We start from the raw sequence: 576,716 nt of genomic DNA on the forward strand, positions 1-576,716 counted from the left end.
CATATAGCTCTATGGAAGATCTGAAAAATATTCAAGTATCACAAATGGAAACCAACTCATAGAAAATATTATTGGAAGGTCTACTATATTCTATCAGTGTTTAAAAACAAGTTATTTTAAAGCTGTAAATTACTCTTCTGAAATGACCAATACTCTTTTTTGCATTTACCTCTTTGAAATTCTATAGAATTAGATCCAGAGGAGTTAGCCGTGTTAGTCTGTAGTAGCAAAATCAAAAAGCTTATGCTACAATAAAATAAAATTGGCTAGTCTTAAAGGTGCTACTGGACTCTTTTTGATTTTATAGAATTAGAGAAACTTGCCATTGAAAGTTTGTGGTTTGCATAATTCTGTAATCCTACTTCAATTGCAATACAGAAAGCAGGTGACACCTACAATAATTTTTGCAGCGGACTACAACCTATTCCATTATCAGGGTGCCTTCCTGGCCCGTTCCATTCTACTACAGCTCTAATCTCCCTTTAAAAATGTCCTTTTGAACATTACTGTTTTGCACATTCTGTGAAATAATAGAAATGTGGGAGCCATCAAGCCAGAGGAGTTAGCCGTGTTAGTCTGTGGTAGCAAAATCAAAAAGAGTCCAGTAGCACCTTTAAGACTAACCAACTTTATGGTAGCATAAGCTTTCGAGAATCACAGTTCTCTCCGTCCGATGCATGGAGGGCAAGAAGAAACTGGTCAGATATATAGGTGGAGAGGGGAGGGAGGAGTAGATGCAAACAGTAGCTTCTGATATGGAGATCAGTTTGCTTCTGTTAAGGAAGTCAGTTACTTCTGATAATGAAATAACCATTCATAGTCTCTATTCAATCAACTGGGATTGAATCAAGCTGGCTGTTCCACAAACCACCTCTGCCAACTCCAATGTGCATGTGAAGATCCAAATTGTAATACATTCATAGCTGACCTGCTATAAAGATCCTCTTCATCTGCTACAATAAATTTTCAACTCACTTTGCCTTCATAAGATTTTACGGTAGGGAAACTTAAGACCAAAAAGTAATGACTTGCTTAAATCTAATTGGATTTTGACTTCTGGCTCCCAAGTCATAAAGCAACATTTCAGTGAGTATAGCCCAACAGCTATTTCTAAATTCCTCAAATAATGCAGACATGGCAAAGATAAGCCCTGATTTGAGGAACTTTGTCTCCATTTCCTTTGGTAACTGCAAATAAGAAGAAAGCTGATGGAACTAAGCAAGTAATATGACTGAGGGAAGCACTGTACAACAACACACCAATCGGGATGGCAATTGCAACACAAACATGAACTAAGTATTCCAGTTGGATGGGATGTCTGCTAGGGACGTATCTCTCCTCATTTCCCTTCCCATACCTTTTCCAGCCCTAGGAAATGGAAGCTTAAAGGTGGCAAATGGAAACTGATACTGATTCCAGAACATAGGTGTAACTAGCCCCTTTAGTGCTAACTGAGAGCCAGTTTGGTGTAGTGGTTAAGAGTGCAGGACTCTAATCTGGAGAACCGGGTTTGATTCCCCACTCCTCCACTTGAAGCCAGCTGGGTGACCTTGGGTCAGTCACAGCTGCTAGGAGCTCTCTCAGCCCCACTCACCTCACAGGGTGTTTGTTGTGGGGATAATAATAACATACTTTGTAAACTGCTCTGAGTAGGTGTTAAGTTGCCCTGAAGGGTGGTATATAAATTGAATGTTGTTGTTGTTGTTGTTGTTACCATAGGATCATGGGAAGCTGTCTTATACTGAGTCAACCTAAGGTCAATATTGGCTATTCTGACTGGTCTCCATGGTTTCAAATGGAGGTCTTTCACATCAACAATTATCTGATCCTTTTAGCTAACGGAGATGTCAGGAATTGAACCTGGGACCTTTTGCGTGCAGATGTTCTACCACTGAGCCATGGCTCCTTCCCAGAAAAAATGGCCAGATCTAGGCAAGTCTGTTCAGACCCAGAAATCAAGAGAAAAATTCATTTGGATTAGTTACCCTTCTGAGGTTAACAAGCAACCTATTTTCACTGCTTAGTTATGTTCTGAATGCACATTCCTGCTATTAATAAGCACCACCTGAGGGAGATTTCTGCTGATCAACTTTAAGTTCAGGCAACATCTTGGGACTTTTCTGCACAGGCAATTTTTGCCACTTTTGTCCCCATACCTCTTTGGGTTTTCTTCCAAATTCCAGATGCTTAACGCCTCCTTCAGATTTCAATGTGGTATTTTCAAGATCTCTCTTTGCATTTTCTGCCTGTGCTTATTCCTCAATGTTTTTCTCAATGAAGTTTTGAGTGAGCTTTTTCAACCATGCAGAATTTTCCTTTCATCCCCGCCCCTCTGTCCTCTGTTCTGCTCCCCCCTCCCCCCACAAGTCACTTCTCACTGATTGGTCTCTCCATCCTCCTCCCAGGTCCTCCCTTCCCCTTCCCCCTCCTCCTTCCCCTCGTCCCCCTCCTTTCCCAAGACACTTCTTTTTGTGTGTATGAAGAAAACGTAATGATGTTATCATAACATTGTTGTGCTGGCATTGTGTTGGTTTGCCCCCTGGTGCTGGCCTCTGCCTCCCAGCTCTAGGTCAGCCTGCGTGGGGCTCTCTGGTTTGGACTGGGGGGGGGCGTAAATTGTTTAAAAAACTATCCAAAGTATGGCTGTCCTGTAATGGGGAATTTTTTAAAACCATGTCATTATGCATGTTAAAAAAAAATCCCCCATACAGGACAGCCATGCTTTGTTTAGAATTTACGCCACACCACTGCAGTCCAAACCGGAAACCTCACGTAGGCTGACCTGGGCAGCAGAGGCCGGCACCAGGGAGCAAACCCACACAATGCCATAACAATGATGTTACAATGTTATAACATCATTAAGTTTTCTTCACAAAAAAAAGAGAAGTGTTTCATAACATCGTAATGATGATTAATTTGTGTTGTGGCTACATTGATCTCTTAGGTTCCTATGCTTTTGGCATTAAAAGTTCTGTGCTTGGGGTGAGTCAATGCCAACACAACACGCGTGCCATGTTGGGCTTCTTTCCCCTTTCCTTTCTCGTTCCCCCCCCCCTCTGCTGCTAACACCTTAGTGCTGGGTGCCTTCGGTCCTCATAATGTCATAATGCAATTGGAGTGGTGGTGATGTGATGGTCGACAGTGATGCCAACGATGATGTCCACATCTCACCACATACCTCTTTATTTCATAGTGGAGCAAACTAAAAAGGACAGCATTCACATGAGCATTAAAAGAGGTGTGTGGAAAGGTAGGTTGCCCAAACGAACTTGATCTTTGAGGAGTGAACATTCAAAAAGAGAGGAGTAAATCAGCGGTGCAGAAAAGACTTGTGATTTGGTAGAATGCGGTGAGTGTGACTTTCAATTTTAGATGGTTCCAGTAGTGCTTTTGATCTTGCCTTCTGCAACAGGTATCAGGAGGAGGACACAGGCTTTTACCTGGGTCTATCATTCTTTACCTTAAGCACTCAAGTGCCCTTATAATCAGAATGTGAATTCAATAGGATTTACAATATCAGTTCTGAATCTCCTCTCCAACAATAACAGTTTGCATCCCTTTCGAAACTGCAGCTATCTATGTGTTTGTTTGCTCAAGGTTCCCTTGCATAGTCTGATATTTAATTAAAGCTGTGCCGAGAGTTCTGGTTTGCTGGCATTTGCATGTTTGATGATGAACTGAGAGAACCTTTCAAAAGCTAAAAAACAGCATGAAGATTAAAAGTGTTGTTCTGCTTTTCATTCAAGTCCTGCATACTAACCGCACCTCAAACCAAGATACGTAAAAGCCCACAAAGGCTGCTTTTTAAGGATCCCAGGAGCTGTGTAGTCCCTGATCTACTTTATAGAATAATGCTCAGGGGAATCTCGGGGTGTCTCAGGAGCAGGAGAGCTGTGCAGTCCACAATGTTGACTAAGACTGGAGAAATTCCCCAACATGTCTGAGCCTGAGGCTGCATCCACACAGGGTTTTTTTCCCCCTTGAACTTAGAGCAGCACACTTCTGAATTTAATTGGAGTTTCCATACAACGTTATGCTCATTATGAACATGACTTGGCCTTCTGAGGCTTTTCCCTTTGAGCTGAAACAAGGAAAACCAATTTAATCTGGCTCAAAGGAGGAGTTGTGGGATGGCCGTGGGCGGAATTTCCATGTTGATGCTCTGCCCACAGTCCATGGAGGGGTGGTGGTGGAGCTAAGCTCCACGTTCATCTTCGTTCTTCTGTGACTCCACACATGGGGGCTGCGCAGGCGCAGGCCAGCCGCCGGAAAATTCTTCATCGCTTCTATAGCTCCGAAGGGGCCGTTTGTCGCGCGCCTCAGCGACCGTTTCCCGCCCAAACGGTCACATGTCCTTCCAGCGACCAACGGCCCCTTCCCTCAGTTCTCTTCTTGCTGCCGCTTGAAGTGAACGTCTGCTTCGCAGCTCCGTGCTTTTAGTGATTGATTATTTGGTATTGACTTCGGACTTCGGACTTGACTATTCTTCTTCTGACTGATTTGGATCTTGACTGGACGGTAAATATAACCTCGGACTGTTTTGACGACGCCTTTTGCCTGACCCTATTATGGCTTCTAAGGCCTTATTTAAGCACTGCATTCAGTGCCACACGAAAATGGCCCAAACCGATGGCCATGATCTGTGTCTGTTTTGCCTGGGGGAGACCCACAACGTTCCAGCTTGCAAGGTCTGCCAAAAGTTTACTAACAAGGCCCGGCAGGAGCATCAGGTGCGCTTGAACTCCTCGTTGTGGCAGAAGGTGATGTCTGAGGGTACTCCTTTGCCCTCCCCCAAGGCTGGCCCTAGCCCTTCTGCTGAAAGGCATTCCCAAGCGGGCTCAGTGGCATCCACGAAGTCGGCGTCGAAATCTCGGCCGACGAGTGCAACGGCGTCGAGAGCGGCCTCTCCAGCGCAGGGGTCGGTTAAATCACCCCAAGATGCGGCGTCGGCGCACTCGGATCCAAAGAAGGCTTCGGGATCGGAGCCGAAGAGAGCGGATCCGAGGCCATCGGTGGAACCGACAGCTGTTACGGTGCCGAGGCCTCAGCTCGCCGCCAGGAAGTCGACCCCCAGGAAGGTGTCGGGTCCATGGCTGGAGTCCAGCAAGAGGCCGGCCGCTGAGAGGGCTTCGGTTCCGAGGGCCTCTTTGGAGCCTCCTTCCAAAAAGCCGAAGAAGGCCAAGCATCGGCACTCTCGGTCCCCACGTCAGGCTTCTACGGAGGAGGTGGTGCTGGTGGTTCCGCGCACGCCTTCCCCTCACCTGAACTCGCCGGTCAGACCAGCTCCAGAGGAGGTGCCGGATCCGGGGGCCTTCATTGTAGTCTCCAGCAATCGTTCCCCCGTCACGGATCCGAGCCCGTCGGTCTGCCATCGGAGCCGACCTTCGCCAGGGCCAGCGATTCCTGTATCTCCGACGTCCTCCGTTCCAGACACTCCCTGGAGTCTCGGCACCAACAGGCCTCATACATCCCTCCAGCCTACCATTGCCAGTGGAAAGGGGCCCCTGCCGGTTTTGAGTACTCGGAGCCGAGACCATCCACCTTGAGACAGGGTTGGCTGCCTCCACCCTTCCAAGGAGAAGAGTCGGTGCCTGGGTCTGATAAGGAGGAAGCTGAGGACATCTGTGATTACAGATCGGAGTCGTGGTCGGAGCCGTCCCCAGATGACAATGTGGCGCCCAATACTAGCTCCCCTTATGAGGATCTTCGGATCTATGCAGACCAGATGGCACACATGGCAAAGGCATTGGAGATGGATATTTCCTCGGCCACGCCGCAGACTAAAGACAAGCTCCTGCGCTGGATCTACGGAGACAACCCTGCCACGGTGGGCTTCCCCATGCTGGAGGGTGTTGAGGAGATCGTGGAGAAGGTGTGGAAGGTGCCCTCGGATCAGCCAGCTACATCTAAACGTATCGAACAGATGTACAAAATCAAACAGGGCACCTGGCAGTCGTTGGTCAAGCACCCTCCACCCTCCTCTTTGATTGCTGAAGATATCCAGCCTCGTCGGTCGGGTCCCTCTTCTGCACCACCAGACAAAGAGGGCAGGAAGATCGATGCCCTGGGCAGGCGACAATATTCCATCTCCTCATTGGGCCTCCGGATAGCCAACTACCAGACCATCATGGCTGGCTATCAATTGTACCTATGGGAGAAGCTGGCCTCCTACGTCGGTGATTTGCCTGCTGACAAGAAGGCGGTAGTGTCGCTGCTGCAGACAGAAGCCATCCGTCTCTCCAAACAGCAGATGAATGCTGGGAGCCATGCTGCCAACACTGCTGCACGTGGAATGGCTTCGGCTGTGGTCCTCAGGCGTCATTCTTGGCTCCGGTCGACGGCTCTCCCACAGGAAGTGAGGTCAAGAATCGAGGGCCTGCCCCTTGAGGGGGATTCTTTGTTCTCTAAAACGACCGATGAGGCACTCAAGAAAAAGAAGGAAGACAGGCAGACGGCCCGGTCGTTGGGATTGACCTCGTCAGACAGGTCTGCATCCAGGCCACGGTATCCTGCAAGGTACAATCCGTACCAATATCAAGGCAGATACCAGCAGCGGGCCTATTACCAGCAGTACCCTGCCTCCTCTCAGCGCCACTTCACTCCTTCTCAGCAGCCGAGGAGGCGTAAGCCCTTCAAGCCCCGCACGTCTCAGCCCCCGGCCCAGCAGAAAGATCAGCAGGGACCTGGGAGGCAGTACTGATGGGACGATCCAGCCGCATCCTTGAACTTTTCTGATAGGCTGAAGCCTTTCCTCTTTGACTGGGAGTCAATAACATCTGACTCATGGGTCTTAACAATTGTTGATAAGGGATACGGGCTGGAATTCTTGGAACTGCCTAGGTGTAGTTCACCCCTAACGGCTGTAAATAATACCATGGCCGAGCTGGATGCAGAAATAGTATCGCTCTTGGCCAAGGGTGCTGTAGAAGAGATGGCTTATGACGAATCTGAGAAGGGCTTCTTTTCCCGGTTCTTCTTGGTCCCCAAAAAGGATGGGGGTTTTCGCCCCATTCTAGATTTAAGGGGCCTCAATGCCTTTCTAAGAGTGACTAAGTTCAAGTTGGTCACACTGTCTGCTGTAATCTCCTTGTTAAAGAAAGGGGATTGGTTTGCTGTCCTTGATTTGAAGGACGCTTATTTCCATGTGGGAATACGGGAGGAACACAGGAAATACCTGAGCTTCGTTTACCAGCGAAGGGTGTTCCGTTATAAGGTGCTTCCCTTCGGCCTATCCACGGCGCCACGAGTGTTTACCAAGTGTGTGGCCCCTGTGGTTTCCTTTCTTAGGGAAGAGGGCAGTACCATTTTTCCCTACCTCGATGACTGGCTCATCGTGGCTGATTTAGAGGCTAAGCTTTTGCAAGATGTGGAATTAGTACTGAACACTTGCAAACGTTTGGGCCTGCTAATAAATTTTGATAAATCAAAACTGGTGCCCAGCCGTAAGGTCTCCTATATTGGTGCAATTTTAGACTCTGTAGAGGGTAAGGCACTGCTCCCCCTTGAGAGGGCTAAGTCCCTGAAGGGCCTGGTATCCATGTTTAAAAGGAACTGGTTCCAATCCATTCGCACCATTCAATGTTTATTGAGTCATATGGCAGCAGCCACCTCGGTGGTCCCCTTTGCTAGACTGCGGATGCGCCCGCTTCAGAATTGGTTCGTGCGGAGGTATGATGCTATGCGTCACCCTCCGTCTCTCAAGCTGTCCATACCAAGGGCTATTCTATCCTCCCTTGACTGGTGGCTGTCTGATGACAACTTGTTTAAGGGGACCCTGTTTGGTTACCAGCATCCTGAGGTTACAGTGACCACTGATGCATCCCTACAGCTTACTGTGGTGCTGTATGTGTACAAGATGTTTGGACAGAAAGGGAAAAGAACTTGCACATTAATGTACTTGAATTAAGAGCTATTCGTTTTGCACTTGTGTCCTTTACAGCACTTCTACAAAACCGTCAGGTGTTGGTGCAGATGGACAACACGACTGCCATGTATTACCTAAACCAGCAAGGGGGCACAGCATCTATGATTCTCTGCAGGGAGGCCACGCTTGTTTGGCACTGGGCGATCCAGAATGGTGTGATGCTTCGGGCTATACACGTAGCGGGATCAGACAATGTTCGGGCAGATGCCCTGAGCAGGGTGCACATGTTGGACCACGAGTGGGAATTGAACGCAGGGTACATTGGGCCGATCTTCCGAATGTGGGGCCAGCCGAACATAGATGTGTTCGCGACTTCAGCAAACACCAAGGCCCAGATATTTTGTTCAAGGACAGGGAGTGACCCCCTCTCTATTGGGGATGCCTTCCAGTTTACGTGGACCCACAGGTTGCACTATATGTTTCCACCATTCCCACTAATAACGAGAGTGCTGTGCAAAATAGAAAATGACAATGCAGATTGCATTCTGGTGGCACCCTTCTGGACGAGACAAGTATGGTTCCCCAAACTTTTACAAATGTCCAATCGGACATATGTGAGTCTGCCTCCCCGGCAGGATCTCCTGCGGAACAGGAGCCTGTTCCACCACGAACCCAGAAAGCTGCACCTGTCGGTCTGGCGGATCCAACCCCGCCTGTAGTGTTTTCAGAGCAGGTGAAAAAAGTCTTGCTGAATGCAAGGAAGCTGTCCACTAGACAGGCCTATGAGGCTAAGTGGCGTAAGTTTGAGGCTTGGGCACTTGCTAAGGAAGTGGTGCCTGCCAGTAGCCCCCTGGGGCTCATATTTGACTACTTATGACAGTTGAGGGACCAAGGGTTAAGAGTTACCTCCCTCAAGGTCCATCTTGCGGCTATTTCCGCTTTTCACGATCGGGTTGACGGTAGCACAGTGTTCTCACACTGTAAATCTCGTCAGTTCCTGAAGGGGATGTTTAATCTCTACCCGCCTGTGTCACCGCCAGTGCCTCAATGGTCTCTCTCCCTGGTGCTGTCGAGGCTGATGTTGCCTCCCTTTGAGCCATTAGCCACATGCCCCTTGGACTTGTTATCCTACAAGGTAGCGTTTTTGGTGGCTATAACGTCTGCCAGGAGGGTTAGTGAATTGTCAGCGCTTAGGGCTGACCCACCTTTCCTTCTATTCCATAGTAATAGAGTGGTCCTGCGGCCATGCCTTAAGTTCCTGCCCAAGGTGGTGTCTGCTTTTCACCTGTCGCAGGAAATTACGCTGCCTGCGTTTTTTCCGCAGCCATCTTCCAAAGGGGAGAAGGCCCTTCATACCTTAGATTTAAGGAGGGCCTTGGCTTTTTACTTAGATAGGACAAGGGACTTCCATAGTAGTCCTCACTTGTTTGTCTGTTTTGGGGACAAGGACAAGGGTCACAGGGCATCTTCACAGACTCTGTCACGGTGGATTGTGTCGGCCATTAGTAGGGCCTATGCTCTGGCCGGGGTGGTTTGCCCACTGGAGGTCAAAGCCCATTCCACGCGTTCTTAGGCAGCCTCATTGGTGCTCATCAGGGGTGTGCCTCTGGTTAATATCTGTAAGGCAGCTACGTGGTCCTCTGCTGACACTTTTGTTAAGCATTATGCTATGGATGTCAATGCAGAGCAAGAGGTTTCTGTAGCCAAAGCTGTCCTCCACTCCCTGTTTTCCTGAAGGGATACTGGAGGGTATTATTGTACTAATTGACAATGACAATTTGGGTATATTTGTATATATGTATATATGTATTGAACAAGTTAAATGTTATTGAACAAAATTTATTTATTTATTGGTCCTTGTACTAGGACTGATGATACATAATAAAATTGAGTTGGATTTCACCCCACCTTCCTTATTGTGTGAAGCTTGGTACTCTCCCATGTGTGGAGGCACAGAAGAACGAAGATGAAAACAGGGTTAACATACCTGTAACTTATCTTCATCGAGTTCTTCTGTGCTGACACACATCCCTCCCTCCTGCCCCGCTGTGAATTCCAATGCAGAATAACAACGAATATGATAACAATAATGAGAATTGGTGATTTGAAAGGTTATGACTATGTGTATTGGATAGCGGCGGCAAGGGAGAACTGAGGGAAGGGGCCGTTGGTCGCTGGAAGGACGTGACCGTTTGGGCGGGAAACGGTCGCTGAGGCGTGCGACAAACGGCCCCTTTGGAGCTACAGAAGCGATGAAGAATTTTCCAGCGGCCCCCATGTGTGTCAGCACAGAAGAATTCGATGAACATAAGTTACAGGTATGTCACTTCTATATCAACATGACAGAGGCAAAGAGGTAGGGCAGGAGCAGGAGGCAGTGGCAGCAGCAAGTGCTGTGTAGAAGGGGAGGTGACCATTCCCACCAGTTTTCACACTGCCTGCTTATGCCTTCATAGCAGGGGCGCCGGTTTCCATGATAGGGTTAAGTCCAGCTTGGGAAATTCCTGGAGAATTTGTGGAGATTTGTGCCCTGGATGGGCTGAGTTTGTAGAGGGACAGGAGCTCAAATGTGATGCAGCTCCATAGATTCCACCCTTTGAAGCTCCCATTTCCTCCAGGGGAAATTATCACTATAGTCAGGAGATCAGTTGTAATTCCAGAAGTTCTTCAGACCTCAGCTAGAGGTTGGCCACACACACCCCTCCCACGTGGAAGCAGCCTGTGTCAAAGCTTAGACAGAGTTTTTTGCAGCTGATGGGGAACAGAGAACAGAGACTCTATGAAGACATTTTGTCTATTCTTTAGCTTAGTGGTGGTCAGCTTCCAGGCACTTGGACAACAGTCTTGAAATTGCATGTTGCCTTGACTCCCATGACAGTCCAGACTGTGCAGTTCCCTGAAGCCTTGTGAACTAGCATTTGAAAGGCGCTTGCGAACTTTTGCAGAATGTGAACTAAAAATAGATGCAATTTCACAGGGTCAGCCCAACAGACGTTACCATAATTAATGTGAAAATGAAGCGTAACAAAACTGCTTGAGCTCTGCTCTAAATTTAATATGTTCCGGTGCTGGTTTGTTCGAGTCGCTCGTTAAAGTTCAGGCATATAATTGGCTGCTTTTCACCAGAGGGCGCTCTTGAGTTCATCCTGTGTTACAGAATGCGATTTATGATCAGATAGGGCTATAAACCTTAGGTTTTTCAGTTTGAGAAAATAAAATACATGAGAAGGAATGAAAACATATAAACACTAAATTCATCTAATCAGCTAAAATACAAATGCCAGCGTTTACTGCAATGTACATATGGAATGTTTTTTTTTTTTTTTTGCATTTTTTCATATTTGGTAAGGTTGTAGAAAAAGCACTCCTGGGGAGATTATTTCAAGTGTGTGTGTAAGCATGACATGAAAAATTTTCTGGGTGGGCATATATAGCTATTTGCTAATAGATGCTGAATCAGATAACAGGACATTTAACCTTTACAAAAATAAGAAATCTAGATAACATGACACATTTAAAAACTAAAAAAAACCCTCAATTTCCAACTGTTCAGAGAGCTTTTATAAATGTCAGCAGACAACAACTGTATAAGAATGGACTAAATCCCAACAGATCACTTTGGTGTCAGAAAAAAATAAGTTTCACTAATGTGGCCCCTGTGAATTTTCTGATTTTTGGGAGGTCTCTAGGAAAGGAGGAAAGAAACTTGATATCGTGTTAAGGGTAGGCATAAGGCTAACATCTGTGATAGGCTGTTTTTAACTGTGAAACTCATGGATTCCAATGGGATTGCAAACGGTACTATAAGAATGTGGTCCTGAGAAAGTCAAGTTTGTCCATAAAGCTGTCATTAATCTTGTCCATAAAACTATGTTGCTTTCTGTTTTGCCTGTGGCTGGAGGACTGGGTCTGGATAAATGGTACCTGTAGTTCACAGACAATCTGGATATGTGTAAATAACTTCAATATGTGCTGTGGCCAAGAGAAAGTGAGATTTTGTTTTTTCAAATACTTACACAATCAAAATCTAAGCTCTAATTATTTTTATACCTCTTAATGAAGCTTGTAGAGTACACTGTTATGTACATTTTTGGGATATAACATATTATCCTAACCAAAATGAATGCCGGCAGTTTGTGCCAGACTCAAGATTAGCTCCAGAGCAGCTATAGTCCCTCAAAGGTCTCTGGATTTCCATTCTCAGTTGATGAGAACTGATAGTTTGGCAATCCACCTGAAGGGATCTAGCTTGGGAGAAGAAGGGATCAGGAGTGTTCTGATTGGCTAGTGGCTGCTAAAGGGATAGTCCACAATTTCTCCCCCGGGGATTGAAAAGCTCTTAGAGTCTCTCTACACAAGACATCTTACACTGGGATGCTCAAGTGTAGGGAGATGCAATGTTAGCCTGAAAGTTTAGTTTAAAAAGACAGTCAATTATTTCACCTCAACATGAGGGTCCTTTAAAAAGACAGAGCTGGGGGAAATTGCTCCTCAGAGGGTTTGTTAATTTCATCTTTGCCTCCCCTAAGGAAAGGTGAAATTGACAGTCTTTCTTAGTTTGCAATGCAAGTCAAGCTCTACAGCTTTGCAATTTTCATTCTATTTATAATTAAAATTGAGAGATCTTATGAGCTTAAGCACAGGGGCAGGCCTGTTTTGCACCTGCATTGATGGCATTTAGTAGAATAAGTGTTCCTTGTCGGCATAAATTCAGAAGTTACCTATACAAAACTGTATCCAACAGCTGAAATTGACTAGACCTTTAAAAAAAAACAGGGAATAGAATTTTATAATACACTTTCCTGGGTCCTGAGTATAGCAAACAAACTGGCTGATTGGATAATGGATAGAGTGCCACATTTGGAACATGGAGGCTTTTTTTCAAATCAGTGCAGTTGACTGGGAAACCTTGGGCCTGTCTTTCTCTATCACCCTAATCTAGTTCACAGAGTTGCTGTGACGATAAAATGCAGAAGGGAAGAATCCATGAATACCACTCTGTCCTTTTTGGAGGAACTGTGGAGGGAAAATATAATAGATTTTCAGTCAGAAAAAAAAATCACCTAATATATCCCAAAGGCAGGGTGTGTGTACAGGAAGTACAGCCGAGACACTGTGATGCCTTCCTGTCCAACACTCACAATTCCTAAACAGCAGTACAAGAATGTGGTGTGCAAAGAGGCAAGGGTGTCAGTTTAGAACTTTAAAAATATCCCCACCTGCTTCTTGCAATAGATGAGCTAATTATGATTTAAGTAGAGATGTATTGTCGAAGGCTTTCACGGCCGGAGAACGACGGTTGTTGTGGATTTTCCGGGCTGTATTGCCGTGGTCTTGGCATTGTAGTTCCTGATGTTTCGCCAGCAGCTGTGACTGGCATCTTCAAAGGTGTAGCACCAAAAGACAGAGATCTCTCAGTGTCACAGTCGAGATGAGCCTGAGTAGAGATGAGCCTGAGCTTCTCTAACAGATACAGATGAGTATAGTGGTATAAGAGGCTTCTTTCATATAAAGAAGTTACACTAAATTATAACCTTATGTAACCCATGAAGATTCAAAATGAGCAGAACTTAAGTTGCTTTTGTTGTTGTTAACCAAAAAACAGGGCCTTTCCTCCCTCTGTCCTAATGAGACCATTCCCAGGCCAATATTCAGTTGCATGGAGAAAGAACACTGTATAAACCGAAAATACCCACGCACACAGGTGCATGCAATTGCCCACTTTGACAATGGCCTTTTTCTTTCAGCAGAGCATTCCAGTTCACACAGAACTCCACCCCAGTTGTGATTCTGATTGCTTGCAAGCCCCATAGCATCACAGGCAGGAAAGGGAGCCAGCGGTGCATGCTTGAATGCTCTTGAAGTCGCTTTGTATTAACTGTGTTATGATTTGGGTGTTTTCATTCTTCTACATGTGCTATAAAAGCAGGAGGTGTCAGAAGGTGCAAAAAAAATGGTGCCAGGGAAGGAAACTGTAGATTCATACTCGTTTTTGCACATTTAGCTCCTTTCGCCACATTTGGAATGTGCTGTGATCAGCACATTCCCTTTGACCGCATGTGCAATAATTTTTTTTTTAAGTATCAGAGAAATGGAAAGGGAAAAAATGAAAAAGCAATAGAAATACTGTTAAAGTGCCCAAGGAATTACACATGGAATTTTGTAGCGAATACACAGTTGCAGTCTCTGAGTAGGAATTTTCCACAGGCACAACAGAAACCTGTGTTCTGTGTGGTAAGCTGCTTGATGCCTCTTTAGGAAATTTCAGCCATCCCCAAATGCCCTGTATTTTGTACAGCACACTAAACATCCTACTATATAAAAGGCAAACCCTGTTGCCAACAACTCACTTTTTATCCCTGTGCAGGCACAGCACTCGAGAATAAGAAGTGAGTTGGCAGGAACATGGTTTGCCTTCCCACTGCGGGGCCTGGGCTTGGCAGCCCGCTGCAGCTCATCGCCCCAGCCCAGTGGCCTGCTGTGGTGCAGCAGCCCCGTGCGGTGGTGCAGCATACTGCCATGGGAGGGCCGTGCCACAGGCTGGCATTCCCAAGGCCCCGCAGCTAGAGCCCGTTGTATTATTTCAGAATGGACACTGGCGCTAGTTGGATAACATAACAAAAAAATCTCCACTTTCATCTAAAATCTCATGGCTTTTCCAGGCTGTTCTATTGTTAATAACAGAATAATCTTTGAGGCATACTTCATTAGCCACTCTCACTGGAGAATCCTACAGCACTTTAGCAAACTACAAATTAGGTAGCACAGGCCCTTAAGTAGGTTTTGGAGACCAGAGGGGGACAGAATCCAGACACCACCAATGATGTAATTTGCTCTCTTTGGTGTAGCTGCAGCATTGTCCTGATTTTATTATTTTATGTTCTCATTGAAGCATTTTTAATCCTGCTTTTGTCTCCACAAGAAGAGCCAGTTTGGTGTAGGAGAGCCAGTTTGGTGTAGTGGTTAAGTGGCCGGACTCTAATCTGGAGAACCAGGTTTGATTCCCTACTCCTCCACTTGAAGCCAGCTGGGTGACCTTGGTTTGGTCACAGCTCTCTCAGAGCTCTCTCAGCCCCACCCACCTCACAGGGTGATTATTGTTGTGGGGATAAAAATGTCATACTTCGTAAACCGCTCTGAGTGGGCATGAAATTGTCCTGAAGGGCGGTATATAAATCGAATGTTGTTGTTGTTAAAATACAAAAAAAACACAAAATAAATTGAGGGGCAGGGGACAGGCAAAAAGTAGACTAAGCCATGTTCTCCCATGCTGACTCACACAATGCCACAGACTAAGGGCTGAAAGGATTCTTTCTTGCTTGCTGTTTGTTTGCATTGCTGATATGCACTGAGACATAGCTGCGGGGGGGGGGGGGGAGGGCTAATTTGCCTTTCTAACAGCCGTAGCTAGAGGAAGCAGGAGAAAGCTGCATATGATTTTTTTTTGCCTATACCTTACCTTCAGAAAGCCAATAAAGGAGCCATTATTAAGACTTAAGTGTGTGGAGGCCCTGGACTCTCACAGATCTTAAAAGACAAGTCTTTCGTCAGAACTGGAGCAGTGCATCATGGGAGCCAGAGGCAATTCTACAGCTATTCAGCGAGGCTCTAGGTAGAGCACAGATCCACTTGGAATGTTGTTCTTGCATTAGTCTGAAGTAGGTTTGCCAATCTCCAGGAGGGGCCTCGGGATCACTCAGAATTACAACTGTTCTCCAGGCTACAGAGACCAACTCCCCTGGAGGAAAAGGCTGCTTTGTAGGCTTTGTAGGGTGGACTCTATGGCTCCCTTGTCTCCCCAAACCCCTCCCTCCGCAGGCTCCAAATGTAAAATCTCCAGGATTTTCCGCACCTAAAGTTGGCAACCAATAGCATTATACCTATTGGTGGCCTCTCCCCTCCCGGAACCCTGCTTTTCCCATGGTCCAATTGTAAAATTCTAGGAATTTTCTAACCGAGATGGCAATCCTAGTCTGAAGCTTCAAGTGGAAGTGTTTCGGCCTCTCCTCCTTGAAAAAGAACAGCTCCCAGGTAAAGTCGCTGTGCTGCTTCTGAGGTATGCACGTGCTCTTGGCAACCTTGGTATGTCCCTTCTGTCACTGGGTCTGGCATGGTGATGAAGGCAAAACAGCTTTAGAGCCAAGAAGCCCTTCAATGTGGGCAAACAAACCTTCTCTGGAGCAGAAGGGGACAGAGGAAGCATGGCCCTATAGGGTTCAAATGTATGGCCTTTGCCTGGTTTCCCCCCCCCCCCTAATCTTAGTTTTTGCTTTACTATAACTTTTTTTCTCTTTTAAGCTTCTATCTAATTTTGCCTGGATTTTCTGTCTAACTTATATCTACTTTTCCAGTCTTGTTCATCATATTTATTTGTTTGGGAAAATTCTATGACACTTCTCCAGGGAACCTGCCTGAAGTGGCTTACAAAATAAAACATAATAAAAACAAACAAAACCAATTATAAAAGTTATTAAGAACCCAGCATTCAAAAACATAGCCATAAAACATGGAGCAGTTTAAAATGGTTCAAACATTTCTAAGGCTAAAAACAGACTGTGAAATATTTGTTTCAAAAAAGCCTGTGTGTGTGTGGGGTGGGGGTGGGGAAATTGTCTCTAAAAGAAAGTAATGCAGGTGCCAGGCAGCCCTCAAAAAGAAGAATATTCCGTAGGGCAGGTGCCACCACTCAAATAGCCCTGCCTCTGGTTGTCCTGCGCCTCACCTCCCAAGGTCAGGGCTCAAAGAGCATGGCTTGTGTGGAGGATCTTAGCTGGCAGATTGGACTGTATGGGGGAAGTGGTACATCACACCCAATGCGTCCCTGTCTAGAATGGAAGAGCTTGGGCAAGACACCGCCACACCGCTCTGGATGACTTGACGGTGAAGCCACCAGGTTGTACAACAGCCAGGCTTGACTAGATGAAGTGATTGCTCTTGGTTGTCAAAGTAATAGATGCAGCTCACTGATGCTGCACAAGAAACTGACAGGGCTTGGGGTACCTGCAAAAGTGGTGAAGACTTCTTCAGTCAGGAGGGGGGCAGGCTGAGATGGCTTCTCAGAGCTCAGACAAAACCAGACAAAGACGAGGAGACAATAATTAACCACCTCTAAGAGGGGGGAAATGAGGAAGAAGGCATGTTTGCCAACTTCCTGGGAGGACCTGAAGATCTCCTGGAATTACAACTTATCTACACACTACAGTTCCCCTGGAGAAAATGGCAGCTTTGGAGGGTGGACTGTATGGCATTATACCCTGCTGAGATGTGTCTCCTCCCCAAATGCTTCCCTCTCCAGGCTCCATCCCCAAATCTCCAGGAATGTCCCAACCCAGAGCTGGCTAGGAGAAAGGCTAGTAGGGGCTACGATTTGACCACCCAGGATGTAAAAGGACCTTCTCATGTCTCCCCATCCTCACCAAAGAGTATTGATTTGGTTTCTGTTGGTTGGAAGAATACAAATTCGGAGTTATACAGAAATCTCCATTATTATTTCTGCAGTTGCTTTATGCCTGTCTTTGCTTCCAAGCTGAGATATTTCTAATTCCTGAATGCAGTTCCACTGATTATTCATTATAACAAGAGCTGGAGGAGGGAGAAGTCCATTGGATTATTTTTGGAAGTCAATCAGTGGTATTGTCAAGTGGCATCAGTTTTCTCTTTCTCCTCTAACTTCAGCATGTAGTTAATGGGCTATTGTTTAGAGTTCATAGATATCTTCCTTTAAAGTTTATTGTCTGCTTAACTTTTTATGAAAGGAAGGAGGTTCTGACTCTCTAGCGAGGGACAGGAACCAAGTCACCTGTCAGTATGTGATTTCGACCGCACCAGCTGCAACATGGGAATTGAGAGAATGATCTTCAGCCAGTCAACACAACACGTTACCCCTGAGCCAAAGGCAGCCCACCAATCTCACCATGCTGCCTGCCTGTCATGGTCTGAACACTGATTGGAATTCCAATCTGGGACAGACGGAACAGCAGGTGGCCCTGGATCAAGCGGCTCTAAAAGACAGCTGCAGTCCGGCAGGAACTTTTCCAGAAGGGTTCCCATTCCCAACAAGAGGTGGCATTGCATAAACACACTTTCCTTTGTTTTAAATATATTTTTTTTATTTTCTAAACAATAAAAGGAATACAAAACTAAAAAAGGAACAGGAATACAAATTACACTAAAGGAAAATTAAGGTGCCTATTACAAAAATTGTCTAGAGTACAATAACCATATATCATTTAAATATCATGTGCGGGTTTATTACAGCCATTCTCGGAAACGTTTCCTCTCTTTTACTATATCTCACTATTAAATCAAATATTAAAGATATAATATTGTATTTTAAAGTATGTAACAATATTCATTGTTATACTTTTCTTACCTCCAAATTAATTATATAAGACATACATATTATAATCTAACCATTTTAATATTAACTATATTACACTATAATATACCAAATTATGCTAATTATCAGACAGATTAATTAATATATGTTTCTATTTGAAACTTAAATAAACTACATTTCTATAACCTCTGCTAGTCAAGGCTCATGTCCGAATTTACATTGTTAGTTCATATCTTTTATCTTTTTTACATTGTTAGTTCATATCTTTTGTGGCTCTAGCCTGCCTCCATTGCTCAGCTGTTGGGCATCGTCGTGGCCCAGTGCAGGGACTTGACCCCTTCCCTCAGTGGGTGGCACAAGCATTAGCTCCCCCCTCCTCTTCCCTGGGCATATTAGACGGATGCAGATCCCCAGCACAGCAATAAGTGGGGCACTCACACACACCCCTATTTCACTGAATGGGCAGCAGGGTGGTAGGTTTCCCCACAAGGTTCATTCACTATATATGTATATACCTATATATCCCAGTCCTATCTTCAAGGAGGAGGGTTAAAGGCAAAAACATTCAAAAATTGAACTACTTAACCCTATTTTTAACTGTGTGGAGAGGAAGCCACCCTGAAGTGGTTGCTTTTGGAGCAGTATACTTTCAGTCCTGGTGAAAGGGGTGCGGGTTAGATCTTGTTGGACAGATGATGTAGTAACGTCACAATGTTACTACGCATGCTCAAAGTTAAAAAAAAACCTGGTTATGTGCTCTGCAAAGCCCTGAAAGCCCAAAACTGAACTGAGGCTTCCAAGCGGGTCTGAAAAGAATCACAAGATGCCAAATCAAAACTGCCAGGGACAGTGTGAAAAGAGCGGGTGCCAAGCCATTGCGATCGCCACAACTGCTCAGAAATGGCACTTTAAAATATAAGTGTGAAAGGGGCCTTGGCTGCTTCTTGTGGATTTTCAAGCTTCCTGTAGCTTGTCAGATTAATACCATACCATTCAAAAGTTATGGCCTGGGAAGCATAGGGCGACATATGACTGTAACTCATCAAAAATAGTGAATTGACCATAAGAACATAAGAACATAAGCAAAGCCATGTTGGATCAGGCCAGTGGCCCATCCAGTCCAACATTCTGTCACACACAGTGGCTAGAAATCCAGTGCCATCTAAAGGACTGTCAGTGAGGCCAGGACACCAGAAGCCCTCCCACTGCCTTCCTTCCAGCACCAAGACAACAGAGCACCACCTCCCCACAAAGAGAATACCATCTATCTCCTGTGGCTAATAGCCACTGATGGACCTCTGCTCCATATATTTGTCCAGTCCCCTCTTGAAGCTGGCAATGCTTGTAGCTGCCACCACCTCCTGTGGCAACAAATTCCATGTGTTTATCACCCTTTGTGTAAAGTAGTATTTTCTTCTATCTGTTCTAACCCGACTGCTCAATAATTTCATAGAGTGCCCATGAGTTCTTGTATTGTGAGAAAGGGAGAAAAACACATCTTTCTCTACCTTCTCTAACCCGTGCATTATCTTGTAAACCTCTATCATGTCTCCCCTCAGTCGTCTTTTCTCCAGGCTAAAGAGCCCCAAGCGCCTCAATCTTTCCTCATAGGGAAAGTGTTCCAACCCTTTAATCATAGAAATTGGGCAGTACAGAATTTATATCCTTCTATTCTGCCCAATCAGGGTCTCCAAGGTGGCTAACTATTAAAAACACAGCATTATAAAACTAGGTAATAAAACCAATCAAAACCAAAGCTAAAAGTGCATATGTGAAAACACAGAAACAGCAATTAAAACATAAGGCAGGAAGGAGGCGTCACTGAGGGAACACCAGATGAAACAAAGAATTCATCTGCTATCAGAAGACATTGTTAGAAGGGGACATACAAATATCCCTGGGGAGGGAGTTCCATGGTTTGGTACCACCAATGAGAAGGCTCTCTCTCGGGTTGCCACCCTTCTGACCTCAGAAAGTCTGGGTACCTGAAGCAGGGCCTCAGAAGATGACCATAGCCGTTAGATAACTCCATATGGGAGTAGGCAGTCAATAAGGCATGCTGGTTCCACACTGTGAGGGTCTGCACATCTTAAAGAAGTTTGGAGGGGCTGTACACACACATTTGCAGGACTGTTAAGGATTAATCCCTCACAGAATCACAGAGCTTTGAGAGACAGGCTACTCCAAGGCTTCAGATTGGGTAGCATGGGCTGGAAAGAGGAAAGTATTTTTTCAATCCTAGCAGAAAGATGGAGTGTGAAGGAGTTGAGAGATGAAGTCCTCATGGAGAACAATTTCAACACTGGCAGGAGAACTGGGAAAGCTGGCAAGGAGGTTTGGGAAGTACATGCAGACTCCCAAATGGACCAAAGGAAGGGTTAGATTTTCTAAGGAGAAGGAACTTTCCCTACCCAGTCGAACAGAGAGGTAGCTCTGGAAAGTGGAGCGATCTCTGGTCAGGTGAGGTTGAAAACTGCCTTCAGATTCATTTAACAACTGAAGGAAAGCACTGGTGTGTGGGGTACTAGAAATTGAGTACCAACCTACCTAACCCCAGAAAAGAAAGAGAATATTGAAATAAATTTTACTAGAGTGCTTGGGTAAAATCAAGGGATGAAAAACCTCAAAACATAAGCCTTAAGTAATAGTGAAGAGCATAAGAACTGAAGTTTGTGCATTTTCTGTATATGTTGAATTACCTCCGAAATTTTCAACCCCTGACTTCACCTGACCTTTCCCCCCTAATGTAAAGAAAGTACTTAGTTATTTTGGAAATTTAAAAAACACCTCTGGTGCCATTTTTGTGGTTTAAGGATGAGGGAACATCATACACACCTTATAAGATATTACTGGTTAACACCTTGAGTTGGGCACAGAAACAAGCTGGAATTCAATGTAGATGAGCTGTGTGATACAGTTGGTATGAGTATAGGTGTTTCTTAAGAATATCACACATTTATTTATTTATTTAATTTATGCCATTTATAATCCACCTTTCTCACAGAGACACAGTGTGAGATTAGTACAGTCAGTATCAAGGACATTTCCATAAACAATGCCATAGGGTAAATAAACACAATTTTACAAATACATAGCATTAGCAAGAATCCAATATAGAGTTGAAGAAATGCTGAAACGGAACATAAGCAATTCTAGGGCTGACATTAGACCACATGAAGCACAAGTAGCTCATAGAAACACATATTTAAGACAACAAATAGTACGTAAGGCAATAGAGTGGTGAAATCTATGATCCTTAACTCATTAGCGAAGCATCTGAGAGCCCCTCCTTACAATACAAAAGCCTTCTTAAATCATTCAGTTTTGTATTGCTTGCAAAAAGCTAGGAGAGTGGCAGCTCTCCTGACCTCCTCAGGCAGGTTATTCCACAGGGTAGGGGCCACCACAGAAAAAGCCCATGTACAGGCTGCTGTTGATTTCACCCATGTGCAGGGCCGCACCTGCAGGAGACCCTGTTCAGGAGGGTTGTGGAGGAACATAGGGAGGGAGTCGGTCTTGATGGTAACAGTCCTGCCCCTCCCCAAGCAATAACCAGCGTATAAATGTGAAGTTCAGCTGATCATTTACCTCCTGATGCCCAGAGACTTTGTGACTCTGCATGAAGATTTGTCTAACAAATGGCAAACAATGGTTTACTAAACCCCTGAAGTCCCTTTTCTCATGGTAAATGCAGTTTCTGCTTAAGACAGGTTACCCTTCTTACCCATTCTGTTTCGGTAGCTTATTTCCAGCAAGTTAAAGTGGTAAGGTGATTTATTTTGGGGAACCAAATAGGGAAATAATTTGTCTTCACTGGTCTCTTGACAATGTCTGAGTGAGAAAAATATTGAGCCTTCCTGTTAGAAAGCAGAGAACCTTTATCTCTGCCAGCCAGGATTAAAAATAACATAATCCCTTTACAAAAGCTACTGATCTTTCCAACTTCACTGCACATAAATAAAAAAGGAATTGATCAGTATTATTTTTCTTACCTCTGCATCTAGAAGAGGCACATTAGCTCATTAACAATGCTGTCCTAAATGGAATTACAACCTTCTAAGCCCACTGATTTCAATGGATGTAGATGGGTATAACTCTGTTTAAGATTCCCCTGTAAAGTACTCATCGTACAGGTGCTTAGAACAAAGATAAGCAGAAGATGTGTAATTAGCCAAACATGAACAAAGGTATTGTTTCACTTTAGTGCTGCAGATAGTCCTGTGAAAGGAGGTAGGATTGTGCTAGCACTTTTGGAGGTGGCCAGAGTCTTGGAAATAGTGGCCATTCAGACAGGCCATCCAGATCACACAGAGAGGCAGGCCTGTGAAGGGGGAAAAGAGCCTGGCTTGCACGGGTCTCTCTGCAAAGCTCTTCAGAGGACCCCCTGAGTGCATTGGCCAAATGTGAGGAGAGGGAGAATGGGCTCAAGTGCACTGGCCACACCTCTGTGTGATTGCTTGTGCATCATGGGCACAGGGCCTATATGCACATGCATACAATTCCTCCCATTGATCAGTAACTATGATTGACAGCCCACCCACATCTGCTGCCCACACCTCCACTCACCTGGCTGGCAAGGGGGAGAGGTGTGGAAAGCACAAGGCAAAACACTCCACAGGGCTTCTGATGATGTCACTTCCAGTTCAAACTGTGTGTGAGCACAAAACCACATGCATAAGAGAGGACCAGGAATCCCTTATCTGTGCCCCCCCCGCCCCGGTTTTAAGATAGGGAGATCTGGAAACTCTGCCAGCAATGTTTAGAAAGCAGTGCCCCCTCCCTCCCAGACAACCTGGCAAACACAGAGAAATGAGAGGGCAGGACCAGCACATGTCCCTTCTCCCCCTGCGTTTAGTCAGTGCTCAGAGAAGTTGTGTCTAGAGGGCTAAACAGAAAGGCAGTCATGGGGTTGTAAATATCATCAGCCAATATGTAAGGACCCCACCCAATCTATAACAAATATAGTTATGAGGTTGGATCAAACCAGCTTTTCCACTGTTACAAAAGGGAGAAAGAAGCCCCCTTTGACCACTCAAAGGGCTATGTTGTGGATCATCATAGACATGGCTGTCTGCTGGTCCCTTTAACAGAGATTATTTATTACCAAGTGATGTTATTTAGCTTCATCCCATGAAACATTCAGCTACCCATAACCACGCATTAAACCTCTATTAAAGAAACAGGACTTTTTTCTCTGGTCTATTGGCAAAAGCTGAGCCCCTGAAGTCACCCATTTAATTTCTTCCATACAAGTAAGTGAGTGCTCTTCACTTCTAAGAGGAAAATCAAGCATTGCACCAGAGATGATGTTGTGGTGAGGACCTGCCGTGCTCTGTGGCCTTGCTCTCTGGCAGGGACTTCATGCTCGGATGTAATGTAAAACTCTTGAGATGTATACTGCCTCCCCATTATCCTAGCAAGATATAAGCCCTTCCTCCATACGCACCAGTCACAATGAGAGGCAATTAATAATAATTAATTGTGTCGATATCCTACTATCTGGCCAATGGGCACACAGGGCAGGTAAAACAACTAGTCACTAGTGCCTCAGCAGGACAGATATTCCTCTCCGATCCAACATGGTGGAAAGGCCTAGCTTTTCTGAACCCACAGCAGTATCCTAGCAGCTATGACATATTGCCTCAAAAAGGTAGCTGATCTAGTTTTGTTCAAGGGATTATCTAAAGGTGGAATGGGCCATTAAAGGCACCCTCAGGGCAGCAGAGTGGCCCTAGCAGGGACACTAATCTTGGGCCCAGCCCATAATGTCAACAATGGGCATTTCTTTCACCCACTGGCACCTCTTGCATGACTATAGAGCAGCCCAGGTTGGATTCAGCCGGCGACAGTGCTGGAAGAGATGAGGGGCAAGCCTCATACCAGTTATCATTATGGCAGGATCTGAAAGAGGGTCTGAAATGCCAACAATGAATAATATAATGATGATTTCTCCACTGGATCCAATTTTTAACTTTGAGACAAAAAAGTCCTATCAACCCCCTGTAAATATGATAAATTTGAACATTTTCTCTGTGTTTTTCTAGAGCGGAAGGGGGAGGGCTATCTCATGTCAAGCTTATTTCTACAATCATAAGTGCTACAGCCTTACTTTAAAAAGTAAAACTTGCAAACTCAGAGCTTGGTTGACAAACTTCAATTACTATGACATTCTGCCCGTTTTGCCAATGGTATTACTTGTTTGTTTGTGTTTTGCCTTTGTTATCCCCACAGATTGCTTGTAAATTTATTCATTCCGAGGTTTATTCCTACATCACAGAGTTGTTGTGAGGATACAAATGGGGTACAGAAGAACAGTGTACATTGCCCCAAGCTCCTGGGAAGAACAACGAGATAAAATGAGAGATCGATTTTGGATCTTTCTCTTCCTTCCAATGACACACTCTCAGCTACTATTTTTTCTTAATGATACTGCTCAGAATTAATGAGGGAAGGACTCTCTCTCAAAGCCCTTTGATACCACTGTTATGATGCCAAAGAAACACATGAGAGTTGCTTGGTAAGTTCTTGGCTAAAGTGAAATTGGGAACTTGGCTCTTCACATTCGGTGTCTCACACTCTCCACGGGACCATGTTGATTCTCCATTGTATAATAAAATTCTAAGAACACATGGTTACTAAAGTTTGCAGAAAGCTCCCTATGCCCTATAAACATTTTTTTCTATCTACCCACACACATTTGTACTCCATGACCTATTTTGTGTGTGTTTATTTGATCCTGCTTTCCAAGTAACTAACAGTCAGCTGTAACTATTTTTTTAAAAAAGTTGAGAACATGACAAATTGAATCACCAAAAGAAGCCATATTATCATTCAATTACCTCATGCTACCAGGAAATGAGAGAACAGTACATAACCTCTCTTAACATTGTATCCAAACAGTTTGCCATGGTAAAATAACAGCTCACATATTTTCCAGCCTCTCCACAGGTAATATTGCCCTTAGGCTATTGGAGGCTCAGGTACTTCATGATCACAAAAACTCTGCTGCAGCAGGGAACAAAGATGAGAACCAACACCTTTGTTAACACTCTTATGAAGATAAATTATGTTACCTTCAGCAGTGAGCCGAAAGAGATGCAGTTTTATATATAGTGTGTGATTTCCCAAGCCCCAAAGAACAGTTTTTCATATTAATAGTAAATTGGCTGAGAGACATTCTAATTATTAATGTTTCTTTTGTCAAAGGTAATTTTCTCATGCTTTTAAAAGAGGCAGTGGTTCATTCTCTTTTTTAAAAAAGACTTCATTATACCCAGTGGTACACAACAACTATAGGTCTGTCCCATCAATCATTCTTAGGCACAGGGATTAAAAGAATGGTGGTTTGCCAGTTTCAATAAAGTGGACTATGAAGTGGATTGCCAGTGTGTGCGTGCATGCGCACACATGCCATTAGGTCACAACTGACTTACGGCGACCCCAGCAAGGGGCTTTCAAGGCAAGCAAGAAGCAGAAGTAGTTTGCCGGCCCATTACCTTTCTCTGCAGAGTCTTACTTGGTGGTCTCCCATCCAAGCTTCTGAGATCTGACGAGATTGGGCTATTCAGTGCCTCCTTCTCTTCTGTGAAGTGGATTATGTAGCTCCAATTCAGCCAAGTGAGGCTTGGGGACTGAGACTATGGCCGAATCCACACGTCTCAAGTTTTCCGCTTTTTCCCCGCCCATTATTCGCTTCTCAGAGGGCTATTCACATACTCTTACCTCAATCCTGCCATTCTCTCGCGTCTTTCGTGTTGCACCTCAGACTAATTTGTCATGCATTCAAACGCTTCTCTTGCATGGTTCTCACTGTGGATGTGGACAAATAGAAGCGTTTCACAAGGAGACCGCCCCCTTCAAACCACCCCACTTCCGTGTTTGCAGCCTTTCCGGAACACCATCCCTCTTTGCCGTGCAATTATCAAGCTTTTCCACTCTCTCCGCAGCATGTCTTCCTGCCCTGCCCTTTCCTTTTTTTTAAAGGGGACTTTCCCAGCATTGTTGCACAATCCTGGCCATAAATCTTAATCGGGATGCTCCAAAATCCCCGCAGAGACATCAAGGGGTGGCGTCATTTCCATTTCCGTGTCATTTTTAGGATGCCGAACAGTTGGAAATATCGGTGGCTGTTAAAATTATTTTTTTTTAACTGTTGAAATTACTGTTATAGCGGAAATCCGTCATTCTAACATTACATTCAAGTATCAAATAATTAGTTTGCCCGTTTGGAGAGTTTGGATCACCCCCACCTTAAATATCAGTTCAAATTAGCCCCTCCAGAATAATGGTCCAATGGATTTCAAAGAAGAAGGCATAGAATAACATTAACCAATCACAGGCATCATAGGGGTGTGGCCTCACCATAGCAATTTAGCAAAAAAACGCTATAGTGGAAATCTGATGAAAAAATGAAGAAGAAAAAAGGAACGTGATGTTGTCATCGGCGACGTCGGATCTAAACCCGACTCATATTGCGCGATTCTACCAGGGATGTGGACGAAGTATAGCGTGAGGCAGCGGCAGTAAGAGAAGGGATGTGAACACGGACTGGGACATTGTGGGATAGAATCCAGCGCGGTTAATGCACATGAAAAGTGGAAGGTAGGGAAGTGTGGATTCGGCCCATCTTGGTTGCTCTGGTTGATAGCTTACTTCAAGAGAAGGACAAAGGGGAGTATGACCTTGCTCATTTTTATTGATTTCCCAGAAGCCTTTGACCATGGTACCTTTCTGGAACGTAATTCAAAATTAGTTGAGGCACAACGCTGGGGTGATTAAGCTCTTTTCTGGGGTAATGCTGGGTGATTACTGCTCAGCATCATGGAAATTAATGTGTGGAGTCTCACAGAGTTCATTCTTTGTAGCCATTACATCCCACCTCTATATGAAGCATACCCTTTGGTAGAGGACCAAGAACCCATCACTATCTAGATTAGACTACTGTAATGTGGTGTATGTGCATTCTGGCTTCTGTTTGGCGTAAGCCCATGTGAACATATAACACACTAATTTCTATTTGTTTCTGGGCCCAGTTTATGATTATGAAGTGGTCTGGCCAAATCTATCTCAGAAAACAGTTTCCTGAATATTTGTTTGTGTCAGTAAACAGACTGTGAGCTGCACCGGTAGGTGACTGTGTCTTTATTTTTAACAATGTTGTCAAAAAATTTTATTATTAGAGCCACTGGGGTGGAGTGGTTAGAATATTGGACTAAAGTCTAAAAGAGCTAGGTTGAAATCTGCCATGAATCTTGCTGGGTGAACTTGGGCCAGTTACGCCCTGTCTCAGCCTAATCTACCTGACTGAGTTGTTGTGATGATAAATAGGAGGGGAGAAGAACGGATGCCTCCCTGAGCTACTGACAAAAGGTGGGGTAAAAATGGCTTAAAAATTAACAAATGAATAATTAACTTTTTGGCAAAGGTTTTGCCTCTGCTTCAGAAGACTCCCTTGTGTAATGTTATATATTGCAGCTTGCATTCAAAGTACATTCCTGGCTGCCACTGGGAATCTCCTCTCAATTTGAGAATGTGTAGAACAAGAGTAGTGGAACTGTTTACTTATTTTATTATTTATTTTCTTTGGATTTCTATTCCGCCATCCCCACAAAGGACTCAGGGCGGATTACAGCATTTTAAAACACATTTAAAATTAATTTATACAATTAAAACCATAAATAGATTTTTTAAAACTTCACATGTAAAAATATACATTCAGATGGCAGCAATCAATAGCAGCAGACACAGCTCGACAATATAAGGAGGTGGACAACCCTAGGAGGGAGGGATTCAGATGCCAAGCCCGACTTCAACCATATGCCTGGCAGAACATCTCTGTCTTACAGGCCCGGTGAAACAATAACATATCCTGCTGGGCCCTCCACCAGGCTGGAGCCAGGACTGAGAATATCCTGGCTCTGGTTGAGATCAGGCGGGCCACCTTGGGGCCAGGGACCACCAATAGATGTTTCTCTCCTGATCGGAGCATCCTCTGGGGTACGTATGGGGAGAGGCGGTCTTGCAGATATGCTGGTCCCAGTCCTCATAGGGCTTTGTAGGTTAATACCAAAACCTTGCTGGGTGAACTTTATACCTCACCATTCCTCTCCTGCCCCAAGTGGGGACCCAGAGCAGTTTACATCATTCTCCTCTTCTGTGTTTTATCCATGAGGTAAATTGGGCTAAGAATGTGTGGCTGGCCCAAGGTCACCCAGCAAGCTTCCATCACAGCAGGGATTTGAATATGCATTTCCCAGATGTACAGTGCTGTGACCCCCTTACACACAGCCACCCACCATAAACATCCCTGAACAGGTTGGGGGCTAGTCACAATGTGCTACCTCTGTAATCTTTATCAGGCAGAGAGCCCTGACCCAAACCCACACTGGGCCCTCTTGCTCCTCTTCCCAGAGGCTCCACCAGACAGACAGACAGGTCTCTATATTCACTACACTTCATCCAGCTACTGCTTAGGGTTATTGGGGAATGGGAGCACAGTGTTTACTCTCTCTACACACTGCCACTATTTAGTTAAATTAGGCTCACTGGACCAGAATGCTCGATGTTCTTGTGTGCATTTTATTTCCCTCAGCCAACAACTGCAAGCCAGGGTGAAACCAGAAACCAGAATAACTTTTATTTACAAGATGTTTAATATAGGAATGAGCACATAGAAATATGTATTTCAGGCACACAGAAATACAATGCTAAGAGATGCACATATAACCCCATACTCTTTTAAGAGGATGGTTATAATATAAATAATATAACTTAACCAGTGTCAGCAGCCAGCTATGATCTCTGCTGCCTCTCCTCAGCAGCTTCCAAAACCTCCTCCCCCTCTCACTAACTCCCTTAACATATTCTAACTGTCACTAGCCCTAGCATTGCACCAGTTCTCATTGGCTGTTCCCCGGAAAAGATGGAGCTGGAACTAGTCATGTTTGTCACAAGTGTCTTTCACAACTGGTTCCAAACCACCCCAAACAATTGATTAGAATAAAGCACCCCTCAAAGTAGCAGGAAAAAGAAAGTGGGGTGGTTTCATTCCCGTGGATCAGTTCAGCCCATGGTTCTTTTTACCACCGTTAGTTGTGTAAGTACTGCATAAATATTTGCTCATAAGCTTGAATAGGTTATTCACACTTTGAAATGATTACAGTAAGCTGTCAATCATTACCAAGAATAAAATTACTATAAACATTCCTAACATGAAGTCAAGTTATATGAAATCAAAATGACATGGTCAAAAATACAGCACAAGCCTCAGTCTGTTTCCATCTTCTTGTCTTGCCAAGGCCAGAGTTATTTGTGGAGCTTGGAGAAGCAAGCAGGCACTGCAGAGATGCACTTTGAGAGGCCACTTTGGGGGGCTGGTTATTTGATTAAGTGATAAAATAAATTTGCATAATATCAAAGCCTTAACAAATGCTCTTTTGAGCTACAAGTATGAGAAAAAGTACACCTTAATAAACAAATTCAAATGCTCAGTGTTAGAAAGGGCTGCCAGCAACCTGGAGGGAAAAATATTCTGCTCCTTTAATAGAGGCTAAATATGTGGATTGCTTTGAACAGTATGGAAGTAAATAATATCAGCTGGTATATAACATCCCATTAAGTCTCTGTTAAGAGGCAGAACATTTTTCTCTCTAGATTCTAGTGTTAGAAGGAAACCTAGGGTTGCCAGTCCCTCTCCCCTCCTGTGTTAGGCATGTAGTGACATCACTTCCAATTCGGCCCATTCGGGGTCCAAATCAGCCCCAAACGAAGCATGAGAATGCTCCTGTGGCTGGCGTGATTACTGGAAGTGACACCACCATGCCTCCAGGGAGCATGTGCATGGCACGTGTTCCCTAGGTGCCTGCTGGTGGCGGGCAAACTCCAGGGGGCTTGTTATCTCCTGCTGATCACTGGGCAATCACCTGGCAAGGGGGCAAATCCCTGGGAGTTTGCCTGCCATTGGCGGGCACCTGGGAACCCTAAAGACACCCCACCCACCCCCATGTTATTTTGGGCTTCGCTTCTGATTAGTGCGAATCAGTCTATTCTATATGGGGGTAAGGAAGTGTCTTAACAATTGTAGAAATGGCTTCAAGAGCCCACCAGGGCTTGAAAGAGATAAATTTCCTCTCTAATTGGAGGGAGGAGATGGGAGTTTAGATGCTCAAAGGAGAAGAGAAACAGAGAACTTCTGCTATGTGTTGGCTGAAACCTCTGGGGAGATGTGCAATCTCTCCCTCTCTCTCTCTCTCAGAGCCAAACTACAAGTGACATCTTACACAGATTGGACACTAGTCGGCTTCCCTCAAGTTTTGATGGGAAATGGTTTTACAGCTTGGCTCTCCATTACAGCTGCAAGACCAGGATGCCTACATTTCCCATCAAAACTTGAGGGAAGCCGACTAGTGTCCAACCTGTGTAAGACATCACTTGTAGTTTGGCTCTCAGGATCTGATGTGGAGTAGTGAATTAGCTGCCCTGCAGACGTCCCTCTGGGCCTGAATATGTGTTTTTTATAAGTATTTGTAAATAAAGCAAAATTTACAGAAAGTCTCCAGTGTTCTTTTCTCCGAAAAGAATCATCCCAGATAAGCATTGCTCCTGTCACTTCTCATTGTTTAGAGAAGTGGCACAATATTAACTTTTTCATTCTCTTTTACACTAATGTGCCCATACCAAACTAGCCAAAAAATTAAGCAATGGTGCCCTTGACTTGCAGCCTTTCCAATTCATTGAGAGACAATGAGATATTGTTGTTAGTGTGTTGGACCACAGCTGTGGAGTCATCTGTGTTCCAATCCTCGCCCTGTTGTGGCGCTCACGAAATGACCTTGGATTACTTGCCCTGTTTCCATAACAGTGTTGTCGTGAGTATAAAATGGAGAAAAGGGAGCCACATACGAGCTCCTCGAAGGAAGGATGAAATATAAATGCAACAGACACTTAGCTGATTAGCTCTTCATGATCTTGGTCCCTCATATTCGTGGGACCGCCTCTCTCCCTATGATCCACTATGGCAGCTTCACTCATCTGAACAGGGCCTTTTGCGGGTGCCACATGGCAAATGGGCAAAATCAACAACTGCCCATAACATGTACATTCTTTGTTGTGGCTCCCTCCTTATCGAATGACCTACTTGATGAGGTTAGGAGGGTTCCCATTCTCCTGGGTTTCTGCAAATTGCACAAAATTGAATTATTCAGGAGAGCTTTTTTACATGGGCAGGAGGGCTGTACTGTAAGGAAATGGTTCAAAGAGATGTACTGGTAAAGAGACAGGAACTACAGTGTATACTAATTTGCACTGTGTGTTGCTGTAAGCAAGTTCCTATTGGGTACTTCCTGTGCTGTTCAATGTCATATTTAATTACTTATGCTTTGTTTCAACATGGTTTCAGCTCTGTATTAGTTTCCTGTTTGTTTTCCAATGTCTGCAAATTTTGCATTTGTGTATCTTGTTGCATTGTTTATTGAATGTTCCAGCTGTAAATCGTATCAACTGTATAATCCACCTTTAGTCTCAGTGAGAAAAGTGGACTATAAATAATGTAAATAAATAAACAAATACTTTTTAGAAGTTACATCCCTAAACAGCTTTCATATTGATGCCGCTGACTGTATATACTTTATAATTCTCTCCTGAACATCCATACATGCCTAAGGAGATAATCATCAGAGGTAAGGATAAAATTGAATCAGATCAACACCACCTTAAATGGGAACAAATATTTTTCTACCCACCCCATAGAAACCCACTGACAAGCTAAAAGAACCAAATTGTGAATTCTATGAAGAGTTTTTCCAAGGCCCTTTGGGCTGCTTCTACATGTGGGTGTGAAAACACCACCCACTCTATCCCGCAACAGAAGGAAATGGCATGGAAATAGGTGGTATAGTATTCGCTGAAGTGTGGTGGATATAAACAAGCTTACCTAACCAATCTCCTACTCAGTAGCCAGCACACAGGAGACTCTGGTAGCCTCAATAACAAGTATCTTTATTACTTCCAACTGGGAGCTAACATTTACATATGGAGAATATTTAAGATACTGCAACTGGGATACTGCACTGGGATACTGCAACCAACACCCACACAGAACAAGACCCTAGTGAGGCCCTTTCCTTATAGGACTTGAGAGGAGAACAGAAAGTAGCTCTTGGGGGCTCATCCGAAGTATGTATAATCACCGATGGGTATGGCTTTTATCAGCCTGAGGTTGCCATGTTGCTAACAGGGACCAGTGGGCAGAGCAGTGGGTGGGTAGCCGCCAGAAATGGTGTGACATTTCTTCCAGGACATCTCTTCCAGGAAAACCCTGGAAGTGACATCTGACCTCTTTAGGAATTGCCAGAAAATCTATGGTGACACCATAAGTTTTTCAGCAATTTCTAGAGAGGACTGACATCACTTCTGGGGATAACCCAGAAGTGATACCAGTCCTTTCTAGGAGTCCCCCCAAACGCTGTGGTTTTATCATAGAGTTTTCTGGATATTACTAGGGAGGCATAGTGGGGGTTACTTCTGGAATTTCCCCAAAGTTATCTCATGTCATATTCTCAATTATCATTTTTTAAATTTTATTTTTCTCCTGCTGCAACTCAGAGTGGCAATTGGAAACGGGAGTTCTGGGTGAGGAATTCCCCATCCCCAATGGGAGACTGGTAACTCTATTCCCATCCCATCTCTGTGCCGTTGCTGTTCCCATGCACCACTCCTCCTCCTAACCATCATGCCTGTGTTCTCAACAGTGATCTGAGCACACACACTATAGCCTGGCAATAGGTTACCAGCATGAAGTTGGTAACTGGCAGGAGATTCAGTTGGGGGGTGCTCGCCAGCAATGCAGTGATATCAGTTGGGGGGTGCTCGCCAGCAATGCAGTGATATCACCAGTGATCCAATGTTGCACAACCAGATGTTGCACAACCAGAAGTGACGTCATTGTGTCACTGGTCGAATCCACATTCACCCATTACCTGCATGTTTATCGGATATCTTCCGTTTGCCTCCAATCCGCAATTTTTTCCTCTTCGTTCACATTCCTGCTTCCAATCCGTCTTTCTCGCGCGTCCCTCCGGTCACACGGCCACTCGAAAACCGCTTTTTTGGGCGGGACCTTTTTTCCCGCCCATTTTTTAAAAAATTTTTGAGTGCACTTTTCCGTTATTTCGATCTTGCCTTATAAAGAAACATCATTGAAGATAATGATGCCTCTCTTTCCCCCACTGACAGCACTGATGGCTTTCTCCCGTTTCTTTTTTGGAAATTTGGAAGCACGTGGGAAGCTTTCGTGGGCATTTCCTATGCAAGACAGTTCAGTGCCTGAATTTTACTGAAGTTTCACTTTCTTGGAGTGTCATCATTTCGATATTTCGTAATTTCGATATTACAGTAATATAAAATAAAAAAAAATACAGTTAAAAAGGAAGTTTCGCGAGTCCGTTCTGAGGATGGATTCACCCCAAAATGATTTTTCAAACTACCAGATTTGATTCAGAAACAGCATAATCAATAAATCCAATGCTATGAAGTCAAAAACAGTTTTTTGCAGACTACGGAGCACTTGCAAGTTGAATCAGCCAATAGGAAGTCTCAGAACGGCCGGAGAGACAGGAAGGGGGGTGGTTTTTAAAAAAACCGCGTAAATTGCGCATTGGCCCGTTCACGGCCACCGTGAAACTCCCGTTGAAAACCTGTGACCACATATTCGGGAGAAATGCGAATGAAATGCGTCTGTTTAATGAGGTAATGTGACCAGCACTCGAGATTGCGTGGGGAATGCGGGGAACATGCGACTTAGAATGAGTAATGTGGATTCGACCACTATAGTTTGGCCAAATGCTACAGCACTGCCAATGAAGTATAGCCATAAGTGACATCATTGCATCACTGGAACTGGGCCCCGGGGTCAAATCTTCCTGAAACCTAGTGAGTCTTTAGAGAACAGGCATGAGAAGGTTCTCTAGAAATTTGGTGAAGTTTTGTTGAAAACTTGACCCTCCCCCCCACCCCCAATTGATTTCCTCATAGGAAATAATGGCTGAATTAACCAGAATTTCTCTGATTTATCTGAACCGAATCAGAGGATTGTGAATTTTGGGAATCCTGAATTTTTGGGGGGGCCCCAAATCCAGATACCCTGGATTTCCCCCCCCCCACATTCCTAGTCCTGCCTTGGAGGAAGGATAAGGTAGAAATATAATAAAATAAATGCAGAAATAAACATATATATGTTCTCTTGGTCAGCTGTATGTCAGCAACTGCTGTTGTATGCCTCTCTTAGCATTAACTATGTATAGATAAACCTATTGTCTCCCATACTAAAAATGAAAATTAGCTCCAGCTTTCTCCGTCTTAATATAGTATTGAATGGAGTAAAGAGAGAGGGTTTTTTCCTTGTAAAGGATGGCAATTTTGCAACAGGAATGATTTGTACTAACTACAGAATGCTCTCATCTGTGTCCTGCAGAGCACTCGGAATAATAAGTGGCATGCATTAGTATGAAGCTTGATTGCTTTGGAATCTTAAAGTGATTGAAAAGTTGTTTCTTCCCCTCTCCTGGGGCTGATGGTGGTTACTAAGGGGTGCCTAGCAAGAGCAAAGTGCTAGTGTCCTGTTCGGGAAAGTATTTGAGACCACAGGAGGTTGCTTAGTTTGAAATAAATGCAGCTATTATCAAAATCTAAAATCTACTAAGGATGAATTACATGCTTTTTGAGTGTTTTTCCTTTATTTTTTTATTTTTGAAATTCACTACCCTTTTGAATAGGGGTCTGCTGTTCTTTGCAAAAACTCTGCATAAGTAAACCCAGAAGCCTATTGTGGAGCCAGTGGTCTTCCTTATGTTCTGTGTCCACATTCTGGAGAACTGAAATGACCCTACCAGCAGCTTTCTGGCTGCATCTGTACATCACTGGCTGTTGCACTATCATTGCTGCATGGCAGTCATTCATCCCAGTGGCAAATGATTGCTAAAGGTAAAAGTAGTCCCCTGTGCAAGCACCGAGTCACTACTGACCCATGGGAGGGATGTTGCATCACGACGTTTTCTTGGCAGACTTCTTGTTACGGGGTGGTTTGCCATTGCCTTCCCCAGTCATCTACACTTTACACCCAGGAACCTGGGTACTCATTTTACCGACCTCGGAAGGATGGAAGGCTGAGTCAACCCTGAGCTGGCTGCCTGGACCTGGCTTCTGCCAGGATCAAACTCAGGTCATGACCAAAGCTTGGGCTGCAGTACTGCAGCTTACCACTCTGTGCCATGGGGCTATTGCTATAGCCCTACAGAAGTGCAATATTCAATTATGTGTGGATGCAGCTTCCTTGATGCACACTTGGAATATTGTGATGCTTTAACTGCCTTTTGCATTTTCTCCCTCTGTATCTCAAATGTAATATTTACATTGGCTGGAGACAGTTTGGTGTAGTGGTTAAGAGTGGCAAGACTCTAATCTAGAGAACTGTGTTTGATTCCCTACTACTCCGCTTGAAGTCAGCTGGGTGACCTTGGGTCAGTCACTGCTTCTTAGAGCTCTCTCAGCCCCACCCACCTCACAGGGTGATAGTTGTGGGGATAATAATAACATACTTTGTAAGCTGCTCTGAGTGGGAGTTAAGTTGTCCTGAAGGGAGGTATATAAATCGAATAACAGCATTTCGTTTGACTCCCAAGACAGGCTATGCTCATGAAAGGCCAAATACAAGAGCCCATTGGGGAACAAATCCCTTCAAGACAAACATAATAATCTTACAGTGGCCAGTCAAAACCTCTCTTTAAAAACCTCAAGGAAAATTATTGTGCTGCTTTTGAAAGCAGCTTGCTTTGCTAAATGCAAAATAGCAGAAATATGTTAATCCCCCAAAAGGCTAGACAGCGCTTGCATTTTTGAACTGAGGAACACTTTTGGTTTCAAATTGTGAGTTATTAAGATTATTAACAAAACAAATCAAAGGCTAATGTGTGATAATGCTTTTATAATTTATCATAATGCATTTAATGCTTTTATACTTCATAAACATTTACAGCCCTTGGGCTGCATTGCGAGAAAGAGGACTGACAAGTAGAAGAAAATAAGGCACTAGAAGGCACTTTAGGCATCTTAAGGTTAAAGTAGAGGAGATGCTAGGAGAGTCTAGTTGCTGCCACATGGAAGTTTTGCTCTAGTTTGGCACCAAAACTGGAATTTTTGGGGAGGGAGGAACATCCACACAACATGCCCCTCCAATTGTTCACCTAAGCTTGGTCCAAAATTATAAACTTCCACTTCAAAACACATTGCCCCTTAAGTGGTCAGGTAGGTTGTTTGTGGGGATGAAGGAGCAAAATTATCCCTTTGAACCAATGGAGGTGGGATGTGGAAGGATGGAAGATATATGCAGCACTAGGAGGTTTCTTTTTAGCTACTGTTTCTATCTCTCTCATATATATAGTTCCACTAAGATTTTTTATATTCATTATGCACAACTGTGTTTTTGTATTATAGCTCTCTTGATTTGCAAGGCTAATTCTGTTCTCTCCTTTCTTTCTTGATGTCACATTTTTTCCCCAAACAGGTTCTTGTTGTATATGCCACTCCTATGAACCTAGGAGCCCACCAGAGAGTTGCCAGGTCCCGGGGTGGGGGGGATGAAAGCGAGGGATGGGAACATTGCTGGGGGAGTCATGCAGGGGGAGATTTAGCCAATGGGTGCATGCAGTGCGTGCTGCAGAGCACCCCGCATCGCACCAGGACTAACGTCATTCTTGCAGTGACACAGAAGTAATGGGTTGTGTCAGGGACCAATTGGGTAAAAATCAGCCCCAAACACTAAATTGGGGGCTGATTTTTATTCAATAGACCCTCAATGCGATCCATTAATTCCACATTGCGCCAGGAATGACATCATTCCTGGCACATGAGTGGAGGGGGGGAGGTGCTCTGGAGTGTGCAGGAGTGTGCTTCATCCCCACCTCCACGTTCCAGTGCCTTTCTCCCACCCCCAACCAGCCAGGGGATCTACCACCCCTGCCGGGGGACTGGAAATCCTAGCCCACATCATAAATAAGTAATGAGCTTATGAGTTGTGGACAGCTCTCCAGTGCTTCCTTGCCAGATTCATTTGTGGCCCTTTTGGAGAAATGCTTTGTATTTGTAGGTCTGGGATGTATAAAATTCTTTGCCCTCAGTTTAAAATGTCTATTAACTGATAACAGGTGGGGGGGGGGGGAAGAAAGCCAAATGCTTTCTATGCTACACCTAGCCTGGGACTTTAATCATGCTGATGCCCCATCTGACAGAAAACAAAGAGGTGGGCAGTTAAGAGTTTCTGCTAAAATTTGACCCTTCCATGTTTTGTTTTTTTAAAAAATTTTTATTGGAATTAGAAATTTGACCCTTCCATGTTGGTGGGGGGAGGACAGAGTTATGGAAGACTAAAATACCAGAAAGCATTTTTTTCTGTGGCTTCAGGAAAAGCTTCTCTGACCTGCCCCTTTGACCTGTCCAGTGGGTGGGCAAAGGAAGGTGATAAAATCTCCTGGTACAGAAAGGAAGCTCTCTGGCTGACTTGATCTGAAATCTGAAGGAGCTCAGACACCTGTCTCCTTGCAGGCAGCAACCATTGGCCAAGTGGAGGCTGGAGACCTGAACCATGATTGAAAGGTATGGGATTTTCCTAATAAGCTGGAACTTTTTAAGTTAGAGAGCTTGCCTTAACAGAAGATCTAATTAAGGCATGTACAAAGGCAGGGACAAAAGAATTGTGTTTTTACACATTTCTAGTAGCTGTTCTCTGTACCTCATAGACTTCCACTGCTCAACCATGTTATCTAAAATGGGTGCCACAGAAAAGGGTGGTCTGTTGGCAATTTGCTGATCGTCCAGTGGTGCATTAAGTACAGCAAGCACTCCCTGCAATAATCAGGTGCTGGGTAGCAGGGGACTGAGGCAGGGCCTCACAGCCGTAAGCCTACACAAGGAAGTGGGGAGTCTTGGCCCTGCCTGGGGGCAGTTCCCTCAAAGGCCAAGTCATGTCAGAGGCTACAAGAGAGAAGGAGTGGAAGCCACTATGAGTGTCAAGAGGGGCACCAGGTGGGTGGCATGTACCAGACAGAGACTTGGACTGCCCCTGGTTAATCTGTCACCTAGGGTTGCCAGGTCCCCTGATTCCCCCAGTAGGAAATCAGGAGCCTGGCACTTACCTTGCAGCGTCCCCCGTTTTCTTTTTGCATGCACTCCTGGGCTTTGTGTGATGATGTCACTTCTGGGAAGTGATGTCATCGTGCAGGTCAAAGGGTGGGTTGGGATCACGCCCACACTCACCAGGGGGCCGAATTGGCACAATTCTGTCTGAATTGGGCCCGCTGCGGGCGCATTTTGGCCCGAATTGGGCCACTGTGAGTGTGGGAGCATGCCACACTGCCCGGGGGTGCACCGTACTGCCTGGGGAAGCATCCCAGGAAGTGCGCCTCCCACCAGCCAAGTAAGTGGAGGGAGGGGGGAGGAGGGGGTCCTCTGCCCTGCCCAGGGGAATGGCACCCCTACAGGCACCCCAGAGGGCAAGAAAGGTCAGTGCCCATGGGTCAGTAAGGCTGTTCTGCCACACCCCTTAGGAAACACACACACATGGCTGTTTTGGCACTTGATAAGATGTAGGGCAGGGAAGCAAGAGTGTCTCTAATTTGAAAAACAGGCTATACTCTGCCTCAGAGAAATTAGCCTCTTTTATGCAACGGCAACCAACATTTGATAATACACATTGGCAAACCCACCTTACAAGAAATAAAAGTAAAGATTTGTGCTTGTGCATCACATACCAACCATTACCAAAATGTGGACAATTTTACCAGAGATACAGCTCCTAGGCAACATTCATCCTTTGAACAGTTTTCTGACTACCTGAGGTTTTGTCAGCAAAACATAAGTTCGCAGCAATTTCAGGCCAATGGAGATGCTGAGAGGTTTTTGAGCCTTAAAGAAAACATTAAAGATCGCAGATGCAGAAGGTTGAAACAGCTGACAGGAAATATACAAATTCTTATAGAATGTGTAGCACCTCTACAGACAGAAGCTCCACAAAGTGCTACTGAGGCATCCCCCCGACACCCACACCCTCACACAAACATGCTATCTGGATGCCCGCTTTACCAAGCCTGCTCGTAGTAGCATATAAGCATGACAGACTTCAGGGGCAAGACAAAACAGCCGTGGAAAATCTACAAGGGGATGCAGAAAAAGTAACAGTTACATAGACATTAAAAAATAAGAGACTGTTTTAATGAAATATCTGTATCCATGAAGCAAGTTTTTCTCTGATTACTCTACTTCACTTCTGTAATTTTACAAGAATACAAAGGGTTAATATCACAGACTAACATGGACATCATAGAATCACCAGAAATATTTCTCAACTCAGATTCTGAAGGAATTTCTCTGTATGACTTAGAATCACCAGAACTAAGCAGACAAGCGATAGTGTCCCACTCTTTATATTAACAGTTTCAGATCATTTCCCCACCTGGTGCAGAGGGCCCATGATACCCTGAGTTGGTAAATCAAAGATGTCGACTGTATTTCAAGATTAATTTATGATGCAGTATTTGTTGGAGAATGTTCTGTGAAGACAATATCTAAGTTGCATGAGGAGAGTTAGGTGGGTAGCCATATTGGTCTGCAGTAGAACAGGCAGGATTTTAGTCCAGAGGCTACTGGACTAAAATCCTTAAATTGCTTGAACAGCTGAGCACATGTTTTCATTTGTTTAGCAGATTTTTGTTAGATTAGAATAAACCAAGGTAAGGTTTTATTTGGCATGATGAAGGAAGGGATATAATAATGATTATTGTCATGTACATATTTTATAAGAATTTGGAGCAGATACAACATTAGTGTTTACTTATGGCTCAGTCCCTCTACTGGCTGTTCTGGTTAGACATCCATGACGGATTTTAGAAGGTTCTAAATTTCTGTTTGTACCTTAGTTTTTTTTTATAAGAATGGACTTCATTTGCCTTGAATATTTATCTGCATTTTCCTATACATGAAGAATCTTACAGCCTAGCATATGGGTATATTTAAGTAGCAAAAACGTATTTTAATAGCATCTAATACCATCACAATAACTATAGCAATGTTATTACCACAGACTAAAGAGTTATAAGCAAAGTTAAATGATTTATCATTCATCACTGTCCGGCGACGCCGGCCTTTTGTCCACCACCCCCCCCCCAGCCCTGCAGCAGCAGACACCCTCTTCAGGCCCTGCAGTGCAGCCTCTGGCAGAACCTCAGTTGCAGGAGCCTCTCCAGGCCTCTCTCTGACCCTTAGGCCAGTTGCAGCCGACGCCCAGGCACAACTCTGGGGCCTCACCTTTCCCCTGCAGTTGCCCAGATGGCTCCCCTTCATCCAGGCTCACAGGAGATTGCCATCAGCACAAGCCAGGCAGGCACAGGCCCCAAGATGCCAAGGGAGCCACTGGGGAGGGCTCAGAAGCAGCAGGGGCCAGCCAGGCAGAGAGCAGACCAAATGCCCCACCCTAGGCTGGGATAGAGTGGGTGGGGCCAGGAGGCTGCAGAGTCTACCCAGCCCTCCTATCAGAAAGGCTGGGAGCAGGGCCCGTCAGGGAGACTGGGTGGTGATTGGGGGCAGAGCCAGGGAGGTGGGGCAAGGGGAGGCCTTTAAATTCAGGTTCCTGTGACGACCAAGGAGGATTTTGTGGGGAGAGACAGCTGGTGTGTGCTGCTACTCCCAGGGCAGGAGAAGGAACAAGGTGGTGCAACCCCCTTCCCTGCCCATCTGAGGCCAGAGGACACCTGCCTGGAGAGCTGGTAGGATCTCAGGCCATCAGGTGAGGGCGCCAGTGAGGGAAGAGCCTCACAATCACTATATGTGTTCATCACTATATACTGTGTTCATCAGCACAGTATATTGTCCATATACTTCTGAAGAATAAATACATGGGTCTGAAAGGGGAGTGCCTACTCTAGATTTCCCTAAATGGACAGAGGACTAGATCCCACCAGCATTTTGGCTAGTGAAAAGGGAGACGAGGGTCCCCTTTGACCATCAAAAAGGCTATGCTAGGGATCATTGGAACTGCCTGGGCATAAGGTATGTGGGATAGGGACTGAGGTAAAGAGAGGGATTAGGAGAGATTGTGTGAAAAAGCTGACTGGATCCAACTCACAGCCTACAAATGGTAGCAATGAAGAATAATTCCATCAGGAAATTAGTTAAAAGGCTATCTCACCCTACTGGGCTCTGCATGTAGTGCTAAACTAATCAGATCTGGTGGAAGAAAGTGTTCTTCAAGCAGCTGCTTTTATTTCTGAAAAACAAAAGAAAAGCTGCCTCTCTCTCTCAAGTATGAGAAGTACTGCTTTATCTAAACGTAGAGATATTTTGGAAACCTTATTTTCCACAGCCCACTCCCCAAGAGAAGGATTTTCACTCTTGATCCATATATATAAAAAAGACAGAAAAGGGAGATCTCTGTTAAGGCATTGGTGGAGCTCCCCCCCCGACCCCCCCCCCATCATAAGAAAGATCACTTTCTATCTGGGATTCAATAATATTGTCCCAAGTTCTGCAAAAGTACATTCTTCTTAGATGTTATGATTAAGTCCCTAGAGTCATCATCAGCTGCTGTCCAGATGTTACAGCCTTTTCTAAGCTGGCCTCTCTTATTGCAGATGAGATCGGATTTGGGAATAAGGAATGTTATCCTGCCAGCCAGAGAACTCTGGGCTCCCAGGAACTGTTTGTTTTTGTAGCTTAAATTGTAGTTTAAATGCATGAATTTCATTAAAAGTAAAAGTGGGACAGATGCATTCAAAACTTCTTTTGTGCACAGGTCACTGCTGTCATGAGCTTCCCTGCAGTTTGAGTGCTACCAGCACTCCCATTATGCTACATGTTTTCAGAGATGTATATTTTGTTTATGTATTGGGTCCAAACATAACCCCTCACTCTGAAGGGCAGTACCCTCAGATCACCTCATTGAAAACAGAAAGTGCTGAGTAAAATCTCTGAAAAACAGCCCATGACAGAAAACTTGGAATGAGGCGTGTTTCTCAGAAGCTCTTGATTTCTTCCTTCCCAAGGTGAATCAACACCTGACCCAGCTCAGCTGCATTTTTCAACTGCTACAAACCATATTGAAGAATTGTGTCCTATACTCTAGTTTCTCTTCAGACTGTATAAATCTTTCACCTTTTATTTTGTGATGTACAAAACATGAAGTTCTGCTCTTAGTAGAAGAGTATCAACCCAAATCTTTTGTCATCGTTGAACAGTAAATGTCGGCACAAGGGAAAAAAATTACAACCAGAGTGCATTTTGTATACATGTGCAGCTGTATATACCAATCTCATTCAACCCACCTCCTCTCTCAGCATACACACTAAATTTTCCTCAGCAATCAAGAATTAAATTTGGTAGAAGCAGCATTATAACTTCTACAGTTCTGCTTTCTGAGCAATGGGAAGTCTGTGGTAAAGGAGCACTCTCATGGGGCCCACGTATAATTTTCCAGCACATTTTTTTCCAAAACTTGTTACAGACAGGGTTCAGGAGATACAGACTTTAACCAGTATACAAGTCTGCTGAAGTCTGACAGCTTCTTGCTACCATCTATGCTTCTGCAAGCCCATGTGATGTGATAGTTAAAGTATTCCGCTAGTATTCAAATTTAAATCCCCACTCTGCTGTGGAACCGTGCTGGGTACTCTTAGGCTGGTCGTACTCTCTCAGCATAACATACCTCACTGAACTATTGCTGTGAGGATAAAAAAGAGGAAGAGAGAACATCTTTGTGTCCCCATTGTAGAGAAAAGCTTCTATACGTCTATAAATGAATTAAAATTGTCCTTTATAGTGGGAGGATGAAAGTGGGCCAACTCCTACACTATGGGAGAACTTGCAACACAGGCCTTCCCATGAGCACCTCAATTTGTTTGTGGGTCAACAGGGCAGATTGTATCATACCCTGAACACTGACATCTCAGGGTCATTTTTAGGGTCGCTTGGCTAGATTCTCTTTGCCCTTGTGCTCCGGCTCAGTCTAGCCAGGGGGCGCCTCAGCTCAAATCCTGTGGCAGGCATTGGTCTACTTGTTACACTAAGGAATGACCTCTGAGAAGAATTTTGGACTGGGATTAAAACAATTAGGGTTGGAAGAAAGGTTTCATGTGCCATATTATGGCATCTGTGTTCGATTATAGCTAAAGGGGAACTCCCTTGTGCTTTTTGGCTGGCTTATTAAAGCCTCCTCAGTGTAATGAATTATACTAGCTGGGCATTCCTCTCTTTAGTTGTAAAATTGTTTTTCAAGTCAGTATGACTGTTTTATGAAGCATTTGGTTTTCATATGGCAATGGATTATTTTTATGAGCCAGAGGCCAACCTTGTTAGGTGGCTTTATACACTTATTTTGCTTCATGCCAGGCTGTGCTAGGTAAGAGTTTATTTTAAATGTTTGCTTTGATTTGAGGGAATAGTCACCTCCATACCAAAATCAGGTAGTAAAACAAGCCTGACGTAAGAAGGCCCTGAGTATCTATCAGAGATTTGCTCAAAGAAAACAGAGTATGGCAGAATTGTAAAAGTTAAGATTAATTACAGTCTTTTCAAGAACAAAGCGTATTAAATCTCAAAACTGTAAAGAGGATTGCTATTAAAGCAAACTACATGTCAGTACCTCTTAACACCTGACAGAGAATGATAGAATGGGACAGGTTGTGTTGGATCCATAACAGTGGAGCCCTTCTGTTTGTAGGACACATTCTATTAGCCATTATGGACTCGCAGCTGAGTCTGACTGGGGAGAGACCCAATTTGCATCTTGAGGCAGGTGTTGATACACTGAGAAAAATTTTTACACTGGGATCTGAGGTATTCCAAAGCAACATATGAGAAAAAAAAAAGAACACTCACTTTAGTTTACAAACATCATCATGAGATAGTTGAATGAGAGACTCAGCCTCTCAAAAGGCACTTCTTGCCACTCCTGTGCAGCACAGAAAGAACATTTTCATACTTATATTTTATTAGGGTTCATACTTCGTGAGTATAGCAGACCGTTTACAACATGGTGTGAACCTATTAAGACTGTCTACCCTAATGCTGTCCATTATGTTTGGCTCTAACTTTTCCAAGGATTTTTTCTAACCACAAAATACTCTTTTGGCTGATGATGCCAGGGACTGAACTTGGGGTTTTCTGCCTGCAAAACATGTGTTCTATCACTGAGTGAAAGATGCTGTTCTTAACAGAGTGTGCAGTGTGGGAATCATGTTTGCTGAGCATGTTGACTGACATGTGAGGAATTTTGTACCATGTCCTTATTTCCAAATATTTCCCTATCATTCAAGGGCATGATAAAAATTCTCCAGAACTTACATGTAGAGATGCTGCTGAATTGCACAATTATATGGTTCAGTATGTGAATGTGGACAGCTCATAGTGCTTGGCAATATTATGAACAGGACACCACTTCTTCGGAAGTTATTCTCTAACTTGGAATATTAAACAAGATTCAAAGCATGCACAAAATAACAGCCTCCCCACAGCACTGTAAAGACGAACACATTCATTATGGCAAAAACTCTCACTATTCACAACCCACAGTCAGCATTCAGCAGGAGCCTAAAGACAGATGTTTTGTAGACAAATGAGCAGATGTTCTTGCAGGTTTAGCTTTTGATGCTACCTACATTGACCATGCAATCCTAAGCAGAGTTATGTCCTCCTAAGTTTGTTGAAGGTAATGGGTTTAAAAAGAGGTAACTCTGTTTATGATTGCACTCTGAATGATTGTTGTATTTAGCCACTCCTAGACTTTTCTTTGGTAAGTATGTTCTCTATTGGCATCAATACATTCTCTTGATTATTTATTACGAATAGTTGAAGGAGTTATTGTCTCAATTCAGATCTAAAACTCCCCTTGGTTACTGCATCAGTTTTCTGAGGAACAGGCTCAGTTTCTAGGTGGCTTTCTGTCCTGAAAAGATTGAGAGAGAGGAGCAAGGCAGATGAGATCAAATTTGATTCCATGCAGAGGTTTTTTCTCCATTTCAGCAATTCGGTTTACACACCTTTTCTTCGTTTCTGCAACACACTGTCCTCCATTCCTATACAAAACAGCGTATTTTCCCACTAAAACCTCTGTTTAAAAAAAAAAACGTGGGGAAAAAAACCCTTTCTTGGCATGATATTGCCAGGAGGATCTTTTTCATGTGTCTAGAAGGGAAAGTACACCCTGTATTTGAATGAAAGCAAATGCCCCCCTTCACCCCCTTTGCATTTTTCCAGATTATCCTGTGCCATGTGAAATCTCAGGTGCAAGTGCAAATTGATCAACAATCACACCAGCCACATGACCACCACAGAAAAGCTACCTCATGTGGAATCAGCCAAAACCGTAGTTCCTATGCCAACAATGTAATAGTACACATGCATGCAGCACCATTAACACTCATGCACCAATATTAAAATCCTGGAGTGAAATCTTAGAAAACAGATTAACTTTTCTGAACACTTGATAATAAAGCTTGTAAATAATACCCAGCTGGTTCTCAATCAAGAGGAGAGGAGTTCACCCATTACATATGGATCCTCATGTGAATACATGCAACCTTTCCGGAGAAGATTTTTGGAAAGGGAGCATAAAAATATTCAAATTAAATAAATAAGCAATACATTAAGTTACCATGTGTCAGCAGTGCACTCAGGAGCCAGCCTGCAAGGAGTGGTCTGTTGACCCTGTTCTATAGCTGGCCCTTGTGATAGAAACACATGCAAGCTGGAAATGTTACAGTGCTGCCACCAAGACAGAAACCGGACTGTGACAACCCTAGCAGCCGTAAAAGGCCAAGGAGGGATGGCTGAACAAGGGAGTAGGCTCAGACGGCTAAGTCCAGCAACTGTCTGAGAACCATTCCCTTGTATAGGAACTAGAACAGAGTCGGTAGGCAAAAGAGTTTTGGCTTCCATTCCTTTGCTTGCCCAAGGACTTGCGATTTGGAGAGGCTGCTAGAAAGTACAAGGCACAACTGATCTACTCAGTTGAGTGAGGCTTGTTAGAGAAATGCTGCAGGGCATGGGTTTCATGAGAGCACCTTGCCCTACAGGCTTTGACCAATGATGAGATAATTTCCCACTTGGGAGGAACTGAGGTGATCTGCATCTCCAGGGTAGAGCCCCCTCTCCTTAGGCTCCTCACATGACTCCCTAGAAGTCAGTTATCCTAGACCCAAGAAATGGACATCTGTATTCCCTCAAAAATCTTGCTTTCAACAGATTCATAATTTGGAATTTTGTTCATTCAGTAAATATTAGCCCCTTTCTAAGATCCAGTTCTTAAGAGAAAAAGTCCAGATGCTGATACCCATATATGGAAGAATGTGCATTATGGTGGCTGTGAAATGCATGTTCATATTCTCTTAGCTTAATTGTTGTGAGGCCTTGCTGGGGCCTCCAGATGTTTTTGGTGGCTGAGCTGAAAAATACAAGAGGTGCCCTGTCCAACAGCCCTCCTTAACATCCATGTTCAGTTCCTCATACCTTACATTAAAGAACTTCCCATTGCATTTCACCCTTGGATCAGATTGTATGCCTGTCATTCTTAATGGCACCCAAAATTCATTGCCACAGGTAGCCATAATGGCAGGGCTGTTTCAGAGAACTGTTGCTAGTGATGCAGCGGTAAAATTCAGGAATTAGAAAATGTATGCCAAATACAGTCCCTACCAGATGCCTTGAAATTAATCATCAGAATAAAATTTTATGGTTCTTCCTTAATTTGAAACCTAATTTGGATTCTCCCTTTTGTCAAGACTTGGAACACGGATTATAAAACTGTAGCGAATCTAATAATATCAACACAAATCCGGATAATAAAATCACTGTGATGATGCAAATTAGAACCGTGTAAGATGCTAAAGGTACTCCAGCTGTACCGCTTGTTCTCACCACCCATCACCCATGCTAGATCACTTGGGGAGCATCATGCCCAATCCTCAGTAATAGTTTTTGACATTAATGCTCAACATTGGTCAAAATCACCTACCCTTGCTTTATTTTTGCAAGACAGGCAAAATAATTATTAACTGAAGCCTGGGTTATCAAGAAACTAATATTAGCTGATAACCTTGATCTTTTAAAGCAAACATTTATTCATCCCTTTTTAAAAATGTCTGTTGTGATTGCACTTGTATTTGCTTGAGAAATAAAATACTGGATGCAATCTGTCACGTAGCCCTTTGACCGAGTGGAGTTGCACTCATATAGGACACTGGAATAGCATGGCAGTAATTCATTTATAGTTCACCTTTCCTCTTGCTGAGACAGAAGACAAATCACAACATTAAGGATGATATGATAGAGTCAGTATACAACAAACAAATGAAATGCAACATACAACAAAGAATGCAGTTAAAATTTTGGATTACAATCCTTATTTTGTAATCCATATATATATATATATATATATATGCATGTGTATATATATATATATATATGCATGTGTGTGTATATATATGTATATATATATATAATGAACAATGACAGTAACTGCAACTCTGTTCCCTTAATGAAAATGCCTCCCTATAGACAGGATCTTTAGCCATAATCTCATGGCTTTGTGTTTGATTTGTGTGCTTTATATAGAAAAGGGAGGGTGGGATGCAAATAGGATAGATGGGGAGGGGGTGTAGCTCAGTGGCAGAATATCTACTTTGCATGCAGAAAGTCCCAAATTCAATTCCCAGCAGCTCTACTTAAAGGAGTCAGGCACCAGGTAACGTGAAAGACCTCTGCCTGAGACTCCAGAGAACCACTGCCAGTCAGAGTACCTGATACCGACTTTGATAGACCAAGGGTCTGACTCAGTGAAAAGCAGCTTCATGTGTTCAGATGCGATAGACAGAATACCAGACACATGGACAGCTGCCATCTGGCTGCCTCCTTTGCCTGAAAATCTGGAGCATAATGTGAATTGCAGCCTTCTTGGCACGAGGCACACAGATTGCAGTTCTCAGTTATGTTTTCTCTGACCATAACCAAAATCAGGCAGAAGATAGTTTAAAATAAGTACCAATTACATAAATGACGGTACTTTTGAATAATAGGCACATTTGAAATGACCCTTGTTAGCCTTGGTTGTTAGTTGGTTGCTTAAAATAGGTTTGCTGTAACATAACTAAGGGATTATGTAGAGGTTTTAATAATTAAAGTGAGGCAGAGATGTTAGAATTGTATTTACTTCAAATAGTAGGCAAAAAGAATCAAAAGATACTTGCATTGGCAACGCAGAATGGTCTTTTTGCTAGCATTTTGTATTGTTTGAGAGCCGAAGGTGCTTGTATAATGGCCTTAGATGCTTGGTGGAAAATCCAGTGCAGGCGTTTATTGGCCTAATTGCTTGGGTAAGGGCAAACTAGACATTGGGCAGTAGACAGGGAATCCAAGATTCCGCTAAACATCTAAGGGCCAAAATGCACGTGGCATGGAAGATCTGGCTTGGCATCTCTATCTGGCATCTGAATTAAGGTTGCCAGCTCCAGGTTTGGAAATTCCTGCAGGTTTGTGGGAGTGATTACATATACTCAGCATGGTATAATGCCAGAGTCCATCCTCAAAAGTAGCCATTTCCTCTAGGAGAACTGATCTCTGTGGCCTGGAGATTAGTTGTAATTCCAGGAGACCTCCAGCCACCACCCGGAGGTTGATAACCCTACTCTGGATACAGATTCCTCTTCCATAACAGCTTGGGGGTGGAAGGGTGGTTTAAATGGGGGGAATGGTGTGGGAAGACAGGATTGAACATATACACCCCATATTACCAACTCGCCAGTTTTCTTCCCCCTTGTTAGATGACATAATAACAGGATGGAGAGTGGGGAGGGATTAGTTTTTAGTGTCTTTTAAGGCAGAAGAATTTGCTGTGCTGTGTCTTTAAGATTGCCACATACTAGCTTTGGAGGTGATTTTTACTTTCATTTTCAGTAGAGGCTTTCCTATTCCTCAAAAGTAAGTTTCTTTCCTGATATCTCCTCAATCAGACAGTGGGTGGGTGGTGGTGGAAATCACAGCACCACTATTTTGAGGTTCTGGCAGGTTAGAACACAGTTGTTCTTCTTTAAAACTGAAATCTGAGCTGCTACTGATTTTGATTTCTGATAAAAAGCTTTCCAAACGCAGTGGACTGGAAATTGCAGTGATGTTCAGTCTGCTGATAAGCATATTTACTTGCAAGTCCCTCTGGGTTTATTTGGGCTCACTCTCATGTAATGGCATAGGATTTCAGCCTTGAACATAAGAAGCTTCTTTATATGTAATCAGTTTTGGTACCTCTAGTGCTACATTGTCTACTCTGATTGAGAGTGGATTTCAGGATCAGAACTACAGATTATTCCTGGCCGTACTAACAGAGATCCATTTATCTGGAGATAGCAACATCTGAAATTGGGGACTTTCTACAATTAAATGATGTACTTTTAAGGCAGACCCCAGACCCTAATCTGGAAAAACAATTGTATATCAAAAAGTGGGCCTTACTGTATGGACATCTCCACCAGAAATGCGTTGCTTACTAAGGTGTCACAGGAGTTCCTTGTTCTTGGAAAGCATGGCAGAGGCTTTGTGATACATTCTTCTAGATCAGAATTAGAACGAAGCAATTGAACTTCTAACAGCAAACACAGCAAGCTCAAGCACTATTAGAGCATGAATATTTTGTAGAACAAACACACCTCAAATGTAAAGAAGTTATGGATTGCCCCTATCACCACACTCACACACTGTATGGTATTTGAGCTTGTTGTAGAAATTATACATTTGCCAGAAACAAAACTTGAAAGTTCAAATTGGTGAAAAAGTTACAACCCTATAAATCAGTTGTTTAAGTGGGCAGATGGACAGAAGGGGTTCTTTGGGATAACACAGCACTGTAGAAGGAATATATAAGTCATTGTTCAGTGGTGTGTTGTTAAAAACACACCACACTCCAAGGATAGAACTCACAAGATACACTGTCTGACAGAAGTATTATTAGCAGAGTGCTGCTCAGGCCTAAAATAATTCCAATAAGTTACATACAAACAGATGTTTTTCAACAGCTTTTATTGCAACAAAGAAGAACAAGGAAAGAAGGAAACTAATATAAGGTTTTGTTTTAAGAATGGGAAGTTAACTAGAAAGTTAATGTTTGCCGAATTTCCATTTCATTTTCAGATCCTGGGCTTCTGAACAAACTCCGTTCCACTACTGGTTTGTCCAAGGCGGGCCATTGCCAGTTCGGATCTAATCCGTTTGTTTTTTTCTGTCACCATGAGTTTGGGGCCATTGCACATGCAAGGTGAGTGTTGTCTGCTCATGAGCACGTGCACACTGTTTTTTTCAAGGGAGGTTGGGGAAAGGAGGCTCCGGAGTGGCTTTTTTTGCACTTAGTACCAAAATCACACAGAACACAGTTCTCCCTCTAAACCATCAGTCCACTGAGTTTTTCCTCAAGTACACTACACATACAACAACAGCAACAACAACAGACCCCTGAAGAAAGCGAGTGTGGGGGTGGCTGGGCACACACTGGTGGGAAACTGGCCAACAAAGCAGTAGCAGGCAATGGTGCAGTGAGAGTCCAACCAGTGCTACAGAGTGACAGTATTTAATTAAAAAATCCTGCTTTATGTTCCCTTTTTTTTCTTTTCCAAGTGATTATAGTGCCAATAAATTACTTTTACCTTTGCGTTCTTGCATGCTGCTTGCTACCATGGGTTGCACCAAGGCCATTTTTAAAAACATCAGCCCAAAATACAGTGTTTGGGGCCAATTTTTAAAGAATTGGCCCCTGTGCAGCCCATTGCTTCAGGTCATGCTGGAAATGATGTCACCACCGGAAGCCACCGCAGCAGCCATTTGAGGGGCGGGAAGGCCATTTTCAGCCTCCTTCTCTGCCCTGCGGACCCGTGTAGCGGTAGAGGAGGCCAAAAACGGCCTTCCCGCCCCTCACGGGGGGGGGGGGGAGGCTGCGGCCATGAAGAAGACAAGGTGAGGGTAGGGCTGGGGCTGGTGTTTGTGTGGTTTGGGCCATTTAAAGGCCCCTTTCCCTGGTGCTAAGCAGCCAGAAAGGGACATTTAAACCCCACGAACCACAGACTGGTTTGGGAACTTGCCCCAGTTCATGGGAGTTCGTGGTTCCTGGTTCGTGGAAACCCACAAACCTCATGTTTCGGGTTTTTTGTGGTTCATGCCCATCTCTACTCGCAACCCTACTTTCTGTGGCAACAATGGCATGTGTCCAACAAGGCTTTACTGCATTTTTTAGCTGTTATGAGCTGCGAGAACTTTGGATGTAAGGCAGATTATAGATGTTGTAAATAAATAGTATCAAACTATCCCTCCTTGTTGCCCAACTGCTGACCTGTGGAAGGAAATCCTGCTAATCTTTTCCATTTGCTACTGCCATAACATACTTCCCCAGGAAACCTACTAGCAATACAAAATGGTGAAACCAGCCATGTTCATCTTCTCCAAAATTACCAGAATTAATGTTAGTAAAAAAAACTATAAACCAACTAACCAACCAACTTGTTAAAATGAGGCACTGCAATTTGATAGGCTAAACTTGCTGTTGTATTCAGTTTATATTTTCTTATATAAACCTTTCAAAAATGTGTGCAACCACCTAAAAATGGGATACCAGCAGCAAGGACAAATTTGCATATCTGACTTATTTCCATATTTCTTTGCAGAGATTTCTGATTTCCAGGAAGAGTGTAATAAGTAGGTAAGAACACAATTATGCTTGTAACAAGTAACTGTGCTGCTCCTATCTGAGGAAGAAAATATATAACATGTTGATCTTGCTGACCTTAACCTTGATTGGCATTGAAAATAGAAGAGGTGAAAGGTTCTGAAAACTGGCAGTTTAAAGAAAGGAATAATCTTTTCACCCAGAGTTTTCCCTAGGGCTGTAGCTGCTTGAAGTTAGGTCTTTGTTGTGCAACCTTGAGGGAAGTATGAAAGCTGTTGAAAAATTATCGGGTGTTCTTTGTGATCTATTTTTGAAGATATCTTTATTAGCTATCTGCCTTAATGTTAAAAAAATGCGCACAAAGTCCTACAGCTATAGGCTGGTTGACTTCAGCCTGGGAAATTCCTAAAGATTTGGGAGGCAGAGCCTGTAAAGGAGAATTTCAGAGAGGGATTTTACCTGTAATCTGTGGTATATAGTTTGCCTTCTAAAGCTGCCATTTTCTCCAGGGGAACTGATCTCTGTAGTCTGGAGATGGGTTTTAATTCCAAAAGAACTCCAGGCTCTACCTGGAGGTTAGCAACCCTATAGCTGTCATTTTCTTCTATCACTATTTTTGCTTCTTTTCGCAAGTGAAATTGTGTGACAGTTAACCTCAAAGTCCAGCCTACCATCCAGGGCTCTGAACCAATCCTGGTGATTTAAGCCTTATGGAAATCCCAGAATTTGCCAGACAACTGGAGCCCCACTAGATGGGACAGGATGAACCAGCCTCAGTTTAAGGAGGGAGAAGAGATACTTTTTCCTTCAGTCTGGGATTTTGGTGGCTGTGGATAACAGCATAAGCTTAGTCAGGCTTTTTATTTTGGCTTTTAGTTAAGGTTTGGGGTCAGGTTACGGAAGGGAAAGAAACTTGTTTTTAGTTAAATATACAAGCACCCTGTGAAGGGCCGGTCAGTTCTAGCTTATTGTGTACAGGTTCTAGGACCAAGATCTCTCAAAGGTAAAAAAGACGACTGTGGTTAAAAGATTACATTGGAGAAAAAGGAATCCATTCTCCCCACAGTGTTTCTATTTGGATAACTAAGGTTCAGTTCAATGTATTAACTCACTGGACAGGTGGTGCTGTACAACTCTGGGAAGTGCAGTTGAAAGCCAGTTACACATTTCATACTGATTCTTCCACACTAAACCTTATTTTCTGTAAATAAATGTTTGGTGTTTAGTTCCATCTGTTTCTTGTCTGTCAATTCAAAATGGCTGCATGAAGGAGATTATATTTACCTCACCATTAAGGGCCATATTATTCAGACAGGGTCACAAACAAAGTTTTAGGGAGCACTAAGCTTATGCACTACCAATAAGTTAGATCAAGCTCGTGTCTTTCCTTTAAATTTTCTGGGCAGCTGAGGGGGTTTAAACAAATCAAAGGGGAAGTCAGAATGAGTGATTTGGACAGCCATAAGTTCAGAGGGCAGGTTACCTCAGAAGTCCATCTTGTCTCTCCCCACCCCCCTTCCTTCTCGTTGCCATCATAGTGGCTTCTCTAGTACAAGTCCCAATTCCCACAAACTTACCTGAGGCTACTTTCTGGGGAGCATGGGTGGTCCCTAAATCATTCCTGACTGGGGAACAAACTGTGCCAGGCCAATATCCTGCTATAAGCTTGACAATCACTCCAGGGTGTTGGGCATTTGGCAGCAACCAACAGTCTTTGTCTGGGCTCCTCTTGTACTAAATTTCTTGTGTTTGGCAGGGCAGCTGGTGTTCATTCTAGTGTTCCTTTCTATTTGGATAAATGTGTTTTGTTTCTGTAACATTTCACGTGTTTGAGTGGGGACACAGTTCTTCAGACATACTAACTGGGGTCTCAGTTTTCCTAGATGAAGGCTTGAACCAGTCAGGATAACAAGAAAAGGTAACCTTTAGACCTCTACATTTATCTCTTGGTTCTTGTCAAGTTTTGCACTTACCCAAGCAGATACTATATATGGTATCAAAAGCATATCTTTGTTTTCCTGCTCTGGTTTCTGACAGGCAAAGCTTTGTCTCAGGCACAGCTTTAAGAACAATTTAAATCTTTGAAGAATAGCATCCCAGCATCAAAGGATGTCCAGAGCTGGATAAATCTGTAACGCACTGCATCTGAAAAATGATCCCAGAAACTCCTCAAAGTAGAAACACATTTTCCACACCCTGCCAAATGGACCATTAACAACCCATTGAGTTCTTTTTTCCTATCTTGAGTCCTAGTGAGAAATCAGTCTGAATGGTACCATAATTTGCCGTGCAATCCTAAACAGAGTTACACTCTTTTAAGTCTATTAAAAATTATAGAGCTCTGCTGAGGATCACACTACTAGGATCGACATTTTTAGATACAACAATCGTGCATACTGGCAGCCTAACTAATACTGTGTAATAGGAGCACACTCATCTCAGGATCCTCTCATTACATGTGGCTGCCATGCTGTGTAACAGCAGCAATGTATGTATTTATCATGTGTGTACAATTTCAGTACACACAAACTGTCCACTAGATTTTTCAGAGTTCACACATACATAAAAGGCTGTACATACATGCTAAATACATGCATTGCCCCCTACCACAAACCCACGTCCAACTCAGGCTTAGGCTGACTTTCCCCTACCCTGAGGTAAAACTTCTCTTTAAGCCTATGAAGCTGTATACTGGGCTGGGAAGCCTCTGGTAGCGTGGTTGATGTTAAGCTTCAACTTTCCTTCTTGTCCCACCCTTAAGAAATATTAAAAATGGTTACCCAGCCAACTCTTAGTAGGGGACAGATCAGGGATTTGCGCTTCCCTTTAGCAGAAACTGGCACACAAGGCTTGGGGAGGTTCAAAAGGTAACAGAAGGTTTATTTACAGTAGGTAAAGTCAGAGGGCAGGTAGGCAGGTGTTTGAACTGAAGAAACAGAAAGGTTTTTGTACAGGAACTTCACTGGTGTGAGGCACAAAACACTTGGTATAACACTAGGTTGCTGGCTTCTTTCAGAGGTTGACTCTGCTTCACAGATGTTATACTTTATATACTCAAACACAAACACAGCACGACTTTCCCTCCTTTCCAGACTTAAGGGTGCTCCACTGAGACAAACCCTTCCTAGATACTGGGCAGGCGTTATAGTTATGAGCTATAACCCTGTTCCTGGCACTGAAGGGGAGACTCCTTTCTACGCACTTCCTTGGCCCTCTATAATTCCCAGATCTCTCAAAAGTCTAAGCAGGAGTAGTGCTGGTTTTCCCCACTTTAGTCGGAGGACTAACAGTGCTTCACAAACATTTCTTCCTCACACAGAGGATTCTCTCTGGTCAAAAGCCGGACTCCAACTCCCTTTCATTCTCTTGTTTACTCTCCAACTCCCACTGACAGCCTCCCCAACATTCCATCCCCAACTGCCATTTCAAGCTAGCCCCATGGGGGTGGGGGGGAAGGAAACATGTCAATCATAGCTCACTGACTGGAAATCTCAGCATCTGAAGCTGAGTCTGTCACACCCCCGTTCACGCTACTTGATGGTACAATAAGAAGAGAGGCATACCTCCTACATCAAAAATGACATAAGCAACTTTGACAAGGGCCTACGTCCCACCTCCGTTTGCCTCAGAACTTCTACCCTATATGGGAGGAAATGATCCCTGGATCCATGTGACCCCTAGAGGTCTCTAACTGTGTTATGTGATCCCTCTATAAACATGTCACTGCCCCAGACCAATAAGAAAGCTGGGCTATCCCTGGTGGACTGAAACTAGAAACAGCCACTCTTCCTTGAAACCAGAAAGTTTATTTAATGTCCATGGGCTCTAGGAGTCTCCTGCCACAGAAGCACAGAGCAAATCACATAATAACTTGTTATATCTTTTTGCAACAAAAAGAGCGGGAACAGGGAACCATCAGAACACAACTTTCTCCTTATATGGGAGAATAAATGGTTACCCGAATGTTGCTAATTTACCTTGAGGCCTGGTAGATCTCCTTAAATGAGAAGATTGACAGCTACTGTAATGTTGCCAATTTACCCTTGGCCTGATTTACATGACCTACTTACTTTGAATTTATGGCTTACATCAGGGCTTTCGTTAAATTTCTCTGGACAAGATCCACTTATCACTTAGAACAATCCTGCACAGACTTTTGAGGAGAACAGGAGAGCTACTGTAGTCTCTTATCTGAATGTCATAGGACCCAGTTGGATGCTGCACATTGTGAGATGGTTGGACCATGCTGGACTGCCACAGGGAAATGTGGCCGTAGAAACGTGGCTTGTCCAAGCAGGGTAGTGGAGTAAAAAAGGGAGGAGCTGAGCCCAGCAGCTGGAAGCTCCTCCTGGTTCCTAGCTGGAGATGGGTCTGGGCCACCAGGTTCCTCAGTCCTCAGATGTAGAGGGGAGGAGGTTGTGCTTGTGAGGGCGGAGAGATATCTCTGTGACCCTCAATATGGGGCATATCCCATCACTCACCTGGTGAAGGATATACCACCTTTCCATACATGTGAATGTGTGCAGCAGAGCACGCAGTGAAGTCCAGAGAGAAGAAATATAATTTAAGTTTGTTTAAAGAAGAGTTTCATTTAAGAGCTATTTACAATAATAAATACAACAAACTGAGAGAAACATTCATAGCTCTTATACAGGAGAGAGAGACAGTTTCACCAACAGACATTTTACAACTGACACAGAACAGAATCTTCACTCACAGCAGGGAGGGGCTACTTCAGGAGCTACAGACAAACTATGCAGAGTATCAAGCCTTTTACTCTGCAAGCACCCTGCACATTCAAATGAGACCACAGTGCTTTATTCCTACAGTGCTCACCTGGATACTTCTCCTGTCAGGGTTTAAATAGGCCCTCACAGACTTCATGTGCTCCACTCCCTATTGCTTGGGTCAGTCAGCGCTTGAAGGCTTCCTCCACCACCCAATCCCTCATCCCCTCCTGGTGAATCAGATCCTGGGTTCTGTCTCCGCCTCTTGGCTGGGTTGGGCCCTCATTGTACCCCGCCTGCCAGCCAGCTGCTGCTCTTGGATTTCCTGTTGGACCCACTGGAGCAGGTATCTGTGGGGGTCTCACAGTGGTAAGTGAGGTATCAACCAGGATGGGGTGGAGCACCCTGCTGTCTCCCAGACACACATGCAGAATATTCCTTCTGTACATAGTGTGATGTAGGAGTGTCAGACTGGTCTCTGGGAGACCAGGATTCAAATCCTCACTCTATGGAGGAAGCTCATTGCATGATCTTGGGCCAGCCATATATTGCCAGCCTAAGCTACCTCACAGGGTTCTTGCTGTGAGAATAAAGTGGAGAAGGGGAAAACAATGTTGTGAGCTGCTTGGGGTACCCGTAAGTGAGGAGAGCAGGGGCTAGCCCTACTGCATTTGGAAGAGGGCTTTTTTCTACATTTTAAAGATAAATCAATGCAAATTGCATATATTTACATAATTAATTGTGAATGCAGATTGTGGATACAAGAAAAGGCATGCTGCTCCATCAACTCTCCTTATAAGTTACATAATGAAGGACATCTGGCAATCCGATTTAAAGGGTCTGCATGTACACTGAAGGGCAAATGGAGAAGAGTAAAAGGAAAAAAATGCAAGTACTGCACACGTAGAGACCTACAGGTCAGTCCCATGCCATGAAATGATTATAGTAGATTAATATAAACAAATGAATATTTCCAACTGGGAAGCCTGGAGGAGTGTCGAGGGTTTAATTTGGACAAGAAGTATGTGTCATTTTGGCACTGCACATTCCCGTAATCAAATTGTTTCAGAGCTGCTGTTCACCGTAGATATATAACCTAGATAAATATTCTTCATTTTGTTTCTGTGGCTTCTGTTGATAGTAATATTCTGTATTAAACCAGGTCATATATTCTCTCTTTTATTACCCAGGCTCTCAAGGGCATCCCAGTGTCATGAATTAAAGCAGAAAGCCTAATTAGACCCTATCACTGTGACTAAATATTACTTGGTCTGCAGCAAGAGCATAGAGATGCAACTCCCCAACTTGTTTTGGCTGGCTATATTAAATCAAGGGCTCTTTTACTGAGATGGGAATAGTTTATGCTAACCATTTTTCAGAGTTACACCTGGATGAAAAATTCCATACTTTTACACAGCAAAATTGAAACTGTGGCCACAGTTCAATTACTGTATTTGCCCAAGGTTAGTATTTTTCTCCTTTCGCATGCAAATCTTCAATACGCGTATCTTCATGCAATGCTCATCCAGCTGGTTAAATAGTATACTGCCTAAGATCGTATTTTTAATAGAAGGAACAGGGTTCCATTTTCTGTGTTATGCAAATTGCATGGATAGCTGCTTGTACTGTGGCAATATTTCAAGGCTTTATCTGAAGTAAATTTCATTTGTAACATATGTTTCTTTGCAGTGGGTGTGCATATTCTGGCTGACAGGTTGTCTAGGCCATTTTCCACTTTAAAATCGTACCTAAAAGACCGTTTCGACCCATATAAACATGCCTGGAATCTGGTTTCAGCTGTGGAAATGTGCCTCAGAAAATATGGCTGGCAGATACTCAGGCAAGGTCTTCTTAAGTGCCACACCTAAGCTGTGGCACTTCTTACAGGACTTGTAGCAGACATCATCTCTTCAAGCCTTCCAGTGTCGCTTGAACACATATGTATTCCAGAAAGCTTTGGATTTTAATGTATTGTAGTTTGTTTTCGTTGGGTTGAATCCAATCAGGTTTTTTAGTTGTGAAAAAGATCTATTATTGAAGGAGGTCTTTGATTTCCATACACTCACAATACACATCCTTGCTGCAGTTATCAAGGCCATAATGTGTTATGTATCAGATCCAACAAAATCCCTAAGGAATCCTTTTTACAATTTTCTATTTAAACGTTGTTTAAACACACCAAGAAAATAAAAATCAGGATACATTTTAACAAAAACACCCTAAATTTCCAATCCTTCCTAAGGTAGGTAAAGGTAGTCCCCTGTGCAAGCACTGAGTCATTAGGGGGGATGTTGCATCACTACGTTTTCTTGGCAGACTTTTTACAGGGTGGTTTGCCATTGCCTTCCCCAGTCATCTACACTTTACTCCAGGAAACTGGGTACTCATTTTACTGACCTCAGAAGGATGGAAGGCTGAGTCAACCTTGAGCTGGCTACCTGGACCTGGCTTCCGCCAGGATCGAACTCAGGTTGTGAGCAGAGCTTGGACTGCAGCACTGCAGCTTACCACCCCATTAAAAGTTTGCCAAGAAAACATCATGATGCGATGTCCCCCCATGGGTCAGTAATGACTCGGTTCTTGCACAGGGGACTATCTTTACCTACCCACCCTAAAAACACCCTAAATTTCCAGTCCCACACAATCACAATGAATTGCATCATCTGACTGAGGTAAATACAATTTAAAAGAGCAACTAATGGAGTTAACTAGAGCTCTTATCCTGTTATTACTTTTATTTTCACAATTATATCCTTCTGAAAGGAAAAGAAATGTAAAGGTAGACCCACCAAATATAATTATAAGTCTAAATGTGTCCAGAAATTGTCATTTGATTTGAGACATGCTAAATTTAACTGATGTCTTATACTATCTGTATAAAATTTTACTTTAAATTGGCTACTATAGAATGTTTAATTTATTGAGTCTTTTATGTATCCATTCTGATGGTATAATGTAAATTCTATAGATACTCTAATCTAGAACTTCTTTTCAACTGAAAATTAAATGTCTAATAGGATGTCACAATAGTGCAAAAGATACCTCTAGTTTTAGCCATGTTATTCAAATTTTTTTCATCGCTAGCTGTGTAAATGCTTGCCTTTCTCTAACATATTCTATAACAAAATGTCTAACTTGAGAATAGTGATATAAAGGCATTTCCCCTTCTCATTTTAGCGCATAATTGATCATAATTAAAAAAATAGCTATAAATCTATTTAGCCTATGGTGATAGAACCTTTTAGATTTCCTCTCCTTCAGGGATATTATCGCTACTGACAAAGTGTTAGAAATAAATTTACTCTTAATCTTATGTGAAGTAGATAATAAAGAGCAAATTATCAAGTTATTATAAACATTTGTTGATTTTGCCTTTTTTCTTTTACTATGTAGAAGTATATTTAATGGACTCCCATCTACTCCCAACCTTGAATTCCACTAACTGAGCTTATCTGGATCATATGCAAATATGAATCTTATTCGTTCTTTTGTCTTTTACTTCTCCCCATGTCTCGGACTCTTCCTAAAATCTTTGCACAAGCTTTCTAACCCCACCTCTTCTGGGGTCTGACTATGTGGGGCAGACTGGGAGGAAAAAATGGCCAGAAAAAGGAGGAGAAGGAGGCTGCCCAGCTCCATGGAGGGGAAAAACAGGCTGCCCGCCTCATCCTGTGCCATATGCAGGTTGTCTGGGCACCTCCTTTGCTGTGTGGGGCTCCGTGGGGTGACGTCCTTTTCCACCTGGAATAGAGCAAAGGCCACACCTTGCTTGGAGCCAGGCTCATTCTGGTGGGAGAGACAGCCCTCCAGGCCAATGGTCCACAAGAAATTTTTTAGTGGCCTTAATGGCTAATCCCCCTGATGTGGTTCTTTGTTGTTTTTGGATATTTAATCCTTCAGCCAGGCCCTCACGCAATTAGTTTGTTTGCTTTTCTACTGTTTTGATTAAATACATTAGATTAGGCACTAGATTCCCCTTCCTGTTCTTTTGATGACAGGTTGACTGATTTAGCTGGCTATGAATTCTTAGTTTTTGTGTTGTGTAGAAACCAAATAAATTTAGGCCTCTTACAGTGTGGTAAAGACATCACAGCTTCCTTGTAGCACCAGTGTAAACCCCAGAGTCTTTCCCTTGCTTCTCCTCATGTCTGGAATTTCCTCCCAGAATGCTTCTGTCATGCTGTCTCTCTTACTTTCTTCAGTTCCCTCCTCAAAACCCATATTTTCCACTAAGCCTTTGGCACAATCCCCTCCTCTGTTGAAACAAAGTCTAATCCAGTGTAACAGAATTTTCACCCTTTCGGTCTCCACCCCTTTCTTTGTTATCTCTCCTCTGGCAAACTTCAGCTTAACCTCCTTAAATTAGAGAAATGTCATGTCTTCTGTAAACTTCCATGCATATGGATGGATGGTTCTACACAAGTAATAGAATACAATGGTTAGGCTACTTTGGCCACAACTTTAGGCAAGATTCTATCTCTCCATATCTACCAGGGATCCAGTAACATGGAAACAGAAAAACATGTTTTGCTTGAGAAACACCACAGTTCTAAATTACATTGCCCTCCCACAGCTTAAATGATGTACTTATACATAATATATTATCTACCTTCCCCAAATGAAAAGGAAAATGCTACTTTCTCTTGTAAACTTAGCTAAAATAAAGTCCTTAATCCTGTTTAAACAAATGTGATTTTTAAAATCTCAGTGTTTACTTTGAACTAACATTGCAAGCACCTGTACCTTCCCATTGGGGAGGGGGAAGTTGTGGCTCAAGTGCATTGAAGAGAAAAATAGGCTTCATTGTTTCCTTTTCTGATTAGTTAACAGCTATTCATTTGAAGTGTTTACAAAATGTGAAAGAAATATTATAGGCACTGAACTGGGGTTTCTGAGGAGGAGAGGCCACTGTCTGATTATTGCGTTCATTTTGCTGTGATTGGGTGGGAGGTGATCGTAAAAGGAGGTATTTGGAAAATTAGGCTTCCTGTTGCCTTAAATAAATAAACAGCTTCTGCAGAAAAGGTGCACTTCCATACTAAATATTTCAAGGTTTTAATAAGAAATGCACATCAATGGACAAACACACTACAGAGCACATAACAACACAGGCAGCAAGACATGGGCTAGGGAGCAACCTGTTCCATTTCACTCTCTTCTCTTCTTCTGGATGGGAAAGAGTCCCCAAGATTTCCTGGTATCCAAGAGGAGTCATTGGAGTTTCTCAAGGGAAGCACAAGGCAGTGTCTTCCTAGCAGAATTATACCAAAGGAAGAGGAAGAGCAAGGAGAGGGTTGCTGAAGAGACCGTGGAAGAAAGGAGCAGGTGTTTGCTGATTGCTTCTTACCTCAGGCAGCCATAAGGCCACCCTTGAGGTTGATGTGGCACTAGCAGGGGTTTCATTCAGTAATCATTTTCCCCTCTGAAAATAGGGCACGTATTTCACACAACCCAGTAAAGTTTGGGAGTGTACACCAAAATGTTATTGAGTTTGGTTAATTTTCCTTCCTTCCTTCTGTTCAGAAAGACCTAGGCAGCTCACAAATATAAACCAATACAAAGTTAATCAGTTAACATGAGGCGGGAATGACTGGTGGTAAAGCTCAGCCCATGGTGGACCTTTCTCCCCTGGAAAAGGCGGCATCAGATCACAGCTCCTTTTCAAGGCTTGAACAATCAGGGGTGCCAGAAAGTTAGGTGATGGAAAGTTCCCCCTGCATTTTGTTTTCTCCCCCCCCCCCCGGTCACTTCATGTGTTTGGATTCTTTATCCTATTTGGTGATGAAATCCTTGGGGATTGTATCCCTTCAGAAGGCTGCAGCTGGCAAGAGAGGCATGGAAGTTCCCTTTACCTAGCATGGATCTGCTTGTACTATTTAGGATCCAAGCCACTGAATTAACACAAATATTAAAAGGTCAAACAGATCATTAACACAGTCACAGACTAGCATTGTGGACTAGCAAAAAGTGAGAGCAAAAGGGTGTGTGTGTGAAATGCTTAAAACCCAATCAGGCACACATAAGAAGCCAATTTAGGTGAGTAGCCATGTTGGTCTGCCATAGAACAGCAGGATTTAAGTCCGATGCAGCTTAGAGACCAACAAGATTATTGAGAGCTCCCTTTCAAGAGTCAGAGCTCCCTGAAGAAGAGAGTTCTGACTTCTGAAAGCTTACACTCTGAAAATCTTGTTGGTCTCCAAGGTGCCACTGGACTAAAATCCTGACACACAACAGGTAATCAGTTGCCATTCCAGGCAAAAGGCAAAAAAGAATCTCAACTTGGCAGCTGAAGAAGAGCAGGGAAGGAATGAACCAGACCTCTCAGAGCATAACCTTCCAAACGTTAGGTGCTGCAACATAGCAAGGGCTTATCCACCATAACTCAGATGGAGAGAAAAGTAAGAGATAGACGGATGCTTCAGCTGTTCAGAAATAAGTGGATGAAAGGTAGCAGTGCCATATCTGATGCAGTACAGGAGTTCCTAGTAAACAACAAATATTCACAGAACATGTCAGGTTATCTACCCTTCCAAATTTAGTCTGAAATCTCCCAAACTTAATTTGGATAGTTAATGCCAGATTCCAGCGGGCTGGAACTTTAGCCCAGTAGTTTGATTTTTTTAAAAAAATTCTGTACTCTTGTATACCTTGATTTTTTAAAAAAGTCCTATAATATCAGTGGCTTATCTGGGATTGATGTTAGAGTCCTGTAAAAAGACCTAAAGCCTATCAGATATGTTTCTTTATATGTCATATTTTATTAATACTCTTCAAAGGAAAATTCTTGACTTGAAAAATATAGAACATTTGCAGTTTAGTATATAAAATACTCTGCAGCAGTTCCTTCAGGGGACTCACCTTATTAAGTATTGCCTCCTTTTTATTATCTCCTTCATGTGGGGAAATCATATCCGTAAGTTGTATTTTTAAAATTGTGTTTTTTAATGTTTTCATTGTGACTGTAAATGTTGATACACCCATAAGTGATCTCTGAAAGCACCAGTGTTCTGGAATTATAATATCACATTTGATGTGTGCCAGATATCCCAGATTAAAAGGCCTTCAAATGGTCAAAAAGGTGGTATATCCATTTTACCATGCAATGGATGATATATTGCAGACACTCCCAAAATTGGTAGTGTGACATTAAAACAGTTTAGGATTGCCAACCTCTAAATGGGGCCTGGATCTCCTAGAATTACAACTGAGCTCCAGACTACAGAGATCAGTTCCCCTGGGGAAAATGGCTTATTTGAAGGGTGGACTCTGTGCATTATACTCCACTGAGGTCCTTCCCCAAACCCTGCTGTCATCAGGTTCCTCCTCCAAAATCTCCAGGAATCTCCCAACTTGGAGTTGGCAATGGCAACCCCTAACACAGAACACATAGCAGTTAGATACATTCAATCATTGCCAAGACAAATACTTAGCTATCTTTCAAGTTTCCCAGAGATGAGCAAATTCTAAGCATTTGAGATTATATAAGCTTCCGGTTCCCAGAATTTGGGGGTACTCACAATTTCATTCTCTGTTGTTCAATCAATGTTGCTTCTTCAGAAAATATTGACACCTTTAAGACAGATACACTTTCCAGACTGAGGACACATTTTAAAATTGTAGAGGGAGAAAACTTTTCCATCAGAAAAATGTAATAAAATTACATCCCAAACCTCTTCTTCTCTTTGTTGCCATCACTAGGGATAGTAATGAATGCACTGGTCAAACCACTCTAGAAGCCTAAGCATCCCCGCTGGGATTCCTCTGGTCCCACCTGTTTAGACCCTCTCCTTGTCTTTTGCATTACACTGCTGGGTTTTTTGAGCTACCTTTTCTAAAATGTATTTAGATGTATTAAATGTATTATTTAATGCTTTTAAATGTTTTAATGGTGGGAGATGTTTGTATTTTGTTATCCGCCCTGAGCCTGCGAAAGCGGGGAGGGCGGAATATAAATATAATAAATTAAATTAAAATTAAATTAAATTAAATTAAAAGTGCAATCAGATACAGCAACTTTCTAGTAGGAAAAGCCACTCATACACATGCACTATTTCTTCCCACCCAATTCCCCCTTTTTAAAGGTTCTTATATGTCACTCCTTTTTGAACTCCAGCAAGCTCAGAGATCAGCCTCGAGTGGGATCTTCCATAATGAGATCATGAAAGGTGTGAGCAGAAAAGACACGAGGAAGGAAAAAGACTGGCAGCCAGATGTGGACTCCTTGCTTTGCGTGAACACAGTGACAGCTCACCCAAACAGTGAGCTCCTTGCCCACTATCATTCATTCGTTCATTTGTTCATTCATTCGTTCGTTCCCCATCTCTCATGAGTCAGGAGGACAGCCTATGCCACTGGAATCAAGGCACTAGTTCTTTTGCCATTCATTTCCCTCCTTTGCTAATGTGGTAATATAGCTATAGTGTGCTAGTTTAGCGCATGAGTGTGCACACAAATGGTTGGGGTGATAGATATTACGTAAGCACAAAATGGTCCTATTAATACACGTACACATTTCATTGTCACCATCTAGCTACCCTGGAATGTAGGAAATGCAATTAAATTCCTTGCAAACACTAGTTCAGATTTCATTAAAAGATAACATTTTGTAATGAAAAAGAATATGAGCCAAGGGAATTTAGCCAAGCCCAACAACAACTTCCAGTTCTCCAGATTCTCACTTGTGGGGGTGTAAATCCCCATATGAAAAAAGCTATTTAGGAGACAGGCCTACTGAGGATAATTGCAGATGTGGGGCTTTCAGCTAGTCCATAATATTCCAGAAGTGGTGAGGATTTATATAGTGTTCTGTGATGCCTTCCATTATTTAGACCTGTTTGTGAAAATATTTAGAAACTCATCTGCTGTTTGAGGTTCTTGTTCTACCTCTGTTGGTTTTTGTGGGTATATTTAATTTACAGGAGCCCAAGGTTCAGATTCCCACGCAGCCAGAAAACCAACAGGGTCAAACTAGAGGAGACGGGGTGGGACAATGTGCAGTTTTGCTCATTCACAGATAAAAAGAGAGTAGAGGGCCTGAAACGTCACTCTGGACTGAGGCTAGTTACAGCGCCATCCTAAAGAGTTACTGAAGTTTATCGAAGTAAATAAGAAAGTTATAACTCTGGATAGGACTGTGCTGGTAAACACTAGAGATGGGCATGAACCAGAATACGAACCAAAAAAACCCATGAACTAGCCCGGTTCGTGGTTCGCGAACCAGTGGTTTGTGGAAGCTCATTTCCATGAATTTCCATGAACTGGTCTACTGGTTCATTTTAAAGAGCAATGCCTCTTTCCCTGCTGCTGCAAAGCGGCAGGGAAAGGGGCATTTAAACCTGTGGGTCAGCTGCTTGTTGAGGAGATCCCCGACAAGCAGCTGACCATTTAAACAGCAGGGCTTGGCTGCCCGGCCAGGAGTTTCCAGCCGGCTAGCCGAGCCCCACCCACTGTTTAAATGGCCATTTCCCTGCCGCTTGGAGCAGCCATTTAAACAGCCCCACTGTTTAAATGATCAGCTGCTTGTCGGGGATCTCCCCAACATGCAGCTGATCCAGAGGTTTAAATGTCCTTTTCCCTGCTGCTGCTAAGCGTCTGGAAAGGGGCATTTAAACCCACGAACCACGAACCGGTTTGTGAACTTGCCCCAGTTCGTGGGAGTTCGTAGTTCCTGGTTTGTGAAAACGCCACAAACTACGAACTGCACGGTTTGTTTTTTTCGTGGTTTGTGCCCATGTCTAGTAAACACCACCCCTTTGCCTTCCTTACTGTGTTCTGTTGCATAAAACACTTTCTCCTCCAGCCCGGCTCAATTACCATATGTTGAAGATAGATCAAGATGGGTAGCCATGTTTGTCTGTAGCAGTAAAAAAGAGCAAGAGTCCCATAGTACCTATAAGACTAACAAAAGTGTGGTAGGCTGTGAGCTTTTGTAAGTCACAGTTCACTTCTTCATTTACCTAGTATCTGAAGAAGTGAGCAGCAACTCTCGAAAGCTCATATCCTCCCACAATTTTGTTAATCTTACATGTGCTACGTAATGCATATGTTGAAAGAACATCTCCTCTCATACTGTTTAGCTTGCCAGTCAAGATCTGCCTCTCAAGCTCTGCTCTTGAATCCCCTGCTTTCAGAAGTGAGGTGGATGGATGCATTTGCAGTGGTGGCACCTGGCCTTTGGAATGCCCTCCCACTCAAAGCTTACCTGGTGCCTACCATACTGTCTTTGAGGTGCCAGGACAAAAACTGTCTTTTCACACAGGGTTTTAAATTCAATGGTTATATCTTTTAAGCTCTTTTATGGTCTGCTTCTGGTTTGATGTCTGCTTTATGGATAGTTTTAGGATGCTCAGTGGTTGTTTTTTGCTGTATTTATGCCCCACCTTGTTTTAATAGCTTGCTTTGTTTTTATATTCATAATTGATGAAGTTTTTTATGGTTTTACCGTATTGTTTTTACTTGTAAGCCACCTCAAATGGAAGTTCAGAAGAACAGCATATAAATTCTCTAAGTAAATAAGTAGGTATTAGGCCTGGTGAAATTATGCCCTGACTGGAATGGCCCAGGCTTGCCCGATCTTGTCAGATCATAGAAGCTACGTCAAGTCAGCCCTGATTAGTATTCTGCACGGGAGACCACCAAGGAAGTCCAGAGTTGCTACTCAGAGTCAGGCAATGGCAAACCACTGCTGAATGTTTCTTGCCTTGAAAATATTACAGGGGTCACCATAAGCTGCTTTGATGACTTGATGGCACTTTCCACCCTCACTATTGCTGACTGCCAACTCTCACTACCTGCTGTTCTTTTCCCTCCAGGAGCTGAATTTCAGGCAGCATTTGGGGATGCACTGGGTGGGGGAAAGGGAGGAAGTCCCACTCCACTGACAGAAATCCCTTCTGTCTGTATAAATTACTAGCAGATTTCCCTTGCTTGTCACATGAACGGCAGATATGTGGATGATTATCTCATATGTAGTTTGGCTCTCATTCTAACTTTCCTTGTGGAAGTGTTTGAGATAAAATAGAAAAATCCATTCTGAGTTCCTAGGGATATAAATATGACAAATAAATAAGTAAATAAACTAGACAGAACAAAAAAATCTTATCAACATGCCATCATTACTATATCTTATAGTATACAACATTTTTTAAAAATTTTATTTAATTTTATTTATAATCCACTCTCCCCTCAAGCAGGCTTAGAGTGGATGACAATGTAATAAATATATATAATAAAAACACTAATATCATATAAATACTGTATAAAACATATTAGAGCAGCACACAATGCATCCCACATCTCAGATATCTTCAGGGTCCATGGGGCAGAATGACCAAAAGCTAATTATTATAGGATTGGGATACATACCCCCCCCCACACACACACAAACACACACTGGCAGGAGACCAGTTGGGTGATACATCAGCCTCAACATCATAAGCCTGGTGGAACATCTCTGTCTTACAGATCCAGCAAAACGATAAATCCTGTTGAGGCTAGGGGGTTTGGCTTTGAGAAGGGCCCTGGGTCTATTGTAAAGGGAAAACAGTTTTGAACTAATGTCAGGAAACCTGAGTTGTACAAGGGAGCTCCCATTATGCCTCTCCCTGCCCCTTGCTGGATTAGGGTAACCAAAATCATGTATGTAAAATTTATAAAACAAACATTTAAACAGGATCTAAAAATGGGAAACACCAAAAAGCAAATAGGTTGGATCCTATCACTCCATTTTGCTAATGCTGGCACCTTCCTGCAGTGCAAGCATCCTTCTGCCAGTTTTTCCGTGAAGAGAAGAGGGAGCATCTGTTGGAGCCAGCCTCCTTGGCTGTGGTGGAAGGCTCCGTCTCTAGCAAAAGGACTCTCGGACCAGACCGAGAGTTAGGCATTCTAAGTACAAAAGCCAGCACAAGCTGAAACCCATTTCCATAGCCACGATAGAACGAGGGGTGTTTTTGGCACAGAGTGATTGAGTAGTAAATGGAGACTCCCATGCAAGCCAAGTGAAGAAGGGTTCATTCTTCTTAGGTGAAAAAGATTCATTCCCCTCACTTCAGAGGGGAACCTGTCTAACCTTCTCTGTAAGACTCTCTTACACACTCTACTCAAAATCCTGTCAGCAACCAACTCATTCAGAAGGCTGGTTCTGACTGGCGAATCAGAGAGAGGAGGGATATCATGGGCTGGGCGGCGTAGGCTGTGCTGTCAAGGTGGGGTATGAGGCAGGCGCATGTGCCAGCCCAAGCGGTGTGGTCCAAGTCCATTCTGATGTCAGGGCACCAAGTCAAAAACCATCCGAGGTCTAGTCCAAGAGTCATTCTGAGTAGCAAGGTCTGGAGGTCAAAAGGTCAGTCACTGGTAGGTCCAAGGACACAACACAGGCGGAGTGAAGGCATGGTCTGGAGGGTCACAGGAATCAAGGCAGGGTCCAATATACTGGTCACAGTAGCAGGGAGATTCCAATTCATTGCTCCCATGCCCAGTATTTCTTGTGGCTGGTTTTTATAGCCCTGTGCATGAAGGGCCACATTTGTAGCCAGCTGCTTGGGGCTATCCTTCAGCTACTCGCTGCTGTCAGCTTGCTGGCTGTGAATTCTGATCACCTGTTGTGTTGGAGCTGGAGGGTGTCTGTGGTTCTGCCCCAGCTGCTGGCTGTAAACTCTGATCAACCTGCAGCTCCTCTTTTGAAGAGCCCTCTCTATTACTGAGCCTGGGCTGGCCCATGACATGGGAGCAGCCTGTCAGTCAAGCTCTCATTCCAGGCAATTCTTGACTCTTTCCCTCCCAGCTCTCTGAGTGCTGCACTTAAGGAATCTTCTTTAAAGTGCATTTGGTCACAGTTGTATTTTTTCCTACTGATTAGGGCTGAAATCCTAAGAACATTTTCTTGTACTAAGCACCAGTGAATAAAAGGATATTTACTTCTGAGTAATGAGTAGACCTGCTTGATATTTATTTAAAATATTTAAAGCCTGTCTTTCCACAGTGCTCAAGGTGACACAGAAAATATAAACATACAAAATTAAAAACATAGATGAAATACATAAAATAACATACATTTATAAAGATAGCTTCAGGTGGGTAGCCAAGTTAGTCTGTAGTAGACACTTTAAAGACCAACTAGATTTCCATGATTTGGAAGGCCCCGGCAAGCCCAATATCATCAGATCTTGGAAACTAAGCAAGTTAATACTTGGATGGGAGACCACCAAGGAAGTCCGGGGTTGCCACGCAGAGGCAGGTATTGGCAAATGACCTCTGTTCATCTCTTGCCCTGGAAACTCTGAGGCTGCCATAAATTGGCTGTGAATTGACAGCACTTTCCACAACCACAACATACATCAAGTTAGTTGCAACTTCTTAGGATTGCTCCATGGACTATCTAACAATGGTCCTCTCCTGTAAGCAAAGTTCTCCTGTAGAATTTGCAGACAAAGCCAAATCAGTTGGGTCTGCCTTGGATGCCCTAAATGCTGGGTGAGGAATCTGGACATGAATTCCTCATCCTCCTAGCAATGTTTATCCAAGTACTGCTGTATTTGGAGCCTCTGATGGTTACCTGCCCCCAGCTGCTCATTTCTGAAGCAGAATCAAGGCAATGAAGTATTAGTTCGGAGTGACAACTGAAGCAATGGTGAGGTGGAAGGTACTGACTGAATATTGTTTAGCATTTGGAGGCCAGTTAAGAGAAAGAGGTGCTCAAAATACTGGAGGCTCTCATTTCGGAAGGCTGATTTGGGTAGGTTAGTGCTGCCACTTTGTCTTCCTTGAAAACCATACATGTGTGCATTCACGCACGCACGTGTGTGCACACACACTCAACATCCAGTTTAGTCAGATAAGCCCAGAAAATCATAAACCCCTAATCCCTTAGAGTGGAACATATAATGGAAACAAATATTCACAATAGCTTAAGGATGCTCCAGCCTAGATAAACAATGCTACTAAAATTGTTTCCTGAATCAAAGCAAATGAACAAGGAAAAATAACAGCAAGGTCTAGTCTTGCCATTTTGCTCTCCAAGAAAAGTGATTCTAGAGATAGTAACAATTAGGGATTTATCATGCGGGGGAGAAGGGACGAGTAGGATCACTGTTAGGAAGAAAGAGACTGAGCTGTGACAGATGGTGTTATTCTGGAAAAGAGATGCAGTTTTAATTAAGGTTTTAATAGTGTGAACCAGATGTTCATCCTGTACTTTATCTTTGAAAAGAATTGGGAGAATGCCAAAAAGATGCATGTGTGCATCACAGATCTTACATCACAGAGTTTGCCTTGACACAGGAATCTCTCCGGAACTGTCTTTTCTGTCATTTACATGAAGGGAAGAACATTTTAGTAAAGGAGAGGGTGAAGTTAGCCAGGCATCTGGATTTCCACAGGAAGTGGAAATCCAGTGGTTTTGTTCTCTAACAATGGTCGCCTGGAATAAGCAGAATTCTCCTGTAGAATGTGAAAACAAAACCAAATCAGTTGGGTCTGCTTGTGGAGGCAGTGGTCAAGGGCCCACCCCTCCATTGGCCTGTTTCTTGATGGTTACTGCCCCCAATGTCCTCAGAATGACGAGGGAGAGGCTCTTTCTTATCGTATTCTGCCTCCTCCTGCTGGATCCCTCACTGAAGCCTGTGGAGAGTTGCTGGGTACCTTCCACCTCAGCCCCTCCCTGTTCCATTAAAGATGGCCTGACAAACTCATATGCCCTCTGGCCATCCCGCTCCTCTCACAGAGTGCCTCTCCCCCTGAGATGCAGGAAGCCAGCCAGTCTGTGGTAAAATACAAGATTCACCTCCCTTTGAGCCATTCCATGCCACTGCTGATCAGCTGTGGGCCAGCTGGGGCTCACTAAAAAGGCAGGTCTCTGCGCCTTTACCTCGCAGCAGCTCCAGTCTGGGGTCAGGGGTCCCCCCATCCCCGGACACTATCTGAAACGCAGAACAATTCCATGTAAGGTGAGGATGGGTCATATGATGCTCATAAGTCTACTTCTGACATTTTCATTATGCACTTTGTCCTTGATTGTGCTTTGTCTGCACTGAATCAGTGCAAGAAGAAAAATAAATGAGGTGAACCTTACACAGGGCGCCATTTTCTAGGGGAGGAACAATACCCCAGGTGTTCAAGGATAACAAAAGGCAAAGGAATGATGAAGGATCTAATGTCACAGAGAGACCAAGAGAGTAACAGGGAGAAGTAGGAGATCGTGCATAAAACGTATCTTTCCTTGCTCCAAATATGAAGTATGAGTGAGCAACAACTGGACTCATGGATTAGAAGTGATCAAGTGATAACAGTAGGGGAGCAGGAGCCTGGTGGGTACAGTTATATGACTCGAGATGAGCCTGACTGGGAAAGAAGGAACCACTAAGGAGCAATTTGAGGATCACTGATTGAGGTATCATTGGATCCAGAAGAACCTGGAGCTGATTTATAAGCTAATGATAGTTGTGGGGTAATTTTGACATTTTTTTGTATGATCATGCCAAAGTTCCCTATGATCTTGGTTCATTTCCAGAGTATACAATGGTGAATAAGTCTCCCAAAACCTTCAGTCTGAAGGTATTCCTGAGCTCAAAGTGGACCAAGCTAACCAAGCAACCTGATGAGCCTGCGGGAGATCATCATGAATCCCTTTCAGTTCTCTGGAATGAAGAGGACAGGCACAGCTTGACACACTCTCCATATGCATTTTGTGGGATTGGATGGCTATAAAAAGTACTTACAAGGACAGCCATGTGCCCTTAAGAGTCAGGAGGCCTTTGTAATGTCAGATGTAGCCATTTTTTTGAATCCAGTCTCACAGATAACACAGATAAGAACAGTTACAATGAAGTTGCTAAGATGCGTGGTCCTGGTGAAGAAGGATACTACCACCAATCCGTTTATAAGGAAAACAATCCAGTGCCAATAGATGCTGAAAACTCTTTACAGTCAAAGTGACAAATGGTCCTGATGTGTCACAAGAATTACTCTTCATCAGTTTATATTCTTAGTCCAACTTTAAGATGTCCGTAGAACAAAAGACAACCTAAAGTCTATGACATTATGAAAAATCTATCTGTAAATATTTTCAGCAGCAAGAGGGTTTTCATATATGAAGTTTTAATTTGTATGTTTTCCTTTGTTAGCCAGCTTGATGACACTATGAGGGCAGAAGGGCAGGGAAGAAATCTTAATAAATAAAAAAAGAATGAAACAAGGGCCTGTGCCAGTGATGCTGCTATTGTGATGTTACATACGATCTAGCCAGTTCGGAATTCAGAGTGGTTTAGAACATTGCTCTTTCTTCCTCTATTTTCTCAAAATGACTCTGTGAGATAAGTTAGGCCGAGAATTTGTGAGGGGTCCAAGGTCACCCAGTGACCTTCCATGGTAGACATGAGTATTTGAACCTGGACTCCCCGGATCCTAGTCCAACACTCTATCCACCATGCCACACTGGCATGGCACTCTGAAGCAACATTTTGCAGAATAGCTAGGGGAGGTGGGATCACAAAGAGGTTCTTTCTTTCTTTCTTTCTTTCTTTCTTTCTTTCTTTCTTTCTTTCTTTCTTTCTTTCTTTCTTTCTTTCTTTCTTTCTTTCTTTCTTTCTTTCTTTCAATATTTAGCCCATCCTCGCTGCAAGCAGGCTCAGGGCAGGTTGCAACATAATAAAAAATATAATACAAATTTAAATATAAATTTATATAAATCCTCTCTGAGCTTGCTTGCAGGGACAGCAGACTATAAATAAATAAATAAATTTTAAAATCTGTAATAGTATAGATACTAAACAATATTAAACATTGCTAAAACATTTGATGGCATTTGTACACAATCTTCTTGTGGTAGCTTACATGGACTATACAGTACAATTAAGTACAAGGTTATTTTCTGTTATAGAAGCTGCTTATATCTCCCTCCCCCCAACCACCGCCTTTTGTCATAGTTTTAAATGAAGGGCACGAGGCAGCATCTGGCACAGTGAAAACTCTTATGAGGAAGCTCCCCCACCCCTTTTCTTCTGAGATTTCAGAGCTGTATCTGTTTTGTCCTTCAGGCATTTTGTTCCACAGAACAGTTGCCTGGGTTTTTAAAAAGAACAACAATGGCAAAAGAAGGCAACAGGCAATCTCTTCACCACCTTGCAGAAGCTGTTTTCAGAGGTAGCAGGGGACCTAGGAAATCGCAGAAGCCAATGTTCTCTGTGAGTCATGCTGAAGCGTCTGTCCTGCTACGTAGCTACTTCTGCAAGCCAAAATCAATAGATTTAACATTTGTATTTCATTACACAAGACTGGAAATGTCAATGTCTCAGGCTAGGAGGATCCCTTCATGCTTGCATAGATCAGGCCATAGTTAGCTTTGGGGTTAATGGAATGTTGGTTTTTAGTTTGGCCTGTGTGGGGAAGAGGGTGAACTAATAGGCAGGGTTAATGGTCAGTCCCTTGCAATCCTTATCTCAGGCTTTAACAATGCTTCAAGAAGGTTGCGTACCCAGGAATTTAAAGCACACTGAGAAGGTTGCATAGGCCTTTTATACACAACCAACGAATACTCACTGAGCATCCTTTTTTAGCAAATCTTTTCACAATCCCCTTCACCTCCTATCTTTGTTCCTTTCTCTCCCAATCTTTCCCTAACCCAATGCAGTATATACCAGTTGTGTATGGTGCTGGGACTCTTACCCTGTGAGCTGCTATGCTACAATCATATGCTCAGGTATTGCAAGAAAGCATGCTTGCTATCAGTTCAATTTTTAGAGAAATTAGGTCTTGTGCCTGGAAAATTTGAAAACTGGACTAGTAGTTTTCAAACTTTTCTACACTATGGTTATTTATTTTATTTTATTTTATTTACTTTAGATTTTTATTCCACGCTCCCCACAAAGGGCTCAGGGTGGATTACAACAATTAAAACACATTTAAAAATTACTTTGTACAAAATAAAACCATACATTTTTTTAAAAAACATTCACTCATACAATATGCAATGTTATAATAATCAGACCTTAATACTTTTTAAGGTCTTTTCATGCAGAAAGTTTCCCATGGTTTGGGTGCTGAACTGCAGCAGTTTTTCTCTGAGATTCCTTGCTTTGTAGTTTTCCATTTGTTGTCTTTCCATGATTCCCTTGTCCTTTCCCCTTTGCATTCTCAAATTGGAGCAAAGGTGGTTTAGAAAGCACAGAGAAACTTCAAGGAAACTACAGAATGTCAACAAATGGAACACAAGCAAGTAAAGAAGCTCAAAGAAAAACTGCTGCAGTTCAGCATCCAAACTCCAAGAAAACCTCCATGGGAAAAGAGTCTCAGAAACCTCCCTCCCATTCACCCCCTGAATATTAGAGACGATTCTCAGAATGTTCTGGGACAGGTCCATTAGTGTGCACAGCAGGGAAAGATCAGTAGTGATAGTTCTGTCAGCAAAAGTATTTGACAGGGATATTTCCACTGAGAAACTCTTGATATGCTTCCAAGGAACCCCAGGCTTTCTTGGAACACAGGTTGAAAACTCCTGGTTTAGGCAACGCTTAGCTTTGACAGGGAAGAAGAAACACACCCCTCCTCTTTCAAGTTTCAGGCAAAATTTCTCACTTCATCCTCTGAGCATTTTATGCTCGTTCCCACCCCTAGTACTGGTGCTCTTCTCATTCATGGTTATCCTCCCATTTCCTTCCACGACTACAAAGCTTTCCAAAGATCAAAGTCCTCGTGACCCTGAGTTTGCACAGTATTTCTCTTTTGCCATTGGATGGTGGCCAGCTGGAGAGTGTTAAAAAAACATGACTGGAATATGTTTTATTAATGCTCCAAATGCAGATCTTTAATAGAATGCTGTAATAAACCCACTACTGATTGGATGATACCGAGTTATGGAACTCTGCTCAAGCAAAGTCATAGCTTTGATGTTAGCAGCTGTTTTATTTTCATGCATGATCATCCTTTTAGTCCTCCCCCTTCCTTCCAAGAGGCTTTCAAGGATGCAGCAACTCTTCCAGTGACAGAGAAACTTTAAGGATGGTCTCATTTAATTTATTAGTCATTGATTATTGAAAATGATGTATGTTGTGTTATAAATTTGCAAAGAGCTTAAAAAACACAATGTACAGCAAAACAGTTCCTTCCCTCAAGACCATAAACCTGCATGCATTACACATTTTTGTGTTCCCTTCCATGTATCTCTCATTGGGAAGTTGGGTTCTTGGCATCCTTTGCAGAATTGGAGTAGCAGGCCATTAATAACTGTCTTTAGGATTCAAGGCTCCAAAGTCCAGGCTGTGTGCCAGTTCCAAGAGACTGCCAGTCCTTTGTGAAGGAAGATAATTGCAGGTGATAGCATGAGAGGTTCATAAAATTATGCATGGAGTGGAGAAAGTTTACAAAATTATGCATGGAGTGGAGAACTTTCCCCCTCTGTCCCATAATACTAAAACTTGGGGGCACCCAATGAAATTTATGGGCAAGATTCAGGACAAACACTCATTAAGTAATCTTCACTCGTTAGTTAAATGGTTGAATTCACTGCCAGTGAATGAGGTGATGGCCATGAGCATAAATTACTTTAAAAGACAGGTTCATGGAAGATAAGGCCACCAGTGGCTACTAGCTATAGTTCCTACAGGGAACCTCCACATTTATAGTCAGTGAACCTCTGAATACCAGTGCTGGCAAGCAACATCAGAGGAATCCACCAGCCCCTATGCCTTATTTCTTGGCCCTCCAGGGCAGCTAGCGGGCCACTACGTGAAACAAGCACTGAACTAGATGGACCAATCTAGCAGGTCTCGTTGCATGCTAGATTTACAGTGCAGCTGGACAAAGCCAGAAAACAGCAAGGTCTGAAGAAACACTTCACTGTGTGTTTTCTACATAATTAGGCCAGAGATACACATTCCTTAATATGGTCCAGTTTCCCAGTGAGCAACATTTCTTCTCTGTGAAGTGGCATTATGAAGAAGATACTTCTAGAGGAGGAGGAGCTTGTGGGAGAAAGAGTACTTAACTGACCCCACCTTGAGCTTCCAAACACAAGTTGGTCATGGGACACACAGCCCCAAATCTTTTGAATTCTGGAAGGATGCCATTTAGCCCCAGGGAGTTTGGGCTTTGCTAAAGGAGAACCTGTCCGGTGTTTGGGGGTGGGGTGAATCTACACACTGAAATTTGCTGTAAGCTCATTGCAAGAAATGATAGAATAAGAAAAATTGTAACAATGATTAGAACAATGTCTCACTAAAGCAAAATGTTTTCCAGAGCAGTTTTGGTCATCTCAATAGACAGTGAGTCTCTCTGGATCTGTATGAAAACCAATAGGAGGTTTCCCTATTGCTGCCTAAATCTAACACAGTATTACTGAGCTGGGCGGGGGGAGGCTGGTAGAGAATGACCCAGTGGACAGCATGTTAGTCTTGGGTCAGGAATACCTGGGCATGACGCTGTCTAGGTGACTCTGGGCAAGTCATAACACAGGATACTTGTGAAGATGAAATTGTATAATCCCCATAAGCTCCTTGGAAGAACGACAATTGAGCGATGATATCTGCAAACATTATGCAGCTTTGGCAAAACATTCAACTGCAGTTCCTATCCTTACTAAACTTAGAAGTCCAGTATAATATTTCTGGGAAAAGATAAAATCCATTCTACAATGTTATGTGTTTAGAAGTGGGGGAGACAAAAAAAGCAGCTAGAGAAAGACACTCCCTTGTGCACCAAAGCACCAGGCAGAATTACAAGATCCCCGAGAGTCCATTATGGTCTCCAATTGTCAACAGCAAAGAGATTATCCCCAGTATTATCCTTATCTGGTTTTCCATGGGATTCCTTTCCCCTTTTTGAATGTACACTTCCAAGTGTTTCAGAACAAATGGACCTATTTCCGGGAAGAAAGAGAAAGCACACAAACATTACATGGCAAGACTCTCGGAATGAAGCAGTGAGGGCATGGCAACTGAATTATGAGCTCTCTGTCGTGATCTTCCTGGTTCTTTGGGACCCTAGAAGTCGGGCCCCCAAGGACCCCCCCCATGGAGAGGGGAGACAGGCTAGAGGAAGGTGAAGGAGCTCAAGGGGACTCGCAACCCCCTGTGAAGCCCCCACACTGGCTCAGATGGCAAGGACCAAGGGAGAAGCCAAAATGGCTACAAAGCTGCAGAAAGAATCTGAAAGTCTGACAAGCGAAAATAAAGCAGATTCCTGGCAAGACAAAGCAAAGACATCTGAAAGGCTGAACAAAAGCAAACCTATTAGACTTCCCATCAAGTAAGAAGATTGTTTTATGACTTTATGAGGGCTAACCAGCTTGATAAGGAGGGGATTTATTAACCTCCAGTGAGGCGGCCACTTTTACGAATGCTGGGAGGTGGGAACTAGGCACGGAAGAGTGATTAAAAGACTCTCCCAGCAGGGAGCTGGAAAGCAATAAATTTCTGGAACTATAAACAATAACAGCGGAGCTTTCTACCACTTTGACGAGAGTCTTGATAGAACATCTACAAGTAACATTACATGGCGAGAGCTCTGGAAATGGTTTCCTTTCTCTAAGTGTCATGAGTCAGCCTCAGCCTTGACTAGCCACCTTACCTCTTGCCCCAGAGTCCTCCTCAGAGGACAAGCAGGAAGAGCCAGCAGGGGCTACTCTAGAGCCAGAGCCAGCCATGGAAGAGCCAGCAGGGTCTAATCTGGAGCCAGAGCCAGCTGTGACAGCTGTTGCTCTGGAGGAAATGCAGCAGGAGTAGCCAGAAACCTCTGCAGAGGCTGTTGGAAACAAAGACTCCCCCAGCGCAAAAGAGAAACGTGAGCTCCCTGGGCCAGATGAGAAGAGGAAAAATAAAGCAAAGGCAGCTCTGTTGGAGAGGAGAAAAAGTGCTCCTTTGCAGGCACAACATTGGCTGGGGCTATCAGACAAAGAGACAACACCTGCTCCTTGTTAGGACAGTATAAGAGAGAGAAGCTGAAGAAGCCAAGTGTGGAAGCGACTCAGCTTGCCTCTCCCTGCGACCAGAGTGCCGTGCCGTGCCGTGCCGTGCCGTGCCGTGCCGTGCCGTGCCGTGCCGTGCCGTGCCGTGCCGTGCCGTGCCGTGCCGTGCCGTGCCGTGCCGTGCCGTGCCGTGCCGTGCCGTGCCGTGCCGTGCCGTGCCGTGCCGTGCCGCTTGATTTATCAGACTCTGATCTTGGCCTGCCTTCTGACTTCCCTTCTGCCTGCTCCTCTCTCTGACGTATTGGCTCTGACACTTGGCCTGACTTCTGGACTTTCGTTTGCTGGCTCCTTGGCTACTGACTTCCTGGCAACTAACCTTGGCATGGCTTGTGGACTCCCAGCAACTGCATCTCACTGGGACCATCTGCATTACCAGTGAGCCACCTGCCTGTCGTGGCCAGCCCTGAGCGTGACACTAAGTTTCATGGAAATGCCTGATTTTCTTTCCCAGAGAAACCCCAATTACTGTTAAATATTACCCATTATTTCTCTCTTCTTCAGTATTTGTCTCTTTGCATTCATAAACTTGGAATGAATTTGTAATTTGTAATTTGACAGGGTACTTAATGAGTTTGTCTCCTAGACTTGGACTAGAATTTTAAATCCTTTTCATGGAATTTTAAACCCTTAATGCCTTAGCAGTGAGTATCTCATTGAACAAAAGGTATAATTCTCATCTCATGCTGGGTTAACACCCATTGAATCCAGCATCATAGCTTCTCATACACAAAACATCAAGCAGACAGATCCTTCTCTACATTCTACCCCTGTTGAATATGATGTTTTGAACTACCCTTTTTTCAGTGAAGGGTCTTGGCCTGTGACACATCCAAAAAACAATCCCAGATTGGAACAATCAGAAATTTATTCTTTGCACACCCTGGTTTGGATCCAACCAGCTCTTTCACTCAATCTCCCTTCTTAATACAAACCCCATCCCATATATATTTTGCCTACGAAGGTCCCATAATTCCCATCATAGTCTTTTTAGTGGTTAAAGGGGACCCTCTCTCCCCTTTTTCACCAGCAGAAAAGCTGGTTGGGTCCAACTCACAGTTCTCACATTGATTGTTGACATATCATAGCTGAGGCAGGCAACTAAATAACAAGCAACAGTGAATAACATTGGACTTCTTTCTGAGTAGGCCTGTGTAGGATTGCTTTCTAAAACAGGAATAAATGGCTGCCATTTGGTCCATACCATGTGATAAGGCCATGCCCATCTTCCATTTGTTTTACAGATGATAAATAGAGCTAGTGCAGCAGATAAGAGAATAAGGCTTAGTTCAGACATCACAAAAAATCCCAGTTTTCAAATATCATCAATGGTCAGTTGAATGCAGGCTGCTCTGTGGTTAGTTAGGGGCCAGTTCAAATTTCACCTTCACACATCTCAAGCCTACCTCACCACCTAGTGATCCTAGTCCCCTACCAGGGGAGAGAAATCCCCCATTCCCACCCTCCATCCCCGCCCCCATTTACCTGGCCACCTCCATTAAAAATGGAGTGAGTTTGTTTTTGGACTAGGCATTTCGCTTTACCAGTTGGCCGCTATTGCAGTGTACTTTTAAGTTTGTCTTCACCCTAGGATGGTACTGTACCTTTAACTGAGTACAAAGGTTGTGGTTAACTGGTGTATATAGGTGATGGTTTTATCCGTCACACCCACCGAGTATCTGGGTCTCCAATTTGTGATTAGAGGAAGGTATTTGGCTTTATCTTTGGAACTGTGAGTATGATGTACTGCTACCTATATTTTGTTATTAATGATAATGTTACAAATTTTAAGAAATTGTTAGAACATTGTATTTATTGTGTATTACTTTAGACCTACGAATATTGTGGCTGGTTGTCAACAATCTTGAAAAAGCGTCACCGAAACAGGAGTTCAGCTTGTGTCCTGTTGAGTGGTTGATAGCTAGGATCCTTCTTCCCTGGCATGTCCGATTGTTTTCTTAGGATCTCCAGCTTGTGGGACAGCTGTCTGCCTGCTCGCTGCCTCTGAGTCCTGGAAGCTACTTAAAGAAGAGACTTTTCTACTTCACATTTATTTTTGGACTTTCTGTATATTTGGACTGCACACTGGGTTATTCTGTATATGTTATATTCTGGATTTTGTATTGTGAGCATTTTGCCATTTATATAAACCTATTTTCCATAGGTAGTTGTATAAGTGATTTTTGTGTACGGTGCACTTTACATTTTACAGGTCTGGTGACCTTACCGCAGTAGGTTTTGTGTTTGTGAGAGGATAAGGGGACCTGGCAACCCTATGACACCACCATAAGCTTTACAACTCATTTGACAGACTTACTGATGAGTGAATTGATTTTTGTGCTATCCTTCTACATCACTTTAGACAGGCTGTCCACCTTTTATTGTCTTTTTAAAATACAACTTGTAATATCCAATAGTTTGTGAGTTCTTTCAGTGCCTTATATAAACAAACACAACTTTTCAAAAAGTAAAAAGTATAAGAAATAGGAAAGAAGTGACCTAGTGACATCACAGCCAATCAGGAAGAATCGCTTTTCCTGAAGATAAAGAAATGAAGTTACCACAGGGTGAATTTTCTCAATCAACTGTATGATGAACCTTTTTTCACCCTGTGTATTTATTACCTCAGAGATTCATGACAAAAACACTTTTCACTTGTTGTACCTACCAGCTCATATTCCAGTGAAAAATTCAGTACATAAAAATGGTGAAGAAAAATCCCTTTGTGGTGATTTTGTCCCATGTCTAAAGTGAATATGTTAATTATGCTTTTAAAAAACCGAAGGCTCTGTTTTGTACAAGCATGTCTGTCTGTCTTTTTTTCTGCATCTTTGGTTACTTCAGTGCTATTAAATGGGCTATTTCAGAACAACAAATAAATAATCATACTTAAAATGAGCAACAGCTGACTTTCCTATCTCAAAGAGATACAGGAAATCCCTAGACTTACCATGCAACAGATTCAGCTGTAAAACGATTGCATAATGACTGAAAAGAGAAAATGAACTTAATAATGACAGTGAAGCTATCGCTTTTAAGATCAATGCAGGCAACAAGCTCATGTCAAAGCACTGAGTCATACCTCAAACCTTTATGATTATACATAGGATGCACAATCTGAGAATAATAAAAATGTATAAAGCTACATTGCTGGCATGTTTATTTATATACATGTGCATACAGAGAAGGCATATGCAATGCAAAGGGACATAAAAATAAAATGTTGGGAATCTAGAAACAGAAGAGTAGTTCCTTGATGATGGAGAAAGTGTTCCAGAGAGAAACATACTTAACTAAAGCCAGAAAATATGCCACCCATGAATTACAATCAAAATTGTCATTGTGATGCAAATGGAAGTGATATTGTTTGGATCATACTGAAAATTCTCACTTGTAAAAAGAATCCATCAGGGACCATCAGTCAATCTGTTGGAACAGTCTAGTGAAGGAAGCCAAGAAAAAGAATTAACTGAGATATTTTAATTTTCTCTTCAATGGGAACTCAACCCCTCTTATAACATTGTTCTTCCCTCCTCCACCAGGATGTCCTGGATTCTAGTGTGATACTCGAACCGTTACATGATGCTGGCCCATAAAATGACCCATCAGAGTTATATTCAGTTTCATAGCTTGTGTCCACATTAGTGTTAGGGTCTATTTAATTTTTTATCAATTTATACTGTGTTTTTCAGTTTGAAGAAAATGTAAATTAGTAATTAAATGGACAGATCCTCCTTTGCTTCCTCTGGGAAAGCTGTTTCACTGCATCCCTGCTGGACACACCAATGTCTCCATCCTATGATGGAACCTTCCTGTTCACATCACTGGTTGGGACTAATATTCAGGGAGGTTGTGTAGCTTTGGGGAAACACAAGGGAGGAAGTTTACATGCTTTTCCCCAGGACAGTTGCTCATTTCATTCTGAATAAAGATAGTAAGTTGTAAATGATGCAAATTATGGTTGTATTGGAGAAATAATCATGAAGCTAACTCAAAGGTTGTGGGGACAGCATTGGTGCCTGTAGGATTAGTTATCTGGAAATAGGAAATGGAATAGCCAAGAACTTCCAGAATTCTGTATAGCGGCTGCAAACCAAGGCTTTCTTTATGGCCTTGGCCTGGCATACCTATGGGACCACCTCCCTCCCTATGTTCCTCCACGGCAGCTTCGCTCATCTGAACAGGGTGTCCTGAAGGTGCCACCCTGCTCATGCGCGAAATCAACAGCAGCTTTCTCTGTGGTGGCCCCTACCCTGTGGAACAACCTGCCTGAGAAGGTCATGAGAGCCACCACTCTCCTAGCTTTTTGCAAATGATACACAACCGAATTATTCAAAAAGGCTTTTGTATTGTAGGGAGGGGCTCTCAGATGCTTTGCTAATGAGTTAAGGACCATAGACTATGTTGCCTTACATACTACCTGTTGTCTTAAATATGTGCTCCTATGAGGTACTTATGCTTCATGTAATCTAATGTCAGCCCTAGAAGTGCTTATGTTCTGTTTCAGCATTTCTTCAACTCTGTATTGGATTCTTGCTAATGCTATGTCTTTGTAAAATTGTGTTCATTTACCCTATGGCATTGTTTATGGAAATGTCCTTGAAACTGACTTTACTAATCTCACAATGTGTAATCCACCTTGAGTCTCAGTGAGAAAGGTAGACTATAAATGACATAAATAAAATAAAATAAAAATACTGTATTTTTATACGAATGCATAAGATTTTAGTGATGACAAAAAAGCAGTATCATACAGGTGCATGGTCAGGGAACTATGATTGGCTGCAATACATGGTATGTTTGCTGTGGCATAGTATGTGAAATAAAAACAGGTTTTACTTACCATAACTGTTGTTCATCTGGGTTTTCCGTGCAGGCACACATGGGACTGCGCACGCGCAGGCCAGCCGATACCGGAGATTTTTATAGCTCAAAGCCACTAGGGGGTGCTCCTGCCTCTAAGTGTGCATGCGCGACCGCTTTCCCACCGAAACGGCTCCTAAGAGGCGGAGTGCCCCTCACATACCCTCAGTTCCTCTTTCGCCGCCCCCTACAAGGTAAGTACCAAGAGAGTCAGTGGGGAAGGAGGGAGGGCATGTGTGCCTGCATGGAAGACCTAGATGAACAACAGTTATGGTAAGTAAAACCTGTTTTTCATCTACGGTCTTCCTGTGCAGTCCCACATGGGAAGATTACAAAGCTTAATACCTGGGTGGAGGTGACGCCAAAGCATCACTCAAAGATGGAGTGTAGAACTGCTGTGCCCACCTCTGTCTCCTTTCTATCTAGGATGTCCAGCGCATAATGCTTCACAAAGGTATCCGCCGAGGCCCACATCGCCGCTCTGCAGATGTCATGGAGAGGAACACCTCTGAGGAGACCCGCTGACGACGCTTGGGACCTGGTGGAATGGGCATGCAGTTCCAAAGGACAAGGTAAGTTGGCAGCAGTATAACAGGTCAGTATAGTCTGGACCACCCATCTAGACATAGTCTGAGACGAGGCCCTTTTACCCTTATTCTGTCCCGCAAAGCAGATGAATAAATTAGAATCAAGCCGAAACGGCTTCACCCTATCCAAATAAAATAGAATGGCCCTGCGGACATCTAGGGAATGGAGGGCTTTCTCTGCCTCTGAAGTCAGAGCCGGAAAGAAAATTGGCAGCACCAGCTCCTGGGACAGGTGAAAACATGACACTACTTTAGGTAAGAACTCAATCTTAGTACGAAGAACAACCTTCTCAGGATGTAGCTTCAAATAAGGAGGCTCGCAGGATAACGCTGCTAACTCCCCCACCCTCCTGGCCAAAGTGGCCGCAACCAGAAAGGCCACCTTCATAGACAAAAAATGCAACGGACAGGAGGCTAAAGGCTCAAACGGCTTGGACATTAAACGAGTCAGAACCAGGGGCAAAGACCATTGTGGAACCAGAGCCCGAATTGGGAGGAACAAATTATTCAACCTCGCAAGAATAATTTAGCAGAATAGTGGGAAAACACAGATTTTCTGTCAACCGGAGGGTGAAAGGCAGAGATGGCTACCAGATAAACCTTAACTGAAGAATTGGCCAAACCCTTCTGTTTCACCTCCCACAAGAACTCCAAAATATCAGAAAGGAAGGACTGAAAAGGGTCCAACTCCCTGTGCCTACACCAAGCAGAAAACTTATCCCACTTAAGGGCATAGGACTGCCTAGTAGACAGACATCTAGCATTTAGCAATACATTAGTCACAGCCGAGGAGAAGGCACCCCCCGTCTGATCAACTAAGCTGTCAGTTTGAGTCTCCCGATGTCGTGGTGAAGTACCCCCCCCCCCCCCGCAGGACAGGTGGTCTGGAACCACCGGGAGACTGATTGATTGAGTCCGAAGACTCAGGAGAGAATGGAACCAGGGTTGCCTCGGCCAATATGGGGTCACCAAAATGACTGATGCCCTGTCCCTCTGGATCTTGCTGAGGACCCGTGCCAGAAGCGGGAACAGAGGAAAGGCATAACACAGGGGACCCGACCAGTCTAGTTGAAACGCGTCCCCACGTGATTCTGGGCCTACGCCTCCTCTGGAGCAGTAACCTAGGGACTTGCGATTCTCCACTGTCGCAAAGAGGTCCAGCTCCGGAGTTCCCCAGCTGGAGAAGATTGGGGCGAGATACTTGTCCTGGAGGGACCACTCGTGGTTGTCCCTGTGGAGCCTGCTCAGGTGATCCGCCATGGAATTCTCCACCCCCGGAATGTGTACTGCGTGCAGCCACACAGCGTGATCTATGGCCCACTTCCAGAGCCTCATCGCCTCTGTGCAGAGTGCCACAGACGCCGTGCCACCTTGTTTGTTGACATAGAACATCGCCGTCGTGTTGTCTGTCAGGACTTGGACGGACTTGTTCCGCACGGTATCTGAAAAGGAGATCAGCGCATATAAAATTGCCCTCAACTCAAGAATATTAATATGTTCCTTACGTTCTGACTCAGACCACAAACCATGGGCATAAGACCCTGCACAGTGAGCCCCCCAACCAAACAGGGAAGCATCCGAGGTGACAGACAGATGAGTTTGTCGGTATCCAAACTCCACCCCTCTAAACAGATTAGCATCGTCCAACCACCATTCTAAAGAGGACACCACCCCCTAGGGACCGACAGCCTCATGTTCTGAGAATCACGGCCCGGTGAAAACACCGAATTGAACCATAGTTGGAGAGGCCGCATAAACAACCTGGCCAGTGGAACCACCGCCGTTGTAGAGGCCATGCAACCCAACAGCGTCTGGATAAATCGAACAGACTGGAAACGACACCGTTTAAGGGTAGAAATAAGCCTCTTAATTTTAGATGCACGATCCATAGGCAAGAAGCCTGCATTTTTAACACCATCCAAGATCACACCGATGAACTGGATGGAGTGTACAGGAGTCAGTTTAGATTTTTTCTGATTAACAAAAAGTCCCAAATGCAGACATAAAGTCAGAGTGAGAGACACCTGATTAGACACATCCTCCGCAGAGTAACCAACCAAGAGCCAATCATCCAGGTAAGGAAAAATACGACAGCCCTGGAGGTGCAAATGAGCCACAACCACTGCCATGCATTTAGTAAATACCCTAGGTGCAGTGGCTAGCCCAAAGGGTAAAACTTTGTATTGAAAAACACGTTGGCCATAGACAAAACGTAAAAACTTTCTGTGTTCAGGGAAAATAGAGATATGAAAGTATGCGTCCTTCAAATCCAGGACTGCAAACCAAGACTGCAGGGGCAGTAAGGTCAAAACCATTTGTAAAGTAACCATCTTAAATTTACGAATTCGTATAAACTTGTTTAAGCCCCTGAGATCCAGGATAGGTCTTAGCCCACCATCCTTCTTTTCCACCAGAAACAGGCTGGAATAGAATCCCAATCCAGCTGAGTCAACCGGAATCTCTTCTATTGCCCCCTTCTGTAAAAGAGCTGTGAGCTCCCCCAAGATCTCAGATCGAGGGGCGTCAGAAGAAAACACAGGGAGACGTAAATAAGGTAAATCAACAAATTCAACTTTATAACCAAACTGGATTATAGAAAGAACCCAAACATCTGAACAAATTGAACACCACGAATCCAAGAATGCACCAAGCCTGTCCCCAAATGTGGGGTCAGGTCCCTGTGATTGTCAGAATTGCTTGTGCAATTGGTTTTGGTCCTTGGCCTGATGCTGTTGGGAGCCAGGCTTAGGACGCTGGCTCTGCCTCCGTCTAGGAAAAGCAGACTGCGGGCTCTGATAGCTCCTGTGAGGCTGGTAAGCATACCCTTGATAGGGCTGGTAGCGGTGTTGTCTGCCACGCTGGAAGGAGCGGTAGTATGGGCGAGAAGACTGTTGCGGGGCCTGGTGCAGGACCCCATATGAACGGGCAGTCAGGTGATCAGTTCTCTTTTTTGAGAGGAATTCATCAGTCTTTTCCGAAAACAGGGTGGTGCCCTCGAAAGGTAAGTCCTCCACCCGGTTCCTCGTCTCTGCAGGAAGGGCAGTCGTGCGAAGCCAGGCATACCTGCGCAACACCACAGATGAAAGAAGTGACCTGGCGGAAGTGTCAGCCATACTCCTACCAGCATTGATCTGGTGTCTAGACAGACGAACAGCCTCCTCTTGTATAACCCGAAGCAGAGTACGCTGCTCCTCGGGAATCCTCGGGAGAAAAGATGCCACCTTCTTCCATAAGAAAAGTTGGTAGGCTGCCATCATAGCCGCGTAATTCGCAACCTTGATGCCAAACGTAGCCGAAGTGTACAGCTTCCTGCCCATGGCGTCGATTCTTCTGCTATCTTTATCAGCCGGAGCCGACATAGAGCCCTGACGAGGCCGAGCCTGCATTTCCTTGGTTACAAGTGAGGATGGGGGAGGATGAACTGCACGGAACGGGTGAGCATCGTCCTTGGTTCTGTAAAGACTCTCCACTTTCCGATTGGTGGCTTTAGCAGATGCAGGTCTAGTGTGCAATTTCTTCCACAGATCAGCGAAACCTTCGATAAGAGGAAAGGCAATCGAGGGTGTCGACCCCGAATAAATATGTTGTAGTATTTTATCGATAAATTTGGACTCAGTGGATATAATTTCCAGGTCCAAAGCTTTAGCCATTCTCTGGAGAAGTTTGTTATAGGCCCGAAAGTCATCGGTGGGTGAAGTCTCCTCCGAGGGCCCAATCTCCCTTTCAGGTGAATCCGATAACGGGGATTCGCTGTATCGGGCACGGATCCGAGGAGATACTGCCTCCGATGAGTAACGTGTCAGGTCATATCCAGCGTCGGAACCGACTCTAAACGAGGGGGACAGTGAGACCCTTCTGTATTGTCGGTCAGAATAGTATGAGCCCTCTCTGCCATAATAGCGGGTAACTGGCTCATCCCGACGCCGACTATCCCTGGACTGGCTCCGGTAGGAGCAAGGTGTGCTCCGATGATCAGATCGATGCTCAGACCGACTCGGTTGACTCCTTACAGAACGAACCGAGTCCGATTCGTAGGAAGCCGATCAAGGCCGACCAGATGGTGTAGGAGGCTTCTCGACCAGTGTGACATCTTCCTCTTGGATCTCCCTTACTGGAGGGGTCTTAGATGAAGGGCGGTCAGTTGATTCTGCACGCCGCTCCTCAGGGGCAGTAGCGGATTCCGTCGGAACCGACGGGGGAGTAGTAATCAGGCTCTCCAAAACCGCCTTGTCGTGCTTGTTGGAGTGTTTATGTTTCTTCTTTTTCTTTTCAGGAACGATACCCATCTTCGACCTCGTAGTCGGATCCGAAGCCTTCGGATCCGAAGGGGCCTGAGAAGCCGGTGGGGTCATCCTCGGAACCGAGGGCGTTGTACTTCCATGGGCTCCATGGGTAGGCGAGGTCTGGACAGTCGAAGAGGTTGAAGGAGGCCGACTCTAAGAAGGCTTCGGAACCGAAGCGGTCGGTTCCGACGAACTCCGAGCAGGGGCCATTCTCCCGGATCTTGACTCCGATCGACTTGGAGACGGTTGGGAGCGTGGAGTTTTGGAACCCGACTCCTCCGGAGGAGGACGAAAGGGCGCAGACGGAGCAGAAGATGATTTCGGTGGAGGATCTTCAACAGACATCACATGCTGCCAGAGGGAGGCATGCAGGCGATCCGCTCGCTCCGCCCTGGCCTTGGAGGTAAATGCGTGGCAATGCTTACAAGCCTGAGTGTTGTGCGTTTCTCCAAGGCAATATAAACAAATGGAATGACCATCCGACCTTGTCATCTTGCGATTACAGGTCTCACACCGCTTGAACAAGGCCGTCTCCGACATCGCGTACGAAGGAAGAGCTGTTAACCTCAACGATCGGCGGCGAAAGAGAAACTGAGGGTATGTGAGGGGCGCTCCGCCTCTTAGGAGCCGTTTTGGCGGGAAAGCGGCCGCGCATGCGCGCTTAGAGGTGGGAGCGCCCCCTAGTGGCTTTGAGCTATAAAAATCTCCGGTATCGGCAGGCCTGCGCGTGCACAGCCCCATGTGGGACTGCACAGGAAGACCGTAGATGAACCATACATTACTGCAATGAGTTCATTCAGTATGATGATATACCTTTATTTACTTAGAATGAAGACTGAGTAGCATGTTATATAGAGAGGGGAGGTACAAATGAAGCATGAGAGTCACTTGACTTCCTGGATTTGCTCATAAACATGCAAAGCTGCTTTATACTTTATCAGGCCATTTGGTCTGACCCGGACAGTCCTTTCGACTCTGACTGGCAACAGCTCTCCAGAGTCTCAGGATGAGGTCTTTCACATCACCACCCACCTGAGTTGTTGGAAATTGAACCTGAGTTCTTCTGCCTGCAAAGTAGACACACTGCCACTGAGCCATGCCCCCATGGTATTATCAGTTAGCGTATAGTGCTCCAGTCATGTTTTCTTGTCAAAATTAAGTATCTCCAGTTCCCCTTTGTGGCTACAGTGATGTGAAGAATCGAATGGCAGTGCCTGTTCATCAAAGCCCATTAGTACTTGATGTAATTAGAGCATCAGATAAACATTTTATTCCAAAAAAGAAGCAGACATTGCTTCAGTCAGCTTCCTTTGCAAATTATTTATACTGCCCCCAAATTCACCGTTCATGCCATATTTAGACTTCCTTAAATTTTCCAGGATCACCATTGGCTAAACCGGGTCTACTACAAATTGCCAACAACAGAATAAATTGAGAAAGCTACTATTTCAAACAATCCCATGGGATCCTTTGTCATCTTCAGTTAATCCTTTCTTTCCACACCTGCTAATTCCATTTTAAATGCTTGAGTAAAAAAGCCAAAAAATCACTGCTGGTCTAGAATATTTTTAGAGTGCCGTATTTGCATAGAAAAGACAGGTGATCATTGCAAATTTGTGTTAAAAATGTCTGTTCTTACAAATCTGGGATATACTAATCATTTTCTTAATGTTACAGTTTAATGTTATAATTAAGTCACCATTAAAAAAAAATAATCCACCACTTTCTTCAGATGCTTCATAAACGTTTTGAAGGAGAACTGAGCATCTTTTATCACATTTAATGTGGTTCCTGCCCAGCCTTCTTCCATCCCCAGCAGAAAACCACTAGTGGTTTATACAACAAATGTTGAGCAGTGCTAAGTACATTTGCACTGCCTCTTTTATTGCTGCGGCAAGGCCCTCAGATCCGCTCTTTACACTTCTCCAGATGCTGCAAGGCCAAAGAAGTCTCAAAGCTTGTTCGTGGGTAGAAAGAGATGATCCTTGGTCAACATTTTGTTTCCTGTTCAGACTTATATATGCCCGACCTCTTCTTTCATTTTACAGCCCAATCACTATTAAGCATCTTTCTTTCAAATTAAGTTCTGCCAAATTCAATGGGACTCACTCTCAAGTACAGGATTACAATCTTTGTATGTTATGGAGGACTGCATGCAATTACATATGCAAAACACAAGGATTAAGAAAGTAATTTTAGTAATAATTTTAGTAATTTTAGAATCTGTGTGGTTTCCACAGATAAAATATTTTTTTTACTAATTTATTTCAAATTATGCCATGTTTATCTCTAAATGAAGACTCAAGGCTTATGCAAACCATAAAACATAAAAATGCAACAATAATTTAAACACTACAGTCAAAAGCAACTCAGATGAAACTTTAAAAACCCCTCCTCCAAAAAACGTACTGAAAATCTGTATGACTTCTTACACACAAAGGTCAGACACAGTATCTTATAAACTAAAATTATGGAGTGATTTCTACAATTATGTCAATACTCTGGGAAGTGGGCAGTATTCAAAATGGTACCTAGACTCAGAATCATAGGGTTGGAAGGGATCTCCAGGGTCATCTAGTCTAACCCCCTGCTCAGTGCAGGAAATTCACAGCTACCTTCCCCCCATACCCTGAGTGACCCCCTGCTTTATGCCCAGAAGATGGCAAAACCAGGATCCCTAGCCAACCTGGCTTGGGGGAAATTGCTTCTTGATCCCAAAGTGGTGATTGGCCTTACCCAGGACAGGTAAGAAGGAGCCATGAGAACTACACACTGATGTAACCCTTCCTGCCCTCCCTTTCATGATCTGCCTAGGTTCACAGAACCAGCATTGCTGTAAGATGGCCATCTAGCCTCTACTTAAAAACCTCCAAAGAAGGAGAGAACCACCACCTCCCAAGGAACCTGTTCCACTGAGGGACTGCTCTTACTTTCAGGAAGTTCTTCCTAATCTCTAGCTGAAAATTCTTTTGATTTAATTTCAACCTGTTGATCTGGGCCCTCCTTCTGGGGCAATGGGAAACAACTTTGTGCCATCCTCTATATGACAGTCCTTCAAGTACTTGAAGATAGTTATCATATCACCTCTCAGTCATCTCCTCTCCAGGCTAAACATACCAAACTCCTTCAACTTTTCCTCATAAGACTTGGTTTCCAGACCCCTCACCATCTTCGTTGCCTTCCAGCTTGTCTACATCCTTCTTAAAAGGGGGTGTCCAGAACTGAACACAATACTCTAGGTGAGGTCTAACCAGAGCAGAATAGAGCAATACCATCACTTCACCTGATCTGGACACTATGCTTCTGTTGATACAGCCCAAAATCGCATTTGCCTTTTTAGCTACTACATCACACTGTTGCCTCATGTTCAGTGTATGGTCTACTAAGACCCCTAGATCCTTTTTGCACATACTACTGCCAAGACAAGTCTCCCCCATCCTATAATTATGCATTAAATTTTCCCTACCTAAATGCAAAACTTTACATATATCTGCTGAAATTCATTTTATTTGTTTTAGCCCAGTTTTCCAGCCTGTCAAGATTATCCTGTATCTGTCTTCTGCTGTATTTGCTATGCTTCCCAATTTAGTATCATCTGCAAATTTAATAAACATTCCCTCTATTCCTTCATCCAAATAATTTATAAAAATGTTAAACAGAACAGGTCCCAGAACTGATCCCTGAGGCACTGCACTTGTCACTCTTCTCCAAGAGGATGAGGAGACATTAAGAAGCACTCTTTGGGAGGAAGACACAAGAAATACCAACTGTAGAAGACTGGATTTATAAATTGCTGTACATGGCAGAAATGGATAAAATGACAAGGAAACTTAAAGATCTTGACCTAGGACAATATATTGTTGATTGGGGGAAATTGAAACGATTTTTGGAAAAAAAGTGGGATGTAAAAGGAGAACTGTGGCAGTTTGAAATTTTTTAAAAAAAACAATGTTGCAATGAGAAGAGAGAAGGGATCTTACCATTTAGGGGGAATGTAATTATAATCTAAGCTAATATAATATTTAAGGGAATTTTACATTGAATATATGAGATAATGAGAAGGGGTAAATAGATATCTCAATGAGATATACTATATATGATATATAACATAAAATAACGGGCTAGTGGATCAGACTTTACATTATAACATATTATGCGGTTATGCTATATGGTGTTGTGTGCTGTGCTACATTGGTGGCATAGCATACAATACATATATAATATATTACTATAATATATACTATATTGATAATGTATTTGATGGAGTATATGCCTAAAAGAAAAGAAATAGAATAAGTTTAAAGTAAGAGATAGTGCGATCCCTGCTATATATTATACTATATTGTTATGTTATATTGATATGAGATATACTATATTGATAGTATGTTTGATAGAGTTTATGTAAAAGAATAAGAATGTGCTTAGAGTAAGAGATACTATGATTCAAAGTTAGTAGGAAAATATAAATGAAATAGATTTAAGTAATAAGAAGGGTTAAGGGTTGGAAAGCTGTTGGAAGTCAATAGGGAGGGGGGAGGAAAAGGGTGGGGGACAGAGTAAGGGGGAAAATGGGATTATATGTGTTAAATTTGGAAAATTTTCTTTTGTTTTTCCACTCACCAATAAAATTTTATTTAAAAAAGAAGAAGCACTCTTTGGGTATGATCTGTCAACCAATTACAGATTCACCCAACAGTATCAGGATCCAAACTACATTTTACCAATGTGTAGTAACAGCTGACATGACACATTTCTCCATGTAGTCTGATGGTTAGAGGCCATTTGCATTCATAGAGGGGGAAAGAACCCCAGATCCTTGCCTTTTGCTGCAGATAGAGAGATACATAGATAGATTGAGAATTCATAGTGCGATCCTTATGATCCTTGGAGCTTTTCGTGCTCCGCAAGTATGAGCCGGGCCACCGCACGTGCATTCAAGACTGTCCATTCTGGAAAGCACTGAAGCCAGATTTAAACATGGATGCAAGTCGGACAGAAGTTTGGAGTTTTCTTTGCCCATAGGTTGCATTGTTTCGGTCTTCTTCTCATGCCAGTCACGCTCTCTCCTCACTTTCTCTTTGGGGGGTATCCTGATGTCCCTCAGGGCTGCTTGCTTCTGTAATTTCCTGTTGAGGCTTTTGGTGGTGGAAGGACAGAAGTGCCAGTGAGTGCCCAGCTGCGTGAGCAGCTTGTTCTAGTTTACTACATCTGCCTTTACAATGAATTACAACCTGACAGGAGAGGGCATCAGTCAGGAGACCAAAATCTCTCAAGCTCCAATAGAAACCATGGCTGATAAAAATTTATAATAAGCTACCACATGGATTCAGTACTCGTCCCTCCATTTCAGGAAGGGTACTTAGAGGCACAGGCAGAGATCTCTCTGAATATTTTAGCACATTAATTTATTTATTTATTTTGTTTATACCCCACTCCCCGCCCCATGGGCTTACATAGTTTTCCCTGCCTCCATTTTATCCTCGTAACAACTCTGTGAGGTGCTTAGGCTGTGTGTGTGTAACTGGCCCAAGGTAAACCCAGCACTCTTCCATGCCAGAGTGGGGATTCAACCCTGGCGCAACTAGTTCCTAGTCCAACTCTCTAACCAATACTCCATGACTAAGAAATATTACACATGAGAAAGCATTTGGCATGAGCAAACTTACAGCATGGAATAAGTATGCCAAGTAAATCTTAGGCCTTGTTTTTACATACAACAGAATCAAGTGCTACAAAAAAGCAAAAACCCAGGCTGAAGTACTTCAGACTACAGGTGTAGGATGACATGCCTGAATACTCCCTGCTGGGTGCATAACAGTAATTGTCCTATTGGAACCAGAACATACTGAAGATTTTACAATTCTGTCATTCACGTAATTGAATGAGGCCATTCTGATAATCTAAAGCAGTCATCACCAACCACTTCTGTGTCAATAAGAGGGATATAAAATGTATGAGAGAGTGAGGAATGAAGAGGGGATGTTTTTATATATACAGAGGTGACACGGTGATTAATGGCTGAGTGTTTGGATCCCAAATGTCCCAGGCCGGCCTCCTGCTTTCTCTTGAAAACACTGTTCTGTCGCCTGTCTCTGATTACCCCGCCATTGTAGCTCTTATTGCATACTTCCATGGGGTGAAAAGCACTTTGTTTCTACTTTGTGAGGGGCCTCCTTCATGGCTCCCTCCCTGTAAAACCCAGGCAACAACAGGAGCAGGTGCTTGCACAATTCCCTGCGATAATGTAACACAGCTGTTGTGTAATTGGGCCACACATTTTCTACAGCAATGCAGAACATCCTAAGGAAGCAGAAAGACAGAAAAGGGCCCTAGGAAACAAATCCTCGGATATGAACTTATCATTCGGTGTGTGCTTATGAGACAACAATGCTTAGCATTTATACAGCACCATGCAGAGTGTTTTTCATAAACAAGATCTGAGTAATCCTGTAAGGCAGGTCAGTATTATTTATTAGCTCTCTGGTGCAGATCCAAAGAGGCTAAAGGTGAAGTAGCAGTGGCTTGCTTAAGGCCATTTAGTAAATTCATGGTAGAAAGTTTGAAATGGGAACTTCCTGGTTCTATCTTCTGATAGGATTTGAGGCTCTGCACTTTCCAAGGGGCTTTTACCTCGTCTGCCAGGACATCCCCCTCGCCATGCTACTTTTCACCTGCTTTATTATTTTGTTTGTGAGCAGAATCATATACTTCCCAATTTTCCGACAGGTGTAAAAGAAGCTTGTAATTGGCAATTTTCAAGGAGCCAAGGCCATGAAGGCGAGAGTTAGAAAGCCCTTTCCTTCTGTTCCTCTCCCCCAGTGCCCATGCTTTGTAAAAGAACAAAAATCATGCATGAAAATAACATAACTACATATCACATGTAGCTTCACCCTTATATACTACATAGTGCCCTATTACATAATGCCTATTATTTCCTAAGAGGATATCACTTATTCATCTTCGTTCTTCTGTGCCTCCCCACATGGGGACTGCGCAGGCGCAGGCCAGCCGCCGGAGAATTTTCCATAGCTTCTATAGCTCCGAAGGGGCCGTTTGTCGCGCGCTTCAGCGACCGTTTTCCCGCCCAAACGGTCACGTGCTCCTCCAGCGACCAACGGCTCCTTCCCTCAGTTCTCTTCTTGCCGCCGCTTGGAGAGAACGTTAGCTTCGTTGCTCTGCGCTTATTGCTTGTGATTGATCTTCTGGTTTTTTGGACATCGGTTTGGACTTCGGACTTCGCTTTTTGGATACTGATTTGGACGGTAATTAAAGAACGGTTTTTGACTCGGACTGGTTGACCTCTCTTATTTGCGCGCCCCTGGAGATGGCCTCTAAGGCGCTCTTCAAGCGTTGCCTGAAGTGCCACACTAAAATGGCGCAGACCGATGGCCACGACCTGTGCCTTTTTTGTCTGGGGGAGACCCATAATGTGACCGCCTGTAAAATCTGCCAGGGGTTCACGAATAAGGCCCGTCAGGATCGGCAGGCCCGGCTGAACTCCTCGCTCTGGAAAGTGGTCATGTCGACGGCAACACCGCTGCCCTCCCCCAAGGCTGGCCCAAGCCCCTCTGTCGGAGGGCGCTCAAGAGCGGGTTCGGTGTCCTCCGCTCGGTCTGCACGCCCCGCAAGTGCCGCGGCGTTGAAAGCAACCTCTCCAGCGCAGGGTTCGGCGCGGCCGCCCCGAAGCGCTTCTTCCACCGCGTCGGATCCGAGAGCTGCCGCCTCGGGACCGAAGATCGTGGTTCCGAGCCCTCGGTCGGAACCGACGGCTGGGTTGATTCCGGTGGCTAAGCCGCGCTTGTCGTCATCCAGAGCTGCGTCGGTACCGAGATCTTCTTCAGAGCCACCGGCTAAGAAGAAGAAGACCAAACACCGTCATCGTTCTCCACGCTCGGTTCCGACGGAGGAGGTCATCCTGATACCGCGTACACCATCTCCTCATCTGGGCTCTCCGGTTCCGGAGGATGTGCCGGACCCGGGCGCGTTCGAGGTCGTACCATCTGCACCTTCCCCGGTAGCTGATCCAGGCCCGCCTCCGAGTCACCGGGATCGGTCGTCTTCTGGTCACCGCTCACCAGCAGCTGCTTCCAGTCGTGAGCGACGTCGGTCCGAGGAGGGGAGTGTCGGTTCCGTGCGCTCGTTGGCCTCCCGTCATCGTCAAGCTTCGGATCTGCCTCCCGCTTTCCATTGCCACTGGGAAGGGGCTCCTGGTTTTGCATACTCGGAACCGAGGCCCTCGACCTCTAGGCAGGCATGGTTCCCTCCGCCGGCCCGGGGAGAGGAATCGCACAGTTCCGAAGGGGAGGACATCGGCAGCGTCGGAGATTACGGTTCCGAGTCCTGTTCCGAGCCTTCACCGGACGACAACGTGGCGCCGAGCAGTAGTTCTCCGTATGAAGATTTGAGAATCTACGCAGATCAGATGGCTCGGATGGCTCAAGCCTTAGAAATGGACATCTCCTCAGCCGTCCCCCAAACCAAGGACAAGCTGCTCAGGAGGGTCTATGCGGACAATCCTGCAACCATCGGCTTCCCCATGCTTGAGGGGATAGAGGAGATTGTTGAGAAGGTGTGGAAGGTGCCCTGTGACCAACCTGCCACCTCGAGGAGGATTGAGCAGCTTTACAAGATTAAACAGGGCACCTGGCCGTCGTTGTTGAAACACCCTCCGCCTTCATCGCTCGTCACGGAAGAGTTCCAGTCTCGCCGCTCTGGAGCACCCTCAGCGCCACCTGACAAGGAGGGAAGGAAGCTAGATGCCCTGGGTAGACGGCAGTATTCCATCGCGTCCCTAGGGCTAAGGATTGCCAACTACCAGACGATTATGGCTGGGTACCAGCTCTACCTCTGGGAAAAGTTGGCATCCTATGTTGGCAACCTCCCCCCTGAACAGAAGACAGTGGTGTCGCTCCTGCAGACGGAAGCTGTCCGCCTGTCGAAACAACAGCTAAATGCAGGGAGCCATGCGGCCGACACGGCAGCTCGTGGGATGACTTCCGCCATCGTCCTCCGACGCCACTCATGGCTGCGGTCTACGGCCCTTTCCCAGGAAGTGAGGTCCCGGGTGGAAGGCCTACCTTTCGAAGGGGAATCACTGTTCTCTGCGTCGACCGATGAGGCCTTAAAGAAAAAGAAAGAGGACAGGCAGAGGGCACGGTCCTTGGGCCTAGCTCCCACGGACAAACCCGCCTACAAGCCACGGTACGCTCCCAGGTACGGCCCTTACCACTACCAGGGCAGGTACCAGCAGCAGCGGCCGAGTTACCAACCGTTCCCGGCTTATCAGCAGCGACACTACCCTCCTCAGCAGCAGCCCAGGAGGCGTAGGCCGTTCAAACCTCGTTCCTCGCAGCCTCCAGCCCAGCAGAAGGAGCAGCAGGGCCCTGGGAGGCAGTACTGAAGGGTCAACCCAGCCGTACCACCGAACTTCTCAGACAGACTAAGGCCATTCCTCTCCGAGTGGGAGTCAATAACATCTGACTCATGGGTCTTAACTATTGTTGAGAAGGGGTACGGGCTGGAATTCATTGAACTGCCGAGATGCGGTTCACCGTTGACCGCTGTCAATAACACTATGGCCGAGCTGGACACTGAAATAACATCGCTCTTGGCCAAGGGGGCTATAGAGGAAGTGCCCTATGAAGGCTCTGTGAAGGGGTTCTTCTCCAGGTTCTTCCTAGTCCCCAAAAAGGACGGGGGGTTGCGTCCCATTCTGGACTTACGAGGCCTTAATGCCTTTTTGAGGGTGACTAAATTTAAAATGGTAACGTTGGCAACTGTGATTGCCCTGCTCAGGAAGGGGGCTTGGTTTGCGGTCCTGGATCTGAAGGACGCATATTTTCATGTGGGGATACGTGAGGAACACAGGAAATACCTGAGCTTCGTCTACCGGCAAAGGGTCTTCCAGTACAAGGTGCTCCCCTTTGGCCTGTCCACTGCCCCACGGGTGTTCACTAAATGTGTTGCTCCTGTGGTCTCCTTCCTTCGGGAGCAGGGTTGTTCAATCTTCCCCTACCTTGATGACTGGCTCATCGTGGCTGAGTCTGAGCCCAGATTAGTCCAGGACATTGATCTGGTGCTTACCACATGCGACCGATTGGGCCTCGTGGTTAATCTGGAAAAATCTAAATTGGTCCCCAGTCGCACGGTCTCCTACATTGGTGCACTTCTGGACTCTGTGAAGGGTAAGGCTCTGCTCCCCCAGGAGAGGGCTAGGTCCCTAAAGGGTCTTGTGTCCATGTTCAAGAGGAACCGTTTTCAACCGGTACGCACAATCCAGTGCTTACTGGGCCATATGGCTGCTGCCACTTCTGTAATCCCCCTCGCCAGGCTGCATTTGCGGCCTCTCCAGAACTGGTTTGTACGAAGGTATGATGCCTTTCGGCACCCTCCGTCCCTCAAGCTCTCCGTTCCTAGGAGCGTACTGTCCTCGCTGGATTGGTGGTTGTCTGAGGGCAATTTGTTTGGAGGTTTCCCTTTCGGTTATCAACATCCTGACATCACGGTGACCACTGATGCCTCTCTGCTGGGATGGGGGGCTTACTGTGGGGATGTCTGTGTCCAGGACGTCTGGACTGAAAGTGAAAAGGTGCTCCATATCAATGTTTTGGAACTAAGAGCCATTCGTTTTGCGCTTGTGTCCCTTACAGCTCTGCTGCGAAATCGTCACGTGTTGGTACAGACAGACAACACCACTGCCATGTACTACGTGAACCAGCAAGGGGGCACAGCGTCCATGACTCTCTGTCGGGAAGCCACGCTCACCTGGCAGTGGGCAGTCAAGAATGGCGTCACTCTGCGAGCCATACATCTGGCTGGGTCAGACAACGCTCGGGCGGACGCCCTGAGCAGGGTTCTGTTGTTAGACCACGAATGGGAGCTCAACGACGGGTGCAGTGGGCTGATCTTCCAGATGTGGGGACACCCGGTTATAGATGTGTTCGCTACGGCGGCGAACGCCAAAGCCCAGACGTTCTGTTCCCGAGCAGGGAGCGACCCGCTCTCTATTGGGGATGCCTTCCTGTTTACGTGGAACCGGGGGTTGCATTACATGTTTCCGCCCTTCCCCTTGATAGCCAAGGTCCTGTGCAAAATAGAGGACAGGACAGACTGCATCTTAGTGGCCCCATTTTGGCCGAGGCAAGTCTGGTTCCCAAGGCTCCTGCAGCTATCTCAGCGGACCTATGTGAGGCTGCCCCCTTGGCAGGATCTTTTGAAGAACGGGGACATTCTTCACCATGACCCCGGGAAGCTGCATCTGGCAGCTTGGCGGATCGTCCCTCCTCGTTGAATTTTTCTACGCAGGTGGAACGGGTCCTCCTGAATGCCCACAAGCCATCTACCCGGCGCTCTTACGAGGCCAAGTGGCGGAGGTTTGAGACCTGGGCACGTGAGAAAGGGGTGGTGCCTACGGATAGCTCCCTAGGGCTGATTTTTGATTATTTGTGCCTCCTGAGGGACCGGGGATTAAGGGTTACCTCCCTCAAGGTTCACCTGGCAGCTATCTCTTCTACCCACTCTCGAGTTGATGGTAGCACGGTTTTTTCCCACCCAAAGTCCCGCCAGTTCCTTAAGGGAATGTTCAACCTCTACCCACCAGTGTCGCCTCCTGTACCACAATGGTCACTGTCTTTGGTGCTGGCACGGCTAATGTTGCCTCCCTTCGAGCCTTTGGCGACCTGCCCCTTGGACCTGCTATCGTACAAGGTGGCATTCCTAGTGGCTATAACCTCTGCCAGGAGGGTCAGTGAGCTCTCTGCGCTAAGGTCTGACCCCCCCTTCCTTTTATTCCATCCCAATAGGGTGGTATTGCGTCCCTGCCTGGGCTTCCTGCCTAAGGTAGTGTCCACTTTTCATCTGTCGCAGGAGATATCGCTTCCTGCATTCTTTCCTCACCCCTCTTCCAAGGGGGAAAAGGCGCTGCACACTCTGGATTTGAAGAGGGCGCTAGCTTTCTATCTGGACAGGACAAAGGGCTTCCGAAAGTGTCCTCACCTGTTCGTGTGTTTTGGGGCCAAGGACAAGGGCAATAGGGCTTCCTCGCAGACTCTGTCCAGGTGGATTGTGACGGCCATTAGTAAGGCCTATTCCCTGGCTGGGGCGAGTTGCCCGCTGCAGGTTAGGGCCCATTCCACGCGGTCCCAGGCTGCCTCTTCGGCTCTCCTCCGGGGGGTTCCGTTGGCTAGCATCTGTAGGGCAGCCACCTGGTCCACTGCTGACACCTTTGTCAGGCATTATGCTGTGGATGTGGATACAGGGCGAGATGTGGCTGTGGCCAGGGCTGTATTGCATTCCCTTTTTTCCTAAGGGGTTCTGGGATGCTACGCTATGATGCTACAATTTTGTAGTTGTATGTTTTATATGTATATATGCTTATATATATTTATTGAATATATCCTTATACAAGTGGTGTATATATGGGAGTATATTGTATAGATGTGTTATTTTTGTATGTATATTTGTGTATAGTTATATGTTGTTTACACTTGTTGATGGTTCTTGTGTGATACAATAAAATTGTGTTGGACTTCACCCCACCTTCCTTATTGTGTGAAGCTTGGTACACTCCCATGTGTGGAGGCACAGAAGAACGAAGATGAAAACAGGGTTGACATACCTGTAACTTATGTTCATCGAGTTCTTCTGTGCTGACACACAACCCTCCCTCCTACCCCGCTGTGAATTCCAATGCACAATGCTGTGTGGGCTATAACAAATATTGGTGTCTATGCAGGTTGTGGCTATGTGTATTGGTTAAGCGGCGGCAAGGAGAACTGAGGGAAGGGGCCGTTGGTCGCTGGAGGAGCACGTGACCGTTTGGGCGGGAAAACGGTCGCTGAAGCGCGCGACAAACGGCCCCTTCGGAGCTATAGAAGCTATGGGAAATTCTCCGGCGGCTGGCCTGCGCCTGCGCAGTCCCCATGTGTGTCAGCACAGAAGAACTCAATGAACATAAGTTACAGGTATGTCAACCCTGTTTTACAGTAGCTATCAGACTGTTCTGGGGATCTCTGAAGAGTGTGTTGTGATCCCAGCAAGGCAAGAGATTGCCTTATAGAATTAGATAGATCTTTTTTATTAAGAACTCTGGTATATTGTAGATTTTTGGTGAAATCCCTCCCCAAATTCTCCCCTCTTGTCAAGTTCTGCCAAGGGCACCACCCTGTGAGACACCAGCATGTCTGACTTCAGCCTTAAAGGACCTTCAGGGAATATGGGGGATCCCGCTCTGTGGGATCCCCTCACATCCTCTTAGTCCGCTCGCAGGTCCCTTCAAGCTGACATAGGCCCGGCTGCCTTCCACGATGGCTGTCCCCATCCAGCTGTCGGTCTTACTCCTTTTCTTCCTCTTCTTTCTTCCACCGCCTCTCCACTGCTCCCTCATTTTCATTCCTCCACTCCACCACACTCCTACACAACCCACCCTGTGGGTGGATTCTCCTTATATCCTTTCCCCTATTCCCAGCTCCACCTGCCAGCCATGCCTCCCTCTGCACTCCAGCCACAGCCCTGGTTGTCTCAGGCAGCCTCAGACTCCGGACAGCTCTACAGGCTCTGTCTCCAAATCTCCAGGAATTTCCCAGGATGGCAACCCTAGCAGGACTTCCTTACAGAGTTGGCAGGGTTGTAAGCACAACACCAGGATTTGTTTTAGAAAAAAATAATTGCTACCTTTGCACATTTGGTGAAGGGTAAACTGCTTTGGCAGGTTTGGCTGTGGTTTTAATAATGTGTTGATCTGTGCAGTTGTTTTTAAATCGGTGAGTGAGTTTTTAATCTTTGTAATTTGTGGTGGTTGTTTTTTACCTGGTTAGTGGGCATACTTGAGTGTCTGCAAATTTGTTGTTGCATTGAGTCAAAAGAAAAGGCAGGACATTTTAAGTAAATAAAATAAATTAATTCAGAAAGACACATTTCCACTTCTACATTCACCAACTGTTCAGAAGCTTCTCATTTTACCTAAGACATAGCTGGATGGAATATTGTGACTGCTAATAACAAAGGTACTTTTATGTTCGTAAAGTGCAAAAAATGTTTAGTTAAATAATGCAATGCTGGATTGACTGATATCAAATCAGTGATTACCTTAGATCCTAGGATCTAGAGGAACATTAGGGCATCTGGTGGGTCAGAGTGCTGGACTACAATCTGGGAAATCCAGGTCAGAATCCCCCCTCTGCCATGGAAGCTCACTGGGTGACCACTCTCAGCCTAACGTGAGAGGGTCTTCACAACAGGATCATTGTGGAAATGACATAAACTGCTTTGGATCCCCATTGGGGAGAAAGACAGGGTCTAAATGAAGTAAATAGAGTAAATAAAAATATCAGGCTGACTCTTGATGTCCACAAAATTTCAGGCACTGGGACTGATGAGCATGGAAAGTTCAATCAACTGGGAAAGCTGACTTATGGACATTACTGTACATTACTGTTCAAACCTCATTGCATGACGCGTTATCTAAATCGTGTTCTATAGGTCTGACAACACATTGTCTGACCAGATGCATATTTTCATTACTAGAGCGGTCAAATATGTTCCCCTTTGCTTTAAGTTTGTCACTGCATCTCTATGATCTGTCTCCGCAAAAACCAGTTCCTAAACTCTGTCACATTTTAGCTCACCTACGTGGAGCTATCTAGGGACATTCTTAATGTCTGATTCCGCCAAGAGTTAAGTTTAGCACCAAGCTAATGGAATACGTTTTCTGACAAAAACTGACTTAATGGCTGGCATACCATGTCTGTATGGGGAAGTGGTGAGTTTGGGAACCCAGCCATGGTAAGGGCAACCCTTGCCCCTTTGACCCTAACAATTTTCCTGACCCAGGGCTACGGAGCCATGTGACATGACAGTCATGTAACAGGAAGGGGGGGGACTACAGTAATGACCCCACTAGTGTCAAGGCAAGGACTGTCGACAGCACAGCAAGAATAATGGGGACAAGCTGACCACTGTGATTGAGTGGCACATGGACCCAGTGTACGCAAGGGTCCATAAAGATCTGCAGTCGTTTCCCTGAGTAAAAGGACAAAGGAAGCAAAACACATGCCCCAAAGAACAGTAGCAGCATGTGGACTGCCACCTTGAGGGAAAGCCATGGAGGGTGCTGTGAGAGATGTAGTGTAACGTTCCACTAGAGCTATGAATCATCAGCAACACTGCCCCCCATCAGTGAAGGACTCTCAGACGCTTGTTTTAAAGACCAGGATATGGGCCGCCTTTCAGAGATATGATTTTCATTCAGTAAACTGTGATAACTTTCTAATCACTTCCACAGCTCTCTGCAATCGCTGCCGCCATACCAAGCACAAACATGCATCCAGTCATAAACCTGCTACTCAAAGTGGTATCACCAGTGCTTTTTTTCTGGGGGGACGCAGGGGGACACATACGCCTAAACATTTTGTGAATCTAATGGGAGAAAGTAAAAATTTTAAAATGTTGGAATTCCTGCTAAACCAACTCCAAATGTATTATGGATATTTATGTGATTTGTTATGTAGTGTATGTTGGCAACAAAGATGTTTAGTTATATTTAAACTCACTAGGAGCGCTGTTCGTCTTATAAAAAATGGAACATCTTTGAGCATCGAACACACCACTGAGATCGCTGGCATAATCGGAGATCGTTAGGGTGCAGACAAATACAAACAAGTCTTCTCTAAGCCACTTGGAGCTCTGGTAGTTGGAATCTAGCACGGTGATTGATCAGACTTGTTGCTACCCCCTGATGGCGGCGACCAATTTGTGTATTTGTGTACGTTTTGTGCAAAGAGTTTATCTATTTCGAAACTCTTTGGTTGTGCGCATGTGTCACTATAGAGGGGCATGGTTGGCAATATTGATACCCATCGGGAAGATGTTAGTGAACACAACCTCATGCCAATCTGGAAGTTATTGTGAGCTGTGTAATATGAGGTAATGCATGTTCTTGGTAATTTTGTCCATTGACTGCATTTATTTTTTTCCAATTTGAACTATAAAATGGTGATTTTCTTGAGTCAAACTGAGAGTACCCCTAAACATTTTTTTTTAGAAAATAAAAATACTGGGTATCACTGTACTATAATGCATGCTCGGTAATCGACTTACAGCTTTCTTGAATATACGCAGTATTGCCTAGTACCCTACTTCCCAGGATACAATGCAATAATATGCATATTTAAGGAAGCAGGAAGGGAAAGTTGATTGAGTAGCACCACTGTAATGCATGCGCTACAACTTTCTAATCACTACATTCTCTCATAGCCTCAGGGCATACACTCACAGGGCATCAGAGCTAAACTTGCATGTTACAGGAGCAGCACAAACTCCCCTTCTCTCTTATGAAGATAACCTGCCATTATTACTTACTTCTTTAGTACATTTTCCTCATCCTCATCCCCATTAATAATGGGGTTTGGATTTGCCTCTTTAACACACCTGTGTCCTATTTTATCCTGCAAGAAATGATAGAGTGAGTGGCCCAAGGTCATTCAGTCAGCTTCCGTAGAGTAGAAAGGGGATTTGAGTGGAGATTGCGCCCCCAATTCTAGTCTGCCATTCTAACCACTCCACAACCACATAGGCTTATGGAGTGGCAGTACTATGTGAGGTAGGACCTCCACATGGAGGCTCTCTTTGTATGATTTCTCCCCCCTAAACAAGGAGAAATCAAATGAACTGGGCCTCTGCAACTGATCATTCACAGGGAACCCCCAACTTGTATCAAAGGGCGTCTGCACTGGGTTGGGACTTGCGCTACCCATTCACCTCACTAAAATCTGGATCTTGATGTTTAGCCTTGGTGATTTTTTGCCTAAAAGGGAATATTCGAAATTAATACCCCAACATCTTCTTGATGAAACTGACTGAAATGCAATACGATTGCAGTGGGTTCTGAAGTGATTAAAAAGTCCTTCCGCACAGCTATTGATTAAAGGCAGAAAAACCCTCCACTTTGTGATCTGCTGCATCCGTTCACCTCTGCCCAGACAGGTCAACTGATAGCTCTTTAAAACTTCACACATTACAGTTCTCTCAATAAGAGCATCAACAATCAATTCACAGCAGTTAGGATTCCTAATGTCTTTGTCAATGCTTTCTGCCAATACTATGAACAGTATAAATGACATGAGCATTTAGAAATCAGTGGGAGAACCTTTCAGTCTTCTGGAACGCTCTCCTGCTGACTTAAAAGTCATCATCATTATTTACCAAAAGAAAACTGTGAAATTGGTAAACTAGAATCAGGAAGGATTAATCCAGGTCTTCACTGAGACCAAAGTTTAGGCATTAGTTTCATGCTAGAAGTATTGTGTCACCTAGGGTTGCCAACCTCCAGGTAGGGCCTGGAGAATCACAGAATTCCAAGCAATCTCCAGAGTACAGGGAGCAGTTCCCCTGGAGAAAATGGCTGCTCTGGAGGGTGTACCAAGGGTGTACCCTTGGGGTATCACACCTCCCCAAGCCCTCCCCTCCCCAGCCCGCACCCCCCCCCCCCAAATCCCCAGCCTGAAGTTAGTTGACAACTCTAGTTGTTATATCACCAATCACTGCTGTTGTGAACCATCTCTGTGCTTATCTTGTTTACAATTGAGGTTGACATAGAAATGTCACAGGCTGTCCTGTATGAACGTTATGACTTTTTGGCCCCAGTTGCAGTTTCACTTCTCTAAACCTAGGGAACTCAGTAGTCAAGAAAGTTAGGGCACAATAAATTTGTTCGTCTTCTGTTTATCACAAGACTCCTTTGTGCTTCTATTGTGAACACAACACTTAAACCAGAATGTGTTAGAGACAAATCCAAAACCCATTATTAATCCCCCCCCCCCGTTTTTTGCTTGGATTGAGTAAATGAGCTTTCGAAAGTCAAAGTTCGAATGTGTCTGTTGCTTTTAGTTGTTTCGTGGCACTCTTAGAATTGCTTATGCTCTGTTTTTGCATTTCAGCTCTGAATTGGACTTTTGCTGGTTTTAAATCTTTGCAAATTGGGATTTATATACCCAATTACATTGTTTATTGATAGATGCACGAACTCTCCGTGTAATCCGCCTTGAGTCTCACAGAGAAAGGCGGACTATAAATACCGTAAACAAAATAAATACAACCCAATCTGGCTGGTCTCTAAGGTGCCGCCGGACTTCTAGCTGCATTCTTCCCTGTCTACCTCCCGATTCGAGGCAAGCGGAAGGGCCGGCTTCGACAACCGCAACCTCGCAAACCTCTTCTCCCGGCTCTCCGCGTCCCGCGGCGCTCCAGGCGGCGAGAGGGAAACGTGGGCCGAGGGCGGGAAGGATTACTTCGGATTTGCAGAGCGGCGGCCCGGCCTCCCTTCCCACTGGCTGCCCCGCCTGCCAATCCGGGCTGTAATCCTGCCGGAATGTCTCCAGCCCTTAACTCGGAGTCGCGCCGCCGCCGGCTCCTCACACCGCTCAGACTACCGGCCGAGCAGCGCGGGGGGCGACGAGGCTCCGCTCTTTCCCGTGGGAAACTCCGCGGCGCGAACTTTCCTCCCTCGTCCCGGTCCCCTTGCGCGTGAGGCCGGAGAAGCGCCTCCTCGGCGGGCGAGGGACGGGTTTGGGGCGAGGCGGGCGGGCGACAGCGGCGGCTCCCCCGCCTTCCCCTTCGCTCCCCACCAGCGAGCCAACTCCGCCCTGAAGCTGGTGGGCTCGGAGCGAGCGCGGAGCTCGGAGCGGCGGCTGCAGCAGAGCAGGAGCTAGGAGCCGCGGGCGGGCGGCGAAGGGGCACCGGCCAGCCCGTTGCTTCTGCCCGGGGACACCAGCGGGGGCCGCCCGGGAGCCCTCTTGCTGCCTTCCCGCGTTCCTTCGGGAGCCCGGCGCGGGGTGTGAGCGCGCGTGCCCGCCCGTGTCCCTCGATGGTTGCGAGGAGCCGCAGCACGGGGATCATGTGGAACGTGTGGATACTGCTGGCGTTCGCCTTGATAGCCTACGTCTCTGGGGAGACGGTAAGGGGTTCTGGCTGCTTTGTTGGGGGGAGGGAGGGGGTGGCTGGGGGTGCATCAAGTAGTTTGCCTTTGGATGCAGGGAGCAGCCCCTGCCCCGCCATCCAAGCCCTGCAGCAAACCCCGATCGCGCGCTGCAATGTGGTCAGCAGATGCAGATAAACACACACACGCACACCACGACCGCCTGGAAGAACTTCGCTTTACTTTTGCAGCGCGCAAGAATGCCCTTTCCAGCGTAACGCTTGCAGGGAGCGATGAGCTTTTTTACTGTTGCTCGGGGTGCGTGCGTGTCTCAGAAAAACAAGGCAGGATTTTCCACTTCTTCGGCCCTGGATTGGAGGAAGAGGAGACGCTTGAGAGACTTGGCTGAACCGGGGAGGGGGGGAGGGATGAGTCGCCCCCGCTGTTCCCACATCTGCTCTGCAGAAGTCTGCTGAGGTCACTGGCAAGGATCAAAACTTTTAAACGGATGGGGCACTTTGGGGTTTGGGCTTTATGTAGCGGTACGAGAAACGGAAAGGCGGCCAAGTGTTCCTGCATCTTTTATGTGGCAGTGATTTCTACCCCCCCCCTCCAACCTTCTGCCACAGGAGCATCAGACAATCTCGCGACTTTTCCTACCTTTGATGCTTTGCTAGGGGGCTGTCTAAAGTTCTTTAAAAGTGTCTGAACGTTAGTATTTAAGCAGAAATACATCCTACTTTGACACATGGGAAAGATTGAAAAACAGGCTGCAAAAAGGCAAAAACTTTAGAAAGTGAGTGTGCCAGGACAGATTTCCGGGCTGTGTACAGGAGAAAAGTTGAATAGTGCTTTCAGAAGGAAATCAGTGGTTGCTTCAACTTGTGGCTTCCTAGGAGGAGAACATGATATGATGGAGATTTCAAATGTTCTTGTTCTTAGGTGGGGAAGATTTGAAAAGTCGGAATGTATCTTTGTATTCAGTTTGGTGAATCAGAACTGCAGTTTGGATTATGGCTGCATATCTACCCTACCCCCAGCACAAATAAAGGAGACCAAGAGTTAAAAACTTTCCCCTTGTGATTTAAGATGGCATGATTGGCCATATGGGAACACCGGGTGTCAAAGATTGTCAAAAAATGTTGCTTTCCCTCTTGGGAATCAGTTTGGCAGTTGACTAATAGGCTTTTTTAAACTTCAGAAACCCAGAAGGGATTAATCTGGGTTGTAACTATGGTAGGTGTAACAGGGTAGTAGAAGATACTTGGTCTTTTGGTGGTGGTTGTACTGTCATATAGCCTTCTGTCTGACGTACAGTGTGTTTTGCATTCACTTCTGCATTAAAAATCCAGTGCCTTTTCTGCTGCGTGTGCAGTAGAAACTCCGTCCACCCTTTAGTGCCTCTGCAGAAGAGTGGGGGGAAAGTCCTTTGGCAAAATAGCTCAAATCCCTGCTGGCTTCTGTTGCCGAAGGTGCTCACATGAGAATTGAGAGGTTCAGCTGCAGATCTTGTATAGGGTGTACTGTGGCTACTCCCTTGCCTGTTGCTTTAGCATACCTGTAAACTGTTTGTGGAAAATCAAAACCCCATTGTACTATTTACCGCTGAATTATCTCCTCCTCTTTCTCCTTTCCCTTTTTTTTTTGGAGGAGGGAGGGGGCTGCTTGAGGTTTAGAAGTAGTTTGTTCATTGTCTGTTTCTTGGATTTGTGAAATTTGCAGTCAACATGAGTTGCTTTCTGATGGAGTAGAGGGGCATATATTGGCACATCTGGCCCCCTCCCCTGGTGTTCGATGTGGCTTTAATTTCTCCTCCTCTGTTCGTTTAAGGGTTGGTTGGTTTTCTAATTTGGGGGCATTTTTTTGGTCAAAAGAAGAAGGGGCTTCCTGTCTCTGTTTGGCTCAGTGTGCTTGAGAGGAACATTCCAGGCAATCTTGTATCTTAGTCACAGGGAGAAGAAAAACAACAGCTTCTCTGTGGTTGAAAGGATCAAAATACTGTGTGCGGTGGTGCCCTTTTCCGCTAATGTTTTTACAGACTGGGGATCCTCTGGATTGGGGCTTTCATGAGCCTCAAAAGCAAGCAGCCAGAACCTATGAAGGAAGTACATCCTGCTGAGTTTATTGAGGCTGACTCCCAATGAAGCATGTGTTGGCTAAGTGCAACCTCGAGCATCAATGCACTGTAGCTGAGACTATCTGGAGAGAGAATTGCATGAGCAAAGGATTGCCCTGAGATGGCAAGCCTGTATGTACCCTTCCTTGAGAATAAGCCTCATTGAACTTCCACATAAGGATGCATAAGATGGAACTGCATTCATGGGTCATTTGCTGGGCTGGATCCACTGCTGTCCTAACGGATCCAGACCTCTTAACTGGACAAATCTTTTAACGCTTGTTAATATCCCCTTTTTCATAAAATAGGCCTATAATAACTTTTGGCAGCTTCTGAAGCTTTCTCACGTTGATAGTTGTCAAAGTGTCAGTGCTGTTACCAACTGCTTCTATACTTGCAGGTTAGGATTTATATTAGCAGCATGTTTAGGACATCAAATTGCTTTGATAGCTTAATTTTGTACTTAATGCAACAGCTGCTGAAGCTATTATTTTGTCCTCCTGAAAGTAACTATTAAAGAGCCTCAGCAATTAGGAGTACTCCTAATTGTGACTGGTATAATGAATGATTGAGGTTAAGTGGCTTTTTTATTTTGTTTGGATGCAGTTACCAAAAGAAAAAAAAATAGGAAGGGTTGTGTAGAACCAAAGCATGCTAAAGCAAATGATGAAATGATCTTTGAAAATTAGGAGGTTGGCCAACTGTACCATCAATAAGCATACATGGAGAGAGTAATACTTCCACACAACTGCCTCTGTTACATTGATTGGGATAGATGTGTCAACTCAAGCTGGTTGAACCAAGGGGAGAAGGTATTGAGAAAGTGTGGTTTTTCCCTGAGGGTGCCATCTTTGGGGAAGCATGGGCCTTGTGCTACTTGTTTTGATGAATGTTGGATAAAGTTTGCATTCTTGTATGGCCTCTTGAAATCAAAGGGACTTCTCAGTAAAGCCACTGGGGATTGTGGTGTAAGTGACTAGAATAACTTGACTGGTTTTTTCCCCTGTCAAATACAAATCTCTTAAACATGCCTTTGTGCACAATAAAAAAACATAACTTGGGTAGAATTATGGCTCTTCCATTTTTTCGTAACAAACTCCATATGAATGATCCCTTGAGTTAAATTTCATAGGCATTTTCTGTGGAGGATACATCTGAGATGACTTTAAGAGTGAAATCTTTACTAAGCATATCCATAGCTGAGGGATTGGTTCTTGTTTCCAAATGTGTAAACTGATTGTAATGCTCCAGTGTCATTTGATCTTAAAACTTGTACTCTCCAGATTTGTCTGACTTGTGTAGTTCTTCCTTTTCTCTTTACGGAATACAAAGTTGTAGCCAACTGTTATTCCAAACACAAAAAAGAAGGAAGCATTTTGGGGTTTTTTTGGGTGGCTTCACAAGAGAAATGAGGAATTGTAGACATTGTGGTATGTTAAATGAGAGTGTTATACAAGCATGTGTTGCAAAGAAAATTATATCGAGATTACAGTAAATGCTGAAAGCCATCAATTTGAGGTGACACAGTTGTGGTACTTGGCATGTTATCCAGAAACTATATTTGGACGTCTTGAAAACATACCATGTTGCCACATCACTTCTTCCAGCTGCACTCGGATTCTAGCAGGTAATATGATGATACTATTTCATCAGCCACAAATGCAGGGTAGGATGATGCAGCCATTCTGTTGATGGATGATGACAGTTGCATTCTTAAGAACCCAACCAGTGGAAGGATCTTATGCCCCCTCTTTTTTTCGTGAGTCAAGCTGGGGGTTATGAATTGTTTGGAATTCATTCAAATAGTACAGAAAACTCAAAAGCAGACAAATGCATGCTTCAGAAAGCAATCTGGATGGGTTCAAACTATTGCCTGAAGGCTCCTCTTGCAAGTATTTCTGAGGTTCAGTGTAGGACTGCAATACATGAAATGTACAGCTGAATTATGTGCATATTATGCACATGGTGGCATGGATCAAGTCTGTAGCATCAGGGAGAGGATGTTTAACTCTCTTACCCTGTGATGTTTTCTTAATAACAGCTTGGGAAAGGGAGGGCAGCACCTATTTCTGTTTTCTGTGGTTTGGCAAAGAAGCGTGTCACTATATTCTTTTTTCTAGCTAAGGAAAATAGAAATTATGTCCCCTTCTGTCCTTCCCCCGCCCCTGCCAACAAGACAAAAGCATGGAATGGAGGATTACCCCGCTATGCCTCATTCACCATTTTCTCCTCCACTTTGGATGTGTGTGTGGTTTTTTAACATTAAATATGTTGGGAAACTTGATCATGGGTCTCTCATTAGAGTAGCTCATCCCAAAGGCTGAAGGTGGGCATAATACAGAAAGGGAGATTGCAGCACTGTGGATACGGCATAAGTGCTGTTCTTTAACTTCTGACTAGACTAGGGGTGTGCCCTTCATGCAGCTTCTGGTTCATTTGCCACTGCCTTCTCTTGCTTCTGGAAAGGAAAGCATCTTACTGAACAGACAGAAGGTTGTCCCATGCACTGCAGGCCTCTTGGTTTCCCAGCCACCCAAGGAGGAAGCAGTAACAACTAGGGGCTAGTGAGCGAGCAGGGAGAGGCAAGAGTGATATTGGTGTCCAATTCACTAGTATACAAGAGAATAAAAATGGAACTGGCAGGGCACGTACAGTGCTGCCTGTTCTCTTTTCTACATTACAGCTGCCTGGACTATGATATGTACCTGTGGTATGTGGCAGTTTATTTTTTTAATTAATTAATTAATTAATCTATTTATTTATTTGTTATTTATAGTCTGCCTTTCTCACTGAGACTCAAGGCGGATTACTTAGTGTGAGATTAGTACAATCAGTAGCAAGGACAAGGGCAGGCATTTTCATACAGCGTCAAGGACATTCCCATAAACAACATCATATGGGAAAATAAATACAAGTTTACAAAAGACATAGCATTGGCAGGAATCCAATACAGAGTTGAAGAATTACTGAAACAGAACATAATCAATTCTAGGACTGACATTAGACAACATGAAGCACAGGTGGTATATAGGAGTACATATTTAAAGCAACAGATAATATATAAGGCAACATAGTGCTGAAGTCTATGGTTCCTAACTCATTAGTGAAATATCTGAGACCCTCTCACTACAATACCGCCCTCCTATCAGAATAAAAAAGCCTTTTTGAATAATTGGATTTTGCATTGTTTGTGGAAAGCCAGGAGCATGGGGGCTCTCCTAACCTCCTCAGGCAGGCCGTTCCACAGGGTAGGGGCCACCACGGAGAAAGCCCATGTGCAGGCTGCTGTTGATTTCGCCCATGTGCAGGCTGGCACCTGCAAGAGACCCTGTTCGGATGAGCGAAGCTGCCATGGAGGAACATAGGGAGGGAGGCGGTCCCGTAGGTATGCCAGGCCTAGGCCGTGAAAAGCTTGGATACCTTGAATTGAGCATGCTAACTGATTGGTAGCCAATGTGACTGTAGGAGTGACTGTAGGATGGGAGTGATGTTCTTGCTCCTGCTTGCTCCGATAACAGTTGAGCTGCAGCATTTGGTGGACTTAAATATCTTTTCCAATGATTTTATTACTAGTTTTTGTTGTTGGAAGCTTCCTTAATTTCCTTGAACTGAAAGGTGGGGGTTGCTATGTATAAAATAAATAATTGAAAGCAGAATGGGTACCTCTTTATTTTTTTTAACTTCTGTAGCTACGAATGGATAGTTATGTAAGACCCGTAGACGTATTTCTCAAATTGATTTCAGTGTTGTGTATATAAAGTTGGGCAAGAGATGCCTCCTATTTGGAAACATGGAGGAGGGGAATGAAGTGCTTGGTATTGCTCTGGTTGGCCGAAGGATGAAGAAGCTAAATCTCAAAATGTTGAAAGATCAAATCCTGCCTTTGGGGTGAATTTGCAGAAGGGACTGTTGCCTCCTTCCTAGTGCAGTGCCCCCTCCCCTCGTTGCTCCTGAGAAATGGGAATACATGGGAACAGACTGGAGTGCCACAGGAAAGGCTTCCACAGGGAGGGGGACTTGACATAGATCCATCGACTTGAGCAAATGGAGCAGCGAAAGCTTGCTAAGAGTTTTGGACAGGCTTTGCTTGGGCAAAGAGGAAATAAATAACTTCAGCAGTTCTGGAGATGTTATCTTCCACAGTTCTTTTAAAAATCTTTTTATTAATAACTGTCTTCGAAAACCTGTCCTGACAAAAACCAGGAGTGTGTTCCTTTTAACTTCTGAAGCTGCTTTTGATTTAGGTTGCAAGATGCTTGAAGCTGGCCATTTTGATGGAAATTTGTGTTCTTTTTGGTTTGGGAAGCGTTCAGATTGTCTGGATGATATAACAGCTCTACATTTAATGAAGAGAAATGGTTTGCTTTTGAATGTCCCTGTTTTTATGAAGGGTTGAATAATAGTACACACTTAATGTCAAGTATTGCCAGTTGACACATGGTACTGAAGGAAGGTGCTGGTTATAGATGAACAGTGCAAATGGAAGCTTTATTGGGCATCCAAGTGCTGGAGAGGAGCTTTAGAGCCACAAAACTCTTAATGTATAGGAGTTCATAGCACAAATAAAAATGGTGACCTATTAATGCAGTAAAATTGGATTATTTTTTAAATAAGTCAGGTTTAAGCAGGATGCATCTTCAGTTTATTGCTAGTCAGTGCTAAAGGATTCAAGAGTGGGCCTATTATAGGCTTCTCTTTTCCCACACCTTTCCAGATTTAACAAAATAGCTTACAGCGTTCAAGACTTATAATGGAGCAGCCTTAATTTTGCCTTCCTCCACTACATAACAAATTATGTAGAGTTGCCAGTCTCCAGGTGGTGGCTGGAGATCTCCCAGAATTACAGCTGAGCTGATCTCCAGCCAACAGACATTAGTCCCCTGGAGAAAATGACTGCTAACCCTAATCCTCACCTCCCAAAGCTCTGTCCTCTCCAGGCTCTACCCCTCAAATCTCCAGGAGTTTCCCAGCCCAGAGTTTGCAACTCTTAACAAGTGTAACTAAAAAAAACTAAGCAGAAATCCTGTGAAGTTCTTCTGAAATTCTCAAATGCCTCTGGGAGCCACGGCAGAATCCATTCTGAATTTAAGAATTGTCTGTTATTAATTTAGAGGAAGGCTCCTGGATATCTTTAGAAAACTCCATAAAATCCAGTCATTTCAAAAATGTTCTGTTTTATTATTCTTAATGTACTTGAATGGTAATAGTAAAGCATGAGGAAGACTGGAAACTTACAGTATTGGTGACATTTTATTTTGTTCTGTTGCGATAAACTGTTATTGACGGATCTCTAGTTAAGACAAGCTGTATAGCAGGGAAAATAAATTTTTAAATTAATGGTGTAGTAAATGGGATTTCTCACACTTTTCTTCTTTCATGTGGGAGCTTGTAAAAAAAATGTTTCCAATAACTGGCTTGTCTATAATGACTTGGTTTGATTATCTTCATCAAATAGCTATTAATTACCCAGCAGAATGAGTTAACTTGTACTGGACACCAGTTCAAATGTTATCCTTATGGCAAATAATGTTGTTGTGATCCGGAGATGGAATAAAAGAGCACTTGTCTGGCTGCTGAAAAGCAGTCTGTCATCTTATTAGATGTGACTGTTTAAAAGAAACAGAGTTCTGTTGTTCTTTGAAGATGGAGAGGTTATATTAGGTCCCCCTGTAAGGCTCTACTTGTATCCAAGTCATAAAGACCCTCTTTTTATGTTTGTGTCTCATCTGAGCTGCTGCAAGTAATGAGTGAGCAATTTGAGTTTGGTTCAAGACACATTACTGAAGTGGTATGACATGGTTTCCTGTTGTAGTATGGGAGAATTACTTCAGGCTGTTCTGTGAACAAGATTTGTTTAGTTATCCTCACAAGGCAAGTGAGGAGGTTACGATTTGCACAACTGGTAATTTGCTTGTAGTTGCACAGCTGATGTGCTGAAAACATGGTAAGTTTTTGTCCACATTGAAGCATCATTTGAAATCTTTTTGAGCAAAGAGAGACTAATGTTTGACCATGTAAAGATTATTATTGTTTGTCTGTTGTTTCTCGCAGTATATTCTCAAGGAACCTTATCAAAGAGAGTATTAGATACAACAATCTGCAAACGCCAACTGTTTTCGGAAGCGACTCCAGGGAAAACCATTGTATACAGAGTAAAAAATCTTAAGGGACTCATTTCTAACAAGCTTTGTGAATTATTTTTGTCTGGGCCTGGATTTGTTAGGATGAAATATTAAGAGCTAGATGATAAGCAACATCTGTGTTAATATTGCATAAGTAACCTGTAAAGGACAAATCATACGTGCAATTTAAATCCAATTTTAATTTTTTAAAATTACTGATTTAGTTTTCCTACAAAAGATTAACCCAGGGGCATAAGTTGTCTGTGGCCAAAGGTGAATTTATTTTGGTTCACTTCACTAATATCTGTTAAGCTGTATTTGAGTTGTATGTTGAACACAAATACACACTTTGTACTCCCTCTCTCGTTTTTAAACAGTTTTTATGTGCCAAGCAACTTCCAGCATAACAGAAATGGGTAAATCTTAAAATGTTCACATTTTTAAAAAAGCACATTTGCAATAATTAATTTTTGTTTACTGTGGCATGTATGGGCCTTAAAGAGTAGATCCCTATTTAGTTATACTAAACAACAGTGGTTAATAATCTGATAAATGTTTTTGAATCCAGATATTCTTGTCTTTACGCTTTCCCTACCCTTTTGCCCCTTCTGTATTTTTGTAATCTGGGGTCCCGGTATCCAAGTACTGAAATGGTCTTGGTGCCTCGGTTGCTAATGAAGGTAGGAAGCAGGTTTTTCTAATTTGCATAAGTGTATGGACTTAGCTGCTTTCTCACCTTAGGGCCAAATGTTGAATTACGATTTCTTGTAATGAGAATGAACAGGAGGGAATCTTTGTGTGCATGCGCTCACAAATGGGAGTTTGCTTTCTCCCTTTCTGCCGAGGATTCAGCCACAGTTTGGAGCACAAACACAGATGAAAACTATATTTTGTTGGTCAGATGCAGCAACAATCAGTGATGCGCTACAAAATCAGAAGACCTTCAGTACTGAACTTTGCAGGAAGAGGGAAGGAAGGAGAAGAACTATGCTAGGATGAAGATCACTGCCACCCACCCACCCACTCATAAACTGGCAAACTATGGTTTGTCATCTTTATTATTTTTATCTGATTCATGTGACTGAGTTTTATTTAACAAAAACCAGACAGGAGGTTGTATTGAAGACAGAGGAAGGGCTTAATTTATATAACACCAGATGTTCTTTCAACTCAAAATTGTCCCTTCCCCACAAGGGAAATTCTACAGTGTCTGGTCTCTTGTGTGGAGAGAGAGAAACAGGTGGGTGACAACTTGCAGTTTTTCAGTGGCTAGCTTAAAAAAAGATCAGGCACATCTTCCTGATGTGCTGTGAGTTGGTCTTCTGTCTCCTGTGTAACTTCTAGCCCTGTGTTCTGCAGTGTAGCTTGTTTGCCTATGTATGTATGTATTTAAAACTGCTTATTGGAAGAAAGAATGGCATAAGTGACCATTATGTGCAGTTTGCTCAATACTAATGTACTCCCTAACTGCAGCTAGCAAGCATTCACTAGAGGTGTGGCATCCAACTTGGATTCTACCAGTAGGCACTTCTCAGATGATAGGGCGGGGTTGGGGGGAGATGATCAGCAAGAATGGGGTATTTATTCTGTTTCTTGTAAACTAGATCTCTAAGGCCACACCAAACTAAACTCTTGTTGCCTTTTCTCTTTTCCTCATTCTGACCTGGCTCCTAAATGTTGTAAAACTTATCGCATCATTCTTGTGATACTTCCACTTTTTGTTTCATTTGAATCAAGTCTGAAGGCAGACTTTGTGAATAGAGTTGGGGTTTAGAGTCCCCAAAGGGTATCATATATTTCTTGTAGTATGTATTTCCTGGCAAGGCCCAGTCTGGTAATCTTAGCAGACATATGACCGGGTTGATCCTGGATACAGTAAGATTTTTCACCCCAGCCACGTTTATAAAAAATGCTGCAGTATATTTGATTGCCTGGATTGCATAATTAAATTTGTCTACACAGAGACAATCTGCTTTAAGGGATGGGGAGTAGAGGTTGGATGAACAGAGAGAGGCCATAAGAATCCTGTGTTGTCTTCAAATAGATGGGAAGAAGAAACAGTAATGTATAATACCAGGAATGAAAAATACTGCAGTACTAGAAAGGATCAAGATAAATCTCCTGTTCCTAACACAGGTGAGTGGTACTTTTCTTGACCAGGACCTGGATTCTAAGGCCCAGGGCTGTTATGATCTGAATATTCTGGTTTCCTTTCACCTTTTCTGCTTAATTGTCTACTTTTACAAATATTCATTTAGAGAGGCAGTTTGGTGTAGTGGTTAAGAGCGTAGGACTCTAATCTGGAGAACCAGGTTTGATTCCCCACTCCTCTACTTGTAGCCAGCTGGGTGACCTTGGGTCAGTCACAGCTTCTAGGAGCTCCCTCAGCCCCATCCACCTCACAGGGTTTTTATTGTGGGGATAATAATAACATACTTTGTAAACCCCTCTGAGTGAGCATTAAGTTGTCCTGAAGGGCGGTATATAAATTGAATGTTACTCTAATTATAATTATAGATATTTATACCATGCTTTCCTCCCCAGTGAGAACCCAAAGAAGCTTATAATATATTTACCTCATCCTACCATTTTATCTTGACAACAACTGCATGAGGGTAAGCTGAGGGAACATCCAGCCCAAGGTTATCCAGTGAGCTTCTATGACAGGGGAGGGATTTGCACCCAGTTCTCCCAGATTGTAGATACTCTAACCACTTAACCATGCTTGAAATGTTTATTAAAAATTAGTTTTAACCAATAGGTATGACATAATAATAGTGAAGAATGGTTGTGGTAATGGTATGAGGGTGAAGAATTGTAAAGAATATGAAGTATAGCAATGAAACTGAACATACAGAGAAGCATTAAGGTAATAGATGTTAAAATCCTAAGGAAGTGGGTTCAGTATTACTGTCTAGGTGGAGGCCTGTATATTTGGTAACCCTAAACCAGGGTGATATGAGTCCAGGTGGGAAATCCTCCTCAGAGATGGCATTTAATTTTCATATTTCAAAGGTCTTCTATTTCTTTTAGACATAAAAATTCTATATATAGCTTAGCCAATTAGTTAATCATGTGTTTTCAGTCTCCTTATTTAAGTGAACCAATGAAGTGATCTCTTTAAAATAGTACATGGAATATTCAGTGGAAAGAGGGGAGGTCAGGTTTATGCTTACACTAAAGATGTGGTGAACATGGGAAATGTACCAAGATATTTGTACAATAGTGCAATCCTAAACAGAGCTACACCCTTCTAATTCAGTTAAAAAGTGTTTACAAGAGTGTAACTCTGCTTAGGATTGCATTGTCGATGTAGTAAAGTTCAACAACACAGATCTGAGAGATAAAATAAGGTTGACTGTTCTAACCTATTAAATACCCTCCATTAAAACATGGTGATTTACATCCCTGCATCTCCTAGCTTTATCAAGACTTAGCAAACTATAACACCTGTCTCAGAATAGTTACTGACTGGTAAATAGTTCTTCATAATACTAGTTATTATTGGGGTATGCTATGCTTGCTTCATTATTTTGATATGGTGCAGTGGCCTCATGAATGATTTTTATACATGTGTCAAAGGCTTGCACCCCTTCAATATTGTTGAGATTGAATTCCCATCATCATCCTGTAACTGCCATTTTCGCAGTAACACATTGATGTGTAAGTGCTACTGTGCGTCATTGTCTGTTTGCCCCTTTTATGTTTTGTGCAGTATCCCAATAACAACAACAATAGTCAAACTGGAAGGAGATAAGCTAGTCTTTTACAACTTGTATCCCACTCGATCCCACCTCTTAGCCATGTATGGTAACAAACTTTTTGCTGCCAGAGTCTAGGAATACCGAAGGGTTACAAGACGTCTGCCAGCCCACATTTCTGGATTGATGAGCGGTATTTTTCCCTACAGTGTTGTCCCCAGAGTTCTTCAATATCACATTTGGATAGAAAAGTGGGATATAAATATTAGATGAGAAAGTGTGATAATCTTTGGTAACTTGGATTCAAAGCCCTAGGACCCTTTTGTGTATCCTGAATAAAAGTTTGGAATGTTTGTTTTAGAAGGCTTGTTAGAAACCTTCTTTCTGGTTGTTTCAGCATATTTGTGTGCAAAAAACCAAAAACCATTGGTGTTGTGTAATGTTTGAATTCATGGAGAGACAAGAATCACTACCCTGAGGCAGAAAGTTTGGAGTAATATTACTGCTGCTTTTATTGGCTCAATGAAAATTTCATACAGATCTCCTTGCATTGGAATACTGTACACAGCTTCCAGCCTTTGATAGATTTGTTTATCATTCTTCAGTAAAGTCCCTTTGATTATTTCTTAGCTGTGAGGCTTGGCACTTCCATTGTAACATGCAGTTTGAGTCTTAAAGAAAGGAACCGCATGAAACGTGCGGGAGACTAAATGGCTCTGGAGCTCACATTTTGCCAAGCCTATTAAGTTTGCTGAGCTTGGCATTAGCCTTATTTTTATTTCTTATTTGGAGTACTTCTTCCTGCTGTAGTGTTTGACATAATATGACGTAGGTACCATTGCTTTGTTTGGGGGGAGGCTGTGTTTCTGTGGTAGAGCACATTTTCCATACTAAAGGTGCAATTCCCAGCATCTCTATTTAAAAAGTCTTGGGCGCTAAAAAAGGCCCCCGTTTGCCTCAGTCGCTAGATAGCCAGTTGGAGTAGATAGCAGTGTGCCAAGTGATTTGGCTATTGTGCATAGTCATTTTTTTCTTGATGGATGGGCATTTGGGAGCAGGATGAATTATCTGTCACTGCTCTGTCAATGAGTAATCCTAGGCAAGCCTGATCTCATCATATCTTGAAAGCTAAGCAGGGTCAGCCTTGGTTAGCAATTGGATGGGAAACTTCCCAAAGAAGACCAGAGTTGCTAGGTGGCACACCACCTCTGTCAATCTCTTGCTTTGAAATGCTTCTTGCCCAGCAGCAGTCGCTATAAGTCAGCTGTAACTTAGCTGCACTCTACACCACTGCAATCTTTACAGACTTAGTCCTGTAAATTCTGATCTTCCACATTTAAATCCTTTTATGGAGATGCTTGGCTTTCTTTCATAACCCAGTGGTAGAGTGCATGCTTCCAGGTTCTGAGCTTGATGTCTCCAGCTAAATATAATTTCAGTTAGCCTGTTGGGAAAGATGTCTATCAAGATCTGGAACCCTAGAACATCGAATTAGATTGAATGGGTGTTTTTATTTAGGATGAACTAGTTTCATTTGAGTCCATCAAAATCTTAACAAGAATATGACATCAAATATGGAAAACAAACAATGACCTGCAGACTGGAAACTCTCAGTCTATATTCTGTTGTTCTGTGGTGAATTTACAGTGGTTACTGGAGCATACCAGAGAATTTCAGAAGAAAGTCCATTTTTATTTTTTAGATGACAGCAAAACCTTTGGTTGTGTGGATCATGAAAAGTATGGATAATTTTAAAAGAAATGAGTGTGCCACAACAGCTGGTAGTTTTGATGTGTATTCTGGCTAAAAGGCTACTGACCTCTTCACTTCTCATTAAATATATTCTCAGTATTCTGTTAGAATATAAGGAAACAGAATCTTATATACTAATAGCCAAGTGGCTTTGATCTGTGGATACTTAAAACCAGAGATTGAAGCCATGAACAGACAAGACAGAAAAAGCTGAAATATAAAAAAGTCGTTTTAAAAAAAAAGATAAAAGAAGTGCATGTAGCTTTAACCAGATGCCCTCAGTGGCTGTTACTAGGCAAACATAAGACTTTAGTCAGTATTCCAGGCTTGGTTTCTGTCAGTAAAAGGCAAGAGGAAGGGGCAGAGCCCTTTCCAGGACAGTTTTGGACTTTGAGGGAAGACTCAGTGGGGCCAGGCCCAGAAGCAACCACCAGGCAACTTGATACCACATGAGTTGCGTGACTCACCCAGGCCTGGCTGCTTGCTGCTGTTCAATAGCAGCTCTCCCCCCTCAAAAGCCAGTGTAGTGTAGTTGTTCACCACTTTTACTACTCTGCTGTGGGACACTCACTGGGTGACTTTGGTCCAGTCACAAACTTTCAGCCTAACCTACCTCTCAGAGTTGTTGTGAGGATAATATGGAGGAAAAGAGAATGAGATAAGCTGCTTTGGGTCTCTATTGTGGAGAAAGGCAATATATAACGCTGCTTTACAGGATCCCTTTTAAAATGAACATATTGCTTAAAAATATTTTCTTGTATACGTACAGCTTGCCTTCAGTCACATCATAAAAATCCTTGTGCTGGGGTAGCAGCTGGTGTTGAAGCAACTTTTTAAAAATCTGCACAGCCGATCAGTTCTCCAGTGGCTGGGCTGGGGAAAAGCCCCACCTGCCCCCTCTCACTTCCTAAAAGCACTTGGTTTCCAGGAAAGGTGTCAGCAGGAGCTGTGGGGCCCATGGGTGCCATCTTGGGGACCCCTGGGTTCCATTGACAATAGATTAGTCTCTCTCCCCATTCTTCAAAAACAGAAAATTGTGCTTGCTAGAATAAGAACCATAGTTTAACAGCAGCTCCCTTTAGCAGTCTGAGTGTCCCCCCCACCCCCCAACACACACAAGGAAATGGTATGTGGGAGTAGTATTTTGCTGGTTTGGTAATGGCAGTGAAATCTCATAGGTGAACCATCAGGAAAACGGTCTCCCTTTTCTAAGAATAGGTAAAAATTCGAATAGCAATTATATTATACAATCTGAATTATATTGTTCCTATAAATGTCACTTTGATTTAATTTCAAAGAATTGAGGGGTGTAGGGGATTAAACTCTCCCCCGGTTAAGAAGCCACCTACAATCTATTTTTCTGTTAATAATTAGTAGTATATAAATTTACCTCTTAAACTGTTACTCCTAATCCATTAAAAAACATTTGATCTGCATTCTGGGCACAGTCTTCAAACGAAGCCATTCAGAGAAGTCCTGACCTAGTTCTGCTGAGGAAAATGTTGTGCAAATCAGACTTGTCCTGCTAATTTGTTGGGAAAGGTTTTTGAGGTAAATTCTGCATGGCTTAAAACGCTCTCGCACGGGGAAACTTTGCTGTAGAGCGTTTGCACAGGAGGCAGTCACTTGCAAGGCTTGGCGTTTTAAATATAGCGTGAAGCTGAACAGAACTGACCTGCAATTAAGTGGTGGCAGTCCCTCATTTTGTGCTCTGCAGTTGTCAATTAGCCGTTATTATGAGAGATTTGTTTGCTGGAAGCTTTTGTGAATGGGTGCCAAGCCCAAACTGTTTCTTTGCTCTCTACCTGCATAAAAAGGATGCCAGTTTGCATGTCATTGTGCCAAGGTTTAGTTTTAAAAGTTGCTCTCTGGAATTTTGTTGTCTCAGGAAAAAAAAGAAATTTCCCCTCCTTTCTCATTAAAAGAAATACCACATATTAAAATCACTTCCCTCCATGAATACTCGGTGCGTGCTTGGTGTCAGAAGTGTGCATCGGAGGAAGGAAGGTCTTTGCTGTCCAGATGGGGTGGGGGTGCAAGTAGGGAGGTATAAAGTACAAGTGTAGGTTTTAAAATGCTTGTTCGTTAGGGTTGTTGTTTTTTTTAAGGCAAGAATTAGGGCAGAATTTTTTTGGGCTGTGTGAGTATTAGTTGGAGGGTTCAGAGGACAAACAGAGGAAGTTATGATGGGAAAAATGAAAATCATACAAAGGAAGACAGTGGGAGCAAATTTTAAAAGCATGAAAGGTATGAAGTGAATATACAAAGGAAGAAAAAACAACACAGAAAAGAGTAAGGGGGTATGCTTGAGTTTGGAAAATATTATGAAAGATAATATAAATCCTGTGCAAGAGAAAAAGCAGTGGGCAGCAGTGCCTGCTTTTAGGCAAAAGATCCACTTTGGTGCTAGCAGTTTAGAAAACAAACAAACAGAATAAATTCAGTAAAAGAACAACATGTTTAAAAAGGTCATACAAGGCATATCTCTTTTGTGTCCCTATTTCCTAAATGATGGGATTGTATCAGGAAAAGGCAGTGACAAGGAGAAAAAAATGATGGTTAATTTTATCACGAGAATTTAATAATAGTCTAATCAGATTGTGTTAAAGATGTGTAAGGTTTGGCCAGGGGAGGGGGGAATTTGAGGAGAGGAACTGTTTGTAGAAAACAGACTTAAAGCTATTATTGAACTTGAAAAATGCTAGTAACAGAGAAGGGTCATAGGAGAAAGGGAATGGATTGTATAAAGGTTATGGTAGACTGCCACTACTTTTTACAACATAATGCACTCTGTGACTATTGCCTCATAACATTAGGCAGTGTGCCTCACTCACATATTGCTGCCCAGTGCTCCTTCTTATCAAATTCATCATTGACTTTCCAAAGACCTCCATTTTGTCAGAAGGCTACTGGAGCAGAATCCCAGCCATAAGGGAATTATGCAGTACTAGCTGAGCAGAACTGAGGAAATCTGTTCATCCTTACTTACGAATGATTAAATTTTAGTCTCTTTCAGTGCTGTTTGGAAAACTTGTATGTATACACATTGTGACTAAATAAAAAGACACGCACCAGTTCTTATTTATGTACTTAGTTGTATCCTCTCTTTTTGCAACTCAAGTTGACTAATGGGTAATAATAAAAGTGTAATTATAATCTCAAAACAAATTTTAAAATCCATAGTTTAGGAATACCATATGCAACAAGTAATTATACTTAATATAGTGAATCAAGAGAGTATTGGTCAGATTCTATAGGTTAATGCCAATAGTTTGTGTTTACCACAAAATGAACAGAGCTGTCTTCCTCTTCCTTTCCTGCTATGAGGAGACAAATTGAGGCATATACCTGCTGAAATTTCCTGTTGGGCTTCAGGCATTACACTGGAGCACCTTGCAGTGGTCTGTCCTCAAAGTTACCCGAACACGATAGCCACCAGATTGCCAGTATCCAAGAAAATATGCCGTATTTGCGCAAATGGCATTCACTTGAAGCTTGAGCTATTGATTCCAAGATGCACAGGAAGCGTCGCTGTACTCCCATGTATGTACCCCTATACAATAGGGCAGTGTTTATCTTTTGAATATCTCACTTGAGGTGCATTTAGATCATATTCTAATAAGGCATGTTTGTTTGCATGCTGTAACAGGATGTGTGTGATGAGCAGTAGAACAAAACACACGAATCCTTCCAGAGTCAATTGCACGCCAGTCATAAGTGTGTAATGTGACTAAAGCTTACGGTCCAGCTACCACAGGCCTACTGCCAAACTGCCTTTCTAGGCAAGAGAGAGACTACGGCAAAACTCTTCACAGATTATCTCCAGATCAGCAGCTGCTGTCTGGGAGCTCCTAATGCACACCCTGCATTGTGAACAACTTACTGGCCTCCAAGACCTTACAAGCACTAACACCTATCAATTAGGTTCTTCCATTGTCTGCCTTTAAATACCCCAATTGGAACATACCAAAAGTAAACATTGGAGGAGGATCTCTCCAAGGTAGGATTAACCCACATAGGTGGTGCTGGGTTTACATATTTTAAAAATCATGAATGTTCACTAATCCATAAGAAGATTGAGAAACTCTGCCTAATAACGGGGAGCTGAGGTCAGATTTTTAGACATAATTTTACACAGTTTTTACACAGACATAATTTTACACAAACAATTTTTACACAGAGAACGTGTTATTCTGCCCCCCTGCCATTAGAGTTAAGGAGATCTGCACATTTGCTGATCAGGAACTGAGAGTACAAATAGGATATAAGTCCAGGTGTTGCTGTTGTCTTATTTCTTCTGCATTGCATTCAGTGGGATTCGCATCCCAATCCACATTCTGGTGCAGTTTAAATCCCTTTTTAAAGCATGACTAAAGCTAGATTTGGATGTTTTAAGTTCCTAGGCGCTATTGTCAGATTTGTACATCAAACACTAATGATTTTCATCCCTATTAAATGTTTCCCAGTTTGGTCTAGTGACGCTAACCACATTTAACCTGTTCGTATATCTATCCTGCTCTATCCAAATAGCTCCGGGTTGGTTTCTGTTATAATTTATCTCCAGTACAAATAGCTGTTTTATATCAGTTTAACTGCTGTGGCTGTCTCTTAGAAAATTCAGAGCTGAAGTTTGTTGAAGTTAATGGAAATCTTTTATTGCAAATCTGGAACCCCTTTCACAGAACTAGGGTTCCAGAGAGGAGGAATGATTTGTTAATCCTGATTAAATTCAGTGCAGTTGGCAGCCTTGGCTCTCATTCCATTTTATTCTTGCTCACAACATTTTAAGCTAAGTTGATAGTAAATCATTTAGGGTTTTCACCGTGAGGCTTACGGATGGGGAGCATGTTCCATGTTGTACTTTTCTGCATGGAATGCATTTCTCACTTGCGTGTAATTAGATTGTTGTGGGAACATTGTATGTTCAGGCCTTGATTTTCTGTTTTATAACATGCAGGGCACTTAGTCAAGACTTCATAAATGCAAACCGTTGTTGCCTGGTTCTATACTCTTAATTAGTCTATCTTAAGGAGCAATTAATCCATGAGGAAGTTCCCCTTCCTCATACAGCATATAGTAGATTCTGAGAAAGGAGCTGCATAAATGATGGGGAAGGGTGAGCCTTCCCGCCCCAGCACTACTATTGCTGCTTTCAAACTTAGAAGTGGTCCCATCCACAGATACACTACAGTAAAAACAAGATCTTTGAGAGATCTAATGGATTTAGGATAACTCTGCTTAGGATGGCACTGCGAATTACAGAATTCCAATATAATTCATCAAAGTGCTTATTATTATAAGTACTTTGGCCCTTAGGTGGCAGGATTGGGAAAGCCTTCTGCCTGAGATAGGCTAGGCATTGTCTTGGGGTGAAGGTTTGACAGTGAAATAGTGAGTGTGAGTGAGAGATACTTTGGAGGTTTTCCTGATACGCCTTTTTGTAGAAATCTACAAAAGGTTTCGGTTTTTACTAGCTAGCATACTATTTATTATTTACTAGCATACAAGCCTTTGATACAGTAGACCATGCCATCCTGTTAAGGCATTTAGAAACAGAAGTGGGCATCAAAGGATATGCCCTGGACTGGTTTTAATCGTTTCTCATGGAGCGAACTCAAAGGGTTGCCATCGTAGATCAGCTATCTCCAGAACAGGAACTATCTTGCGGGGTTCCACAGGGCGCAATCTTATCTCCCATGTTATTCAATTTCTATGTAAAGCCTTTAGGAGAACTCATTCGCAGCTATGGAGTTGGATGTCATCAATATGCAGATGACACCCAGCTTGGTATCTCGCTGTCCAGGTCCCCACAGGATGCAGTAGAAATCTTAGATCGCTGCCTGACAGCCGTGGTGAAATGGTTGAAAAACAACAAATTGAAATTGAACCCAGACAAGACTGAAGTGATGCTTTTTGGGAAGGAAGAGATCTTGAAGGACATTGTACTCCCCACTTTTGATGGAGTTCGTCTGACCCTTGCAGACTCAGTTAAAAGCCTAGGGGTTATACTGGATCCAGCGTTATTACTAGAAAAACAAGTTAAGGCAGCGGCAAAAAAGGCTTTCTACAACCTCACTCTAGCCTGGAAGATGGCTTCTTATCTCGACATGGCCGACCTGACCACTTGGATCCATGCTATGGTAACATCAAGACAACTATTGTAATGCACTATACATAGGCCTCCCATCTAAGTTAAAACTAGGAGGTTCCAATTAGTGCAAAATGCTGCAGCTCAACTGTTATCAGGAGTGAGCAGGAGCATGAACATCACTCCCTTCCTACAGCTGCTCCATTGGCTACCCATCAGTTACCATGCGCAGTTCACGGTATTGGTTATTACAGAGTTCTTCGCAGCTTTGGTCCGGCATACCTGCAGGACTGCCTCCCTCCCTATGTTCCTCCATGGCAGCTTTGCGCATCTGAACAGGGTCTCCTGCAGGTACCAGGCTGCACGCAGGTGAAGTCAGCAGCAGCCCATACACGGGCTTTCTCTGTGGTGGCCCCTATCCTGTGGAATAACCTGCCTGAGGAGGTCAGGAGAGCCCCAACTCTTCTGGCTTTCCGCAAACAATGCAAAACTGAACTATTCAAAAAGGCTTTTTACTCAAATGGGAGGGTTGTATTGTAGAGATGGAATCTCAGATGCTTTGCTAATGAGTTAGGGACTGTAGATTTCATCACTATATTGCCTTACATATTATCTGTTGCTTTAAATATGTACTCTTATGTACCACCTGTGCTCCATGTTGTCTAATGTCAGTCCTAGAATTGTGTTGTTTCAGTATTTTTTTCTACTCTATATTAGATTCATGCTAACACTATATCTTTTAAACTTGAGTCTGTGTTTACCCTAAGGCATTGTTTGTGGAAATGTCCTTGATACTGATTGTACTAATCGCATAATGTGTAATCTGCCTTGAGTCTCAGTGAGAAAGACGGACTATAAATGACATAAATAAATAAAATTGTACAGCTGGCTTTAAATGGAAAGCTTTCTAGTTTCACTGACTGAAAAGAAATCTTTGAAGGGTGTTCTTTACCACCAGGAGATGACTTGGAGGCAGAGAACCAGAAGGTGAGCAAAGTAGATCTTTTGAGTGGAGATTGAGAAGGTGAGTGATTGCATGATCCTCTCTTCCAGTCTCTTTGTTCCTCAAGTGCTGCATCATTCCCTCCACTCCTGAGAAGATGCAGTCCTTGATACTCTTCCCCCTCCCCTTTGTTCATGTATAGCCTGGAAAGCTTGTTAACTCAAGTCCTTTGAAGCTGACAACTTGGGGAAACTTATGCAACACTAACCTAATTTTATCTGGTGGCATATCGTCTTCTTGAACAAATGCACCAAATTAATGACCTTAAAATATTATTACTGTGCTTGAAAATGAAACCACTGCGTTAAGAACCTGCGGGGGGAAATGCTCTTCCATATCAACCCATGTCCAGATAAAACCATGGCAGCCTGATCCTGGGTGTGTGCTCAGTCAGTATAATACTTCGGAATATATATGGTTAAGATTGGGCTGTTAATATCAATCATAATAACTTTGGTTGTTGGCTCTTGATATGGTTTCCTATAGATCAGTTTCCTAGTCAGTTTCATATTCCTCTAGAAATACAGGATCCTTTAGTTTGATTTTGTTGATATTGGAGGATCTGGTCCATTTTTGCCCAGGTGATGTTAAAATGCATCAGTGTATCCGTTAAGTCAGGGTTTCCCAATGAGGCACTCATGGATGCCATGGCACCTGCCAGTGTTTCCCATCAGTTGCTGAGCTTTTCAGGAAGTGGGTGGGGCCCTTGTAAAGCAGGGCTTGTTATTGGCTGCTGTCATCAAATAAAAAGATTATCAATGGCTGCAATGGCATCCATAGCCACCAGACGATCAGGATGGATTTTATTAGTCAGTATGTGGTTCTGTTCCCCATTTAGGCTTTCTTTCCTTTTGTAAAGAATTCCCCCTTCTCCCGTCCTTCTCCTTCAAGGTTTCTTCCATTCTTTTTTATTTCCCTCCTGCAATTCTTTTGCAGAGTGAAGAGGAAGGTGTTATGTTTGGCTCTACCTTCTGGGGCAGCCATTTTGGGGTAGCCCAGGTGCAGGCTCAAAAAAGTTGGGGGCCCTTGCACTGAAGCAATCCTTGGCATAGTGGATTATGGCTTTAATTTTAGTTGATACTTGCTCCCACTCTCCTCCCTCCCTTCCTGGGTCAACGTAACTAAACCACAGTTGCTGAAAAATGATAATTTGAATCCCTCCTAGAATTTCCACAGGGAAGGAGGTCAATTTTTGCCGGTTCCTTAGTTCTGTGGCAGTCCAAAACACCCCCTGAAATGTTGCTCCTGGGAAACAGGCGATCCCTCAAGAATCAGAGATCTCCCATGGGAGGGAAGATTCCACAAAAATAGAGCTATCCTCTGCATCCATTGAAATTTTAGGTGGGATCTAAGTCATTTGAAAGGTATGGAGGACCAAGGATCTCCTTACATTTGTGGCTTTATTTTGTGGAACAGTTCCAAATTACTGTCATTTTACTAGCTGCATGCACTTTTTCATTGGGTATAATGGACTGGACTTAAGCTGTATGTGATTATCAGAAGAAAATTAACACTCCATTTTAACCTAGCATTTAATTATTATGGCAAGAACTCTGCTAACAAGGTGAAGATCAGTGTAGCCTCAGTTATTGGCCAAACAGCAGCTTCTGGGATTTCACCTTCCTATATTCCTAGAGAAAGCGATATTAGAAAGGTCAGTTTTCTTGTGGCTGCAAAAGGAGGACAGTCTGTTTCTAGGCCTTTTTTACATTGGCAATTTTTGATGTTTCTGGTCCTTATACCTCTTTGGGGTTTCTTCCAAATTCCTTCAGATTAAGTGTCCAGAATTTGGAAGAAAACCCAAAGAGGTATGGGGCAAAAAGCAGCAGAAATCACCTGTGTAACAAAGACCTTTGTCTCTGCTCCAAAGGCTTCTGGCTGCAGTAGGGTTGCCAACCACCTGAAGGAGAAAAAAAGTCCTGTCCCCTTTAATAGGCTTAATGGGATGTCATTTATTAGGCAATGTTATAAAAATCACGTGCTGTGACAAGCGTCAGCTGCCCGTTTCCACACATTAAGCCATGCATTAAGGGATAGGACATTTTTCTCCAGGTGTCTGGCAACCATTAGCCTCTCCCTCCCAGCAAGAACGTGTATGATTTTTTCCAGCTGCGCTCTGAGTGTCTGCTGTAGCATGCTAGCTATTTGCAGAGTATTTATGGAACATTGGGGAAATTCCTTTCTTTGCATTGCTAGTCCCCCTTTAAAAGCAAAATTATAAGTATTTATGTAAGCTGCTGAGAGCCCTATGGATAGAGCCCTAGAAATATAAATCTGATACATTTATTTTGGTTTTCAAATATTATTAAATCTCTTTATGTGTCTTTTCCACATAGGATTTGTATTTGGGCAACGGGTGGCCTGCTGAGAAGTTGAACTGAAACTTGCAATTTCAGAGGGCACCTTCTGTGCTGATAATGAAAAGGCACAAATATGTTGCAGCTCTCTTTCAGAGTCGCCACTGCTTTAGTACTATATAAAACTCCCACTCTGTTTGTTTAGAAGGCGTTTAAGCCAACAATAAATGTTCTTGTTGCCACGAATTGTGAAGCATCCAGCCTGAAGATGAAGAAAGCGACATGAGAGGGTTTTTTTTAATGGTCGCAAGTGGTTGTCTCTTGTGGTTAGCTGTGAGGAGGTGTGTGTAATCCTTATTAATACTGTTTGCATATAGTAGGTCAGTGCTTGTGGAATTTTGTTGAGCCTGCTTACAGGGAGCCAGGTCTCCTGAGAGATCTTGGCCTCCTCCTCCTCTGTGGAGAGGAAGAAAGAACAAAGAGATCAAAAAGGAGAGCTGTTGAAATGGAATTTGTTTTTGAATCTCTGATTTATTTATTTTTTGCTGTGGAAGTTGCAGCAGTAAATGCATTCAGAATGTTGGTGAAATGTATGTGAAACATGCCATTTTCTTTACTAAAGATGAACAGGTGTTCTTGGAGCCGGGTTGCATTCTTGTTCTAAGATTAACTTTATTTTTCAGGTAAACAGTAGTCTTTGTTTTCACCTCCTGAGGGTATGTAGAATGTGTGTTCCTCTGTACCTCACAACAAGAAGAACACTTTTGGAGATGAATGCTTAGAAACTGGAGATTTAATATGAGGTTTTGTACTTTTGGTGTGTGTAGTATGTAAAGTCTGGAAGACAACTACAGTGTAAGTCAAAAGAAATGTGTGTTTGGGAGAAGGTTGTAAAGAAGGGTGGTATTTTCCTGTGGGAACAGAATGTCTTTTGGCAGCATAATTGTCTGCTAGCAAATACATATTTTGGTAAGCAGGACAACTTTGAAACTGTCTGTTGGACGGTTTTCTCCTGTGAATGATCTTAATTTGTTCTGATCCACTACGTCTCTATTTTATACACTTTTGTCAGATGGTAGATTGCTGTGGTAGACCACTACATTCTTTGGAGTGAGTAGGCAAAGGCTAATGGCTCTTGGAGATGGTTGTTGATTTGATGATGAGATGGATAGTTTCATTTTAAAATGATAATTAAAAACATCTGAACTCCAGATTTTGTAGGTGGGTTGGGGTGCCACTATTGTCACACCCAGACTGCCCAGTTGGAGATATTCTCTAACAGAATGAAAGAATACTTTAGGTTTGAGAGACACGTCATCACCATGAAGGAAGTGATCAAGATTGCTAGTGACAAAATACTATTAGTGCAAACTTGAAGTGACTCTGAATGGTACTTAATTGTAAGTTATGTTATGATGAGGAAAATACTTTACTATAAATGCACACAGCAGTTTTTAAACAAATATTTGGCATTATTGTTAGTTAAACATCAGAATTATACAAAAGAAGGCAAACTGTCTATTTTTCTGGTTACAGTTTGTAACAGTCTGTCCTTCAGGCTTAAGGTAGTTTCGCACATCACAATTATTGAGGGGAACACCTGGGTTGCATTGCAGTTTACTTCAGGAAACGGTGTAGATGATGTTGTAGATGCATCATAATATATTGAACTGATTTTTAAATATCATGCTTGTCCAAATGTAGGAAAGAGCAATTTTTGCAAGAGAATATATAGCAGGATTCAACATATCCCAGGTTAGCCATGGTGCCTAGGAATTTCATTGTGGCACCTAGTATATTCAGCAGTGATTTTATTATGTCTCTTGGCAACCCTCAGTTTGTACAAAGTACAAAACTCATTTCATATAATATCTTGTTGTATGACATAAAAATACACGTGCATGAAGTTCTTGTACTTCTTATACCCTTCCACGATGGTGGATAAATTAATTTCTTAACCAGTTACTTTCTATGTGGGCTCCAATAATCAATTATATGGAGCTTTTAAAAGCAATAATGAATTATGAGAAATTGGGGAGCAGTTAGGTTAGGGGTTAGAGGTAAACTTTTTGTTGTGGTGACCACTAGTATTACATTTATGCTTGTGACATCACTTGTATCACAAGAGGATATGAGTAGGCTTTGTGGTAGCAACAAATAGGGGGGAAAGTGACAATGACAAGGTGAGGCCCCTTGTGAAATGCTTTTTGGCAGTCCAAGTATACAATGTCTAATGGGTCATTCCTATCTACATGCTTGCTTACACTCTCAAAAAATTTGAAGACAGCTTTGTGAAGCAGGGCTTCTCTAGACAAAGACCTTGCCAATTCCCTTCAGTAGGACTTGTTCCTCTGTGTGTTTAATGATTTTGTCTTTAATACTTTCTACACATTTATCTTGGAAAGGCATTAACTGTCTTGTAGTTTCCCTTTAGATCTCTTTAAAAATGGCATGACATTGGCTATCTTCCATTCTTCTGTCTCAAAGGGTGATGTTAATGTCAAATTACGTCATTTTCTAACAAAAATACATACTTTTTTGTGCTCTTTAAGAACCCTTGGGTTCTCCGGGCCTGGTGATTAGTCACTTATAAATTTGCCTGTGAGGAAAATCTTCTTTGGTCTCAGATTTCACTGAAATTTACCCACATGTTCCCCGAAATATTTGGTTTAAGGGCAGGTCTATCCAATGTCTTCCACAGTGAGGATAGATGCAAAGAATTTGTTCATCTTATCTACACACACACACCTCTCACCCTTCTGTAATCTTACCCCTTTTAGTCCTCTAATGGTCCTTGCTGGTTTACTGCATCTGTTGTGTTTAAAGAAATTCTTGATCGCACTCAAGTTACTTTTCGTATGCCGTACTAATCACCCTCTCAGCTCTGTTCAGAATGCGGCCTTCTGCAGGCCTAATATGTCGAGAAAAGGGTGTTGTGCTATAGGACTCGCACATTTCCTGCTCCTCTTCCTTTCCTGCTTTTCAGTTCCTTTGTGAATTCCCTTCCCTACCCCACCATGTGGGTTTGCTTTAGCCGTGGTTTAGTGTTCTATTAATATTGGTGCTAACTCTCATTAATGCTAATTGGTATGAGTAGTGGCAGGGGTCCCTTATTGATGCCATTTATAAGGTTTCTGCTGGTCATTTTAATAGTTTATGATTTGATAGCATTTTATTCTGTTGCCCATCTTAGATCCCAGTCGCCTGGGACAAAGGTGGGATTGTAAATGTTCTAAATCAATCTGGTGTCTCTTTTGCCAGTGTGTGCCCTGTCTCAGTTTCCCCCCAGACTTCTCCTTTTATGTTGTCCTTGACTAGTTAAAAATAAATTCTGTTGGGGGCTTGGAGACAGTGAGAGATTATCAGATTCTCCTCTCCTCATAAAGCCAATCTAAAGCAGGTTGTTTATCAAGCCTCTGGGACCAGGAACGAGACAGGACTCCAGGGTGCTTTGAAAACAAAGCTGCAGCTTTCATTGATTACGAAATATGCTCTAACATCACGTATGCATAGATACTCGCCCAAATGGCTGGCCAGGCTGGGTTTCTGGAGCTGATCTTATTCATATAGTTACATTATTGATTGGGAGAATCTGCTCAGTCAAGAGAGAGCTTTAAAGAGGTCTCTCCTGGTGACTAGATCTCCCGTTTTGTTCCTAGCCCCTGCGCTTGCCTTCTTATTTCCTTGGGGGAAGTTGGCCATATGTGGTAATCCTGTTGCCCAATCAAGTTTTGCATTTTGGTACCTTCTTTCACTTTCTCATGGCTTTGTATCACAGCTGTCTTTAGACCATCTTGGTTCTGTGTTCTTAGGTCTGGGTTGGGACTTTTCCATTTCACTTCTCTGGATGGTCTTCTCTGCGCTTTCCTTGGTGCCTCTGTCCTTATCTGGTTTTGGCCTTTATGCCCCCTATTCACTAACTCTTTCATACAGATCATGTCTAAGGAAAATATTTTGGACAGATACAAGTACTTAGAAGGCATTAAATCTGCATAAATCACTTAGCTGAAGCTTCAATACTCTCTCCTCTTTAACACAAGGACCAGTTATGTTAATTGTCCTGTGGGTACTTTTGGTCTTGGTCAAATAGATACCTTCTGCTTTCTGTAGTAGGTATTCTAGCCATTGTTGTTGACACTTTGACCTTCTGTTGCTGGAGCCTTGCTGCACATGGCTGGCCCTTCTACTTTTGGGGTGGGCCCTTCAAGTTTCATAGCTATTGTTTCTTCTTTACACAGCTAATAGTTCTGCATTTGCTTGCCATAGATTTAACCCAGAAAAGCACTGCAAGTGTAATAAATATTATCCACAGGTGGTAGTGTGCACCAAAGAAATCTCGATATGGGACCCCCCCAAATCTGGGATTCGTGAAAAGATTCTCTGATCCGATTAAGACAGACCAGTGAATCCTGGATTTATTCCCTATGGGGAAAACTATCTAGGGGCTGTCCAGAGGGCTGAGGGGCATTTTTCAATCAAACTCCACAAAGTTTTCAGGGAACCTACTCCTGACTGTCCTCTGAAGACCAATCAAGATTCAGGAAAATTGGAGGCAGAGGTCCAATTCTATGGGCCCCTGAAGAAGGTGTCCCCAGTGACTGTCCATTGTTTCCTATCGGAGAAAAATTTCCAACCAAGCTCTCAGACAGAAACACATAGGGGCAAGACTGCCACGGGGCAAAAGCATACCCTCAAATGCAACCTCAGTCCAGAGAAAGCCCCGCAGAACCAAACTGAACTCTCCCCAAAACTGAACTCTCCCCCTGGACAAGCTGCCTAGCCACTCTCCATTGGGTGAAACATTTCCAAGCAGGCTGTCAGGCAGACAGATATGGGGATGAGTCTGCCAGTGGTCAAAGGAGCACTTCCAAATGCAAGAGGAAGCTCAATAGAACCAAACTTGAAGCAAGGGAATGGATGGAATCCCTGCAGAACCAAAGTGAATCAAGGGGACCAACATCAAATCAGAGAACCATGTCAAAACAGAATTCCACCTGAACCATACTGAAGGCCCAACTGAACCAGGATCACTCAGAGAAACCAGGCAGACAAGGAGAGCTCCTGCATGGATTGTCTACTCACTCCCCCCTCCCTTTTTGGAAAGAGCAAAAGAAGCCCAGGAAAGAGCTCATTTCCCAGGTTTAGCTGGATTTATCTAGGAGTCTGGATCCAGATTCCTGGATCAGTTCCAGAATTCCTCTGATTTGATTCAGGAAAGCTGGATTTAGCCAGATCAGTAAAAAATCTGGCTCACCCCCCAAATCCCAGCTCTGGATTGCACACCCCTATTTACAGGTCCCCTCTTTTTCTTCTTTTAGTAGGTCCAGCTAGATTTTAACAGATTTTTAACTATGTTGGCCTCTTCGTGCTGTGTATTTCACTGTCTGCAAAAGGTAGAAATACCCTAGCTACACATCCTGAAGAGATTTATCCCTCCTGACTTTTCCTTTTAAATGAATCTCTTTGTCTTTTAGAAATTAGCTGTTTTGAATGTAGCTGTGTTGGACACTCCAAGCAACTTACAGCTTCAGTAGCCCTATGGTGACTTGTTTCCTAGTGGTTTAACCACTCTCTCATACTCTGGATCCCAGGTGCCGCTCATGCTCAGAACCAATCCAACGACATTTCCCTTACATTGGCACCATGACAAACTGTTCTAAGGCATAGTTATTTATTATGGCTAGAAATTTCATCTCTTTTTTTGTCATTTCCCCAGTCAGCATGAGGGTAGTTGGAAGTCCCCCATTGTTGCAACGTTGTCTCCCTTAGCTGCCTTCCGGATTTCTTCTGAGAAGATCTTCAGTGCCGCGTGGGACATGACATCTGTAGCCTTCACATGAGGCAGGTAGATCGCCATGAGAATATCACATCATCATAAAACCATCTTTTCTATGTTTTCTCTTGTCTTGAACTGTCTTTAGAAGATCTGGATCGTAGTGTGTGCTTCTCCCTCTGAGTCGGAGGACATCCTGGGTGTTTCCCACCGTCCAATCGGGGAGGCAGGAAAGTTGATCTTTCTTCCTCTTCCTGTGGATGTATGTGGGAACACCCCCTTTGCCTTCAATTCAGAAGCTATTTTCTGGGGACGTTTTCACACTCGATCTCTTCAAGCTCTTCTACGACCTTATCAGCACCACATTGCTCAAAAGAGATCTATCAGAATACAAGTTCCTCTATCAGTCAAAAGCAGCCTTCGTTGGTGGACCATCGACTCCAACCTCCGACAAGGCAAGGGATTCCTGACTCCACAACCCATCCAGGTGTTTACGGATGCGAGCCTCTCGGGTTGGGGAGCATCGATGGACGGATGAATCGGACAGGGTCGATGGTCTCCGATCGAACAAAAGTTACCGATCAATGTGCTGGAACTGAGAGCGATCTATCTAGCTCTCATTCAGTTCCAGGATCAACTAGACTCACACCACGTTCTCATCCGCACGGACAATGTAGCGGCGAAAGCCTATATCAACAGGCAAGGAGGGTCCAGGTCATCACGTCTTCAGAAGGAGGCACACAAGATCATCAGCTGGGCGGAGGACAACCTTCTTTCGCTACAAGCAGAACACATCAAGGGAGTACTCAATGTGGAAGCAGACTGGCTGAGCCGGGAGTCTCTTCACCCAGGGGAATGGTCTCTCAACAGGGAGACCTTCAACCTCCTCACAGAACACTTCGGCACTCCAACGGTGGATCTGTTCGCCTCTCCACGGAATCACCAAGTACGGAGGTTCTTCACCAGATACTTCCACCCAGCAGCAGAGGGCACGGACGCCATGACATCGCTGTGGCCCAGAGGCCTGCTGTACGCCTTCCCTCCGCTTCCAGTGCTGCCCAGACTACTGAGACGAATCCAGGACCAGGCAGCAACACTGATTCTCGTAGCCCCATACTGGCCCAGAAGGCCTCGGTTCTCGACTCTGCTATCGCTGTCGACCCATCCCCCATTCCGCCTGCCAATACGCCCGGATCTACTGCTTCAGGGACCGTTCTGGCATCCTCACCCAGAGTGGTGGTCTTTGACCGGCTGGAGATTGAGCGGAGATCGCTACTTCAAGTAGGTTATCCGACAAAGGTCGTGGACACCATGCTAGCTTCAAGGAAAAGATCTACGAATAGGATCTACAATTCAACGTGGAAAGCCTTTGTTCGCTGGAGCAAACGTAAGAAAATAGACCCAATGTCCCCAACAATTCGAGACATCCTGGGTTTCCTACAAGAGGGGTTGGACAGAGGCCTGAAACCTCCTACCTTGAAGAAGCAAATGGCGGCTATCGGCTCAATAATTCCTAGAATAGGAACATCTTCATTGTCTACACATCCTCATATTAAAAGGTTTCTGCGGGGAGCCTCCCTATTGAAACCCTCGGTAGTGCATCGCTTCCCGACCTGGAGGCTACATATTGTGCTCAAGGCTCTCACTAAATCTCCTTTTGAGCCCTTGCGTGACATCTCTCTCAGATGGCTAAAATTAAAGACAATATTCTTAGTCGCGATTACATCAGCACGTCGGATATCTGAGCTGAGTGCACTGTCCATCAGGTCAGATCTATGCATTTTTCACAAAGAGAAGGTGGTGCTCCGGATGGATCCTTCCTTCCTCCCCAAAGCCTATTCGACTTTTCATCGAGCACAGGAGATTGTCCTTCCATCGTTCTGTCCGGACCCTAAGCATCCCAGAGAACGAGACTGGCACACCCTTGACGTGCGCAGGGCGCTCAAGGCATATATTATCAGGACGGAAGCATTCCGCCAAACACAGTCGCTGTTCGTCAATATTTCCACTCCTAAGTTAGGACAGAGGATGTCTTCTTCTTCCATTGCCTATAGTATCAAGACCTGCATCAGCGAGGCATACAAGGCTCTCAGGTTGGAAGTTCCAGCTGGCATCACGGCGCATTCTACTAGGAGCGCAGCTACGAACGCGGCCTTCAGGAGGAATGCCTCCATAGAAGAGGTCTGCAAAGCGGCTACGTGGTCCTCAGTGTCAACGTTCGTCAAACATTACCAATTACATACGTACTCGTCGGCGGACGCAGCATTTGGTAGAAGAGTTCTGCAACACGTCGTAGAGGACGAAGAACATCTCCCACCCGAATCATGAAGGGAATGCTCTGGGAGCACCCAGGATGTCCTCCGACTCGGAGGGAGAATGGCCCCTTGGATACTCACCGTGAAGGGTCCTTCTCCTCTGAGGTAAGGAGGACATCCTGCCCTCCCGAGCTCTTCGTCCTCTGTCTGAGTGTTTACTAATATGATCATTCTCACTCTCTTCTACCTCTGCACTAATTAATTAACGGCTACAGTTTGTCTGTTTCTCTACCTTGTCTAGTAATGTAAAGTGATGACAGGGTTCATAGTTAGTAACAGTTGACACTGTTCTTTACTTACAAGTTCTTATCGTTTCAGTATTAAAGTTAGTAGAGTTATTTGCTGTATGGACTGCTGTGGGGAGACCTCCGGAACTGAAGGCAAAGGGGGTGTTCCCACATACATCCACAGGAAGAGGAAGAAAGATCAACTTTCCTGCCTCCCCGATTGGACGGTGGGAAACACCCAGGATGTCCTCCTTACCTCAGAGGAGAAGGACCCTTCACGGTGAGTATCCAAGGGGCCGTTCTCCCCTTCCATAGTTTTCTTTAACCATGTCATCAGTAGCCCTCGCAGTCAGGGTTTGAAGCCATTTTGAAACTGTAATCTTGATTAGTTTTAACCCGATTAGCACCAGTGCAAATGTAATGGCTGTGCCATGGTTAAATCAAAGCATGAGAGGAGGAAAAGGAGAAAGAGCAGGGGGTGTGTGTCTCACACATTTCCTATCTATTCCTACTGAGGAAGTTATGAATGTTATTCCTGTACTGGGCCTCATTCAGTTTCACTTTGAAAAGACTTGAAAGGTGATTAGTTCCCTTTGTCATCTGCTATAATAAGTGGTAGGTAAAGCTAATTCTTCTTAAGCTTGCTATTCAAATGGTAAAATTTGTACTTTTGTAATGTATGGCTGGCAAGATGTGAGAGGCTTTTTTAATAAGCAGGTTCTTCTATATGTAATTCTCATTTATGATTTTTAAAAAAGAAATGTACGTGTGATCTAGAAAGGGAACATGTAACTTGAAGGGGGGGGAAAAAACCTCCCATAGGCCATCTCTTCTGAAAATAGAGCGGTGAGTTATGAACCTGAGAGAGACATTTTAATATTTCTGTTGGGCTGCTATGTGTGGAATGTAATAGTTCATGCATCAAAGACTGAAATGTATCCAGGTGCATGGCTGGCCTTAGCTTTTTCTAAAATGAATGTCTGTGAGCATAATAAATGGGCACTGTGGAAAAGTATAAAAACCAAGCAGCTAAGAAATGTAAATACCTATTTGATTGTAAGTGATTTCCTTACATCTCCACATTTTATCATCCTGCATTGCTGTCTTCTGCTAAACCGGCTATAATTTTGGATGGTTCATTTCAGACTCCATGAGAGGCACTAATCAGGGCTGTGAAGCGTAAGGCTCAAGGGTGCCGTACCACTGCTACAGTGTATACAAATTTCTATCTCTTCAAGGCTAGATAGAGAGATCCTTGTTAGAGCAGAGGGGCGTGGCAGATGTTGCATTCCCTAGCATCAGCCTTCTTCCCCATTCCATTTGGATTAGCAGCAGATGTGTTGAGAAGTGTGGAAAGTCCCAGCAGCAAAGGAAGTCTTGGAAACAAAGGACGTTTTCATCTGGCAGGATTTGGAGGAGAAGGGAGATGGTTTGACATTTTGAAAAAGTTTGGGTGGCACAAAATGACGCGTTGGAAGGGGTCATTGGAAGGAGAGGATGTGTGAGCTGTAGGTGAATGTTCAGGAGTGCGGGAGATAGTAATTGCTTGTTTAGCAATTACAGAAGAGTGGAAGGGGAGTAGGTGTTGAGATACTGGCCCAAAGTCCTCTTATCAGTGTTGCCTTTCCCCATGAAACCTGATGTGGTTTTGGAACAAAGAGGAACCTAGGAATAAGGAGTTTGGTCTTTAAACACATTTGAGTTTTGATATCACTGTTTTAAGACATCCCTTACATAAAAGTGTCCATTCTGACCTTCCATATCCTCCAGGTTTCAGTCCAGTTTTAGTTTAGTTTAAAATTCTCTGTTCATTGGAAAAATATTCTGAGTAGCTGTATGAGGCAGGGTTTCCTATATATACATGCACAGAGAGAGAGAGACTAAAAACAAGATGGTTAGAGCTAAGAGCTAAGATATCTCTTAAATATCTCTGTTTTAGCTACCCAAAGTCTGTTTTTTCTCTCAAGTTAAATGATTTTGTGCACTGAAAACCTTATAAAAATATTGGAGATTTATTGCTACTTGACTGGGAATATTTTCCTGGAAGTAACCCACAGATTTTGCAAAGACACAAGTCACAAATGGGGAACTCTTAATTGCATGTGTCTCCTGGATCACTTATTAGTTGAGAGACAATCAGTAATAGGTGGGCTTCATCTCCATGTCCTGCTTGTGAACCTCTTGAAGCATCTGACGTGGCAGGTATTAAAGCTAGAATACCCGGCTATATCAGGCCTTGGCCATATTCTGCAAGATAATTTGTTTGGCTAATTAAGACATGACTGTCAGGCAGTGTTCACGGGGCTTGTTGCAAGTAGCTTGGGCTATACGAAAAGGCTTCAGATCCAAAGGACCACATGTGCTGTTTCACATACTGGAATTTCTTCCCCTGGCTCTTCTTGTTGCACCCTCTCATGATCCTTGGGCTATACAAATGTACAGTCCAAAATCACATGTGTACTGAAAAGATGCAGGGAGGTTGAGATGTAATTGCAAATTAATTATTCTAGATGGCCGTGAATAGATTGAAAAAATGAATGCAAGTGCATTTAAAACTACTTTTCTGTTCCTTGTGGATCTAGAATCTCCTACTGTTGGCTTTCCCTTTTTTCACCAACTGCAGAGGAAGGTGTGGAAAGCACTTGAAGTTTCATGCATTAATTAGGTCACGGTATAGTGCGTTTGTATGTTACATGTAGAGGGATTAAAGACAGAAAGAACATCTGGCAGATTTTATCTTCTCTCACGCATGTGTGTGTTATGTGCTGTCAAGTCGCTTCCGACCTGTGACGACCCTAAGAATGCCAAAATGTCCTAGCAATAGCAGACTTGCAAACTGGAAGACATGGCTTCTTTTATTGAGTTAAGCCATCTCATTTTAGGTCTTCTGTTCCTACTGCCTTCTGCTTTTTCTAGTATTACTGAGTTTTCCAGAGAATCGTGCCTTCTCATGATGTGATAGCCTCCGTTTTGTGCACAACAGCTATTTTTCACTTGCGCACTGGGCTCTTTAGATCCTAGCTGAGTTTTCTGTAGAGATCATCCTCTTAGTGCATAGTACTGTGACATTGCAGTAATATGACAAAAGAAAAGAAGTGGATGCAATTTGTGGCTAGCAAGTTTTGACGGTGATGCAAAATGCGCAGTAGGTTTCCTATTCATGCTTGAAGCCCTGCATTGCCCTGTCACTCCTGCCCTACTTGCACAGTGTGCCTCCACCGTTCCACTTTTTTCAACCTGAGGTGGTAGAGAGACAAAGGCAAACACTAACTAGTCCGTATCTCTTGAAATGGGCAAGAAAAGAAGCAAAGGGTTTTAACAATATCTGAAGATGAAGTATGTAGCATGGTGTGATGATGAGCAAGCACTTATGTGTGGAGTAAAAAATACGTTTCATGGTAAGCGGAAAATGTAATTTCATCTCTGGTGTATATGCAGTGGGGATGGGGCTGTTGTGAATTTGTGTGATATTAGTTGTACCTTGTAGCCTAACCCTAACTGCTTTAGTTAGGGTCCTAGTTGTGTTTTCTGTTCATGATTTTGCTTGAATGAAGAGTAATGCAAGTAAGTAAGTACCTTGTAACATGATCTCGAACCACGTAGGTAGCTCTCTGCATTGTGCTTTCAGCTCCAGTTGTCCCCTCTCCTTCAGCTAGTGGACCTGAAAGTGCAGTGTGCTTTCAGCTCTAAGTGCCTTCCGTCCCACCCTGCAACACACACCACCACCACCATCAGCAGGCTGATCAGAAACGGCTTGGAGCTTGAAAACTTGCCCTTATAATACTTAACTAACTCTTACTAACTGTTTAAATTAACAGAGAATATCTTTTAAGAAAACTGGATGCCACCAATATGCAGATGATTCCCAGCTCTATATCTTGCCATTCACATCCCCGGGTGAAGCAATAGGGGTACCGAGTTGCTGCTTGACAGCTGGGGTCATACGTTTGAAAGGGAATGAACTTGAACCCAGACAAGACCTTAAGTGGAGTTTAGTTGACCCTGGCTGAATCTAGGGGTTATACTGGATCCAGAGCTGCTGCTAGAGAAACAATGCAACGGCAAAAAAAGGCCTTCTCTCAGCTGACTAGCCTGAGAGATGGCCCACCTTGATGCAGCTGATCTGACCCCCTGGATTCATTCTATGGTAACATTGAGACTAGACTACTGTAATGAACTCTATATAGGTCTTCCTTCAAGGTCAACTTGGAGACTCCAGCTGGTGCCAAATGCTGCAGCTTGTTTACTACCAGGAGCTAGGCAGAGTGTGCATATTCTGCAGACACTCCACTGGCTATCCATCAATTACTAAGCTCAATTTTTGGCTGTTACATACAAGGCCCTTCATGGCCTTGGCCCTTCCTATCTGTAGAATAGCCTCTCCTCCCATGTTCTGCCATGGCAGCTTTGCTCAACTAAACAGGGCCTTCTGTAGATACCACCTGCAGATGGGCAAAATCAACAACTGCCTGTACATGTGCATTCTCTAAGGTAGCCCCCATCTTATGGAATAGCCTGCCTGAGGAGGTTAGGAAAGCTCCCACTCTTCTTGCTTTCCTCGAACTATGAAAAATAGAATTATTTAGGAGGGCTTTTTTTACTCAGTTAATAGGACTGTGATGTAAGAAATGGCTCAGAAATGCCTTGGTAAAGTGACAGGAACTGTAGACTGTTCTACTGGGTATTGTCTGTTGATGTAGACATGTTTCTCCAGAGCAGCTTCCACATCATTATGTTTATGTTTATTCAATTTTTAGCCCACTCTTTCCACAAGCAGGCTCCGGGTAGGTCACAACGATAAAATATGTGTAAAATATAAAGATAGAGAATAAACCTACATAAATCGAAAGTCGATCAATATACAATATAAAATAGTTAACAATATCGATCCAATTATGGCATCTAAAAACAATCAGATAGGCACTTCAGACAATGGTGGGGATAGACAAATAAATAAAAACATGCCAAGATCAAACCAGCAGAGAGCAGGAGAAATGTCATGTTTAATTACTTATACTTTGTTTCAGCAGCGTTCAGATTTAAGCTTGTATTCAAATTTCTGCAATCTACGAGCAGAACCACAAGTGACAAAAGGCACAGATTGGACACTTGTCTGCTTCCCTCAAGTTTTGATGGGAAATGTAGGCATCCTGGTCTCGCAGCTTCGCTCTCTGACTGCTGTCCAATGGACTTTTCAACTGTCACTTGTCCAACATTCCGCCAAGTTGCCTACATTTCCCATCAAAACTTGAGGGAAGCAGACAAGTGTCCAATCTGTGCCTTTTGTCACTTGTGGTTCTGCTCTATACCCTGTTGTATTTGTTCATTGAATATCCTAGCTGTTGATCTTATTGCCTTGCATTGTGTGATCTGCCTTGGATCACATTGAGAGAGGTAGACAATAAATAAACAATTTAACCCAAGATCTTTATAAATGTCAGTTGCCAGTCCTTCTGTTCGGCTTTTGTCCCAGATCACTGGGATTAGCCTACAATTTCAGCACTGGAAAACAAAATGATGCTGATGGTAATAGCAGGCAGTTAGGTTTGCCCATGGTGGGTACAGGGCTTGTATACAAGCAGCTCCCACTTCTTTTGGTGGTTAAGAGTGGTTAAGAGTGTCAGGACTCTAATCCGGAGAGCCGGGTTTGATTCCCCACTTCTCCGCTTGAAGCCAGCTGGGTGACCTTGGGTCAGTCACAGCTCTCTTAGAGCTCTCAGCCCCACCCACTTTACAGGGTGTCATGAGGATAATAATAATACACTTTGTAAACCACTCTGAGTAGATGTTAAGTTATCCTGAAGGGCAGTATATAAATCAAATGTTATTATTATTTTGATAGTTTCAGTGTGTAGCCATGTTGGAATGCCGTAGAACATCAAGATTCATGTCTAGTAGCGCCTTAAAGACCAACAAGATTTTCAGGGCACAAACTTTTGAGAGTCAAAACTCTCTTTGTCTGATACTTTGTCTTACATCTGACAAAAGGTGCTCCGACTCTCAAAAGCTTGTGCCCTGAAAATCTTTTAGGTGCTACTGGACTAAAACCTTGCTGTCTCGCTTCAGTGATTGCACCATAGTGCAATAACAAATGTAATCTGATGCCTCCATGGTAGTTTTGTTTGCTTTGTGGAGTATTTGACACATTTTTAAAGGAATATTTCACAATATTGGTCAAGTAATAGGCAGTCAGTAATCAAAGTCCATGTAGGACAGGGCTTTTTCAGTCATGGCCCTAAAATTTATTATCCTCGCTTCCCATGAGAACTCTTGTCAGCATTTGTCAGTATTTTATCATCTTGTAAAAACCATTTTGTTCAGGAGAGTGCTTTGGTTCCTCATGTAGTTGCTGTGTATTTTGGCCTAGCCTGCTGCTGCTGCTGTTGGAATTGCATGATAAATCATTTGGTGCCCTAAAAGAGAAGAACCTTGCCTTGTGCTCATCTGTTTTGATTTTTTGATGAGCTTAAAGGTGAGGTTTAAATATTTTAAATAAATCAAAACCTAAGCAGTTATTCAATGGCTGGGTTTAACCATCACTGCTGTACATATAGTCATCTGTATATTGTAGGTTTATTGTTATTATGTTTCACTAAACAATAAGTGAAGTGTGAGGTGTAAGCAGTTAGAAATGTGTTAAAAAATCAGTTGGCCATCTCCTTTATTGCTTTATGTGACTCCTTTATAATAGAGCTAAAGATACACCATTATTTGTAGCATAAATGGCATCCAGTAGCATGGTTGGGTTCAGCTGTGCTGTGAATGAAGATATTTTTAGTGCATTTTTCCTTTTGTGTTCTATAAGATGGTTGGGAAGTGCTTTTTCCATTGTGCCTGCCATAGAAATGTGCATTAGAGATGTGGCTCAGAATTTAGTTCTCTTCATTGGTTCAAGCTGGCACTTCTGCTTTGTCTTCAAATGTCCTGGAATGGCAGTGAGGTTTTTGGGAGGACGGGTGCTCTGTACTTTAAAAATGTAGCTGATGTTTACAAGATAGTATAAGTTACTAAACTGCAATGTTTCAATTTATTTGTTTATTTTGCCATTCAACCCTTCTTGAGACATCCATTGGTAATGGAATGATGCCCTTCCCAGCTGATACATGTTTTTTGTTTTTCATGTGCTACAGGCTGCCTCTGTTGGTCTACCTATTTGTATGTGGTTCCTTATTTTTACTGTGTGGCATGATGATGAACCCTGCTCTAACCTGGACAGCCCAGGCAAGTCTGATCTGGTCAGATCTTGGAAGCTAAGCAGGGTTGGCCTTGGTTAGTAATTGGATGGGAAACCTCCAACGAAGACCAGGGCTGCAGAGGCAGGCAATGGCAAACCATCCCTGTTAGTGTCTTGCCATGAAAACTCCATCAGGGTTGCCATAAATCAGCTATGACTTGACAGCAGTCTTCAACACCATGATGTACGCTGCTTATTTTTCTATGTCAGTCTGGCTCTTTAAGGCTCCCTAATTATAACAGTACGTACTTTCTAATAAGAGAACCAGCATGGTGTAGTGATTAGAGCTTAAAACTAGAATCTGAGAGACCCAGGTTCAAATCCCTGCTCTGTTATGGCAGCTTGTTGGATGATCTTGGGCCAGGCACACACACTCAGCCCAACCTACCTCACCGAGTTGTTGTAAGGAAAAATGGAGGAAAGCAGAACAGTGTAAACTGTTTTTTGAGTCCCCATTGTGGAGAAAGGCAGCATGTAAATGAAGTAAATACAATATGCTTGGAATAGCAGCTGCTTCCCACTAGGATTTGACAACCCAGTGTTTTATGTCTGGAGGTGAAAAAGTCTTGCTCAGAAAGCAAGATGTACTGAGACCACCAGGCAAGAATACATGCTGCACTGGCATTCTAATGATGTATATGTAGAAATCAGTATCCAATTTAAGCATGATGCCAGCTGTATATACCTGAAAACTTTTTCCTTTGCATGTCTCTAGCATCCCTGTAGCTATAACCAAGGCAGTTTGGCAACATCAGACAGAATTGCCTGCTACAGTAACAGGTTGGGGAAACCCCAGTGTTGTAAAAAAAAACCCCAAAACACAAAAACAAAAAAACCTGACTTTCAACCTCTTGACAGCAGCCAGGTAATGGTGAGCGAACTGGATGGTGACAGGAAGAACTAGCGGGGGTGGGGGGTGGGCATTGAGATTTGTCAGCAAGAATGTAATTTTTGAGTGATGTGATTATATAATTTAATTTAATTTTAATTATTTGATTTTTACCCAGCCTTCCCTTAAGTGGGCTCAGGGCTGGTTACAACAATATAGTAACAATAAAACAATTTAAAATACAACACATAGAAGTAAAAACACTCACATTATCAAGTTAAAACCAGATTACTCAAGATGGTTATCTATGTTCACAATATACCCTGTCACTCAAGGTGTTATGGGGTAGGGCAGGTGGATGATACATGATGTTAATAACAGGTGTACCACAGATCACAGCCGGGATGGGGGGGGCGCAGTTGGACAGTTTGCCCAAGCCCTAGTCACAACCATAGGCTCAGCGGAACATCTACATCTTATAGGCCCTGCGGAACTGAAACAAGTCCTGCAGGGCCCTAGTTTCGACGGAAAGGGAGTTCCACTAGGTGGGTGCCATATTTGTGTTTACAACTTTCTGAACAAATAAACATTTGTGCTGGAATAACATCACTGCAAACCTGATATAATACTATATTTTGTTCTGTTGGTATATCGCATCCATATTTTTAGTGTATGAACTTTATGAATCTTGGGAAAAGGCTGCAGGAAAACTACTGTGAAATTATGTTTGTCAGTAGAGACAGTGTGACGTGCATGCATATTTGAATAATTTATTGTTTAAAGAGACAGAGCAATTTTAACCTCCCCCCCCTTTAAAGCATGTCATACTAATAGTAAAATAACAGTAAGAAAAATTATTTGGATATGGAGCTATATCTCTTATACATCCTAATGGAATTAATAATTTGCATGTAGTAAAACTTAATTTTCCTTTACTTCAGTTCATCCTTCATTGATGATTTTAACAAGCGAATACATTTTTATTTCTTGCTACCCTGGGGGGTTACATTAGTGTTTGACTGCAAATTCTGCTAATTGTTTTGTAAGTGAGAGTGCAGTGTGACAGCTATTTCTATGAATACCTTGACACTAATTTTACTGGTTTAACTTTCTTCGTCTGTAGCCAATATGGGAAAAGGTGCAAATGTATTTCAGAGTTGTTCTAACTTGTAATAATTCCTTGAAAAATCCTCTTTTTTCAATAAACATGACTGGGTTCCAACACTGAAAAAGGTTCATTGAATGAAATGTTTTGCAATCAAATCATGTATGTGTGTTCATGGTTCGTATGTGGTCTCTTACATGAAGTGTTGTCTGTTAAGAAACCTGTCACCCCTGAAGCCCTCTTACCTGCATAAAGTGCTGTGTCTGCCTTACCAGCTTTTAGTTCTGCCTCCCCTCCACAGCATAGCATAGTATCATTATATTATTGCATGGTTACATTTACCATCACAATGGCTTGGGTAAAAGCAGCATTTTCATATTGTACTTCGGGAGATGCTTGGCTTGCATCCTACTGAAAATCACTGCAGGAAGGAGGGCAATTTCTGTACTTCTCCCCCCACCCTGTACAACCTCAAACACCTCCCTCCCAAATTGTTACTCCTGGGGGACCCCCAGCAATAGCATGAGGAGGAAGTTAGAATTCTGCCGTGGAACAGGAGAAATCCTCACCCTTGAGGTGCTCAGAACTTACTAGCAGCATCCAATTTTTGGATGCGATGTGAAGATCAGTAATGGCAGACAAGCTTCACAAAAAGGCATCTTGACACCATTAATAACCTTTCCTTGGAAATGCAAGGCAGTGTTTGGGAATCAGCCCTCGCAAGTTGAGAATGTTCCTTACAATATATCCAAAGGACATTGCCACTGCCCCATGTAACAGACGGTGCACCATTGAACATAGTTTAAAACATGGCCAGAATTAAGAGATTCCATGGTAAATGCTCTCTCAATGGATAAGTTGATGGGAAAATTTTGCCTGAATGTGGTGGAGTGGAGAGTGCTGTCAAGTCGTAGCTGACTTATGGTGATCCCTGGTGTGGTTTTCATGGTAAGAGACTAACAGAGGTGGTTTGCCATTGCCTGCCTCTGCAACCCTGGTCTTCGTTGGAGGTTGTATGTACAACAGCTTATTAGCTTGAGAAGAGGGGTATAAAAACTAGGCATTGAAGGAAGTACAGCAAAATCCTGCACATTTTTTTAGGAAGTATGCTGTGAGTAGTAAAAGACTGCTAAATACTCTAGGATAGTTCCTGGCTGTTTAAAATAGCCAGAATTGCTTTTAGCCCTTACTTAAGAAAACAGTGTAAATAAATCGTCTCCTGTGAGGGAGATCGTCTCCTTCTTGGATCTATCCATATGTGATAGAAGTTAAGCTTATGCTTTTTACAGTGGCCTATGTATTTTAATGAGGTCTGGAATTGAATTACAGGAATTGGTGATAACTTTTATAGTTTTATGTGTTTTTAAGACTGTATTTATTGATGTTTTGTTGATGTTAGCTGCCCTGAGCCCATTTGCAGGGAGGGCAGGACATAAATCCAAGGTGCCACTCTGAGCACGTTGGAAGGATGATAACAATATATCAATGGCTATTTAGGCAGGAGGGAAATGTAGTAACAATTGTGACCTAGAACTGCACTTTGCAAAATTATTTACCTCATTAAAGGAAAGTGTTCCTTCTGCTTTTAATTGCTGTTTTTATTCTTCTTGTTTATATTGATGATTTGAGCCCTATTTTTATACTTTTTTAAAAATGGAGAAGCAACTGAGTCCCAGTTTGGTATATTGGTTATGAACAGCTGGATTCTAATCTGGAGAACTGGGTTTGATTCCCCACTCCACTTGAAACCAGCTGGGTGTCTTGGGGTCAATCACAGCTTCTCGGAGCTTTCTCAGCCCCTCCCACCTCACAGGGTGATTGTTGTGAGGATAATAATAACACACTTTGTAAACTGCTCTGGGTGGACATTAAGTTGTCCTGAAGGGTGGTATATAAATTGAATGTTGATTAATGTTGTTGTTGATCTTTTAAAATAAATAAAAGGGAAAATATTTTCAGACCAGTATTGAAAACTGATCATTTCCTTTCTTCATTCTGAATTATTTTTTCAGCTGCTGAAAACACTTAGACTTGGTGCAACATTATTTTGGTGTGCAGAGGCCTTGCTTTCCTGCAGCTGAACCTCCATTCCAGATTCTTTACACTTCCCCAGAGTTTTCAGCCTGCCACAATCCTCCATTCTCAAGCCTAACAATAGTTAGAAGAAGGACATTTTATCGGTGCTTTGAGCAGAATAGGTAGCGGCAAGTAGTAAAACTAGATTAATTCTGAGAAGAAATGGGATTTGGCTTTCATGCAGATTTCCTTAGAAACTTTTGTCTTTCTAAAATGTTTTTAGGACACAGAAACAATAAACCAAAGTTGAAACGTGCTGGATTTTATTGTTGGCAGCTGAAGAGTTTGGTTGCTGTTGAAAGCATCTAGATGGGCATACAGCATTTGCCACAGAATGGAAGGCTTTATTATTGAGAACTATGAATCTTCTCTTATAGAAGGGGCAAGTAACTCTAAAAAGAGTTTTAGCTATTGGTTACTTTTTAGTAATTATTCTGAAACAGAGTGCCAAAAGAAAAAGTATATCATATAAGTGGTGAGCCATCTGGATTTTTATTTAAAGGCGCTTGTTCCTATGTGGACACTTCTGGTTCTGGGTTCTTTTTTGATGGGAGAAGAAACTCAGTCTTGATTTGGGGTAGGTTACATTCCTCTTTGCTAATTTTGGGCTGCAGAGCTCTATGCTGCCCTCATATGGTGGTTCATCCCAAGAGGTCATGCCAGGCAAAGAAAAGCACATGGAGCTCCTGAGAGGAGTCACAGGTTTGGTGGCATGAATGTGGCACGTGGGCATTTGGCCGCACATCTAAAATCTGAAAGATGTATGTATTACTCGAGAATCCTTAGTTGTGAAAAAAATCTTGCCTTGCTGCTGTATATTGAACTTGGTTGCCTCCGGGCTCAGTCAGATTAAGGGACTGGAGCTTACTGTGTACTTTAGTTTTAAGTGGCTAGCCATGTCGGTCTGCCGTAGAACTGCCAGATTCAAGTCCAGTAGCATCTTGAAGACCAACAAGATTTTCAGGGTATACTCAGATGCTACTGGATTCAAGTCTTGCTATGTAACTTGATTTATCCAAATAGTTTGAATAATGTCTGAAACATTCAAAGCCATGCAGTGCATTCTTTAATAAGGAATTTTAAAATTACAGTCACTGTTCCTGAAATATGGAATCTCTTATTATTGGTTTATATGGTACTTTTGTGGTTATTTTCAAAAGGAGTGATATAGAGATGATGTGTAATTCAACATCAGGATAGAGGCTAAACATTATGAATTTTATTAGTATGGCATTTGACTAAAGCAATACTAACGTTTGATACTAATTTCTAGTAATTTTGATTAGTCCTTGAAAATGTCTGTTCATTGAGAGCCAGTATGGTGTAGTGGTTAAAAGTGTCAGATGAGGTTATGGGAGACTGAAGTCCGAATCTCCATTTTGCCATGGAATCATGCTGAATGACCTTGGGCCAGTCATTCGCTCCCAGCCCAGCCTACCTAATAGTGTTATTGCGAGGATAAACAGGAAGAAAAAGAGCAACATAAACTGTGTTAGGTTGTCATTGGGGAGAAAGGTTGGGTTTAAATGAAGTTGGTCAGTAAGGTATTAAATTACTTGAGGCTCACACCTTAACATCCCTTGAATATGGTCTCTGAGGCCTTAGAATCATAGGTCTTGAAAGGATCTCCAGGGTCATCTAGTCCAACCCCCTATACAATGCAGGAAATTCACAACTACCTCCCCTTCCCCACACACACACACATCTATTGACCCTTGCTCCATGCCCAGAAGATGGCAAAACACTGTCAGGATTGCTAGTCGAACTGGCCTGGGTAAAATTGCTACCTGACTCCGAGGTGATGATTGGCCTTACCCTGGGCATGTAAGAAGGGGCCACAAGAACTAAGCACTGATGTAACCCTTCCTGCCCTCCCTCTCATGATCTGCCTAGGTTCACAGAATCAGCATTGCTGTCAGAGGCCGTCTAGCCTCTGCTTAAAAACCTCCAAAGAAGGAGAGAACCACCCCCTCCCGAGGAAGCCTGTTCCACTGAGGGACTTGGTTCTAAAGTGGAATCCAAGATTCATTTCGACTACCAACATGTTATTTGGTGCTTCTAATTAAGAGGATTTAACAGGATAGTTCTAGTGATGGAAACTTGGATAATTAATAAGCTTGATGTTTCAAAGAATAAATTCATAACTTTTTTTCCCACTGATAGATCTCCATAGTGGAAATTTCCAGCACATGATTGGAGATGTAAAACGCTCAAATGTTTAAACAAACAATGAGGATTTGGTTATTGTTTATGTGTTGCTGGATGTGTTATTTTTTCCCAAGGTCTGAAAAACTACCTGTGCATTCCAGGATCATCATCTGCATATTTTTCAGTTACTTGTGTTAATTGTGCACATGTTAACATCTTAATTTTTCCTAACAGTAGCAGAACTGATAATATGTAAGAATGAATGTGTTAGCTTGCTTATGTTTAAGTGATAATTTTTTTTATTGTTTAATAAAGCAACTATTTAAATGTGCATTCCTACACATGATCCATTTATGGATTTGGTTTATGTTGATTAAGTTTCTTTTTTTTTTTTTTGCGGTTTTAAGTTTGTTCAGTATAATTGGCCTATAACTAGATTGTACATGGGAAAAAGGCTGGTCGTCATGTGTACATTGTGAAGTTACTGTGAAAAATCATTGGTGTGATACGCATACCAAGTAGTTATTTCAGGAAAAGCTGTAATTTGAGTTCAGTAACTGTAGCACAACTTTGTGGTAGCGTGGCAATTAGATGATGGACAGGAATGACAAGTCCTATTGTGTTGTCTGTTTTCACTGAGGTTATGGAATGTGAGTTTGTATGACGGTCATTGCATTGAGGGTGTGTGTGTGCAATTTGCAGTTTCTGCTGGTTTCTTCATTGTAAATGTTTTAAGGGCACAGACCAGTGTTAATGTACCTGAACATAAAAGCCCTGTTGGACCAGTCCTGTGGTCCATCTAGTTTAGCATCCTGTCTCACACAGGGGCCAACCAGTTGCTCTGGAGGGCCAAAGCCAGGATATGGAGGCCAGGCCTTCTCCTGATGTTTCCTCTTGTCACTGGTATTCAGAGCTTTAGTGCCTCTGAATGTGAAAGGTTCCCTTTAGTCAGCCATGGCCAGTAGCTGCTGACAGAACTATCCTCCATGAATCTGTCCAATCCCCTGCAAAGACCATCTATGCCCACTCACCTTCTTTGTGGATGTCCTGGAGCTCTTCACAGTGAGCCACAAACTTGGACACTACTCACACACAGTTCCCAATCATTTATGAATAAATTAAACAGCAGGGCCCCCAGTGCTTTGTGGGATCCTGCTGTTTACTTTCTTCTGAGAGAACTGTCCATTTATTTCTACTCTTTGCTTTGAGCCATTTAACCAATTTTTAATCCGTAAGGGGACACATCCTCTTATTTCCTGACTGCTAAGCTTACTGAGGAGTCTTGCCAAAAGCCTCTTTTTGTTGCTTTTGGTGCCTTGTCAAAAGCCTTTTGAAAGTCCAAATATATAATGACTACTGGGTCATCATTATCTATGTTTGTTCACTTTGTCAGAAACTCAAAACTGTTAGTGAGGCAGGACTTCCTTTTGCAGAAGCCATGCTAATTTTTTTCCTCAGCAAGCTTTGTTCCTCTGTGCGCCTAATAATTCTATTCCTACAACATCTGAAAATAGGCTGATATTGGGCAAACTTTTAACAATGTTAAAATGGCCATAACAGACAGTATAAACTGTGCAATTGATAAATTCTAAATAGAAATCCCAACAACAAATAATTTCTGGAAGCTGATAAAGTGAGACTTTGAGGCAGTTGTTTTATGGAAGGCAGCGGTTTGCATATATTTCTGTGGTTGAACGCTGATCTCTAGGATATTTGTTCTTCATGCTTAAAAATTCAAACCCCTCCCCCCCACACCAAAAAGATAGAAGAGAAATAATGAAAATGACACCATAAAAACAGTCAGTTGCTACCGAGTCATTGTTGGCTCAAAGATTAGCTTGGAGATGCATTTTAATCCCAAAAATCTTCATTATGAAGATACAGCTGTTGCTTTTACTTTCTAGAAACAATGGTAGAAAAAGGCATCGTTCCAAAGGGCATCCAACAAATATGAACCCAACTCTGCTAAATTTGCTTATCCCCAGGGCTTTTTTCTGGGAAAAGAGGTGGTGGAATTCAGTGGTGGAACTCAGGACCGCACAATGATGTCACTTTGGGTCCGCTGGAACAAGGGGGGAGTTTTAAAAAGTTTAAATCGCCCTTGGTGAAAATTTTCAAGAGGTGCCGGAACTCCGTTCCACCACGTTCCAGCTGAAAAAAAGCTCTGCTTATTCCTAATTTCTTTTTGGTTCCTTGACAGGGCAGCGCTATAGGATCACAAGACTTGAAAGCAATATGGACAAATACACTCTGATTTCTTTTTCTCCTTTAAAAAACGGGTGCGGTGCTGTAATCTTCAACTTTTTCAAACGTATGCTTTCCACCACAGGGGGAAGTGATTCTAATTATTTACTGTATGTAACCATCTTTTCTTTTTCCAATCCTTGCTCCAATAAATTTAATTAAGAAAATATTGGGTCCCCATCCACTAATTGTGGATGGATGTCTTAGGCTATTTATAATGCATTTGTCCTACAACTTCTCTTTTATCTGATTGATAAGCATTTGGCATATACTTTACAATTCACCAGAATAATTCAGCAATAACTTTTGGGTGGATTCTAAGGGATGGCATTGGTATGGGGGTGTGACTAACATTCAACATTATTGTTTGCAGATGTGTATTGTGTCGTCGTCTTGGGAAAGAGGGAAAGGATACTGAATGCTTTAAAGTATCATTGTTCTTACCAGTTGCACACTCACCCAACAGCTTGGCTTGTTTGAAAAGATACTGGAGAGGGGCTACCTTTAGAAAGATGGCAATGCAGTCCTAAGCAGAGTTTTAACCTTCTAAGCCAATTGATTTCGATGGACATAGGAGGTAACTTTACTTAGGACTGTAGTGTTGAGTTTTTTACAGCTTGACAAGCTTTCTCTTCTTTACTCATCCCTTCCACTCAGGGAATCCTAGGGTTCACAGGGGTTTTATAGGCTATCTAGTCCAACCCCCTACTCTATTCAGGACATCCCAAAGCCAGAGCGTCATCAATAGATGGCAGTCATGACTTTCCTTGAACACTTCATGCAAAGGAGAGTGCCTCATTGCAGTTGGTTCAGTTGTCTAAATACTCTCATTGTTAGCAAGTTCCTACTAATTTTGAACTATATGCTCTGCTAACTTAAACCTATCAATAATTGATTGATGCCTGATGAAATTGAACTGTACCTCATTATAATCTTGAGATGACCAATTATTTGCTTTCTTTGATTGGATTTGAACAATATTTCATGCTCCCCGCTTCTTGGAATAGCAGGAAGTTCATAGAGCCAAATTTCATTCTGATGAGAAAATATTGGGAGTCTGATATTACCATGTGTAATAAGCTGTTCATTTACAAATGAATGGTTTGAATAGATCAGGAACAAGGGTGCCTGCAGGCAGTGCTAGTCCCTCTCCATGACAGTAACCTGGCTGTACAACATATTAAAAGTGGCTTCTGGAAGCTCAGCTGGATTGTTTTCTCTGGCCTGATTTCTGCAAAAAAACGTTCCTTCACGTGCTCCCCACCCCACAGAGTGAAATGTAACACAAATTCCCATTGCTTGGAGAATTAGAGGGTATTAATCGGGACCACACAATCTTAGAGTGAGAGGCAGGGATATTTTTTTGCCTGTGTCAGTCTGCTCAGTGTTGTTAAGATATAAACCTGTTTTTTTTTCCTTTTGCAAAGCCTTCTGAGCCAACATTCCTCTTCAATATCCTCTCTGCACCTGAACTGTGGGGCTAACAAATATTCCAAGCATGCACTTTTTTTTCTAATGCCAGCAAATGTGTCTCCTTCAGATACATATGAAATTGGTTACTTTAGTGATCTACCTTTCTCCTTTATCAGTAAGTAGGTGATTATCAAAATTAACCCTGCTTTTTTACAGGCCAAGCTATTGGGAAGCTAATGTACCACAAAAATACTGCTTTACTCTCATCTGATAATATTTATCTTCAGCAATTGGTAGCTTTTCTGTTTATATGCAGCCAGTGTTATCTCGTCCTGATGTTACTATTGTGAAAAATTTCAAGATGGGAGAAGTCTTGCTAGTCATCTGATTCATTTTTCTCATTTACAAAGATTTGCTGATATTTATTCTTTGGGTGAATAAGTATGACCTACTGCTTCTTATTCCTCTTGACCCATTACGTTGTCTCTTGATAGTCTGGTATTAACATTGGGTTGGGTCCAAAGTTCAGTTTCTGCTAATGAAAGACATTTCTGGCAGGGGAATGGATCTTTCTTGCTTCCCCCTCTCGCTTCAGTTTCACTGAGCTCCCCACAAGTCTGTTCCTGGGAGATAGGGGACCTCAGGAACAGAATGCAGAGTAAAATGGGGGTCTGTAGTGAAAAGAAGAAATCTCTGAAAATCTGCCCCCAATAGAAATCGACCTTCGATCCAAACCATTAGAGTCTTTGGTCCATTATAATTTTGACACATTTATCAGTAAGCATTTTATTATTCTTTTCTGCACCCTGAGCAAAGTATCCTGTTATCTGTAGCTTTCTTTAGTCTTGTGTCATTTACACACTTGTTTGATTGAAATGGCTAGAAGATTAAACCCAAGCTGGTTTGGTGTGGCCTGGATTTAAACAACTGCAAATGGTGTTCAAGCAGGGTGGATAAAAATCAATGATTTTTTAAAAAAAAAAATTAAAAAAATCGGATTTTTTGATTTAAATCGGATTTTTTAAATTTAAATCGGATTTTTTTAAATAAAATGCTTTTTGAGGAAAATATATTACCATCCAAAGGTTATTCCATCATGAAATAAAGATTAGTTTTTAATTATGTAGAATAAGGCTGTATATGTTTAATTTTTTTGGTAAATAAATTCCATTAATCCATTCACAACGTCATGCTCTTCCAGAGGTTTTTGTAAGATTATTGGGCAGTTTCTCTGCCTACAAGATATTATCACAGATGCTTGGTTTTGCAGTTCTCAAAACTGAATTTGTGTCAGCCCAGCAGAGATCACATGCCTCTTCTTCACAGCAAAAATGTTATAACATGAACAGAGTTGAGAAAAAGACCTTAATCCTATTGTTCTACAAACCTATGAAGACAGAATCAACCCCTCCAGTGCTAAGTTTCAAGAAGTTCAGTGAATAGAAACAATATTTTTCTGATTGTTTGGAGTGGAATAGATCTGCACAAGAAGAAACTAAGCGTGAGGAGAGAGGGGCAAGCAGTACAAAATGAAAGTGAAACTTTTTGAGCACAGTACTGCACAAGTCTTTGGATCTTTTGTGTGTATGACCTGAGGTTTATCACATTCTTTCCTTGGAGGAAAAAACCTATAATGGCAGCAGGCCGTAAAAGAGACCCAGTTTGGGAATACTTTAATGAAGTTCCTTTACCTATCGGTAAGGCAGACATCTACTTGCATATTAAAGTTATACCAGCAAGAATTAGTCTTTATGAAGAAAACTATGATTTAAATCAAGCCTTAATGACTAGTGATTTAAATCGTGATTTAAATCAGTTTGATTTAAATCAAATCCACCCTATGTTCAAGGGAGGAATTTTTGCTGATCTTGAGGGGGAGGGACCTTGCAAATGGCATGGGATATGATCTAGGAGCTATAGTGGAAATGTGGGAGGTATAATAGAGAAATGGTGGGTAAAAAGAGCGGTAACTTGTGATGGGTGGTGGGGTTCTCTTCATCAGATGCATGGAGGGCAAGAAGAAACCTCCCCTCTCCACCTATATATCTGACCAGTTTCTTCTTGCTCTCCATGCATCTGACAAAGAGAACTGTGATTCTCGAAAGCTTATGCTACAATAAAGTTGGTTAGTCTTAAAGGTGCTACTGGACTCTTTTTGATTTTGCTACTACAGACTAACACGGCTAACTCCTCTGCATCTTCTGTTCACAGTATCTTTTAACAGTAGAATTGTTTTCTTTGCCTTGTTTGTAAATGCAGTTATAATTTTAACCATTTCCTGATACACTAGCAGTAGTATTTAATGGATTGTTGAGTTCTGTCACTTGTTTGCGTTTGACTTTTTCAAAGATGCTGTGACTATCCCTCCCTCCCCCGCCAGGTCCCAGTCAGCTTGAGGGATTTTTAGATTAGGGAACATCTCAGGACAAAGGCTTAATACTGTCACCAGTGCTTGCTTCTCAATTAAATTAGCAGTCCCATGTGTCTGCCCTGAATAAAAACCAAAAATCCAGATCTCAGATTTTGTTGTCATCCTCTTCACAGCACATTTCACAGTACGCTCTTGTTTTTCTTCCATGTACAGAAACTGGTGTCATTATTAAAAATTACTTTGATGATGTGTTTGAAAGAGAGAGTATGAATGGTTCGATTTTCAGTATTTTTGTTTTATAAGATAATTTGCTTCCCTTTAGATCTGTGAACTTGTGTTCTATCTGAGGCTCAATTTCTGAGAGTTAGCAAAAAATTCTTAAAGCATTCCAGAAATCAGGTTTGCCTTTTGTTGCAACACGGGGCTGTGAAGGTTTTGAAAATACCCTTTTGTTAAGGGGGGGGGGCATAATTACATTCTCCTGCACACACCCCACCACTCTTAAACTGGGGGTTTATACCTGCATGGTCTATACCTGATTTCTTGCAACAATTTTGTATAGGCTTGTTTGCTCACTACTGTCATACATTTTGTGGAATATGCCCATTACATTTCTTGCATTTCTTACTGTTATTGAAATGTCAAAAGGTATAAGTTACTTTTCTACTCCCTCTTCCCACAGCTGCTTTTTTCCAATCTAAAAGTTTCTGGCTAGTTTCTTTTGTTGTAGTAAGATACTGAATGAACATTCCTCTCATTTCTTGAAGCATCTTGCCTTTGTCAAAGGATAGTGTTTCTCCAATTCATTAAGCTTATTAGAGTTTCTTAGTACTGAATGAGAAGAATCATAAGTATTTCAGGAATCTATGAATAGCTATTTTATAATAAAGGACTAAACTTTTTTTAAGTAATCTGATTTTTTTTGCAATACAACACTGAGCTCTTAGTGTGCTCTCCAAAACACTTGCAGAAGCCTAAAAGACTTTACTGAGAACCTGAAATGACAGAAATGCACATTTTTGTCTGCCCAGAAGTCTGCAGGTCAAAACCCTTGAATGTACAGGTTTTGTGCAGTTGTTGTGTTGCTTGCTACCGCAAGAGTTCTAGTTTAATAAACTCACTATATGACTGAGAACAAGGCACGAAGGAGGGAATGTGCTCAGCTTGGATTGAAAAGAATTGTATTTAAAAGCCATGGCAGTCCTCTTTAAAACAGAATTACCTTCTGAGTAGTGTTAATGTCTTCCTTATTGGAAGTGATCCAGAAAATTAGAAATACAGATCATAGCCAATCCTGACTAATTTTGCTGCTGAGGCAGAGAACCTATCTCTGTATCTCTAAGAACACAGTACTTTTTTATTTTATTGCCATTCTTTAAAAGTACATTTTTTTAAAGAAGTGTTCCAATTAATTTATAATTAGAAAACAAATACACATTAATTTGGTTTTGAGGTTTGCTCTGGGCCTCCTTTAAAAGGTATTTGTCTACCATAACTTCTTTTATCTCCATTTCTGTAGGTGAATGAAATTTATTTGCATGAAGCTTCCTTATACTGGGTAGGACCACTGGCCTTTTCAAGGTCACCATTGTCTCCTCTAACAGCCCTTTCCAGGGTCTCAGGGACAGGTCTTTCATAGCACCTGTGACCTGATCCTTTTAACTGGAGATGCTGAGGACATGAAACTGGGGCTTGCTGCAGGCAGGGCAGATGTTCTGTTTCTGAGCTACTGCCCCATCCCCAAATAAGATCCAGAGGAGTTAGCCGTGTTAGTCTGTAGTTGCAACATAGTAAAGAGTCCAGTGGCACCTTTAAGACTAACCAACTTATTTGTAGCATAAGCTTTTGAGAACCATAGCCCTCTTCGTCAGATAGAGCTGTGGTTCTCAAAAGCTTATGCTACAGATAAGTTGGTTAGTCTTAAAGGTGCTACTGGACTCTTTACTATTTTACTCCTAAACAAGGCTCGCTATGAAAAGCTAGCTTTTACAGGATCTCTTAAAGAAGTGTTACGTCTTTCCAGTCTTAATCCTGCCGAAATCACTGGGCTTTGGGCATCAAGTGAAGTGTTTCAGTCCCCATTGCTGCAGTAAGATTTGAGTTCGCTCCTTTTATTCATTGACTGGGGGTTGTAACTTTGATTGGAGTGAAAAACCTTGTAGTGGATGTGAGGAGGCTCTGTGGAAAAAAAAGAAAAGAAATTTAGCCTAGAAAGTTTAATTTGCTGCTGTTCTCTTTCTGTATCACAGGTCAAAGAAATTGGTTCTTCTTAAGAAGATAATTGTCATAGCTAGGATAATTGCCTGCTTCTTCTGATCCTGACATGTCTCAGATCTCTCTACAGAGACTGAAAGCCTGGCACTTACAGGCACTACAGTTTTTCCTTGATTTTCTGAAACTGGCAGGGGTCAGTCTTGGTCAAGTAGGCAAGGAAGTCCTATAGGTGTCTCTGTGCTGGCAGATGGCAGCAGTGGTTCAAGCTGTAAATTGTACAAGGCATTCAGTAAGTGCCATTTTTACAGCTGTACAACTGGAGATCCATGAAGGATTAATGGCAGGGAGGAGCCACCGCTACGGCTTTCGAGTGATTCCGCACACGTTGGATAATGTACTTTCAATTCACTTTATCCATCGTTTGAGGTGGATTTTTTGTTCCGCACACGAAAAAATCCATTCCAAATGATCTATAAAGAGGATTGGAAGTGCCTTATCCAACATGTGCGGAATCACTCCTGGTCTCTACCACTTCCCTGCTGCTGCCTTGTTCACCCTTTGCTCTTACCTTGCAGCATGCCCATCTGGCTTCTTCCCGCTACTTTTCCTCATGCTTGCAGATAAAGTCAACCTCTGACTTCTCCCCCTGCTACCACTGTCTGCCCTCCCTCACTTCCCTGCCCATCCCTGCTCCTCCGCCACCACCAGCCTCCTTTCCTAGCAATTGTTATTGGGGTTTCTGCCCTCCAATTTTTTAATGGATTGTTTTGCAAGTCTGATGGTTACCTTATCTGTTGATAGTTAGGTGGGTAGCTGTGTTGGTCTGTAGAAGAACAGCAGGTTTTTCATACCTGTCAGACAGGTATCTGACAGGTGTCTGAAGAAGGAAGCAGTGACTCTCAAAAGCTTACACTCTGAAAATCTTGTTGGTCTCTAAGGTGACACTGGATGAAAATCCTGTTCTCCTGTCTGTTGAAAGATTCTACCCCCCCCACCACCCCAGTCTGTATGTGGCCCCACTTTGTGTGTGTGTGTGTGTGACTAAGCCACACAACTAGGGGCCAGGTTAAAAACTAGATAAAATGACAAATAGTGCTATTCAAAATTTCAGCTCAAAAGTAATTATATTTTCTTTAAGTGTTTTAATGTGTACTTTTCCAAATCTGTTTAATTTAGTCTTGCCGATGTCTTACACTTACTAGCCCACTTTTTTTAACCTGTCTGCTCCCACAAATGCAAAAAAAGCCCCCCAAACAAACTAACGAACTAGGACTGGAGAGAACTGGCTTTAAGTTCCTACTCCAGTATTAAGATTGTCAAATGACCACATGCCACTCATTCTCAGCCTAATCTCCCATCCAAGGTTGTTGTGAGCTTGAAACAAGGCAGGGGGAAAACCATATATCTTGCCCCAAGCTCCTTGTGGAAAGTGCAACAAATAACCATTCGTGACACATCAGTGGTCTGAAGAAAAGCACACATGCACCCCTGCAAGTTCTTTATTAAACAATTACAGTCGACAGTCACAGTCCTCTTCTGATTACTGCAAAATGATGGTAATCCTTTAGTAGTTCTCAATGCACTACTTGTACTACAAGTACGCTAGCATCCTTTGTACCCCACCTCACAAAGCACGCTATTGGACCTTCAGAATGCATTTCCTCCCCATAAATCTTTCACACTGAGGGCCAAGCTACAAGTGATGAATGATCAGGGAGGAATGCACGTGAGCCTGTTCACTTGCCATTCAAGTGTCATTCGTCACTTGTAGCTTGGCTCTGAGTGCCTAAGCTAAGTTGAAGTGGTGGGTAAGGTTTTGGTCTGCACTGTAGTTCCTTTCAGGAGAACTGTTGGAAAATCAGTGGTGCATTGTAGTTCTCACTTCACACCACATGATGCTGTCTGGGGCCTAGTTCTGGGACTGGATTGGATCCAAAGCACTGCAGTCAGAATGATGATAGATAGCCACTAACAAGAGTCTGCAATGCTATATTTGGTTCTGTATCTGTTCTTGTCCTTCAGCTTGTGCATGCGGAAGACACCTATGGACTGAGTTTCTTTTTTATTTCACAATGCTGTATGTAGCACAAGGTGTAAAACAGCTGTTTTATAAGAAGACATTTTAGACATTGTCTAATTCAAAAGTGAGTGGGTAGGCACACAATAATTCCATTTAAAGGCCTTGTTTTCTTCAAGAGCTTTGAGGTACTTAAATCTTTCAACAAACTTTGTATCCCTAGCCTCCGTATATATTGGTTGTAATAAAATTTGAACGAGAGGTATTGAATGTTGGACTTTTTACATGATAGGTTTCTAACCACCATAGCATGTCTCACAGTATTCTAAGCAGTGATTACTTTGCAGATTTGGTCAGACAGCGTTGCAGTTACAAAGAAGGAATTTCCTATGCAAACATTTCTGGCTTACATTTTTAGAATCAATATTTAATTGAAATTTTTACACAAAGAAATGTGAAAAAGGCAAAAGAACGCTCAAAACAGACTTATTCTAAAGGTGGTGATATTCGCACAATCTAAAATAATTGATCCCAAACCAACATAAATACACATACACTGCAGTACGAGTCCTATTTTCTGTAAATGGTTGCTTGCAACTTTTATGAGATGATTTGGTTGGAGGCATCCTCTGTAATGTAGATAGTCTTAGATCTAAATGATGACAATATCTTATACTTGGTATTATATACATACTTAACCTGCTTTTCTCCCTCTGAGGCGGAGGACATCTTGGGTGATTCCCACCATCCAATCAGGGAGGCAGGAACTAACTTTCTTCCTCTTCCTGTCTAGCCTGTGGGACCACCCTCTCTTCAGTTCTGTTCCTGCCTCCAGGGAGAGCAGTTCTGCAGCAGACTAGCTCTGCTGCCTTTTTTCTCTCTATCTCTTATTTATCTTTCTTCTTCCTCAAATCATTCTTTACCTTACTCCTTACTTACTTCATTACCTTACTCTCCTCCCATTTCCTCTTCTTTTACTCCTCTTGCCAAAGAAAGAAAAGAAGAGGACGAGATGGTCTCTAGAGAGTCATTGGACTCTGAGGAAAGCTTCATGGAGAAGAATTTGGGCTGTTCCCACGGAGCGCCATCCTACCGGCGGCGGGAACAGGCCCAGCCAGCACCAGCATGCCTCTGAGGCTGTATGGGTTCCCTGGCAAGGAGAATATGGGCTGTTCCCATGGAGTGCCGTCCTACCGATGGCGGGAACAGGCCCAGCCGGCACCAACATGCCTCTGAGGCTGTATGTGTTCCCCGGCAAGGAAATGGCCTTGGAAGAGACGCAGGCCTCTCAACAGCCCCATCTTCCACAGAGGGAGCTTGTTAAAACAGCATGCCTCAGCCAGCCAGCTGAGAACAGCGCCACCTGGTGGAGCTCAGTTTTGGCGGGAAACAACACAACACGCTTGCCAATCTCCTGGCAGGAGAAACATGGCTGAAACATAATCCAGACACCCAGAGCTCCAGCCGACAAGCCCAGGAGGGCCACGTAAGTGTTCCCCCGAGCGTGTTATACCTCCAGAATTCCTGTCAGCAATTAGACTGACTGTGAGGGAGGAAATCCTGTTACTTTACCAGTCAGAAGCACCTTGGCCCTATAAAGATTCCAGGAATCTCCTCAGCCCTGGCTCCATGTGAATGTGCCCATGCCAATCTCCTGCCTGGAGATTTTACAGCAGGCCTTTCCCCTTTGGATTTAGCCCTGCTTTTACAACAGGATCTAGCCCTGCCTTTCCCTGTCAGATGGGTAATGTATAAAGGGCGCAATTTTGCCGGTGTCTTTGAACCTTTTAACTCTTAAGACTAACCAGGAGAGAGGAAATAGTGGTGTGGTGTCTGCCTCCTCCTCCCTCCATGAGTAAGGCTGTAGCTCTGTGGAAGAGCTTCTGCTTTGTATGCAAAAGATCCAGGTTTGTTCCCCATTAACTCCAGTTTAAGAGATTAGGTAGATGAGGAGAAAAACCTCTTCCTGAGACCCTGGTGACCTGCTGCCAGTCTGAGGAGATAACACTGACCGATGGTCTGAGTCAGAATAAGGCAGTTTGTAACGTTTATCAGTCAGGGGTCCCCATGGAGCAGGGGGATCGCCCTCAGATAGAGTTTGTAATGACAGGGAGAAGGATGAATTCCTTCAGATGTGGAAAGGAAGAAATATCCCTACCAGAACAGTCAGTCCAGCTGTCAGAATCTGAGGTCTGCCAGTATTTACACCTAAGACATTCTCAGCCTTAGAGCTGTAAAATTTAGCCTTGGGGGAGTAGGACCCTTAGACTGGGAATACCAAATCCAACCCGGGGAAACGAGTCACTTCCTAGTGAAGGTTCCTCAGAAAATGTCCTCCCATTTCCAGAATATTTGTGGAGAAGGTTCAAGGCTGAGTGTTCTAAACCATAAGCCACTTAATAATCCCCAAACTTGGTCCCCCAAAAAACTGTACTCACTACCTTCCTTTGCTATGAGTTGTTGCAGGTACCTGCGATGGAACCTCCAGTGGCTACTCTTCAGTCATCTGGGCTCTGGTCAGAAGATGGGTAAGGATCAGTCAGAGACCACTTAGACAAGAAGAGAGAGGCCATGCTAACAAGAGCTCACGAGGCCGTGACTATGGCTATTAAGGCTACAGCTATTGTCTCTATTGCCTCAAGAGTGTCAGGAGTATGGATCTGGAAACTGATCCAACTCCTCCTGTACAACAATAGCTGCCCCCATTGAAGGGATAAAACAGAAATGTTAGGGCCAATACCTTCAAGACAGAGATCATCCTGGATACATTTACCTTTTTCTTCTAGGATTATGGTCTTGACAGCAGTGACAAGCTGGCACGCTTGAGTAAGAGCATGGCCAGCAGATTCACACTCTAAAAATATCATCCTGGCTTACCTCTTTCAGAGAGACAAGCTATTTGGGGGTGCCCTGGGAAAGATCTAGATTGAGACCTAGGACAGAAGAATGTGTTGCCAAAAACACTCAAACAATCTGAGAGGAGATCCATTGGCCCTCAGCCCTTTATTCATAACACACACTACTAAGGTCCAGACAAGATTCCAAATGGCCATCTTGAGGTTAATCTAGGCAACCCTTTAATAAGGGCGGTCTTTTCAAGACCGCCCTTGTAGTGTAGTGGTTAAATAACTGAACAGTGATGCAGTACTCTACAGGTTCAATTCTCACTGCTGCCATGAACTTGCCACATGGTCTTGGATAAACCAGTCCTCTCAGTCCCAGCTCTCCAGCTGTATTGTGGGGATAATGCTTACCTTTTCCCAAGATCAAACAGACAGTTCTCCACACGGGGAAAGAGATCAACCTTAATACCCAGATCTCTAAGACAGAACTTGCTAGCTGTCCCGTGAGAGGCCAACTACTCTTTACCATCAAGCTTAGGTTGACAAGCAGGCAGGCCTTACACATAGTCTCACAAGGCTATTCCATACAATTTGAAAGTTGCCCTCCAGAAAGGGGTCTACTCAATCTTCTTCTCAGTCCCTAAAAAGAATAGGGACTGGAGGGTGTTATTAGACCTCAAGTTTTTTGAACAAGTTTATCAAATTATATCACTTCTGAATGGAGACTCTGTGCTCAGTCACAGTGACTAATCAATCAAAAGAACACATGACATCTACAGATCTCACAGAGACATACCTCCATGTACCAATTCTGACAACCCATCAAAATTATCTAAGATTTTATGTTTAAAAAAATAATAATAATAATAATTAAAAATTGGCAGTTCTGAGCCATCCTGTTTTGGCCTGTCCATCACACCAAGAGTATTTACAAAATTCATGATCAACCCCATCATACGTTTCAGAGACAGGGGGTATTCATGTTCACTTGTACCCAGATGATCTCCTGATGGGTTCAAGAGAAAATCTCTTGATCACCACAACACTCACCACAACACTCAATTCACCATTCAGTTCCTACAAGCTTGAACACCTGGGTTAGATCACAGTCACCAAAAGGGTTTTTTCTATCCCTCACCAAAGAAAAGGTCAGGAAGACCAAACTGCTGACTGAGACTGTCATCAGAGTGCAAAATCACTTCTCACAGCACTACTGAAACTGATGGGTTTGCTAGTTGCTACCTACAATGCAATACCTTTGGGGTCATCTATAGGCAAGACCACTTCAGACCTTTCTTAGATCTCATTAACAACAAATCATGGAGAAGGCAGATCTTCCCATTCAGATACCACTTCAGATCAAAACCCATCTGAGCTAAGGTCACCAATCCAATGCAAAGCAAAAGATTCATGATCCCTCAAGAACAACAAATATTTACAGGTGTAAGAATCAGGTTAGGCACGTCTTCCTATCAATGACGTAGAAAGGGGAGCAATTTGTCTGGCCCTGTTCCAGTTCAGAGCTCTGTATGGACAAGGTTGCAGACAAAATATATATAAACAAGCAGGGGGGATTCAAGACCTTGAAGTGACACAGGTGGCAGCAAGGATACGTACCTGGGTGGATGGTCACCTAGCTACAATCAGAACTGTATACATCAAAGGCATATCAAATGCCCAGGCAGACTGGCTGAGGGGACAACGGGAATAGTCCCTTAAGAAACATCTCTTAACATTGCACTTCACAACACCTCATGAACCTGTGTACACCCCAACACAGCCATCAACTACCGGGGTACATGGCAAGATTTGTTCTACTCACAAGCAGATGCCCTGACATTGCAGTGGCCATTAGGCCTCCTCTATGTATTACTACCCTTACCAGTAACAGACCATGCCTTTCCACCCTCCAACAGATGGTGATATTTCCACCTTTCACCCTACTGACCTCTCCGGTCAAGTTACAGCAGGGACCAATTTGGCTACCTCATTTAGACTTACTCTGCTTAACCGTGTGGAAATAGAAAGGAACACCTTCCTAAGATGGGGATATTTCTGAGAGGTGGCCAACACTCTCCTAGCATTCAGAAAACAGTTTATGCTCAGAATTTACAACTCTTATTGGGAAGCCCTCACTCAGTAGACATTTTACACAGCCCTGACCAAGCATCCATTTGAACCAGTCAAGGATGTTCCCCTGAGAAGGCCGAGAATGAAGACTATCTTCCTTATTATGTTCGCATCTGCCAGAAGATTTAGTCAGACCTGAACTCTGTATCTTTCCCAGTAGTAAGGTGATGCCTCGTACTGTCTTCCAAAACCGTATTCCAAACTCCATAGTTTGCAAGAGATAAGGCTACCATATTTATACCTGTACCCTAAATAGACGAGGGAGAGGCTCTGACACAACCTAGATGTCAGAAGGAGGCTTAAGGCCTCTGCTCCGAATAGTGCAAATTAGAAAGTCAGTCTTACTGTTCTTAAATATATCTCATCTCATTTTAGGGAAGAAAATGTCTTCAGCAGCAGTAGGTGCCAATAGCAAAACATACACTATCGAAACTCCTAAAAACTCTCTTTGCAGAGGTTCCTTGTGGAATACCAGCTCACTCTTTGAGGAATGCTACTACCAGTGCAGCGTTACACAGGAACACTTTTGTAGAAGAAGGCTGCAAGTTTGTCAGTCTTGACCTTATTAAGATGCTACAAATCGAATCTGTATGATTCAGCGGACACCGACTGTAGTAGAAAAGTACTGCAGTGCATGATCATGGACGAAGACCACATCCCACCCAGAAACTGGAAACTGCTTTGGGAGCACCCAAGATGTCCTCCGCCTCAGAGGGAGAACGGACCTTTGGACACTTACCGTGAAGGGTCCTTCTCCTCTGAGGAAAGGAGGACATCTTGCCCTCCCCAGGTCTCCGTCCTTCTCTACCCTGCTGCCTCATTCTTCTACCTCCTCCGGGTTATGCTTTATTTACAGTACATGTTAATGCAACAGGTGTTTTTTCTCTCAGTATTAACAGTTGCTGAATGATAAATTCAATGTTACTGCTTTGTGGAGTCACCTGAACTGAAGAGAGGGTGGTCCCACAGGCTAGACAGGAAGAGGAAGAAAGTTAGTTCCTGCCTCCCTGATTGGATGGTGGGAATCACCCAAGATGTCCTCCTTTCCTCAGAGGAGAAGGACCCTTCACGGTAAGTGTCCAAAGGTCCGTTCTCTCACTCTAGGGATTCAAAATGGCTTACAGAATGAAATACACAAAACAAAATACACCTAAATGTAGATCTACCACCTTGAGGCGGGTGAAAAATCACAAGGCTGGCCTGGGATGTTTCCTATTTCAGCATGCTGGGTTCCTCAGGGCCACATCTGCAAGCCACAGGCTGATCAAAGGCCAATGGTTCACATCTCTGGCCACACCTAGGATTCAGTTTACCCACAAAAAATGACAGACAAGTCCTCAGCCCAGGTCTTGTTCAGCTGTAATGAACCTTCCCTCTTCATATTCCCTTTCATTCCCCAGTAAAACCTGGAGCATGTTCTTTGAAGTATGCTCCCTCCATTTGTTGCATTTTCCTTGCATAATGAAAACCACTCACCGTGCAAGTTTCTGGAAAGGCCTTGAATGAATGACCCCAGAGTACTCATTACAGTAGAAATACTGTATCCTTGCTTGGAATATTGCTGCAAAGAAACTCAACAGAGAATACACACACACAATAGCGAGTTAAAAAGTGAATCCAGATGTGGGTGTGGGGATCTCCCCCGCATACCATGGTCCAGATGTGGGTGTGGGGATCTCCCCCCCCATACCATGGTCCCCCCCATACCATTTACTAATTGTGAATGAAGAGGCTGCACGTGTATATAATCAATTGACAATGCTAGTATTGGTGTGCTGTGCAGTTCAACTAGTCATAGCTGCTGTGTAACTGATCACAATATTTATAGGTGTTGTTGCTTCTGTGTGATGGTTGCCTTCCCTTCCCCAACCCAGTCCTTCTGTCAGATTTTAAAAAATGGTCCCATCCAACTTCATTAGCAAGCCACATAGCCTGACACCATTACACGTGAATAGAGGCTAGTTATTCTGTAACCGTCCATTACAGCTGTCTACATTTCAAGTCTACATTCTGATGGGTCTGTTTTGAAGACTTGCATCAGCATTGGCTGTGGAGAGTTTTCTTCCAGTCTTTTAGCTGTATTGGTTGTGTTTCCAAAGCTGCAAGTCCAAATAGGATGAATACAGGAATGCATACAATGTTTGCTTCTGAATTTCTGTGTTGCTTCTCAAGGAAAAAAATGCTGTCAGATGTGATGCATGGAATACATTTTGTTATCATACAGCTTAACATTTAGCTGTGTCACTTAGATGGTTGAACAAAGAGCTATACGTTGCAAGGAGATGCCTTAGTTCAGGAAGACAAAGCCATAAACTTCCTGTGGAGTAGCATCTAATGCAGTGGAAAGACACATTTGGGTTGGGGAATGGTTGCCAAACAAGCTCCAGCAGAAGTACATGAGTGTAGACTAGAGCCTCTGACTGAGAACATTGGTCCATGTTGCATGGTGTTCTCCAAGGTTAACATATGCCATCTGAGACTTGTGACCTGAACAGTTGCATACAACATGACCATGTTTGGGGAGGCGGGGTTAGATGATTCAATGGCAGAGCGTATGCTTTCCTTTGAATCCCTATCATCTTCACTTAAGCTGTTTAAAGTAGCAGAGCTGCTGTCCACCAATTGCTTGAGGCCTTGGTGGGCTACAGGAAGTCAGAGGAGATAATCCTGGCCTGGATGGACCAGCGGTCCAATTTTGCATAAGGCTTCATACAACTATGTGTCACTCAGAACTGGCATATTTGTACAGAATACTACCTTTTACTCACATTGTATGAAGTATTTCTTTTGATTCTACAAACATCAAGTCTTTGAATTCTGACAATGCAGTGTATGGACTGGGAATATTTTAATGAAAATTTCCTTAACTCTGTATATGGGACAATAATTAGAATGTGTTTATTTAGAGTTTAATTGGAACAAAATTATTTATTTAAAACGATTTGTATGCCATCTTCCTACCTAAATAGGCTTCCTAAGGTAGTAAATATTAAAACAGTTACAGTTTAAAAAAAAAAACAATTTAAAGTATAAAAACAATTCAATAAAAACATGCAGAAACAGACAACACAGAGAACAGGGAGGAGAAGTAACAGTTAAAGGCGTATGCCAAACCAAAAAAAAAAAAGTCTCCACCCACTGGCAGAAGACAGCAATAGTGGGGGGAGATGAGCCTCCTTGGAGAGGAAGTTCCATAGTTTTGAGTTTCTTCAGGCATGTGACTTCACAAACTCTTTATTTGTATGTTTTCTTATGCCTTTCTCGCTGACCATAGCAGCTGTTGAAAAAACATTAAAGGCACTGTAAAAAAGAAACAACAACTTGCCCCGTCACCAACGCACTTAAAACTGTGAAGAATCCAAATTTAACAGACAATAAAATCACCCCCCCCCCAAATATCTCCATTGTCTTTAAACAATTAGGCTTGATCATCTTGACAAGAATCAAAGATCCATTGTAAATAAATGGCATTAATAGGATTAAACTATATTAACTATAGTAATAGGAAATAAACTCTTATTAATTTAGCTCTTCTAACTAGTACAGATTAAATAAATTTCCTTGGGAAACCTAGTGCTAGGGTATAGAAAATTTTGTACAGAATTCCAAGGTTTTTCAGACCAAAAGCTCAGGTAATGGCATTGCTTTGGTCAACTGGTTTTGCTTTCCAATCTTAAATGTCTTTTGCTGTTTTGACTGATCCTGGGACCCGAAACAGACGTGACGAGTTACCTCAATTCAACCTGGGTTTCCTTGCCTCAAGGTTTGACGGGAAGTGTAGGCGTCCTTGCAGGTGCATCGCTGCATTTTTCCTTCCCCTGCTTGCGTGGCCCGGAGCTACATAGCCGCACGTGCTCTGCCCCCCCCCCATCGCACTGAGCGTCACTTCATCTCCCCCCTCCCTCGTCTGGCCCAGTCCCCGCAGTTCTGGGCTGTGTGGCTTCTGGTGGGGGCCAGGCGAGTGAGGAGGAGATGCAGCATGCTCTGGGAGCCTTTCCTCCCGCTTTCCCGGTGCAGCTCTGTGGGGGCTGGGCCAGGCAAGGGGGGGAGATGAAGTGACGCTCAGTGCGACGGGGGGAGGCAACTCCCCCCTCGCCTGGCCCAGCCCCCACAGAGCGACACCGGGAGAGCGGGAGGAAAGGCTCCCAGAGCATGCTGCATCTCCCTCTCACTCTCCCGGCCCCCACCAGAAGCCGCGCAGCCCAGAACTGCGGGGACTGGGCCAGATGAGGGAGGGGGGGAGATGAAGTGACGCTCAGTGCGACCGGGGGCGGGGAGGCAGAGCACGTGCGGCTATGTAGCTCTGGGCCACGCAAGCAGGGGAAGGAGAAATGCAGCAATGCACCTGCAAGGACGCCTACACTTCCCGTCAAACCTTGAGGCAAGGAAACCCAGGTTGAATTGAGGTAACTCGTCACGTCTGTTTCGGCTCTGGGATGGTCTAGAATCTGAGCTGTTCATTATTCCCATCTTAACCAGATTGTGAGCTGGTTATTTAAGCTTAATGATGCCTAAACTATTGTAGCTGTGGCATCAGAAAAAACTGTCCACTTCCATATTTAATTTACAGGCTATCTTTCTGTAGCATTTCCTGCCGCACTGTGCAGTATTGTAAATATTGTACAGTGCCTGACTTTCCGACAACGCTATTTAAATTTTCTGTAATACACAAATGTGTTGACGTGACAACATGGAGTGACTATTTTTAGGACTTGCTATGTCAGGGTGACAGGTGGCACATGCAGGACATCGGAGTATTCTTAACCTTTCCCCCACTGCCCTACAGTATGTGTAAGGCAGAAATGATTTTCTTTAGAGACCACCCAGAGGCAAAGAAAACTAAGGTCCAAGATGCAGTTACAAGTCTATATTTCACTGTTCTATACCAATATGTCAAATTTCACTGTTCATATACCAATATGTCAAATTTCATCATCTTCATCTGTCTGTTAAGCCTTCTGTGGATTGAATTTTCTTATCTACCATGTAGCCCAGAAGCCATAGCCTGAGATCCACAATGTAGTATGTCCATGGGCTTTAAATCAGCGATGTGATCCACAGACAGATTTTCCATCCCACATACATAAATATAGGCTGTGTTTATAGTTGTCAGGGCTGCTGTGCCGCACATCAGTCATGTTAGATGAGCTAAGTGTGGAGTATGAAGCACAGACAAACCCCTATGCTTGGTCTAGGCTTATACATGGTGGTTCTGTGCTCTGCAGGCAGGCCAGGTCTGGGCTTCTCTAGAGTAAGGTCTCAAGCTTAGTCAGCTGGACTCAAGAGTGTAGACTGGAGCATGAAACTGAAGGCTGGGGCTGGAGCACAGGGCTTGTGCCTAGTGGACTAGGTGATCCAGCAATGCAGCTTTCTCAAGCCGCAGCCTAAATAAAGGTAATGTGGCTCAGCTGCGTTTGCTGGCAGGTGTGGAGGCTCCTGAGACTGCCTACACCTTGGCCAGAATCCTGCGAAGCAGCTCTACTCTCAGAGCTATGTTCTGGATCCAGACTGGGATTGTGTGCTGCCAGTCTGACACTTCGCCTCCTTTGTTCTATCCTGGCCTGGGCCTTCTGCTGATGCCACTTTTGCTGAGTGAGAGCAGGTCCTGAGGGGCTACAGGCCTGGATTCATGTCTAGCCTGATGGAGGCCTAATGGTTATCTCTGAGGCTGGTGGCAAAGTTTCCCTGGCAGAGTGGTCTCGGGCCCTGCTGGAGCATGGCCAGCAGGTGGTGATGCAATGTCAGGCCCACCCTGATCTCTCTTATCCTCCTTCACTGGGAAATTTTCTAATTCAGATATTCCCAGAAAACCCACGTCTGCTTTAAATCATGGTCCTCTGCATCCCATCCATGCATCACAGGTAGATCTAAAATAACTGGCTTTAAAGAAATAGAATATTCAGTTAAAGTGGAAGTTTTTGTTCTTCTCTCACCTTCATAAATCTGCCCTTTTTTCTGTTGCTCCCAGTCATCTCCGAAAAGTCATGTGTGAGTATCAGGATGTATCATGAAGGGGTGCAGCTACCTGGGAGAGAAATGACACTTGCTTGTCTCAGCAAGGGGGTGGATCCAACCTTGTTTCCTTTTTCCATGCATGACCCTAAATGGCTCAGTGTTGCTCTGATACAGGATGGAGTTTTGCCAGTTTTTCAGACATACAGAATCCATGGAGTGGAGACTTACTAATTAATTACATGTGCTAACCAGATAAATAATTTGCTTTGTATATAGCATAGAAACCAGGATCTTGGCTTTTAGACATATGAAATTCTGATTTGGGGGGTCATTTTAAAATACTCCGTTCTGTCTTTCATTGTGCTTTCAGTTCTTTGTGCTAATTTTATTACCTAAGCTAGCTAGCTCAGAGACTGGATTCATAAAACTTACTTATCATGTGATAACTAAACTTCTCCATATGATTGACCAGAATGATCTTTTTAGTATGTTAAATCTTTGGATTGTCCCTTGGAAAATTCTGTAGGCACTCAGTTATGAGTTCCTGCTTACAGATCATCTGATCATTATACATTGCATGTACTGGGGGAGAAAAAGCCACGTAGTTTGTAATACCATTTTGCTTTTCAGTTCTAACAAAGATAAATTACCTGGTAGTCCTGTGAAGCAGATCTAGAGGGGACGGAGAGGGCATAAACAGCTTAGATACTCTGAATATAGAAACACAGCAAGATTAATGCTGCTTCTTTTCACAACCAGCAGTAAATGTAGAAATTAAGGCTGCTGCTTAATAAGTTTTTACTCTGTGTATTTTCTTATTCATGTGATAAACAGAATACACCAGAATAGTTTCAAGTGGGTAGCCGTGTTGGTTTGCGATGAAAGAGCAAGATTTGGGTCCAGTACGACTTTAAAACCAACTAGATTTCCAAGATATGAGCTTTTGAGAGTCAAGGCTACCAGGAGTAGCTTTCACTCTAGTTGAAATCTAGTTGGTTTTTAAGGTGTTACTGGAACCGAATCATACACCAGAATCATACACCAGAATAGTAAGGGATGAATTTTTAAAGCGCATCTTCTTACACTGGAGTTATAAGTAATTCTGTGTTGTTTTGGTATCGAAGGGATACATTTTGGTCACTTTATTTTTTCTTGCTTGAAGGCTTGCTCTATGAATGGGTTCCACATGTTTGATTTCTACTCTTCCCATATGTGTCAAAGCTGAATAATTGGCTTTGCTGAATATGTGGCATGTTGTAGAAGAAGCCATGGCTTTTGTAGTTGTTAGTAGAAAGCTCAGTCCCTGGTATCTCTGATTAAAAGAATCTCAGGTAGCAGATATTGGGATGCTGCCTGGAGAGCTGCTGTCAGTGTAGACAGGGGTCCCCAACGTGGTGCCCATGGGCACCACTGTGCTCGCTGACACCTCTCTTGGTGCCCACTGTTTTTAGAAAGTGGATGTGGCCAGATGGGGCTTTTGCTGAGCATGGCTTCTGATTGGTATTGGAGATTTGATTGGCTGTGCAGATTTTTAAAAATATTACTTGGGCAGAAGCTCCTTCCACAGCACAAGAGGACTGTGTGACTGAAAGTAAGCTGTAGCAGACATTTTGTAGCTGTGCCCATCACACTGTGTCAGAAATCCAAATGTGCCCGCAGGCTTAAAAAGGTTGGGGACCCCTGGTGTAGACAATACTGAGCTAGATGGACTAGACTCGTTGTTCTCAATTTTTTGTATCTTACACCTCATCAACCATTCTTATCAAAGAGCCTGGGCCCCACCATGCTAGAAACAAAAACCCCACTTTTCCCAAGAAGAACACTTTATAGGTTTACGAGCATGAATCCATTATATTTATCATTTACTTATAAGTATTAAAGACGTTAAAAATTGCAGAAGCACAATGGATAGGTAGGGCTAGCAGGAAGCAACACATAAAAGATACTTGTTGATGAGAAGGGGGAACAAAATACTAAAGAGTCCAAGGTTAGTACTAGCATGCCAAATGGACACATATGGCTATTCCATGGTAAGCATGGTTGGCAGGATGGGGTACATCACATTTGCAGGTGGACACAAGGATTGAGGGAGAGTGAATTCTTAGGAGTTGTTTTGAAACCCCTGTGTCCCACTTAGAATACCTCTGTGTCCGACCAGTGGTGCACATGACATTGGTTGAGAACCACTGGGATAGATAGTACTACCTAGTATAAGATAGGTTCCTATAACCTAGTCAATATATTGTTTTCATTGTTACTTTTGACTGTCTATTGTTCTCCAAGAGTGTAGAACTTGCCTTGTGGATCTTTTGCTCTCATACACTCCAATGTTAAGCTTTATTTTAAGAACGGCTCAACTGCAATCTATTAAAACCTTCCTCCTTACGTGTGGGTTCCTTTAGAGAGCAGTTGCTGAGTTTGCCTGTGTTTGGGCAAAAACAACCTGGCGCAAAGCTTAAAGCAGTAATATAACTGACACTTGCTCTTCCTTGGGTGCAGACCAAGAAGCTTTGAGAGATCCTGTTGATCAACTTACTGCCTTTGTGACAGTTCACATGGGGGTTCAAATAAACACAAAGAGAATTCTCTCCCCAGGGCATTGCAAACATCAACCCACAGCATCTAATGTGGTTAGCCCCCCCCCACACACACACTTGCAATCAAAGAAGAAGCGTATTCACCATCTCCCCCTCCCCCCCCCCGTCTTGGATAAAGGCTATTTTGGATCACCAGATTAGAGAAACATAGCCCGTATCCAAGCCTTCCCATTCTGTCCCTCGCTTACTTTGACTCCTGCGCTTTGCATCATCACAGAATCTTCATCAGGCACAATAATTCAGCAAGGCATCAGTTTTCCAGCTCTTGTTCTCATAACTAGAAGTGGGCACGAATAGGGAAAAAACTAAACCGTGTGGTTCATGGTTTGTGATGTTTCACGAACTTTCACGAACTGGTTCGTGGTTTATGGGGTTTATACGCCCCTTTCTGTGCCACTTTGCAGTGGCATGGAAAGGAGCATTTAAACCCGTGGATCAGCTGCTTGTCAGGGATCTCCCTGACAAGCAGCTGATCCAAGCTGCTCCAAGATGCAGGGAATGCCCATTTAAACAGTGGGTGGGGCTTGGCTGGCTGGCTGGGAACTCCTGGCCAGGCAGCCAAGCCCCACCCGCAGTTTAAATGGCCATTTCTCCGCTGCTCCGAGCTGCGGGGAAATGCACATTTAAACAGTGGGGCTTGGCTGGCCGGCCAGGAGTTCCCAGCCGGCTAGCCAAGCCCCACCCACCAGTTAAATGGCAATTTCCCCATGTGGAGAAACAGTGGGCGGGGCTTGGCTGGCCAGCCAGGAGCTCCTGGCCAGCCAGCCAAGCCCAGTCCCAGTTTAAATGGACATCCCCCCCCCCGCTCAAAGTGGCGGGGAAATGGCCATTTAAATAGTGGATGGGGCTTGACTGGCTGTCCAGGAACTCCTGGCCTGCCAGCCAAGCCTCGCATTTTAAATGATCAGGGATCTCCCCGACAAGCAGCTGGTCCGGGAGTTTAAATGCCCCTTTCCATGCCACATCGCAACGGCAGGGAAACGGGCATTTAACCCCCCACTGGTTTGGATCAGCTGCTTGTCGGGGAGATCCTCGACAAGCAGCTGATCCATGGGTTTAAATGCCCCTTTCCGTGCCGCTTTGCAGCAGCACGGAAAGGTGCATTGGGGTTTAACACGAACCGGGAGACCAGTTTGTGGAAGTTCATGGAAAACAAGCATCCACAAAACCACTGGTTTGCGAAGCACGAACTGGCCTGGTTCATGATGAACTTTAGTTCGTATTCTGGTTCGTGCCCATCTCTATTCATAACCAGAGAAGGAAAAATCTAAGTATCATGGTAGCCGGATGATCCTAGGGGTAAGGGACTATTATTCCCAACATGGGAGGAACCTTCTCTGTCTTAACTGGGGAGGAAGGGGCAGCCTTTAGTTTCACAGTTGAGCCTCTGCCTGCCATATCAGCTTTTCTAAAGTGTCTTATTTCCCACCAGTCTCAGATCCCTGTTTCTAGCCATTTTATAGGGAACCCTATAGAAAGGATAGGATGTGGGTCACCCAGCAGGAATCCCAGCTTCATTAACCATATCAAAAATTGCTTGTGCTTGTTTCCCAGGGGAAATAATTGGACTTTGAAGAATTTAATGTTGACTGGATTGTGAATGTAAATATGGAAACATGTCTGTTAAATTACAAACTAAACATTTTTGTTCCCATATTTTATATCTGTACCTGTTGCTTCCTAAATCTCTTGAAAAGCTACTCAACATGTTTTGATTTCATTGGTCAATCAAATCAGACAATTTAACATCCTCACAGGGCAGTTTATCTTGATGGCTACATGTGGAAGGTTGACAGTTTTAGGGGTTCAACTTCACATGTGTTGGTTGGAAGTGAAGACCTAGCAATGCCCATATTCACATAGAAATAAAACTTCATTTTGCCATTTTGATACATAAAAATAGCAAACATATATACATACATGTGCAGTTTTTACAATGGCTGCTGTCTGACATTTTGCATAAGTAATAAATGCACTAACTACCCAGGGTATAATCTTTCTTGTATACAAGTGTTCCAAAGATGACAACTACTGATAAGTATTCTTATCTAGCTTCTCAATAACGGTGTCTGTTTCATTTTACCACAATTTGGAAAATGGCTTCTTGGTTCCTTAAATATGAAACTATTTTATTTACTTCTTTCATTGATTTAGATTTCTTGTGAAATCTGTTCAAGTTGGGAGGGGAATCAGTTTGAGGTTTGAGCAGAGGTGGATTTTAGCAGTCCCCACCACCTTGGTTACTATTGATTGTAGCTACCCACATAAGGATCTTTTAAAAAAAAAAGCTGTCTTTAAAAACATTTTTGCTGCAGACTTCAGCAGATTTCCATGGGGGAATGCCTTGCAATTTTGACCACTTTGAGAGCCGGCAATAATTACCATTTCACTTAAGGCTTAGGTGAAAAGTTATGCATCCCAGCAAGGTTGCCTTGGCAGCTTTAAGTATTCATTCACACTTTCTCCAGCACTACAAAGAACATACCAGGTTTTCTGAAAGGTATAAAATAGCTCTGATAGGTAAAGCCAGGTAAGGAATAGGGGTAGTGGTGGGAGGTATAGTTCCTTTACCCACAAGAACAATTAATGCATTCCAAAGATTTCTTTTAAAAAACAGGGAAAGCCCATACTCCAGCCTGGTCTTAAATGGATTGCTTGGTGATACCAAGGCCCTGTTTTTCAAGGGATTAAATTTAGCATCTAGAGAATCATTAACAGGACATTCTTTGTATGAACAACGTAAACTAATGTTAGTACGCATTTTCTAGATGAATCAATGCTGTAGCTATGATGGGAAGCTTGCCTTGTGTCTATTTCCATGTATTTTAAGAATAAATGCATTGACTGCTTATTTTTTCCTCTTCTCTTTTGGTAAAACGTGCAGAAAATTGCTGTGCTAATTGAGGAAAATCTGTCTGTGACACAGTGGTTTGGCATGCTTGCTGCTTACAATTTGAAGAGCAATTTATCTGTTGAAACTTCAGCCTGGAGTGGCACTTTAGGGACTGAATTGCAGGCAGTCTCTCAGAAACAGCCACTCTGACTTCTCTGAAGCTCGAAGGCTCGTACTCCATCTTTGTCAGGGGCAGAGTTGTGGGTGTCAGTGGGGATGCAAGCTAAGGATCCAATCTTTCTATCTAGGATTAGAGGGGAAATTGTCAGTGTTAAATGTTTGCTGCCTTTTCTATAATCTGGCTGTGGTTTCACTGTGCAGTTGGGAGATTTTGCTTAGATTTCCTTTTTTTTTTTTTTAGAATACTTTTTATTTTATTGATAAGATTAAAAATCCAATAAAAAGGGAAAGAAAAAGAAAAAGAAAAGAAAAAGAAAAAGAAGAGAAGGTAGTTTTAAAATACAGAGTAGGCTAATGGTTGTTGTGGATTTTCCGGGCTGTAGCCGTGGTCTTGGCATTGTAGTTCCTGACGTTTCGCCAGCAGCTGTGGCTGGCATCTTCAGAGGTGTAGCACCAAAAGACAGAGATCTCTCAGTGTCACAGTGTGGAAAAGATGTTGGCAGGTCATTTGTATCTACTCAGGAGGGGTGGGGTTGAGCTGAGTCATCCTGTAAGAGTTTCCCAGGGTGTGGAATGCTAATGGCGGGAGGCTTCACTGTATCCTGAGGAGGCTCTTTTGCATATGGATTGGTGCTTGATGTACTAAACTTCTCTGCAGGGCTATTTTCGGGTATAGAGTGTTTTGTTAGCCTGGTGTTTTTCAGGGCTGGAAACCATGCTCTATTCATTCTTAAAGTCTCTTCTTTCCTGTTGAAATTGTGCTTATGCTTGTGAATTTCAATGGCTTCCCTGTGCAGTCTGACAAAGTAGTTGGAAGTGTTGTCAAGTATTTTAGTGTCCTGGAATAGGATACTGTGTCCTGTTTGAGTTAGGCTATGTTCAGCCAGTGCTGATTTTTCTGGATGGCCAAGTTTGCAGTGTCTTTCATGTTCTTTTATTCTTGTCTGGATGCTACGCTTTGTGGTCCCGATGTAAACTTGTCCACAGCTGCAGGGTATACGGTATACTCCTGCAGAGGTGAGGGGGTCTCTACTGTCTTTTGCTGATCGTAGCATCTGTTGTATTTTTCCGGTGGGTCTGAATACTGTTGGTAAGTTGTACCTTTTCATAAACTTTCCCATCTGATCAGTGATTCCTTTGATATATGGCAAAAACACTTTTCCTGTGGGAGACTTTTTTTCCTTAGTTGTTTGATTTATCCTTGGTTTACTCGCTCTTCTGATTTCATTTCTGGAGTAGCCATTTGCTTGAAGTGCGTGGTTTAGATGATTAATTTCCTCATTGAGAAAGTGCGGTTCACATATCCGTCTTGCACGGTCTACTGTTTTTATTACGCCTCTTTTCTGTCGAGGGTGGTGATTGGAGTTTTTGTGTAAGTTGTTTTCCTGTAGACCTTGTGACCTAACTGAAAGTTTGGTTTAGATTAATCATCTAAACCACGCACTTCAAGCAAATGGCTACTCCAGAAATGAAATCAGAAGAGCGAGTAAACCAAGGATAAATCAAACAACTAAGGAAAAACAGTCTTCCACAGGAAAAGTGTTTTTGCCATATATCAAAGGAATCACTGATCAGATGGGAAGTGATGATGGTTGGGAAGGCAGAGATCTTGAAGGACATTGTACTTCCTACTCTCAGTGGAGTTCGTCTGACCCTTGCAGACTTGGTTAAGAGCCCAGGGGTTATACTGGATCCAGCACTACTATTAGAAAAGCAAGTTTCGGGAGCTGCAAAAAATGCTTTCTACAACCTCAGACTAGTGTGGAAGATGGCCCCCTACCGAAACACTGCCAATCTGGTTACCTGGATTCATGCCATGGTAACATCAGGATTTAAATACTGTTATGCACTGTACATAAGTCTCCCCTCTAAGTTCCCCTTTCCTAATTGTTCTGCAGTTAGGCTGAAAGATAATCTCTAACTTGGACTGCCCTAGTAAGCTTTATGGAGTAGGAATTTCAACTTGGCTCTTCTTTACTTCCGATGGCAATTACTTCCCAAAGGTGGACTAGGCAGTCCACGAGGCCCATTTCAACTGTATTGTAAGATATGCGCAGTGTGACATCTAACCATCACTGGCATGCAAGGTAGCTAGCAGAATAAAATGCTGCTTGCTGCTGTAGCTTCTCTCTTGGCCTGCATTCAAATTCTGCTATGCCCTTCCTATTTCCTTATCTCAGAGAGGTCCCTTACCCATAAGTAGGATTTTAAAGAAAATCTGGCAGAATTCTTTGTGCAATTAAGAGTTGCAATGAACTGAAATTTCCAAGATGTTTTTGAACATTACATGTGAACCACCAAAATAATAGTGGCTGTAATCATTAATCTGCTGCTGCTGCTACTCTGCTGCTGCCGGTATAAAGATACTGGTGGATGTTCATTATGGGGGAAGTGGACTTTCAAAGGCAGTACAGTTCAAGCATCTGATTGATGACCAAACCTTTGTGACAATATTAGTATGTATATGCCAGATACTTCTCTGTTTTGAACCATGTGACTAGAGGGTCTGTAAAGGTTTTTTCTTCTTTTTCTAGCTCTGTGCCATTGCTGTATATGTGTCTTTTAAAACAATATCAAGGGATTTGGAATTTTTCATGTTCTCTGGCTGGGCACACTCAATCCATTTTTTATCTTCAGTGAGATTTTAGAACTCCAAGCTGCTTCCATGTGTGTGTGTGCATGCATGAGGGAAGACATTCTTCCTTAAATACAAGGAGTGTGAATAATCTTTCTGGCATCTACTCTAGGATGTTACAGTAACTATGTTGGTTAGCCAAGCAAGGCTGTCCAGAATGCGGCTGTGTTCTCATTGCCACAGGCAAATGCCAGGGTTTTAAATCCACTGCTGATGTATATACAAATGCTGACTTCATATTTTTTCATGCTTACATAAGGAAGAACTGCAAATGTCCTTCAGTATTTTGAAGCACTTTTATATAAGCTATGTGTCAGTTTAAACTTTTTTTTTTTTGTCTGGAGGCAAGAATCAGTCCCATATAAAAATAATAGAGGTGTAGGAAATGGCACCTGTTTGGAGAACTGGCAGATCAGAGCAAGAATGGTAAAAGTTAAATCAGAGCTAGAATGCAGAGATGTAGATCTATCTATCTATCTATCTATCTATCTATCTATCTATCTATCTATCTATCTATCTATCTATCTATCTATCTATCTATCTATCTATCTATCTATCTATCTATCTATCTATCTATCTATCTATCTATCTATCTATCATCTATCTATCTATCTATCATCTATCTATCTATCATCTATCTATCTATCTATCATCTATCTATCTATCATCTATCTATCTATCATCTATCTATCTATCATCTATCTATCATCTATCTATCTATTTTTTTATTATTATTTTTTTGCAGCCATCACTTTTTGGCACAGGAGCTAAACATTTCCAGGTAACTTTGCAGGCCCTTTTACAGATGTTGAGAATAATTCACTCTTTGCTTTTGCTCAAATAAGTGATGAAATCTTTAGGATGCAACAGGTTACAGTTTCCTCTTGTTTCATATACAAGATTTTACTCATGCAAGCCATGGCATCAGGAAGGCCACCCCCCCCATCCCAGAAGATCTAGCGGTGCCAGTAGGGGCAATGAGAAAACATTCGTGATTTAGCCCTGTTTCATGAATTTAGTGCTCAGTTTATTATATCTTTAACTTCAGCTCAGTCCAGTTTGAGCTAGGTGAACAATTAGGTGGTTCAAGGTATGAGTTGATTCATGGGCTTCAGCTCACAAGATGATGCCACCTTTCGTGTTTATAGGTAACACAGCTTATGGTATACAGGGTACATTCTGATTACCATATTGAGGGTATTGTCTGACATGGTGGAGACTCTGTGGCTTCTATATTTGTGAGAGAGATTAGTGGGTCATTTGGACACTGTATCACATGAAAAATGTATGCCAAAATTGAGATGTGCCTTACCTGTCCCCTGTTAAGATCTATTTTATTTGTATGCTACAACAGACATGTATGTTTGTCCCAGTCAAGAACCTGACTCTTTGCTGTGGGCTTCCTCCCCTTGTACAGAGAGCATGCTTGAAAGAGCCTTAATCAAACTCCAGTTTACCATGACATTTTGGTGCAGATTCCTGGTGAAATTAGAGGTTGTTTCTTCTCCACAAACCAGGATTCTGAAATGTAATTAAACCTGGGGAGGAGGGGACACTGACAGCGTTCGAGCACAGCAACAAGCCAGGTTCATCACAATCGGAGCTTGTTTTGAGGTCTGAATGCATAGTTTGTCTATGTGCCTGTTGTCTTTCAGAGCTGCTTGAAATGATCCACTAAATCTGCCTGATGTATGCTTAAGTAAAAAGGGCATGTACCTTCCTGCATCTTTTTGATACTGTTATAGAAAAGAGAACAGGAGTTTGGTGGCACACTGTGGCAGCAGCCGAGAGCTTTTCTGCTTCAGTCATTATACTCAGCCTGTAATGTGGCATAGCTCCAAACTCTGTATCGTCAAGCCTTTTTTCTTCTCTGTTCCCATGTCTAAGGGATTGGGGGAGGGGGTGTTAACTTAGCTTTTCTCTTAAGGGCATCTGCAAAAACTACAAAAACAGGCAATTTTTGTGGAAGGGGAGCAGCATACTTGCACAGATGCTTCCTCCCCACACATTCAGTGAATACATGGGGCTGTCATTTGTACCGTGCTAAGGAAACTTGGCCATAATTCTGGGGTGGGGTTATGTTGTGTGGAGAAGAATCACTCTTCATTTTGGAGCAATAAACCTGCTTGTTTTCTGCTTTCTGCTGTAGCTGCTTGAAATTTGGCTGTCTGAGTGTAATTCCACAGCATAAGCATCTATTCCTTGTCAAGGCAGCAAATATTTTTAAGTGCCATGAGATTAGCTAAAACTCTTCAGCCAAAGGGCATCAGTCATCCAACAGAGAGCTGCTAGCTTTTCTAGTCTGGATGAAAGCCTTCTTGTGTCAGGCACCATATAAACACATTAACAGATGCAGATTATATCTTGAGGATCTCACTTACTCTGTGTCTTGGGTTCCTTTGGTACCAGAAAAAAGCTTGAGAGAGGATGTACTGAATTTTAATTTGATTTTTAAAAGGACTATTGAACCTCCTCAGAGGAAAATTTTCTCAGACAGATGTTCAGAGCCTGTGCTCTCATCATTGTACAATGTGGAAAGTGTGCTTGGTAGAGCATGCTGAAAATGAAGCCAAATTCTTAGTAAGAAACCATCCGCTGTAGAATGTTACTGCCTTGGTTATGATGAAGCCAAGACACATAGTAATACATCAGTTATATAAAGACCATTGGGTCCAAAACTAAATGTCTCACAGTTATCCATTTATGCAGTCTTTTAAATAACCTCTACTAGAAACTTAAAATCTAGAACAGTTTAGCTAATCTTTATTACATATGGCCCAGAACTTCTTTGATTATCCTAAAAATAAAAGGCTCAGTTAAGTAACTGCAAATAACAGCAGTGTTCTGAGTGTCATTGTGATCATGTGGCTAAAAGATTTATAGTTGGGTTTGGGAGACCTATATTGAATCTAAGGGCAATTGGAACGTTTATCTGTTTCCTAAAAAACACTACTCAATGCAGTTTGCACTCATATTCAGGAAGCATTTCCCACAATCTGGATATACTAACTCTAACTACTGTAGGTCTTCATCTTGAAGATCACTCCTGAGACTGATCCAGAAAGCATTGTCCACTCTCAGTTGACTTTTTTTGATCATGTGGCCAGATTTGATTGGCTGCATAGTGTTGGAACATCCTCTTCCTCTTCTTTATGTGATCCCTAATTAGCTGAGATTTCTAGTCCAGATTTTTTTTTACCCTAATCTTGCCTCTGCCACTGGCTCATTATACAGCCTTGTTAAAATTGCTATAGCATTACAGAGGAATATAATAAAAATACTAAGCAACATGTAAACTTAAAATGCTGCCCTAAATTATCAGAGTCAGAAGTGTTTGTAATTTGTAATGGGATACAGATATAATACATCTGGGAGAGGCTGAGGCTATATTGATGTATCAGTCATGGCTTTTTAATGGGACTGCACTTTAGGTCACAGTGTACAGAACTTCTTATAGCCACAGTAATAGGAGCTAATTGTGATTATCATTGTATTCCATGCTTAGCAGTGGAATCCTGCACAGTTTCTCCAATCTGTGGTGGTAGAAAGTGCCATCAATTCATAATTGACATATGGTGACCCCTGGTGGGGTTTTCATGGTAAGAGACTAACAGAAGTGGTTTTACATTGCCTGCCTCTGCAACCCTGGTCTTCATTGGAGGTCTCCCATCCAATTACTAACCAAGCCCAACCCTGCTTAGCTTCTGAGATCTGATGAGAGGCTGACCTGAGCTATCCAGTCTAAGCATATTGGTTACAGTTGACTTGGACTGAAGTAACTCTGCATAGGATTGCTCTGAAGTTCTTTTATTCCCTTTAGGACTGCTGTTTACATGACTGTAAAGTGTATTTTAGAGACAGCCAATGAATTATGGATATTTTGAACAGTCATGCTGTTATGTGTGAAATATTGTTGCTTGTGGTTGCCCACAGCAGTGTGTGTGGGATTCTGTCACAGGTCCTTTGTGTAGGGAAGATGTCAGGACACCGTCTATCTGAAGGCCCACTTCTTTTTTTAAAAAAAAAATTGTATATAACAGGCTTTACAAAATTCGGTTATCACATTACAAAACATATAAAGATTATGACATCAGAAAATAGGCAGAGCAAACAATTCAGAAAGGTCGGTTTCTAACATCTACATCAGCAACTGCTGAAGGCCCACTTCTTGATCTCAGCTGCAGCTATTACCCACCGACCTCAAAATTAGATAGAAAGGGGGTTTCGAAAACCTTATTCCTCCTCCTGCCAGTTCCTCCTCTCTCAGACTGTGTAGGGTAGTCCAAGAATATCAGCCATCTTTCAGCTACTTTTAAACATGGCCTGGCAAGTAATGGTCTCCCTGGCTGCTCATTCTTTTCCGCTCACGAGGTATTCCTTTCCCCATGGGAAGCAGGAGGCCAGCCTGTCAGCAAACAAGGTTGGGACTGACGTCTCCCTGAGCTGCACCAAGCCTCCACCAACAAACTGGCAGCACCAGCATCTTTTGAAATGAACCGGCTCTGATTCTTTCTTGTTATTTAAAAATAGTGGATTACTAAATCAGAAGTCCTTTAGACTCTTGTTTGCTCATCAAGCTAAAGAAATATTTTAGATATGTTTTCTGTTTTGTTGAAGTGAATGCCAGTCCATTCCTGAATGTAGCCCTTTTGGGGATGGCAGCTTACTGTTGGAACATCTTTCCTCATGCAGAACTTGTAATTTCTGCTCTTGCTCTCCCCATGTTTATTCTCCTGCTTTTACAGAGTAGTGATCATTCCCCCATGTTTTAGAATGCTCTTGTATGGATACGTGTTCAAAATAAACAGTAGAGATGGGCATGAACTGAATTACAAGACAAAGTTTGTCACGAACCAGGCCATTTTGTGGTTCATGAACTGGTGGTTCGTGGGAGTTCATTTCTCACGAACCACAATGAATTTTAGCCCAGTTCATTTGGTTCATATTTCAGTTCGTCACTACAGACAGCCTACTGCCGATCAATCAGTTTCCTAGGCAACGGGGGGGGATGGGCTCTCTGCAGATCTTCGCTAACCCGAAAGTGACGTTTTCACCAACCTAACGAACCAGTTTGCAAACCGGGGCAAGTTTGTGAAAGTTCATGGTTTGTGGTATGCGATGAACCCCAAACTGCATGGTTCAGAATTTTCCTGGTCCGTGCCCAGCTCTAATAAACAGTAGAAATGTAACCTTCCAACAAACATACTCCATTCTTTGTAGCTAGGAAAAATGGCTTTACCATTGGATCTGGGATGACATGAGTTCTGTAAAATTCCTTTTTAATTTGTTGATGACTTGTAATGAACTAATCACTCCCAGATGTGCAAACTAAAGTCAGCATATATTTGAGATGAAAGTAACCTGTATTTAGTGCTTAGTGAACGCTAATCTTCTGCACATCCACTAGATTTAGATTTATTCGTGTTTATTCAGTAACCAGACAGGGCTCCAATGATCATTGGCTTGTAATATGTGAAGAATTTAGGTCACAGGGTTTTGCAGCATTATACTCTAAGAATATCAATGTAAGTGGGATAATAATTGATGGATGAGAATACAATCCCTGTCTGAGTGCAGCAAATAGTTTTTTATGGCCTAAACTATAAGGATCTTTACTGTTTAATAAACCTTGTCTGTTGCATTGTTCTGTTTTTAAAATGTGAAATATAGAGTGCATGCCAATTAGGACTTCCACTTTCTGTAGACAACTGCTTATATGAGACACCCTTCCACAGCTGACTGTCTAAGCCCAAGGACCAGAGCAGATGTAAGATTGCCTAATCTCCTAACCATGTTTAAGCAATCAGGATTGTCCCATAGTTTTACATGCTTCTTCCCTTCCTATGTTTCCTCTTTTCTGCCTCCCCCCTTCATTTTTTCATAGTTAGGCATTGGTAGTGTTGTAAATCATAATTTAGAAAACTCATTTTTAACAAAGATTGCAAAGCATGGTTTGTATAGTTTCAGAAATAGAAAGAGTGGAAGAGAAATACATGAGCAGGTCCCACTAATAAATACTGTAATTGTTGAATGCTTGGATCTGCACTAGTGTTTCCACATGCTCTGAGAGTCTTTGTCTGTGACTTTCCTGCATTCGCCCTCCCATGGCAGCCTGATATCCCCCCTTGTTCCTGTAGATCCCCTCTTCCCCAGGAGCAGGATTTTGGGGGGCTCATTGGCTGCCACAGGAAGGGAGGAGGAATTTAATTCTGTGTGTGTGAGGACTTGCACTCATGGAAATGCTAGTGTGGATACAAGCTATTATATCTGCAGAGGTTCTGCATTTCTCCTTATGTGAACTGTGTGTCAGTGAAACACTACTATGTCTGTTTCGGAGCTCACTCTTTACCCCCGAAGCCTGGTTGAGACATCGTAAATTGTTTCCTCCCATTTTTGATCATTCAAACCCACAATATTTTATAATATTTTAAGTTAAGCTAACTTCTACTGATAACTAAATATATTGAGAAGTCTAGCACTGGCTTTGTTATTGTTGCTCCACTGAATATCTGATACGCCGGTCCCACCTGACACAGCTGGGGAGGAGGTGTAGAGCAGCCCGGGGAGTGAAGAACCAGAGTGGAGAACTGCACAAGAGATGAGAGACAGATAAAAGAAATTGACCTGCAGGGACAAGAGATAGACATATGAAATTGACCTGCAGGAGAGGACCTACAGCACTGGGTGAGTGGCCAGCATTGAATTGTGTCGAACTGCAGAGGGAGCAGCTGTTTCGATCCGTGGGACAAGCGGAGACCCAGAAGCAGCAGCAAGAGCAGCGTTGCAGATACGGTGTGAGGGCCTGTCTGGACTGGCTGTACATTGTGCCTGAGCTGCCAGTGGAGTTGCCTCGCTGCCTATTGCATTGTCAAGCTGAGCCGAGCCAAGTCAGGCTAATTCTAGCCTTCTTGCTATGGATCCACCATCTTGCCATCTTGTATAGTATAGGAGTACTATATTGTGGGATGATGGTGTGTGGCTAGAGTCTCACCCAATGCCCTATGGAATTAAGCTTCAATGTAAACTTCTGCTGGGAAGGACACTGAACTGCTTAGCCGGTGGTGAGGTCTACTTCTGACTGCCTGTCTGTTTGGCCACTTTAACATCGGGAAACTTTGAAGCCAGGTGGTTAGATGTAGGCAAGGGGTGCCGGGGTGTGGAGAAAATGAAAGATGGTCTCTGGGAGATGGCTGGAACCAACTACCGGCCGAAATGCACATTATGTGGGAGGAGAGTGGAGAGTACCATCAGTCAGGAATTTGGGCGTGATCCTGGATTCCTCCTTATCTATGGAGGCCCAGATTACGACGGTTACCTGGGCTGCTTTTTTCCATCTTCGGCAGGCCAGGCAGCTGGCCCCCTATCTCTCAGACCAGGACCTAACGACAGTGATCCATGCAACGGTCACCTCCAGGCTGGATTACTGTAACTCACTCTACGCAGGGCTGCCCTTGGGTATGATCCAGAAACTACAGCGGGTCCAGAATGCTGCTGTGTTTGACGGGAGTTCCTTATAGGACACATATTACACCAATTCTGCAGCAGCTCCACTGGCTCCCCGTGGAATTCCAGATTTGGTTCAAGGTGCTGGTTTTGACCTATAAAGCCCTAAACGGACTGGGACCAGCATACCTAAGGGACCGCCTCTCCCTGTATGTGCCCTGGAGAACGCTCCGATCAGCTGGAAAACATCTGCTGGTGGTCCCTGGCCCCAGGGAGGCTCAGTTGGCCTCAACCAGGGCAAGGCCTTTTCGGTCCTGTCCCCAACCTGGTGGAACTCTCTGTCTGAGGACTGCCGGGTCCGTCAAGATCTTCTATCATTTCGGCGGGCCTGTAAGACGGAGATGTTCCACCAGGCATATGGTTGAGGCCAGCATGCAATCCTCACTGAGCCTCCCAGCAGCCTCCCACTAAGTGTGGGGTTATACACTGTCCACCGGCCAGCTGCCCAAGATATGGGTAAAGCATGTGGCTATGTAGTGCCCCATTCGTTAGCTGACCCTCGTATGGGTTGCAGTACATTATCTGTCCGCTTCCCTCCTCCTGTATACTGATGGGCAGGAATCTGGAATTGACCGTATCTTGGGACAGATTATCTGTTTTTTGATTTTATGATGAACTGTAGTTTTATGAATTGTTTTTAATATTTGTATTGTATTTTTATAACTGCTGTACCTCACCCTGAGCCCACTTGCGGGAAGGGCGGGTTAGAAGTGTAAATAATAATAATAATCAGCCACTATAATCAAATTGCAGCAACGGCATGTATAAGCGCCATGTGAAGTGCTGATTCTTATGACTGGTGTCTCCATAAAACTTCAAAACAAGTATAAGCACAAATTTTGCTGAAAATTTTCCTGCATTGACAGAGTGGGGGTGGAGAATGGTATCTCCTGAACAAGCATGCATGTTATAACAACTAGCACACGTTGGTTTGCAGCAACGTAGAATAGGTGGAGAACAGCAAGGACTTTCAGGGGGCATCTTATTTTCTGTTGTATACTCTCCTCCACTATTTCCTTTCCCTTCCCCCAAAGCCCCCATAGACTCTCCTCTTTTCCTGCTTCCTTTTTCTCCTTCCCACCCACCTACCTTTATCTTGTCCCCTGTCTTCAGTTTTCAATTATTCCTTCCCCCTGGCAGCCTCTTCCTGGGAAAATGGCACTCAGTGCTGACTACTGGCTCAGGCCCAGTTGTGCAGTGGGGAACTTGAGAGGAGACATCTGAATTTCCCTTATCCCCCTCCCTGCACATTTTCCTCAGTTTCTCCTCCTGGCAACCACATATCCTCACCTTCCCATGCTTCCTTTTCTCCTACTCACCCAATCAACATACCTTTTGTCTATCCCCCATTTCCAGCTATATTACTTATTTATGTCATTTATACTCCACTTTTCTTCCCAGTGGGGTCCCAAAGCAACTTACATCATTCTCTTCCATTGTGTTTTCACAACAACCCACATTAGACTACGAGATTGTGACTGGCGTAAGGTTACCCGGCGAGCTTTTGTGGCAGAGTGGGGATTTGAACTTAGGTCTCCCAGATCCTAGTCTGAAACTCCTAACCACTACACAGTAGTTTCTGGCTTTCTTGTGGTGATACTATTGAGCAACAGTGAACAGCCAGGCCTGGGTGACTCATGCAAGTAGCTTGATGGTTGCTGCTAAGCCTGGTCCTGATGAGTCCTCCCTCAAAGAGCAAAAGAGCCCTGCAACGGGTTCTACCCCTTCCCTCTTCTTTTTATTGACCGAAACCGAAGCTGGCACTACTGTTGTGGTTGTCTAGCAACAGCCACAACAGCCACTCGGAGGGCATTCATTTCTTAAAACTACAGGTGCTGCTTCTGTTATTGGGGGGGGGGGGGTTTAAACCCCCACTCCATGTCCTTTTTTTTTTTTAAAGATTTCAGGTTTATATAAAGATATGTCTTGTTTGTTCATGGCTTCATTCTCCAGATTTAAATATTTGGCCTTGTTTAGAATTAGATATATTGATGATACTGCTAAGGAGCATAACTTAAAACCTGAGCTCTTCCAGCTCACGTACTTTTGTACTACAGAATTATATCCATGGGAGTCAATGGATTTGTTTCACTGTCTCTGTACACCTGAAATTTACTCAGGCCTTAAAGAGAACCACAGTCTAGCACAAAGCCAATGAACCTCTACCGCCCTTGGATGCCTGAAGGTTTCCTGACCCTTGAGATGACATGCACATTGATGGAGCTACATAAATCTGTAAAACAATTTTCAGAAATGATACAGGTTAATAATAGTATGGATAGGAACTGCTTGGATATGAGATCGGTCCGGAGGCTAGTGTATTAGTTCTCAATAAGCAAACTTCTTGTTTGCTTGAGCAGATGTAAAAGGAAGCTTGGGAGGGCGGTTGTGGTTGTGTGTGTTGTTCAAACGAACTTCGTCTTTCTGATTCTCCAGTATCTTAACTTTACACTGCTTTGTCTAGGTTCAGCTGCATCTAGAAGAAGCCGTGTAAAGTCTAGAGTATATAGAACCAGATGGAAGAAGTAAACTTTCCCCAACATTAACAACAGCTGCTTTTCTCTTTGAAAAACAAATTTCCTTTTTCCTGGTAGTTAGAACATCTAACATCTACTGGGTATTGAAATATCTGCTTGCTGCTATTCAAAATATGCCGGATGCCTTTTAAAGAAAAATTTTTACATCCTGTTTCTGAGTCAACCTACAAATCTACTTTTGATAATGCTATGCATAGCTTTTCTGTACTATGACCATTTCTGAAGATGGAGTTATTGGAAGGATAGCCTCATTCAACTTAAGAGTTAAGCTGAGCAGATCAAGAGCTGTTAAGTTTTGGCTAACAGAAATAGGTGGGAAAGTGGGCCTTGCTTGTTGCTGAATTCCTCTTAAATGCAGTTAATTATTGGCTTTGATGGATGTTCTTAGGCAGGCTCAAAATTTGTCATCGTTGTCCTTCTTCAGATGTTCCCAAACTTGTCATCCTCTTTAATTTGCACCCACAGGCTATGTGGACAAGAGACAGAGGCTTCCTGTAGTAGTACCAAGGTTTCTGAGCGTTTTCTTTATGAAAGGTCATTGTTCTAGTTTCTGTTTATGCCTATTATATGTGTTGGTTTCTGTTGCTGGACTTCAACAAAAGTCCTCCTGCCCCCTTCTCCCCTGCCAAAAAGTCTAAAAGCAGAGACAAGATAACAGCCGTCTAATTAAAAAAAACTTACCTAGATTTAAACAGCTTTAAATTGTTTGTAACACAGCACGCTTAAATTTTAGTGTAAACCACTATGCAAATTCAGGAGCGGATAGAAAGGAGGAGTAGAAATATTGTCCTAAATAACAAAAAGGATTCGATGGTTTAAAAACTATTGCCTACTTAATTGTTTCAAGAACGATTACCTCTTGAATTGAATGGGAAGAACTCTCTTTGCAAAGCTAGAGTGAATTTACTTCTTGTACTTCACTTTTGTTTACAGAGAGCAGCATTAACTTCTGATAAAGACTTGTACCTTGACAACAGCTCCATTGAAGAAGCATCAGGAGTCTATCCAATTGATGATGATGACTATACTTCTGGGTCTGGCTCAGGTAAGCCAGTGTGCTTGTGAATAAAAACTTGTTACAGCCACTCTGCAAATCTCACTGTCCCTATGCAGTTTTTCATGGATGGATTTGTGCACTTGTATCTTATGCTGTGTGTGAAGCAGACTTTAGTCAACATGTCCTAGAGCAGAACATCATCCTTCAAAAATGTGGAGCATTCATTATATTTTTATAGAATGTGCCACATTCCTAAAATTCTTAGAACTCAAAATTCTAAAAATTAACTTCACTGAGCAGAAAGAGCCAGTGACTTTAGATGTGTCCTAAGCTGCCATCCCTTCCTGGGTAGTTGCTGGCCTCAGTTTTGGCCCCTCCCCGCTGCAGGATCGCCTCTCCTCCTGTGCTCCACCACTGCAGCTCCACTCATTTGAACAGGTCCTTCTGCAGATACCAGCCTGCAAATAGGCAAAGTCAACAGCTGCCCACATAAACACATTCTCTGTGATGGGTCTCTCCTTATGGAATGGCCTGCCTGACTAGAGGTCAGGAAAGCTACCATTATCTTGGCTTTCCACAAACTATGCAAAACTGAGTTTTTTCAGGTGGGCTGTGCCCCCCCCTTACACATTGCCACCCATCATAAACCTCCCTGCACAGGCTGGGGGCTTGATCGGCAGTTCATTGCAGTCACTACTCATCACTAATCTGATCCCTAGTTATCAAGCAGAGAGCCCTGATCCAAATCCACACTCTCCTCTTTCCAGGGACTTCACCGGACAGGCAGCCAGTTCCCTGTATTCACTGCCTCTCACCCATCTACTGCCCAGGGCTGTTGGGGAAAGGGAGCACAGTGTTTACTCCCTCAATACACTCTGGGGCCCCCGCAAAAACCATGGGTGGGGACCCCCCCCATTTCATCCACTATGTGCGTCACTTCCTCATGACTAATAGCAGTTTTCCCCTCCCATCCTAGTCAAGCACAGTTTTGTTGCTGGGATGGCGCAGTGGCAGAGGTCCTTCCATCTGGGAGGCTGGTGGTCTGCATAGTTGCCACCTCAGTGGTGGCAGTGGCGGTGGCAGTATTTGATTCCCCCCCCCAAAGACAGCCAAGATGAGTTTAGCTGCTGGAAGTGTAGCGGCAGTGCCCTCCATGCCTCCCACCTGGCTGCCTGATGTCCTGCATGTTGGCCATGTCAACAGTGGGAGTGGCGTCTTCCCCGTCACTGCTGTCCAGGCGACTTCATGTTCCCCAGCTCAACAGAAGCAGTGGCGGCAGCATTTCACCCCCACCCCAGCGACAGCTTTCTTCCTAACCCCAGCATCTCCCAGAAGAGGACGAATTGTCTATGCATGTACAGACCGCATATAAATGTTTTTATTTATTTAAATTATTTATAGTCCGCCCTTCTCACTGAGACTCAAGGAGGATTACACAGTGTAAAACAATATGAAAAACAGCTGGGACATCCAATAAACAGTGCAATAGGGCTTGGGCTGCAAAAACTTGAAACGCAGAAATCTGATTCAGAGCTGAAACAAAGCATAAATTATGCATATCATGGAGCAAGTGGATTGAGAATTTTTCTCCCTTTCCCAGAATAGAATTTAAGGACACCCGGTGAAATTTAATGAGCCTTACTTTGGAGGCAGAAAAAAGTGCTTCTTCATAGTGCATAGCTTGGAAACTCTCTGTCACAGGATATGGAAGCAAGAGACTGAAGGATTTCAGGAGGATGTTGAGTGCATGCTTGTTGATGCTGGAGCTCCCCTTCCCTTCACCGTAATTTCATTTCCTGAATTTTCCTGAAATTTTACTGTTGAGTCAGTTGTATTTTAAGTTTCGACATGGTGATAAAACACAGATTTAAACACTTATATTTTGTTGGATTTATTCAGTAAATGAAGAATTGAGACAGAACGGGGATCTGGTGTTGAATAATTGGTTAAAGTATTAGAGATAAAATGGCCATAGTAGGCTGCTTGCATAATGTACCCTCCCCTGCTCTGAACAATGGGTTAAATGCATTCAAGTAATGGAAAATTAAACTTAGACAGCCATGCACTACCGGGCACATCTAATAGGAATCCAATCAGTTATGGCTGCTAGGATTTCAGTGTAAAGGAGTCACAAGATAATCAGTTTGATATCAGTCCAGTCTTTTTGCAGCTAAATAAATTCCATGGGATAAACTTAGCCCTTGTTGATCAGCCAGCAGCTAGTCCACAGAAACAGCAAATTATGTGGCTAAATAGATCCTTCAAACAACGAAGGGTGTTTGCATGTTGGAATGCTCCCCTTGTAAAAGAAATTCCTACACATTCAAAGACTATGCACTGGAAGGAGGAGTTCAGGCCTCCAAGATGATTCAAAATAATATTTGCTCATTTGAACATTTGCTAAGTGAACATTTGTCTCTAGCTGTGGTAATTTTGGTAACAATTTTTGCTCCCCTAGTTTTTTACTGCTGTTTTAGACATATCCAGCAACTTATTTTATTTCTGTCCTTTTAACAACAACAGACACCCCCCACCCCCCTTTGCCATCTCGGCCTTTGAAAACCCTGCTTTTTTTCTTCCAAAACAGTTTTGTGGCCTGGGGCAGAAGGGAAGGCTGTTGTCCCAGAAATATTTGTATGAGTTCTTTTTTTAAAATTCTAGTCTTCAAAAGAAAGTGGGGGTCCTAGAGAGAGGTGCTTGAAAAAGGCAAGAAGCATATACAAAAGATCCCCTTTGAGAGCTTTAAGAATAAGAGAGAGACACACACCGCTGGTGATGGGGAAGAAAATAAAGTGGCAATTTTTATATACCATTGTGGCCTTTTATAAGTAACAGGATAACAATTGTTACAACAGCTATGCAGAAACAAAAGTTTCGGGACTGCAGTGTGGAGCTCTGCAGTGCTCTGATGGGTGTCTTGACAAAAAGAACTGCCGCATTCATTTTTAGTATTGGGGAATGCTTCTTAGCCCAGATATTGCACCCTAGCAGCACCTGTACTTTCCATTGAAGGAAGCTTGGCTCTGAATGGTGCTGCTTCTGGAGATCAGGGCACTCGTGTGAAGAGAAGAATCTTTTCCTGTTATCTAGGAGTCTCTCTACACGAGACACCAGGGTGTGTGTCCGTCAAGTGTCGGGAGATGCAATGTTAGCTGGGAAGTGTAGTTTTGAAAGACAGTGCCAGTGAAGATCGCTTCGGAGAGGATGGATTCTCTCACAGCCCTCTGCTGCTTCTAGCATGCCAGACTGTCTTCCCTTCTGGAGCTTTTACCTTGCAGCCTTTGCTGCTTGTAACTTTGAATTTACCGAGGCTTAGCAGGGCAAAGACTGGAAGCGGAGATGCCAGAGGCGGCAGAGGATCTCCACCGGCTCTGTCATTTAAAACTACACTTCCCAGATAACATTGCGTCTCCCTACACATGAAAAATACATGTGAAAAGTATTGTGTAGAGAGACTCTAGGATGCCCTGATAGGCTCACTCACTTATGGTTTAAAGAAAGATGGCAAACATTACTATTCCAAGACCCTCTCAGAGTCTCTAGATCGTTGTTTTATTATGTCTGGTGAATGTTTAAATTAATATTTGTTGACTTATTTTGGAAGATGCCTGGCCCTTTTTGGGGGAAAGTTGGAGTATAAATATTTCAGATAATAAGTAAATGGGAAGTCTGGTTGAACATTTTGTTTTTATCTATTATTCCTCTAGTGAAGATGCTGGCCCGACACTTCTGTTGTTTTTATTGTGATGCTCATGCATTTTGCTTAAACAATCTTGATTGTAAGCGTCCTCAAGGGCTCATTTTGACCTAAAACTTCAACACTAAAAGAAATTAGAGTAAATTTGTACAGAATTAACGCTATTCAAAATGATTTAGGAGCTGAAGAAGAGGAAGGTGACACAATTACAGCAACAACATATAGAACACTTCTAAAGTTGCCACCAACTAGCGATGCCCCTAGAACTGAGAGAACTACATTGAAAACGCAGACCAAGGTACCTTTACAAACAAAGGTGTGTTCAGGTTGTTTTTGTGTTCTGTATTTTTTGAAAAAAATTGCACTGTTATAGCTTTGAATGCCATTTGGTATATGCTTTAAGAGGATTTAAAATTTACTACCTCTAGTGCAAGCTGTGGGTGAACCATAAGAACAATTCCTTTTTACACCGTAACAGCTGTTAATATTTTAATTAAAAATTAATAAAAATGTTTCATTTTTTACATGTTGGAATGTTTTAAATGAAATTTATAGATTTGGTCTTTTATCTTGAAGCTGCTGACCTCTTAGAGAAGGATATGAAGCAATTGTTGCTTAGCTAGGAGGTTATGGTTATGATTATAAGCCAGGTACAGGTTTCCTGTTGTATTTTTGTGTCACCAGGAATCCAGCTTGGCAGAAGCACAAACCTTAAGTAATGGAAGGATATATAGAAATTTGACTTTTGTTTTTAAAAACTTCCCTGTTGACAAGCAAAGGTCCCATGTTAGCTTGGTGAGCCCCTTCTCTCCCCTTCCATCCTCAGGCAAGATCTTTCTGTTTGAACATTTTGAATTTAAATACTCGTTTCCTCCCCAAGAAACCATTTCTTGTGTCGTATGTTGCAGATGGCTAGATAAATTATCATTGTACTATACATGAATAAATCTGATCAGTTGCTGTAATCTTGTTTCATATGTGTAAAATAATATTTATGATGGAATTAATTTTGAGAGATAGTAAAGAGTCCAGTAGCACCTCTAAGACTAACTAACTTTATTGTAGCATAAGCTTTCAAGAACCACAGTTCTCTTCGTCAGATGCAATCTGTGTTTCTTGAAAGCTTATGCTACAATAAAGTTGGTTAGTCTTAAAGGTGTTACTGGACTCTATACTCTTTTGCAACTACAGACTAACCAACGGCTAACTCCTCTGAATTTTGAGAGAAGTTCTGGGGTTTCCAATAACAAATTTAGAAATGATTATCTTTTCCTCAAGCTCTCAAAGAAGTTGCTTTTATGTTTCTAAGTAATTAGAACAATGTTGAAGTTAATGTGTTGTATTATATAATTTGAAGAGGTTTGTATATGTCATCAATGTTTATGTATCTCTGGCTTTGCTTTTTTAAAAAAAAAAACACTGCATGTTCCATAGTCACCTGACGAGGCTGATAAAAAGAAGATACCGAAGCCTAATGCTGAAAATAAAAATAGTAAAACTGAACCTGGTGAAGATGCAGATGTAGTCACTGAGAAACACTCAGAAAATCTTTTCCAGAGAACAGAAGTACTGGCAGGTGAGTATTGTGGATTAAATGCTCTGCAACTCTCTCAGTAGTAGAGAAGGGGCTGCTGGCTTCTCAGTTATGATAATGGGTATTTGAAACTCATACCTTTAATCTTAGTGTAAATATTCCCATACCTGTAGGAGTCAGCACCAGCTGTGCACACAGTTTCCTGCTTTTTGAGTAGAGAGTTAAGTGGAAGGCCCTCAAGCGTTGTTAAATGGATAACCAGGCTTGGTTGTTTCGGTTGTTTTTTGGCCTGAGAGACCTGCATGCTGTTTTTCCTTCCTTCCTAATACCTTTTTCTTTTTCTCGGAAATCATACCTTCTGTTGTGCAAATCTTCCCTTTATTGTCCTTTCCCCCTTTAAATGCACATAAGGTGTCCTTTTGTAATATCTTAATGATATTAACACTGGGCATTTTTCTCCTTGAGGAAGAAGATGGCATCATTCCATATTTCATAGGACTATTGCCGCTTTGTGGTCTAGGTGCCAGCTAGACAGGAAGGTGTGTGCAGGAGGGAATGTTTGTACACCTGTCCACATCTCAAGTGGCATGGGGGCAAGGAGCTTGATCCTGTCTCTGCCACCACCTTTTTTTGCTGCATCCCAACCCTACTTGCTTCTAGTTCTGGAGTTAGGGTTCTGAGAAAGTCTCCTTAGTGAAAACATAGAAAGGAGGAGAGGGAGAGAAGATAGGGTTTAGTGCCTCTTGTCCTCATACTCCCATTTATGTTGAAAAATAGACATACACCCATCCCCAAGCTGTCCTGACCTGGCCAGACCAGGTGAGCCTGATCTTGTCAGATCTCAGAAGCTAAGCTGGGTTGGCCTTGGTTAGTAATTGGATGGGAGACCTCCAACAAAGACGAGGATTGTGGAGACAGGCAATGGCAAACCACCTCTGCTAGTCTCTTGCCATGAAAACCCCACCAGGGATCCCCATAAGTCAGCTATGAGTTGAGGGCACTCTCCACCACCTCCCACCCCTCACTGCAGAGGGGCTGACATTGTGTTGAGTAGATAGAACTGACCTTAATGGGCCAAAGGTTTGAACCCGTACAAGGCAGCTTCCTACGTTGAGGTATCCATGTCTACTTACAGCCCTAAGATTCCAAAGCCTAAGCACACGCACTAGGTAGGAAGTCCGTTTGAACACAGTCGGACTTACCTTCCAATATTCATGACTGTGACTCCTTTTTGAAACCTTTGAGGACACTGGGTTTATTTTGTTTTTAAAACAGTTGTTTTTAATGGTTTGAGTTGCTTTAAGAACGCAGTAGGGTCACAAGCACAATACAGCATTTTTTTAAACAAACAAAACATTGCTGTAGACTGTGTGTTTTACTTTGAACCTTCTTTAAATGTAAAGAGCCAAATAAACTATTTAATTTTATGTAGAGATCAACAGATTGGAAGCATGCATCATTCCTTGGCATGCCTTGTGAAACGTGTCTTTTTTGTTTCCTTTTCAGCTGTTATTGCCGGTGGAGTTATTGGCTTTCTCTTTGCAGTCTTCCTGATTTTGCTCTTGGTATATCGCATGAGGAAGAAGGATGAAGGCAGTTACGATCTTGGGGAACGTAAACCATCCAGTGCTGCCTACCAGAAGGCACCTACTAAAGAGTTTTATGCATAAAACTCTTACTTAGTGTCTCTGTTTAAGAGATCACTGAACTTTTTAAATAAAGCTCTTTTTTTTTTTTTGCATAGAATAATGAAGAACTTTTTTTTCATTAAAGAGCCTTTATGGCACCTTTATGATAAAAAAATCCCATTGTATTTAAAACTTTTCATGTATTCCTTTTAAAAAAAATGTAAAGTTAAAATCTTAACATTTTGCAGTGTTCTGTGAATAACAGTGGCAAAACATTATTTTATATCGCCATTGCTGTTCACCGAATCGTTTTAAAAAAACTTTATGCATAAATGAAAATGATTGTTTTATCCTATGGTTCGATGAAAGTTGTTTAATTTTTGTCAGCATGTCTGATCTTACAAGTTAGTTTTATTTCATTAATTTATCTGTTTCCAAGAAAAAATGCCTTTTTGTAGTTGTCATGGTGCAATCTGTCCGGATAATTCAGATAATGGTAGCTTTTAGTGTAAATGTATTTTTTCAGCTATGTAAACTTTAACCTTCACTTCGTATGAAATTTAGTGTCAGGAAATCCATTTTACACCTTGCTTTGTTTCTCAACGTTCCTGTAGCTTCATTGAAACTTACAGCAGCAAATTAATGTGTAAAATTGGACTATTACTACAAATTGCATAGTCATATCCTTACAAAAAAATCTTCTTTATGAGAGATTTGTAGTAAACTGCTGACAAGCCTACACAAACCCAAAGACTCTTAACAGTATTCTGAGACGTTGCTGCAAAGTTATATGGCCACTGTTTGTTAATTTCTGGCAATTTGAAGGTACGAGTAGGGATTTTAAAAAATATTTTTTCCTGTTCTTCAAAAATGCATTTAAGTTGTAAACGTCTTTTAAAGCCTTTGAAGTGCCTATGATTCTATGTAACTTGTTGCAGACTGGTGTTAATGAGTATATAACAGTTAAAAAAAGAAAATGTTGGTATTTTATAAGCACAGACAATTCTAAATGGTAACTTTTGTAGTCTTACATGGATAGACATAAATTGTAATTTGGGAACATAAACACTACTGAATAAATCATGTGGCCTAATACTGAAATATTTTATTGCAGAATTCTTTTCCTGTTCTTTCTCGTGATGACAACTTAGTCATTTTTGACATTGTGCACAAGAACATTATGGAGGAATTTGTTGGGAAGAAAATGCCCCAGAAGCTGTTTGCACAAGTAGTGGTTAAATTTCACAGAAAGAGCAATCTAGCCTCATTAAAAGTTAACTGTACTTATGACTGCTGAATCCTTTAACATTGATGAAATGTTTAAGTACTTAGCAATATGGGCTGCTTCTGTACAAGTCAAATTTACATGAATATAATGTTGTTTTTTCATACTCTTAATGTTGGTTTTTCATACTCTTGACTTGGCCCTTGAAACTAGCAACATGCAGAAGTTAAATAACTTGATGAATGAAGGCAGAATTATTCCAGACCCATAAATCAGTATGGCAAGCATTCTAAATATTTGCATTTTCAGTAGCTCCCATTGGAAAAGAAAAGGTGGTAGGGAGACAGCTTTCAAGGAAGAAGCAGCAGGCAAAAGGAGAGGGATATTGGTCTGTTTTATCCCTCCCTTCCTCTGGGAAATTCGGAGTGGCTTACATGCTTCTCCCCTTTTCCACTTCATGACCGTGCTACAAGTGACAAGTTCCCTGGTTTTAGACCCATGCCTGCTGACTCAATTTTTAATTAATTTGTAGGTTTTTAACACAGAGCTGTGAGGCCCCCTCCAGAACAGGCATGCATGGAACCTGGCTCTCCCCAGTTCTAGGCTGACTTTATATACCCCGTGGTTCAATAGTAGAGAATTTTTTTTGCATGCAGGTTCCAGGTTTAAGCCCTGTTATCTCCAATTAAAATGATCCACTGGAAGGTGATGTAAGAGCTCTACCTGAGATCCTGGAGAGCTGCTGCGTGTCTGAGTAGACACCTTGATGGACCAGTGGCCCAACTTAGTATGAGGCAGCTTCAGGTACTCAAACCACACTGACCTTTTCCTCACCAGTTGCTTTCCTCTTGCAACTCTTTCTCCCTGGCCAGGTTTTTTCCTACTCATGCTTCTGCCACTAACACAGATATGGAATTCCAGGTTGAGGCAAAGTGATACGCAGGGCCCGTACTGCCTCCCACTTTCTCCATGGACATTTTTCCACTTGCTTATGTGTGCACACGCATGCACACACACACACAAACTTTTTAACAATCTTCTTGTCTTACAACAGCAGCCAGCTAGGCTTCCCAGGCACTTGATGAATATATATTCCTCCTAGGTCAATAATTGTGCATTGTGCTGCACAGAACACAAAAATGAGTCCCTATATAGTTGCTATGAACTGGCCAGGAAAAGAATAAGGAAGAAGGTGGGACTTGGTAAAAGAGTAGCAAGGATGCAGCAGAGGGAAAGTTAACTAGTAACTGAAGTAATGTCAGAGGCAAAGACCTACTAAAAAACTGAAATGGAAAATTGCAGCATAGAAGCTCAGTGAGAACACAGCTAAAAGAGGCTGGACAAGGAAATAACTAGACTATAGTGCAATGCAGGTGACAGACCTTTTCCCGTTACACGCACATTCAACAAATGGCTTTTTATTCTAGGTTGTGTTCCTCTTAATTCAAAAGTTGTCATGGAATGAGGTTCTAATTTTTATTTTCTTTTTATTGTCCATTGTTCGGTAGACATTCAGATAGCTCAAATGATGATCTAATACTCGTTGACGGTTTGCATAAAGCTAAATTAGAGATTTTCTGCTCTAGAATACAGTTTAATCATTGCCCTTGAAAGGAAACTGAAATACTGTACTTTGGACATTTTTTATTATTACTCAGCACAAGCAAAGCACTGTTAAAATGAGGTTTAGCAATATAAGTAAGATTTCAGCTCACAGAGTGACAGCAGCTTGAAAGAACAACCAAGAAAGAATTCTGGCAAAAGCTTTTAAGTTTAAAACGCCAAAGTAAAGTCTGCCGTTTCCAAGCATCGCATTTCATTTCTATAGTTTGGCATTGACTTACTTCTGTATAACACCAAAGTTACGCCAGTCTTAGCCTAAGTTACAGGAGTAACTCTGTTTACGATTTCACTATTAATCGCAGTGTTTAGAGGTTAAATGAAAGAGATGATACCTTCTTTCCTAAGCACAGTTAGATTTAAAGCAGTGGAATAAATCTTTTGTTTTGCATTTCATTTAGATTGTTGTTCTTTTAATTAAGCATTTTATTGCCCCAGTTAGTCTGTTTTCTAGGGAAGACATTTTCCAAGTCTGTCCACAAAATACAGAGAATTTTTTAAAAGATTGGGTAGTGGGTGATATGAAAGAAATTTTCTTGAGACCCTACAGTCTGTCAGAGTAGTTAGTACTGCATTTGATAGACTAATGGTATGACTCGATACAAGGAAGCTTCACATGTCCCCATTGAAAACTATCTTGAAGGTCACATCAGATTACATATAATCTCTACCTATGATGTATGATGGCTATTTCATACTGACAAACTCCCTTGATATTGCAGTCTTGAAGTGATGAATACGCATCTGTGCACCTCTGTGAATTCCTTTGATACTGCAAGCTTCAAGTGGTGAATTTGTGAATCTGTGAACATCTATACAAGGTAGTACAGAGATACAGAATTGGATTTCTCTAGTACGCTGACAAGGGTTACCTTTTTCCTATTATTTTTACCCCAAGTCTCCACACTTGGGGTGTAGCTAACTGGATTCAGCTGAGCCATTGAAGCTGAGCCAGACAAGACGTCATTCCTTTTGATTTCATGGTGCTTTGATTACATTACATGTTCCAACAATAATTTTGTAAGGTTTAGATTAATATTTACCCATTTTTGTTTGTTGCAACTTTGGTGTTATTTGAAGGATCAAATAAGAACCTCATGATGTGATAACAGAATTTTTAAGAATACATTTAGCTAGATCCAATGGGCCAAAGGGCACTTTTGCTTTCACAGGCAGAAGTGGGGGATGTCTATGATTTCCACAGATTTCCCATGCAATCTTCAGCCCCCTTGCTGCATCCCCTGCTGTCCCCCAGAGTCTCTCATTTCCTAAAAAGCAGTTCTGAGCAAGACACAAGATGGGGAGAGGCAGGGAAGACCAATTCATCAAGTGGAGCTCTGCTCACCATTCTTTGGATCCAACCAATTGTAACGTATCCTGTTATGCTGATACTGTTTCCTACACAGTAGAACAACAATACTTGTATTAGATAGTGACATATGTTGACTTATGGCCCTTAGTGGATTGCTCAGTCGTTTTTGCTTTGTGCTTTTATAAATAGATCTCCATCTTTCATTGCATTTATGTTTGCATGTTCTGGCCTGGTTTGTAAGACAAGCTTTGAGGAGACAGCATAGTTTCAGGTGGGTAGCCATGTTGGTCTGCAGCCAAAGAACAAGAGTTGAGTCCAGTAACACCTTAAAGACAAACAAGATTCCAGGGTTTGAGCTCCCTTTGTCAGAGAGAGGGTGAGGCTGAAAGAGGCCCTACTCTTGTCTGAATCAGTCTGTTTGGGGATGCAGCCCAAAAAAAGTGGATGGCTTCTGGGCTACTGTTGGTCAAAACACCTAGGAATTTCTTGTTGATGGCTCTCTGAACAGTTTCTGGCCCTATTTGTATATGTTTCTGATACAATACATTTTATTTTCCTTTTAACATAAAGGTGTTAATTGTGTATTTTCTTAGGAAGTGGTATGTGCTTGAGTTGTTAATCAGAATATCATCTTGCCAAAATTCTTAGCAAAACTTACTATGAAAAGTTCAGTTGTCTGCCTTATGGAACCTTGCTTTTCAGTACAAAAAGACTCTTTTACAAAAGCACCAGATTGGTTGTGAATTGTTAAAGCCACAGGGAAGGGGTTAGACAAATATTCCTGTCAAATGGAAATAACCAACCAAAGAAATATTGTGAATACGATTCATTCTGTTGTGTGCAGAGGAGTAGGAGTGAAGAGAGAAATTATCTTGGCATTTAATGGCAAAGCTGGGATGGGTGGCTATTACTCATGAGGCATATTGTAAATATGTAATGGGAAACTGGCAATACTAAATGCTAAAACAAGTTTCTTAAAGCTATGATGAAGTATATCAAAGCTGCCGTACGACTGACCCAATGAAATTAATTTACAGTTTCCCACAAATGTGATGGATGATCTGTGTTCTGTTTAGCAACAAAGGGTTCCAACATTTAGATAATATATCCTTTACAATTTGGTTAAATACTGTAACAGAAAATGTAAGTTGACTCATGTGCTTACAAGCACAGACGTTTGAGGCATTAAGATTAAGTTTACTTTAAAAATACATTGTCTTAAAATAAAATCAATTAAAAAATAAATATACAACAGCAAACCTGCTATAGCAAAAATAACTCCAAAGTCATGGTCCATAATGTCACACTTTTTTTCAGAATCTCATTGGAAGAGGTTTGCTGTACATTGCCTCTGAAAACAGAGAGGAAAGCCCCACGCACTTGAAGAGGGAACCTGTTTGAAACAGTCAGAAAAAGTACTAAGAAAGGCCTCACCTATCAGAAAGAAGGCAGTGCCAGAAGATGGCATGAGGTCCTGAGCTGGTCTTACTAGTACTACTGACTTACTACTGCTACTACCATCAGTAGTAAGTCAGTCATACCACAAAGTAACTTGGGAGCTGTATCTTCCACATCCTGGTGATATTAGTAAAGAGATGCTGATAAATTAACAATTTTTTTATATTTTTCTACTTTGAGTGGTTACTTTGATCTATACTATGTCAAGGAAAGGTAACATGATCCCAGACCAGCATTCGGGTTTTAAAATCATATATAAGTGCATAAGAGAAATTATCTTAGCAACACTGTGTCAGCCAATGGGAAGGTATGGAATGTAAGTTGGCCAGTGCTGCCGTTAAGAAAAAGAACCAATTGAAATGGGTTCTGGCTTGAACAAGAAATAGATTTGATAGATCCATTATTTTAAGGATTACTTTTGTTTTAAAGAGGAGGCCTGGTTTGAATCCTAAAAAAGTTCATTCTAGTCAACAACGACATAGTTGACTTATAAACTGCTTGTCATAATAGGAGATAGTTGGGCCATCTGCTTATTCCAGGAAAATAATCTGGAAATCATTTCCCGGAGATGGTTATGAGTAAAGCCCATTTGCGCAACATATCCTCTCCACCCTCTGAGAAAATTGTTCCCACAGTGACTCCTCTCCCAGGGTTCCCATGAAACCAGATTCCAGAAGAGGAGCCATATTAAGAGAAAAAACATACAACAGCTGTGACATGGTGGGTGGGGCCCAACAGCTTTATTGTGGCACTGCTATTTCTAAACAACATATGTATGAACCTTGAGTCTTCTTTCATGGAACATTTAGGATACCTGCATCTAAAGCACAGACACAACTGTCTTGACAACCTAGTTGCAGGAATCGTACCCCAAAAGGAGAAAAATGTGTTGGATAATAGAATTTAACATGCCTACTTATATTGCCCATAAGATGTAGTGCATTGACATACCCTCTGCAGGAGTTAATTTATTTACTTACGTCGTACTCTACTTTTCAATAAAGATGGCTGCCAACAAACTTTTAAAAATACCACATATTACAGTATAAATTACTAAGATTATACAGTGGTATGTGTTAGTACAAGGAAATAGCCATTTTATTCCCACATGTTATTTAAATATAGGTGTTTCCACAACCCTGATTTACTAGTATATGCAGAGACCAAGCCTGCGCTTGTCTGCTTTGTTGTGTGCAGATAATGGCCCTAGATGATGGCATGGATGTGCTAATCCAATCACAATAGGTACATCCATAACATTCAGTGGGAAGGGCTGTGGCACAGTGGAAGAGCCTCTGCTTGACGTGGTGAAGGTCCCAGGTTCAATCCCTGGCACTTCCAGTTAAAAGGACAGGAAGTAGATGATGTGAAAGACCTCTCCCTGAGACCCTGGAGACACTGCCAGTGTGAGTAGACAATACTGACTTTGACAGACTGGTGGTGTGATTCAGTATAAGACAGAACTGGATGTGTTCAACATGAGTGTCCCCCAACAATCCATGTATATACAGCTTTCACTTGTATGATTGGCTAACGGTGTGCAAACTCATCCTTAATTTGGAACACGGTTGAGCTGAATTTTCAAAGTCAAAGCATAATTGACCATTTTTTTTGCCAATTATACAAGATTGTACAAATATGGCCTTTATAATTTCCCTTTAATGTTATGTTGTTTTAAGGCATTTTATTTTGCCCAGTTTTCATGGCTGGTGTTCCTGATTTGTTGATTTCTTCTACACTGTTTTAAAGCAAGTGGCATAAAAACAGTTTTTAGCAGTGAGGCTTTGATATAATTTTGCTGTTATGATCAGGAGAAAGAATAACTCAGTTTCCTCCCAAGCAAGGAGAAACAATGCAGAAGTCAAAACAGTATGTTTATGAAATGTGGTAACATGCTACAAGTATGCTACAAGCCAAGTGCGATGTGTGATGTATACACCATTCTGGTGTATGCGCACAAAGGTGGCTGTTTCTTAGTGCAGTTTTTCCTTAGTTTGCTGAGCCAGAGAGAAGTCAACAGTACAAGATATTAATAACAACAACATTCAATTTATATACTGCCCTTAAGGACAACTTAACGCCTACTCAGAGCAGTTACAAAGTAGGTTATTATCCTCACGACAATCACCCTGTGAGGTGGGTGGGGCTGAGAGAGCTGTGACTGACCCAGGGTCACCTAGCTGGCTCCAAAGGGAGGAGTGGGGTATCAAACTCAGTTCTCCAGATTAGAGTCCTGTTGCTCTTAACCACTACACCAAACTGGACCTCATATATTAAATACTCTTACATGCAATATATAAAAGTGTGCATCAGTCATTCCAAGCACAGAGCAAGATGGGTCTGCTTAAAGAATCTGTATATTTGTCGTGCAGAGTTCTATGTTACCACACAACTATACCTATTTTCTGTGTGCTGCCATGCAAGATCCCATCCACAAATGAAATGAAACTTAAGTAGTATATCTGCATTTTCTCACATTCATTAATTGTTTCTCTTGTATCTCCACACACAACACACCATTACATTCCTGTTGCTGCCACTAATTTACCAGCACTTTCGGGCAGTCACTCACCAGTCGTTTGTGGAGTACTATGGACCCAGATCATGGTGCTAAATTAATACAGTGCCTCAGCATCTCCCCATTAAAACAGATTGACAGTATCTAATGCCTAATATAAAGTCCTTCATTATCTACATTGGGAAAAGAGCCTGCAAACAGCAATTTGAAAAACCTAAAGACCATTTAACACCCCACCCCACCCCTTTTCCAGTTCTACAACTCAAATCTGTATTGCCACCCCCCTTCCCAGTGCTTTTGAGGGCAACAAACCATAAACAACCAGTACTGAGCACAGTATTAAGATAGAAAAGAGTCCAGTAGCACCTTTAAGACTAACCAACTTTACTGTCTTTACTTTAGTCTTAAAGGTGCTATTGGAGTCTTTTCTATTTCACTACTACAGACTAACACGGCTGACTCCTCTGGATCTATGAGTATTAAGATACTCATGCATCTCCTGCCTTTAATTTTTCAAACTGCAAAAGTCTGAATTGTCCAAGCAAGTACAGGTTTTTTTTAACTATGTCCACTTGTAAGCTGCTTTTGTCTGGTGGGGCTGGGGGGAGAGCACATTTTTCTGTGTTTCTTGTTGTGGAGTGAAAAGATATCCCTGCTTACTGCTGGGGCAAGGAGTTCATGTGGAGATTAAGAAGAGGGAAATGACTGAACGCCTCATTGCCACTTATACAAGCATTTTCCGTTCTTAGTGACTGTGACACATATCCCTCATATTAGCATCTATTGCAGATATTTTTTTCCCTCTCCCAGTAGGTAACAGGGATTACATTTGCAGCAGGACCCACAAAAATTGCCCTCTTATTAGGCCCATTAGGGCTAATTGAGGGCCCTAGAAAACCTATCCATTATCTCTTCCTCTTTCACACTTTTTTGCTTCCTCATGGCTTCTGTCCTTTTATTCTCTTTTCCCTCAGTCTGTGCAGTCATTCTCCCCTCGCTCATACCTGTTGGAAAATTTGGTTGAATAGGATAGCCGCAGAGCCAATTTCACATACAGTTCTTTCAGACAGCCCAGTTCTCTATGGGTCTTTAAAAAAAAGATTGTACAATAAAATTGTTTGAACGAAACTCTCCTTTCTCTAGTCAGTAACTGGAGAGATGACTCCTTAAGAAACCTAGGCCAAGTTATACAGCCAGTGATGATAGAAGGCTTATATGGACAATTTTAAATCTCAAAATGATATGCGCCCATACAGGTCGCAGCCATGCTTGGGTTTTTGGTTTTCAGCTGCATGTGCTTAATGGGAAAAAAATAGAAAGATGTAAGAGCCAAACAACATGTGTGACAGACTAATTTGGAATGGGACCATTCTTTAATCCTTTCTTCTCGCCCGTTTCCCCAATAGAAATTGTCCTCTAAACTGTCAATAATCCCAGTAGAGGAAAGGGAAAAGAAAAAAACAGAGTACACACTGGACTCTTGTTTACTTGCTAGAATGAATATCAGATAAGGGGTGTGTGAATTCTACTGGGGATACAGTAAGTGTGAAAGGGTAAAATCATTCCCAGGCTTCAACTCCTTTCCCCAGATTTTTAAAAGATTCAGTCCTCCCCAACATAATGTGCTTGCCTTTCTACTAAGAAAAGGGGATCAACGTTTAACCTCCAGGGAATCTATGATTCTGGATTTTTCATTATGTCCACTTTTGTAATATTCCCACCAAGTTGGCAGTAGTCTAACCAGCTGAGTACTTCCTCAGGACATCTGGATTCTCGAAACTCAATTGTATACATGTTTTGCAGTGTTTACCTCATTAAGTTTGGAGCCTATTGGCACTTACAATAGAAATAATTAACCAAAATGCTAAATCTCTAGCATAACAATTTGCTAGCAAATCATTTATTACTTATGGGGGATTAGAGAATGAAGAGGGAGAAAAAAGAATGCATAGGGGAATTTGTATAAAGCTGCCAGGTTTGTCATCTGGAGACATGCTTAAATGAGAAATTAGTACATGGCTGGAAGGTTCAATTACGCCTTGCTTAGAAGAGAGCATTGTTTTGGCTCTTAATTTAACTGAACCTCTTCAGTTCCCACTCTCCCCCCCCTTCCATTTTTATGACATTTCTTCTTCCGTCCCACTGTTCATTCCTAAATATGGGAGAATACCAAGCTTGGAAGGTACGATTAGGGAAATAGTGCTTAAAACTTATCCCTCTTCTTATACACTGATTTAAATTCTAGCTGATATTTATTTAACCTGAAACACTTAATGCAACCACCATCACTGCTTTCTCGGTACAATGACTTTCAGTGGCATTAAAACATATTGGCCTGTTTTCCTTTCCAGATGTTTGAGACCTGATGTATTTTTCATGCCTTGGCAGGTGTACTTTTATATGGTCAGCCCCATAATAATTAACTGAGCTTTTCGGATTGGGTTTCTTTCTGGTTTGTTGACTCAACCTTTGCAGTTCCATTTTAGCAAAAATGGAAAGTGGTATCAAGGGCTCAAGATGTGCTAATGTTCTGTCCTCCAAAAGGGGCCAAAGTCAGTTCCTATTCACTGAAGTCATATAGCTGACTCAGGAAGAAGACCAAACCTGGTGACTCACATTTCTCAAAGGCCCATTTGTATCTGAATGTCTGCTTCTTCTGGCATGTCACAAACATTAGCTGCTGCTTCTGCTTCTCAAATGCTCTTTGGGGTACTCCTTTTTACAAATGAAAAATTGAGACAGAAAAGATGCTGAGTTAATAAAGAACGCTCACTGAATTCAGAAAAAAAGGTATTTTCACAAGGATCTGCCCTTATTTTGAAGAAATTGTCTAAGCAAACATTTTTAGGCTAAAGTGAGTTTCACACAAAAAACAGTTCCAAATTGCAAACACAAATATATAAAGAAAACACAAATCTGGGCTCATTATGGTCCATGAAGCTAATTACTGTAGGTCTCAGGCTATGAGCCCTGGGCTAAGAGTTGAAAAGCCCTTTGGCTCTTGTCTAAGGGCTTGTACTTCTGGTCTCCCTGAGGCTAAATACCTGCAGGAAAAGGGGCAGCTTAAATGGCACTGCTAGAAAGCCAGAAGGATCTTCTTCACTCCCCGCCCCCCCCCCCCGCCCCGCCAAGTCATTCTTGGCCCTTATTTCACACATTTTGTCTCATATTCAAAATTGCTTGTTCCCCCTTCCCAACGGGGAGACTTAAAGGGCGCTAGATTTCAGATTCCCAGGATGTTCAGATAAAACATCAATTCACGTTATCAGTTTTGATGGGCCTAGATGGCATATGAGATCCATTCCAGCCTTGAATCTATGTAAGATCCTCTTATATCAGCAATGATAAAGAATGCATAAATGAGTTATTGTTTTTTATCTCATCTGTAAAATCTTTTTGTTTTAGAGCTGTAATTTGGGGTAAGGGTTGCTTCTTTCGGTTCAAATTCTTCACATTGTTGATTTCACTTACTGTCAATTAAATATTAAAGCCTCTACAGAGACAGGAAGGAAGAGGAACTGAAGACATACAAGATAGCTGAAGGTATGTGATGCTTTCTGGGTTTTAGGTGGCAAGGGAGGGATAAGAGAGAATCACCAGATGTTCAGATATCCTTGTAATGAGTTTGGAGAATAAGATGCACAGCTGTGAGCCAGCTGCCAAGAACAATCTACACCACACAGTTGTGCTATTCTCTCTTATACTTGACAATTCTGTGGTTCTTTGGCATAGTGATGCAGTACCATGCCATGACCATATAAGAAGACATTTCTGCCAGTAAACCAAGCTGGTTTTAAAATCAGTGGGATCACCTGTAGTAAACAACGTGAGTGCAGTCATGTTGTAGAATGGGATGGCAACAAGATGGCAGAGGGATAAGAAGGTAGAATGAGCTGTACCAATTCAGACCTGCAGATGAGAGCTTTCTATTTTTCAGTCATGTGTGACATTCATAATTCCTTAACCTTTCTCCTTTATCTAATAATTTGCAAGGAGTTGATATATGTGCAAATGTTAAAAAACATACACCCCCCCCCCAACTCATGTCTGAAGTGGTACATCCTATTTTACTACCATCTCAGAATATATTACCACCATCTCAATCTATTGTATTTTTAGACAATTGTGATTTTTGTCAGTGACTAAATTATAGGGGGCAAAGGATACCGAGCCCCCAACCTCTTGTGATGGGCCCCTATAGCAAGGTGTTTTAGACATCACCCGGAGGGATGATACTTTTACTGAAGACTCCTATGCTTGGATCATTCCGCTACATCTCTTGGTGGTGTGTGCTGTGCTGTCTACAGAGGACAGTCTGGTCTCTCGATTTACACTGCTTTATTTATTCTGTCCAGAGCCACCCAAGTTACGACCCTAGGCAAGAGTTCCCTTTAGGCTGCCTGCCCCTGCCCTCCATACATTTAGTTTGGTTGGATAATTCCTCCTGTCAATCAGAGCATCTTGCCATTACCCAAAGATTCCCCATGGACTCTCAGTCTACAACATACATTGGCAGAAGGCACTTTCCAGACAAGTCCAAAGTGTCTCACTAACGTCTTTAAAAGATTTCTTATATCTAATGCAGTGTCAGGAGAACAAAGAATCTTGGTCCTAAGGGGAGCAGCGCATATTCTTAAAGTCCAGCATGGGATTGAGCTACGCTTACCAATTCTTAGAAGGGAAAATTCTGGCAAAGTGGAGAACGCACAGGTGCATGGAAACTGATGTTTAAAGCCACTCAGAGGAGGCCTTTTCTGTTATAGAAATTGCATAGGGCGAAGCCAACCCCCTCTTCTTTAGCACTACAACTCTGATCCACATTGTCCTCTCTCTCAGGTGCTTTATAAATCCAAACTAGCTCCCCAGATGTGTAACCACAGAAGTAACCACGGAACTTAGTATTTATATGGGGGGGCGGGGGTTGTCTATGAATTCAAAGCATTTCAGTATTTCTTTTAAGAATCCTGTAAGGTAGTCCAGCATTATCCGCATAATCTACCATGTTTTTAACACACCTTTCCTCTCAAGATCTCAGGGAAGAGTGCATGGTTTTGCCTTTCTTCATTTAATCTTCAAAACAAACCTATGAGGAAGGCTAGGCTGAGTGTATCACTGTCTTAACACTTCAGACGCTTCAAAGTAGAGTGGTGATTTGAACCAGGATCTCCTCGGTTCTAGTCTAACACTTTTAACTGCTACAACACACTGGATTAGAACTGTTTGGATTGAGGGTAACAGAGATTGGTTTGTTTAAGGTCGCCCAGTTCATGCTAGGCTTTGAGATGGTGATTTCTTGGCTTACGTCTTACACTCTTGACTACTACTTCACAAAAGCCTTCAGGGAATCCACAACTGTAGGCACTAAGCGGTAGGAAACAAATTACATTACCACAGGAATAAACCATATGAAGCAGACCAACTGCTTCCTGTGAAGAACAATGGTCCCTAATTGAAAGCCACCCCCAGAAGAGGCAGCAGAGGGTACAGAAGATATTTTATAGCAGCTGCACTTGTGGAGAACTATATTGTACACCTGCACGGATTACTAAATATGGGACATCCTTGTAAGTGTAAGATCCTGTCAAGGGCCGTGGCCCTCTTCCATTAGCATCAACCATACAGCAGATGGGAGGAACTATCCATTCCTTATAGTTCTTCTCAGGGGTCATTTCATAGAAAAAGAGCTGGAGGAACTCATTAGCATAACTCATTAGCATATGCCATGCCTCTTGCCATCACTGGAAGTGTAAATAATACCAAAAGAGAGAGGCGTGGTGGCATCACTGTTCTGGCATCACTGGAAGTGTGTCATTAGTATAACCGATTTGCATATGCCATACCCCGACATCACCTATTCTGGCTGTTTTGGACCCAATCCTGGCCATTCAGGGCTGAAATTGAGCCCAAAATGGCAAAAAGGGGCTGAAAATGGCAGAAAAGGGGCCCAAAATGGTCAGGATTGGGCTGCTGATGAGCAGGAGAGTGATCCACCACTTGTCAGAGGCCCGATCAAGGCCATTTTGGCCCCAATCCAGGCCGAAATGGGCCCAAAATGGCTGAGAGTCACCCGACATGTGACCTCTTTGGGGAACTGCCGGAACTGCATTCTTGTGCATTCCTCCTTGAAATGAGCCCTGGTTCTTTTTTAACTGTCAACTAAATAACAGCTTTGATACTCATGTCCATAGTGAGTTTGTCTCACAGTGTCATATTTTTAATGCTTTTATTTACTTAGGGCCAAGCTACAGGTGACAAATGACACTTGAACGGCAAGTGAACACTCACGTGTATTCCTCCATTTGCTTGCGCACGTGAGTTTGTTCACTTGCCGTTCAAGTGTCATTCGTCACTTGTAGTTTGGCCCTGAGGCTGTAACTGATATTCACTTTCATGAGGTAATCAAGTTCAACTGAATGATAAAATGTCTTAATTGATGATGTGAAGTAGGTGTAGTGATCAATTTTCTACCTTAGCGACAAAAATAATTTTATTTTGTTTTTTATTTTATACCCTGCCTATTCCCAAAGCACTAGAGGTGGTTAAATTATGTTGAAACCTCACTGCTATATATTTAACAAATGTATAGTTGCCTCGAGTCATGGAGAAACATGGAATATAAGTATTTTAATAAATAAAATATATACATAAAAGGGAAGCAGGCAGAGAAAAGAGTCCTAGGATAAGCTTTTTGCCCGTACCCTGAAACATATTTGTATCTTTCTTCCTTCCATTTTTTAAAAAAAATTAGCTGAACATCTAGCTGAAGAATTCTGGAAAACTCAAAAACATAGTTCTTACATTGGGGTGTGCACGTGCATTGGTTCTAATGAAAGATGTTGCACCACCACTGCTTGCAGCTTGCTGTGTTTTAAGTGCATTACCAGGCCTGCTTCTTAAGTGCTTCTAAACAGCTTAAGCAAAAAGCAAGAAGGGAATTTCAAAAAGTTTTAAGAGCTGCATCATGGGAGATTATTCTTCTCTTCTGGAGCTGTGGAGACCCCAAGATATAGTTTCTGGAATCCAACCTGTAGAAATACATCTGTCTGGAAAATTTACATCTGTTGATGCTGGCGCAGTCAATGCTCCCTCTCCAAGCTTTGTGTTTTATACGTGCATTAGAGGAGCCGGACAGAATTTTGATGTAACTGTAAATCAGATTTGAGTTCAAAATTTAAAAATAATTTCATTTCATAATGGCTGCTATTCTCATGATCTGCACATTTCAACATTGTAAAGTGTACAAAACTGAAGAAGCGAAGCCACCTCAAGAGCTGCACAGTCACTGGTATGCAGCTCACGCTGTTGGAGGAGGTGCCGTAGTCCTTGACTGATTCTTGAAATGGAAAATTGAGTATTTAGTCATTTGGGCTGCACTGGGGACTTTAGGAAGGCTGTTGCAAGGTATGCTCAAACCTGTTTTTATTCCTCCTTTCTTCATATTTGAACAAAATGCATTTGTTTTATCGCAGTTGTTTGCATGACAAAGCTTTTGGCCAGCCAAACTGGGACCAAAGGTTTCTGGGGAGAGGAGGTAGTGTCATAAACTCCTCACTTCTCTGAGCAATGGGAAGTTCTAGGGGCAACACTATCCATGCTTGGCTTTCTTTAGGACTGATGACTGTCTTTGAAATAAGTTTTATTTTGCAAATATACATGTATCAAGGTTACCTGCAAAAGGAGATGAATGGGAGGGAGGGGGGAAGGGCCCTAGAGCTCTGAACTTCAACCTTGGTTGTATAGATCTATGTTCTTCCTTCTCTTCCACCCCATCAAAAAAAAAAAGGAAGAGGGATTTGAAAGGCAAGGCTGATTTGGTCTCTGCATTAGTTTTTTGTTGTTATTATTATAATATTGGAACTTAGGTAGCAAGTCACCTTTCTTTAGGAAATTCTGACTATATCTATTTTATATTTTATTTATTTACTATTTGTTTATTTACTATTTTATATACAGGGATTTTTTTTTCTTCCAGATGTTGCTCAGACCACTCCCACCACTTATTTGACGGGGGCGGGGGGCAGAGAGGCATTATGGCAAACCTTCTGCTTGTTTCCTCGGAAGCAAGCGCCACAGCGTCCAAAAGGACGAACCAGCCCCCCCCATTAGGATTGCGGCTTAACCCCCCCCCCCAGTCTTTAGTTCTGCCATCTGACCTCCCCTCTTCTTGGCTCCTCGCTGGGCTGTAACTAAGGAGGCTCTCCAAAGGCCACAGCGGCTGAACGTTCCCTTTGTGTTCCAGCCAGACCTCTTCAGGTGACGCTGAGGGGTCAGCGGACCTTGCTAGGGGAAGGGCGCGCTCTCGACCTCCTCCTAAGGAGAGGGGATGGAGCAGCCGGTGTAGTCACCCCAGCCGAAAACCAGGAGTCCTCTGCTTCTCAAACAACCCTACTGGCGGCCAGAAGTGGCAAAGGCGGCTGCAGGGCCGAGCAAGAGCAAGCGCCCCTCCAAAGGCCTTCAACACGGGGCAAGAGGAGAGCGCCGCTTCATTGCTTCACGTATCTAGCGCTTGCAGCCTTACAGAGCCAAAATACGTCCCCGTCTTCCCGTCTAATAGACATACGTAAACGCTTGGAGGTTGAAATTAAGGAGCCATGCGAGAAAGGCGGTCCTAGAAGGTTAGAAGAGAGGTATTTGTACCTTTAAGAGAAGCCACCTCCCTTCAGAAAGTGTTATGTGCTGACTGTTGCTCTTCTTCCGAGTTTTTAGGGGGCGGACCGTTTGGAGCGAGGGATACCGATGATCACTGCTAGTGAGACTCTTGCAGACGTAAAAAGGTTTATCTGAACCCCCTTTTAATTTAGCCCTGTTCCTGTACCTCACACAGCCCCTGAAGTTTTCCCCGCCGTTTATCTATGCTTCTTGCATGCACAATTTCTGTGTTGCATTGCTGCGAAAGGCATAAGAGCAGGGCCAGAAAACAAAGGGTCAGGCTTCATAAGGTTCTTGGTGCAAAACTATGGGTATTTGTGGTTTCATAGAGCACCATTGACTTAAGAAACCCATAGGAAAAAGGTTTGACCGTGTACTTTGTTTACATATTACATTTTCGTCCCTGACAGGACTCCCTTACCAGAAAAGTCAAAACTCAGTAGGCAAAGCTTTTTTGTGAGAGCTGAATTTCTGCCTACTCCAGTTCTACCTGCACAATTCTTGCTTGTTCCTTACAGGACCCTTGCTGTGTAGTCCCTACTTGGGCTAAATTTATTTAGACTTTTAAAAATAAGAAACTAGGTGGGCAGCTGTGTTAGTCTGCAGTAGAACAGCAGGGTTTGAGTCCAGTGGGCACTTAGAGCCCAACAAACTTTTCAAAGTGAAAGCTCGCCAAGGGAGCTCTTGACACTTGAAAACTTACAGTCTGAAAATCTTGTTGGTCTATAAAGGTCCTACTGGACCCAAATCCAAAAATTCAGAAAAAAGAGATTAATTTATGCTCCATTTTTAACATTCCTTAAGGGAATATACTACAAGATCAGTAGGCATGACCTTAACTGTAATTTATATGGAAAACAACACAAATAATTTCTCTCTTCCCAACTTTATTGGAAATCCATGGCTTGCATTCGGAAGAGAAAATAACATAGCTAGATACACGGAATGATGTCTCAATAAATTATACACAGAAAAGTAACAGCTTTTTTTTTTTAATCCCAGTATCTGCCCTTCTGGCTTATCCTTTGACCTGTGTTGTGAAGTGTAGGAAGTCCTTTCACACCAAGTTAATTCTGTATTCTGTATTTTGTACCAAAGCCGCCTTCTCTTTCCCTGCAAATACTGTTTGAACCTGATTGCTCTCCCATTTGTGCCTGGTGAGGAGTCTTCCAGCAAAACCCTCTGTAAGTATCTCGTTATTACAGCAGAGTTCCAGATTTCATTTTGATACTGTGATTATTTTTAAAACAGAGAGAACAGCAGGGGGGTATAGGAGTTTTTTAAAAAAACCCAGTGGCTGGCTCCAGAGTTCCAGTTTCTGTGGAATGTTATTCACATCATTAGAATGTTGATAAGTGTTGTAATGTTGCATATCTGCACAGGGATACATGGAGGACATGAACTTCTGCTCTGAAAAGGTTTATCTGAAAATAGAAATGCAACAGGAAGCAGAGGATGTAAGAAGAGGTTCTGGTGTGTTTAATTTTGTTAAGACATTATAGAAGGTTTGATAGCAGCACTGTGCAATGAGATTGTAGGCAGAACTAAATTTAGTTAAACCGAACTATGGGTCCTGCAGATTCCTTATGAATTTGCATGCTTTATAGTAAGATTTTTTTCTTCTTATATTAGTTTAATTGGCATTGCTAGTATACTTTTTTTAAAAAATTAAAAAAGAAGAGAGATACAGACAGCAAACTAGGAGGATCAGGAGAGAATCCTAATAGCCAAGCAGGCTTATCAGAGTCAACTCAGATGAGGTACCAGGAGTTCCATGTTTAGAGCTCCCAGTTGTGTTTGGTTTTTGAGTTTGGATTGGATCTGGTGTAAGTATGAGAAGGCTTAAGCCTTTTTAAAGAGGGGGCTATGGCTCAGTGGAAAAGCCTCTGCTTTGCATATAGAAGATCCTATGTTCAATCTCCAGTATAACTATATTTTAATACCTGCTTTTTGATCTTTAGTTCACCTCCTCCTTCTGTTATCTTAAACTTTTACCTCAGGAGGGCCCTGATCATGACCAACATTCCTTTTATTCACACTTAATACAAAACTTCATGTGTTCTCTACTTCACCCACGCATATACCTCAAGAATTCCTTCCCTTTGGAGTTTGAGCTCCGCTGCTAACTTCATCTGTGGCATTTTGCCCTGTTTCTGTGACCTATATATTGCTGCTTCCCCAAAGGCTTTCACTGCTATCAAAGGCTTTTGCCTTAAATCTCTTCTGTTTAACTGGTATTATAGGAAGTCTTATTATATCTGGTAGTGTGACAGAACAGTCAGCAGGTGGGTATGGCTGTGAGATAAAAGGGGATCCTTTTAAAAAAAAATCAAAAGTAGAATTTTTGATTTCTACTTTTATAACTAAGGATATAAGACTAACAGGATAAATACTTCTCTTATCCACAGAGATGTAGATTAGTTCAAACCTTTCTACACAGCTTGCTTGACCTAGATAGAATGATTTCAGTCCAATCAAACTCTTCATGAAAGTGGTGGTGGTGGTGGTGGTGAGGAATGTGGTGAGAAGCAATGTGCCAAGTATATGGTATGGTTTGGAAACAGCTGTGCTTCCCTTGCTTGAAAATTTGCATGTATGTCCTAGAGCCAAAATGAATAGTATTGATTACCAGACCTGGTTGGATAGCTCAACGAGCAGAAAGAAAGGAATTCTCCTCCTTGGTGGTACTTCTGCATGCAAATCCTGTGCATATTGACTTGTAAAGAAGTTCTGCCGAATTTATTGTTGTATAGTCTTCATGCCCTTGGCCCAGCATACCTACAGGACTGCCTCCCTCCCTATGTACCTCCATGGAAGCCTTGCTCATCTGAACAGGGTCTCTTGCAGGTGCCAGGCTGCACATGGGCGAAATCAACAGCAGCCTGCATACAGGCTTTCTCTGTGGTGGCTCCTACCCTGTGCTTGAGGAGGTCAGGAGAGTGCCCACTCTCTTGGCTTTGTGCAAATGATGCAAAACTGAATTATTCAAAAAGGCTTTTTACTCAGATAAGAGGGAAGTATTGTAGGGAGTGGTGTCAGATGCTTTGCTAATGAGTTAGGGGCCATAAACTTCACCACTATGTTGCCTTGCATATTATTTGTTGCTTTGAATATGCACTCCTGTACTACCTATGCTTCATGTTATTTAATGTCAGTCCTAGAATTGACTATGTTCTGTTTCAGCAATTCTTCAACTTTGTATTGGATCCTTGCTAATGCTATATTTTTGTAAAATCCTATGACATTGTTTGCGGAAATGTCCTTGACACTGTATGGAAGTGTCCTTGATATTGTATGGAAATGTCATTGATACTGATTGTACTAATCTCACACTATGTAATCCGTCTTGAAACTCAGTGAGAAAGGGGGACTGTAAATGACATCAATAAATAATAATAATAACAACATTCGATTTATATACCGCCCTTCAGGACAGCTTAATGCCCACTCAGAGCAGTTTACAAAGTATGTTATTATTATTCCCACAACAAACACCCTGTGAGGTGGGTGGGGCTGAGAGAACTCCAGAGAGCTGTAACTAGCCCAAGGTCACCCAGCTGGCTTCAAGTGGAGGAGTGGGGAATCAAACCCGGCTCTCCAGATTAGAGTCCTGTGCTCTTAACCACTACACTAATAAATAAATAAACACTACCAAGCAATTGTATATAGGAATGAAGTTTATAGAAGTCTGCCTACCATCTCCCTCCCTTGGTATTAAGGTCAATACTCCAGAAGCTGCTCTTGCAATGTGTGATAATTCTGTTTAATGCTGTAAGAAGCAAAACATTTGATTTTCATTATTCACTAATTCCCTTTGAAAGACAGTATAGACTCCCTCACCCCCTCCAATTTCTGTGAAAGCGGTATTTTATTGATGCTGTTCCCTTTGGTGTGAAATTGAGGAAATCAGAATTCTGGTTTGTTAAATGCCAGAACATGCATCATACATGATGTCTACTTGATAGGAGAGCAGGGATTTCTTAGAACTGAAGTAGTGATTTATTTTGGCAATTTGTAAATAATGTGTTTGCACATGTACTGTAATTTAAAAAACGTCCCACCATTCTAGATATATTAATAAGCTTGCACCCAAAAAAGGTTGCAAGTTTATCGTGAACCATAACGTCTGTGCCAAGTGTGCTCTCTATTGTTCATGGAAACAGAGCCCTGAAAACAGCTCTCCTGCACATGAGTAATAGGAGGCCTTTGTGTTAAAAACAACAACAACCGTTACCAAAATGTGAAGTCAGCAGCAATAGGTGCAGCTAAACTCTCTTAGCTGCCCAAACAGCTGTGAGCAATACCATTGTTAGCTCAGCAGTACCATTGTTAGCTGCCATCTTTTGTGGATGAATAATTGCCTGTTTTCCTATCCTCCAGCAGTACGAGGAAGGTTTCTCTCTCTCTTTCAGGCAGGGGAAAGTGAGTGTCAATATTCAAAGCACTCTGACTCTGCAGAGTTGTAGCATCTACTAGACAAATGGGACATAGTCCCAGGTGCTAGGCTTGCTTTGGAGGGATGTTCAAGACAAGCAGCCAGCTCCAGTGTATAAGTAACATTTGGGAGCTGCTGTTTGGTTCCCCTTCTCCTGCAGCAGTATCTTTATACTGGAATAATTTATTGTGTGAACATTGGCTAAAGCCTGATTGCTCCCTTTCCAGGGTATTTCTGTCCAACAACATGTAGCCGGTTTTACAATAAGTAGCAGAACCAGGAACAGTTCTGTGGTTTCCTCGCATGGCTGAGTAGATGTGATTTACTCATGAAATCTAATAAATCTAATTAAAAAAATCTGCATGTGCATACCTGTGCATTACTCAGTGCATTACTCAGTGGCACAGCACATGCTTTGCAGATAGGGTTGCTAGGTCTTCCTTTCAACCGGTGGGAGGGTAGGGGGCACCTTGGGTCAGTCACAGCTTTTTAGAGCTCTCTCAGCCCCACCCACCTCACAGGGTGATTGATGTGAGGATAATAATAACACACTTTGCAAACCGCTCTGAGTGGGCATTAAGTAGTCCTGAAGGGTGGTATATAAATCGAATGTTGTTATTATTATTATCATCATGTGTATGTGCAGCTTTCCCGAATGATTGTTAGGATAGCATCTAACTCTGTTTGCCAACAGCCTCAGCCATAAATATTTTAATCTCACAACCAGCACCCATAGGGTTTATCAGGATAGTTCCCATTATGAGAACAGTCCATCCTGACCCAAGCTGCAAGCCCTTCACCATGATATAGTCTATGTCATTTCAGGAATAAAATAGATTTTTTCTTTCACAACTTCATGAGTGTATAGAAAATGGGATTGTTGGTGGCATGTTGCAAGTTTGTACTGGTCCCAAAGAAATGATCTGTGGGTCCAGCTTCCAACAATTACATTCTGCTTTGACTGTGTGAGAGGGCATCAGGCATTGGGCACATACAGACACTGATGTGATAATTGACAATGGGAAATACAGTTAGAATAGAAAAACTTACTCTGCTCATTCCATTCGTGTTACAGTTAATTGGAAAACTTGAGGAACAGAATTCAAGTTTCTAACCATTTGCAAGACTAAAATATGTACTCTAACAATAAAATGATAAATTTGGCATGTGTTTTGATTTTGGAAGAGGGCACTACCTCTTATTTGTGCCAAGGGGGTACATGCAAGCCTAGTCAGGTTTTACTGCCTGAAAGCTACTACACCTGAGATTAATGACTTGAATGTAGGACCAGCTATCATATTGTGCAACTGAATTAAGGACATTGGGAAAACAAATGGCATGAATTATTGGCTTGGCAGTCAGAATATGGAACAATTTATGTCTTTCAGTAAGCATTGTGATTCAACATGCTTATAAGTGCCTTCATGTTTACAGATAGAATGAGCTGCCCTCATATGAAAATGGTTGAGATTTTGGCATCTATAGACTGATATTAAAATGTTTTGGAGAGTTCAGCCATTTCAAGTGCTGTTGGTTAAAAAAATCAGATCCTTCTAGTTAAAAACTTGAGTTCTCATCAATGGTTAAATGAAAATGGCCAAGAAATCTGCTGCCTTTGATGTAGTAGACTTGTTGAAATATTTGGAGGCAGAAGTAGGTATACCATTGACTCAGCTGATCTGGCTGCTTGGATCTGTATCGGTAACGTCAAGAACAGACTAGTGTAACGTACTCTACATAGGTCTCCCCTCAAAGTCAACTTGAAAGCTCCAGGTAGTGTAGAATGCTGCTGCTTAGTTATCATCAAGAACTAGGCAGTGGATGCATATAACACCCATTCTGCAGTCAGTCCATTGGCTGCCTATTAGTTGCTAGGTTCTTTAAAAGTACTGCCCATCACATAAGATGCCCTTCAAGGGCTTGGACCCTCATACCTGCACAATTGCTTCTTGCCCTATGCTCTGCCACAACTTCACTAATCTGAACAGGGCCTTTTACAGGTTCTGCCCTGCAAATGGGCAAGATCAACAATTGCCTGTACATGTGGCTACTTTGTACTGGCCTCCACCCTATGAAATGGCCTGCCTCAGGAGGTCAAGAAGGCGCCTGTACTTTTGTCATTCCCCAAACAATGGAGAGCATTTTTATAAAGGAATAGGGCTGAATTATAATACAATGATTCAGAAAGTCATTTCAGTAAAAGGAACTATACTACTAATATGTATTATCTGTTGCTGTATGTTTTTAGCTCGCTCTCACTGTGTCATATCTCTACTTGTGTGATACCATTTATTGCATTGTTTAAAATGTCATGTTTGCAACCACACCCAAAAAATTAAAGCTATAAAAACCGACATTTTAAACTGGAACAAACAACAGTCCTCCTGGTACGATAGATTTCACTTAATTAAAGCTTTTATTCTCCCTAAACTAATCTTTCTATTTCATGCAATACCTATCTCATTCCCCCAAAGCATGATAAATCAATGGCAAACAATGCTTAACAACTTCCTTTGGAATGACAAAAAACTGAGAGTATCGTTTTATGTACTCAGACAAAATACTAGTAATGGTGGTTTTAAATACCCAGACATATCACTATATATGAATGCCATTTGACTTGAAAAATTATAAGACCCAGCTTGGACCCAGATACTAGAACTTCTCTAAACCCCCATGTCTCTCCAAGAAATTTTATGGAGTAAAAATAATCTTCGTCCAATTCAAATCAATGACAATATATTTTTGACAAATCTACTTAAAACCTGGGATAAATTCAGACCAAAAGTAACTCCTAACATATCTAGATTGGTTCCCTCTAGGAAATAAAAAATCAACCCGTAACCAATAGAAACTATTTGACAACAAAAGACTAATTGATATAGCATCACACAAAGGTTTATTAACTAAAATTGAACTAGGAAAAAAATGGAAAACACCATACCTTGGTTCACCTACTTGCAATTATCACACATGGCGTACCAAATCAATTTAACGTAAGCCAAAAACTACATTTGAAGAGATCCTAGATTCTAATGAAAAAAAGAAAGGAACCATCTCAAAAATTTGCAAAATTCTTACTGATATAAACGAACCAGAAATGTTTAAATGTCAAAGTAAATGGCATCAAGATTGTAATATAACTATAACTGAAGATCAATGGAAAGAAATTTGGACCTATGGACTATTTAACTCCCAAGAAATAAATACAAAATTTCAAACTTTCAAAATTATGACACGGTGGTACTTAACACCAAAAAAATTATCAGTAATTTACTCTTCTAGCTCACCCTCATGTTGGAAGAAGTGTATCAGCATTGGATTTTATGCACATTGCTGGTGGCAATGCCCAATTCTTAACAAATTTTGGGAAGAAATCATACAACAAATTGAACAAATAACAAAGTACAAAATCCCATAACAGCCTCAATTAATATTTTTAAACCTATGGCAAAATATTGAGATTCCAGCAATAAGACGTGACCTAATAAACAGCCTGCTAGTAGTAGCAAAGACACTGATAGCCTCAAATTGGAACAATCAAACAGCCCCTACATCAAAACAATGGCTTTTAAAAGTATGGAATCAAATTATTACTGAAAAAAATTATAGATAACTTGCAACAAGATGCCATGCCTACAAGGTCAACTAAATTTTTTGAAAAATGGTAGCCCTTTTTTGAATATATCAATAGAGAAGAGATACAGTCTCCGAAACAATTATATCAAAACATTCTTAATCAGTAAACATAATTACCAAATATTGTGTATATAGTTAATGTTGTCAAGTTGTCAACCACAAGCCACATAACAAATAGCTTAAGCTGTGTTAATATCCATGTCTCGATACAAGTTGTAAGTTGCATGTTTTTGTGTTCTGTATAAAAGTTATAATAATTTTTTAAAAAGATAAAATGTCATGTTTAGTACTTATGCCTTGCTTCAGATTTCTTTAATCCTAGTCCTGTTTTAATGTTTATTGGACATCTCATCCTGTTGATTGTACTGATTTACATTATTTAATCTGTCTGGAATTTCAGTGAGAAAGGTGGGGTATAAAAACAAATAATAAATAATAGACTGCAGACTAGACATAAAGGCTGCAATCCTAATAATGCTTTCCTTGGAGTAAGTCTCATGAATAAAATGGGACTTGCTTTTGAGTAGACCTTAGGATGGCTCCTATACTATACCTTGGTCCACCTAGAAAACGTGTGCAGTTTTCTTCTTACTAGCTGTTAATAATAACTGCACTTATTTTCTGTTGCTACCCTTATATGGCTGTTCAATCATCCTCAGTCTCATCAAAGGCATTTTCAGTCATGGCACCAACTATTTAGAATGGTTAGTTGGAGGTGGGGGAGAAGAGGTCTACACTGTTGGCTTTGAGGAGCAGTTGCAAATCAGTCTTGTTTCAGAGGGCTTCTGTTGAATAAGAAAGTGAATCAGAGGTGGGCTGGATGTATGTTAGCATTTTATTATCCTATATAAAAGGGAAACTGTATTCCTGACAGTGCACCTCCTACTCTGGTGTGCCTCCAGAGGGCACTGCTGTGGAGGGAAGCCCAGATGAGGCAGCCCGTCCCTCCAGAGAGCACACCGTGGTGGGAAGCCCAGGCTGGGATCAGGTGCAGTGCAGGCATCAATGCCCCTCCTTCAACTGGCTGGGATCAGGCCTGGAGCAGGAAGCAATGCCTGCCTGCCCCTTCACCCAGCTGGGATCAGGCACAGAGCATGCGGCAATGCTGGCTCCCCCCTTCACCCAGCCGGGATCAGAAGTGGAACAGGTGGTAATGCCCACTCTCCCTTCAAGTCGCCAGAAACACGCACAGAGCATGCTGCAATGCCTGCCCCCCCCCCTTCATCCAGCCGGGATCAGATGCGGAGCAGGCAGCAGTGCCCGCTCCCCTTCACCTGGACGGAATTAGGCGCAGAGCAGGAGGTAATGCCTGCCTCCCTTCACCTGGACGGGATCAGGAGCAGAGCAGTTGGCAATGCCCTCCCCCCTTTACTGAGCCGGGATCAGGCATGGAGCAGAGGGCAATGCCTGCCCCCCCACCTTCACCTGGCCGGGATCAAGAGTAGAGCAGGTGGCAATCCCTTCCCCCTGCCTTTACCTGGCCGAATTCAGGCACAGAACAGCCAGTAATGTCCAACCCCTCTTCACCTGGCCAGGATCAGGAGCAGAGCAAGCTGCAATGTCCACCCCTCACCTTTACCCACCTAGGATTAGGCACGAAACAATGCCTACTCCCCCTTAACCTGGCTGGAATCAGGCGGCAATGTTCTCCCTCCCTTCACCTGCCCAGGATCAGGAGCAGAGCTGGTGGCAATGCCTGCCTACCCACCCCTTCCAGAAGGTGAAGGGAAGGTGACAGATCCTTTGGGAGCCGAAGTGGAAATAAACAAAGCCCCTGAGCAGCGATGTTTGCATATTCTGTGGAGAGGGGAAATTGAGAAAGCCTTTCTGATCTGTCTTTTAGAACTCGTCTTCCTGGTTTACATTGTGCCTCTCTTCACTTGAGCATCCTTGTGAAATTCATCTTGTTTAGGGAGACTCTTAGTCTCTTGCAATGAAAATCCCACCAGGGGTTGCCATAAGTCAGCTATGACTTGAGGGTACTCTCCATCAACATGAGTCATGGTGGTGTTTTATGATTACTTTTCTTGTACTGCTTTTAGCTGTGTTTGTGCTGACACATATTCTGTGTAAGACACGTTGGTATCCTTCTTTTAGAAGGAAAAGGTTTTAAGGGTTTTAAATAAAACATAACTTAAGAAAGAAATGTTTTTAAAAATTTATTTTATTTTATTAATTTATCTTATTTATAGTCCGCCTTTCTCACTGAGACTCAAGGTAGATTACACAGTGTAAGTCAGTATCATAACAGCTGGGACATCCAATACACACTACAATAGGGTATGGATTGCAGAAATTTGAAAATGAGCATAAATCCAAATACAGAGATGAAATGTTGCTGGAAAAAAACATAATTAATTTGACATGGACCATTAGATGATGCGGAAACTACTCTGTAGGAACATATCTACATCAATAGGCAGTATCTAATAGTTTAGTCTGAAGTCCCTGTCCCTTTACCACATCATCTCTTTGAGCCATTTCTTACAGCATGGCCCTATTACCTGAGTAAAAAAGCCCTCCTGAATAATTCAGTTTTGCATATTTTGCAAAGGTAGCTGACTTGAATTAGTGATTGATTTATGATGGTCATTACATGATTTTAGCAGCCAAGCTGGGAAGGATCTTGAAAAATTCATGAAATTTTTAAACCATCCGATGAAAAACATTGAGATCTTACTTTCTGTAAGCTAAACTGGAGCGTTAACATCACAGTGGAAGAAAATAGGCAACTGCACAAAACAAAAGATTTTCCATTTCCAACCACATGTTCTCATGGGGGTATAGTTGCTGGTGCCCTGGTAGGGGAGGGGGATTCCACGCTCCCAGCTTCCTCCCCCTCCCCCCCCACAACCACTCACCTGGCTGATGGGGGAAAAGGCATGGAAATGGGCCTCCTGGGGCGCGTTCTTGGCGCGGTGCTATGAGGTTACTCCCAGAAGCAACGTCATTATGCAGGCCCCAGGAGTGGTCCTGGGCTTTACACTGGGCTGATTCAGCCCATTCGAGGGCCCATATTGGTCTGGGGGGAGGCCTGGAAGCACTTCTGGGGCCTGTGCAGTGATGTCACATTGAACTTCCGGGGCCTGTGAAGTGATGTCATCACGCTGCTCCAGGAGTGTGCACATGTGAGGATGTCCAACAGGTAAGTTTCTCCCTCCCAATGGGTAGGTAAGGGCACCTGGCAATCCTACTTGATTGATTAGATTTTTAGCCCACTGTCCCCGCAAGCAGGCTCAGGGCGGGTTACAACCATAAATAAAATACAACGGATAAAAACAATAAAATGAGATTAACTACAACATGAATTTCAGTTTTCCAGATGGGGCACCTTCCCCCTTTCCCTGCCTTCCCCTACACCTTCCCCTACACAAAGGAAAAAAGGGAAGAAAAGAGTGGAGATGTGGGTTGAGGAAACTCTAAATACCCAAGCATAGGGGGCAGATGGACCATATGGCCCCCCCACTGGTAGGAGACCAGCAGAGAGGCTAATTAGATGGATCCCGTGCTGGCCTCAACCATATGCCTGGCGGAACAACTCTGTCTTTCAGGCCCACCGAAAAGATATGAGATCTTGGGAGGCTCAAGTGTCTTCCAACAGAGAGTTCCACCAGGTCAAGGCCAGCCAAGGACAGAAAACGCCCTGGCCCTAGTCGAGGCCAGCTAAGCCTCCCTGGGGCCAGGGTCCACCAGTAGGTGTTTACCTACAGATCTGAGAGCTCTCTGATGGAGAGGCAGTCCCTCAGGTATGCTGGTCCCAGTCCTTTTAGGGCTTTATAGGTCAGAACCAAAACCTTGAACCTGATCCAGAACTCCATGGGGAGCCAATGCAGCTGTTTCAGAGTTGGAGTCATATGTACCCTGAAAGAAATTCCTGTTAAGACATGAGCAGCTGCAATTTGGACCTGCTGCAGTTTCCGGGTCAGACCCAAGGGAAGCCCTGTGTAGAGCAAGTTACAGTAGTCTAATCTGGAGGTGACCGTTGCATGGATCACTATTGTTAGGTCATGGGTTGAGAGATAGGAGACAAGCTGCCTGGCCTGCCAGATATGGAAAAAGGCAGTTTGGGCAGCTGCCTTGACCTGGGCCTCCATTGACGAGGAGTCCAGCGTCACATCAAGGCTCCTGACCAATGGAGCGGGCACAAGTGGTGCCCCATCAGAGGCCGGGAGCTGGATCCCCATATCTACACCCCCACGGCCCAATTACAGGACCTCTGTCTTTGTGGGGTTCGACTTCAGTCTGCTCTGCTTCACCCATCCAGACATGGCTCCCAATGCTCTAACTAGGGAATCAGGAGGAGAGCCAGGCCAGCTATCCAACAACAAGTACAACTGGGTGTCATCCGCATATTGATGGCAACCCAGTTCGATACTCCATGCCAGCTGGGCATGTAGAGATTAAACAACAACAAGGAGAGTAACGCCCCCTGCAGGACTTCACACACCAAGATTGTCGCGCTGATAACCTCTCCCCCAGCACCACACTCTGTCTCTGACCGTGGAGAAAACAGACAAGCCACTGCAAGGCAGTCCCTCGAATCCCCACATCGGCAAGGTGGTGTGTCAACAATTCATGGTCTACCGTGTCGAACGCTGATGAGAGGTCTAGCAACACCAGCAGCACTGACTTCCCTCGATCTAGATGCCTGTGGAGATCATCTGTGAGGGTGACCAACACTGTCTCAGTCCTGTGGCCCAGGCGGAAACCAGACTGAAATGGGTCCAAGATCGATGCATCTTCCAGGAAACCCTGCAGCTGCTCCACCACCGCTCGCTCAGTCACCTTACCTAGAAACAGGAGGTTCGAGACTGGGCGGTAACTGGATGGATCAGTGGGGTCCAAAGTTGGCTTTTTCAGGAGAGGCCTTATTACGGCTTCCTTTAATGCCCCGGGAAACCTCCCGAAGCTTAGTGATAGTTTAATAATGGCCTCCAACAGGGCCCTCAGTCCATCGATACTGGCAACCAGCCTAGAGGGGCAGGGGTCCAGTGGGCATGTAGTGGGCCTCACCAGCTACAGGATCCTGTCAGCATCCTCCTGGAAGACTAGACCGAAGTGATCCAAGATTGGGCCAGAAAACGGCCAAGGGGTATCAACTCCAGTTCCCTTACTGTATCAACCGTGGCCAGCAGGTCGTGGCGGAGAGGCAAGACTTTATTCACAAAAAAGCTCCAAAAGCCTCACAGCTAATAGCCAAATTTCTAAGTTGGCAGCCTCCCTGCGAGAGGGAGACCAAGGACTGAACAACTTGAAATAATTTCGCTGGGCGTGAGCTAGCAGATGCTATTGAGGCAGCATAATAGCATATAGCATTCTTTGTTGCCTTCACAGCCACCTCATAGGCCTTCATAAACGCTCTATAAGATGATCTTACCTCTTTGCTCTGATTCTGCTGCCACACTCGCTCCAGCCAACTCAGCTCCCGCTTCAACCATCGTAGCTCCTCCATGTACCAGGGGGCTAGTCTGGCATGGGAACAGAGAAAGCGAAAGGGGCCGATTTCATTGATGGTTTTGGAGAGACGGCCATGCCAGTCCTCCACCAGCTCATCTAATGAACTGCCAGGGGGCATCAGATCCCATAGAGCATTCTGGAAACAAATTGGATAAATTAGTCTCTGTGGGATAGCATAAATCAGCTCACCGCCTATGCAGGAAGGGGATGGCATACCCAGATGAGCCCTCAGAACAAAGTGGTCCGACCATGGCAGCGCCTCAGTGGCATCAAGGTCCATCTGAATCGCTGTCCCAAAGATCAAATCTAGTGTGTGGCCCACTTGATGCGTGGGAGCTGAAACAAATTGGGAGAGCCCTAGTGCTGCCATGGATGCCACCAGGTCCCCAGCCTGTAAGGAGACAGCATCATCCACGTGGACATTGAAGTCACCCAAGACTAACAGCCTAGGGTGCTCCAAAGCCCATCCTGCCACCACCTTCAACAGGCTCAACAGGTTAGCTGCTGGTGCACTAGGCGGTCAGTACACCAGACAGATAGCCAAACTCTCCTCAGCATCTCACGACAGGCCAACACAATCAATGCCAGTGATCTTTGGTGTGGGGAGCAGCCTGAAGGAGAAAGACTCCCAAATGAGAATAGCCACTCTCCCCAGACTGATGAAGGACCGAGAACTCTGGAGAGCCAGCTTTTCAGGGTGACTGTTTCGCCATCCCTCGCCAGGTCTCAGTCACACACACCAGGTCCACATTTTCCACTGCAAAGAAATCTTGCAGTGTCATGGTCTTATTGTTGATGGACCTGGCATTACACAACAGCAGTTCCAGTGGGAGGTAATTCATCCTCCTAGCCCCACAACCAGCATGCCTCAGGATGGAACGAAGGTTGGAAGGATACTGAGCCCTACCACTTGAGGGCATTCCATAGTGATGCTGCTCTCCCTGGTAAAGGTTTCTGCTGTATTAATTAACATGGTGTGCCTTCATGGCCATTCAAGTTGATTAGTTAGAATCTGCATTTAGTCATGTAAATGCTTTTAAAATAATGTACAAAATCAACCTTTAGTTCTCATTTATGACCTTAATTAAGATAGGTTGCGTGGGGGATTCAAATCTTTAAATATATTTTTAATGCATTCACAGCAGCAGTGAGATTTGGATTGGGGCCCTAATGCTAGAGAATCATAGATCAAGGCCACCACATTTGCAGGGAGAGGAGTTAGCTTTTCCCCATGCCATCTTCCTCCTGAGCTGCTGTTGCCCCCCCTCCCCCAGATGAAAGGTAAGTTGGTACCCAAGTTGTAATTGTATTTTCTCCATATATGACAGAAAAGAAGTAAAATTGTGAGCATACCCAGTACTTGAGAGAAAGTTGCAAACTGCTGCACCATATGCTATCTTAATTTATGTTATCTGAGAGGTAGGAAAAAATAAAAATTGAAGGTAGAAGAGAGATTCTGTAGTAAAAAAAAGAAAATTATTATCTGAACAAATACACCAGTCAGTCACAATATATAGGACAACCAGCATATTTGGATATTGGATAATACAGATTTTGGATAATCACATTTGGAATACATTTTGCCTTGAAAAGTCATTTCACTCATTTCAAAAGGCGAAGAAGAATAACAAGAGGTTTATTTCGGTGCTTCTGGAAACCTCTCATTTTTTTCTATCAGAAACATTGAAAAAAAACTGAAAAAATGAGAAAAAAGTAGGTTTTGCCCCCAGAATTTTTCCATTTCTCCCCTCAGGCCTTCACATCTCTACCTGCAATTAAAAGGCTCTCTGATAGCAGGAAGAAAAGAACCCCAAAGAATTGCTGCCATTCAGCATAGGCCACACTGAGCTAGCTGGGCCAGTGGTCTGATGCCACAGAAAGCAGTTTCATATCTTAATTTCATTTTTAGAAGGATTGTTTCTGTTTTGTTGTGGAGTGGAGGAAGACTGGGCTGGTGATAGCCATATATTGTACACTTCTCTTTTGCTTCATCTGTTTACTGTGGTCTTAACTTTTCAGTCCTTAGCCTCAATAAAGCATCTGTCCCTCTCTGCAGTTGTTGACCCTACATTAAACTTAAGCCTTGGATTCCCTAGAGCTCCTGAGATAGGAAAGGTTATTAATTTATGTGTCTGGCTGGTAGACAGGGGCACTAATACCCAAATAGCCTGGGGTCCATTGGTCATAGGGAGGTCTTCAGGCTATAATGGAAGAGGAATGTGGTGCTGAAGATCAGGGATAGTCTATACATTCATTGCAAAATAGTTGTATTGTTCCCCACTGGCATAAATACATTTGAGCAGTCTGTTAGTTAATAATAAATCAAATATACCGACAGCTATTCTGACCGTAAGACCCCCATGTCTGAAATAAAATATCTGTTTTAGTCCTAGTGCTTAGCCTAAATAGCAAATGCTTCTGTGCCGATGGAAAGTAAAGAAAGATCTCCTACACAATAGGATGCAATTCAAATTATGTCACTCCATAACTTTGGACAGCTGGCATTTGTCGGTCTACCATGTGCTTTCGAGAATTGGGAAGGGGGCTTACACTTGGCTGCCAGCAGTATTTTCTAGTAAAGATCAACCAAGAGTGGGCTGTGATATACATGCTTCAGTGTATAACATAAAATGGAAACCAATTGTGGAAGAATTAATACTGAAGGTTCTAAGCATGATTAATGGAACCCTCTCATTCAAAATGATTATTTTTGTAGTTTGCTGCCATTGGAATTCGGGTCAGTGATAAATTTCTAAAGAGAAGAGCATTAGGGTCTTTAATGTGTAGCGATGCTATCATTTTTGGGGGCGGGGAAGGATACCCTATTTACCTGATTGCAGTTCTGGGATGGGGAAAAAAAGAGTCTTCAAGAAAAATAGGGGGACATCTTACATTCACATAGAAATTAAAGGTATGTACAACAATCAAAAACGTTTTGTATATAACCTTTATTGGGGACTGCTGTCTTACATTCAGGGTTGTCTTCCTTTCATGTAAATACAGTAAAGGAAAAAAACTGTGAATGGATAGGGAGGGGTGGGCACTTTGCAGTTGCTGCAGAAAGCACTTGCTTGAAGTGTCCATATTTTCTGGGGACAGTCCTAATTTTCTGTCCCTATTTTTATTTATTTATTTTATTTATTTACTTAGATTTATAGTCCGCCCTCCCCAACCAAGTGGGCTCATTTGGAGATACTGTATTGTTATTGTGAGGTTGTGAGATGCTAGAATATCTGTATATCTATTCTGTACACCTTATCTGAAGTTAATAGTGCAGTCCTATGCAGATATGCTGGAATAAATTTTTTAGGTCTCTAAGGTATCACTAGATCAAGATGGGTAGCCGTGTTTGTCTGTAGCAGTAAAAAAGAACAAGAATCCAGTAGCACCTATAAGACTAATAACATTTGTGATAGGCAGGGCTTTTTTTCTGGAAAAAGAGGTGGTAGAATTCTCTATTATCACATGTGTGCGCGCAAAGTATGCGCGCGCTCCTGGAAATGTGTGATACATTCCCAGAAGCGATGCTGCTTCCCGGAACCCAGCACAATGCATTACAACAAGATAAATGTTAGTAAGCTTGGAAAATTACACTATTATGAGAAATGTTTTTTTTTCTTTCTGTATCCTCTACAAAATGAAATCTTCCATTCCTTTCCCCAAACATTTCATTTCTTTGGAATCATATTTTAAAATATGCAAGAAGGAGGGGGCCTCTAAAAATCCAAAACCCATTTCACAAATCTAAATTCTAACAGATTCCCTCTGCCAACGTAGAAAAAAAATTCTAAAACACTTTCTCAAAATTCCACAGTCTGAAATTCCTAATCTAATGAATATTGAATTTTCAAATTTTCAGGGAGGGTTTTGCTTTACTGAAACAATTCAAAATTAGATACTCAACTTTAGCTGCATTAGAGTTATACTTAGTTTAAAACGGCTTTTTTTTTGTTGCCTGCCAACTCTACCTTGCCAATGGTTAAGCTGTTGTGACATTGGCCAAATCCACACAGCTGAAGTTTGCCACAATTTTCCCGCCATTTATGCGCTTTTCAGAGGGCTGTTCATATACTCTCACCTCAATCCCGCCATTCTTTCGCATCTGTTGCGCTGCACCTCAGACGAGTTTGTCATGCTTTCCAACGCTTCTCTTGTGCAGTTCTCACCATGGATGTGAACAAATAGAAGCGGTTCACAAAGAGACCGCCCCCTCTTAACCACCCCCACTTCCTTGTTTCTTGCCTCTCCAGAACACCGTCCCTCTTTGCCAAGCAATTCTTATGGTCCCAACTCTGTCTGAGGCATGCCTGCACCCCCGTCCAGTTTATTTTTTTTAAGGGGTGCTTTCCTAGCGCTATTGCACAATCCCATTTCAATTCTCAAGCGGTTTAGGAAGTGGCGTTGTAAAAAGCCTGTGGAAGCATCGGGGGGCGGGGTGCCATTTTTATTACAGTGAATAATGTTTTACTGCCGAAGGACAGCCCAGGTAATTTATGGTAAGCGGACTGTGGCTGCAAAGGTTGACTCTTTCCAGGTTTTTTTTAAAAAAAAAAAAATTAAAAAAATTATTGGTATAGCAAAAAATTGCTATCCTATAAATATAGTTGAGCTACACAGTAGTTTGTGATAATTGGCCATGTGAACACCCGTGTCTCACCAATGTCCGCAATCTTTTTCAGTGACCCATTGTGCTCTCCTGGGGTTCTCTGACCAACTGAAAATGCTACTTCAGTCTCTCATGGCCTGAGCATGCGATGCAGCGTGGTGTTTTCTATGAATCAAACGTATTTGCAATATAGCGGAAAATCAATATAGCAGAAATCTCCCATTAATTTTTTTTTAAAGGTCATGTCATCAGCGATGGCGGATCTAGACCCGCCCCTTATCCCGCTTTTCTCCCGCATAGCGCGATGCTGACTCAGTAAGAAAGGGAATGTGAACACAGCCTGGGACATTGCAGGATAGGATCCAATGCAATAAATGCACAGGAAAACTGGAAGGTAGGGAAGTGCGGATTTGGCCATTGTGAAATGCTCATAAATATTCCAATGTCCCTGTTATGATCTTCACTTTCTTTAGGGTGGATTTTGCTTTAAATCTCCCCCTTACACCCTCTGGGTAGTTTGCTGCCACCAGGAATATATTATTCCAAAATGTTTTATTTAAATTTTCCCTTTTGTAACGTGTTTGAGCATCAGGCTCCTTCGTGGTTCTGTGTGGCCCTGAGGATAGGAATGGGAGATAACAATGACTGCTACTCTGGGATATAACAAAACAAAATAAAAGTTTATTTTTTTAAGAAGCGTATTGGTTACATAAAAGTCGTTCTTAGTTCTTCTAGTTGCTTCATCCAAACTCATTCACACAGATCTCTTGTAAGGCTTCACACACAGTTAGCCTCTTTCTCTAGGCTCTATATTTCTCTCACAGAGAACTCCTCAGACAGCACACAGCTAGCCTGTTTTCTTTTCACTCTCAATTCTTTCTCTCTCAGGCGCACACATAGTTTGCCTGCTTCAAATAGAATGAATATATAGTCTCACAGACAAACTCAGTTCAGGCTTCCACTCAGGTTGCCTTTCCCTCACAAATACATGAACACACTCAGGCTGCACACAGCTCGCCTCTCTTGCCCTAACTGAATCTTTTTCTCTCCCTCAATAACTGAAAAATGCCTTCACTCCGCCCACTCTCTGTCATCAACCAATCATATCACTAACTCATCTCTCTCTTTCACCCCCCACTCTTCACCTATCTCACCAAACATTTAAAGACACATGCACCCATTTCTTGAAATCATTACAGTCCCAGACAAACAATATTAATAAAAACTTCCTTAACACCCATATGTCCACTGCAATTTCAGTGACGTTAATCAGCTGAGGGTGGGGAGAACCATTTGAGTTACAGCTATTAAGACGTAAGAACACCTATATGCTAATGAATATATTGATGAAAACCTTCTGTGACTTGGACACAGCTATCCGTTCCTAGCGTAAAACTGGAACAACCATAACTGATATTTTAACTAATACAAATAACCATAACTGATATATTTAACTAACACAGAACCAATCTGCTTTCAAAAGCTGTGGGAGCCATAACAATGTTAACTTCATTCAACAAAAGATGAAAGCAACACACACACACAGCCTCACCCACCCCCAATGAAAATAAAACAGAATGAACTCAAAGCAGCACACACATACACAGAAACCCCTGAATGAAATGGAAAGCAGAATGAACTCAAAGCAGCTAATCCTCCTCTGCAAAGCCGACCCCAGCAGCTATGCTTGCTCTCTGTCTCTCTCACATGAATGAAAAAAGCAGAATGAACTCAAAGCAGCTAAAGTCTCTTTTGCAAAGCCGAACCCAGCAGCTATGCTTGCTCTCTCTCTCTGTCTCTCTGTCTCTCTCTCACTCATGAATGAAAAAAGCAGAATGAACGCAAAGCAGCTAAAGCCTCCTCTGCAAGGCCGACCACAGCAGCTACGCTTGCTCTGTCTCTGTCTGTCTGTCTGTCTGTCTGTCTGTCTGACTCACTCACTCACTCACTCACTCACTCACTCACTCACTCACTCACTCACTCACAAATTAACAAAGCAGAATGAATTCAAAGCAGCTTACCCTCCTCTGCAGAGCCCTGCCGGCCCCATCTCTCTCTCTCTCTCTCTCTCTCTCTCTCTCTCTCTCTCTCTCTCTCTGTCATAGAGGAATGGGAAAAAATTAGAATGAACTCAAAGCAGCTAAGCATCCTCTGCAGAGCATGCAGGGCTGAAGGAGGAAAGAATCACATGGGCAGATTCTAGAGCTTCCAGAACCGAGTTCCGGAGCGTTCCCCCTCAAAAAAAGCTTTGGTGATATGGTATGAGCTTTCGTGATCCATAGCTCACTTCTTCGGATACAGCTAGAATGTGAGTCCATCCTTCCTTATATCTTGGAAACTGGAGTGATTGCAGAAGCTGAATGATAATAGCCGGTAATATAATGATAATGGCAGGCTTGACTGAACAGAGTGGGATATGCAGAGGGGTAGTGAGTGTGGAGAAATCAGCGTTGGTAATGAGACAGGAAGCCTATGCCTCGATTCAGTCCAGATGGATGCATTGTCTTGAGATTTGTTATCAGTTGCAACTCAGCAGTATCTCTTTCTAATTTCCCTTTGAAATTCCTCAGCGGGATATCACTGGATTCCTCTTTTATCCTATGCAAAATTACTCTGGGCTAAACTTGAAGTAGAATAACTTTATGTAGTATTGTACTGTAAATCTCTGAGGGCAGGGCAGGCACATAAACACTAAGGCACCACGTACTGAACTGTCTTCCATTTTACATGCTCTAGCCACTGAGGTATGTGTTGAACAACTGATAACATACTGTAGGGAAATGTTGTTCCTCTGGCATGTTTTTCACCTAAAAGCAAACGTATTTTTAAATTAGTACAAGAAAAGCTATTGCAGAGTAAATGAATGCAATCTACAGAAGACAGGGTCAAGTCTTCTGCAATGTTTAAAGTAATTAGGGGTCTAAAGGAGTATTATGAATGTGCCCCTATTTTATTGGTGAAATGTTGGAAGATCTAAAGATGACCCTCAGACTTGATTTAGACAGGGACTGCAAATAGCTGTGTTGATCCAAAGAAAATCCCCCTCCTCCCAAGCCATTTAATAGCCATGGTTAGGACTAGCCAAAATTCTACAAAACATATGCAAGTTTTTGAATTCTCCAAACTATTCTTTGGGTTGGATGTTGGGAAGGAAAAAAAAGTTGTGGGGGGAGGGGGAAGAAGCATTCTTGGTCCAGATTTTAAGGAACTGAAAATTAGGTTTCTCCAAATATTTTGGCTGCCTTGTAAAATGCAGATCTGACAAATTCGATGCTCCCAAGATTTGAACTCTTTAATCAAGTATTGAATGCAGTTTCAGATATCCTAGGTGATGCACATGCTGTTGAGGTCAGCCAGGTAACCACTTGACTGCATCAAAAAACCCTATGTATTGGAGCTCCTAAATCTGTTGTATTACTTTCTTTCCAAGGCCAATATAAATGCTAGCAAGGTTGCATATGTGATTAGGTTTCTATGCAGGCTGGTTTATTCTTGTGTTCACTTCTCCCACTTTTAGTTCCAATTTATTATCCAATGTAAAGGCAAGAATTCCAAAGTTCCATCTTCTTTAAAAGTAGCTATGTACCATATTGCATAAACCTAATATGTTTGTAGCCTTTTCAATGCAATGAGGAATGAAGCTCAGGTGTTTTGCCATAGCCTTGGAGGCACACGACAGTAACAAATATTACTAAAATAATAAAATAAAATAAACTGTGTGTGTGTTACGTGCCATCAAGTTTCCTCCAACCTGACTTCCGGTTTGGGATTCATGGAGGTCTAACGCAGCTCCATTTGTGGAGCTGACCGGATTGCCGTTTTAACCGGCCGGAGGGGTGAAAATAACCCGCGGCCGACTGCTCTCAGGCGGGGAGCAGGCAAAGAACGCTCAAGACCCTAGGGTGAGTTAGATCTCGGACGAGGGGGGGCTCTACACAAGGAGTCTCCCCCCCGATCCTTGAGGTCCCACCTTGCGACGGGTCGGCTATAATCTCTGCGGCAATTTTGGGGCCAATTCGGCTGGCATAAGACCTACATACCCAAGCTTCGATCGGGGAGGGAAGTCGAGAGGAGAATTTAAGATCGAAACAGTGATTACAACCCGAGAAAGCTGGAGAGAAGGTAAAGATCGCTATCTCTTGAAACGGGACAGATTGACAAAAACAGAGAGGAAAGAAAGTAGACTTTTAAACTGCAACAGACTAGCGAAAAGGAGGTGAAGACTCGGCAGGAGTTGTATTTTAAAAGAGACTAAGTTTAAAGAAGTTATTACAAAAATCGGACTATTGTTTTGAATACCTGTGGTTTTGGAGCTGTGGGAAAAAGACACCATCGCGAGACCTGCTGTGGGAAGACGGGAGACAGGAAGTGCGTAACAACAATAGAGTGGCTGGAGGGAAGCGGCCCTTGCCAAAGGACAGGAAGTGGGGAATCGCCATCTTTGAAAGTGGAAGGGTCGTGGCTTCAGCGGAAGAGGAAGTAGGCCATCTTGGATTATAATAACATAGAGAAACCATAGAGAAAAGACGCCCGACATTTTGGATATAAAAAATTAATTTTGGCAAAGATTGGGACATTTAAAAAAAAGGAAAACGTTTAATTATACGCCACGGAGCTGAGGAAGAGAGCAGATTCGTGGGAGCGAGCTAAAGCAAGCCCCACGATGTCGAAAAAAGAGTGGCAATCGGCAATAGAAAACTTGGACAAAAAACTTATAGACATGATGAAAGAACTTAAGGACACGAAATTGGAGCTTATTAAAGAGGTCAAGGAAGTTACACAGACAGTAAAGTCGGAGCTGTCAGAAGTGAAAAAAGGTGTGGAAACGATTAGCAGTGAATTACAAGGAACGCAGCAGAGAGTTAAAACAGTAGAAGACGCGATGGAGAATTTAATAGACACGCAACAAACAGAGATGAGGCTGGTGAAGGGGAGGATGTCAGTTGCAGAAACTAAACACATGGAGAAGCAGCTTCGTTTTCGTGGTCTGCCAGAAGTGGAAGGGAAGTCAGCGCAAGAACAGATGACTGAGGTGTTGGCTGATTACCTGGGGAAGGAGGAGGAGGAAATTGTGGCTATCCTAGATGTGGCGTATCGTGTGAACTCGAGAATTGCAACCCAGAGGAAACTACCAAGGGATGTGATTGTGCAGTTTACAACTAGAAATATGAAAGAGAGGATTGTGACCAAACAATTTCAAGATCCATTGGAGATTGATGGCAAGACGATTATTATAATGAAGGAACTGCCCAGATCAGTGTTATTGGACAGGAAAAAATATAGAGTGCTAACTCAGACTTTGAAGGACATGAATATCAGATACAGATGGGAGTTACCGGAAGGAGTGTCCTTTGAGTTTGGAGGGGCAAAAAAACGCATCAGATCTGAGCGGGAGATGGAGAGATTTATCAAGGACAATGAAAAAGACTTACCAACAAAACCATGAATATGGAGTGTAAAGTATTATCTTGGAATGTAAATGGACTAAACTCACCGAATAAGAGAAAAAATATTTTTCATTGGCTACTAAAACAAAAATGTGATATTGTTTGTTTGCAGGAGACCCACATTAGAAAACAGGATGTAAAATATTTAAAATCTGGAAAATTGGGCAAAGAATTTGTAGCGGCTTCCAACAAGAAAAAAAGAGGAGTGGTGTTGTATATAAAAGAGGAGCTGCAGCCAAAATTTGTTATGAGAGATGTGGAAGCTAGATTTGTAGCAGTGGAATGTAATTGGAACTTAAAGAGAGTGTTGGTAGTCGGACTTTATGCACCTAACGGTGCAAAGGAAAGCTTCTTTGAGGACTTAAGGAAGCACCTAGACGGTCTTGTATATGACCAGATAATTCTTGCTGGAGATTTCAATGGAGTGACAGATTTGGAATTAGACAAAAAGACTACAAAAGCACAAAAGAAAAGAGGACTATTGCCAAAGCTTTTTTTTGAGTTGATTCAACAAGAAACTCTCGAAGACGTATGGAGGAGAGAATATCCTAAAACCAAACAGTTTACTTTTTATTCTGCAAGGCATCTTACATTATCAAGAATTGATATGATCTGGGCCTCAAAGGACTTAGCGCTATGGACTAAGGAGGTAGAAATAATGCCGATGGTAGGCTCAGATCACAACCCAATTATGTGGAAATTTGGAAAAAGGAGAAAAAGGAAAGCCTGGAGAATAAATGAGGACCTGTTACAGGAAAGTGAGAATATGGAAACACTGAGAAGAGAGACTAAGTTTTTTATACAATACAACGTGAATAAAGAAGTACCAACCAGTAAAGTTTGGGACGCGTACAAGGCGGTTGTAAGGGGCATACTAATGGACTTAAATGGTAGAGCAAGGAAAAAGAAAGAGGAGAAAAGACAAGAGATTGAGGAGAAAATAAAGGCCAAAGAAGTACAGTTAAAAAAGAGACCAGGGAAAAAGAAAATACATCAGGAAATCAAAATTCTTCAAGAACAGTTAACAGCAATGAGTAACAAAGAATTGGAGTGGAACCTTAAAAGACTGAATCAAAAAGCTTTTGAGGGTGCTAATAAACCTGGGAAATATTTGGCATGGCAATTAAAGAAGAAAAGGGAAAAGAAAATAATAAATAAAATTTGTGAAGAAAACAAAACGTATTTGGAGCAGACTACCATTAGCAGAGCCTTTTATAAATTTTACGCTAAGCTGTATAATAAAAAAGAAGTAAACAAAGAATCAATAGCATCATATTTGGAGAAAACCAAACTTCCAGAGATCTCGGAAGCTTGGAGAAATAAGCTGAACAGTGAAGTAACTGATGAGGAAATAAATATGGCAATACAATCCGCAAATCTAGGAAAGGCGCCAGGGCCAGATGGACTTACGGCTAAATTTTATAAGACAATGGCCAATGAACTGGCACCATTCCTAAAAGAGGTGATGAACGGAGTTTTTAGGGATCAAAGAATTCCAGACACTTGGAGCGAAGCGAATATATCATTGATCCCAAAAGAGGGCCAAGATCTGACTAGCGTGAAAAATTATAGGCCTATATCACTACTCAATAATGACTATAAAATTTTTGCGAAGATATTGGCGGAGAGATTGAAGGGGTGGCTCTCGGAAGTCATAGAGGAGGAACAAGCAGGCTTTTTGCCAGACAGACAAATAAGAGACAACTTAAGGACAGTGATCAATGCTATTGAATACTACGACAAGCGTTGTGACAAAGAGGTTGGTTTCTTCTTTGTAGACGCTGAAAAAGCGTTTGACAATTTAAACTGGGACTTTATGTTTGCCACTATGGAAAAGCTACAACTGGGAGAAAGATTCGTCAGAGCAATCAAGGAAATCTATAGAGACCAGACTGCAGCAATTGTAGTGAATGATGAATTGACCAAAAAATTGACGATTAGTAAAGGAACAAGACAAGGTTGCCCGTTATCTCCATTGTTGTTCATTTTAGTATTGGAGATTCTGATGATACAAATTCGACAAGATGAGGAAATACGAGGAATAAAAATAAAGGACTATTCATATAAGGTCAGAGCATTTGCAGACGACATAATGTTAATTGTAGAAGACCCACTGGAGAACATGCCAAAAGTGATAGACAAGATCAAGGAGTTTGGAGATTTGGCAGGTTTCTTCATTAACAAAAAGAAGTCAAAGATATTATGCAAAAACATGACTAAGCAGAAACAACAATTGTTAATGGAAACAACGGATTGTGAAGTAACTAGTAAGGTGAAATACTTGGGAGTTGAGCTGACTGCAAAAAATATAGATTTGTTCAAGAATAATTATGAAAAATTATGGACTCAGATAGAGAGAGACTTGATCAAATGGAATAGATTGAACCTGTCATGGTTGGGCAGGATTGCAGCAGTTAAGATGAATGTGTTACCAAGAGTAATGTTTTTGTTACAGACAATACCAATCATCAGAGACTCTAAACAATTTGAAAAATGGCAGAGGAAAATATCAGATTTTGTTTGGGCAGGCAAGAAGCCTCGAGTGAAAGTAAAAGTTTTACAAGATGCAAAGGAGAGAGGCGGAATGCAACTGCCCAATCTGAGACTTTACCATGATGCAATCTGCCTAGTTTGGCTAAAAGAGTGGATGACATTAAAGAATAAGAAACTATTAGCCCTAGAGGGATATAAAAAAATTTTTGGATGGCACGCATACCTATGGCATGACAAAGTAAAGGTCAACTCGATGTTCCTGCATCATTTTGTAAGGAGAAGTCTATTTACAATCTGGAAGAAGTATAGAACTTACCTACAAGAAGGAACCCCCTTGTGGGTGGTTCCATATGAGGTGATAGATCCGAGAGCTGTGGATAATGAACAACAATGTTTAACGTACAAAGAAATAACTAAGATTGAAGTATCTAAACTTAGAATAAAGACGCAAGAGGAACTATCACCTAACTATGATTGGTTTCAGTATAGACAGATTAGAGACTTATACAACTCAGACTTTGCAAAAGGGGGCATACGAACAGAGAACTCGGAACTAGAGCAGACCCTTCTTAAAGAAGACAAGAAAAGAATATCCAAGGTATACCAAGTATTGCTGAAATGGTATACTGAGGATGAGATAGTTAAAACACAGATGGTGAAATGGGCTATAAATTTCAATAAAGAAATAACAATGGAGGCATGGGAATACTTGTGGAAAACTACAATGAAGACAACGACATGTATCAATATTAAAGAGAACATTTTCAAAATGATCTATCGTTGGTACATGACACCAAAGAAGATTGCGCTAGGGAATTTGAATATTTCTAATAAATGCTGGAAATGTAAGAAACATGAGGGCTCCCTCTATCATATGTGGTGGTCGTGTGAGGTAGCTAGGCAGTTCTGGGGGGAAATAATAAGAGAAATGAGTGAAATTTTACAGTTTCAAATAAATAAGAACCCAGAACTCCTGCTGCTAAACTTGGGAATGGAGGGAATTCCAGCCCATCATAGGACGTTGATTTTTTATATGACTGCAGCAGCTAGACTTTTGTATGCGCAGAAATGGAAAGTACAAGAAGTACCAACTATTGAAGATTGGATCTACAAATTGCTGTATATGGCTGAAATGGACAAGATGACAAGAAAACTGAGAGATCTGGACTCAGGGCAGTTCAACACAGACTGGGAGAAGCTGAAACAATACCTGGAGAAGAAATGGGAGGTGGGAGGAAAACTGTGGCAGTTTGAGAACTACTGAAATATAATAAAAGTATAAAAGAGAGGGGTGACTTTACCGGGGGAGGAAGAGAAATGTGAATTTATAAGCAGTTAGATTAATTGATTGAGATATATATAGATATGTATAGGTCAACTGATAGAGAATAATTAATGATAAGGTTTAAACATGAGGATTGACTAACTAACAATATTTTCTTTCTTTGACAAGATTTATATGCACCAAACTGAATGTATAGAAGAGTTAAATTGATTGAGTATCTGAGGAGTTATATAGAATTACCATAAAAAGTTGAAATGAGTAATATATAGAGAATAAATCAAATTGTTTGATTTAAATGTGGGAAATTTTTATGGTTTATGATATATAGGTTTATATAGAATTATTCAAAACTGGAAAATGGGATAAATTATTTATTTAAAGACGTATAGTTTGGGTGTATAATAATTAAAGGAGTTAATGATGCACTGCTTAATATAATGGAGAATATATATCTGTTTTAGACAGAGGAATTTAATAGAAGTAAGGGAAAAGGGACAGAGGGTGGGAAAGCTGTTGGAAGTCAACAAAAGGGGGGGAAAGGGAGGGGTTAGAAACGAAAAATTAGGGGAAAATTGATTGTAATGTAAAAATAAAAATGTTCTAACCCAATAAAAAATTTTTCAAAAAAAAAAAAAAGTTTCCTCCAACCTATGGCGACTCTATGAATGAAAGACTTCCAAAACATGCTATCATTAACAGACTTGCTCAGATCCTGCAAACTGGAGGACGTGGCTTTTATTGAGTCAAGCCATTTCATTTTAAGTCTTTCATTTTTCCTACTGCCTTCCACTTTTCATAACATTATTGACGTTTCCAGAGAGTCTTCTCATGATGTGACCAAAGTATGATAGCCTACATTTTGCCATTTTAGCTTCTAGGCAGAATTCAGGCTTGATTTGATCTAGTACCCACTTGGTTGTTGTGGGTTTGGTTGTTGTGGGTTTTCCAGGCTGTACCCACTTATTTGTCTTTTTGGCTGTCCATGGTATTTGCAAACTCCTCCAGCACATTTCAAATGAATCAATTTTCTTCCTGTCAGCTTTCTTCACTGTTCAACTTTCACATCCATACATCGTAATGGGGAATACCATAGTTTAGATTATCTTGATCTTGGTTCCCAGAAAGACATCTTTATAAGCAAAGCCATGTTGGATCAGGCCAGTGGCCCATCCAGTCCAACATTCTGTCACACACAGTGGCTAGAAATCCAGTGCCATCTAAAGGACTGTCAGTGAGGCCAGGACACCAGAAGCCCTCCCACTGCCTTCCTTCCAGCACCAAGACAACAGAGCACCACCTCCCCACAAAGAGAATACCATCTATCTCCTGTGGCTAATAGCCACTGATGGACCTCTGCTCCATATATTTGTCCAGTCCCCTCTTGAAGCTGGCAATGCTTGTAGCTGCCACCACCTCCTGTGGCAACGAATTCCATGTGTTTATCACCCTTTGTGTAAAGTAGTATTTTCTTCTATCTGTTCTAACCCGACTGCTCAATAATTTCATAGAGTGCCCACGAGTTCTTGTATTGTGAGAAAGGGAGAAAAACACACCTTTCTCTACCTTCTCTAACCCGTGCATTATCTTGTAAACCTCTATCATGTCTCCCCTCAGTCGTCTTTTCTCCAGGCTAAAGAGCCCCAAGCGCCTCAATCTTTCCTCATAGGGAAAGTGTTCCAACCCTTTAATCATTTTAGTTGCCCTTCTCTGTACTTTTTCCAGTGCTATGATATCTTTTTTAAGGTGTGGCGACCAGAACTGTACACAGTACTCCAAATGAGGCCTCACCATCGATTTATACAGAGGCATTATGATACCGGCTGATTTGTTTTCAATCCCTTTCCTAATAACCCCTAGCATAGCATTAGCTTTTTTTATGGCAGTCGCACACTGTGCTGACGTTTTTAGTGAGTTATCTATCATGACTCCAAGATCTCTCTCTTGGTCAGTCTCCGCCAGTTCAGACCCCATCAACTTGTATTTATATTTTGGATTTTTGGTTCCAATGTGCATTACTTTGCACTTGGCTACATTGAACCTCATTTGCCACATGGATGCCCACTCTTCTAGCCTCGACAGATCCCTTTGGAGTGCCTCACAATCCTCTCTGGCTTTCACCACCCTGAACACTTTCGTGTCATCTGCAAATTTAGCCACTTCACTGCTTAATCCCAATTCCAAATCATTAATAAACAAGTTAAAAAGCATTGGACCCAATACCGACCCCTGTGGCACCCCACTGCTCACCACCCTCCACTGTGAGAAGTGCCCGTTTATACTCACTCTCTGTTTCCTATTAATTAGCCAGTTTTCGATCCACAAGAGGACTTGGCCCTTTATCCCATAGCTACTGAGCTTACTTAGGAGCCTTTGATGAGGAACTTTGTCAAAAGCTTTCTGGAAGTCAAGATAAACAATATCTATCGGGTCTCCCTTGTCCACTTGTTTGTTCACTCCCTCAAAGAACTCTAACAGATTGGTGAGACAAGATCTTCCCTTACAGAACCCATGCTGAGTTTTCCTCATCAGCTTTTGGTCATCAATGTGCCCACTAATTTTATTTTTGATAATAGTTTCCACCAACTTACCCGGTATTGACGTCAGGCTGACTGGCCTGTAATTTCCCGGATCTCCCCTGGAACCTTTTTTAAAGTTGGGGACAACATTAGCTACCTTCCAGTCCTCAGGAACAGATGCAGAGTTTAATGACAGATTACATATTTTTGTGAGGAGATCTACAAGTTCACACTTGAGTTCTTTCAGAACTCTTGGATGTATGCCATCTGGGCCCGGTGATTTATCAGTTTTTAAATTATCTAGCAGTCGCATAACCTCCTCTCTCGTCACCTCAATGTGACTCAGGTCTTTCAAAACCCCTCCCAAAGTCAGTGCTTCCGGAGTGGGCATGCACTTCTTATCTTCCACAGTGAAGACAGAAGCAAAGAACGCATTCAGCTTCTCGGCCATTTCCCTATCACCCTTTAGTAATCCTTTTACGCCTTGGTCATCCAAGGGCCCCACTGCCTCCCTAGCTGGTTTCCTACTTCTAATATATTTAAAGAATTGTTTATTGTTTTTCTTTATGTTCTTTGCAATATGCTCCTCATATTCCCTTTTTGCCTGTCTGATCACAGATCCTTATCTTTAAGGATCTTTTCTAGCTCCCTCACAGCTGCTCTTCCAAGTCTCAATCTTCTTCTGATATCTTCATTGAAGTCTCCCTTTTGGTTGATGATTGAGCCAAGGAATAGAAAAATCTTGAACAGTTTCGATTTCCTCATTGTCAACTTTAAAATTGCGTAATTCTTAAGTAGTCATTACTTTTGTCTTCTTGATGTTCAGCTGTAATCCTGCTTTGGCACTTTCTCCTAAGCTAATTCATTTCAAATACTGTCAGTTTTGTTAAGTCCCAATTGCTTAATGTCAGAAGTTTAAACTCATTGCGTTTATGTAGGTTAGGTTTCATTCCCAGCAATGGAAATTAACTCTCATGGATGATGTGCTGAAGAACAGAATGGCTATTTGTAGTGATCACTAGCAAGTACTATATAAATAAAACTACCCAGTTACTTGAAATTTGTAGTTATCCATTTATTTATCAGCATGGTGCAAAAACCTAAGCAGAAGTTATCCAACCATTCTACTCACAAATTAAATATCAGTAAATTATGGTTTTTAGAAAAGCTTCCCGCAGTGTTTATTAGCTGAATAGAACTGCACAGGGTCTTCACTGCTGGAATTCTGTTTCAGGATGTCCAAGAAATAGCTTTTTAATGGTGTGATTTGACTGTCTGATTGTATTTGGTTATAATTCCACAGAGCTGGCAGAGCAGCTGGCACAAAAGGCTAGCAGATAAAGTGACAACTCTGTAGTTATTGCTGTTCCAGAAACTTGTGCTGATTGTATTACAGCTGTCATTCATTGACACCAGAAGTGTGCACAATCTAGGCTGGATTAAGACTGAGAGATTTACTGATAGTTGAGATGAAGTGGACTAGGTTCATAATTGGCAAGTGGAAGGGCAGGTAAGAAGCTATCAGGTCCTGAGGGGGGGGGCGGGGTGTCACCTCATATAGAACAACAGTGGTTTAAAATTAGAATTTGGAATGTGGTCGTTCTGACTGAGAAAGTTTGAGTGTAAACCAATGATACTATCTCCATCGCTTGCAAGGAGTCACATTCAAAATCACTATCAACCAAAAGAGCCACTTGACTACACCAAACCCTACATACGACCTCAAACACACACATATAATAATATAAATGTTAATATTAAATATATGACTATGTTTTTTTAAATTACCAGAGTACCTCTGTGCATGTAGGGTTGTCTCTTGCCACTACAACTGAATGGTTGCATCTTAGCCAGTCCTTGTGTATCTGCAGTGAGGCTTCCCTTTTGGCCTTCTCACTCTCCTCGGCATGAGTCACAGCTGCTCAGGCTAGACAGTGAGATTGCCATGGTACCCAGAGGAAGGCCAGCTGGTCATGAAGAAAGTGGACTAAAACCACTACCCCACTGAGGTCAGCTTGCTGTTTTTCCAGGTGACTACTGTGTTGTTGGTGGTTCTGTCTCTACTCTAAGGCTAGTTTGTTTTTCTCTTCCAGTGCAGACACTAGGGTTCCCATTTCCCTGGTGGTGGTGGGGGATCCCCACTCCCAGCTTCCACCCCCGCCACCTCTCACCTGGCCGGTGGAGGGAAAGGTGTAGGAATGGGGCAAGAAGACTCCAAAACACTTTTTCGTCATGCAAGGAATGATGTCATTCCTGGTGCGACATGGAAGTGCATGGTCGTGCCAAGGGCCGATTTTCAAGGTGTGAACGTTCCAGGCAATAACCTTGGCCACTTTTCAGAAACATAGGGTGCGTGCCATATTGTAGAAAGGTGCTCTGAAGAACCACAGGCCCTTCTCAGTGATACCTTCCAGTGCTATCCACTGAGGCCTTCATCTTTCCAACTATCTTCAATTGAATAATTCTCTATTGAAGAAATTCCCTGAAAACCGAAATTTGTGTTTTCCAGCCTAGTTACATGATCCTATTCGTTTTTTGTTGGTATAAATAAATGTTGTTTGAGGGCCAGTGTTTAGTTAACAGGTGGTGTGGTTTCCAGGCTTGTTTGATCTGATCTGATGGTTGGGATTGCTAGAACTCCTTGTTCCATTTGGGAAATGTCGCTGGTATCCAAATGTTTGTGAGGTCATGGCTGCTACATTAAAAACCAGTGGGGTATAGCAGATAATGTTAAGCTTGGAGTTGAGATTAAAGTCCATGAATTCATTGATTTCGGTAAACTTGCTGTCTCTTGACCGCCTTTTCCTATCTGCAAGTGAGAATCGTATTGTCCAACTTCACAGAGCTGTTGTAGTAATGAATACTGAGAGCATTATGAAACACTTTGCATAAGAAAAAGTGCTATTGAACTAATTCACAGTCATTCTAATGGGGCAAGTGGTAAATTGCATGTAACAATTAACTGAATATAACAAGGTTGAATGATTGAACTGTAGAACTCCCAGGCATACCAGAATCTGTACAAGCCTACTTAGTCTCCCAAGCAGCATTTAAACATCTCATATCTTTATTATATCAATAATTGTTAACAAATCTCCTACCTACACAGCAGCAGTAAAGGCCAGATCCCAGGCTGATAATTGCATAAGTTACAATTTTTTTTTCTATTACCAGGAACAGATTTCCCTGTTTTATGGTCAAGGGTGCTATGAGATGAACTATGAGAGAGTTACACTGTAATTCAGCTCTCTAATCCCCTGTTCCGTGATGAGTCTTCTTTGTCTCTAGACTACTAAAGAGGCGTTTCACAGCAATAGAACAGCAAGCAACAATTAAGGATGTTTAACGAGCTTCATGACTTACATTGGTTCAGTTTGAAAGTGGTGTTACTCTTGCGGTTCCTCAGTGCTTGGGATGAAATTGTGGCCATTTTTCTTCACTGACAAAATAACAAAATTTGATGGTAGAATTGATGTCTCAATTGATACTTGTGTTTGTGTAGAATTGGCATATAACATATAAAAGGCATGATTGTGTAAAAATGTGAAACAAGAATTGAGCAATACCAGGCAAACTAGCAAAGAAAATAGGTAAGATAGAAACACTCAAATGCAATTTTCACATGTAGTCAAACCTGTAAGCCTTCCTGCTCCTGTCCAGAATACAAATGTAACATTCTGGAAACCCTGAAGCCATGTCGGGGGAGAAGGATGGAATGTTTAAAAAGAAATGTAAATATATGCAATTTCTTATCAAATCTACCTTATCAAATCTACTTTACTGCTTTGTCAATATAAATACATCATTTATAACTTAATTAACATGTAAAATTGTACCATTAGACTTTTATGTATGTATGTATGTATGTATGTATGTATGTATGTATGTATGTATGTATGTATGTATATTATAGTCCGCCTTTCTCTGAGACTCAAGGAGGATTACACTGTATGAGATTAGTACAATCAGTATCAAGTACATTTCAATATAGTATCAAGAACATTTCTAAAACAATGCCATAGGGTAAATAGATAAAAGTTTAAAAGACATAGTATTAGCAAGAATCCAATACAGAGTGGAAAAAATACTGAAACAGAACATAATCAGTTCTAGGACTGACATTAGACAACATGGAGCACATGGAGCATATGTGTAGAAGCACATATTTAAAGCAACAGATAATATGTAAGGCAATATAGTGATGAAGTCTATGGTCCCTAACTCATTAGCGAAGCATCTGAGACCCCATCCCTACAATACAGCCTTCCCAATGAAAATTTAAAGTATGAATTTCTTAAAGTGCAATCCTATAAATCATTACTCAGTCTAAACCCACTGAAATCAATGAGTATAGACTGGTATGCATAGGATTGACCTGACGGTTTTCTACAAACACAATTGTGAGAATACCCCAATACAAGAGAGAGAAGTCATTTACTGTACCCTATGATACTGCACCCTATGCAGTCTTTTTGTCATCCATGATATAGGAAAAAGCAAAAGTTGAAAATGGGGGGGGGGGGGGACAGTAGACTAGAAAATGTGTTATTTGAACGAAACCATCTCATAGAGTTGTAACAGAATTAGCAGCATATTTGAATATTGAATTCAACTTTATAATATGGAAAACACTGACCTTTTCAGTAGGTATTATCATTATACAGGTTAAAGCGTATTAACGGAACAAAGTTATAAAAATTACACAAGTTATAAAAAGTACTCAGATTACAATAATATTGGATCCTGTGCTACGGACAATGAAGCAATTTTTGCAATTTTTCCTTTGAACTGCAGCCCTTTTAGCCTCCACAAAATGGGGCTCCTGAAGGACAGAGGACCCTGGTGAAAATATGGCATGCAATTCAGGGGACTACAGCTGGAAGGTGTCCACAGAAAACCCTTCCCCATAGTTCTTGAGTAAGTCACTCCATTCACAGTTGTATTGGAGCCAACCCATTAGGACGTCAGTCGCTTTATATAAACAAGTGCTTGGGATGCCTATAGGTCAAAAAACATGGGAAATCCTTGACAAAATCCACCAGGAGCAGCTGTAGGAAAACTAGTTTGGGGAAGAAAAGGGGTGGCAAAGACCATTATTAAGTGAACAAGGATTTTGCTTCAAGTTGGTAGCCGTGTTGGACTGTAGTAGAAGAGCAAGATTTGGGTCCAGTAATACCTCAAAGACCAACTGAATTTCCAGGGTATGAGCTTTTAAGAGTCAGAGCTCCCTTCATCAGATTGTGTTGTGCTTCCATTCTTTTAACAGTGCGTAGGTAAATAATAATATTGTGTTGAATCCTGTGGAGCAGGATTTTAGAGGGCATTTGGGGCCATCTATTTATTCTTCCTTCTCAAAAGATATTCAATGCCAGGCTCTTACTGGCTCCAGTCTAAGAGTTTCCTGGGCTCATTTCGTTGTCCTGTCCAAGACTGGGGATGAGGAGATTTATTTGTTTTTTATTTTTATTTATGTTATTTATAGTTCACCTTTTCCTATGAAGTCAAGGCAGATTACACAGTGTATGTTGATAAGATCAATGCCTGGAACATTCAATAAATTATACAAAAGAGTATGAATTACTGAAAACTGGAGATGAAAAAACAAAAATCCAATGCAAAGTTAAAACAAAATATAAGCAATTTAACATGATGTATTAAACAATTTGGAAATTACCCAGTAAGGGCATACTTACAGCATCAGATAGTATACAGTAGTATAATCTCTAATAGTATAGTCACTAATCCCCATCCCTTTACCAAGATGTCTCTCTGAAACATTTATTTACATCACAGCCCTATTACCTGTAAAAGAGCCCGCTCGAACTTTATACTGTACCCCTTGCACTTGGAACGAACTCATCTATCTTTAATTCTGGCTACTTGGACCTGGATAGCCCAGGCAAGCCTGATCTTGTCAGGTCTTGGAAGCTAAGCAGAATCAACCTTGGTTAGTAATTGGATGGGAGACCTCCAAAGATGACCAGGGTCGCTATGCAGAGGCAGCCAGTGACAAACCACCTTACCAGGGGTTGTCATAAATTGGCTATGAGATGACAGCACTGTCTACCACCAGTAGGAAGAGATAGCTAGGGGGCTAGCTTGGTCTGGCTAATGGCTTCTGTTTTGTGTTGTGGGACTGAATGAATTATTCTTCACCTCTTTCAAGTTCTCAGAAAAAAAATTAAGCCATGCTATAGGACATTAATATACTGTGACTAGAATCTAGGGAATGTACAGGATACAGGAAATATTTGGGAGGGGGGGAGGAACACCCACTTGAATAATTTCTGAAATCTGCTGAAATGCATAACAAAGACACGACTGATTCTAAAAGCTCAAAAAGATCACTATTGGCAACCTGGAATAGCAGTCCTAGAGAAATGTCTTCATTTGTTCCAATTTCAGCCTTTACTGCTCCTGTTCCATGAAAGGAAACAACTCTATAACTTTAAAAAAACTCCATAATTCCTCTTATATTGCACATTCAGCTAACCTCTGAGCCAATTTATTCCACAGCTGTCATAACAGTCTTACCCTTAGAGGCTACTAACTGTGTCAGTCTCCCCTGTGTACCGTGCAAGGTTCTTTCTCTTACCCCGGGGCTTTTAAAGTCTAATCCGATGTTATCCAAGCCACCTGATGTACTTCTAGGTATGTGATTTCCTGTATTCCTTGGAGGAAAATCAAACGAAGCATAGTTAGGAAACTATTTGATTATTCACAGATTTAGGAGACCTTTTAGTAATTAAGTGGTTATTAACATGAGCCTATTGTTCCTTTTTCACGTTTCCCATTATGAATTACAAAGGAGCTGTGCTTCTTTTGATCCCTGCCGGGCAATTGGGATTTCAAGAAATACTGCCATATAAAAATAGAAGCGGTGCTGAAACTTTATTCATTCAGACTGCTTTCTTCTCTCTGTTTCTATCTCTTTTCATTTAGCCCAATATACATAAATTACACTTAAAATCAGTATGATTACAGTATGATTACTGCCCCATGGCGCAGAGTGGTAAGCTGCAGAACTGCAGCCCAAGCTCTGCTCACGACTTGAGTTCGATCCTGGCGGAAGCCGGGTTCAGATAGCTGGCTCAGGGTTGACTTAGCCTTCCATCCTTCCGAGGTTGGTAAAATGAGTACCCAGTTTCCTGAGGATAAAGTGTAGATGACTGGGGAAGGCAATGGCAAACCACCCCGTAACAAAAGTCTGCCAAGAAAACATCATGATATGACATCCTCCCATGGGTCAGTAATGACTTGGTGCCTGCACAGGGGACTACCTTTACCTTTACCTACTCTAATACAAAGTGGTTTGAAGATGGGCAGCTTTAGTGCAAAGTATGACTTCAACACTCCTCTGCCTGCATATCTCATGACAAAAGATCTGTAGAGATTTGGGGGTATGAGTCTTCAAAGTCCATCTACTCTGCCACTAGAGCAACTATACCTAAATCAGTGATGTTTAGTCCTTGGATCAGGACTCTCAGGTGAGGCATGGAACTACACCAGCTAGGTTGTAAGCCTTTATAGAGATACTATTTTGTGATTGCCTTTAAAGACCTTGTAGTAGCATACATACATAGAGAGCAAGGTACATCTTCTGCCTCTCTTTGTTAACATGCTCAGAGGAGCAGAGAATGGCAAGGGGAGGCCGCACAGCAGTGGAGAGGATTTTTTTTTAGCCTTGGCAGGTTCAGAGAGCCTTCATCACAAAAGCCCTTCCTCCCGCACCCGGCTTGTCCCCTGTCCCTTGTTTCTGTCATTTGGTTCACCAGTGCTGCACAAGCATTTGCAATGTAGAACTCTCCTCCCCCTCAGTGAGATTGCTAGATTGTCCCTATCACGTGACCGAGATGTCATATGGTTACAGCTGTTAAAGGCTTTTAAAGATGGATCGTGGGTCTACTGAAGCTGAAAACCAAGGATCATCTGGTCTCATACAGATGATCCTTGACTTTGGACACCAGCGTGTCTTGCACAGAACTCCTGCATGTTGCAAAGAGGTTTCTGGGAAATGTTCTAACGTTAGGGCACATACTATGGGCAGAGGCTAGGCTGGTTGGTTCTAATGCATATGATCTGAGGACATTTTCAAGCACTCAGGTGAATTGACAGGATAGCCTAGAATATAACAAGTGTTTCCCTGTATCTGTAAGGATGATAATCAGTAAGTGACAGGTGCTTGCCTTTACCAGTCTCCTCATTGAAGAACCACAATTGAACTTCCAAGGAGCTCCAGCGTTCCACAGAAAACATTGCTTTAGCAAATCATTTGTACTCATTATCTTAATAATTCTAACAATAATAAAGCCTGTGTTACTGCTCCATGAAAGGGAGGAACAAAGCTGAGAGATAATGGTCTCTCTGGTAGCTCCCAGCAGCAGTGAGATTTGCACAGAGAACTTTCTGCCTCATATTTTTAGCTACATGCTATGCCAGCTTCTGCTCCCTGTTTTCCAGTGCCTGGTTTGTACTCCAGATGCTTAGCATTGCCCTGTTAATGTTTTTCTCTTGTTCAAATGTTTTCCCTCCCAAAGTCCAATTCCTATCTTACCTGTGAAATATGTACAGATCATCATGATTCCCCTCCCTCCTGTTACATACACTGAAATGGCAAATTTCATGGTCCACAAGATAAGACAACAGCCTACCTTTTTTTATAAGTAGCGGAGTTAAATAGAAACTAGCAAAGCATAGTGAAAACAAAATTAGATACGATGGAGGGATCCGTATGTGTCTGCCTGTGTCTCGAAAGAACATAGGAGGGGCCTGTTTTTAAAAACAAAGTAGGATGTGTGAAGAGCTAAACACAGCCCCCTCCCCATCTTACTGCTCTTAGCATTTCTTTCTGCCCATCTCCAGTACAAGAAATGAGTTGGGCTAGAAGGAATAGGCTGAAAGCACAGCAAGTTAAGGAGGATGCAGCTTTTAGCTCCATTTTTTTGTTAGAAAAGACATGCTCTGAATCAGATGTTAATGGGTAGATGTGTTTAATACATGTGTATTCTACTATCACATCGAATTAGACCATCAGAAGGGCTGCTTTCACACATGCTGGATAATACACTTGCAAACAGTTGCTAAAGTGCATTGAAAATACATAATCCATTTTGTGAGGGTCTCTCTAGACGTGCTGGTTTTTAAAGAGTTGGATCTGGGTTCCCCAGTCTTTTAAAAAAAGTTTAAATGGCTGTTAAAAAATGAAGAGCCCAAATGGCCTCAGAATGCCTCTGTAGGGGGAGGAGGGGCTCCTTCCCACCTCCTTCAAGCTGTTTCCCCATGCCACAATAGTATAGGGGCAGTCCCCCCCCCCATTTTTACTGCTCCACGTGCTCCATATGGAGCACAAAAAACAGAGGTGAAAACCTCCCTCCCCTGGTATTTTGACACAGGGAAACAGCTTGAGGGGGGAGCTGGGCCCCCCTTCCTTCTGAGGCTGTTTGGGCTCTCCTTTAATTTAACAGCCATTCCCCAAAGCTGCTGTATAGTTGCAGGAAACTTGGCTCTGAGGAACCCAGACCCAACGCTTAAAAATCTGCATTTCTAGCTTGGCCATGAGAAAGCAGCCTCTAATGTGTGGGCCAGATATTGCTGTGTCCAGTGGTGATGACAACTTAATTGCCCAACAGCTCAAACTATGGGGATGAAAGCAACACAGGCTTCTCATAGCCCTTTCAATGTATTTATCTATAAGCAGAAAAGAGCATTTCTACACCATGTAACTGTAAGGAAACACCCAAGAATAGGCCCTTCCCTCAGTAGGTTGCCTATAGTTGCATCAGACCTGCCCACCAATCCTTTGCCCCATTCGTGGTGATTGCTCCTGTGCCTTTTGGTGTTGCTACCACAGTTGTGAGTGTAACTAAAGTCTGAGAACGAAGTTTAAGAACAGGCAGCAGCTGAAATACTCTTCAGGAAGTAGGGTTTTTTCCCCCTGAATTGCTTTTTCCTCATGGCTCCAAGATAACAAATTCTCAGTCATCAGCTTTACCAAAGGAAGCCAACAGAGAAATCTTTTTTCTGTACTTCTCCACATTCCCTGCCTTTCATTGGATTCCTGTCAGAGTGCCCCAAATCCAAACCACTGTTTATTTTATTACCCTTGATTTGACACCGACTTTAGTGGTTAAGAGCAGTGGGACGCTAATTTGGAGAACCAGGTTTGATTCCCTACTCCTCCACTTGAAGCCAGCTGGGTGACCTTGAGTCAGTCACAGAGCTCTCTCAGCCCCACCCACCTCACAGGGTGATTGTTGTGGGGATAATAATAACATACTTTGTAAACGGCTCCTGAAGGGCAGTTTATAAATTGAATGTTAATGTTATTATTAGAGATGGGTACAAACCAGGAAAATTCTGAACCGTGCGGTTCATGGTTCATCGTGTTTCACAAACTACAAACTTTCATGTTTCAAGTTGCCCCAGTTCGCGAACCGGTTTGCTCGGTTTGTGAAAATGTCACTTTCGGGTCAGCAGAAGATCTGCAGAGAGCCCATCCCCCCATTGCCTAGGAAACTGATGATCAGTGCCAGGCTGTCTGCAGTGATGAACCAAAATACGAACCAAATGAACTGGGTTAAAATTCGTCACAGTTCATGAGAAATGAGCTCCCACAAACTGCCAGTTCTCAAACCATGAACCGTCCCAGTTCGTGATGAACTTCGGTTTGTATTTCAGTTTGTACCTGTCTCTAGTTATTATCTTGCAGCTGTTCTCTTCCTCCAATTTGACTGGCGTGGTGGTAATAGTCTAGTCTGGGTGACAGTTGAAGAGGTGAACTATAGAAGAAGTGGGATCGGGATAAAGAACCTGTAGAGGTTACAGGAAGGTGGGAGTGGACTAGACCGAGCCAATCTGAGCAGCCTTTATGGTGCTACAGTCCAGCACTGCAGGGCCACTCAGCTTAGTGGGTCAAATAATGGGCATTAAGGTTGCCAGTGGCACCCTTCCCCAAACTGGCAGAAAATATAGAGGACACAATTGAGCTGACACTGATTGGCATTGCTGAAGAAGGATCTGAGCAAAATGCCCCCAAGGTGTTGGCAGAGTTCTGGGGCTTGATGCTGCACTCTCCTGGCCATCACCAGCCTTCTAAGGTAGTGTCCCACTGGGAAATTTTCCTGTAAGTTAAATAGCTAATCCATCTTGGCAGGAAGGGTAGGAGAAGAGGGAATGACATCACAGACACAGAGGAAGATGTTCTCTTGCCTTGAGGCCAAAGATTAACAAAATAGAGTCCCAACCAGTTGTTGTTTCTGCATGCTTTCCTGGTTTATTACATTTAAATGTATAAAAAGGTTCCCTCCCCCTTCGTTTAGTAGATTATATTTGATCCTCCATCTTTAGTCTAAAATGGTACAGCCAAGCAAGCTTTTTGCTTGAGAAGGGAGAGGGCTTCCTGTTGGGCGTGCTCCTTTGGACGCTGCAAAGTAGAAGTGGTTCATCTCCTGCACATGCCACACAAAATAGTTAAGTATCTGAGAATTTGCTGTATTGGGAGTTTGCACATCTCACTCTGCAGGTGCAAGGGAAGGGAACGAGGAAGCACGTATCTTCCGCTTTACATATTATATATATGGAAAACAGTGAATGGGTTGTATTTTCCGTCACAGTGTTGGAAGCCAAAGGGCAATGGCTGAGTTGACCTTGGTGGTGGTATTGGTGTTATCCAGACTTACTGCCTTTGACGTCATCAACATGTGTGCCCAAGCTAGAGCTTTTGACCCATTTTAGGTTTTCTTGGGGTCCGTGATAACCATCTGGATGAACATACAAACCAAAATGTATACTAGAAAAAGTAGATGGTGGACAGGGAGCAATTGCTATATGCATGTGCTCTGGTATTTGGCAGCGAACCTTCAGAAGGCTCAGATCTTTTTTAGTTTTACTGTGGCTGGTAAATGGAACTTACATGTTCAGAGACTGTATTCTGTTGAATGCGAGAGAGTTGAAACAAAACACAAGGAAGGCTTCTTGCCTTCTGGCCAAGCTTGCAAACTTGCAGGGTTCTTATGTTCCTGTGCCTGTCTGCTTAATTGTTAGATGATTTCCACTAATAAATGTTACTATACCAAATGTCACAGTAGTAGATAAATTAGGATGGTTTCAGAATTGTTTGCAGTTCCCTCCCCCCTTCCCAAGTTTTGAGAATATATCTGTTGACAATCTGAAATGAAATTTTGGCTGTTGACTCAGTGGCATCCAAGCATCCCTTCTCACTGTTCTCAGGGCACAAGTCTCTCTGGCATAAAGGGCACAAACGTGCTCTTAATGCACGCGCCCCCCCCCATCTCATGTAGGATTTAGAGATATTCCCAGTGGATTGCACCCTAATCTACTATAGAAAGAAAGGAAAATATCTCAACATATGAAGGAGAGCATAAAAAAAAGAAACCTGTGCAATTTCAAAGCACTTTTGAAAACTAATTAGCATTCCGCCCCTGCATAGAACAACTTGATACTGAGAATATTATTCTTTGTAGAATAAAGTTCAACTTTGCATCTGGGATTAGTTCTTTAAAGATAAGCTTGCTTTATTCTTATGACAATTATAATTAGCTCTTAATAAGGGTTATGAGAAATTCTAAAAAAAAAAAAGAAGGACATTGTTCAGTTCCTCAGAAAATAAGTGTTCCAATGTGAGGTCCAATTGTTAAAAAGTCTCCAAAATATTGATTTAAATGCATCTATAGGCTTCTTTTCTTTCCCCTCTATTTCTTGCACATGAGCGTAATATTTAGTATTCTAATTACAGTTCAGTTAATTTTAAAGGGAATGGATAATAACTGCGTCCTCTTTTATGTATCACAATAAAGTGTTTGATACGCATTCTGCATCTTAATTCTTGATTCTGTTAGAAAAAGATCCTTGTAAGCTTTTCAAAGACTTCTAGATTCCAAGGGGTCTTGTGTGTCATTTTACTCATTTCACTTTCTGACAAATGGTTTAAAGCGGAGCAAGAGGCTGGAGAGGATAGAACTAATTTAAAACAGAAGTAAGGTGTGTTGAAGTGGAAGGAAGAATCTTTCCATAGCCTACTCTTCGGCCCATTCGGAGTATATGCTGCTCTCCCTCTCTCAGTCAGTCAGTGAAGCCATTTACATTTATTTTCTTTTTATTTCCATAATTCAGTTTTTTTTCATTATTGGTACATTCACAAGGCTATTTCTAATTACACTAAATTGCAAACAAGAGAGTGACTCTGTAGCACAACTTTTCTAGAATGTTCCTTGAGTAATATCTGAGTGCTTCAGAGGGTATTAATGACCAGTTAAGATGATGATTGCTAGAAGCAATTAACAGGCCATTTCAAAAACTGTGTGTGTGTGTGTCTGGTTGCCACCTCCAGGTGGAATCTGGAGATCTTCTAAAATTACAACTGTTCTCTAAATTGCAGAGGTTAGTTCCCCTAGAGAAAATGGCTGCTTTGGAGAATGGACTGTATGGCATTATACCACCTGAGGTCCCTCCTCTCACCAAACCCTGCCTCCCCCAAGCTCTACCCCCAAATCTCCAGGCGTTTCCCAACCTAGAGTTGGAAACCCTAGGTGTTCTCATAATGTAACAGTTTGGCAGTTTCTTTGCTTTTGGTAATTGAAGCCTAGTTTTCAGCAGTTTGTTCTACACCGAAAAGTAAATTTCAAGGAGAAGGGTTGTACCCTTCTTGGAATCATGCGCGCTTCCACCTGCATCCTAGGTACAGTTTTATAACCTCAGCATGAACCAGACCTGAGATTAACCTTTGCTCCTAGACTAGTACAGGGAAAGCCATATTTCTGCTGTTGACTGTAAGTGGGATTTAGTTAAAGAGTACCTTTCCTTTGGGAATTACTGCATTCCGACATTCCTCTCAACAGCAATAAAATGTGTGTTGGGGCTGTCGTCTTTCTCATTCAGCTTCATTAATGACCACCACAAATTGGCTTGACTTTTCTGCCAATTCACTTTCACACGACAACACTTGATTGGATTTGTTTTCATCTTTAACAGACTGCCACTCTCCACACTTCAAAACTGGAGTATTTTTGAATGATTTAATGTTGTCTTTTTCCTCCTACAGATTGACGGATTAAAAATAAATTGGAGGGGAAAATGAAGATTCTGTTTTTGTTAGCCTTCATACTCCTATTGCCTCAAAGCAAAGGGAACCCATTTAGCAGAGACGATGACAGCTATCAAAGAACATTTGAAGAACTGCAGAGGGAAATCGCTGGCTACTCAGGCATTGCCAAGGAAATTATCAACCTTGCTGTTTATGGCAAGGCCCAGAATAGGTCCTATGAAAGGCTTGCACTTTTTGTGGACGCCATTGGACCAAGATTAAGTGGCTCAAAAAACCTAGACTTAGCTATCAAGTACATGTATAAAGCCTTGAGTAAGGATGGCCTGGAAAATGTCCATTTGGAACCAGTAAAAATCCCCCACTGGGAAAGGGGGAAAGAGTCAGCAATGATGGTGGAACCTCGCAATCATAGTATCGCTGTGTTGGGGCTTGGTGGCAGCATCGCAACTCCTCCTGAAGGTAACGAAGGTTCATTTAGAAGAACTGTTTGTTCATTCATGTGATCTAGGATAAAATTGAATGATGTACCTTATCAATGAGTAGGGTTTCCAGGTGCCCGCCGGGGGCAGACAAAATCCTGGGAGTTTGCCACCTTGCCCACCAATCTGCCAGTGGTCGGTGGAAGGTGGCAAGCTCCTGGAGGTTGCCCGCCACTGGCAGGCACCCCAAGAATACACGCTGTGCACATGCTTCCAAGGGGTGCAATGACGCCACCCCTGGAAGTGACGTCATTGCACTGGCTGTGGGAGTGTTCCTACCCTTCGATTGGGGCTGGTTTGGGCACCAAATGGGCCGAATCAGCCCTGCACAGAGTGCAGGAGCGCTCCTGTGGCCAGCACAATGACATCTCTTCCGGGGGGGGGGGTGTTGACATCATTGTGCATGTGCGCCAGAGTGCATGTGCGCAAAATGCATGCATGAGAGTGCATGTGCTCAAAATGCATTCGCGAGAGTGCATGTGCTCAAAATGCATTCGCGAAGAAGACTTCGTTGCCAGCACGAGGTAAGTACCAGGTTCCCCCCCTCCCGGCGGGTGGGTATAGGGACCTGGCAACCCTATACACAAGTTCTTTTTCAGTCATGTTTGGTTCTGCTTCTCACTCACCTGTTTCTAGTTTTTAAATCGCTACCTTGCATAAACCCCAGTATTATATCTGTGAGGCCTCTTGCTGGTTGAGGTCTATCTTACCAGCGCTATACAACATCCTGTCTTTACACAAAAATAAAGGGCCTGTAGTTGAAACTCCTAAACTACATAACTTCCTTCCTGAAGAGATTAGACAATTTACTTCTTTATCAGGTTTCTGGAAAGTTTGTAAGATATCAGATTGCCAACTCCAGCTTGAAAAGTTCCTGGAGATTGAGGAGGGGAGCGAGCTTAGTGAGAATGGCATATCATAGAGTTTGCCCTCCAAAGTAGCCATTTCCTCCAGGGGAAATGATACCTATAGTCTAGACATCAGTTGTAATTATAGGAGAGCTCCCGGCCCCACCTATAATTTGGCAACCATAGCAAGACTTTTCTTCTTCAACTAGGAAATTGAATGATTTGGATTCTTTTTGTGCTGCAAAATTTTGTTTTTTATAATATTGGGGTTTTATTTGTTATATTGTATTTTAATTGATATTTCTTGTTTATACTTAGAGCTAACGTGAGAAAATGGTATAATATGATGGCTAACGGAAGCGGTAGAGGGAGGGTGGAGGGGCCTGGATATTTAAAAGAACAAAAGGGGGTTATGTGTGGGCACAGAGGTACATTGTACCTTCCTGTGCCTTGTAATGAGGGGCTTTCAGATATTTTCCCACATCTCAGCAAAGCATTTATGCATGGCTTGTTCTTTGGCCAGGTCTCCCAAGCAACTGCTGGGGATACTGCATCCACACCCTGCTAAAGCTTAGCTTGCTCTGAGGAAGCATCACAGGTAGTCCATGTCGTCGTCTGCAGGACACATGCTGCTACTCTTGGGTCTCATCGTGGTCTAGCTAGATGACTGTGACTGATAGCAAAGGATAACAGATTCTGTAGGCATCAGGATAAGTCTCTGAGTAGGAGCTTTGCATCTGTCTTGATGAGACATTTCCTGATCTTCTTGATCCCAGGACTGTCCATGCAGCACCAGCTAGGCCTCAGGCTTTCTTCATGATAGATCTGGTCCTCTGAAGTGGCCACCAGAGTCGGTACAGAGGGTGCCTTCCCTGGCTGCATTTAAAAAGGCATGAAGGATGATTCTGCTTTGCAGGGCATTTGGAGGATGGTGAAGTGTCTCATCAAATTGGGCCTAAAAAAAAAATCTCTGTGTGTACTGTGCACTGTTTTATCTGTTAATGGGCTTTTATGTCTTTTATCCTTTTAACATGTAGTTGCACTGCTAGCCACTTTGGGTCCAGGGAAATAAGGAGGGAAATATAAATATTTTAAATTAAAAGAAAATTAAAAAATCTAGAGTAAATAGATACTTTTACTTCTAGTCATGCTCTTGTCTAGCTGCCGAAGATTTCTGTATCCAAGTGAGGAATCAGAGAAGCATTATTGTATGACACTTCTGAAAGCATGCTTCTGCTCATTTTGCTTTGCAGAAAAATCTACATGAATTTTTCTTCCTGATTAAGTTGCACAAGTGTTCTTCTGTGGAGGAAAGCCATTATGCTGACCCTGACAGTAATACCTGTAGAAGTTTCCACTAAGATGGGAGGGAGCCAATATAAATTAAGGAAATTGTTTTCCTCTGTAACTCCCCCCTCCTCAAAGATGATGTTTTTCACCATGCTTCATTCTGTTCTCTTGATGGCTGATAGGAGGAAATTATTTCTGTTAAGCCGTTATTTAAAGCAGATGTTTCAATGGGAAATTTATATAAGACAAATTATATTGCCTTTGCTAAATTCAAGGCAGTTTAAAAATATAACTGGCAACATTGTCAGTTCATTACTTCAAAATGTTTCTACCTACATTCTCAGTGCTACAGGTTCCTGAGGCGACTTCCCACTTGTAGTGAATCTCATTAAAATTCATAAGTGTTATAAAAACAATAACAAACAGTAAGCATTAACAATAATAATAGTCATTAAAGCAGTAAAAGTAAAATATAAATTATATTGTAAGCCATCTTGAGTTCCTGCAAGATAGAATGTTACCCTAAATGGGGGGTCTCCTTGTGAGTTGGGGGAATTAGCATACAAGGAGGGAGAGGGGGTAACTTAGCAGGCTCTCCACCTATGTATAGAGGATCATTCCCTTAGAGGACTCTCTGAATGAACCGGGGGGGGGGAGTTCAACAGGAATGGTTTTTATTGAAGGGGTAGCAAAAGAAACACACAGGAAATCACACACAACATATACAAAAAGCTAACTAAAAACGGAGGAAAATGGAGAGGAGTACAGGGTTGGCTGATATTTACCAGTCTGGAGGATAGAGGACATCTGTAGAGGGTGGCAGCTGAGCGACCAACGCTTCGTGGCAAGAGGAAGGAGGCTCAGACACGCATTTGAGGGCATGCAGGTGGATCCAAGGAACACACGCACACACTGGGCAGGATCACAACTTCTACCCCAAAACAATAGCTTAATAATGGCTGTCTCCAGAGGAGGGACAATAAAATGGGAAAGGTTTGGTTATACCTTCCTGGGTGGAACTGAAGGTAAGAAAAGTGATTGATGACCTGTGATTAGCAGAAGGGAAGAGTTTATCAGGTCCCTGATTACTCTGATTAGGGAAGAGGGAAGGGGAAGATCAGCAGGGTGTGGGTGATTAATTCAGGAACTCCTGGAAGACGTTGTGTCTTTACATCTATATACATCTCCGGGGTGTGGGGCTGATAGCCAGTCCTACCTCATGACTCACATTTCACTAATTTTCCATCTCTAGCCAGAGTTGGGAACTCTTTCTGCCTAGCCAGGCAACAAACCATGTGTTTGAAGCACATGAGGAGAGGGAGTTATGATATAGCCATATTCATAAACTTCCCTGTTAGCATGAAGGTATGGCTTGACTGCTAACAATTAAGGGGGCTAATAAATAAAATAGAGTAGCCTTAAAACCATTTAAAAGTTATTTAAAGGCCAGTAGTAGCAATACCAGGTAAGAACCATTTGGGATGGAATCAACCAAAAGCTTGGGAAAAAACAGAAGCTCGTGGTTAAAGCAAGATAGGTTGAACACCAAGCAAGTAACCATGGTGAAGAAATTCCAGTGTTGATGTGCCACCACAGACAAGGCCTTGCACTGGGAGGCAGCCACCTCAGAAAGTGGGTAATGGGTATGGTTGCCAACTTCCAGTTGGTGGCTGGAGTTCTCTTAGAAGTACAATTGATCTCCAGGCCACAGAGATCAGTTCTCCTGGAGAAAATGACTGCTTTGGAGGTAGACTGTATGGTATTGTACCCTGATGAGGTCCTTCCCCAAAACCTGCCCTCTCTAGGTTCCACCTGTGTTTGTTTGTAAAGTCAGACTGGTTCTTACATTAAACATCAGAAGGGTATAGCTCTGCTCTGTGGTCAAAGACTGAAAATGGATAATACTAAAATGTTATTTCTGAATGATCATCATCAGAAAACCTAGTGCCCTTTTCTGTATGCCTTTTATATATTTTGTGTTTTCCTGTTTATGATACCAGCTTTCTATTCTTAGAAAACGCATTGTGAGAATGGCATTTTAAAACAACCTTGGTAGAATTTTTAGGCACAGGCTCTGAAAAGGAGAGAGCATCTTGAGACCTCCTTGGGGGTGGTGTCTTTCATTAATGCAGCAAGTAACTGTCAAGAAGAGCTACTGTTCTTTCTCCCCTTGATGAGCAATCATGAGCACATGTTATTATGTTTTATCACTTGATGTAGTGTATAAATGGGACGTTGGGATGAATTACCTGCTGCCAATCCTGCTCATCTGTTACTGGAGCTGATATGTCATGCAGATTGCAGCGCCAGCCTGCAGAGACCTTGATTTTTCTAGTGGAAAATGAAATTTTTGCAGATACCTGGCTTCATTTCTACTGGCGTCCCTCCAGCCTTTAGGATGATTCTGTCACTGGGACATTTCTTAGCTACATGGTTGAAACTATTCTTCATTAGGAGCAGCTGGAGTCTCTCAGTTCAGCCACTTACGTGCCAACAATATCAGTGGTCGATTTTTGCACTTGGTACTCAAATGTGGCATGTTTGGCACTTTTTTAAAAAGTTGGAGCCAGGAGAGTCAGCCCTTTAGAATTTCCTCACCTTTCTTACTCTATTTTTGGAATAAAAAGCCACAGTCCCTCCACAACATCTCTTGCAACATTAAAAACAATATCACTAGTATATTTAATACGTTGTTAAGAGGAAGCCAGTTTGTGTGATTTGCAGTACAATTTTTCCTCATCTCATTATGGAGTTGTGTTTGTGGAGCTCTCAAGTCATAGCTGACTTATGGCGACCCCTGGTGGGGATTTCACAGCAAGAGACTAACAGAGGTGGTTTGCTATTGCCTGCCTCTGCAACCCTAGTCTTCGTTGGAGGTTTCCCATCCAATTACTAACCAAAGTTGACCCTGCTTAGCTTCTGAGATCTGATGAGATCAGGCTCACCTGGGCTATCCAGGTTAGGGCCCATTATGGAGTTAGAAGGGTGAAACTGAATTGCACTGTTGATCTAGAAAAGAAACCTGCAGCCCAGAGATGTCTGAAGATTTGCAGACATGGGATTTTTCTGATAGACCCACCTGCTCAACATCATTGGTGATGATGGAAAGTGCAGTCATGTCACAGGTGACTTATGGTGACCCCGTAGGGCTTTCAAGGCAAGAGATGAACAGAGGTAGTTTACCATTGCTTTCCTCTTCATAACAACCCTGGACTTCCTTGGTGGTCTCCCATCCAAGGGCTGACCCTGCTTAGTTTCCAAAGTGTGACAAGCCTGGGCTAGCCTGGGCCATCCAGGTCAGGGTTAACATGGTACCCAGTACCAGTCATTAGTATTTCCAACTGATCTGTGAGTTTCAATCAGATCACCTGTATGCAGTGCCCCATAATTGGTAAGCAATGACTGTACAAGATCAGGATCAGAGAAAATGAGACAGAACTGAACAGCATGAGAATATCTTCATGCTGTCCTGTTACTGATAAGCTCATCCTATGGGCTTGCATCATATCTAGTGTGGCGTAAGAAAAGAATGAGATGCTGGAAGGTATTTGGAAATACCAAGGAGATGATAAACAGCCACCCATAAAGTTCTCTGGAGCCTCCCAGGTAATGATGAGCAGAGCTACTCAAGACCATAGTTTAGCAAAACCTGCCAAGTCCCAGTTACCATGTTACTAATATTGATACAGTGCTTTCATACGTTCAAAGCATATTCCAGACCTTTTCTTCTTCTAATCCTTGCGACAACCCTGCAAGGTACAGCATCAGTATTATTTCCATATTGCAGATACGGAGGGCTGGGGGCAGCAGTGAGACAAATGTAATGTTTTGCCTAAAACCACTTAGTGAGTTCTGGGCAGAGGCTGGGTCTGAATCAGAAATGTGGCTTGGTCTCTTCTAGTGCAATCTTATACAGAGTTGTACCCTTCTAGGTCCTGGAATTAAATGGATTTAGAAAGGTGTAACTTTGCTAAGGTCCCAACAGGCTACTTCGAATCCTGCCTGAATTTACTCAGTGGGGCTTACTCCCAGGAAAGTGGCCCTAGGATAGTACTGTTAGGTACTCTGCTGTACCAGGTCCCCACTTCTGTGCGTATATGAGATTTTGAGCTGTGCCAGGAGCATTAGCTTGCTATGCATGATGGTATCATGTATAGGATTCTAAAAACTTCCAGTTTACGGATTAAAAGCACCCAGATAAGATTGCAATTGGGGTTTTATTAAAGAATTTCAGACAGACTCTGATTCTTTTTCATTATTTCCAGACCCTGTGGAACAAACTGCTTTTTACTTTTTACTGACGTGTTTTGTGGCTTCTAGGTGAAATGCATAGCAGTGGAATTCCAGGCATCCATTAAGGCTTCTATATTTAGCAGCAAAGTCTAGTTCTCACTGTTGAACAGTTTCCACTTATCTCTGTAATGAATCTGCAAGATTGGATCTTAAGCGTTGTGGTCATCTTGTGAATGATTCTGTAAAAGCCATGAAATGTGGTTCCCAAATGAAATGCTGGGTGAAAATTTATGTGCAACGATGGCAAAAAAAAGTTTAAAATAATAGTTACCACCGTTACCTATAAACATTTATTTGTTCTCCCAGCGAAGGTTAGCGAGAGGAAAGGCTTTTCGAGTTTTACTTGCCTGCATGGAAAGGTTTGTTTGTACTGGAAATTCAGAAGTGGGAGATCTCCTTTTTATTTTTAATAAAAGGGAGACATAAACCTACTGCATTTAAATATAAGAAGAATAAAAACTTGAGTATACGTAAGTGCAGTTGGCGGTACTGAATCTTACCTAAAATCCATTTGAGACTGATTTCCCATTTCAGTGACGTTATTGCCAAAAATTTTGCCACCGAGACTGTTATTTCCAGAACAATATCTGCCAATAAATAAGAAATAGCCCCCAGCTCCAGTGGAAGATGATATTTTGATAAAATGGGAAGTATCCAGTAGGCCCTAAGAGCAGTCCATTGTGGGCAAAACGATGTCAAGTGGGCCAAGGTCTCTGTCATGCCAGACACACATGGACAAATTCTATCGGAGTAAGAAACTTGGGTAAATCGCTCCATTGATTTGGCTGATGAAAAGCATTTAGTCTTGCAAGAATAAAAGCAAACCTGTGAATGGGGATCATAAGATGGCTTAAATATGGAGGGAGATTTAGCAGAGGAGAAATCCCTAAAGCAATTTTCACATCATAGCTAAAAATTGTGTGGTAAGAAAGATACTGGATTCGTTTTGATGGTTCTCTTGCAAGAGAGTTCTTGGAGGGTTAAGCCCTTGGTTATAATTGTTCATGTTATTCAGCAGCAAGGCCAAAACTGGTATAACAACAGAATTTTGAAAGCATGTATAGTTACAGTGCAAATCGTAGCCATGCACATCATTAAGCCACATAATCTAACCTTTTACGTGGTTATTATGAATAATTATTGCCCTCATCCCCCAGATTGCAGAGCTCAGTGTGCTGCCCCACTGGTAAACCAAGAGGCAAAAACTTCTCGGTAGGGTTACCAGGTGACCGCTGGTGGCAGGCAAACTTGCCTCCTTATCCACTGATCGCTGAGTGATTGGTGGGAGGGGGCAAACTCCCAAAGCATGCCCACCCCTGGCACGCACTAGGCACGCACTCCCACCCTTTGAGCTGGCCGTGGGAGCATCCCTGCGTTCCGATTTGGCTCCAAACCGACCAAATAGGAGCATGGGAGCGCTTCCGTGGCCGGCGTGATGTCACTTACAGAAGTGACTTGGCGCCACACACTTCCGGAAGTGATGTCGTCATGCCGCTGCTGGAGTGTGCGCACATGCACACGTGAGCAAGGGTAAGTTCCAGGCCCCTATCCTCCCACTGAGAGGATAGAGAGACCTGGTAACCCTACTTCTGGGTGAAAGTTTTGGCAGACCTGATTTAGCCTTAGGCCCCCTGTGCTCTACCACTTCTTTATGAATACATGCAATATATGTAGGCATTAGTCTTGCCAACCTCAAGCTCGGACCTGAAAAGCTCCCAGAATTACAATTCCTCTCTCTCCAGATTACACACATCAGTTCCTCTGTAGAAAATGGCTGCTTTGGAGGGTGGGCTCTATGACATTATACCCTACTGAGGTCCCTCCCCTCCCCAAGGTCCACCCCTATATCTGCAGGCCACGTTGCGGCATATTTAATATTAATAAGTGGCAATACCATAATGAAGGTGAGGCAGCTCATCCAGGTGACGGCTTTGAGTGTTGTTATGGGCAGCAAGGTGGGAGGCAGAATCCATCAATCCACATTTTATTGGGAAATTCTCTTGTACAAGCCCCAATATGATAAATAAGAGCTGTGTGCAAGTGGCCCACATTTGTGCAATGTCCATTGGCTTGGGCCAAGTGGGCCACCTTGAGGTCCCTTACTGGGCAGGAAGATGAGATACAAATGTTTTAAATAAATAATGCAAACTATTACATTGACTTTTTAAAAAAATTAAGCACCAAGTACCCTCTTTGACCTGCATCTATGACTCTGATGATTTTCAATTCTAGGTATTACAGCTGAAGTCTTAGTGGTGACCTCCTTTGACGAGCTGCACCAAAGAGCTCAAGAAGCAAAAGGCAAAATCGTCGTTTACAACCAGCGTTATGTCAGTTATGGAGAAACAGTACAGTACAGGCAACGTGGAGCTGTGGAAGCTGCTAAAGTGGGAGCAAAGGCATCTCTTATCAAGACTATAGCTCCATTTTCTATAAATAGGTAACGGCTTGTTGCTTAGTTTGTGTCTGCTTCCCCTTTTCCTTCACTGGATGTTGCATATTGTCAGCGTGCTCAGAACTATGTATGTTCCCAGTAAGACACGGGAATTCTAGTCAGAATTTCTGGCTGTGTATTACTTTGTTGTTGTACTTCTCTTTGTTTACTTGGGGATCTGATATCTCTTACATGGATTTCCATCTGGAATCTCAGCAGTTTGGGAATTTCTTGGTTGCACAAGTAGTTTGTATAATCATGGTTCTTTCTGTGGAGTGGGGGCATTTTATTTAACAGAAATTATGTCACATGCACTTTCTCTGTTTTGCTTCAAAGTATTCAAGTAAACTCTTGTAGCTGATCATAAGAGGGGAATTGTGACTTTCTACGTGTTGTAATGTTACTTATTAGTGGGAATGTTAATATGGAGGAACTCTGGCTCAGAATTAGGGCATCTTCTATGTATGCAGAAGGGTCCCAGGTTTCAGTCCTTAGCATTTGCCAGTTAGGAGCATTAGAAAGTAGGCAATATGAAAGACTTCTGCCTGAAACCCTGGAGAACTGCTCCTAGTCAGAGTAGATGATACTGACCTTGATAGATCAGTCGTCTGTTTTACTCCAAGGCAGTGTTTTGTGTTTATTTGTTGCTTTAATTATTGAAGGAAGGTGCTTCTTATGCTTTAAAATCTTATTTTGTTTGTTCTCTCAACCCTTTAAGGGAGGTCTGTGCTGCTTCTCTTTTACACAGGGAAACTGATTTTAAAAGTGACAGATTTGTGAACGGTGATCTTAGGGAGTTTCTGCTTTAGGTGGGATTTGAATAGAAGCATCTCAGATTCAGGCAGAACACTGAAAACTCATCGTGGCCTGCTTCTCTTCCTGCCTGAGTGTCATCCTAAGCAGTTACCAACACCCTTCTTGACTTCAGTAGAAGGATGTTGCTCTGCTTGGGGTGGCACTGAAAGCTGTCAGGAGTTGCTCTCATTTCTTACCTCTATTGATATTTCACAAATTCAAATTTGAAAGCTGTCTGTCAATATTCTATGGTACTGGGAACTTTCCACGAACCTACAATAGGGTTGCCAACTCTGGGTTGAGAAAATCATGGAGATTTAGGGAGGGGGAGCCTGGGGAAAGCAAGATTTTGGGAGGTACCTTAGTAGGTATAAAGCCATATAGGTCACCCTCTAAAGCAGCCATATTCTCCTGGAAAACTGATCTCTGTCATCTGGAAATCAGTTGAAATTCCAGGAGATCTCCAGGTCCCACCTGGAGGTTGGCAGCTCTAAATCACAATAATACATTTACCAAAAATCTGGATGCACAAGTCCCCTTTCCCCTAAGGAAATGTTGCTACTCTTATCAAAACCTTTTAACGGCTGCCTTTTGAAATTTCTCCTGTGCCATCCAAAGCGGAACACCTGTATTCCTGATGAGTTTTGCTTTTGGCAAAATTTTGGTGGCAACTGAAGTAAAAACACACTGTTTGTATCTTTGTTGTGCTTTCCCATGTTTCAGTGCCGAGCTCAATATTTGACCTGTATAAGTCAAAATGAAAAAAGAGCAGAAGTCAAGAGCTGAGGTATGAGCTCCAAAGGGCTCAAGCAGAGGTCTGTGCTATAACCGAACACTTGGGTTTACTGTTTTTTCCTTAAGTTCACAGTGCAGCATGCTCCATGGACACACTCCAAATATCTTTTCAGTGGCAATGTGTCATCTTCTTGCCTTAACATATGAAGGGTGCTCACCACAGGGGTTGGGGAAATCACATTCTGAATCTCACCCCTTCGCATTCCACGTAGGGGGAGCCCCGACAATTCATCAGAATCCGTAACAATGATCCATGTTACAGCAGGGAGGGAAAATTAGTTGCTGCAGGAGACTCTTTTCCACTATGTCGTTTCGGCGTTCTCCAGCCGTTACCTTGTGACAGCTGAGGAATGTTCTGTGGGAGTGAAACAGTTGCTTATTTTCGCCCCTTAACATATGAAAATTGAATCATGGTATTTCAGAAATGAGTTCTATCTAACATTTATGATATGCAAGTGGATTGTAAAAGAGCTGAAAATAAGCAAGGTTTTTTCAGACAGACTGTCTACAGTTTTGCCTGTTAAACCGGTTTAGCTACAGATTCTGGATCCTGATTTCTTGACAACCAAGAGTCTTGGGAATGGTTTTTTTAAGGAAAGCTAAAATTGATGGGGCCAAGAGCAAACTGCATGAATATTACTGTGGGCTTTTTAAAAAACTGCCACAGTCCTACCTCTGAAACGAACATACATGGCCTTACATTGAGCCAAACCATTTAATCCACCTTTAGTATTGTCTGACAGGACTGGCAGCAGTTCCCCGTGTTCTTCTACAGAGATCTTTAGCATGGCTAATTAGGATTCATTTTGAAGGATTGTACCTGTGATTATGCATGGAAAAGGCACACTTTTTCCACTGACCTATGGGCCTGCTCATCAATTATAATGTGCATCTTTAAGAACTACTGTTTTATGAATGCAAAGCAGTGTATGAATTTGGTCTCCTAGAGTCGTTGGTTCTGATGGAAGCTCTATGTCTCTGGATCAAGGAAATATCACAAGGTGCAGCTGCAACAAGACTGTTGGTTTAGGGGAGCATCCAAAGAGCTTGATGGAGACTTTTGGGATCCAGCAGCAATGACGTGACCTGGAGAATAGAAAAGGATGCAAGAAAACACAGCTGAGCCAACTTAGCTCCTTGTCTTCAATCTTAGTAAAAAGATTGAGAAAGCAAGAAAAGACAAGAGGAAGTTATCTTAAGCATAAAAATTAAAGGAATTTGAAGAGGAAGGATTTAGGAAGGACGTACAGCTAGATAGGTGCTTCAAGTGCTGAAGCTTCTATCCTGGGTTCTCAGCCTGAATGAAGTTATTTTCACTGTGCCTTCTGTATTGTACATGATTACTTAATGACAAAGACCAAAAGCACTGCTGGAAGGAATGTCATGCTGTGCAAAACAGAGGCTGCAGCCAACTAAGTACACTTTGATGAGGATGATGAGTCCCAAGTACTGTTTCTAAAGAAGAAGTTAAAGACAGTAAGCTATTTAATAATGGATAGACACCAATGCTGTTGAATTCTAGGTTCAGAAAATCTTTCATTTAAAAGAAAAGGTAAGGTTCCTACAAGTTAGGAACAAAAAACATGGACATTAGAAGTTGATCAAGATGGGTAGCCATGTTAGTCTTTTTGTAGCAGTGGAAAAGAGCAAGAGTCCAGTAGCACTCTAAATTCTTGACTTTTCAGCCTCCAGTCGTCTTCTTCAGGTTGGAGGTGCTAGTGAAACTGATATCATGTGATGGTAATGTTATATTAAAATATGTCTGTTCTAAATGTTTAATTCTGAAAACTGCGCTCTGCAAGATTGGGCTATGCAGCTGAAGAAAGACTCTGTATGCTTAGAAGCAGGGTTTTTTTCTGGGGAAAGAGGTGGTCGAACTCAGTGGGTTGCCCTCGGAGAAAATGGTCACATGGCTGGTGGCCCCGCCCCTGATCTCCAGACAGAGGGGAGTTGAGAGGGGAGTCTAAACTCCCCTCTGTCTGGAGATCGGGGGCAGGGCCACCAGCCATGTGACCATTTTCAAGAGGTTCCGGAACTCCGTTCCACTGCGTTCCTGCTGAAAAAAAGCCCTGCTTAGCAGTAAAACCAGTGTTAAGTCACAACCGGGATATCTGATTTGTATATCTAATCTGTTCTACTGGTAAATACTAAATACTAAACTTATAATTAATTCATTATAAAAAAACCAATGTTCATACAAAATCCAACCTCATACAAGTTTACTCATAAGTATGGAAACTTACCTCCTCCTTTCTCTTGCTTGACTGTTAATATTAATTAAGCCACAGAACCCCTAAAACAGGTAGCAAAATACTTTATTAAAATGGTCTCCTAAAAATCAGCCACTCAGCAAAAACCAAGACAGCAATTAAACCCAATAACAATAGCTAGGTAGCACGCGGAAGAAAGCAAGAAACACATGCCAGGTACAAGAATCACTGAACAACAAAGTCAACAAAATTTCTCAGGAAGGAAATCCGGTTCTGCAAACAAGAAGCAGGCAAATGCACACACAATGTATTCATGTGAGTTGGATGCTTCTTAAGGCAGTGTACCATTTATGTTCCTAAAAGAGTTCCCAACAGTATGGGAAACATATACTTTTAGGGCCAGTTAAATTGACAGCCAGAAGTTTGCAGTTGGGTCATAGCTCAGTGGTGGAGTATATGTTTTGCATGTAGAAGATCCTAAGTTCAACCGCAGGCACCCTACAGTGAAAGGGACTCAGGTGCAAATACTGGGAAAGATTTCTGTCTTTCTGAAAGCCATGGCCAGTCTGAGTAGACAGTGCTGAGTGAGGTGATCTGGCTTGGTGAAAGGCAGCTTTGTATATTCCAGAAATAAGGAACATGAAAGCAGATGGAGAATGCCAAAGCTGCCTGTCAGTTGTAATTGGGCACTGCGGGGTTTTAGATTTTCAGTTAAATGAAAGTAGAAATGAAATGGATGCCAAGAATCCATTTGTTTTGTAGGCATGGAGTCTGTAGGGTGAAGAGAGTTCAGTGTCATTCTTAAATGCTGTTTTAAAATTGGAGATTGCCAAAAAAAACCCCCACCATTTTAATACAACAAGAACTGAGTTTGGGTTTGTGCTTCTGTTAATTTAAGATAGACAATACAGGGACCTTGTGTCATTGTGGCCACTGCACAGAGACAGAGCGACAGAGGCAGTGTCCTATCGAGGACAGATTTTTTCAGTATTCAACGCCTCCTCTTAGCCACCTGCTATGTCTTTTCTGTCCTAGCAACAACCTGCACTGAGTAGACTCTGCTGGACACACAGACGGTTGTCAGTCAACAAGAGGCATTGTCAGCTCAGAATGTATTGCTTTGCATTGCATTGATTAAAAGAGTTGATTTCATTTGACCTCTTCCCTTGCTGTGGTGGAGCCCTGCTAGACCACAGGGAGGAAAAAATAAACAATTTCTAATTAGTAATTTACAGAGGAATCTAATGTATATTTCTGCAGAAACAAATGCTATTATCGTAGTCATTTTCTTCACCTTACAACCTTTTTTTAGGGATGGTACTTTTTCTCAAGAAAGACTTCTAGGGGAACGAGGTATGGAATAGTCCACGGAGCTGGATGGATTTGTCTGTGACATGCCTGCTTCAGTAGCATTAGCAGTCTTACTGTTGCCTGCCTGCCCTCTAGAGAGACTGGTGTTACTTCTACAATTCGTGTTAGTTAAATGTATGTCGAGCATAGTTAGGGAAGTAGATGGGTATCCAAACAAGCAGTGGTATCCTTTAAGAGAAGGGATGAGTGTTGCTTCACTGAGTTTTGGCAGAAGGGAAAAATGTTTCATTCCATTCTGCCAAAATGATATGGTTCGGATTGTGGAAGCCAAAATGGTGAAATCATAACTCCTTCAAGCACACATGAATGAATAAATGAATGAATGAATGATGCTGGATTAAAGTGCTTAGATGGGGTAGGATGATCTAGTGCAGTCCTGTTACATATCCAGCAAGATTGTACTTTTATTATCTTTCCTTTTGGGTCTGAGAATTTTTTCAGGACAAAAGACCCCCCTCCACACACACACACACACACACACACACACACAACTTGCATGCCGCAAGGCCTCTGTGGTATGGGAAAGCAAAAACACCTCTACCTTTCTGCTCCAGGAGCTTTCCATTATTTTTGGAGTATAATCTTCTGGACCTGTTCCAGAAATGCTCTTATTCCAATAGCCATAATTCTAGCACGGATTCTAGTTGGGGTGGAACTTCTAAACAATGCAGGATCAATCCCCACTAAAGCAGCAATTCCCCCCTGCCCAAGGCTGTAAACAGTTCCAAGAATTCAGTGTTCTTGTTCTCTCTCTCTTAATATTTGGAACTGTTTCTTTCACATCCTCTTTTTTCATGTTGGTTTGTTCCCACTCTGGCAGAAGGGTATGGCCAGGTTTTAAGCACACTCGTGGTCACAGAGTTCTGTTTATCAAGTACCTTTATCTATCAGTCAGAAGCCCAGAGAGATGGTCATTTCTTCACTTTGTAGAACAGTTCAACCTGACTATGACATTGTCTCAGATCCAGCTGAGTTTTATAGTTCTGCTTGCTCTTTAGAAATTTTGGCTCTATTTATCAGAATGTTTCTAGGTCCCTTCATAAAAGTAAGGTAAAATTGGTAGCTGAATGTTTTCTGATCTCCTCCATCCATTTGAAAGATTTTCTGACCCGGAAGCATACTCCCCGCTTCATTGTATGTGAATGCCTGAATCTATTCATATTGAGGCAAGGTTATAACATCCTTATACTAGAAAATGTGTTTATGCCTTTCCTTGCCCTGCCAGGTTGGCTGCTGCTTCGTCAAGGCTGCAGAACAGAATGTTGCACAGCTTTTGAAACTATGCTGCGGGTTTTCTAGGGCTTGCTTTAAGAGGGAGCAAATTGTGGAATTAGGAACTTAGGAATATGTACTTTCTGTTTTGGATATCCATGTCCAAGTACCTTTTTTGTTTTATATATTTTATGTAGCATACAAAAAGCATTTATTGTATATGGTCAAAGGCCGTTACAATCAGCGTAGTGGGTTAAAAGGGGGGGAAAGACATAAAACATAGATATCAATGCTAAAATAACCCACTCTAAAAATTCTCATGTTAAAATATGACATCCTGCGGATGCAACTTTAGCTCATAATTTCCTAGCTGCCAAACAAACGATGACACTCTGTGTGATATGAACGGGTCAGCATCTGAAAGAAGGAAAATCAGCCTCTTTGCTTCTGAGGAACATTTTAAGCCCTTCAGAAGTGCTGCCAGAAATTTGGTTCTATGCTCTGGAGGACAGGACAGAACGTAATGTGGTAAGTTCTCCAGAACCAGAGTACCGCATATACAAAAGCAAACAGTTTATGGGAATAGTGACCGTCAAGCAGATGTAAATGCTGTTCTTGGATTATGAAAGGTAATGCAGGTCAGACATGAGGCTGAGGCATGGTCCTTTTTAAATAGTTTATACCAGAGTTAACATTGGGAGCTAGAGATTGTCTATCTGAGGCAGCATCATGCGTGAATACCCAGTCACGAATATTGGTGCTCACCATAGGGAAACTGTGGGAATCATCCAAGATGGAATAGTGGCAAAAAATATTGTTACAACAACAAAAAAACAACCAGGCAGCATCTTTCTGCATTGTAATGAGACTTTGCCTACAAAGTAGACTGGTGCTGTCATTTCTTGATTCTTTCCAGAATCTGAGCATGACAACATGTACATCTGCTCTGACTGAAGGCAAGTCAAGTTCTGCTTGCATCAGGGCCATTGGAGTGCCTCTGGGTAGGACTTAAGTTCTTTTTAAAAAGAGATTTTGAATGGATTCCAGTTTTGTGACCAGGTGATTATTCCAGCCCCAAACCTCTGTTCCAACAAAAGTTGTGAGACAGCTTTACTCTGGTATATTTTCAAAGCTGGATCCATCAAGAAACCGTGCTTACAACTATAAAATTTCAGGACAGCATCTGTGGTTCTTAAAACTGTGGATCTGATGACTGTCAAATGAGCCCACACTAAAGGTTACTCCAAATTATTTAAAGTTGCTGCATTACTTTGGCAGAAATTGACAGGTATGCACATTAGGATGGCGTCTATTGGGGTGCCTTAAATTTACAAAGTCTTTTCTTAAAGGCCATCACTTTGGGCTTAGCATAGTTAATGTTTAAGACTTCTTCTCTACAGAAGTTGCCAAACTTTTGTAGAAACCTTTTGAGACCAACGCTTGTAAGAGACACTACAACTGTATTATCGGCATATAAATGAATAGATTTTGGGGGCAGGGGCTAAAGAAGGTGGAACAACTTGGGATGATCATCTTAGAATGATGTCTTTTTGAGTATAAATTGGAAAGCATTAGTGAGCCTGAGGTGCCCCCTCTTACTTTACCCAAGATATTTGTGTGAAGTTCTTGTAATAGAAACAATAGGTGTTTATCAATGTTCGTACCTGTCAATTTTGGCCAAAGTAATTTTCTGTCAATTGAATCAAAAGCAGCTGTTAGGTCTAAAAAAAGCCACATACAGAGATTTGGTGGGACCCTCAGTGCTTTGTAGGGCAAGGTTTTTTGTCCTTTTCTAAAGCTTGCTTGCTCAGGGTGGATAATATGGTTGGAACCCTCCCAATCCTCTAGCTGGCAAAGGAAATATTTCCTATGCACTTTGGAGGCTATATCCCCAAACTTATTGGGTGGTAGCTATGAGGGACTGATTTACTTCACTTTTTACTAGTTTAGCTAGTATGGGCGCCCACCAGTCAAGAAAGGATTTGAACATCTCAGGAGGGATCAGGTCCTTGTCAGGGAACTTGCCATAGGAGAGAGAAGAGATAAGACTTCTTATCTCAGGTACTATGACAGGAAACCATTGTGGTAAGGTAAACAGATCTAGAAGTGGTGTCTGCCTCACTGCCTCATTCGCCAGAATGGAGGGGCCCTAAATACCTGCCTATAGTGAGCATGCCAGTCTTTTGCAGAGACCTGAGTTTCCAATAAAAGTGTGTGTGGTACTCCCTAGACCAAAGGAAACAAGTTCCCCAAACCAAGACTCCCTCTTTTCTTGGACTGCCGGTCTGGATTCCTGCCATTGCAGTTTAGCACAGTCAAGCTTCTTCTGCCTAAGGAGCTTGTAGGCTGGCCTTAAAGAGATGAGATGACTGATAGATGTTCTTTTCTTATGGTAATGAATCTGTCAGGTATAGTATGCTAGCTCTCTCTCAGCTGTTCTACAATACTGACCAAATCACCCTTTGCCAAAATGAGTTGTAATTTCAGAAGGTCAGTTGTTGGAGAGCAGAGGTTTGAGGAGTTGGATTATTCCTTCAAAACACTTGATGGCATCAGAGCCATCTCTCATTAGTTCTTGGTGCAGGGGCCAGAGGTCAGTCTTTCATCAGGGATTGAGCTAAACTGAAATGTGCCTTTGTAGACCACTTGATTCTTCTTACACCAGGCTGAGATCCATCTAAGGGATCATGGGTAGGACTGAATAAGACATTGTCCTCAAATCCAAGCAAGAGCCTTAATGGGCAGGAATCACTCTGTTCTATTGTCAATCTCAAAACAAAAAGTGTGCAATAGGAGAAAGGATGAAAGTGCTGTATAATCAATTGTGCTGACTCCTCCAGTGGATAGGAATGTAAATGTAAATAAAAGGTGGGAAAAGGCTCTAGCCTCTGAGCTGGTACATCACTTTCAGGTACAATTCAGAAGTGACAATAGGTAGTTCTAGGAATCACTGGGAACCATAGAATTTCCCATAGAGTTCCAGTGATTCCTAGAGCTACCCATTGCATCTTACGGGTTATACCCAGAAGTGATGTAGTGTCCTTGCTGACACTGACAATGTTGCATGCCCATCATGTCGCCGCCCCCTCAGCCCCTCCCACTGGTTGCCAGGTTTGTCTTGGCCACCCTACTGACAGTGTTGGATGACTGCCTTTTACTGCTCAGTAAAACTCAACTGGCTGGGGAAATTAGCTGAGGAAGTCAGTGAGAAGTAGACATGATATTAAGGTACAGTCTCCAGAATTGTTGATTTCAGATGATACTTCCAGAATCAGTGCCTAGCCACTTTTCAGTGGTAACTGTAATGAGTAATTAACTCTAGGATTTTTTTTTGATGGTAGGATAGTCAGAGATCTCCTGGAAGAACCCATGAGTTATTTGCATACTAGGAACTTCAAATCTTAGTCCCACTGATGTTGAAAGAATTTTGCAGTTGACTTTGATGCGGCTGCAGCTTATAGGGAGAGTCACCACAGTTTACAGGAAATTTTGCTTGTTAAAAACATTGAATCTCCTTGTTTAGCAACCCTCATTTTCTCCTGGGGCAACTCCTGGCACCAACTTGTCAACATTTCATAAGACTCCTAAATTATGCCCTCTTGGGCCAAAAGTAACAGAACCTTGGCAAAAATAAACGGCAAAAATAAACATTGACTTAAAAATCAATAAACAGGAATTCAAATATTTAGTCTTCTACAGAATGGTTGGTATTGATTTGATTTGCTTTGCCCATGTGGAAGCTACAATAAAACTGGTAGGATAAAATTTGACTTAGAAGTAGGAATTCACAAATGAATTAGTTATGTTTTGATGTTTAAACTGAATAAAAAAGAAACAGGTTGGATGTACAGAGAGTTAGAATGCGGGCCAGTGTTAATTTAGATAGGATGTTAATTGAGAAAGGAAGCATTAGTTTAGATGAGAGGGGGTGTCCAGGATTTATCATAACACTGGTGAGGCTAGTAAGCCCTCTGAACCTCACAAATCTAAGCTGTAGTGTAACACTGCTGGAAAACAGGTAGCTTTTTTCCAGCCACTGCATGAATTGCTGCTTAGATGCACCACTGGTGTCCTTGGATGTGGTGAGTCAAACGGTGTTTCCTCATTGCAACCGGATACTTGCGAGAGCTCAGTTTTGCTCTATTTACTGATGCCTGAATCGGCCCCTTTTTGTCCTGTGCTTTTTGCTTTCTCTTGAAGGGTTAAGAGCCACATTAAAGGGCATTGAGAGGACTCTGATGGAAAATGTCTGTGTTTTTTTGCAGCCTGAAAAGGTAGCTGGGGATCAGGACTGGGATGCTAGGGGAGCATGTCCTCTAACCATACTGTTTCTAGGGATGCCAGACCCCCGGTGGAGGCAGGGGATCCCCCACCCCACCTTTCACCCCCCAGCTCCACTCACCAGGCCAGCAGGGGGAAAAGGAGGGGGGCGATATGCCTGCAGTCACCAGCGCACATGGCAAAATGACATGTGCACGTGCTTCAGAGAACCCAGTGGTGCACTTCTAGTTGAAACATAGTGAAAATTCTATGATTGAGGCCAATTTTTTCCTACTGAGTCCCCACCGTTTCCATTTTTCAACCAGAAGTGATGTCATCAGAGCCTCCAGAGTGAGAGCAATCAGAATTGGGCCCTACACCTGTCTGCAGACACCCCCATCCCCTGCTTTGGAGGTAAGGGGACCTGGCATCCTAATTGTTTCCCTGACTGAAAATGCACCTGCCCTAGGCTGCTTTAAACCCCACTAGGCAAAAAGACGGGCATAATATAGATATCTGAACATGCTGAAAATAACTCCTGATAAGATGGTGGTGATGCTAGTTGGCAAGGCTGGAGCTTCTGAGGGAATTGTGCTGCCCACTTTCGATTGGGCTGATCTATTTTTGATAGACTTGGTTAAATGTTTGAAGTATTACTGGCCTCAGTCCTCCTCTTGGGGAAAAAAACAGTGAATACAATGACCATAAGTGTTCTTTTTTAACTTTATTTACCATGGCGATTATCTTCACTTGTAGACTCAGCTGATCTAGTTAAATTGATCCATGATAAGATCACCTCAGGACTAGACTATAGGGAGCAGCCCTTGAGGACAAGTCAGAAACTTCAGTTGGTCCTAAATTATTATCGCAGGTCATCTGTCTTACACTTATTTTGATGCTCCTGCATTGGTTGTTTGTTTATTTTCAAGTCCCAGTAAGGTACTAGTTCTTGACATTAAAGCCTGTTGTGGTCTGAGAACCACATATGTGAGGGACAGTCTCTTCCCATAGCTATAAAGCTGTTCTGTTCAGTCCAGCAGGGTTTTCTCCCTGTCTCCACCTACAAATATGTTAGAAGCACCTCTGCCTGATTTTGGGTGTTGACTATGGCTGTTGCTAAGATGTGAAACAGCCTTTTGAAGGCTGTCAGACAGGCCACCTACCCTTTTGGTCTTGATCAGTAGTTCTTACACTTTTTTGAGCCACTGTCCCATTGGTTACATAAACTCATCCCCTCTGCCTCCTACCCTACCCTCTAAAAAGCATTATTCAGAATAGCGGTTTGCATGGCCCACTAAGGAAGATAATAATAATAAAATTCAAAATAGTAACAATTAATTGTACTTTTATTCAAAATCCAATTAAAACTTTTGTCTACATTTTTTCTTTGATTTTGATGCTTCTCCTGTTTCTATTCTGAAACAAAGAATTTAATGATTAAATACTTTTACCAGCTAAAACTTGCAAAGTGACAAAAATGCACATTGTGACAACAGTTTCTCAAAATATTGTCGAAGGCTTTCACGGCCAGAGAACGATGGTTGTTGTGGATTTTCCGGGCTGTATAGCTGTGGTCTTGGCATTGTAGTTCCTGACGTTTCGCCAGCAGGCTGTGACTGGCATCTTCAGAGGTGTAGCACCAAAAGACAGAGATCTCTCAGTGTCACAGTGTGGAGAAGATGTTGGCAGGTAATTTATATCTACTCAGGAAGGTGGGTTTGGGCTGAGTCATCCTGTAAGAGTTTCCCAGGGTGTGGAATGCTAATGGAGGGAGGCTTCACTGTATCCTGAGGAGGTTCTTTTGCATATGGATTGGTGCTTGATATGCTAATCTTCTCTGCAGGGCTATTGTAGGATGTAGAGTGTTTTGTTAGCCTGGTGTTTTTCAGGACTGGAAATCATGCTCTATTCATTCTTAAAGTCTCTTCTTTCCTGTTGAAATTGTGCTTATACTTATGAATTTCAATGGCTTCCCTGTGCAATCTGACGAAGTAGTTGGAAGTGTTGTCCAGTATTTTAGTGTCCTGGAATAGGATACTGCGTCCTGTTTGAATTGGCTATGTTCAGCCACTGCTGATTTTTCTGGATGGCCAAGTCTGTAGTGTCTTTCATGTTCTTTTATTCTTGTCTGGATGCTACGCTGTATGGTCCCGATGTAAACTTGTCCACAGCTGCAGGGTATGCGGTATACTCCTGCAGAGGTGAGGGAGTCCCTACTGTCTTTTGCTGTTCGTAGCATCTGTTGTATTTTTCTGGTGGGTCTGAATACTGTTTGTAGGTTGTGTTTTTTCATAAGCTTTCCCATCTGATCAGTGATTTCTTTAATATATGGCAAAAACGCTTTTCCTGTGGGAGACTGTTTTTCCTTAGTTGTTTGATTTATCCTTGGTTTAATCGCTCTTCTGATTTCATTTCTGGAGTAGCCATTTGCTTGAAGTGCGTGGTTTAGATGATTGGTTTCCTCGTTGAGAAAGTGCAGTTCACATATCCGTCTTGCACAGTCTACTAATGTTTTTATTGTGCCTCTTTTCTGTCGAGGGTGGTGATTGGAGTTTTTGTGTAAGTACCGATCCGTGTGAGTGGGTTTCCTGTAGACCTTGTGACCTAACTGAAAGTTTGCTTTGCGGATGACCAAGGTATCTAGAAATGGAAGTTTACTCTCCATTTCTTTCTCCATGGTGAATTGTATCTTCAGGTGGATACTGTTGAGGTGGTTTCTCAAAACATAGTATACTGGTTTAATTAGAGTTCTAGTGGTGAATTTCCAATAATTTCCACCGGATTTCAGCACTATGCAGAGGCAGAAAGTTGGAGAGAAAAAGGTGTTACACTCTAGGCTCTAGCCTGGTCAATCATAAATAAGCAAACAAACCACTCGGAGGGGCCCACCTCCAGTGCCCTCCTGCCACTCCCTTGCCTCTTAACATCCCCCAGGTAATCCCACCACCTCCAGGGGGCGGTATTGCCCCCTTTGGGAAACACTGGTCTTGACAAAGAGGGGCAAGACTGAATTATTTATGGCTATTTAGGGATGGTGAAAACGGCAATATGGATGTTTGAGTTTTCTGCTTCTGTTGTTGTAATATTACTGTTTGAATGGTTTTTAATCCCAGTTATAAGCTGCCTGGATCCCTTGCTTTAGAGAAAAGTATTTTAAGTAAATAAATAATAAAGTATTTAATAAAAAATATTATAAATAAGTAATATTCTACTACAATAATAATAATAACAATAAGTAAGGCTGCCTTTTCTCTGTGCTGTTGCTTAAAGCAGCTCTGGCAGTCGTTTTCAATTAGGGAAACGGCATAAGGGTAGAGAGATAAACTCTACCCTCAGTGTCATGGCCCCAGTTTGTATTGGGAGCCTATAGCTATTTTTTTAAAGAGCCAGATAAATGGTCATGAATTCTAATCACAAACTCCAGTGTCATTTGAGTCCTAAAATTGGCCACTATCAAAGGTAGGAAATGGCATCCAGACCTGTCAAAATGTCTTACCTTCTCTGAACAAGAATCGTGGGTTTCTAGCTAGACCTGTAACTGCAGTGCTCTAGAAGCAGTTTTTACTTGTCTGCTTATAAGCCAATTGTGTGTATTTGTTGTGAGCATTTTCAGATAGATGTCTCATAGGAGAGGCATATAAGAGTCATTTTGTGTCTAAAAAGCGTAATGTAAAAAATGGGTTGCTGTTGCTTGTACATTCAGATCCCCAATGTATACCTATTGGACTACTTATACACCATTATTTTTATGTCCAATGTACATTATTTATAGCACAGTCCAATGTACATTATTTATAGTACAAGTCCTGTTCATGGTTATTCCAGTCCAAGCCCATTTAAATGAATGGGCTTCAGACTGGAGTAACTTTACATATGTTTGCACTGTTATAACATCACATATATTGAGATAAATGTTGAACAATTGTATATTTCATGGGAAAAATTCAGCGCAAGGAAACAACATTGTGAAAATAAAAAGAAGCAGGGATTTGGTTCGCACAAGGGAGAAACGCGGAGATTTGGGGGTCAAAACAACAGGTAACTTGAAATTCTCTCTGGTTGGAATGGCTGGCAGCAAGCTCCCCTGCAATGTACAGCTTGAAATTTGATCTGATTTGCAGATTTGTTTAGAGTTGTAATAATTAATGATGCAGTAAATAAACTTGAATACGGCAAACTCAGAGCAAGACATCTATGCTGTCACTTTCTTCAGCAATGCCATCTGTTAGACCATACCGCGTGTCATCCAAGCTGTTGTTCCATTGAATCATAGTTTTCCCAAGGCATTTAAATTTAACCAGGACTTTACTGTATAGCCAGCACCTGTTGGAAACAGTGAAAAAGATTTTATAAGCCTAGACTTAAAGCTAAGGAGAATATCAGTTCATCCACCAGCCCTTGAATGTCTGCTGCTCTTACTGGCATTAATGCTAGCTCTTTAGAAGGCGAGAAGAATCATATGGTAGGTAGAAATGAATTTGCATACACAAGTTGAAAATTGCAACAGCTAGTTATAAATAGGGGTGGGGGGATGAGATTTTTGTAAGAGCAAAAAAAAGTAGGCACATGCAGTAAAGGGGCTTTGAGAGTAATGTTTTCAGTTTTCCCAAATTCTCTTTTTGTGGCTCTTTGGGTTATACAGGACTTCATTTACAGCATGTACTTGGTAATATTTGGATTTTTGCTGCTATGTTTTTTTATAAAAAGGTTGGTTCAGCTGTCTCAGAAAAGTATAAAATCTAGAAGCAAATAAGCGTTTGGAAACTGAAAAGCAAAAACCAAATATAAGTATCCCAAGTATGTAATATAAGTATATAATATAAGTATCTCAAGTTTTAATCCATCTTCATGATTATACTGAACACTTGGAGAGTATGTGTGTATTTGTATTTGTATACACACAAATTCTGAGGACACTCCACTGAAACTTAGTCAGTCTCAAATAGTGAACAAAATAGTCTTCATGCTACACCTGTCCTTAAGGTCCTGCCAATTGTTCCCGTTTTCAAAACAATTAATCTGTTTTGTTTTTCTAGGTTTGCCTTGCTTTGTTCACATGGCAACAGTGGAAAAATCTCACAAGAGTGAAGTCATAAAGTTAACCATAACCAAGTGCCACGTAGTGCATACCACCCCTGTTACTATGACCTTAATCATACATTACAACAATAGAGACTAGCCGGTTTTTTCTGATTAAAATGTTCTGTCTGCTTTTTCTTTTTCTTTTTCTTTGCCCTGCACATTTATTGATTAAACGTCTAATTTGACCTCCAGTGACCTTCCTAGCAACGGGTTCAAGGAATGGAAGGAGGATCATCTTATTCTATGCACAAGTGCTGAATCTGTGTGACTTGTCAGCTAGTTCAAGGTCCTTTGTTTTTCTATCAGCCACACTTGTTCAAAAGCTGAGGCCTTTAGTTGCTTTGTTAAACTCAGATACTTTGTTAATTTACTGTGGTTCTGTTTACTCATCTCTTCCACCATTGCTGGCTATTAACCAAGGGCTTAACCATTCAAGGATCTTAAGAGATATTTTAAGGTGCTAATTCGTTTCAGGAAAACGGCAAACCAGGGAACTTCTGGCATTGTGTTGTGTCAGCAAAGGCCACAGAGAAAGAGCTCACATGCAAATCCTATATAATACACATTCTTGATTATAATGTGATACTGTTTTAGTTTTCTTCCAAAGTACCAAACTAACGATGCGATCCTATTCAAGTTTCTCCAGTCTAAGTCCATTAACTTCAGTGATTTAGACTGCACCAACACTGCTTACAATTGCACTGTAAGAGTTCCAGAAGATCTGTGGTGGACCTATTTCAAGTTGCCCCAGGCACTGAGCTATTTACGCTCAAATGACCGACATTGTCTATCAGTCTTTGCCTCCTGATACCTGCATCTCTAGGCTCTACAACAGCATCTTGACACTTTTTTAGGAGGACAGTGTCTTATAAGTTGATACTCTTTACCAGGGCTTTTCTTCAGGTGGAAAAAATGGTCACATGGCCAGTGGCCCCGCCCCCTGAACTCTATACAGAGGGTAGTTTAGATCGCCCTCCACACCGTTGGCAGCGCGGAGGGCGATCTAAACTCCCCTCTGTCTGGAGATCAGGGGGCGGGGCCATTGGCCATGTGACCATTTTCGCCGAGGGCAATTTAAACTTTAAAAAACTCTCCCCTTGTTCCAGCTGACCCAAAGCGATGTCATTGTGTGGTCCCGGGAACGTGCGCTCACTTTGCGCATGCACATGTGGTACCAGGGGCACCACCTCCCGCCAGGAGTTGCCCCCTGTGCTGGCAACCCACTGAATTCCACCACCTCTTTTCCCAGAAAAAAAGCCCTGCCCTTTACTGATATGAAGTGCCCTTTGAAGATGGGAATGGTTAATTTTCTATAGTGGGACAAACATTTAACTTCTTATTTTCTAATTCTGAGAAAGTATAATTAACAGGTCTTTGCTTGAATCGGGCGTGTGTCCATTTGATTATTTATATTTGTTTTTATTCATATCCCACTTTTTTTCTATGTAGAGGCCCAAAGGTATTTTTCACATCATCCTCCCCTCCTCTACTTGTGACCTACAACAACCTTGTGAGAGATTGCAGTGGGCCCAATGTCAGTTACAAACTGATAGAGTGAAGATTCAAACCTGGTTGTTCCACGTCTGACACGGTAACCAGCATGCCACGCTGACTCTCAGTTTCCCTTTCTAAATATTCTCTTCTGATCACTGATTTTTTTGTACTCTTCTTTCTTTAATAAAAAGAGTAATCCTCCCTGTATATCATCATGCATGAAAGTCCCAGTAAAATCACTTAAGATTTAGAATGAAGGACAAGTTCTGTGGCTGGCAAAGGAAAGGTCTTGGTTCAGTCTGCAGAAAGCCAGCATCAAAGATCAAAGAACAGTCCCAGTCATACCTGCTTTCCCCCTTTTATTTCATTCAGAGTTGAAGGTTAGTAGGATGAGGGATGTGACACATTCATACTCTCTAAATATTTCAAAACTTCCTTTAAAGGTTAGTAGCTGTGGGAGACACTCAAGCATGGGAATGGGAGCACCAAAGAATGATTATAATATGAAAGAAATTGTATTCGTGTTCCAAGAAGAAGTTTTACAGTTCACTGTCTCATGGCTGGTTCTTGGTTTACCCAAGCGAATGCAACTGCTGTTCTATTGGACTATATCTTTGAATCCATTAATTTTCAGGACAGAGGAGGGGAGGGCTCATAGATTCGTGACAAAGCCAAGTTTTTGTATGCATGCAGTCAAAAGTTAAAACTCTTAACAATCTTTCATTGTGGGTTTGGAGGGAGTCCTACAGTTGAGTCCCTGGAGAGCCATGACTAGTCAGAGGCAATCCTATATATAAAAGCCAAGATGTATTGGCAACAACTCACTTTTTATCCTGGCGCAGGTGCACGGTGGTCCTGCGGGTGCGTCTGTGCCAGTATAAAAGGAGAGTTGTTGGCAGCAGGCCTCTGTGGGGCTGTGGAGCCGGTGGGGAGGCGCAGCATGGGGAAGCCCCCCACATGGCCTTCCTGCTCCCTCTTTGGCAGCTATGGAACTATGCTGCACCTCCCTGCCAGCTCCGTGACCCCTCAGAGGCCTGTCTGTGGAGCTAGCAGGGAGGTGCAGAGCCCCCCCCCCGCCAATGCTGCCTTCCCACTGCTTCTGCAGTGGCTTTGGGGCTGTGCTATGCCACCCTGCCAGTTCCATGGCCCCTGAGAGGCCAGCCTGTGGAGCTGGCAGGGAGGTGCAGCGTGGCCCCACAGCCACCATGGAGGCAGCGGGAAGGCCATGTCGGGGGTGGGTGAGGCTCCCCATGGCTGCTGTGGGGCCTTGGGAGCTCCATGCTGGGCCTCCGTGCCGTGGCCTCTGAAGGGCTGCAGAGCCAGCAGGGAGGCGCAGCACAGGGGAGCCCTGCCCTCACCGTGCAGCCTTCCCGCCACCTCCGCCAGCTGCGGGGCCTTGGGAGGGTCATGCCATCATGGGCCTCCCAATGGCCCGCTGCTAGAGCCCGTCCTGAGCAGAGCACCTTAGCCACCTTGAACTTAACCCATTCCTTGTGATCTCTCAGATGAATATGATAGCTGTAGGCACAACATGGTTTTACTAAGCAAAAATGTGATATGATTCCCTATGCAGGAGTCATACCTTTGCTCCACTTAAAGCTATTTGTGTCCTTAAATTTGCTTCTTAAACTCTTGAAAGCTAGAAGGTTGGATCTAGCGAGCTTTTCTTCTACTGTAAAAGGGAGTAAAGGTTCCCCTTTGACCACCAGAAAGGCTATGCTGTCTTTAATTCAACCTAGTGTGGTTTAAATGGTTAGACCTGAGGAGATCTGGGTTCAAATTCACATTCAGTAATGAAGTTCACTGGATGATCTTGAGTCAGTCAGTCTCTCAGTTTGGCCTGCTTCACAACATAGTTGTGAAAATAAAATGGAGAAACAGAAAGCTATGTATACTTCCCTGAGCTCTTTCGAGGAGGAAGAGCAAGATTTTAAAAATGTGGTAGATCAGAAAAGAACTCTTCCTTCCTTTTCTGTTTTAAAGAAATATACTTTGTAGTAAAAGAAACTTCCTCCAATAGAAATCTCCATTGTTTCCCTTATAATCTTTTTAAAAGCAAGATGAGGAAGGTGCTATCTGCCATCTGTAGCAAGAGAGTGCAGGAAATGATTGATTTTCAGTGCATTTAAAATATACAAGTTCTTCCTATGGGAAAAAATGAGATATGAAAACATATCTAATTTGTTCTCTTCCAAATTACACGAATGTAGATATATATTCTGTTATTGAATAAGTCCCGTCTAATTCAGCATTATTTGAAAGAGTAAACAGCATTGTGCTCTGGTTTTCAGCTCGCCAACCGTGCAATCCTGAGAACAATTTCCTGAGAGTAAACCCAAATTAATAGATTAGAGTAGGATTGCTCTGAAAGAGTTGTTTCCCTCCAAGCTTTGCTAAGGCTGCCTATAGCTTTTTCTCGTAGCATCAGAATTCATTGGGTGGCATTATTATCTGTGCTGCCATACAATTTTGCCCCTGAAAGATGAGAGTTTCAATAGGAAGCGCTTCCTAGTTTCATCTCCTGCTCCAGATTGCCTTTTATTTGTTGAGGCCAGAGCAGTAGGCTAAACAACATAATCACAGAATTGTATCCTTGATTTAGGTTTTTGAAAGTAGGTATTTCAAGAGCAGAAGTCACGAGCTTAATTTAAATACTTAATTTAAATACTAAAAAAAACCCTACCCATAAAGCCCCATCTTTGGGCATTGCTATTTAGAAAATGCAAATGGGGGACCCACAAACACTTTTGGGAGGCATCTCATTTTCCTTTCCCTCACCATGCCCTCTTTCCCTTTCCTAATCTCCTATAGCCTAGCCTCCTTTTCCTGCTCCCTTGTCTCCTCCCCGCCCACCTTTCCTCCTCCTCATAGCAGCCTCTCCCCTATGACCAAGCTGAGTGGTGGTAGCTGAGCTGGGTCAGTTTAGGGTTGCCAGGTTCCCTTACCCTCCTGGTGGAAGGGGAGGCAGCACTCACCTTTTCAAACTTCTCATGGGCGTGCGCCCATGGGACGCATGCCTTCTGCATGCTAGCTGGGGAGGTTTTTTGTCTCCTGAACCCAGTCCCTGGGGCCTTTCCCCCCCTGCCAGCCAAGTGAGTGGCAGCAGAGGACAGAGGATTGTCTGTCCCCACTGGGGGACTGGCAGTCCTAGCCCAGTTGTTCTAGCCCAGTTGTGAGGCAGGAAACGTGCAAGGACTTGCAGAAGATACTTCAGTTTCCCGTATCCCCTTCCCCATGCTATTTCCTCTTTTCCTCCTCCTGGCAGCTCCCATACGCTTACCTTTCCTTAATTCCTTCTCTCCTTCAAACCCAGTAAACAATTTACCTTTTATCTACCCCCTAATTTCATCTATATTTACTAATTTTCCTCATTTATATACTGCCTTAATCCACAGTGGGAACCCAAAGCATCTTACATCATTGTCCTTGCCTCCATATTTTCCTAGCAACAACCCTGAGAGATGTGACTAACTCAAAGTTACCCAGTGAGCTTTCTCAGCAGAGTGGTGATTCAAACCTGGGTCTCCCAGATCCTACTCTGAAATTCTACCCATTACACTACATGGCTTTTGTAGGGGGGTGCTGTTAAAAGCAAGCAGCCAGATTTGGATGAGTCATGCATGTCATATGGTATCAAGTAGTTCAGTGGTTGCTTCTGGGCTTGGCCCCAATGAATCCTTCCTCAAAGGCCAAAGCAGCCACAGAAAGGGCCTTGTCCCAGCCCGCTTCCTTTTACTGACAGAAGCCAACCCTGGAATTCTGGCTGAAATGTTATGGTTGCCTAGCAACTGCCACTGAGGGCATCTGGTTAAAGCTACAGGCATTCCTTTTATCATTTTGGGTTTTTAACACCCCATATTTTTTTTTAGCTTTCAGATTTTTCTACAAACCTGGGGCATTTCTCAGATGTGTAGGAAGATCTGTCTTGTCCATTCATAGCTCCAATCTCTAGAGTTAAGTATCCACAGAGCAGGGCTAGTTGGCTATTAGTGTATAAGATAGGCCATGACAAACAAAAGTAGGCTGAGAGAAAGAGAGAGACTCCTGGAGGGGACTATTGAATTGATATGCCCCTTTCCAAAGAAAGGGTTTTTGGCCTTGAGACAAGTAAAACATGTGAATCAAGTTCCCTTTTATCAGCAAGAACCAGACTTTTTTAGAAGGTATCATTCAAAAGAAGTACAATAGTTTCCTCTGAATAACATTTATTTATGCCACGTCTTTCTGTTTTAAAAGCACGTAATGTGGTTTAAACAAAGTTAACAATTTAAAACAATAACCATATTTGGAACAATGACAATTAACAACACAAAAATGAATCACAGAAACCCACAAAAAGCCGTGACAACTAAAAACAAAACTATGGCCCTACTACAAACTTTAAAACTTGAGATCTTAAAAACATCAGCAATAATCAAAACCCCAACCTCCCCCAAAGAAGAAGCACTTAAAGTCAGAGAGATGATAAACTATGAGTAAAACAATGGTGGGGGGGGAGGTTTACCCCCCCCCATCCGTCATCAAAGGCCCTCTGGAAAAGAATAGCTTTAACAGATTTCCAGAAGATTGTCAGCAATGAGGCGCTGAATTGAAACGAAGAGAAGGCCAGCCTCCGAGGATCTCAAGTTAATAATTCCCATCCTGTGTGAATTGTGTCAAATAGACAGAGGCAGGATCAAAACGTTTAAACAAATGCCAATCATGACAATGTCCCTTTCTCTTTTTTTTTTAAGTGCAAAAGTTACAAAGCATGATCCAGTGTGAAATAAACATACGCAAGGGAAAGCTGTAGAAATTAACTGTGTATTGTATTGTACTCAATGACCACATGAATTTCCCCATCTAACCTGTTATGCAAGAACATGGATACTTTTATCAACCCTATCAAAACTTTGGTTCACACACCCTCTGATTTGTTTCCCCTTTTGGCAAAACGATCCTGCAGGCCCCTTTTTCAAAATCAAAAGGAACGAAGGATTTACCACACTGGCCCAGTTGTCAAGATCCTACACGTCAATGAGGAGTTCATCTGTCCATCATTATCCCCCTCATTCTACCTCACAAATACAGTTTACTCTGTGCTGCCACTAGCAGGCTACTATAAGCATTACAGAATGACAGCCTGCAGTCAGACAACTTCTTGCTTAAAATCAGAATCTCTTCCCTTCATCAGCTATCGTGGAGGTATGGGAAAACTCTGAAAATCTCACTTGTTACAGACATTCCCAACTAGGCAAGCTCTCCCTGCTTCTCTCTTATTCTTTAAGAAGCCAAAGCATGAGGCATTGTCTCTGGTTGCAAAGACCAAATAACTCCAATTTTAGAAAAAGAATCATGAAGCATATAAGCAAACAATGGATGCAACAAGTTGAACAGCAGAAGGCTGCAAGCATCTACACACAAATAGGTATGAACACTCAAGCCTTTTTTTTTAGATTTAAAATATATCTCTGTGATGTTAAAGAAATAGGCAGAAATATCTTAATGGTTCCAGGTTTATAGTTTATAATCTCTTTACCTCAGTTTTACCTTCTCTCTCCATCTGGTTGGTCATTCTTCAGACCATGTGCATCTGCGTGTCTCCTTCAGACTCTCTGCAAAGATTTTTGCATTTCTCCATATCTCTCTCTCAAAATGGCTGCCGCTTTCTAAAGGAAGAGCTTCTTCCCGCAAGCCCCCAGAACCCTCCAAGCACAGATTTATCCTGTAGACAAGGGAAAGAACTAAAATAATTTGGTAACTTTGGGGCTCAGAGTTCCCATTACTTATATGCCCAAACTCACCTTTCCTGTCTCATAGGTCTCTTTATTATCATACCAATGGCTTCATTGGCCATTGCTTCAGCTTGGAAAGGGGGAAAGATCTGTTTCTTTCCCCTGACCAGAGTATTCCCAAGGGCAGTTTTGAGCTTAAAGCCTAAGCAATTGCAGAGAGTAAACGCAACATTCACAAATTAAAGTGGAATGTCCTTATATAGATACTTGAGTGAAGTTTCAGATCATCGCACCCCTTATGCTCTGAAATCGTTATGGGGGCCCAGCAGCATACAGGTGTACATAACAGAAAAAATGAGCCAAAATTACTCAGAGAATCACTGGTTCGGCTCATTAAAGCAGCTTCCGGAACAATGAACCAGATCCGAGAAACTAAATTCAAACAAGTCTGTCCCTCTAAAAAGTTTGTGTGTTTTATTCTGGTTCTTGCCTTCCAGCAGCAGAGAGGCACTGGGCTCACTTGTTTTCTGAATCAGATCACAAGAGGAGCAAGACCTTATTGTTATTAATTAACTCTTTTGGCTGGAAGGGGGAATGAAACCAATGCGTGTGGAGTGAACTGGGAAATGGGCCTCACTCCCTGCCAATCTAGTCCTGGCAAAGGGAATCCCCTCCCCTCCCTTCCCCTCCATTTCTGTCAGCTTCGAGAACTTTCAGAAGGAATAGGCTGCATTGCAATTTGAAAGACACTTCCCTGGGAGTAAACACTATTAAATAACATGGGACTTACATCTGAGTAGGCATGTTTCGGATTGCTCCCATGGTTTTTCAGGACTCTTTCTGAATCAATTTGCAAATGTGTAATTTCTTCCTTTCCAAAATAATCCTGCCTTCTCCCACAGCAAAAGGAAAACTTAGATCTGTTGTGAGGGAGTGGGGGGAATTCAGCCAATCATTTTGCCTACCTGCCTGCCCGGCTGCACTTGGGCAATGGAGAAAATTGGCATTGAGAATGCCCCATTTTGCAGCAGAGTGCTAAACATCAAAAGGAGGAATTTGAATTCACCTCTCATTGTGAGAACAAAGAACAAGGAAATGTGAAACGAACAAACAACAGCAGAATACAAAAGTAATAAGTTATTGGCACTCTAGAAAAAGAAAACAGTGAACATGAAGCAGGATTGTTTTTTTGCAGTTGTTGCAGCACTTTCCTACTTGGAAACGCCCCCTTGCTCCACCCACCAGCACTTTCCTTCTATGGTTCTGTTGTTGTTGTTGTGCATGTGTGTATTGTGTTTGAGGAAAAACTCAGTGGATCAGTCATTTAGACTAGGAGAAGGACTAATGGTTGAGGCTGTTTTTGGTTAAGAGTTGGGACTGGCTGAACCGAAACAAACTAGGAATGAAACGGGATGATTCCGGACCCCCCTGATTCAAAACTGAAACAGAAACTTTCTCGATCCACACCCCTACAGCAGAGATCAGAGGTCTTCTTTTTTATTTTGGTTTAGGCATCTTACCTGTGGAGCTTCCTTCACAGCAAAACTCACCTGGCTACATTTCTGTTCATTTTAAGAAGATTGTCTTGACCTTTTTGTTTAGAAGAAAATAATTTGGAGAAAGAAAATAATTTTGTTTTGGTGGCTGTTCCTTTTTTGGATGGGTTTATTTTCCTGTAATTGTTGTTGTATCTTCTTGTAAGTTGCTGTGGAGCCCTGAGGCGTTGAATGTGAGGTAGAAAGATAGGTAATAAATAAAGCATAGCAGATGTCTGCAGGTTACATTCCAGCCCTACATAGATGTTCTTAAAGTGGATTCAGTAAACTCCTGGAGATGTGATCAGGACTGTGGCATCAGGCTATAAACATGTAAGAATTATGCACAAGATTGAAGCGATGTGTGTTGGTTGAGGATGGAGTCAATAGGTATGTGATCCTGTTTGCCTCCTCCACATCTTAAAAACAATATCCTTTTGGAGGAATGCCTGGCACAAGACTACAGTGAGGCAGTGTTGAGACAGTGCTGTGAACAGGCAACATTTTGCCCATCATGTTCCTTTGAAAAATATTCCAATTTCTCAGATTCCCTCTTTAAAAGAAACAGACCTTGTTGATTTATTCTTTTATTTAGGACTAGCTTGAAACCCATGCTTCGCTACGGTATTTAACTACTTTAATTCCAGTTATCTGATTTTTACCTCAGAACACAGAGTTCTGCAGCTGACCAATCAGAGAGAGGGGGGTGCAAGCAAGTACGAGCCTGCCAGCCGCACAGGAAAGCCAGGCCTCACAGGGAGATTGGCAAGAATGGGAGGTGCGTTTTACCTCAGGAACCATTCAGTGACTTCAATAGCAACTGCATACTGTTTAGAATGTTGAGGGCAAGGACCAATCAGGCCACATACGCAAATGACCTCTGTGTTCCAACTGTCTTGGGGGGGGGGGATGAGGTGTGGAATGTTGTGAGTTCCAATGAGTTTTCATATACAAATGACCTTGAATGGCTGGCCCAATCAGGGAAGAGTGGCCGAGCTGGCAGTGGGTGGGGGCGCAAGCAGGTAGCAGCCTGCCAGCCACACAGGGAAGCTGTATCCCTTTGACAAAACACATTTGACATATTTTTATTCCCTTTAAGGGGAGAATTTCTTAAAATCCCTTATTAGTTGGTGTTTACATCATGAAAGGAATGTAATGTTGTCCCCAAGTTTCATGTTTCTAGGTCCAGGGGTTTGGGCTAGGCATTGATGAGTCAGTAGGACACTTGTCTTTATATATATATATAGACTAGCTTGATGCCTGTGCTTTGCTACAGTATTTAACTACTTTAAATCCAGTTATAATATTTATGGGTATGTAATTTTTTTTGGTTGGGGGGGGTTGAGTGGGTTTTGTAGTATAATAGCATAGTACCTGAACTTCACAAAAGTGTTTGAATAAAGCAAAGCATGTTGATTCCTAAAACTGATGAAGTGAATTTTGAAATGTAACATTTATTGGCTGCAAGAGGTGTGAGGTGTGAGTTGGACTGAGGGAGGAGCGGTGTGGAGGGCAGTTCGGCAGGTTCATGTGAGAGGTTCGCATTGAAATATTAACTTCGCATTGCCATACTGACTTTTATATAAAATCCCTTTTCAGGAGTCTTATACTGTCTTTCTTCAACTGCAGTTTCCTTTACCTGATTTTTACCTCAGAACACAGTTCCACAGGTGACCCATCAGCCTGCCAGCCACACAGGAAAGCCAGGCCCCACAGGGAGATTGGCAACCCTAGAGGGGCAGACTGGGAGGTGTATTTTTACCTCAGGACTCATTCAATGACTGGGAGTCATTGAATGTGTCCTGAGGTACAGCATGTGCCCTGCATACTGTTTAGAATGTTGGGATGATGACCAATCAAAGCTGCATATGCAAATGACCTCAGGGAGGCTGAGTTGACAGTTGGGGGGGGGGAGCACCCTGCCAGCCACACAGGGAAGCTGTATCCCTATGGGGAAACACATTTTACCCCTTTTTACCCCCTTAGGGGGTGAATTTCTTAAAATCTCTTCTTAGTGAGCCTCTACATCGCAAAAGGAACATTCTCACCAAATTTCACATTTCTAGGTCCAGGGGTTTGGGCTGGGGGTTGATGAGTCAGTCAGGACACTTGTCTTTATATATATAAAGAAACATGAGATGAAGATCCTAAGGGATTTTCACAAAACCTTTCTCTCTTCTTTATGAAAGAAGTATTTCTATAGTAGAGTTTAAGAGTAGGATTCCGAGGTGCCCTGGATGCTAAAAATGTTATGAAACAACATTGGTTGCCAGCAACTTTCATTGTTTTATCTCGGTGCTCTTGTACTTTTCAGGGTGGTGTGGAGAATAGCTGACCAGCTTATCTTTCCATAACAATTTAAACCTGTTGTTCCATCATTCAGTTGCAGTGTTACATATCATTTTGAGAAAATGCTTGTTATCATTTAATTATCACCAAGGAGTTAAGTTCATTTTGTTCCATGAACTACTTGTGTTAAACACGTGGTAAGCAAATAATGATACAGCCGTCTTATCAATACCTGTTGAGTTTGCTATTTACAAGTATCAAACTTAAATAAGAAAGGGGATAAAATAGCTACACTTCAGTTGTGTTGCAGCAGGTCATGTAGGGGCAGGTTAGATAGGAAGATCACAGCCATTACAAAAGCACAACAAGGAGCTGTAGATCCGGGGCACCACTTGTACAAAAGTATCTATAACCCAAGCCCATATTCATGTGTAGTTTCTCGCTAGACTTTCCAGAGAGTTTGCTCTAGGATTCACCCTAGACATTTGGTAATGTCGGGCAACTTGCCCGTTGTATTGCTGTAGAAGCTGATGAGCTTGTGTGAGATCCCAGGGTTCCAAGGAACACAGTTTGAAAACACTAACAGAGAGAGGAATGGCTTTTGAGGAAGCATGTCTATGAAAAGTGATTGCTGACGTCACTGACTGACTTTTTTATGGTGGCATAAATCAGTGGTTTAAGTTGCTTTGATTTAAATCAATACACACTAATACTGACCAGCAATTTCTAGTATTGTGAGGAACTGGAAGGTGGGTTAAAAAGAGTTTGAACAGCTACTGAAAACTTACTAGAACACCACAAAAAACACATAGATAGGATTTATTTGGTTGCCAACCTCCAGGTGAGGCCTGGAATTCTCCTGGAATTATAACTTATCGCCAAACTACAGTTAGTTCCTACGGGGGATATGGCAGCTTCAGAGGGTACACTCAATGGCATCACATCCTCACTCTCACTGCCTTACCAAACTCTATCCTCATCAGGCATCACCCCAAAATCTCTAGGAATTTCCCAAGCTGGGGTTGGCAACCAATATGTGATTGCCTCTGGACTGTCCATGTGCCTTATAACTTTGTTCTTAATTGCAACGGTTATCAATTTATGTTGCTGGTTTCTGGTTTCTGTTATCATTTCTGGATGCTTGCTATCTGCCACTTCCTGCCCTCAAGTATTGAGGTTGATGCTAGGGGGAGAAAAGCTACACATAAGAATCAGTAGTTCAATAATTTCATATCCGAGGTCCTTCGTACCCTCTTGAAGGTCTGCATCTAATTGTACAGATGCATTTCTAGTTAATCTGTCTGTGGCTTGTGACTGAACATGGGCAATTAGATCTCAGTAGACTCCACATGAGGCCAAAAGTAATTATAGTTATAAGGCCTTTCGATCTCTAGAAGACAGAAACGCTAGTTTCTGTGGGCTGATTTATCTTGTTGCAAAGATAAAGATCAGTGAAATCTTATGCACACTTACCAGAGCATAAGCTGGATCGTACTATTATGGGGTTTGCATTGCAGTAGGCGTGAAGAGGATTTGACTGGGTGCTGCTGGGCGCAATGCTATGCCAGATTGGAGGTCAGACTTTTATCAGCTCTATTTGGGGAAATGACTGCAACCTTTTCTTTTAGGCTCAGATTTGGCACCCACTTTAAGGTCTTTCTGTGTACCTCACAAAAGGCTACCCTTGTTGGTTTCAGCCCAATCCCATTAAATAACAAATGACCCATCTGTATAGCCCATATCTGGCCTTAGCCTGTGATGCTTAATGGTTTTCCGTTTTACCTAGTTCTATGATTTGACGTTCCCTTACTCAGGTCTGCACAGTACAATGTAGTGGTGTTCTTCATCCAGTCTTTTCTCATGGCAGTTATACAGAAAATAGTATTGCCAGACAGTAAATGACTGTTTTCCTACAGTCATATATGGGAAAGGATCCATTCATTTGTGATCCATAGGATTACATGCAGACACACACACATACACACACACACACAAAATAAGCTGTTTATGAATAGGAAGCCTGAAATGCATGTGGGACAGTCACATCAAAAAGGGAATAGACATTAATGTCAGTAGAAGAAACAGTAGCATCACTTTGGATGAAGAATTCTGTGCTGCTGCATCTTTTGTTTTAACTAATTAAGCTAATGACTGTCGTTTCAGTCCTTTCAGTATGTTGAATGTTTTTAGTTACTATAATAATTTCTATATACTGAAAACCATTATTTAAAGAAAAAACAACTGTTGGATCCAGTGGAAGAAGTCACAGAAGCAGTTGGCAGAGCTGATCCTTCCCTCCCTTCCCCAAACACCCCGCCATTTCTGGCAAAACTCTTTGAAGACAATGATCTATTATGATTTCATCTATTTATCAAGGTCCCTCATCTACCACTCTGCCTGGTTTGAGTGTGTATTCCTGAAGGTGGGTGACCAGGACAGGGTAGGGATTCTGCTGATGTAACGTCCACCCCATTGCCCAGACATTTCTCTTCCTGAGCATGCTGAGCTGGTCTCAGGTGTGTTGGTGAAGACCCCCTAGACTGGTGGTCTTGGGTGACTTTAACCTCCATGCCAAGACCAAGCAGTCAATCCTGACCAAGCAGTCAGGATTTCATGGCCTCCATGATAACCAAGGGGCTGTCCCAAGTAATTACAGGCTCTGGACACTTAGCAGGACACACACTTGGTTTGATCTACAATACTGATGTGAAGAGTGATCTGGAGATGGGGGAGTTAAAGCTTACTCCTTTGTCATGGTCAGATCATTACCTGATAGAGTACCTGATGATGTACCTTTGGCACCTACTGCTGCTTGTTCCCTTCGCAGGGGTGGTGGGTCCATTAAGATGGTCCCCACCCCCAGGCACCTGATGGATCCATATGGCTTCCTGTCTGCTCTTGAGGATTTCCCCACCTCGACTGCTGACGATTCTGTCAATGCCACTCTGTGGAATAGGGAAATGGCCCGGGTATTGACACAACTGCCCCTAAATCCCCCCTCCCCCTGATAAAGCCAAGTGGTCTCCATGGTTCAGTGGGAACTCAGAGCTATTAAATGGGAGGGACAACCGCTAGAGCGCTGCTGATGGGAAACTTGGAGCAAGAGTGATCAAATACAGTATAGAGTCAATGTAAGAGTCTATTTCCTGGTGGTGATTACAGTGGAAAAGCAACATTTCTCTGCCACTATTGCATCTGCTCGCATTTGTCCAGGTGAGCTGTTCCATTTGGTTCGGGGACTGTTGCATCACAGCCCCTGGGAATTGGACTCTGACCACACATCAGCCTGCTGTGATCAATTTGCTACTTTGCAGACAAAATCACCCAGACTTGCTCTGAGTTAGATGCTGGCATGCATGTATGTCCAGATGATGTTCCATTTGGCACCTGCTTGTCTGATTTATATGGATACTGTTTTGGAGTCCAAGAATATGGACAAGGTTCTTGCAGAAGTGAGGTCTGCCACTTGTGCTCTTGAACCTTGCCCTTCCTAGCTGATAAAAGCTGTCAGAGGGGGACTGGCCGAATAGGTAAGGGGAGTGGTAAGTGCTTCTTAGAGTGGGAATTGTATTACCCATGCTCAAGGAGGCAGTAATTAGTCTTGTGTTGAAAAAACTGTCCCTGAGTGCTTCTGTGTTGGAGATCTTCGGCCAGTCTTCAATCTTCCATTCTTGAGCAAGGTCTTAGAGCCAGTGGTTGCTTCTCACCCCTAGGGGTTCTTTGAAGAGACTGATTTTCTGGAACCATTGAAACACTGTGTAGTAGGGCCACATTCTGGCATCATAATAAACCTTGATTTGTTCATGGTGGATGTGGACACAGCCTGTTTTCTTAGTTACATGCTCTTCTCTCTCATGCTTCACTTGTGGAGTATGATTCAAAACGTCATGATTTGGCAAGCCTTGACTCAAATTTCCAGTTTATGGTGATGTCCAAATGCAGCACCTAGGCAAATTGGAGCTTGTTTTCTCCTTGCAAACCAATATTTAACCTTGGTTTAATTCCAATTGAAAATTCTGGTTTATGAGGAGGAGATAAATTTCAATTGGCATTCAGATGTCACTATGAGTAGGAATTTGATTCAAAGCTTCTCCAAAACAGGAAACATTTAATTTAGCTACAAGAGTAGGAGGGGGAGGGAGGAGACCATGAACTCAACAAGCTGCTTTTGTTCCCATCACAGATTAACAGAGGTTTGTTGTGACACCAATGTAGCCAAGATGCTCTTGAAGCCACCATGAGGCAAGAGGAAAACTGGACTATAAATAGTTTAATTAAATAACTTCATCAGGCCCTGTCATTGTTAACAAATAGAACTATGTTGTGTACTGTATTAATCTGTTAACCTTCCAGCATAAGGCAGAAGTTTTTTTTTAAAAAAAAATCCCAAGTATTTGAGAACATTTGAATTATAAATTGTCTTTTGAAATGACAATTCCCCTTTTTTCTGGGAATGGACTTGCAATTGATATCTTGGATCTGTTGCTTTTTTTCTCTCTTGCAAAGCACCTTGTTCAGTCTGCCATGGAACATGCTCCTCCCTTGTTAAGAACCTCTGCTTATGCACAACCAATGTCTTTCACTGAGCTGGAAAGTGCACTGCGTAGCACAGGAGTAGCACAGTCCACAGTGTACTGTTGTTTAGATATACTGTTTTACAGCATTTAGCTGCTACTCTTTTAGTGCTTAGTTTCCTGGAACTTTTGTCACTGATCTTTTATGGTTTTTAACTGAGATTTTAAATTCTCAATATGTTGGTTTTGGTTTTAGCCATTAGCTTGTTTTTAGTCTAAGCTTAAATGCTACCATTTTATGCCACTTTATGTTGCTTTTAGTTGTTTTTATAGTTACATGGTTTGATTGTCTTGATATTTTTTGGTATTTGCAAACCACCTTGAACATGCTTTAGAAGGCCAAAATTCAAACTTATTAAATAAATAATAGATTTTTCATTTTTGTTCACTACAGCCCACATACCGGGATGCAGTCATATCAGTCTGGTGTGCCCATGATTCCAACTGCTTGCATTTCAGTTGAAGATGCTGAACTTATGGCACGCTTGTCTTCCCGAGACATCGAGATTGTTTTGACTCTGAAGATGGAAGCCAAGACCTACCCTGATGCTGATTCATTTAACACAGTTGCAGAAATAGTTGGAAGCAAATATCCAGAGCAGGTAAGTGAGACTTTGCTTATTTCACACTTATGTAACAAGTGAAAAACACCACTGAGTCTTACACTTCCGAAGTCAACATAATACACTAATGTCTGATTTTAACTTTTAAAGAAACAAAGCTATCTAACTGAGTGTATCCCACAAAAACATTTCTCTGATGATGACACCAAACTTAATAATTTTCTGGTTTGGAATATTGGGCATCCAGTGGCAGAGGCAGATCGGAGGGCAGACAAATTATCTCTGGTGCACATTTGTTTCCCCCAATCATCCCTGGCCTCTACCAGTTGGTCTTCAAATTCTGTCGTCTTACACGCTTAGGGAACATGTTTCAGCAAGCATGGGTCTTCTTCCAGCAGGCATGCCATTATAAAATGTATCCTTTGTTGTAAATGTGTATAAACACCAGAAGTTAATGTCATGAATAATGTGCACAATCTAACAGTGTCAACAGGAGATTTTACATTATGCCTGGTCAGCTGGTATAATCACCAATGGCTGTCAGAGAATATGATTTAATTAGAGTTGGGGTGTATATTGGCAAACCGATAGGCACAGCATCTATGTACATCAGCCCAATGGAGAATAAGTAGCAATTAATTCCAGTTATTTAAGGCATTGTTTCTGTTGCTCAATAGAAAATGTTTTCATTTGTACAGATATGGTTCAGCTATGAGGCCTCCTTGAAAATAAAAGCATGCTGAAGTTTGAAAGAGGAAATGTAATAAGATAACTTCATTACTTGTTACCAGCTGCATTGTAACTTCTTGACTGTATTAAACTCTGTTCAGGATCATAGTTAATATGTTTTCCAAATGCATAATGCTTTTAATATCTAATGAAGATATATTACAACGCATGACATTACATCATCCAATAAATATATCCTGCTTTATTCCCTCACCTGGCTTTCAGATCTGCAAGGGTTGGTATTTCAGGAGCACCCCCTCCTCACCGCTGGCTCAGGGAGATGGATAGTTTAAGAGCTGTTAATAGATATGCCACCTACTTTGGGTTGCTCGCCAAAACATTAGACTGCCAGATCTGCTCTTATTTTGCTTCTGAATTTCAAATTCAATTATTTTTTCTCATTAAAACAGCTGCTTTCTGTTCCTCCAGGCTTACAGTATACAGCAGAAAAAGAGGTGTAAGAGTTGGATCTGGATATGCCTTTTATTGCGTGGAGAGCTATGCTGATGAAAGAGAATCAGCATACAGAGGGGGAGGGAGTGAAGAGAGTTATCTGAGCCAAAGCTCAACTCCACAGCTTGTTTTCGGGAGAACCCCAAAGATTTATGGGCTGCTGCTCATTGTATGAGCAGTTATCAGGGTTACATTCCAGTCCGTTTTTCTGGGCAATAAGGAGTTGATTGGCTCTGGAATGACTTCATGGCTTTTGTGACCTGGAAAGGCAGTAAAGGCTTCCAGATCAGGCTGGAACTATTCTTGCGCAATAGCAGCATCTATTATGGCTCATTATTTGGTAGAAGAGCCTGTTCCCTAGAACTGACATCTGTTTTCAACGTCAGAGCCCAGCCTTACCACATAGGAAGTCCACTGAATGTGTTTACAGGGAATAAAGAGAGACAGCCTTTATGCACATGGAGTTAGGGAAAGTTTGATTCTAGACATGTGTAGACCCTGCTTTCTCTCTTTCTAGAAATGAAACACTTGAAGTATTAAACAGAGCAATTACTACTAAAGAGGAACCGAAGATGATACTTGCCATAGTGCTATTAATTAACTTCTACCTACAAATTCCTTTGTGTTAAAAACTGAGAAGCTTTGAACAGGGGTACATGCACATCTAAGGAACTGCAGCAGAATGCTGAGAATTTCAGACACCACAAGCATGATGCGGAAGAATGGCACACTGGCCCCTGCACATGTAGATGAAGTATCTGCTTTACGTAAGACAAGAGGCAGCTGTGCTGTAATCCAAGTCTTAAGAATTTGTCCTCTGTGACACTAGATTGTTTAGTCAAGAAAAATGGATAACTGTATGGCGTATCCTTGACTGAGAGGGTGGAGGTGTTCTTGTATTATTGTCTACCAGGCTTATTGTTCTGGGTTTTCAATTCCCTGGTGAGCCTATGTTAGCTGGTGTGGCTCAGGAGTTCATGGCTGCCTCAACAACCATGGTCTGTCCCTGTGGAAGCCTTGTCCAATGCACGATAAACATTGGTCGAATCCACATTCACCCATTACCCGCATGTTTAACGGATATCTTCCGTTTGCCTCCAATCCGCATGTTTATCCTCTTCGTTCACATTCATGCTTCCAATCTGTCTTTCTCGCGCGATCCTCTGGTCACACGGCCACTTGAAAACCCGCTTTTGTGGGCGGGACCTTATTTTCCCACCCATTTTTTTTATTTTTTGAGCGCACTTTTCCGTTATTTCGATTTAACCATATAAGGAAACATCATCAAAGCGCTATATCACGTGAACGAATCTTTGGAATAACGATATTATGCTATATAGAAGCCAATGCCTTACTTTGTCGGGACATTGACGGAGAACCTATATTCCCAGACGTGTGTAACCCCCCTCTCTTTGCAACCATCTATTGACTCAAGCACCGTCAATAATCTAGGATACTTAATTTTGAAAGATCGATAGGGAGAATCTTGCAGGAAATAAATAAAATGTATTTTATTCATCAGTAATGCGTAAAAGTGAAGCTCTGCTAAGAGTGAATTAAAACTTTTGAAAAGACTTTCCACATGAAAGAACATCATCCCAAACAGTATTCAAACTACTGTGAAGTGTCATAGGGGACTGAGTATATGTGGGGAAAGGCGGGAAGCATGATACCTGTACTGCTATGTGATCTTTATTTATACTTCGTAATTTCGCTATTACATTAATCTATAGAAAAATAAAAAATTGAAAAAAAACAGGGAGCTGCGTGAGGACGGTATCAGGATAGATTGCCCAAAAAAAGATATTACTGTCAGCCAGGTATGATTTCAAAAACATCTGAGTTTTGATTCCCACGGAATGAAAGGAAAAATGAGAAACAGGCGTTAACATACTATGGAGCAGTTGATAATAGAATCAATCGGCCAATGGGAACGCAGGGAACAGCAGGGGAGACTTGAATGGGGGTGGTTTAAAAAAATGGTGCATAAATTTCGCTTGTAGGCGTTCACGTCCACCGTGAAACTCCCACAAGAAACCAACGACTGAAGATCCGAGATAAATGCGAAAGAAATGCGTGTCATGGATCAAGTAATGTGACCGGCACTCGGGAATGCGGAGAAAAGGTGGAAAAAAAGTGTTGAAAAAGGAGTAATGTGGATTCGACCATTATTCCCTCAATTTGGTCTTTTGTTCTGAGCAGGTTAAAGATAATTTACTTTAGTCCCTTTGTCATAGGTTGATCACTCTGTGATTGAGGTTGGGCTAATGATGTCTAATTTGCTCCAAATGCATGGTGGACTTTTCAAAATGGGCTGATCCTGGAACTTAATTGATTGATTGATTAATGCATAACTAAATGATGATGATGATGATGATCAACTTGTGCTTATATAACACTGTTCAGGACAACTTAATGCCACACTCAGAGTGGTTTACAAAGTCAATGTTATTATCTCCACAAACAGACAGTGAGGTAGGTGGGGCTCAGAGAACTCTGAGAGAGCTGTGACTGACCCAAGGTCATCCAGCTGGCTTCAAGCGGACGAGTGGGGAATCAAACCCATTTCTCCAGGTCAGAGTTCTCCAGATTAGGTTGTCCAGTATACCAAACTGGCTCTTGATGCTTTCTAGATACTGCATTGATAGATTCTTTGGCTAGGAAATTCCTGAAGGGAATGCTGGGAGATTGTTGTTCTTTCCCGCGTGTGAAACTTGCTTGTGACATTCCACAGTGGCCAGTCTGTCTCTTTTATTCCTTGATATCTTTGTGAAACCACTGGAAGAGGTTGCCCAGAAATTCGGAAGGGGCTCATAATCAGTAAACTCCCTGCCTAATTTTCCCTTTTTCTCTCTGAACAATGTGTGGTGATTTTTGTCTTTGAATGCAAAGATGAGAACAGAAATCAGCTGAATGAGACTGGATAATGAAAATTTAGTTCAGGCAAAAAAGCTTAGGCTAATTCTAAGACCTCCTTTTTAGCTTTTTAGGCAAAGGCTCTGACCAGAGGCACTTTCTATCCACTTTGGCTGATTGGTCAGTTACTCCCTTTCTTGAAAAAGACAGACTTTGCCAGTACTGTTATTTTTTATACCATGGGAGCCTTCCAAATGGAATTTTGTAAGGGTTAGGGTGTGTAGATAAGTAGGATACGCAAGTCTACCTTTGAAAATTATTTGGAATGCTAATTGAAAGATTTTCCCTGGTTCCTAGTGTTGGTGCTGCTTTCTGCACCTTATTGCTTGCTACTGCTTTGACCAAGGGAAGTATTAGACACTAGATATAACCACGCAATACCAATATTGCCATTGCTCCGCTGGGTACTGGTTTGTTTTCAGTTTGTTCTTGGTGCTATGCTAAGGGGAACTTCTGCATCCAGAATCAGTAAAGATCTGAATATAAGTGCTAGGAGGCAACATTGGTACATTTCGCACTCGGTTTTTAGAGCGCGTTTGTACCTGTTCCACATCCCATGTTTGCAAGGTTTTCACACTTAAAAGCAGTCATGGGATGCAGTCCCGCTTTTTGTCCGCTGTATCCCCGATTTTTCCCCCTGCGGACATACCCCGATGTTTTTTTAAGTTCGCTGCTGACTGGCAGCTGGCCCGCATTTTGCTAATGTGAACACTTTTGCCTCCTTTTTGCTTCTCTTCTCCCCCCTCTCCTTTTCCCTGGGAGCTGATTGGTTTGTGCAGAATTAACCACTCCCACCCTCCTCAGCTCTCTCAACTCCTTTGTCCACCATTTTTTTTAGTAAAGCGAGGTGAGGGTCATAAGGCTGCTTCTTCGTTGGTTTCCTTCCTCCCGGTATGCATGCTGTTTTATTTTTTTTCAAAAGCCAGGAATGATTCCTAAGCTTGCTGCTAATTCCCTGCTAGCTTTAAAATCAAGGAAAGTGTTAAATAGCTGCTTTCTCCTTCCTCCCTTAGGGTATGCACACACATTTTTTTTTTAAAGACAAGAATGGTTTGCAACGTTGTAATGTTCCTGCACTTTCTTCCTGGCTGTAAAAGCCAGGAAAGGATTAAATGGCTGTTTTTCCCTCCCTCCCAGGCATGTTTCAGACTTTGCCAAAGAGGGGGAAAAACCCCAAGCATTTTGCACAGCCCTTTGGAAACAAGCCTCTGCTTCCTGGGAGGAGATTAATCGGCAGCATTTTAACCCTTTCCTGGCTTGATTTAAAAAAATGAGAGTGGTACATGTTTTCCCCCAGAACTCTGCCACCAATTGCCTCTCCCGTGGGCAGGGGACAGCCCAATCAGCAAAAACGGGGGAAGGGTTCCAACATTGCAACGTTACTACGCATGCTCAATTTTTTAAAAAAAAGTGTGACATGAATTGCAAGGCCCCAAAACCCCAAAATTGCACCGAGGTTTTGAAATGAAGCACAGACACCAAATTGAAATTGCAGTGGATAGTGTGAAATGAACAGGTGCAATGCCGAAGCCACTGCGATCGGAGCGAATGCTCATAAATGGCGGTTTAAACCGTAAGTGCGAAAAGGGTCATTGTGGGAAGGACTTGTCCTCTATGCCCTGGCCCTCCAAAACAACTAGTTGGTCAGTAAGTAGAACAGGGTACTAGACTAAGTGGACCACGGGTCTGATCCACTGGGCATTTTTTAAGTTCATGGTCCTGGAATGTTTTAGCATCTGAGGTCAGCCAGGATTGGATCCTTGACCAATTTTGTTGTTGTTGTTATGTAAGAGGCACAGTCTCAAAATCTGTTGCTGATACTGTTTTGGTCGGTTTATTTCCTCTGCTGATCATTTTTGAATTATTGGTAGTTGTTACTATGATTTCATTATTATTTCATGTAGTTTTTTTTCCCAGACAGGCTGACAGTTGCCCATTTAGAGAATGTACAGGTGATGATATAAATAAATATATTCTAAACCACAATATTCTTTGCAAAATCTTCAGAGTAAGGCTTAGGATGGAAATATATCTATATTTGTAAACATTTCCCACATCAATTCTTATTTATTTATAGCAGTGAACCCCCCCCCCCTCCAAGTGATACCTGTTGATTTGTCTCCTTGTGGCATTTGATTTCCCAAAGCAATGGGCCAGTCCTGGCTTTCTTCTACCTCATTGGAACAGGAGAACCCAGCTCCAGAAACAGCAGACTTCACAGTAGGAGGATTCTTGGCTTATGATGATTATTACATTATTACATAATCAGCAATCATGCTATGTTAAGTACAAGGCAAAATACATCACTGTTACACAAAGCAAGATCTCCAATTAATATGAATCATTTAGAACCTGTTCAGAGGCAGGCTACATGCACATTTCCAACCATGCATACAATTTTGAAATGATAAATAACATTTTAGCAGTATTCTGCTAGTGCTGAGATGACATCATTTCCATTATAAACTTATGAAATCCAAAAGAAACCTTTCTGTGTATTTAGATCAGCAGAAAAGCCTCATGCCATTTATAGCTGACATTTCTTCCACCACATGTATGTTTTGGATTGCTGGAAAACAGTAATATTGCAGACTCTCCAAATTACATGATAAAAGTGGAAAGAATTTTTGAGTGCTGTTTTTAGTTTTTAAATCAGCTTTTAAAAACAAGTACTCTAATGTCTTCAGGGATCTTGTGAATAAGCAGGGATTGCCTCTTGGCCCTGTGCACCCCAAAACTGTCCCTCACACTAAAGTGAAGTGGAGATGCGCCCCTTACATGGTAACTTCATCTGTGTATGTGTACACTGAATGGTATAACAATAATATGTGGAGGTGTCTTTTAAAATGGTTTGGTAGTTTCAACTGGTTCAGGACGTAGCTGCCTATATGTTGACTGAGGTTACTTACTGTATCACCCTGAAGAAGGGAGCTCTGACTCTTGAAAGCTTACATACACTCTGACAATCTTGTGATCTCTAAGGTGCCACTGGAATAAAATCCTGCTGTTCTACTGCAGACCAACATGGCTACCCACCTAACTATCCTCATTGTATCACTCTGATTTTAAAAGTTGTAGATTGGTTGTTAGTTTGTTCCCAGGCCAAATCTGAAGTGCTGGTTTTGATCTATGAAGCCCTGTAGGACCAAGGTACTTTAAGAACCACTTCTTCCCATATTGTCTTGTTTGCACACTGAGATCATCACTGCAGCCTCTCCTTCATGTAGTGAGGAGTATAACCACAAGTAAGAAAACCTTTTTCTGCAGCTGTTCCCCGTCTCTGGAAATCTGTTTATTGCCCTCCCTGGCCTCCTTTCGGCAGCAGCTAAAGACGCATCTTTCTGGTCAAGCTGACTGAGTATTCTGTTTCTCCTTCAGATTTTTACTGTATCAACTGTTTTATGACAAGGGCTATAATTTTTATAGAAGCTGTTTTATTGTTTCATTTTAGGGTAAGCTGCCTATAGCATGTTGTTACAGAGGTAGGATATACATATTTTAAACAAATAAATAGTATATTGTGTAGAATTGTTGCACATTCTTGAGGAAATAAAGTGGTGTACGATCTAATTGTAGAAAATCTTTGTTAGATGAATAAAAACTTGACAGCAAATTAATATTTGGCTGGGAGCCCGTATTTGTGGGGAATTGCTCATATTGTCAGGCACATTATCTGATATTTGATTTTCTTCTAGTCAAGGCAACTGCAGTACCATCTTGAGCAGAGTTATGCCCTTCCAAGCAGTTTAGCTTCAGTGGACTTAGGAGGCTACTTATGATTCCATGGCTAGTTTTTTAAAAGCTCAGTAAAGCATAAGAGACCTTGCTGGGCCCACTCCAATATTTTGAAAATTATCCTTCCTTCTCTTCCCTGTTTTGTCCTTTTGCAGCTCTACTGTCTAAACTAGTGTTTCATGGAATTAGTGAATTCCAATAGGTTTCCAATGTGGAATAAGAATTTCCACCAATATGAACCAGAGCAGAGGTGGGCATGGACCAGGAAAAAACCACGGACCATTGGCTCATGGTCCGTCGCGTTTCATGGACTACGGACCACGAACTTTTCACAGACCCACCCTGGTTCGTGGACCAGTTCGTCGGTCCATGGTCCGTCACTTCCAGGGGCCCTAGGATGGCCCCCTTCATACTCAGAGATGCCGAACTCGCAGGGAGTCTTCAGCAGGCTCTCCTCCAGCCACTCTCCAGGTTTGGTGAAGATTGGATTTCGCATGTCTGAGTTAGACACCCAAAGTGGCTGCCCCCAGGAAAGTTCCATTAGATATAATAGGAGCCGCAAATACCATTTGACTTGCTTTGGCTCCGTTGAGATCCATTGCAGCACCAAAAAGTTGCAATGAAAACGTGGAATGGAGTTAGAGAATCTTCCTCTGAGAACAGAAGGTGCTCTGCAGAAGTGCTGTTCTCTGTTATTTCTGCACAAGCTTAGATACACTGCTCTGCTCTGGGCCTAGAGTTGCCAGCTCCGGGTGGTGGTTGGAGAGCTCCCTGAACTGATCTCCAGGCCACAGAGGTGAGTTCATCTGGAGAAAACAGCTGGAGGGAGATCTCTATGGCATCATACCTTGCTGAGGTTCCTCCCCTTCCCAAACCCTGCCTTCAGGCTCCACCCCCAGATTCTCCAGGAATTTCCCAACCTGGAGCTGGCAACCCTATCTGGGTCTGGAATGACAGCCACCAGAGGAGAATGACTGTGTCTGGGAACAGATCAAAGGGAGTTGGTAAAAGTTGGATCCAGATGATTTTAAATGGATCCTCATGAATACATACGATTTTTATATTTAAATAAAGAAGGCTGTCATATTATAGATCATGTCCCAGTCTACAGACAGCATTGAAACAATCACACACACACACCAATCCATAGTGTCGCCAGGGCGCAAAAACATGCTTCAAAACCACGAATCCTCATGGATCCTCTTGATTTTTACATGGGGCCACACAAAACCCACCACACAATCCCATATCATGTCTATTGCCACAAATTGCACCCGAAAAACCATGCACTCACTGTTTTGTTGAACCACCACGGCGCAAAAACATGCTTCAAAACCACGGATCCTCTTGGTCCCCTTTTTTGTCAAAGGCCTATATGTTAATTTATTATTTATTTAAAGCATTTATATGTTGCCTTTCCACCCAAATAGCATTTCCAAGATGGTGAAGGCACACAAAGCAGGGCTTCCAAAGATGACCAGAGTGGACAAATAGGTTCATGTAGGAGAAAGTGATCCTTCAGGTATTCTGGCATCAAGCCATGTAGGGCTTTAAATGCTATCTGACTAAATACCAAACCGTGACCAGCTTACTGAAATTCGCTTTAAATGCTAGCATCTTGCACTGAATGTGGAGCAAATTAGAAGCCAAGATAGAACAAGACTGGGGTGATATGGCCCCCAATCACATTAAATTATCTGTACTTACTAAGGAGGTTTTGGGAAGGAACATTTTTGGCCTTACTATGAACAAACAAAGCAAGAAAATGGAGACTACTGCATAATTTATAGGTTATTGTGTTAGAAAACTTCTTAGTACTTGTTCAGACAAGCTAAGGGTTTGTACAGTTCTTCCCTGCCAAGGCTCCAAAATGCCTTAAAATCACTCTTTGGAGATGTTTTCTTAGCTCTTTCTAGGATTAGTGTTCAGGACTGGAACAAAAATGAAATGAAAAGCACATTCTATTCAGAATTTTGCTTTACATGGTGAAACCAATTAGAACTTCTTAGGCAGTCCTCAGAAACATGATGTTTGATTAGTAAATACATCAATACATAACAAGGTAGGGAAATACAAATCAAGTCATTACAAACAGTTAATGTCACTGTATGCAGAGAATTAACTACATGTCTTTATGAGGTAGGAATTAGGACAAGTCAACACCAGACTAAGATGTTCTAATATGTAGCTAGAAAAGAACTGGAAATCATCATAAACACAGTTGGACTATAATGTCAGTATCCTTTAAAGTGTCTCAGAGAATGGTCTGAAGGCATTTGATGCTGTTACATCATTAAAGCCATGCTGATCTCAGCCTGCTTAATTCTGATGAAAGATTATCTGGGAGCCCCACACAAGCTTTAGCTCTGCTGGGCTTTATGAGGGAATGATGGGCATTAAGCGGTGCAATATGCTGCCCTCATAATATATTTTCTCTTGACATTTTACATGTTGATTGGGAAAACGTAGGCAGGCACCATTACAAAATGTGCCTTAAAATTGTGTATAAAGATCATCATCAACAACAACAACTTTGTGGTGATTCATTTTATATTTTCAGAATATAAACCCCTCCCTTCTGAATCAACTTTGATTTAAAAGGCTGCTTCCGCCCTCCCTACTAATATGTTATTTGGGGGGTTATTCTTTATCTTGCCTCCCCCATTTAAATTTAAATTGGAATTTAATTTTGTCAGGGCTTGCCACATTTGCTGCTAGGCGTGGCACTGGGCAGTCTGCTCCTGACATCACAGGGGGGCCAGGGATTTTGAAGGACCCTGCTCTGTGGAAGGAGGGGCGGTATACCTCACCCTGACTCCCTCTCAATCCACTCACTGGCCTGCTCAACCTGGCCTGCTTACCCCCTGCATCTTCCATCATCTCTTCCTCCCAAGACTCTCCTTCAAGCCTCCACTCTTCTTCTTGCCTTTTCCTTGGCTTCTCTCTGCTCCATCACTCCTACTCAAACCCACCACCTCAGGGCTCTTCCCAGCCAGCTTTTATAGGGCTTCCTTCTACTGTCCCACCCCTCTTCCAGCCTGGTCTTGGGCTGCACCAAGCAGTTGCAGCTGGGGTAGCTGATCTGGCCCCACTGACCAGCACCAGCTGTGCCTTGTTCCCTGGCTGCCCAGCCTCCCTGCCTTGGCTGATTGCTGAAGGCCTGTCCAGCTGCAGTCCCCTGGCTAGCAGCCCGGCCTCCCTGGCTGAGCTGATGGCTGAAGGTGGGTCCAGCTGCGGCTCCTTGGCTGGTTGCCCAGGGCTTCCTGCAGAGTGCCTCCAATAGCCCCACCTGGAGTGGCTTGGCTTTTGGCAACTCCTGGGCCAGGCTACTATTTTCTAGCTGGGGCGTGGCTTTGGGTTGTTGGGACTGCTGTTGCTTCTCCTCCTCAGGTAAGGTCTTTGGGTGGGTGACTGCTGGGCCCCCAATCCCTCTGCCCTTGCCCCCTTCTGCCTTGCTTAGTCCCCTTTCCTTCCCCAGGGGAGTGGGACTCGCTGGCCTCTCTCTGTCTCCCCCTACCTCCTGAGGCCCTGGGCCTTTGCCCCTTGCCCCTGGCACAGGCAGGTTCTGGCTCCATTTGCCCGTGGGAGGGGATGACCTGCTGTCCCCCGGCTGCCCCCTCTGCTTGCCAGTCAGACCAGTTGACCTACTGTCTGCTGGCTGACCAGTTGACCTGCTGTCAGCTGGCTGACCAGTTGACCTGCTGGCTGACCAGTTGACCTGCTGGCTGCCCCCTCTGTTTGCCCGTCAGCCCGGTTGACCTGCTGTTCCCTCTTGTCAAGTCTGGGGGCTGGGGCTCAGACCCTGGACAAATTTACATTAATCCTGTTTAAAATGTTGCTCCCCCCCTCCCCCTGTGTACTACTAGCAGGGGTGGATTCTGGACTTGGACCAACCTTGGGAATTGTAGCTGGAAATTTTTAACTGTGTTGATCAACTGAAATGATGTTTATTGTTGGTTTTAAATTCTGATGAACTTATTGTGGTTTTTAATTGTATCCTCGCTTGACGTAGCCTGCTGTGAGCCCGCTTGCAGGGAGGGCGGGCTAGAAATCAAATAATAAAATAAAAAATAAAGAAATCAGTCAAAGGAACAGCATCAAAACGTTTACTGTGGCAACTGCCATCAGGTATTCTGTCATTCAATTGATATTAGGGTTGCCAGGGAGGACCTGGCATCCAGTGGAGGTGGGGACCGGTTATGGGGGTGGGGCTCATCAGCAACATCATCATGTTGCCAGTGGTGCTCTGACTTCACTCCCATCCACTCAAATGCGACGTTAGCAGTTTAACCATAGAGTTTTGCCCAAATACTAGAGCATCCCTGACTTCCCTGGCAACATGCTGATGTCACTTCTGGGCTCATGGGAGTTATGTCAGTGTGCTGCGATGCTGCTGATCCCCTTCCCCCATTTCTGACTATCACCACCCCTGCTGGCCCGCTGGTGGTGGGAAGTGCCCATTGACTCCCCCCCCCCCACAACTGGGTAAATAGTAAGCCTGATTCATGTGTATTTTTGTGCTTGTGTGTGTGTCCAAAAAGTATATCTGTGCCCAGCAGCATTGTGTATTTAGCTACTACTCTGGGAACAGTGTCATGTAAGAATATGGGCAGAGTCATATTCTCTTGTCTAAAAGTCATTATTTGTGACAAAGTGCAAGTCAGTTCGATAAGTAGAGGATTGCCAGGCTTCAATTTGCAGTTGGCTGCTGAGTGAGGAAGAAATAGGGCTGCTTCTGGTTCTTGTGGTCCAATAAGGATTGATGGGCAAACATGCCCATACTCAACCCCAAGCCATTTCTATGTTTACAAGTGTTATGACTTGTACTTTCTTTAGGGTGGATTTTGCTTTAATCTTTCCCTTCACACCCTCTGGGTAGTTAGCTGCCACCAGGAATATTAAATTCCAATATATTTTATTTAAGTTTTCCCTTTGGTAACGTGTTTATGCGTCAGGCTCCATGGTTCTATGTGGCCCTGAGGATAGGAATGGGAGATAACAATGACTGCTACTCTGGGATATAACAAAACAAAATAAAAGTTTATTTTTTAAGAAGCATATTGGTTACATAAAAGTAGTTCTTAGTTCTTCTAGTTGCTTCATCCAAACTCATTCACACAGATCTCTTGTAAGGCTTCACACACAGTTAGCCTCTTTCTCTAGGCTCTATATTTCTCTCTCAGAGAACTCCTCAGACAGCACGCAGCTAGCCTGTTTTCTTTTCACTCTCAATTCTTCCTCTCTCAGGCGCACACAAGTTTGCCTGCATCAAATAGAATGAATATATAGTCTCACAGACACACTCAGTTCAGGCTTCCACTCAGGTTGCCTTTCCCTCACAAATACATGAACACACTCAGGCTGCACACAGCTCACCTCTCTTGCCCTAACTGAATCTTTTCCTCTCAATAACTGAAAACTGCCTTCACTCCGCCCACTCTCTGTCATCAACCAATCATATCACTCACTCATCTCTCTCTTTCACCCCCACTCTTCACCTATCTCACCAAACATTTAAAGACACATGCACCCATTTCTTGAAATCATTACAGCAAGCATCCTTTTCAAGCACACAGAATGGGAATTCAGAAAGTGAATTTGTAGAGTGGTCAGATGAAGATTTGAAAACAGGGCTAGTGCCTCCATTGAGGCAGGTCCGGCAACTGCCTCCAGCGCTGAGGCACCAGAGGGGGCACCAGGTGAGGGTGCATGCTGTGATCTGGTGGCAGCAGCGTGCAGGCGGCCGAGCAGGAGGGATAGGAAGCCACCCACGCGCCACCCCAGCTGCCTGCCACGCCTGGCCCACAGCTATTGCAGCCTCCCAGCCCTCCCGCGCTGCCGCCACCACCAGCATGTGCCCCCAGCTGGGAGCAGCAGCCACGGGCCAGGTGTGGCAGGCATCCAGGGTGGTGCACGAAGCAATGGAGCAGGAGGGCTGGGAGGATGCACACGTGCTTCCCCAGCCACCTGCTGTGTTTGGCTGGAGCGCACAACAGGGGCAGCAGCGTGGGGTAGTCTGAGTGTGCAGACTATCACACATCTTATCTTTTGGAAGGTAACTTGCAGTGGGTGACACTGATAGCCTTTAAATAGAGGATAGGCTCTGACAGTGGCCTAACAATTCATCAAACTAGTCTTCCCCTGCCAGAGTTTATGGAAGGAATCGTGGCCTCCAAGATGGAAGACCAAAGAAACTACAGTTTCCCTAGCAATCTAGTAAGTTCTTAGTGTGTGCCGGCAGTGATGTCTCTATGATGAGGAATGCTGTTAATTTGCCAATGCAAATTCACTCAAAATACTATTCATCATAAATGGCAAACAAGTCACTTGTGCAAGTATATGGGATGCGCAACTTGAGGAAGTGGTCATTGTAAGCAAAGACTGTTTGGTCTTTCAGACATGTTGTTTGTGAAGCTCTCAGCATCACTCGCAAGAAGTGGGCTGAACTCTTCTCTTTGTTTGCCTCGATGTGCACAGGAGAGACAGGTGGTTAGATCCAGATGATATTGGCAGTTTCCATGGATTTCCCCCTTCCTGCTGCAGACCTACATGATGTCATTCCTCAGGGTGCTCTATCTCCCAGAAGCAGCATTTTGTGGGGATTGGTGGGCTGCACTGGGAAGGGGGAGGTAGGAAAGTTCTACTCTGCCACTGGAAAATCTAGTCTGGATCTAAACAGTTGTATTCCTCAGTGTTTCCCATGTTAAGGCACGTATCTCCAGTAATTTTTATATCTGCTTTTTCCTGCTGTTCTTCTGTAAATGAGGTTTCCCCACACTATTTCATATGAACAGGATATTGCACTACCACTTGTGGGGTAGAAATAGTGTGAGTACTGTGCTGAAAACAAAGGCTTTGCTTCTTTTTTACCATCTGTGCCATATGACTGGAGTCCCATCACTGCAGATGGAAAGGCAGCGTGGAGGAGGTGGAAATATTTATAGTCAGTAGAATATAAGATGCGTCTCATAAGGATGTCTGAAGTCTTGGACATGTATTCCACATGGTGATAGAATTCAATGCACAAAACTTTTCAGTCCGAATAACCACACTTCATTGCATCTCCTTTCAACCATTACAATAGATGACTTTGGATTAAACAATGAATCTTTCATTACTTTTTCTAGTATTGGGGATAAAAATACTTTTTCCACACAAAATACCTATGTATGCTGGACAAACATGGGCATACAACTATTTATAAAATATCACTTCAATTATTTGATATATTAGATTCAAGACAAATATATATTTTATGTCATACTTTCTCTTGGCTTTGCAGTTTGCATTATGATTAAGTTGAAAGCTGGGTCAACCATTATTTTTGCTTCTCCATCCTGAATCACGTGCCCACTTTAAAAATCTTTGGAAGTATCTCTTCTATGTTCATCTTTCACCTTATTTTTTTAACCAAACAATATATTTTAAAACAGAATTGGAAAACTACTCCTGTGGTTGAGAAAAGAGGATGATGACATGGGGCTAGCTTCTGGCTTTTGCTGAAAACTTCCCAAAAACATTTCTAGAATTGAATCTTGGACAAGGAGTGGTAAATTGGCACTGAATGTGATTAGAGCATTTCCAGACCGGTGCTACTGCTCTACAGATGTTTCATCTGGGGATGTTGTGAACTTCACAGCGAATATGTTTGGCCAGTGAAGATATTGTGTTCAACAGCCACAATCCCATGGGAGCCTCTCCTTGGATATCTTTGCCTCGCCACCCTCCGACTCAAGCAGCTGCCAAACAGCTTAGCCACTGTGCTGTAGCTGTGATAGCAGAGGGCAAAAGCTTGGATAGCAGGGAGACCGGGCTGCAGAGAGTGTGGGAATAGCAGGAGAGGCATAAGGATAGTGAAGAGCAAACTTTCATACCCACAGACAGGACTCCGGAGAGGCAGCATAAAAAATGCCAACATAAATAAATATATGTTCATATGTAATGCAGTGGGGGGAATCTGATTTTCAGAAAAACTGGAGCATGTGGATGAGGATAGACAATCTCTCCTCTGCCTTGCTTCAGTGCACTCTGGTTAAAGTAAAGTAATTTCCCATGGGTTCCGACAGAGGCAGAGAGCCAGGCTGGGAGAAAATGCTGCAGGACATTGAATGTAGTAAGGTAAGGTGCATGAGGGGTGATAGTTTAGCTCCCCTCAATTACACATTCCATTTTTAAACACACCAGGGCTAGCCTGAGGTTTGGGGGCTATCTAGGCAAGGGTGCCCCAGTATGTTGGTGTTGTCCTCACTCTCCCATCCCACATGGAGGCAAGAAGTCACTGCCCATCCTCCTTGCCCCTGGCAGCAGAGCAAAGTCCAGTGAGGGAGTGTACTGATGCTCTCCCCTCCTTGCCCCCCTCCCACCACAGGGATGTGGTACAATATCACTTGCCCTCTTCCTCAGTGGCTGATGCACATCTTTGTCCCCTGCAGCAGGCTTGCCCTGCCCCACCCCCCAACAGAAGGAGGGAGCAGGCTCCTCATTGCCGGCTGGCCAGTTGCATCTCCCCGGTGTTATGGCAGGTGGGTAATTGCAGGGGCAGCCAGACTGTTCGGTGCCCTTCCATGGCTGACATCCTAGACAATCACCTAGAGCCACCTGGTGGATGAGCCACCCCTGAAACACACTCCTCCCCTCTTTTAAGGATTGTAAGAGAAGAGGGACCTGCTCACCCACATGCTTATTCACACCCTGCACTCCTTGCTGTGCAAGTGAGAATTTTAATTGGAGGCAAGGGATATTTTCTCCTAAATGCATGACTTTTGGACTGAGAATCTCTGGGCGAAGAATGCAGTCTTTGAGAACTTCACTGAACTTGCTTGCAGGGAGACAGTCGCATTACATCCCAAAATGTGTTTGGTATTGAAACCATAAGAAACCACTACTGCATTCTGATATTAAAGAACAAGGCTCAAGTTATTAGAACAACTTAATAACTGAATGCAAATCTCCTTTCCCCTCCACATCCCAATATGTACTTGTAAATGAGTTCTTTCTACTCAGTCAGGAACCCTGTTTTTTAAAGGTGGGGATCCTGCTGTTGTGATTGCTCTATCCCACATACCATTCATTCTGCATAGGATGTCCTCTGAAAGGATTTAGATTGTCGAAGATCCTGAGCTTTTTGGAAACGTAGTTCCTGTCTTAAAATGAGGGATTTTTGTTGTTTGTTTTTAAATATGCAAACCAAAGGGGACAAAAAGAGACCTGAATTAATAGAATTGTGAATTTTTAAATAATTTTTAATATCAAGTGCAAGTGCGATAAGTGTAAACATATTAGGTAAACATTCACTGTAAACCAAAATCTCTTATACATTCAGTCCTAATAGGATATTCCTACCCCAAATAGCCAATATTCCTAAATTAGGTAAATACCACAGTTTATCTGAAGAAAGTCCAAACCAATGCTCCTTAAGGAAGTAAGTATCACAGTTTATATAAGACAAGTCCGTATTTCATGTTAATTCTTCTTTTCTCTATTGTAGGCAGACACCCGTCGTGAAGAACTGAAGTTACCAACAATGGGGAGCAATCAGTCCTTTACATGCATTGGTACTAATTACAGCCATTTCATAATTAGTACCAATGCATGTAAAGGATTGATTATGATCAGAGATGCAGTTTAAAATGTTGGCTTATGAAGAAGCATAGCGAAACGGGATGTTTTGACTGCTGGCGCACCCGTTGCCAGCTCTCCCGGAACTAGGGTTGCCAGCCTCTAGGTCGTGACTGAAAACGAGGGTTACACGGGAACCAAACCTACCAAAAAGGAACCCAAAATCCCCTGTCTACACAAATATGAAACCTGTAACTTTAAAATTTTAAAATTTTATATACATAATAAAGTGCAAAGAGCCCAATATATAAAACTAATCTAATAATACGAAATATATTGCCAAGCTCCAGTAATAACTGTTCCTACATATATAAATATACACTTAACATCATAAACCATGAATAAATATTCATAAATAGCAATAAACAATCAATACATCATTCCTTAAATATCATAATAAATATTATCAGCTGTTGTTAAAGTCTCTATTGTTCAACAAAAAAGAAGTCCAAGCTCTCGTTTAGGTCCCGGTAGGTGCTTAGCACTCTCCCATACAATTGTAAATCTCCTTTCCTTGTCATCTTAGATGAAATTCAGAAGAAGAAGACGATCCTTTCACCAGGGCCATGACTGTCAGCAGATGATATCCACTAGACCCAAAATTTATGGGTCAATGAAACTGACTGTGGGTCGTTTCGATTATAGGTCGTTCCGACAGGATGCTAGCTGATTTCTGTTTCATTTACACTTGCTCATGGAATAATTTAAACCTGCAGTACAAAAACAACACTGAAACCCTTTCCCACCTAGTACAATAATCATAAAGCAACAAATAAATATAACACTACTAAAAGTTACATATCGTGGTCATTCATTCAGTTACAGCATGATTATTCATATAGTTTCAACAGCTCCCACGTCTATTTCATGGGGCACGTTGACACCTATTAGACTAATAGCTTTATAAAGGGACCCTGCCCTCAAGTTCTTAAAGCTACAAGCCTCTTCAAAGAAAGCATGATAAATCCACAGTTTGATTCAACCCCTGGGGCACTAATGCATCCAATTCATGAATTCAAAAAGCCTCCCTCCTAAGTAGTTCTTTACGCATATCCTTTGATCTCTCTTGGACAAGGATCTGCAAAATCGTGTATTTAAACTGCCTGACATCATGTTGTGTTTCCATAAAGTGCTTAGTCAGTGGTGCCTCCAAGATCTTATTTTTTATAGGTGATATGTGTTCCTGGATTCGAATTTTAACTGATCTCTGAGTACTTCCAATGTAGATTTTAGGACATGGACACTCTATTAAGTATATTACCCATGGAGTATTACAGGTAGAAAAATAATTGAACCTAGGTGTTTTCCCTGTATTCGATATCCTGAATTCCTTTCCATTTATCATGAGATCACATGTACTATACCATCCACATCTGAAATTACCACTAGGCAATGATGATTGTATCTCTAATTGCCTAAAATCTGAATAGATTTCAGACGTACCCGCAATTTAAAGGATATTTTAATCCATTCGGTATTATTAGATTAGTTTTATATTGAGCACTTTGCACTTTATTACGTATATAAATATTTTAAAGTTACAGGTTTCATATTTGTGTATACGGGGGATTTTGTGTTCCTTTTTGGTAAGCCTCTAGGTAGTGGCTGGAGATCTCCCAGAATTACAACTGGTCTCCAGGCCGCAGAGATCAGTTCACCTGGAGAAAATGGCTACTTTGGGGGGTGAACTGTATGGAATTATGGCATGCCAAGGTCTTTTCCCTCCCCAAACCCAACTTTCTCCAGGTTTCACCCCCCAGATCTCCAGGAATTTCCCAACTTGGAGCTGGCAACTCTACCCTGAACTTTGCTCCCCGTTGTTGGTAACTTCAGTTCTTCACGACGGGCGTCTGCCTACAATAGAGAAAAGAAGAATTAACATGAAATATGAACTTGTCTTATATGAACTGTGATACTTACCTCCTTAAGGAGCATTGGTTTGGACTTCCTTCAGATAAATTGTGGTATTTACCTAATTTAGGAATATTGGCTATTTGGGGTAGGAATATCCTATAAGGATTGAATGTATAAGAGATTTTGGTTTACTGTGAATGTTTACATAATAAACTTATCGCACTTGCACTTTGATACTATGAATTATTAAAATTTCATAATTCTATTAATTCAGGTCTCTTAGGACTGTTTGTCTGCCCCCTTTGGTTTGCATGTTTGTGAGAGACCTGCCCCTCTTTTTTAGTTTTGGTTTGTTTTTAAATGTCTCCACCATTACAATGGCTGGGAAGAAAAATTATTCACGTTATCCCCTGAATTCTTAAGACACTGTGGAATGATATGTATCATAGTGGCTCAAAGATGCTAGAACAAAAAGTTCTTTCCAGTTAGCAATTGATTTAACAGATATTCTTTGACAAAGGAAATAGGAGTTTATTTACTTACTGTTTCTCTTGAGAAAAAAAATCATCTCTTGGAATGTATTTTTGGCAAATGCTCCATAGAGTAACAAAACATGGAAAATTGGCTAGATTTCCCCCTCCTGGTTACTGGTACTCATATAAAGATAGAATCCAATCATCAATAACTTTGAAAATCATTTGAAATGTGTATTGTGCTGCTCAGGGTTAATTTGATAGGAGATCCGGCATAAGCTCTACATCAAAACACAATGTCAATTGGCTGGGGGCTGTATTTTGCAGAGTTCTCTTAAACCAGACTACTTCATGTTTTTAACAGAGACAGGAGTGAGAATATTTTCAAATCTGGCTAGAAAGTACTGTCCCCCCCTCCTTCCCACTGTTGAATGAGTTTTACTGCTCTGTTCCGCTAATAGTTTTTGGAGAATTACTGAAAGCTGCTGTTAGGGTCCAGTTTGTGGCAATTTTTGTGTTGGCGCTGAAGTCCAGCTTCTGTAGAAATTGAATCATGTGCTGCTGCTTGCAAAAAGGACGCTGAGCTTTTGGAAATTCCACTTCAGAGAGGCAACAGCCTAAAGATGGAGAAGGGGGTGGGGGCTCATTTTGATGAAAAGCAACTGAAAGTAAAATTAGGTAGCATTGTCACAAACTACTATTACAAAATTTGCAATTCTGTGCAATCAGATGGAAATAGCCAGAAATACTATATTTTATTTCTGCGGGATTGTGTGTTATAATTACAGCAATACTTATGGGGAGAAAAATAAGGCTTAATTATAGTGGTGAGAATGGATACTTTTCAATATCATGTTTTTCCTGCGGTAAAACTCGTTGTGGCGTTACAGTATTCTCTTTCCTTTTATTTGGGATAGCTGTTCAGATGTTTCTCTAATTTAGCCGTGGTGTTGTGGTCACTTGGCGCTACAGACGTTTCCAGCCACGCATGCTATCCTAGATGATGCTTTAAAACAGAGGCCACAATTCTCTGGGACTGTAAGAAGAAAGCCTGGAAGCAACCCCACATTGTTGCAAGTGTGTCTGCTTCCGTGAACAATCTTGGAGAATCCCCCCTCCCACCATATCCTGGTCTATCAGGCTATAATTGAACACTGAGTTTAATGTGTTTAAAGCCCACTGGTTTCAGTAGGCTTACATTGTGTTGGAATGTGACTTGATACGTTTCATCACATAGAAACTTGGAAGAGACCCAGGGATGTTTTGAGAAAATGAAGATATGCAATCTCTCTTCTGTGTTTGCATGCATGCATGCATGCGCACACACACACGCGCGCGCACACATGCACACTGTCCTTGGAAAGCAGAACTCATATCTCTTCTCTCTCTCTGTGTTTTTATGTTGCAAAATGTGAAAGTGTAAAGTGATAGTCATTAAAATGAAAATGAGATGTTGTCCATGTATATGAGGAGAGTAACAGTCAAGCCTTGCCTATTCCCAAGGATTTCTGCTGTCATCACTATAGTAAAATATACACTAGTAATTGTGTGCTTAGAGAAATTCATCATTTCGAACTCAGGGCCGTTTCCAGACGGCCCCCCCGCCTCACGAAACGTCGCGCGTTGTCGCGCGTCGTTGCGCAGAAAACGCGAAATATCGCGTTTTCTCGCGCGAGTTTTGCGCGACGTCGCGCAAAACTCGCGCGAGAAAACGCGACATTTCGCGTTTTCTGCGCGACGACGCGCGACGTTTCGTGAGGCGGGGGGCCGTCTGGAAACGGCCCAGGTCACGCTTCCTGGGCTTGTAACGTAAGCGATCTTAGCCGTTCAAGAACATAAGAGGGGCAACCCAAGGCCCATTCAAAGCTGTGCATTCTGAACAGGTGGACACTTTCATGTTCCCCCTCAAAGCAGTTATAGAATGGAGAGCCACTTTTTAATACTGATGAAAATTTATGAAAATCTATCCTTTGGGCTATTTTCTCTTTGACAACATGTTGTACTACAGAAGTGCATGTGAGAGTGATTATTATGAAGACAGAAATATGTGGGAACTAATGAAGTGGCAAAGTTTCAGTTGAAGTATTTGGAATATAAACATCTCCTGCTTTGAAATGTCACCTTATTTTGATTAAACCCCAAACTCTTTGGAATTCAAGAGGAAAGCTCAACTGCTTACTTATTGTCTGCCTTTCTCACTGAGATGCAATTTATTTATTTTTATTATTTTTATTTATTTATTTATGTCATTTATAGTCCGTCTTTCTCATTGAGACTCAAAGTGGATTACACAGTATGAGATTAGTACAATCTGTATCAAGTACATTTCCATAAACAATGGCCCTTTTCACACTACATACCTGCTTCCAGAACATCACGAAACGCAGCGCAAAAAACACGGAAGATAGTGTCTTCTTGCGAGAGTTTTGCACGATGTCACACAAAACTCTCACGAAAAGATGCTATCTTCTGCGTTTTTTGCACTGCATTTCGTGATGTTCTGGAAACAGGTATGTAGTGTGAAAAGGGCCAATGCCATAGGGTAAATAGATACAAGTTTTAAAAGACATACCATTAGCAAGAATCCAGTACAAAATAGAAGAAAATACTGAAAAAGAACAATCACTTCTAGGATTGACATTAGACAACTTAAAGCACAGGTAGTACATAGGAGTACATATTTATAGTAACAGATAATATGTAAGGCAACTTAATAGTGAAGTCTATGGTCCCTAACTCATTAGCGAAGCATCTGAGACCCCATCCCTACAATACAGCCCTCCCATTTGAGTAAAAAGCCTTTTTGAATAATTCAGTTTTGCATCGTTTGTGGAAAACCAGGAGAGTGGGACCTCTCCTGACGTCCTCAGGCAGGTCATTCCACAGGGTAGGGGCCATCACAGAGAAAGCCCATGTATGGACTGCTGTTTATTTCGCCCATGTGCAGCCTGGCACTTGCAGGAGACCCTGTTGAGATGAGTGAAGCTGCTGTAGAGGAACATAGGGAGGGAGGCGGTCCTGCAGGTATGCTGGACCAAAGCCATGAAGAACTTTGTATGTAATAACCAATATCTTGAACTGAGCATGGTAACTGATGGGTAGCCAATGGAGTGACCGTAGGATGGGAGTGATGCTCATGCTCCTTCTCGCTTCTGATAACAGTTGAGCTGCAGCATTCTTCACTAATTGGAGCCTCCTAGTTAGTTTAGATGGGAGACCTATGTGTAATGCATGACAATAGTCAAGCCTTAATGTCACCATAGCATGGATCCAGGTGGTCAGGTCGGCCGTGTCAAGATAAGAAGGCATCTTCCAGGCTAGAGTGAAGTTGTAAAAAGCATTTTTTGCTGCTGCTTTAACTTGTTTTTTTTAGTAGTAGCGCTGGATCCAGTATAACCCCTAGGCTCTTACCCGAGTCAGCGAGGGTCAAACAAACTCCATCGAAAGTGGGGAGTACAATATCTTTCAAGATCTCTGCCTTCCCAACAAGCATCAGCCTTGTCTAGGTTCAATTTCAATTTGTTGTTTTTCAACCATTTCACCACGGCTGTCAGGCAGCAATCTAAGATTTCTGCTGCATCCTGTGGAGACCTAGATAGCGAGATATAGAGTTGGGTGTCATCTGCATATTGGTGACATCCAACTCTATAGCTACAAATGAGTTCTCCTGAAGGCTTGAGGTTGAATAACATGGGAGATAAGATTGCGCCCTGTGGAACTCCGCAAGATAGCTCCCATTCTGGAGATAGCTGATCTCCAATGGCCACCCTTTGAGTCCATTCCATGAGAAACGATTTAAACCAGTCCAAGGCACATCCTCTGATGCCTACTTCTGTTTCTAAACGCCTCAACAGGATCGCATGGTCTACTGAGTCAAAGGCTGCAGATAGATCCAGGAGGAGCAATAAGAAGGCATGGCCTTTGTCTATATTCAGATGGAGATCATCCACTAACGCTGCTAGTGCTGTTTCTGTCCCATGCCCTGGTCTGAATCCTGACTGGAAACAAGGGTAAATCAATACAATCAACGACTAGGACATTCAATAAGTAATACAATAGGCTACGGATAACAAAAATATTTGAGGAGAGCCTGGAGGGATGGTTCAGACATGAGAATGTGACTGTTCTTGAGTGCTTGTATACTAAGAGCTAGAATACAAGTGACAGTGTCCAAAGGTCCATCCTGTGTCTGCCATTGCCATTTTAGAATCATTTGTAGTTTAAAAAAAAATGTTGTGAGGCCTCAAACTGAAGCACATGTGTGGCAGCCCCAGGAGATCTAGTTTCCCCACATACACCTTTTCAGGTGCCAAAACAGCCCCCCCCCCATTGCTGTTTCAGCATCTGAAAAAGTACGGGGATGGGGGTGGGGGAGAAACAAGAGCTCCTGGGGCTGACTCATGATGACACACGCTGTGAATCAGTGCCTCCTGGTAATTTTTTTAAAAAACCACAAATGATCCTAATGACAACAATGGCCACAGGATGGGCTGTGGACACTGCCACTTATAGTTTGGTGATTACAGTGCTATGCATGCCTTTCTTGGGAGTAAGGGGTTTTCCACCCAGAGATGATTTTCTGCTCTTCCAGCGGTTACCATTGCTGCTATGGCTGCCAACGCAGTGCAGCGGAAACAGGGCTTCCGCATGATGGGGTTTTCCCACATTTCCCCAGCACCCTACCTCCCAATGGCTGCCATTTTCCCCATCTCACCAGAGGTTTTTTTTTTAAAAAAAATGAGGAATTGCTAGGTACCTTTAACATTTTAACAGTCTCTTGACATGATCTCCAAGGGCCAAACTACACAAAATGTTTGGCCACAAGTTGGGTCAGGGTTTTCCCAACCCGGTTCTCATTTGCTGCAGCTGTACTCTCCCTGCACCACAGTCCCCACCCAAATCAGGCCTTGTCATATTTGGAAACCAAGTTTTGCCTCATCTAACTTCTGACTGCAGGGAATGCAAGTCAATTCTAGTGTAGTTTGGCCCTTTATCCCAGCTTTCACTTTTTAACAGGAAAAGTCTCCAGGCCTTTTCGTTGTGAAATTTGATGGGCACACTTGGGGCCGCTCCAATTCAGAAGTTCACTGGGCACTTCTTTAGAATAGGTGTGCTGCTTCCTTCTCCAGCAGCAACTTGCGTAGTTCCCCAGTATGACACAGAGCCCTGTAATTTTGTACTTCTTGGCAGCACTGCTTGGCCCTTCAGCCATCTTGGACTGCAAGGCATTTGATCTGCAAAATGCAAGGCACAGTGTCCCCTGCCCTTGTGTTTTATTTTTAGATTTGGGCACTGAAGTCCATACTTAAACAAGAAAAGCTACCATGCTGATCCTCCCTCAGAGAGATCATCTTTGCAGACCAACATGGAAGATGTCTATCTGAAAGCAGGCTCTCATGCACAGATTAGCTTTCTGGATTGGTAATGATGCATCTGGATTGCACACAAATGTACATCCGTAACATAATGCTCACCCACATGCAAAAATCCAGTATCAGCCTGACTTGCATTGTAGGGCATGGATGGGACTCTGCATGTTCATAGAGCTATGCATTCTGTAAGTAGGTGAAAAAGGGCATCCCTCCCCACTGTCAAGCATTGTTATCTGGGGCCCATGTTGGGCAATATCTTAATGGCTTCCTTAATCAGGGGGCACTATGCCTCGTACTAGTCTAGATGAGCAAGGCCAGTGAATTTTAGTGTACTCATGCAAGAAATCAGCAACGTAACATTTGGTTAGCGCTGACGTCAGTGTTTAAACTGAATAGCCATCGAATCCCAGGAAAGGAGGAAAACATGGTGACCAATACACACAGGATATCTCTGTTTTTCCCATCCTTTGTCTGTAGGCTCAGGAAATACTAGAATAGGAATTAGCAGCTACATGCATACTGTTTTAAGAAAGATCTGCCCTTCACCATGGCTTCCATTAATGGATTTGTTGTACAAATGGAATGCATTTTCCCAGCAAATCTCATAAATGTAAAAATAGCTCCGGTCTGGACACTGTGAAGCAACAACCTTTTTTCCCTCCTGCTTTAACGGGATTATAAAGTATCCTGTGGTTAGAGATGTTGGCAGCTCATGTGACTCATATCTGCTGGCTTTAATTCATTCTGAATTCATTGCAGGGAACAACTTCAGATAGAAATAAAACTTGGGAGAAAACTGAGCTTTATTATCCAAATATCGCTGCTGATCAGACTGGTTTGCTATATATATATATAATTAAGTGTAGGTCTGCCAGCTGATTAAGAGTGCTATTTAACACTGATTGATTAATTATAGGATACTAGGTGTGCACATGCTGCTGTTTTCTGCCACTTACATAGCATTCATCTGCAAGGGGCTTTTCATTGTGTTCCACCTCACCATCGCTGTGAGGCACGTCCCTGTTCTTTCTGTTTTGGAGCTGGAAGCTGAAAGATGGTTACTTTCCCCATCTTTTTCTCAGTATTCTCCCCCACCGCCACCCCCACCCCAAGAATTGGATCTTTTCTGTTGATCCAATCCTGGAAAAGGTTTTGGTAGGTTTGCCAAGTCCACGTTGAGAGATTCCTAGAGATTTTGGGGGTGGAGACTGGAGCAGGAAGTGTTTGGGGAGGGGAGGGACCTCAGCAGGGTATAATGCCATAGGGAACATATGATTTTTGCATGAACTGAGCTTAAGTTGTTATCATCTTGTATTGTTATTTTCATGTATGGTTCTTTCCAGGGCTTTTTTTCTGGGAAAAGAGGTGGTGGAACTCAGTGGGTTGCCCTCAGAGAAAATGGTCACATGGCTGGTGGCCCCGCCCCCTGATCTCCAGACAGAAGGGAGCTTAGAGTGCCCTATGCGCCTCTCGGCAGCGTGGAGGGCAATCTAAACTCCCCTCTGTCTGGAGATCAGGGGGCGGGGCCACCAGCCATGTGACCATTTTCAAGAGGTTCCGGAACTCCGTTCCACCACGTTCAAGCTGAAAAAAAGCCCTGGTTCTTTCAATAAGTTCTCTGAAGAAACTACTTCAACTTCCCCCAGAAGAAGAATCTCCTGGATTGAAATGCTCTGGCCCATAACAGATTGATGATTCCCACGCTCCTTTGAAATCTCTTCTTTATTCCCTATAGTGGTGCCTTTCTCCCCATTCGTCTTTTGGATCCAGGTTGAAGTCACAGGCTCATCCTTCCAGTTTTCTCTCAAGCTTGTTTTGTTTACTATATTTTGACAGCTTTGCAGTGTAATCCTAAATAGAATTACATCCTTCTGAAGTCAATGGGCTTAGAAGGATAAAACTCTATTTAGGAATACCTAGTGAATTTAGCTGGCTTTATAGCTCTGACACTTCCCAGACCTCTATCAAAATGCTTTTTGGACTATATCATTATCAGAATTTACTGTCTGTCCTTATAGGAGCTTCCTATCTTTGGGGCAAGAAATGTATCCAAGCAATTATTTTATTACCTCTGTCAGAATGATTACAAAAATATGCACAAATTAACATGAATTCTCTCCCTGCCTCAAGTTCCATTTTCTCATTTTTGTGCCTCTACAAATCATTATGAAATTGCTTTAGCAACACTGTCTAAGCACACAAAGAATTTGCAGTATCGCTATGAGTACCATTTCTTTATTTCTTTTTTAGAATTATTCTGCATTTTCATGGTGTCCTAAGTATTTGGCAGAGGGAATGTAGACACACAGTGCAATGCTAAGCAAAGTTATGCCAGTCTAAGACCATTGATTTCAATGGCTTAGACTGGAGTAATTCCTTTTAGGATTGTACTGATAAAGCACCACGTTAACCATGCTATAAAATTACAGTGCCTTAAAAATAATCCAATTATTCATCCTAAATAAATAAGAGCCAGAAATGTATGAAATTTGTGTTCTATATAGCTTGAAAGCTGTCATCAAATATGGAAATATCTGAATTCCTATTTTATTAGTAATAGTCTAATGATGAGTTATTCTGAACACAATTATTGGCGTACAGTACAAGACCAGTTACAAAGGTTTTTGCTTGGAAGATTTTCAGATCAAGTGTAGCAGAGAAATAAAAGATTTGGAGAAGGATCCAGAATAATTGCGGTCTTACTTAAGTCCTGAGCAATTTATGTCAAAGTTTTTGAATGTAAGCCTGTTTTACTCTCTGGAACTCAATAGGCTGTGGATTATGCAGACTGCAGTTGGCTTTCTATCAAGATTTTCCATTAACAGTCAAGGTGGCTAGAAGGTTTTAATATGGGAACCCCGCAACTTATTGTATGGCCTTGGGCAAGATATTTGTTCCTTAGCTAAAGCTGCCTCTCAGGATTATGAGGATAAAATGATCACGGGGTTGTGGTTCAGTGGCAGAGCATGTGCCTTGTATGGTAGAGCATGTGCCTTGCATGACAGAGCATCTGCTTTGCATGCAGAAAATCCCTAGCTGCTCCAATTAAACGGAACAACCTTCAGTGGAATTCCTGGAGAACCTCTGCAAGTCAGAGTGGAAAGGACTAACATCGATGGGCCAGTTATGGCATCTTCAAGTGGATTCATGTTTTTGGGGGCTGGTGCTGTAAACATTTTGGTTTACCTGGACTTTTAATAAAGGAGTCCATCTTTTATCACTTTCTTCACAGGGTGTTCTGGCATTTGCCAGAACACCTCTGAGCATTATAATGGTTTCCTTTGATGTGTTTTGATGATAGTGGCTTGTGAGGCTGGCTGCAAATTATATGCAAACCAGTGTAACTATTTAATGTCTACATGAAACCTCTGGAAGAAATCATTAGGGGATTTGGAGTTAAGATGCCATCAATATGCGGGTGTCACCCAACAATCCTTTTACTAAGCTGCTAATTTATGTGGGTCTGTGGAAGTCCTGAACGAGTGACCAGAAATGGTCATGGGATGGATGAGAGCCAGTCATCTGAAGCTCAATCCAGACAAGATTGAGGTGCTGCTGGTCAATGACAAAGCTGTTCGAGGACTGAGGAGTCGGACTGTCATGGAGGGAGTTGCCCTGAACAGGTCATAGCTTAGGGGTTACAGCTGGATCCTGGTATACAGTTGGAGGCTCAGATCTCCTGTTTGGCACTTGTTGCATTTTATCAGTTTTTGCTGATATGCCAGTCACGGCTGTTCCTGGAAAAGTGTGATCCGGCCATAGCAATCTATGCTCTAATTACATCTAGGTTAGATTACTGTAAGGCACTTTTCTTCTGGCTGCCTTTGAAAAGGGTCTGGAAACTTCAGCTCATTCAAGATGTTGCATCCAGGCTGTTGTTATTTTACGCTTCAGTGGTCTGTTTTTAGGATTTATGTTTTTATGGTGGGCTAGGTTTTTTTTAACGCTGAATTTTAATACCATTTAATTTTTTGTTTTTATTTTGTAAGCTGCCTCAGGCAGGTTCCTGGAAAGGTGGCATGAATTTTTTCTAAATAAGAATATATAAGAAGAACTGTGCACGAGTGCTATTCTTTTAAACTAAGCTGCTTTGGAGAGAGATTGATTTTGAACAAGGAAGTGAGGGGTTGTAGTGCTTAATCTTTTGCCACTCACTACTTCTCCACTGCAGATATTTTCCCTACCCTGCTTCTTTTCCAGGCATTTTCTGAGACAGGGCATTTTCTGGGGCAGCACCTCACTTTTAAGATGTCCTCCTGCTCAATGCTCACCTGGTACATACACCTTACTGCCTTTTAGACACTGGGCCACAACATTTCTTTTTATCCAGGCTTTTCATTTTCAACACTCTTTTAAAGATGTTTTATTGCCTTCTTCTAGCCCAAGGACTGTTTTATGCATTATCCTTTTAATCCCAATGACATTTTTTAATATTGATAATTTATATTGCTTTTAAAATTGTTTTATAGTATTGTTTCACTTGTGAGCTGCCTCAAGCAGATCTTTGAATTAGCAGTATATAACTTGTTTCATTTGTGAGCTGCCTCAAACAAGTCGCTGGAGAGGCAGTATGTAACTTCCTTAAATAAATAAAATAAGGACTGAGTCACTTCAGGGTTTATGGACTTGTCTGGGGCCCTTCAGTAATATGGATATCAACTCATCTCTGCCCTTGTACGTTCCATGCTAAAGCATAATTGCACCTTTCCAACACTTCGATGGAATTTGAATGATGTACTGTACATATAGTAGAATCCTAAGAAAAGTTATTCTAGTCTAAACCCACTGAAATTAGTAGAAAAGAGCAAGAGTCCAGTAGCACCTATAGACTAACAGATTTGTGGTAGGATATGAGCTTTCATGAGTCACAGCTCAATTCTTCAGATACTGTGACCGGCTGAGACTCATGAAAAGCTCATACCCTACCACAAATTTTGTTAGTCTTATAGGTGCTACTGGACTCTTGCTCTTTTCTACTGCTACAGACAGACGAACACAGCTACCCATCTTGATCTATCCCCACTGAAATCAATGGGTTTAGACTGGAGTAACTCTTTTTAGGATTACGCTGTTAGGATGGCACTTTAAGAAATGAATCCAGATGAAGCTGTTCTGTGAAAGCTGCTTATCTTCCTGGGTTTTCAAAAACTTCCTGTGGTAGGTGGCAAATTCTGCTTGTGTAGCGTCAGTACTCTCCTAACATGGATCTTCAGTCAGGGATTTTTAAAAACTTTGTGCGATTTACATTCTGCCCTTTTCTTATATTCTTCTGGGTGTTCTTTGAGCACGTTTTATATGCCAAAAATGCTCCAGGGAGCTACTCATTGTAACTGGTGCTATATTTGGAAGATGCTTTTCTTTATAGTCTCCTTAGCATGTGCGCTCGGCATGCCTTCCCCCCTCAAATGTCTGCAGCTGTAAATCTGCACATAAATATAGGCTGAAGTATCATGCAAGGTCTTGGAAGAAATCCAGAGGCTGATTGTTTCATTCATTAGGTTAGTTAAATTCAAAAAATATGTTTTATACATCAGAATAATTGGGTATGCTCACATACAGCAAGTGTGGTCCATTTGTTTTTATTGATGTTTGGTGCAGTATAGTATTTCTGAGCACTACTGAGGGCCTCTTCACACATTGTACGATACAAATGTACGTTTTTAAAGACTTGCAAACATGAGACATTGCAGGAGATCCTTTTTGATGCATATATACACAATATTCATGGCTTTAAAAATACATTTGCCTCCCTCAAATATTGCATTTGTCATGTATGTGCTACATGTATGTTCTAAAAACCATACCCGTCTTCAAGTGATATATGGAGATGAAAAACAATGCTCGTGCAGTGGGAATGGGAATGAGCGCACTGCACCTGTCCTCTGCCTTCACAGTACCTGGAGTACTGTGTGCAGTTCTGGAGGCCCCACTTCAAAAAGGATGTGGACAAAATCGAGAGGGTGCAGAAGAGAACGTCGAGAATGATGAGGGGTCTGGAGACTGAACTCTACGAGGAAAGGCTGGGAGCCTTGGGAATGTTTAGTTTGGAGGAGATTGAGGGGGGGACATGATTGCTCTCTAAATATTTGAAAGGCTGTCATTTGGAGGAGGGCAAGGAGCTGTTCCAGTTGGCAGCAGAGGGTAGGTCCCGAAGCAACGGGCCTAAATTACATGCAGAAAGGTACTGGCAGGATATTAGGAAAAACCTTTTCCTGGTCAGAGTAGTTCAAAGGTGGAATCAGGTGGCTAGGGAGGTGGTGAGCTCCCCCTCACTGACAGTTTTCAAGAAGAGGCTGGATGAATATTCGTCAGAGATGCTTTAGGCTGATCCTGCACTGGGCATGGGGTTGGACTAGATGGTCTGTATGGCCCCTTCCAACTCTGTGATTCTCTGATTCTATGATTGCAGGAATATGAACATGGTGCCTACACATGTACAAAGTATAAGCTTTGCCCCTGCAATTGGGAATTCTGCTTTTTTGAACCTATACTTTTAAAAGTGCAGATGAGGGTAGTTATGCTCTGAAGAGATATATGACTCTATAAGAATATATGGCAAGGATTAAATTTTGGGTCTGTTTGCAACGCATGTGCTGTGAATCCTCCTTGTAGGAGTATAATACATATCTAGTTTGTTTGTCATACATAGTCCGAATACTGAAGTTACAATGTTAAGACAATAAGGGGCTATGAGGACTATCGTGTAGCAACACTTTTTCTCCTGCTTAGTATTTTAAGTATTAAAGTGATGAGATGCACATGGCTACAAGTTAAGTGTCTTCATAACCAATTTGTTTTCCACTAGTCACATAGCGAATGGCTAGATTGTAATTGTGCAGGTTAAAGGGTGCCGTTTCTATTTGTGCACCAAAGCCTTTCAAATAACTCTGTGGGATCACCATTCACCCACTGTGGTGACTGCCAATGATTTACAGTGGAGCGAATCAGCACCAAGCTGGAGTGCATTATGGGTAAGAACCAGCCAGCTGTTTTACTCATTGCTACTCAGTTCCCCTCCTTATCACAGCCCCAGCTCAGATGAGTTTTTTCTCTATAGCTGCTGTGATTTGAGTGGTCAAAGGGGGACCCTTTATTTTCACAAAGTTTGTAAGGGTTATTCTCCTTCATACAGTATATTCTAAAAGTCTGTTTCCCTATAAGGGAATCTGTCAGTATCTAATCTGTCAGTATAGGGGAGGACTGAAGGATAATATACCTCTTCTTGTGATTGAGATTTTTTTGGTTTCAATCTTGCCCTCCAGGGAACTTCTTCTCAGTGAGAAGATCAGTGGCAGACAAGCTTTTTTAAAAGGAAGGAAGGAAGGCGGGCCGGGTGGCAGGTGGGCAGGCAGCCGGGCAGCCGATTGAGTGATCGATCAATTGATTTTCCCGTGCACTGTGCAGTCCTGGAGCATTTGGATATATTCTAAGCAGGGCTTTTTTTCAGGGGGAACGCGGAGGAACGGAGTTCCGGAACCTCTTGAAAATGGTCACATGGCCGGTGCCCCGCCCCCTGATCTCCAGACAGAGGGGAGTTTAGATGGCCCTCCGCGCCGCTAAGTGGCACGGAGGGCAATCTAAACTCCCCTCTGTCTGGAGATCGGGGCGGGGTCACCGGCCATGTGACCATTTTCTCCGAGGGCAACCCACTGAGTTCACCTCTTTTCCCAGAAAAAAAGCCCTGATTCTAAGGGATTGTTAGAAATTCTGTTAGGCAGAGATAAGGCCCAGCTGGTCTCCTTCATTAAGTGGCAGGTGTAAAATCTGCAGCGCTACTTTTGATTCTCACTCAACTAGTGTGAAATGTGCATTAATAAAAGTCAGTTTTAAATGAGATTGTACCAGATTTTAAACTGATCACCATGAGAATGAGTAGATTTAAAATTGCGTTGCAAAACTTCTGCACTTTTGTGATATCTGTGAACAGGTGTGTTGTATCTGGAACACATTTTTAGTCCTCCACCCACCATTGTTTTCTATAGAGATGTGTGCATTTGAAAATGGCTTTTTCCACCTTAACCTCTCTTTGTACAGAATGTAGTAGGAGAGCCCTGTGAGTTTTACCAATGTGGATTTCCTACATAATTCTCTTTCTCTGCTCTCCAGATAAAACAAACAATGTTTCCTCTATCTTTAACAGTTTCTCTGGAAGGAAAGAGTAGGGAGTGGGGATAAAAGCTAGAAGGGTACCTGTGGGGTTGCACCTAAGTCTAGTTATAGAGCAGTATGAAGCAGCATATGTTGCTAAGAGGTTGGGGAGTGTGTTTTCCTAAAGATGGAGTAGTAATTAAAAATAGGAAAACATAATTTGTGAACACTAGTAAGATGCATTAACTGATATGTGTGTAGGATTTCCAAGTGATAATGTGTGGTTGTTTGTATGTGTATGTTCTTATTGTATCTATATACCTATATATGTACCTGGATAGCCCAGGTGAGCCTAATCTCATGAAATCTCAAAAGGTAAGCAAGGTTGGCCTTGGTTAGTAATTGGATGGGAGACTTCCAATGAAGACTAGGGTTGCAGAGGCAGGAAATGGCAAACCACCTCTGTTAGTCTCTTGCCATGAAAACCCTGCCAGGGATTGCCATAAGTCAGCTATGACTTGAAAGCACTCTCTTCCACTACACACATGCATGCACGCACGCACGCACACACGCACACACACACATTTTAAATGTTAGTTTAATGTTTTGATGTCTGCTGCCTTGGGCACCCTATGTAGGTGGAAAGGTGGCATATAAATGTTTTAAATAGAAAGAAAGGTTTATTTAAAATGCAACTATGTGCCTTTTGGCCTGGAAGCAGATAGGGCCATGGTCCAGAAAGGTATCCTGGCAGATGCTCAAGGATTTCTCAGCACATAAGTCTAGAAGATGAACAGAAGCTTGAAGTCCATTCTTTTAGATGATGGATGAATGCCACTGACTTCAACAGAGGCAAGATTTTGCTGTTGCTTGCCTCTGCAACCCTGGTCTTTGTTGGAGGTCCCCCATCCAAGTACTAACCAAGGCCGACCCTGCTTAGCTTCTGAGATCTGACAAGATCAGGCTCACCTGGGCTATCTAGGTCAGGGCATCATTTTACATTAACTTTCCTTTTAACTGCTGTCTGCTGTAATTTTGAAGGCTCTTACCATCTTCTGGCCATGGAGTAGGGGTCACTGGGAATGTGGGGAGGGGAGGTGGTTGTGAATTTCCTGCATTGTGCAGGGGGTTGGACTAGATGACCCTAGAGGTATCTTCGACCTTATGATTCTATGATTCCATGAAAAGCAATTATATGAAGCTGATGCTTGTTTATGTTTCTTCTTTTGAGGAGTAAAATGAGGAATTCTTTAAAGTAAAGGCAGGATGTTGCATTAGACAACTGAGCTACTTTTGAGTTTCACAAAATTTTACTCCCAATTTAATAATTAGGAAAATGAAAAAAAGAGAGAGAAAAGAGAGCATTATATTTGCTCCATCTACAGTACAGTAGACTGTAAAGAAGAAGGTCTTTGCAGATTAATAAGGTTGTTTGTACAAAAGATGACAGCCTGCATGATTAGGGCTAGGGACAAATACAAACAACTGTGGGCTTTTATATTTTCAGAGGGACAGTAACCATTGTCTCTGTGCCCCAATATGCTTTGGGACAGCTTGTGATCTTTTCCATCATTCTCCTCTTGGTAATAATAGCTGCTGTGATGCCTTCTGCAACCCTGCATCATGTTGTACACAGCTCTCATAAATAAAACCACTTACAGGATCATTTATTTACACAAATAAGCCAGCTGCTATAATGTCTGCACTGTCCTTCAATAGATCCAAAGGGTACGGTGTCTCTGGAGTTTCTGGAGCCAAAGAAGGCACACCTAAGATGGACATGACTCATGTTGAAAATGTGTTGCCCTGCACCCCTTAGAACGCTGTGAGGGAGGAGGAAGGGCTTCAGACCCCTCCCATATTTTCACCAGTGAAAATGGCCATGGGTGGTGGTTTGCCCTTCAGCTCCACATGGCCATCCCAGGACATGTGAAACCTGAGGAAGGGGCAAACAGCCCCCTCCCAACTGTTTCCACTTAAAAAAATTAGCATGGGAGGGAATCCTGAAACTCCCTTTCTCCCTTTGCTGCATTTGGAGCCGCATAGAGCAATACAGTGCTTTCCAAGGTGAGCTACACAAATCCTTTGTGTGACAATAAGTAGTGCCAGGCACTTATCACCTGACTTGTGTCACTCGTATCAAGTATTTTGGCCCTAACTGTGTAGATTGAAGCCAGTCTTTGGTATGAGCAAGGTATTCAGAAACTAGTATTGTGATACAGCTAGGATTGCCAGGGGCCCCAAGAGCCAAAGTTGGGTTGCAGCAGGCTGGGAGTGGAGGGAAGCATGGTATCACCCATGCTCCTGCATTGTGCCTGAAAACGATGTCATCTTCCAGCATGACTAGGAACCATGAGGTGCACTGAAGCCTAGTTCAGTAAAAACTGCCTGTTTGGTGGTGATTTTTGCTGAATTGGGATTCAGTGTGTCCCATGGCTCCTCTGTTGCGATGGAAAATGATGTCATGATCGGTGTGATGATGTCATTTCCTGGAAGTGATGTAATCGCAGCTGTCTGGGAGCATGCACATGAGAGAGAAAGGAGATCCCAACAGGTAAGTCCCAGGTCCCTTCTCTCCCACCTGGGAACCCTCATGGCAATGGATAGAAGATGGCAAGCCTGGATACAATAGCAATGGCATCAAAATTTACAATGAGTAGAAAGAGATTCAGAAATTAACTCCTCCACTCTGGAAAACAATGGGCGATTATGAGCCAAGGAAGGCCTGGCTGATAATGGCTTACCCTAGTGCCTGTTTCTGCTGCCTCCTGATTAGGGATCACAGGTGCTTGATGGTGGCAGGCAATCTCCTAGCAGCTTACCTGCTTGGAGGTTTTGGGCCGCCGAGTTATTGTCCACCACTGGCAGGCACCCCAGGAACACTAATCTTGTTGAACATCTGGGAGCTTTCAAGAACAGGTAGCGGTTGGTACAACAAAATGGCTACAATGGGAGATGGGACTAATAAAAAAATGGCTGTCCTGGGCTCAGTCCAATCACAAAATGCTGTGAGGTTCTACAAAATGTTAGGAGATTCCAAGCCAAACATCCTCCTATGAGGGAGGAAGCTGTTTCCAAATGAAAGCTGATACTTTCAAGGTTGTTTTGCAGTGCCTCCCATACCATCGCAGTGGAAGAAAGCCAGGATTGGCTTTTTGCTGTGAGGAATTGCTGCTGGGAGTGAGAAACAAGAGGGAACCAGGAAACATATCAGCAGATGCCATGGAGCCCATAGGTATTCCCAGGACTTTTTTTCTGGGAAAAGAGGTGGTGGAACTCAGTGGGTTGCCCTCGGAGAAAATGGTCACATGGCTGGTGGCCCCACCCCCTGATCTCCAGACAGAGGGGAATTTAGATTGCCCTCCGTGCTGCTGAGTGGCGCGGAGGGCAATCTGAACTCCCCTCTGTCTGGAGATCAGGGGGCGGGGCCACCGGCCATGTGACCATTTTCAAGAGGTTCCGGAACTCCACTGCGTTCCTGCTGAAAAAAAGCCCTGGGTATTCCACTGGGGAATCATTGGCATTTGTCATATGGTGGTTATAAGGAGAAAAGAAATAGGGTAACCCCAGCCCATGTACGCCAGTCACAGCTCCTTGGAGGAAATGAGGGAGATGTTTATGAGAAACAGTAAAGAATGAAGTTTAGAGAGAGTTTTATTACTTCACCTGCCGTGTGTGAAAACGAGCCACCAGCATAACGCTAATTTACTTTCTTCTTTTTCTGGTCAAGCAGAAATACCCAGAGGCAAAGCCTTTCAAGAGGCAAAGCGCCATCATTTAGAGGCCCCCAATCTTACAGATTAACGAAGAGGGTGGTGGTGACAGGAAATTAAGATGTTTCATATTGGTGTAATTATGTGCCCTACCTCACCACTTCCTGAGACTCAATATGCTTGCCAAATAATCTGCCTTTATAAACTGTTATATGACAGGAAAAGCCTCTTTGTGGGAGAGCAGCCATCAGAAAGGTTGCAAGCCATGAGAAGCCAAGACTGACCATTGTTTCTAAGCATGTTTCACCGCTAGTTCCCTGGGTCCGTGTCCTCTACACACTGTTCATCATGTATGTGTTTGGTCCGATTATAAGCACAATCTAATCACGCTTTGGATTTAAATGCCCTGTTGTATGGGTTGCACTGCTGCTTTTTCCAGGAATTAGCCATCAGGAGAGTTGTGTTCGTTTGACAGAAAAGAAAGATGCCCTGGAATCTAGCAGCTAAGGGAAGGGGCTTTTGGGCAGAGCTGTGGCTCTGCTTGGCATGCAGAAGGTCCCAGGTTCAGTCCCTGGCATCTCCACTTAAAAGGATCGAATAGGTGGCGATGAGAAAGACCTCTGCCTGAGACCCTGGAGATCTGCTGCTAATCAGAGTAGACAGTAGTACTGACCTTGATGGACCCAGGGTCTGATTCAGTAGAAGGCGGCTTCATGTGTCCATGTGGAAGGAAATATACAGGTGATAACAGAAGGCTACAACAATATTATGATCAGCTCAGTCACTGCTCATCAGTCTTCCATCTGTCACTGCATGAATTCACCAGCCTTCTCAACACAAGGACTCCCCGCCCTCCCAATCTAGCAGAAAGAACACATCTGACAAGCAATTATGTAAAAAGGAAATGGTGGGGCAAAAATGCACATGCTTACAAAGGGAATGGGGTGCAGTGGAGCAATGGACTTGGAGGGAAGGGAGGAAAAGAGATGAGTCACAGGAACCCCAATCAACCCAGCAACTAGCCCTCAATGGATACTGTGGAAGCATATTTCAGCCTTGCTCAGAAATGAATGCAAATCATGTAGGCAAATTTCTTCTTTGTTTTTGGGTTACATTTTTTGGAGTAAGAACAACAAGGACTTATGTTGCCTTGCAGATTAATAAATACATTTTGGCATGAGCTTTGGAGACACTGAGCCCACTTCAATGCATGCATGAAGTGGACAAGGGACATTGTACATGTGCTAGGTCTGTCTAACAAGACGTGACAGACACTGACTGTATCCTGCTAGTAGCGAGAGCCTCCTTGAGTCCAGGACTGCTTGCTTATGTGTTTTTTACCTATATGCACAGGACAGTGTGCATATAGATTGTATAGAATAAAACATGCTGCAATCAGAGATCTCATATGTGACTCAGTTAATTGTAACATTTATTTACCTTTCATTCTTGGAACTGAAGGTGAGACATACGTAGAGTTCCCATGGGGCCTCCTTTTTAGGCACTGACTAGCTTAGTTTCAACACTGTCCCTAGCTCATCTGCTTTCCAAACATACCCTGTCAACCTTTCCATAGACAGATTTAGCCATTTAGGCTGTGGCTCAGTTTTTATGACAGTGCATGTGAGATGGCTAATGTTTATATGAGGAGACCAACATAAGTCCCAATTAAACCTGATAATACTTGGTTAAACCTGCAAACCTTTGGAGTGAACTGTGAAATAAACCTGAATATTGAATGCTGGCTATGGTGAATATGGGAAAAACTTTGGGATGCTGTGAGCAATGTTTGCTTGAAAAATAATATTTTGCATGCGTAGGCTGTCTCCTGGCATGATTCCTGTGATTCATGGATATTCAGCTTTTTGATTGGAATGAGATGTCTGTACAACTTTTACCAAGATAATCCTGGATGTGTGCAATGGACCTGAATTGAATAACCCACCTTCAGCTCAGCTCACAGGAGCATGAGAACTTATTTTTTCCTGAAATATTTTCACACTTGCAAGCATAAGAATGTTTGGGAAAGCCAGAACTGAATAAAAAATACTATTGCATTTGAAAAATTATTTTAAATTGTACTTTTAAAAGAAATAGATACAGCTTTTTTGAAAGTGGATGTCAGGCCATTCATCTGAGTTTTTGAACCAGCTGGTAAGAAAAGGAGCTGTTAATTTCTTTCTTAAATTGAAACTCAGCATCTTAATCCTATGAACTATTTTTCACCACTGCCCGATACTACCAAACTCAGGTTTTAAAAATCTGATAGAACATGGTAAAGAATCTGAATATATTGTTTTCAGTTTTATGATCATGAACTTCTTTGACTCAACAGTTTGTGTAACAGATCTGCAATACAGGTATTTCAAAATATTCTGTGTGATGCTTTGGTGATGTCCTCTTGACCGGCCCAATTTCTGTCCCGTTAGATTAAATGAGTTCTCTGGCAAGCTCCCCAACTTCAAAGTCAGAGGATCAACAGCTCTTGAATCCGGTTATCAATTTTAATCTACTCTTGTCGAATTGGAACATAACTTCAAAAGATGAAAGATAATAGCTTGCAAGTGATAATGCAGGTCACACTTCACTTTCAAAAACACAGAGCAAGACTGAGATGACCGAGTCTGAATTCTTAGCAGGTTGGATGTTTTTAAAAGAGAAAGAGCTTAGCAGTTTCATGTGGTATGAGAAAACTCCCAGAATATTGCTGCTCAAGCAGATTTATTACTAACATTAATCATACTTCCTTGATCTATTATGTATCATTTGCAAATAACATTCCATAGTGAAGTAGGTTCTCAGTAAGAGTAACTACCTAAAATAGAGGATAAAACTGGAAGGAGAGAACTTTATTATGCCATCTGGAGCTCTTTGCAGGGTGGCTGGGATAAAAATTGAATATTGATATCCATAAACTGTAAACCTGTGAATTCAGTGTGTGATCCTAACATTTGCTGCTTGTGTTTCATGGTGTAGATACATACACAGTCCCTTTCTGAGGATCCTTGAAGAAAAGAGTTTTAAGATTTTATTCACTGCAATTTCAATGACGTAACTGAGCTGGATAAGATGATGAATTGCAGGTTTAGTAACACATTGATAATTATTTTTGCTGTAGAACTCAGTGCTAAATCCCAACACATTATTGCTTTCCAGGGTATTAGCAATTAGTAATGTAGCTTTTATTTGTCTCTTTAATCTCATCGCTTTTTTTAAAAGTGAAGCTCTGTTCATACTGACAATTTACAGCTGTTTTTGACTTGGCATTTTGGACTAGAGGTAAAAGCTAAGATAGGGTTTGGCTACAGAAGCACTAGCTGAAACTCAAGTGTGATCCAGAATGGCAGGCCCAGCCAGTTCTGTCCAGATAATCAATATGTGCACGCATGCACACACACACACACATCTCAAATACTTTATATACAGTCTATCTTGCCTATGGCACATGACTATTAAAAAAAATGGTAAACCTATAACACTTTCTTTATACTTAGAAAGAGATACCTAGCAGCTGTTATTACTCTCCCAAGTTTGGTGTAGCACTCCCAGCAACTCAACCGTGCAATCCTAAACAGAATTACTCCCTTCCAAGCCCATTGACTTCAGTGCAGTCCTAAGTAAAGTTATACCCTTCTAAGCCCATTGACATCCATGGTCTTAGAAGGGTGTAACTTTGTTTAGGACTGCACTGCAATTCTGTGTGCTGCGTAGACAACTATTTAGTTGTCAGGATCAGGGTCTCAGGAAACGTAACATGGGAACCTTTACCATTTATGGTAAACACTGTGTTCATTTTAGTGGTTTTTAAACAACTCTCTTTTAAAGCAGGATTTGAGCCCAATGGCACCTTAAAGACCAACATGATTTTCGGGGTATGAGCATTTGAGAGTCAGAGGTCCCCTTCTTCAGATATCAGATATGAAGACTTCGGATATCTGAAGAAGGGAGCTCTGACTCGCAAAAGTTCATATCCTGAAAATCTGATTGGCCTCTAAGGTACCACTGAATTCAAATCCTGCTGTTCTGCTGCAGACCAAAATGGCTATCCACCTGAAGCTATCTTTTTTTTAAAAAATCATCACATTTTTATCCCATCATTGCACTACAGCAATAGGCTGAGAAAAGTGCTGGTCAAAGGTAAGCATCACGGCCTATTGAGGACTAGTACCCTTTTCTTCCTGGTACTACTCCAGTGTTTTAACCACTGTACAACAGCGGCTGTCTAAAAATCCACCAGAGAGGAACCCCTGTACATCATCAAGATCAATCACAGCATGATTAAAATGATGATAGCCCCCAAAAGGTCTGAACTTGGTGATTCTCAGAAAGTATACACCCTATTGCCATTCACCTATACACCAATAGGTAGTGAGAGATTATGAAACATTTCTTGACTCATGCCAGTACAAAAGAAATGCCAGTACGTCCATTAAGATGTTTGGAGTAGTATTACTGAGACAACTGTATAATGTTATGATTGCATGATTTTATTATTTTGCTTTTAAAAAATCAATTAAAAAACAGCAATCAAGTATGTTCAGTAGCACCTATAAGACTAACAAAATTTGTGATAGTGTATGACCTTTTGTGAGTCACAGCTCACTTCTTCAGATATAGCTAGAATCTGAGTCCATCTGTGCATATATCTTGGAGAGTGGAGTGATTGCAGAAGCCGAATGACAGTAGCAGGTAAATGACAATAGCTGGTCAATGACAATAGCAGGCATGATTGGACTGGGACAGTAGTAGCTTACTACTCCTCTGCATATCCCACCTTATCCAATCATGCCTGCTATTGTCATTCACTAACTATATAAGGACAGATGGACTCACATTCTAGCTGCATCTGAAGAAGTGGACTGTGACACAAAAGTTCATACCCTACCACAAATTTTGTTAGTCTTATAGATGCTACTGGACTCTTGCTCTTTTCTACTACTACAGACAAAGTAACAGCTACCCATCTTGATCTAGGTATGTTCAGATTTATATAGATTAGTGGTATGTGATAGTACCTTTATATAACTTTTATCTGTGCTTCCTCAAGTCCCAGTGCATATACAATACAGTGATATGAGCCCTTTTCTGTCATTATGATTTTGATGATGCAACCTTACATAACGGCAAACGGCACCACTACCTATGCTCCTCCTGATGTGCATGTCTGCCATTTGGGATGAACAGGACAGTGCTCATATTTTCCAGTCTCAGTACATGCCAGTGCATACCCTCAAAAATCCGAGTTTCTGATTGTGTGTATCAAAGCAAGAAATAGGTGCATTGCCTTCCATTCAAACAAAATGGCACCCACATGTATTGAGAGAATCATGCACAGAGGGATTTCCCGTTATGCATGGTTGGATTACTAAAACTATAATAACTGAACAGGACTATGTTGTCCAAAACCCTCCCTGAGAACAGTTAATACATTTTTCAAAACTTTTGTTGGCTGCTCTTGATATTGCTTAGATTTTTCATTAGAAGAAGCATCTAAATTAGCAGACTATCAATGGCTGTTTTAGGGCATGTCTTAAAAATAATGCCCCACTCATGGAACGCTGGTGCAATTTCTGGTGTCACTGTTTTCAAAATGGAGGCAGGCAGTTATGATTCCATTTTCGTAGCGGAATAATAACTGCCTGCCTCTGTTTTGGAAACGGTAATGTCAGAAATCACGTGAAAGTGCCACCAGCGTTCCGTGAGCGAGGTGCTATTTTTAAGACATGGGGAAATGGCCTTTGTGTGGAATCTGAGATTCCTGCTATGGCAGATTCGGGATCTGTGGAATGCCCCTCCCTCATTTCCCTAGTCTCACTTTAGATTACTTTGAAATTCCGTGAGATTTTTTTTGTCTGAAAAAGGAAGCACTGCCCCTCTTCCCAGATTTCACTTTCTACGGTAACTTTGGAATCAATGATTTCATGAAGCCCAGAAGAAGTGACACCACAGCATTGATGTCTACAATGCATGGAGAGCCAATGGGCCGCCTGTGAACCCTGAATTCCCGTTGTTGAATCTTAGTGGCATTAAAACTGCGTTTCTTGTTAGCTTTTGTGTGCCTTTGAGAGCATGTATTTTTGCCAGCTCTGACCGTGTTTTAAACACCGGTTATAATAAAGTCCTTTCTACGTTACTTTTCTTTGGCAGATGAAGCGGAGGGTGCTTTTAATCAGGCCTTTGCTATTTGCAATATTCAGAGCAAGCAAACAAGATCTGCACAGTTTACTTCTATGCTCAGCAGTTCCGGAACAGAAACCAAACAGCCATATCTGTTTAGACTGCACCCATTCTGCCTGTCCTTTGTAGTGGTGCCAAGGCTCTCCACATCACTGACTTGAGGCCTGCAGTTAAAAACAGAGCCCTGCTTCACTTTGTTTGTATGCCTGAAAGCTGTTCGCAACATGGGATTCCAGCTCTGAAATTCTTGAAGTGAGGCGGAGCGATGAGGGGGGGGGGTTATAGTCCAACAGTTAAACCTGTCAGAGAAATGAACCGAAGGAAAGTATTTGTTTTGACTTCCTTGTGATTTGTTTGTTTCAGCATTACATTTCCTGTCAGTAACCCCCACTCCCCCAAAGAAACCCTCTTAATGAAAGTGTAATTTTAAAATCCTGGTCTTCCAACAGATGCTTTGCTTCTTGGGTTAGGCTTCCATTGAAATGATAAGATCAGTTTACTATGAAAGAAAGAGGGGAAAAACTTGGTCATTATAAACGGCCTTCATTCTTCAGCCAAAATGCAAAAAATGCTGAGTGACAGTCAGATAAACTCATGTGTAGAAAGAAAAAAGGGGGAAAGAATGTGAAGTATCTGGTCACTCCACTCGGCTAAGTATGAAGCCATCCTCTAAGCTAAGGAACCTTCCCCCAAAGGAAGAGGCTGGGATATAAGCCCGTGAGTATAAATAAAACAACGGGGTTTTTTTTTGGGGGGGGGGGTGCAGGACGGAGCAAGATTTAATTTGGGGAAGCTTCTGGAGCTATTTTCCATGCCAAGCAGGCTTCGTTCTGACAACCAGCCAGAGTTCTTTCTCTGGGTCTCTTCAGACCGGCCATTGAGTGGTGATGGAGCTCTCCCTCCATAGAATACCGTTCCTGGTTGCCACTGGGATGTAGGAATCCTGGGAGTGAATGGCATTAAGTGATGTAGCTGAATTGCCCTTTGTGTTGTACTGTGACATCTGTAGAAATCTGATGAAGAAATGTTTATATGAAGCAATAAAATAAATTATGGGACCGATGATAGAGCCCCTTGTTTTTTTCTGTGGAAGTCTCTTCAGTCTCAAGATCCGGCTCAGCACAAAATGTGTTTTTGGTGGGAGGAGCAGCAGCATACTGGCAAACTCCCCTCCCCCAACTTAACACAATTTCCTTGCAGGAATGAAAAGATCCCTATGTGTGTGTAAGCGCTGGAGGAATCAGGATTCCCAGTTGTGGGGGGACTTCCGGTTTGGGATTCATGGAGGTCTAACGCAGCTCCATTTGCGGAGCTGACCAGACTGCCGTTTTAAACCGGCCGGAGGGGTGAAAATAACCCGCGGCCGACTGCTCTCAGGCGGGGAGCAGGCAAAGAACGCTCAAGACCCTAGGGTGAGCTAGATCTCGGATGAGGGGGGGCTCTACTCAAGGAGTCTCCCCCCCAATCCTTGAGGTCCCACCTTGCGACGGGTCGGCTATAATCTCTGCGGCAGTTCTGGGGCCAATTCGGCTGGCATAAGACCTACATACCCAAGCTTCGATCGGGGAGGGAAGTCGAGAGGAGAATTTAAGATCGAAACAGCGATTACAACCCGAGAAAGTTGAAGAGAAGGTAAAGATCGCTATCTCTTGAAACGGGACAGATTGATAAAAACAGAGAGGAAAGAAAGTAGATTTTTAAACTGCAACAGACTAGTGAAAAGGAGGTGAAGACTCGGCAGGAGTTGTATTTTAAAAGAGACTAAATTTAAAGAAGTTATTGCAAAAATCGGACTATTGTTTTGAATACCTGTGGTTTTGGAGCTGTGGGAAAAAGACACCATCGCGAGACCTGCTGTGGGAAGACGGGAGACAGGAAGTGCGTAACAATAATAGAGTGGCTGGAGGGAAGCGGCCCTTGCCGACGGACAGGAAGTAGGGAATCGCCATTTTTGAAAAGGGAAGGGTCGCGGCTTCAGCGGAAGAGGAAGTAGGCCATCTTGGATTACAATAACATAGAGAAACCATAGAGAAAAGACGCCCGACATTTTGGATACAAAAAATTAATTTTGGCAAAGATTGGGACATTTGAAAAAAAGGAAAACGTTTAAACATACGCCACGGAGCTAAGGAAGAGAGCAGATTCGTGGGAGCGAGCTAAAGCAAGCCCCACGATGTCGAAAAAAGAGTGGCAATCGGCAATAGAAAATTTGGACAAAAAGCTTATAGACATGATGAAAGAACTTAAGGACACGAAATTGGAGCTTATTAAAGAGGTCAAAGAAGTTACACAGACAGTAAAGTCGGAGCTGTCAGAAGTGAAAAAAGGCGTGGAAACGATTAGTAGTGAATTACAAGGAACGCAGCAGAGAGTTAAAACAGTAGAAGACGCGATGGAGAATTTAATAGAAACGCAACAAACAGAGATGAGACTGGTGAAGGGGAGGATGTCAGTTGCAGAAACTAAACACATGGAGAAGCAGCTTCGTTTTCGTGGTCTGCCAGAAGTGGAAGGGAAGTCAGCGCAAGAACAGATGATTGAGGTGTTGGCTGATTACCTGGGGAAGGAGGAGGAGGAAATTGTGGCTATCCTAGATGTGGCGTACCGTGTGAACTCGAGAATTGCAACCCAGAGGAAACTACCAAGGGATGTGATTGTGCAGTTTACAACTAGAAACATGAAAGAGAGGATTGTGACAAAACAATTTCAAGATCCATTGGAGATTGATGGCAAGACGATTATCATAATGAAGGAACTGCCCAGATCAGTGTTACTGGACAGGAAAAAATATAGAGTGCTAATTCAAACTTTGAAGGACATGAATATCAGATACAGATGGGAGTTACCGGAAGGAGTGTCCTTTGAGTTTGGAGGGGCAAAAAAACGCATCAGATCTGAGCGGGAGATGGAGAGATTTATCAAGGACAATGAAAAAGACTTACCAACAAAACCATGAATATGGAGTGTAATGTATTATCTTGGAATGTAAATGGACTAAACTCACCGAATAAGAGGAAAAATATTTTTCATTGGCTACTAAAACAAAAATGTGATATTGTTTGTTTGCAGGAGACCCATATTAGAAAACAGGATGTAAAATATTTAAAATCTGGAAAATTGGGCAAAGAATTTGTAGCGGCCTCTAACAAGAAAAAAAGAGGAGTGGTGTTGTACATAAAAGAGGAGCTGCAGCCAAAATTTGTTATGAGAGATGTGGAAGCTAGATTTGTAGCGGTGGAATGTAATTGGAATTTAAAGAGAGTGTTGGTAGTCGGACTTTATGCACCTAACGGTGCAAAGGAAAGCTTCTTTGAGGATTTAAGGAAGCATTTAGACGATCTTGTATATGACCAGATAATTCTTGCTGGAGATTTTAATGGAGTGACAGATTTGGAACTAGATAAAAAGACTACAACAGCACAAAAGAAAAGAGGACTATTGCCAAAGCTTTTTTTTGAGTTGATTCAACAAGAGACTCTCGAAGATGTATGGAGGAGAGAATATCCTAAAACCAAACAGTTTACTTTTTATTCTGCAAGGCATCTTACATTATCAAGAATTGATATGATCTGGGCCTCAAAGGACTTAGCGTTATGGACTAAGGAGGTAGAAATAATGCCGATGGTAGGCTCAGATCACAATCCAATTATGTGGAAATTTGGAAAAAGGAGAAAAAGGAAAGCCTGGAGAATAAATGAGGACTTGCTACAGGAAAGTGAAAATATGGAAATATTGAGAAGAGAGACAAAGTTTTTTATACAATATAACGTGAATAAAGAAGTACCAACCAGTAAAGTTTGGGACGCGTACAAGGCGGTTGTAAGGGGCATACTAATGGACTTAAATGGCAGAGCAAGGAAAAAGAAAGAGGAGAAAAGACAAGAGATTGAGGAGAAAATAAAGGCCAAAGAAATACAGTTAAAAAAGAGACCAGGGAAAAAGAAAATACATCAGGAAATTAAAATTCTTCAAGAACAGTTAACAGCAATGAGTAATAAAGAATTGGAGTGGAACCTTAAAAGACTGAATCAAAAAGCTTTTGAGGGTGCTAATAAACCTGGGAAATATTTGGCATGGCAATTGAAGAAGAAAAGGGAAAAGAAAATAATAAATAAAATCTGTGAAGAAAATAAAACGTACCTGGAGCAGACTACCATTAGTAGAGCCTTTTATAAATTTTATGCTAAGCTGTATAATAAAAAAGAAGTAACCAAAGAATCAATAGCATCATATTTGGAGAAAACCAAACTTCCAGAGATCTCGGAAGCTTGGAGAAATAAGTTGAATAGTGAAGTAACTGATGAGGAAATAAGTAAGGCAATACAATCTGCAAATCTAGGAAAGGCGCCAGGGCCAGATGGACTTACGGCTAAATTTTATAAGACAATGGCCAACGAACTGGCACCATTCCTAAAAGAGGTGATGAACGGAGTTTTTAGGGATCAAAGAATTCCAGACACTTGGAGCGAAGCGAATATATCATTGATCCCAAAAGAGGGCCAAGATTTGACTAACGTGAAAAATTACAGACCTATATCACTACTTAACAATGATTATAAAATTTTTACGAAGATATTGGCGGAGAGACTGAAGGGGTGGCTCTCGGAAGTCATAGAGGAGGAACAAGCAGGTTTTTTGCCAGACAGACAAATAAGAGACAATTTAAGGACAGTGATCAATGCTATTGAATATTATGATAAGCGTTGTGATAAAGAGGTTGGTTTCTTCTTTGTAGACGCTGAAAAAGCGTTTGACAATTTAAACTGGGATTTTTTGTTTGCCACTATGGAAAAGCTACAACTGGGAGAAAGATTCATCAGAGCAATTAAAGAAATTTATAGAGACCAGACTGCAGCAATTGTAGTGAATGATGAACTGACCAAGAAATTGACGATTAGTAAAGGAACAAGACAAGGTTGCCCGTTATCTCCATTGTTGTTCATTTTAGTATTGGAGATTCTGATGATACAAATACGACAAGACGAGGAAATACGAGGAATAAAAATAAAGGACTATTCATACAAGGTTAGAGCATTTGCAGATGACATAATGTTAATTGTAGAAGATCCATTGGAGAACATGCCAAAAGTGATAGACAAGATCAAGGAGTTTGGTGACTTGGCAGGTTTCTTCATTAACAAAAAGAAGTCAAAGATATTATGTAAAAACATGACTAAGCAGAAACAACAATTGTTAATGGAAACAACGGACTGTGAAGTAACTAGTAAGGTGAAATATTTGGGAGTTGAGCTGACTGCAAAAAATATAGATTTGTTCAAGAATAATTATGAAAAATTATGGACTCAGATAGAGAGAGACTTGATCAAATGGAATAGACTGAATTTGTCATGGTTGGGCAGGATTGCAGCAGTTAAGATGAATGTGTTACCAAGAGTAATGTTTTTGCTACAGACAATACCAATCATCAGAGACTCTAAACAATTTGAAAAATGGCAGAGGAAAATATCAGATTTTGTTTGGGCAGGCAAGAAGCCTCGAGTGAAAGTAAAAGTTCTACAAGATGCAAAGGAAAGAGGCGGAATGCAACTGCCCAACCTGAGACTTTACCATGATGCAATCTGCCTAGTTTGGTTAAAAGAGTGGATGACATTAAAGAATAAGAAACTATTAGCCCTAGAGGGATATAAAAAAATTTTTGGATGGCACACATACCTATGGCATGACAAAGTAAAGGTCAACTCGATGTTCCTGCATCATTTTGTAAGGAGAAGTTTATATACAATCTGGAAGAAGTACAGAATTTACCTACAAGAAGGAACCCCTTTGTGGGTGGTTCCATACGAGGTGATAGATCCGAGAGCTGTTGATAATGAACAACAATGTTTAACGTACAAAGAAATAACTAAAACTGAAGTGTCTAAACTTAGAATAAAGACGCAAGAGGAACTATCACCGAACTACGATTGGTTCCAGTATAGACAGATCAGAGATTTGTATAACTCGGACTCTGTAAAGGGAGGTATACGAACAGAGAATTCGGAACTAGAGCAGACCCTTTTTAAAGAGGACAAGAAAAGAATATCCAAGGTATACCAAGTACTGTTGAAATGGTATACCGAGGATGAGACAGTTAAAACACAAATGGTGAAATGGGCTATAAATTTTAATAAAGAAATAACAATGGAGGCATGGGAATACTTGTGGAAAACTACAATGAAGACAACGACATGTATTAATATTAAAGAGAACATTTTCAAAATGATCTATCGTTGGTACATGACACCAAAGAAGATTGCGCTAGGAAACTTGAACACTTCTAATAAATGCTGGAAATGTAGAAAGCATGAGGGCTCCCTCTATCATATGTGGTGGTCGTGTGAGGTAGCTAGGCAGTTCTGGGGGGAAATAATAAGAGAAATGAGTGAAATTTTACAGTTTCAAATAAATAAGAACCCAGAACTCCTGCTGCTAAACTTGGGAATGGAGGGAATCCCAGCCCACCATAGGACGTTGATATTTTATATGACTGCAGCAGCTAGACTTTTGTATGCGCAGAAATGGAAAGTACAAGAAGTGCCAACTATTGAAGATTGGATCTACAAATTGCTGTATATGGCTGAAATGGACAAGATGACAAGAAAACTGAGAGATCTGGACTCAGGGCAGTTTAACACAGACTGGGAGAAGCTGAAACAATATCTGGAGAAGAAGTGGGAGGTGGGAGGAAAACTGTGGCAGTTTGAGAACTACTGAAGTACAATAAAAGTATAAAAGAGAGGGGTGACTTTACCGGGGGAGGAAGAGAAATGTGAATTTATAAGCAGTTAGATTAATTAATTGATTGAGATATATATAGATATGTAAAGGTTAATTGATAGAATATTGATAGAGAATAATTAACGGTTTAAACATGAGGATTGAGTAATTAACAATATTTTTTTTTACTTGATAAGACTTATATGCACCAAACTGAATGTATAGAAGAGTTAAAATGACTGACTATGTGATGAGTTATATAGAAATACTATAAAAAGAAGAAATGATTAATATAGAGAGAACAAATCAAATTGTTTGATTTAAATGTGGGAAATTTTTATGGTTTATGACATACAGAAATATTCAAAACTGGAAAATGGGATAAATTGTTTATCTAAAGAAGTATAGTTTGGATGTTTAGTAAGTAAAAGAGTTAAAGATGTACTGCTTAATATAATGGAGAATATATATTTGTTTTAGATAGAGGAAATTAATAGAAGTAAGGGAAAAGGGACAGAGGGTGGGAAAGCTGTTGGAAGTCAACAAAAGGGGGGGAAAGGGAGGGGGTTAGAAACGAAAAATTAGGGGATAATTGAATGCAATGTAATGTAAAAATATTAATGTTCTAACCCAATAAAAATTTTACAAAAAAAAAAAAAGGATTCCCAGTTGTGGGGAGAGAGCTCTGTGAATGACCTTTATGCACCTACAAGTGATCCTGCATAATTCAGGGGCGGAGCTTACTACAGTGATGCCACACCCTCCACTCCACTCTCCCCCACATAAACTCCTTGGAATGATGCATGGAAAAAGCTTATCCTGGTTAATGTGTATGTGGGTTCTAGGCAGGATTCCGTGCCCTGTATAGGAGTAGCATCAACATCAGAATAAATTAGGAGAAATAATTAAGTGTAGACTAGTTTATATAATTTATATAGGTCATACTTGAATACCTGTAGCTTAATTCTTGGAAACTCATATAAAATACTTTCTGGGAAATTTCACTTGTATTTCTTTCATTTTAAAAATTCTTGTACTGATTCCAAGTGTATTTTGGTCTTTTTCACTTCTTGAGTTTGCAGAGACATATAGCAAGAGGCATCTCTCAAGAGCTATCCGCGAGTTACAGAACGTGCTTCCAAATCTGTACCCAGTTACTTAAAGCAGGCTTTGTGTGTCGGCTCAGTCTTTTCGGCTTCTCATTTTGTCTGTCAACAGGGTGATTCAGCATTCAGCCTTTGGTGGAGGGAGGGGGGAACCTATTTGGCTTTTATATGCCTTGGAAGCAAAGTGCCTGGTTTTCTGTTGACCTCTTAGAGGCTGAAAAGAAATGCACTAATGGAATATAAAGGGACATCCTATTTGCTGCTACTCACCACTGGTCAGAGAATACCCTCAGACCTGCTAATTGGCCACATGGAATGTAGATAATGAATGAGACTTAGGACACTATAGAAGTCTCACTTTTGTATATGGTAGGAAACACAATGAAGTCTGTTTCAACAAGCTGCCTGAATTGGCTGACCCTGGCTGTACTCTTACTCTATTTTGTTCCCAGATGTCTTTCTTTAACAAGAAACTAAAAAAATCAGTTAGCCTGTTTGCTGCTAGCCATTGAGTTCTTTAATCATTGATCATATTAGTGGTACCATTACCTATCTCAGTATACCTTCTTGGATAGACACACATACACACAAACACACCTTTACTACTGATCTTTCCAAAGTCATCTTCAGGAGAATAAAACTGTGCTCTCCATGGGTGAGCTGATGAGTTCAGTTGTGGTCCTCTGGATTCTATCTACTTGATTGGAGAGACAGAATGAAAGGGGGCCCACATGTATACCTTTAATAACATCCCATTTAGATGATCATGATATATTCTGTATAGGGCTATCTCTGAAGATAGTTTGCAGATTCTAGGTTATTCAGTTTATTACATAGTGTGTTATGTGGAGCACATTACCAGGGCAGGTTCCAGGTTTTGGGGGGCCCTGAACAGAGGGTCTCTCTATGCCCACTATTAGGCTCCCCTTCTTACCTTCTTACCCACATGCCCCACTTGCCTGTGCAGCCTTCCTTTGCCCACCCACAAACTCTTCCACCACCTGCAGTCACAGCTGCCTGCATACCCTTTCCCAAATGGTACTAGATGGTGGGTGAAGCTAGGAGTGCCACTGCCATGGCCACCAGGAATGCTGTTGCTTTGTGCATCACCCTTATGCCCTTCCCCAGAAGCACTAAGCAGAATATGCAGCTGGGAGCAGAAGTGACAAAGCACTCACAAGCAGGAAGTGGAAAGGTGTGATTGCAGGCATAAGAGGAGATGTGTGAGGAGGAAGTCAGCAGCTGTGGGCCCCTCCAAAAGCCACAGGCCCTGGCAGCTACCCCACCTCTGCTTGGTGAACTTCCATCTGGTCATGGAGTATCTGCATGATAGAAGCCTGCTCAGTTGAGTCTATCAAGTTGTGGAATGCCCTCCCAAGACAGGCTTGCCTGGCTCCATCACTTTCTTTTGATGAGGAGTAAAGACTTTGCTGTTTTGACAGGTGTTCAAGCTAAATGAATGTTTTATGACTGCTCTCTGATGTTCGTGTCCAACATGGTCTTTTTTAAAGGAATCTATTTGATTAATTCACATTTCCTGCATTGCTTTTGATTTTTAAGCCATCTTGATGCTCATCATACTAAGATCCAAAATATCCTACTACACAAAAGGCAAGCCGTATTGGCGACAACTCACTTTTTATCCTCGCGCAGGAACGTTGCCGACAACTCTAACCTCGAGGCCGCTGTGGAGCGCCTGCTTGCCGCCAGGAGGGGGCCCACCAAATTGATGGCCTAAGCGCTCCTCCCTGCACCTCCCTTCAGCACCCTCCCATTCTGTCCTCCAGGCCACCATGAAGGGCCTGCTTGCTGCTGGGAGGGCGCCCACCGAATCAGTTTTCTAGAGCCTGTTGTATTTTTTCACACAACAGGTATTGTTGCTAGTTTTGAGATAAAAACCAAGTTCTGTTCATGAACAACAAATACTCAGAGGTTGGGATCGCCAGGTTCAATATCTATACATCACAATATCTACACAGTTTCTGGTCCCAAAGTTTTAGTAATTTTCCTTCCTTGGGAATGCTCAGAGTACTTAGGGTTTCCCTTGATTATATATTATACTCTCTGATTATCGAACATGTGCTTAAGGTGGAAAGTTTCTCTTGCTGACCAGAAAGTGTTACTGATTGTTGTGACCTAAATCCACTTACTGCTGATACGTATGACAGCAGGGCTGCGAGGGGCAGAGCCTTCCATGTAAGCAGCAGAAAGATCAAACCTTTTTACAGCAGAGCCAGCTTCAGGGCATCTCCAAGTACAGTTACACCCTTCAAAATCAATGGGTTTAGAAAAGTCTCACTCTGTTTAAGATTGCTCTGCTAGCTCCAGACCTGGGTTAATTTCAGCATAGGTCTGGGTAACGTGAAGTTAAGTACAAATGTTGAGGATTTAACCACTCATAATTCCTTGGATTTCCTTATATTATCTTCTATACAATTCTGTCCGCTGATAAAGCAGAGGAACTAACTTTTCCTTTCACACCCACAGCTGAATGCAAAATTCAGCAATCACAAATTACTTCATTTTAAATTTATAAACAATTTTATTCCTGCTGAGAAGAAGATAGAAGGAGAGACTCATTCCTGAGAGATGCCAAGCATATCACTTAATGATCTACTAGAAGGAGCTTCACTGACTCAGTGATACATGCAGGGCTGGAAATGAAAGAAAAATAGGAATAAAAAATGGTAGATTGTTAAGTTCTAGTGTGTGGTGGGTAGGAAGGAGTAAGATAAGGACTATTACAAAGCTGTACTAAATGACCTTAGCTGAAAATGCATTGGGTTCTTCAGTTTTTAGAGAGCTACTCCATTTTCAAGGTCAGCTAAAATGCCCTTGGAATAAATCATCCAACACCAAGCCTAACTAGGTAGAACATGGAGAGATGTGTTCTTGGTAGCTCCAGTGGACGTTTCTTTCTCCTGAAAAGTTATAAATAATGAAGTATGAGGATTTTCTGAAACTGTACGCTCAGTGTGTGTTTTAATAATGGGGGATAAGCAGATTGGGATAACTGTAAGTTATTATATCCCGTACTTTTAAGCCCATAAGGTGTACTGAACAGCAAGTGTTAGGGTGGGCCTGGGCACAAATCCCACTCAGCCACTGAAGCTGAGTACCCATGGGCATAGAATTATATCTCAGCCATATTTTGTATCCATATATGTATGTATTATATGCTGCAGTTTGATCATCACATTTTCAAAATGATTAATCACAAAGAACCTCTCAGCTCAAACATTAAACCAAACAAAGTTTCCAGAAGCAGAGAGGCACTGGATGCTGGTCTTCTTCAGGTGTAGTCCCTTTGGTATGAGTATTTGCAGATGGGGCACTTCCTACTCCCTTTCCCCTTGGACTAAAGATGTAATAATGCTGGGGGAGCTAAAGCAGGGGTACGTCTACCACATAGAATGAGCATAAAGTGAAACTATAACCGATGTCTCCCCTCTTAACTACTACACTGTTCTTGCTCTCCTCCTAGGAGCAGGATTGGGATGTACAAATGTAATTGATAAACAAAATAATTTTGGATACAATTGAATATCCTACATCTGTACTAGCCATAATGAAGAACAGAACATTGGATATAGATACAGGGTGTAGGCAACAAGTTAAGCCACCATATGCCACAACTCCCTGCAGTGCAAGGAAAGAGGGGAAGGGAAGAGGGTTCTACATAGCCTTTGGAGATGACCTCCTGTGCACACAACTGTGCAAAGAGGAAGGAATGGGTCACGTCTGCTGTATTTTATCTTGTTAGTTTTGTGGTTTCCTTTTTCAAGCTTGGTATCGTTCCTTAGCTCTAAGCCAGATTTTATGAGAGTGGACCCATTTAGTAAGTAATTCATTCTGATTAAGAAAGACTTTCAGCATGCAAGTCTATATGCTGCCATTAATGAACAGAGTTCCTGCATTCTGTGAGAAGTAGAAGGGTGAGGAAGCCTGGAGGAGATGTGTGTGTGCTCCCATCTGCTTTCAAGGCAAGTGAGAAGCAGAGGTGGTTTGCCATTGTCTCCCCTTGCAGAGTTTTCTTCGGTGGTCCCTCATCCAAGTACCAATCCTGCTTAGTTTGTGTGTTCTGATGAGATCGGGCTATACCATGCAGCCTTCCCTCCCATCTCACACGTACATCTCTGAATATCTTATCATTGCCTATGGGGTGATTCAGATACTCTCAACACCCTTCTGCTCCCAAGAGGTACACAGTGTTGTCAGGACTGGCAAGGCAAACCAAATAAAAGGTGGGAGAGAAGCATAAAACCTGATCCTACACACAAAAAGAATCCAAATTTTTTGCTGTAGCTTATGAAATATATATTAAAACTCATAATAATATATTGTGTATTCATGTTTGGCTTTGATTTTTTTTGTATGTAGTTAATGCAATAATACAGTTCCCAAATAATAAATTGAAGTCTAAAACTTGGTTAGGAACAATGTCTATGTTGGAAAAGTCCTGGATATAGCATGTGAAAATAGCTGGATTGCGGCCAGTTGTATTAACTTTGAAAGCTAGTACTTCTTGCAGTCTTACGATATAAATAGTCATTGAAACAACATTGTAAAGGCTATAATTGTATTATACCTAGGCAATAAGGGTCCAAACAGGCAAACATTTAAAAGGCCGTCTTTTAAATTTTCCCCATAATCCACCCACTGCCATTTCCCATATACCCCATGTAGAAAGCCCTTGTGTGGTCAGGCCTAAAAATTCCATTTTCTCATTTCTTGCCAAAATCCAGCTTTAATCACTTTTCTTAATAGCAAAACTGATGATCCTGTGCCTACAGGGCAGCAAACAATATCACACACAGGAAGAAGCAGAGATTGCGTCACACTGAGGGGATATCCTGGACATATAGAACAATACTTGTAAATAAAAAAGGGGGGAGAACCAGTGAGTATAGTGGTTAGAGTGTTGGACTAGGATCTGGGACACCCAAGTCTGAACCCCCACTTTGCCATGGAAGCCCACTGAGTGACCTTGGGCCAGTCACCTACTATCTAATCTACTTTTCGGTATTATTGTGAGGATAAAATGGAGGAGAGGAGAATGATGTAAGTTGCTTTGAGTCCCCATTGTGAAGAAAGGCAGGATATAAATGAAGTTAAATTAAATTTAGGAAGTAGCGTTTGAGTACTGAGTGTGCTTATTGCCCAAGAGGAGGCACAGAATGTTGAGGGCCATTGCATGTCAGCTGAAAGGCGAGAGTGTGAAGGGGGGAAAGGGCAAAGCTTCTCTCTTGCCTGTTGCTGACTCAGAGACAATTCTGTACAAAATCAAAAAGAGTCCAGTAGCACCTTTAAGACTAACCAATTTTATTTTAGCATAAGCTTTCGAGAATCAAGTTCTCTTCGTCAGATGCCTGATACAGAGACTGGACAAACACAAAAGAGCAGAGGGAAGAGGCAATTGGGGGGGAGGGGGAGGGAGCAATAAAAACATTCCTTTGCTAGTATATGTAAACATCTCCTTTTGGTGTGTGTATCAGTTGGCTTCAAAGGAGTTTGCCCTGTTAGTTTGTAGAAGCCAAACAGCTAGACCATCCAATTCCAATGCAGTATGGGCCTTCGATAACCACAGCTCTCCCTGCCAGATGCATCTGACAAAGAGATCTGTGGTTCCCGAAAGCCCACGCCAGGTACCACTGAGCTCCCCCAGACCCCACCTCTGTAAAGGAAATCTGTTACCTGTGGTAATGTGATAACCATTCATAGTCCCTATTCAGTCCCAGCTTGACAGAGTCAAATTTGCATATGAATTCCAGTTCAGCAGCCTCCCGTTGGATTTTGTTTTTGAAAGGTTTCTGTTGAACTACAGTGACCTTTAAGTCTTTGATGGAATGTCCTGGTAGGTTGAAGTGTTCTCCCACTGGTTTCTGGACGTTTCCATTTCTAATGTCAGATTTGTGTCCATTTATTCTTTTGCGTAGAGGTTGGCTGGTTTGTCCAATGTACAGAGCAGAAGGACATTGTACTGCATTGGAATTGGATGGTCTAGCTGTTTGGCTTCTACAAACTAACAGGGCAAACTCCTTTGAAGCCAACTGATACACACACCAAAAGGAGATGTTTACATATACTAGCAAAGGAATGTTTTTATTGCTCCCTCCCCCTCCCCCCCTAATTGCCTCTTCCCTCTGCTCTTCTGTGTTTGTCCAGTCTCTGTATCAGGCATCTGACGAAGAGAACTTGATTCTCGAAAGCTTATGCTAAAATAAAATTGGTTAGTCTTAAAGGTGCTACTGGACTCTTTTTGATTTTGCTACCACAGACTAACACGGCTAACTTCTCTGCAATTCTGTACAAAGACCTTTTTAAGATGTTATGCCATTGTTTTTCAGCTGGATGTGGAATTGAAATGATGGTTCCACGTGGCTGTAAACCGAGCACTGTTTCCCCATCAAATCTTCCAAAGAGGCATCTCCAAGGATGAGTACAGTAGTGGGCAGCCAATCACTAGGACCTAGGAAGTGAGTCTGGGAGACCAAAAGGCAAAGTGATGTAAAGCGTGGAGGAAAGCAGTGTCTTGGGAGTGAAGAATGGAGGAGCAGGAGGGAGGCTCCTGAACTTCTTGCAAAGTCTATGCCAAGGTCAGAGGAGCACTGGATAGTCTGCAGGATAGGCCTGGTGGCCAGGCTGAAGAGGTTGGACCTCACTAACTGTAGGATGTCCTCTTGGAAGAGGCTAGGTGAAGCAAGGCAAGCCAAGAAGCTGGGAAAGCTGATAGAAAGTTGGATTTCATCACTGAGCATGGTGAGTTATAGAAATGCAGCCCTTGAGAACCTTCTGTAGCACCCCCCTGTACCTCCATCCCATGAGTTGCCACATCTGTCAGCACCCCACAACAACTGCTCAATGGTTGAGAGTCTGCTTTGTATCCCCAGCTATTGGGATCCCCTCTTCTCACTCCTCCCACCCTTTTGACCTCTTCAGAGGGGGAGGGGGAGAGAGAAGTAGCAAAAGGTACCATTGATGCAACTACTGGCCAGGTCTGAACCAAGGAATCCCTGCAGCACTGGCAGAGGCCGCAGAGCTATTAGGATTTGGCTGCCAGCAACCCTCCAAAGGCAGGAAACTTTCAGTGACCCTCCAAAGCTGTGAGTGGTCCACTGGAAATTTTCCCTGTAGGTTAAATGACCCGTCTGCCCCTGCTGCTGCAATTGCATTTTAATCAAAAAGTTGCCTTAAGCAACTCTTGAAAATTATGAGGTAAGGATGAGGAAAATGTGGGAATGCAGTGGGCAAGGAAGAACTGGAACAGAGTGAACCAAACACTGCAAAAGCCAATGAGGAAACCTTCATCTAGATGGTTCCTCATTTTTATTGAGGTCATTCATAACTCTGTTTACCAGACCCATTTGGATTTTCTTCCACTCGCTGCATTTGAAACTCTTAACCCAAATGTTTTGTTCTTTATCCTTTGCCCTTGCTATTCCCAGTAGAATTACAGAATTAAGAACTCCAGAAGGGCTGATGGAGCTTGATTGGATGGTTCTTCAAAAACAAGCATTTCTGGTGGCACTTTGGAAGGCCAAACTGCACAGATAGCGGCCTTGTTTAAAGAAGATGTTGTGTGAGTGTGAAATCCCACAGGAAAGTGGTTTCCCCCCTCAGCCACACTGGCTCTATTGGAAAAGGGAAAGGGGGGGGGGGCGGACGCAGAAGGGGAAAGAAAGAGAGGGGAGTTTTGCTGATTGCTTCAGTCAACAGTTCCCTCTTTAGTGAACATTGCTCTTTACATCTGTTAATTATTTTGAGAGTTGAGCCGAAACCAATCAGCACATTTTGTTTGAGTATTGTTGGTTGATTTTTTAAAAAATATTCCCCTTTATAAAAAGTTTTCGACAACTTCTGCCATCTCGCTGGGCCAGGCAATCCCTGGCATAACTAAAGAAGCTGCCTTGTGCTATACAACATATCAAGGAACAATCTAGACAAGCCTCGAAGAACTGGCAAATCCCCCCCTCCCCATCCCCAACTTTTTATGGGACTTTATGTTATTTCCTCAAGAATATTATTGCCAATTATCTCCTCCATCCTCTACGTTAATCTCCATACTCAGTGACCCTGTAACCTCTTGATTAGATTGCATGGGCATTAGCAGTGCCTCTCAAATAATCAGCCCAGCTGTCTTAAACAATTTGTAGTCTAACAGATACAATAATGTTCAAAAACAGGAAAAAGTGTTTAAGCAAGCCTCTCTTCTGTGAAACAAAAAAAATCATCATTGTACATTCTTGAAAGACCTACTTAGGGCTAAAGTACATGCGTTGCTGAGGAATCTGTGAATGTCTGCCCTGAACAGTTTTTATCGGTAAATAGTCAATCCCTCCCCTACTCCTTGTTGGATCAGACCTTTCCACAAACAAGTTGCCAAAGTTGCTTTGCCCCATTGGGGTAACATATAGGAAACATCATGGTTCCTCTATCAGTGCAAATACTAGATCTGGACTAGGGGACATTTGAAGTTAGGGAAACAATGTGAAGGGAAAGGGTTAAACTCTTCTGCTCCAAATTGAGCCATTGCAGCTTCTATTTACCAATGAAAAAGTGCTGGAAATATCCTCTCCCAGATCTCCCAGCATCTTACCTAGTTTAGCCCAATGAGCTATAAGACTTAAAATCCATTACAACTAAGATGTAGGTTTCAATATTCAGAGTCTCTGTGAGCCAGCAACACACAGAGATTCCTCCAATAAATGGAATGTTATTAATCCACACATGCGTCATTCTTCTGGAACTGGAAGTTTAATATTTCTTTTAAAAATGGCTTAATAAACACTGCATTTTTGTAATTTGACATAGGTATTAATACACTCAAATCTCTTACCACCCCAATTCAATGCAGTTTGCTGGAGGGGCATGGATGGGATGGGAGTGAACATTAGCTAAATGTTAATATTAAAAGGTTTAGCACCAGACTGAGATATTAGCAATACATTAATGATAAATGCCATTAATTAGAAGCTGTATAAGCAATTTGAAACTGATAAGCAATTTGCAGCAAAGACAATGGATGAAAGAGAAATGGTTCAAATGCAAGAAAATATTGTTCATGGCTAATCATAGAATCATATAATGATAGGGTTGGAAGGGACCTCTAAGGTCACCTAATCCAACCCCCTTCACAGTGCAGGAAATTCACAACTCCGCCCCCCCCCCCCACACGCACACACACCAGTGACACCTGCTGTATGCCCAGAAGATGACAAAACACTGTCAAGATCCCCAGCCAAACTGACCTGGGGAAAATTGCTTCCTGACCCCAAAATGGAGATTGGCATTACCTTGGGCATGTAAGAAGGGGCCACGAGAACTAAGCACCGAAGGGGCCACAAAAACCTGTGTATCTGTGTCTTCATGAGCATGAGATGGGAACAGCTCTACAGTGAGGCAAGGTGAGATGTAGACTTCAAGCAGCCAATCTGGGGTGACAGCATCCTCTGCCTCTTCTTGCTCTACCTCAGTGACTGTTGTCACCATGACACTGTCCACACACATTCCCATGAGCTGATGCAGTTAATGTTCCTTTCCTTCTTGTTCCTCAGACTTTTAAAAGACAGTGTGGCAAGTCATGGATATCCAGTTTATTTACAGGAGGGGCTGTGGCACAGTCCAATTCAGTATAAGGTAGCTTTCTGTGTTCTTGTGTACAATGGGCCTTTCTGAGCTCTCTTGAGACACAAGAGTTCAGAAGGCCCCACTGGCCACACATGGCTTGTTATGCTGTCTTTGATGAAGAAGGAGGAATGGAGAGCCAGTTTGGTGTAGTGGTTAAAAGCTATAGGACTCTGAACCGGGTTTGATTCCCCACTCCTCCACTTGAAACCAGCTGGGTGACCTTGGGTCAGTCACAGCTTCTAGGAGCTCTCTCAGCCACACCCACCTCACAGGGTGATTGTTGTGAGGATAATAATAACACACATTGTAAACCACTCTGAGTGGGCATTAAGTTGTCCTAAAGGACAGTATATAAATTGAATGTTGTTATTACTATTATTACTATAGTGTTAGCTATAGTATTAGCCCCATATCCCACCACTAACACTAGTGTTAGTGGTGGAATATGGGGTATTGGCATGGTGGATGGATTCTGGTGGCATCTTTTGTTAAACCGCCAAGAATATTATAGATGGTGTATTCTATTCCCCACTCCAAAACTGAGACCCTGAGGAGGGGGTTGAGCCCAGAAGAAAGACAACTGTGGCAACTTACACTAAATGTTTTAACAAGCCATCCTTCGATAGTCAGAAACAATGACCAAAAGTGGAACCGTGATTTACCAGGGGCAAGAGAGTAAGAAAATAGGGACTGTCCCTACTTGGAAAGTATATAAGTAGGTCCTTTTTGAAACTCAATTTCAGGCCTTTCATTCTGTTGGCCCACACAACAAAGTTGTTTAATAGGGGGTCAGCATAAAAGAGCCATAAGGAGGCTATCGTAATGGGTAAAAACACATTTAAGGACAGTACAAAAAGCAAAAGCAGATTGTCCTGTGTTGAAATACCACAATACTTTACTTAACACACACATCGGAGGGCTAATAGCGAACACTTGAGTATGTGAATAAGTGTGGAGTGGGAGCTTTCAGAGGAGTTAGGGCATTCTGACTTGAAAAAAAGCACTCCCTAATGTGCCTATGTACATATGTGAGTGGGAAGATGAAGAATCCCTCTGACTGGTTTCCTTATTTTTTTATTAAACATGGCCTGTCTTGATGAGGAATGAATTCAGCACATGACTGACAAGTGTTTAATAACTGTCATAATGCTGGCCTGCCAGGAAATTGAATTAGTCATCATGCATTTGAAATGTACCCAGCATTTAATTTCTCTTCTGCTATTATACTGATAAGGATTCAGAGGCAGAAAGGCAGTCCTTTAGCTGTGAAACTGTAGCAAACCCAATGCTCACATGGCACTGCTGCTTGAAAATAGCTCTAATCCTTAAATACCCTTAAATACAGGCAAAATCTGATCCGGAATGCACATGTTGGTGGTTCCTCAGTGCGTTAAATATAAATAAAATGCAAAACTGGTGTGGGCCAGTTTCATTGCTTTTTCGTACCATGTTGGAGTGCACGAGATATGTATATTGATTTCCATAGAATATAATGTCTGGCAAATTTACCTTGCACTATGTCCTGCAGTGCATTAACTGCTCTCCCTGCGCCCCATCCCCTGGATGAAATGCTCCAAATTCTGAAGAGGAAGTTGCGAATAGAAATAGTCAGGGGCAGTCTTAGTGATTCCAGGGCCTTGGCCAAAAATCCAGGATGGGGCTCCAGAATCACTGCCAGTCCCCACTGGGGCCCCCAACGTGCCTCCCCCTGCCACTGAGATTCCAGCAACGGGCAGCCCTTGGCCCCTTGTGACATCGGCAGGAGCTGCTACTGCCACTGGAAGCTAGCTGCCTAAGCATCTGACAGGTGGGATTGAAGCTGCTGAACCTGCTTCATGGGGTGTAAGGACTGTGGAAAGTCAGCCCCCCACCAGCATGGGGCCTGGAGCAGCTGTCTCCTTTGCACATTGATCAAAATCACCCACAGCAATCATATTCCAAAGATTCTGTCAGCAGCCATGCTTACTCCATTTGCACTCCAATCCTACACTTATCAGGATGTTTTAGCAAAATTTTTGACATACCATGTAGGCAGCCATTTTGCCATTACTTCTTACAGTACCCTTAACTACCCTTAATATCAAGGGGGCTTGGCTGATTTATTCCAGTCTCCTTGGTGCCTTCAGATTAGAGCAATTTCACGTTAATGTCTTGCTGAATAGTTTCTGGCAGAATCACTCCCCATGTCTACTGCCAATGAGTCCCAAGAGAAATGAGATTTCATTTTTATGTGCCTTCTAAATAATGCAGGTATAGTAACTTTTAAAGCTTCAGCACTGTGGCTTATATGCTGTGTCCCCTTCAAGAAACAATGAGGTTGTCTTTGGAAGCTCATCAGGGCTTCCTTGAGGAATAGACCGTGTGGGTTTGAGTCTGGGCATCAATCCTCCTCCTTTGGGGGCTACTAAAGCAGAAAAGCTTCAGTAACTTAGCCAGCCCCTAATGAGTTTCTCCTGCAAAGTGCAGTCACAGGAGAATGCTGAGCTCTAGAGTGTGTTGCACATTCTGGCCTGATTTAAACATGATGCTGGTAGGGCAGAAAGACTCACCTGTGTGATAAAGCAGATGCCCAACGTCTATTTAAACTGGATCCTCAGCCATTATGCATGCAGTGTTAGCACACCAGATATGGAAAATGCACATGCGCTGTTAACATGCCTGGCAGGCATCGTGTGGCTTGCCGATGTTTCTTATGTAGCCTATTTGCACGGGAAGGGACCCAGCAGATGTTCTGTTGTTCTGCCTATTCTGTTTCACGTCAATTTCATATAGGGCAGCAGATCTCATTGTGTGACCTATAACATTCTCCATACTCCTGAAAATGCAGGAAGTTGAAGTAGAAAGATTCTCTGAAGGAAGCGAGTTTCATATTACCACACAAACCCTGTGAGAAACCTGGACTACAAGACCAGAGTTACATTTCAGGGGGTCCCATAGTCACTCTAGGATTATTCACTATGATTTCTAGGCTTGCATGTAATTCAATGAGCAGACCACGGTGAACATTGTTGTCTGTTCAGAACCATCCACCAGAAAGCTGAACACATCCTTATACTAAGCCAGATTGGCTTAGCTTGTTCAGGTTAGCTCAGTATTATCTACTCTGATTGGCAGCTGCTGTCTAGTATCTTAGGCAGAGAAAAGTCTTTCCCATCACCTTTTCCCTGAGATCTTTTAACTGGAGATCAATGTGTCTATCTAGTGCGTTTTATCCTGCCTTTCCTACAAGAAGCTCAAGGCAGTTTGCATGGCTTCCCCTTCCAGTTTATCCTCATAACAACCCTGTGAGGTGGGTCAACCTGAAAAAGTATGACTGGCCCAAAGTCACCCAGCAAACATGGTGGCAGAGTGTGGATTTGAACCCAGGGATCCCAGACCCTAGTCTACAATTCTACCTGCTGTATCTTTAAGAGATTGGACCTGGGACCTCCTGGATACAATGAATGCTCTCTACCACTGAGCCAGAGCCTAAAAAAAGTCATCTGCCACCCAATGTGTGTGGTTTTGAATCAGGGATTCCTTCATCTCCCTTTAGTGGTTTCCTGTTGTTATTCTAACAATCCATGAATCTGGATCTGCAGTGATCACAACTGAGAAGTGACTCTTGCAAAATGAATTGCTGCGTGCTTGGTATGATAGTTCTGTAACACAGAGAGATGTGGCATACAGCAAGTTCTCAGAAGGCTGTAGAAAATGTTTTGCACCTTCCCCCCAGAATAACCAATCTCTTTTCCCCATCCACTTGTAGCAATTTATCCTTGTGTAGTCATCTCCCCAAATGCTAATTCTTTATGTGCAAATCACAAGAAGAGAGATGTGTATCACAAACAGCAACAGAAATCAAGAAGGGTTTTTTAAAAAAAAGTTTAGTGGTAGGTACTAAAACCTGACATATTTCCAGCTGGTATGCTGTACATTAAGGAATATTCACAACACCTGTGATGGGTCTACTTAGTAGGGAAACTTGCTTCATCAGAGGATGGCTTCTTCTGTTCAATAAATATATAAACACAATACAAAGCTTATACCAAGGCAGACCGCTGGTCTATTGAGGTCAGCATTGTCTGCTCTGACTTGTAGGGGCTCTCCAGGGTCACTGTCAGAAGTCTTTCAAATTACCTTCTACCTGATACTTTTAAGTGGAAATGCTGGGGATTGAACCTGAGATCTTCTGCATTCTAAGCAGGTACTCTAGCCATGCCCCCTCTCCATTGAAGAAAGGTCCCTCACATGGAGGAAAACAACTGTGTAAATGAATTTCTTAAGGAACGGTATTTGTGACTTCAGACATGTGTCTGTCTCAACAACAGTCTTCTCCAGGCTTACCATGTTCCTGCTGGTGGTGGGGGATCCACTGCTTCCCACTGCTGCTCAACTGGGCAGTGGGAGAAAAATGGTGGGAAATGGGGGGCTGGGCAGTGTCCCGACACCCTTGTGTCACGCACCATGCCCCCAGGAGTGACATCATGGAGTAACCCAGGACACTCTAACATTTGGGGGAAACTCTGTAGTTAAATGGGGAGTGATATCAGCATGCCATTGCATTGCTGTTGCACCCCTCACCCCCACCAGATAAGTCTCCCCCCTGTTGCCAAATGAGCAAAGATTAGTTCCAGAACATCCCTCTGCTATTTTACAAGGGAAGTGACAGTTTACTCCCTAGAAGCCGGGTGGGTGGACGGATGGGGTGGGGTGGAGGCAGCATAGGCAGGGAGGGCAGAAGATACCCTTCAGTTGCCAGTTCAGAGGTCTTCTTGAGGATGATGCTCATTGGAATCATTCTTTAGAGGCAGCAAAGATATGTATTGAAAATACTTACCATTACAGGAGTAAAAGACGGCCAAACATGCCTGGAAAGCCTGGAGGGGCAAAGAGCCCCTAAAAAGAAATAACATGGAGTGTGTGGCGAGGTACAGGGGCCAGTGAGAACACACAATGGCCCCTGCTGCTTAAGACCAGTAGTTCATATGCTGTTATCAATAAAATATAAATAAATGGCATTTGCACTGGTCTCTGTGTGCAGTCCTGCCACAGGACTCTACTTCCTGGCTTCACCTTCTGCTTCCTTGCTCACTTGGTTCAGGAGTTTGACTCCAGGCTGGCCACAGCTTACCCTGTGGTTAGGCACCTGCTGAAGCCCATGGCTTCCAGCAGGGCTTACTGCTGCTCTCACCTTTGTGCCTTCCCTGCTACCCTCCCTGGTGCCCTTCCTTTGCAAGCCCTCCTGCCACTCACACTCCCTGTGTTGCTCAGTGCCCACCATGTAGGTGGCGTCTGACAGCAGCACTCCCAGCCACACACACTGTGTGAGTGGTCGGGAGCACTTGCAAGTGAATGGGGGTGGGAGGATGCAAGGCTGGGAAAAGTGAGCATGAGTAGGGGGGTACAATGGCAAGAGGAGGGCCTTGGGCACTGTCTGCCTCCCCAAACCAGGAACTGGCCCTACTTTGCCCCCCCCCCATCCTGGGCCATGCTTCATCCAGGTATCAGGACTGTTCATTTGAAGAGCTGTCCTCTCTGTCTGAGGGCCACTATAATATTACATTCCATGTGTTATGGGAATAAGCCTGAAGAATCACTTCCCCCTTCCCCCACCCACCAGCTAGGAAAGGTAACACTTTCACAGCAAACTCTCATTTGTTGTTGCATCTGAATCACAGGCTATGGTTTTGTTTGCTGCCATTGTGTTAAAGTAGTCCAGTTTGGTAATCTTGTCATTTAACAGAGCTAAAATTCATTCCTTCCCAATCCACTGAACCTTAACCTCCTTTGGCATAACATTCAGAAATTTGTGAGTGCCCTTTACGATAGCAATTTCTAATCCCATGACAGATTACACTACCTTTTGATTCAAAGTTCCCTGCTGTTGTAATGCGAATCCTTTCACAGGAACAAAAAAGTAATTCTCTATCAGCCATTCTCACATAGCTGTGGTTGCCAGGGAACATCGCACAGTATTAGCAAGATAGTCTTTCACTGCTCTGGATAAAGTATTGCTTCTGCTGCAAATTCAGGTTTTGCAATACACTTACAAACTAGCCCATAATTCACTTCCCGATATAAGTACATTTTTCTAAGTCCGGTGTTTGATGAAAACAGGTTGACCAATCTACAGTCTCTCCAGTGAGATACTCTTTTGATAGTTAACACCTCCCTCGGAGTCCTGGCTGCCTATTTAAAAACTTGCCTAGATGGATTCGCATGATCACACTGTGATTATCACACTTTCCTTGTTTTTGTTTTCTTTTTCTCTTGCAGCTTCAACCTGGAGATCTTACTCTGTAAAATATTAACAATGCGGGTGAATACATGCCAGCCAATATCTATTAATAATTATTTAATATGGATAAATTAATGTATGGAATTCTGATGTTGTCACTCGTTGGAACTCCACCCATGCCATACTTCAGTGTTTGGTGGAGCAGCAGGCCACCCTCACATTGTGGCTCTCGGAGAGTGACACTTTGAGAGGGGAGAGTGAGTTCAGCCCAGAGGACTGGCTCACCATCTTCTAGACAATGGAGGCCCTGAGGCCCTTCAAGGAATTCATGGTTGCAATCTCATGTGACACAGCGCCCCTGGGTCGGGTCACTCCTCTGGTGCATATGCTTCAGAGTGCTATGGCTGCCTTCCTGGACCCAGATGCAGATGCAACAGGGCATCACGTCCTGGCTGCAGCTTCTCACCAAGAAGGAGTCATACATGTTGGCAACCACGTGTGACTCGCACATCAAGGACATCTTCGCTGAGTGGGCTGGGAACCTCAGCAGCGCAAGAAATGCTCTGTCTTTGCGGGTGCAGTACAGGCAGGCCAAGAGGGGTTTCCTGCAAGCAGAAGGGAGAAGTGCCCAGTTTTGCTGGACCCCCATCACTCCTTCATCAGCAGGATCCCCCACAGCCAATGCTGAGATGTCCGTGGAGATGGAGATAACTCCTGCATGCCCTCAGCTTCTCTGGGAACATGAGGTGTATGAGCTAGAATTTGGCAGAGGCAATGGTCAGGGACTACTTTTCAGAGCCCCGCGAGTTGCTTTCCACTGATCCACTGAGCTACTAGGCAAAGAAAGAGGCGGTTGGGCCAAAGCTCTCTCTCGAGGCTCAGAAGCTCCTCTCGTGCCCTCCAATGAGCATGGAGAGCGAGCACATCTTTTCTTATGCAGATGACATTGACAACTTGCATCACACTCACCTGCTTCCCTGGAGAGTTGAGCAGTCAGTCTTCCTGAAGGTCAACATGCCACTCTTTGCTTTCCCAACTTTGGACTTCCAGAGTGAATGAGGTGAGCGCACTTTGTGGCCTGCATCCTCTGGGAATCTGAGGTAAGGGAAAATGCTCTTTCTAAGTCTTAAAAGTTAGGTAGAAAGCCAGCAAGAGAAGGACAGTTGATTCAGTTGGCACAACAAATGCACACTGCAATTTGGACCCCCCCCACACACACGCACACAGACACACACACACAGACACACACACTCTGCAAAAACAGTAGCCCACATTAGCACACATTTCTGTAGATAATTGAGAAAAGAGGCCCCAGAAAAGTTCTCTTGCCACTGGGATGAGAAGAGTCAGAGAGAGATGTTAGGGAAAGTGGAGAACCACACACCATGTGTCATAGAAGGAACCCCACAGAAACACCCAAATGAAGCTACAGAATGCTATAGAATAGAATAGAATAGAATAGAATAGAATAGAATAGAATAGAATAGAAATGTGATGTGTTCTAATGTGAACTTTCTTCATTGTAGGGGGGGTGGGGCTGACAATGAAGGCTGTTGCAGAGAGAGGATTACTTGTATCTCACTGTCACTTTCAGCCTGAGGCCATGTGGGTAGGATGCATTTTATGCAACTGTGCTTCCCCAGGAATGAGTTTGCATTTGGGAGTGACATCCTTGCTCTATGTGGATGTGCCCCTGGGAAAGAACTTTGAAAAGTTCTCATCATAGGGAACAATGGACTGGTCAGGTTGGTCAGAGGGTGCTGTTTTTTTGGGGGGGGGAGCATCAGTTTGGTTCTGTTGGGCTGTCCAGTGTGGAGCTTGCATTTGGGAGTTTGCCTTTGGCTATGGCAGCCCTCAGTCCATGTGTTTCTGCAGTGGGAGTCAGCTTAGAAATTTCCCCCATAAAAAGAACCAATGGGGTGGCTGGGGGCACCTTGTTCTGGAGCCCACAGAATGGGCCCCTGGGGTCCAGTCTCTCTGAAACTTGGGGAGTCTTTAGAAGACAGTTGGGAGTAGGTTCCCTGAAAATTTGTTGGAATTTGCTTTCAAAATGCCACCCCTAGCCCCCTAGATAGCCTCCATAGTTTTCCCCTTAGGGAATAATAAAGATTGGAGGTGGCTGGGGGCACTTTCTTTGGGGGACCATAAAATGCCTCCTGGGGTTCAATCATTAAACTTGGGAGGTCTTCAGAGAACAGTCAGGAGCAGGTCCCCTGAAAATTTGGTGAAAGTTGGTGAAAAAATGACACCGGAAGCAGCTCGAATTGAATTTCCCATAGGAAACAATGGCCGAATTTTATCAAATTTGCTCTGTAATATTGAACTGGAGAATCAATTTGGTATGGGGAATACCAATTTTTTCCCTCCAGTTTGGTATTATTGAACTGTTTTTTTTCCTGTGCACACTCTTATTTGTTCATTGTAACTGGTGAACAGGTCTACGGTCTCCTAAGGTTGATATTGTTAGGGGGAAAACAAACCCTTGGAGCTTTGCTACACACATGTGCCTCTAACATAGGCTACTTCTCTTAGTGGCACCTAATACATTGCCATCAGTGTTTCAAGCCATCTCCATCTGTGGCAGCAGCAAAGCTGAGGGATTGCATGTTGGGGGATCAGCTCAACTTCTTGATCATCCAAATCTGAATGTCATCACTTTCCACTGGGACAAAACTGTAATTTGTAATGATCTCATTAGCCAAAACATATTTGTGAAATGATGGTTTTAACTAAACCCACCAGAAAAGTTAAACAATCCAAAGATCATCTGATGTGGATCCTTTCCGCTGCAGCTTTTTCATGCAAGTGTTCTTGGTTATATTTTTAGGTTGTGCTCATCAGTGGACATCTGGACAGCTGGGATGTAGGGCAGGGAGCCATGGATGATGGCGGTGGAGCATTTGTTTCATGGGAAGCATTATCTCTCCTTAAGGATCTTGGTAAATATTTACCTAAAAATGATGTAATGAGTAAAGAATTGCATGGCTTCTTAAACTTTTTCCCCCCAGAAGTGACAGCAAGTATGATTACTGTACCTCATCTTTGTTCTGGTGAAAAGTGTCTGTTTGCAATGTAATTATTCCCAAGAGTTTCCCTGTAATAACCGCTGATTCTTTAAGGAAACCTGCAGTGCTGTTAATTTACAAGTGTAACAACATTTCCGTATTTTTCATGTCTGAGTGTTGGGAATCAAAAAGTGCCATCCTATACAGATTACATTTCTAAGCCTGTTAACTTCCACGGATTTACAAGGATGCAGTTTGAAGGACTACCCAGTAAATGTGGAAACACATTTGTGAACTGTAGCATTATTCTTTTCATGAAAACACCATATTGGCCGTATCAAATACCTCTGTTATTTCTTTTGAACATCCCTGTGGTGTGGTCTGTGGTACAGTCATAAGAACATAAGAGAAGCCATGTTGGATCAGGCAAATGGCCCATCCTGTCCAACACTCTGTGTCACACAGTGGCCAAAACCCAGGTGTCCTCAGGAGGTCTGCCAGTGGGGAAGGGTCACTAGAAGCCCTCCCACTGATTGCTTCCCCAGTGATGACCTCACTTATGTTTAGCATGAAATCCTATATAGGTTGGGTTTTCCATTTATTTATCATTTGGTACATTAAGAAAGTGATCCTAAGCAGGTCTAGTCAGAATGCTCCTTGAGTCTAGAGAGACTGTTGCCATGAGGGGCAGAACTTTTGCCACCTGCTCTGCTTCTTACCTCCTCTTCCTCCCTTCCAACCCTACAAGCTTAACTGGGGCTGCCTTCTGGAAGGGAGAAATGCCTGGAGAGAGACTCTTGCTACTGGGTGGCATTTTTACCATCTGCTTTATTCCCTTTTCTTCCCCTGTGGATTAGTTTGTTGTTGCCAGGTAGATTTACTGTATTTAAGGTCTGTTGCTTTTTTCATATTGCAAGCCGCTTGGAATTCATACTCAGTGGAAAAAAACAGGGTAAAAGTATCCAAAAAAACAAATAAATATGTTACTCAGTGAAGCATAAGAGAGAGTAACTCACCCACAGCTATCCAACACACTTTCTGACTGAGCCAGGATTTGAACCCATCTGATCCCAGTCCCAATCCACTGCTCCATCCACTATGCCACCCTGGTTCTTCTTATTAGCATGTTGATATTGTCCAAAGCATGTTATCAAACTAATTATTGTTGCAGAGGACGAGCTGAAAGTATCATGGCCACTAGTGAGTCCATGGCTTGGGTGAGATTTGGGAACAAAATGGAGGGGCCAAGTAAATATATTTAGAAAGTATTTATTATAAATGTGCACATATATAAATTAAAAACAAATGTACTGTACTGTACCATGGTCTGTTTGTATTGGTCATTGCACTGTACCATCATCTGTACATTGGGAATGTTCTAGCAAGTTTTAGCATATGTATGTAGCCTGCCAGTCAGGCCTTATGTTTTAAATTTGTTTTTAATCTATATATGTGCACATTTATAATAAATACTTTCTAAATATATTTTATTTTAGGTTGTAACTTGACCCCTCTATTTTGTTCCCTTGCTAGTTTGGATTGAGTTTGTGGGGACCTTTCCCCACACCCCCTTTTCTTCCTTGTTGTTGGGTGAGATTTAAACAGGCACTTGCAGCTCTACACATATTGATTATCCAAGAGAAGATGATATTAACCTCTCCTGTCATAGAGAAGCAGAAGTTGGAAGTCAACATCAACTTCCTGTATGGTACTGAACATTGGCTAGAATTCAAGAGAAAACAGTGCAGTTGAAGACCATTTACCAGATTGACATCATGTGCTTTCTTAAGACATCCATCCATTTGGTCTGTTCCAAATGGTATTACCCAAATAGGAGGTCTCCTTAATTAGTTGGGGGAATTAGCATTAAAAGATGCAGCGGGACAGGGAAACTGGGAGTCTCCACCTATGTCTTTGGGGATTGTTCCTTTAAAAAACTCTCAAATAAATCAGGCAGATGTTCAACAGGAAAGGGTTTTTTTTATTAAAGAACAATTAAAGGCAAGCATACAGAAAATCACACACAGCACACATACAAGGCTCACTAGAAAAAACAGGCAGGAAAGTGGGAAAAAGTAGTCAGGGAGGGCGATAATTACCAGTCCTGACGAAGGAAGGGTCCATGGGAGCAGCAGCAAAATGACTGATGTTTCATGGGGAGAAGGAGAAGGCCCAAGCGAACTTGAGGGTGGGTATATGGATCTGGAACACACGTGCACAGTGAGTACTGGCTGGGAAGCTATAGGGCAAAACATTCCCTGGGGCAAGGCTGATGTCTTGCTCCCCAAAATAATAACATAATGGCTTGTCCAGAAGTAGGACACTAACTTGGGAGAAGCTCGATATGACTATCTGGAATGGTCTATAGGTAAAAATATTGCTTGATGACCTGGTAAGTACCAGACAGGAAGACTATCAAATATGCTGAATAGCTTTGATTAGGTAAGTGGGAGAGTGGAGGTAGAGGAAGGCATTGATGAGATTAGGCAGGGAGTTTTCTCAGGAAGCCTAGTTATCTCTGCTGTTCTCCGAATGTGGAGGACTGTTAGTTAGTTGTCAACTGGCATCCTCTCTGCCTGAAGCCAGGCAGTGTCTAGAGCTTATGGCAAGGGGTTTGTGATATTTCATATCTATAAACTGCCCTTATAGTTTGGGGAGGGGATCTGACTGCTAACGATGGGTGCTTCAGTTTCCCCCACAAACATGTTGGGCAGCTTATACCCTCTTTTCTAAAAGTGACTTTTGTCACCCTTGGTTGTCTAAACAGCACCATATGTGGTTTGGATTGACATTCTAGTTTTTATTACTATAGAGCCATCTTGAGTTTTTGCACGGAAAATAAATATACAAGTTTATAAACATATTTACAGAATAGACATGAAACTGTCAATCTAATCAGGACATAAGTCATTTACTTAACTAGTTAACTTTGTGCTTCCATCCATTCCCATAGTATATCCCATAATGTATCGATCTGCTTCATATTAACATAATAAACTGGGCACTAGCCCAGTTCAAATGTCACATTCCTGATCCTCCAAAGCATGGTCTGACCTGGAGAAACAGGCATTTCTCACAGTCTCACGGGCTTCCTTGCATTATTTGCTTGCTTAAATGGGGCTGTATCCAGACTAAATTTTCTACTCATGCAGGATACTTCTGTCAGTGGAACAGAACATTCCTGCCTTCGCCCTTCTGACTGCAGCCCACTGATCTCCCCAAAATGTTCCTCCTGGAGGACGGGAGCCCCTCAGCATGAGAGGCAAATTAGAAATAATGGTGGAAACTACCCCACTCCTTCAGGTAGCAAAAAAATTTAAACTGGATCTAATCCTTCATTATAGTTTGTGTTTCCACTTGCAACTCAGGTGGATTGCTCAATTAAAAGCAATGTAATAGGAACTTTATAAAATGGACAGGCAACATGGAATAAAACTGGATTTAAACATTAGAGAACAGTGCACTAAAATAGCAGAATACACACATACAAATAATGCAACAGAGCTGAATTGCTAGAGAACAATTCAATAAAACAGTTTAATATGTACAGTGAACACAGCAATGCAAATTGCCTCCCTCCTTTCCTGGTTTGCCTTGAGACCCAAAGTGGGCAAACTGTGATTTAGGCAAGCATAGTTTGACATTAAATCAAGGACTGAGGCTACTGTTTGAAGTTGGATTCAGCTCATAGGTTTCCTGTTCTGGATGTCACAGCAAAAGATGCTTTGATCAAATAAACATGGGAGGAGCAAATTGGTGTGTGAGGCATGTGGTGTGTTCCTAATACATGGTTTGGATGAATGGAAATATGAGGAGTCAGCCTGTCTTGAAGGGAGTTGCATTCTCCTCGAAGGAAAAAGTGCTTAGATTGGGGGTCATACTGGATCCTGCCCTGTGGTTGGAGGCTCAGGTACGTGGCACCTATCTCAGCTTCAGCTGATACGCCAGCTACAGGCCTTCCCCTAAAAGCCTGACCACTGTTATCCATGCTCTGATCCCATCCAAGTTAGATTACAGTGATGTGCTCTACATGGAGGTGCCTTTGGAAACTGTTTTGAAACTTCAGTTTGTCCAGAATTGGCAGCCAGGTTATTGTCAGGGGCTGGATACGGGAATCATCTCTCTCTCTCTCTCTCTCTCTCTCTCTCTCTCTCTCTCTCTCTCTCTCTCTCTCTCACACACACACACACACACACACACACACACACACACCCTGCTGCTAGGCAATGGACTGTTTTGTTAGATATGCAATGTGGTCTGACAAGTGGGTAGATATATTTAATGACAATGCAAAAGAAACCATAATTTCTGGATTAAGAATACAGTGACTAATCTAAATATATGCAGGAGCATTAAACATGGATATTAATCAATTAGTGGAGCTATATACATCAGCCCAGTGAATAACCAAGCAGGGAACAATTGCTTTTGATAGTGAGAATCTCTAGAGAAATGCAATCAAATTTGTGAATTATTTCCAATTCTGCCGTTTCTTTCTCCAGTTGGGCACAGACTGCCCAAATGTACTCAGTCCTTAGGATCAAAGAAGGATGACCAAAGGGACTGTAATGCTCGTTTACTAATTTCTCACTGGTTACAGTCCTGGAAATATCTGCTATAGCAGAAGATGAGTGGGTTTATTTTTTTACCACATACCTAAAAATGAATACCTTTAACAGCTTTAAATTAATAAAATCTGTCTTTTAATAGTTTATATGAATTAATGTCTTTGTTAACATTGTCATACCCATAAAAATGTCAGAAGTAGTAACATCTCCGTTGCAGGTAACTGAAGTTCATATTTTTTTTAAAAAAAAGCATGGAAACCTATTCATATTCAGTAACTCTTGATTAGCTAGACATGAGCAGGGTTTTTTTTCAGGGGGAACGTGGGGGAACGGAATTCTGGAACCTCTTGAAAATGGTCACATGGCTGGTGGCCCCGCCCCCTGATCTCCAGACAGAGGGGAGTTTAGATTGCCCTTTGTGCCGCTGAGCAGCAATCTAAACTCTCCTCTGTCTAGAGATCGGGGGTGGGGCCATGAGCCATGTGACCATTTTCTCTGAGGGCAACCCATTGAGTTCCACTACCTTGTTTCCCAGAAAAAAAGTCCTGGACATGAGCATTGATCAGTCAAGAATCTATTCTCAGGGAAGGCCCTGATCCTTTGCATTGCTTCAAGCGATCCATTGTTCTCTTTGTATTTCTCCTCATTACTGTTTCTCTGCTATGTTTTCCTTATTCTAGCATCCTCTCTTTCTATTTTTGAACACTGTGTCCTGAGCATATTTTGTCAGCATTGGAGCATCTCAGACAGATTTGATAAAATCAGATATCTGCTGGCATTCATACCGTGCAATCCTATGCCAAGTTACTCTAGCCAATACAATACTAATCACTGTGCGCTTATATACTGCATTCTAGACAAATTTGTGCTGCATTCAGAGTGGTGAACAAAGTCAATGTTACCCTTATCCTCTCAATACAGCTAAGGAACTGGGGCTGAGTAGCTCACCAAAGGCCACCTACAGAATTCATGGCAGTAGTGGGAGTAGAGCTAGCAGAGGGCTGATTCACAGCCCAGCCACTTAACCACTAGGCTACAGCAGCTCTTGCTAAGCTTCTCAATAGCAAAGGCACCTAGAAAGGCCAGAAAAGGGCAAGAAAAAAGAAGCCATTTCCCCGCAAGAGTTTTTCCCTTGTTCATAATTCAAAGAGCTCTTTCCAGCTTGAGTTTGGGGAATTCTGTTCCTTGCTAGTTAACAATGTGCAAAACATCTTAGGCTGTTAGGAACTGTTCTTTTATGGGTGGGTCAATGCCAACTTCTTGTTCTCCAAATTGGATGCTGAAATAATTTGTCCATCTGTACCTCAGCTCAGTAATTACAAACAGGCAACTCTCCCCACGGCAAGGACTTCCTCATTCACTTCAGTGGACTCCATATGGTTAAATGGGCCCAACCCATTAGGGAGCTTTTTCTCACAGGTCTTATGAGGCTTTATGACGGGAAGCACTGGGGCAGTAACTTCAGAGATGTCGGTGACATGCGCTATGAACACAATGCATTGTCAAAGCAATCGCAATCTTTCAAGCATGAGGTCCATGACATGTTATCACATCTGAACCTTATTATAAAATTAGAATTATGCCAAGTGCAAAAAGTGGTCATGTGAATTGGCTCGTAGAAATGAGAAATGAACAGACTTTCTTGGCTGTTGTCACTGTGGCAAGAGGGTACGAAGTATTTATCCAGTGGAAAGCTGTGACCTTCCTTTAGATACACAGGCATATCGGATATATTATTCAAGGGAAGATTAAAACATGAAACAGGCTAGCCCCTTTTGATTGACAGCCCAAAGTGAATGCCTGATGGGAAAGGAGGAGAGTGGAGTTAGGGTGTTCGGTGACCATCCTTGACCTCCCTGCATCCATCTGAAGCTCCGAACGCAGCCTACGCCCAAACTAGCTCAATGCAAATAGGCTTCTGTTCAGAGCTTTCAGTGAACTTGTGAAGGCCAAGAGTGAGGCTACTGGGTGCAATACTGAGCTGCCACCTCCATGCAGTCCCCCTTTCTTGCTGTCGACAAAAGCTGCTGGACGGGAAAAAAAATTGTTACATGAAAAGAACTGCTGTTAACTTGGCACTACATTAATCAGTATAAATCAGAATGTATTCCAGTCATTATCCTTATATAAAAGCAAAGTCTGATTTTATTAAATATATATATATATATATATACAGAAACTATCACAAAGCACTTCTCACTATTCCATCCATTAGTAATAGTTATGACAAGCTGTAACAGCTTTCTCAGACTGAAGAGTAGCTGCACAAATGAATACTCTGTATATGTATATTGTGCCTTCTTTCCATAGCATTACAGTTTCAGGGATCGCAAGCAGAAAATAAAATAACTGGTTGGATGGTTTTCTGCCCAGATGCCGCATGACAAATCTGCTGTTTTAATAATAAACTAACTTAACTACCGAGATTATTTTAATAAAAGTCATTCAAGTGCAGTGATAAGTATTTTAGATGGGAAAATTAAGACTGTTGTCTTGTTCCTTTCAAAAAATTCTTTAAAGATGCATAACCAGATCTTCTGATGCTGACAGCAATGCCAAAATTTATTTATTTATTAATTTCATATTTCTATTCCACCCTCCCCGCGAGCAGGCTCACGACGGATCACAACCCATTAAAATACAAAAAAAATCCATTTCCATAAGACATTTAAAAACATCATTAAAATAAAAACATATTTCTAGTTATACAGTCAGCCTTACAAACTAAAACAGGATGGTGGACAGGCTTCACAGGGAGGGTTAGATTTTATACACCCCTTGTTGTTTCAGGCTGGCAGAGGCCCAGACCTCAGCCATGTGCCTGGCGGAACAGCTCTGTCTTACAGGCCCGGCGGAGAGATAGTAGGTCTTGCCGGGCCCTGGTCTCAGTAGACAGAGCGTTCCACCAGGTGGGAGGCAGGACCGAAAAGGCCCTGGCTCTGGTCGAGGCTAAGCGGGCCTCCTTGGGACCAGGGACCACCAACAGCTGTTTATCTCCTGATTGGAGTGTCCTCCGGGGAATATGGGGAGAGACGGTCCCCACATGTATGTCGTGTATGTCAGTTTTGTGGGCCAAGGGTGTATTTAGAATCAGATTTGTTAGGCATTTTGGGATGAAGTGTACAATACAGATGTTTGGAGTTTGGATGCTTCGGTAGCTATTAATTGTGTTTTGGGAACCTGCTTGATTTTTTTTAATAGTCTGTCTCAGTAGTTCACCCATATTTTATGGTGAAAATTGATAACACAGGCAATGAAGTAAATAACTAATGAACAAAAGAAAGCAATGAACCAGTAAAGAAATTACTTTTTTTAGAAGTGCAAACTCAAAATCAGCATTAGTTCAAGCGCATTCATTTATTTTTATTGCAGAATGCAATAGCAAATCTGTTTTAGCAAGAATGAAAGCTACTCATCTATCACCCCTTCAGAAGAGATAGTCCCCATTCCAGGCTGGGCAAAGGATTATCAGTGCACAGTAAATTGCAAATTGTGTGGAGGACTGAGATTTACTTCATTTTGTTTTGCCTTGGATATGAAGTAGAAAGAATTTCATCTCACCTTCTGTAATCAAACGAACACAGGGTTCTTTTTCCTTTGCCCTTGTTCCAAGGCACATTCCGTATGCTGTTTGAGAGTCCAGATGCCTATTCCTTTGACAGCTATCCATTTGAGATGTCCAGCAGAGTATCGCAGGGGTGGTCAGAAAAAAGCATCCCTTTGCAGCTCTCATTTCTGGAAAGCCCTTAATTAGTAGTGTGGGGTCTTTGCCTGTGTTGGGGAGGGTGGCCATCATGCTATCTCTTCATGGGCCAAGCCTTCTGGGGGGCAGAGTACATATCCTTCAATGGGGCCCATCGTGGAGGGTCCCACAGACACTCCACTGTCATTGAGATGGAAGACCATGTGTTTCTTTGGTTGATGTTGTTTGATTGGAGAATTAGAATTCTGTCTGCCACTGGCCTGGTTTCTTTTCACTCATGTGGGCCCCTGTGTAAGCAGCAAGTCCCTTTGAAAATAGCTGATGGAGTGTTGATCTGCATGCTCCATACGCAAAAGCCAGCACAGGTTTTTCTCTGCATGCTTTATTCAAACCGCATTCCTCATGTTCTGGGCTGCCAGGTGGTCATTCCCTTTACCACCCTTGCTTTCAGGATTGCAGGGGAGATCAGAAGAAACCAAGCTTTGAATCTGGGCTACAGCTCCAATGCTTTAATTACTGTGATAGAATCTGGACTTCAGGAGTGACAGTTAAGGAGATTAATGGCTGGACAGACCGGCTGAATCTTTAGAGGGATATTTCTTGGCAACAAACTCAGTGGAGGATATTCAAACATATCACAGTACATCTTTCATTTTAAGGCCTACACCAATCATTATACTAACAGAATGAAATCAATGGGCTTAGACTGGAGTAGCCCCGTTTAGGATTTCTCTGATAAATCTCTTTCTTGACTGTTGAGTTGTCTAGAATTTCTTTTTCTTGTGTTCAGTTAATGATAGACTGGACATTTTTCTTGATTTCCAAGATTCCTCAGGAAGGATGTCCATGAAATTCTTGTCTGTCAGATTTTCCCCACCAAGGTAGATCTTTCCATTCACTAGTATGACATACTAGAAGAGAGGCAGTTATACTTTCTGTTTTTTGCTGCTTCTACCTTGCCATCAACAAAAATATTATTTAATACCTATATATTAACAGGTTTCAACTCTGTCCATAGATACCCTGGCCAATGTATCCCGCTCCTCTGGTCTTAGAACCAGTGTGGTATATTGGATAGTGTGTCAGACTAAGTATGTGAGACCCAGGTTCGAATCCTGCTGTGCCATGGAAGCTCTCTAGGTGACTCTTTGCCAATCACACACTTTCAGACTAACCTATCTCGCAAGGCTGTTGTGACGATTAATGGAGGAGAGGAGAACAATGTAGGTTGTTTAGAGTCCCCCTTTTGGCAAGAAAGATGAGGTATAAATTGTGATGACTAGATAAGACCTCAAAAGTTTGTGGCCTTGCCAGATTGTTGGCCAGGTCCCCTGGAAATAAAGACTTGGGTCTTAAATAGAAAACCCAAACATCTATTTTTTAAATAGCTGCAAATAAAATGTATATGCCATTTTGTCCCTCAGTAAAGGACGGTTACCAAGGTGAGGCTGTAATAGTCACTTGCCTTATTAAAATAAATGGTTACGTTTCTTTACTCCTCTTCCCAAGCTAGTACTTCACAGTAGTACTGCAGCTCAACTGTTATCAGGAGGAGCAAGTAGGAGCATGAACATCACTCCCATCCTACAGTCGCTCCACTGGCTACCCATCAGTTACCATGCTCAGTTCAAAGTATTAGTTATTACATACAAAGTTCTTCATGGCTTTGGTCCGGCATACCTACAGGACCGCCTCCTTCCTATGTTCCTCCACGGCAGCTTCGCTCATCTGAACAGAGTCTCCTGCAGGTACCAGGCTGGACACAGGTGAAATCAGCAGGAGCCTGTACACGGGCTTTCTCTGTGGTGGCCCCTATTCTGTGGAATGGCCTGCCTGAGGAAGTCAGAAGAGCCCCCACTCTCCTGGCTTTTCGAAAATGATGCAAAACCAAACTATTCAAAATACTTAAATGGGAGGGCTGTATTGTAGGGAAGGGGTCTCAGATGATTCGCTAATGAGTTATGGACCATAGACTTCATCACTATATTGCCTTATATATTATCTGCTGCTTTAAATATGTATTCTTATATACCACCAGTGTTCCATGTTGTCTAATGTTAGTCCTAGAATTGGTTATGTTCTTCAGTATTTTTTCTACTCTGTATTGGATTCTTGCTAATACTATGTCTTTTAAACTTGTATCTATTTACAATACCCTGTGGTATTGTTTATGAAATGTCCTTGATACTGTATTGAAATGTACTTTATACTGATTGTACTAATTTCATACTGTGTAATCCACCTTGAGTCTCAATGAGAAAGGCGGACTATAAATGACATAAAAAAAAGTAGCCCAGCAGCTCCCTGAGGACTGCCTCAGACTGCTTTATAGTCTTCCCTTGGGTCCTGCTGAGGCATTTTTTCCATCTCTTCAGACATATATAGCCATATCTTCTAGCTTCATCCTAGGCTTTCTATGCTCTTTCTCCTGCCTCAAAAAGGCTTGCCTTTGACTTCTCACTAATCCAGCTTTCTCCACTTCACAGTATTTATCTGTGTCATAGAACTCACTTCTCCACATAAATGACGTAAATAAATACTACTAAAGTAGAGTCTCCTTGCTATCACTCTTCACACTCACCCCCCCCCCCCATGTTTTAGTGTTAATACATGATGATGCGTTTGGTTTTTTCCCTCAAGGAACCCAATTTGTGCACGTTTCTCTCACATGCACGCACGCATGCACACACAGTATTTTGCTATATTTTAAATATCTTTAATTACAAGATGATCCAAACCATAAGCACACAACCACATGTGCATATAAATCAGGGAAATGTGTACCATTTCCACGATCGCTCAACAAAATATGCATGTCAGATCAGATCAAATATAGGAGTCAGTCACCTATTTGGGGAGCTAAACGCTGGAAAATAAATTTGAAAGTGAGTCATAGAAGGCCAGAAGTTAAGACAGAATACCCAAGTTACCCAAGTTAAGACAGAGATGAAATAGGGCAAGGGGATTTTTTTTCATTCAGTCTGTAACCAGGATTTGAATGGGAAATGAATTACGTGAATTTTAGCACTGAGACTTGATGCCTCATATCCCTGGTTTTACTTCTTCAGCTCCCACATGGACTTTGCCCAGTAACTGGCAGCCAGCAATAAGAGGGAATCTGGACAGAGGAAGGTATGGCTTCCTGGGTGGCAGGAAAGTGCTTGATGACAGAAGAATATGGTATTGGCAACCCCTTAGCTTTTCTACTATGAGGAGAAAAGAAGCTTGGGGGAAGGATTTTGACCAGAAGCAATTATTTTCACCCCTTGCCTCCCCATCATCCCTCTTTGCAAATTTGCAGCCTCTCAAGTCTAGTTTCGATTTTAAAAAGTCATGGGAAAGTGCTTGTAACTGTTTGTCTTGTCTAATTTAGCCCTATGAATAGACAGAGCACACCTGGAGTTCTCTCATGAAGGTGTAGCCCTGCAGGTGTGTCTTGCTGGCTCAGGGAACTTGTTACAATGGCATTAGTGTCTCCTGTATAGAATGGATGAAGACCAGTGCAAACAGTTTTCCTCACAAAAACAAAGAGAACCCTAATGCATCCATGGAAGCCCAGGGAACTTGTTTCTGAGGCTGTTCCCATAGCAACTTGTTCAAAGGAAAGATGGCTCCTGTGACAATGAAGGTGTCTCTTCAGACTATTGTTCCTTTGTTTATCTGACTGGTGTCTGTCCACTAATTTGTGAAGGAACCCATGCAATTAAATGTAAGGAAACTGTAGTAACTAGTTCCCTGTAGAGACTTCAACAACGAATGCCAGTACAATAGTATACCTTTTAGCAACTGGTGTAAACGACTGTAAAAGAAAGACATAATAAATACCTTCACAGTTAACTCTGCACGCAAACCTCAGAATTTTTAAAGCGTTAAACTGTGAACAGTTCTTTTTATTATATATTTAGAGTTTATCATGGTGTAAATAACCCATGTGTATACGCACAGCAGAAAGAGGTGGTAGAATCTTGAGGTGCTGTAGTGAACTGTACATCAGACTTATTTTTCATAAACCAGAAAAGAGGACTGTCCTGTGAAACAGAAGGCATAGAAGATAAGCTTCAAACAAGACATCACAAGTGAATACATCTGAAACTACTGTAACTTCAGTTGGCAAAAATATACACCCGTCAGCATTTTCAGTCTGCTTCCCTGCGCATGTTTCCATTAGGGTTGTTATTTGCCCACTTATAGCATACCCCCCCATTGGCACTCCCAGTTCCTTGCCAGTGCTCAGTGGAGGCCACTGCATCACAAACAAACACACACACATTTAATATGTCCCATGCAGATTGAGGCTAGACAGGTCCTGTGTAATTGAGACAGAGAGAACATTACAAAGGAAGTGTGGGCTGAGCCATAAATATCACTCCATTTCACTTGGAAAAACTTGGGAGCAAAATGGTAAGTGCAGAGCCAGGTCTAGTTCATAGGCTAAAACAAATTTTATGTTTCTGTCAGAATGAAAGTGAAAGAACATGACATTTTCAGTTCTGGAATGCGCTGGTACTGCTTCTATGGATTCTGAATATCCTAGTACTGAAAATTAGTAGGCAACTAACAAAGTAATTTTGAAAGGGAAGGGAGTGATGAGGAATCACTGTGTGAACTTTTTAGGCCCGGAGTTGGGGATAACAGCTGAGCATCAGATCCAGCTCCTGTTGATTTTATGAGAAAGCAGGACCATGCAAAGAAAGTCTCTAGGCCATAATAATGGGGTTGGCAGCTAAGCTCCGCATCAGTTGGATAGTAAGATCAGGCTGTGAGTGTGTCCCAAAGAGATTTTACAAAATTAAAGGAGTGCCACCAAATCTACTCTGGCCTGCTGACATAAAGATGTCTCCTTTCCAGTGTGGCTGGTCTCGATTTCCCTCCTTTGCATAGGTTGATTCCCCATCTGACTTCCTTCAGATTCATAGTTCACGATCCATTGCATGCTGTTCTTAATGATCTGCTGCTAGCCTGAGAACTGCTTTATAAATATCAGTTTAGGCTGCCCCATGATATTTTACGCTTTTTAAAATGTTGCTGGTCAGACACCAATCTCAAACTTCTTTCTTTTAACTATGTGCCTTTTAATAGTTAGAGGAAGTCAGCACACATGTGGGCAGCAGCTGTAAGAATGCATTATTTAAGCATATAAATGGACACCCCTGAATTTGTTTGGACACATCCAAATAGCTCAGTGAACAACCGGTTCCCTTATTGTGACCAGCAGGGCTTTTTTTCTGGGAAAAGAGGTGGTGGAACTCAGTGGGTTGCCCTCAGAGAAAATGGTCACATGGCTGGTGCCCCCCCCCCAATCTCCAGACAGAGGGGAGTTTAAATTGCCCTCCGCGCCACTCGGTGGCACAGAGGGCAATCTAAACTCCCCTCTGTCTGGAGATTAGGGTGCGGGGCCACCAGCCATGTGACCATTTTCAAGAGGTTCCGGAACTCCGTTCCACCGCATTCCAGCTGAAAAAAAGCCCTGGTGACCAGTGAGCAAGACGTGAGCCAAACCAGGAGTTTTAAAAATTATTAATAAGTAGAATAAAAACTACAATATTCAAGAACACCCCAACAACAAATGATAAAGAAAATCAGTATCAAGCATATGAGGATGATCTAAAAGAATATATGTCAATATTATAATAAATATTTGTATAATAAATAAAAAGAGAACAGACCTGGAAAGATTCTCTAGAATTACCATTACTCCTTGACTTCAACAGTATTCAGCTAAAATCCAGAACATATTTAGCCAAAATAAATGAAATGTTCAGTTGATGCTGGTATTTAGTGATAAATGGTTTTGCCACAATAAGGAGATTCATTCCAGATAGAGGAAGATGTATTCATCGTGCGTTTAGCAATGTGACTAATCAACCCCAAAATAACAGGGAGTAGGTCAAAATAAAGTTCCTATATGGTCATAGAATTAACAACAACAACAACATTGAATTTATATACCACCCTTCAGGACAACTTAATGCCCACTCAGAGCGGTTTACAAAATGTGTTATTATTAGCCTCACAACAATCACCCTGTGAGGTGGGTGGGGCTGAGAGATCCGTGACTGATGCAAGGTCACCCAGCTGGTTTCAAGCGGAGGAGTGGGGAATCAAACCCGGTTCTCCAGATTAAAGACCTGTCACTCTTAACTACTACACCAAACCACTACACTGTTACTTTTTTCAAAAAATCAGTGTTTCTGTGAAAAAATATCCAACAATGATCATTATTACTGTTATGAATTTTACTAATATGATATGGATGAAAGTACCAACAATATAGATTTTTTAAAAAATTCATTCATGGAGAGGATGCTGGACCATCAGAACTGTAGAACCAGCAGGTACCAAGCATCAAATCCCCACTTGGCTCTAAAGTTCACGGTTATGATTTAGTCTCACAGCCCAGCCAATTCCACAGGGTGGTTTTGAGGATAAATTGGAGGAGGAAAGAAATCTGTATGCAGCCCCAAGGTCCTTGGAAGAAGAGTGAGATAAAAATGATATTTGTAAGGCTGAAATGATATTTGTAAGGCTGATATTTCGGCCTTACAAATAGTTTGTGAATCACCCAGTAAACCAAGTTAAAAAAAAACTATATGGATGTGTAGGGACAAAAATCCAGCAGGCAGAAGTAGCTCTAGCTTGCAAAAGATGATAGATGCAGTAAGTCTAAGTATATGAGCCGAAAGCACGGAGAGTTTTTCTACAGTGAAGGGATAGTAGGCAGAATTTTTTTCTATTTGAGATGGATGTTTGTTCACTAAACAAAATATATGAAGAAAGTAGAGTTTATCTGTTCCTTTAGCACAGATTTGGGGCAGTGGTGGTGGGGGGAATCTTATGGACGCCTCTATGGAAACTGCCCATCATTGTATCAGTTAATTTGTGTGTCCTTGTAGTGCACCCTGCCTCCCCAAAGAACAAAGCAATTTCCATGGGGTTCTCAAGTAGTCTCCCATCCAGGCAGCTAGGCCTGCTTTACTTCAACAGGAGAGTAGCACCATGAGCCATCAGACTATTCTGTGGGCCATGATATATTTGCACCATTCCTTTGAAGAGCAAAGAAGACCGTCCTGCAACAACAGATGCCCATGTCTGTAACATGCAATGAGCAGATCAGGAATGATATCATGCTTCCTATATTTCTTCCTGATCTAGAGTCACAGAAGTCTTTTTGTGTCATAGTTGTGTTTGCTAGCCTGGATCCTGTAATACTAAATGTTCCTAATACTTGCCAGAATGTCTTAATAGTAAATTATGCACCCATTATGGATCACACAGTTCATGGGAGGATGTCACAGTGTTTAGTCTTCAATTTGTTTGCAAGATGAGGTCACAGGGGGAAAGTGAGGGCAAATTAAATGAACAAACAAACATTGTGCTGAAAAAATTCTCTTTAAAGAGGGAGGTGCTTTTCAACACTAGCATAAATTCCATGGAAAACTTCTCTCTAGTATTACAATAATAACTAACTTCATCACCTCTCCACAAGCATCCAGAATGAAATGGATCCACGTAGAAAGTACCAGAGCAGCCTCGTTCACTGGTTGACACTGTTCTCTGGAGAGAATTCTCTTCAGCACTTCCACATTTCACCATTTTTCTTCCTTACATAGCTTGGCTATTACCTCAGCACAGATTACTCACAAAGGCACCTTTAATCCCTGTCCAGTCTTGTGTGCCTACCATATATTTCATCTTTAATTGGCCTGTTACCTCACTAAAGGGAAGATGTCCAACACTGAACTTCTTGTGCCTTCCTCTTAACTCCACTCTCTTTTATCTGCTTTGTTCTCCCTCACGTTTATTTTTGGAATCGCAACCAGAATCTTTTTCCCATGACACAAGCCTGCAGCTTTTTGAGCTCTCTCCATCTTCTCTTTGCCCTTCTTCCTCCCTATAAAATTTTAATCAAATATCATCTATTCTTCCGCTGTAATATTAGAATCTCCTCCTTTTATTGTATGCCTGGTCCTGGAAATTTGAGCTCTCTCACCACGTTATTTCTTTTGCATCATCTGCTCTGTTCAAAACACCAACTTTCTTCTCTTTGGCCTTCCTCCATATCATCTCTGTACACTTTAATAAATTGAGAAAGATTGAATGACTAAAATAATAAGAATTTAAGAGCCCTGCTGGATCAGAGAAAGCGTCCGTCATGTCTACCATTTAGCCCTGTATCCTGTTTCCAAAAGTGGCCATCCTGATCTATTTACTCATGACATTTAAAATCTGCCTTTCTCCAAGCAAGGACTCAAAGCAGGTTACAATGTTAATAGAAACCACTATAAAACATGCAGATCAATCCTAAGAAATGCATCAACAGATCAGAATTCATCAAAAAAACCCTCATGAAGCACTGTCCAGTGGATTACCCTACAATCCTTGATGCTGAGGATTTAACCAACGCAAGATGTATCTTCCAATTCAGAGTCTCTTTAAACGTTACCCCTAGATATTTAAAGGAGCTGCATTGTTGGATTGGGTTCACTGTCCAGTGTAATATGTGCATTGCCACTAGCTCCAAATAGCATTCACAATGCAGCATCCAAATGAAATTTCTGAATTGTTTTCAAGGGCAGCCCCATGGAAAGCAAGTTACAGTAGTCCAGCCTCAAGATTACTGTGCCTTGGATAGGCATGGCAGAGGTCAGCTGAGGCAGGCATTTCCAGAAAGTCTACATGTCGAGTATGAAGGCAACTGCTGTCTCTTGTGTTTGTCCCTAAACAACTGGTATAAAACACAAGCATGTTCCACAAGCGTGTTGGACAATAGTTACAAAATGACTGCCTTGCATAAATAAATCTCATGCCAACCAGGGTGTTTTCCACATGCACACTTACAGTGAGTTTTCTGGGTATTCAATCCAGAGGATTGGTTCCGCTTTAGACCTCTGTAATTCAGCCCTTGAGGGAGACGAACTGAAGTGGGGTCTATTTTTTTTTCCAGCACTAGAAAAATGCCCCATTTCTGCTGTGGGATTTTGGGGGAAATAGGACATGTCAGTTTCATCAGCTGATCTGCTAAGGAAACGGGCAAGGGTTTTTTTTTCCTAAAGCAACAACTTTGCAACTTTTTTAAGGCAAAAAAGAATGGACAAAAAGTACAGGAAACACAGATTCCTGTTCAAAAATGTCATCCTACGTACTTTGTGTTATTCAGAAGACAATTTACTTCTTACTGCTGAGGTTAACATGCATACACAACACATAACAAGCGATGATGACATTTCTGGGTGTTCTGGAGGGAAACTTTTAAAGTATTAGAGATTCAAGGCTCTCTACAGAGTTTTTCTGTTAGCCATATTGCAGTATCCGCCCCCCCCCCATCAGCTGCAATTAAGGAAAAACTTGGATTAGTTGCTGTTCAACCAGTCAGGACACAAGGGGATAAAGGGGAGGGTGAAAGTCAGGGCCAGGGCTTATGCTGAAGAAATCCTGCACTTCCAAAAAGCCCCAGTCTGACTTATGCTGGGGGTGGGGGGGAAATACTGTGGTATGTGTACAGGGAGGCAAGCTTCAGAAAAGCTGGGGAAAGACTCATTCCGCAACAGATGCCTTCTTTCACTGTGCAGAAAAGATTCATGACAGCAGCCATCAACAGCTCTTGTGGTTTTCTTTTGTTTGTCCTGAATCTACTGCCAATACATTTTGTCAGAGGATTCCAATTTCTGGAATACCAAGAGTGGGAAAAAAGTATTTTCTTTATTCATTTTCTCTATACTGTTCATAATTTTGTAAGCCTGTGTTACATCCCCTCTTGTGACCTTTTTATTCCTAGAACTACAGTCATGCTATTCCCCTTCTGATTTCCCTGTACGAAGTGGTTACCCTCTCAACTGGTTTTCAAACTCCTGTTTACAAGAACACAAAATAAGAATAATTTTTCTGGATCAGAACATCAGATCTGACATACTAGCCAACAACAGCCAGCCTCTACCAAGTGAGGGAGGTAGCCAGCCACAATCGTTTGTCCCAGAACAGTCAGACGTATGTCAGCTGAACACAGTGACAGAGGTACAATCATTTATCATTTGTTTGTTTGTTTGTGAGATCAATATACTTTTAAAACTCTGTTTTCAAGGCAATTTCCAACAAAATTTAAACTTGTAACACAATTAACTACAAAAACAAGAGGTAATGAATAAATAGCCTCATCACTGGCGAGTAAAATCAGTAATAAAATTAGACAATCCCACAGCAGTAAAATCAGCAGTAAGAAGAATGCCACAAGCAAGGATAAATTATTTTTAAAACCTCAACTTTTAATGGAAGGACTGGGGAAATAGAATGTTTTTGCCTAAAATGTTGTCTTGCCCTCAGAGTTCAATCTTCCGCCGCCCTTGAGGTTCGATCTTCTGCTGTGGCGGTGCCCGTGCTTCCTAGTCCAGCCCTTCGGTCCCTGTCTTGGGCCACCTAGTCAGCCTTGTCTTGCTGGGCTTTGTAGGGATTTGAGGGCTCCTTCCTTCAAACCTCAGATTGGTGTAGGCAGGATCAGGGTAGAGTGCCCCTGAGAAATCTTGCCACACCTGAGAGGCTGCCTTTACATTCAGGAACAGACCTCTCCTCCCTGCCTTTTCCCTTATTGCCAACCCTGCCCCATTTCCCACTTGCCCATCCCTAGGGAAAGTCCCACCACCTGGGCCAGATGTGGCCACACCTTCTGGCACCACCTCCTCCCTGGTTGGGCCTGCCACCCTGGCTGCCTGTCAGGGCGCTATCAGGGCCAGCATCAGCTTTGCCCAGTGAGGCAGCCTTGGGTTGGCTGGCTGCTGGCCCATCGGACTGCCCCTGCTTCTCCTAGGGACGTGGATCTGCCAGCCCCAGCCCCGTTGGTGAGGAGTGCTGGGCTGGCTTCTGGTGGGGTGGAGCCTTGTGGGGCCTGTTTCCTGCCTGACTTCCTCGTTCCTGTAGGCTTCCAAGGGCTGCACTGGTTGCCTTGGCACCTCCAGCACCTGCTGCTTGGGTGCCCAGCATTTCCCATCACTGTGGAGGATGGAAGCTTCTCCGTGTGGCCATGGCATCCCCACAGCCACAGCTGGTGACCCGGCTATTGCTGGTGCTCTGTCGGGGGCTCAGGTGGGTTCTGGCTTGGTTGGGAAGGGGTCAGGTGAAGTCTGGGTCATGCCATGAGGCCTACTCCGGACACACGTGCTGGGTAAATTTCTAAAGGGAGGAGATTCCTTAAATAAGGTTCCATGCCTCTGATGCACATCCACTTTCTTTAGAAGGTAGTGCACATGTACCTGAAGCAGATCTTAACTATCTACACAGTATTGCTGTAGCAAACATTTCAGAAGTTTTAATTGCTACAAAACAGTGCAGACAAATTATTTACTAGGACTAGCCTTAGGGATCATATTATCCATTTCTGAAAGAATTTAATTGCTCTTGCAGCCTAAGTGAGAATCATGCCCCTAGACCAGAAAGCCATGCACATCTGCACTGATATTGAGCTGCTTCTCCAGGCCCCATTGAACTAGCTGGATGTATCTGTAAATGTAGATAATGAGCCATTGGTCAAGCACAGTATCACTGCAGTTCTGTGCAGAGTTACTGCAGTCTAAACCCCTTGGAAGTCAATAGGAATAGGCTGGAGTCACTTTGCACAGGATTGCACTGTACTTGTACCTAGAATTGGGTGAAGGTTATACATCTAGATTATAGGGATGATTAGACTTTAAAATGGTATAAAATTGATAGTTGTAGCCCAATTGTGTTAAATGGTAGGGGCGATTTCTCAGCTAGGTCAAAGGAGACATTGAAACACCATCAGATTAGAATTTTTGATGCAGGCCATTGTGGGAAAGCATATTTAGTATCTCCGTTTTATTTATAGAAAACGATGTGGAACCTTGCATGGGATTGTATCTTAGTCATGTGCCTGACACATGAGTCTAAGGCTTCTGTAACAAAATATGCATCTAAAAATGTAGCCAGCATGCTTGTTTTCTGCATGCAAGTTATAGATAGTCTGTTGTATTGTCATCGGGTGCTGTTTAAAAGGTGTTGAGTAAGTTTCCACTCAGACTGTTAAATGCCAGTGGCATTCAGGGAATCTCTTATGCCTTGTGAAATCAGATCACCTCCTTCCCCCTCCTGGAATGGAAAAGCTGGGAGATGCTGCCAAAAACGAATGAACAACCACAATGAAACATGTCATACACATCCTGCTTGTATTATATTTCAGCTACACAAATGGGTTTAAAAGAGATCAGACCTAGGTTATAATGCAGAAATGAAAGAAAGCAATATCTTCAAGAAAGCTAAAGTAATTCATTTTGCTAAACCTCTCAAATGCAGTATCAGTGCAACAGTTCCTTAGATGTCACATGTAACTTACACCTCTATTTAATATCCCAACTGACTAAAGGGAGAAGGGCATGGAGTCTGAAAAGATTTAGCTATCCAATCCATGCTCATTATAGCGTGCAAATCAAAAGCTGCAAATCTTCAGGCAAGAGTTTTGTTTTTTAATTCATGCTTTCCATTTTGCATGAATCCCCGTGGTATGCTTGCATTCTTCCCCTCTAGTCAATTTTCTGAAAAGGACGCCTCTGCAGGACACCCATTAACAAATTCACAGGACATGTTTCCATGCCTCGGCTTGAACAAATTTACTAGAGGGGCTGGATGTGTATGGCCGAGAATTGGCTGGTGCCAGAAAATTTCAGATGGCTTTTAGATAGTCAGTCAATGGCTTTTATTCAATAATCAATGTGTCTTTGAAAAATGAGAAATGAATTGGCTGTAAGTTTATAGAAAAATTGTTGATTTTATTCACCAAGTATTGCAACGTAATATTTCAGGGCAATATTCAATCATTTGAGAGTTTTTAAAATTAGGAATAATGCTGATGATAATTACTGATGATGATGAACAATGCTGTAAAGCCAGACATTATCAGAAAATATTCCTGAAGAATGATGGGCTGTGACCTTAGTCCTCTTCACACGTTACAATGAACACATACATCCCGCATGAACATGCATGCATCTGTTCATAAGGACTAGCCGATGCAGAATCACTTTACAAATGAGTCCAGGGGCCAGTACTTGGATAAATGTAGGTTTTAACTCACTTGTGCTGTACAAGTGTTGGTCATAGCATGAGGATTACTCAAAGCATGTATAAAGAAAAATCAAGTGCACCTCATACACAGATTTTACATGCATTTGTCTACCTTTTCTTTTATTTAAATAACTTGTATTGGGGAGAAGACAGGGCATCTACTTTGCATGCTGAAGATCCCAGGTTCAAACTCAACTTACAGAAAGCAGGTCATTAAGTGATATGAAAGACTCTTCCCTGTAGGGTTGCCTGGTCATTATACCCTTCCAGCAGGAGTGGCGGGGGGGGGGGGAGGAACCAGTATTTACCTCATGCCTCTGGCATAGTCCTCCTTGCACGTGCACTCCCAGTACATGTGTAATGGCATCACTTCCAGGATTGACGGCATCACGCCAGCCACAGGCAAACTCCCATGCTTTGCACAGGGCTAATTCTGGCTCCTTTTGGGGTCAAAATTGGCCCCAGCAAAACGTGGGAGAATGCCCTATGGCCAGTGCAATGACAGCACTTCAGGAAGTGATGTTGTTGCACCCCCCTGGGAGCACATGCACCACATGTGTCCAGGGGTACTTGCTGGTGATGGGCAACCTCCAGGGGGCTTGCCCCCTCCTGCTGATCACTGTCGGATTGGCAGGCAAACCCGCCCACCACTGGAGAGCACCTGGGAACCCTACTTCCCTGGACCCTGAAGTCCTGCCCACAGTCAGAATAGACAATTTTGGCCTTATCTGACTCAGTATATATGAGATCTTCATGTATTTATTTGTAATTGTCATTTTGTATTGCTTTTGTGTTCATAAAAAAGTATTTTTAAAAGAAAAGAGAGTGATGCAGTTTTTAAGATGCCAGTGAGTGGGTGGCCATGGGCCATCGCAGCCTTTGTGTAATGCCCTAAATCAGTATTTTTGCAAGCAACGTAACACAAAGGTCACTACTTTTAAGAAAATTTCACTTTTTTCTTCTGAACGAGCAACATGTTACAAAATCTAGTTTGTTCCCTTGCTTGCCTTCCAACTCTTATCTCATACCAAGGATATTTTGTACATTTACAAATCATAGTGTTGAATTTTGAGGCCCTATCCTCAGATGACTGGGTAAACAATTCCCAAGACGACTCTGTACTAGTAGCCCTGTCCACATGTTACAGCAAATGCATGTACAATCTACTTAAATGTGTGTACACTTGTTTGTAAGAAATAGCCAACAAGCATTCACTTTACAAATGAAGCTGGGGACCATTATGTGGATAAATGTAGGATTTCAATCACATGTTCAGCTGTACATGCATTTAATGTAATGTGAGATTTACTCAGCAAAGTGTACACTACACACAGATTGTACATGTGTTCACCATAACCTGTGTGTAGGACTTCTATGAAGGGGTGTGGCTGGGTATGATTGCATCACATCTCACCTTACTAATTAAGCCAACCTTTGCAGGACATGACAAGATGGGCAGAGAATTGTTCTGTGCCACGTACCTAAGGAGCTGGAAAATCCACTTTTGGCTCTTGCATTCCTACTGCATCCAGTCTAATCCATCACTATCATTTATTGCCTAGTATTTTATAACATCAGTAATCCTTCTTCATCTTTCTACATGTTACCCCTGTTCTTCAGCTGACATTTATCACTATTGAAAATATAAATATAATTACATGCAGGGCTTTTTTTCTGGGAAAAGAGGTGGTGGAACTCAGGACCGCACAATGATGTCACTTTGGGTCAGCTGGAACAAGGGGGGAGTTTTTTAAAGTTTAAATCGCCCTTCGCGAAAATGGTCACATGGCCAGTGGCCCCGCCCCCTGATCTCCAGACAGAGGGGAGTTTAGATTGCCGTCCACACTGCTCCAGCGGAGATCAGGGGGCGGAGCCACCGGCCATGTGACCATTTTCAAGAGGTGCCAGAACTCCGTTCCACCGTGTTCCTGCTGAAAAAAAGCCCTGATTACATGTTATGTTTAACTTTATCATCGCTTTAGAAGCCTTTTTTCCATTTTCAAATGCAGCCACCAGGAGTGCTTTTTCAATAATAATAACAACAACAACAACAACAACATAATAACAACATTCAATGTACATACCGCCCATCAGGACAACTAAACACCCACTCAGAGCAGTTGACAACATATGTTGTTATTATCCCCACAACAAAACACCCTGTGAGGTGGATAGGGCTGAGAGAGCTCCGAGAAGCTGTGACTGACCCAAGGTCACGCAGCTGGCTACAAGTGGAGGAGTGGGGGATCAAACCCAGCTCTCCAGATTAGAGTCCCGCCGCTCTTAACTACTACACCAAACTGGCTCTCAAGGGAAAGAACAGCACTGCCAGGGGGGAAAGACACTTTCCCACCTGCCACTTTCCTGCTGGCAAAAAAAATATCCATAAGCTTCTTTTACCTCAGTTCAGGAAAAATATGGGAATAGTTTGAATGTGTGAAAAAGGCTGTGGTTGACTTTTTCAGCTGTATCATCAGGTATGCCTTAAAGTCAATATTACCCAAAGCATATGCTTTTAGGCGTTGGAGCAGACTTTGTTTTTTTAAGTACACCTTATCTGACCCTCACCAGCAGCCACATATGATGGCTTCAACGTGATTACTGTTTTATTATCTTAATATGACATCATTGGCCATCTGGCTGATTTGAAATGGGAAGGAGCCTTTAATCCTGTGCTGTAATAGTAACTAAGAAGTGTACTAGTAAATCCCTTAGATGTTTTAAGGGTTTGCTTTTGAAAATGACAGCCCTTTCCCCTCTTTGCATGCTTTCTATTTGCTTGCACTTATAAAATGCTATTTAGTAATTCTGTGCATTTCCCTTCACTACATTTTATATTTTAATTACGTATGTATACATCTATTTATGCATATATTATTATTTATATATATTTTATACATTCTGTTATTTAAATATTGTACAATTTTCATATTTTGAGTAAGATGACCTGGTATCACCAGTTATATGGCTCACGTAGAAACCCCAGAGATAGGCCAACAGTATAAAACATCTTCATGTGTAAGGATGCACAAAAAAGCAAAACCAGGAATTTAGATTCCCCCTTCATTTCCCCCTTCCTTACGATTTCCTCTTTCCATTCTAGGGTTGCCAGGTCCCCTTATCCTCCCGGCAGGAGGTGGAGGGACCTGGCACTTACTGGGGTGATCTGCTTGCATGCACACCTCACTCTTGTGCGCTTCCACTGGGTGCAATGGCATCACATCTGGAAGTGACATGATTGCGCCTGGAGGTGAGCATGCTTCCGCGCTCCACAGGGCCAATTTGGGCCCCTGTGAAGCTAGGGAGCAAGCCTGCCACCAGGCACAATGACATCACTTGAGGATGTGACATTGTTGAGCCTGGTGGGAGCGCGCCCACTGCTCTCTGGCTTGGGAGGTTTTTTGTCTCTTGGGCATGTTTTCTGGGCCTTCCCCCTCAGCTGGCAAGGTGAGTGGCAGGGAGGGGGCAGAGGCTGGGGGCAGGGGATCTGGCAGCCCTGTTCCCTTCCCTGAAAGCCCCTACAGTCTGGTCTCCTTTCCTGCTTCCTTCTCTCCTTCCCATCCCACCAGACAACCTTATCTCTCCCCTCCTTCAGTTTTTGCTCCTTTTCTCCCCCTGACTGTCTCTCCCCCAGAAAAGTCTAGCCAAATTGCACAGAGCTGGCTGCTAGGCAGAGCAGAACTCACAAGAGCTTGCAAGGGGCACCTCAGTTTCCCCTCTGTCCCTTTCAAAACATCACTGAAATGTTCATAAACTTTAGAAAAGGAATTGACTGGCTAGAGAAAGTGCCTAAAACGTTTCCCCAAGAGACTACTTTCACTTTCAATCCATGATTGCTTTTACCAGGGGTTGCAATAGGAATCCACCCCAGCCCAGGAAGAGTATGGGGAGGGGAGGCCGTGGCATGACTCCCAGGTTTTCATCCAGAAGTGACACCATTTTCCAAGATTCTGTCCTTGGAAATTTCTAAAAACGAATAGAAGAAGTCATAAAATGTGGGGGCTAGTTGACAGTCTTCAGATTTTTAACCTGTGCCCTGAGAACAAACATTCAAATCTTGAATTTTTAAACTGCTACCCAGAGACTGTGGGAATGATCTCCAAAGCCTGAGAATCAGACCAAACGCTGGCAGCCCTAAATGCAGCTGAAATGACGAGAGGTGTCCCAATCCCACGGGTTCCTAAGCATTCCAGTTATGTTTTATTTTTATTTATTTATTTATATTTCAATTTATATACCGCCCATCCCCAGGGGCTCTGGGCGGTGAACAGTTAAAATCGATAAAAACAAGAACTAAAATCAATATGCAAACAATAAAACAAATTAACAAAGTGCAGTGGTGGGGAGAACCCTCCCCCACCCCAAAGGTGGGAGGCCGACATGGCACTGCCCCCTTCAATCACCGAATGCCTGGCGGAACAGCTCTGTCTTACAGGCCCGGCGGAACGATAATATGTCCCGCTGGGCCTGGGTTTCCATTGACAGAGCGTTCCACCAGGCTGGGGCCAGGGCCGATTCCAGATGACTAACCTTAAGGCACTTCATGCCGCCCTCTTCCGGATTGCGACGGGGAAAATGCGAAATATCGCGTTTCCTCGTGCGAGTTTTGCGTGTCATCGCGCAAAACTCGCGCGAGGAAACGCGATATTTCGCATTTTCCCCGTCGCGATCTGGAAGAGGGCGGCATGAAGCGCCTTAAGGTTAGTCATCTGGAATCGGCCCAGGACTGAAAAGGCCCTGGCCCTGTTTGAAGCGAGGCGGGCTTCCTTAGGGCTGGGGACCACAAGTAAATATTTATTCGCTGATCGAAGCGATCTCCGGGGAACGTACAGGGAGAGGTGGTCCTGAAGATATGCCGGTCCCAACCCGCTCAGGGCTTTAAAGGTAAGAACCAACACTTTGAACCTGATTCGGAATTCAACCGGAAGCCAGTGCAGCTGGCGCAGGACAGGTGTGATGTGTGACTGGTAAGGTATACCAGTCAGGACCCGTGCCACCGCATTCTGGACCAGTTGTAGTTTCCGGATCAGGCCCAGGGGTAGCCCAGCGTAGAGTGAGTTACAGTAATCTAGCCTGGAGGTGACCATTGCATGGATCACTGTAGCCAGGTCCTGGGGCGTCAGGTAGGGGGCAAGTTGCCTGATCTGACGAAGATGGAAAAATGCAGACTTGGCAACCGCCGTGACCTGGGCCTCCATCGATAGGGAGGCATCCAGGAGCACACCCAGACTCTTTACCACTGGCAAAGTTGCCAGTGGTGTCCCATCCAGGGCAGGGAGCTGGATCCCAACATCTGGCAGCCCCCGTCCCAGCTGCCCACCACTGCCCTTCCCAGTTTCTGGGAAGGGCAGTGGTGGTGGAGTCAAGAACTCAGCCCCTCAGCATAGGATAGGTGTTCTCACATTACCTTGGCCACATGGAAAGAATCACCACTACAACAGCTCCCATATTGCCAACAATGCCAAGAGGGCTAAGAGCAGCCTAAAGCATTTCAAAAGTATAGGTAGTAGTGGTATCTGCACTCTCCTCCCATCTCTAAATCTGAATTTAGAGTTTTCCAGCCTGTTGCAGCAGCCAGCCAAGCTATGTAACCTGCTTATATCTGGGAGTTCCTTACTGTACGAAGAGGAAAAGCAGTGAAAGTCTGGCATGCTACCTCAATGAGGAAGAGCAGAGATAAGATACAAGGCAGAGCAAAAGGGGGGGGGAGACTAAATGAAGAAAAAAGCTGAAACCGAGTCTCAGATTACAAGCAACAACAGCAGGCATATTTATTTAAAACTATGTTGATATATGAAGCAGGGCCACGGTCTATTTTTTAGTGCAAAAAGGGACCCACAGTGGGATGCTAACCCCTCCTTCTTGCTGCCAGATTCTCCTTTGCTGCTCCCTCCAGGAACTCTTTGCCTTGCCCAAGCTCAGAAAATTCCCCCTACCCTTTATATTATTTTATACCAGGCTGAGATAGTCCCTGGGCCACCACTGCCTAAGGAGAAACAGGTGGAGAGAGGAAAAAAGGACAAGACAACTGGGAGTGTGCAGAGACTTATAATGGTACAGATGGTGCAGGGCAGGTTCCCTGGAGAGGTGGCATAAAACTTCTATAAATAAGTAATACACAGAAAAGAGAGAGGACAGTAGAGGCTATAGAGAGGAGACAAATGGTCATTGAAACACAGGACTGCACAAAAAAACTGTGGTAGTGCAGAGAGAAAGAAAGAAGAGGGAGCATGCTGTTGGTACAGAGAAGAAAAAGAGGCCAACAAGGAATGTATTAAATGGAATTGTACCAAACTATGTTTTTGCCCTGTAATAAAAATGTGGGTCTTGAAGTGATTTGAGTTGGATGCCTGGATTTAATGGTAATTGATATCTACTTGAAAGAGAAGATTTTTTTAAAAAAAAATTAATCCGGGGTTGTTGTTTTTGGTAACTCCCCTAGGGCTCCGTCCTAAGAGAACTCTGCGCTTAGTGTTATGGACTGCAGAGGAGCAAGGCGGAGTAGGAGCCGAACAATACTACAAGATGCACAAGGTAAGTAATGGGATGGAATTCAGCTTCCTCTAGCAGGTGCCTTTTCCATAGTTTAGCATTTTTGTTCTGACTTAAAATGTAGGGGCATGAGCAAACTTGCAAGCAAGTTGTGGCCCATGAGGTAATTGTTTCAGCCCAGAGCCCAGGCTCAGTGGGTGAATGTGGATAGGGTTTGTAGCCCAGATTTCATACTAGAGGTAACAAAAGCAGTCATCATCCACACAAAGTGTTGGGAGCTTCTCATCATGGAGAAGTTCTTGTGTCAAATCATACACCCATGGGCCTTGCTAATCCTGAAGATCTCCTATTTTATTCATTTAAAAAAATTCAATAATATCTTTCTGTTATTAAGATAATATGAAAGGTGGCTAGTACAAAACCTCCAAATTATATTTATTTTGTAATTGTTATCCTGCCCTTTTTCCAAGGAGCACAGATTGACATGCATGGTTCTTCCCTCCTCCATTTTATACTCACAAAAACCCTGTGAAGTTGGAATAGATTAAGTGGCTGGCTCATGGTCACCCAGTGAGTTTGATAGTTTTGAGGGGATTGAACCAGGGTCCTCTCTGTACTAGTACAACACTTTCACCACTCCCCTCCCCTCTCCTCTCTTCCCTTCCCCTCCACTGGCTTTATAGTTATATATGGAAAGTTCACTTTTAATCTACAATAACAACACTTATCAGATGCCAGGGGTGGAAGTAACTTTAAATTATAGCTACAGAGCACTGAGGGAAGGGGATGCTCTCCTACCTGTGGTGTATTACAGTTTTGGCAAGAAATTTCCATGTCACTCACGACAGGCCAGGTCAGTTACCCCCTAGAACTTCAGAAAGTTATATGGTTGGCCTCTCCCTGCACAGTCAAAGTGTGTTCCTGAGCAGAAAACTCACACAAACAATTATAGGTAAGTACTACCCTATTTTTCTTACTGGTATCGACTCTCTCTGTGGGATCAAAGCAGAAGGTGGGAAGTAGTATGCAAGTCATTCTGTCCCTGCCAGTACTCTGGACTGGCCCATAACAGCTTACTTTCAGCCTGTCCAAAGTGATCCTAATTAGCCACACAGAGATACAATGCTGGAAGATTTAAGCATATTTCAGATTCCTTTAAAATATTGTAACAGGTAACTTCGATATTAGTTGTGTTCGATAGTAACTTTAAATTGTAATTGTCTGTATTTTTTATCTGTTCCTTCCTCCAAGGAACTCAAGGTAATGTATATGATTTTCCTTGCCTGCATCTTCTTCTCCCAAAAACCCTGCGTGATAGGGTTAGGCTTAAAGAGAGAGTGACTTGTCCTAGTCTGACACACAGACAACTATACCATGCAAATGTAAATTGTTTATAATTATTTTTAAGAAACCATTGTCCTCCTAAAAGCTGCAGCAGGAGAGACAGCATCATCCATCCTGCCTCTGATGAGGCGCCATCAAAACTTCACCTGTAGTAAAATTTGAATATAGGGGTCCCAGATCAACATCTGAGAAATTTCCCAAGAGTTTTAGTAAGATTAACAACTTTTGGGTGGATGATAGGGGGCTCCAAATGTATCTAGGTTGTTTACTTAATATTTGAAGTGGATTTGGATGGTGGGCAGTTCTCCTCGGGTGAACATGAGGACTTTTTGAGGGAGGCCATTTGTTTTGTCTGTGACATACTGTGTACTTGAGCAACAACAACAACAATAATAACATTTGATTTATACACTGCTCTTCAGGACAACTTAATGCCCACTCAGAGTGGTTTACCAAGTATGTCATTATTATCCCCACAACAAACACCCTGTGAGGTGGGTGGAGCTGAGGGAGCTCATAGAAGCTGTGACTGACCCAAAGCCACCCAACTGGCTTCAAGTGTAACAACAGAGCTTTCTTCTAAATAAGATGAGGAATTCAGTCTACACAGGAGTAATGCTGACAAAGTATACTTCCTGAAATTCTAGAAACATGACTAGCTGATGCCTGAATCCCTCTGTCTTCAAAACTGGAGATGATTAATTTTTCATATAAAGGTTTCCCTGTTCTTAGCTATGTATGTATTCTCTACAACCTGCTGTGAAACACCATAAAAGCTGTTCTAAAAATGATTCGATATTTTGGATATCATCAGTGGCTTCCAGAAAAAAACTGCCCATGATTTGGGATGAAGGAAAAAAAGTTGAGCAAAATACGTGCTTCCTTTATGAGACATTTTGTATAAGCTGTTGGATTGAAATCAATGAGGAAATATTTATCATAGCTTTAGAGTTTAATTTACACCAATAAAATATTAGCAATATGGAGTTAAGCATGAATTGAACATCATCATCATATTTGTGATGGCTTGTAAATGATATACACTCCTTTTAAAACAAATAGTTGGCCTGAGAGTAAAATATAACAGCATTTTTATGTTTTGTGGAATGTGCTTTGAAGTGTGATATAGCATGAAGGATGACTTGATAAAATCGTCTCAAAGCCAGAAGTGATTATTATATAAACATGCCATAGCTAACCCAGCTTGAAATGTTTCATACACTTCCTTACTCATAAAGTTAATTAAGTAAACTATATGCAAAAGCTTTTATCGTTGTTGGCCAACTGGTACAACGTATCTGTATATATCCCAGCTAAACTCCAACATTCTCTCCTGCTCTTCTGGAATTGTGTCTAGATCTCAGCCAATGGTTCTTGCTCTTTTTTGTGAGGTATAGAAAAACAGCCCCCTCTACCTCCCCATGATCAGTGGGGAAAAAGTGTTGGCATCTGCTCCCTTGCTCTTCTGCTCTGTTTTGCCCCCTCCTCAAGCGAAATTTTCTCTATCAAAACTGGGCATTAATGTTCTCCTACAAACTTTGATTCTCCCCATAGCAGCTGTTTAGTTTCCCCCTTCAGTGTCACCCTCGTTTTCATTTTTTTCCCTTGCTTTGGGAAAGAGTTTGTACCTCTCGTCGGATACCTCTCGTCTTATTTATTGCAAATTTTGACTGGGAAATGGCATAAATAGTTCTATTTCATATTCTAAATATCTAAATAATACAGGGGAATAAAAAGAAGTACTGAGCATTAGTGAATCATAGCCAACGAGTGTAAAAACTCCTATGTGGAAAAAGATTGTTTTTGTGGAGCAGGGGAAAATCATAAAATAATACATGCTTTTGTAAGTTTTCTCCGTCCTTTTCTATCTGCCAGATTTGATCTCCTATAATTATGCTGTACTTGATGATGTATCTAGCTGCTCCACAGTCTTCATTTGCATTAAGTGGCAAACAATAAACAGATTAATATTTATATGGCACTTTGGCATGAAAAAGCATTTTAACCTTTTACAGAGTTGTTGCGCACATTTTCAAGAAACACATTATGAGAGAATGAACTCCTCTTGCAGGTGGTAATTATTCAAAGGAAAATATGATCCATTGTTTAAATCTTACTATTTTTAAAGGTTACTTTTAAAAAAATGATTGGATATTTTACTTAGAGTTCACTGTGAGCCTGGCTGATTCTAAGGGAGAACATGATTAAACATTTTCAGTTAAGAGAACAATTACTAACAAGTGGCAAATACGCTGGGTTCGTATGGACAAAAAATGTAGCTATTCTTATAATAGAAATGTATACCGTTATGCATTCATAGCTCACTCTTACTTTGCTGCAGAGAGGAACTGTGTTGGTGATATATATTATAGTAGACGTCAGAAATTCAGCATTAATGTTGACATATCATTTAGGTGGTCAGTGGCAAATGTCAAAACCAAGTTCTTTTGCCAAATAGACAATTTCATCCTCAGGGAGGTTGGAAAACTTAGAAGTCAAATGACAATTTAATTCTTTTTTTTTTTTTGAAAAATTTTTATTGGGTTAGAATCCATTATTTCCACATTTACATTCAATTTTCCCCAATTTTTTCATCTCTAACCCCCTCCCTTTCCCCCCCCTTTTTGTTGACTTCCAACAGCTTTCCAACCCTTTGTCCCCTTTCCCTTACTTTTATTAGCTTCCTCTATCTAAAACAAATATATATTTTCCATTATTCTAAGCAGTACATCCTTAACTATTTTTAACATGATATGCCCAAACTGTAAGCCTTTGTTTCCATCTTAGATAAACAATTTATCCCAATTTTTCAATTTCAGGTATTTCTATATATCATAAACCATATAGATCATACATTCGTTTATATCAAACAATTTGACTTATTCTCTATATATATTACTCATTCTATCTTTTTATAATAGTTCTATATATCTCTCCTCACGTAGTCAATCAATTTGACCCATCTATATCTTCAGACATTCAGTTTGGTACAAAACTTGTCAGAAAAAAAAGAAAATATTGTTAGTTAATCGCTCCTTATATTTAGTCCTTATAATTAATTATTTTCTCTATGTTCTGTTTGTTAACCTATATATATCTATATATATGTCAATCTATTAATCTGACTGCTTATTAATTCACATTTATCTCTTCTCCCCCCGGTAAAGTCTCCCCCCTCTACTTCAATACTTCAGTAGTTCTCAAACTGCCACAGTTTTCCTCCCACCTCCCATTTCTTCTCCAGGTATTGTTTCAGCTTCTCCCAGTCTGTGTTGAACTGCCCTGAGTCCAGATCTCTCAATTTTCTTGTCATCTTGTCCATTTCAGCCATATACAGCAATTTGTAAGTCCAATCTTCAATAGTTGGCACTTCTTGTACTTTCCATTTTTGCGCATACAAAAGTCTAGCTGCTGCTGTCATATAAAATATCAACGTCCTGTGTTGGGCTGGAATTCCCTCCATTCCCAAGTTCAGTAGCAGGAGTTCTGGGTTCTTATTAATTTGAAATTGTAAAATTTCACTCATTTCTCTTATTATTTCACCCCAGTACTGCCTGGCTACCTCACACGACCACCACATATGATAGAGGGAGCCCTCATGCTTCTTACATTTCCAGCATTTATTAGAAGTATTCAAATTCCCTAGCGCAATCTTCTTTGGTGTCATGTACCAATGATAGATCATTTTATAAATGTTCTCTTTGATATTAATACATGTCGTTGTCTTCATTGTAGTTTTCCACAAGTATTCCCATGCCTCCATTGTTATTTCTTTATTAAAGTTTATAGCCCATTTCACCATTTGTGTTTTAACTATCTCATCCTCGGTATACCACTTCAACAGTACTTGGTATACCTTGGATATTCTTTTCTTATCTTCTTTAAGAAGGGTCTGCTCTAGTTCTGAATTCTCTATTCGTATACCTCCCTTTACAGAGTCCGAATTATATAAGTCTCTGATCTGTCTATACTGGAACCAATCGTAGTTAGGTGATAGTTCCTCTTGTGTCTTTATTCTAAGTTTGGATGCTTCAGTTTTAGTTATTTCTTTATACGTTAAACATTGTTGTTCATTATCAACAGCTCTCGGGTCTATCACCTCATATGGAACCACCCACAAAGGGGTTCCTTCTTGTAGATAAATTCTGTACTTCTTCCAGATTATGTATAAACTTCTCCGAACAAAGTGATGCAGGAACATCGAGTTGACCTTTACTTTGTCATGCCATAAATATGCGTGCCATCCAAATATTTTTTTATATCCCTCTAGGGCTAATAGTTTCTTGTTCTTTAATGTCATCCATTCTTTCAACCAAACTAGGCAGATTGCATCATGATAAAGTCTCAGATTGGGCAGTTGCATTCCGCCTCTTTCCTTTGCATCTTGTAAAACTTTCACTTTCACTCGAGGCTTCTTGCCTGCCCAAACAAAATCTGATATTTTCCTCTGCCATTTTTCAAATTGTTTGGAGTCTCTGATGATTGGTATTGTCTGTAGCAAAAACATTACTCTTGGTAACACATTCATCTTAACTGCTGCAATCCTGCCCAACCATGACAAATTCAATCTATTCCATTTAATCAAGTCTCTCTCTATCTGAGTCCATAGTTTTTCATAATTGTTTTTGAATAGATCTATGTTCTTTGCAGTTAATTCGACTCCCAAATATTTCACTTTACTTGTTACTTCACAATCCGTTGTTTCCATTAACAATTGTTGTTTCTGCTTAGTCATATTTTTGCATAATATCTTTGACTTCTTTTTGTTGATGAAGAAACCTGCCAAGTCTCCAAACTCCTTGATCTTATCTATCACTCTTGGCATGTTCTCCAATGGGTCCTCTACAATTAACATTATGTCATCCGCAAATGCTCTGACCTTGTATGAATAGTCCTTTATTTTTATTCCACGAATTTCATCATCTTGACGTATTTGTATCATCAGAATCTCCAATACTAAAATGAACAACAATGGAGATAACGGGCAACCTTGTCTTGTTCCTTTACTTATCGTCAATTTCTTGGTCAATTCATCATTCACCACAATTGCTGCAGTCTGGTCTCTATAAATTTCCTTAATTGCTCTGATGAACCTTTCTCCCAATTGTAGCTTTTCCATAGTGGCAAACATAAAGTCCCAGTTTAAATTGTCAAACGCTTTTTCAGCGTCAACAAAGAAGAAACCAACCTCTTTGTCACAACGCTTGTCATAATATTCAATAGCATTGATCACTGTCCTTAAGTTGTCTCTTATTTGTCTGTCTGGCAAAAAGCCTGCTTGTTCCTCCTCTATGACTTCCGAGAGCCACCCCTTCAATCTCTCCGCCAATATCTTCGCAAAAATTTTATAGTCATTGTTGAGTAGCGATATAGGTCTATAATTTTTCACATTAGTCAGGTCTTGGCCCTCTTTTGGGATCAATGATATATTCGCTTCACTCCAAGTTTCTGGAATCCTTTGATCCCTTAAAACCCCATTCATCACCTCTTTTAGGAATGGTGCCAGTTCATTAGCCATTGTCTTATAGAATTTAGCCGTAAGTCCATCTGGCCCTGGCGCCTTTCCTAGATTTGCAGATTGTATTGCCTTACTTATTTCCTCGTCAGTTACTTCACTATTCAACTTATTTCTCCAAGCTTCCGAGATTTCTGGAAGTTTGGTTTTCTCCAAATATGACGCTATTGATTCTTTGTTTACTTCTTTTTTATTATACAGCTTAGCGTAAAATTTATAAAAGGCTCTACTAATGGTAGCCTGCTCCAAATACGTTTTGTTATCTTCGCAAATTTTATTTATTATCTTCTTTTCCCTTTTCTTCTTCAATTGCCATGCCAGGTGCTTCCCAGGTTTATTAGCACCCTCAAACGCTTTTTGATTCAGTCTTTTGAGATTCCACTCCAATTCTTTATTGCTCATTGCTGTTAGCTGTTCTTGAAGTATTTTAATTTCCTGGTATACCTTCTTTTTCCCTGGTCTCTTTTTTAGCTGTATTTCTTTGGCTTTTATTTTCTCCTCAATCTCTTGTCTTTTCTCCTCTTTCTTCTTTCTTGCTCTACCATTTAAGTCCATTAGTATGCCCCTTACAACCGCCTTGTAAGCATCCCAAACTTTATTGGTTGGTACTTCTTTATTCACGTTGTATTGTATAAAAAACTTTGTCTCTCTTCTCAGTATTTCCATATTCTCTCTTTCCTGTAACAAGTCCTCATTTATTCTCCATGCTTTCCTTTTTCTCTTTTTTCCAAATTTCCACATAATTGGGTTGTGATCTGAGCCTACCATAGGCATTATTTCTACCTCCTTAGTCCATAATGCTAAGTCTTTTGAGGCCCAGATCATATCAATTCTTGATAATGTAGAATGCCTTGCAGAATAAAAAGTAAACTGTCTGCTTTTAGGATATTCTCTCCTCCATACATCTTCAAGAGTCTCTTGTTGAATCAACTCAAAAAAAAGCTTTGGTAATAGTCCTCTTTTCTTTTGTGCCGTTGTAGTCTTTTTGTCTAGTTCCAAGTCTGTCACTCCATTGAAGTCTCCAGCAAGAATTATCTGGTCGTATACAAGATCGTCTAAATGCTTCCTTAAATCCTCAAAGAAGCTTTCTTTTGCACCGTTAGGTGCATAAAGTCCGACTACCAACACTCTCTTTAAATTCCAAATACATTCCACTGCTACAAATCTAGCTTCCACATCTCTCATAACAAATTTTGGCTGTAGCTCCTCTTTTATGTACAACACCACTCCTCTTTTTTTCTTGTTGGAGGCCGCTACATATTCTTTGCCCAATTTTCCAGATTTTAAATATTTTACATCCTGCTTTCTGATATGGGTCTCTTGCAAACAAACAATGTCACATTTTTGTTTTAGTAGCCAGTGAAAAGTATTTTTCCTCTTATTCGGTGAGTTTAGTCCATTTACATTCCAAGATAATACTTTACACTCCATACTCATGATCTTGTTGGTAAGTCTTTTTCATTGTCCTTAATAAATCGCTCCATCTCTCGCTCAGATCTGATGCGTTTTTTGGCCCCTCCAAACTCAAAGGACACTCCTTCCGGTAACTCCCATCTGTACCTGATTTTCATGTCCTTCAAAATCTGAATTAGCACTTTATATTTTTTCCGGTCCAGTAACACTGATCTGGGCAGTTCCTTCATTATAATAATCGTCTTGCCATCAATCTCCAATGGATCTTGAAACTGTTTTGTCACAATCCTCTCTTTCATATTTCGTGTTGTAAACTGCACAATCACATCTCTTGGTAGTTTCCTCTGGGTTGCTATTCTCGAATTCACACGGTATGCCACATCTAGGATAGCCACAACTTCCTCCTCCTCCTTCCCCAGGTACTCAGCCAACACCTCAGTCATCTGTTCTTGCGCTGACTTTCCTTCCACTTCTGGCAAGCCACGAAAACGTAGCTGCTTCTCCATATGTTTAGTTTCTGCAACTGACATTCTCCCCTTCACCAATCTCATCTCTGTTTGTTGCGTGTCTGCTAAATTCTCCATCGCGTCTTCTACTGTTTTAACTCTCTGCTGCGTTCCTTGTAATTCACTTCGTATTGTTTCCATACCTTTTTTCACTTCTGACAGCTCCGATTTTACTGTCTGTGTAACCTCTTTAACCTCTTTTATCAGCTCCAATTTCGTGTCCTTAAGTTCTTTAATCATATCTAAAAGTTTTTTGTCCAGGTTTTTATCCAGGTTTTCTATTGCCGATTGCCACTCTTTTTTTGACATCGTGGGGCTTGCTTTAGCTCGCTCCCACGAATCCGCTCTCTTCCTTAACTCCGTGGCGTAAAATTTAACGTTTTTCTATTTTAAATGTCCCGGTCTTCTTATAGAAATTAAATTTTAAAGAGTCCAAAATGTCGGGCGTCTTTTCTCTATGGTTTCTCTATGATTTTGTAATCCAAGATGGCCTACTTCCTCTTCCGCTGAAGCCGCGACCCTTCCCCTTTCAAAAATGGCGATTCCCTACTTCCTGCCCTCCAGCAAGGGCCGCTTCTCTCCAGCCACTCTATTGTTATTACGCACTTCCTGTCTCCCGTCTTCCCACAGCAGATCTCGCGATGGTGTCTTTTTCTCACAGCTCCAAAGCCACAGGTATTCAAAACAATAGTCCCATTTCTTTAATAACTTCTTTAAACTTAGTCTCTTTTTAAATTCGATTCCTGCCGAGTCTTCCCCTCCTTTTCACTAGTCTGTTGCAGTTTAAAAATCTACTTTTTTTCCTCTCTGTTTTTATCAATCTGTCCCGTCTCAGAAGATAATGATCTTTACCTTCTCTTCACTTTTCTCAGGTTGTAATCGCTGTTTCGATTTTAAGTTCTCCTCTCAGCTTCTTCCCCCAATCGATGCTTGGGTATGTAGGTCTTATGCCAGCCGAATTGGCCCCAAAACTGCCGCAGAGATTATAGCCGACCCGTCGCAAGGTGGGACCTCAAGGATCGGGGGGAGACTCGTTGTGTAGAGCCCCCCCTCGTCCGAGATCTAGCTCACCCTAGGGTCTTGAGCGTTCTTTGCCTGCTCCCCGCCTGAGAGCAGTCGGCCGCGGGCTATTTTCACCCCGCCGGCCGGTTAAAACGGCAGTCCGGTCAGCTCCGCAAGTGGAGCTGCGTTAGACCTCCATGGATCCCAAACAGGAAGTCATGACAATTTAATTCTAATGTATGTCCTCTTTGATCTGATTAACCTGAAAACATCCAGAATTAAGAAGAAATGGTTTGCTGCATTTTACCGAAACGGGAAAAATGCCCACTCATAGTACATGTAATGTGTAGTTCTACTCTCATTCATCCATCTCATACCTTATGGCTTAGCTTTTGCCTTTTGTAGGCAGGGAACTCAGAAGTACAAGCCATTGGTTTGAAGTCCTTGGAATAAATCAGTGGGCAGGAGATTGCAGTCTCAAAAGGTGGGTGGCCTGGTATCATTTTTCATTTTAAGTTTTGCTTGGGGCAATTGATTTTTACTCCAGATACATAAGCAAACAGCAAATGACAAGCTGGTACACAAGCCAATGATGTTATGCAGAAAGAGTCAATTTGGCTTCCTCATGCAATAAACAAATGAGTTCATTTTATTGTGGGCAGGGGGAGGGCACCATGGCTTTGTTCCAAAATCCTTCCATTAAATGGAAGTAATGGGTTAATTAGCAATGAGCCTCTTGTGTGATGTATTGTCGAAGGCTTTCACGGCCGGAGAACGATGGTTGTTGGGGGTTTTCCGGGCTGTATTGCCGTGGTCTTGGCATTGTAGTTCCTGACGTTTCGCCAGCAGCTGTGGCTGGCATCTTCAGAGGTGTAGCACCAAAAGACAGAGATCTCTCAGTGTCACAGTGTGGAAAAGATGTAGGTCATTTGTATCTACTCAGGAGGGGTGGGGTTGAGCTGAGTCATTCTGTAAGAGTTTCCCAGGGTGTGGAATGCTAATGGCGGGAGGCTTCACTGTATCCTGAGGTTCTTTTGCATATGGATTGGTGCTTGATGTGCTAATCTTCTCTGCAGGGCTATTGTCGGGTGTGGAGTGTTTTGTTGGCCTGGTGTTTTTCAGAACTGGAGCCCATGCTTTGTTCATTCTTAAGGTTTCTTCTTTCCTGTTGAAGTTTTGCTTATGCTTGTGAATTTCAATGGCTTCCCTGTGCAGTCTTCAAACATGTGAGATTTTGTTTTTACCTAGAAGAAAGTGAGCGGTGTGGTTCTATGTTAAACTAGTAATGCAGTTTGGGAGAAGGTGATCTGTGCAGAAGATAATGAAAAGGAGGGAAGATAAGAACAGAAACAGCAGCTGAAACCAGGGGCATAAAACCCGTTTGTTTTCTCTGTGGTTTTCCAGAAGATGCTTTGACCTCCATATTACCTGTACTGGCCTCATTCTTTAGGCAAGCTGCCTTATCCGAAGATGCTTGTTATGGTTATCCATTTGACAACTCTATTAAAACACTACTTTTGAGTTTGGCCGAGATGAAAATGAGGGGGGAGTTTACAATTTTAAAAGTAATCAGGTAGTTATAACATTTAAGTATCATTTCTCCTTTAGTGCTCGAAACACTTCATGCACCTTCTTTCTATGGATTAGAATTTGCACTTCACTTTTTATAACATGATACTAACGAACCATTAGAAGAAATAATACACTTCTTGAAATCCTTCGAAGCCTGCTTGGGAGCAACTTATAAAAGCATATAGTCACATGAAAAGGCTAGAGAGCCACATATACAAATGATAACAACGATGTTAAGTTTATATCCACAAGCTAATGTTTATGTGATTGAATTTTTATAAATTACGATGAGCAAAATATGCCAGTATTCGCAGTGCCATATGCAGAGTCACATCCTCCTAAGTTCATTGACTTCAGTGGACTTGGGAGGGTGTAATTCTGCTTAGGATTCGTATCAGGTAGTCTCTTTGATTATTGGTAAGTGAAGAAATAAGTTTCTTCTTGCTCCTCAAACATGTTAGGAACTCTTCTTCCAAAGAACAAATAGTATTTTTATTACATCATGTAGAAGTCACTGTAGGGTATGAAAGTGTGATATTTTAGAAGATGAATGAATATAACCTCGCTAAGGAGAATACCTCTATTTCTTCTTACTTAACTTCATATATCCACTGTCAGACCTTTTTGAAATATGGTTGATGTACATAGGCACTCTTGGATAATTAATTTATAATGTGGCCCTAAAGATAATAATTTAGATCTGATTCCCAAATTACTGTTTCAAATCATAGCAGTGATTATGCATGTGCCTTAAAGTGCCACATGGGGGTTCAATAAACATCTGCTTCTGGCCAATATAAACGTATGGTGAGATTTCAGCTGTTACTTGCACTTTCTTCTATCTCTTACTATTTTTTCAGCAGTGTTTTTTATGGCAGCTTAACAGGAGGTTTGTATCACTGTGAATCAGTAAGCGGTGCTTTCCATGGTCATAGATCCAGAGGAGTTAGCCGTGTTAGTCTGTAGTAGCAAAATAAAAAAGAGTCCAGTAGCACCTTTAAGACCATTGGATTTTGTTTTTGAAACGTTTCTGTTGATCTCCAACGGGAAGCTGCTGAATTGGAATTCATATACAAATTTGACTCTGTCAAGCTGGGACTGAATAGGGACTATGAATGGTTATCTCATTATCACAGGTAACTGATTTCCTTTACAGAGGCGGGGTCAGGGGGAGTCCAGTGGCACCTGGCGTGGGCTTTCGAGGACCACAGTTCTCTTTGTCAGATGCATCTGGCGGGGAGGACTGTGGTTATCGAAGGCTTGTGCTGCAGTGGAATTGGATAGTCTAGGGGTGCTGCTGAACTCTTTTTGATTTTGCTACTACAGACTAACACGGCAAACTCCTTTGAACCTTTACACAAGCAAACTGATCCCCACACCAAAAGGAGCTGTCTGCATCTCCATATCAAAGGAGTTGTTTACATCCCCCCTCTCCTCCTCCCCCCTCCCCTCCCCTCTTCTCCTCTATATTTGACCAGTTTCCTTCTGCCCTCCATGCATCTGACGGAGAGAACGTGATTCTCGAAAGCTTATGCTACAATAAAATTGGTTAGTCTTAAAGGTGCTACTGGACTCTTTTTTATTTTGAATCAGTAAGGTAACTGAATACAGATAAGGTGATGGTCTAGTGATGCTCAGCATCCCTAACTGTCCTGCACATGTTCGGGAGCTTCTGGGACCTCAGTGCTCCTCCTAGTACACATTGAACAGATGCTACCCTCCTCCCCACTAGTCTCTAGCAAACTATGGCAGAGACACTTGGGACCATGCATTGGGCCTGTGCACCAACCATGTGGCCAGCAGTACAATGAGAAAAGCATTTTCCCATTTAAGAATACCTTTATTGGCATAACACAGTGAGAAATGCATAACGCTCCTCTATGGTCCAGTTTTCTTCCACGGGAGGAGGGAACAGGCAGCATGCCTTGGCTGCATCCACACGTGGTTAGATATTGCATTATTGCTGCTCTGCAGCAGTAGTCACAACTCGATTGGCTTGTCCATACAGAAAATTTTGTTTATTTATATCCCGCTTTTCTCTCCGATGAAGATGCAAAGCAGCTTACATTATATTAAAAAAATATGACACAAACAGGAAAGGTGGAGAGAGGCCAAGCAGGTCTTCCCTCTCTCTGCTAGTTAGTCTTCTGCTCAGATCTAGGTTACAACCCTCAGGCAAAGAGTCAAAGGAGAAGAGCCTTTGTGCTCACTCCTCAGGGCATGCCTAGACCTTAAATACTTGTGAGTAGGGGTGTGCAGGGCCAGGTTGCTTCAGAATGCTTCGGCAAGGGATTTCCGAATCTGGCCCCGATTCAGATATCCCTAATCTTTACGGATCGGGTCCGATTCGGGTAATTTACCCAAATCGGAAACCCGAAGCGCACACCCCTACTTGTGAGCAGAGGAAAATAAACAGCAAGATGTTGGTTGCTGCTAGCCAGCAGGATCTTCCTCTATTCCTCTCCTGCCAGCTGTGAATAATTGCTTTAGTGCAATGATAGCACTGTCAGAACTGTGGCTAGATAAAATCCTTACTCCAGTCTGCCTTCTGCAATTAGACAAAAGTCCATTGTTTCCAAAAAGCATTTAATGAAGAAAAAGATTATTATAGTCCACTGGCCTGAATGCAATATCCAGGTTGGTACATATGCATTGTTACCAATGCCAGGCAAAGCAAGAGATACATATTAAATATCATAGCTGACCCATCCTCCCCCCCCCCCAGTTCTCAAAATATTCCCTTTGAAGCTGCAAAAGTGAAAGCTTCCCCAAGGCCGGTTCTTGGTGGAACGTCGGTAGCCAAAACAATGCTGGTCTGTGAGATAGCTGCCTGGGAACCTCTGCACCTGGGGAAGAAAGCACTGAACACTGAAAGGATTAAATATGGAGTCGGTTAAGCATAGGTATACAAAAGAGCATTCTGATCCTGACAAGCACAGCCTCCAACTATGTATGGATTCAGAGCTGTTTTGAGTGGTAAAATATGTGGATTCGGCTTTCTCCATTCTGGTTGGGGTTGATGGCACAGATAGACATCCTGTAGACCTCCAGCCAGCATTTTCAGGTTATTTAATTACCAGATTTAGGAGATTCTTCCTATAGAAGGGTTCTCAGCATCTCAAAATTATAACACAGTAGCCAATCACACATGAGGAACCGTCTCCCCCCCCCTTTTTCCTGTATCTACTTCTGATTGCCACATCACAAATAGAATAGCCAGAGAGGGCACAGACAAGGACAATGATAACTATCGCAAAGCTATTAATCTGTCGCAGCAAACCTATATAACAGCACCTTAAAAACTAACACATTTATTGTGGCCTAGTTTTCATGAGCTAAAGTCCACATTATTGGATGCATAACAGCATAGTAAATTAATAGCTATCTCTACACAGGTACATGTGGGAAGGAAATGTTTTTAGCATGAGCCAATATTAAAAAACAAAAAAACAAAATGCAAGATACAGCAATAGCTGCCTGCCTCTACTGCTGTCCCTTGTTCCTTAACCCCTCCCCCAGCTAAACACTCCAAATCTTCTCTTTTCCTAACTAATAAAGGCAGCATCCCCTGTACTTTTTGCCATTTGGTCTGATTAACTGTGCTAGGCTAAATTTAGAAATTCAGGTTGACGTTAATTTGTCAGATGTAGACAGAGAATAAAGCCTGTGAGTTGCAGGTTTTCCTCTTCAATATACAGGTTTAGGCATATGTAAGCATATATATATTGTGTTTCCCTGACATTTCTTTCAAGCTAGCAAACTTGCAGTGCTGCATATTTTGTTGGAAACCTGAGTGAGCTGATTATTATTTCGCTATATGGAGAGAGAGAGAGAGAGAGAGAGAGAGAGGATGCTATAATTAGTTTCAGAACTTCCATGCTGACACTCAAAGGGTTGGTATTAAAGCTAAAGATAGCTCATCAATAGAAAACTTAACACAGAGTTCCAGAGACTGTTTTGTTTTGTTTTGTAATGAAAAAAAGAAAAACCCACAAGGAAACCAATTGCAATCTTTTGCCATAGGAAACCCACAAAAATGGCACATCTCCAAATCAAGATCTCCTGGGGGAAAGTGTATTCTCTTCGTACAATAAAAGCTTTATTATTCCGATCTTGGTTATCCAGAACATTCCGTTAACTAGCATTGACTAGATTGTAACCTCTCCCCTTCAGTCATCGCACCCCTGTGTCTTCAGACGTTCACATGGCCCACTCCCGCCTCTCCAGCTGGCCATCTTGATGCCTCTAGCTGTTGGTGGGCTTCAGGCAGCCGGCTGACATCATCCCCAGGTGCCTGCTCCCCACTCAGTCTGCCTCAAGTTGTTGGGAGCTCGCTCTGAGAGAGGTCTTCCAAACAGGCTTCCTTTCATCCTAGTGCACGAGGCTGGCAACTGGTGGGAGACTTACCCAGTGAGGGGCAGGGGCATGCCAGTAACATAATGGCATTGGAGGCAATGTGCTGATGTCCCAGTGTAGTAGGATTTGGTTGCTAGAAATTCTTCTGGGTAGGGGCTAGGACAGAGCAATAAGTTTGAGTTTCTGGCACATTTAATTCGCTGGCAATCCCCATTCCCCATGAGTGACAGATAACAAAACTTTTACATAAACGAACCCTTGATGTCTGTCATAAATTATTCACTTTTCCTCAGCCACACAAAGAGGTAGTAATCAGCCTGTTACTTAAACCATGCTTAGACAAAAATGATGTAGACAAACAAATAAATATATAGGGAGCTAGCTTGTCAGTTTATGGAATTCAAGTTACTCTGATTTCATCTCCCACCCCTTGCTGCAAGAAATCCAAGGTCTCTTGGTTCAAAGGTTTTTATTGAAAGATTATATTCAAAGTACAGGTGTCCATAAGTATCCAAAGGCATGGAAGCTTCTGGCTGACAGCGAAGCTTTGTTGGGAATGACGTGTTAGTTACAAAAAGCAATATATCAAAACCTCCCTCTGTTTCCCCCCCAATGCCCGGCTACAGTTGATGCCTGGGAAGGCGAGGGATGCTCCTCCAAGGTCGATGTCTAGTCCTGGTAGATAAGGCCTTCCTGCCTCCCTGGGAACACAGTTGTGAACCTGTGGACAGAAAACACTGGAAAACTACAGCATGAGAAGCATCTGAAAACAATATGGAGTTACTGTGGGTAGCAGGCCTGACATAGCTTAAGGTAAACCTTGGACTGGTGCACCACTGTCCCTTCATCAAGTTCTTGAGGGTGCAAATATGGGTGTGGTAGGTATGGCTGTATTCTTGAGGGACTGACTAATCTCCATCTGGGGCACAAAATGTATTTCACTACACATGAGAACCACGAAAGTGGACTTCTCAGTTAAAGAGCACAGAAGTCTGAACACCTGCACAAAGCCTTCTGCAGGCACAGAAGGGGAATAAGGATGCACATCACCAGTCCTTTGGTTTGGCAATCCGTAATAAACATCTGGATTAACCAACCTGGTACAGAAGGTAGGCCTTCTGCAATCTGAGATGCTTGAGTTGGCATGCTTGCCCTCCCACTTTGGATGTCAGTGTGGCTGCCCACAGCCCTGCCCCGAAGCATTTTGTACTTCTTTCCTAGTTTGCTGTCATCATGTACCATGGTGGGAAATTTGCTATTAAAAGTGTCACATTGTTGTCAGAGGCAGGAGTGTGGATTATTCCCTGACGAAAACGATTATCTCAGTGGACTGATATTTTAATGAGCTTGCATATTTGAATGAGTCTTCCAATATGAGGAGAGACAGAGGAAACAGCTGAGCCCGCAGTTAATCTTTGGCTCATACAGCCGCTCTAGACTCTTGACTTAAATTACCTAGGAGAACATAGCCCGGGCTGAGCTTGTTTTGACAAACAGCAGGTATCTTTTCACTGTCTAAAAGGAAATGAAGGATGGCACAAAACATCTTTTTCCTCCTTACACACACACATAAGGAATTTAATGTTTTGTTACAGATCCTAAAGCAGTGTGCTAATAGCAGAACAGTCATTTTCTAAAAGGATTTGCATTACTTTCCCTTCCAGAGCCACTGAACACATGCCTGAAGATTATTCATTCCATCCAAACAGACAAAAGTCATGAAAGAGGGCCTTCAAAAGACAAAAAAGCTGTTTTCACATCTGTGACCTGTTTTGCTTTGTTTTCCACAGCAAAGTTTCTTAGCAGAGACATTTTGTTTTGAATGCATCTCCCAACATGTGCTCAAAATTAAGCGGTTACAATAATACATGAAGAATGGTAGGATGGGGGTGTAGCCATATCATGTGCTAAGGGTGGTTTGTGTTCTTGGTTTAATATTAGAAACATATGTGAATGGTTATAGAAATGGATTTCTATTGAAGAATGCCATGTTACCAACAGCTTATAAAACTGTATCATAGTAAAACTTATTTTTCTCTTTGAGTTGGAATTCCAACTAGGTTAAAACCAGCTCTGCATTAGCTTGATTCTGTCCCCACCCCATGCTTATTTGCAAGTTCCCTTCTTCCCCTCACATTGCTTCTCCCCTCACCTAGTGTCAGATTGGCCTCTAACAATCTTCGTTGTTAGCTGCACTTAGTCAGTTCTGGTTTGTATATTGCAAGTCAGAGAGCTTGTTTTGAAACTGTACTTTACAAAGGTCCATAAAAAATACATGAGCTAGATGCTTAGACTTTTGTGTTTGCAAGCCGTCACCAGCATTGCATCCAGAATTAAAAAGCAGACATTTCCCAGAAGCATTCACAAAACAGCAAGAGACAGTGATTGTTCTAAACCTGTACCAGGATGCATAACTGTGGCACATAGTACTGCTAACTAACCAGGTTTTCTTACTTCTGGACTGTTGCCATATTTTTGAGTGAGTAAAGGCCAGAATTTGGTGTACAAACCACCAATTTTAAAGTACAAACCAACAGAATAGTAATTTTCACACATGACCACCAGGAAAAGAAGCCAGGCTGTCCAGGTAGTCGCACATGTCATTCTTTGTGCTGCTGATATGCCGGCTTCATGAGAAGTATACTTTCTTCACAGTTGCACCTCACAAATTCTGTAGCATGATTATTTTTAGAAGTAGCTGCGACTTAATAGTGCTTGGACCCCAGTGCATTAAAAAGCATAGTTTCAGCAGTAACCACTGCAGAGATATTAGCTCATGTGATACTGGGAGGACGTATTAGCAAAGCCTTAATAGAGTCACAATACACAAGGCCTCAGATAGGCAACAATCTTAGGAAATCCACAAGCCCACCTTCCATAGGAACATGCCTAGCCAGCAGGAGGCAGTCTTAGTGATTCTAGGATCTCATGGAAAACTCGAGGATGGGGACCCAGAATCACTGGGGCAGTACAGGGGAGGAATCCAGCTGTAGGACAGTGGGGACCCCAGCCACCCTACAGCTGATTGTCCTGCCCAGCTGCCTGAATCAGGCACTGCAAGTGATCTGCTGTAGGACAGTTAGGGTGCCTTTTGCCCCACAACTGAATCCACCTCTCCCTCATCTGAATTTCAAGCAGCATCGAGGATCAGTGGCACCTCCACGGCTTTAGGTAGGGGTGTGCATCAAAAAAAACAATGCGGGTGATCCAGATCTGAGTTTCAGGGATACCAAAACAATTAGAGGATTAGATCCTCTAATCCAGTTAGAAAATCCCCAATTTATCCTTCCATTATTCCCTAATGAGGAAAACTATCTGGAGGGCTGGAGGGGGTCATTTTTCAAGCAAGCTCAATTCTCCATTTTTTTTTAATGAGGGAAACATTTCTAAGGTTCCAGGCAAAGGGAAACCTTAAGCAAAGGCAACCCCTGGCCAAAAGCCAGTCCCAAATGCAAATCCCACTCCCATGCAAATTGAACCATCAAAGCCCAACAGAACTAAAGTGAAGGAAGGGAACCAGTGTCCAACCAGAGAATCCCAATGTAAAAGCAGAGAATCTGGGGCTGAAGGGGGGTACGGAGGATGACGCTTGCTAGAACTGTGGCTTTTAAAAGGCGGCTGCTGGTGGCTTGAAAAGTTCTTTTGGAAATTGATGAGGGTGGAGGAATCTGCCTGCAGCCTCCTGTCCCCTAACAGACTCATGCTGCTCTCCTGCCATGGTACAAAGCTTGCCTCCACTTCATGCTGCTGCCCACTTGCTCACTGGCTGCTGTTCTGTCCCCAATAAACCTTGAGGCTCGTACCACTCTCCTGCCATGATACAAAGCTTCCTCCACTTTGCACCACTGCCTTCTCGTTTGTGCCACTGCCTTCTCACTCTCTGCTACTCTGCCTCATCATGGCTGCCTGCAGCTGCCTGCAACCAAATAATCCAGCTCAGCAGAGTTTGGTTCTCTAGATCCAATCCAGGATTATTTTATGTGATCCAGCATAGCTGGATTATGCTGGATCAGCATAAATCTGGTTATAAAACCGGATCATGAATCCTGGATTGCACACCCCTGGCTTCAGGGCAGTGGCTGGAGCAGCTGGCTATAGAATGGTGGGTCCTCCCAGTGTGAGGCTTGGGGCAGTTGCCCCAGATGTCCCATGGCTGAATCTGTCCCTGATAGTCTGAACTGTGAAAAAACTGTGTGTAACTTGGTCACTTGTATGTGTAACTTGGTCATAAAACTGGCTTATGCTGATTCAGTCAATAAATCAATAAATCTGAGGCTGGCAGTGGCTCTCAAAAGTCCTGCATGGGTCCCATATCACCAACTACCTGCTTTATGGCTGTATCCCTGTATCCCTTAATGGCTTTCTTAGCATAAACAAACTTATTTAGATCCTCAAGGCAAAGCAAATGTTAAATTACATGCCCTTTTGTGGAACTCTTAAAGGAACTGGGAGCATTAAGCCAGGACTGATGTATGACCACTATAGTCCGGTGAGTCACAGACTCAACCTGGTACCAATGTATGTGCCTTTCTTTTGAATCTGAATATATTTGCTTGTATAGCTGGAAATAATAAGAACAAAAACCTAAAATAAAACATGCTTTCCTGGTGTTCATAAAATTCAGCAAAGCTTATTCTGCCATGATGAAGCTGTTCAGTTTGGTAATAACTGCTTGTCTCAGAATATTATCAAGAGGCAGATTTAATTAATATTTGACTAGAACTTGGAAAGAGGTATGTGCTAAGTATTTAATTATATTTCAGTGATTGTTTAGTAAGTGATGCTAGAAATATTGCTCTCCACTTGACAGGGCAGAGAATTGCTTATCTAAATAATGCTTATTTTCCCTGATACAATCTTTAGACTGTTTCAGTAGAACAATAGAGTTTACAGCCTTTGATTATCTAGAACACGTGTATGCAATTCATCTAAGTTATTCTGAGAGACTTCCTATCAGCAGCTCTCTTCATTGAGCTCCAAAACTGATTTTTAAATATCCCTTGAGTTTAAAAAGCAATTTGGAGATTTGGTATTGGCACAAAAAAGGGAGGAAAACTACAGCTACTGCTCATGAGCTGTTTTCTAAGTGAGTTTCTGTTTTGATGGCTGTTTCTTTCCAAACCCTCAAACTGCTTTTTAAACTTTGAGAACTTGAAAAACCTATTTGCAAGTTATCAGTGCTGCTTAATAGGCAGTGTCTCAAAATAACTGTGCAAACTCCTTAGCATTGTACCTATTGTTTTTCTTTTAATATGTAATAATACAGATTATTTTTATAGCACTTTAGAGCGCTCAAAGCACTTTGCATGCATTATCTTAACAAGCTTTCCAAAGACTCTGTAAAATAGGTTAATACTATTATCCCCATATTGAAAGTAAAGTGCTAAGAGATATAGCTTGCTTATGGATGCCCGCGCCCAAGGAGTTCACCGCTGAACAAGATTTCAACCAGGGGCTTTCTTATTCATACTTCACCATTACACTGGCTCTCAGCAGGGCTCTTTGGGGCTTACACTTATTTCCTGTCTAATTCCTTCTGGGCAGAAGAAGCTAACAGTTGCCCATATGATTGCTTCGAAAGCATTGCTTTGCAAACATATGTAAACTAAAAGGTTTTCCTTTATATTTTCAGGTTAACATCTCTAACTTCGACATTGTGATGGAATCCGATGAAGGGACTTTCACACCGGCTGGTTTGGCTTTCACAGGCAGCGATAAGGCTCGTAATATCATGAAGGAGATCATGAAATTGCTGCAGCCTATCAATGCTACAGGTGTCTTTGAAGAGGGTGGAGGGACTGACATTAATTACTGGATACGAGATGGAATACCAGGTGAGATTTTGGAATAAGTTTTATTAATGGTTGGCTTGCCCCACTGATTCACATTATTTTCTGGCTAGTCTGCTTCTGCGGCTGCCCTGTATATGACAATATTTTTTCTTGAATAGCACTTGATCAGAAATTAAATTGGTATGTATCCCAAGGCTATCATGCAGAAGTTTGCCAATAATGGCTTTTTCACTCATTTTCACCTAATTCCCCTCCGTACTCCAGCTCCACACCCCATACCATGTGGCTTTTGTCCAGGTAGACTCATGAGCTTTTTGGTGGTCAAAGGGGATCCCTTTTCTTTTTTTCACCAATGGACAAGCTAGCTGGATCCAAGTTCCAACCCAATGTATGCTTGAGCTTCTGTTTAGGAAATGTTTAGATGGTGATGCAAGGGCAATATGCCTACAATCTTCTTTTAGTCTTTAAAGTTAATAATCATTTCTAAGATTGATAATCTTTTCTAGACCAGTGAATTACAATGATTATGCTTGAATCGGGGCGGGGGGCAGGTATGTATCTAAAAATAACCCATTCCCTCCCACATGTGAAGTTCTATGTGTATAGTAGAGTCCCTCTTCTAGGAGTCTTAATAGAGTTTGTCTCCATCCCTTAGCTCAAAATTCCAAAGGTGCCCTTTAAGAGCCTGTGGGCACCTATGGAATTCTGACACAGTATTGTGAGTGCAACCACAAAATGGCTGCCATAGGAGTTGAAGCCAGCCACAAAATGGCTGCTGCAGCTTAACTTCAGTCACATAATGAAGATCCTTGTTTTATAGTGGCAGCTGCTGGCAAAACAACATTTTTAAAGAACTGCACAGCCAATCAAATCTTCAGTAGGCAATCAGATGCCAGGCTGGAAAAAAAATGGCCCATTTTCTTTAAAAAATGGCAGGAACCAAGAAAGGTGTCGGAGGGCACCAAGGCATCCTTACACACCACACTGGGGACCCTGCCTTACTTGTGTGATCATTACCTTTACCACGAGACCTTCCATCCTTCACATGGAAGTATCTGGTGATCCCACACCTTCCCCAAGCCACACCATACAAGATGCTTTCACAAAGAACATGTCTAGCCTTTGCAAATGGGAGCAATCGCTAAATATTGGGACACAAATATAAGGGAGGGGTGTTGTCTGAAAAACTAAAAGTACCAGCTCTCCTCAAAGAACTTCTGTTGCTGCAATTGGCATTCTGTTCAAAAGAGGAAGCTTTGGAAATCTTGGAATGATTCACACTCTGCTGAGCTGTGAGAATATAGCAGGCCAGTGAATAGTTATGGTACGTAATACCACAGCTGTTTAACTGTGTGCATTGTAACAGCTTCCATGATTATATCCAATTTAAACATGCCATGAAGTGTCGACACTTCATCAATTTCATTTAAAATATTTTCCTGAAAATTCACTCAATTAATTTGATGCCTGTGATGTTTCTTTTAAAGCCCTTGGAATCATTTTAGGAGCATTTTTTGTCACAAATCTAGTAATAGAAATTTCATTCTCCTATAATTAATTTCCTCATTGTGTTCAGAACAATGCGTCCACAGCTTCTGTATCCAGTATTGCAATATACTTTCACTAGTACTCTTTGGGTACTGACAACACAGTGTTCCATTTTTTATAACTATTTTATCCAATGGTCTCTGAATTTATGCTATTTTTTACCTGTTTTGCTTTCTTTTCAACTCCAGTTTGCCATTCTTTTCTTTATATGAGCAGCCATAAATGGATGGCTTCTTTGGATTTCCAGAAATGGTAACAATGGCTTAGATCCAAATGCTTCTGGCATTAGTGGGCTACAATAGGAAGAGGGCAGAAGGAAAGCCCCGTTTCATCACACAAGCAGAGCTTTGTTCCTGGTTCTTTGGAAATAAGCTAATGCTAAATAATATACGCTGCTCGCCTCTCTGTTCATCATGGCAGTTTACACAGGGGCAATGTTTTAGTGCTCGAAACATTTGCTTTAGAGCAATTCACCTCACTGAATTGGCTGCAGCTCAAATGAGACTATTCAACTTATTGAGAGAGCAATCCTAAGCAGGTCTTCTCAGAATCCTACTCGAATCTCTTCAAAGGGAAAAAATGTTTCTTTGGACGGCACTACAAGAGGCCTGAAGAGGCCCAGCATTTTGTCAGCAGTTGCAGATCTCTTTATAGTAAGGTGATCTTTTTATAAAAACAGAAACAATATTCTGTTCTTAATTGTATGTAAGTACTCCAGGATGTATATATTTGGGTGGTCTTTTCCTTTCCAAAAATGCAAACCAAATGCAGTTTGGGCGAAATAAAATTAGCTAAATCTTTCTTTTGATTTCTGTAGAGCATCATCCCTGAGAGAGAACATAGTTCTATTACACCATAATCATCTTCAATCCATTTCCTTCAATTTATCTTTTATTTTTGAACTTCAGTTGTTCAGAAGACATTTTTATTGCTCCACACATATGTTTTAATCCACAGGCTCTGTTCAGTTCTTGCAAGGAGAACACAATGCTTTGCACTCAGCAGTAAAACTGTCTTGCTTTCTTGATATCCTTGGTAAGAAAGGCTTGCTGTGATCCCAGGTAGACAAACGTTCTAATAGTTTCAGCAAGTAAACAAGGCATTCAGTGCAAGAAGAGGAAGTTCCTTCTTTTCCCCTCTATTAAGCAAGTACTGAAATAAGACAGCACTTGAAAGAATCTTCTACTAGCAAGAGGTGCTAGAAATAAACATACCCTATAAACCGGAAATACTCCTGTTAAATATAATACCGGAGGAGCTAAATAGGGAAAATAGATATTTGATAATATATATAATAACAGCAGCAAGAATAGTATATGCCAGATACTGGAAAAACACAGATACACCAACAAAAGAAGAATTAATAGAGAAAGTCTTAGAGACGGCAGAAATGGATACACTGACAGAATTAATAAAAGAAATAAATGGACATGATGGAAAACAAAAATGGACCCCGTTTTATAGATGGGTTAAACGGGAGTATAAAATAGAGACATAACTATATATTAGCAGAATACAATCAAATGAATGAGCAGACTAAAGAAGTACTAGAATTAAAGAATGCAGACTTATAGTGATAATTGCGTAGTGAAAATAGTATCATTATGATGGAACTGTAGAGATGAAATGGAATGTATGATTTACAACACGTATCCAAAGAATGTAAGACTTTTGATTAATTTTGTTATTAGACTAAGATGGAACTAAAACAAATAAAAAATATTTAAGAAAGAAAGAAAGAAAGAAAGAAAGAAAGAAAGAAAGAAAGAAAGAAAGAAAGAAAGAAAGAAAGAAAGAAAGAAAGAAAAAGAAAATCTACTAGGCCACCAGCTAACTATGTAGAGGGCACTAATCTACCTTTCTACCAGTTTTTAGCTTTAGGAGTTACCCCCCCACCGGAGAACTTAAGTAGTTTATTAATTTGTTTAGTTATCTAACAGTGCAATCCTAAGGAGAGTTACTCCAGTCTAAGCCCATTGAAATCAATGAGCTTAGACTGGAGTAACTCTCCTTAGGATTGCACTGTAAATATTATATTCTACCTTCTGACCCATTAAAGGGAGCTCAAAGTGGCTTGCAAACAGCTTAGCAGGCACAATACAAGAATATTTAGAACTAAGAAAATAAAAAGCAACATCATAGTAGTCCCCAGTTACCAAAAGTGTGGGAGATCTACTGTAAGGCAGCACAAAATTAGCCTCCACCAGCAAGCACTCTTAAGCAACACTGCTTTGCAGTGCATCCTAAACCTTGCCAGTGAGGTAGCTCTCCTCACAGCCTCCATTAATAATTCATTGGGACTGAGAAATAGATAAATATCTACCAAGCCAGAAGCAACATTGGATCCTAAAAAATCATCGAGTTGTCTTTGATAAGTTGATGGATATGTACAAGGGATAGAACAGAAAAGGGGAACAGAGGTTGATGAGTGGTAGGGGGGAAACCACCATGTGGGACAATGGGCTTTTCCACACACTCAATTTATTCCTGATTTTCTTAGCAGTCAATCCTCAAGCATCGGAATTTATTTCATTATGGTTCTTGAATTTTTATAGTTGTTTTATTTTGTTCCACTCATGCCTTAGATAATCAGGAGTTTCAAGTGAGGGTGCTGTCATTGGTGGAATCATTGGTGATGTCATAACACCCTCCTTTTATTTTTTGCGCATGCTTACATTAATTAATGTAATACATCACATTAATAAATCAGCAAGGGCTGATTTTTTTTTAAAAAAATTGAAAATTAATTGGGAGCGAGTGCATGCTTTGCCCACGCACACATGCGAGTAGGGGGAAAAGGTGAGTGCTGTGTCCCCCCTCCTGTCAAGAGGGGAGGACCCTCCCTGGCTACAGCTAGCTATCTCTTTGGCTTATATTAGAGCAGCAGCAGCTTGCAGTTTTGTTGTTGTTTAGGCTACTGGGACACAACGAAAATGAACTTTGCACTCAAAACACAGCCAAATCAACCAATATTGTTTACCACCACAAAATGCCCTCTGGAATAAAACAGCCTTCCTGAATTTTGCCAGTGAAGGGGCCTACCACACACACTCAGGTAGGCCATTCCTGAGGAATGGACCTGCCACGAGTATGTTCGACGTGTTGAACATGTTTACTGAGAAATTCAGGGCATCCTTAATAAAACCATGTCATATGAAAATACAGATGGAGAATCACATAGTTTGATCACCTGTGTCAAAACACTCTTGCCTGTGAACAGTAAGCAATTTAAATAGCAGGCTTTAGCCTCAATGTGTTAATATTCTAAGTATCAGAATTTTCAGCATGAGAGAGAATTCAAACATACAACCCTCCCTCCCCAATCTGCCCTCTGAAATCATATAATTATCAAATGAGATATTTCCAATAAGCTTCAGTCATGCAATATTGGACATGAGCTGTTTCTTTGATACCTCTGTAATTCAGAGATGTATGTCCAGAATTGTATGCAGAAATAATTTTATTTTACTGCTATTAATCTAATTAGTGCTTTGTGGTGTGTAAGTATACAACTAAGCTTGGAACCTGAAAGTATCAGGATTAAAACTCCCACATCAGCACAATATCTTTGTATAGTTAAGGAAGTCATTCTCTCTTGACTTTGGCCTCATCTATCAGGATAATTCTAGCTCAGTTAACAGAATTGTTGTAATGTTTTCCAATAGGATAATAAATGTGAAATACAAAAAGTAAGGGTTTCAGTCCAAACAAAGTTGACCACTTTTAAGTTCCATTGGTTTTGATGGGAGAGAGCAATGCACATGCTTGAACACCTAACTGAAAATTACATTTTCCCCAGGGATATTCCCAGCTCAGGTTGTGTGAGATGTGTTCTGAAACTCTATGCTTCCCAGGCATGTACAGTTCCTGTTTGGATCGGAACAGTGACATGCAGTGAGGGAGGGCTTACATCTTCTCCCTGTGCCATTTTAGGGGGGCAAACAGAAGTTCCCAGGGGATATTTCAGGTTAGGAAATAAGAGTGGGGGGAAATAAGCCCTATTTATATATGTGCCATTGCCCCAAAATTAATTGGGCCCACACTCACCTTGGAAGCATGGAACATCATAACAAACCTCTCCACCCAAGTTCGGGACATTCCCAGGTTGAATGTAACACATAGACCATGAGATAGGGAAGCCAGTCAGTGGTTGGCAACTGTTGGGAGTCTATGGGGATGGAGACATGAGGGAAGACATGATGGAGACATCATAGTGAAGGTAAAACCATAGAGCAGGTGACCTGGCAACGTTACTCTAAGATGAATGGAACTTAAATGTGTCTCATTGTGGTTGGATTGTGCCCTTGATATTCTTGCAAGGAACATAAGAAACAGTGCAGGCTTGCTCTCCTTGTCATTATATGACTGTAGAATCCAGATGTTATTTCCATACTTACATTTGTTTTGAAAGGCAAAATGTTTATTCAGAAAACCTAACTTTAATAGAAAAGTTCTAATTTTAAAAGTCATGTTTCCAAAGAGCATTTTACTGCCATGTATTCGTGTTTAAGTTTTTTTAATACTGGGGTAAAAAAGTGAGAAAGTTCTAATATCTTGAAAGCGAAAGGTTTTGTGGTGAGGTGATGTCTGTTCCAGCAGACGGCAGGTCTATGCCCTTCTCAAGAGCTGTTTCCCCAAGAATTTGCACATATGTGTGTGTAATGAGCCTTCATTAACCTGGAGATTATAAACTCCACCTTTCATCTAATACAGCTGTCCACTTTAGTTTTATGAAGCTCTGATAAAAATTCTCCTCCCATTCCTTTAAGCTAATTCAGTCCAATAGGTTATGAGAAGAACAGTTTTATTTTGAGCCAATATTTACTGACAAACATGATTATCCTTAGACCTTGTTGTCTTACTAACCTAATAAACTTGGATATCCCAAGTGATTTTGTATGTATGAGTTTAAACATTAATCTTGTGTGAATTATGGTCATCCTTTGGAAAGTTCTGACATTTCTCACTATAGCATCAAAATCCATGGCACTAAAGAAATTATTACCATTTAAAGATGAAAAAATTACAAAGTCACTTGTTCATGACCACAGAGACATAGAAGTTTGGTACTATTCCACCAGCAATTAGCTTTGAAATTGGAAAGCAGAAAACCTCTGGCAATGGTTGTAAAATGTATAGCTGAAATAAACCACAAAAAATCTCTTTTCTGGATAAAGTTTCCAGATTTTTTAAGTTAGGAAAACCCCAGTCTCTCTGCTCCCCCATTCTTTCAATAATATCATTTCATCCTTTACAAAAATCTGCTTTAAAATTACACTTCACAGTGTAAACCTTTCAAGTTAGCTTATTCTTGATCATAAAATACCATGTGTGGTATATTTTCATACACACTAGAAATGGGCATGAACTGAAATACGAACCAAAGTTTGTCATGAACCTGGCCGTTTTTTGGTTCACAAACCGGCAGTTCGTTGGAGGGTATTTCTGACAACCCGCAACAAACCACTATGATTTTTAGACCAGTTTGTTTGGTTAGTTTTTCGGTTTGTCACTGTAGCCAGCCTGGCGCCAATCAATCAGTTTCCTAGCCAGTGGGGGAGTGGGCTTTCTGCAGACCTTCTTCTGCCTCGAAGTGACATTTTCATGAACCAAACGAACTGGTTTGCGAACCGTGCAATTTCATGTGCTTCGTGGTTCATAAAACATGACGAACCACAAACCGCAAAGAACCACCTTTTTCCCGGTTCGTGCCCATCTCTAATACAGTTTAAAAGTTTAACAACCCTCTTTTGCCAGTGGGTTGAATGGTACCTTGGACTTGCATCTCCCAAAACTTTTTAGCAAACCTGTACCACTTCATATTCATCAAGAATAATGGGGTCAGCTATCATTTGCTGATGAATCTCCCCTCCACACCCTATTTTCTTTTATAAAATAATGTTAAAATTAAAGGTCTCCTTGGAAATGATTGAAAACAACATCTTCCACATTATCATGTGTAGCATGAGTTGCCATGTCGTTCTTCATAATCACATGCAAGGGTCCCTCTCCATAGAAGTTCCTCTCAAGAAAAGTTTTATGAACGGAAACTAAATCTCTGTTTTGTTACTAACATTTTAAAGTGGGGGGACATGTTTTTGAAGGACATCTCTTTTTTTCCTTTAATGCTAGTAGTAAGGCAGGGAAACTGGTTTAGATTATTGAAACCAAACAGAAGTTGAAGCGTTAAGCCTTTTCTTTCTTCCCCACATTACCCTGGGGCAAACTGAGGATATACAAGCATGCATACTGCAATTTATAGACTGAAGTCTGTGATCCCTGCCATGCCTGATGAGCCGAGAGAATCAGAGATGAGAGGGGATTTGAACCCAGCTCTGCAACACTTTAGTATCCATTCCATGCTGTCTCTAGTTCTCTGCTATCCAAACTGCCAGTGCACATTTCCAAATGTTGAACTGAAGAATTTATTCTGTAAGCATTATCGTAGGAACCTAATTTGGCAAACCCAACATAGGTAGGTATATTTTCTTTAGCACTTCATTTGTTTCTACAAGCCACCCAGTCTCCCTTAAAATTATCTTACATTATGATCCTAGAGGAAAACAAGACTGTAAGGAACAAGTTAGGAGCTATTAAATTGAAGTTCCATGCCAAGAGAGCTGTTTTAATTGCTTGGCACTTAGAGAACCAACTATAAATGTTAAATCCATTACTCATTTTAAAATCTTGATTGCATTTAGAAGAGTGTGTTAGCTTGCAAAACTGCTTTTGTGAGCAATTAATTTATCGTCATTCCACGAAAATAAGCTGTAAAAACCTGAAATTGCTTATAAAGGTACATAAGTCATGTATAGATACAGCACTGAGAAGATTTGCCTCTTCTTCTTTGACCAGTTGATGAGATCGCTAGATCGGGGCTTCCTGTGCTTTGCTTACTGGAGCCTTTGCCTCTGTGATTCCATTGTCAAAACAATAGACCTCACAGGGACTGACTACATAATTCATTGTCCTGGGGACTGTCCCCCAGCCTGCCACAGGCCCTATAAAACTAGACTGGGAGTTCCATTGTCAGCGATCCCAGTCATTGTTAAAAATTCACTTATACATTGGGAGTGATGGGGCTGATTTGGACTGAGACTTCAACACATGGGAAGAAGAGACTTAAGTCCCCATGTTGTTTTCCCAATGTGAAATGATCTACGGGAGTAGCTGTGAGTCCAGTTAAGAAAACATAGGGCTACTTGGATACTTATAAGCTTGCACATCAATTTCCCTAGTGAGGCACCCCAAAGTCATGTCAGGTGAGAAGGTTGTGAATCAACAGTGTAAAATGCCAAAGTAGGAGAGTACATTCCACATGCCATGTGACATGTAAGGGCTTCAGGCACTCACAAGACCTTGGTGGCTTCGGCGCAGGCAACAGGGATACTTGGGGGAAGGATTCTGCCCTGAGTTATAGAGCATGCAGGTGGGGCACATAAGAAAAGATTCTTTTCTTCTGGGTTTGGAAATGAAAGTGGGCTGGGCAGGGGCCCAGGGTGTGTCTAAACTGTACAAAGGAGGAGGTGATTCTTGAGCTAATTAACTGGGTGGAGTGTAGGGGCTTTGGCAGAGTTGGCAAGTTCTGAATACAGGCATGATTTCTGAGTCAGGTAATGGACATGTTGTTGCCAATGATGGTTAGACAAGTATGGCCAAAGAGGTAAACCAAAGGATATGCTGTTGGCAGGAAGAGATTTTTGGTGGCATAACTTTGGTCACATCATGAGAAGACAAGATTCTCCGGGAAAGTCAATAATGCTAGGAAAAGTAGAAAGCAATAGGAAAAGACCCAAAATGAGATGGCTTGACTCAATAAAGGAAGCCATGGCTTCCAGTTTACAAGATCTGAGCAAGTCTGTTAATGGCAGGATGTTTTGGAGGTTTTTCATTCATAGGGTCTCCATAGGTCGGAGGCGACTTGACAGCACATAACACACACAGTGCCCATTGTTAAGATTACTGGAGGTTCCTAATTGTGCCATGATCACTTCTAAGTGTGTGTCTTGTGGTCAAGCATTGTTTCAGAGTTTTCTCTGCCAGTTTCCTTAGAGTATTCCCAGTAATGTAGTTGAATAGATTCTCCCCTTCAATCACTGCCTTTGGCAGACCAGCAGAAGTGCAGGATCCTTATTTTGGTTTAATGCACTGGGGAGGGGTCAGGGAAGAGACATGCATCAGCATTGGAAATTAGTTTGTGGTGACACTCTTCCTTGCACAATTAGACATGATGGTTATTTACTGTAAGGCATGCCCTCCCCGCACATTATATTTGCTTGGTTGGCTTGGAAGTGTTCTAACTTGAGTATCTCAGCATTCAGTGTTTGGTAAGAAAGGGTAGAAAACAGTGGCTTACAAATTATTGACACTGTTATGTTGTTCCTAAGCTGTGAAACCATCAATGAACTCATTTAACTAAAGTCTGAATTCATTCACGTAAGACTATCTAAAACCGGGTGAAGAGAATTAGTGGCCAGCATGCAGTAAATTTCCACATTTAGTATTGATGGCCTTTTGCTGGGAAATACTAAAAAAATAAACAAGTCTTTAAACAAAACAACAACAAATAAAGCCTACGGTTTACTGTATTCTCAGTTTTCATCAGAAGGAACCAGGAAATTAGATTCCCAAGTATTTTCATGTAATTCTCCTTTTCTTCAAAAAACGGCAGGGTCTGTGACAAATGGCTTCTTAATTACATCTCAGGCTTTCAACATCCAGTAAACGATGTGGACATGTTTCAGAATTTCTGAGCTGCCTGATCTAGTCTTCCAAAACAGAATCCAGCTTTTCTTTCTACCGTCCAGAAGGTTCATTCCTTACAGAGCATTCACTGCTATTATAAAAGAGGATGTTTTAATACAGGAACAACTTGAAGATTTGTTAGGTAATTCTAGGGATGGCACTCTGATTATGAAAGTAAAGGAACAGCTAATTTAGACGTTCAGATGATGTTTAAAACTGGCTGAGTGCTGAATGTTTTATAGCCAGATATGTTTCTCCCGAGCTTATGGCAGCTTCAAAGAACTAACTTGTTCAACTCAAATCTTAGAAATAAGTGACTGATATGAGTCTGGGGAAAAAGGGTTGTTCGTTTTTGCAAGTGAAAAATAAAATTATTTTGTTGGAAATTTGATGCATTGCTGAGTGACTAAACAGTCTTAGCAAAGCTTTGAGTGGAGATAGGCACAGCCCAAAACCCAAATTGTCCTTCCTATTCCTAACATAAATTGTAGAAGATTAAACCTAAAAACCATACTAGTATTCAGTGGCTGGGTGAGTGGGTTATAATAAGATGGAGCTTAAGAGCAGGGGCAAGGAAAAAGATGACCTGTTACAGTGAACACCATGTACAACCTGCTTATATGTGCATACACCTGTTTGTAAGGAAATGCCAATGCGCATTCACTTTACAAATGAAACCAGGGACCAGGACCTGGATAAATGTGTGGTTTCAATCACATGTTCAGCTGTGCATGTGTCGAATGTAATATGAGAATATGTATAAATTGAATATGTATAAAGGGAAATCAAGCATATACTCTACATGGATTGTATGTGTGTTTGCTGTAGTTTGTAAAGAGAGCTGGAGAGTGTACCATTCACCTCCTAAGGCTGAGCACTGACAGAGGAAGGATGACAAGGTGCTGCTGAGTGGCAAGAAGAAAGGCAGGTAGGGATGTGCTGTGCAAAAGCCCTAGGAAAGGCCCCACTGCAGCCAGCATAGACCAGTTCTATCATTTGCTACTGTTGGCCACTGGTATCTGCCCTGCCCCAGCACACCTTCTAACACAACTATCTCTCATCAGTAAGCATACAGCCTGCTCCCCTTATCAGCTGTACCATGTGCTCATATGCATTGGCCTGTAATGCTCAAATAATGCGCAATAGGAAGTCAATGATGACTACCTCTTTATGCATCATGTATGCATTCCTTCCAACTTGGTTATGATTTTATATCTAGTATCTATCTGCTACATTTTTTACCCTGCCCTTCCTCCAAGGAACATACATGGTGAGCCCTTCCTCGTTTTATCCTTATAACAACCCTGAGAGTGAGTGACTGGCCCAAGGTCACCTGGCAAGCTTCGCAACAGAATAGGAACTCGAACCCAGGCCTCCCAGATCCTAATCTGACACTCTAACCACTACCCTACAGTGATTCTTCACTTTCTGTTCTTTTAACTTGTGGCAGTTCAAAGGGATTGAAGCACAATGGCATCAGTACGGTCCCTGTCACCTCCCTGGATTCTTTCTCTAAAGGAGATTGCACTGAAAGCACAATGGATGCCTCTCTTCATTACCAAGAAGCCCTGACATCTAGATATATAGTGCATGACAGAATCTAATTACCAAAGTAATTATTATTACCTGATTACCTTCTCTGTATCACTGTGTGTTTGAAAGCTCAATAGTCACATTTAAAGTTGGCATTTGGGACCCTGCTGCAAATGCAAGGTGTGATTACAGTCTGCCTGCTCAGGAACACTTTTTCTGCATTTAAGGACCTAACTTAATTTGCTAATGTGTGTGAAATCCAGCCCTTCCTTTTTTATAGTTTTCTAGAAAAGCTACTTGAGGAGAATGTGTTCCTGAACCACACGTATCCAACAGGAGGAAGAAAGTGAATGGTTTGCTTCCCCCCCCCTACCCTCTACCGCTAAGGTTGCTAGGTCCTCTTCCCAGTGGGGGGGGGGAGTACGGCACTTACCTGCTGGATGTCCTAATGTGTCATGATGACATCCCTTCTGGGAGTGACATCATCACACAGCCTCCAGGAGTGCTCCTGGACTTCTTGCCAAGCTGATTTGGGACCCCAAACGTTCCAGGAGCATGCTGGGAGTACGTCCCAGGAAGCCTGTTCCCATGCCTTTTCCCCCTCTGGCCATGTGAGTGGGGAGGAGGATGCTGGGAGCAGGGAATCCCCTGCCCCCCACTGTGAGCAATACAAACAAACAAAGAGGTACCCTCACAGAAAAACAGACAACACAAATGGTAGAGAACTACACGTGAGGGGATGAAGAAATTAAACCAAATAAACTCAGTGAAGAACTCCGTTAGCACAGTAGCAATGTTATTTACACAATTCAACAAAGCAGTTATTGAAAAACATTGAGTGAATGCCGAATGACTGGGCGTGATTGGCTCCTGTCCCCTCCATGCTGCAAAATGTGCTTTCTTTGACAATAAAGATACATGTGAGTCATCCCCAGGACATTCCAAGCTCCCATTTCCCTACTGATTAAATCCTGTCCTGCAATTGAGGGACATCAGTCAGCTCTGATAAGTTTAAAACTTCATCCAGGGAACACTTAAATCTCTAAATTAATCAGCTAAGCTCTGAGAACATTTAAATAACTGTCGTTTCTTTGTAAGGCACCAGGAGAAACCAACCCAATTCTTTTGCTACACTCTGGTAGCACCAATCAAAGGTACTCAGACCTTTGTCACTGGCTGTGCTTGCCAATGCTCTGGCAAACTGCCTCGTGTTCCTCCCTAGCCTGGTTCTGAAGTCTCTCTTTTATTTTTACCCACCACCAGCCATTAGCTCTTGCCCCACCCCCTGGCCCTGCCTCCATGGCCTGTGCCACCACCTGTTGTGGGGTTGGAGCACCACCTGCCTTAGCCCATGGGCCTTTCCCCTGGCACTCACCAACCAGGTGCTGGATGCCTCTTGAAGGTGCACTAGCCCCTACCTCTTTCTCCAGTCCTGCTGGTTCTGGCCGTTCAGGGTAGAAATTGCCTTGGTCGTCCCAGATGAGTTGTCGCTGGTCATCTCTGTGGTTCCAGGGCTGCCCTGTTGCTGCCTTGGGGGTGGGACATTGCCAGACATAGCTGGGCCATTGTGCCACTGGGTGATGATGTCACTAAATGGCACCATGTCTCCAGCAGCTGAGGAGAGCAGGGGGGAGGTCTGCCTCTAGTCACTGCTGCCCTAGGAGTCCTGCATCCTTGTTGCTCCTGCAGAAGCCCCTGTTGCCACTTTGAATGGTGAGTGGCTTTGCCCACTTCCTGCCCACTCCAGGGATTGTGAGCCAATGGAAGAGGTTTCTCAGGGCCAAGCTACAAGTGACGAATGACACTTGAATGGCAAGTGGATTGAAGTGGAGGGCAAGTGAACAGGGAGAAATACACTTGCTGCTCAAGTGTCATTCGTCACTTGTAGCTTGGCCCTCAGAGTCTAGGCTGAACACCAGACACTTGTCCACACAGGAAAATCCAGTTGTACATGAATGCTATAGAACAACAATATCACAATATCCAAAGTTGTGCAGACACACCCTCGATGTGACTGTATGTATCTTTGCATTAAGAGTTAAAAACAAAATTCATGCACAGACTTTGTTCTCATACACTGTTATCAAAAGCTACTGCTAGACTACCAAGTGTCTTACGAATCCGCTTTGATGCGTCACACACAAGAAGGCACTGGACCAGAAAAGCTCTCTTGTAAATGACAAACTACCAGTTTCTTCCTGGAGGGAAAAAGTGCCTTGAGCCATTATTTGGGAAAGACAGGGTATATGCAGTTTAATAAAATTAATAAGATTTTTGATAGTAAAAATTATCTTCATATGAACTATCTAAATATAACTTTAGTTTTGTGAGATTTGTTTAAGCTCTCCATTCAACTTTTGCAAGTATTTGTTACATTAAATGTTAATTACAAAAATCTGCCAACTAGGGGCAAAACTTGTGTAGTGGGAGCCAATTTGCATAGTGAATCAGTTTCAGTTTTCAAAAGAGTATATTAAATTCAGTTTTGATAGGGGAAATGTTAATAGCCTCTCAAGCGAATAGCTTTTTATCGGTGTGTCTATCCCCTGCTATTCCAGACTGGAATTCTCCTGCATTGTAAATTCCCAAATATAATGTGTTCTTTTAATTGTCACAATGTTAGCTAACACTATTATTCAGTTTATCGGGGAGGGGGCAGGGGGAAGCAGGGAAGAAATTGACAGTGAAGTGGGACAAGGAACTGGCCTTTCAAATCTTTCTTGGCCTTTCAAAACTTTGGTTCAGGCTTTGGGCCTAGTTAATAACAACAACAACAAGATTCGATTTATATACCGCCCTTCAGGACAACTTAATGCTCTCTCAGAGCAGTTAACAAGTCAGTCTTACTGCTATCACCACAACAGACACCCTGTGAGGCAGGTGGGGTTAAAAGAGGTGTGACTGAACCAAGATCACCCAGCTGGGCTTCAAGCAGAAGAGTGGGGAATCAAACCTGGTTCTCCAGATTACAGTCCCACGCTCTACACCAAATTGGTTAAGGTACAGAAGGCCCATCTCTGAAAAATTACAGTGACTATGACTTTGTAGTTCCCAGAGAGATAAAGGGATAGGATTGAACTAAGATGCAGGTGCAGATGAGATCATGGGATCATAGAGTTTCAAAGCAAAGAAACTGGGAGGGAGTTTTGCCAGGGTTTCGAGGTCTCACTGGCAACCGGTGGGAGAGGGAGCCCAGTAGTTACTGGTCTTCTCTTTTGTGCAATGCACAAAGTGCACACATGCTCCTGGCCTGCGTACAACATCACTTCCAGAAGTGACATCATCACGTGGCCTGTGGGAGTACCCCTGGTCTTTGCATGGGGCTGATTCTTTAAGACCTGACTCACAAAAGCTCATAATCTACCACAAATTCTGTTAGTCTTATTGGTGCTACTGGGCTCTTGCTCTTCTCTACTGCTACAGACAGACTAACATGGTTACCCATCTTGATCTATCAGTAAGGAAATACTTCATTGACCAGTGATTTGTCCCACTTTCTTAGTACAAGACACTATTGGACCAGTGGCAGAACAAGTCACTCTCTTGCTCTGTGGCAGCTATAGGCTTCTATCAGATTGAACGGTGTCTTTCTCTACATTGTACTTCCATCGGTGTGCATGTGCTTTATGCTAATTCTTCAGGAAGGGTTTTCAAAACAGTTATTGGTGGATTGTTACTTTCATACTTCCTCTCCAGATGGCATTGCTTCTTCTCATAATTTAGAAATTTGGAATGAAGTCTTGAGAACAAGTGTTACCATTGCTTTTATTTTTCTTATACTGTTTACATATAAACATAGTAAAGCTATAATCTAGCTAGTCCAGATAAGGAAGCGATTGCCAAAGCAGAAGCATATAAAACGTTTTAATTGGTAACTGGAGTCTTATTGAATCGGACTGCTCACATGGTTATTCGTGTGCTTACACTGTAGTATACATTCTGTAATGAAATAAATATATATATATATTTGCTGTCACTCATTGAACTGGCAGCTATTCAAGTCAGTTGTACATTTACTGTAAATTCATATTATAACAACATGAAAATACAGCAAGGCTAACCCAGTGAGAGTCGGGATTTTAGCTGCATATACATTTATTCTCCATTGTGGTGTTTTCTTTTCCTCATTTTGAAGCTTGCCTAAAGAAAACTATTTGGAATAATGGGTTCAATTTTTTATGACCTGGTTGGTCCTTCAACTGAGGGCCAAACTACAAGTGACAAATGATACAGGTTGGACACTTGTCAGCTTCCCTCAAGTTTTGATGGGAAATGTAGGCAGCTTGGTGGAATGTTGGACAAGTGACAGTTGAAAAGTTCATTGGACAGCAGTTGGAGAGCCAAGCTGCAAGACCTACATTTCCCATCAAAACTTGAGGGAAGGGGGGGCGGGGCGTCGTGAGCATGCATGCCAGACGAGTGAAGTTTAGGCTCCTGACTCAAACTCCCTCCCGACCGATTTAAGCAGCTTTTAACCCGAGCTCTTCATAGCAAATCATGGGCAAAACAGGAGGTAATAAAAATAAGGCTTCAGAATTGAACGTACAAACGATTAAAACCTTTTTCTCACCATCTGAATCAAAGAATGGGGCTGAGATGGAGCCGCATGCTGCAACCAAGATGGCCACCCCCCCTGCCAGTCGGAAGGCAGATGACAAAGAAATCCAGGTACTGGAAGCCCATATTAATCTCAAACTAGATCAACTTGAGGAGAAATTTGCTAATCGGATGGAAAAGTTGCTTAAGCCTATGAATGAGCAGCTAACCCTCATTAATGAAACTCTTCAGCAAGTTACTAAAACAGCTGACTCAGCGTTAGAACTCAGCCTGTCTTTGCAAAAAGACGCGCACATAATGCAAGCAAATGAATGCTGGCTGAAAAATAAAGTCATGGATCTAGAGAATAAAATAAAATACAATAATCTGAAATTCCGCGGATTTACAGAGTCGGAAGAAGGCACAGCAGATTTAACTGTGTTCTTATCAGGCTGGCTTGCTCATGAGCTGCAGTTGGAGAAGGGGGTGGCACCAACCATATTGTCTGCTTACAGGCTGGGTTCCCCTCGAAATCTGAGAGCAAATGCTAACAGAGACATTGTTGTCCGCTTTTTGGATTCCTGTACCAAAGAAAAAATCATTCAAGAAGCAAGGAAAAGAGTCACATTTTCTTTTCAAGGGAAAAAAATACAAGTCTTCCAGGACCTGTCGAATGAAACGCTGCTGTATAGGAAAGAGCTTAAGCCTGTCACCTCAACGCTAACTAAAGCGAATATCAGATACAAGTGGGTGTCATCGACTAAGCTACAGGTCGCACATCAAGGCAGAGTTCTTCATGCAGTGGATATAGTCTCTGGCCTGAAACTTCTCACCAATTTGAACTTGCCAACCCAAGATTTGATCGTCAACCCAGCAGAAAACATCTCGGCTCAAAACCTTCCCACTCAAGAGAGATGGATCGCGATCCCCATGAAATCATCTTCTTGAGCTAGAGATTGTTCACCAATGTCTCCTGTTTGGCTTGGCTTTTGATGCGAAGAGCTTGCAAGGAATAAGGGGGGTGGGGGAGGGGGGAGGAAAAGAGGGGGGAAATGTTGGCTTGTTTCTTTTTTGTCTGAGAACTGACTGTTCTCTTCTGTCGCTACCATTATCTTTTTGCTTTCTTTCTCTCGCTGCCCTTCACCCTTTCATCTCCAGCTATTGTTTCATCTTTTTTTTGCCAATCTGTGGTCGGGGGGGGGGAGTGGGAGTTACCTGTTTTTCATTCTAGTTCCCAAATTTCTTAGGGACCTCCAGATATAGGGAGGTAAAGATTTCTTTTCTCCCTATTAGTTGTACAGGAAATTTCTTTCTGTGCTTCTGGAGGGGTTAGCTCTTTGGTTCCAAGGAGCTATAGTTTAGGTTAGTTATGTCTAAGTTGTTACTAGTTGGGGGGTGTTTTGGGTTAATTGGTACTGTTAATGTTTTCCCCTGGAAGGTCTGGTCATTCTTAGCTTCCTATGGTAAGCCGTACAAGGTAAAGGAAGAAGCAATTCTTCATTCTAGAGCTGTATTTCTTTTGTCTGAGTTTATTACTTGTACTCTGCATCAGCTTAGCCTCTTCACAATGTTAAGTCATGACAGGGAAAATTAAAATTGTTACTTTCAACTGCAGAGGCTTAAATAACCCCATTAAGCTCAAACGTGTTTCTACAGCTTTAGCACAGCAGAATGCAGATATATTATTTTTACAGGAGAGCCATTATAAAAAGGAAATGCCTCAGATACTGAAATCTAATAGATTTAATTTGCAGTTCCAAGCTCCCGGCTCCTCAAACGCAAGGGGGGTTGCAATTGTATTTTCAAAAAATACCAAATTTCAATGGGTAGACTCTGAAGTAGACCCTAGAGGAAGGTTCATATTTATCAAAGGGAACCTGGAGGGGACAAGGGTAACCCTAGCTTCGATTTATGCGCCTAATGATAAGCAACTTGATTTTTTGCATGAAACCTTTTCCAACCTATGTATGTTTGCTGAAGGTGAGATTCTGATTGGGGGGGACTTTAATTGTATAGCTGATTTAAATCTGGATCGGTCCCAGAGGGATGGGAGACTTTGCAAGAAAATACAACGTCAACTGAAACTACAAATGTTGTTTGATAAATTTGCTTTTAAGGATGTCTGGCGAGCTCACCATGGAGTAGAGAAAGATTTTACTTATTTTTCAGCCCGGCATCAAGTTCATACCAGAATCGATTTTATTCCGGCCTCCAGTAAACTTTATCAAAATTTAATTTCTTCTAATATTGGGAGTAAAATCTGGTCAGACCATGCCTGGGTGGAAAGTCACTTGAATTTAGACAATAAAATAAAACAAGAAACTCATTGGCTATTAAATAAATCCCTTTTATTAAACCCATCTATACATAAAGAAATAGAGAAAATACTTGAAAATTATTTTAAAGAGAATGTTGCAGGGGAGGTCTCCCAGGCAACAATTTGGGATGCTATGAAGGCAGTGGTCAGAGGGAAAATCATCTCAGTAGCCTCCTTCTACAAGAAAGAAAGAGAGAAATTCAGATTGGACATTTTAAGCAAAATCCAAGCACTAGAAATTAAGCATAAAAAATTTAATAATATAAAAGTTTACAAACAACTTCTGCTTGAAAGAAAGAAGTTGGAATCTCTAGAGTCCTCTAAAATCAAGAAGAACTTACTTTTCTTAAAACAGAAATTTTGTTACAAAGGTCCTGGAACACTTCGCTTGCTTGCTTGGAAAGTGGGAAAAAAAAGATCTCAGCCCACCAAATTAATCTGATTAAAAAAGGCAATAAGGATTATACTTCCAATAACAGGGAAATATTGGGAGTATTTTACAACTTCTACTCTAAGCTCTATAGAACCACAAACCCTTTTATATCTGATATTGACAACTTCTTAGCATCCTGCACCTCCCTAAAATGTCTTAGGCCAGCACATAGGGAATTCTTGGAGTCGCCATTTCTCTCCAAGAAATCACAGAGATTATCAAGAAGCTTAAACTTAACAAAACTCCCGGCAGGGACGGTTTTCCTGCCGAATTTTATAAAAGCTTCACACACAGCTTAGCAGAACCACTCAGGCTGACTTGCAATGCAATTCTTACCCAGGGCATCTTCCCTCAGTCATGGAATGAAGCCTCGGTCATTGTGATCCCCAAAAAAGGTAAAGATGTCACCCTCCCATCATTCTATCGTCCGATTTCTTTGCTGAATCAGGATGCTAAAATCTTTACAGCTATATTGGCCAACAGATTAAACAAAATCATTAATCATTACGTTCACCCCGACCAAACCGGCTTCATTCCACACAGAAACATGGCAGATAATGTGCGTAAATCTCTTAATATAATCAGTCATTGCATTACCTATCAAATGGAGGCTCTCTTGTTGTCACTTGATGCAGAAAAAGCATTTGACAGCTTGGAAACTAATTACCTTCTGAGACTCCTGTCAAAAATGGGTTTTGGCCAAACTTTTATACGATCAATCAGCTTACTTTATGCCAACCCTACAGCCCGGTTAAAAATAAATGGTATAAATTCAAAGGATATTAAACTTACAAGTGGGACCAGGTAGGGCTGCCCCTTGTCACCACTACTGTTCGCCCTTGCCATAGAACCTCTGGCGGAATCCATAAAACAATCAGCTGAGATCAAAGGCATTAGAATAAAAAGTCATGAATATAAAATTTCTCTCTTTGCTGATGATATGGTTCTGTATATCTCTCACCCTTCTGCTTCATTACCTCCCTTGGAAGACAAGTTACATACCTTTGGTCAACTATCAGGTCTTAAAATTAATAAATCTAAATCTGAAATTTACCCTATTAATTTAGCCCCAGACACACAAGTTCAGATAGCCTCCAATTATGAATACCAATGGATCAGCAAGAACTGGGTCTATTTAGGAATCACGATCCCTGTCAACCTAGCAAATTTAAAGGAATCTAATTTTAAAACCCTAGAACTCAAAGTTATAGGTGAATTTAAAGAATGGAGCAAGTTGACTTTATCCTGGGCTGAAAGAATACAACTGGTCAAAACCATGATTTTACCACTTTTTTAATTTAATTTTCGTATGCTGCCTATTAATCTCACTGATCAAGATATCCAAAAGTGGCAAACTCTTATAAATAAATTTATTTGGGCTAATAAACACCCTAGAATTAATTTTTCAACCATGAAACGTTCAACCAAAAAGGGTGGCTTGGCTATTCCAGACCTAAAATGTTATTATATGGCAGCGCAGCTAGCAAACATAGTGCTTCTTTTGCATTCCTCAGATAGTTCAGACTGGACATATGCTAAAACTGCACATATTCTTCCCCATGATATAAAGGATATAATTTGGACAGACCCTAAACACAGGCCTACCCAAACTCTTGCCAATCTATTTTTGAAATCTACTATATCTGTATGGGACAGGGTAATAAACTATCTAGCTCCTACACCCTCACCCCTATCACCCTTCCTGGACCAATCGTGGTTTCCACCAGGTCAGGATTTAATTTCATTTCAGCAATGAAAGGTAATTAAGAAATCTAGGATCATTAACATCACCAAACATGGGGCCATCCTAACTAAGGAGCAAATAGAAGGGGATACAGAGGTTGTGGTCCCTTGGTATCAATACTTACAATTATCTCACCTTATAGTCAGCCAACTATTTGTCGACTCCTTGAAACGGGAGTTAACAGATTTTGAACGTTTATTAAAAAAAATACAACCTCATCGTAAAGGCCTCATAGCTAGCATCTATGCTAATTTAAACTCACAGAATGATCAATCCTCATTAAGGTACCAATTGAAATGGAATAGGGACTGCAGTACCCCCTTAACAGAGGAGCAATGGTCCACAATATGGTCTGGCAAGCCCCTAAATTCGAACGCAATCAATATCAAAATGTCTTCTTTTAAATTGTTGTCGAGATGGTACATGACTCCTCAATTGCTACACCAAATTAATCCCAATTTAACACCGCTCTGTTGGAAAAAGTGCAGTCAAATTGGTGACTATATCCATTTGTGGTGGTCTTGCCCCAAGATCCAATCATTCTGGGACTTAATTTCAAGGAAAATTAAGGAGATTACAGATTATGAACTGCTCATGACTCCAGAATCAATTTTGCTGGGTCTTTGGGAAGACCCTGCCATACCAAAGGTGCGGAAAAATTTAATATTTATGTTACTTGCTGCTGCAGAAATGCTTCTAGCAGCACACTGGAAATCAGACAAGCTTCCGAAGCTACAACAGTGGGTTCGGAAAGTATGGGATATTTTTACAATGGAAAAAATAGCAGACCACCTTCATTCTACCAGTAAACCACATTATCAGTCATCATTCTTTACGCAATGGTTGCCCTTTTTGAATTACTTACACAATACTAATCAACTGCCTAATGCTGACATCAATACTTTTAGCTTCTTAGCTATATTATGAGAATATCTCCTCACTGTTCCCCCTTGTGCTGTTTTTGTAGTCTATTACATTGGCTTTGTTATTGTTATTGATCGTTCCAGGGTTTGTTTCTTGTATTATTGTTATGTGTATTTATGAATATTGTAAATTGTAAAATGAAAAATAAATAGTTAAAAAAAAAACTTGAGGGAAGCTGACAAGTGTCCAACCTGTGTCATTCGTCACTTGTAGCTTGGCCCAGAATGAACAGAATGATACTTTTAAATCCTTGGGAAATAATTATTTACCCTAAAACAGCTGATAGAGAAGATTACCATGATAACCAAAGTCTAAAACTCTGAGGCAGGATTCTGAAATCGTTTGACGTACCGGTTAGGGATTGTCAATACAGACTCTGATGGAACTGTGATTTCCAAACAGAAGCCTAAATTAGGACCAGTTGTCCACAGGATCAGTCTCTTGATACAGGCGAAGTGGTCATTCCATGCAATGATCACTAGGGGTGTGCAAGCCAAAAATTTTCGGCTATAGCCGAAAGTAGAAAGCCGAAAGAAGATTCTCTATCGTTAAAGCCGAAAGCCGAAACAAGAATCTCTTTCGGCTTTCGGCTTTCGGGATTCTTTCGGCATTATTTCGGCATTCTTTCGGCTTTTTTCTAAGGGAAAATGCCTCCGTCTTCCAGGACGCCTGGAGGAGGCATTTTCCCACCGAATAAGCCCAAAATTGGTGGGGACCTTCCTCTAACCCTTCTCTAACAACCACCCAAGTTTCAGACAGATTGGACTTTGGGGGGCCATGTTATGGCCCCCCAAAGCAGGTCCCCCCATCCTCCCATAAGAAAGCGAAGGAGTAGCATATTGTTAGCATGCTGCTGCTAATCTTCTTCATTATTTCCTATGGGGAAAAAATGAAGAAGCAGGCTTCCTTTGCCAGTGGTGGCATTTTGCATGCAAAATGCCCCCTCACCCTCAGGGGCCCTTCTCCCACCCCTCCTCCCACCCCCCACCAAGGCTCAGCCTGCTCCCACTTGGGGGGGCCATTTCATGGCCTCCCCAAGTAGGTGCTCTAATCTCTACCACTGACAGCTGGGGGAGGCCATGCAAAATGCCCCCCAACCCTCTGGGGCCCTTCTCCCACCCCTCCTCCCACCCCCCACCAAGGCTCAGCCTGCTCCCACTTGGGGGGGGCATTTCATGGCCTCCCCAAGTAGGTGCTCTTTTCTCTACCACTGACAGCTGGGGAAGGCTTGTCTTGCCAGGGGTGGCATTTTGCATGCAAAATGCCCCCCAGCCCTCTGGGGCCCTTCTCCCACCCACCCCCACCAAGGCTCAGACTGCTCCCACTTGGGGGGGCCATTTCATGGCCTCCCCAAGTAGGTCCTCTCAGCCCCTAAAGTCCACCCCTTACAGCCCCACACAAACCCAATTCCCCCCCAGCTGCCACACACAGACCCAAATCCCCACATTAGCCCCTCACAGACCCAAATCCACCCCCACCTGCCCCACACCCATAACCCCAGGAACAGGCTCGCAAAGGCCAGCCCTCTCCCTTTGTTCCCTATGCTGGGAACTTCTAAACTCTCTTTCCCTGGGCAATTCTGCACAGCCCAGGGGTGCCACAATGGTGGGCACACTTCTGAGTGCCAGCTGGTCCCTGTGAAAGAGCACCTGAACCACAGACACCCTCCCTCAAATTCCCCCACCACCTACAGAGATGGCTGGCCAGCCAGCCCCATTGTTCCCTATGATGGGAACCAACTGCACAACAAAGAATAAAACAAGAACAACACAAAATAAAGTTTTAAATTTTTTTTCTCCCTTCCAAAGTACAAGTAGGCAAAGCATTATGACACATTACACCAGCAGTCCCCCACACAGAAAAATAACACAACTCACTTAACATCAGAGAATCACAAAGCATGATTCCTGTCAAAAACACTTTATTTCTTGAACAGCTTTAGGTTACACAGCAGGGGGGAACACCAAAGGGCATGGCAGCACTATCTTACACAAAAATAACACAACTCACTTAACATCAGAGAATCACAAAAGCACAATTCCTGTCAAAAACACTTTATTTCTTGAACAGCTTTAGGCTACACAGCAGGGGGGGAACACCAAAGGGCATGGAAGCAGTATCTTACACAAAAATAACACAACTCACTTCACATTAAAGAATCACCCCAAAAAATTGCTGTCAAAAGCACTTTATTTCTGTAACTGCTTTAGGTTACACAGTAGGAAGGCACCACAGAGCAGGAAAGCAGTGTACTACACAAAAATAACACAACTCACTTCACATCAGAGAATCACACAAACACAATTGCTGTCAAAAACGGTGAAGTGGGTTGTATCATTTTTTGTAGTACATTGCTATCATGCCCTGTTGTGTCCTCCTACTGTGTAACCTAAAGCTGTTCAAGAAATAAAGTGTTTTTGCCAGGAATTGTGTTTTTGTGATTCTCTGATGTTAAGTGAGTTGTGTTATTTTTGTGTAAGATAGTGCTGCCATGCCCTTTGGTGTTCCCCCCTGCTGTGTAACCTAAAGCTGTTCAAGAAATAAAGTGTTTTTGCCAGGAATTGTGTTTTTGTGATTCTCTGATGTTAAGTGAGTTGTGTTATTTTTGTGTAAGATAGTGCTGCCATGCCCTTTGGTGTTCCCCCCTGCTGTGTAACCTAAAGCTGTTCAAGAAATAAAGTGTTTTTGACAGGAATCATGCTTTGTGATTCTCTGATGTTAAGTGAGTTGTGTTATTTTTCTGTGTGGGGGACTGCTGGTGTAATGTGTCATAATGCTTTGCCTACTTGTACTTTGGAAGGGAGAAAAAAAAATTAAAACTTTATTTTGTGTTGTTCTTGTTTTATTCTTTGTTGTGCAGTTGGTTCCCATCATAGGGAACAATGGGGCTGGCTGGCCAGCCATCTCTGTAGGTGGTGGGGGAATTTGAGGGAGGGTGTCTGTGGTTCAGGTGCTCTTTCACAGGGACCAGCTGGCACTCAGAAGTGTGCCCACCATTGTGGCACCCCTGGGCTGTGCAGAATTGCCCAGGGAAAGAGAGTTTAGAAGTTCCCAGCATAGGGAACAAAGGGAGAGGGCTGGCCTTTGCCAGCCTGTTCCTGGGGTTATGGGTGTGGGGCAGGTGGGGGTGGATTTGGGTCTGTGAGGGGCTAATGTGGGGATTTGGGTCTGTGTGTGGCAGCTGGGGGGGAATTGGGTTTGTGTGGGGCTGTAAGGGGTGGACTTTAGGGGCTGAGAGGACCTACTTGGGGAGGCCATGAAATGCCCCCCCCAAGTAGGAGCAGTCTGAGCCTTGGTGGGGGGTGGGAGGAAGGGTGGGAGAAGGGCCCCAGAGGGCTGGGGGGCATTTTGCATGCAAAATGCCACCCCTGGCAAGACAAGCCTCCCCCAGCTGTCAGTGGTAGAGATGAGAGCAGAGCACCTACTTGGGGAGGCCATGAAATGCCCCCCCAAAGTAGGAGCAGTCTGAGCCTTGGTGGGGGGTGGGAGGAAGGGTGAGAGAAGGGCCCCAGAGGGCTGGGGGGCATTTTGCATGCAAAATGCCACCCCTGGCAAAGGAAGCCTGCTTCTTCATTTTTTCCCCATAGGAAATAATGAAGAAGATTAGCAGCAGCATGCTAACAATATGCTGCTCCTTCGCTTTCTTATGGGAGGATGGGGGGACCTGCTTTGGGGGGCCATAACATGGCCCCCCAAAGTCCAATCTGTCTGAAACTTGGGTGGTTGTTAGAGAAGGGTTAGAGGAAGGTCCCCACCAATTTTGGGCTTATTCGGTGGGAAAATGCCTCCCCCAGACGTCCGGGAAGACGGAGGCATTTTCCCATTGAAAAGCCGAAAGAAAGCCGAAAGAATCCCGAAACGTTTCGGCTTTTTTCTTTCGGCTACCCGAAACGTTTCGGCATTCCCCGAAAGAAGCCGAAACACTTTTGTTTCGGCATTCTTTCGGCATTCTGAATGCCGAAACGCACATCCCTAATGATCACTCTACAAAATTTCCAGATAATGTTCTAGTGCAATCTGAGCCTAGCATCAGTTCCGTGCCTTGGAGAACCAGGTCAAATTGTTGCATTGATCTCACACCTACTGGCTTACTTCTGCAAGTTCTGGTACAACCAGTTAATACTAGAGATAATACTAGGCTGGAAAACAAAAATTACAAGAAATCACCGTGATGCTGAAATGAGCACGTGGAACATGGCAGTGAGGATATCTCATGTGTGTGATTCTGTGAAGTATTCTGGGGATATGTCTGACTGCCATTCTCAACTATTTATGGAGATACATTTCAACCACTACAAATTATCATATATGAAAAGGGGAAATCACATATTGAAATAGTTATTTATTAATTAAAATACTGTGCCTTTCCCACTGCCAAAATGAGCTCTTAGTCGTTCAAACAGATAGCTATTTTGGTTAACACAAATTGACTGGTATACTATTAATGAATTAGTATAGCCTTGTAAATAAATTAAAGCTTAATACCAAGTAGCTGGAGATGCTTATGATAGAAAATCCTAGTATCCAGGCCAATTTTTTTGAAGCAGCTTTGGTGGCAATTGTCCCAGGCATTGTAAATGGTGGGGTTCACATCATCTATGACAAAAAAGAGCACCATTTCATTGTTTTAAATGATTGGACCTTTTCCTTCCAAGGCCTAAAACTAGATGCAGTTTTGGTAATTTGGGATTTGTCCCATACTCTGTTTACCAGTAATGATTTAATTTTCAGAAATAGCTTGTTCAAAAATCAAGCTTGCTTTGTTTGCTTTCGAGTTGAGCACCTCTTGATGATTTGCTAGCAATTCAAAACAAGCAGTATTCAAGTGTTTATTTTTTTAATGTGTTGGGGTAGCATTCAACATAGCAGCTGGCCAGGTAGCTGCTGTCAATGCAGGTTCACAATTGGCTGGCTTGATTGGATTATGTATGGTCCAGAGATATCATGGCATGCATCATTTAAAATCAGCTACATTGGGAGCATATGCCCTGCTCTTGCATCTGCATTCCCCGTGGCATCTATCAGTGGCATATTGGCAAGTGCTGGGAACTTGCTGGTCTGAACAAGAGTTCCCAGGAGTGGTTTGAGAAACTACTAGGTGTTTTGATCCTGTTTAGAACACTGGATTAACACAAAGCACTTGCCTTTGGGAGTTTGGCAGAGTTAGTCAACATAAAGACCATTAGTACCTTTTCTGTTCTTCTTTCTTACATCCCTAGGCAGTCTGATAGCTTGACTGCAGGGTACTCCAGACACTAGCAGAAAAGAATGCTTGCTGGTTCAGCTCAAGGTTCTATTAGGAAATGTTGCTAATTTTTTTCAAAATTCCACAAACTCCATTAAATCCATTAAAAGTGGGGCTATCCTGTTTGCTCCAAGCCTGCTATATTTTTAAAATAGGGAATGTGCCTAGATTTGGGTTTTCTTGATTATCAGATTGTGGCATTGGCCAGGAGCATAAATTATGGCTGATTCACCAACTCTGCAACTTTCCTAGAAGAGAACAACTTGGATACTGTCAAATAGTTGCTAGTAGACCGTTGATTGGCATTTTATGTGTGGCTTCCCTTGAAGGCTGATCAGAAGTTTCTTTTGATCCAGAATGCAGCAGCTAAATTAATGTGGCATAGTGGTTAAGTAGTTGGGCAGCTGTGCAGCACTTCGCTAGTTTGAATCTCACTAATGCCATGAGCTCAGCAGGTAGCCTTGGGTAAGCTACTCCTCTCAGCCCCAGCTCCCCAGCTGTATTGTGAGGATAATAATACTGACTTTGTTCACTGCTCTGAGTGTGCAGTGTCCAAAAGAGTTGTATACAAATAAATTATTATTATTAGTTGTAGTTGTTGCAGTTATTGTTGCCAAAGGCATATAAAACCTTCCTGTATAAGTTTCACTGGTTGCATATATATACTTCTGTGTTAAACTCAAGATGCTATTCATGGTAACTTTAAAGCCCTCTACAGTCTAGGTCCAGATTAGGGTTTCCAGGTCCCCTTACCCTCCTAGTGGGAGGGGGTACCTGGCACTTGCCTTTTCACTACTCCCATCATGCTTTTCCGGGAAGTGACGTCATTGCATAGGCACAAGGTGCGTTCACTGCAATGGGCAAATTTGGGCCCCAGGAAATGATATTGTCACACTGCCCTGGGAGCGCACCTGGGACACCCATTCCCACACTTTCCCCCGGCCCACTAGCCAGGTAAATGGTGGCGGGGGGTGAAAGTGAGGGATCCCCCACCCCCACCAGGGGAATGAGATCCCTAGCCCAGATACATGAGATAGTTCTCAATCCCATATATCTCTCCTTGCCACTTAAGCAGAAGTACTTAGAACCTTTTGGTCATCTCTAGGGCTGTGCTATTTGGGTTTCGCTTCGGGTAAAGATACCCAAAGCAGACCCGATTTGATTAGCTTCAGTATGCTGGCCCCGCTTCGGAATAACGAAACAAAGCTTTCCGAAGCATTTGGAAATGCTTTGGAAAGCTTTGGGGCTTGTTTAAAGGGTCCTGCCACTGCTTACAAGTAGTGCTTGGCCCCTTTAAACATCAACCCCCACCTCCCCCCACCTACCTTGCAGTGGCTCCGGGGTGGCTCCTTTGCTGCCACACCACTGCGCCGCCATGCCTCCTCCTCCTTGTTGCCTCTCAAATGGCCGTGGCATGCCGTCGCCACAGCAGCCATTTGAGGGGCAGCAAGGGCCGGAGGAGGTGGAGAAAGCCCTTCCTGCCCCTCAAATGGCTGCCGCAGCGCCAGTGCACTGCAGCCATTTGAGGGGCAGGAAGGGCCGGAGGAGGCTCCAGCCTTCCCCACCACCCCGCAGGTTCAAGCGGCAGCTTGGAGGCAGAGGAGCTGGCTGGATCCAGGCTGCACAGCCTTGTGCTGCCGCCACCGCGGCTGTGGCCCGCCACTCAGCTGATAACCCTTCTGCTGCCAGGTAAGTGGGTGAGGGGTTGGAGGGGTCTCCCCAGGGTTGGGTGAGGGTGGTGGGGTCTCCCCTGGGGGGTGGGGATGGAGGGGTTGCCCCAGGGAGGGTGGTGGGGGGGGGAGTTTTCCCCCTCGCTTCAGTATGCTCCGAATCTTCACGGAGCATACCAAAGCGATCTCCAGAACCCGAATCCAAAGCGGCTTGCTGTTTCGGATTTGGGGTTATTCTGAAGCGGGAATACCGAATCTCCCCGCCCGTGCACAGCCCTAGTCATGTCTTAGGTGAGCAGTTATCTCAGAAAGAGTTTGTTTTCTGTATCGGCTCTCACATTGTAAAATCTCTTGCCGCCTCTATTTTGCCAGATTTGGGATCTTTTTTCCTTTTAAGCAGGGTCTGAAGAATGTGTCCCACCCACATATACTCTTTATTCCAAACGTGTTTCTTGGTTTTAGTTGATTTTGTTGGCAGCGGTCTAGTTGCTAGTTCTTTTTAGCTCTGGTTTTATTGTCATTGTATTGTAATATGTTATTTTTAATTATTGTTCCCTGCTGAGACACTTGTGTGTTGAAAGTCAGCCTATAAATTTGCTAAATGAGTAAATAAATAAATAAATAAACCCCACTGTCGAGGAAAATTGTGTTAGTTCCACTGGAGGGGGAGGGAAGCTTCTAATCAATTAGAGCACTGTTTCCCAAAGTATGGGTCGGGACCCACTGGTGGGTTGCGAGCGGATATTGGGTGGGCCCCAAAACTGATAGGGCGACAGTCACAACACGTTGGCCGGGCCGTGTCGTTCGGCCAGCAGCCGAATGGTTACTAATAATTTAATTTCTCACGGCGTGGCGCGGAGTGTGATCGTTCGTCATGGCCGCGGGGTGGGGGTGGGGCGGCCGAAGGCAACTCATGAGCCCGAGCGTCAGTCATCACTGTAGTATTCGTTGTTGCATATTGTATGTTTATTATCTTCTTAAAACTAAATAATGGACAAGTGGTTGAAACGGATAGCAAAAAGTATGCCGCCAGCGGCAGATTGCGTACAGAGCGATAAAAAAATAGAAGACGTTATTTCGGATGACAAAAGTGACACTGAGCCTGACCTAATAGCTCCCTCTACAAGTTCACATGAAACAAAACGTCGAAAAGTTGTGAGAAAATATGATGTCGAATACCTGAAACTAGGATTCACGTGGAATCAAGATACGGTGGATCCACACCCTCAATGCGTTATTTGCTGCAAAATATTGGCGAACGAAAGTATGCGTCCAAGTAAGTTGACACGTCATATAGAAACAAAACATTCCCATTTAAAAAATAAGCCAGTGGATTTTTTTCAAAGAAAATTATTGGAAAAATGAGTATCTTGAATCTCTACTGGACGAAGAATTCATCCTCAAGCTCACATTCATGGTGGATATTTTCTCAAAGTTAAATGAACTCAATTTGTACCTGCAAGGATCAGACGGATCCAACATTTTTGCAGTTCACGATAAAATTCGAGCATTCATGAAAAAACTTATGTTGTGGAAGAGATGTATTGAGGAAGGCAAGTATGATTGTTTTGAAACATTTGAAACTTTCATTATAGAAAACGAAGTGCAGCCAGATATCAATGTAGTGTCTGCAATTTCCACTCATTTAACAGAGTTGAAAAATAACTTTGACGCCTACTTCGGGGAAGAGATGAAAAAGTTTGACATGATGAGCTGGATTTTTAACCCGTTTCAAGACAACATACCAACTGTCATGTCAACAAAAGCAAGTGAAGAACTTATTGATTTATCGGAAGATACATCACGGAAAAACACTTTTAATCGCAAGCAATTAACGAAATTCTGGCTGTCAGTTGCTGACACCTATCCCTGCCTGTTTGATGAAGCCATGAAAGTCCTCCTCCCCTTCACTACCTCATACTTATGTGAAGTGGGATTTTCATCCATGGTTCATATTAAAACTAAATACCGAAATAAATTGGACATAACGAATTCATTGCGATTAAAAGTGACTAAAATCAAAGTCGACGCTAAAGCTGTAATGGCAAGAAATAGGAAACAAATACATCCTTCTCATTGAAATATCACATCTTACATTTAGTAAGTAAAAATTTCAATTATAACTGGATGTTTTTCTTTTTTTCTTAATTGAACAGTCCACATAGTTAAGATATGTATTAACGAGAAAATGCTGCAGCAGCAATATAACGCTGCTTTTTTCCCTTCATGTTAGGCATGGGTGCGTTATATATCGTTATTGTATTAGGTGGGTCCCGAACTTTGAATTTTTTTTTAGATGGGTCACGGTCCAGACAACTTTGGGAAACACTGAATTAGAGGAACATCAGTTGGGGGCCTGCAATGAATTGCAAGGGGGAGGGTAGATGAACAATTAGCAAATATCACCCCCTCATAATCAAGTAGCACAAAACATCTAAAATCTGGGTAGTTTCCCGACCCCTAGCCCTGAACCTCAGCTATGCAGAACTAAAGTAGGGATGTGCTCAGCACTGCTTTTCAGGTGTGTTTCTATTTCGCCAGTGCTTGGAGGGGGAAGCATTCTATGTCCTGTTTGTTGTCCCTCTTGGGCAACTAGTTGGCCATTGTATGAAAGAAGACGCTGGACTAGTTGGGTTACTGGTCTTTTCCAGCAGGACTTTTCATATGTTCTTATTTATTAATAACTTAATTGGTGTTTGTTATTTTTGTTATTACATTCATTTTGTTTAAACTTTTGTTCTTGATCCTATTAGCTTCAGTGGGAAAATATATTTCCAGCTGTATCTTTTTGGTAGTTTCCCATCGAACTAGGATGAAATTGTCACGTATTGTTCCCATTATCCAAGGAACTGTCTCTGCCAGACCTCCAGCAGAAGGACAAAAATGTGCCACTTTTATAGCCTCTTAAAATTCTGGCTTGCAGAACAAGCACAGGGAGATGTTTAGCAACCCAGGAAATACAGGCAAAAGCAGGTGATATGTCTTTCTCTTCTTTTTTGTGTTATGGGAAATATAATAGGGTTAATAGTCAGGGCTGGATCTAGGGTTGCCGGCGCCCAGGGCAACCCTAGTCTGACCAGATATGCCGTATAGTGATGGAACATACCATTCTTAGCATACATCCTTAGTGTACATACTTCATTGTTATCTGGATATCTGGTGAGAGCCATTTTTAATTTATAAACTGTTATTTTCCCTAAGAACCTATGCAGAAACTCCTGCCTTGTCTGTGTGATGGCTCTGCCATAGGTCATCAAGTTTACTATTAGTAGGATACAGGGCTTTTTTGTGTGACGGTGCTTACTGGTACTGAATACTAGCACCTTTTGGAGGAGGGCTTTCCCAAGTCCTGATCCTTGTGTGCCAGCCTGCCCCACTCAGTCACAGACAGATAGAATAGACCATTAGGAACAGCCTAGAGGGGTCTGCAGAGAGAGGGGGGAACTGGTAGAAATTGGTACAACCTTATACATGAGTACTGGCGCTCTAAAAAAAATCACTAGTAGGAGATATCTAAAAATATGTCGGCATTACAGCACAACAATGAGTGTGTTAGCATAAAACAAGCAATGGACAAAATCTCCCACGTAATGAATCCAAGTCTGCTGGCCTTCTAATCACTCTGTTTCTGTGATGCGAAAAGCAATAAACCAGCAAAGTCTGAAGTTGCTGACCTGTGTGAACTGCAGCAATTGCAACCGCATTTGTAACTCATTAGAGTGCCATGCAGATGCAAGCAGTGACGTTCCCGTTAATCTGCATTCCAAGAGCATTTAGGATGTCCAGGAGATATTCAATTGCTGCCTCAAAGCTTCCCACCTGGAGCCTATAACTACACAGTGAGTATCTACAACCTCCAGCAACAGCTGGACCAAGTTTTTCCATCCTTTCCAGCCACACAGAAAATGTTGGGGACTGTGATGAAGCAGTAATTCTACCTTAACCCAATGTGGACATATGGCTATTGCCATCAGCCCTGTATAGGTTACTTGCACCGAACTTTTAAGTGGTTACTGATTGTGATCAGATTTCCAGTCTTCTGAACCAGGCAGTACAGTGGCAAAAGGCTATGTATTGTGTTAGAAAGTACTAACACAGGTAGTTGGAGAGAAATGCTGGTTTTGAATACTTGTACTTGTACTTAAATAATTCCCTGCCTATAGAAAAACTGGAATGAGGAGAAAAGTTCTAGCCTAGCATACTCTCTGCCAGGGTTTTTTTCTGGGAAAAGAGGTCGTGGAACTCTCGAGAGGGAAATGAAGAAACACATGGGATTCTCTGAAATAATATTATTTTCATGCACTATTGCTGAGCATTTTCAAGAGGTGCCGGAACTCCATTCCACTGCGTTCCCACTGAAAAAAAACCCTGCTCTCTGCTGTGATAGTTTTCAGAATTATGATCCCGGCCCACGAACATGCAGTGGTATAGTCCATTCTACTAACTCTGGGCTATACCACTTCATTCTCAATCCCAACTCATTCAGCTGCCTCATCTGGGTAGACCAGGCCACAGAAGCACAATAAAGAGCAGCTACATCCAAATGTTTAAAAAGGGAAGTGAACGCCAGAGATTACTGTCTGTGCAAGTCTGTGATGTGCCTTTTCTTGGCCTGTAGGTTAAAAATAGGTTAAAAACCCGTGGAGTGGGAACAAACTCTAGCTTTCCTATCAATCAGTTTATTCCCTGTTGGTAGTGTATTATGTTTAAAAGCAAAAAAACTGTGGTACTGTAATTTGTGGAGGTTGGTGGCAGCAGGGGGAAAGTGACCTGAGTCTTTTTATCAAACAAGAGCTACATCTGTTTTGCTTAACTGGGGAGCACTTCAGGATAAGTTATTTTAGAAGCCTGCCAGCTTTTGCTCTGCCAAGTGGAACCCCTTTCTTCCTGAGACCTCCTTTTGTGCCATTTTTATGCACACCAAGCTTCCATCTCCAGCTGCCGCAATTGCTCTGTGGCGATGAGTGAAAGGTTAATGTGCTGCAAAAGTAACTGTGATAATCCTGAGCTGTAATTTAGCCTATTTACTGTATCAATAAGAATTAATACTCAAATGAATTAGAAAGAACAGGAAATTGGACTTGCGGCGTCTTTCTCCTTCCTTCCCATTGGCAGCCCTCATTTAATTAGCCCCCAAAGCAGCTGAATGAGTGCTTTCCTTATGCCGTTTTGCTTAAATCTTGAATTTTAAAAAGCTTTTGAGAGCAGTGATTCAGGAGGTAAAACAGCAGGACTTCTGATGTTATTTATAAGCTTTGTGCTGGAAACTATTTCAAGGTCTATAGTAAGGGTAACTCAAGCACCATTGACTTCACACAGTAATTTCAGTGTTAGAGACTCAGTGACAGAACTGGTGCCACAGTTGCCCAACTGGAACCACATTAACTTCTGGATCATTTAGGCTTGATTTGACAAAGTTCTCCGGGTATTGTTTGCCACTAAAGGCACCAATTGGCTCGCGTAATCAAATGGAATGGTGCCGGCTTTAGTTGTTGCGGCATCTGAAGCGAAAAATTGAAATGACACACACTTTTAACACACATTTTTGGTGGCAAGCTACAACTTTTTTTGTTGTTTTTTTAAAGAGTTGCTTTCTCTCAAAATCAAACTTCTCTTACTTGAGGGTAACTTCTGTAAAGATCCCATAATGGCAAATCTATATTGTCGTTCCATGTTGTGGGGTTGGGGGGGGGATTGCTTGTATTGTATGCCACACTTTTAAATTACCGCTTCCATATCGCACTATGTCCTAATCCAAACCCTCCTTTGACAAAATTTGCATGTGCATGCAAGCACACACGCACACACCTTGATACATGGAATGTTTTATCAATTTTATGCTGGTATTTCCAGCATTGATGATGAAGATGATGATGATAACAACTGCTATTATATACCACTCTTCTTGAGAAATTAGTGCCCCACTCAGAGCAGTGAACAAGGTCAGTGTTATTATTATCCTCACAGTACAGCTGGGAAGCTGGGGCTGAGAGGAGTGGCTTACATAAGGCCATCTGCTGAGTTCATGGTAGTGGTGGGATTCAAACCAGCAGTGTGTTGATTCACAGCCCAGTCATTTAGCCACTATGTTACAGTAAAACTGAAATTTAATATTTGTCCAGACAGATGTGCTATGAGAGAAAATAATAGCTTGCTGCTTGAAAGAGCGTATCACTATAGCTATACATTTACTCACAATCATATGTGGCAGTCTATGATGAAGGAAGAGGGGCAGTCAGTGGTTGTGACAGTGATCTGATTCATATGATACAAAGTCCCTATGGCTGCCACCAGAACTTTTCATCACACTGCAGTGGGAGTTCCATGCTTCCCAGGCATACGGGGGCCCAATTCAGATCAGGTGCCAGCAAATATGGAAAAGGGGATTCACACACACACACACACAATGCAAAATGCAAGAAATTCCCAAATACCCCCCCCCCACACACACACAGTGATCCAATAGGATTATACTTACAGCAACTGGCAGACTTTCCTCTTTTTCTGCTTTCTTCTCTTCTTCCCACCTACTGGCCAACCTACATTTATCTGCCCCTGCTCCTGTCTTCAGCTTTCCCTTCTTCTTTCCTCCTGGCAGCCAGAAAAACTCTGGTTAAGTTGTGTAGTGCTAGCTACCAGGCCCGGGCCAAGCTGCACTGTGTGGTAACTGCAAGGACTTGCAGAGGACACCTCGCTTTCCCCTGTATCCCCTTCCCCACATTATTTCCTCTTTCCCAGCAGTCTCCGTATTTGCCCCCTTTCTTTACTTCCTTTGCTCCTTCCCCATCAAGCAACCTACCCCCTTCCCATCTTTATCTATATTTATTATCTATTTACTTCATTTATACCCTGGTTTTCTCTGCAATGGGGACCCACAGCAGCTTACATCATTCTCCTGTATTGTATCTTCACAACGGCTCTGTGAGGTAGGTTAGGCTGAGAAAGAGTGACTGGCCCAAGGTCACGCAGCAAGCTTCCATGGCAGAGTGGGGATTTGAACCAGGCCTCCCAAATCCTAGTCTGAAAGTCTAAACATACCACTCCGGTTTGCATGTAGTGGGTGCTGTTGAACAGTAGCAAGCAACTGGGCCTAGACTTACCTTCCTCCCCTCCCCTACTTGCTGCCTCCAGACCTGCTCAGCTGGCTAGTGGGGGGGGGAGGCACGGGGGTGGGGAGAAATGCATGCATGTGCTCTTGCACGCTCCCATCATGCCATCAATAGAGGAATCGCAGAGTGCACTGACCCCCAGAGGCATTCATTTTTTGAAGCTACAGGTGCTGGTTCTGTTATTGCGGGGGAGGGGGAGGGGTAATTCCACCAGTTTATTTACAAACAACAACAATCACCCTGTGAAGTGGTTGGGGCTGAGAGAGCTCCGGAGAGCTGTGACTGACCCAAGGTTACCCAGCTGGCTTCAAGTGGAGGAGTGGGGAATCAAACCCTGTTCTCCAGATTAGAGATTATGGTAAAAATCATAAGTGTGCCTTTACATACATTCTGAGTGGAGCTGCTGAAAAGGGTGAGCTGTAATTTGTTTGGTGGCTATATAGCTACTGGGATGTAACTTCTTTGAAGCTCTCTTGTTGTAAAGGATATACACATGAGAGAGAGAGAGAGAGAGAGAGAGAGAGAGATTCAGGTAGCAGCCCACTGGGTCCATTGACTAAACTCACAAACTAGTTTTAGCCTGTCTCTGATTAGCATGGTAATTTAACTGGATGCACAAGACGATAAATGTGGAACCTTGTATAGGTCTGTTCCCTACTTTGAATGCTATTTAAAGTATTAATGAAGACAGAGTACGAAAGTGCTAATGTAAACCAAGAATAGGGAATACCCAATACACCTTGTGAGACTCATGAAGTAGCAATATTCTTGAACACAATAAGTAAAGTAAAACTTGGAGAGGGCCAGTAAAATAGAGAAGATTGCTAATCTAGGGAGTCAGCCACAAGAGTCATCCCTAGCAAATTCCTCTTAAACAGATCCTCTTTCCTACCGTAATGTCTTATATATAGTAATTTCTCCATTGACATAAACTAGACTTTCCTGACCTACAATTTTACTCCTGGTAAACTGGTTTGTTTCCAGAATTGTGCTATTAATAGCTTTGCTGGTGGAAAGTGCTGTTAAGTCATAGCTGACTTATGGCAACCCCTGCTGGGGTTTTCAAGGCAAGAGGCTAGCAGAGTTAGTTTGCTATTGACAGTGTCTTATTAATAGCTTTGCTACTATCAATAAGTTATTTGTCATATATTTATGTATGGTGTTAAAAGGGTGTGCCATAACAGCTGATTGTGTTGATGTGCAACCCGTACACTGGACAAGAAGCTATTGTCAGGACAGAATATGAGGAAACAGAATGGTTTCCAGTTGGCAATGTCAGACAATGATGCATATTATGGGCCTATCTGTTCAACCTCTATGCAGAACGTATAAGGAAAGCGGGATTAGATTTAGAAGCTGGAGTGAAAATTGGTTGAAAGGAATATTAACAATTTGAGATATGCAGATGACATTACATTACTGTCAGAAAATATTGAGAACTTGAAAAAACTACTGATGGAGGTTAAAGAAGAAAATGCCAAAGCAGAATTACAGCTGAACATCAAGAAGACAAAAGTAATGACTAGTGAGTGTTTAAAACTTTTAAGGTTGACATGAAGAAATTGAAATTATTTTTTAAAAATCTATTCCTTGGCTCAATCATGAACCAAAAGGGAGACTACCCCCAAGAAATCAGGAGATTGAGACTTGGAAGAACAGCCATGAAGGAACTTGAAAAAGATCCTTAAGGATGTCTCTTTGGGGATCGAGATCAAAATAATCCACACTCTGGTACTCCCCACTAATATGTATGGATGTGAGAGTTGGACACTGAACAAAGCTGACAAGAAGAAAGTTGATTCATTTGAAATGTGGTGCTGGAGGAGAGTTTTATGGATACCATGTATGGCCCAAAAGACAAATAAGTGGGTTCTAGATCAAATCAAGCCTGAATTCTCCCTTGAAGCTAAAATGACAAGACTGAAGCCATCATAATTTGGTCACATTATGAGAAGACAAGACTGACTGGAAAAGACAAAAGTAATAACTACTGAGCATTAAAAACTTTTAAGGTTGAAGAAACTGAAATTGTTAAAAAAAAAATCTATTCCTTGGCTAGGAAAAGTGGATGGCATTAGGAAAAGGGGAAGACCCAAGCCATGTCCACCAGTTTGCAAGAGCTGAACAAGGCTGTTAACGATAAAATGTTTTGGTGAATGTTTCATTCATAGAGTCACCATTAGTTGAAAGTGACTTGATGGCACATAACACATACACACACATTGTTTTATCATTGCCCCCTTTGAAACATCAGAATGGTAATGTAATGTTTTGCATGTAATGTATTCAATTTGGATTTTCTTTCTGCTTGCTAGTATGTATATATATATATATATATATATATATATATATATATATATATATATATATATATATATATTTTAATTCCAATGAATTTAAAATCAGGTTTCTGAGGAAAGAAGGAGGAGGGCTGGATGGGTGAATGGAGTACAATCTGATTGGATGGTAGCTGTACCCTAGGGGTCGACTGAACTGCAGTTTTTACTCAGTGTGCTGAGAGAAAGTGTTCATTCTGGTCAAAACAGGCAAACTGTGTTTTTGAGAGACAGTTAACCAGCTAGGAGATTCTAAGTCGGTCTTTGAGAAGATAGCATTTTTGAAACCACCAAGCTTAAGAACTAATCTGAAACAGATGCACTTATCAAAACTCTGCAACCATCACACATATGTTCGTATAAATAAACTCTACTTTTGTCTAAGCAAGAAATCTCCTTTTCCCCTCAGAACTACCCTTGCACATTGACCATTCTGTCGAACTACCATCTATAAGAAGCCTTCCTATATTACCAGTTAAACTGAGGAGGTAGCAAAAGCCTTTTGAGAGAGACATGGAGGCAGCAATATATAGGTCACACAAACACAAAGGGGAAGGTATTCTTAAGGTAAAAGCTTGGGTAAAGTAGAACATACCTGAAGCCCTGTGTGAGTGGAAATAAAATGTGTTGGTTGTGACTACAGCCAGGGCTTTTTTTCTGGGAAAAGAGGTGGTGGAACTCAGTGGGTTGCCCTCAGAGAAAATGGTCACATGGCTGGTGGCCCTGCCCCCTGATCTCCAGACAGAGGGGAGTTTAGATTGCCCTCCACACCACTCAGCGGTGCGGAGGGCAATCTAAACTCCCCTCTGTCTGGAGATCAGGGGGCGGGGCCACCAGCCATGTGACCATTTTCAAGAGGTTCCGGAACTCCGTTCCCCCACGTTCCCCCTGAAAAAAAGCCCTGACTACAGCCCTCCTGAGGTAAAAGTCTAAGGCAAAGTAAGGAGGAGCTGAATTAAAGGTCCAAAGGCAAAGATTTATAAGGTTGAAAAAGGTTATTAAAATAAGCTAATTATTACAGGCAATCTCAGGATTACAAGGTAGCATAATTTCTTTCACTGCTTCAAACATACCTTTCCAGTAGTTCTTAATCCTAGTTTGCCTTCACAGCACCAACATATCTTGGAAGCTGTAGGGAACATTTTTGCCATTCTGTTCAGAGTGAGATACCATTTGTACATCAATTTTAACACATTCTCTCATATTAACTAATTTTTTCATACATTCTTTAGGCAGACTAAGATCATGTACTTTCTGGAATGGTTATTAAGAGATCTTTTTCCTCATTGGATTTATAGCAAGTAACTATGTCTTCTAAGTCTGCCATTCTGTTGTAAACGCTGGCAAGTAATCTTTTCTGTCTATAAGGTTTATCTAATTTTTTCCAAGTTTATTTAAAGGCCAAAAAGCCCCTGTCTGATCTTGTTTAATTTGTAATATATATATATATATATATATATATATATATATATATATATATATATATATATATATATATATATATATATATATATATATTGAGACCATAAAACTTCTACTTCTCCTATTGAATATTTAATTTACAGAAAATATCTAATATCTTCCTCTTAATGAAATCAGTTGTTCTTATAAAACCCTTTTCTGACCAAATTTCAAATTTACTGTGACTCTGTGCTTCTGTGAATTCTGTATGATGAATCATAAGCATACATTACCTACTGGAATAGAACTAAAACCAATGAAAATGTTAGAGATGTCATTCTAGAGTATATATAGGTAGTGTGGTTAATATGATATATTATTTTTTGGTTGCAAGATGTTACTACTATCTGTCGTGTGTGTGTGTGTATTTGAGGCTGATATTGATTATGATTATTTTGGTTTTGTATCCATGTGTTGTTTAAAAAAATACTGGTCTCCCCTTTACTTATTATATTAGGCAGTTCTTACGCTCACTTAACTCCATTAATGGGTTGTATCTATCAGTATACTAATCTAATTTTATGCCTGTTAAATCTGCACTTGTATATTAGTGGTTGGAGGGAAGGAGGCAGGGTATATCCCACTGTCGTCAGATCAGAAGCTAAGCAGGTTGGCCCTTGGATGGGGTCAGTCAAGGATGCCTCTGCAGAGGAAACTAAAGGCAAACTATCTCAGCTTCTCCCTTACCTTGAAAGCCTCTTGCTGGGGTTACCATAAGTCAGTTGTGACTTGACAGCATGTATTTTAGTGCAGTTTTAATTCAAGCAAAGGGCAACTGGAAGAAAAGCAAATCAATTCCTTTGCACTTTAAAAAGACTCTTGAATATATCCTGTAGTCTAGTTTTTAATTATTTCCCTCTTTACATCTTCTCTTTTTGAGGAGCCGAGTTGTGATGCAGACCGTTTTGCAAGCATGTTGGTCTCTTGCAGAATGAATCAGATTTTAATCACTGGAAACCTAGACTGTGCATTTAGTAACAAGTCTTGTAGAAAGAGAAATGTGTCATCATCCTTATGCAAAAGGATGTGACTTACAGCAAGAGGGGCCCACTGATATTTATTTACTAATTACTTTTATATCCAGTTTTCCTTCGATCATGAAATTCCAGGCAGTGCAGATCACTGTGACACTGAGAGATCTCTGTCTTTTGGTGCTACACCTCTGAAGATGCCAGCCACAGCTGCTGGCGAAACGTCAGGAACTACAATGCCAAGACCACGGCAATACAGCCCGGAAAACCCACAACAACCATAGTGCAGACCATGTTTTCTGGAAGTTTCGAGTCTAGGCACTGGCCAGACTTGCTTAACTTCAACAAGGTTTTTGTATCATACATATTTTAACCATATCCCAAGCCACAGTTTGCAAGTATAAAGAGTTCCAGCCATGTCCCTCTTCTTGCTGCACCAATCCTATGGCACATGGTGCATTGTTCTAGAAGATTCTGTCTCTCTAACCAGAAGCATTTCTGGGTAAGCAGGGGGCTTCATGGGAAAAGGAGTAGCTGGTGAAAATGATTCATGCTAGAGGTAGGTATGAACCGAAATATGACCCAAAGTTTGGCACGAACCGGGCCGGTTTGGCATTCATGAACTAGTGGTTCATGGGGCCCCAATATTCAAGAACCATGATGAATTTGGGGCCAGTTCGTTTGATTCACATTCAGTTCGTGAAGCCAGACAGCCTGGCACTGATCTATCAATTCCCTAGGCAACGGCGGAGCTGGACATCTGCAGACCTTCTGCAGCCCTGGGAACACCAATCGTAGCTCTTAAAACCTTGATAGGCAGCTCTGAGTACCAACCAGAGAGCTCCCATTCCCCCAGAGAGCCCTGGGAGGAAGGGACAGCTCTGCTGCCGAGCTACAGAGTGGTTCTGTTCCAGGTGCAGGGGATGGATGAGGACTGCACAAGGAGAGACATTGTCACCAAGATCAAGACTGGACTGAGGGAGTGAGCACACGCAGGTGATGTTGTCCATGGCTACATGGTCACATACACTGATAGAAACATGGTGACAGCCATGAATGTCATATCCCTTGAGGGCATTGTCTGCCTGGCACATGAGCTGCACCAGCTCATGAGGGAGGCTCTTGGGCTGGGTAGGACCATCAAGGCCAGCTGGGACCAGGGAATGTTGGACACGCGTGACTTGTTGGACAGCTGCCGGCATCTGGCTACCCACTTTTCCAGCAGCATTCATTCTTCCTGATAGCTACACGAGAGACAGGGGGAGGAGGGGGATCCCGAGCACCAGCTCTTCGAAGACATGCCCACCCATTGGAACTCCACCTACATAATGATAGCTCGTCTGATGGAGCAAAGAAATGTGGTGCAGGATATCATGTCCTCTATGCTCATTTTGCAGGGGGGAGAGGAGCTCAGCATTAGCTCCATGGACTGGCTATCCCTCTCACAAATGATCCATGTCCTGAAGCCATTTTAGGACACCACCAGTCTCCTCTGCTCCTATATGGCCAGCCTGGGGCAAGCCATCCCCCTGATCTGCAGGCTGGAATGGGCCCTGGCCAAAGAACTGGAGCAGTGAGAAGCTCTTCTCCCCATGGTCAGGGACTTGGTGAGGAGGTTGCAGGCAGGCATGGCCACCTGCTTGCATCCTTTCTGCCAAGAGGGGGTGTACAGACTGGCCTGCATCTACGACCCCCGTATAAAGGGCATCGCCATGCGCAAAGCTGAGCTCCACGACATAGGACCTCCACAGAGAGGTGCACAGGTTTCAGGCAAAATGATCGGACCAGAGGGAAGAAGGCATGGAGGAGGGATTGTTGGCAAAGGAAGAGGAGGCAGATCAGCCCAGCGCCCCAAGCTGTGAGAGCCCACCCAATAAGGCCCCCCCACTATTGGTCCTTGGTGGTGAGCTGGGAGGTTGGCAGCATTAGGGAGCCCTCGCGTGTCTTTGCAGAGGCCTTGGTGGAGGTGATGGTGCAAGAGTACCTTGCTGAGCCCCCCAGCCTCCCTGAATCCAATCTCCTGGAGTACTGGGTATGCAAAGCTGCCATCTGGCCAGACTTGTCATCTGTGACCATGAACCTTCTCTCCTGCCTTCCTCCACCAGTGTCCAGAGCAAACTGTCAGAACCTGTTTAACCTGAGTGAAGCCATGTTTAACTCTGTAGTATTTAGTCTGTTTTTTCCCCAGGCCTCAACACCTGCTGGGAGCCGCTGCCATGGGAAAGGAAACTCTCTTATCAGTTTACTCGTCCTTGGCCAGCACATCGTGCCTCTGTGAAGCTTTGCTATGTGAACTGGGGGGGGGGGAGGCTGGGTTAGGGAGTGTGAACTGTAACCATTTTCTTTTCATGAGTTATTCTTGTCAAGTCTTTGGTTGGCCAGGATCTCTATCCTGGAATGTGTATGCTCAGAGATGAATGCTGTCTTTCACAATAAATCCTTTGGAAATAGAAAGATTTGGTCTTCTTGCTGAAGGGAGTGAACCAGACTATCAACTCTGAAGTAGCATAGTCTGACATTTTGACAAGAAATCACTCCTTAGAAGTCGACAACCACCTCACCCGGGGCAGATGGAGTCCGAGGAATCCTTACTGGACCTCCCAGTCCCTGGCCAGGAGGAGGACGGCTTCTTACCATTGTTACCAGCAAGTGGGTTGGGGGAAATCCCAGACCCTACTGTATTACTTAGTGAAGCACCCTACGAAGTCCCTGAAGAGGGAGTTCCTGAGGACAGAGCGGGAACGGTGCTGGATGAACCACCTGATCCAGGGATAGCCGAAGCGCGACCAAAAGTGTGAGGGGCTACTGGACAGGATCAGCTAATTTCGCTGCCGACTCCGAGGCAGTGGAGCTCCCGGCCGAGAGAAGTGCGGGAGAGAAGAGCAGGGACCATGTTCTCTCGCTCCATGATTGATGTTCGACGCACCGTCGGGTCGACGGAGCCAGAGGGCCCCAGCATCATATGGGATCTAAGGCGGGCTACCCGAACGCCCGAGGAAGCGCGGGCTAGTACACAGCCTTGGTACAAGTGGAATGTAGTGGCGGGTCACCTAGAAGAGTGGGATCCCCGGGGTGAAGACAGCCTCCAGGATTGGGAAACCACTAGACATGAGCTTATGAGTTGGGATTATTCAGATGTGAACTCAGCCAGAGCATGGGAGCATCACCGTATGCAACAATTAGAATATCGGACCCGGGCGGTGGATACCGGAATTTCGGCCGTCACCGGCCTAGCGAAGGGAATATTAGCCGGCATGACTGAAGAAGAGGAACGACGTATGCAGGAAGACGCCGCGTCAGGCCTGATACCTCCGGATAGTACCCAAGGGCTGAGTCCCCAAGAAGAGGACTCGAGCGAGGGCGAAGAGAGGCCTATGGAACCAGGGCCGTCGGATGTTGTCCCCCCTCCGTCGCGATCGACCTCAGAGGCCAGTTCACGAGGAGGGAGCAGAGCGGTGCGGGAAATTGCTGAATACAACCGCCGCATGGAAAGGTGAATGGAGGCGATGGAAGAGGAATTGGGACAAGCGATATATCTTATCAATGAGTTGGTGAGAGGGCAGAGAGAAGACCGAGCTGCGGTGGATCAAGCTCGACGCTCGCTATCGATAGCGCAGGGACAAGCACCGTTGCATGCCCCAAGGTCGGTAGCTACACAGTCCACGCCGAGGTCTAGCGTGCACCCTTCTCCGCTACCGCAGCAACAACTGACTACTCTCCCAACGCCGAGAGCAACATCCACCCCGTGACAGCAACAAATCTCTGCACAAGTGGCTCAAACATCTTTGCCAACACCTCCGGCCCCAATTCCATCAACGTCCACCACTCAAAGTATTCAACAGCCGCCTCCAGACCAAACAGTTCCTCCAGGACAGCAAGTTCTTCCACCTCCAAGACAAGTGCCTCCACCAACATCCAGACAGTTGGTAACTCAGCAGCCCCAGCCATTACAAGCACCCCCAGGGGCGCCCCCAGGAGCACCGCCACCAGGGAATCCACCAAGGCCCAGATCAATGGGGGTACCGCGGGGACCGCCACGGGGAATACAACAAGCACCATTGCGACCACCTCCTCCGCCGCAGGTGTTGCCAGATAGACAAAATGAACCAGAGTTACCGTGGGGATGGATTAAATTGGAAGCCACGTTTGACGGAGATACACGGAAATTGGGATTTTTTATTGTTCAAACTATATTCTATGAGTCCACTGGAAAGAGAGGAATTAAGAAAATTCATAGACAAAAATTTGGAAAGAGGATTCATCCGCCCAGCAAATAGCCCACATGCAGCACCTGTACTATTTGTAAAAAAAGAAGGATGGAGGCTTAAGACTTTGCACAGATTTCAGAGGGATTAACGCAGTGTCAGCAACCAATGCTTATCCTATCCTCTTTGCCCAAGCTCAGAGATCCACGGACAGCTGTGAGAGAACCGTTATGATGGAGCAGCAGGGAGTTGTAGCGGTTCCCCTAACATTTGATCCCATTGCCTGAGAGAGCTTCTTTCCTTCCCATTCCGACCAGAAATATCTAAAGGTACATTCCTAACAACGTGAACTTGGAGGACTTGCTACAGTGACTCTGAAGAGCAAGCTGCTTTCTTGATCTTTTCTTCTGCTGTTTGTCTCTTCACCTGCTAGAGCTGCTGCAGCAAAAACTTCAGTGATGGCTCCTGTTCTTGGCTTGGTTCTCCCCTATGCCTCTATAGATTTCCTTTGGACTGCTGCCCAACTTCATGATTAATTAGTGATGGGTTTAAGGATGGAGTTCAGGAAGCCTGGCTCTTAGGTTGTCCTGTCAAGCATCAACAATGACCCTAGGGTATAACCACTCTAGCTCACAACCGTAACAGAGCAGAGCGGCATTTAAATTAAATGCATAGAAAAGAAACTGTGCTAAAAAGAAAATAATTCTAAACTGTCTGCTTCCATATATGAGCATTTAAGTCTAGTGCATGTCCCCAGTGCATGCCAAATCAATCAATTCTTTTTCAAGGACAGTTTTAAAAGCCGTAAAATACATTAGTTTTATTTTTAAAAACTATGTTGTAAGACTGAATTTCAATAGCAGATATGCAGTATATGAAAGAATATGTAATAGATGGTCATTGGGTTATGTACATAGTCATAGTAAAGATTTGGGATTATCTTTTACCGTTTTTGACTGCAGCTAGTTTTGCTTTCTGGCTTGCATTGCTTGTCTGCCTTTTGTGCCTCACTTTCTTTCCTTCTGTATCATGTCAGTTTAGAATAAAAGGGCCAGTTTTCTATTAGGCAAACTCAAATGGAACAGCATTTCCCAAACTTTATAGTCTTAGGCAATGGGGGAAGTTGTGCCATGAAGGGGGAAAAACACCTCTCTCTGTATACTTTATATTTATTTCCTTCCTTTATACCTTGCCCTTTCCACCAACGGAGACTTACATCAATCTCCTCCATTTTATCTTCTTCACAACAACCCTGTGAGGTAGATTAGGCTGAAAATGTGTGACTGGCCCAAGGTCACCCAGCGAGCTTTCATGGCAGAATGGGGATTTGAACCTGGGTCCTGTAGATCATAGTCCAGGACTCTAATCACTATATCACACTGGCATTCAGAGAGCTGGTTAGGATGCATGCTTCTCAGCAACATGCTAGGTTTTACCGTGCAAAGCTTTTTCATAAAGGGATTTCCAAACTAGCAGTCCTGTCTCCATTTTGTACAGCCCAAGAAAGTCTTTTCCACATCAATCCTGCTGAATATATGAATAAAAACTATAGGCAGTGTGTGTGTTCCAATCTGTTTATTTTCTGTACAACGCTGATAAGCTTTTGATGCTTAATAGTAAATACCATCTGGGCCCATGAGAAATGGCAGAAGGAGGGAACAATTTGAAACTCTCACCCACTTCTAATCCTCTCAGGCCTCCAGGGGCTTAAGTCCACTAACCTCCCCTGCTCTCCTTTTCACCAACTCTCAATATTCTCCTTGATCAGTGATCTCCAGTGTAGTGCCCATGGGCACCATGGCACCCAGAAATGTGTTTTCTGGTGCCCACTTCCTTCTTCCCCAAAACAAGTTGGTGTAGTGGTTAAGAGCGGCAGGACTCTAATCTGGATAGCCGAGTTTGATTTCCCCACTCCTCCAATTGAAGCCAGCTGAGTGACATTGGGTCAGTCACAGCTCTTCCAGAGCTCTCTCAACCCCACCCACCTCACAGGGTGATTGCTATGAGGATAAAAATAACATGCTTTGTAAACCACTCTGAGTGGGTGTTAAGTTGTTCTGAAGGGTGGTATATAAATAGAATGTGGTGGTGGTGGTTGTTAAAGAGCGTCTCCTGGCTTTATTCCACCTAGTTAGAGCAGGAGGGTCTTCAAAAGAACACAGGGGACATCCTGCAAGGGACATTCATTCAGAAACAGTTGCCTCCATCACAGAAGAATTACTTGGCTTGGAATTTCCCAACATTTTGTGGTTGTCTGTTCCCTCCCATAGCAGCCATTTTGTGGTGGTACACATGATCTGTTCTCAATTCCAAAAGTCCCTGTAGGCTCAATAAGATCAGGGACCTAGAGCATATTATGTCCTCAACACGTAGTTTTTGAATTATTTTTCATTTCTTCTTTTGATTAATTAAAAATCATGTAGTTCTACATATCTGAAGAGTCTAGCAAGTATGCAAAGACCCCAAGTTCATCAGTGGGCAGCCTGGTTTGGCTGCTGCAAAGATCAGCCATGTTACTGTCAAACACTATTAATCCTGTACCTTTTGTTCCTGTACCTTTGATCCATACATTCTGATCCTGACCATTTTGCTTCTGTTTGCCAGTCACTGCCTAAAGAGATGATTTAGGGAACCTCACTGTCTCTTTTAATTTTGTCTACTTTAATTTTGTACACGACAAACTCCCTTTGAAGCTGAAGAATGTCCATTTCCCGGTCTTGCACATCCTGTTTCCTGTGGAACCCACAAGGCTGTTTGAAGCCTACTTCACTTTTGCCCCAAAGCCATCTATGAGACCTGCCAAGTATTTTGGGAGGTGGGGAAAAATGGATTCAGAATAACTGGGATTTTTTTTGAGGGGGTGTCCTTGAAATGCAATATTTACAGTACAATCCTAAAGTTATTCCACTATTTTTTTCAATGGCCTCAGACCAAAATAATTCAGTATAACATTGCACTGTTATTCCCCTATAGGTAGTCCATTCTTTTTATCACCATTTCCTCAATTTCCTTTTCTTCATTGTTTTGGCATTAGCCAACCAGCACAGCCATCCACCTTACCTTTGGGAATGAATCTTATTAACTTCACTGAAAGATTATGAATGGCTCGCATTAGCATTGACCCAACCCACGTACTTGTTGTCAATCCATTTGAGCTCTTTAGGATCTCAACATGTATGAGCAGAAACCACTTCTGTTCATAAAGAGGAGAGGAGACATTATTTCTTTCCTTCAGCAGCCCCAGACAGTTCCCAGTACAAAGGGTCTCCAGTCTAGAAAAGCTTAGGGGGGCAGTAGAGGCTCTCATTGAAAGGAGTGCTGAAAAGCCACCATATCGCAGTGAAAGTCTAATTGCAAGGTTTGGGATCCCTTGTAATTTGTGAGCATATTTATGGTTAAAACCTATTAGCACCTAACAGCTTTTAAGCGTTTAATGGTACGATCCATTACTGGAGAAAAATGCTGGCTGCATTCTTTCAGTAAATGAAGGATTAAACTGTTGTATAGAAAGAATATAATTATTCTGATTAGCAGGATACCTGGGAAGCATTTTGTGTAATTAGGCATTGCCTTGGTTCAGATGGGCTTTAAACAAAAAATTCCTACAATTGCTAGACAGAACTTAGATGCTTAGAGTAGTATTTCCAAGAATTATTACAAAAGAACTTATTGAAATGATTTGAAGTTCTTTTGTAAGAAGATCCGTGACATCAACAACGTCTAGAGAATTATGCAGCTGGTTTCCATGCTAATATTCAACACCACTCAGCTGCTTTCCATAGAGTCAGATTAAGAGCACAAATGTCATACTGCTGACATGTGTGCTCAGGATGGAGGTGCATCTCTCCTTGCACACGTTCATACCATCTGTCAATGCAACAGATAATCTTATTAACAAGAAACACAAATTCAGAAATATGTTCTTTACCCAAGTCAATGAGAACCTGTTCCCATGCCGCTGCCACCAGTTGGAAGTGGTACATGTTCCCATGAATATATCTTAAATGACTCCACCCCTTCTCCCTTGCTGCACTTTATGCCTTGAACTGTGTCTGAGCAGTATTACCTCTCTCCCTCCCTTCAGATCCAAGTTCAGAAATATCCTCTTCCGTGAAGTCTTTGGCTTAATCCTGCAGCATTTATCCAAACTGAAATGAAGGAAAACTATGTGCAATTGCATTTGCTCATATTCATCTCTTGCCTTTCTCTGTTGCCTCCTTCTCCTTTTCTGTATCATAATGTAACTGGTAAACTCTTCAGGGCATAGACTAGCATTGCATTTATGTTACACTTGGGGGGGGGACATCCCACCCCACTCTCACCAGTTGCTGCTTTATCCAGTACTGGACTCAGTTTCTCCATCTATTTCCTAACATACAGTCTTTGCCTTTCCTGAAGTTTCTGCTTCCCCATCTCCCACTTCCTTTCATCTGGTTTCTTTTCCTTCTTGTACCCAGGTTGACCCCTGTCCCTACCAGCCTCTCTCCCTGTGCTGGCCCTGTTTCTCCCTTGTTCCAAGCTCCATTCTCCACACCTCCATCGGATACTTTTCATGGCCATGGCTGTTGCCACCACACCATAGTGAGTGACTAAAGCAACCCCTTACAGTGGTGAGGCCTCTGACTCACATTGTGTTTGGGCCGAATCTGCAGAAGAAGCAGTGTTGCCAAGCATCAGGCAAGCCAACTTGCACCTGAACCCCACAGCTGTTTCCCCGTAACAGGCACAAACATTGCTTTGCGGGGAGGATTTTTAACTTTCCTTTTAATAATCTTGGAGGGTTTTTTTTACAACCATGAGTGTTTTTACAGGGTTTGCAGAAACATCTCCCCTATTCCATTGCAGCCACAATGTTTGTATTTTTTTTCTCATCTTCATAATGGAGCCATCATGGGAATAAAATACATAATGTCAGCAGGTGTAGATCTAGTCCCACTCCCAAATTATCAGACAATGTGATCACAAGGTGCATATTTACTAAAGGATTCATGGTTTTCCATGCATTAGATGCTTTATACGGGACACAGGACCCAAGCAAGTTGGATCAAAGTTAGGATAAAGAATATTCCCCCACTAATATGAGGAAGACTTATTATTCCTGGATAAGAACTGGACAGAGAATGAACCATCTATAATAACTAAACACATGATAACCAGAATGGCCAAAGCAGACAAGTTTGAAGTTCTTGTTAACATGGAGATTTCAAACTTAAAAATTCTTGACATTGGAAGGGCAGTACAGAGAGCAAGAACAGATGCAAGAGTACAACAGTAGTGAATTTTAAGGGATGGTTGGAGACCCTGTTTGCTGTAGACTTCATTAACCTTCTCTGCTGTTCTTATAATGGATGATTATTTTGAAAGAAAGCATGAGAAACAATTACAGGAGCTGGTCAGTCTCTTTGCATTATAAACACACTTCCTGGCCTTCTGAAGCAACAGTACAGTGCGAAGAACCAAGGATCGACCAGCTTGCGGGAAATATGCCCTAATTCAGATTGTTTAAAACTATGATCCTTATTCTATTTTTAAAAAATTGAACTATATTTCTTTCACTCTATATAATGGTTCTTTTTTTAGTTGTCTCATTTACTCCTCTCTCCATATATATGTTCTGTTTTTAGTTGTCTCATTTAATCCTACAAGGTTGACAAAGTGATGTAATTTAATGTGGAAGTATGAAAACCTGTGCACTCTAGTTTCAAAATAATTATGCGATCCATATAGAGATTGTCAGACGTTCATATGTATTTAATCAAAGTCAAGATTAAAAGTATGCTCGTAAAATTCCCATAATAAGGAAGCTCAAATTTTCTTCACAGGTGCCAGCTTGCGTGACGATATCACAAGATACTTCTGGTTTCATCATTCCCAAGGGGACACAATGACCGTTCAGGATCCATCTCAGATGAACCTCTGTGCTGCACTGTGGGCTGTTGTGTCCTATGTAATTGCTGACATGGAGGAGAGGGTGCCAGTTTAATTTTTTGTCATTAAACAAAAAAGAACATTAATCTTTTCTAGTATATATCATAAATATTTTCACTCCTGTGACCTACAGCTATGGTGAAAGTCTGTATTCTTTAAAAAAAAACACCTAACTTTGTTTCTCTTATTTGAACTCAAAGCACATTCTTGGTATTAGACAGGCCTGTTTCTATTTGCTGATTTAATACCTTCCACTTCAGATGTTCGTTTCCTGCTACTTATATTAAATTCTTCTGCGGTTTTCTGTTGCCAGTGTCTGCTCATCAGTGACATAAGAGCCATTGGTGAATAAGCGAACCTGTTTGTCTGCTAGATACTTAAAATAAATCTGTTCCATTATCCCATTTGTAAATGTTCTCTGCTTAATGTGTACTTTTGAAGGAGAGGCAGAAAAAAAGGACTAAAAAGCAAATAGTTCCAAGACCTCAAATTAGCAGTTGTGAATATAATGATAAAGGATAGAGAAAGGAGAATGCTTATCTCATATTTTAAATAAGGAAGGGATATGAATGCCTTTATTCTTCCATCATTTTTTGAAAGTTCAGAACTAAGAACTTTCTAATTTTGCTAGAGAAAAAAACACTTCTGGTGCTGACAGCATTTTCTCAATTTAGAATGGATACTATGATCAAGCAAACATGGCTGTATCCCTTGGCTGTTATTGCTGCTCGAGTGATATGTATATATGGTCATCTTTATCATTTCAAAACTGATTGGGTTTTGAAGAACCAGTCTGTTGAAGTAGTTAGAGTATCGGAATAGGATCTGGGAGAAACAGATTCGAATCTCCACTCTGCCATGGAATTTTGCTTGGGTGACCTTGGACTAATCATACATTCTCAGCCTAATCTACCTCACAAGGTTGTTGTAGGGTTAAAATGAAGGAGAGAGAATTATGTAAGCCTCCTTCAGTCCCCATTGGGGAGAAAAGTGGGGTATAAATAAAGTAAATAAATAAAATATTGTTTGGGGCCAGAGGGAGGGGGCTGCTTAAAGGCTAAGTAGATCGGACACAATGTGTACTACGTTGCCTCATAGGGGTTCCAGACAAATTTAACATATTTGTTAGTAATGACTTCAGTGACCCAAGCTCAAGACAAGTTCATTTGTAAGGTCAACATCCGGAACTACTGCTGAAGTGACTGGCGGCTTTTGAGCTTACTAACTGTATTAGTTGTTTGAGCTCCAGGCCTGGCATCCTGGTGATCCAGGCTGTTCTGGGTCAGAGAGGGATAGTGTGTGGAGCGGGTGTCCTGGAACAGTGTGGGTAACTAAATGAGGGTGCTCCAAGGTTGCCAACTTCCTGCTGGAGGTGGTGGATCTCCTCCCAACTCCCATTGCCCGCAAGAACTCCAGCCACTGGAAGGAGGGGGAAAATTGCCCTTGGCAACAGCATAATGTCACTTCCAGGGAAAATCCAGAAGTGACATCATGCCTCTCTGGGAATCACCAGAAATGCTATGGTAAAGCCATGGAAGGAACATCATGCCATCACCCACTGCGCCCTGACTCCTGCTGGTTGTTAGGGTACACCCTGAGCCAAAAGCTGGGGGGAAGGTTTTGACTACATTCAGTGGGCTGTTTATGTGCCAGTGCTTCCAGTCATTCTGCATCAAATGGCTGGAAGTATCGCGGTCAGTGATCCTACTGCTAAACAGAAGTTAAAGAGTAAATCAGTTCTACCATGGTTCCAGAGGATTTTTCCAAAAGGCTTCAGCATCATCCTGCTGCTTTTATCCTTTTTTTCTCTTACAAGATAGGACAGGAAAAAAGAGAGGGACATACAGGATATCACTTTGCCGTCTTATAATTCCCCTACTTGGGGAAGAGGGGGTCCTAACTATTTGTTTGATGGTTTGCTCAGAATTTTCTGCAAGTTAATAAAATCATACCAATATCCAAAAATAAACTCACCAAGCTGAGGGTTAAAGATTTGGTTCAGGGCTTAAGTGAAATTTGCACATTCTGTACATGTGCAGGAAACTAGGGCGGCATCATTGTTGGATATGGCAGAATCAAATGTTATAGTGGCCGTTCTCAACTGGAATGGCTTGGGCACACAGGAAAACCTAGTTGCAAAGGATTCTTACAGCACAGTGATATCGCATCCTATGTATGATGTGTGAATGCAGTACTGAGACAAACTCCCATCATCCACAGTCCACAAAAAGTCAAACCTTTCTCATTAAGAGGAAAGGATTATGGCCACACTAGCTCCAGGTTATTGAAATAGGCAAGGTTGAGCTCTGAGTCCCACTTAACACAAGCCTGAGTTCCAATGTGAGGGGAAAGATCGGTGGGTGAGCGAGCGAATGAACGAGTAGTGTTTTGACCCTCCAGGCTTGTTTCGCAAAAGCAGCTACAATTTCCGGTTCCAGTTAAGTTGGCTCTTGCCAGTTCATTTCAAGATTTCATTCTGATTCTATTACAGTTACAAAATACTTACCAGTTGGCTCCGTGTGGCCTCCTTTTCAACATACTTTATGTAAGCTAAAAGTGATTCAGCTCTCCCTAGGACTAGGTGATAAGGAAACTCCTAAGAGAAGGAAAACAGCTCCAAGCAGCCATTAAGAAGGAAAAACATTCTACACTCTTCATTATCAGCTGCCAGCCCCACAACAGGCAAGTGCCTAAAAAGGGAAATACAGCAAGGCTCAGGCCTAATTAGAAAGTTGCTGTTGGAAATAGCTACATTAAAGGCTAGCCTGGCAATACAGGTACAGCACAATCCCTGCTCAACAGTTACTGTACTATACATTCCTATACCCAACCTAGCCAGTCCACTGTTTTCTCAGAATTTGTTGACCTATCTGCCAAATGTTGGTGGCTTTGGGTTTTGTGAGTGCCAAACCTGGAATTCTGACACTGAATACCATTAGCATAGTTTAACCACTACAGTATGCTGGCTGTTTACAAAATAAAGTAATTTTATGCAATTTCATGTAATAATGTGCAATTGCATAATAACAACCTAGCCAAAAGCCGAAATAGACTCATGTGGCAATGCTGCAGCCACTTCCACAGCAGAAACCTCTGGCTGTGTATTTATTTATGCTTCATTCATAAAGATCTGAAACACTTCCATTTATTGCTTGTGAATATCAAAGTGTTCTCAACATCTATATCTGCCTCATGAAATATACATCTTGTTCAAATGTACCCAAATGACTAATTTTCTGCTCGTTAATGATTAGCATAATAAAAATCTCATGACAACACAAGATAGAAATGTTACCATTAATCGCAGCTTGAAGGGAACAGCATTTCCTGCATAGAAATTAACAAAGCACACGTCCCGATTCTCCCTCATGGATTGGCAAATTCAAGACATTTCTCTAAGCATCAAGTGTTCCTCATGGGTTTGCATTTTCTTCGCAGGGCTAGAAATCAAATCATTTATTTTAAAATGGAACTGAAGCCTCCGATGAGCAGCACAAGTGTTGGGTAGAGAGTGCTGGACGCACATCTCAGCTGAACAGTCTCTTACTTCCAGGTTATTAAATATGCACCGACATCATTTTTTGTTATCTTTAAAAACCCAAAATTGGATAAGATGTTATAGGAAATGAGGAGATTTTCACATGACAATAAAAAAATGAGTAGAGGGATTATTATAAATTAGTGCATGTTAGGTTGGGATTTCTGTACTTGACATGAAACACCAGGAGTAGCTTTACCAACCTCAAGTTGGCACCTGAAGTTCTTCCAGAATTATGATGGATCTTTCCAGACTACAGCGATCAGTTCTCCTGGGGGATGTGGCAACTTTGGATGGAAGACTTTGTGGAATCAAATCCTTGTTTCATCCCTCTCATCTCCAGTCTACACCTTCTATAGGCACTGCCTTCAAATCTCCAGGAATTTCCCAAGTTGGAGTTGGCAACCCTAGTCATAAGATGTTGTGTGTATAGTTTTGCCTCCATGCTTCTGTATATTTGTTAACTGTCCAAGTTTACTGTGAGCTTAGATATATCCAGTAAAAACCCTAGGATAAGTCCTCTGCACAAATGTGACCAGCTCAGCTCATAGGTGAGTAGCTACAGTTTCAAATGCGGATGAGTCAGACCATTGGTCATTCAGGGTGACCACTGTCTACTCTTACTGTCAGCAAACCTCCAGGATGACAGAGAAAGGTCTTTCATATCACCTACCACCGGATCCTCTTTTCAGCTGTAGATGCTAGTGGCCTTCTGCAGGCAAAGCAGATACTCTAACACTAAGCCATGTCCTCACTCCCTGAGAAAACAGGCGTGGTTTTCAAAAACTGTGATCTTGGACATTTGTCTGCTTAACACTTTGCATGGCGGTCATATTTGCCACAGCAACAACAAGACTTTTGCCTAAGTGAAACAAAGGGGGAAGGTCACACCTTTATTCATACAATAGATATCTGGCTCCTTGGTGCATATTTCCAAGTCCCCATCTTCGCACGTTACGTGTTTATTTGAAGAAATGTCATTGTGACACTGCTGTATCCTCAGCAAATCCAGTTTCTGCATAAAGTATGAAGTTACTCATTATGCAGAGTCTAACATCCATTAGCATTAGATACACAGCTTCAAATAATACCCCAAACTTCTCCCCTGGTTTCCTGAGGGGTTTTCTTTCATCTGCCACAGTAAATTAACCCACACCAGGATACAGTATATATGCTCATTCATTTAAATATGTGCAGATTTAAAATTGTTCACAACCTACACAGGAAGCCAAACCAAGAAGCCTCTGCAGAGAAATGCAATGGCAAACTGCTTTGTCTTGAAAGCCCCTTGCTTGGGTCACCCCAAGCAGTGAAATCCTAAACAGAATTACTCCAGTCTAAGCCCACTAATTTCATTGATTTCAATGGGCTTAGACTGCAGTAACTCTGCTTAGGAGTTCATTGTTAATGGCATGTACATATGTACGTATGTAAATCTCCTGCATTATTTCTGTCTCAGCAAATTCCATGATCTGAATTTCTCACATGCACCCCTGGACTGCCACTAGGGTGTAACTCAAATTAGGATGGCACTGGACAGCTCCTATCTTGGGGTTATGAAAAGAAGCAGACTGTTTTTAACCTCTCCTTCCAATCAGTAAAGAACACTGAGCCTCCCCGACCCCAATAAAATCTCTGAGCTAGTGTTGGGGATGGGAGGGAAAAATTTTCTCAGGCGTCTGCTGTTGTTGGGATTTTTTCTACCGTGGAAGTGCCTTGATTCCTACAGCTGATATCTTTAATTCTCGCGGCCAAAAAGTATAGATAAATTGCAAATGAAATTCATGTGCAATGGGGAGTTTGATATAATACCATTCTTTGAAATAATTGTGATTGGACAGATATGCAAGTTGCATTTGGATATGTCTGAACATGTATTTCCTGCCTGAGTCAGTGGGAAACCCTCTGAATAGTGGGAAATATTTTGTACCATAGTTTCCCTCTTTTTGATGGAATATTTTAAATTTATCTTTGTGACCCTTTTGCAGAAAGCAATTTCATGTACGCAGGCAACTTCTCATCTTGCTCAAATTCTTACAGACATCCCATTCTAACCATTCTTTAACCAGTTAACAGCACTTTCCTGGACTACCCACCCGGAAATGATAAAAGTTACAATTTTTCAGACATTAGGGGCCATATTAAATGCCTATTGCACCAAAGGAGGCAGCGTTGCTAAAGTCCTGGTGTGGCCTGGAAAGCTCCCGGAGTTACAACAGATCTCCAGAGATCCAGTCCCATGGAGAAAATTGCTGTTCTGAAGGGAAGATTTTGTGCATTATGTCCCACTGAGGTCCCTCCTTTCCTTAAGTTCTACCCTCCCCAGACCCCCCCCCAAACCCTCCAGGAATTTCCCAAACCAGAGTAAAACAGGCTTTTTCACAGATCCTGCACTGAAACTCTATTAGAGGAAGGCAACAGCCCAACTTCTATACATAGGAGAAGTCTGTGGCTGGAACTACGTATTAATTACCAATATGGAGATAGTTCAAAATCTATTTCTTTAAAAAAATCCTAGTACACCTAGGGGTTCTCCAGTTGCCTTGATGTGGGATGAACTTGGCCTTCCTTCAGTAAGGACCCAGGTGCACGCAGCTTTTATTAACTTCTGGTGCAAGTATATAAAATCTCCAGTCTCTCAAGTCTCAAGACCCTTCACCCTTCTCCAGAATGACAGCACCTAGGTCCCCAGATAGAATAGTGTCCTTAACAGTTATTCCCTTCCAGCTGACCTCAGGGGGTCCCCCAGGTTAGTCCCAAACCCCTTGACTGTGTATACATTTCCAATGCCTTGAGTGATACAATACTGGGCTCCAGATTTTCTCCGTGGTATAAACAGTTTGAAGTGGGTCATAACAGAGCCTGCTATCTGTCTAACATCACGTTTTACAACCTAAGAGCAGTTCTTACAGCTATTTGTAAGCTATATTGGCAGGATCATACTGTCATACACAGGTTACCCAGCATATATGTATTTGTGGTGAGTTAGAGGCTGAGGATCTTCTTTGTAATATGCTGTACTGTCCTCTATATTTGGAACCTAAACATGAGTTTCTTGCGGCTATTTTAGCGAATCTGTCTTGGTGTATGATTGTGGAGAAAAGAACATTCCTTCTAGTGGATGTGGACCTACTTGTTACTCATATAGTAGCTTTAAATGTTGGCTGCCAAGAAAATTTGTGTTAAAGTTGTGTCTGAAAGTCAGACTTGTTTGTAACATAACTCGTTTTTAGAGCATGGAATATTTTAATATTTATACTCATAATTGTTTGGATAGGATGAAGCTTGTTTATTAGTTGGAAACCCATCACTCATAGTTTTATTTGTCATCTTCTATAATTCATGTTTTATTTAATCTAATCTTGAAATGGCCTTCGGCCTGACCTGGATAGCGGAGGCAAGCATGAATTCATCAGATTTTGGAAGTTAAACAGGGTCAGCCTTGGTTAGTAATCGGATGGGAAACCTCTAACAAAGGCCAGGGTTGCAGAGGCAAACAATGGCAAACCACCTCTGTTAGTCTCTTTTCTTGAAAACTCCAGCAGGGGTTGCCATAAGTCTGCTATGACTTAACAGCACTTTCTACCACCAATAGCCTTTGGCAATGTGCAATAAAAAATCTGCTTCCCTCCCTACCTGCCAGTACTGATATATTTCCCTCTGCTTTAGAATTAACAAAAACTTTGGTTTTACCATAGAGTTTCCATAAATTTTAGAGAATCAGCATGCTGGTGCACCACTGGCACACACTCCATTTTCACCCCCCATTTCCTCTTGCCACATAATGTGTGTGGGAAATGAAAAAAATTGGGGACTTCTGTTTTGCAGGGAAGCAACTGGCATTCCCGATGTGATGAAGTCATTTTCAGTGCTACTCGGAAAGGATGTTGTTGTAGTGGATGTAATGCCTTACTAGGCACCCAACACTCTATACCATAGAGTTTGAGGTGGATGTTAAAGCATCACTCAGTGTGATGTCATCACTTCCAGGTCATATCAGACACCAATTTGTCCAAGCATTTCCTCTTGCTACCCAATTGAGTGGCAGTGGGCAACAGGAATTGAGGGCAGGAAACTAGTAACCCCATTCCCCACGCTCCACTCCTAAATTTCCAGAGATTTCCCAACCCAGAGTTGGCAACCCTGCCACAGTTTGAAGGCTTTATATCAAGCAGGCATATTGTGGATGGCTACACAAAATACTACACAAAAACTAGTAATTGGCAACAAAGGCCAGGTTTCCAAGAAGACCTTTATCTTCTTTTGTCAGTAAAAATTAGTGGAGCTTTTCTTCTCCGAAAGTATTTTAGACCCTTTTGCTTCAGGAAGCTTTTTTGGAATATCACTTGAAATATCACTTTTCACAATTTTTTTTTTTTTAGTAAAATTTTTATTGGAATTAGAATCATTTGATTTCACATTACAATCAATTCCCGTTTCCCAATTTCTAACCCCCTCCCTTTCCCCCCTTTTTTGTAGACTTCCAACAGTTTTCCAACCCTTTGTCCCTTTTCCCTTACTCCTTTTAAATTCATCTATCTAACAAACATATACTTTCCCTTTAATCTAAGCAATAATTCTTTAACTATTTTTAACACTCTGTACCCTATCTTTAAGTCCCTTCTTCCATATTAGACAAACAATTTGTCCCTTTTTCCATAATTTCATAATTTCCTGGTTTCAAATATTTCTATAAGCCATATAGCATATAAACCATATAATCCATGCATTCATATAAGTCAACCAATTTAACTTATATTCTGTATATTACTTTTTCTACATATCTTGTCTTCATTCTACTTTAGTTATATTTAATTATATTATTAATTTCCTCTTTCTTTAATTATACATCTATATAACTATCATCAAAAGTTATCAATCAATTTGAACCATATGTTTCTTCAGATAGACTTATTCAGTTTAACATGTTACACATTTATACCAGAAACAATATTAATTAGTCGGTCCTTCTAGTTAGTTATTTTCTATCCATATTCTATATATTTGTCTATATATAACAATCTAACAAGATAACTGCTTAGACATTTTCATTTCTCTCTCTACCCTCCGGTAAAGTCACCCCCCTCTACATTTTGTCATATTTCAATAGTTCTCAAACTGCCACAGTCCTCTTCCCACCTCCCATTTCTTCAACACATATTGCTTCAGCTTCTCCCAGTCTGTGTTGAACTGTCCTGGGTCCAGATTTCTCAATTTTCTTGTCATTTTGTCCATTTCGGCCATATACAGCAATTTGTAAGTCCAGTCCGCAATAGTTGGCACTTCTTGTACTTTCCATTTTTGCGCATACAAAAGTCTGGCCGCTGCTGTCATGTAAAATAGCAATGTTCTATATTGGGCTGGAATGTTCTCCATTCCCAAGTTCAGTAGCAGGAGTTCTGGGTTCTTATTGATTTGAAATTGTAGAATCTCACTTATTACTTTTATTATTTCTCCCCAGTACTGCCTAGCTACCTCACACGTCCACCACATATGGTACAGAGAGCCCTCATGTTTTTTACATTTCCAGCATTTATTAGAAGTGTTCAAATTCCCTAGCGCAATCTTCTTTGGTGTCATGTACCAACGATAGATCATTTTGTAGATGTTCTCTTTAATATTAGTACACGTTGTAGTCTTCATTGTGTTTTTCCACAAGTGTTCCCATGCCTCCATTGTTATTTCTTTGTTAAAATTTATGGCCCACTTCACCATTTGTACTTTAACTATTTCATCTTCAGTATACCATTTCAACAGTACTTGGTATACCTTGGAAATTTCCTTCTTATCCTCTTTTAAAAGTGTCTGCTCTAGTTCCGAATTCTCTGTTCTTATGCCTCCCTTTGCACAGTCCGAGTTGTAGAGATCTCTGATCTGCCCATACTGAAACCAGTCATAGTTGGGTGATAACTCGTCCTGTGTCTTTATTTTAAGTTTAGAAGATTCTATTCGGGTTATCTCCTTATATGTTAAACACTGTTGCTCAGTATCGACAGCTCTCAGATCTATTACTTCATATGGAACCACCCACATGGGGGTTCCTTCTTGTAGAAAGTCTCTGTACTTCTTCCAAGTTGCAAATAGGCTTTTCCGTATGTAATGATGTAAGAACATAGAGTTCACTTTCACTTTATCGTACCATAGGTATGCATGCCATCCGAATATTTTTTTATATCCCTCTAGGGCCAATAATTTCTTATTCTTCAGCGTCATCCAGTCTTTCAGCCACACTAGGCAGATTGCATCATAGTAAAGTCTTAGATTGGGCAGTTGCATTCCGCCTCTTTCCTTTGCATCTTGTAAAACTTTCATTTTCACTCGAGGCTTCTTGCCTGCCCAAACAAAGTCTGATATTTTCCTCTGCCATTTTTCAAACTGCTTAGAGTCTCGGATAATTGGTATTGTCTGTAACAAAAACATTACTCTTGGTAACACGTTCATCTTAACTGCTGCAATCCTTCCCAACCATGACAAATTCAATCTATTCCATTTAATCAAATCTTGCTCAATCTGAGTCCATAACTTTTCGTAGTTATTTTTGAATAGATCTATATTCTTTGCAGTCAGTTTAACTCCCAAATATTTCACCTTAGTTGTTACTTCACAGTCCGTTATTTCCATTAACAGTTGTTGTTTTTGCTTAGTCATATTTTTGCATAATATCTTTGACTTCTTTTTGTTAATATAAAACCCTGCCAAATCTCCGAACTCCTTGATCTTCTCTATCACTTTTGGCATATTCTCCATTGGGTCTTCCACAATTAACATTATATCATCTGCAAATGCTCTAACCTTATAAGAAAAGTCTTTTATTTTTATTCCGCGGATTTCTTCATCTTGTCGTATTTGTATCATCAGTATCTCCAATACCAAAATGAATAACAGCGGAGACAACGGGCAACCTTGTCTTGTTCCTTTACTTATAGTCAATTTCTTAGTAGTCTCATCATTCACCACAATTGCTGCATTCTGGTCTCTGTAGATTTCTTTAACTGCTCTTATGAATCTTTCTCCCATTTGTAGCTTTTCCATAGTGGCAAACATAAAGTCCCAGTTCAAATTGTCAAACGCTTTTTCAGCATCAACAAAGAAGAAACCAACCTCTTTGTCACAACGCTTATCATAATACTCAATAGCATTGATCACTGTCCTTAAATTGTCTCTGATTTGTCTACCAGGTAAAAAACCTGCTTGTTCCTCCTCAATAACTTCCGAAAGCCATCCCTTCACTCTCTCTGCCAGTATCTTCGCAAAAATTTTATAGTCATTATTAAGTAAGGATATGGGTCTGTAATTTTTCACATTAGTCAGATCTTGGCCCTCTTTGGGGATCAATGAAATGTTAGCTTCCTTCCAGGTATCTGGAATCCGTTGATCCTTTAATACTCCATTGATCACTTCTTTTAGGAATGGTACCAGTTCGTTGGCCATTGTCTTATAAAATTTGGCTGTAAGTCCATCTGGCCCTGGCGCCTTTCCCAAATTTGTTGATTGTATTGCCATTTTTATTTCCTCATCCGTTACTTCGTTGTTCAGTCTGTCTCTCCACGCTTCCGAGATTACTGGGAGCTTCATTTTCTCCAAATATGTCGTTATTGATTCTTTATTCACCTCTTTCTTATTATACAATTTAGCATAAAATTTATAGAAGGCTCTACTAATGGATGTCTGTTCCAAATACGTTTTGTTATCTTCACATATTTTATTTATTATTTTCTTTTCCTTTCTCTTTTTCAATTGCCATGCCAAATATTTCCCAGGTTTATTTGCACCTTCAAACCCTTTTTGATTCAGTCTTTTAAGATTCCACTCCAATTCTTTATTATTCATTGCTGTCAGCTGTTCTTGTAATATTTTAATGTCCTGATAAATTTTCTTTTTCCCTGGTCTCTTCTTTAACTGTATTTCTTTGGCTTTTATTTTCTCCATGATCTCCTGTCTCTTCTCCTCTTTCTTTTTTCTGGCTCTTCCATTTAAGTCCATTAGTATGCCCCTAATTACCGCCTTGTAAGTGTCCCAAACCTTGTTGGTTGGTACTTCTTTATTCATGTTGTATTGTATGAAGAACTTTGTCTCTCTTCTCAGCATCTCCATATTCTCTCCCTCTTGAAGTAAGTCCTCGTTTATTCTCCATCCTTTCCTTTTGCTCCTTCTCCCCAATTTCCACATAATTGGATTATGATCCGAGCCTACCATCGGCATTATTTCCACTTCCTTAGTCCATAACGCTAAGTCTTTTGAGGCCCAGATCATATCAATTCTCGATAATGTAAAGTGTCTTGCGGAGTAGAACGTAAATTGTCTGCTTTTCGGGTTTTGTCTTCTCCATACATCTTCTAAAGTTTCCTGTTGTATCAATTCAAAAAACAACTTTGGTAACAGTCCTCTCTTCTTTTGTGCAGTTGATGATTTTTTGTCTAAATCCAAATTTGTCACTCCATTGAAGTCTGCAGCAAGTATTATCTGGTCATATGAAAGTTCATCTAGTTGCTTCCTTAAATCCTCAAAGAAGCTTTCTTTTGCTCCATTAGGTGCATAAATTCCAACTACCAGCACTCTCTTTGAATTCCATACGCATTCCACTGCTATAAATCTGGCTTCCACATCTTTCATTACAAACTTTGGCTGCAGCTCCTCTTTAATATAAAGCACTACTCCTCTTTTTTTCTTATTAGAGGCCGCTGCAAAATCATTGCCCAATTTTTTTGATTTTAGATGCTTTACATCTTGTTTTCGAATATGGGTCTCTTGCAGACATACAATATCACATTTTTGTTTTAATAGCCAGTGAAAAATGCTTTTTCTCTTATTCGGTGAATTAAGTCCATTTACATTCCAAGATAAAACTTTACACTCCATAATCATAATCTTGTTGCTGGTAAGTCCTTTTCATTGTCTCTTATAAATCGCTCCATCTCTCGTTCAGATCTGATGCGTTTTTTGGCCCCTCCAAATTCAAAGGACACCCCTTCTGGTAATTCCCATCTGTACCTGATTTTCATGTCCTTCAAAATCTGAATTAGCGCCTTATATTTTTTCTGGTCCAATAACACTGATCTGGGTAATTCCTTCATAATGATAATCGTCTTGCCGTCAATCTCCAATGGATCTTGAAACTGTTTAGTCACAATCTTCTCCTTCATATTTCGGGTCGTGAATTGCACAATCACATCTCTTGGTAATTTCCTCTGGGTCGCAATTCTTGAATTTACACGATATACCACGTCCAGGATAGCCACAACTTCCTCCTCCTCCTTCCCCAGGTATTCAGCTAACACCTCAGTCATCTGTTCTTGCGCTGTCTTTCCTTCCACTTCCGGCAAGCCACGAAATCTTAGCTGCTTCTCCATGTGTTTACTTTCCGCAACCGCCATTCTCCCCCTCATCAGCCTCATCTCTGTTTGTTGCGTGTCAGCTAGATTCTCCACCGCGCCATCTACTACTTTAACTCTCTGCTGTGTTCCTTGCAGTTCATTTTGCATTGTTTCCATACCTTTCTTTACTTCTGACAGCTCACTTTTCACTGTCTGTTTAACCTCTTTGATCAACTCCAGTTTCATGTCCTTAAGTTCTTTGATCACTTCTAAGAGTTTTTTGTCTAGGTTCTCTATTGCCGATTGCCACTCTTTTTTCGACATCGTGGGGCTTGCCTTAGCTCGCTCCCACGAGTCCGCCCTCTTCCTTAACTCCGTGGCGTAAAATTTAGTGTCTTTTTAATTTTTAATGTAAATGTCCCGATCTTTTTGCAAAGAAAAAACTTTTAGAAAATCCAAAATGTCGGGCGTCTTTTCTCTATGGTTCTTCTATGGTTTTTGTAATCCAAAATGGCTTACTTCCTCTTCCGCTGAAGCCGCGGCTTTTCCCCTTTCAAAGATGGCGATTCCCTTCTTCCTGCCCTCCGGCAGGGGCCGCTTCTCTCCAGCAACTCTATTGTTATTACGTACTTCCTGTCTCCCGACTTCCCGCAGTAGCTCTCGCGATGGTAAAATTTTCTCACAGTTCCATAACTGCAAGTATTCAAAACAATAGTCCAAATTCTTTAATAACTTCTTTAAACTTAGTCTTTTTTCTATTTCGACTCTTGCCGAGTCTTCTCCTCCTTATAGTTAGCCTGTTGCAATTTTAAAATCTACTTTTAATCTTCTTTACTTTTAACAATCTGTCCCGTATCAGAAGATAGTGATCTTTACCTTCCCACTCACTTTCCGTGGGTTGTAATCACTGTTTCAATCTTCATTCCTCCTCTATTCCTCTTTCCCCTGTTGAAGCTTGGGTACGTAGGTCTTATGCCAACCGCATTGGCCCCGAAACTGCCGCAGAGATCATAGCTGACCTGTCACAGGGTGGGACCTCAAGGGTCGTGAGGGGGCCCGTCGCGTAGAGCCCCCCCCTCGCCCGAGATCAACGCGCCCTGAGGTCTTGAGCATTCTTGCCTGCTCTCCACCTGAGAGCAGTCGGCCGTGGGGTATTTTGCCCCCACCGGCCGCTTAAAATGGCAGTCCGGTCAGCTCCGCAGTTGGAGCTGCGTCAGACCTCCATGAATCCCAAACCGGAAGCCCTCACTTTTCACAATTTAATCTTGATTATTTCCAAGAGAAGGCCTTTATGTCTTGCTGCAAATCTTGCCCCTTTACTGAAGTCTTTTGATTTTTCTTCTAATTTTATTCCTGGAATAAAATCTGAAATGTCACCCCATTTTATGTCCTGCATCTGTCTACAAGACCCTGACCTGGATAGCCCAAATTAGTCTGATCTTTTTGGATCTTGGAAGCTAAGCAGGGTTGGCCCTGGTAAATACTTAGATGGAAGACCAACAGAGGTGGTTTACTATTGCTTTTCTCTATGCAGAGAAAAGCAATAGCAAACCACTTCTGTACATCTCTTTTCTTGAAAACACCACAAGGGTTCACTATAAGTAAGTTGTGGCTTCATAACACCTTACACACACATCTGCCTACAAAATGTGCCAAGCAAAACCTATTTATAAAATCCTGTTTGCTTAGATCCAGATTAAGTAAGTCACTGAACGCATGCCCACTTTTTAAATGGCAGCTTCCTCCTTTCTTTTCCATGACATCTAGCAGGACAAACCTAAGATGACATCATTGACTGCTGTTGACAGGGAAATGTGGCATGTGTGATGACTAGACATGGGCACGAACAGAAAAAAAACCCGAACATGGTGTTCGTTGTTTGTTGCCATCCACGAACAATGAACAACAAACACTGATGAACATGATCCTGTCATGAACATGTACATTGTTCGTTGTTCGTGGGGGCCAGCAGGCTCTCCTCCAGCCATCAAGATTCCTACTGCACCACTCCCAGAAACCCTACCTGAGCAGGCAGCAGGAAATGTACCAATAATAAATAATAGCTTGGTTTCAGAGCCTGGCGGCAGCCCTGGAAACTCAAGAAGTAGATCCCTATTCCATCACACACAAAGAAAATTCCAGCTCCAATGCACTCACCCTGGCTCTCTAACAGCAGCTGTCTCTCCCTGAAAGCCAGACCTGGGAGCCCCCTCCCCCTCTTTTTTCCCCTCTTGTAACAAATTTGGAGCTCCAGTCCACACTTGGAAGGAAGACCTGCCTGTCAAGCAAGATTGGGGTTAGGTTGGGGTTTCCAGGACAACAGCAGGAGTTCAGACAGAGTTCAGACAATCCATGCCTGAGTTGCCATGGGAATTGATTGCAGGTGCCAGACTGTCTGGCTTGATGAACAGCAACGAACAGCAATGAACGAGGCTTGCAATGACCACCTGTTCATTTAGAATGGGGCCTCACGAACAGCTTGTTTGTGAACAGCAGATTGGGCAGTTCATGGGGTTTTTTTTAGTTTGTATTGCTGTTTGTGCCCATCTCTAGTGATGACATCATTAAACGGTAAGTGCTAATAAACATCTTGGAAGAGAATGAAATAGATACTGAGGCTGCCAATCTACCTGGTCTAGGCCCAAGTTTAAAATAGTGCATGTTTCCTGGAAACTTTTTGTGCAGGAATTTTTTAAGGCATGCCTTCTGGGTGAATACTTGAAAAGAAGATTTCTTCAGATGTATGAGACCTGCCAGCACTTGAGAGCTGGCTCAGCCAGTCTTGTAACACCTGGCAATTGGAATTATATGTCATTAATAATTACCCCACTTGGATAGCACTGAAACTCAGAGATGCCGTCAAGAGGCAATTTACAATGTTGTCAGCACATGGTGAAATCGCTAGAATCAAATGCTTTTCATGTTTCATATATCTGCATTTCAGAAATGTGTCCAAGCAAGCAGGAGAGAATTTTTTTTTAACCAGTGCCAATACCTTCAAATTGAAATATCCGAATATCCATTTATTTTGTGTTCTCTGATAGGTGTTGATGAAAGTTGTCTTCATCTTTCAGGTGTCATAATCTGCCTGATGTGGTGGTTTAAATAAGACATCAGCGGCAGGCCAGCTTCACCGAAGGAGCTTCAAACATCCTTGTTCCCTCTATATATGGCATCATGAGCATTGCTTATTCACACCTATGGGAAGAATCCTTTCCATAAACAAGAATAAAGCTTTCGGCATCCATCACTGCACTTGTGTCACCTGAAACCTTTCAAACCGTTTTCTCTGGGCAAATGCAGGTGACTGTTTACTACCTGGCAGCTGCTTATTGTACACTGCATAAGCTATATGGAGAGCCAGTTGTTTGTTAGGCCTAATTCAACATGAGAATGTACTTAAGGACTCACATTCCCAGCTACACGCCACACGTGGAAATGCACTCCACCAGCTGCACCAGGTGGTGGGAAAAACATCATGTTGGATGCCACATGCGAAAATGCTCATGGAAGTGCACATGGGTTGGATCCCACCAATCATTTCTACTGACACAAGTGATTTTCACTGATTCCTCCACCTCCACTGCATACCTCTGGCTCCCCCATTGTCAGGGGCGGCGCAAGGGTTTTTGGCACTCGCAGTCAGCTGGCTGGGTGTCCCCCCGCATGTGCAAGCACGCGCACTCCGGCCTGCATGATGACATCATGCGTGACATCATCACGGGAGCGTGCGCTCTGCCGCCGGCCTGATAGCTGCGGCGGGCGGCTCTGACAGTGTGCGGGTGGCCTCCAAGCTCTCCCGCTCGGTTGCCTGCACTGCTGCAGATGCCTGCCCATCTGGCTGTGCCTGGCCGGGGGCGTGTGCTGGCGGCGGCAGTGGCGTGGGGCAGGAGGGATAGGAGGCTGCAGCTCTGTGGCGCGTGCTCTCGCCCCCCGCGCCTCCTCCGGTGCTCCCTCCGGCACCTTGCACCTGAGGCCACCGCCTACCTGGCCTCGATGGGCGCCGGCCCTGCCCATTGTGCTGTTCCTGTCCCCATTCCCTCAGCAACAGCACTTGGAGGGTATTTTGGGCTGCAGCAAAAGGTGGGAAGTCACATTCCACTGATAGACGTCCTTTTGCCAGCAGTAATTTTGCAATTAATGATTACAGATTGGATAGTTGCTTTGTTGCTCTTACCTGTCTAACACCAATGGCGTCTGTCACCTTAAGACTCTATCCTGGCATCTCTGCAAGAGAAAGAAGAATTTACCTATGGACTGTTGACTTTGATTAATGGCCATATATATATTTATCTACGAGTGTGCATTCATATTCATTATATTTATAGTAATTATTGTATTTATTGGATTCATTGGAATGCTCTATATGTGTACTGTTTTTATTGAAATTCATATGTAAGAGGTATTTGTCCACTATATGCACTTGTCACTTTATAAACATACTAGAGCTTGATGCCCGTGCTTCGCTACGTTATTTAACTACTTTAAATCCAGTTATAATATTTATGGGTAAGTAACATTTTTGGTTTGCGGGGGCAGGTTGAGTTGGTTTTGTAGTATAATAGCATAGTACCCGAGTTTCACAAAAGTGTTTGAATAAAGTGAAGCACGTTGATGCCTAAAACTGATGAAGTGAATTTCGAAATGTAACATTTATTGAAGAGATTTTTAAAAGGAAAAGATTGTAGTGCAGTAAATACCACTGAAGGACCTCTCTGTAGACCTCATTGGTGGTTTCCCCCTACTTTGGAGCCCCCACTTTGAGGAGAAGCTTGTGGGCTTGGAAGCCAGGAGGGTTGAGCATGCTGAGGAATTCCACAGGGTAGTGGACCTCGTCATCCATTTGCACCACTGAGTCCACAGATGTGTACTCCATTTCTGCCCCTTCAAAGGAGTTGTGTTTCATTAATGATGGCAGCCTTGTCATTCCTGGGGGTCAGAATGGCACGCTTGCACAGCCAGTCCATGGACTTGTCTGTGATAGTGATGATATCAGGGTATATTGTGGCTGTTAGGTCTGCTAGGGTCATCACTACTGTGCCCAGATCTGCAGGTGTGGTCACCTTTCCCTTGAACTCAGGGCTTGCTTGTACTTGTCCACTGCTGCTCAGTGCACCGCAGGACTATGATGTGCATATTTCTTTGCCGCATCTCTAAGTTGCTTCCTCCTTTTAGCATCAGTATATCTTGCACGTCTGCCAGGAGGCTTCTTGGGGGCAGTAAGAGGTGATGGCTGCAAGAGGTGTGAGGTGGAGTTGGACTGAGGGAGGGGTGGTATGGTGGGCCCTTCAGCAGGTTCATGTGAGAGGTTTGCATTGAAATGACCCCTAGAAAGGTCATGCACCATCTCCCCATGAACATTTAAAAACTCAGCTGCCATACTGACTTTTATATAAAACCCCTTTTCAGGAGTCTTGTACTGTCTTTCTTCAACTGTCTGCAGTTTCCTTGACCTAATTTTTTACCTCAGAACACACTTCCACAGCTGACCCATCAGTCTGCCAGCCACACAGGAAATCCAGGCCCCACAGGGAGATTGGCAACCCTAGAGCGAAGGTGTATTTTTACCTGAGGACATGTTCAATGACTGGGAGTCATTGAATGTGTCCTGAGTGCTGCATGTGTCCTGCATACTGTTTAGAATGTCGGGATGATGACCAATCAAGGCCACATATGCAAATGACCTCAGGGCCGAGTGGCTGAGTTGGCAGTTGGTGGGGGGAGGGGGATGAGAAGCCTCCCAGCCACACAAGGAAGCTGTATCCCTATGGGAAAACACATTTTACCCCTTTTTACTCCCTTATGGGGCGAATTTCTTAAAATCCCTTCTTAGTGAGCCTCCGCACCACAAAAGGAACGTCCTTCCCAAATTTCATGCTTCTAGGTCCAGTGGTTTGGGCATTGATGAGTCAGTCAGGACACTTGTCTTTATTTATATAGCTGAGTCCCGTGGTGCAGAGTGGAAAGCAGCAGTACTGCAGCCCAAGCTCTGGTCACAACCTGAGTTCGATCCCAGCAGAAGTCAGGTTCAGGTAGCCAGCTCAAGGTTGACTCAGCCTTCCATCCTTCCGATGGAAGTAAAATGAGTACCCAGGTTCCTGGGGGTAAAGTGTAGATGACTGGGGAAGGCAATGGCAAACCACCCCGTGAAAAGTCTGCCAAGAAAACGTTGTGATGCGACGTCCCCCATGGGTCAGTAATGACTTGGTGCTTGCACTGGGGACTACCTTTACCTTTTATGATTGGTTCATTCCTATTGTATATTTTTGTATATGTGATGTTTCTCCAGTTGGTGGGTAATTTCCCTTTTGGTGCTGCACTGTTTCCTGGGGGAGCCTCTTTTTTGCTTCTAAGCAGTAATTTGGGGCAGGATCAAAGCTGATCCAAGCTTGGTGGCTGAAGAACAAAATATAAATGGCACCCTGGTAGTAAAAAACACTAACAAAATAAATCACAGTGGGGTAGATCCAACCATCCTCCAAAGTGCCATCTCCAATTGAAGGAGCGTTCCTCCATCTTAAGTGGCTCTTCTTTCAACAGAAGGCTCCTTCAGATTTTGTTAGTGGAGTGGTAGGATTAGGGTAGGAGCCATTCTAATGTGTACCCTTTAAGGGTAGGCAAAATCGACTGATTTCATACTGGCTAAAGACAAATCATAAACCTATGCATACCCAAATGAGCCTGTACTTGCCACCTGTGCACATAATTTAGCAAAGGAGTCTGAGCACTGAAGGGACTTCCAACTGCACATCTCCCTTTCTGCATAATGGTGGTGGTGGGTCAATTTTAGCATAATGCAATAATTGAGTGGGAATGTAAGGCAGGGGCAAAATTTGTTTTGTCAAATGGCTGGATGCAGCCACGGCAGGCTGCAATTTTAAGTGGCCTCCTCATGGCAAATGGTCATCTATATTCACAGTATAAACCTGATAGGAATCAGCCAAGTAAAAGCGATGAATGTTTTAATGTCTGGGGTTTGGTTTTTTCCTCTCTCTGGGAAAAGACATGATAATCTTACTTTAAAATGAAATCTAAAATTCAAGAGAAGTATCTCTGAAATTATGCTTTGGAGAAGTATGAGAAACATACAACCAATATGTCATCTCAAGATAAGCATCCGTCAGATTTATTACAGAACAGAACCAAAAACAAATGTGAAAAGACAGCACTGTGAATGGTTTTTATTAAGTTTTATTTCCAACTCCTTTTTTTTTAAAAAAAGAAATGCAACACAAACAAGAGGATAAAACCCCCTGTTTTTGTCATTAAAATGGCATGAATGTTAAATACATCTTTAAAAAAAAGGAACGAGTCTTATTAGGGTAAGTGAAGAATGGTTAGTAAACCAGTGGAAATAGTTGCTAATTTCAATTCATTAAAATAAAAAAACCTGAATCCAGGGCTTTTTTTCCAGGGCATCTCTTAAAAATCCCCACATGACAGGGTATTTTAAAGATTTTTTTCCAGCAATTTTGGGCCCATTTCAGCCCAATTCTGGCCTGAAATGGCCAGGATTGGGCTGCTGATGGGCAGGGGAGGGTTCCCCCACATGGCAGCAGCCCATTCCAGGCCAATTCAGGCCCGATCCTGGCTGGTTCAAGCCAATTTGGCCATTTTGGGCCCATTTCGGCCCAATTTGGGCCTGAAACAGCCAGGGTCGGGCTGCTGCTGGGCAAGGGAGAGTTCCCCCACACAGCAGTGGCCTTTTCCAGGCCAATTCAGGCCCAATCCTGGCCATTTCGGGCCATTATGGTATTGTATTGAAATGTACTTACTTGATACTGATTGTATTAACTACATACTGTGTAATCTGCCTTGAATCTCAGTGAGAAAGGCGGACCAGGGCTTTTTTTCAGCTGGAACGTGGTGGGACGGAGTTCCAGCACCTCTTGAAAATGCCCTCTGCAGTGCGGAGGGCAATCTAAACTTCCCTCTGTCTGGAGATAAGGGGGCAAGGCCACCGGCCATGTGACCATTTTCACCAAGGGCAATTTAAACTTTAAAAAATTCCCCCCTTGTTTCAGCTGACCCAAAGTGATGTCATTGTCCAGTCTTGAGTTCCACCACTGAGTTCCACGACCTCTTTTCCCAGAAAAAAAGCCCTGAGGTAGACTATAAATGATGTAAATAAAATAAAAATAAATTCAGGCCCGAAACGGCCAGGCTTGGGCCGCTGCTAGGCAGGGGAGGGTTCCCCCCTGTGGCAGTTGCAAGCTTTTTGGCCCAAGTGCCAAAAAAAAAAAAATGACACATCTATCTGTGAAGGTGTTTGTGTGCCAGCAAACAAAAGGACTGGAACAGTTGTACTTGGCCAGAGATGCTTGCAGCAAGAGGTGCTGCCAGCATCTCAGGGATTCGTCTTTGACTTGCTGGTGGCTATGCAAGTCTGGAAGGCAGGGGCATAAGCCATACCTGTGGCCTTTTCCTGTATTGTCAGCCCCACTTCCATGAACGGACCAGTCTGCCAAATAAAATGGCAAGGCTAGAAATAATGACACACATCTTTTTACTTGATCTCTCAGCATGCAAAAAGATGACAGATGAGGGACAGAGATAAGGAAGTAATGTGAGAATGTACACATGCAGAGCATTTGGCCCATATCACCCCAATCTTGGCCCATGGACACTAGCTCCCAATTTGTATCTGGGCCCAATTCAAGGTGCTGGCATTGAACTTTAAAGCCCTATACAGCTTGGGGCCAACATAGCTGAAGGACAACCTGCTACCATATGAACCTGCCCAATCACTAGGAAAGTCATCTCCCAAGGCCTTACTTCAGGTGCCCCTGCCTTCCGAGATAGGCTGGTGGCAAGTCAAGCAGCAGCTTCTCTGCCATGGCACCAAAACTATGGAATTCTCTCCCCCGGGATATTTGTTCGTCCCCTTCCGTCACTGTATTTTACCAGCTGGAAAAGACTTTTTTTGGTTTCATCTGGTATTCCCTCAATGATGCCTCCATTCTGCCTATGTTATAATTACTGTTTTACATGATTTTAGTATGTTTTTTATGAATTTAGTATATATTTTATGATTTTTATTATTGTTTTTATGATATGTTTTTGTACTGTTTTAACTGTTAGCCACTTTGGTGAGAACAATTTGCAGTTACAAACAGAGGGGTGAATCCCTGTTCCAGACTATGTTCAGAAGAGGTCCTTAGAAGCCTATCAACTGGCCCTAACACAGTGTCCTCAGCCAATACTGTGATGAATCCTTGGTTTTAGATGCAGGGAAGCGCTGCTTGTGGACCTAGGGTGCACTCTCAGGGCCAAATGACATGTAATGTTGGTGTTCTAGATGTGTGACTACATCTTAAAAATCAGCTGTGGGGAGGTCTAATATGGACTGAGCGCACAGCACTAGGGAAGGGGGTTAACACAACACACACATGCTGTTTTTAAAAGTTAACTTACATGTCTGGGGTTTCTCCCTGCGAGGGTAATTGGAATTTGGCTGGAGGGGGGATTGCAATCAGGAAAATAACGCCCTGCCCCTCCCTGCCCAGACGTGATTCATTTATGGAGCTCCCAAATTTTGTTTAGTTTGAAATCAACACTGAGGATGAATATTTATTCCTTCAGCATGCCCTACCCCCCCCCCCACCCCGCCCCTGTTTAGCACTGCAGTAGAAGGACTATACAACCCCAGGGATATAAACAAAACAAATCCAGTCCCGAGTACACTTCCCCTTTTCATCGCTCCCTCCAGTCTGTCCTCCACTTTTTTGCTTGTGAGGAAAGCTACTCTTTTGGTGGCATGCTTTATATGCCCACACCCAACTCCAGGTGGCTTACATTATACAAGCTACATACCGAAAAAGAAAGGAGAGGCAGCACAGCAGTGCTTACCAAGGGCACAATTCCCACAAACACTTAAGAATTAATCTGACAATGGCAACTTCTCTCTAGCACAACAAGGCATGCCCTTTCTGCAAGGAGTAGTTGCATTAGAGTCTGCCTCTTTCTTTTAAAAAGGGCATGGAAAATGTCTCCTTCGGTGCTTTATATGGAACGCACACATCCTTCACAGAACGAAAACTGGGAGGAAAGTTTACAAAATGACAGAACATTGCCAAAGTTGACAGTCAACATTCACCATGTTTTTCAAAGGATTTCCTAAGTGATTCTGTGCCTAAGTAAAATTACACAGGAGTCCAGGAGCATCTTAAAGGTAACAAAATTTATTTCAGCATGAACTTTTGTGAGACGAAGCACATTTCTTCAGATGCTTGGTGGTGTTCATCCATTAGTCTTGGTTAAATGCCTAGGCAGAAGGGGGGGGGCGTTACAAAAACAGGCTGATATAAAACAAGATTCAAACAAAAGAGAAATCTGTTCACATGCAGTAGGTGGGAGACACACCCAACAACAGCAGAATAAACTACATTTCAAATCTAATGCAGGATGAAATAAAATAGTGGCATGAATTAACATCATAAGGGGTGGGATATGTGAGCTACTCTTGCCTATAGTGAGTTAGGAATCTAAGGCCCTGGTTAAGTCCCTGGAGAGCATTGTCTCGAGTGTGTGAAGGACTTTAATTCAGCACCATCACATTGGACTCTACCTGTGAAGTTCTTTTGAAGGAAAGCAATAACCTTTAAATCAGCCACAGAATAGACTAAGGATTCTCAGGAACAGATGAGGGGCAACTGCAGCTGTACTGGGAGGGGGAGCAAAGAATTCATGGTCCATGGGTTGAAACCCTTCTGCTCATAGAGACTCTCTGATAGATCCGGAGCGGGTTTCCACAAGCATGGAGTAGAATGTAGCCCAGTATAATTTGTGTTGGGAAAATGCAGTATCTGCTCAACAGAAAAATTACCTTGAAAGACGTCTGGAATTCACCTCTCTCCTCACCAATTAAATAAATGAATAACAACTTCAGAATTGATTCTTCTATAAACTCATGATTTGAGGGAAAGCCTCAAAATAAAAATATGCACTTTTTCTTTAACTGAAGTACATATAATTAAGAATCATCTTCATTTTATCTAAGGGTTTGGGGGGGTTGCTACATATAATTCTTACCACAAACACATATTTTTATTTCATTTCTTAAAAACATAGTAAAAATCATTTTGTGAATGAGGGTTGGGGTTTTTTTTGTGCAGAGTTCTGAAATTAATGTTGAAAAGCAAGCAGTGTATAATGATTTTTTTTCCTGATAGCTTGTAGTTCAATCTCCCAATTACCTGCTTTTTTCACATGTCACTTCCCAGGTCCAGGTTTGATAAATGATTTTAATTGTATCCTGCCACTAAATGGAATCCCATCAGAACTTGGCAACAGGAAATTGTATGCATTTGCACTTAGAGATGAAATTCATGCTGCACCTTTAAAATGAACCAACACCCTCTGTGATGGTTTGTTTTCAATTTTAAAAAAGGACTCAATCTCCTATGAGACTATAAGAAAGAACGAGTCAACATATTTCCCTGTAGTGAGCAAGCATAGCCTCCAATTTAAATCAGTGGATTCAGTCTTATACTGGTTTGCTTCAAGAGAAGCTACTGCTCTGAATCTCTGAAAAAGACATTGTTACCATGAGCCAGAGTCCTGGCTTTCTTCCAATGCAGACACACAGCTCTAATGAGAATGATACTTCCCATTTGCTTGAATGGAAAAGGCAGCTTGTACTCCCCAAAGTGAATGGGAGGCATCAGAAGCCTCAAGGAATATGCAAGGCATACATTCCAAAACCGTCTTCCATGAGAACTATGTAACATAGTGGTTGAGAGCATGAGCAGTGATCCAGGTGGTCACTGGTTCAAATACCATCTCAGCCATAAAAATCAATATAGTGGCCTCAGGCAAGCCACCCTCTCTCAACCCCAGAGGACTTTGCAAGAAAACCACTGAACACTCTGAAATGCCTGTAGAGCATTTTGCAGGGGTTTCAGAGAGATGCTCACAAAAATGCAGCCTGACCGGAAAGGGGGGACTGCCTAAGTGGCCACACTGGGAATGGCAGCTTAAGCCAGCCCAGCAGAGGCAGTTGGCTGAGAGAGCCAATGATGGCAGAGCTGAGGCTCATTCTCTGACTTCCCTCCTGAGTCCTAGCATTATGCATTGGCTTCTTCCTGCCTTGACTATGTCTCCTGCCTCCGACTTGGCCATTTCAGCTTCCTGCCCAGGGAAGCTGGTCCAATCAGACTCCTCCTCACTGACTCTGAGAGCACCAGAACTGAATATTCAACAGGCTGAGCAAGATTTGAGTACGGTGGCACCTCAAAGGCCAACTAGATTTCCAGGGTAGGAGCTTTAGAGAGTCGGAGCTCACGCTCTTCTACTGCAGACCAACACAACTACCCATTTGAAACTATTTGTCTATGTTCAAACAGTTTGAATGTATTGGATCATGAGGGGAGGAGATCCTAGTCTGAGAGATGAGATGGGACTGACTTAGTAACAGGGTCTCTGGGTCCCTTATGGCAACATAATTTTCTACAAATTTTCTACTGAGGCATCTGTATCCAGATAAATTCCTGCCTGTGCACACTTTCTCATAGGAACTGTAGTGTCTTTCCCTTCCTGTGTGTCTGCAAAAATCTTACTTAGACTAAGAAAAAAGATGTTTCAACAGTGTTTTTTCTGCACTATTGCTGCCACACAGCAACTGAATTGAAAACCAAAAGGAAACACAGCCTACCTATCCTAATCAAGAGGAATGTGTGCATGCGTACCCTCTTAGACTATTGGAGGTTAGTCATATGATGCATCTGATTGCATATGTGCAAAAAGCAGGCAGATGGAATGTGGCTGTGTGCTTGACAAGTAGGTCATTAATTTCTGTCTATTCACTTTGTGCACCCCGTGTATAATTTTATAAATCTCTGTCAAGTAACCCATCAGTTGGTTGTTGGGGGTTTTCCGGGCTGTATTGCCGTGGTCTTGGCATTGTAGTTCCTGACGTTTCGCCAGCAGCTGTGGCTGGCATCTTCAGAGGTGTAGCACCAAAAGACAGAGATCTCTCAGTGTCACACTGAGATCTCTCAGTGTCACACTGTGACACTGAGAGATCTCTGTCTTTTGGTGCTACACCTCTGAAGATGCCAGCCACAGCTGCTGGCGAAACGTCAGGAACTACAATGCCAAGACCACGGCAATACAGCCCGGAAAACCCCCAACAACCATCGTTCTCCGGCCGTGAAAGCCTTCGACAATACAACCCATCAGTTGTCTTTTTTCTAAACGGAAAGTCCAAGATTCTTTAGACTTTATAGGAAAAGTTTTTCCAACTCTTTATTCATCTTGATGTCCCTCTGTACTTTTTCTAGTTCTGCAATATCTCTTCTGAGATACAGTGAGCAAAAATGCACACAATAGGGGTATGCAATCTGGGTTTGGCAACCTGTTTAAAATCTGAATTGATGTTGGTCAGCTTTATCCGGTTAACCTGGATTGCATGCCTGATCCCCAGTTCGGATCCAGGCAAGTGGACTCGCTGAGCTGAATTATCCAGCTGTAGGCAGCTGCCACGGGCAGTGGCGAGAAAAGGGCAGTGGCCGTGAAGGGAGCTAAGCTCCACATCACTGCAAGAGAGTGGTGTGCAGCTGGTGGGGCAGGGAAGGAGGCAGCAGGCAGAGTGGATTCCCATCTCATTCTGTCTGAGCTCCAAAACAGCTGCTTCAAGCTGCTGCTGGCTACCTTTTAAACTCAGTGGCTTGAGAAGCTTCCCTCCCTTCCCACTTCAGCAAAGGGATTCTAGATAGGATTCTCTCATTCAACATTGGGATTCTCTGGTTTGACATTGGAATTCTCAGGTTTGACAACAATAAGCTTGCAAGGGAGTAATATAGAACCAGAGAATTCCAAGCAGGGATGGTGCAGAGTTTAAAAGTATTTCCAAATATTTCCTCCATAGGAAACAATGGAGAGTGACTGGTGGTAGCTTTTTCAGGGGCCCAGAGAATTGGACCCCAGAAGCTAATCCTCCTGAAACATGGAGAGTCTTTAGGGGACAGTCAGGAGTAATTTACCTGAAAATTTGGCAGAGTTTTCTTTATAAATACCTCCCCAACCCCCTGGACATTTTTCCCATAGGGAATCATGGCAGATTAAATCTAGGATTCTATAACTCAGATCAGAGAGTCTGACCTAGATTTGAGGGATCTCAGACTCATATTACTTGGATTCTTTTTGTGCACACCCCCAAAACACAGTACTTCAAATGAGGCATTACCCTAGATAGGCATTACAATATTGGCCATTATTTTCAGTAATTATTTTCAGTAATCCCCATCATGGTGTTTGGCTTTTTCACCACTGGTACCCACTGAACCAATATTTTCATCACGCTATTCACTAGAACCCCAAGATCTCTTTCCTCTTAGTCTCAGTCAGTTCAGACCCCATTCATGCATATTTAAAGTCAGAAGTCCTTGTTCCAATATGAACTTCATTTGCCATTTTACTGCCCCCTCAGTTTAGGCAGATCTGCCTGGAGCTCTTCACAATCCACTTTGATTTTCACCATCCTGAATGAGATGGTTATTGAGAAGATTTAGTTTGCATACTGTGCAGGCATGAAAGCAGCGACAATGTGCAACATATAACCTATGAATTGCAAGGCTCAGTCTGGCCATAGTCCATCTTGACAAATTGATTGACAATGTATTTGAGACAAACCTCAAATATCACCAAGGACAGGTGGCTCATCCTGTGTGTAAATGAGGAGTTTGGTCAATATAAGTCTGACTGTTGTTTGTATTCACAATGAACTTCTCAGCATCTCTGGTACATAGTTAAAAGGACAATCAGACATTGGCTACAAACTGATCTTCCGAGGTGATTTTACTACAGCCAGAATTTTAAACAAGATACAGAAGATTGGGTTGGATCTAGCCAGCTTTTTCATTCAGTCTCACCTAGTTCTCCTCCTTATCCCAGCCCCTGTTGCACCTGCCTTTTCTTCACTCAGTTCCCACAACCTCCAGCACAGCCCTTTTGCTGGTCAAAAGGGACCTCCTTCTCCCTTTTTAACCAGAAGAAAAGCTGATTAAATCAACCCATTAAGTGTCAGAGATTTTCCAGTCGCCCGTAAATACCTGACTTCAAAATATCCTGCAATCAACAGTGCTTAAAATTGCCACTTAAAACCCATGCAAGCAATCGCCTTGCAGATTATTTGCGCTGTGTATAATTATAACTTCTCTCTCTCCACATATCTTTGCTGTTTCCTGATTGAACGTGCACTAACATATTCTCTGTTTACTGATTCCCATGATTATAAATATAAAGGTATTCCAGCTGAAGTGGCATGGAATTAGGATCAGCCTTTAATAGCAGCACTGGCTTCAATTGTTCAAGCAGTCTTTATAACAAATGTGGTGCTTGGCCCTTTGTTGAATGCTATTCTGTATGTTATCTCTGTAGTGTGACTGCTGTTTATCTATTAGTAGATCTAGGATGGGTGCATGGACTGGGATGTTATGGTACCATTGGCAGCCAGGCAGATGTGATTTGGGCATGGTAATGTTTTGTGTTATCTGCTCATCTCCTCTAATTAAAAGAGTATATGTGGCATTCAGCTCCAGGACAACAATAAGTATGCCACAAAACTAACATTTCAATTAGCTCTCAATAAACTTTACCCATTCCTCAGGAAAGAAAGAAGGTCACAGTGGGCAGAGAAGTTGTGTACTGTGAAGTCTTAGCCATTATCACAGACGCCTCAGAAGCCCTGTTTCCTAGCTTTGGGGGTCTTGTATTGTTTCCAAGCCCAACGATCCTCTGTTTCAGAGCAAACGTTGCCTTCAATTTCTGCCTGGATTCCATGGGAAAGTGTTGGGCCAATCATATGATGACATGTTTATCTTGCTAGCTGTCAGGATGAGTAACTATGCAGACTGAATACTATCATTCAACTCGAATGGAAAAATAGCTACCACTCACAAAATCTGACAGAATGGATACATTTCCAAACACAATCTGTCAGATTCCTATTAATCTTTTGGCTCTGATCCCATTGTGATTGATCTTAAAGGGGGGGGGAGCCATGCTGACTAGCAACGTAAAATAGTATCCTTTTGCTTTCCTTCAATAAATGTCGGCAGCGATGCAAAACAGTTACTGCCTGTTGATCGGTGTTTCAATTATGTTTCCCCCCCCCTCCTTCCACTTGACCATGCATTTATGTGTCTTTTAAACATCTAATTACATTGATAAGTCCCAAAGACAGCTTCTAGTTGGGGATTTAACACTAATCCAATGGGGAAAAAAGGAATGCAACTGCTTCTAGGCAATTACAGCATCTGTCTTCCCCGGCCCTCCCCTCCTCCCCCGGCTACCTATCAGGCACTCATTCATGAGGAGTTGCAAAGCCAAGTGAGAAAAACAGCACACACACAGCCAGTCTCCTTCCACACAGCACAAATATTACACTGTACTCCAAAGAACACGAAGTTCAGAACTACATAGAATATCAACACGCTGCTTCCTGCTTGTTCTGAACTGGACCAGCCCAAGGCAGAGCTTTAATAGCAGGCTGATCTGTTCCTCCCATGATCAAGAGCAGAGCTCATCTCCCTCCCACCTCCACTCCACACACACATCTCCATCTCCACCAATGTCAGAGCACTTGTCCACATCAGAAAACATCCAGCCCTGGCTTATTTCCCGTCTAGTGTTTACAGAAGGGTGAAAGAAGAGTGGATTGAAGTTCCTCCAGTCCTTCAAAGGTTTTTTTTTTTAAATGTTTGCTAGAGTGTTGGCACCTTGTTTATGAAGCAAAGGCCTATAAAAATCCTCTGGGAAGGTGGTGGCGGGGGAGGGGGGTGATAGGAAAGTGGTCACAGCAGCAAAGCTTTACAAACGGTGAGTAAAATACAAGCAAGCAGATGCAAACCCCTTGAAACCCCAGATTTACCTTATAGGATAGGTCTGCTGCAGAAGGGATATTCATTAGGAAACTCCCATCCCCATTACTGGGAAAGAGTCATACAACTCTACTTATAAGTCTGAGATTTGTAGCTGACTGCTCCCTGCAGTACAGAGCAGTTGTGCTCGCTCTCCCACCACCCCACCTCAGGTTCGTTATAAAAGGCAAAACTGCCACCATGCAGCAGGGGAACCATTTTAGATTTTGGTTCATGGAACAAAAATTGGTTAGGCAACATTCACAGCAGAGCTTTCTCTTGGCTGGATTTGAGTATTTCAGTCTAAGCTGCAAAAATAAACCTATGAATTTTAAGAGGATTCTTTTTCTTATTTTAGGTTCCAGGGGACTGTGCCTTTGGCATGTTAACGTATAATCCACTCATATTACAGTCACCAACCAGAACCCTGTTATTGTTGACCCAGTGTGGTGTCATGGTTAGAACGTCAGAGTAGGATCTGGGAGACATGGGTTTGAATCCCCACTCTGCCATGGAAGCTTGCTAGGAGGCCTTGGGACAGTCACACCCTCTCAGCCTCTCCTACTTCACAGGATTGTTGTAAGGATAAAATGGAGGGAAATATGTAAGCTGTTTAGGGTCCCCATTGTAGATAAAGGCAGGGTATAAATGAAGTAAATAAATAAACTATTGAGTAGGCTTGAAATAAACAGGAGCTCCCAGTGAATGTGGCCCAAAGAGGTGTGGGATAAATGTATCAATTGTCCCCCTTCTGTTACTGGAGCTGCTCTATTAATAGGATGGGGAGTTAGCTTAGCAGTCCAGAACTAAAACAGCGCGGATCTAGCCAGCTATACCAAGGTCCATTTTCAGAAATCCCCGTGACAAAGAGGCAGACTACAGATGTTCAATCAATAACATGTATTTTCTAATTGTGTGGCATATGCCTGAAATTACACACACATCCAAGGTTACATACAAGATCTAAGAAATACAGAGTATGAAAATTAGAGACCTGAGCAGGAACCCCACGATGACAAGGGCATACTCACAAGCAGTAGGCATGTCAGAGGTGACATGATCCAGCGCCCGCACTGGAATCACGGAGAGACAGCAAGGAAGTGGGATGGGGCTGGCGCGCGCGCACCCTCAGGTTTGAGGGGCTAGCTTATATGCTTTCAAAGCACCCAGGGGCTGGCGCCCCTGTCAGTGGTTCTCACGACTTAAATCAAAGGGTTTGAGCCCATCGGGACAGCCTTGATTGGACCATGTTTGAAGTCTGATTAATTTATAAATGACACTTTTGGGGAGAGGGGAGGGGAGGAGGAAGGGGAACCGGGCCGTTTGCTCGTTCCCAGGCTCATCCCAGTGCCTTCAAGTCCGGAGTGCAAAGGTTGCTTTGATGTGCGCTTGTTGATTGCCCTGGCTGACTGATGATCAATCTCCATTCTGGATAGGTGTTAAGAAATGCGGAGGAGAGTGGGATTCTCTTGCAGCGTACGTGATCTGCTCGTTTCTTCGAAATGGCTTCCCAAAGCAGGCTGTTCCCCTCGGCTTCTTGGCTGTTGGCTAGGACTTACCAGCAGATTGTCTGGCAGTGAGGACAATCAGCCCACGGGAGGCTCCCGGCAGGAGCTGGCCAGGGAGCGCCTGGCCACCCTCGCAGAAGGTTTCCCCTGGCTGGCATCTGGCTGCTGGCAGCGTAGCTAGAGCCCAGAGTGAGGCAAGCTCTCATGGCAGGCAAGGGAGCAGCGTTTAAGACACAGTCCATGGTTGGCAACAGGGCAGCATCACACAGGAGAGTCCAGATATAAGCTTGAGCAGGGCAGTGCCACGTAAGAGTTTTGAGAGCAATTGTCCAGGAACTGTCAGTCTGTTGCAGCATCAGATATGAAACTGACACGTGTATTAGAGGAACACAGGCACTGCAGTCTTTTGGTGTAGAGCTCAGACCCAGTTCATGGCTGGCCTCTGGAGGGAGGGGGGCTGCTCAGTAACAATTCCCCCCCTCGGGGACCACCCGACTCAGGAGGGTCGGTCCCCGAACATGTCTTCACTGTTGAGCAAGAGTGGCACGTCTGGTGGTCGAGCATCCAGGGGGTGGGAGAGGGAAGGGGGAGGAAGGGGAGGTGTCATTTGCAAATTTGGTATGGAGAACCACACAGCCAGATTACAAAATTTAGATCAGCCAATGGGCTGCACATCTCTGTGTCCACCTCAGGAAAACTACCCATATAGGTATGCATAAACACATGTACATAAACACATACACACATATTTCCAAGATGCAACCGTTAGCACAAGCAGGAATACACAATTTCATAATATGCAAGATAACTCATATGCACATACTTAAGGGCAGAGATACTTCACAGAATGATCAGTGACTGTACAACCACAAGGTAATTCATTCAGGTAAAAGCGGGAAGCAGCACATACATGGTTTGAAACAATTCATCTCTCATTTCCGGGTGAGGGGTACATAGCAACTCATAAGCCCAGACACAGGTGTAAAGCAATTCATGAATGCATAGTGATTCATGGGTACAGAGCAATTCATAAAAGAGCAATTCGTAAACACAAAACAATTCATTCATAGACCTATCCACTCATAGAGGGTGGAAGTAATTATACAAGGCTAGACATCGCATCACAATTCATGAACAGACATCATTCCCATGTGGCTAGACTCAGAGGTGGCTTACGGTGGTACAGATGCATACATAAGAACCATGGTTATTTCATATATGGCCAAAATCAAAAGCAAAGTAGAGACATGAGTACTGGTGGTATGGCCATCGGCTGAGCTGAGGACATTTTATACCGAGATAAAATATGCATAGACTCAAAACATAATGTGGTTCACAGTACAAACAAACACAAGGATAATGACAATAATACCTTAAAAGCACTATAGTTGAGGAAAACAGAATTGAGGGAACAGTTCATAAGGCATACAACTTGGGGAACTAAATTCATAGGACTACACTTCCTAGAAGGCAAGTCGTTGGAATAAGTCCATAGGTACCGGGGGAGGTAAAAGATCACAGATGGCGCAGTCCACAGCACAGCTATGAGACTGGGTTGCATATATACAAGAGACAAGCAAACTTAGTCCATGTGTCTGTGCACTCCCCTAGACGTCTGCGTTGAACTGCAGCGCTGGAGCGTGGGCTGGTAGACAAGGCGTCAGGCACACAGTTTCTAGTCCTCATGGAGGTGGAGCCACAGGTGGCTGTCTGGAGGCAGATCGTGGGTCGAGAGGTAGAGAGGAACGCTCCCCCCCTAGTCCACAAGAGGTCCTCAGGGCGGTGTCCGGCAGGCAAAGTGTCCATGGGACTGGTTCAGTCCATGCGCATAAATGTACACACAACTATCATGGTTCATAACAACAATGGTAATAAAACACGCAAGGGATGGACGGAGAGCACCAAGACCTGGAAGATCAACATAACAACAATTGGGTGCATGGTCAGATTGGATATTCCCGTAGCGGTGGGGCTCCAGCTGAGGAGGGCTAAACCTTAATATTCAGTATTACATTAATAATCAAAGGTAGTAACCAATAAGCAGTAATCAATTATAGCGGTCAATAAGCAATGAGCAACCAGTAGGAATCAGCAGGCATAGTATACACCATCAGTAGGCCATAGTCACATGCAATCAATAATAATGGGTAGATGCAAGCATACAGTATTCACAGAGGCACAGTTTACAGTATAGCTGTCAAACTGATTTATGCATATATATATAGAAACAAGCTCATTCAGTCTATGAATACATGAAACAAGAACACACTTCCACTCCGCTGTCACTTCGCAGTGCAGGGTCGGTGGGGATCAAGGAGGAGTTCTAGGCACACAGCTTCTTGTCAATTGGCTGGGTCTTCACTTGGTGGAGCTTGGAGGTGGATGGAGTCATTTCCATTCCCTGTAGTCTGAGCATGCAGTAGCTAGGCTGGTAGGGGTGAGGCGCCCTAATAAAAGAGACCTCCCCCCCTAGTGCCCAAGGGGGCTATACATCAGAGCGGCTTAAGGTAGGAGCTGCTGGGTGGGCAGACAGCCTCATTGAGCATCATCACAGGCATCTTACATTCATGTAAATCATGCATGCTTTTATACACATAGTACTAGTAAGCCATAACAATATGTATACACATACAGGGTGAAATGCAGTGAGGTAACACAGGCATTAAGGCAGCATAATCAATGCGAGAGTCCAATGGAAATCCAATAGTGTCAGTGAAAAGCAAACAATCAGAATGAATGGCAGTGCTCCACAAAAACATACAAGCATAGAATAAATGAGGGCATTATGTCAAAATAGCACATATAAAAAGCAACTGATAAAAATAAAGCATATCAAAATTAATTCAACCAGTATAGTGGCTTCCCCTGCCTGAGAGTTGACAGGTGAGAGGCATAGCAATGAAGGTGACAGAGAAATACACAAAGATTTCTAGGCAACCCTTAAAGCAATGTAACAGCAAAGCATTGACCATGAACATGGATGCAAACAGTTAAAGCGAAGAAAATGCAACAATATGATGCACAAAGACCAAAAGCACTAAGTGAATGGGATACTATGAATTAACCCTAGGCATTAAAGGCATAGGAATCAGATATGGTTGGTGAAGGGCAAGGAATCCAATCAAATGGCAGTGCCCTATGTAAACATACAAGCATCATCATAACTAGTGAGTCAGAATAGAACAAATGAAAAGGTAAATAACACCAATTCAATAATGTAAGGGAAAACCAAAGATAAAATTAGCTTAACACTTCATGAACTTACTGCAAAAAGCAGGTCAAAATTAAGAAGGCAAATAACAATTCAATAATGTAAGGAAAAACCAAAGATAAAAAGTAGCTTAACACCCAATGAACTTAATGTAAAAAGCAGATCAAAATCAATTTGAACAGTAAGCATAGATTGATGAACTCAGTTCAGGAATACATTCAATCAAATAAGTAACCGAATGAGGGGCAAAAGAAATGCAACTAGGTACACAAGGTAGGAAGGAAAGTGTTTACACCCCCCCTTGTATCAGAAAGGGCATTGGACAGAATAAGTGGCAATGTCCCCAAAAACAAAAATGGAATGACACGCATGTCCTTTAGCAAAAAGAGAAAAAAAATGAGGGGTCTCCTTGGAAGAGAGGGCTGCCCTTCCATGGAGCTGGTGCTGGCCTTTGAATCAAATCAGCCAGAAAAACGGAGGCAGCCTCTGGCCAGCGAAGGAGTCTCAAATTCTGCTCCTTTGGCTGCTCCGTAGGTAGGTTTCCAAAAGGGGTTGCTGGAGGGTCTCATGTCTGCTTCCTCAAGAATCACAAGAACACTAACAGCATTTGGAAAAGGAAAACATAGCAAAAAAAAGATGAAGGGGGAGGGGAAGAACTTCTTGCTGCTGAGCAGGTCAGCATCAAGGTAAATTGCACAGTAGTAAAGAGGACACTGGCTGCCGGGTGTTTCAAAGCGTTAATTCTCTATATCTTTATTCCAAGCAGTTCTCAGAAATATCTCTAAACCTCTTTGCACATACCAAATGATCCTACCTCTACATATTACTTCCTATTAGACCAACTGAAATATACAGCTTGCCTTCATCTTTCCTTCTGCCTTAATAATTATTCTTTACACACACCATCTAGCTCCTACTTAACATCCAATATTAACATTTCACCCAACAATCCAGTCCATTTATTAGACATATAACAAAAGGGGATACATATATATATATATGCCAGTACTGAGTTGGCTTAAGCAAACAAAAGAATGGGGTGGGTGCAGCTGTCAGCCATTCAAAGGCACCACCCTTCCTGCAAGGTAGGCTATTGGTTAATTCAACCGGGCATATGGCAGTTTATTAAAGAAACATCCGTCCTACGGGAAAAATTTTGTCTTGCAGCATGTAATCAACAATAATGCAATGATGATGTAATAATTTTGGGTTTATGCCTTTAACCAAGATTGTCTGGGCTTCTGAAAACAATGGATTGGGTTGTGGGAGAGGCTATTTCTCCCCCCCTTGTTTTCAGAAGGCCAGTGACTTCCATAAAGTGGGGTACAACAAAGTGCCTCTGAAAGCAGAGGTTCATAAACATATTTAGAGAGAGAGAGAGAGAGAGAGAGAGAGAGAGAAAACCTTACAATTAAAAAAAGGATGGGGTTGTGGGGACCCGAATTTACATTCCATCCTGGAGACGTTCTACTACTCTTGGGTCCTTTCTATTCCAAGTTCTAAGAGGAAACCAATGAACACTTTTATTTAGACTGATCTCAGCCTGGGAGCATTACTACATTCATGACTGCTCCTGGCACTGGAGGTTCCACCTTTTCACTAAACTTTGGGCTTAAGTATTTTAAAATGGGGAGACAGATGCACAAATGTCTCTGAATCAGTACAAATACTATTAAACCACAGATGCACCACACAATCTTTTCTTCAGAGTTGCTGGTTCGGGAAAGCTGAGACCAAGCTAGCTGACCTCAGTGATTTTTAACGCCATTTTGGGTCTCCTAAGGGGGCTGCATTTGCGCTCCCATTTGACTGGTTTGTAGGGCCCAGTCACGGTGGGTTCCGCATAGCTTGGCTGGGTGCGTTCTATGGGAGCCAAGACAATTGCTTGGGGAATGGCTTTTTTTTTAAAACTCTGCACATGCTCAGAGGCTGGGCCAAATTTCTAGTTCCATGGTAGGGAAGCACAGTCTCTTCTGCTGCTCTCAGCATTAGACTAGAGGGGCTTCAAAAATCCTATCCTATCCTCTGGAGTATTATTACACATAGTACTATACACCAGGAGTTTTATTACACATCATGCCAATGTGTGTTTTTCTCTTCAAACTGGCCATTTACAAGGCTTTCTATTTCTTGAGGAAGTTTCTACGTTTTTCGTCAGCTCCTTCTTCCCTTATTAATAGTTTCTATCTCGTCTCCTTTCAGGTTTGGGTAAATTTAGCTTCCCGGACCATGGAGACCCAGGTTGGGTGGTTGAGACAAATAGGCGCAGAGAGGGTTAACACAGGCTTCCCGCTTTAAGGTGGGATGGCAGATTTTGACTCTCTTAAGGAGGTCTGCGGATGACAGATTATGCCTCTCTTAAGGAGGTCTTGAGGAGGACAGAAGTGAGCCACGTCTCCTAAGTTCTGCCCATAAAAATCTCTTAGGGTCCTGGTCAAAAGACTCTGTTCTACTTCTGCTGAGTTTCTGGCTCTCTTTTGGCAGTATTTGGCCAAGGCATCAAGAGGCAAGCAGGTCAGGAGGGAGCGTCTCGGCAAGTCACTGGAATGAGTAGAGGCGATCAACTCTCTAAGCAAACCAAGTTGACTCCCCAGAGCTCTCATCCTAACACAACAAGCCTGGTGGTTGGCCTTAATCTGAGCAGCCAGAAATTCAGCTACCTGTCTTCCCTAATTGTCGTTTTAGGGAAGATACTCTATCATGGACGGCCTTTGTGGTAGCACGGGCCATTTCTCGTTTGGAGGCTAGATTTCCTTTCTCCAAAACTAAATCACTTTTCTCTAACTTAAACTATCATCCTTTTTACTCAATATCCACAACACATTTATCCTATCTCAGGTGTCATTTTAACATTCCAAATCAGAGTTTTACCAGAAAAACCAGTCCTAGACAACACAACAAATAAGCCTTTTGCCTGCATCCACTAGGTCTGAGTTCCCTTGCTGGGGGACCTAGCGAAAGAGGGGGCCAGGATGAATTCTTAGCAGAAGGACTGTTTCACCTATCCGCAATCAAATTCAACCTACAAATTCAACCACTAACACACCGAGCAACTTCCCCGGCCCCTGAACTAGTCAGAAGTCGTGAGAGTGGAGGGAGTAAATTGGACCATAACTCAAGTATGGTGTATGTCTCGCACACAGAACCCAGCCACATCTGCTCCTGCTGTTTCCCGGTACCAAGGGTTAACACCAGGTTACAGACTGTCCTGCGCTGTCTGCCAGACCACCACCCAGCCTGGAAATGCCCACAAAATACAATCCTCCTGAAGATGCTCAGGGTCCCTTGAGAAGCAAGGGGCCCTTCATACACACAATTTGCACACCCACACATAAACAGGGGGAACAGATTGCAGCTGCTATCCCTGCCGGATGGCAAGAAGTCACTTCCTACCATTCCTCATGCACACAAATACAAGCTTCCTTACACAAAATTCTTTCTTTCTTTCTTTTACCTTTTGCACTAGATATTATAAAATCTAGGGTGTCTGAGTTTCTTCATGGAATTCTACAATCCATTAGATGTTCAGCTCTAGAGGGGAAACTGTTTTCTTTCCAAGCTCAGCAGCGGAGTGGGGGGGGTGTCTGCTGGCTGGCCAGGGATGCTTACTTTGAGGGCTGATCTGGGGAGGTTAGCATTTCTCCCGGCTTGGAAGAGCCTGTCTTCCTCATCATCCGAATTGGGTTTCTCCTTTCCACAAAAATCCTGGAAAGCATCTCTAGCTATTTGGACAGGATTCCCAAGGGTGTTTTCCTTTCTTTACCACCCACTTCTCCAAGTGGGGTACTCTGGTGTTAGTATGGTACATTTTTATTATTATTATTTTATTTTTATTTTTATTTTGCACACTGATGCAATGCCCATGGGGGGTCCTTTAAGCCAGTCCTCTCCAGGGGCTTTTACAAGTCCTCAAGGATTCTTAAAGGGGCATACACAGGATTACACCGTCCTCTCCAGGGACTTATTTTTTTCCAGAGCTCCTCTCCTCTTAGTCCTCAAGGACATTTAAAAGGGTTTCCAAAGGGGGTGAGGGTTTCCTTACTTTCAACTCCTATTCTCGTGTGGGCTCAGTTACAAGCCACGAGACCAGGAAAAAGGCGCTCCCAGGTTCTCTAAACCCAAGAACTCAAAAGATCGCCTGCATTCTCCACCATTAATCTGTTACTGGAGCTGCTCTATTAATAGGATGGGGAGTTAGCTTAGCAGTCCAGAACTAAAACAGCGCGGATCTAGCCAGCTATACCAAGGTCCATTTTCAGAAATCCCCGTGACAAAGAGGCAGACTACAGATGTTCAATCAATAACATGTATTTTCTAATTGTGTGGCATATGCCTGAAATTACACACACATCCAAGGTTACATACAAGATCTAAGAAATACAGAGTATGAAAATTAGAGACCTGAGCAGGAACCCCACGATGACAAGGGCATACTCACAAGCAGTAGGCATGTCAGAGGTGACATGATCCAGCGCCCGCACTGGAATCACGGAGAGACAGCAAGGAAGTGGGATGGGGCTGGCGCGCGCGCACCCTCAGGTTTGAGGGGCTAGCTTATATGCTTTCAAAGCACCCAGGGGCTGGCGCCCCTGTCAGTGGTTCTCACGACTTAAATCAAAGGGTTTGAGCCCATCGGGACAGCCTTGATTGGACCATGTTTGAAGTCTGATTAATTTATAAATGACACTTTTGGGGAGAGGGGAGGGGAGGAGGAAGGGGAACCGGGCCGTTTGCTCGTTCCCAGGCTCATCCCAGTGCCTTCAAGTCCGGAGTGCAAAGGTTGCTTTGATGTGCGCTTGTTGATTGCCCTGGCTGACTGATGATCAATCTCCATTCTGGATAGGTGTTAAGAAATGCGGAGGAGAGTGGGATTCTCTTGCAGCGTACGTGATCTGCTCGTTTCTTCGAAATGGCTTCCCAAAGCAGGCTGTTCCCCTCGGCTTCTTGGCTGTTGGCTAGGACTTACCAGCAGATTGTCTGGCAGTGAGGACAATCAGCCCACGGGAGGCTCCCGGCAGGAGCTGGCCAGGGAGCGCCTGGCCACCCTCGCAGAAGGTTTCCCCTGGCTGGCATCTGGCTGCTGGCAGCGTAGCTAGAGCCCAGAGTGAGGCAAGCTCTCATGGCAGGCAAGGGAGCAGCGTTTAAGACACAGTCCATGGTTGGCAACAGGGCAGCATCACACAGGAGAGTCCAGATATAAGCTTGAGCAGGGCAGTGCCACGTAAGAGTTTTGAGAGCAAGGCCGATTCCACACTACCTTAGCTCCCGCTTTTCTTGTGCAATGATTGCTCCATCTGTTATTGCGCATTCTTCGCTTGTTTGTCCACATCACCCTTTGAATAGCGCTTCTCCTGCGCAATCCGTTGATCACATCCCCTTTCAAAAAGACGGGTAAAGGGGCGGGAAAAACCCGAACGGCTCCGCGGTTTTTTTTTTTTTAAAAAAAGGACAAATTGACGCTATATCGACAAGTAAGCATCCTGGTTCAATGGTACAACGACACCATTAAGATAATATATTTTAAAAAATCACCCGAGACACTTACGATGAGCGCTTGGAACATCACAGCCTGCATGCTGGTTGAAATCATCCGGGAATGGGTGAGCAGTCACGATCACCTACAGCAGCATCCCACAGCAGAGCTTCATTTTGTCTTTGGAAAATTGAAATCTGTGCCTAACTTGTCGGCACAGTCCGTGTCGGGGCGTAACATGAGCCATGATTTCAGTATCATGTGGATGCCCCCCCCAATATATAAATTGAATTAACATATGAAATTGTTCCTCTGATATTTGAGGTCTGCCCGTTTTTTTAAAATGAGATTAATATGATGAGATGTCGCCATATCGACACGGTACTCTTATTTTTTAAAAAAAGGGGTGGGGACAAAGGCGGAGAATTACTCCTTAATTGGGAGGCGGGTCAAGAGAGGCTCGGAATTCAACGGAGGGCAGTTATTCATCAAAAGATAACCCGCGGCGAAAGTGCAATGGGCTGTGGCGACGCCATGGCGAATTAATGACGGCTTTGGAGACGATGCATGTGAACAGATGAAGGAATGGCGCTGCAGAAGTGAAAAACTGCCGCAAGAACAACGGTAGTGTGGATTCGGCCCAATTGTCCAGGAACTGTCAGTCTGTTGCAGCATCAGATATGAAACTGACACGTGTATTAGAGGAACACAGGCACTGCAGTCTTTTGGTGTAGAGCTCAGACCCAGTTCATGGCTGGCCTCTGGAGGGAGGGGGGCTGCTCAGTAACACTTCCAGATTACCTAAATAGCTCCTCTGTCATTCCTTGATTAAAATGTAAAGGATTTTTTTAATGTAAGGAGATTGTCTGGATCTCAGGAGAGTTTTAATGGTTCCATTCTTAGCAACGAAGGGAATCTGCTTGGCTATTTTCATTCAGAGAGTTGACTTAACTAGTTATTTATAGAGTTGAGTTGACCGTCTACTAGTAAACAACTTTGGTGCAAAAGTGGGACATTCTGAAATAGCCAAAATATCCTTTGACACCCCCACCCCAGAACGCTCACCCCTTTTGTGCCTGACTTCTGCATCTTGAAGCCATGACAGAGCTTTGGCAGCAACAGAAGAGAAGGGTGATGTCTTTAAAAGCCAGTGGGACTGGGGAAAGCCTGTTTGTTAAAGTAATGTCATCGCACCAACAGGAATGGTTTACCTCTACTGATAGGAAAGTACTAGGGAATCCACTTTGGGGTGGGGAAAAGAACAGATACTAGGGAAGAGGGGCTGCCTAAATGCAGACATGAACATTTTTGGCTCTATTTCAAGCCTCCTGAGTGGTTACTGAAGAGGGAGGCATAATTGGCAAGATGTGATCTTTTTCATGAAATGGGACCCCTTCCCCATTCAGCTTGCAAATTTATTTAATCCCTTTATATCCTGTCATTCCACACAATTCTGAATCCCTAAGTTAGCTAAGAATTTTTTTAGCATATTTTTAGTTATGAGATTCTAGCAGTAAGAGAACACAGCTCCAGAGTGTCAGCAGAAAGTTGTCACATGAATAAATTTAAAGTGGTTGCCACACACCTTGGAGTTCACTTGTACTGACCCTCAGAGAGGCATTAGCTGAGTAAACTATTCCAACAGCCATCCTGCAGGTGCACAATGATATATCAAAGCGGGATCTGTTTACACACAACCTCTCTGCCTGAGGCCAAACATTTATTTAAGTCTCTACACATGATGCTCCATGCACAGCCAAAGCTTTCCGATGTGTGCTGTGAATGCAAGTTACATCTTTGTTCAAAGGCCTCACAATCTGTATTTAGAAACATGCAATTAGAAACAAAATGGCAGAAAGACTGGCTCAGGGAAAGAAACAGCCAGCCAAAGGAGTGGAATGCTTTTAGGAATCATCATTCCTATGTACCCAGTCCAAAGATAAAGTCCCTCAGAATGTTTTGCATGTCCCCTTTCCATGAAATTAATATTACAGAAGGAAGTTACTCTTCAACTGGCTCAAATGCCAAGCAATGGGAAACAAAACTAGGCACGTTTACTTATAGGTTAAATCCCATGCTATTCAATATGGCTTAATTCTAGGAAAAATTGCAGCCTTCATCCTGTAAAGAAAGGTGCATCAAGAATACATCTGTATGTTAACTAGAAATGGGCACCTACAGAAAAAAACTGAACATGATGTTCGTTGTTCGTTGCCATTCGTGAACAGGGACTCACGAACATTTACGAGCATGACCTGTTCACGAACATGTTCGTGGTTGGATGTTCGTGGGGGCCAGCAGGCTCTCCTCCAGCCATCATTCAAGTTTGGTCAAGATCCCTACTGCACTACTCCCAGAAACCTGACCTGAGCAGGCACCAGGAAAGGTACCAATAATAAATAATAGCTTGGCCCCAGAGCCTGGCAGCAGCCCTGGAACTTGAAGTGGTAGATCCCAACCGCACCACTCCCAGAAACCCTACCTGAGCAGGCAGCAGGAAAGGTACCAATAGTCAATAATAGCTTGGCCCCAGAGGCTGGCAGCAGCCCTGGAACTTGAAAGGGTAGATCCCTACCGCACCACTCCCAGAAAACCTACCTGAGCAGGCAGCAGGAAAGGTACCAATAGTAAATAATAGCTTGGCCCAGAGCCTGGCAGCAGCCCTGGAACCTGAAGGGGTCTATCCCTATCCCACCACACACAAAGAAAATTCAAGCTCCAATGCACTCTCCCTGTTTCTCTATCAAAATGCCAACAGCAGCTGTCTCTCCCTCTCTACTGTCTGCAAAGACTGAAAGCCAGAGCTGGGAGCCCTCCTCTTCCCCCCTGGTCTTTGCTCTCTTGTAACAAATTTGGAGCTTCACACTTGGAAGGAAGACCTGCCTATCAAGCTAAATTGGTCTTAGATTGGGGTTTCCAGGGCAACAGCAGGAGCTCAGACAGAGTTCAGACAATCTCTGCCTACGTTGCCAAGAGAATTGATTGCAGGTGCCAGACTGTCTGGCTTGACGAACAGCAATAAACCAGGCTTGCAATGACCACCTGTTTGTTTAGCATGGGGCCTCACACGAATAGCTTGTTCTCGATTGGGCTGTTCGTGGCTTTTTTTTGTTCGTATTGCTGTTCAGCGCACCTCTAATGTTGACCATCTTCTCTAGTTGGCTAAAATAAAGATATACATGTGCCAATTTTTTCTCTGTGTCTCAAAATGGACCCAACGGAATTAGCTGGTTCAGCTGGTTCTAGGACAATTTTGTTGCATGTACAAACATACAAGAACTTTGTGCTCAAAAAATTGTTCCCGCCCTGAACCAGAATTTTACAAAATAGACAAATTATTTGTTTAGTGGGTGACATATTGATGAGATCCCATTCCCTCTTCTCTACCATCCCCTGGTAGCTATTGCAGGTAAGGACTGGTACAACTGAACAGAGAGCAAAATTCTCCATCACTCAAACCACTTTTTATATTGTATGACATAAATACTAGGCATATATATGGCTCTTAATGGGCCGACAGCAGGAAATTTGAATTATGTTAGTAATTCTGAGGTCTGAAAAGCAGGATGGTTCTCAAGTGAAGGAGAACATGATGTCCTAGGTCAGAAACACAAGATGGATGGAGGCAGAATTGATGGTTATGTATGTCTTAGAACATCTTATTAGAAGCACCACAGATTTGTGTTCAACAGTGTTATTACATAAGGGAATTCAGGACCACGATGTTCTCCTTATAGGGCAAGTGGAAAGTATTTGTTCTGAGGCGAGAAGCTTCAGTTAGTTTAATTGGTGGATTAATTACCTATAGCTTCGATTTGTTATTCAACTGAGGGCAGGTTTCTACAAGGGCGGGGGCTGGGTGACAGTTAATGGTACAATGTATTTTTGGTTTAGTGTGTAAACAATATTGTTAAAAATACTATATTAAAATAATATGTATATAAGGGAAGATTGCCTTTCTATCTGACTATTATTTGTTGATTTCATTTATAAAAAGTGCACACTTTGTTAAATAGCTCAGAAAGGGATTTGGAACTTTATTTTTATATATGATCACGGCGGCAAGAGTACTGAATGCACAAAAATGGAAAACTCCAATTTTGCCTACAATGGCAGGTAAGAGCTTTTCAAACACAGTTTTCAAAGATGGTGTCGCGAGATCTCTGGGGGAGAGGAATTTGCAATTGTTTTCTTGAAATCTCAATGGAGAGATGAACGACCATCTCTTCCCCTCCCCTGCCTCCCCATGCTCGGGACATAACGCTGTTTTCAACTACAGTTCCCATATAAAATTGCATGCCTAACACATTAAGGAACACGTGTCTGGCATCACTTGTAGCTTAGCTCTGAATTTCTCGAGGATGGGGGGGAGTGCTGCTGAAGGTGGAGGTTTGCCACTGTGGGCAGGCAAAAGATAAACCTAATGTCAGGTGCTTCTCCTTTCTCTCCTTAATTCATACACTACTAACATACAGCTGTACAATCTTGCTCGTTTCCTTTTTGAATATATAGTCCCTTTGCTTAAATATTGTCTATAGATGGTACTACAAGGTATATACAGTTAAACACCCTTCCTATTATGTTTTAAGGCAAAACAATTGTTGAGCCTTCCTCAGTTCCCCAGTACAAAGATAAGCAACTGCTTCTGCTTCCCTTCCATTCAGCTTTTTTGGAGCTGGAAGTGCTAATTCCGTCTCCTTATACAGGGAGCCTCTGCTACTATGGGTTCATATCACCCTGACAGATATGTAACTGCCAATGGGAAGACACAGGATTGGAAATTTTACTGATACAAATTGAATGGTTTATTGCAAGATGCTATTGCACAATACACTACAAAAGCAAACTGCATGATCCACGAATGAGCAGGGGAAGCCATGGATATAGAAACACCAGAGAAATGTACAACAAATACAACAAATAATATGAACTACAAACAAACAACTACAAAAACAAGCAGTGCATAAGCACAAGTAAATAAGACCTGAGTCTACCGTTCAAGTCCTAACCAGACCCTTCTGCAATGGGGAGATGAACCGTAAACTTCCCTGCATTGCAAGTACACTTGAAACAAAAGGTTGTAGACATGAGAGAAAGCTTAATGCAAGTTAGCTGTTCTGCACTTGAAAATACTAATTGCCTCTTCGCCACCCTCCTCCCATTCTAGTTACAGTTCACTTCCCTAGCAAGTAAAAGCAGTTCCATAGCTACCCATCCAAGCTCCAGGAAGGTTGAGGAAACAGGAGGCCCCTCACAGGGAGGGATAGCCGAGAGAGGCTTTTGGACGCCTGCAAGCACAGCATCTCAAGGAAGGTAGACCCTAAAACAAAAGGCTGCTCTCATCCCACCTTCCTCTGGGACTTTGCTACATTTCCCTTGGTGAGGGGCAGTGCCATGGTGGCACACCATTCCTTAGAGGTGGGGACAGATGAGCAGATTTGAGTTTTCTCTTGTTTAGTTTTTGCTTTGGCACCCAAACCACAAAGATTCCCACCTTCACAATATCTTTCAGTATTCCCCAAACAATATTCTAAGCAGAATTCCTTTTTTAAAATCAGTCATAAGACTGTTCTTGCTTGTCAAAGTAGCAGATGTGCGCTTGTGTCCTGGGGACTTTTTGCTTTCTTGGGACCAGGAATGCATTCTGGGGTTTTCAGATGAGAACATTCAGGCTCCAAATGAAGTAATGTAGGGTTACTTAGGAAAGCATATTAAATAAGTGCTAGGCATTAGAAGTGAAGGGAAACCAATCAGCAGATTATAACTATTATCACAATTCTTCTACAAAGCAAAAAGACAGAAAGAGCTTTTAATGGGTTTTGCTGTTCCAAGTCCATAATCTTTAAAAGTTGCTACAGGTTTTCGGTATATGAGAAATAAATATTGTTGAAGTTTAATAATGCCTTCCAGAGCAACTTTCCATGTTATTTTTTCAAAGCACACGTGCATTATGAGAGAAACTGTAATGTGTCTACAGAAATCACTGTTAAAGCTGTGACTCTGTGGTAGAGCATCCTCTTTTGCATGCTCAGGTTCAATCCTCGACATCTCCAGTTTACCAAAAAAGACAAGGCTGTAGTTGGTATGCAGGCTGCTGCCAGAGTAGACAGTGCTGATCTTGACAGAGCCATTTTCTGGCTCAGTTGCCCTGTTCACATGTTACAAAGAACGCAAGTACATCCTGAATGGACATGCATACACTTGTTGGTAAAAAAGAGCCAATAAGTGTTTACTTTATTAATGAAACCTGGGACCTTTATCTGGATAAATGTGGGCTTTCAGTCACACATTCAGCTGTGGATGTGTGGAACATCCCATGAAAATTACTCAAAGTGTGACCAAAGAACAATCAAGTATACATTGTACATGGACTGCATGTGAGTTCATTGTCATTTGCAAACAGGGCTAGTAGAGGGCAGAATTGCTGAAGGTTCTGGAGTCTCCTGCCCAGATGACCCCTTCCATTATCTGATGAATGGATGGAACTGCCTTATGCTGAGTAAACTCCTTCCTCTGAATAGCCCTAGGGTCTGGGTAAGGGTTGTCAACCAGTATGGTATTGCAGAGAATAGGCATTGGTCTGTGGAAAGACTGGTATTTTCCATAAGACATCCTTATAGCGCAATAGGGGGGGAAATCTTCAGGGCTCACCAGCCTCCACTGTACAGAGATGTGTATGCTGAAACGCATCATTCATCTGAAAATATGGATTGGCAGGTAACATTTTATTGTTCTCTGAAGTAGGAGCCACAGCAGCAAGTTTTAAAACTACCAAGAGTTCATCAGCCATTAAGAATGGAGGAAAACAATTCTGCATTGACTTCCTCACAGTGGGATTGTGCTTATACAAGAACTGCAAAACTTCACACTCCACCAAAGCTTTCAGAATCCCATTGCTGCTTGCATCCAATTCACACTGTTGGAACTAAAGCGATCCCCACTGACCTTTGCTACACTTTGCAAAAACATCATCTACATTTAACTTACTTCGTTCTGATGCATTCATTTCACACAGGAACTACAAAACCAAACCAATCAAACAGAATAAAGGTAAGCTGAAGAGGAAAGTTTTTTAAAAAGGGAAGAGTAGCTTCTGTTTGCAAAAGTGGTGCCGAGACATTGAAATGTCCTTTTCTTTCTTTTCCATCTAGCATTCTGCAAAATCCCTGGGAACAGAGGTTTTAAGGGATAGTTGAAATGGAGAGACAGAGAGACAGACAAAAACAGAGATAGAGAGAAGCTTTTTGATTTACTTGTCTTTCTTTCATGAGCTGTCACTAATTTCAATTTTCTTTGGCTTTTTCAAAAAATTATAGACCAGAGAAGATGGCAAAAGCAAACACCAGTTTAGAAAAAAATACAACAACAAGGCAAGGCTGTAAGAGGAGGAAAATGAATTTTGTTTAAGTTGCATTGTCTGTTTTCCTTTCCATGGTGCCAGACTCTAGAGGCAAAATTCTCAGACAATATGTTTTTAAAAAATAATAAAACTTGAGAAGAGATTCAGTTGTTTTGTTTCAAACCAAGTAGTCAGTGGTGGTGGTGGTGGTGTGTGTGTGGGGGGGGAGGATGACAAGTCAGATCAGTGGGGCCCCTGAGAACAAAGCCAAGTGATAGACAAGTACCTTTTTCTTTTTTTCTGGTCATTTCTCACTGAAATAAGCCAATTTCATCTTATGGCCACTAGCAGGGAAATATTAAAAGCAAACCAACGGAAACTTGCTCCCTAGAAGAAAGAGCAACACCCACCAGTACTTTGATGGGTGTCGGCATTTCCTGATACTTACTGAGACAGTCTCAGAATCCCCAACAGGCAAAAGACATTGCTGAAATCATTCTGCCTGACATCTGAGCTGAGAAAGAAGAGAGAATGGCTAAAATATCAGTCCAGTTCTCTTGTGAATCTCCAAAAGATGGTGAACCAGAGACAAAATGTCCCAAGTCATTATGTAGGGACTGAAGCATTTGTTTGAAATGTTATCAAACAGCTGTCAGAGAATCTAAGTTTTTAACTTCCAGTTGATTAATGTAATTGAAGTAAAAGAAAAAACACCTAGCACCTTACAGTGAAAGCACACTTAAGTCTTTTTTTATCTGTGCCACACTTTTTCATTCTATCCTCATGATGGCTAATAATAGTGAAATAATAAAAACAAAAATACTAATGCCTATAAATCAACAATCATGGTGATACAATACTAACAACAGCTAAGGTGCAATAAAATGCAACAGCTAATGAATTAACCCAGGTTAAGGGCAGACAGAAATAGCAATATCTTACAACAACATCATATAAAGGAGGAAAGGAGCTATTTGGGTCTCCCAAGATACAGGGTTCCAAAGGCTCTTAGAGATGTAACATTTCCAGATATTTTGAAGCCATCAGAACAAGGGACATTTTGGAGGAAACTGAAATATATGAAATACTTTCCTTTTAATCAAACCTACACATATTTTACTGCTTACTCCTTGGTTAGCATATAAAATAATACTATTTTCAAGATAGCATTTTAAAAAGAGATTAAAACTATAGTAGAATGAAAGAGTCTAGGAAAACACCTTTGTAATGAAACGGAATCGTTATCTACAACAATGATTACTGTATCACCTTGCTTTTACTACATTGTCTTATACCTTGTAATCCACTTTCTGTATCATTTATAGAGTACCTTGCCTTTGATACTTTGTTGTTCATGTTGTTCTCTAATGCTGTAATCCTAGTCCTAAAGCATTTTTCATTGTAGGGCTGCCAGTTTGCAGGCAACTTCCCACTGTTTGCCTGCTGCCTTCACCACTGCTCAAATGAGCAGCAGGAGTGAAAAGTGTATGTGTGGTAGTGGTGGGGTTACCAATATGGTAGATTCCTAGATCATTGTGTGATGCAGTGACATCATCTCCAGGTTTTTGACCTGAAATGACACTGTGACATCACACAATGCTGTTCATTCATGTCTCCACCCCACCAGGCTTTCACTAGTTGCTATCTCTCTTTATTCTCTTTATTATTACAGCACTTAGCCAGTACGTTAACCATAAAATTTAAGTGCACATTTTACAACCATTTGAAACATGAAGCATATAAGTATATACAATTTAAAAACATAATTTCCTAATATCTATCAAAATTTGTAAAAACCAGGAAGTCAGCATAGTTCTAAGCAAGCAACCGAAATGGAGGCCTACACTCTAATGGGCTTTAAACGACCAGAGCACAAAATTTCGCTATCTGGTGTAATGCAGTAAAATCTGAGTTTGACAGCAGTTTCTCTAATTTTTTCTTATCCAAATGTTCTGAGATACCATCCAGAAAGGGAATAATAAATCTCATACGTGCTTCCTTATAGAAACGGCATCTCAGGAAAACATGTTCCTGGGTTTCAACCTCCCCAAGTATGCAAGGACATAGCCTCTCATTCCAAGGAATCTTGTTAAATCTGCCATCCAGAACAGCAGAGGGTAAGGCACAACATCTGGCCAAAGTAAGCGCTCTCCTGAGATTATTTACCTCCAGAATGGATAAATAAGAAGCAGGTGCAGAAATATATCTGTTACTAGGAGGAGCTATAAAAGCAGGAGTGCCTTGTAAGTCAGATTGTCGTTCAATATCATCAATCCTTTACCTAACCATTTGCCTTGCTTGATCGCTTCCCATCATGAGAAGCACTTGAGGGGAAAATCCTATTGCCCTAATTTTCTGTCTAGTGGCAATCATCCACTTGGACTGAAAATCATCAGTTAAGATTAGGGATAATAAACCACAAGGATTTAAATTTATCCTTATCCATAGGAAAATGGAATGCAGGGTGATCTTTGCTTCAACTTTCTGCATGCCAGTCTCAAGGCGAACCATTGCATTAGAAACACACTTTGGAACTTGAAGGACCACTCTCAAAAATTTCGATTGAACTAACTCTAAAGGTGCAAAACAAGAAGTTGGTGGTCCAAGAAGTGACCCGTATAACATCTGAGTTAGTGATTTGGCCCTAAACAATTTTAAGGCTGCCGGCACAAAATATCCCCCTGAAGTGCGGAAGAACTTCAGTATACTTTGAGCAGATCTATCTCCCACACATGCTGATGCATGACTATGCGCGACCTTGGATCCTGAAGCTTGGATAATCATTCCAAGATAACGATAATGAGTAACCTGCTCAAGAATATGGCCATTTATACTCCAATTTCTACTTTGAGGTCTCTTACCGAAGGCCATCACCTTCGTCTTTTGATAATTAATGTCCAGTTTGTAGTTATTACAATAACTGGCAAATCTCTTGAGTGTTCTCCTTAAACCAATAGGAGTTCTAGAGAAAATGACCGCATCATCCGCATACAGGAGAATGGAAATGGGACGCTGTGCCAATTTAGGCGAGTGGAGATCAGCCCCATTTAGATGGTCCACCACGTCATTGAGATAAAAGTTAAAAAGAACTGGGGCTAACATACACCCCTGCCTAACTCCTTTAAAAGTGGGGATTTTATCTGTTAAATGTCCCTGACCAGTACATCGCACCCTCAATGAGCTTTGTTCATGAAGAACACGTATAAGAGCTAAGAGCCTCCTGTCTATAGTAGAGGCTTCTAATTTGTTCCAAAGAATAGATCTGGAGATGGAATCAAAGGCCGCTTTAAGATCCCTGCATACAGGGAGGATGGTCTCTTACCAGAATATTTTTCAATGAGGTGCTGGAGTATGAGACAATGGTCCATCGTAGATCTACCCTGCCTAAACCCAGCTTGTTCCTGGACCATTATATCATCCTGCTCCAACCACGATGTAAATTTTTCCAGGAGATGTTTGGCATAAAGCTTGCTGATGACACTTAGTAAACTTATAGGCCTATAATTGGCGGGGTCTTTTCTACTGCCTTTTTTATAAAAAGGAACTACCACAGCCATTCCCCAATCATTTGGGATCCTTACCGTTGCATCAATATACGTAAACAAGTGTGCTAAAAAAGGGGCCCACCAATCGATATTTTCTTTCAAAAATTCAGGAGAAATACCGTCAAAACCCAGTGCCTTGCCCCTTTTAAGCTGGCTAATAAGCGATGACACCTCTTTTGGCGAAACCGCAGGCCACAGAGGTGGTTGCTATCTAATTGTACTGTTTTATAGCCTGTAATTCACCTCGAGTCTCTGCAAGGAAAATGGATTATAGCTAGCTAGCTAGCTAGCTAGCTAGCTAGCTAGCTAGCTAGCTAGCTAGCTAGCTAGCTAGATAGATAGATAGATAGATAGATAGATAGATAGATAGATAGATAGATAGATAGATAGAATTAATTGAGCAATTAATTAATTAAATATATTTAGCTTCTTAATGAAATTTAAAATGTCTTGCAGTGCCATCCTAAGCTAAGTTTGCCAACTCTAGGTTGGGTAATTCCTGGAGATTTCAGGGTGGAAGCTGAGGAGGGTGGGGTTTGGAGAGGGGAGGGACTTCAGCAGGGTATAACGTAGAATCCACCCACCAAAGCAGCCATTTTCTCCAGGAGAACTGATCCCTCTAGTCTAGAGCTCACCAGGCTCCACCAGGAGGTTGGCAACCCCATCCTCAGCAGAGCTACACCCTAAATTTTGCTTAGGATATAACTAGCTTTGTACAAGTAAAACTGCAAATATATCAAATACTAGAAGAGACAGAGCTCTGAACTGCTGCACCCTATGCATTGTAGCAAATTAATTCTGCACAAAATTAGTCACAATTAAACTATAAACATAGTCCACATATTAAACCACAGCTACCAGCATTCTGGGAGACACACCCTGGCTTCAAGCTTAGCACTACCACTGGCTTTGTTTATCCTTACCACAGTGCTGAGAGATGTTAAGCCTCAAGTCCGTTCCCTAATGTGCTGTTCCAGCCAATAGCTGCTGGAAGGGGCAAGCAAGCTCCCACCATGGGCTCCAAAGAACTTTTATCAACCCTTGGAGGAAATAAAATGCTGTATCTTCATGAAACAATCAAGGAGCTGTTTAACCCTCTGCCCATAGATATATTTTGTGGCTCCATGAGATCATTCTAAATTCAGACTGACAGGGTGATTTGTGTTTGTGCGACATAAATATTATAGGATAATTAACAAATCTTCAAAAGAATATCAAGCAATGAGGTAGAGCATTCAAGCTACCATCTTGAGTTAACCAGCAGGTATAGGATCATCTCCTATAACAATTAACGTACCTCCAAAATTGCCCTCAGTATGGCAGCCCTTTTCCCACTATAGAAGAAATGGCACAAATTTAGGGGATAAAAATATGAAGTTTAGATTGGCATTTTAGATTCAGTTGCCACTCAATAATTTCCCTCTCTGCCCACAACTGATAATGCTCAGGAACTGGCAAGCTATGATTTAACATAATTCTCCATCCCTCCATTTTATCCTCTCAACAACTCTGTGAGGTAGATTAGGCTGAGGATGTATGTATGACTGGCCCAAGGTCACCAGGGAGCTTCCAAGGTAATGAGGATTTGAACCTGGGTCTCCCAGATCCTAGGCTGACACTCTAACCATAGTGGCTCAACAATAACAATAGAATACTTTTTGCCTGAAATTTTGTAATATGTACCTTTAATTAGTTTAATGGTTAAAAGGAAGGTAGCGGGCCAGCACTCGATAGTCCTTTTTAATCTATTCAGTAACCATGCAAATATACCCTTCCAGCTTTATGAGTGGGAAACTGAGGATGAGATATATTATCATTTGATTCACCAAACAAAATGCTTCTCTATGCACCTGCTGCTGAGTTGCTGGGGAAAACTAGATGGCAAGATAACGAGAGATTAAAAAAAAAAACTTTTGGTCAGCACTGCAGCATCCCTTTCTCTCTTATCATGACACTAAAGCAAACACTTCAAAGCTTTCCTCCAACACTGACTATCCAGCGGGCTCCTGTCAGAGCAAACTGCTTTAGTTTTCAGCATACTATGGAATCTAGCTCTAAGGGCATGTAGAAAAGAAATTGCTACGCTGGGAACTGAACCTAGACTTCTGACCTAATTCCAGTACACAAAGAAGGAAGCATTCTGGCTCACGGGGACAGATTTAACAATGTGCAGGAGATACAATAACAGTCTCTTGACTTTTTTCTGAAACTGAAAAAGTGGAGGTTGAAATCAGGTACAGAAAAGTGCCAGGGAGGGGCTCCTTAACCTTCTTCCTTCCGCCATTAATCGGCTCAAAATTCCTTTTCCATCCCCCAATTATTTTCCTATCTGTATATTAGGAAATTATGGATATATAATGCAATTTCCCTTGAGCAGGAATGAACTGGGAAACAGAAATGGCTGCAGAGCAAGCCAAGTTGAATGGCCCCTTTGGGACTACAGGGCCACTCAGCTCAGTAGGGCAAATAGTAGGTATTAGCTCACCCATTGCTTCCTCCTGAAAACTGCCAGCAGTGTGGGGAAAGACAATTGGTGAACTGACATGAACTACTATTGCTGAAGGGTCTGAGCCACGTGGCCCATAAAGTTCTGACAGTTGCTAGAGATTGTTCATGGTTGCTCCTGGCAACCATGGGGCTGGGGCCTACCAAGAAATTTCCCTGTGAGTTCAGTGGCCAATCCACCCCTACCCTGCAGGGAGAGAAGCAACAGGAGGAGTGATTTGAAATGGATAAAACATTAGGAGGGGGAAATCCCCTCCCCACACCATTCCTCTGCTGAAAATGGCAGCCTCCAGAGGCTGCTTTTCAGTAATCTACAGTTGTCAGAAGGCCATTCCCGCATCTTCTGTGTATTTTTCCCCTCAGAACTCTGCTTATCTCAAATGATCCAGGCGCAATTTTTCACATTCCTCTGAGTGGTAGTGCAACTTTAGAAACTGGAAAACAAATCCTAATGATAATAGTTTTGCACAAAAGCTTTTGGGAATAAGACTGCTTTTATGTATTTATGGATAGGAAGATCATACACACACACACACACACACACATATATACACACACACACACATATATACACACATATACACACACATATATATACACACACACACACATATATATATATGAGATTAGCCATCCTTTGCCTTTGTTTTGGTTTCCTTTTTCAATTAAAAAAAAAGATAGTTGAAAGTAGGAGTCTGTGTTGTGTAGAATGATACAAAATGTTAAAACAATATTAGCAGTATTCCCAAACTGTTATGCTGCATGGTTCATTTGTCAAAAAGTAAAGATTGTCAGAAGTCTGTTTATATATGTCGATTTTTATCCTGATCCATCAGACTCAGAGTAAATGAGAAGCAAATGCCTGCCTATTGTTCATGTAAAGTCAGGCTAACTGTAAAGAGTCCTATAAGTACAGCCTGCATTTAGCACAGATATTGGATAAACAGCCTGATGAACCATTCAATTGCTGTCTCCAGGAACCTTGAGAAATCATTCCCTCTCCCTGACTTCCCAAGAAGACATCATTCCCAAAAGAAATCTGTGAGAAAGGTAACAGAAAAAAATTGGCCACAAGGGTCATGGATTCAAGTTGGCTTGTTTTGATGCATGTGACATATCTTTCAGTATTTATCAAGTAAACATTTTCCTAATTCTGCATTTTTAGGAGCTTTAGAGAATTTTTGTGGTGCCTAAATTCACCAAGTGATGAGTGATGTGCATTTAGTTTTAGTTGCTACAATAACTAAAACTAAATCAGAGGGGAAATGCATTGTATGAGTTTTACCAATACCACATGCACAGCATTGCATTGAGGACTGGCAGCAGGATGGGTTCTCTGCCCCAGCCACCAGAACAGCTACTTGTAAGGAGGTAGCAGGTGTTGCTTACGCCTTCTGTCAACTCCTCTGTTGGTGCCGGTGTAGGGTTGCCATTTCCCACACCCAGATGGAAGAACTTCCACTGTAGACTCCTGTCCCCTGCTGCCGCTAGACAGGTAGTGGGGGAAAATTAGTGTTGTGATTTGGTATCTCATCAACATCATGATGTCACTTCTGGTGCGAAATGAAAGTGATATCATCACAATGGCACAAGCCTTTAGGATTCACCCAAACTCTATAATTAAACTAAAGAGTTTTTGATGAATCCTAGAGCATTGCACCTGTCACATATATAGGCAGAATTATAGAGGAACTATTGCTGGATTTGATGAAGAAGATAGTAGAAGATATGTCTGAGCACTGAAACAGAGTTAGCCTGGCCCCACAGCTAGACATGCTATGAGGGGAGCCTGGAGGTCCAGAATAGAACAACCTTGGAGAGGGACAGGAGTAACACAATTGTATGGCCTAATGTAGATTAGGAGAGCCATCTAACCATTAGATATTCTGTGTTGAAACTCAGGTGCAGAGAGTGTCTGAGTATGACAAGAATGTCTGACTTGAAGATATAACTCAGGGGTGGGTATATTGGCTAAGGGCCAAAAGATATTCTTATGTATGGATGCTTGTAATCACTAATATTATATAGATTTTGTTAAGGTAAAAAGTAACAGAAATGAACTAACAGCTTTTATATATTTTAATAAGATGTTTCAAATATAGATAACCTTATATGGTATTTGAAGTTATAAAATAATTAGTTAGCCAAGAATGTGAGCCTTTAATCAAGTGGGAGAGTTAGTTATTATTTAAAGATGATTCTGAAACCCTATATATATGAGAAATCGAATTGATTGGGAGATTTTTCTTATAAGAGGCTCCTTGCTTGTGACCTTCTTATCTTTAGGGTAAAATACTTTCATGGACTAATAAAATTATTCTTCTTTAATTATCTATGAAGTTATGATGGATGGTATGATTTTCTGTTGATTTAGTTAATATTCAGAATTCTAAATAATAATGTTTTGATAAAGGCTTAAAATAGAAGCAGAGATATTGTAATTATATTTACCTGTGTACAATGCCTGGGAATGAACCTAGAATACTGACATGTACCTTTCACCAAGAGTTAAATGATCTGATATAGGAAAGCTAACTAGATACTTGGGGCTTCTTAAGTGCACACCTATATCTGAATCAAGCCTGACCAGAGTCATTCAGAACACAGTGACACAATGATGTCACTTCCAGGTTGCACTGGAAGTGATGTCACGCTGTTGGTGTAAAATTGATCTGGCAGGTCCCTGCCTCCTGCAATCTCTCACCAGGTGCCAGTACTGGGTTGGCAACCATATGCCACTGCCATTTGCAATCCAAGGTGTGAACCAGAAGTGGTGTAATCACAGCAGCACAATGCTATAGGATTCTAGGGGAATCCTAGAGAATCACAACAAGGTGATAATGTCACTTCCCATTTACGCCAGAAGTGAGTTCATGCCATTGGTGTGAAACTGAACAGCCCACCTCACATCTAGGTTTGCTAGTTGCAGACTGGGAAATTCATTAAGATTTGGGGGTGGAGCCTGGGAAGAGCAAGGTTTGGGGAGAGGTGGGGAGGACCTTCAGCAGGGAATGCCCTAGAGTTCACCCTTCAAAGCAGCCAGTTTCTCTGGGGGAACTCATCTCTAAAGTCTGGAAGTTAGTTGTGATTCCAGGAGATCTCCAGGTCCCACCTGGAGGTTGGCAACTGTTGTTGGACTTTGCCTAGGGAGGAGGGCACTTACAGCAGATTACTAGCTGGAGCCAGCCCTTGTTTGCAAGTCACACATAGGACGGATAAATTAAATATGCCCCCCTTCTTTCCTAATTCCTCCTCAACAGGCAGGCAGTGATGTCAAACACATGTTTAAAGATGCCCTTCCTTTTGACCACCTTACTAAAATTTGAAAGAAACACACTTGTTTGATGGGCCATTGACTCAAACACTGTAAAACCTGAAATTGTTTACACTTTCAGTTTCAAAAGCATTTCTGAATTAAACTCGACTTTATGGGGTATTTCAGCTTTACAGAGGAGCTTGTTTTTGGGAAGTTGGCCTTAATAAACTTTTGACTTCTTGGCCTTTCACATCTGAAACTCCTATTCCATTTTTAATGGTTGTTGACATCTGTTTAAACATGTGTCTCACGAACCACATAAAATGGGACCTTAAACCCTGATGCAATTGTTTAAAAAAAAGTAGTAGTGGATTCTGATTTGAAAACAAAGTTAAATCAAAGCCAGAACTCCTTTAGGAGGTAATGCCACTGTTCTTGCATTTAAAGAGGTGATTTCTTCTTGGAAGGTGGTTTGGCATCTTTATTTATCCTACATTAAAACAAAAGAAGTTATTTGTAATTAGAGACATGAAAGTTACCATTCAAATATTTCCCTAGATACTTTCGTCTCCTAAGAAAGCAAGGAAATGAGGCGTCACAAAGTTGCCATCAGAAGTTCATAGGTAATTCCATTCAAAAACCTTAGAGCTGCTTCACATATTACATGAAAACATTTTTTTAAACTCTTGTGTCCCATGGCAGGAAGATGTGGCCAATCTTCCCAGAGTCCTTCCGGACATACCTGCACACAACATGTTTTTCTGTTTGCCACATCAAAACTTAACTGTTTTAGCCTTTCACAGAATATATTATGCGTGTACTTGTAAAAAAGGATATGTGAAATTATCCTCAGATCTGTTATTTGGTGAACAGTTGAATCTGGGTTTATCATAAGGATCTCATTCCCCCGGTGGGGGTGGAGGATCCCCCGCTTCCATCCTTTGCCCCCAACTACCACTTACCTGGCCAATGGGGGGGGCAGTGCAAGAACAGGCCTCCCAGACATGCTCCTGTGGCAGTGCGATGATGTTACTTCCCAAGAGTGACGTCATCGACCTGCCTCAAGAGAGCTCCTGCGCTTTACAGTGGGTTGATTTGGAACCCAAATGGGCTGAATTGGACTTGTTTAGGGACCAAATCAGCCTGCTGCAAAGCAAGCACAGATGCCACATGTGCACGATTATGTCCTGCTTGTGCACTATGATGGTGCTGCTTGTTTCTGGCCATTGTGTGCATCTGGCCATCTCCAGGGCTTTTTACCCTGCACACAGCCATACCCAAAACCTCTGATTTGTCACTTCTTATGGCACATTATGAGTTCCTCTCTGAGCTATAGAAGACCTTTCTCATGAAAGAAATGTAACTTTGTTCTTGTTCAGACCAAGCTGTTGAGATTATTTTGGGCATCCATTTGACTATTGTAACTTATCTTTCTCAAAAGATGGAAAGGCAAGAACTTAGCCAAGCAAATAACTTGTACATGTATTGCAAGTGTGTTAACTAAAGCAAATTAGACATGCTTGTTTTGTTGAGCCAATACCTGTTTCAGACCAGGGCCTGTGACCATTGGTCCTGCAGAGAATGGTGAGGGCAGTCATGTCCTGGAGGGCCCTTGAAGGGGGCCACATCTGACACTTTTTTTGCCTAAGCCAACTGCCCAGGAGTTTTGTTTAGTTAAAATCTTTCCTTTAATGCTATTTGTTTTATTGCTTTTGTATAATCTAAGTAGGGCTTTATAACATGTTTTATTTATTTATTTATTTAAATTTATAGTCCGCCATCCCCAACCAAGTGGGCTCAGGGCGGAGCACAACAATTTAAAAACACATTACAAAGTTCACCAGCAGTAGCCATTAAAAATATAAATAATACATATCATTCATTTAAAACATATATTAGCACCATGTAAATACAGCTGTCAAAAATAAAAACATAGCAGCACATTATACATTTACCTATCACCGTCTATAGAGCAAATTACAGCGGTCATGTAAAGGTGTGAAATGACTTTGGGCAGGAGGGCACAGACTCTCACTAGGGGGGAGGGGCACTGCCCAGCATCACCCATATAACTGGTGGAACAGCTCCATCTTGCAGGCCCAGTGAAATGATAACAAGTCCTGCCGGGCCCTGGTCTCGCAAGACAGAGTGTTCCACCAGGTTGGGGCCAGGGCCGAAAATGCCCTGGCCCTGGTCAATGCTAGGCAGGCCTCCCTAGGGCCAGGGATCTTTAACAGATGTTTGTCACTCAAGCGAAAAGTCCTCTAGGGCTCATATGGGGAGAGGCGGTCCCGCAGGTACGACGGTCCCAGTCCACTTAGGTTTATAGGTTAGTACCAAAACTTTTATGTAGCTACTATAGTTTTTAATGTGTTGTATGAATTTATTGCTTTGTTTTAAAATGTTATATCCTACCCTGAATACTTTGGTAGAAAGATGGGATATAAATAAAGTAAATGAATAATGTACATGAGGACACATCCTGAAACGCATCTGTACATGAGAAAGCCTGAAAAATTTCCAGTCACACTCCAAACTGAAAATGAGGATACCATTTTCAATCCTTTCAGTGTGGAAGGAAATTTATGGAGGTACTTCAAAACTTCTACATCATTTCTCTACAATTGTACCTAAAGGTGTCTGTGTGCTGGAAGCTGTCAAAAACAGTGTTTAATAGATATTTTAAATCCAGTTAAAGCAAAGAGCTATTCAAATTAGGTGATGCCTGCTTCTTATAAACCTTCTGCAAACTAGTGCAAAAATGCCAATTAAAATTAACAAAGGGATAGAGCACTTCTAAACCAGGAAAGACTAATGATTTTGTAGCTTTTTTCATAAATAAAAACAATTTTTCTCCCACAGGTTACAACATTAGCACTCAGGGCCACCCAGTAAAACTGATTAGTAGGTACACTTCAACACCTAAAGCTGCTTTATATTAAATCAGATCATTGGTCCATCAAAGTCAGTAAAGTATTGTCTGCTCAGACTGTCAGAAGCTGTCCAGAGTCTCAGGTAGACAGGTCTTTCATATCACCTATTACCTGACCCTTTTAACTCAAGACGCTGGGCATAGAAACTGGAACCTTCTGCATGAAAGGTAGATACTCTACCACTGAGCCGCCCACAGCCCCTCCCCAAACGAAATTCCAGATGGTCAAAAGAAAGCAATTATTCACAAATCAGGTTATATCTTAACAACTCTTCCACTCAATCTTGCCCAATTCCCTTCCTCATTACAAGTTCCATCCTTTAGGGCTTTTGTTCACATGAGTCCCATCATCCTTTGCATAGCCTTTTCTGTGGTCAAAACAGGCCCTTTCTTTTCCTCTTTTTAACTGTGGAAAAGCAAGTAGGATCCAACTCAATACATAATTACAGAATTAATTGCCTCAAGATGAGGTGATAGACGCTATCTTAGATGAAGTTCGTGGAGAATTGGTTCATGGCTAACAACCATGATGGCTGAATTGAACCTCCATGTTCAGACACAGAATGCAAATGGATATCTGTTCCTGGGATCAGCAATGGGGTGGGCTGTTTCCTTCAAGTGCTGCTTATGAGCTTCTTAGGGGCATCTGACTGGGCCTTGTGGGAAACAGAATGCTGGACTAGACAGACCCTTGGTCTGATCTATCAGAGCCATCCTTAAGTTCTCCTACATTGATTGGCTCAGCACAAGTTCCAAAAAGCGCAGAATGACTTACAGATTCCCGATTTCCACTTCCATTACAAGAAATCCACATGAGAACCCAGGGAAGTACCGTTATCGACTGAACAGGGTAAGAGGAACCGATAGGAATTGGATGCTTTGTTTGGCAGCAGGTATGCAGCCTGGTTTCCATCGGCCTGAGAGTGTTTACAACACCGCCTTCAAAAAGAGGAAAATCCCTGACTTCCACTGTTAATGCCACTGCTAGTCATCTGTAACCTTGTAAAACACAGTACAGAAAAAAACACTGTCTCCTTCTTCCTCATTTCCATCACTTTTCCCCCGCCCCCACTTTAACTTTCCCCTTTGAAATGTTCTCACAGGGTAATGCTGCTTGTTAACTGGCTGCCAGTCTGATTTTTCACAAGTTTGCCACGTTGCAGTGACAGGGCCATAGCGAGACCCAGATGCTGCCGAGTAAATAAATAGCACATCTGGGATTTGGAAGTGGGCTGGCTCCACAGTATGGAAAAAGCCTGATGTGAAGACATATCCAAAGAACACACAGATGGAAATCATTAACTTGGGAAGAAGGACGAAGGAGAAAAGCAGAGGAGGGAGAGAGAATGGTTAAAAATATAGGATTACTGGTGTTTGAAATCTAGCACACTGAAATTGCTAAGAGAAGCTCCGTTTATACAGACATTCAATTAATAGCATTCCTGAGAAAAGAATGGTTTATAATAACCGACCTTGACTAACACAAATATGGATCAAGCCAGGGTGGGAACGCTGCCTCAGACGCAGCTAACTATCAGAAGTCAAGGAAGGAACTGGTGAGAGAATCCTGAAAGCAGAGGACAGCAGGAATGGCTTTTTGGAAGCCTGCTATTTAGCATCATGGCCCCTTTCAAAGCCTGGGGCAAGCAACCCATGTGAACTTGGGAGTGTTCTGGCCTAGTTGCACCAAAAAACTGAGAGGCATAGTACGTCCTTGACAAACTCAATGTGAGGAGTTCCCCCACCCCTCAGATGATTCATCAGCATGACTGAAAGATTACCACTGAGTGGGTAGTTTTAAATTGCAGTAACTACTATACTGTTTTTATTGTAGGATGGTGAGATTGAGGAAAAACAGTTAGGGAGGAGGCTAGCAGGATACGTTTTCAAGAAACGAGCCCGCCAGTCAGCTAGAGGAGGGGGGGGTTAAAGTGCTCTCAGTGTTGCTGGCAAGCAGCACTGGGAGCGCTTTAACGTTTAAATTCCCCTGTTGCTCCAGCTGACTAGTGGGCACAGACCCACGAACTGTCCCACGAACCAGCACGGGTTCATGAAAAGTTCGTGGTCCGTGGTCCATGAAACACAACGGCCCACGGCCCAATGGCCCGTGGGTTTTTCCTGGTCCATGCCCACTTCTAATCCCAACCCAAATAGTTGCTTACCTCAGACTAGGATTACCCTTTGCCCACCCAAGTCCAGCAAACTCCCATTGGCCCCACTCCCCCACATATGAGAAATTCAGGAGCGGGAGAAAAAATAACCCAAAATGTTCTCCATAGCGACACTCTAGGGATTTCCTCATGTCTCTATGGTCGTTACCATAGAGCTTAGAGGAAATTCTTATAGCATTTACCCAGAAGTGACGTCACATCCTCCCCAAACACCACCCTCTCCAGGCACCACCTTAAAATCTCTCAGCATTTGCCAAGGCAGTGATGGCAACCTTACCTAACAGAGACATAAATGTTTAGGATAGCAGAAGTGAGAAATTCCCAGGGACCTGAAATCTTAATCTTTTCAGCTATAAGAATTTTTGCTTTGCCAACCTTAAATAAGATTCACCTGCTGCAATTCATTATTTTGTATAAGGTATGAGGAAGCACAGTAGCCCTGTCCTTTGCATTTAGCCATCCTTCATGCTATACAGGCACATTGCCATGCACAGAAACATTTTAACTGGGGTTTCAATCTATTTACGATGTGCTTTGGATTGCAAGAAAACTGTTCATTTAGTACTAGCAGAACATAGGCATTTGAGATCTGAAGCTCAGGTGATCTGATTTCATGGATCACTCTTCAAGATCCATAATTCATCTTTCTCCCTGTCTTCTAAGGACTTTGTTAAGGCAGACCTCCTGAGCAGTCCCTTCACTCATCGCTCCACACACAGTGAATTTTTTTTGCCAATGTACTAACAGGTGTTTGAAGAGATTCCAAGAGTGGGGTCAGCTAAGGCCTCAGACAATAGCTTTATAGTTTCCTTCCAAGGACTGCAGAGCAAAATTCCTGGCTGATGGAGGACAAGCGTGATACTCAGCAGCCTCTCAGTTAATCTGTTAAACTGCAAAAACTGACTACCCATCAGAAGTGAGCCCCTTCAGTCTGAGCCAGAGAGAATCTGTTCTGCTTTGAGAAGGACCATACCCATCCATTACCGTAATTCCTCAATAAGAATTTTGCTTATTCCAAAAGCATTTTTAACACTTAGCCAGACCATGGGCTGAGTCATCTTGATCCTGAGTCTCCAAGATCTCAGGAAGAGATCTTGCCCAGCTCTACTACCTGAGATTCCTTAAGTGGGAAATTTTTGAACCAGAGAGGACTTCTGATTGTAAATTGTATACTCCACTGATAAGTGATGAGTTTTGTTCAACACCTGTTGTGTGTCAAATATAAGATCTGTTGTGGGTCACCTATTGTGTGTCAGAGTCAGGAGAACAGACTGCGCCCATTGAGACTTTCAGGAAATCATATATTTTAATGTCCCCTGCATTGAAAACTCCTTGCAAAGAAGAACACAGTTAGTAAAGAGCTTAGTGGAAAATTTTTCTCCCAGAATGTTTTAAGTGTGGGAACATTCAAAATTATGATTCTCCTCCTACCACACGATTCACATCTCATTCTACTGTGTAGGCCCAGCTACTGGTGTCCTGCATTTCTATCTATAGACTTCTTTAGAGAAAAAAGGATCCCAGCACGGAGAGTTTCCTCATCCCTTTCCTAAATCACACAACTGTTTGATGGTTGTTGTTGTGGGTTGTTGTGGGTTTTCCGGACTGTATTGCCGTGGTCTTGGCATTGTAGTTCCTGACGTTTCGCCAGCAGCTGTGGCTGGCATCTTCAGAGGTGTAGCACCAAAAGACAGAGATCTCTCAGTGTCACACTGAGATCTCTCAGTGTCACACTGTGACACTGAGAGATCTCTGTCTTTCGGTGCTACACCTCTGAAGATGCCAGCCACAGCTGCTGGCGAAACGTCAGGAACTACAATGCCAAGACCACGGCAATACAGCCCGGAAAACCCACAACAACCATCGTTCTCCAGCCGTGAAAGCCTTCGACAATACATCACACAACTGTTTGTTATTATTACCCTGCTTTTGTTTGGATGTCTACCAGAAATGTTATGGTTTGTATCTGGATTGTGTTGAAATGGCATTTTAAAAATGAAATCAAAATTTGGTATTCATGATAGCACCAATTCCAGCACAAGAAACACGGAATTCCCTGGCCTGTGTACACTTTTGCATATTTTTTGTATTTGTCCCTCATTAAGTCCACTTAATCATAAGGAAGAGCAAGAACAATGACAGGAGCTCTATCTTGAAGGTCTGATACTATTTCTTTGCCCACTTCTGCCAGATTCTGAAATTTTAACGTCAGTATTTGAAGCCATAAGCACTAGAAATTTGAATTCTTTTTTTAAAAAAAGAAAATGAAATTTTTTAGGCTGCTGCATACTCTTCTCAATACTAAATTTTTTGTCCGTAGAATACCTGAATTAAATCACTGTGTATCTGAGGGGGGATGGGGATCCATAGTCAGTCCTCCCATCTCTTTCAACTTGTGTAACTAGCAGCAGTGGTGGTGGTACTTGGACCACACTGGGCAAGAGGAAGGTTACCCCTTTCCCCCCTGCACTCTTTGCTGAATGCAAATCAGCCTCCTGGAGGTTCTAGGTTTTCCCTTTTGGGTGTCTGTGGGGGACAACTGATACTGAGAAAAGACAGGGAGAAACCTAGAAGTACAATCACAATCCAAACTGCAAGAACAGCCTTTACATGGTTCAGGTTGTACTCTCATACAGCAAATTACTAGCAAAATGTCTATCATTATAAGAAGCAGGCAAGGCTGTTAGGGTGAGGGGATTAAAGGAACAAAATTCCAGAGGATCTGGTCACCCTAGATCCCCTGGAGCCAGATAAGTCATGAGATTTGTCAGATGTCAATTTCATTGGTTCCTAACACGAGGTTAAACCCTGCATTGACTGATGAGTACATTGAGCTGTCTTCCCAGAGTTTCTTCCATTTTAGCAGTATTCACATAGGACACAGAAAAGAAGAGGCTCCAATGTGCTTCATGTATGAAAATGCTCTCCAACTCAGCAAAGCCTGAGAGCTGCATGTATTTTATATCTCTGCCTGAGCCTGAAGAAAACTAGGTTATCTATAGGACCAGTCCAGAAGCAGGTTGGCCAAGCTTTAAAGTTGCCTTCCAGCCAGGATAACCAACCAACCAAGAGGTTGGAAGTAGGGAATGTCACTGTATGTAACTGAATACACTTTAAATCCTCACACCCAAGCTTATCTCTTCATTAAAGACCATTGTCTTTAATGGGCCATTGTTTCTTTTGCAGTGGGAGGCAGTGTATTGACACCCTTAGTACCCCAAAAGCATCAAATCACATGAGCTGTGAATTTATTGTGTGATTGTTCATTTCACATACTTTTCAAAACCAATAGTGTTGGGGCAATGAGTGCCGGTCAGCTCAGCTGGCATGACATCTCCACTGGTAAGATGGGACTTGGCATCCAATATCTCGATGCAAATTATGTTAATTACCATAAAATTGAAAGTGCATTTTAGCTGCAGCAAGGCTGGTGGAACAGCACAATATTCTGCAGCAATTTGAAACAATGGGCCATCATTCTCCACCCATCACCCAATGTGTCCTTGACGCACTTTTATGTAAGTATAACTTATAGACTGTTTTTACACGTAGATGCAAACTGTGTCTCCCTAGTGCAGAGACACAACACAAATAGATTATTTGCACCTTTCTGTTACACTCATCTACATAATCCTGCAATGCATACTCCAACTGCATCAATCAGAAAGCCAGGGTAGGGAGAACTGTGCCTTGTTTGTGAGCATCCTCAAGGCAGACAGCTGGCTAGCCAGAGCTGCAAAAAAAAAATTGCTCAGCTATGTACATCGTGGTCTGATGATCCAGCAAGGCATTTGGAGATGCCCCATTTAACCATTCTCTTTATTCTTTTTCATAGCACTTTGATCAGAGCGATGTGATTGCATTCTATTGTACCTTGTTGTGATTTTAGAATTTTTCAACATTGTTGTTGTTGTTAACTGTGAATCATCATAAGATCCCATTGATAAATGGTGATAACTAAATTTTAAAATAAACATCACTATGCTTTTCTGCTCCTTGATAACAGATTTCTTAATTTCACCAAATGATGAGACCATTTTTTATAAATAGTGTACCACTGGAAAGAGGAACACATACAGGCCAGATCTCACCTAGCTGGGAGAATGTTTAAATGCTGGGAAAGAGGGTGCACACGTTCTCTACCTCTGTATGAAGAGAACTGTGGACAACAATTCTCTTCATACATAGGTAGAAAAGATGCACATCCCCCTCCCATACATTTAAACATCCTCCCAGCTAAATGAGAGCCAATTACCTATGAGCAGCTCCCACACAATTTGGAGAACATTTAAAACACTTGGGAAAAAACGAAGTGATTAAAAAGCAGCCGTAATTCCAAGATTCAATTTACACAATCTTCATCCTTTTTTAAAAGTGGAGAATTGTACAGTTCAAGCCTCTCTCTCTCTGAATTATGGGTACCTCCATGTAAAATGCCCACCTAACATTTTGGCTTAGGTGAAAGAAAGGCATCTTTAGCTCCTCCATGCAAAGAAGATATATAGCCACATGTATGAAACAGTTGGGGGAAAGGCTGAATGCATATTTGGAAATGGCAAAAAGCACACATACATATAGGTTTGGATCTCACCATTTTGTTCCTTCAGTGTCTTCCATGAATTTTTAAACAAAGATATGCAACCTCCAGGCACTCAAAAGCATTCTGTCTATCTGGGGAAGGAAGTGATTTCAAGAGAAGGTATATCCTTTAGACCAATTGAAACAGAGACTTTGGTTTTCAGTTAAGTCTGACAGAATCCTAGATGATGAATTTAGTGTTTTGAGTTAAGGCTTGTTTTATGTTCCAGGCCTCCAACATGATCCTGATAGGATTTGTTTTGGCATATTAGAACTTTAAAATGGATGTCTTTTTAACGGATTCTGATTAGCAGGATATCACTTCCACACTCCTTTTCATCCAATGTCAAATTTTATTCCTCCAGGTCCAGCTCAACCTACCATACAGGTCTTTGAAGCTTGAGTTTTATATGACCGGGAAGAACTGGAACAGAGGTCGAATCCACATTACTCATTCTAAGTCGCATGTTCCCCGCATTCCCCACACAATCCCGAGTGCTGGTCACATTACCTCATTAAACAGACGCATTTCATTCGCATTTCTCCCGAATATGTGGTCACAGGTTTTCAACGGGAGTTTCACGGTGGCCGTGAACGGGCCAATGCGCAATTTATGCGGTTTTTTAAAAAACCACCCCCCCTTCCTGTCTCTCTGGCCGTTCCGAGAGTTCCTATTGGCTGATTCAACTTGCAAGTGCTCTGTAGTCTGCAAAAGACTGTTTTTGACTTCATAGCATTGGATTTATTGATTATGCTGTTTCTGAATCAAATCTGGTAGTTTGAAAAATCATTTTGGGGTGAATCCATCCTCAGAACGGACTCGCGAAACTTCCTTTTTAACTGTTTTTTATTTTTTTAATTTTACATTACTGTAATATCGAAATTACGAAATATCGAAATAATGACACTCCAAGGAAGTGAAACTTCAGTAAAATTCAGGCACTGAACTGTCCTGCATAGGAAATGCCCACGAAAGCTTCCCACATGCTTCCAAATTTCCAAAAAAGAAACGGGAGAGAGCCATCAGTGCTGTCAGTGGGGGAAAGAGAGGCATCATTATCTTCAGTGATGTTTCTTTATAAGGCAAGATCGAAATAACAGAAAAGTGTGCTCAAAAAATTTTTAAAAAATGGGCGGGAAAAAAGGTCCCGCCCAAAAAAGCGGTTTTTGAGCGGCTGTGTGACCGGAGGGACGCACAAGAAAGACGGATTGGAAGCAGGAATGTGAACGAAGAGGAAAAAATCGCGGATTGGAGGCAAACGGAAGATATCCGATAAACATGCGGGTAATGGGTGAATGTGGATTCGACCATTGATGAAAGAAGCAGATTTGGGGGAGGGCGCAGTTATCATCTAAAATTAATTAATTAAAACTGTTTTAAAAATTGAGACTCTTTATGACCAATGTGCTTCCGAGGCATTTAAGACAATTCAATCTCACATAAGAGTTATCTTAGAAGAAGGATTTGCATCTGAGGAACACCATTTTTAGTATAAACCTAATCCTATGTTGTCAGTTTTTATGTATTGCCAAACATTTATTAAAATGTTTTTCCTCACCAGAAAGACCTATTGTATAAAGCAGTGATTCTGTTCTTGTCAAGAAACGTTGGGGTTTTCCGTCCTTAAATGGACTTTGATATACATTTTAATGCCATCTTTCCATACAGTTTAGAGCCTCCAAGGAGGTGAACAATTAAAAACATTAACTAGGATCTGGGATATCTATCTCTTCTCTGCCATGGAAGCTTGGTGGGTGACCTTGGATTAGGTTTGTTGCGAAGATAAAATGGAAGCCACTTTGGGCCCCCATTGGGGTGAAAGTGGTGTATTAATGAAGTAAATAAACAAATATAAAACTATTTTTAAAAACACATAAAACAGTAAAGGAATGCCAGTCAAAACAGGAAAGTCCTCACCTGCTGGTAGAAGACAATGATAGGGGGGACAGATCTCCTTGGGGAAGGGAATCCATAATTTTGGTGCCATGAACAAGAAGACCTTTTCTCAGGTTGCGGCCCATCTGGCCTCAGATGATGAGGGCCTATGAAGATTACTATGGTGATCAGGTAGGTTCATAACGGAGTAGGCGGAAGTTAAGGAAGTTAAGCTGTATAGAAATATAAAGGTCAACACCAGCACTTGAATTGGGCCCAGATGCAAACTAGGTGCCAGTGTAGGTGTCAGTAAAGTGATATGGTTCTTATTACCCACTCCAGTCAACATTCTGACGGCACCATTCTGTATCAATTATAGGCCCTCTACAAGGGCAGCCCCATATACAGTGCATTGCAATATCCTAATCTAGATGTAAGGTTCTGCAGACTTTCAACAAATTTAATTATGTAACTGTATGTGGACCTTTTGGTTACACTAAATGTCAAACCTTTGTATACTAAAGGTTCTGGCTGACATTGAAAGTATCTTTAACAAGAGGGATAAAGAACCTTTTGACACATTTTTTGCCAGGTCAGATTATTAGGGTTGCCAGCCCCCACTGGGGAGAGAGGATTCCTTGGTTAGACAGGGAACTGACCTTGGCTTTTCATGTCTTAGCCTCACTCCAGAACTTCCTAACTACATCTAGAGATGGTCAGCTTGGTTCTTTTCAGAGGGAGGAAAACTTGGATGTATCTTCTCCTTTGCCAGTCAAATCAGCAACCTGCCACATTAAAGCTAAGAGCCTGAAAATATAGGAGTTTGGGGCAGGAGCAATGAGTAGCTGATGACCCATTTAGAAAGCACTGTCCTGTCCTAATCTTGATGGCTATGTCTTCCCTTCTCATTACATGATTGTAAATAACCTAACAACCTACAGATGCTTAGAGGATCAAGATTCTGGGCAGAACTGAACATTATGAAAAATACAAGGTATCACCAAAAAAGGCAGCTCCATGTCAAGTTCCCTCTCTTTCTCTAAATCCTGTAATTCAGTCTACCACATATCTGACCCTAATTGTTCCTCTATGTACCCAGCACTTCCACTAGCAAGCAACCAATAGGTCCAAGGAAATGTACAAATTAATGACATCAGAAATCTGGCTGTATATATTACAGAAAAAAGGAGGGAATCTCCTAAAGCTGCTTTTTTTATGACAGCCACCTTGAATTTTATTGAGTTAGTTCTGCTTTGTTATACAAGACAAAAGTATAGCAGATTTTGGGCAGGGAGAATGGGATTTGGAAGCGCATGGTGGTAAGCCCTGCCCTGCCTGTTAAAATGTAATCTCAATATTTTAAAAATGTAATATTCCTACTCTCATCAGAAATGTGTTCATTTTGCAGGAGATTTAGAGGGGTGCCTGCATTTCCTGCTAGCTTCCTTGTTGTCTTTACTTTTCACCTGATCTTCCATAATTGTTATTGGTTTCTACATTCATTTTCCTTGCCAACAACCTGACCCTTCTGCTTGTGTGTGACATTCTCAGTATTGATTCAGCTTGGTCTCATCAAGCAGCAATTTGTACTAACAGGATAACTCTTGGTGACAGCACGCTGCACCAAACATCTGGAGCAAGAGTGCCCTTTCTTTTGGCCCTTCTTTTCACAAGATTTATTAACCCATTTGTTGCCGTTCTTTCTCCTGTACAGCCAGAGTCTTCTCAAGGATCATGGCCATCCACATCCCAGTTCTTATCCCTAGTTACGTCCATGTCCTTGACTAGTGCGGAAACCAAAGGGTGCACTCTGGAAAGCATAAGACAGCAAAATCTTTAAAAACAAACAAACGAACAATAATCTGATGTATTTATTGTAGACTAGCTTGTTACCTGTGCTTCGCTATGGTATTTAACTACTTTAAATCCAGTTATAATACTTATGGGTATGTAACATTTTTTGGTTTGTGGGGGGTTTTTTTAGTTGGTTTTGTGGTATAATAGCATAGTACCCAAGCTTCACAAAGGTGTTTGAATAAAGCAAATAGTAGAATATAAAAATATGTACAACCTTTTTTTTCTACTGAAGGACCTCTTTGTAGACCACATTGGTGGTTTTCCCCTCAGGTGCTAGGATCACCAGGCTGCTGGGTGAGCTCACTCTGCAGCAGGCCACGTAGAACTGCCCATGTGAGAAACAGTCCTCCTTCAAGTCAATTCCTGCCACCTTCAGTATCTGCCCCTGGGACTTGATCATCATAGCAAAGCAGGCCTTGAGGGGGAGTATCTTGAACTCGAAGAGGTTATCTGATGGTATGAATGGCATGCGTGGTATGAACACCGACTTCCCCCGAGCACTGCTGATGAACAATGTGGCTTCGATGATGTTCCTGTGGAGGGCTTTCACTCGTAGTCTGGTGCCACTGCAGTTTGGGTGGGCTGAGGTTCTGGAGCAGCATCACTGGAGCCCCCACTTTGAGGAGAAGCTTGTGGGCTGGGAAGCCAGGAGGGCTGAATGTGTTAAGGAACTCCACAGGGTAGTGGACCACATCATCCATTTGCACCACTGAGTCCACAGATCTGTACTCCGTTTCTGCCTCTTCGAGGGAATTAAGGTGTTTCATTAATGATGGCAGCCTTGTCATTCTTGGGGTCAGAATGGCACGCTTGCACAGCCAGTCCATGGACTTCTCCATGATGGTGATGATATCAGGGTATACTGTGACTGTTAGGTTTGCTAGGGTTGTCACTACTGTGCCCAGGCCTGCAGGGATAGTCACCTTTCCCTTGGATTCGGGATACGTTCCATCCACTATTTTTTGTAGGACTTCAGAGAATTCCCCAGCGGACACCTCACCTCTCAAGTGGACCCTCATATTCTTTCTTAGTGAGAGTTTCCTGATGAGGGGCCACAGATATGATGCCTTGACATACATGGTAACCTCGTCAGCTTGAGTTCCCCTTGGGACAACTGGCAGAGTCTGCCAGAAGTCTCCAGCCAGCAGCACGGTGACTCCCCCCCCCCCATCACTCTGTCGTTGCCCCTGACATCTTTGAGGGTTATGCTCAGTGCCTCAAAACACCCCTTAAGCACCATGGTGCTCTCATCCCAAACAATGAGCTTGGGCCATGTTGCTTTGTTTTGAGATGCTGAACAGGGGTGTTTCTGCATGGATGAGGTTAAGAGGCTGCTTGAAGGTAGTGAAGGATCATATGCCATGCCTGAGTGAGCCTTGACCTTTCATGGAAGTGAGCGCCTCTCTACTCATCTTCCAGGATTGCTTTGTTCATAGAGAGACTTTGCCACTCTGTGCACCTCAGAGTGATCTTGCTGGTACTTGGCCACTGCTGCTCGGTGCACAGTAGAAGTACGATGTGCATATTTCTTTGCCACATCTCTAAGTTGCTTCCTCCTTTTAACATTGGTGTATCTTGCACGATGTCTGCCAGGAGGCTTCTTGGGGGTAGTAAGAGGTGATGGCTGCAAGAGGTGTGAGGTGGAGTTGGACTGAGGGAGGGGTGGTATGGTGGGCACTTTGGTAGGTTCATGTGAGAGGTTCACATCAAAATGGCCCCTAGAAAGGTCGTGCACCATCTCCCCATGATAATTTAAAAACTTTGTTGCCATACTGACTTTTATGTAAAATCCCTATTCAGTAATCTTGTACTGTCTTTCTTCAACTGTCTGCAGTTTCCTTTACCTGATTTTTTCCTCAGAACACAGAGTTCCACAGCTGACCAATCAGGGAGGAGAGTGCGAGTAGGCAGGAGCCTGCCAGCCACACAGGAAAGCTAGGTCCCACAGGGAGATTACAGCCAACAAGGTGAAAACACAAGAGTAAAGTACAATGCAAATTAAAAAATACACAATAAAGTCAAGCCAATATATTGGAGTACAAAACTCTCAACATAATCAAGAATCCAGGAGGATTAAATAAATCAGTAATCATACATGAAGAATCATTCAATACAGACACAACTATATAAATCACACAATAATCACAGTGCAACAAAATACAGAAAGGAAGACATCCAATAGGTAAGCTCCCAACCAATTGATGGAACAGTCCAATATTGTGTATCAATAATTATCTCAATTCTTTTTCAGGTGGAGCCAGTGAAGGTGAGGTGCACACCGCAAAACCCACAACGCTCAACATGCAGCGCCGGCTTGAATCTGCTGTTTCGTATCAACAACCTCTTCAGGGGCGAGATACTTCCACCAAGCAATAATTAATTATTAATAATTTTCAGCACCATCCAATTAATCAAACTCTGAGTAGTCAAAAACAGTTACATCTGGCAACCTCACGCACCAAAGGGTCCCACAGGGAGATTGGCAATCCTAGAGGGGAAGACTGGGAGGTGTATTTTTACCTCAGGACACATTCAATGACTCCCAACAGCAACTGCATACTGTTTAGAATGTTGGGGTGATGACCAATCAGGCCACATATGCAAATGACCTCAGGGAAGAGTGGCTGAGTTGGCCGTTGGCAGGGACAGGAGGAGGAGAAGCCTGCCAGCCACTCAGGGAAGCTCTATCCCTATGGGAAAACACATTTTACCCCTTTTTACCCCCTTTGGGGGCAAATTTCTTAAAATTGCTTCTTAGTGAGCCTCTACATCACAAAAGGATCGTTCTCTCAAAATTTCACGTTTCTAGGTCCAGGGGTTTGGGCTGGGCGTTGATGAGTCAGTCAGGACACTTGTCTTTATAGATTTGTGTAATCTATTTAATGTGCTTAATAAGCCACATTTTAACATAGTTTTAGAACCTGGTTTGTAAATACACATCACTCACTTGTCTCCTTTTCTCTGCAAAACAGATTTCTGTGGCACTTCAGTACCCACTTTCCATACAAATGGCGCTCCCCACCTTTAGCTGTTTTGCAGGCTTTGGATTCAGTGATGCATAAGTAGAAAAATAGACTTAGAGCAGGTGTGTTATGCCTGAAAAAGGCAATCTCCTCCAGTACCCCACCCAATAAGGCACTGGAGGCCAGGAGTAAGAAGAGGTTTAGATTTATTTCGTTGTTGCAACAGCAGAAGGGAACCAGGCCTTAGAAGCCAAAAATTTGTTTCTCTCTGACTCCTCCCTTGAGCAACAGTTTTTATAAGAATTATGACATCACAATGTCAGGGTACTTCATTACAATATGATTGGTTCATAGTTATGTCGTAGTTAGAAATTTTAGTACGCATGTCACCCACTTTAGTGCAAAGTCAGGTCCTGCTACATTTACGCATGTGTGATCTTACAGAATAAGCCATTGTCTAAACATGTGAGTATGTTACCTTTTAAAGAATTCCTTTCTGCCTGGACGTATCTGCCAAACTAAACACAACTTTTCAGAATAACTAATCAATTGTGAATTGCTTAGAGCAGACATAAAAAACCCACTACTTGTATTAGGTCTATCAGCATACAATTAATTATTAGTTATTATAGCTGAGCTTGGCCGTGGTATCAGGTGCGACACCTAGCGCTTATTCCCCCATATATTATAGAGGTCAGAAATTGGCTACACAAGACATGGAAGTAGTAACTGTCATCTCCATCTCTCACCACTAAACACTTTGAGAACTGGAAATCATCGTAACAGTAAAAGTACATAACAGGTTTTCAAAAAGTAAGTATATGGCACATTTCAATGTTAAACCTGAATTTTTCTGCTGAAATACCCTGAAAGAAAATAATCTTCCACCTCCAATTTTTTAAACTGTTGCTACCCAAATGTTTTTATCCAGTTTCTCTGAAATCTGAATAACCCTCCCTACTAGGGTTGTCCACCACCTTGTTTTGTTAAGTAGCACTTATTGACTGCTGCCATTTTGCTATTATATCGTGTGCACTGTAGGACTGAATATTTTAAAACTTTTTATGGTTTTATATTGTATACATTAATTTTAATGTGTTTTTAAATTGTTGTAATCTGCCCTGAGTCCCTCGTGGGGAGGGCAGAATAAAAATCCAAAGTAAATAAAATAAAATAACCTGCATCTTCCCACTAAAGAATCCAGATTTCACAGTGATCTATTAATCATCTCATTTCATAAGAAACAGATATTTTAGTGGTTTTGAACTAAGAATATACATGTCTTAATAAGTGTTTTTCAGTTGCAGCAATCTTCACAGAATTTACTTTTTAACTAAAGTGTAAGTTAAAGTGAAATTGAAATCTGCTATCTACTAAGAAATCTACAGAGAGTTCTCATTTAAAACAAACAAACAAAAAAGACAGACTGGGCTGGGAGAAATATTCAGACTGTGAGGCGGTTTGATCAAGTGGAACGGGATAAACTCTTCAGCCTGATGAGAAGGCTGGGAAAACAAGGAACTGATGTTTAAAAGTTAGGAAATTAAGAGTGAAAGAGGAATTCAGGCAGAGCTATTTCAATCAAAGGGTAATAAGCACGAGGAATAAATTATTACTAGGTGAAGTCATTGAAACAAGTAGTAGAAATGAATTTAAAAGTCAACTAGAGACGTGTTTTGGAGAGAGAGTCTGAGGAAGCTGCATGTGTTTCACATTCACATTTCTGAAGAGTTTTTGGAGGCTTCCAGACTTTTGTATGACCCTATGGCCTCCATTCCTTTGCCCAAGTATCATTGTCCATGTGTTCAATGCCTCCGTGCCCTCTTCTAAACAGCCCTGTTGAAATATTCTGTAAGCAGCATGTCACACGTAAATGAAGTTCAAGAAGAATTAGGATAAATTGGAGATCTCCACATGATAAAGGAAGAAGATATCAAGCCACTTGAGAAACTACTAAAGATGGGTATATTTTGCTGGGACTTGCCTAGAACAGGAAAGTTGGTCTCTCTTTCTTTACTGTTCAGTGACCATCCCCTTCTTTCCTCCAATGAGCTGCTTGTTCCCGCTTGCCTTCTGTCTTGCCTATTACCTCTATCTCCATTCTCTCTCCATAAACCATACCTAGATAGGTTGGAGTGATGGTAGTAGAATCTACCATTTCACTTGTTTTTTAAATTTACACAAGAATTTTTCTCCTGCTGTCCCTAAATTCAATAGATTGAGCTTGTTTTAATCATGGTATGTTGAAGTTTCTGTACACTAAAGAAAAATGAGAAAATGATGATACAAAGTCTAGTTAGTACTTCTAAGGTTATATTTACATGACAAACCTATATCATTTAGGTCCAGTAACACTTTAAAGTCCAACTAGATTTTCAGAGTATGAGCTTTCAAAGAAAACTTTGATTCTCAAACACTTATAACCTGGGAATCTAATTTGTCTTTACAGTGCTACTGGACCCAAATCTCGCTCTTCTACTACTTACCAACAAGGCTACCCACCTGAAATTGTATTATTTAGTTTAACTGACATTATACATTTATTTATACAAATTGTATACCACCCAGGGCTTTTTTTCAGCTGGAATGCAGTGGAACGGAGTTCCGGAACCTCTTGAAAATGGTCACATGGCTGGTGGCCCTGCCCCCTGATCTCCAGATAGAGGGGAGTTTAGATTGCCCTCCGCACCACTCAGCGGCGCAGAGGGCAATCTAAACCCCCCCTCTGTCTGGAGATCAGGGGGCGGGTCCACCAGCCATGTGACCATTTTCTCCAAGGGCAACCCACTGAGTTCCACCACCTCTTTTCCCAGAAAAAAGCCCTGATACTACCTGTCAAAAAAATCCATCATAGCTCCTCCCCTCCCCTCAAAACAATCTTGGTAACGGTAGTTTGGAGAAGATGATGAGAATTCTTAGTTAGATCACTAGATTCACCACACAAAACTGAAATTCTTTAAATAGAGGGAAAGTTGGTTTAATCTGCTTTAAGTTTGAAGTATAAACATGCACTAAGAGCTTCTTACACCATGTTTTGTAAGCACAAGGTGGCTGGCTACTCGGACATGCAGATGAAACATTTTGTGTGATTTAATACAATTGGTTTTTCTCTCCTACATAAACTGCTAGCTAAGCTCTCAGGTCTGCCAGAAAACAGTCACATGAGTTGCCAATTCACACACGCCTTTCCCATATGTATTCAGACCCCCTGAAGAGTGTCTTGAGGAATCAATTTGTGTACAAAACCTAACACAGAAGGCTATCCTGAGGCTAAAGTATGAGTGAGATTCCCTAAGTGTGAACTTCTATGTGTGTGAAAAATGGAAGGGAGGGAAATGCATTCTGCTGAAGGCCACATCGGGACATTCCGAAAAGCACAGCCGTACAAAAACAAACCCTCAATGCTAGCCTGAAGGCAGAGGATGTTAAATGCGTCTCCTCACAATATTTTCCTTCTTCATCCAGCTTGTACCAGATGATTTCTTTTTACTGAGTGTGGTTCCAGGCTTTGGAAACATGTGGAGAGGGAGGGAGGTGCAGTAGAAAAAAATGTATTCCCAAGAATAAAAAAAGGCTTTGAAGAGTAGGTGAGGGTTTATTTCTCACATGAGTGCTAGCTTGGGCCACCCAGAACTCCTGAAATGGGAGCTCAAAAACAGTCACTTTCTGAGTGTATGTGTAAGTCTGGAAAGAAGTCATAGTTCACAGAAAGTTAAACACTGGAGGTCGGATAAAAACAAAGAAATTAAAACACAGGGTGTTATTTGGGTGGCAGCACATTTGGCTTCCAAATGACATCCGCAAGCGCTGAGTGGGTGGGAGGGACCTTTTACCAAAACTGCTCTTCCCATATTCTTCCTCCTTTGGCACATTTCAGTGTGGTAAGCATGTTAGATTAGGACCCCTGGGTTCAAGATGGAGGAGGGGGAAACAATGCTGAAGAAAAATGCGCTAAATAAATGGAATTTAAAAAATTATTCTCAGAGATGTGAAGCAAATAGGTTTCATAAGTAGTGGCAGCAGGTATGCAGATACATACATGAACATGTGTGGCAAATGTAAAAAAGCCATCACACATCTAACAAAGAATTTTCCATCTCTCAATGTCATCTCAAATGGAATACTTTGAAGTGTGCATCTGTTCATCCATTCAGATGCCTCGTTATCAAAACAATGAACTTATGGACATACTGTTAATGGAAAGCCCCAACTGAGTCTTTAACAGTGCAATCCTAAGCAGAGTTGCACCCTTTCAATGCATTAAGAAGGCTATAAGTCAATTTAGGATTGCACCGTAAACTGGCATTCAATCCATTATTACCTTCACCTCTATTTGAGATGCCCAATGTTGTCTTTCAGTCTGACAGAGAGTTGCCAGGTTGCTACCTGAAAATCCATGCCATGCCTTTAAATTCCAGATGTAGGTGATGAGGCAGCTATGTTCTTTTAATATTTTTTATTTTATTGATAAAATTAAAAGCCCAATAAAAAGGGCAAAGAAAAGAGAAAGAAAAGAAAAAAGAAAAGAGAAAAAGAAAAGAACAAAAATTAAAGAGAAAATCAAAGAAAAATAATACATAGTTCATTTTCCATTTTTCTTTACAATACCTATCACATCTTTACAAATATTATACTTGTAGTTTTGATATTTCCAAAATTTACCTTTTCAATACTGCCCCCCTTTAATTTTCCCAAATGTATCTTCTTAGATATCAAATCCACAAATCATCAGATCATTTTTTCTCACCTCACACAAAAAGTCAATAAGGGGGTTCCAATTAACTATAAAGATAGACAATGTTTTATCTTTGATCAGAGCTGTAAGTTTAGCCATCTCCGCTAACTCTATCTTTTCACAATCCAGTCATCCATTGAAGGCAATACTGTACTTTCCCATTATTATGGATATAAAAGCCTAGCCACCGTTGTCATATATAAAAATAGAATGCCATGTTTATTTTCCAACTGTTTGTCCATTAGTCCCAACAAAAAGGCTTCTGGTTTAAATTGTATATTGATCTTCAAAATTTTCAGTACTATCATATGAATTTCTGGCCAAATTTTTTTTGCTTTAGGACAGCAGTGATAAAATGTTCCTTCATGTTGCCCACATTTCCAACATTTGTTTGGCATATACTCATTTTTGCTAATTTATCAGGAGACATATACCACTGATACATCATTTTATAAAAGTTTTCTTTAAGTGTGGAACACAGTAAATTTGAACCCTTTACCCACATATTTCCCCACTGGTCCATTTGTATATTATACCCAAAAAATTTGGGTGATGAGGCAGCTATGGATTTCTGCCCATTCTTCTTTTTGAGCCAAGCTAGACATGATGGCTTCCCTGTGTTTATACTCATGTCTACTTACGCCGTTTTTAATTGATTTGTAGTTATTTAACACAGAGCCGTGAAGCTTCGTACAGAACAGGCATACCATGAGGCAGTTTTTGGTTTGAGGGCTGCCTAGCCAGCTCACCAGAGGCATCGCCTTGCCGCCTCACCTCAGCATGCTGGGTAGAGAGGAGAGGGATTGCCCCTCTGGTCTTAGTGCTCTGCTGCTACTGATTTCCTCCTGCTTGATCCTCCTTTCACAGGAGGAAGACAGTAACACGACCGGCAAGTCTTCCTGCTCTCACAAGGCTTCGCTGGCCAGACTCTCTGTCTTCCTCCTGTAAAAGGAGGCAACAGCAGTAGGACAATGGTGGCGCACAACTAATCACATCCCCCAGACATGTGGCTGCTGCATCACCACCATTTGGAGCATGGGGAGGGGGGGCAGATGAACAGCCAGCAGAGACAGCAGTGGCCAGGTGGAGGGCTAAGGAGTAATCCCTCCCCCTGCCCCCGCATTCCAAGGTAAGGAGCCTTGGCTGCCTCATGGCATGCCTGTTCTGGATGGAGCCTCATGGCTCTGTGTTAAAAAAAACTACAAATCAATTAAAAATGGGGTCAGCAGACATGGATTTAAACCCAGGAAAGCCATTATGTCTAGCTTGGCCTTAGTCCTACAGCAGTCTGCCCTGCTGGCCGCTGCAACAAACAAGACTCTTAGTATGTTGCACAGCCTGAAAGGGAGGGGGCAGATGGCAAGAGTAATGGCGGAATGGGCTAGAAGTCACAGCTGAATCATCGACAGCTGCATCAGGATATTTAAAGGTACAGCATAGCACACATTTCCAGGTTGCAACCTGGCAACCCTATATGAAGGATGAGACTAGATGCCTTATCACTGCTATTAGGACTTTTCTGCACCAGGTTTTGCTCCAGCCTGGCCTCTAAACTCCGTCAGTTGTTCCCCTCCCTTACACATAATATCATTTATCAGTTGGACATTCTCTCCCTTGGCGGGAAGAGAGCATAGTTCCTCAAAAAATATGGGGAAAACTAAAAGAAAAACTGGGACAGTAACAACCAGCCAATACTGTGTGTCAGGGAGGGGGACACTGATGTAATTAGGATGCCAAGCTGGAGAAAAAACCTGGTATGAAAAAGCAACAATAAAAAATGCCCGTGTAGATGAAGGATTTCTCGTATGTTCATTGAACCTGAGATTCCTTATTTTGGTGCTTTTTGGATTCCCTGCAAAAAGTTTTCTTATAACTATATGCATTTTCACTATTATTTGTGCATCAGTAAAACTATTGTACATTACCTGTATATTATATATATAATTGATATACACTATGTGTATAAATACTGCAAAGTTGTGTACAGCAATCATACAATGTGAACAAACAGATCTAGAAAGTGAATGAGCAACAGTGGAAAACCAAAATTACTGACATTACATTGATATAAAATTAAACAAGGAACTTTTACTTCTCCCTACCATTTCTTGATCAATGGTGTCTACGATGGTTGTTGTGGGTTTTCCGGGCTGTATTGCCGTGGTCTTGGCATTGTAGTTCCTGACGTTTCGCCAGCAGCTGTGGCTGGCATCTTCATGAAGATGATGAAGATGCCAGCCACAGCTGCTGGTGAAACGTCAGGAACTACAATGCCAAGACCACGGCAATACAGCCCGGAAAACCCACAACAACCATCGTTCTCCAGCCGTGAAAGCCTTCGACAATACAATGGTGTCTACGTTATACCTTTTTTTTTTTTTGGCAAAGCCCTCACAACTGTTTTTGCCATCGAGGCATTTAAAAGGAAAGACTATGTGATCTATGATGCAGAGGAGTTAGCCGTGTTAGTCTGTAGTAGCAAAATCAAAAAGAGTCCAGTAGCACCTTTAAGACTAACCAACTTTATTGTAGCATAAGCTTTCGAGAATCACAGTTCTCTTCGTCAGATGCTACAATAAAGTTGATTAGTCTTAAAGGTGCTACTGGACTCTTATGTGATCTGTGGGCATCAACATGTTCCTCCATGGAACCATAAGAGCTTCCTTGAAGCATGTTACGTAATGGAAGGCACTTTGCACTGGAGGAATGTATGAGCATCAACTGAATTAAATGATACGAACCGATCCACATTTGGGTTCGGCTAATATGTTCCAATGGCTTTCCCAACAATGGACTTATTTTTATTTAGTCTAATAAATGAGTTATCTTAAATGCATTCTAAACACTACCATTATTTATTTTGATCTGCAAAAGCAAGACAAGACAGCTAATCAACTAAGGTAGCTTTTAATAACTTCAGATTCCTAAAATACATCCAAAATGTCACCTGTAATGAGAAACTATGGCATTTATTTTAATGTAATTAATTAATCACTTAAAATCAAGATAGACAACTGATTTAATTTTTTTAATCACCTGACACTCCTAAAAATGTTTGCTATAAATGCTGTTAACCATTTCTAAAGTTTCTTTCAACATGCAAAGAACCAATGTCCAGGAAAAAAGTATTCTCTATCACAGGTGCGCCCCCCCCCCAATGTGGTGCCCTTGGATTCCACGGCACCCATCAACACCCTTCCTGGCACCTTCCTAGAAAGCTGGAGGAGCCGGAGGGGGGTTTTGCCCAGCAAGACTTCTCATTGGCTGTGCAGATTTTTAAAAACTTTGCTTTTGCAACAGCTGGCAGCAGAGAACAAGGATCTTTACTGAGTGACTGAAGGAAATCTATATGTGTGCAAGAAAATATTTTAAAACAATACAGCCATTTCCACACATGCTTAAAAGGATGGCCCACTCATTGAACAGCCCACTTTCCTTCACTCCACACATCTCTGATTTCAAAGCAGTAGCAGTAGCTTCCATTTTTTGGCGCCTTTTATGAGAACGCAATTTCCCATACTTTCCTGTGTCCTCAAAACAGATCTTCTGCATGAAATGTTGAAGTGTTACCATTAAAGTATACATAACCTCACTCCTTGATATTTTGTGGTTGGCTCCGTCTCCTGTAGCAGCCAGTTTGTGGCTGCACCTACCACCCTTTGTCAGAATTCCAAAGGTGCCTACAGGCTCAAAATGTTGGGGACTCCTTCTCAACGAGTTGATACGTGAGGGATTACATTTTTTGATGTTCCCCTGCATTAATAATTCTCTGTTAGTAGGAAACTAGCACAGCATGTAAGAGGCTAGGCTACAATTTTTCTCCTCAATGTGCTCCTTTTTATTATTTGCAGGGAATTTTTGTGGGCGGGAAGCATTAAAATTTTGACTCTTCAAAATAGACTTGCCATGTTGCCCACAGACGTGGGCAACCTCCCATCTCCAACTGTTTTAGCCTCTGCCCTCACTCAGTGGAGCAGTGGGAGCAAAACTGGGAGAGGAAATGACACTGCATAACCATGATGTCACTTCCAGGTGAGGGCAAACCACAGAGTTTAGGAGAATTTCCAAAGTATTGTGAGTCATTGTTTCCTCCAGTCTCTGCCTTGCAAATTTGACCATCTCTGAAGGGCTCTTGTTTGGCTACCCTACTCCTGAGTAGACATGGGCACAAACAGCATTATGAACAGAAAAAACCCACGAACAGCCTAATCTGCTGTTCTCGAACAAGCTGTTCATGAGGCCCCATCTTAAATGAACAGGTGGTTGTTAAAAGCCTCGTTTGTTGCCTTCCGCAGTTGTTCGCCAAGCCAGACAGTCTGGCACCTGCTGCAATCAATCACCTTGGCAACCAGAGGAAAGGAGGGACTGAACTCTGTCTGAACTTCTGACTTTCCTTCTGGCTTTAACCCTTCAATGTACTTCCAGCAGAGACTCCTGTTTTTGCCACTGTGTAGAGAAAATGACAGCCAACGGGGAGACCCATGGATCATGCCTTTCCCGGGGTGCAATCTCTATGAAACTTGGGGGATCTTCAGAGGACACTGAGGACTATATCCCCTGCAAATTTGGAGGGTATTGGACATTGGGAAGGTCAGTTTGTGGGCTGTTTAAAGGGCCCTGCCCCTTGCACAGGGCAGGAAAGGGCCCTTTAAACTATCAGCTGGCAGGCAGCAGGGGGAAATCCCCCCCTGCTGCCTGCCAGCTGATAGTTTAAAGGGATCTTTAAAGGGCCAGGTAAGTGGGTTTGAGGGGAGGGGGCTAAGTGGGGGGAGTTGGGAGGTTCTGGCCCCCACAAACAATGAACAACAAACATGTCCAGGAACAGTTCATGTTCATCCATGTCCGTTGTTCATTATTTGTGGATGGCACCGAACAATGTTAGTTGTTCGTTGTTCATGGATGGCACCGGACAATGAACAGGGTGTTCGGGGGGGGGGGGCGGTCCGTTCGTGCCCATGTCTACTCCTGAGTCCTAACCCACAGATCTTTCTACCATCTAACAATTTCATTTCCTCATTCTGTGGCAGGCACATAAGAATCCTGGAGAAGAAAGACCCTCCTATCTGCAAGAAAGGCAGAGGGGTTTGTGTGCATGTGTCTGTACCTGACACAGAGAGAGAGAGAGTGGAAATAACATATTTGAATGTGGAAGATATACAAACGCCATTGTGAGTTGGCTGAACCACTTTTGGTTACAGAATTCTGCCCCTCAGATCTGCTGTCTTGTAGAAGTGCTTTTTTGTCTCCAAATATGCTCTGCTGCCATAGTTGTAAATGCAACAAATACTACAATGTCCTTAGTCTTTGGTGCTCTCTCTCCTCAAAAGTGAATCCACCCAGCTTCTGCTGCTGCTGGATGTTCTTGCCACTCAGAGCCCCCAACAATAGCATACACATCTGTGACTTGTTTTCAAATTCTATAGCCAAAAGTTACATTATGTAGTGCAAAGTTTTTCATAGCTGCTTACAAAATCCACCATTAAGGAAGGTATAAAAATACATGTTGAAATGCTTTTATTGTATTTTAATTTTGTGTAATATTTTTAGTAATGTGGGAGCTAATAATTTTACCTCTTTTTTACCTTGAGAATAAGAATGCTGTTACATTTTATGCTGGTCTAGGACCGTTTTAATAAAGATTGTGATTATACTGAGGATTTTTTTCCATGTGCACCATAGACTTTTTTTGCTTATAACCCCCTGTGCTGGTTTCCAGTGTTGCTGGCTAGCAAGCCCTGAACTGTTTGGCAAATAATTAGCAGTTTTCGGGCATATGTGGTATTTAATTAAGTGTATTAAATTAAAGGGGGGTGTCTAAATCAGCTTTGACTTGACAGCACTCTCCATCATTGTCTTATGGACTGGAAGCCGCAGGTAAAGTTCATTAGGGATATTTCCTATGCAAGGTTCTTTGCAGAGTGGATCTACACAAGAATTCACATTCATCCCAAATTCAATCCAACCTAAGAGGCAGATTTGTTCAGACTAGTTTTTCTTCTGTTATTGTTGTTTCAAGACTTCTAGAGACAAAAACAAATTGCCACCCTAAGTCATGGGGGACCATCACTCAGTTGGTGTCCCCTTGCCTGTGCAAACAAGTGGCCCTAGTCTGAGCAGTTGCTTACCCAGCCATTATTTTGAACAATATGGTCTGCCCACCTAAGTGGTGTGATGATTTTAGAGCATGGCAGGGACAAGGTGGCTAGAGAAAATGGACAGAGCTATAATATACTGCCTCCCATCCCAGGTCACTTTTAACTTTTTCGCGTTTGAAAAAAACCCACCTTATTCTGTGAGCTGAATAAATTATTTCATTCCAGATATCAGTCTGTGTATTGCAACTTGATTCTACTTTTCTAAATCATGCAGAAAAAGACAAAAGTACTATATAAAGCATTGAACCCTTACTCACACCAACCTTCCTGTCCTGCTAAGATTACAATTTGCCTTCCCAATTAAAGACCTAACACAGGGTGATATAGATTTATTGATTTTACTTGATTGTTACTTCACTGTAAATTTCTAAATTGGGTGAGTGGGCAAATGAAAGTGTATGGTGATGTATGCTGGAACAAAAAGAAAATTCCTAATTTTAAATATATGCTAATGGAGTTTGAACCAACTGAGACTGAGACTGAAGGAGGTCTTGGGGTTGTAGTGGACAACATGCCGAAAATGTCAACCCAGTGTGCTAGAGAAGTTAAAAAGGCAAACTCCATGCTAAGAATTATTAAGAAAGGGATTGGGGGGAGAAATAAGCAATACTGTAATGCCCTTAGATTAGGGTTGCCAACTTCCCGGGGAGGGGGGGGGCTAGAAATCTCCCAGAATTACAACTGCTATTTAGTCAACAGAGATCAATTCCCCTAGAGAAAATGACTGCTTTGCAGGGTGAACTCTATGGCACTATACTCCCACAGAAGCCCCTCTCCTTCCCAAACCCCACCAACCTCAGGCTCCAGCACCAAATCTCCAAGTTGTCGATCCTCCCTCACATAAAGCCATGGTGCAGCCTCATTCGGAGCACTGTGTGTATTTCTGGTTGCCATATATCAGGAAGGATATTGCAGAGCGGGAAAAAGTATAAAGAGGGGCAACCAAGATGATTAGGGTGTTGGACCACCTTTCCTGTGAGGAAAGGCTAAAGAGTCTGGTACTTTTCAGACTAGAAAAAGACAGCTAAGAGGATACATGTTAGTATTATGCATGAGGTGGAAAAAGTAGATAGAAGGAGTTTTTCCTCCCTCTCCCATAATTTAGAAGCATCCAATGAAATTTTTGGGAAATCGCTTCAAGACAGACAAAAGAAAATAATGTACTCAACGAGTAATTAAACTGTGGAATTCACTGCCGGTGGATGCAGTGATGGCCATAAGCATAGATAGCTTTAAAAGGGAGTTAGACAGATTCAGGGAGGAGAGGCCCACCAATGGCTACTAGCCATGGCAACTGAAGAGAGCCATCCATATACAGAGGCTGCAAATCTCTAAATAGTAATTCTGGAAGGCAGCAGCAGGGGAGGGCCTTGGCTACCACGCCCTGTTTGTTTGGGCCTCTGAGGCAACTGGTTGGCCAGTGTGTGAAACGGGACGCTGGATTACAGGGACTACTAGTCTGATCCAGCAGGCATTTCTTATCTTATGTTCTTATGTAGTAGTCCCTCTACACAGTCCACTTCATGGTCCCTGCAATGAACTTAAACTTTCATCAGTAACTATTTCCATTATTTGTTGTGCTATAAAGAACAAAAACATTGGAGATTGTGGGTTTTTTCCCTCAGGACTACATCACTACAAACCCACCACATTGACTGTAGCAGAGGGAGGACTTTCAATCAATCTCTTGCTTTTTAGCTTTCCATCTGGGACTGACAAAATAGGGAGACTGTTGAGCACCCAGCCAACAAAGTGCATGACAGATGGGCTGCCTTTGGCTGTGTGTCTCACAAGTTGTGTGAGTTCTCTTAATGGAAAACAAGTGTAACTATTTTCATCTGACAAATGTGAAAGAGTACAGAAACCATGGCTGCTCTGTTACACATTTGTACGATCTTGAAAAAATCTTTCTGTGGCATTTGATCTGCAATGGCGTTTTCATAGATGCCTATTGTCACTTGACATGGTAGTTGTTAAAGAGTGCATACACTCCAACAGTTTCCAGATGAAAAGCGGGGCACATTTGAATGCCCACTCTTTTCTTAAAAAGGGTCACTTTCTGAATTCCACGCCCATCCCATTATTATACATTGCAGAAGTCTGCCTGCTGTATACTTTCAAACAAAGGCAGTGTTGTTTGTTCTTCTGCTCAAAGATATAGTAGTGGTGGAAATTGCCGTAGCTAGTAGAAAGATATAATTCTCTTACAGTGAGATACCAGCAGTTCAAAAACAAACTTTCAGCACGGCAGTGTGTGAAAGTGCACTGCTCGGCACTTTAGTGTTGATGTACATTTTTCTCCATGAACCAAGATGAATCCCAATTCAGGAATTTAAGTTTTAGAAGTTCTAGGGAAGGAGTTAAACCCTGAAGAATGGCGAGATTGACAACAAGGGCAGCAGATTCAGGATGGGCAAAGGAAGTACATTATTCAACAAATAATTAAACTGTGGAATTCACTGCTGATGGATGTAGTAACATAGATGGCTTTAAAAGGGAATTAGACAGATACATGGAGGAGGTCCTTCAGTGTCTACTAGTCATGGTGACTGAAAGAAACCTCCAAATTACATGTGTATTACAACACCAGAAGACCTCCTGGGCAACTGGTTAGCTGCTATGTGATACAAGATACTGCGCAAGATGGACACACTGACCACATTTTAAAAAAACATCTCCTTAACATTTCCTCATAAAGTGAAATGGGGGTGATTATTTGCCTGGTACAGGTACCAGAAAGTAGGGATTGACACTGATAAAGTGGAGCTTTTGTCAAATCAGTCTGTTTGAGTGAGCTTTTAATAGATTCTATATGACTGGAGAAGAGGTGAGGTAGTTAAAGCCACCCTTTGTGGTTTGCAGCATATGATAGCTGTGTAATTAAAGGGGCCTGCATCTGGCACTGGCAAAGTGAGCACATGAGTGGTCGATAATGCCTCATGTTGCATTTCCTCATATTTGTGGTATGTTAAATTTAGACAGATCACTAAACATTTCAAAGTTTATCCAAACCAAACATCCAGGCCTTTTGAGGTCCCCTCATCAATGGAGAGCTCATATTTGCCTGATTTTATTCAGAATGAATATAGGACCAACATGTAAGCCCAGGGGAGCTCTGGAAGCAGGCTGGCTGGCCTCTGGCCTGTGGAGTCAGGATTTTTCATAAATCAAGGTGGACAACACAATCAAACAAAATTTAAAAATAAAGTATTTTCTTTTTAATTTTCTCAGGTCTCTGTAGTCAGTGAATTTCCCCCCACAATGGAAGATACAGTTATATCTTGATTGAAATATAACGGGTAAAATATGATTTTTAAAGTATGAAAGTACTATTAGAGTAATCCCCTTCAAACTGCAGGCAGTATTGTCACTACAAGAGGCTAGTGAGCATTACTGGGAAGGAAAACACCCAGTGCCTCTGACTTACTACCACCCATGCCTCTTTCAGGAAGAGTTTTTAAATGGATCTTCCATTTGAAAGCAGAAAATACCTGCCATGGGCTAGCCTAATTGTGATTAAACCACAGTACTAGTGGGTAACTTTCTGTCAGATTTTTATTCTGTCATTGCTCCAGTGAACTCAGGTCAGCATATGTAGTTCCTCCTTCACCTATTTTATCTTCCCAGCAACCCTGTAATATAGGCTAGATCATGAAAGTGACTGACCCAAGGTTACCCAGAAGGCTTTGTGGCTGAGTGCGGACTTGAACTCAAGTCTGAGACCCTGTACTTTGTTTCTGGTGTACTTTATCTGTAGCAGAGACAGTTCTCTAATCTGCAGCACACATTTCTCTGACACTAGGCACTCTGCTCACACAATACCAATGGGTAGAGTTGCCAACCTCCAGATGGGGCCTAGGGATCTTCCATAATTACAACTAATCTCCAGACGACAGAGATCAGTTCCCTTGGAGAAAATGGTTGCTCTGGAGGATGGACTCTATGGTATTAGACCTGGTGAGGTGCCTCCTCTCCCCAGTCTCCACCCTCTCCAGCCTGTATCCCCACATCTCCAGGAATTTCCCAGTCTGGGAGCTGGCAACGCTACCACCAGGATGGTTCCAACCATTCTCCAAATAGCCTTCCTCTGACCTGAGTGGCTCTTCCTCAAACGGAAGAGCCATTTAAATTTCCCTAGATTGTTGATGAAAATCTTCAGGTTTGAGCCAAATGGAAAGGTGCAGTATAAATATTTTAATTTAACAAATTACTTTGCTCAGTAAAGTGGTAGGATAGGGTTGGGATCCCCCACCCCCACCTCTGTGAATTCCAAAGAGCTGTAAAGTGCTTAGTGCAAGAGGAATGAGCTTTGTAGCAGAGAACCTTCTCTAGAAGAGCCCAAATAGAGATACAGAATCCAAGCTCAAGCCTCTCATGCAGTTAAATAATTTTAGACTCTTATAGGGTCCCCCTGTAGATGGTAATGTATCCTTCAAAGCTACAGCCTGGTTGGGGGAGTCCTATTTACCCTAAAGGCAGCACACCAAGTGAAGCAGCAGCTTGGGCCAAGAGAATGGAGTCTGGGGAACTGACATGGGGGGACATATCTCCAACGTGAATCTCCTCTCTCACCATCTTATTATTTATTTATTTACTTCATTTATTTCTCGCCTTTTGCCCCAATGGGGACTCAAAGTGGCTTACAGCATTTGCCTGTCCTGCATGTTAACCTTACATCAACCCTGTGAGATAAGTTAGGCTGAGAATGTGTGACTGCCCTAAGGTCACTCAGCAAGCTTCCATGACAGAGTGGGGATTCGAACCCGGGGTCTCCCTAATCTTAGTCTAATCACTACATTCTAACTACTCTGACAACTACACCATGCTGGCCAGCTGTTATCCATGTTTTTATTAAAAAACTGTACATCCATTCAGGGTCTCCAGAGGTCATGTGTAGTTTGATCCAGAGATTCAACAAACCATGGGTTCAAATCAGCCCTTAAGGAGAAACTGGGCTGGCTCAATGGATGCTTACATAGGGCTAGTTCATCTCTGGTTCCTCCGCAAATAGCATTAGCATCTGAATGTGCATGGCCATGCAACAATTGCTATAATGGGAGAATCCCCGTGGCTGCAATGACGTGACAGGCAGTGCTGCTCATGTGACATGGCAGGGGCATCTGCTCCCTCCCATTGCTCCAGTGCAACTTTTCTTTGGATTGTTTTATAATTATGGAAGTTGTTATGGATTGCCTGTGAGTCACAGAATCTAAGTTCAGAGCAGTTTGATGAATGCCTGCTGTGCACACAAACATATTTGTGTTTGTATTAGTGAGGACATGGCTTCTCATCCTGTACTAATTATTATAAAGGGCATTTGATCAGGCTTAATGAAGAGAAGAAGTGAGAAAGAGATGTTCTTGTTCCTTTTCTGGGTGGTATCTTGTGACAAATGTATTCCTCAAAGCCTCCTATTTTTATAGTTCATGTTGCTTCCAGATGGAATATGGATTTGAGAGGAATCTGGGGGGAGAGGAGGCATTAGTGCCTATTTTGGAAATAGATGGATGAGTTTTTTCCTTTGGGGTGCTTAAGAAAGCAATGTTATTTGTTCCTGGGTTTCCTAGCCAAAGCAGATTTGAATGCTGCTGTTATCTATTCTCTTGACCAGAATCAAATCTAAGCTTACTTGTTTAAAAAAGCAATTCTTCAGTCCTTTCTTAGTTTTTTAATACATGAACATAAAAAGCAAATATATAAACCCCAAACCTAAGGGAAATGGATTGGAAAGGCAAAAAGGTAGGAAGGGGGGAATGAATGGAGGCAAGGGTTATGGGGAGAAAGAGGTGTACACATAAAGGACAAATAGAGATAAGGGATGAACAGAGGAGGGAAGTTGCTATCGGGGTGAGGAAAGGGCAGATAATAAATTGTTATTTTATGTGGAAGAACCAAGAGTTGCACAGACATCATGAGACTATAAACACAAAACACACACACCGTGAGAGCAACCCATATGCTCAGGAAGAAACAATCTATAAACAAGTCCTTGACGCATGAAGAATTTAACTCTCCTCATGCTTCCCTTAAATGTATTGGAAAATATTCTGAAACTTGTAGAGAGGCCTACTGTAGTCAGACTGACTTTGGCAAGGAAGCTTATAACCGAGGGGAGAGAAGCACAACGATTTCCAGTTGAGATGAGAAGAAATTATTAAAAACAGTGAACGACATGTTTGTTTGCTTTTAACATTTCCCTCTCAACAAACAGGGAGCTTTTTGAATGTGTTCCACCTCTAACAGCTCTTGCTTCACACATATGTCCCACATTTACTGCAAAACAAAACAAGTCAAAACATCTATAAAGCATCTCTTTTTCCCATTGCCAGGTCTCTACCTGCCATGTTGAGCTGGCAGGAGACAAATAGCTTGGTATTATAAGTATCCCTTTATATTTAACAGGCCAGAGGTGACCTTGACACTTTCAAGATTACTGCAAGCTTCTGGTCATCTTTTTTGTAAGTTAATTTTTTTAATTGACATTCTCATTTTTCTCAAATAAGTTACGTTTATATACAGAGGTAGTAATGTTGAGCATAAACTAGACATTTAACTGTACAAGGAAACACATAGGTAGCTGCTGACACCATTTATACAAATTCTTTGGCTGTGTATAGAGTTACAGTGCAAATATTTGTTAGGGTCCCAGTTAATTCATTGCATAAAAGTCTTGACTTACAAAACTTCCTTGAATGGATATTCCAAAATATTTTTAAGAGCCTGCAAAATTTTGACATACTGAAAAAATGCCGTACCAATGGAAGCTTCCGCATTAAGTGTAGAAAAATGAATGCAGTTTAAATAGCATTGGGGAAGGGATATGGTATATGGATGTAGGCCAGGAAAAGGCACAGCTAAGACTGATGACGAGTCTTTGTGTTGGAATGTACACCCAGGGCTAATTCACTTGACCATGGAAGTGGTCTGAATTTCATGGAGGAAAGAGATGCTTTTGAACTATGGTACTTTGATGGGATGGGATAAGTCAGCAGGATACGGACACAGACATAACAGTAGTAAAGAGCTGCAGCCAACAGAACATTGTTTACTGTCAGCCACAAACAGAATGCAGGATGACAAAACCACAGACCTGCTTCCTCGCTCTACTCACTTTATGGAGAAGAAAGGAAAAAGGCTAAAGTAGAACATTCGGAAGTTATGATTGATATGGAACATATCTCTGAGAACTGGGACTCTCAAAGGAAATGGAACTATGGGTTGAAAAAAATATGATGTATAGACAGTATACTCCTTAACAGAGTGACACTCTTCCAAATCCATTGAAGTCAATGGGTTTACAAGGGTGTAACTGTTTAGGATTGCACAGTAAAGCTTAATTCAGCAGGGAAATGGGCTTGCCCAGGAAAGATCTTATTTTAATAACTATTATTTTTTTTTCATTCATTGTGCTATTGTAAATTTCTGCTAGATCATTCATTATGGATTAGGGGTTCCTTCCATGAGGAACCCCTGCATAATGTTCTCTGTTATGCGTGAGCATGAGCATATGCACACACATATCTTTCCAACAGACAGTTTTAATTTTCATAGCATTGGGCTCCGGGTGCTGTAAGCGCTATAGGTAACTGTGAGTAGCTTTCTGGGCTGCTGTAACTATTGTTTTCTCACTGGAGAATTTGGTTGAGAGGCCACTCCAAGAAACACTGGCGATAGAAGAACCATCCTGTATATGACAGCTTGAATTCATTACAGCATCTGTAACATCTATATGTGGGCAACATTTCAGGAAGTGGGACGAAATCCTTCTATATACCCTTGCTCTGGGACAAATTGAGAATGATGCCTGTGTGTGGTGAAAATCCAAAATTATAGTTCCCCTAGTGTTCACTTAGCAAAAGCTTTTATTTCCCTGCTCACTGTATTAAGTAACAAATAGTGCAATCCAAGGAAGAGTTATGCCAGTCTAAGCCCATTTATTTAAATGAGCTTAGACTGGAACAACTCTGTTTAGGATTGCACTGAAAATCGCTCTACTGGAGAGAAAACAACATCTGAATAATGCCAGAAATTCTAAAGGTTATGAGACCTGAGCCTTCCCTCTTTGACCACAGGAACATGTTGATTACACTGGAGAATACACAGAAAGCAAAACTATACAGCCATGTGATGTGACAGTGTTTCTTTCTAACGGTCAGTGAATGCTTGGTGTACCATCCATGTTTACAGAATCAGCAAAAGAGCAAAACATCTAGATACAACTGTATCCAGCACACAGTAGTTTTGTTCATCTGGTCATTCCTTAATTGAACAAGAACTAGGCTTGCCAACTCTGGGGTGGGAAATTCCTGGAGATTTGGGAGTCAAGCCTTGAGAGAAAGGGGTTTGGAAAGGGGAGAGATCTCAGTGGGGCATAATGCCATAGACTCTATTCTCCAAAGCAGCCATTTTCTCCAGGGGAACTGATCTCTGCAGTCTGGAGATTAGTGGTAATTTCAGGAGGTCTCCAGGCCCCAAATGAAGCCTGTCAACCCTAACAGTTGCCAGTCCCCCACTAGGGGGGAATCCCCTGCTCCAACCCTCCACCCCCTTCCCCGCTTACCTGGCTGGCCACACAGGCCTCGTGGGGGCATGCTCCCAGGAGGCATGGCGCACTCCCCTGGGCCCGATCTATCCTGGATCGGCACGGATCAGACCCGAATTGGCCTGGAACAGGCTGCTGTGGAGCATGGGAGTGCTCCTGCGTGTCACAACAGACCATTCTAGGCTGATTCGGGCCCAATCCTGGCCAATTCAGTCCCGAACCTGCCCAGATCAGGCCGCTGCGGAGCATGGGAGTGTTCCCACACTCCACAGCAACCTGTTCCAGGCCAATTCGGGCCTGATCCCAGAAGTGATGTCATTGCACAGGCCCATGAGCGTGTGCACGGTTTGTGCACATGAGAAACAGAAGATAAAGTAGGTGCTGCATCCCCCTCCTCCCGCTGGGAAGACAGGGGACCTGGCAATTCTACCTAAGGTCCAGACATGAACCTGAGAATGTGAATCTGCACTGCAGTCTTAGAATGACCTCATTCTAAAGGATTCAGCAATAGCAAAGTATTTCATCATCCATGTCCTCTCTTTGCATCTGTTGAAGTTCATCCCCCATAAGGCAACCTCTGCAAAACATTTATCTAAAGCCAGTCTGAACAATGTAACTGAACGTAAGGAGATTTCACACGGCCTAGCTTGCCAACTCCAGAATCCATGTCAAGAAGATTGGATGTGAACTTTTTAGCTCGTTAACATTTTGTACATGTAGATGATGGTGCTCATTGGGACAAGGCCAGACACTGAGTTCTGATTCCAATCTGGTTCAGAGGCTCTCTAGCTGAGGGTGTGTCTATGGGCCTCCTTCAAAGCACTGGCTTCAGATATAGCTTCTACAGCTCAATTTAGAAAGTTTGCAAAGACTCATGGGATACTCATGGAGCACTGAAAGTGGAGAGGAGGGAAATATGTTGCAATGAAAACTTTTATTTAAAAATCCTTTATATACACAATGCAATGCTGCAATGATCAACACATGTGGCAAGTGTTCGTGCCAGACATCGCATCAACAAGCAAGAACGTGGTAAACTTATCACTGAGACCAAGCCCCAGCCCTGACTCAAACATCACTGATGGTGCCATTCCCTAGGAGTCTGAGCCTGTGTCCCACTGGCAACATCAGAACGAAGGAATCATGTGGAGGCAAGCAGATAACATGGAAAGTGAGATAATATCACAGGACCCAAATTATCCCAGCAGGCATTTTAGGCATTGTGTGAGTTGCAGTTTTCAATACAAACAAGAAATATCGGGGTTGGATTACAAGGGACATCAGGTTGTCCATGGTTACATTTCTTTCATTATAATCATTCACAGTGCTATAACTCTCGTACAAGAACTCCCTGCTGTTCTCTACAATAAACCTTTAATGTTGCTCTGTCTTACAGATACAAAGTTTTCTGCTCTGTGTATTTACTTTCATTTAAATAGATACATATTTAAAGGAGAAAAATATTCCCATGATTTATAAGCAGGGCAGGGAAGAAGAGCAAAAGATAGCAGGTCGGTTTGCCAAATTAGATTATTATCCAAATGATTGTCCAGAGCAGGTGTTCTCTTTGACTTGAATTCACATACATGCCACTGCAAACTCTTTTTAGGCCCTCTCCATCTGCTGATTCAAATGTATAAAATACAGAAATGTGGCTTAAAACATACTTGTGCAGGGTGAAAACTCCAGTTGCTCTGCACTTCTGCTGTAAGCAGTCGGCCCGGCCTCCACCGTTTTAATAGCCATTTTACTATGGCTGCTCGTGATATCAAAAATATCACCAGGCCTCTGGATTTAAAATGGCTGTTGTATTGCCACCAGAGAACCTCCAACAGTTGCTGAGTCCCTCCCGGGATAACACGGCATGCATGGAATGCCGCACAGGAATGCGGAATGATTAAGAGGTGATTGGATTTGCAGTCCCTCCAGCCCCAAAGGTGCCCAGTGCAACAAAGATCTCGCAGAATCATCCCCACTTAACACATTCCTTTCCCTCCTTCCGTGATGAGATCTCCTGTCCTTGATTGAGGAGCTAATCAAATGATATTCATAAGTTTATACAGTTGTTCTTGGGAAAGTACAGTCCCCACCTAAATTCATTAACTTAGCTCCAGTGGACTTTACTGACAAACGATCCCTTTTGTGCAGCGCTAGAACATGTTTTGCATTGGCTTTCACACACCCCAGCAGCTACTAATCAAGGTAATCAAACCTTTTGTCAAACCCAGGAACTGATGGTTGGAGCCTTTGTTCCAACAGATAAGTGGGCTCTCCCACCTCAGGGCACATTTTACCTATAAAGGTAGAGCCCTAGCCTCATTCAAATTGTGCACACTTACCGGATCCAAAGAGCTGTTCCCTTGAGGTTACCTTAAGCCTCCTTCTCCCTTGGCCAAGAATGCCGGACATTCGAAGCTCTCCCTCTGCGGACTTCCCTGCTCGCCGGATAGGTAGATATATTTGCTCCATCTCTCTATTCCCAACCTCTAGCTAAACTTCCTAGGACTTCCTAGGACAAAAGGTGTGTGTATAGCCATTTTATCCCATAAACTCTATGTGTGAATGTGCATGAAACCTTGCTCTTTAATAAAAATTGTTGGACTTTAAGCACCAGCCTTGTTTGTTATAACGGAAGGGACCCCATAAAAATTGGTGACAGATCCTTGCGGTTACCGGCCTCTTGCATAGCTGTCTTCCTTGCTTGCTAATTCCCCCCCCCCCAATTATTTTATTGCAAGGAGACCAATTCCGGTAACACTGCATGAATGGAAAAAAACAGACAGGCAACTTAAAATGTACTTGTGCATGTGTGAAAACAGAAAAGCTGCTTTTCATGCACTACTGTATGTACAAAGAAAGAGAAAACTAGCTGGAAATTGGCAGTTTATCAGGGTTTTGAATTAATTGATGGTTATACAGAAAGGCAGCTTCAGAGGGCAGGCTATATGACACACATCACATCCCTGATGACTAGATTTATTTATTTATTTTATTTTAAAGCATTTGTATGCTACCTTTCCACCCAAACAGGGTGCCCCTGGATTGCCAAATCTCGGTTGGGAAATTCCTGGAGGATTGGGGGCAGAGTTTGGAGAGGACCTCAGTATAATGTCATAGAGTCTCCAGTGATGCCATTTTCCTCCAGGGGAACTGATCTCTTGTTGTCTGGAGGAAGGGCCATATTAACCCATGGCCGGGCCCCTAAGCTTTTAGGTATTTCAACCCCCTCCAGCACTTCAGTCTTTCACCCCACTACAGCTGACAGCCTGACCCTGATATAGTCCTATATCCACTCTGCTTCAGCACAGAGTGCAAAGTGCCTTTAACTATTGGAGCCCTAGGGTGCAGGTAACAGTGCCTCAGCAAAAAAAAACCCCAACAATTGACAGGCCGCCTAGTCCCTGTGAGGCCCCTGCGCTTCAGAATAGTCAGTCTTATGAATAATATGGCCCTGTCTAGAGAACAGTGGTAATTTTGGGAAATCTCTAGGGCCTACTGGGAGGATGGCAACCCTACAGACTGGGCTCCCTCCTCAAACTCTGCCCTCCCCAGCTGTACCCCCAATCCTCCGGGAATTTTCCAACCTAGAGTGGGCAACCCTAGAATTGCTTCTTGGTAAGTTTGGCCTCTGAGGCTCAGTACAAGTGATAAAGACGACATTGTGACACAGGATCATAAATATATTTCTTTCCTGAGCTCTGTTGAGAGTGGCAACAGCAATATATTTTTCATAAGGGTCTCTTTAAAGAAAAATACCTGCAAAGCCAGCCTTCTGTAGTGTGTACCACGAGTAGAGTAATGAACTGTCAAAAAGGGAAGATTAGAGGCTCTTCACCTCAGCTCTGCTCTTGTCAAACAAGCCACCCAATCTACCTCAGCTCTCCTTTGGAATTTCATATACAGCTCCACAAAGTAATAACATCCATTCACACACCTTGGATGGCCTAATCTGCTTAGATCCCGCTTCCAGGTTTCCAGATGCATCAGAATTAAAAGCATATTTTATACACTCTCCTCTTGAACCATGTTTCTTTCCTCCCCTCCTGCCTTCTACCTCTTCATTCTACTTATTAAAAGATAATATTGTGTACCATTCACTCTTGCTAAAGCTGGCAATGTAAAGGATAAAGAGGAACAAGACAGGTAATATTTTAATGTATACTAAACCAAATCCCATTAGACGCCACAGAAAAGACATTTTAAAAAATAATATAAAACAGCATTTTTGAGAGGGGAAAATGTTCGATCTGTGCTGTCTTTTTAATGCTATACAGAAGTTATACTTTATACATGGCAATGCAGTAGAGTTGACAACTCTGACTTGGCAACACCTCCAATATGGAAATATGGGGGTGGAGCTTGCAGAGGGTGGAGTTTGGGGAGGGAAGGGAGCTCAGAAGGGCTTTGATTCCATGAAGTTCATCCTGCAAAGCTGCCATTTCCTCCAGGGGTACTAATCTCTGAAGTCTGGAGATCAGTTGTAATTCCAGGAGACCTCCAGGCGCCACCTGGAGCATGGCAACTCTACAGAGTAAAGCAATTTACAGTGCAGTTCTAAGTGGAGTTACAACCTACTAAATCAGTTGGAGCCAATGGGCTTAGAAGAGTGTAACTGCGTAAGACTGCACTGTCTATCCACTCCCATATTTGATTATGGCAACAGATTGGCGTGAACGTAGACTAGTTAACAGCACAAGATCATAAGGGCCTCCTTATAAGCAAATACCAGCAACTGGTTGTGGTTTAATAGCTCTAGCTTGCTTCATTGTTGATGTTTAGAATTGTCCTGTAAGAGAGACTGTAGTCTGTTGCTAGGTAGACTAGACTGAAAGGGAAAGGGCAGAGTAGCATGGGAAAAAGAAAGATGTAGACAAAAGTAGAGTCCGGTCTGTAAAAGCACAGAAGAATAAAACCTTGTCTTAAGAATCCTGCCTTGCCTGTACCAAGCTACCCAATACAAACCCTACTGAAACAGACTTTCTTTCTACTATATACCTCTCATTCTTTTAATACAGAACAAACTCATTATATTTCCTCTTGCCCAGGGGTCATTTCGTAGAAAAAGAGCTGGAGGAACTCATTAGCATAACTCATTAGCATATGCCACACCCTTTGCCATTGCCGGAAGTGTGTCATTGGGAACACTAGAACAAGGCTCAACCTGGAACAAGGCAACAAGGAGAAAGTGGGAAACCCACCCAGGATGGATCCTGAAATGACTTACATTCACTACTGCTGCAACAAATGTGCTTTGTAATTATACAAACATACAAATATATATATATTTTTAAGGCTAACACTTTCTAATCAATGTGACAAATGTGCTCAGCATCAAACAGACATACAGTGATACAAAATTACAATATAACAAATACAACAAATGCAGTACATTCTCCTGTTACTAAGCCCTCTGCGAGGTTCATAGCTTATATATCAGTCTGAGGCAGACTGAGATAGCAAAGTCCTATTCCAATAGCTTTCCAGGAACAGGGCGAAGACTCCAGGCTCACGGAGGAAGACGGTAAGTATGTGTCTATTCAAAAAATTTATGTTGTTTCTTTCCTTTTCTTTCAGGTTGTCTACCAAGATGGAAATGTGTCATTAGCATAACTGATTTGCATATGCCACACCCCCTGGCATCATCTATCCTGACTGTTTTGGACCCAATCCTGGCCATTCAGGGCCGAAACTGGGCCCAAAATGGTCAGGATCAGGCCACTGCTGAGTGGGAAAGTAATCCACCACCCATCAGAGGCCCGAACCGGGCCGTTTCAGCCCCAATCTAGGCAGAACAGGCCCAAAATAGCTGAGAGTCAGGTGGATGGGGCCACCTGACATGTGACCTCTTTGGGGAACTGCTGGAACTGCATTCCCCCTTGAAATGAGGCCTGCTCTTGCCCCATATTAGAAAACCCATGTTTGGAAATCCTATTGATCCTACTGGCAGGTTTCAAGTTGAATTAGCCAGCTGTGCTCAGGGAAGTCCCCTCTCTGCATCTTCTATCCAAGCCTTTCAAGGTCTGCTTAGCTAAGAATTCTTGTAATAAATTCTGCCCTCATCAGTCAAACCAAACAGTCCACCAAATATATTGTTTATGACTACCCATCACAAAAGGCAGAAGCTTTCTTTTCATTTACCAGCTGACATTATTTCACTTCCAAGCCCTCTCATCTCCCTGTGCTGATGATATAGCCAATGGGAGTGTCAGTCTTGTTTGAATGCATCTATTTGAATTTCCCAAAAGAAAGAATATCCAGGAAGTTTATTTCCTATTTACCCTTCAAAATATCTGCAAGACACAGCAGTTTCTTCAAACGCCTTCCTTGTCTTCAAGAGGTGAGTTTACTTTTCAGTCTCTTGATTCTTCTTGAAGGCTGTTGAGAATCTAACTGCAGATCACCCCATGTGCATATTCAAAAGTCACCACTGAAGGTGGTCAGATGTGTCATATTGAAAAATGCCTGTGTGTGTGTGTGTGTGCTGAAAAGAGGATGAGAGTTCTTGTTGAATGTTCTCCTGTGTGAATTTGAAGTCTGGTGGTAAATAACTAGATGTGTCTTTGAAAAAAAAACCCCTGCCTTCTGTTTCGTTATGCAACACGATGCCTACATAATCAGAGACATATTTGCATATAAATATACATTAATATTAATATTAATGTGCTTTTGAGGGGATAAACACTGGTAGAAGAGGCATTTATCTTATCAAGTTCCAATGACTATTCACCAAAATATGTTTGGCTCATCTGACAAAATTTGACAGAAAATGTGATGTCTTCTACATAGCTGCAGAAATCAACTGCTACTTTTGTGTTACAAAGTGCGCGCGTCTTTTCTATTTGTAGTAATTGGAAGCATATACATTTTTAAAGGAAAATCCTTTAGCCCATTGATATTAACCAGTGTCATTCAAATGGGTAACACCCTACCTTCAGCTGGATTGTACCAATGACTTGACACCATTTACTTGTTGCTGTTTTTTTTTTAAGGAGATAGGGAATTAGCAGATGCTGTGCGTGTAACCCTTGCCCACTAGAGGGAGATAGACAGTTGGGGTATTCCTTATAAGGAAAAAAAGGCGCAATTTTCCCTGAGAGACTGGAGGGCCTGAAGCTGCAGGGAGAAGCACTCTTTCCTCAGAAACACTCCTTTCTATGAACTCTGTATTAATGTTATAGGACCCCTGTGAAGAACAGAAGGCATCTCAAAGTAGAGCACAGCTACAAGTTGCTGCAATTCAAGGGACTGACCACCATACAGAAGTCAGAAAGACTGAGACCTGGGTCTGCTTGAGTAAAACAGGCCTGTTTTGTTACATGATTGTTGTTATATATGCTTTATTATTGTATTGTTCCAAGTAAGATGGTTTTTTTTCTCAAGTTTGTTCATTGTAATCTTTTATAAATGCAAGTGTCACAAGGTGTGATCACACTGTCATAGACATGAACTCTCCCAGTTCTCAAATTAGATAAATGTATTTATTTGATATTGCCCTGGAACAAAACAGGTTACATGTGCACACCTAGAGAGCTACAGGTGTGCACTGCCAATATGGGACATAAGAACATAATGTAAGAGGAGCCGTGCAGGATCAGAGCAGGGTTCCATCGAGTTGTAGTGGAAAATGCTGGAAGACCATTGTGATAATGAAGAGATAGGTGGCGAGCCACACAGCCCTTCTCCATGTGAATAGCAGCCTCAGGGCAGCAGGGAGTTAACTTCTACACAGCACTGTAAATTGCAAGCACCTGGTGGTGGTAAGAGTGGCTAGATAAGGTTGAAAAACTTCAGAGAGAGACAGATGGAGAGAGCTGGCTTTTTCAGGAGAGTAGTCCGGCTGAAGACTGACCTGCCTGCTTGGAAAGACAGCCTGGCTTTTGAAGCTCACGCCCACACCCTGGGGAGAGAAGGACTGTTTGTTGAGACTCCTTATAGAGGTTATTGGGTGGGTGGAGGATGGTTAGTAGTATTTTTGTTATTATCAGTTGCTGAATAAAGTTGCACTCTTTTGTTCACAAATAATTGCTTGTTGGAATCCTTTGGAACCATGGGCAATACACTAGTCCAGCATCATCTTTGACAACAGTGGACAACCATGCTCTGCATGTCATGGCCCAATCCAAATCCTACCCAGCATTGCCTGGGAATTGAGTTTCAAGCATAGAATGCATAAGTCCTTATGGTAGACCTGAGGACTTTGTGACATGTAATTGGACTTTCAAACTGCCCCCAGAGCTCTAGAGAATAACTTTGTTTTACACCTTCGCTAAAAAGCCAAGAGGGTAGAAGCCCTCTTGATCTCTTCTAAGAGGCTGGCCTAGAAATATGGGACAGTGACCCAAACCCTTCAACAAACGTACTTGTTGCATGTAAATTGCATGTTATATTTTATTTTATTTATTTATTTATGTCACTTATAGTCCGCCTTTCTCATTGAGACTCAAGGTGGATTACACAGTACGAGGTTAATACAATCAGTATCGACATTTCCATAAATAATACCATAGGGAAAATAGATACAAGTTCAAAAGATATAATATCAGCAAGAATCCAATACAGAGTAGAAAAAATACTGAAGGAGAACATAATCAACTCTAGGACTAACATTAGACAACATGGAGCACTGGTGGTACATAGGAGTACATATTTAAAACAGTAGATAATACGTAAGGCAATATAGTGATAAAGTCTTTGGTCCCTAACTCATTAGCGAAGCATCTGAGACCCCATCCTTACAAAACAGCCCTCCCATTTGAGTAAAAAGCCTTTTTGAATAGTTCAATTTTGCATCGTTTACGAAAAGCCAGGACAGTGGGGGCTTTTCTGACTTCCTCAGGCTGGTCATTCCACAGAATAGGGGCCACCACAGAGAATGCCCATGTACGGGCTGCTGCTGACTCCGCCTGTGTGCAGCCTGGTACCTGCAGGAGACCCTGTTCAGATGAGCGAAGCTGCCGTGGAGGAACATAGGGAAGGAGGCGGTCCTGTAGGTATGCCCGACCAAAGCCATGAAGAACTTTGTATGTAATAACTAATACTTTGAAATGAGCACGGTAACTGATGGGTAGCCAATGGAGCGACTGTAGGATGGGAGTGATGTTCATGCTCCTGCTCACTCCTGGTAATAGTTGAGCTGCAGCATTTTTCACTAATTGGGGCCTCCTAGTTAACTTAGATGGGAGGCTAATGTATAGAGCATTACAATAGTCAAGCCTTGATGTTATCATAACATGGATCCAAGTGGCCAGGTCAGCTGTGTCAAGATCAGAAGCCATCTTCCAGGCTAGAGTGAGGTTGTAGAAAGCATTTTTGCCACTGCCTTAACTTGTTTTTCTAGTAATAACGCTGGATCCAGTATAACTCCTAGGCTCTTAACTGAGTCTGCAAGGGTCAGACGAACTCCATCAAAAGTGGGGAGTACAATGTCCTTCAAGATCTCTGGCTTCCCAACACACATCACTTCAGTTTTGTCTGGGTTCAATTTCAATTTGTTGTTTCTCACCCATTTCACCATGGCTGTCAGGCAGCGATCTAAAATTTCTACTGCAATCACAATTGTTGCTTGCATGGAGTAACACTAGCCTTACCCGATGAAGCATGGAAACTTTCACATCGATAATCTTATTTTCAAAGAGCCATGTGCCTGTTTTTAAGTCTCTAGGCCCAATTAGGACTATCAGATGTACATGCACAGCTGTTTGAAAACATGCAGTTGAGTGTACTGCTGCAGGAAATGCTTGTCTGCAGATAGCAGTTGTGTTTGCTGTTTAACGGCATGAACAACCTTCTCTCTCCATTATATTGCTCTCATTCTCTTGTTTTCTCTCTCCTTCTGTTTTCCTGTCTTCATCTTCACCTTTTTCTCTCCCTTGAATCATTCATTGCCTGTAATTGCACATCTATTCACTCAGATAAAGATAATTAAAGCAGAATCCAAGACCAGCCGTCGATATAATTCCTACTTTGAAGAGACCGGCTAAATGTGAGAAGAGAGGAAAGAATGACAATTCCAGGGAGCAAAACAGTATTTGCGTGGGACTGAAAGCACTTTCTCCTTTTTCCTCCCGAAGGAAACAATGTCCTGAAAGGAGATCTTCACCTGGCAGTTAAAAGTCCTTTTTAGTTGCAATTCCAGATATCTGGCATTGAAACAAGTAGTATAAAATATGTGCTAGAAATTGTCTCCAATATTAAGTCTTCAGCATCAGTTTGGTGGTTCTATAGGCATGTTGATAGCTGCAATAGGGAAAAGATCATTCTCACTGAATAATTCTTTAAATTTCCTCCTTACAAACACTTCTTAAGGCAGACTCATTATTTTCTTAAATTTGTGGAGTGATATGCAGATGTGTAACCTGTAGGCTATGTCAATGCAGCTTCTTGTAATGGTGTGACTGCACAGACTCTTTTAGCAGGGACTGTACATTCATACAGTGCATCTAATTCCCTCAAGCCTTATGGCTCCCAAATGTATCTTCTGGAGACATGAAGAATCATGATGGAAGTGGTGCCAAGTGGGATATCTGCATGCAGGGGAAAAGTGATGTTGCCAGTGATTCATATATTTCTACCAAGTTTTTGAAAGCGTCCACCCCCCTCCCAAGCACTTCCTATTTAGTTCTAAAGCAACAAGTTAGGATTTCAGAGAGTTCCTTGACAGCCTTTGACTGCTCCCACGGGGATGTTTTCCTTCACATTCCACCCTCCTCAGACTGCAGGGGTTCTTTGGAAGGTCATGCCATTGTTAGGTGGTCATGCCTCTTCTGGGTGTCCCCAAACTTGGTCTGGTAGGTTCTTTCTTGAAAGATCACACTCAAAGCAGGTTTAAAGGAAGCGTGGATAAGAAGATCTGGATTTCTACACTTCCAGCGCAACATGTGCTGCCATTGTCCGGGGTCAGCAGCCCAGCCCTCGGACTTGCTGGCAGGCAGGCAGCGGCGGGGGGGGGGCAGCCGGGAGACAGCAGTTCAACCGTTCTGACTGGCAAACAGAGCCAGAACCTGCCTACTCCAGGGGGAAGGGGCGAAAGGCCAAAGCCTCAGAAGGCTGGGGGGAGCAGGGAGAGGCCAGCTAGTCCCACCCTCCAGGGGGAAGAGAGGGGGCTAAACAGGCTAGAGGAAAAGGGCCAAGACAGGGGGAATAGGGACCCAGCAACAGCCCAAACAGAGCCCTTACCAGCCAAGGAGGAGAAGCAGCCACTACAGCCCAGAGCCACACCCCGGCAAGAGGAAAGTAGCCTGGCTCAGTAGTTGCTAGGAGCCAAGCTCCTCCAGGTGAAGCTGCCACAGGCATTCTGGGGGAGGAGATGGGTAGCCCCACCCAGCAGCAATGAGCAGGCAGCCCAGAAGCTGGCCAGGGCAATACCTCGTGAGCAAGGCCAAGGAGGCTCAGCAGCACAGCAGCCAGCTGGGGCAGTTCCTCGCGAGCAAGGCCAGGCTAGCTCAGCAGTTCAAAGGCCTACTGGGGCAGCTCCTCGTGAGCAAGGCCAAGGAGACCTCAGCTGGGGATGGCTCGCATTCAACCCCACCCTGCCAGTAAGGCAAGGAAGCCAAGAAGGGATTAGTGGTAGGAGGGATACACCTGAGGGAAGGCACAGCTGGGCCAAGTCAGGAGAGGGAACAAGCCTAGAAGGAGGGCGGGGCGGGGAAAGGAAACCCTATATAAGGTGGCTGGGAAGAGCTCTGAGGTGGCAGGTGTGAGTAAGGAGAGATGGTGTGGAGTGAGAGCAGAGCAGTGCGAGAGTGGAGGCGAGATCTGGGAGGAGGAGATGATGGAGGATGCAGAGGGTAAGCAGACCAGGTTGAGCAGGCCAGCGAGGGGATTGAGAGGGAGCCAGGGTGATGTATACCGCCCCTCCTTCCACAGAGCAGGGTCCTGCAGCATCCCTGGTGCCCCTCTGATGTCAGGGCCGGCCCAGCTGGGGCCCCACCCAGCGGCGGCAGCAACAAGCCCTGACAGCCATTTCCCCTCATGCCCACCATTATCCCCTTCCTCACAAACATGTTTGTTTTGTTTATCAGTAATGGATATATTGCTACAGTGTCCTAACACTATAGTGAGTTACCTCCAGGTGGGGCCTGGCAATCTCCTGGAATTACAACTACTTGTGCCTAACTCTTCCCCCTAAGGGTGGCACAACATCTGAAATCTGCTGACTGAGGTTGTCAGCTATTTAAGCAGCCGTTGATACAAAAGCGTACATTTCTGTCAGATCTGCGGTGATAAAAAGTCTTCTTTGAACAACCAATGTCCATCATTACCAATTTTCTCCTGTAGCAGGCAGTTGTAGAAGATCATTGGGCATCTTCTGCGATGCCTCTTCAGTCCCTGTTCGGCAATGGCTGATGCCCCACATAAACTAGCAGCACATCCTAGAACCCTCTCCAGAGTCCTTGGCAGACTGATCAATGAGGAAACGGGTCCCTGAGGACCGGACAGTTGCCATAAGTGATCAGGAAAGAAAGGCTTCGTACCTCCTCCCCACCCCATGCTCTTTAATTAACAGAGAAGGGCCCTGGGGAGGGAGGCCTGTTTCTCTTACAGCTGCTTCCATGCCTCTGCCCAGGATCTGCTCGTATCATCTCATTAATACCACTGGATTCCATGTTTTTTTTCTGGGTTTGTACCCATCTGATCTACAGTCATATATTGGGTCAGACACACTTTGCTTCACAAATTCATAAGCATGAATTAAATTATCTAAAATTACATGGGTAGAAATACTTTCAGACATATTATAAAAACACACCAAAGATAATTATGAGCTATTGTAAAGCTGCGCAACAAAGCCCAATATTTCAATAGAATTATCTATGTCAACAAGTGCTACAATTAATTGCAAGATTGAAATCAACAAATATAATTTGAACTTGAGCCATGTGTGCTTGTAACAAGGTCACAAGACACTCAGAGCTGCTTGTTTTAATTATGCGTTTGGAGAATTGAGTTCTCATTATGATTATAGAGTTATTTAAGAGTTTGTTACATCTAAGAATGGCCCTAACACACACTTGGGACTTCACAGTTGAAGTTAATTCAGTTCACATGCACATATACGCACACACAATGTTCATATAATGAGCATAAAAGCAGTATAATGAAAAGGTTAGTTCTACCCCTTTATACAATATAAGAATTGGTTTACTGGATCTAAAAGTCCATTCCAGCACTGATACCTTCAGCAATATGGTCAGT

At 42.5% G+C, this 576,716-nt stretch overlaps 2 protein-coding genes across 5 annotated transcripts; both read left to right on the plus strand.

Annotated features, from left to right (window-relative positions):
- The first annotated feature begins 106,728 nt into the window (after positions 1-106,728).
- On the plus strand, positions 106,729-200,470 carry SDC2 (syndecan 2). 2 transcript variants are annotated; one of them, XM_054985624.1, is made up of 5 exons: positions 106,729-107,294; positions 192,447-192,558; positions 196,387-196,505; positions 197,642-197,783; positions 199,248-200,470. In XM_054985624.1, the coding sequence occupies exons 1-5, from the start codon at positions 107,205-107,207 to the stop codon at positions 199,409-199,411; spliced, it is 627 nt and encodes a 208-aa protein (XP_054841599.1). In that variant the 5' UTR covers positions 106,729-107,204; the 3' UTR covers positions 199,412-200,470. The 2 variants fall into 2 exon arrangements, with proteins under 2 accessions (XP_054841599.1, XP_054841598.1); XM_054985623.1 differs by having other exon boundaries at positions 106,730-107,294; positions 196,387-196,523.
- Positions 200,471-216,190: 15,720 nt separating this feature from the next.
- CPQ (carboxypeptidase Q) lies at positions 216,191-471,569 on the plus strand. 3 transcript variants are annotated; one of them, XM_054985469.1, is made up of 9 exons: positions 216,191-216,276; positions 217,250-217,335; positions 260,089-260,550; positions 269,234-269,441; positions 301,161-301,368; positions 370,955-371,066; positions 398,911-399,002; positions 420,301-420,502; positions 471,060-471,569. In XM_054985469.1, exons 3-9 carry the CDS (start codon positions 260,121-260,123, stop codon positions 471,218-471,220), a joined length of 1,413 nt encoding a protein of 470 aa, XP_054841444.1. In that variant the 5' UTR covers positions 216,191-216,276; positions 217,250-217,335; positions 260,089-260,120; the 3' UTR covers positions 471,221-471,569. The 3 variants fall into 3 exon arrangements, with proteins under 3 accessions (XP_054841444.1, XP_054841446.1, XP_054841445.1); XM_054985471.1 differs by lacking the exons at positions 216,191-216,276; positions 217,250-217,335 and adding an exon at positions 217,606-217,624; XM_054985470.1 differs by lacking the exons at positions 216,191-216,276; positions 217,250-217,335 and adding an exon at positions 250,880-250,946.
- The last annotated feature ends 105,147 nt before the right edge of the window (positions 471,570-576,716 follow it).

Source organism: Eublepharis macularius, chromosome 7 (assembly GCF_028583425.1).
Source record: "Eublepharis macularius isolate TG4126 chromosome 7, MPM_Emac_v1.0, whole genome shotgun sequence".
Classification (NCBI taxonomy): Eukaryota; Metazoa; Chordata; class Lepidosauria; order Squamata; family Eublepharidae; genus Eublepharis; species Eublepharis macularius.

Coding starts and splice junctions, on each gene's coding strand:
- SDC2 (XM_054985623.1), top strand. CDS start 107,205: ATGGTTGCGAGGAGCCGCAGCACGGGGATCATGTGGAACGTGTGGATA. Junction 107,295..192,446: donor CCTACGTCTCTGGGGAGACG/GTAAGGGGTTCT, acceptor TTTTGTTTACAG/AGAGCAGCATTAACTTCTGA. Junction 197,784..199,247: donor GAGAACAGAAGTACTGGCAG/GTGAGTATTGTG, acceptor TTTCCTTTTCAG/CTGTTATTGCCGGTGGAGTT.
- CPQ (XM_054985469.1), top strand. CDS start 260,121: ATGAAGATTCTGTTTTTGTTAGCCTTCATACTCCTATTGCCTCAAAGC. Junction 399,003..420,300: donor AATACTACAAGATGCACAAG/GTAAGTAATGGG, acceptor TTATATTTTCAG/GTTAACATCTCTAACTTCGA. Junction 420,503..471,059: donor GATACGAGATGGAATACCAG/GTGAGATTTTGG, acceptor TTTTCTTCACAG/GTGCCAGCTTGCGTGACGAT.